Source organism: Mustela lutreola, chromosome 5 (genome assembly GCF_030435805.1).
Source record: "Mustela lutreola isolate mMusLut2 chromosome 5, mMusLut2.pri, whole genome shotgun sequence".
In the NCBI taxonomy this organism is placed as follows: Eukaryota; Metazoa; Chordata; class Mammalia; order Carnivora; family Mustelidae; genus Mustela; species Mustela lutreola.
In genome coordinates this window covers 81,473,850-82,050,565 of record NC_081294.1, presented here as the reverse complement: position 1 = coordinate 82,050,565, position 576,716 = coordinate 81,473,850, and the positions used below count along the sequence as shown (strand labels likewise).

General features: G+C 39.4%; 2 protein-coding genes and 1 long non-coding RNA gene across 5 annotated transcripts; 2 read left to right on the top strand and 1 right to left on the bottom strand.

Annotated features, from left to right (window-relative positions):
- Positions 1-179,068: 179,068 nt before the first annotated feature.
- Positions 179,069-460,942, bottom strand: KCTD16 (potassium channel tetramerization domain containing 16). Its single transcript, XM_059174936.1, has 3 exons — positions 460,016-460,942; positions 458,483-459,643; positions 179,069-184,634 (listed from the first exon to the last, which is right to left on the bottom strand). The coding sequence occupies exons 2-3, from the start codon at positions 459,312-459,314 to the stop codon at positions 184,180-184,182; spliced, it is 1,287 nt and encodes a 428-aa protein (XP_059030919.1). The 5' UTR covers positions 459,315-459,643; positions 460,016-460,942; the 3' UTR covers positions 179,069-184,179.
- On the top strand, positions 397,955-415,285 carry LOC131832204 (uncharacterized). Of its 2 annotated transcripts, none has more exons than XR_009353944.1 (3): positions 397,955-398,089; positions 399,275-399,456; positions 415,023-415,285. It is a non-coding gene; the product is annotated as an uncharacterized LOC131832204 (long non-coding RNA). The 2 variants fall into 2 exon arrangements; XR_009353945.1 differs by lacking the exon at positions 415,023-415,285 and adding an exon at positions 400,907-401,696.
- Positions 460,943-494,342: 33,400 nt separating the features above from the next.
- Positions 494,343-507,939, top strand: YIPF5 (Yip1 domain family member 5). Of its 2 annotated transcripts, XM_059174935.1 has the most exons (7): positions 494,366-494,500; positions 494,636-494,727; positions 495,006-495,125; positions 501,826-501,998; positions 502,830-502,975; positions 505,002-505,183; positions 506,512-507,939. In XM_059174935.1, exons 3-7 carry the CDS (start codon positions 495,016-495,018, stop codon positions 506,672-506,674), a joined length of 774 nt encoding a protein of 257 aa, XP_059030918.1. In that variant the 5' UTR covers positions 494,366-494,500; positions 494,636-494,727; positions 495,006-495,015; the 3' UTR covers positions 506,675-507,939. The 2 variants fall into 2 exon arrangements, with proteins under 2 accessions (XP_059030917.1, XP_059030918.1); XM_059174934.1 differs by lacking the exon at positions 494,636-494,727 and having other exon boundaries at positions 494,343-494,500.
- Positions 507,940-576,716: the final 68,777 nt, after the last annotated feature.

Genomic DNA, 576,716 nt, shown 5'->3' with positions numbered 1-576,716 from the left:
ATTAGTATTTAGTACATGACTATTAACATCTCCTCGAATCACTAATACGGCCTATTAGGATATAAAAAGCACCAAAGATAACAATTTCTGTCTTGACTTCTTCCCCTTCTCCCTACCTCTTGTTTCAAAGCAGACTCTAATGCCCTTTCCCATTTCAAAGTACAACAGGGGATACAGCCAAGGGACTGGAACAGCTGTGTGCCAAGCCTCACATGGAAACCTAGTGAGTTAATGTCATTTTAAACATGGTTTTCTTATGAGTGAATTAGCTTGCAGATTTGCAAGCTTCCTACCACTAATTACTAGATTAGCTAGAGTTGCCCTGCAGGGAAAGCAGCAATGAGGAAGACAAACACAGCATTCTTATGTGAATGCTCATTTGCATAGTTCATACAACTCTAGGCTTGCAGGAAGACAACCCCCTGCCTCTCCCAGTTAAATCTAATATGACACTTAAGAGTTTTACACAAGTATATTAGGCAACAAATTAGCCCAAAGCTGCAATTAATCACAATTCAGAGTCAACTCAAGGGAATAGAGAACCAAACAAATGAATTTAACATTTAGCTCTCCTCTTGACCCATGCATGTTGACCAAGATAATATCCTAACTCAAGAATGCTGGATGAAACTTCTCCAAGAAGTATTGCTAACAAAGCTGTGAATGCACACTTTCACATATATAATCACTTGAAATCAGTACCTGACTTCAAAGTCAATTCTCATTAACTAACTTCTTGCATGGAATAAATCTGTTCACCAAGACAATCTTGGATGCAAGAAAGGGAAGGATGCCCAATTAAACAGCTTTAGCAAATGCATTGGCACACTTAAAGGAAAAGTTGGAAGAAAACTTCAGGATCCAAAGGCTCAATGCATGTTATCAGCAACCGGTCTTCTGCTTCCCTGTCTGAAGGCTCTGCTTTCCTCTCTGTGCCTCATCTTTACTATTAGCAGTCCAAGAAAAGAAAGTGATTCTTTCTTTCTTAAGAGTTTGAAAGCATCTCTAGAAATGAGTCACATGCCCACCCTAAACCAATCACAGTGACCCATAATGCTGATTGGTCAGAGTGGGTCACATGCCTAATACTGACCGCAAGGTGGAAATATCTTCACCTAAACCACACCAACAGAAAACACTGGTGGTTTTGTTTCCCTAGAGAACACTAGAGTGCTGTTACTTCTCTAAGAAGAGTAAGTTGAAGCTAGGAGGGAAAATGTAACAGATGCTCACTGTTACAAATGATTCAACGGCTCGTCATTTCAGTTATATTTGTAAAAATATAAATAATAACTGTAATTATAATAGTATCTGCCTCTTGAGATCATGAATGTTTGCATAAATTAAAGGCTAAAGAACTATGTTTTATTACCATTGCTTTCTCGAAGTTATGCAGTCTTGTTGCTATTGTCCATAATAGCTGGTATCACTTTATCATTCCATTGCTATAAATACAAATACATTATGTGTTATAAGCTAACTGTATTATTCTGGTTAGCAAGTGGTTCTTGAAGCATAAGAATTGAAGTGATTCCCAAAGCACACACATCATTATAAGCATTTCTAAAGTTACTCTTGTGGTCACCAAATTAAGGGGAGACAAGTATCTCCCCTTAGATTAGTAAAGAGAACTTTGTTAGAGTAAGAGAAGTTAAACACAAAGATCCATTACCTGCAAAACCTCTGATGATACATCCCACATAATGGTCAAGTATAGATACTTTATTTTTGAGATACCAGCTGCAAACTTCACCTAGATCACCTTGAGAAAAGTTTACCAATTCCTTACTATTTGAGTGTGCTTAAAACAATTTCATACTTTAAAAAATAATAATTTCAGGGGTACCTGGGTGGCTCAGTGGGTTAAAGCCTCTGCCTTCAGCTCAGGTCATGATCCCAGGGTCCTGGGATCCAGCCCTGCATCGGGCTCTCTTCTCAGCAGGGAGTCTGCTTCCTTCTCTCTCTCTGCCTGCCTCTCTGCCTACCTGTGATCTCTGTCAAATAAATAAATAAAATCTTAAAAAATAATAATAATTTCATACTTTATTGTGTTCCACAGAGGGAAAAAACAATAGTCCCAAAACTCCCCCTTCATAATAACATAAAAATTTCCACTATTACTGTTAGTGCTGAAAAAATATCACAAAAGATTTTCATCCTTACTCTAACAATATAAACCCCCAATAAACTATAAAATTGTAGTTTGTAAAAAAAAACAAAAAAACAAAAAAACAAACAAACAAAAAAACCATCAGATAGCTCAGGATGCAAAGAAATCTAAGTGGACTAAGTGCCAAAAAGTTTTAAGATCTTCATAGAGAAGAAACAAGTTGGAAACTATTAAATATATATATATATATATATATATATATATATATGCTAGAAATTAAAAATTGAGCATTTGAAATAAATTCATTTGGTAGGCTTAGTACCAGACTAGACACAAAATGGAAAAGATGAGAAAAGGTGAGAACTTGAAAGGGAAAAAAAGAAAAAAAAAAAGAATGAAAGGGAAAAAGTGAGAAATTGAAGACTGGTCAAAACCAAATATCCACATGGAAACACCAAAAGAATGGGAAGGAGGAGTTAAAAATTAGATGTCTATGGGACAGAAACTGTACATAATAGGAAAGGATCAAGAAGTTTGAATGATTATCCAAATGGAATGGCCAGGAGCAATATAGTATTTACATATATTATTTGGAATGCTTATGGAAAGAAGACTTAACTCTTCCCCCTCATTTATTTATTCAACCACTTATTTTGCTTTTACTTTGTGTTAGGCTCTAATATTACTTTATTAATTTTGTTACTTAAATTTTTCCAGCTTTGGCCATTAGTGATCTCTTTCAAGTGTGCTCTTGTGTAATAAGCCCTCATCCTTTTGATTTTTGACCATTTTCTTACATTTAACCATTACAGGAAGCTCTTGGCTAATGTTTCATTTTCCTGTCTCTAGCCCTGCAATCAACAATTTCTCTAAGAGACCCAGGTACCTTTTATTAGAGGATGGTATGTAGAAACCAAGATCTGAGCCCTGGCTTTTCTCATTTCTACTGGACTGCTACTGTTTCTAGGCTCCCTTGGTGGACACAGCAAAGACATTTATGTATGGACATTCACCCATATATACATACATATCTATAATTATTCCTCTGTCTCTTCATCTGTATCTATGGCAAGTTAAGCATATGTTGATAATATCTTCTATTCTAATCCAGTACCACATAATTAATTCTAGTCATCCCACCCCCACCCCAATGCCTTGCTTTCTAACTTTGCTATCCAACATGAAAAGCCTATCTCCTATCACCACCCATATCCATTTAATTATTTGTATGACCTCCAATATACATGGCGTTTTTAGAATTGCTAACCTGTATCTCACTGATAAACAACCTTTCTAACTAGAGCACACAGTTCAGTTCATTTTGTCTAGCTCTGTAATTTCTAGTTAAATATCTCTTTTCAAGAATTACTTAATTCCCATTTCCCCATGTCCCTCAGTAAGATTATGTCACACTTCCATAACTTAGATACATTCTTTTATCACAGCCAACATTTCATCCCAGGATTTTCTCCAACCTCCTGGCTGATTTTTTGTTTAATTTCCATACATTCAAGTTTACTGTCTGTACTGTAAATATCAGTGGATTTTGAGAAATTCGTATAGTCATAATACCGTATAGAATGGATCCATCATCCTAAAAATTGTTTCTCCTCTGTAATCAACCACTCTCCCTCCCTCCAACCCTTGACTACTTCTGATCTGCTTTTTATTCTTTCAGTTTCTCTTTTCCAAGAGTATTATGTAAATGGAATTTACATAATTTTGAATTTGGGCTTTTTCATTTAACAAAATGCATTTATGATTTATCCATTTTGTTTTGTAATTCAATATACTGGTCATTCCTTTTATTGCTAAATGTATTCCACTGTATGGATATATACTCATTCACCAACTGAAAAACACTTTGGTTGCCTCCAGTTTGAAGAAATAATGAAAGAAATTTCTATGAACATACACACGTAGTTTCTGCATGAACCTGAGCTTACAGTTCAAATGGATAAATAATGAGGAATATACGTTTGGGATCATATGTTAGAGTCTGGTTAGCTTTGTAAGAAACTTGCAAAATGTCTTTCTAAGTGGCTATAGGATTTTGCATTCTGACAAGTGATAAATCCGAGTTCCTACAGCTTTATACCTTCACCAGCATTTGGTAGTGTCAGGATTTTAAAACTTTCTTAATCAATATAAGGATCTGCATACAGCAAATATGAATAAATTTGCTTTATAGATGTTTTAAAAAGTAGATTGCATTAAAAGGAAGTAGAACTATTTTTAAACAGAAATGGTAAAACGGTTCCTCTCATGTGAGGACCTGTATCAGTTGCTAGAGGTATGCTTGGAGCAGTTACCTTAAGAAGGATTCTGGGGCTACACCTGGCCTCAGTGAGAAAGCCTGCTGAGAACAATTAGCAATGTCTATTGCAAACAGAGGACAAGGCATTGGGGCACAAGAACATTTTGTTTCCAATGTCTGGGCTAATTCAGTGGCATCTAATTAAGGTCCTCCAAAAGGACCTCCTGTGATAGGTAAAATTATGGCTTCCAAAAATGTCCATGACCTTGTCCTCAGAGCTTGTGACTATGTTATGTTGCATGGTAAGTGAGAGTTCAAGTTGAGGATGGAATTAAGGCTGCCAATCAGTTGACCTTAAAATAGGGAGATTATTGTGGATTATCCATATGGAATCCACATAATCACAAGTGTCCGTAAAAGTGGAAGAAGGAAGTAAAAGGGATAGTCTCAGACTGATGCGGTATTAGAAGGACTTGATTGGACATCACTGATTTCAGAGATGGAAGAGGCTGGGAGCTAAGAAATGCAGTAGCCTCTAGGAGCTGGCGAAGTCAAGAAAACAGATTCTCCCCTATAGCTACCAGAATGGAATGTATCATTGTCAGTACCTTGATTTTAGCTCAATGAAAAACATATATCAGAATTCTGACTCAGAGAACCGTAAGTTCATAAACTTGTGTTGTTTTAAGGAACTAACTCTTCAGGGTTTGTTACAGAAGCCTTGCAATCCAAGTACAACTCTTTTAATAATTAGAAAACAGAAGTTAAGGATCAAGGTGTTAACTTTTTAGCACGAAAGCAAAAAGTTTAGAGAGTTTACAGTCCTTAAAATTTTTAGGTGGGTTAGACAGGTTTTTGGCTATTGTTTCCTAAAAATATTGTGAAAACATCAATTTCAGACTTAATCCTATCCATTTAACACTAATTTGGAGTAGAGTTGGTATAAAATAATGAGCTTTTTCTGACACTACGAAAACAGCCATTCAGAACCACTCAAAACTCCTAAAGGCATTCTGCCTGAATGGTCTACAAGCATTCAGGTCAAATGTCACTGGAGGAACATTGAAAAGATGGGAATCATCATCATTGCGGCAATGGCATAACTGTTCTCGGTTGACGGAAGAAAGTCATGTGTCGGGACTCCATCTCTGCCTTTGTACTCAGCTCCCGGGGTAAGAGCAGAATGCAGTCTGAGTCAGCCAACCCTGCCATTCGTTTGATAATCTCTCCATTATATTTACAGCTCTGGGCTGTGCCAACCCAAAACGAATGCTGCTATTATTTTCCAGTGGGCCTCCATGTGCTAGTGGGTTCTACTTGTCTCATCTTCGTGACTAATTCTCCATCCTCCCTCACCTCTCATTCCACACCTCGTGTGTTTCTCCTTCGGATGGCATTGGAGGTGATGGGAGATGTGGGACCATGCTGTGAGCACATCCTTCTTTTTTCATAGCTATGAGCTGTACACTTTTTATTAAATTCACAATTGTACCCAGGGGAACAAATGCGGCAAAATGGTGGGAAGAAGCAAGGGCTGCTTTCTTCACATGTAACAGAAAATAAAGTCCACAAACGATGCATGCCAGTAAAAGAACATCTTTATGGTGACATTAAAAAATGCATAATAGCCTCAAAATTACAACTGGAGGCTAAGCTCAAGTAAAGGACGTTATTAAATAGATATCGCAAATGGAAAATAATAGAAGTAAATAGGGAAAGGGTTTTTTTTTTTTTTCCAACCCCTCTAACAGGGCTCAGAAAGTTTCTGGGTTTTTCTGTGTGTTGGGGTGTGTGTGTGTTGTTTGTTTTTGCCCCTCACAGCGCCAATCAAGTATAACAAGAGCATTACTGTGGCCCCAAACCAGGACTCCAGTGGCAGAGGGAAAGCCTCAGGGGAGCTGCACTCTCTTCTGGGAGGCAAAAAGGAGTAAGAGCCTCGGGCCAGAGAAGCATCCCACAGAGATTGTTAAAAGCTTACTTCCAGGGGGAAAAAAATGTCCTCTTTTGATCTTATGGTTCATATCCAAAGGGATATAGTTTAAGCTACCGAAACTTTTTGATTTTGCTTTGTTTTGTTTTTGTTTGTCAAAAGTACTCCTGGAAAATTTTTACCCTAATTATGTGCTTGGGTTCCTCGCTACTGTTTTAGATCCTTGACCAAGAAATGACTGATGTTATCTCCTACTAATGTCATGAAATTTAAAAGGCTGCCTGAATATTGAGATGTAGAGCTTAGTACACAGTGAAATGCTAAATATTGAGAAGCTCCGGGTATATCTTTGTTACATCTTCCAAAAAGCAGAATACCTTTATCACTGGGATATTCTTTTTTTTTTTTTTTTTTTTTTTTATAAACATATATTTTTTATATACATATATTTTTATCCCCAGGTCTGTGAATCACCAGGTTTACACACTTCACAGCACTCACCAAATCACATACCCTCCCCAATGTCCATAATCCCACCCCCTTCTCCCCAACCCCCTCCCCCCGGCAACCCTCAGTTTGTTTTGTGAGATTAAGAGTCACTTATGGTTTGTCTCCCTCCCAATCCCATCTTGTTTCATTTATTCTTCTACCCACTTAAGCCTCCATGTTGCATCACCACTTCCTCATATCAGGGAGATCATATGATAGTTGTCTTTCTCTGCTTGACTTATTTCGCTAAGCATGATACGCTCTAGTTCCATCCATGTTGTTGCAAATGGCAAGATTTCATTTCTTTTGATGGCTGCATAGTATTCCATTGTGTATATATACCACATCTTCTTGATCCATTCATCTGTTGATGGACATCTAGGTTCTTTCCATAGTTTGGCTATTGTGGACATTGCTGCTATAAACATTCGGGTGCATGTGTCCCTTTGGATCACTACATTTGTATCTTTAGGGTAAATACCCAATAGTGCAATTGCTGGGTCATAGGGCAGTTCTATTTTCAACATTTTGAGGAACCTCCATGCTGTTTTCCAGAGTGGCTGCACCAGCTTGCATTCCCACCAACAGTGTAGGAGGGTTCCCCTTTCTCCGCATCCTCGCCAGCATCTGTCATTTCCTGACTTGTTGATTTTAGCCATTCTGACTGGTGTGAGGTGATATCTCATTGTGGTTTTGATTTGTATTTCCCTGATGCCGAGTGATATGGAGCACTTTTTCATGTGTCTGTTCGCCATCTGGATGTCTTCTTTGCAGAAATGTCTGTTCATGTCTTCTGCCCATTTCTTGATTGGATTATTTGTTCTTTGGGTGTTGAGTTTGCTAAGTTCTTTATAGATTCTGGACACTAGTCCTTTATCTGATATGTCGTTTGCAAATATCTTCTCCCATTCTGTCAGTTGTCTTTTGATTTTGTTAACTGTTTCCTTTGCTGTGCAAAAGCTTTTGATCTTGATGAAATCCCAGTAGTTCATTTTTTCCCTTGCTTCCCTTGCCTTTTGCGTTGTTCCTAGGAAGATGTTGCTGCGGCAGAGGTCGAAGAGGTTGCTGCCCGTGTTCTCCTCAAGGATTTTGATGGATTCCTTTCGTACATTGAGGTCCTTCATCCATTTTGAGTCTATTTTTGTGTGTGGTGTAAGGAAATGGTCCAATTTCATTTTTCTGCATGTGGCTGTCCAATTTTCCCAGCACCGTTTATTGAAAAGGCTGTCTTTTTTCCATTGGACATTCTTTCCTGCTTTGTCGAAGATTAGTTGACCATAGAGTTGAGGGTCTATTTCTGGGCTCTCTATTCTGTTCCATTGATCTATGTGTCTGTTTTTGTGCCAGTACCATGCTGTCTTGATGATGACAGCTTTGTAATAGAGCTTGAAGTCCGGAATTGTGATGCCACCAACGTTGGCTTTCTTTTTCAATATCCCTTTGGCTATTCGAGGTCTTTTCTGGTTCCATATAAATTTTAGAATTATTTGTTCCATTTCTTTGAAAAAGATGGATGGTACTTTGATAGGAATTGCATTAAATGTGTAGATTGCTTTAGGTAGCATAGACATTTTCACAATATTTATTCTTCCAATCCAGGAGCATGGAACATTTTTCCATTTCTTTGTGTCTTCCTCAATTTCTTTCATGAGTACTTTATAGTTTTCTGAGTATAGATTCTGTGTCTCTTTGGTTAGGTTTATTCCTAGGTATCTTATGGTTTTGGATGCAATTGTAAATGGGATTGACTCCTTAATATCTCTTTCTTCTGTCTTGCTGTTGGTGTAGAGAAATGCAACTGATTTCTGTGCATTGATTTTATATCCTGACACTTTACTGAATTCCTGTATAAGTTCTAGCAGTTTTGGAGTGGAGTCTTTTGGGTTTTCCACATATAGTATCATATCATCTGCGAAGAGTGATAATTTGACTTCTTCTTTGCCGATTTGGATGCCTTTAATTTCCTTTTGTTGTCTGATTGCTGAGGCTAGGACCTCTAGTACGATGTTGAATAGCAGTGGTGATAATGGACATCCCTGCCGTGTTCCTGACCTTAGCGGAAAAGCTTTCAGTTTTTCTCCATTGAGAATGATATTTGCGGTGGGTTTTTCATAGATGGCTTTGATGATATTGAGGTATGTGCCCTCTATCCCTACACTTTGAAGAGTTTTGATCAGGAAGGGATGTTGTACTTTGTCAAATGCTTTTTCAGCATCTATTGAGAGTATCATATGGTTCTTGTTCTTACTTTTATTGATGTGTTGTATCACATTGACTGATTTGCGGATGTTGAACCAACCTTGCAGCCCTGGAATAAATCCCACTTGGTCGTGGTGAATAATCTTTTTAATGTACTGTTGAATCCGATTGGCTAGTATTTTGTTGAGTATTTTCGCATCTGTGTTCATCAAGGATATCGGTCTATAGCTCTCTTTTTTGGTGGGATCCTTGTCTGGTTTTGGGATCAAGGTGATGCTGGCCTCATAAAATGAGTTTGGAAGTTTTCCTTCCATTTCTATTTTTTGGAACAGTTTCAGGAGAATAGGAATTAGTTCTTCTTTAAATGTTTGGTAGAATTCCCCCGGGAAGCCGTCTGGCCCTGGGCTTTTGTTTGTTTGGAGATTTTTAATGACTGTTTCAATCTCCTTACTGGTTATGGGTCTGTTCAGGCTTTCTATTTCTTCATGGTTCAGTTGTGGTAGTTTATATGTTTCTAGGAATGCATCCATTTCTTCCAGATTGTCAAATTTATTGCCGTAGAGTTGCTCATAGTATGTTCTTATAATAGTTTGTATTTCCTTGGTGTTAGTTGTGATCTCTCCTCTTTCATTCATGATTTTATTTATTTGGGTCCTTTCTCTTTTCTTTTTGATAAGTCGGGCCAGGGGTTTATCAATTTTATTAATTCTTTCAAAGAACCAGCTCCTAGTTTCGTTGATTTGTTCTATTGTTTTTTTGGTTTCTATTTCATTGATTTCTGCTCTGATCTTTATGATTTCTCTTCTCCTGCTGGGCTTAGGGTTTCTTTCTTGTTCTTTCTCCAGCTCCTTTAGGTGTAGGGTTAGGTTGTGTACCTGAGACCTTTCTTGTTTCTTGAGAAAGGCTTGTACCGCTATATATTTTCCTCTCAGGACTGCCTTTGTTGTGTCCCACAGATTTTGAACCGTTGTATTTTCATTATCATTTGTTTCCATGATTTTTTTCAATTCTTCTTTAATTTCCCGGTTGACCCATTCATTCTTTAGAAGGATACTGTTTAGTCTCCATGTATTTGGGTTCTTTCCAAACTTCCTTTTGTGGTTGAGTTCTAGCTTTAGAGCATTGTGGTCTGAAAATATGCAGGGAATGATCCCAATCTTTTGATACCGGTTGAGTCCTGATTTAGGACCGAGGATGTGATCTATTCTGGAGAATGTTCCATGTGCACTAGAGAAGAATGTGTATTCTGTTGCTTTGGGATGAAATATTCTGAATATATCTGTGATGTCCATCTGGTCCAGTGTGTCATTTAAGGCCTTTATTTCCTTGCTGATCTTTTGCTTGGATGATCTGTCCATTTCAGTGAGGGGAATATTAAAGTCCCCTACTATTATTGTATTGTTGTTTATGTGTTTCTTTGATTTTGTTATTAATTGGTTTATATAGTTGGCTGCTCCCACGTTGGGGGCATAGATATTTAAAATTGTTAAATCTTCTTGTTGGACAGACCCTTTGAGTATGATATAGTGTCCTTCCTCATCTCTTATTACAGTCTTTGGCTTAAAATCTAATTGATCTGATATAAGGATTGCCACTCCTGCTTTCTTCTGATGTCCATTAGCATGGTAAATTCTTTTCCACCCCCTCACTTTAAATCTGGAGGTGTCTTCGGGCTTAAAATGTGTTTCTTGGAGGCAACATATAGATGGGTTTTGTTTTTTTATCCATTCTGATACCCTGTGTCTTTTGACAGGGGCATTTAGCCCATTCACATTCAGGGTAACTATTGAGAGATATGAATTTAGTGCCATTGTATTGCCTGTAAGGTGACTGTTACTGTATATGGTCTCTGTTCCTTTCTGATCTACCACTTGTAGGCTCTCTCTTTGCTTAGAGGACCCCTTTCAATATTTCCTGTAGAGCTGGTTTGGTATTTGCAAATTCTTTCAGTTGTTGTTTGTCCTGGAAGCTTTTAATCTCTCCTTCTATTTTCAATGATAGCCTAGCTGGATATAGTATTCTTGGCTGCATGTTTTTCTCGTTTAGTGCTCTGAAAATATCATGCCAGCTCTTTCTGGCCTGCCAGGTCTCTGTGGATAAGTCAGCTGCCAATCTAATATTTTTACCATTGTATGTTACAGACTTCTTTTCCCGGGCTGCTTTCAGGATTTTCTCTTTGTCATTGAGACTTGTAAATTTTACTATTATGTGACGGGGTGTGGGCCTATTCTTATTTATTTTGAGGGGCATTCTCTGAACCTCCTGAATTTTGATGCTTGTTCCCTTTGCCATATTGGGGAAATTCTCCCCAATAATTCTCTCCAGTATACCTTCTGCTCCCCTCTCACTTTCTTCTTCTTCTGGAATCCCAATTATTCTAATGTTGTTTCGTCTTATGGTGTCACTTATTTCTCGAATTCTCCCCTCATGGTCCAGTAGCTGTTTGTCCCTCTTTTGATCAGCTTCTTTATTCTCTGTCATTTGGTCTTCTATATCACTAATTCTTTCTTCTGCCTCATTTATCCTAGCAGTGAGAGCCTCCATTTTTGATTGCACCTCATTAATAGCTTTTTTGATTTCAACTTGGTTAGATTTTAGTTCTTTTATTTCTCCAGAAAGGGCTTTTATATCTCTCGAGAGGGTTTCTCTAATATCTTCCATGCCTTTTTCGAGCCCGGCTAGAACCTTGAGAATTGTCATTCTGAACTCTAGATCTGACATATTACCGATGTCTGTATTGATTAGGTCCCTAGCCTTCGGTACTGCCTCTTGTTCTTTTTTTTGTGGTGAATTTTTACGTCTTGTCATTTTGTCCAGATAAGAGTAAATGAAGGGGCAAGTAAAATACTAAAAGGGTGGCAACAACCCCAGGAAAATATGCTTTAGCCAAATTAGAAGAGATCCAAAATCGTGAGTGGGGAGAAAGGGGATAAAAAGAGGTTCAAAAAGGAAGAAAGAAAAAAGAAAAAAAAAAAAGAAAAGAATTTTTTTTAAAAAAGAAAACACCTAAGAAAAATGTAAAAAAATATATATATATATTAGATAAACTAGTAAAAAATCGTTAAAAAAGAAAAAGGTAACAGTTAAAAAAAAAAAAAATTTTACCCGAAGGCGAGAAAAAAAAAAAAAAAATGAAAAAGAAAAAATTAAATTAACTGCAAGACTAAAAAAAATCACAGGAAAAAAGCCATGAGTTCCGTGCTTGGCTTTCTCCTCCTCTGGAATTCTGCTGCTCTCCTTGGTATTGAAACCGCACTCCTTGGTAGGTGAACTTGGTCTCGGCTGGATTTCTTGTTGATCTTCTGGGGGAGGGGCCTGTTGTAGTGATTCTCAAGTGTCTTTGCCCCAGGCGGAATTACACCGCCCTCACCCGGGGCCGGGGTGAGTAATCCGCTCGGGTTTGCTTTCAGGAGCTTTTGTTCCCTGAGCGCTTTCCGTAGAGTTCCAGAGGACGGGAATACAAATGGCGGCCTCCTGGTCTCCGGCCCGGAGGAGCCGAGAGCCCAGGGCCCCACTCCTCAGTGCGCCCTCAGAGAACAGCGCCCAGTTACTCCCGTCTGCCTGACCTCCGGCCGCGCTCCGAGCTCACCGAGCCTGCGACCGGTTCAAGGTAACACGGAGCTGCGAGCTTACTGTCGGCTCTGTCTCTGTAGCCGGCTTTCCCGTTCCAATACCCGCAAGCTCTGCGACACTCAGACACCCCCGATCCTTCTGTGACCCTGCGGGACCTGAGGCCACGCTGACCCCGCGTGGGCTTCGCCCCGGTTTAGCCTCTGGAGCGATGTCCCTCCGCGGAACAGACTTTTAAAAGTCCTGATTTTGTGCACGGTTGCTCCGCCGCTTGCCGGGAGCCGGCCCCTCCCCCCGGGGTCTATCTTCCTGTCGCTTTGGATTCACTTCTCCGCCGGTCCTACCTTTCAGAAAGTGGTTGTTTTTCTGTTTCCAGAATTGCTGTTCTTCTTCTCTTCGATCTGCCGATGGATTTTCAGGTGTTTGCAATCTTTAGATAAGCTATCTAGCTGATCTCCGGCTAGCTGAAGCAGTCTCAGCTTGCTACTTCTCCGCCATCTTGACTCCTCCCCATCACTGGGATATTCTAAAGGGCTTAAAAAGTAATAGTCTTGCCAGAGTGTCATAAAATGATAATGTAGGATAAGGCAGAAATGCTTAACTTACAAAAAAAGTATATCTGGTATTTAACAATATTTAAATAAAACAGTATCATGTTCTCATTTTTCTCTCATTCTGTCAATCAAGCCACATGTGACAAGACATAACTATCGAAGGTAAAAATAAAGACTCACACTAGAATTACAACACTAAACATCACTGGAAGAATGAACTTTGACAAACAGCTTAAACTCTCCGGGCCCCTGTTTTCTCATCTGTAATATTCAGTGGCAATTAATGAGAATGCCTGGCTCATATCAGGTAATCAGTAACAAGTTACTTAAGGACTGAATGAAAAATGAATGGATAAATCAGTAAGTGAACTCATTTGGAGAATTCCAGATCTTCCTCCCCAAACTGCTCTCCACCAAGTCTTCCCCATCTCAGTGGGAAGCCACGCTGTTGTCACACTTCCCATCAAATCTGTCAGGAAATATGCATCTACCTCGAACCCAACCTTTTTGTACCAACTCCCCTGCTATCCCCCCCCCCACCCCCAGTCCGAGCCATGTCTGGGATTTCTAATAATCTAAGATTTCCCCACTCCTAACTTTGCCATTCTATAGTCCAATCTCAGGGGGGTCTCATTCAAAATAAAGGCTAGGTTAAATCCCTCTTCTGTTTAAAATCCTATTTCAATCAAAATAAAAGCCCAAACTCTTACAATATCCTACAAACCCTGTGTGATCTGGATCCCTGCTTTTCCAAGCCTCATCTCCTTCTGGTCTCTCACTTCATCACTTGGCTTTTGCCCCAATGGCTTCCTTCAGCTGCTTTTAGAACTTGCTGGGCATGCTTCCATTTCAGAGCCTTTACACTGGCTATCCCTCTGCCTGGAACATTCTTCCCCCAGGTGTTGTATGTGCAAAGTAGTTACACACAATGGTACTCTGTACTACCTTTCTATCTTCTTAAAGGACAACAGTGATAAGAAGTTGTTGCCTGGGACACGAGACAATTTTTGACACAAGAAGTTTTGTTCCTAGAGGAGAGAGACTTGTTTTCTCTTCCCTGGCAGGCGAAAATCAAGCAGTTGTCTTTTGATGCATATCCCCAAGGTTTTAGAGCACCAATCAACAAATCAGGAAAAGTCCAGATAATGAACCCAAATAACACATCAGCATCAAAGTCATCTCCAGGTAGAGAAAAAAAGAGGAAAACATCAAACTTTTGGCATCAGGGGAAAATTTAATAAAGAAAAACTAGTGAAAGCCTCAGGGTAAAATAAGAACCAGAACAACTAAATTTTTCCCTCAAGTTAAAAACATTTTAAAGTATTTTTTCTTACAGGCTCTGATAATCTGCATGCCTAATGGGGTGAGACCAGTGTACCAAGATAAATTAGGGCTCCAAAATTTCACCAGAGTAAGAGTTATCCAAGAGTTTTTTGTTTTGTATTTTTTTTTTTCTAATGATCCTATCTATGACAAACAGAGTGAGGACCAGCACAGAATCTTTGATCAAATTTCCTGGATTCCCAGCATGACTTTGGGAAATTAGTTTCCATGGCTTCTTCACCGGTCATACCGGGATAGGGTTCTGGTAAGGATAAAATTAGGTAATGTTCAGAAAGCTCTTAGCACAGCACTTATACATAGTGGTTTTCAGTTCTAGCTTCTGCAATGCTCTCTCACATTTTGCAAAGGCAAGTCTTGGAGTCTTAAGGAACATGCTGTTAGTACAGTGCATTCTTTGGTCCCAAGGAGCCTTTCTGCAATGAAAGTGGAAAAGGGAATGTGCTTAGTAATCAGATACTACAGCCTGGGGCAGGCAATATAAACGTAATGAGACATAGTCTCTTCCCAAATTAAATGGGGATCATAATACCCACCTCATAGGAGTTCAAAGTGGAGATAATACACAAGGGCAGGGACTGGTACATAGGAAAAGCTTAATAAGTGGTTATTATTTTTGTTATTACAATCAATCCACTAAAATAATATGCCTCTGTGACTGTATTCCCACCTGTTTCTAAATATAGATCCCCCTTCTTCCCTCCTTTCACTCCTTGTGAGTTGTTGCCAGGTCTCTATGCCTTCCGATTCACTGCCAGCACTTCTCCCTGTGTTGGCCAGATCTGCAGTTTCAGCCAGAACTCTGTCTTTCTTCTCAGTTCGTCCATCAATACTAATACTGCTGGCAAACTCCCAACTCTTTCCTTAACTCCAATCTTTGCTTCTCTGTCCTCTTAGAGGGCTTAACTCCAACTCTTAACTCCAAGTGTTCCTAATAAAGGAAATCCCAGGGGTCAAGAAGCAGGAGTAGATCTCAGTCTACTTGACTTCTATGTCCCTATGAAGATCCATCACCAGTGTTCCCAACAAACACTTGTTTTGTTTGACTGTCCAGCATCCATTTCCCTTTATTTTGCAAATAGAGTAATAGCACATTCGTTTTCCTTCAAGGAGTCATCTTCCCTCCACTTCTATCCTTGTGATGTGGGTGGGAATTTCCCTACCACCTGTGCCAAAAGAGGATGTGTAATTGCTTTAATATCCACATAAGAAAAGCTTGATGAGATCAAAGCAGATAGAAACAGAGCAGAGATATGGAGAGTGCAAGAGCCAGTCCTAATGACACTGTTGAACCCCTAGATAAAGCCATGCCTGAAGCTGAATCACCCCTCAGCTTCTCATTTATATCAGCCAGTATGTTCCTGAAAACCAATATGTGGAACCTCCTCTTAATAGTTATGAGGGAAAAAGAGCATAATGCTGCTAATCGAGAGTGAGATAATTATTTCTGAATTACTCTGTGTGGATGGGTTAAAGTAAGTTGGAGAGTGGGTGTGGTTAATCCCTTTTACAAAATCTGTAAAAGCTACATACTTGAGTCTAAGACAGAAAATAGAGAGAGGGAAAGCTTCAATCTGAAGCTTCAATCTGCTCTGCAATGAGTCGGTTAAATTATGTAAAAACTCTATGAGATGCAAAATTTAATTGCAGTTACTTTCTTTTAAATATTGCTTTCATTTCTTTTTCTTTTTAATTTTTTATTTCTTTTCAGCATAACAATATTCATTGTTTTTGCACCACACCCAGTACTCCATGCAATCCGTGCCCTCTACAATACCCACCACCTGGTTCCCCAAACCTCCCACCCCCCACCCCTTCAAAACCCTCAGATTGTTTTTCAGAGTCCATAGTCTCTCATGGTTCACCTCCCCTTCCAGTTTCCCTCAACTTCCTTCTACTCTCCATCTCCCCTTGTCCTCCATGCTATTAGAGTACAATATCCTATTAGTTTCAGGTACACATATTGATGCTTCAATAGTCTTATACATCACCAAATGATCCCCATACAGTAAGTCTAGCTAACATCTCTCACCATCTGGTTATTACAATATTACTGAGTAAACACCCCATGCTGTTCATTAAACCCCAGGACTTATTTATTTTATAACTGGAATTTTGTACCTGTTAATCCCCTTCACCTATCTCTCTACACTGCCCCCCCAATCTCCTCTCCTTCCTGTTAATCAACAGTTTGTTTTCTGTATCTATAAGTCTGTTTTTATTTTTTTACATTCCACATATAAGTGAAATCCCACAGTATTTATCATTCTCTGACTTACTTCACTTAGCACAAAATACCCTCTAGGTCCACCCATGTTGTCACAAATGATAAGATTCTATTCTTTTTTATGCCTAAATAATACTTCACACTGTGTGTGTGTGTGTGTATGTATGTGTGTGTGTGTGTACAGATAGGTGCATTTTCTTTCATTTAATTTTTATGGAAAATTTCTAAAACATACAAAAAAGACAAAGTCGTATATAATCCCAATTTGTCCATTATCAAATCATGACAAATATTTCCTCACCTACCTCCTTTCTCCTTTTTTTAAATTTTTATCCCATATTTTCTAATTGAGGTCATATTCATGTAGTGTAAAATTAACCATTGTAAAGTGAACAATTCAGTGGCATTTAGAACATGCACCACGTTGTGTAGCCACTTACCTCTACCTAAACACTTAAAACATTTACAGCACCCCAAGAGTAACTCTGTACATACTGAGCTGTTGTTCCCACTCCCCACTGGATCCTATAGCCTTATCAGATAAAGGATTTTCAAATACTCAGTTCCATTTTGTGGGCTGCCTTTTCATTTTTCCTGATAATGTTTTTTGTTGAAACAAGTTTTTAATTTTGCTAAATCCCAATGTAACTTTTTAAAAATATATTGGCTGTAACAGTTTATGCAGTATTCTCCCATTTACAATGATCTAGATCCTGGTATCCTGAAATTATTTTGTTCCTTGTGCTTTTCATGACATATATAAGAATCTGTTGTCAAATTCAAGTTCATGAAGATTCATCCCTATGCTTTCTTCTCCTAGTAGACTTATTGTTAGCTCTACACTTAGGTCACTGATCCATTTTGCCCCTAATATTTTTGAACACTTATTAAATAGTAGGAACTGAACACAAATTATCTCTTAATTTTCACAAGAATCATCCAAAAAATTAATTTAAAAATTAAGAAGAAAAGAAAAGAATCCTCCACATACATTTGGGTTGAATACTTTTATTAACTCCATCTCATAGATAAAGCAACCATACCTCACAGAGTTTAAGAATTTGCCTAAGTATGCAAAAATATTAAGCAGGAGCCAGCAGTTAATAGAGAACTGTGTAACTCCAGAGCCTGAGTTCTTTGCCACTTTCAAAAACAAACTAACAAGCACAAGACAAAATGAGAATGGGGAACTACTGAAGAGGAAAATGGGGTTTTCGTCCATTGCTCCTCATTCTTCAATGTGTTTTGTGTTTCTTTCACATTTTACATCCACAGTTAAAGGAAGGATATACATGCATCCTCAAGATCTTCCTTATCTGAAAGTAAATATTAGGCAGGCAATCCAAACTAAGATGTATTCTAACATTCAGGATGATCTGGATCCTGAAACCTTGAAATTCTCACCCTAAACTTTCCGAGTCTCTCACTAGAAGGTTAACTCTCTTGTTACACCCTTTGATCATTGTGCACCCTTTCCTCCTCTTCTGTGTGTACTAGGTGCTGACCTTTACGGACGTCATCACCTGGGATCCTTTACCCTCTGGACCTCCCTGGAGTTTGACCAATGAGAGGAAATAATAGAGTATCATTTGTAACTGGGGTATTTCTTCTCCTGTGTTCTCTTTTTCCTTGAGCACTGCGTTGTAACAGTGGGCACATCCCTTCATGACCTCAACTCCTTTAGGTGGCTTGCCTTCTACACTCCGGTTACCAGAGGGCATGAATAATGTTATGTCCTATCCCTGCTTCTTCAGGCCTAGAGATGATAACAGGAATGGGTAGTAAAGAACCCTAAGCACAGTTTGATTTATTCTGCAATGCAGGTAAATCAAAGCCAGTGAGATGCAAAATAACTTAACCATTGTGTCTGACAGTTGTTTCTATGGGAACTGACGCTCTGGATCTCAAACAAAAATGACAGTGAGCTTCTGCGGGAAAGAATTCCATGTGTTGGACTGGGGTCCCTCTGTTATTTGTTTCTCTGCCTTTCTGTCTCTCTCAGCAGCCTGCAGGAAAGAGCACACTGTACCTTCTCCAACAAGAAGCTGCCTTCAGAGAATGAGCTTGAAATATGTCAGCATTGTATGGAGTTAGAAGAAACTCTAATTAGCACAGCTGTTAATTTTGGGACATTAGATGGTTTAAAATTAATACAAGTAGAAGGGAATATGATAAATCCCTCTAAACTCTAGGAGTAAGGAAAACCTTCATAACTATGAATCAAAAATCTAGGCGCCATAAAGGAAAAAAAATCTATAAAAATATCTTTAAACTTTTGCTTGGAAAATAAAACACTACAAATAAAGGGGAAAAAATATGACAAACTGGGGAGGGGAAACTGAAATTTATAGTATAGATAAGCAAGTCCTCTCTTTAATATATCAAAAGCTCTTAGCTAAAAATCAAGAATAACAATCTGACAGGAAAAAAAAATCAAAAATGTGGCCAAGAGACACAAAGAGACTTTTCACAGAAAAAGGTATTCCATCATGTCCCTTACAATAGAAATGCAAATTAAAATCCACTAAAGTGCCATTTTTTTTTAAACTAAGGAAATGAGCAGAAATCTGTAATCATAATAATATACCATATTGGCCAGGCTCTGGGAAATGTGATGGTTCATCTGTAAAATCAGCCCCAATTATTACTTTTCCTATAGCCACACCTATTTGCAATATGATTTTATAGCCTTCAGATCAAGACGTGGACTCCATCTCCCTTACGTGGGTGCTCTTGTGACTGAGCTTGACAGACTGAATTCAAGATATGTAATGGCATGTGAAATCTGGCCTCAAAAGCCTTGCATGATTCCATGTGTTCTCCTTGAACTGTACCCAGCCACCATGTGAACTAAACATGCATGGGTTACCTTTCTGGATGATGAGAGACACTTGAATTGGTCACCTCCCTTGAACCTCAACAACAGCCAACCAATCTCAAAAGATGAACTGCGGGTGACCAAAGATCCATGACAGAACCCAGCTGACAAAAGGACTCTTCAGTTGCACCCAGCCTACATTACCTACTTGCAAAATTATGAACTAAATCAATTAAGTGGTGGTTGTCAAGCAAATAGGCTTTGTAGTAGCATTTTGTGCAGCATAAACTGAGGCAAGGAATAAACACTCTCAGACACAGCTGGTATGAGTATGATGCTTCCCCGTGAAAGGAAATCTGGCAATAGCTAACAAAAACAAAAACAAAAACAAAAAAACCCATCTACCCTTTGACCAGGGTACAGCTGCAGAAGTAGGAAATGAATCATGTGTCAGGTTATTTTTATGACATTATTTTTAAGAACAAATGATTGGAAATAATACAAATGTTCATTGATAGGGAACAGGTTGAGTAAACGGTGGTAGAAGAACACATCAGACAGTTATACAGTTTTTGTTGTTGTTGTTTTTAAAGATTTTTATTTATTTATGTGAGAGAGAGCATGAAAGGGGAGAAGGTTAGGGGGAGAAGCAACTCCCCATGGAGCTGGGAGCATGATTCGGGACTTGATCCCAGGACTCCGGGATCATGACCTGAACCAAAGGCAGTCGCCCAATCAACTGAGCCACTCATGCACCCTGAAAGTTATACAGTTTTAAGAGGAAGGTGCTGACATGAAGTGAATTCCAAGATACACAGATAACCTTTTTATCTTACATTTTTCACTTAATTACTAAGCTGAACTTTGTGTAAGAATGGAAAGGAAACATGTATGGATATATTCTATTAAGGGGAAAAAGAAACTGAAAAGATGAATCAAAAACTAATAAAAATGGTTATCTGAGGGTTGCTGGGGGGAGGGGGTTTGGAGAAGGGTGGTGGGGTTATGGACATTGGGGAGGGTATTCATAGGAGCACTGAGTGCTGTGAAGTGTGTAAACCTGGTGATTCATAGACCTGTACCCCTGGGGATAAAAATATATTATATATATTGTATATATATTATATGTTTATAAAATAGATAAATAAATAAATAAATTTTTTTTAAAAACTAATAAAAATGGTTATCTGGTTATCTATAGGAGGTGGTAGAATTGGTCTAATGGGAACAGAAAAGAAAATGAGAATTGCCTGAGTACCATTTAATACAGTTTTTAACCTTACACCATGTATTTTATTTATTTTAAAAAATGTTGAAAAAATATCATAATGAGAGGAAGAGAGAAGTAATTATTTTGGATGTCTTTAGAATATAGTTATTGAACTGAACATACAAACTGAGATCTACACTAAGGACCAAGAGAACTGCAAAAAGATAAAATCCACTCAGTACTTCTAGCTGTAACTAAAAAATGTTTTATAGGCACAGTAGGAATATGCAAATAAATGTTTATGTAATTAGAAATCATGGATTTTCAAAACAATAGAAAAGGTGACAGAGGCACAAGTGTAAAATCCAAGTAGTTGACTAAAAACTTAAAACTAATATATATATTTTTTAAAGATTTTATTTATTTATTTTTCAGAGAGAGAGAGAGCACAAGCAGGGGGAGCAGCAGGCAGAGAGGCAGAGGGAGAAGCAGTTCCCCTTGCCGAGCAAGAAGCCGGATGTGGGACTCGATCCCAGGACCCTGGGATCATGACCTGAGTCAAAGTCAGCGGCCCAATCCACTGAGCCACCCAGGCACCTCAAAACTAATATATTTTTAAAGACACATAAATATATATGCATATGTAAATGTATACAGATATGTTAATATTTTAGTTTTGTCCATTAAAAGAGCCTAAAAGCAATGCCATTCCAATACCAGGTTTTGGTCTCTATGCACCATCCCTATTCATGGAAATTGAGCTCCTTGGAGAAATAGTTGATTTCAGGTAGGAATAGAGTAAAAGGTCTTAGATGTAAGAGGGACATCTTTTGCCTGAAAGCAGTAATATTTTCAGAGACTAACTGGGTTGAACTGAAAGCATAGTGTTGATAAAAAGGAAGGCGATAACTCAAAACAAGTAAGTATTAAGGAAAAAAAACTAATTTATTAGAACATATTAATACATTAAAATCCTTTATATTCTATATTTATACTTAAAAAGAACCAAAACTGAAACAAACAAAAATCTTCACTTGTTGCCAACCATAACTAAAAAGTTATGTTTAAATGAAATTCATTATTTATCTTGCCTTTATAATAAGTACTAGAATTTAGGGTAATGAAACAGCCCTAGTTTTTGGAGGAAGAAATCATCATAGATGAATTATAGTTGATAAGTGTGGAAAGTGTTAAAAAAAAAATCAATGCCTAATAAGATAATCAATTCCAGAAAAGAATATTGAGGAATGTTTAACCAACTTAGTAAGAAGTTACTGGAAAATTACACATGCACAAAAATTATATATATATATATAAATATATATAATTTATAATTTATATAAATATATATATATAAAATATCAATCCATCATCCTTCTGGTGTCAAAGTAGGAAATTTGAGTTTATAATGGAAGGAACTAGCTTTACCACCTGAACCCAGAGTTCAATCTTATAAGTACTAGTAGAGGTAAAATCTGTGTTATATACCTCCTCATGTGATGCATTATGAAATTAAAAGGATTGCCTACAAACATTTCTAACAAAAAGGTTTTACTTAAATTTAGTACAGCATCTAGATCTAACTTCTACTTACAGTAAAAGCAAAAATAAAAGAAGGAAATAAACAAGTACAGAAAGTGGGACATTTCTAAAAGTAATAGGACTAATCTTTTCAAGAAGTCTATTTTGGGGAGTAGGGAATGGAAAAGGTGGAAGGGAGTGTGCTAAACTGAAGTTTTAAGAGACATATCAAAAAAAATGTAGTGTGTTATCACTGACTGCATACTAGTGGAATAATCAAGGAGAAGAAATCATTTCTGAAATAACTATGAAAATATGAGTTTGTTAAATAGAAATTTATTTAGGCTATATAAAGGAAAATGTCTATCTTTAGACAAGCACAGTGATTAATTTAGGAAAGGGATGCTATGAATTCTTTATTTTGAAATACTTCAGTAGATATATATATGTATAAATACATAAATATATAAATATAATATATCAACTATGTATAATACAAATATATTTATATAAATATATATATAATACATGTACACACAAATCCATATACATAAATGGAGAATTATTAAACCTAGGAAGTGAATATATGGGTGACAATTTTGTTCTAAAATTTCAATTTAGCACATTCTTTCCTACCTTTTCCATCTCCCACTTCCATAAATGGAAAATTATTAAACCTAGTAAGTGAATATATGGGTGATAATTTTATACTTCCATCTACTCTATATTCAAAAAGTACTGATTATAGGTTGATGTAGAAGATAGGGACAGAGCAGGAGGGCTCTAGGCTCATCTTCTCCCATGAATACAACTAGATAACTATCAAATCATCATAATATCCTAGCAAACGACCTGAAAACTGGCAGAACAAGCCCCACAGCTAATGGTAGAGAGGAAGCCACATCAAAGAAGGTAGGAAGTATAGAGACCCAGTTTGGCAGAGAAACAGACAGTGGCTGCCACAGTGGGGAGAGAGCAGCAGTTGTGGAGAAAGGTGAAAGAGAGACTAGCACATAGGGAAGTACACAGAGAAGATGAAGACTATAGCCATTGGCTTAGAAAGAGAGAGGAGCCAATTTCCTTGAGCTCTTTAAACTGGAGTTTTAAAAGTAAATATTTATGCACCCAACATGGAAGCACCCAAATACATAAAAGACTTAAAAAACATAAAAGAACTAATAGATAATAGTACAATAATTTTAAGGAACTTTAATACCACACTTACATCAATGGACATATCACTTAAGCAGAAAATCAACAAGGAAACAGTGGCTTGAGATGACACACTGGGCCAGATGGATTTAACAAATATATTCAGAACATTCCATCCCCAAACAGCAGAAAACACATTCTTTTTAAGTGTACATGGAACATTCTCCAAAACAGATCACATATTAGGCTGCAAAAGAAGCCTCAAAAAATTTTAAAAAGACTGAAATCATACCATTCATCTTTTCTGACCACAACGTTTCAAAACTAGAAGTCAACCACAAGAAAAAATCTGGAAAGACCACAAATACATGGAGGTTAAATAACATGCTACTAATAATTAAAAGGTCAACCAGAAAATAAAAGAACTAAAAAAAAAAAATAGAAACAAATGAAAAAGAAAACTACAGTTCAAAATCTCTGGGATGCAGCACAAGCAGTTTGATGAGGGAAATTTATAGCAGTTCAAGCTTAAGTCAAGAGACAATCTCAGATAACCTAATCTAACATGTAAAGGAGCTAGAAAAAGAACACCAAACAAAATCCAGAATCAGCAGAAGGAAGGAAATAATAAAAATTAGAGCAGAAATAGATGAAATAAATCTAAAATAACAAAACAAACAAACAAACAATAGAACAGATAGATGAAACCAGGAGCTGGTTCTTTGAAAAGATGGGGAAAATAAAACCCTGATAAACCTTTAGAAAGACTCATTAAAAAAAAAAAAATAAAACCCAGGATCTAAATAAAATTACTAATGAAAGATGCTAAATAACTGCCAACACCACAGAAATACAAACAATTGTAATAGAATATTATGAAAAACTAATGGCCAACAAATTGGACAACATAGAAAAATGGATAAATTCCTAGAAACAGATAAACTGTCAAAACTGAAACACAATGATAGAGAAAATTTGAACAGACTGATAATCTGCAAAGAAATTGAATTAGTAATCAAGAAAGTCTCAACAAACCAAAGTCCACAACCAGATGGCTCCACAGGAATATTCTACCCAACATATAAAGAAGAGTTAATACTTATTCTTATCAAACTATTAAAAAACAAACCAAAAAAAAAAAAAAAAAAACACAGAAAAAGGAAGAAAAATTCCAAAATTCATTCTAGGAAGCCAGCATTACCCTGTTACCCTCATTACCAAAACCAGATAAAGACACCACTGAAAAAGAGAACTACAAGCCAATATCCCTGTTGAACATAGATGCAAAAATCCCCAACAAAATACTAGCAGACCAAATTCAACAATACATTAGGGGAAAAAAAAAAAATCATTCACCACAATTATGTGGGATTTATTCCTGACTTGCAAGGTTGGTTCAGTATTTGCAAATCAATCAAGGAGATAAATCACATCAATAAGATGTAAGATAAAAAACACATGGGGCACCTGGGTGGCTCAGTGGATTAAGCCTCTACCTTTGGCTCAGGTCATGATCTCAGGGTCCTGGGATTGGGCCCCACATCAGGCTTTTTGCTCAGCAGGGAGCCTGCTCCCCCCCCCCTTCTGCATGCCTCTCTGCCTACTTGTGATCTCTCTCTCTCTCTCTGTGTCAAATAAATAAACAAAATCTTAAAAAAAAAAAAAAAAAGAACTTAAAAACACATGATCCTTTCAGCAGAGAAAAAGTGTTTGACAAAGCTCAAGATACATTCACAATAAAAACCCTCAACCAAGTAGGTTTAGAGGGAACATACCTCAAGAAAATAAACATATCTCAAGACTATCTATGGAGGGGTGCCTGGGTGACTCAGTGGGTTAAGCCTCTGCCTTTGGCTCAGGTCATGATCCCAGGGTCCTGGGATCGAGCCCCACATCGGGCTCTCTGCTCTGCAGGGAGCCTGCTTCCTCCTCTCTCTCTGCCTGCCTCTCTGCCTGCTTGTGATCTCTGTCAGATAAATAAAGAAAAAATCTTAAAAAAAAAAAAAAAAAGACTATCTGTGGAAAAACCAATGACTAACATCATCTTTAAAGGGGCAAAACCAAGAGCTTTTCCTCTAAGGTCAGGAACAAGACAAGGATGTCCGGTCTCACCACTTTTATTCAACATAGTACTGGAAATCTTAACCACAGCCATCACGAAACAAAAAGAAACAGAAGGCATCAAAACCAAGGAGGAAGTACAACTTTCATTACTTGGCGATGACATGATACTACATATAGAAAACCAAAAAAAAATTCCACTAAAAAACTGCTAAATCTGATAAAGGAATTCAGTAAAGTTGCAGGATAAAAACCAATGTCAGAATCTATTGCTTTTCTATTCCCCAATAATGAAGCAGCAGAAAGAGAAATTATGAAAACAATCCCATTTACAATTGCACCAAAAATAGTAAGACACCTAGGTTAACCTAACCAAAAAGATGAAAGATGTACTCTGAAAACTATAAAACACTGGTGAAAGAAAGAGAAGATTATAGAAAGACATTTCAGGTTCATGGATTGGAAGAACAAATATTGATAAAATGTCTATACTACCCAAAGCCATCTACAGAGTTAATGCAATCCCTATCAAAATACCAACATCATTCTTCACAGAGCTAGAACAAACAATCCAAAAATTTGTATGAAACCACAAATAACCCAAATATCAAAGCAACTTGAAAAAGAAGAGCAAAACAGGAGACATTACAATTCCAGACTTCAAGTTATATTACAAAGCTGTAGTAATCAAAACAGTATGTTACTGACACAAAAATAGACACACAAATCAAGAGAAAAGAATAGAAAACCCAGAAATGAACGCACAACTATAAGGCCAGCTAATCTTTGACAAATCAATAAAGAATACCCTGTGGACAAAAGACAGTCTCTTCAAACAAATGGCGATGATGGGCAAACTGGACAGCAACATGCAGAAGAATGAAACGGGACAGGTTTCTTACAATTGTAGACAAAAATAAACTCAAAATGGACTGAAGACCTAAGTATGAGATCAGAAACCATAAAAATCCAAGGGAATCACAGGCTATAATTTGTCTGGCATTAACCATAGCAACTTCTTTCCAGGTACATCTTCTAAGGCAAGTGAAGCAAAAAGAAAAATTGGTGGGACTGCATCAAAATTAAAAGCCCCCGAAGAGCAAAGGAAACCATGTACAAAACTAAAAGGCTATGTATGGAATGGGAGAAGATATTTGCAAATGACACATCTGATAAAAGATTGGTATCCAAAATACATGAAGAACTTATATAGGTTAACAGCCAGAAAATAATCCAATTTAAAATGGGCGGAAGGCCCCCCAGGTGGCTCAGTCTTTAAGTGTCTGCTTTCAACTCAGTTTATGACCTCAGGGTCCTGGGATTGAGCCTACATATGGCTCCCTGCTCAGTGGGGTACCTGCTTCTCCCTCTCTCACTCCCCTTGTTTGTGTTTCCTCTCTCACTGTCTCTCTGTCAAATAAACAAACAAAATCTTAAAAAGAAAAAAAAAAAACAACTTTTGCAGTTAAAAGGAAAATGTTATGTAAATACAACATAAAAAAATTGATAGAGACAAATATTTTCAAAAATATATTTAACAAATGATTTGCAAATCAGATACCTGCTAAACCACTTGCATTTCAACTAAATAAAAACACATTAAAAACTCAAAAAAATAAATAAGTAAAAAAATAAATAATAAAAATGGGCAGAAGACATGAACACACATTTATTCAAAGATGACATGTAGGTGGCCAACAGACACATGTAAAGATGCTCATAATTTACCATCAGGAAAATGAAAATCAAAGCCATAATGAGATATCACCTCACACTTACGAGAATGGCTAAAATGAACAATGCAAGAAATGCCAAGTGTTGATGATGATGGGGAGAAAAAGGAACCCTCGTGCACTGTTTGTTGGGAATCCCACATGGTACAGACTGTGAAAAACTGTATCACATTTCCTTGAAAAGTTAAAAGTACAACTATCCTGATACCCAGCACTTCATTACTGAGTATTTCAAAGAATGCAAAAATACTAATTCAAAGGGTTACATGCACCCTTATGTTTATAAAAATATTATTTAAAACATGCACCCTTATGTTTACAAAAGTATTATTTAAAACAGCCAAATTATAGATGGAACCCAAATGTCCATCAACTGATGGAATAAAGAGTGTACATACACACGCATGCACGCGCGCGCGCACACACACACACACACACACACACAGGAGTATTACTCATCCATAAGAAAAAATGAAATCTTGCCATTTGCAGTGACATGGATGGAGCTATATAGTGTAACACTAATGGAAATATGTCAGTCAGAGAAAGACAAATACCATATGATTTCACTCATATGTGAAATTCAAGAAACAAACAAGCAAAGGGGGAAAAGAGGAGAGATCAAGAAACAGACTCATGGGGGCGCCTGGGTGGCTCCGTGGGTTAAAGCCTCTGCCTTCGGCTCAGGCCATGATCAGGGTCCTGGGATGAGCCCCACTTTGGGCTCTCTGCTCAGCAGGGAGCCTACTTCCCTCTCCTCTCGGCCTGCTTCTCTGCCTACTTGTGACGTCTCTCTCTGTCAAATAAGTAAATGAATAAAATCTTAAAAAAATAATAATAAAAAAACAGACTCATAACTACTGATAGTAAACTGATGGCTACCCATCAGGAGGTGGGTGGGCGCATGAGTGAAATAGGTGATGGGGATTAAGGAGTATACTTTTTGTAACTAGCATTGGGTGATGTATGGACTTGTTGAATTACTATATTGTTTACTGAAACTAATATAACACTGTGATACTGGAGTTAACAACTTAAAATTTATTGATTATAAATATTTGTGACTGAGTGGGGGAGGGGGGCAGAGAGTAAGAGATTTGTCACCCAGCATGATTTCTACCACGCTTTGTTCTAGTTGTAGAGGTCCGCTTCCAAGGAGGTCATATAATAGAGTAATATGGAGTAGGCCTTAGCTTAACCCTACTTTATGGCCTTGGATGAGGAATTTACATTTCCATTATAGTGTCTCAATTTGCAACCCTTTTAATAGGATTCATTAGGAGTAAATGAGAAAATGCCATGTGATTGGCATATGGCAAAACTTCCATTAATTTGAACTGCCATCCTCCTCCTCATCATTATTGTGCCAACCACATCCTCTTCCAACTAGCTGTGCTATCTCACCCATCAAAGAGATAAATCAATCTTGCTGCCATGTGCAAAGGTGGATGAATTTTCCAAATAGTTAAATTTAGGTGTGGGGGTATAGCTCAGTGGTAGAGCATTTGACTGCAAATAGTTAAATTTAGCTCTAATTTTCCATACCAGTGTTTCTCAGGGTTTATATTCTATATGTATCTAATTTTAGGAGATATCAGTAGATGCATCACAAATAAAAACAATCCTGAAACAAACATCACAAACAACAAAAAATATGTTTAAAGAAGTTTTGAAAAAGACTAGCTCATATATAAGAGACTAAGAAATCTGCAAAAAAGACACCTGTACATTTGTGCTTATTTCCATTTAACTCTGTTTCCAAACTTAGAAAGCATGGAAGACTTTCTGCATTGCTTCCTCATTAAAATCATGGAGGAAAATGCGCCATGAATACCAGTTTGGAAAATGGGTCAACATGAGGAATGTAGAATTAGCTGTGACTGACGGTTTGATTCTCAGGGTAATCATTACCTATGCTACCTCCAGTATCTTAAGTTCGTACTGTCCATGAAGCTGTTTTCCAAGACCAACTATGAGCATGGAATTCATTCAAGCATCTATATTGTGCTCTCATTTTTATTATTTTTGTTGTAAGGAAAACACTTGACCCATAATCTTTAATTTTTCAGTGCTCAATACTATATTGTTAACTACAGGTACAGTGTTGCACAACAGATCTCTAAAACTTATTCACCTTGCTTCACTGAAACTGATACCCATTCAAAAGTTAACTTCCCATTTCCTCATTCTTCCAATCCCTAGCAACCTCCATTCTGCTTTATAATTCTATGAGTCTGACTTGTTTAGATACTTCATAAATGGAATCATATACTACTTGAGCTACTGTAACTGGCTTATTTCGCTAAGATAATGTCTTCCAGGTTCATCTATGTTGTTGTAAATGGCAGGATTTCCTTCTTTTTTGTGGGTGAATAATATTCCATTGTATGCAGGTAACACACTTTATCCCTTCAGCATGAGCTCTTGTTCTAAGTCAATATCCAAAATAGCTCTGTTTCCTCTATCAATATGCTGCTTTTAGACATTCATGTATTTATTCATTTACCACACAGTATCTGAATATCCATCATGAGCAAGATACTATACTAAGGGTTCTGACAGAACTTAAAAGAATATATTACTTATTCCTTGCCCTGAAGAAGTTTGTAATCTAGTTATTTTCACCCAATTGATACTCTATAATGTTACTTTTATTTCAAATATCTTTTTTTATCTTTCAAAGTACATGAATGAATCAGCTTAACAATTAGTTCAAAATGCACATCAAGAGAAAAAAAGAAAATCTAAACTCATTCCAAGCCCAGAAATACTTTAATATGTAAGTATAATCAAGAGTTGGTTATCCTGGCAGAATATTCTATTTTACTTTTGTTTTCTTTCTTTTTTGTAAATGAGCAAGGTAGTTTGTTTTTGTTTGTGTAAATAGGTCTGGGAATTTTTCCCAAAAATTTATGAGTATTTTCACAACATGTAACACGTATTCTAAATGTCCTATTGAGTACAACAAATGGAAAAAAACAACTTCTAGCTGAATTCCAAGATCAAAATTAGATCCTTGAACACATCTGCTTTCAACCAACAAGCCATACCACCTCATGGTGGGTGGGGGGAGATGGAAAGAGGGTTATTTTTAAGTCTTTCCTAACATTAAACACCATTCTTCCAGTGACATAAGGCATAGATTATGGGGAACACCGGAAACACAAAGTCTGGGATTCAACTAGGTGAAACTTACATGTCACTTGCTCTACTTCTCAGTGTAGTCAGAAAATTATTAAAATCCAAAATTATACTGATAAAATTTGCAGTTCAGGGACACCTGGGTGGCTCAGTTGGTTAAGCAGCTGCCTTCGGCTCAGGTCATGATCCCAGGGGTCCTGGGATCGAGTCCCACATCAGGTTCCTTGCTCAGCAGGGAGCCTGCTTCTCCCTCTGCCTCTGCCTGTCATTCTGTCTGCCTGTGCTCGCTCTCCCTCTCTCTCTCTCTGATAAATAAATAAAATCTTTAAAAAAAAATTTGCAGTTCAACTATATTTTCTGTGGAGACATTTGTTAACAGTAGTCTAAGTCTGCCATTGGTCTCACAGTGATAATGATGGTAGGGTAATAGAGTTATTCTGCATTCGATCTTATTCTAGTGGTGTTGAGTTCCACCTACAATGGCTACTCAAAGTATTCTCTCCGAGAGAAGCATTTCATTGGAGACAGAAAATTCTTGATTATTAATTGAAATTTTAAAAAATTAAAAATAAATAAATAAATGTAAATGCTTCATCCTTAGAGTTCCAAAATGATGGTAAAAGCTGGTTATAAAGTAGAATCATAATTGGTTTTAAGGCAGATAACCTCTCAATGGCCAAATTTTTCTTGCAACGTTGGAATATAGAAATAAATTAAACGACTTAATTTTCATCAAAATATAAGTGCATATCAGGTAGTCATGCCCTAAATGTTTGCATCTAACCTGCATGAATTTGTATGACTATTACCACCTTCAGAAAATAAGTTCTGAAATAAATTGGAACTTTTCCATTTTTCCAATTGAGAGAGAAAGTGTTATATTTGGCATGAGGCAATGGGAAAGAACTCTTTACAAAGCAAAAAAATACTTTTGAGTTTTCAGTGTCTAGAAATCCTCATTTTTGTGTCATAATTATCGCACAGTGTAAAAACCAGAGTGAAACACACATAATCCGGTGACTACAGCTTTGCATGCAACCTGAATTATAAATGCTCTGAGTCTTCATCAGAAGAAAGAGTACGGAAGAGAAAAATATACAGACACCAGCATTCTACTACAAGCCACATAGGAGGCTGAGTTTTACTCCTGTCCCATTTAAAGAATACTTTTGTACATACTTTACATATGAAATTATAGTAGTAAGTTAACATGGTATTTTCTTTTCTCCCTTGTAGGGTCTTAGCAATAAAATACACACAGTTAAAATGTTGGTAATACTGGGGCACCTGGGTGGCTCAGTCATTAAGCTCTGCCTTTTGCTCAGGTCATGATCCTGGGGTCCTGGGATCGAGCCCCCTTCAGGCTCTCTGCTCAGTGGGAAACCTGCTTCGCCCTCTTCCACTCCCCCTGCTTGTTATTCCCTCTCTGTCTCTCTTTTTCTCACTGTCAAATAAAAAATCTTAAAAAACAATGTTGGTAATACTTATGACTCCTTTTGAAGTTGGTAGAATTTCCTGGATAGATTTCGATGGACTAGTAAGATATTTTAGGATGTGTGTTGGAGAAAAGGTGAAGTCCAATGTAATGCAATTTAAAAAAAATGAATTTATAGAATTTTTGAAGATTTGTTATACCCTAAATATATTTAGGATAAATTTAATAATCATCCTATTCTGTGAAAAGCACATGTAAGGAAGGATTATTAGCTGTTTTCTGGCTCCTATGAAGCAGACACAGATTGAGATGGCTGATTGTCTGACACCATTTCCAGGCCTGGGCTAACACCACATTCCCCTTCGCTACTTCTGGTAATACATTCAAACCCCTGGTTACAGGTATCTCCAAATGATGGGATCATGGTACATTCTTTCTTCCCTCATCAAGCTTACTGCTCCAACTATCTAAACTAAGTCCATCAGACTTTTTTGCCCAGATTTTTCAAAATCAAGCTAGAATTGGGCAAATTGTCCCTAAACAGATGGAAACATGAAGCCAAGGCCCCAGCTGTTAGAGAACATACACTCTGAATAGGAGAGATTAAAAAGCTCATACACAGGGATCAGCAGAGCAAAGAGAGAAAGGGAATCCTGTTGACTGGGTCCTACTGATACTTGATGTCAGTGCACTAAACAAACCTACAACAACCTCGCTCATGTTCAATTTCTGTCACTTGTAACCAGTATCATCCTCCTCTCTCACACACTCTACATTGTAGAATGGTTGTTAATACTGGCTAAATCAAGTATAAATTTTAAGCAATTACACAGATCTCCTTATAAAAACCTGGGACATGATTCATTATCAGTAGTAATTAAGTTCACAGGGAAATCACATTAAGTTAGCACTGCACTGTCATAGCTATTTTAAAAAATTTAAACCTTAACTCCCACTCTTACATACACTTTTGGGTTTTTTGTTGTGTTTGTGATTATACTTATTTCAATCCTCCATACAGTCTAAGTCTTTTGGCACAGTCTTTTGCTCACTCTGATCTATATACTTAAGTCATCTGACAATTAATAATGTAAGAAATTATAGTACACTGTTAGTAGCAACTAGTGTAATAAGGACTAACCATGAGCCAGGAATTTGCCAAGTTCATTTTATGCCCTGTTGTGGTTGTCTCAAGCTGTTGTAAACAATTATTAAATTGAGGCACAAAAAGCTAATTAATATAGTCAAAATTATGCAGCTAGTAAATGTGAAAGAGCTGGGATTAAAACTCAATTTCACTTCAGACCTTAATAGGACGTATTCAAACATACGGAAGTATTTATAAGATGGGTTCTGAAGTTGCAAAGTAGTATCATACACACACACACACACACACACACACACACACACACACGGTAGGGAGAAGAATAAAGGCAGTTCACGATCATCATTCTCTAGCTCACTCCCATTCTCAAAAGGATTTTCAAAGTGATATTGTGGCAGCTATTTATAATCTCACCCCCTCTCATTGTTTCTTAGTTTTTATATTTTATAGTATTGCTAGTGCACAGCACATAATACTTAAATGAATGAGAGAGTCGAGTCATTAAATGGATGAAAAAATCCAGGAGAAAATGAGAGCAGAAAACAAAGAAAATATGCAGAAAGGGTAGAGTATCTATCTGTAAAGGGCAATAAAACAATTAAATCCCCCCGAAAAGACCTCAGAATCATATTGCACTCCATCGTTCCACTAACACCCAGAACCATTAGTGGGTCCCTTTCTCTCCTCTTTGGGATGTTGAAGAGCCTCAAGTATATCATATTCCTGACTTCCCTTCTTTGCCCCCAGCACTACTTTAGCGAGGACTATGTAGATGCAGGGGGCCTATTTTAGATAACGCTTTCTGGCTTCCCCGCTACAAGCTTCCGGAGACCAGCTTGTTTTCTGCACATTTAATGAAGCCCACAGGCAAGTGGAAAAGCAACATAGAAAGGAGGTCAAGCCAAGATCTGTTTTTTTGTTGCCCCCACTTTAGCTGTGTAGTTTAACTGTGAGAGCTAAGAGATAAGGAAAAGCTTAAGGTACAGAGTCCTTCTCTATTTCTCCTTCTTAGCTTCTTTGCCAAAGGACATGGGTGTTACATTAAGAATCTGTTCATTGCTAGACTTATCTTCTTTACTTTTCATTACTGAGATCAGGGAAGTAATACTTGGAGATGGAAGGGAGGTGGGTAGGGAAAGAGAAACTCCACCTACTTCATCACTAATTTCTCAAGTACTGCCTTATTCTGAATTCCATGAGGGAAGACAGTTCAATGATGTGTAAACTGAAGTAAACCAAATTAACCATTGACTCTCTTGCTTTCTGTCAACTAATTACTAGTGATTTTAATCTTCTAGGTCAGAACTCCCACTGGTCTCGTATGCTCTCAAACTAGTATGTAGAAGTATTTTTGTTTCTCTGATACTGTCTTTCAAAATATTTAACCATCATTTTCAAGTTGAGAGGCTTTTCCAACTAAGTTCAGGTACAAGGCCATGATGTTCCTTTTCTCCCACTACCCATTTAAATATTGTACCTTAAGTTCTAGCTAATGCAGTAAGATAAAAAATGGTTGTTAAAAGCCATACAGACTGCAAAGAAAGGAATAAAACTGAATTGTTTGCTGGTGACAGGATTGTATATTTAGAAAATCTCAAAGATTTAACAACAACAACAAAAAACTCCTTGAATTATTACATGATTAGAGCAGAGTTACAGGAAGCATGATTATATACAAATTAATCACTTTCCAATATACCAGCAATGAACTATTGAATTTAAAACACAGTACCATTTACTTTAGCTTCCAACAAAATGAAATGCTTAGGTGTAAGTGTAACAAAATATGTAGAAGATCTATATGAAGAAACCATAAAACTGAAGAACAAAATTAATGAAGAAATAAATAAATGGAGAGAAATTCCATCTTCATGGATAGAAGATTCAATATTGCCAAGATGTCAGTTCCTCCCAATTTGATCTGTGACTTCGACCAAATACCAATCAAAACTTTGCCCAGTTATTTTGTGGGTACTGACAAATTGATTCTGAAGTTTAAATGAATATCAAAAGACTAAACAGCCAACAAATATTCAAAGAGAAAAATCAAGTTGGACAATGGAAAAGAATGCAGAGCCCAGAAACAGACCCACAAAATTACAGTCATCTGATCTTTAATGGAGAAACAAAGACAATAAAATGTAATAAAGAAATTGTTTTTATCAAATGATGCTAAAACTGGACATCCATATACAAACAAAACTCAATCTAGACACAGACCTTACATCCTTCACAAAAATTAACTTAAGATGAATCCTAGACCTAAAACTATAAAACCATAAATATCCTATATGATAGAGTAAGAGAAAACCTATTCATTGCCAATGAACTTTATATGACACTGACTTTTTAGCTACAACAGCAAAGCCACAGTCGATGGAAGAAATAATTGAGGAGCTGGATTTCATTAAAATTAAAAACTTCGCTCTGTGAAAGACATGTCAAGGGGATGGTAAGACAAGTCAGAATGAGGAAAAATATTTGCAAAAGACATAGCTGATAAAGGACTGTTATCCAATATATATAAGGAACTCTTAAAACTCAATAAACAAACAAACAAAAAAAACAAAAAAAAACAAAAACAAAAACAAAACAAACAAAAAAAAACCCTCAATAAACAACTTGATTTAAAAATGGGATTAAAAACCTGAACATATTACCAAAGAAGATAGACAGATGGCAAATGAGCATATGAAAGATGCTCCACATCATGTGTCATCATGGAAATCTAAAAAACAAGATACCCCTGCACACCTACTAGAATTGCCAAAAAAATAAAAACAGAACACTGACAAAACCAAACACTGGTGAGGATGTGGAGCAACAGGAATGCTCATGCATTGCTGGTAGTAATGAATGCAAAATGGTATAGCTATTTTGATAGAAAGTTTGAGGTCTTCTTATAAAACTAACAATACTCTTACCATATGACCCAGAATTATACTCCTTGGTATTTACCCAAAGGATTTTAAAACTTAAGTCTGCACAAAAACTGAAACGTGATGTTTATAGAAACTTCATTCGTGATTGCCAAAATTTGGAAGCAGTCAAGATGTCCTTCAGGAATTGAATGGGTAAGAAACTGTAGTGCATCTAGACAATGGAATATTATTCAGTGCTAAAAAGAAATGAGCTATCAAACCATGAAAAGACATGGAGGAACCTTGAATGTATAATAGTAAGTGAAAGACACCAATCTGAAAAGGCTACATACTGTATGGCTCAACTATGTACCTTTCTGAGAAAGGCAAAACTATGCTATTAGTGAAAATATTAATGACTGCCATTAGTGGAGAATGGAGGAAGGAATAGAGAGCACAGAGTACACCTAGGGCAGTGAAAATATTCTGCATTGTACCATGATGAGGGATAAGTGTCATTATATATTTGTCCAAAACAATAGCATGTGCAACATCAAGAATGAGCTATAATACAATGTCAACTACAAGTGACTGGGATTTGTCGTTGTGGGTTCATTAGCAATAACAAACCACTCTGGTGGGTGATGTTGACAATGAGACAGCTACGTAGAGGAGCAGGAGGTGTATGGGAATTGTCTGTACCTCCCCCTCACTTCTGCTGTGAACCTACAACTGCTCTTTAAAAAAATTATCTTTACAGGAAAAATTAAGAAGCTTCACAAACAACCCTGAAACTCTAGTTCTCTTCCAAAAATCAAGAGGTTTTTCTCTTAAAAAAAAAAAAAAAAAAAAAAGCCTAGCAGTATTTGGCCTATATTCCTAGAAGGTAACAAGCACTAGAAACTGTAAGGTGGCTGCCATACTCCCTAAGAAACTAACTCAGAGTCACTTGGATTTGCCACTAAGCTTACAAGGCTGTTTTTCTCAGAGTAGAGAAATAAACTTTCTCTAACAAAAGTAGGACTGTAAAAAAGATTAAGAGGGCAAAATGGCTCTTTATGCCCACCCAAATTTATTCAAATCCCACAGACTTTTGAGCTTATGAGCCCTAGATATGGATGGTAAAATGATGCCTATTCATGGAGAAAATACCATAGCGGTCACAGCGAAACTCACAATTGATAGCATTTAATTGAGCACTTACTCTTTACTAAACTCTTTATATGCAATGCATAATGAATACTGTTATCACCTTTATTTTACTAATGAGGAAAACAGATTAGAAAAGTTATTTAATTTCTCAAGGGCCTAGAGCTCATTAGAAGTCGATTTAGTAATCAAACCTAGGCTATCATGGTGTCTGAGGCCATATGTTCAGGTAATATGTAGACTAGTTCCAAAAAATATATAATGCTCAACTTAATTATCCAGAGACTAGTGCTCCTTATAATCTTACATGTATGATTCCTAGGACCCTCCTCAGTAAGATTTCTACATGAACACTGAGAATAACATCATAAAAGCTCAGCATACAAGAAAGACATAAAACCTAAGAAATACATATTCAGTAAGTTTCCAATATTAACTCCTTTGCATGATTACTTACTATTTTTGTTAATTAGTTTTACTCTGATGGTTTCACTAGGTTACTAACAACTTCAGTCTGAATTGAAATGGCTTCTTCTGGGCCTATCAATTCGGAGATATTATTTGAAATATGGTTAGATTTCTTGGGTCAGAATCCAAGGGTTGAATCTTTGAACACAACAGCCTTAGACAACCAGCAAGAGAGTGTAAAACACCTACTTCTGCATAACTTGGGATCCTAGAAACAGATGGTACGCACAAATTGGGTAATCTAAGGAAAGTCATACATGTAGGCAGGGTATTGGGAAACCACAAGGTGTTACATTATTATCATTTCTAAAGTGTAAGTGAGCAGTTTCCAGAGCTGGAGATAAAGAGCTCTATAGAAGCACTATAGCTTTGGTTAAAGGAAGCAGTCATGCCATGGTCATGTCACAGGGATGAACCCAGAGAAATGAATACCTGTGCCATCTCCTTCAGGCCTCCAATCTCTTACCAGTTCTTGGCATAAATAAGCCAGAGGGAAAGAGAACCCACTGATGTCATCTACATAGTCTTCCAAAGCACAGAGCATGGTAGAAAGGGGCAGAGGGACTATCTAGAGTGGACATGAAAGATATTCAGCACACCCATCCTGGCTAAAATGACCAGACATATGCTGACAGACACATTTTCAAATGGGCAACTGTTATGCATCCTGCATTTAGCTGAATAATGAAAAAGTCTCATAGAATTTTAATGGAGGAAGTAAGCTTAAAGGTCTAGTTTTATCCCCTAACTAAAAGATGAGTTATTGCTAACAATACTAACAGTGATCTCAACTGTCCTTAATTTGACCACCTAAAATGATCAAGAATTCACTAATCAGTGACTTAGAAAGGATTCCTTAAGTTGCAAGTGATAGATCCAATTTCAACCGCTGACCTAACGGGGCTCCTTAGTGTGGCATTCATGCAAAGCTGAATCCAGGGGTCCAAACCACATCATCAGAAGCAGGGCTTTCTCTGTAGTGGATTCACTCTCTGGCAGGATCTTTAGGTATCTTGACAAGATGGCTGTCAATAGTTCCAGTCTTGTACTCTACCTACCTCAGATGCAAAGCTTCAGCAAAATTCGTCACTTGAATTTCACTGGACTGATCTGTGTCATGTTTCCTCTTCTGTCCCACCGGCATGGTTGAGTAGGATAAAGTAATTGATTAGTTAGGCCCTAGTCAAATGCCCACCTTGAAGGTAGGTGAGGGGAGAGTTTATCCAACCCAAATCACCTGATTTAGTTTAGGAAGAAGTAGTCTCAGAGACAACTCAGATAGCTGTTATTCTCACAAAGAGGGGAAATGAGTACTGGGCAGGGAAAAAGAAAAAAGAAAAAACGTCTACCACACTTACATTACTAGAAAGTTCTTGTGAAGTCTTCTTGCTGGTTACATGTATTTGTCCTAGCTCTCTCTGGTGGAACCAGGGAGAGATTATCTACTCCTCCTTCTGCATGAAGTTCTTCATATATCTGACAATATCGCTCCTACTTCTGTATTACTCTAAGTCTTCACCAGTCAAGACATCACCGGTAGCCTTTATCTACTCTTCATGAAACATATTTTCTTTTCCTTTTTTTAAAAAAATATTTTATTTATTTATTTGACAGATAGACATCACAAGTAGGCAGAGAGGCAGGCAGAGAGAGAAGAAGGAGGCTCCCTGCTGAGTAGAGAGCCCGATGTGGGGCTCAATCCCAGGACCCTGGGATCATGAGCTGAAGGCAGAGGCTTTAATCCACTGAGCCACCCAGGCATCCCTGGAACATATTTTCTAGATCTCATATCATCCTGGACACTCTCCTTTGTATTCTGTGCAGCTTATCAATGGTCCTCTTAAACCATAGCTTCTAGAGAAGGACACCAAATGGGTAGCTCACACAAGAATTTAATGCTTAGTGAATACTTTCCATTTCTTAAGCACTGAGAAAACACTCCACGAATGTTACATATTTTAACATATTTAATCTTCACATTAATCTTCTAGAATAGGTACCATTATTATGCCATTTTATAAGGCACCGAGAAGTCAAGTAACTTGCCCAAGGTTACTTGGCCAATAAATGAAATAATTTAAATCCAAACCCAAACAATTTTGCCTCCCACATTTGTACTATGAGCCACTTCAAGAAACAAAAGGCACAGCATTGATATATAAACCTTTGAGGCAAAATTTTTCAATCACATTAGTGAGTCAAGAAATGGAAATTCTCGGGGCGCCTGGGTGGCTCAGTGGGTTAAGCCGCTGCCTTCGGCTCAGGTCGTGATCTCAGAGTCCTGGGATCGAGTCCCGCATCGGGCTCTCTGCTCAGCGGAGAGCCTGCTTCCCTCTCTCTCTGCCTGCTGATTTCTCTCTGTCAAATAAATAAATAAAATCTTTTAAAAAAAAAAAGAAATGGAAATTCTCTCAACTTAAGAGACCACTTTCAACTATCAAATTGGCATGTTTTAATAATAGACAAAATTAGTGGGAAATGCAAACCATCTTAAGTTGCTAGTGTAAGCAGTAAAATATCTCTGTAAAACCATTTGGCATTATGTTAACTAGAGTCACAGAAACATACCCTTTAGAAATATATAACCTACGGGGCACCTGGGTGGCTCAATGGGTTAAAGCCTCTGCCTTTGGCTCAGGTCATGATCCCAGGGTCCTGGGATTGAGCCCCACATCGGGCTCTCTGCTCCAGAGGGAGCCTGCTTCTTCCTCTCTCTCTGCCTGCCTCTCTGCCTAGTTTCTGTCAAATAAAGAAAATATTTTTTTAAAAAAAGAACTATATAGCCTATGGATGTATTCAAATCTGTAACTATCATGATGTAAAATTCTATAAATAACAGCAAGCACCAGAAACCACCTAAACATTGAGTAATTAAAGATTGGTTTAACAAATTTTGAGACACCCTTCCATTGGAATATGAATCAATAGTAAAAATGCTAGTATAAAATGGTAAATAATACACAATTTTTTTTTCTATTTCACTGAATGAGCTCCTGATAAAAGTATATTAAGAGAAATTGAAATGGAAGAGGAGGAGCTAATTGTCTTTTATACAGATTATGAAAAGAATCAATCAACACAGTTAGCTCCCTCAACAATTCAATTCATAGAAGTAGGATGCCTACTAATTTTTTCTTTAAATTTTTATTTATTTGAGAGCGAGAGAGTGCATGAGAGAGAGATTGAGAGCATGCACAAGCTGGGAGGAGGGGCAGAGGGAGATGGAGAAGCAGACTCCCCACTGAGCAGAGAGCCCAACTTGGGAGACTCTATCCCAAGACCCTGGGATCATGACCTGAGTAAAAGGAAGATTCTTTACCAATTGAGACACCTAGGCACCTCCTACCAATCTCTTCTAGAAGCACATCAATTACAGAGGATAAGTATATCTGAACCGAGTGAGAGTTAACTGTATCTGTACACCACACTGGCAACAACCACTTTTTATCAGATTGTGTTAATCTCTGGTGGATACCAGCATCTCAAATAAAGGAACATTCATCTTTTACCTTCCTTTGGCAGTTGTGAGTGAAAATCTCTATTAGATCTTTTTATGTTACTTTTAGACAGAATTTCCAGCTTCTTTATCTCTAATCCTTTTAGAAAAGGACATCTGGAGGCATAAAGAAAATTATTTCTGTCTTGTAGAGATCTTCCTCATTTTCCCTCTGAATGTAGTTGAAAAATAAAGTCCCTGCCATATGTAGAAGACTTTTCCCTCTGCTTGTACTAGCCAAGCCATATAACTTGAAGCACAATATTTTTGTCTAGAAAATATCATGTTCGTTGTGGAAGATGTAAAAAATAGGACCAACTTTTGAAAAATGAAAGAAGAGAAAATAATCCATGATCCTACCACTACAAGTACCACTTTTAACATTTTCTCTATTTCTGGACTTTTACCATAGAGACACATATGTGTGCTTTAGACAAAGGTGAAATCATACTCTGCATTCTGTGCTGCAACTCCTCCATAATTGAAACAACAAAAATATCTTTTCCTGTCATTGCATATCCTAAAGCAGGAGTTTCACCATACAGATTCCAATTTATTGTTAAAAAAGGAAAAGTTAAGGATTCCCAACTCAAGAAAGCAAGAGTCCTTTGATGCTTTCAGTATGTGCTAATACTACAGCTACCACTAAAAGCAACCACAGTTGAGGAATGAAAAGGGATCTTATATTTATTACTAATAATATCTTTTACTAAGCACTTTACATTCATGAACTCATCACAATCATAACCCCTTGAGGTAAGAATGTCTATTCTCCATTTCCCATATGAAGAAATTGAGAGTCTCTGAAGGTTATATATATTGCCCAAAGTTACATTTTACTATAAAATGGGAAGCCAAGCCAGAACTTGCTTCTGTCTGATTGCAATCATGTTACTATGTAATGGGAAAACCAAGACACAAACTCAGTTGTGTCTGACTCCAAAATTTTCATGCTGCTTCCACTTTATCACTACTTCTTTACACATGAGTTCCTGTAATTTTGGGGGGACATATATCCATATATGAATATATTATTAAGCATATATGCTTATTAGTTTTCAGGCACTGTACCAGAATCTGTGCATGAAAAACTAAATAAGCCCAACTAGGTTCCTCTTTGATGAACTTTACATGCCGGAAGAGGAGACAGGTAATAGACAAGGAAACACATACACAACTAGTATCAACCAATAGGCCCTCCCTCCCAAAGGCTTCCAAAGGAAATGAGATTCACACTTTGGGCTTTTCTAAAAGGGGTCTCTGGGGCACATGGCTGTGTCCTGGAACCATTAGGCATCAGGTCAGTTTATATTCCAGGGCTCTCACCTGAGAGCATCCTTAAGTATTTCAGCTTGTGTTCTCTGGGTACTGGCTGACAATACGCATCCTGCAAAGAATTCAGTCATGAGAGGTTTTCCTTCCAAATCAACAATCATGAGACTCTGGGATCAAAAGGCAGGGACACACCACATCCTCTACTGTCACAGTATATTGCATAATGCTTTAAGAGCATGAATTCTGGATCCAGACCATCCAGCTTGAAAGCCTCTGCCACAAACACCAGAGGAGAGGGCTTGGACAAGCTATTCAACTACTCTTGTCCATGATCTTTTCAATTTATAAAGTGGACATAATAGCAAGAAGGAGGAGGAAAAAAGAAGAGGAAAAAGAAGAACTTACCTGATAGGTTATTGTGAGCAGCAAAGGAACTGAATTATGTGGAGAACCTTGAATGGAGCCAGGCAGTAATAAATGCTTTGTAAATGCTATTACAATAGTACTGGGTTGTAATGCCCTAGGATCTGTGGCACTGGAGGCACCTCTCAACATCATAAGCCCCAGAGCCAACAATGTAGGTGGCATTTTGGTCCTACCACTCACTGCCTGAAAGATATTGAACATTTCTCCAAATTTCATTTTACTCAACCTTAAAATGGGAATTTCAACAATACCTACTTTAAACTATTGTTTTGAAAATAAAAGGAGATAATGTAAAAAAAAAAAAAAAGTATGGAACCATGTGCTTAAAATATGACCCAGTTCTATCAAGTGTTAACTATGATTCAACTTACAATCCTAGGACGTATTCGAAAGTCACGCTCTCACCCACCGTTCCACCATGCACCGAAGCTGGTAGCCCTCTTATAAGGACATCGGGGTCTTTGGTTGCTCATCCCCCTAACCCTCCCATGATGAGAAGAAAAATATCTGATGCTGTCAGGGGAGGTAGTTTCTGTAAGTGAGCTAAATCAGGAAGCTGATCCATGAGAACTTTGAGAGAAAGAGAGAGACAGCCAGAGACAGAGACAGAGACAGCAAGCATATGTTAAGAAACAGACGACCCTCATAGTCTGATGGTGCACCTCTCGGCTTGCAGTTTCCTTGCATTTTGCTCTCTACTGTCATACCATTTTTGGTATTCCCCTGGGTATATGATAGTATCCATATCCTGTTCTGATATTCTAGAACTATTATGTAAAAGGAGAAAAGAAATGAGTTCTGCCATGAAATTTCATATGGTGCTTTCCCGGTATGTGTTATGCTAAACCTGGAGGCCAAGTTCCTACTGATTCCAAGTCAGGACTTTGCTTTCTTCACTATCCTATTTATGCCAAGTATTTGTTTTCTCTAAGAGTGTCAGATAGCCTCTGATAATTGAGCAAAGTCTATCTCTTGTTTTGCCTTTCTAGTATTTCCCAGCTTCCGGCACCAACTCTCATGTATAGATGTTAACTGATATGCTTTAAAACTAAATTTTATATGGAGTATCAGAAGCACCTGCTCCCGTGGTATATCTCCTCACTCTAATATTCATTGGCACATTCAGTAAGTTTACTGAGTGCCTACTAAATGCACTGCCCTGGGGATTCAGCAGTGAACAAGATAGGTGGGTCTTGGCCTTACTTGTGCATTCCAATGGAGGAGAGAGACAAATTACAAAAAATTACAAAAAAGCAAATAAATGTGAAAAATGCTAGGCAGAAAAAACAAAATGAAAGGGGGAATGAACTGAGGTGGAAAGTACAGGAGAGGAATACCAGGAAAGACCTCTCAACAGAGATAGTACCTGAGCAATCCTAAGACTTGGGTGTAAGAAAAACATAGTAAGGTAAACCAAAAAGAAAATGAGCCAGAAAAAAGTACAAAGTGCAACATCCTTGAAGTGGGAATGAATTTGATGTATTAAGGGACAAAAAGACCTGTGTGGCTGCTGTCTGGAGGCCAGTGGGAAATGAGGGGAAAAAGAGATCAGAGAGGCAGGCCAGTAGTCCTACATGCTTATGGCTTAGAAAGAAGACTGGTTCATGGTGTCTTGTTTGTCTCATTTGTGAAAAACCAAGTGGCTGCAGGTGAAGTGAGGATAAGTACAGTGCCGAAGGTGCAGGCTCATTTAGACCATACAACACCACACTTTCTATGGCTAATATGACATAATCCTACATCTAAATTAGAGTCCACACTCACGATCTCATAGTATGATCTTCAAAGGCAGAACATAGAAAACTTACACTTGAATGGGCTTCTTCTAAGCCTTAGGTTCTTTATTTGCAAAATGCAACCAATAACAGCCTATCATTGGAAGCACAGGATACCCACAGCACCAAGCTGCAATGGATAAAGCCATTAAGACCAAAGACTTCTCTGTACCGCCATGTTCACTGCAGCGCTATTCATGATAGCCAAGATATGAAGGCAAGTCAACTATCCATCAACAGACGAATGGATAAAGAAAACATGGTATAGGGTAGGAAAGGAAAAAACGAAACAAACGAAAAAAAAAAACGAAAAAAACCGGGGAGGGAGACAAACCACAAGACTCTTAATCTCACAAAACAAACAGAGGGTTTCTGGGGGGAGGGGGGTTGGGAGAAGGGGGGTGGGGTTACGGACACTGGGGAGGGTATGTGCTATGGTGAGTGCTGTGAAGTGTGTAAACTTGGTGATTCACAGACCTGTACCCCTGGGGCTAATAATACATTATATGTTAATAAAAAATAAATTTAAAAATAAAAAAATGGTATATATTTACAGCTGACTACTCCTTAGCTTTAAAAAGAAAAAAAATCCTGCCCTATGTGACAACATGGATGAACTTGAAGGACATTTTGCTAAATGAAGTAAGCCAGTCACAGAAATCATGCAGTATCATCATATTGCTTGATTTGATTTATATGAGGAAACTCAGAAGGATCAAACTCATAGAAGCAGAGAATATAATGGTGGCTTCAAGGGACTGGGAGGTGGACAGTATACAGAGTTGTTATCCAATGGGTAAAAGGTTTTACTTACGTTAGGAGAATAAATTCGAGTGATTGGCAGTACAATGGAGCATCTAAAGGTACCTCAAAATTTGTTAAGAAGGTAGATCTCGTGTTAAATGTTCTCAACACATACATACACACACAAAAAGGGACATAGGAAATTCTAAGAGATGATGGATAGGTCTATTATTACCTTTATTGGGGTGGTGATAGTATGAGTGTTTACTCTGTCCAAAGTCATCAAACTTACACATTAGATATTTGCACACTTTTGTATATCAATTATACCTCAATAAAGCTGCTTTTAAAAATGACAGCTAGAATGTTAAACACACACACACATACACCCCTAGGGACACCTGCTGGCTCAGTCAGTAGAGTGTGCAACTCTTGATCCAGGGCTGTGAGTTTGAGCTCCACGATGAGTGCAGAGATAACTTTAAAATCTTAAAAACAAAACAAACAAACAACAACAACAAAAAAAAACCAACCACCTGCATATCTGAGATAGCAATGTGTTGATCTGTATTTTGCTTTCTGCACTTACACAGCGGCTGAGAAAACTGCCTTCCTGGAAATCCAGTCTTGTGCCTATGGGCATGAATGACTCCACAATACCTTTTCAAGGCATAAATCATTTTCTCTTTACCTTTTTTATGCTTCATAATGATTCTAATGGCTGAAAGGTCACCAATTTCCTGGCTGTTTATAGTCAGCAGGGTTAATTTTTTCAACTGGTCAGAAAATGTCAAGCCCATTGGCAGCATTATTCACTTCATTAGCTAATGCAGTAGAATTTAATGTTTTGGGGATCAAAGAAAAGACGCATTTGAAGAATACCTTGGAATAAAATCAAGAATATTATTCAAAAGGGAAATTCTCTACTTAAATTATCATCATCCCTACAGCTGATTATCTTTGCTCAGCAAATGACCCCATATGTCTGCATGCCAAATGACTGTATATGTCATTTTCCAAATAGCCCTGAGCAATGCTTTAAAAACCTTTAGAACCATTATATAATCATTCCAATAGCAAATATTTATTAAGCCCTTAATATGTGAATATGTGCAAGTCTCTGAGATGAGCATTTGAAATAAATTGCTTCACAGACTACTCCTGACATTCTCATGAAGAAAGAACTATTGCTCTCATTTTGCAAATGAGGAAATGCATGCTTTGGAAAGTCTAACTGGAGGAAGGTCACCACGCCTCTGAGGCCTCACCTCTTTAGGCATTTGGGTTGAATGCAGGCACTGGCCTTGGCTGGCTCTGATTAGATAGCTTGAAGTCAAGGAATGGGATATTTCAAGACAGCATGGCAGTTAAAGAACACACTTTGTGCCCAGGTCTGCCCCAGGTCTGCAACCAGCCTTCTTTCCCACAAATCTGTTTTACTGGAACATTCACTACTGAGAGAAGAAACTGGATTACCTAAAACCTTTCCTCTTCACACACCTGGCTGCAGCTACCCTAGCCTCTGTTTCCAGATTGTGTCCTAGCGCTAACAGATGGTCAATCCTCCATTTGAGTGTGTTAATGCATTATGAAATCGTACAGTTGAAAAAAAAAACAGGTACCCTGGTCAGTTACTTATAATCCCCTCATTAAACACAGTTTTCAAAAGTTGATTTGTATCCTCATTTGAACATCACATCCAGGGCACTGAAATTTGAAAAGGCAAAGCAAGATGCACAGTTCGCTCCACTACTGAAGGAGAGGTTGTCCTCTGACACTCTAAATAAAAACTCATTCTTTACATAACAAGTGACAACAAAGGAAGTGACAGTAGTGACTTACAATCAATAGGAAATAAACGTGCAAATAAGACATCCTCAGGTCAACATCATGAAGACTTGCAGCTGTCTCCAAAAAAGTCAACTAATTTCCTCACTAATTTTACACAGGATTACTAGAATATCTTCACAGAAAAAAACAAACAAACAAACAAACAAAAAACACTGTGATATAATCCCTATAGGAAAAGGAACCAAAAATAAAATGATAATAATGTTAGCGAATAGTATCACTTCAACAATTCCTTAAATAGGTTAGGTGGATACTCAAGCAATATTTGTCCCATTTTTCCACTAATGATTTTTTCGCTGATAAAATGCTAAACCCTAAGCCTTTGAACAATTTGGTTGTGTTTTTTAATCAGTGTTATTTATAACCCAGTAAATCTAATATTCCCGAGCTGATGCTAAAATATTTGTCCCAACAAAGCAAAAGGCCAATTCTCTGCTTCCCTATTTCAATGCTGTAAGAGGGCAGATCATACCTATGTGCCTGGGGATGTCCAGACTCACAGGACAGGATGGCACCAAGGTGGCCATGAGAGTCAAAGGAATGTGGGAAGAGAAACTACCTATTTCACAATTTCCCTAAATGTTAGCCCTTAAAATACTGTTTAAAAAATGTGTTTATGGTTAGATCAATACTCTGCATTAAAGGTAAAAGGGGGGAAGGGGAGAAGGAGTAGGAAGAGGAAAAAGAAGAAAGGGAGGAGGAAGAATAAGCAGAGGAGAAGGAAGAGGAAGACAACAATGACAACCCTGGAATGGTGCCTTGTATATGGTACTGAGAGGCCAGCAAGCCTTGTTACCTACAGGGATAAAGCTTAGGAACAGATCTGAAGCTCTCCAGGTCCTAACTGTTACTCTGTAAAATAAAACTGTAACAATTCCAAAACTATTTAGGAAGAAAGTTCTCTGTAGAATAAAATGCCAAACAATTGCTTTTTGTGGCAGTTTCCATAGCAGTTAAGATGGACTAAAACCGAATCATTTTTGCTGAAGTCCGAGGCATTGAGCTGATGACTTGCGGCAGGTGACTCCTGCCCTCAGAACCCTAGTTTTCTTATCTGTGAGATGGGAATATGACAGCGTTTGTGCTAGCTGTTTTCGATTATCCTTCACAATTGCTCTCCGTGTTTGCCCATCCTGCTCTTGGCTCTGGAAAGGACTCTGTGGAGCTGACCAACAGGCTATCTTGAATCTAACTTTCAACTGGATGTGTCCAGTGGCAAGCAAAGATGAACAACTGTGGGATAAATTGGGGGCAGGGGGTGGTATTTGTTCCTATGGATCCCTCCTTAGTAGGGAGGGCTTATCTGTTACTGCCCAAGTCACAGCTCCAGTTAAGTGGTCCTCTCCTATAACCACAAACACTCCCTCCAGGTTCTGCTAACAGCCCCCCTTCTTCCTCCTGCAGGCCTAGAGGAGGTCACCAAAACTGCATTTCCAACAGGCAAGATGCTTCACCATCCTTTGTTTATCTTCTCTCAGTTGCAATCACAGCCCTGTAAATAGTCACTTTATTAAAATGTCTTTAACCTACAGGAATGTCTCATCTGTTTCCTGCCAACCCAAAACCACAGCTGGTACCATAGGAAGGGCCTGAAGAAATAAGCGCTCCTCATGGAATTCTGAGATTAGGTTGTTCATATATTGAAGAAGAACATGGATACTTTCTCTGTAGGTGGTGAACGGAACACTGGTATTCCATGTGGCACAGTGGTATCATCATTGTTTGAGGTAGAACTGAAGATGGCCTGGCACAAGGAGCGAATGGAAGGCGACAGACTGGGAGATTAAGCAGCTGTGACACTCAGTTTCTATGGTGACAATACTGTTTAGAATGTATTGGGGGTTGGTCAGTTGCTTCCGAGAGCCCCGGAGAGCTAACATGCCCTGAGAAAGGAACAACTGGGCTCTTTAACTGCCCAGCTATAACTCAATGGTAAATCAGAAAGCCATGATGATACCTTCACTGTAGCGCTTTTCCCCAGGGGTCATAGGGCTGCTGTGTCTGGGATTGATTACAAGTAATCAACTTGTAATCAAGTTGAGTCGGGACACCAATTAAACGCTTACTTACACCAGATCTGGTATGCAATGGCTCTAATGGAGAAACAGTGAGACCATGCTACATGAAGTGGCCACATTGAGGCAGAACAAAAATGAGGGTAAGAACCCTGCAGAAATGGGAATCCTGAGATAGATTTTTTTTTTTTTTTTTTTTTTTTTGGACAGGTAGAAATTTTTAAAATATTTTAAAATATTTTTAAAATAAAAATTTTAACTCCTAGTATAGCCAAGACAGGAATTCAAGGCCAAGTCTGGGAACAAACAGCATATATGTCAAAACAAAACAAAAGACACAACGCAGGACATTGCCAATTTATATAAAGAAGAGTAAGTTGCGGTAGCATGCATGGGTGCGCACACCAGTAGTGTTAGACCAAATATGCTAAAATATGAAACTTCATTTAGGGCAAATTTATTGGTAAGAGTACACGCATCTCACCAGAAATTAAATTAGGCCTGTGCTTGGGTGGCTAATTCAACTGGGATTCAGGAAGTGCCTAAAACTAATGAAGTTGAGAGGTCAGAACTTCCCGGGCATATGCATAGGTGAAGGAGTCTGAATTCTCTGGACATGGGAAGGGCAGCATAAATCTTGTATTTAACCTCCTCAGGTTAACCATCCTGAACCACCACAACCCCAGGGGACACTCCCTTCACCAAAATATTAAAAATGATTCCATGAGGGGGCATTGGTCTCCTTTGAAAACAATGTATCAGCCATGTTCCTAGGCCCCAAATGACGGGAAGTGTTGCAAATGAGTTGCTTTCCTGACTTCAGTGGCAACAATAGATCAACTGTCTCCTCCTTCTAGAGAAGGAGAGAGAGATTACAGGAAATAATCACTATCCTAAGATATAGAGGAAACACACCACTTGAGGGTTTTGATATATAGGGATAAAATGGCAATGGTTAATGGGGTCTCAGATCATTAGGCATTAAATAGATAGACAAGCTTTCTAAGTTCTACTTCACATATATAAGAAAGTTCTAGGTATTGGTGATGTGGTAAGACATCTAATTCACATCTTTAGGGCTAATTATGACCTTTAATACAGTATTCAGACTTAAGCTAGTTCAAAAAATCTTGATTCTCTTGATCATGGCGGAAGATACCTCCCTCTGAGGACAATCTCAAACAAGTGGCCATCGATGTGTGCTATAAATATTCATCCAAATCTTCTTTAAAAGACTTCTGGGGACATTCATCAGACTCTCTGAGAGTTATTTGACATTGACTCTGTACCAAATTAATTCCTAAGACCCTAAAACGCAACTATAATCTACCATTCTTAAGGGAAAGCAGGTGATTAATTCTTGACCCACAACTTCTCACAGTGGATCCAGCGGGAAACTGAATTCTGTTTTTTCTTCTCATCCTAGAACTTACAGTGGAAAAAAAAAAAAAAGTAGAACTTCCAATTTTGTTCATTGACCCACTGAGAAGAACTACCATATTAAGGACTTAGTAGAAGTCTCTGCAACTGTTCCCCACTCTAACACATGCTGACATACTTTCTACATGGCGTTACTGTAGAGATTAAGATAGAGGAAATAAAATTCACCAAAGACATGAAGAATGCTTAATAGGTATTACTAACTTATCTGCATTTAACTCGTATGTTTGGCCATAGCTAAACCTAGGGTAATAATATTTAATTTCACAAGCATGTCAAGTTATGACACCAAAACATTACAGCAACAGTAATAATCATGCAAAATTGATGTGTTTTCTTTTTAATTGATCACCTAAAAGCCTTAACTTGGGTCAGTGTAGAAAGGTAATCAAATCATCCAGTTAATAGAAGCTTGTTTTGTGGAGGGTAAAAAAGGAGACCTTAAAAGTCTATTTCCAAGATGCATTAAAAAAAAATATGGACTGATTTTTGAGTGGGGTCAATAAACCAATATTCTCCTTGCAACACTAAACTCAGCAGCTACCACAGGAGGACCTTCTGTAAATGGATAATTATTCCTATGATCTGATTTTGTTCTTAATGTTAAATATGAAACCTAAGGCAGAGAGCAATGACTTTATATAGATTGATACTTAAGTCTGCAGAGTTTTTTTATTTCATCCAGTGAAAGAACTAGGAACTCAGATATTTCAGATCTACGATTATTACATAAGATTATCCACCTAAATTTGGAGTAGAATTTCATTAGTAACCTAAAGCCTGTCAATGTTCTCTCCTTTTTACCCTGGGATCTTCACTAGCACTTTTTTTTCTTTTTTTAATTACCAAGTAGCAATTAGATTCAGTTTTATACTTCTCTTAGTCTCCACATCTCCAAAATGGATTAATGACTTTTTCAACCAATATGTGGTTATCACTGGAGACTTTTCCTTTCTGAACCTTCATCTTCCCACATGAGTCAAAGGGGCTTAGAATAGTTGACCTACTTTCTGGCGATGGCTTGGTTTTTCTGGAAATGAAGCCTTTAATCATATGGAAGGTCTCTGGAACACGTGCCCTGATAGGTAATCCAGGGTAACTGTGGTATACCAAGACTTAAAAAAAAATAAATAAATAAAAGAGGATGGCTTCTTCACTAGAAGGAAAATACAAAATAAACAAAACACTCAATCCCAAAACTAAACCTTCCAAGGTTACCAATGAATGTAAGTTTCAAGTATCAGGGAATTCTTCACAGTTGCTAAAAAGCACAGGCTTTTAAAATCACAGGTGACTGTTCAAAGAAGTTTGACCCAAATCCTAAAGTTAAACATAATATTTAATGTTTCATTTCTTTTTTTTTCTTTTTTCTGTAGAAGCCAAATAGTTTTTAGAACCTACGACCCGAGCTACTTTAGAAATTGGGAAGGGAGAGAGAAGTCATTCATGAAAGGATAAAAGTGGGACCACATTAAGGTAAGAAAATGCTATCTTCTTTGACACTGTATGTATTACTAGTGCCCAGCCTGACACTTGATATACAGTAGGTTTTTAATACATGAATGAATTGCTTGAGTGAATGCACAAAGAGAAAAAAGACAGGCTGAGAGTTTTCCAAAGATAATCCTCACCCGTATGATTCACCATCTCCCCATAAAATCAGCCTCAAGTCATCATGAAGTACTTCCTCTGGAAAAATACAGCTCTTCCACACGCTTTTTTTTTTTTTTTTTTAATTTTGCTTATAACTCAAAAGGAAACAAAAAACAGGCATGCAGGATCAATTACTATCTTTGATTATTTATCGTAAAACAACTGTGCTCCATAGAATCCTCTCCAGGATTTCATCCAGGAAGTGGTTTATTTGTCTAATATATTGAACTGTCCAGGAAAAAAAAAAAAAACCTTAGGGAAATGAAATATATTTTATTGAGTGTTCCAATAATATCCCTTTATATTGTAGTGAAGTAGGTTTCTCCATCCTCTTTCCTATCTATCTCTTTTCCCTTCCTCTTTTCTGTCCTGTCTCCTCCAGTTCCAGGCTTATCCGCCCCTATCTCTCCCATTCCTGTTCCTTTATTTGTGGTAAAACATTTCCCATCTCTTCTGCTTCTTTGATTTAAATATCATCCATGTCTCCTTGACGTAACAATTTAATTACTCTTTCTAGAAAAAAAAAGCCATATCTAATCTTAATTTTCCCCCCTTCCTCATAATTGGATAATTGCACATTTGCTTCATCAGTTAATTGTGCATGTGCAAAAAATGCTTTAATATGTTAAAGACACTACTTTATTTAGTTGTCAGCAAAAGGCATTACTGCTTGGGTTTAGACAATTTGTGAATAGATTATAGCTTCCACATCCTGTTAATAGCACCTGGGGCCAATATGACTTCTGTTCTTAATGAAGGAATGGCTTCTTACAGAGTTTGAATCCTATAGAAAAATGGAATGAAACATATTTCTCAGAACTAAAAAGTCTGTGCTTGGGGTTACTGTGCTGGTTTCTGAGTAGATCATCTAACCCAGCAACAGCCTTTGTGAAAATGGTAGAAAGTAAATGGAAGTGACATTTATGACAAAGGTCAAAGAACTGGCTCAAGACCTAATTTAGAAGGGTTCCTAATTGAAGTTTTATGATGGAAGACCCTAGGGTCTAGTTACTTTATTAATTTTTTTCCCTATCCACCACAGGTAAAACATATTATCAGAATTTTTTAAATAGATCCTCCCAACTAATCCTATACCCAAAGAAATGTTTCTATAGGAAATGGACTTGAGAGGAACCAATGGCTATGTCACCCCTCCTTGTGATCAGCATATATAAAAGTGAATTCAGATCAAGAGCATCAGATAGCTCTGAGGAAAAGCTGATGGCCTACTGAGGCTATAAAAAAATTGTATTATACCCCTGCTTCTGGAAAATGCTAAAGAGGATAATGGGTTTGTTACTGAGACTCTGAAATTCCTCCACACCATAAGAAGGGAAATTTTATTTTCTCTGTGGTTTACTACACTGAACACCCTTAAGGGACACGCGGGTCTCTTTTTTTGTCTTGATGTCTCTAGCATTAAGGACACACAACATGACCAATTGTTACTACATGACAAAATTGAAAAAAAGGCAGGAAGAAAAAGGGTCACAGGTAAGTGGATAGCAAGAAGGGAAGATGAGAAGAAAGAAAAGATGGAAAGGTAAGATTAGAGTAGAAAGAGGGGGAAAAAAAAAAACCAGGAGAAAACAGAGGGCTACATAAAAATTATGCAGTGTGTCAAAGAAGTAATTAGAACTTAACAGTCAGATGTACTGTATTGTAATTACTTCTTCATCTGGAAACTGTGGCCAATACTATCTACTTTGTGGAATTTTTGTGACCATGAGAAATTATTTATTTTAAGAGCCTTTCTTATATATTGGTTCATTACTACTCTGGAAAGGCTAAAACTTCACATCTCCCCTCTCTTACCTAGGTTACTCCTGAAAAATCTTTGATCCCAGCTGGGGTAAAGAAACATTTATGAATCTTCTGGCCTATCGGAAAGGAGGCTGTCCAAAGGGGATATGCCAGATAAGGGAGCACAAACAATTTAGGGGCAAAAAACAATCATCAAGAGAAACATGGATAGTTTGCTGGGTAATTAGCTGGTCAGTGGTTACAACTAGAACTCAATGGAAAGCCTCAAGAAGAACAATCTGGAGCAAACACACCTTCTTCCCAGCTCCCCCTCCAGGGCAGTCCTTGCTCCAGGGACATGGAACCTCGAAATGTCACCTCCTCCCATATGATTTTTCTTCCTCTTCATCATCCTCTCCTTGAATTTAAGCTTTGTCACTTGCTTAACCCAGTGAGTTTTGCTCATGCGTTTGATTGACAGCTGTACATTTGCAGCATTAGTTCCTGCCTTCCTGGTGGGGTACTCAAAGCTCATTTCACTGCTCACTGTGATGGTAGAAAACATCTCAAGGTACAAGGGATTCAGTGAGATGGGGAGAGGCGAGAGAAAAACAACACATTAATACTTTAAAACTTTTGTGTTTGTCATGTAAAACAAACACAGGATAGATACTCAGTGAAAGGTAGCTATTATTTGCAGAGACAGTATGAACTAGGATAATATTGATAAAATACTCAAACACAAAAATAAGTACCTGCTAGAGCTACCTGCAAGACATAGACCTCCTTACCCACAGACATGGTTCTGATGGCAAGACATGATGCCACACACACACACACACACACACACACACACGTAAGAAAATATTTGTTACTGACATAATTAAAGTCCCTTGGGAGAGCAGGAAAGCCCTTTCAAAACAGGTTTGAAATGGCTTAACAGAGCAAGAAAAAGAGAGCGTGTGCCAGTACCAAGTCAGAAACGAACACTGCAAATAACACACCCATAGACCAAACTCAACATCCAAACCAATTTGTGGGTGGAATCTAGCTGCCTCTGCACGTGACTATCCTGGCAACCACTGCAGGGTAATACAGCAGAGTGCCAAAGAAGAAATGAGAGTTTGTGGTATGGTCAATAATTCTTGTAAGAACTGCAAGAAGCCAACATTCCCCCATGAACTAGAATTGTTAGAAAATAGTACGCATTTGGGCTCTCCGCTCAGCGGGGAGCCTGCTTCCTCCCTCTCTCTCTGCCTGCCTCTCTGCCTACTTGTGACTCTCTCTGTCAAATAAATAAATAAAATCTTAAAAAAAAAGAAAATAGTATGCATTGGACACATTCATTCCAAATCATCTATTGAGTCAAGCCCTATGCCAAGCAGCATAGATAGAAAATTAGTATGTGACACAGATGTCCCTCTGAAGGAACCTAAAGTCCAGAAGTAGACTAAAAATTACACAATTTTTTATGGTTTATTAAAATGTTCATTATTACTCTATAATATAATTGCATATAATGTATAGTCTATACATAGGGGGAGTAATTACCTATAAAATGAGCACCAAGACAGTAGTGTGAAGCTGGTATATGAAAGACTCACTGAGTTACTGATTCAGAAAGAGTGTAATTGGGAAGATAATCTGGTTGACCTTAAGTCCTTGACATGAGCAGGCTGTGTTGGGGGCAGGGCACCTCTGTGGATTCCAGTTCAGTCTGTCCACTCAGGACACCCCTCACCATAACCCCCCTTCAGACCCTGGGACAGAGCCATGTCAAAGAATAGGCAAACGGAAAATTACAATCTCCTACTTCCTCCAACTCAGAAACATGTAAGGGCACATTAGTTCCCAGATAGGAGCCAAATCCTCTGCTTATGGAATAAACACAACCTCATTGGAAAAATCCTTGAATTTAACAGGTTTTTTTAAAATGCTATCTCTTAAAACCTCTAAAATTAAAATTCTAACACGTGTCTGTATGTTTGTTCCTATCCTCATACTGACTCACCCAAGTACTCTTTTTCCTCTAGAGGTGGTCAAAAGACGTGCTGCTCTAAAACACTCTCCAAGTTCCCACTGCTTCCAGGATTATCAACTCATCTCTTTTAGACACAGAAAAGGTTTCAGATTACAATGTCAGGGTCATACTAGCTAGCCACTTCATAATCTTACAATATTGCCTTGTGTTACTAAAAATGCCAGAAAGAAAGACTAACAAAACCCCTTCTTATTTCCCAACCACACACACGTCAATGATCTGAGCCAAAGAGAGAGCATGAAGAAGCAAACAAAACTGAAGCCACTTGCCACAACATCCATAAACACATGAAATAAAATGATGAATAAAGATAGTTACAAAACAACAACAACAACAACAAATACTGTGAATAGTCTAGTATTATAGTATTATCAGTCTGAAAATAGTGTCTCTTACACTGAGACAGAAAATTCAATGAGTGACCAAGGTTAAATCCCTTTGAATACCCAGAAATGTATAAATAAAAAAAACAGAAATCAAGGGAAAGAACTATTCACTGAGCTGAACACTATAAATGGTCTCAGTCAAGTTCTGCCTGAGGCAACGGAAGACTTTTTGACAACTCTTATTGAAGGAAAGAGGACTCTCCCCTCTGGGTTGCCCCACGCTACCCTCAGTTCAAATGAGAGAGGCTGTATTCACAGACATCATTGTCGGTGAGCCAAGTTCGCTAGGTAATGCCTGAGAGGACTGCGGTGGCAGGTGAAGAATGGCACCAGAAGCAAATCAACAAATTAGCAAAAGCAGTTCACTGATGGATGGATAGCCTACTGAGTGGTGCTAGATGAATTGGATTTCCATAGGCAAAGAAAAAAGAGTTAACCTAAACAGCACAACTTATACAAAATTTAAAACAAAACAGATCATAAACTTCAATGTAAAACATGAAACTATAAAGCTTACACACACACACATACACACACACACACACACACACACGCGCGTGCGCGCATAGGAAAGAATCTTGTGTATCTATGAATAGGTCAAGAGTTTACACTTGATCCTAAATGTGTAATCCATCAAAGAATAAAATTTAAACATTCAACCTCATCAAACCCTTTTGCTCTGTTAAAGACCTAATTTAGAAAATACAAAGACATATTACAGCCTAGGAGAAAATATGTGTAACTCAAATAACCGACAAAGCTCTTTCCTGTAGAATATATAAAGAACTATCAAATCTCAACACTGGGGGGCGGGGAGGAAGTGTCCGAAAATGGGCAAAACCTAGGAAAAGACATTGCACTGAAGAAGATATGTCAATGACAAATTAACACATGAATGTATGTTCAACATCATTAATCATTAAAGAAATGTAAGTAAAACCACAGTATATATGAACACATATCTACCAGAAAAACTAAAATTGAACATAGTGATTATATCAAATATTATTAAGATGCAGAGAAGCTGAATCACTCATATACTGCAAATGTGAAATGGTAAAGTCACTCTGGAAAGTAAATTTCCCTTTAAAACTAAAAGTGAGCTTACCATACAAGCTAGCAATTGCAATCTTGGATGTATATTCCAAAGAAATTAAACTTATTTTCACAAAGCAATTTGTACACAAATATGTCTATCAACCTTATTTATAACAGTCAAAATCTGGAAACCACCCAGTGTCCTTCAATGGGTGAATAGTTAAACAAACCATATATTCATACCTTGCAATACTGCAAAGCAATAAAAAAGGACACACTCTTGCTGCACACTGTAATTCAGATGAACGTCAAGGAGCTTTTGCTGAGTTACAGAAAAAACCTGCCCAGTTCAAAAGGATAAATGCTTCATGATTCCATCGATGAAACATTTGTGAAAAAACACAACTGTAGCAATGGAGAAAATATCAGTGACTGCCAAGAGTTAGGAATAAGGAAGAAGGGGTAGATATGTCCAAAAAAATACAGACTCTTCTGATAATGGTAAAGTTAAGAATTCTTGACTACAGTGTTGATTACATGAAGCCACATGGGAGATATGACTACATAGAACCACGCATGGGCACATGCCCATGTGCACACACATGCACACACACCACACTTACAAAGGACTGCATATATAAAAGGCAAAATCTTGGGGAGCCTGGGTAGCTCAGTGGGTTAAGCCTCTGCCTTCAGCTCAGGTCATGATCTCAGGGTCCTGGGATGGAGCCCCACATCAGGCTCTCTGCTCAGCAGGGAGCCTGCTTCCCCCTCCCTCTCTGGCTGCCTCTCTGCCTACTTGTGATCTCTGTCTGTCAAATAAATAAATAAAGTCTTAAAAAAAAAAAAAAAGGTAAAATCTGAGTAAGGGTTAGGTTGTACCAAAGTCAAATCCTTGCTATGATATTGTAGTAGAGTTATACACCATATTACCACTGGAGGAGGCTGTATTAAGGGTCACAGAACCTCCTTGTACATTTCTTTGTAATTTCCTGTGAATCTTTAGTTACTTCAAAATAAAGAGTTCTCTCTTTTTTCTTTTAAGTAAATTGGAACTTCCAGTCCAGACCATACAGTATAGACCCATTTGTACCCTGCTCCTCTCACTAGTGACAATTATACACCCTACAAATGGTGTAAGAGAAAAGAGAAGTAGCAGTCTGAGTAGACCTGAGAAGGTGAGCTGGTCTGGGACAGTGCGAGTAGAGGAGGAGCACTATGGTAGGGTATCTTGGTGCCCCATCCAACAGCAGACCACACCGATCTGGGATTCCCCAAACCCTGACTCAGTAGAAGGCAGCCCATGGGGCCTCATTCTTCCCTCAGATAGAATGGAAGTCCCTTGATGACACCTGGCAAACGTGGCACAAATGGCAAGGGGGATCCCTTAGTAGTCTCACTAAAAAATCAGCATCTGGGGAAAGCACCCTCTTTCTCATCCTGATCTGAGATTCCCTCTTTTTGCCAACTGGGACCCAGGTGGCAAATACTACAAGCAAGAGAGATGAAGCAGCGCAGGCTGCAGACACACTTTGTCCCTTCAGGCCCCCAAACTCCCCTTCTCCTCCCAGAGACAGTGGTTGGGGCAGGTAGGATGGCAAACAAGGAGCAGTCTCAGCAAGCAGCCTAGCTGAGGAAGTTGCTTCGTTTGGCGGCCAAGGTTTTCATCCCCACCAGAGACAAGGAGGTGGTGGACAGAACTGAAAGGAGGATCCAAGTACATCAAGCCTCCTAATTCAGGAAACCTCAACAGTAGACCAACCAACCAACCAACCAACAAACAAACAAAAAAAACCCACAAACCAAACACATACCCAACGACAAAAACAACAGCAATAAAAACATTACAATTTAACAAATGGGAAAAATAAACAAACAGGCATTTCACTGAAAAAGATATACAGATGTAAATAAGAACCTGAAAAGATACTCAACATTATTAGCCACCAGGGAAATGAAAATTAAAACCGCAAGGAGGTATCACTGCACTCCTATCAGAATACCTGAAGTTTAAAAAAAAAAAAAAAGCAACAACAGTAAAAGCTGTCAAGGATGTAATGAAGCTGAATCACTCCTGTATTACTGGTAGGAAGGTAAGATGTTACAATCACTCAGGGAAACAGTTTGTTAGTTTCTTATAATACAAAGCAGGCAACTGCCATAGGTTCCAGCAACTGTAACTACAAGCATTCATCCCAGGGAAATTAACACTTATATTTCCACAAAAACTAAACTCAAAAGCAGGTTTATTCCCAACAGCCCCAAGCTGGAGCCAGCCCACTTACCTTTAAGAGTAAATAATTAGGGACGCCTGGCTGGCTTAGTTGGCAGAGTATGCAACTCTTAATCTTGGGGCTCTGAGTTGGAGCCCCACGCTGGGTGTAGAAATTACTTAAAATAAAATCTTTTTTTTTTTTAAAGTGAACAATTAAATCAACTGTGGAACACCCATATCTCAGAATACTACTCAGCATTGAAAAGGAGTGAAATAATCATATGTATAACAACTGACTATTTTCCCAGGGAATGATGCCAATTAAAAAATATATAAAGGTTCTGGAAAAAAGAAGAGGATGTTAGTCACACAACGGTTTATTAAATAGCAATTCAGTAATCCCAACTCTTTGCCTGGCACAGTCCCAAGTCTTGGGACCAGCAGGGACCAAAGTCCCTGACATTGAGGAGTGTATATTCTAGTGAGGAGAGGCAGACAACCAACGGATGTACAAGGTGCCTGATGCGGCAGATGGTCTGAAGGAGATAAAAATAAAAAGGCAGGGTAATGTGACATAGTTTATAACAAAATCATTAGGTTGTGTGTAGAAGAGAGGATGGGTGGGAAAGCTCTTGGGATTTTATTGTCATCTTGTCGCTTGTGAGACTTTTGTGAAAACCTGTCTAATCAGGGATAACTTGTATCTTTGCTTCATTTCTTTGCACAGGATGGAGGACATCAGGCTATGAGTGAAGTTTACAGAAACTCTTGGCTTGTACGTTAAACAGTATAAATCTACCAAGTGGTGTCATTTTAATTTCCATCACCCTCCCCTCCTGGTGCAGCTAGAGGGCTTGTCCTGACTGGCGGCTCCATCAGTAACAAAAGGAAGGTTTGGGCAACAATACTGGATACTCTTTGACAGGTTGGATTTTTCTCCTCTGCACTTTGTCACAAATAAAACGTGTTCTGTTTTGGATTCCTATAGTCCTCATTTCTCCTCTATTGAATCTCCATCACCCTTCAGACTTTGTAATCATTTCCCACTCCTTCCCTATTCTTTATAACTAAAAATAAGAAGATAGCCACTTTCCCCGGCACCACTTGCCTTGGACTCACCACTGAACATTTCTTGTCCCCTTGTATTTCCAACCGAGGAAAGATGCAGCTGCCTCTGTCAGGTTGGATTTCTTGTCTCTATTCCCCAACTTTTCAGACACTCTAGCTTCCTCTTTCTGTTGAAGCTTCTGCTATTCTCTGTTTTTTTTTTTTTCCCCCCCTGCATGAAACATCACTTTATCTTCTGCAGCCTCCTGCTCCAGGAGATTTTTATTAACGTTACTGAGATTATCAGATGCCAATGATGTGAAAGGTGAAGACATTCTATTGATGTTCTCTTAACTAATATACATGTGTCCCCCGGGGAAGATTTTTCTTATCAAATTGCTTCCCTGTGCCTTCAAAGGACAAATGGAATGAGCTGAAACAATTATTCAGGAACTCAAGACCTTAAGAGCAACAGCTGCTACTGATAATGAAGTAGGATTTTGTTCTGAACTATGTCACTATTAATCACACTTCCTAGATAAGTTCCTGACCCTCTTCTTGGCCTCAATGGGAAGAGACAGTGAATAGGACACTGGAGATGGAAACGAGTAAGAGATGTAACTCAGTGACTCAACAAATCAATGAAAGTTACTTTTGGATTTCAGCCTCTGAATATAGCAATGGTGATTGATACCATAGAACAATTCATTTTTTCTGATAACTATGAAGCCAAACAAGATATGCCCCAAACAGTCTGCCATATTTGGGACATTTTCTTAAGCTCCTTATATGCAAATATATTTTTTAAAAAAGTAATGAGAAAAAAAATGTAAGGCAGTTTGAACCTTGGTTAATTATTTAGCTGTTCCAAACAAAGTGTTTGGGGGACATGGAATTGCTTGCTCTGTCCACTTCATACGACTACAAATAGCCAGTGCTCAGAACCAGATCCCAGTCAGCCAGGAGTCCCTGGCACTAAGAAACAGATGCTCAGATGACTGTGTAGACTGCTTTTTTTTTTTAAATTTTTTTTAATTTTTAAAGATTTTATTTATTTATTTGACACAAAGAGAGAGAGATCACAAGTAGTCAGAGAGGCAGGCAGAGAGAGAGGGGGAAGCAGACTCTCCGATGAGCAGAGAGCCTGATGCAGGGCTCGATCCCAGGACCCCGAGATCATGACCTGAGCTGAAGGCAGAGGCTTAACCCACTGAGCCACCCAGGCACCCTATAGACTGCTTTCTTAATAGCTGGGGCCAAGTACCCCAGCAAGAAAACTTCAGCTTGGTGTCACTTGCTCAGACATCAGCCACTTGCTACTACAATTCATGTGCCTGCACTAGGAGAAACAGCAAGGTCACTAATGGCCTAATCGAAACCCAGGTCAGTTTGCTAAGTTTAGCCTTTAATGTAATTCCCTCACTTCCACTGATATAGAAGGCAAGAGATGGGCCTGGGACAAAAGTATTGTCCAACTATTGTTTAGGGCGGAGTAGAAAGTAAAATAAAGCATGAAAATTGAAATTAATTATTTTTAAATAAAAATTTAAGGGGCGGCAGAGTCTACAAGTATTAGACTTCAGTGAAAATTTATCAAACAGTCTGCTAGGCCCTGGGCATGGAGTCATGTAGACAAGACAGACAAGATCTCTGTGGTATAAAGCTCATATTCTGGTGATGAGAAAAAAAAAAAAACTATGCCATTAATTACCACGTAATTAAGAACCTTTCAGATAAAGAGAAATAGGGAGATAATAAAACAGGCTTATACGACTGAGTGACTTGCATGGAGTGGAAGCAAGGTAAAGTGTGTAAGGTCTCTAAGGGGGAGATCCCTGAGCTGTTATGTTAGTGAGTAGGAGATGCCCATGGACAGCAGTTAAGGAAGCTAATTCCTGGTAAAGGGGACAGAATGTATGAACACCTTGCATTGGGAATAAGCTCTGTGTGTTCCAGGATCAGAAAGGCCAGAATGGCAGGAGAATCATGTCAAAGCTAAAATTGCACCAGAGTTAAATAGGTAAGAGAGACATGATTCAAGGCCATTGCACAAGGTGAGAGAAGATAAGAGAGAGACCACAAGGTGGTCTAAACTTAACTCCACACAAAGGGCAGAAGAATTTTTAAAAGATGGTGTGGGAGAGTTGTACATCATCTGTGTTTGCTAATAGGCCTTACCCACAATAAACTTTCTCTTATTTTCACGAGAGGAGGTAGTTTTACCACGTGGACAAAGTGCTCCTACCCTCCCACAGAAACTGGGAGATAGCAATGATATCTTCCTGGATTCTATTTCAAAGGGATGGCTCCAAGTCCCTGAGAAAGGCCGTTCAGTTTTAAAACTCACATAACATTTTAAAAGACTTACATCTCAAAGGATCAGAGAAGAATTCACAAGTTCCTAAAGAAGATGTTCTAAGGAAAAGGGAGGTCAGGCCTTAGAGTGAGGAAGAAGACTATTTAAAGTTTAGTCAAGCTGAGAGGAAAGTGAAGCCATCTTGATCAGTAGAAGACTAAGGGAAGAGTGAAATGAAGGGAGAACATACAGACAATGGGACACGATTGAGTTCCACGGTGGTGACAGGAAGGTAGACTTCACTCCAAGTGCAGCAGGAACTCACCGAAGGTACTGAGCAAGAGAAAATACTTATCCTTGGCAACTCTCATTTACACAGATAAAACACTTGGTGTAAAAGGAATGAACAAGCACTTACAATGTGTACCACATGTGTACTTACATGTGTACCACATGCGTTTTTTCATTTAATCCTTATAACCTGATGTTACACTGCAAATACAAGCCTACGTAACTTTAGGAGTTGGGGGTTAATTTTCTGGCCATCTAACTATTATCCCTATTTTGGAGCTGGAAGAGTGGAAGCTAGGAAAGCTTAGGCAACTAGCCTGAAGTCACCAAGCTACTAACTGGCACCTCATTTCACCCAATTCTTAATAATGAAAAATCCTGATGATTTCCACTTTATACCGACATCAGTCCACCAGTTCATTGGTGATCTCCTCCAGTCTCATGACTATAAATGTCATCGCTATGAGGATTCTAAATTTTTACCTCCAGCCCACATCCCTCCTTCACAGCTAGGTGATGATGGCATATGATGTAGGTATAGCCCTTGAGAAAGAGAACAGAGTGTTTCAGGGGGAGTTCTTCAAAGTTATTTCTATTCTATGTTTATAGCAGCAATGTCCACAATAGCCAAACTATAGAAAGAATCTAGATGTCCATCAACAGATGAATGGATCAAGAAGATGTGGTATATATATACAATGGAATACCATGCAGCCATCAAAAGAAATGAAATCTTGCCATTTGCGACGACGTGGATGGAACTAGAGCATATCATGCTTAGCGAAATAAGTCAAGCAGAGAAAGACAACTGTCATATGATCTCCCTGATGTGAGGAAGTGGTGATGCAACATGGGGGCTTAAGGGGGTAGGAGAAGAATAAATAAAACAAGATGGGATTGGGAGGGAGACAAACCATAAGTGACTCTTAATCTCACAAAACAAACTGAGGGTTGCTGGGGGGAGGGGGATTAGGAGAAGGGGGGTGGGATTATGGACATTGGGGAGGGTATGTGCTTTGGTGAGTGCTGTGAAGTATGTAAACCTGACGATTCACAGACCTGTACCCCTGGGGATAAAAATATATTATATGTTTATAAAAAATTAAAAATTAAAAAAAAAGTTATTTCTATTCTGATAAAGTGAGATATGTGAGGACAACTTTATGGACAACGTCATTATTTTCACATTGTTAGGTAAGGATGTGATGACCACTGTTATGTGATCCTCACCAGCACACTGAGGATAATGGAATAGAAAGATGGGGACACCTGGGTCTCTGATGATTAGCAAGCCAGCAGAGCAATCCAGGATCATTGTTCATCTAATTTTCTTATTATATAATGGAATACTAAGTCATATGTAAGTCTCTCTTATTCAATTCATCCGTCACTTGTACTAAAAGCAACCTAGGTTATATGTTGTCATATGATTAATCAGAGCCTGTGATCTCCCAAACCCACTACCTTACTGTTGAGTTTTGTGATTGTCCAGTTTACTTATGAAAGCACATTCCAAGGAAGTCCAATTGCCTGTCACACCAAAAGCCCCCTCTAGAGGAAGTAACTTCCAGATGATTTTTTTTCTGCATTAATTTAATACACTGAGCATCTATTATATGCCAGAAAATATTCAAGGCTCGGAGGATACACCTGCTGTGTACTCAATAGCTGTGTACTGGCCTCATGGAACTTACATTCTAGTAGAGGGAAAAAGATCATGCATGGTTTGCACTTCCAGGGCCCACATATACAAAATTCTCTTTCTAGCCAAACATTTATTGATACCCATAGCAGAAAAGAACCACATGACCAGTTATGACCAAGTCGTGCTAACGCTTTGTAAGCACAACTGATATGTGCTCTTTGAGTCAAATATTTCATTTTCTATAGAAAAGATACTCTCTTCTGTTTTCCATGCTTAAAGGAATATATTTTCAGATGGTCCTACCTCAAGAGGTCTTAGTCTCCAAGTTATCTCACAAGAGCACGTATTCTAGAGAATCGTCCTGCCCTCTCAGTTCGCGTTGCATGAGAGACAAGTGAACTATCATTTTGACCACTGAGATTCTATGGCTGATTTTATCTACCCTAACTTAAAGTATTCAATGGTCTACCTGACTTTAAATCTCTCTTTTTAAATGTACTTTTCTCACATAAACACAGATAGTGTAAGCATTTACAATTTTCTGTCAGCTGCATGTAGAAGTTATCCTCTGAAAACAATATGCAACATTTCAGTTTCTGTGTGTGATACACAGATACATACACATCCAGTGAAAGTATTACAAGCAACATCAGATGCGGATTCCTACCAGTCATTCATCACAGCTTCCCTCTAAAATTCTTCTCTCCCCTTGTAAAAATCACCAGGTATCAAATTTAAAAGTCCATACCTTTTTAAAAACAATCCAGGCTGCAGGGGAAATATTTTTTTTCAACATCTAGACTAATTAGTTCATATTTAGGATCGAAATTGGAATCAGATAGATGAACAGAGAATTCAGTCTATTTGCAGTAGAATGATGAGTGTGTCCCCACCATATTTTTTCAGATAATCTCTGAGTGTCCCAGGAAACTAAGTGCCCATCTGTCATCCCAGGAGATTACTGTGCTGTGAACAGTGTTCTTTTTCAGCTGTTTACCAAGGTATTTGCTCTAGATTTTTTTCTATTGCTATTTACCACTGTAGCCTTTCTGCAAAAATTTGAGTACCAAATTCACTGTGTCAAAATGTGTTTTTAAAATAGTTATTAGATTAAGTCTCGGTAACACATTTGATCCTATCATTTTTCTTATGCTGATAGCCAGGATTTCCTTCTCTCTCCAGGAGGTCTCTAGGGAAAGACCTGTTTGTCAAAAATGAATGAAAAGTCTCTAAGTGCTCTTCCAGAGTTTCCTCAATAGGATGCCCCTTTAGAAGACTATGGTTGGGGCGCCTGGGTGGCACAGTGGATTAAGCCTCTGCCTTTGGCTCAGATCATAATCTCAGAGTCCTAGGATTGAGCCCCGCATCGGGCTCTCTGCTCAGAAGGGAGCCTGTTTCCCAACCCGCCCCCACCCCCGCCTGATTCTCTGGCTACTTGTGATCTCTCTCTGTCAAGTAAATACATAAAATCTTTATTAAAAAAAAAAAAAAGAAGAAGAAGAAGATGAAGAAGACTATAGGTTGTGGCTTTATGGGTACAGAAACCATGCTTGTATCATCCACTGCTTTATCCTTAGGACCAGCTTAGTGTGTACATGCAGTAGAGATTCAATAAAAGTGGTTATGTACTAGCCCATGTCAAGTTCCCCTTAAGTGATTAATTGCATAGATACCACAATCAAGTTCATGCAGTAGTGCTCAATGTGTTGAATGAAATAAAAAGATGAATTAATGTATAAACTTATATCTGAATTGGAAATCCATTGACATTAGTTTCATTTTTTGGCATCCCAGCCCAGTTTTCCAAAACTAATAGCGTTCTAAAAATTTAAACAAAAAGCTCATTCAATATCTCTGGAAAGATTAGGACTACAATTGACCCTTGAACAACACAAGTTTGAACAGCAGACATCCATTTATATGCATGTTTTCCATCAATACAGCACCAGACAGCACAGTATTGTGTTTTCCACATACTTAATAATCGTTTCTCTGGCCTACATTATCATAAGAATACAGTATATATACATACAACATACAAAATGTGTCAATCAATTGTTATGTTACTGTAAGAGAAAAGTAGTCTATTAGAAGTTAAATTTTGGAGAAGTCCAAAGGCTACACAGATCTTCTATTAGGCAGGAGGTCAGTACAACCCCAACCCCACTTTGTTCAAGAGTCAACAGTATTTCTACATGATGTTTTCCTTCTTGTTGCTTCATTTACTGAGTACTTTAGAAAGATGGCCTCCCAATGTCTTCTGGTCTCTCTTGCTTCTTACGATGTCAGCTATAATTCTTACCATAATTCTTGCCAAAATGTAACTTTTTTCTTTGACTATTGTTAAATTATGTCATTAGATTTTCAACTGTTTAGGTTGTATTCAAGTTCAGTTCTCTTTGGACTTATGCTTTTTTGAGCTTTTTGGATCTGTGCATTGCATTTTCAATTAATTATTAAAGATTTTTTTCAATTTTTTTTTTCTGTTCCATTCTTCTTTTCTCCCTTTTTTTAAAAAGTTTTCAAGTCCAATTACATGTATGTTCAATCGCTTAACAGTGTTCCAGGATCACTGACCCTGTTTTGTAGGGGGGTTTTTTGCCAATGTTTTCTTTTGGGCTTTAACAATATCTACTCACCTATAAACTCACTGATCCTTTTTTCGGAATTTCTTTATCTGCACTTAAACCCAATCACTGCAATTTTTTTTTTTTTTTTTTTTAAATTTCAGGTTTTACTTTTAGTTCTAGGATTTCTGCTTGGTTCTCTTTTAGAATTTCCTGTTCTCTCTTAACATTCACATACCTTACTTTCGTTTTTCATTTTAAGTAGGCTCCACACCCCTTGTGGAGCCCAACATAGGGTTTGAACTCAGAACCCCAAGATCAAGACCCAAGATGAGATCAAGACCTGAGGTGAGAGCAAGACCTGAAGTGAGATCAGGCATGGGTCGCTTAACCAATGGAGCCACCCAGGTACTCCACATACCTTACATTGATATGGATCTTGTTACATATTTTGTTATTTTGAAGTCTTCTGCCAGATGCTGAAATTATTAGACAATCTGTGGATTTGCTTCTATTGATAATTTATTTCTCCTATAGTCCATTTTTTACTTTTATTCTAGTAATTTTGTGTGGTATACATTATAAGCGATGAACTGTAGGTACTCCAGATTTTTGGTGTTCATTTGAACCATGTGGAGTTTTCTCCCAGGAGATAATCAAATTAATGGTAAATTACATGTATCCTCTAATGGTATGGTATTAGGCTTTATTGACAAAGGTCTGCTTTGGATTTTCCCTTAGTCCTAGAGCATAGACTTTAGTTTTATCATGTAGTTCTTAATCCTAAAACATAATTCTTTGGGGATTTTACTCAAAAGCCCAAGGTGTTTACTATTCTAACTCAACTCTTTCCAGCACCAGCGAACTGTCCCATTTTCATTTCTTCCACCCTTGTAGTTTAATTTCTTGAAACGTCACCCTATTCATGTCCACTTTAGAAATATATCAAAAATTTTGAGAACATATATGCAGGTTCTGAAGCTTCCACCCTCTATGACTTTTCTCTTCCACTGGATTCCTCTTTTAATTGTCAGCCATTCTTGCAACTAGGGAAAAACCATTCAAATGTGAAGTTCCACTGTTATGTCCCTCTTCAAACATTTACTCAAATTTCTGCTCGCATGGTGTCACTCTGCTATGTTATATTTTTATTTTTTAAAGGCGTTTGATAATTTTTTAAATTAATTAATTATTTATTTATTTGCTAGAAAGCGATCACAAGTAGGCAGAGAGGCAGGCAGAGAGAAAGAGTGGGGAAGCAGGTTCCCCACTGAGCAGAGAGCCCGATGCGGGGTTCTATCCCAGGACCCTGGGATCAGGACCAAAGCTGAAGGCAGAGTCTTTAACCCACTGAGCCACCCAGGCGCCCCCCTGCTGTGTTTTTAAAACACTCTTGTGTACATCTTGTTTGACATTTATAATTGTTAACAGCAGAAATATTTGCCAAATTAAGTCCATACTACTGTTATTCAAATTAAACTTTTACAAACTGAGGATTGCTGGAGGGGAGTGGGTAGGAGGGAGAGGGTGGCTGGGTGATAGACACTGGGTATGTGCTACGGTGAGCGCTGCGAACTGTGTAAGACCAATGAATCACAGACCTGTACCCCTGAAGCAAATAATACATTATATATTAATTAAAAAAATCTTTTAGTTAAAGATACCTGAGCAAAGTAAGTTAAAATAAAAGACACAACACAAATGAATAAATATAAAATTTAATCAAACGCCTCTATCCACCTACAAGCTTATTCTAGGAAGATAGAAAAATAAGCGGAGCTAAGAAGGAATAGGTAAATACATCATGTGCCACATTCTACATGACAAGTGCTCTTTTTTCTCCAAGGTATCATTGGCATAAAAAGAGAATGAGAACCTCTCAGATAAAACAAGCTAAGGACACCTAACAAGAAAATGTTATAAATGGTCCCAGTTTATAGTCTGACTTTAAAACTTTTAAGAGAGGGTCTCCTGGGTGACTCAGTTGGTTAAGCGACTGCCTTTGGCTCAGGTCATGATCCCGGAGTCCTGGGATCGAGTCCCATAACAGTCTCCTAGCCTCATGGGGAGTCTGTTTCTCCCTCTGACCTCCCCTCTCATGCTCTCTCACTCTGTCTCTCTCTCAAATAAATAAATAAAATCTTAAAAAAAAAAGCCTTTAAGAGAGTATTTATGAGATAATTAAAGAAATTTTAATACGGACTGGAAATTAGGTAATGTTAGGGAATTATCATTATCTTTATACTCAACAATGGCATGATGGTGATGTTAGCATAACTTTATCAGTTACAGAGGTGTCCTGAAACATTTACTAGTAAAATGTCACATCTGTAATCTTTTAAAATTTAATAGGGAAAATAGGTGAGGAGTGGAAAATATGAAATAGCATTGGAATCACATTTACATTTTTATTAAACATAGTTCAAAATAATAACTGTAGGAGAATGGACTCAAGATATTTTAAGATACTTACTTAAGCCAGGAATAATAAAAAATGTGGGGTGGGAATGCAAGCTGGTGCAGCCACTCTGGAAAACAGCATGGAGGTTCCTCAAAATGTTGAAAATAGAACTGCCCTATGACCCAGCAATTGCACTATTGGGTATTTACCCTAAAGATACAAATGTAGTGATCCAAAGGGGCACATGCACCCGAATGTTTATAGCAGCAATGTCCACAATAGCCAAACTATGGAAAGAACCTAGATGTCCATCAACAGATGAATGGATCAAGAAGATGTGGTATATATACACAATGGAATACTATGCAGCCATCAAAAGAAATGAAATCTTGCCATTTGCAACAACATGGATGGAACTAGAGCGTATCATGCTTAGCGAAATAAGTCAAGCAGAGAAAGACAACTATCATATGATCTCCCTGATATGAGGAAGTGGTGATACAACATGGAGGCTTAAGTGGGTAGAAGAAGAATAAATGAAACAAGATGGGATTGGGAGGGAGACAAACCATAAGTGACTCTTAATCTCACGAAACAAACTGAGGGTTGCCGGGGGGAGGGGGTTTGGGAGAAGGGGGTGGGATTATGGACATTGGGGAGGGTATGTGATTTGGTGAGTGCTGTGAAGTGTGTAAACCTGGTGATTCACATACCTGTACCCCTGGGGATAAAAATATATGTTTATAAAAAATAAAAAATTAAAAATAAAAAAAAATGTGGTTTATATGTCACTACTTCTGCATTCTGTGCCTATAGAAGACATTGGTAAATGATGAAGGCACTTTTACTACTAATCAAGATTCACTTTCTGAGTTGAGCCATCTGGACAATTATAAAATAATGAATTGACAGTAACATGAAAGATAAAACATCCCTACAAATGTCCCCTTCTTCCATTTTATTTTCTCTCTCTTTATGAGCCAGCATTTTCTCTCTTTCATGAGGTGTTTAATATGTACACCTCCGTGCTCGCTTCGGCAGCACATATACTAATATGTACACCTCCGAGTCTATTAGAAAGAAGGAGGTTGTAAAAGACATTACTAGAACTCCCTGATACCCTTTTCATACTTGGGACCCACAGAAAAGTCTGAGGCTTCATTGGAACCACAAAGACTTTGGGTCAACAAGATAGAGTACTTTGTTGTATTAAACCACTGACATTTGAAGTTGGCTGCTCTTAGTGACTTGTCTATAAGCCTAAATGAACTCAGCTAATAAAGGGGCAGAAATGTCAATGATCTGAGTATGGGATGATCAAAATGGGATGTTTTTAAATTGTACACCATAGCATGTTTTAGTGTTAATAGTTATTTATTAGGTGTTTTTATGTGTTAATAATTCTGCTTATTATCTTATAAGAATTACTTATATTCATTACATGAGTTTTATCTCATGAATTTATTTCATGAATTTATTCATTACATGAATTCATAAGAACATATAAAGGTATTACATTTTATACCCAAGAAATGAAGCTCACAATTATATTATTTCCCCATGTTCATGTAGGTAGGAGTTAAGGAAGCCAGAATTTTATAGTAGGTCTGTATAATGTGAAGCCTGTGCTCTTAACCATTATACTGTAGGCTCTTTGAGGGCAACATGGGACCTTAAATTCTTTCCGTATCTTCCAGTGAACCTGATGAAAATATTAAGTCCATAATTTATTCATCATGATTTGAATACAATGAATGAATACATTTTAATGCCAGAAGTAAAGCAGAAATTTTTAGGTAATAGATTGGGTGAGAGAATTCTAGCATTGAAAAGTTCTCTCTCTTCCCTATTTTAAAATAATTCATAATAGGTTGGAAATTGCTGGCATACTGTTACGTGCTAAGTATGCCTTCTTTTCCAAGTATTTGTAGTTTTAACAAACAGTGCATGTGTAAAGCTGAGAAGAAGGCTGGCAATAGTAGGCAGAGACTCTTTACTACATCTTATCACCTATGCTCTTTACAAATATTGGTTCGGTATTGTATTATATTAACAGAGTCATAGCTGGTTTTTATGGAGCACTGATAATGAAGCCAGCAATGGTGATCAACACTTTTTATGTGTGAATTCATTTAAAACACAAGGACTAGGTTAACAGTACTACTGTTACCGATATTTTGCAGATAAGGAACACAAGACTTGGGATGTTACATGACTTGCCCAAGGTTATAGAGGAGTTAAGTGGTCCCGAAACTGACCTAAGCCCAGAGTATAGGTTCCTAAACACTGCATACTCTGTCTTCACTACCATTCTTTCTGCTTCTTTCTGCCATCTAGATCAATGGCAAACGCATTTTGTTAAAAAGAAAAAGGCTTGGGCACCTGGGTGGCTCAGTGGGTTAAGCCTCTGCCTTCAGCTCAGGTCATGATCTCAGGGTCCTGGGATCGAGTCCCGCGTCAGGCTCTCTGCTCAGCAGGGAGCCTGCTTCCTCCTCTCTCTCTCTCTGCCTGCCTCTCTGCCTACTCGTGATCTCTGTCTGTCAAATAAATAAATAAAATCTTTAAAAAAAAAAGAAAAGAAAAGAAAAAGGCTTCCAGTAGAAGTTGGATTCTGGTATAAAGCACGAAAGATCTGGATCTTTTTTTTTTCTTTTCTCAAAAGTTATCCTTTTTGAAAAGTCATTCCTTGGCATCTTCTCTTCAGCCAAAGTCATGGCTTCTTCTGAAAACTATGTCTGAGTTTCCAGAGCATCCCAATGGAGATGAGCAAATTTTAGTAATTAAGGTTTCCATATGATTTAGAGAATTTGGAGCTCCCTGTATGAGGTCAGCAAAGTCACGACTTAAATTAACACTGACATCACCTTTCTACTTAACCTGAGCTTCAGCCAAGCCCTTTTTTTTTTAGCATATGTTGTCCAATTCTGACTTCTAGAAAGATTAGCTGGAAGGAGGAATAAAAGATTTAAAAATAATACCTATGAATCATTACATCTTAGAATTAGAAAGCACTTCACATGATCATCTACTCCAGCTTGCTCATTTTATAAGTGACAAATCTAAGGACGGTTTTGTGACCAAAATTTCAGCAGCAAATTATCCTTTTTTTCCCCCTGATACACAGTCCAGGGCTCTTCCTACTTCCTCACAAGAGAGGGATGGGAAGGTGAGTTGTTTAAGGCGGAGCAAACTAGAGGATGGAATAAATACGTCAAGGTTCTTATCTATCAGTAGAGGAGGAAAATGGGCAGCTCGCATCAGTTTAAACATTTTGAAGATTTCAAATAGGAAAAAAAAAATTTAAAAATCCAGTTGTGTGAGATGACTGAGGGCTAAAGAACAGCATGGCGAGTGAAGTTGGTAATACTAGATTTTAGACTTAAAATTTGCTTCCTATGGTTCCTCTTAAGTGTTATATGCACACAGAATCGTAACTATGTGAAGTGATGGAGGTGTTAACTGATTGATTATGATAATCCTATCACAATGTTTATGTGTACCAAGACATCATATTGTTCTTAAATACATACAACTTTTACTTGTCAATTATACCTTAATTAAGCGGGGGAGTGGGAGGGGGTAGAAAATACAGGCACCCTCAGGTGTACACACACAACCTTCTACTAAGAGTCCTTAAATAAGGGAATAAATAAGGGGAAACGTTCAAGCGTTTCTTCCTCTCTAAGCCTGGAAAACCCAAGCCATTGTCACCACCATAAAATGACATCCTAATAATCCCCACCACAGCCAAACAACAACCATTCCTGCCTTCATAAATACGTAGCACTTTTGACCGGCCCAACTGCTTTTTGAGTTCAAAATCAACACAGGATAGATGACTTCATGAAGCTTACATTTTAGTGAGGTTCTCCCTAAGAGAGAATGTAATCCAAAATACAAAATAAAATAAACGTAGAAGTGTACTCATTAACAAAACAAACGCACATTGTGATGTTATGAAGGCCGTAAGATGGCAATGAGCGAGTAAATGGGAGCGTCCAGTATGTAAGAGGTCATCCAGGACAGCCTCTTCAGCTAGAACTCACATGCATAAATATGGCAAACAGGGAAAGGGGCAGGAGCAAAGCCTTCCAAGAAGAAGGAACAACAAATGCAGGCAAAGAAGTGGCTTGTATCCCTAAGGATACCTACAAAATAATTTTCCTCTGGACTCACCAAACCCTCACCTAGATATTTCTGTTTTCCTACTTTTATCTGCTTACGCTCTAAATTCTTTTTTCCCCCCTGAATTTCTCCACTGTTTTTAAGTAGATGACCATCTGTCCCAATTTGAAATCTCTAAGGAGACTCTAGTCTTTTAATAATCACCAGAGCTATTCCCTGCACACATTTAGTTCCAGCACTTCTATACTTATCAGTCTGATTTCTGACACGGGGAAAGAACCAACATCTCTCGGTGCATAGACAGAAGAGAAGTGTCGAACATCCTACCCCATGGAAAGTCTCTTCAGTCTCTCCCTGACCACCTTAACCGTGGGACAACATGAAAAAGGACTTCATGATCTCAGGGCTATTTTGACAGAACACACTGATCAGCATGGTTAGCATGTATCGTCAATATGTCAGCTCTGATTTTCTCCTCTGATAAGCATTTAATTGCTATGAATGGGCCTGTGCTAGGTACCATACAGATTTCAAGTACAAACCAAAATTATGGTTCCTTTCTTCCTTCAATATTATAGTATTTTTTGCCTCTAAGGGTAGAAAATGTGTTTTATACTATTCATAGAAACCTGTATTTTTCCTCCTCGGCACATATTTTAACTGTAATTAAATAACCTTGTGCATATTTAATATCTTCCACTAAATGTTAAGTTCCTTAGAAATAGGAGGCATGTTGGTCCTACTTATCCTTATATGAATGTACACTTTTCACAGTGGGTAATGAGTAGCAGGTGCCAATCAAATATTTTTGGATGTATAAACAAAGAAGTTAACGTCTGTGTCTTTCTGTCATTCACAGTCTAGAAGGGTACTAGTCTGTTGGATTTGGAAGAGGCAAGATAAACTCATGAAATGTTTAGAAGGTGGAGCATTAGCCATTCATTCAGCAAATGTTTGAGAAATTGTGACGTGCTTGGCACCATGCTGGGATAGATTAGTGAGCAAAATTAGAAAGGGCCTTGGTTTTACTGAGCTGTCTGGTTGTGGAACCAGATGCTAGCTGAATAATCCCACAAATAGAAAAGCACAACCCAGACTAATGCCAAGAAGTTGCTGCAGAGTGGCTCATTTAGATTTCAGGAGCTCTAAACATGAGACTGCCAATAAAGGTGACAACAGCTGCCCACAGCCGAGCAATAATAGGTCCACTTTGTCTCCATACTATTAACAGCTTCCTCTCCATCCATGGCCACAGACAAGGTAGAACCTGTTACTACATCTGATCCCATTAGACGCTCTCTCAGACTCCACAGCCCATCATTTGGAATCTTTTTATCGAGCTTCCTTCCTCCTGAACTCTGTCTTTTCACTTGCTCCCATTGTTCAGATGTCACAGTTGGACACCTGGCTTGGCTTTGTTGTACTCTGTATCTTGTTGCCCTCCGCTGGTCCTTTTGGCCAGTGTTCATCCATCCTGGCAACCAACCTATAGCTTAGAACCCAATGACTGGTTTTTTGTTTGTGCTGGAGGGAAACTGTGCCTTGTGTTACACTTTCTTGCCTCTGTACCTGTATATGCTCCTCTGACCAGCTTCCATCCTTTCTCCTCAGCTCTTCTAAATCCAGTCCAAATGCTCCAAGTCTAGTTAAGTCTGATCTTCCCCAGGAGGTTGCTGATCACTCCATTACTCCTGTATTATACATAGTTTTCTGTCACTTAGAAGTAAATGGGAGAGTTTTAAAATGTAAATCACTCACACACACACACACACACACACACACACACACACACTATAAATCACTTCCTGTCACACCCTACTTAAAACTCCCTAGGGCCTTCCTCTTCTCCTGAAAATAAAACCCAAGATCCTTACCATGTCCTGCAAGGCCCTACTTGATCTGTCTCTACAGTCCTGATGGCATCCAAGACTTTTCCACCACCTCACTCACAGAGCTTCTGTGCACTGGATTTCTTTGGGTTTCTGAAGTATGTCAACCTCATTCCTACCCAGTGGCCCTGGCATTTACTGTTCCCTTTTCCTACAGAACAGTCTCAGTATTCAGAACACAGCCCACCTTCCTACTTCCTGCCAATCTGTTATTACCTGTTCTGAGAGACCTCCCTTGAGCATCCACTCCCAAGTTACTTGTGCTTTATCCTACTCTGTCTCTATTAAATTGTCCTAACTTATCTTCTCATAGCTTTTAGCACACAAATTATTCTGTATATATTACTATGTATATATTCTGTGTCTGTGTGTGTGTGTGTATACATAAATGTAAATGGAAACTCTTAAGGGTCTCAACTTCCCAATCTTGATTACTGCCAAGTATGAAAGCATCTCAACTACAGATGTCTACTTACTCCTTTCTTGGACACAGATATCCACTTGTACCTCAAGTTCTTTCTTCTGATGTCTGTTCCATCTTCCCGCAGCCCTCTCAGACGCATCCCTCCCCTGTGTTTCCATGCATACGACATCCATGGGGAACTTTTAAGTATGACACTCCTCAAAAAAGTTGAGGGCTGCAGGCCACTCAGTGCTCTATCATTGTACCACCACAGCAGCCAGCCAAATTATCTTTCACTTTCTGGATTTTCCAGAAGGAATCAGACTCAGGTGTATAGTGTTCTCCAAACTAAGAAGAAATCTTATTAAAATCTGAATGGTTTCCTTGAAATACCTCTTTCTTAATTTAATAGGAAGAAAGAAGCAGACCCCCTCACCCTTCCCATGCTTACAGTAACACTCAAAGAATCCCAAACGTTCTCAAAATAAATTTTGTTAGAAGACACTACATCTCAAAATTGCAAAGAAAGCAAAACTTAGTTATAGCAAAACTTAGTTTATATATATATGAATAGAGTAAAGAAGAACTAAAATGAAGTATATCTATAAAATGTACACAGCTCATGAACCAAAAATGAGATGTACTATATGTTGGCTGAGTGAATTTAAATAAAGAAACTACAGCATATATACATTGTTCGTGCACTCATTTTCAAAATTCATTCATTCCAGAACAAGTAATTATAAGTAATGATGATTATGTAAATGACACTCAAGTGATACAATTTCATGAGATACATCTTCCCAAGAAGGTAATAAACTTTGAAGAACAAAAATAAAAAATTTTAAAAAGGAAAAAAGAAATTTTGTTCTCTTATCTTCAAGGCTGACTTTAAGTTATGCTTATTCCAAAAGAGGGTTTTAACAGATGTGCAAGTGGATTTCAATACCACTTCTAAGTTGTGTATATCGTGACCTCTCATTTCACTTTGGAGTATGGCATTTATTACCATGGTGTTTCACCCAGAAGTCCCATTTCAATGGAATTTATCAAGTGTCTATACCCAAAATTGCATTCACTATCTTTAACAAATAATATGACATGGGAACCTATACATCAAAATGGAAATCTCCGTGAAAACAGGAGTTGGTACAGCCATGATATTGTGTAACAGAGTAACATTAGCCCTCTAGATCCTCCCACTAGAATCTATACCCTATGAAAGCAAGGCACTGATCTCTTTCACACTGTATCTTTTGAACTTATAATGGTAGTATGTACTCAAAAAACATCAAGTGAATGAACTGAATGAATAAAGTACTTACTATGTGCAGGCAACACTAATGAAACTTTACATTAAAATACACACTTCAGGGGTGTCTGGGTGGCTCAGTGGGTTAAGCCTCTGCCTTCGGCTCAAGTCATGATCTCAGGATCCTGGGATGGAGCCCCGCATCGGGCTCTCTGCTCAGCAGGGAGCCTGCTTCCTCACCTCCACCCCCATCCCCACCCCACCCCGCCCCGACCCGCCCTGCCTCTACTGCCTCCTTGTGATCTCTGTCAAATAAATAAATAAAATCTTTTTTAAAAAATACATACTTCAAAGATAGTTGTTCTTTTCTAGATGAAAGAACTAAAGTTCAAAACAGTTAAGTGACTTGTCTAAGGTCATACATGATAAAGTGTTTAAGGTGGGATTCAAATCTAGCCACTCTGACTACAGAACCCAGAAATTTCTCTATCAGACTATCTATTATGAGCAAAGCTAATAGGTGTGGTATACTGCCAGCCTTGAGGGCTTTGACTGAGCCATGCTTCCCATATTCCAGTAAAAAGAACAAGAATGGGCCTGATAACGATCATACTATGGACACAGAATACATGTTAACAAGAAATAGGCATGCTGTAGCAATTCAAGAGAAGGCAGTATCAAACTTTACTGGGCAAGATGCACTTCCAGAAGGTTTTTCCAAGGTGATGGCTTCTCAGATGGGTTTGAGGAGAAGTTTTTAATTTCACTAGTTGTCAATGGGGAATGAATGTACTACTCTAGGAGGGAATGTAGTAGAAACAGAAGAGAATCTATGAGGCCTAATCTATCAATCTTAGTAGCTCATCAGATATTGTATATAAATAGAAAGAAGAAAGGCCTACTGATAGTAAGGATTTAAGAATTTCGAACTCAAGACAAAGAAAAAAAAAACAAACAAACAAACACAAAGGAGAGATTACCATAAAGAGGACCAAAAAAACTTGATTGTGATTTGGAACCAAAACGAAACGGAATGACCAGTGTCTACAGTATCAGATATATATGTGAAAAAATTAGATTCAGAGAGTCCATCCTGCTGGTGGACTTCAAAAATGTGTCAGGGGCCCAAACAGCATCTTTTAAGAGATAAAATTCTGCTCTGTAAAATGGAGAAATAGGTTTATTAGACTTTTCTATTATCTTAATATAATTAATATGTATCCATTATTAGTTTTTCAGAGAAAGCAAAAAATGATAACAGGTCGAAAACAATCATTGTGGTTTCTGGTAGGTCATTATCATCTCCGGGCTCTTTGTTACAATATTTGGCAAGTACACAAGACCCTGTTTAGCTTCTTGGTTTCTGGTTGCCTGAAGGTTATGGACAACCATGGCCCTTTGCATGTGGCTACAGGAGAAACCCCCCATAGAAGCAGTTGAGAAAGGTCTGTTCTACCTGCAGATAATGCGGAACAGACTAAGAAAAAGCTAGGAGCAGTTAACATATATATTTAACATTTAAATTTTCACACATTACTAATTTCCAGTATCACTCACAACTGAGAGTATATAGTTAAATATCATAAGGTCTTTGCACTTTCATATATCTTTCTGTATCAACCACTTGAGGTGTGCTCCTATGTTTTTTATTCTTCTTCCAAAATACTGAACAGGGATTTATTATTTAAAGTGCTTGAGTCATTTGAGTTTGTCAAATGATAGAAAGATCTCTGCATCACCATGGACACAACAAAATGGCAAGTGTGGCTTGGCTGTGTTTTAGGATTCACGTAAGGGTCCCTAGTTCCAGAAATAAAATGATGTCTGTGTTGCTCAGTAGTCAGCTCCAAATTTAACTGTTCAAATGGGAGAAGCTACCATTTCCCAAGTTAAGAGGAAATCTCAGCATGTTTACAATTCTTTTAAAGGATAAAAGTAGAAACTTGGGGGATTTTCATGTGATTATTGGCCTGTTTGTTGTTGTTGTTGTTGTTGGTAGTCAGTGACATCTGTCTAGTACCTCCAACTGGGCGTATGAGAACACCAAGATCACATGGAGTAACAGCTGAACCCAAGGCTGACAGATCCCTACCCTCCCTCTGCCACATCAAAGAGACGGAATGGAGAGAACAAAGCGCCGCCATCAGAGAATACAAGTTCCAGTTCCTTATCTGCAAAGGTAAGAATGATGACTTTTATTCTGCCTATTTCCTGAGGCTGTTCTGGAAGTAAAAAAGTTGACAGAAGATACAAATCTGCAATAAAGAGAAGAATTGTACCTGCGCCCCTATTCTTTTCACTTATCCATTCAACAAATATTCACAGATTATACACTGGTGTCACGCACTATCCTATGCTCTGCGTGCACACTGATGGGCAAAAGAGAAACTGCCCCTGTTCTTAGAGATCTGTCCATCTCCTGGCCTATCTACATGAGTTGTCCATACTGGTGGGCTGTCAAGCACAGCCATCATTCAAACCTAAGAATCCAACATACAGATATGTATATATGCATGTATACGTGTGTATGCATATTTCAAGCTGTAATACACATGTGTATGTATGTACGTGTGTGTGTGTGGAAGTGTATGTGTTTTTTTTTTTCAAGTTTCAGTCAGGGGTTATTCACTTGGGAAGTAAGACCAGAAAAGGAGTCAAGTAGACCAGTATCTGTACGTAGGTTGTATCACCTAACCAGTGGTCACTGGGAAACTTCACTCCATTTCTCCTATTCTTAGGAGCCTTTCTAGGTACAATAATGGGAATACTTGTTCCATGGTAAAAAAAAAAGTCCCCTCTTAGAGTTGCTAAAATTTAAAGAATTAAGTCTTACTAAGCACTTCATGTAGCAGCTGGCACACCTACCTACCATCCCCTATAAATTATGGCTAAAAAATTTCACTTGGAGATTTTCTTTTTGCCATGTAGGTTCTGGAGAATAGATCAGATCCTCAATCCTCCCCATCTCTTGGTGAAGCTTGTCACTGAGGGCAAATTTGAGCAATTTCTAAATAATTCACGTGGCCAGAGGCAGGCCCAGATACAGGCACAGGTACTTACTGCTGCCTGCCTGATTTTATTTCATTCCTATGCAGGATTCCAGAACCCTGACGCCCCCATCAATAACTCAAGAGCACAGGAAAGCTACATCCCCTCGAAGTGACCCTGCCAGCTTAATGGGAGCGTGTGAATCCCACAGCAGCTGGAAGTAGAGGCAAATTAGTCAAACTCCACCCCAGGGAAAATTGGAAAGAAATGTGGCTGTTCCACCTCCAGAGGAACTAACACAGGAGCTTCCACAGCAGCTAACCTTCCACAGGCCCATCTCCAGAAACCAGAGTAAGAAAGAAATCTGGTCAGCAGCTCCCTTCCCCAGGAGCCTACCTAAGAGGCAATGCACAGAACCCCTGTGCGGCATGAGAGCCAGCAAACAGCCCTCCAGTCATCAAGGGCCTTCAGGCTGGTGTGCAATCTCCCACCTCAGAGGACCAATTAGGAAAGGCACTGGGTCTGGTTCAGGAAGGTTCGCTAAAGCGAGTCTGCCAGTGTCAAGAGCTGCTTCCTCAGGGTCTCACTGTGCATGCTGCACTCTGTCAGCTCCTGCTAGTTGAAAGTAATTGAAGCAGGTGCCACATTAATATTTATCACTCCTCCTTTAAAGAGCATTTGATCTAAGTGTGTGAAATGCCACGCGCAGAAACTTTCTCATGAGCTCATTCTCCAGTGTCCTACTTCTCAGTGACACACGCCACCTAAAATTTGGAGGCTAGAATTTCCAGTTAATTAGCAGAGGACTTGCCAATTGCGAACTACCATGATGCATTGATCAAATGCCCTTTTCTCGTAGATCTATTTGCAGTTCTTTTCTGCAGAATCTCATCAATGATACTACCTTCTGGGTGAAAGGGTATTCCTTTCATAGGATTACTGTTACTGAGTACCACAAACATAGGAATTTATTATTTCAATGTTCTGGAAGACTGAAGTCCAAAAGCAAGGGGTCTACAGGGTTGGTTCCTTCTGGGGAAGAGGTGTTTCATGCCTCCACCCTAGCTTCTGGTGCTCGCCAGCAATCCTTGGTGCTCTGGGGCTTGTAGCACCCTAAATCCAATCTCGGCCTCCATTTGCACGTGGCCTTCTTTCCACTAGGGCTCTTTTGTGTCTTGGTATCGCCCAATTTTTCTCTACATACGGACCCCAGTTGTTGGATTTGGGAGCCATCTAAATCCAATATAGCCTCCTCTTTATTGTATCACATCTTCAAAGACTCTGTTTCCAAATAAAGTCACCTTCACAGGTACTGGGAGATAGAACTTCAACATACCACCTTGCAGAACACAGTTCAAAACCCCATAGGGTAGAAGGAAAGAAGATTGGCCAGAGCTCTGTTTGATACCCAGAAAAGTTCCTTTGGAAGGTCTCCTGGTCTTACATACAATAAGTATGTAGGAGAGCTAGCATCAGAATTCTGGATCATGAAGGTCCTAAGATAATGACAGTAAATTCTCATCATTCATGGTAGTTAATGTTTTATCAGATAGTTACAAATACAGAACCAGCAAATATTAAACCACTACTCCAACAAGAAATACAGGATTAGCTTCTTGTGAGCCCCTAGTTACACCATTTTTATCCACTATATGCAACCTTGTTCTGTTTGTGTCTTTGTTAATGAAACCTTATTTCATATGTACTGCTAATTCACTAACACTGAACCCACAAGCTTTTCTAATACATGGCATTTTCTCAATAAGTCATATCACAGCCTTCTTGAAATGAGGAACACAAGACAACACTGTACTCGGGGTTCATTTTATTTTTTATTTTAAGATTATTTGAAAGACAGAGAGAAAAAACACAAGCAGCAGGGAAGGAAGAGAGAGAGGGAGAAGCAGACTCCCTGCTGAGCAGGGAGCTCAAGTGGGGCTTGATCCCAGGATCCTGACATTGTGACCTGAGCCAAAGACACTAAAATGACTGAGTTACCCACATTCCCCTGGGGTCTATTTTAAACAGCAACATAACCAGTGAAAAGTGCAAAAATATGGGAGAAAACAGCACTATACTGAAAAAGGACCTGTGTATAGGATAGCTAAAACAACTTCTCTCACTTTTTTAAAAAATTATTTTTTAAATAACAAATACATATTTTGAATTACAGTGTGATTGGTTTATTAATGTTACTTTTAAGAAACTTCATTCATTTATTTGTTTATTTGAGAAAGAGCGTGCACGTGAAGGGGAAGAAAGAGAGAAAGGCTCTCCAGCAGACTTCCCATTGCGGGCAGAGCCAGACAGGGTTTGATTTCATGACTCTGAGATCATGACCTGAGCCAAAATCAAGAGTCAGATGCTTAACCCACTGAAGCACCCAGACACCCCCCATTAATGTTACTTGAAATTAAATAATAATATCTTAAAATTTTCTCAGGTTTCAATTACAAAGTGGTTAATGTCTATAGATTTAAACCCTGTGAACAGAAGATCTTTAGGGTTCTCAGTAACTGGGGACCTGAGGCAAAAACATTTACGAACCACTGACACAGAGAATATAGTGATCCTTGAGAAGCAACTGCACTCCCCAATACGAGGTTCTTCTTTCAAAAAAATGGAAGTAATAATCCTAAATGCTCACAGGGTCAGTAGAAGGAGAATGTGTGTGAGGTGTGTGGAGGCACTCTGTACCCTCCCACAGCACTCACAAAGGTTACTTCCTTACTACTCCTGACAATAACAATTTCAACTAAAATTTCTTTAACGATGTCAGTAATAACTACCTTCTTGTCATAAAAATAAAAAAGTGGATTTAAATCATCAAGTGAAACATTTTTATCTCATCTCGGAGACAGGTTCATTTTGGGGGTTTTCATTACTTTTTTTTTAAGTCTTTAAACTTCAGAAATTCCAATCACAGGTAAGAAGATCTGCAACAATCTGGAACCAATGAGTACTAGTGTGGCAAACTTCAACACCAAGGTAAGACACTCTGACCACCCACTTCCTGTGGACAGGAGCAAATAATGTTAGTGTGGCAAACGACGTGAGCAACTTTCTCATCTAATGCCTCACCTAAAGCAAGAATCTCTTCTAAAAATCTGACTAGTTTCTCTAGTCCCTACTTAAATACTTCCAGAAGTTGGAGATTTACCCCCTCATAAGGCAGTTCATGTATTACCCTTTTTTTTCATTATGCCTATCTGATTATTTAAAAAGGCAAAGGATCTTCTTGAGCTTCAACAAGTTCCCTAGTGAGGTTGCTGCTGGTGGTCAGACACCACACTTTGAGAACTACGGATCTAGGAGTCTAACCACAGTTCCTCATACAATTTCCATGGTGGCAAGTTCTGAGCTGCACCGTACATTGACAGTTTTGAGACAGTCTACATGGCGAACTCTCAATACTGCTTCTTAATAGGAGAGCAGTGGTGTGAATAATCCACTACCATGGATAATCCAAAAGCCATTTCAGCTTACTATTGGAAGGTGTTCAAGTCGGATTTTAATTTTTTAGGATCACTGGATTTGCCTTCTAACAGGTTTTGCTGAGGCCAATGTTAGAACTGAGTGACTGTTTCCTGGGTAAACATATACTTTCCCCAGAGGGGAGGCAAGCCAGCTATCCCAGCCGGCCATGGAGACAAAACTGGCATCCATGATTCACAAAACAGACTACGTCTGTAGGGCATAACAGAGCTGATTCTACCCAGAACACTTTTAAAAACTGTAGTTACTAAGAATATGTATGAGAGGGGCGCCTGGGTGGCTCAGTTATTCAGCATCTGCCTTCGGCTCGGGTCATGATCCTAGGGTCCTGGGATCAAGCCCCTCGTTGGGCTCCCTACTCAGTAGGAGGCCTGCTTCTCCCTCCCCCACTCCTTCTGCTTGTATTCCCTCTCTCACTGTCTCTGTCAAATAAATAAATAAAATCTTAAAAAAAAAAAAAAAGAACATGTACGAGAGAGTTGGGAAGTTTGGGGGGAAACTCGTCATTTGTTCTATACAGTCCCCAAAATAAATAAACTCGAGCAGTTTATGGCATTCAAACTATTTCCTTTGCACCTTGGTTCCAACCCCTCTAAAGCCCAACAAAATCCATGAAAACGTGTGTGTGTGTGTGTGTGTGTGTGTGTATGAGAGAGAGAGAGAGAGAGAGAGAGATATTTTACCTTAGGGAGATTATAAAAGAAAACCACCACCCAAAAGTTCATAAATCCCATCGTTTTAACTGATAATGTTCAAGCCTGTGGTTAGAGGTAGCTGTCATCTATCAAAGTAGTATCCGGTAGTTTCCAGGAGTTGACTTGTGGATAGTCTGTATCACAACCCACTAAGAACTTACTGAATATAGATTCCTTCCCCTGTAACTCATCTCTGAAATTCTCTACAGTCTCTATCTGCTCCTCTCTGACAACATACTTTTCCTCTTCCATCTCAGGGTCTCAATTTATGCACAGAATCCATCAATTACTCCTAAACCAACATGTGGTTATTTGGGGGGAAAAGGTTATACAAAGGCTCTGTAAATAAAATCTTATTCTCACAGAAATGCAAAATAATGCAAATGGCAGGGGAAACGTTAACACTACCTACCAATTTTTTTTAGTTCTTATCAGAAATCAGATACTGTGTTAAATGTCACACACAATAATTACTGTACTTAATCCTCACTGAATGAGACCAAGTAGATCCCTTCTATGTCCCAGGTGAGAATACTGTGTGTCCCCAGATCACACAGACAGTGGCACATCTATTGTTAGAATCCCCTTTGCCAGACTTTCAGCCACTGTGCAATATCAACCCCCAAGTAAACATACACCAATTACTATCTCCTTAAGAAAAAGATCTCCTTGCAAATTACCCTTTGCACGAAACATCTGTTATGTGTTACTTACATCATAAGTAACTTACATAGTAATATCTTCTGGCCATTGGTGCCAGCCACAGCTAACTGCAACCAACTGGACCTCACTGGCCACAGATAGTTCTAGAGCTTTCCGTTACACCTGTGCTCTGCATACTGCTCCTCTCTTCCCTCAGGTCTTTCTCTTGGAAGTGGAGGTAATGGATACTGCTGGCAAGTAGGAAGGCATTAATGCCCCACAGGGGAAACCTTGGGACACTGGAAATCTTGGGGGAGCAAAGTAATGTCTTCCTCCTTCCCTCGCAGGAACTGTCCTGAGAGGTTCCTGAGATGGAACAATCAATCCCACTTGATACTAAGTGGGATTGCTCACTTGGTAACTGCTCACTTGGTAATATGGTTTATATTGTTCATTTGTCCCTGTTCCTTCCCTGCCTCGTACCCCTTTCTCCTTCAGTGAGCGTCTCTGGGACTGTATCCATTTCATGGCTTGGCTTTCTAGAAACTCTGGCTAGGACAATTGGCAGCTTGTCAGCTCCAGAGTACATGCAGGTAACAGAGATGCCTTCAGCCCTTGCAAGGGGTGGAGCAAACAAGAAAGAAAACTGGGAAACCACCAAACTATAAGACAGTTTTAAAGGTGACAACACACAATTTCTGCAAAAAGCCTTCCCCTGCTCTCAGCCATACAATACTAGCTTTGCCACAGCTTTGTAAGCAAGAAAAGACACAATGGCAAGTAAACAAATAATGCATGGTTGGTCTTGTCTTCTCTTGCTCTTGGTCTGCTGCCAGTACAGACAGAACTCACTGCCCTGGGAATCCAGTCTACTGAGGCCATGCCTTGTTCAAGAACCTCCCTGTGAAAGGAGAAAAATGAACCTCCTGGAACCGACATCAGAAACTAGAATGTTGCTTTTAGGCCCTACTCCAGAGGAATTAAAAAACCATGGCGATTTCCCCAGAAATGACCCAGTCTGGGGAAGGTGTGGCTGCAAGCCAGATCAAGAGCTGAGCAGGTGTCCCTCAGAAGACAGGCTCCCAGCACCTTCTCCAGGCGAACATAATTAACATGTGTTTCCTTTCTACTCTATTCTGGGAAGATCTGTCCAACGGACCCAGGAAAACAGAAAGTAAAAAGGAACTGAGTTAGAAATCCTTAGAAAGCATGTATCTATACATCCTGAATGAAATACAGAGCTAAAACATGTGTCTAAATAATACAAACCCCAAATGTGTTGACCTTCAGTGAATTTTCAGATGTGAAAACACTAGGCAATTGTGGTCTTTGTTGCATGCTCCCATACTTCATGCATTGATAGCATATGAAGATTTGCCAGAGTTCTCCAGGATCACGATGACCTAAATGCTGATTCAGGATCAGATACAAGAGCAGTTGCTAATATGATGATACTATGATCATGCCACAGGTAGAGTAACAAGTAACAAGAAACTCAAGATTTATGGAGGGAGGGCTTTATTAGACATCTCATCGATTCCTGTAGGTCAGGGCCCTTGGATGCCATTCCAACTCTGCTGCTCACTTTACAGCACAATTAATGAATAAAATATGTAAGTCCACTTTGCTTCTGATGATTAAGTGCTGCTCTCTGGCCTCTGATCATCTAAAATAGTATTATCGCCAATGCCACCAGAATCCCAATTCTGTACCAACATGTCCAACTGTCAGTTCTGGCCTATACGGACAGCCCCCACTGAGCTTCTCAAGGACTCTGCAATGCTGGTACTCTCCTCCCCACTATGTTAGTTATCCCCTTAGTAAATCGAGTGTGCTCAGGGCCCTCAGGAGACAGAGCTAACTGGTGGGTTTTCTGTTCTCTTACAGTAGAACCATTCTAGCGCCCCCCCCCCCAAGCCTTCTGGTGCCTTCCTCCATTGTCAGTCATGGAAGTTCTGCCATATCTTGGTCACTTAATATGGGACCAATTTATTTGAGCTTCTAAGGCTTATCCCAGAAACCTACTAGGCCTGGCTTCCAGAGTCCTGCCCCAGTGTCCATCAGGTGCCCTAGGCAAGTGTCCCCTTATCAACAAGCTCTCCTTATTCAATTTGTTATGCTCCCCACCTCGATTCTGCCCCCTCAAACTCCAACTCTGTACTTCTAGTTAATGCATGGTACTCAAGTCATGTGGACCCTTTCTCATGTAATTCCTAGGACACCTCAGAGCAGATCTTCCTGCCATCTGTCCATCATTACTGGTCTGGTAACCAGGAGAGGAAGAGCAGGGAGCAGATTCTGAAGACTAACCCTATCTTATGAAGCACCTCCTTCATTTGAGATTTCTCTATAGCTTCAAGCAAAAGGTATGAGGTAGATGGATGGAATAAGCTCTATCTTGCAACAAGGGGAAGAGACACCTCTGCAGGCTCAGAGGGGTGAGGCACAACTGCAAGTTCAAGTTGCTCCAGTATGCCTACACAGTTATCTTCACCCCCACTCCAAGACCACACATTACTGGCTGTGATTAGACATAAGAGACTTACACAGGCTCGGAATCTGCTTTCTCTAAAGTTTTACCAATCTCCTAGTTATTGTATCTGGTTATATCTTCCTGCAGCAGGTGATAAGGTTCTCTTTAATATCTCCATTGGAGGCCCTTTGACCCTCATGCTTAATTGAATTTAATTATTGATTATCCTGAGCTTGTCTTCTCTTCAAAATATCAATGGTGGACAGCACAATATCAGTATAATCAGTATTTTCTTAGGTCTTTCAAATGCTTTGGTTTAGTGCCCGAATTGGAGCATCCCTTCCACTTGTATCCTCTATGGGTTCATTGCAGGCTACAGTCTCAGCTTAGTATATGCACTCCAACTTCAAGCTAGCAGTTGCTGCTGAGGCTGTCTGCCATCAGTCACAGTGTCTTCATGACCAACTGATGGCAAGAGATCCTCCTCCAAAACTCCATCCTAGCAGGCTGCTTCCTAGGACCACTCCTGGTACCCAAACTCATGGGCACATTCCTTGCCAGCACAAACTGAAAAAGAATCTCAAGGGTTGTATGAAGAAGTACCCTCTGAGTTTTCTTCCTTCTGGGATCACATGCTTATGTAGCACTGCTTCTCTACGGGTATCAACTCAATTGTCCCCTCCTCCACCATTCTCTCTCTCTTTCTCTCTCGCTGGCTCTCAATACAAATTTCCCATACTCCTGTGTGTACACAGCCAAGAATAACAGTCAAGAATCATTTTAAATCTCTCTTCAAATAACCAGCACTTATTATGTAGCATGATTTTTAATTCCAAATTCCAGGCAAAAACAAACAAACAAAAAAAACCTTTGTTATCTAGCCAAGGTCAAAGCTCATCAGCTTGGCCACAGTGGTTAAGAGGATAATGTGACATAGAGAAGACTTGACTCTTTGGGCCTATTCTTGCAGAACTTGGGGAAGAGAATAAAAGGGGAAGCAGGTACTGCAAACTTTTCTATTAGACATCACTTGTCTTTTTTTTTTTTAATTATTTTATTTTATTTTATTTTATTTGACAAGAGAGAGAGAGAGTACAACCAGGAAGAAATGCAGGCAGAGGAGAGAGGGAAGCAGGCTCCCCACTGAACAGAGCCCAATAGTCTCGATCCCAGAATCCCGAGACCACAACCCGAGCTGAAGGCAGAGGCTCAACCCACTGAGCCACCCAGGAGCCCCTAGATCTTGCTTGCCTTGACAGAGCTCAACCAGCTTATTGACACAGGTATGACTGTAATTTGCAGAATGAAATATACCACTTTTCTTCTGACAAATTATTTCTCTGGTTTCAGTAAAACATGAGAAAAGCACAAGCTTGTTTCAAGACCAAGAGAATGGAAGTTCAACGAGAAAAGGAATTTTATCTACTTTGTTCAGTGATGTATTGTCAATGCTTAGAAAACTATCCACATCCTAGCGAGTTTTCAATCCATTTCTTAAGCGAATGAGTTAAGAAATGTCTGACATTAGAAAGATCTCTTTTCAAGTCCCAAGTCCATGGCTGTTTTCTTGTGTATAAAATGAGGGACAATAACAACATTGACTTTACAGTGTTCTTTTGAAGGTCAAGTGAATACTGATACCGTCATGAATCGCAGTTCCAAGAGCACAAGAAGTGCTCAGTAAATGAGAAGGATTATTCAGAGGGTCATGCCAGGACAGACTGCAATGCAAACAAGCTAGAGAATGCAGAGTAAGTAACACTTTCCCAAGAGAAAGATGCATTTTCCTTTTTGGGTGAATTGAGATAAAAATACAGATAAGCAATTAGAGCAGAGCCAAAGGCAGTCATCCCTGTTAAAGCAGATCCTTTCAATTGGTCACAGAAGAAAAAATAACTAGCAACAACTGCAGCCTCAACCCCAAAGTCACTAGTGTATCCTGATGGTGCTGCCTCTGGAGAACAAGTGCCCTTCACCCTCCCTTCTCCACAGAAACTTTTACACGTTCCTGTAGGAGTCACCTGAGCAAAGTGAAATATACTACAGATGCCATGTCTACACTGCAGAGACAGAGACCTTCCATATACAGGAAGCAGTCTAATTCTGAGCTAATTGCTTCTGGAATGAAGGCTGTGTCTAATTCTTTGCACCTGCTTTTTTTTTTTTCTTTTCTCCCCACCCCTTGCAAACAGCACAGATGGGGAAGAGAGAAGCAGACGATTCAAACTGGTACATTACGTGGGCACCAACAAGTTGGGGAAAAAACATCTTTGCATGGTGAGAAAAATTCCACTCCTTTCTTGGACAATTTCTAAAGTATTGGAAACCATGGCAACTAATATAAATGTAGCCAGTGCATTGTACATTCTCAGTCTGAAACAATAAAAAACAATCAATCTGTTAAAAAAAATTAAAAATAAACATAATTTAGACAACAAACTCCAATAAACTTCTTATTCCTTTTGATGAAAACTTTTGAAAATTAAAAAAAAAAAACTTTTGAAAATTAGACATTTTGAAAGAGAAAAAGCTATTTAGATTAAGGTCCTCTAAATATATACACACATGTATTTCTACATGTGTGTATATATATTGCTACACATATGCGTTATATAGTATCCATACATATTATGTAGTATACAGTAATGTCTATTTATAATATAGTATATAGCAATGCATAGGTATTATACATTTTACTGCATTATGCTTTATACACTGTATTGTATTATATATTCCATATTACATATGCATGTGTATATATTCTGTATGTCCCTCAAGGCTCAGTATGTTCATAGAACACAGTAATGAATAATTACAATTCTTAATTAATAAATGTAAGTGTGCTAATACATATAATATGCAATTAGTGTCATTTAACAATATCATTTTAGGAAAAAACTTGGCACTGGGAACACAGAGACAGACCAACATGATCCCTGCTCTGGGGCATATAGGCTAGTAGGCAAACCAAGACATCAGTCCCATAACCAACTAAATAAATATGCAATTAAAAACAGCTCTAGAGCTCATTTGAGGGGTAACACACAGTCACATGAGTAACTATCACAAAGGAACTAATTGAGATGGGTGAACAGGAAAGCTACATAGAAAAATAAGGTAAGCTTTTGGCAGCATGAAAAACCTTCTGGGTATCGTTCTGCAAGTAAGTGTAAAATACCACATGGTGCTGAAAAAGAGTCTATTAGTAGAAGACTGAGGAGAGAGACTGATCCCTGGCTGGCTCTCATTAGACATAACAAGCAGAGGGATCAATTATTTCTATTAGAGGAAGGAGAAAAGTTAAACCAGGTTCCTGTTACACCATGGAAAACTCTATTTAAAAGCTTGGCAAACAGCAGAATCATGACGATGGAACAAGTCACTTATGGAATCAACTTCTCTGGGGATGCCAGAGGTGGTGAAAGGAAGGAAAGTTACTTGGGGGATTTAAAAAAAAAATCCTCTTAACAAAAAAAATGAATTTTTTCTCAGTATCATGAAAGCCATTTCATGAAACACTGCTCCAAAATGTCATGCAGACCCATGAGCCAATTAATTACAACATTCTGCCATCTTCCTCTTTTCCTTATCTTGATTTGCAATTTCAAAGCCCAAAACAAACATTCATCAAAACTCCTCTCACAAGGGGGCACTACTAATTGCATTTTTGGAACACTAAATGCAACACATAATTTGTGTACATCATTCAATTTAGTTGACGGTTGGTCCAGAAATACAGCCCATATATTTGCATTCTGAGTTTTATGTATTAACTAAGACCAGGCTCCCTGCCCTACATTGAGAACTAAAAACTTAAAGCTTGGTTAAGAAATCAAATAAAAACAGCAACTAAAGCATACACTTGAGAAATTATCTTCAGATTATGTTTAGTTTTTCACATCCTGAAACGGCCTGTTTCCTACCTTTAATAAGTTTGAGTTTGCTGCGCTCAGCATAATGGGTCGCAGCTGCCTGGATTTTCTGCCAGGGTGTGAGAAAAAATGGAGTTATTATTAGAGTTTGGTATAGCAACCTGCCTGGCCAATGTAAATTTTAAGATTCAATTGTTTATTGGTTGTGAATTTTCCATTATAAGGGCACCTAGGAAGTTTCTTCTCTAATAGAGGAGTCTAGAGAAATCAGCTGAAATCAGAAAACTGGTTGACCCATCCATAATGTCAGAGTCAACAATAGAGACATCAGACCACACAGAATGGGGCTGCCCTCAAAATGAATAGTGATAGCCAGCAATTTCCAGGGCTTGCAAGTGAAGCTCATGATGTTTTAAATTAGAAGCTTTTGTAAAAGCATTACTTGAATAGAGACATATGTTTGAAATTACTCTTGGCTGAGATTCCCCCAGAAGCACATTCTGAATAAGGATTGGGATACAAGTGGTTTATTGGGGGAGATGGACAGAACATCAGTAGGAAAGAGAATACCGTCCCAGAAAAAGGAAGAGAGCTAGTCCATGTGCATTATTTAGTGCACGACCACCATCAGCAATGTAACTTAAACTCATGGGGAAATGTGCAGATTTTGTTGAAGGTGCCTCAAAATTATCCTATCCAAAAAGCAAGAGATCTGGGGTATTTATACACCTACATGAAGCAGCTCCCAGGGGAATTAATTCCTTGGCATTTGGGGCTTGCTAGGAGTAGGAGCAGTGCCACCTTTAGTGACTTTGGTTAAAGCCCTAGGGCATACAACATGCAGATGTTGGCAGGCAAGGAATACACTCCAAGGTTAGAAAGATGGCTGGAGGCACTCACAGAGATTGCCTCAGAACTCCTCCTTCTGAGGATGGATATTCTAGCCAATGAAAACTGGAGAGGTACAATGTCAGCTCCACTGAATGAGTATTAACATTCAGGAGTACGGAGTTGATGGGGATTCTAAAAGGAGATGGAGGACGATTCTGTAACCCAGAAAAGATGTCTGCCAGCAGACGGTAGAAGGGACCACCCCCATGCAAGCCACGTGCATGCCATCCTTGCTCTGTGTGAGGTATCCGCAAACTCTCCTGTAAGGAGATGGAGCAATATTTTAGGTAAATATAGGAGCCATTGCAGGTCACAGTATCATCTCTGTCACACACTCTTCTTGGTTTGTTGCTTGTTTTTTACTTTTTAAAAATTATTGTTAAAACAGTTTTAGCTTGCGACCTACACAACAGGCTGATGCTGGCTGCTCATTATTTGCAAACAGATAAGTAACCCTCAGCTGCCTAGGTGAAGACCCCCTCTACGTCTCTTAAAAATTACATTTTAAATGTAACCAGTAAGGTCTTAGACACTGCAAGTGCCACCAACCACCATCCTGTCCCAGAGGTTCTTGACATGCTAGCTGAAATCCTCTTACCTACTTCAAATCCTTTAATTTAAAGAAAAGTGAGGTCTAGAGAGAAAAAGGCCTTGTCCAACATCAAATGCTTCATGTGTCATCACCTAAAAAATGTTTAGTGTGTGCTAAGGCCTTTATTAAACCAGAACACATAAAAGTGGGATAGTAAATCCAGATTCTGTACTACAAGAAGCACAAATTTGAGACTTCTGGAGCTTAGAAGGAAGGATAAATAGAAGATGAAGAAATAAAGTCATGAATAAAGACTTTATTCATGAATAAAGTCTCCAAAGAAAAACATCACTGTTATAGTAATTTCATAAATATGAACTGAGACCCTGAATTGTGTCAGGTAAACTGTGGATAAGGTCACAACATTCTAGAGTACAGGTACTAAAATGATAAAAGTTTAAAAAAAAAAAAAAGGAATCAATGTATCACATTTCCGGTTTAGGTATAGATTCATTAAATCTGGCAGAATGCCTTGCAAGTAGACCTCAATAATTTCTCAATAAATGAATAAATAAATGGTTCAAATAGCAATTTGGCTCAGAACACATCACAACTGCAATTACTCATACGCATTAGCGATAAGGTCCTTTGATGTCTTATGTATCCAGAATTCATGTATCTGTTTTTAGTGATGCCTAGAACCTGGAAGAGCAAACTGATAACCTCAGTCTATAGTAAGATATACAAAGAACAAAACCAAGAGAATGTATCCTGGCTTCAGAAGAGAGCCTGAGCTAACACTAGCCATTCTTTAATTTCTGTAAGTCTAGCCTGTCCTCAACAGGGGTGGAGAGAGTCTTAGAAAGTCAAGAAAAATAGCCAATGCACCAGTTATGTGGAGAATAAAACCTAAGTACAGCAGCAATAAGTCATACCCAGTTGCAAAATAATCAGGGAAGGAGTGACATGATTGCCAAGACTTCTTGGGCAGGAAGCCAAAAATAAACACACAACCCACTGAGCTCAGCAGAATATCAACAAGAGATTCCATATTCCTGTGGCTTTCCTGGAAGCAAAGCACTCTGCAACAGGCCAATCCTTTCAAACACTTTCATCAGCTTAACACATGCACCCTCTGGTATGATGTGTGTAACGTATGACATTTGACTGGTTCAACCCAACAGCCCTGGAATAATACTGCCAAAGACCAAGTGGCTTCAGGATATGGGTGTGTTTATTTAACTATGATTAAATCCCATTATTCTGATTACTGTAGTGGCATAAAACAACTCTTTGTTATGCTCACAGATTCTGTGAACTGAGCATACAGAAGAAGATACAATATCTGGGGCCTTAGCCAGTAACACTAGAATGACTGGTAGTGCTGCACACATCTAGGAAAGGAATCTTCTGAAGGTTTCTGCATTTACACATCTGCCAGCAGTGCTGACTCAACCTATAGAGCTAACAATCAGCTTGGATAATTAACCAAAGGTGCCCATACAGATCTTTTCTGCAAGACTTGAGTTTCTTCAGTTTGGCATCCTTGAGTTAAAAGACTTTCAGGAAAGTTCAGGGCTCCATTAGCAGATGCTCCATGTAACAAGGTGAAAGCTGCATGGCCATTTATAGCCCAGTCTTGGAAGCCACACAATATCACTTTCCAACTCCCCAGATTTAAGAGGAGAGGATATAATGTCAGAATTTTCCACTTAAGAACTGTCAAATAATTTGTAATCATGTTCTTAAACCACCACACCATTATTGCCTCATCTGTATAAAATGGACTCAAATATTGAAAGACGGTAGAACATAGTGACTGAATCAGTGCTGGGTTTCAATACCCACTCTACCACTTACTGGCTGTGGGTGTATTACGTCACTTTTGGCTGACGGTTTTCTCCACTATAGAAGAGAAGTAATAACGACCATACCCAATTCATAAAGTGATTGCAAGGATCAAATGAGTTAATAAACTGATTAACATCTGAAGCAAAATATTGTCAGTATTACCATCTGAAAGAAGCCAACACTCAGTAAGTGGTACGATTGATATGTATTGATTAATTTATCAAATACTAACCTAATGGGCAATTCTGCTCACTGTGGCTGTGATGGTCCCTCGGTATACAAAGATAAATAATAGATCACTAATAGCGATGGGCTCATCTCCAAATTAGAGAGGGAACTCCAAAAAAAAAAAAAAAAAAAAAAAAAGGCAGATATGTCTTATATGCACATCCAAGATAATATCGTACAAGGGAGAAACACTGATTGTGGAGAGTCAGAGACCAGAATCTGACACTTCCTAGCTGTGTCATTTTCTCCATCCACTCAGTCTCTCCAACCCGCATTTTTCCTTGGCTATTAAGTGACACTAGTACGACAGTGTCTCCCCATTTCAGAGTTATTGGAAAGACTGTGAAATACAATTATAGAAGCACATCATAAACTCCTATGTGTCGTGCACAGGTGAGCTGCCATCACTGACCAGACAATTATGCTGAACCCGGCATGTTGCAGTTTAATCACCAAACCATGAGTCTGGCAGAGGAACTCCCAGACCCAGTGCCCAAACCAATTTCACTTAAGAGAATCTCTATCATGACATTTTACAACCCATAATTCACTTTGTCTCTTGGTTGTGAAAGTATGTTTTAAATAAATATTCCAACTACTTCTGTCACGTACCAGAGATTCAAACAAAATTACCAACCTGGATAATTCGCTAGCTCCAAGGGGATGTTACAATGAACTATGTAACTCATTTGAAAGATGCCGAGCATCATTTTTCATTTTTGACCAGTCATAAGGCATAAGTAAATTTCAGAACATGGTTCCCTGGGAGTGATTAAAAATAAAAATATGGAGGTCAGCTCTTTGTACTGCTTACATACTTACGACATTACTATCCTGGAGAAGAAAGGAATGGAACTGGAAAGAAACCTACTATTATCACACAATCAGGTATTTTGACATTGCAACATTTCTACAAGATATATGACTATTAACAGAGCCTTCAGAATGTTTGCTTAAAGCAGAAATTGGCATTGGATAGGCTTGTCCGTATTGTTCCTTACAAGAAGTCAATGATGGAGAGGAAGTCCATCACTGCCTATGATGAAAAAGTACTATATAGGGTGGCTTTCAGTATGAAGAGGAGACACAAGGTGAAGATGGTGCGGTTAAACGACGCCCAAAACACAAAAGGCATTTTCAAAAACTGATAGAATTTTGTTACTGGGGAATGTGGGCAGAAAGAGAAAAGAGAATTCTAAAATCCTAAGCATCCAAAATAAGAGTTTTGGGAGGTGCTATCAGGTGGTTGAGGGAAATGCTGGGGCCTCAGGAATTAGTGCTCAAAATGAAAGATCTACTAGATTCAAGAGTCATTACTAAATTTTTCAGAATGGATGAATTCATGAAAGAAGAAAATATGGAAAAGTTCACAGAAGCACCGGAAACCTTAGGGAGAAGGAAAAATCAGAAGAGCTAATAAAGGTGGAGAAGAATTAATCACAAGTATGGAGAAGCAGCACGGTAAACCTAGACCTCCATGCTGGAAAGGGTTTCTAGGATATGGAAAGATGACTCAGTTTCATGGGCTACTAAGAGATGGAAGATCATGAAGAAGGAGCTAAAGATTGCTAAATTAAGTTACTTTCAGAAGAATTATTTTTAGTAGGAAAAACTTGCAGGTTGAGGGATGTGTACATGGTAATGAAGAAGATGCATCACACATGCACTACCTTCTCAAAGGAAGGATTTAAGCAAATATTCCATCTTAAGGAGTAAAGAGTTACATTTCAAGAGAAGGAAAAGGTAACTGATGAATCAAAGCTCAAGGGAAAGATAAATGTGGGAATTGATAGAGATGTCTTAGTTGGGAGAACAAATGAAAGATCAGAGTCCAAGTTGGGATGCAGAGCAAGGGAAGCTGGGGGAAGTCATAGTGGATTGTCTTAGTATTCTCAGTAGAATATTCGGGGGTCTTAAAGGGATTAAGAAATATCTGGAATAAACAGTATGGATACTATCATGGCTAAAGATAAACAAACAATTTCAGATTTTTGTGAAATATATTACGTGTGTAGCTTATGTTGTGCATATAGCACATAATAGAAAATATATTGTAATGCAATATGTAACATATAATATTGTATAGCATATATTACAGATAAGCACTGGTACCTCATTTCCCCATTTAGATGAGTATTTCATATGGATTTTTTTTTAAGATTTTATTTATTTATTTGACAGGGAGAGAGAAAAATCATAAGCAGGCAGAGAGGCAGGCAGAGAGAGCGGGGAAAGCCAAGCAGAGAGCCTGATGTGGGCCTCGATCCCAGGACCCTGAGACCATGACCTGAGCTGAAGGCAGAGGCTTAACCCACTGAGCCACCCAGGCACCCCACATATGGATTTTTTAATGGGGAAAAATTATGACCAGAAATTGAAGTTTTCTTACTTCACTTTTAGTGCCATAAAAGCAAAAACAAACAACTCAAGGATTTCTGCTTGGTGATCTTCAGAAAGTAACAGAAGGCAGGTAGAAAGGATAACGCTGATGGCTTCTATCATGAGAGAGGTTTCCTTAAAAACAACTGAAGGACTTCACTCAATCCCAATTACATGTCCTAACCTAGAGCAGAGGAAAGGCAGTAATGCTGGACTCAGACTTGGAAGGGATGGTATGAGGCAGGACTTCATCCCAAAGAATGAAACTTCAACAAGAAAATAAGAAAATTGCCTGAGCTTCTCCCAACTGATGAAACAGGAAATACTCTAAATTTGAAGCAGAGTAAAAGGAGTATCACCTTGAGAAAAAAAAAAAAAAATCACAGGAAACCTCTCTAACACAGCAAAAAACCAAAACCAGCATTTTAGAGAATTCCGATGTACTATGCCTGAAAGATTTAAGTGAATGTTTTATCTGCAAGACATCTTCAAAAATCAATAAAGATTAGGGGTGCCTGGGTGGCTCAGTGGGTTAAGGCCTCTGCCTTTGGCTCAGGTCATGATCTCAGGGTCCTGGGATCAAGCCCTGCATCGGGCTCTCTGCTCAGCAGGGAGCCTGCTTCCTCCTCTCTCTGCCTACTTGTGATCTCTCTCTGTCAAATAAATAAATAAAATCTTAAAAAAAAAATCAGTAAATATTTTATGGATTTTTAAATATTGCAATAAACTGCAAGTTAGATACACAAACTAACATACATAACAAATTCAAAAAATTCATAATACCAAAAAAACGTGATGAAAGATAGATGTATAATAAGATCAAAAAGATGGAGAAAATAAAAAAAAGACAAAGATAATAATTAAGAAACAAAAGGGGAAAAGCAAGAAACAGAAGAAAATAATAGAAGAAAACTTTGCTAAGTTGAGGAAGTATACAAATTTGCCAAATGAAGAGGCTTTTTTAAGTACAAAATACTCTAAGTATCAAGTACCTTAAGTATTATATAAAGAGACAAAAAAAACAAACCTTACACCATCATTTCAAGAATAAAAAGATCTCAGCTATAAATAGATAAGAAGAAAGATTCTACTTGTGTAACACCCAAAACAGTCTTCTTGAAAAACAACTTACTTACTTGAAGATATATAGCAGCCCTCCAGAGATAAAGCAAAATAATTACCTCCAGAAGGGAATAATTATTATATGAGGCTTAAGTACATACAATAAAGCTAAAAGTAGCAGTGAGTTTTTGTCAATATGGCTTTAAAATGTTAAATGTATGGCTTTGAAATTTGTATCTTATACAGTGCATTATTTATTTTTTTGGTAGGCTCCAAACCCAATATGACCCTGAGATGGAGTCTCATGTTCTACCAACTGAGCCAGGCAGGTACCCCATCATAGTCAATTTTTTACATTTTAGTATGGATCTTAGTAAATAAATGTAACTTCAGTTTATTTAGAAGTAGCCATAACTAGAATGAATTATGATTTAAGTATTACACTAATGAGGGGTTTAGATGCAGTTTCATCTGTTCCTTTCCCAACTGCTCTAACCAACAAATGCCCCATTGGCAGGAGGTTCTATAGTTCCCTCTTGAGCCTCTCATCTCTCCAGTGTTCTATAAACTTCAGGGCTTTACTCACACCCAAGAAGGTTAGCCTAATACATACCTAGTAGAGAATGCCTTGAAGTAAGGTGTACTGATCATGGCTATCCCTTCCCCACTTCTACAAGGTGTTGGTCTTGAAGAGTGGTTATTCACAATCTGTAAAGGATTCTCACCCATCAATGAGAGGCATCACTGCACCAACTCTCTTGATTCTTCCAAGAGCATGAGCCAGGCATGACTGTACAAGGGTACTCCTGGCTCGAGTTCCTAGGGCTATAGCTCTGTGTGCTCTGCTGCCTGGGTTTATATAGCCAGCTTCCAGAAAGTCATCCCCACCCCTCTTGGAAGTGCCAATACAGAACAGGTTCCAGGCTACCTCCTCCTGGACTCAGAAACGCATCCTTCCAGACAAACACGTTTCTCATCCAACCTCTTATGGAAGATCTCCTCAGCAACTCCAGCATGCCTTGCCAATCCAAGGGAGCCTACCATTAGGAACTCAACACTGGTGTACTGCTAAGGGTGCCAATTCCAATGACCAGAGGTGATTCTTTACCCTCTCCTTAAAACAAATCAAACCAATTATTGTAGTAAAAGCAAAAACGTATGTGTGTTTCTGTATGAGGGACACATAAAAAAAGATACAGAAAGGGGAAAAAATGAACAAGGAAAAAAAAAAGAAAAATCATGAAAATGACTCTAAGGAGACTCAACTTCATTAGAAATATGAATAAATGTAAATGATTTCAATTTCCTACTAAAAGAAAAAGAATTACAGATGTGAGGGTTGGGGAACCAGAATTCAAATAGAAGAACTTATAAAGATGTACGGGGGGAGGGGGATAGGTTGGCAAAGTTATTCAAGTAGGATTTAAATCAAAAGAAAAAGAAAAAAAAAGTAATTTATATTGACAAGAGTTAAAAACAGTAAGGACATTAAAGATGTGAGTCATGAACTTTCAAGTAGAGAATAATATCAAATTGAAATACAGTAATCAAAAACTGTCAGGATTACAGAAGGAAATTGTCAGCAACACAAAAGAGGTAAGAAAATTTAATATACCATTTTCAGCTTTTGACAGAACAAGCAGAAAAAATAATATATGTAAGCAATATAGGGAGGTTTCAAATATAAGACATGATTATGTACAGAATGTTTTTGGGTTTTTTGTGTTTTGTTGTTGTTGTTGTTGTTGTTGTTTTACTCACCAAGAATCCACCTTATTTTTCAAAGATTATGGAACATTTATAAAAATTGGTTATATTCTGTGGCAATAATAAGACCGCATAAATTTTTGAAGGTAGAAATTATATACTACTTTCTCTAATAACAGTCCAATAAAGGTAGAATTAAGAAATAAAAGTATATTTTTAACACCTTCCAAAGAAAACTTTTTCAAAAAAGGAAAAATCAAAACTGTAATTATAAGCTATTTAGGAAATACTGACAATAAGATTACTGTAAAATAGAGAATGACTAAAGCTAGAAGAAATTCACACCTTTGACTCAAGCAACTTCTAACTTCAAGATTTAGAGAAGAAACATTAAAACATTTGAGGAAGAGAAAATTAGTCAAAAAATAATCAAATGCATTCAAACAGAAGCCAAGAGATGATATAGGAGTCTAAGAGGTGGTTTTGGGGTCGGTACAGTAAGATCTTGGTCTGATGAAATCAAGAAAAGAGCCTGAAGCCAGCAGAGAAAAATGTGGCCACATGTACCAGGTATTTATATTTTGATCTCTGTATCTAGATATCTATTATATAGGTAGATACTTATGCTGCGTACTCGTATACACCTTCTAAAGTGTGTAGTTTAAGAAAAAAGGAAAATTTAAATACAAGAAGGCAAGTTCTAGAAAAACAGAATTATCACAATCTACCTAAAAAACAAAACAAAACAAAGAAACAGCCTGGAAAGAATGATAGCATTGAGGAAACTCCAGAACAAGATGGTGACTAACTGCTTCAGATAGGAATCACTTACCTGGTTTTGCTTACCTGCTTCAGATAGGAATCATTAATTGCTTCAGATAGGAATCACCCACCTGGTTTTTGCTTACCTGGTTTTGTAAATGTTAACGAATGAATATTTCAGACAGGGAGAACTCCCACTCTCTATCACCTCATACAACAGTAGAGGAAATGCATTTTTGCATTTCATTTGTTTCTTACACTTTATAAAATAGCCATTACTCCAAAATCTTACAGATGTGTCAAAATATATTTAATGTCTTTGATAAACTTTTAGTAAATTTAACCCACTAGTACCTTAAAGTGATGTGACAGTGGAATATGAGGTCAGTCAGCCTGGTTTAAAACTGGAGTTGAGCATGAATGGTAACTTTGTGAACTTACAGGACTTAAACTCAATGAGTCTCCATTCCTTCAACCATAAAATAGCAGTGGCTCCGTATCATTGCAGTGAGGGTTTCAACAGAAAATACAAAGCATTTTGTGATATTTATTGAAGGTGTTTGAGTAGATACTCAAAAGCATCTTCTCCTGTTGTTACTGTTTCATTTTTAGTTTAAGATTTTATTTATTTGAGAGCAAGCCAGTGAGAGCACAAGCAGTGGGAGAAGCAGGCTCTCCACTGATCAGGGAGCCCCGCATCGGGCTCCATTCCAGGAACCTGGGATCATGACTGGAGCTGAAGGCAGGTGTTTTACCAACTGAGCCACCCAGTTGTTACAGTTTTCAATAGATTTATCTAATGAATGAAAGGAAGGTTTAATTTTAAATGTGTACTGATATATTTTATTGCATTAACACATCAAAAGGTTAAACAATTTTAAGATCGTAGCACATTCTAAAATAGCACTGATAAAATTTATTGTGTGTTCTTCTTGATTGTGTGTTCTTCGTCATATACTAAGTCACCAAAATGAGAGATGCACAAGAAGCATTTTTCTAAATTGAAATGAAGGGTGCATTCTAATACTGTTCTTCCAAGAGATCATCTAAAAGCAAAAGAGAATGTGTTCATTCTACTTTCAGTAGAAAGTAGACTTTAGTCTCAAGTCTCACAATGTGTCAAAGGACTGCCAAAGCCTCAGAGAGAAAAAACAAGAAACCACGGAGGGAAGAATTTGAGCCATAGACTATCTCAGGCCCTAACCTAGCTCCAAGTACTCTCCTGAACGTCAGAGGAGGCACACAAGGGACCAACACCTGAATCCTTGGTCTCCACTGGTCCAAAAGGGTATGTGGGCAGGTAAAGAAGAGGTTTCTCTAGATTAAATTCCCATCAACCAGCACATAGAAACTCATCAGATGAGTAAACCACCTGTTGGAAATGAGATTGTCTCTGTGGAAGCAGAGAAGAAAAGATGTTACATTCAGAACTATGTGTCCACTTCTCAGTCCAAACAGAACTGACTCCCAGTTGAGAGCCACTGCTAGATAGACAGAGACAGAAAGTAAATTAACTGAATGATATTGGCCCCAAAAGCATCAGACTCACAAGTTTCAGAGGAAAAGTTTTACCAAATATTTGAGGGGTTAAAAAAAAAAAGAGAGAGAGAGAGGGCTTAACAAAAGAGGGGGGGGGGGAGATAATTCCAATGTTATTTAAAATTTTCTAGAACAAAGGAAAATTTTAGCAAAGTGATTCTATATACGAACATTGCCTAAAAATGCCTTTTAAAAATCCTTAAGTATTAACTGACAGAAACTAGCAACACATTTAAATGTTTATGTACCACGACCAAGTGATACATAACTTTTTCCAAGAATTCAAGTACCATTAAACTTCAAGACACTTAATATAGAACTTATCTAAAATTCTGTTTCTTTTCATAGATGCTGGAAGATTAAAAATCCAACATACTTTAAATAGTAGTGTTTAATAATAGAGGAATAAAATGCCTACTTCCTAACATAAAATAGGACCATCTCAACTAAGTCAACATTTTACATAGTTATTAAGTACTTGAAAAATTCTCAGTTAAAATCAGGAATCCAACAAAGGTGTCCATAGCCACGATTATTATTTAACACTGTTCTAGAAGATTAAAACTCCAGTTAACAAACAAAAACTAGAGATAACAAAAAATAGGATTTAAAAATACCATTGCTTAAAGAGGCTATTTTTGGGAAAAATGAGTTTATAAACAAATTAGCTGGAAACAATTACAGACATGGAGAATTTAATGAAGAGGTAGTATACAAAATTAATAGAGGGAATCAATAGTCTTCATATAGAAACAACAAGCTAGAATTTATTTTATTTTTTTTAAGATTATTTATTTATTTATTTGACAGAGAGAGATCACAAGTAGGCAGAGAGGCAGGCAGAGAGAAAGAGGAGGAAGCAGGCTCCCTGCTGAGCAGAAAGCCCGATGCGGGACTCGATCCCAGGACCCTGAGATCATGACCTGAGCCGAAGGCAGCAGCTTAACCCACTGAGCCACCCAGGCGCCCAACAAGCTAGAATTTATAATGGACAATCAAATCCCATTTAAAACTGCAACTCTCCGGTCCATTTAAAGAAAGTTAATACCCAGGAAGGCACCTGAGGGCTCAATGGGTTAAGCATCTAACTCTGATTTTTGGCTCAGGACCTGATCTCAGGGCCATGGGATCAAGCCCCATATCTGGTTCTGTGCTCAGCATGGAATATGCTGGAGTATCTCTTCCTCGGCCTCATCCCCACTCGTACGCTCTCCCTTGCCCTCTCTAAAATATATAGGTAAATCTTTGAAAAGAAAGAAAGAAAAAAAAGAATGAAAAGAAAGTTAATACCCAGGGGAAAAAAATAGGTAAGAAATATATAGAATCCAGATGAAGGAAATGTAAAGGATCTTGAAAGATGTATAAGAGGCCTTAATTGATAAGGATGCCATGTTCTCAGCTAGGACAACTCAACCTATGAAGAAGAGTGGGTCCTTGCTAAAGTTATCTAAAAATTCAAGAAAAATACTAAAACGAAAACTAAGCAAAACTCAATAAATCTGGTGAGGAGAAATGAGAAAAAGTACTTATAAAATTCAATAGCAAAAATAGAGGTAAGAATAATCAGCAAGAGTTTAAAAAAAATGGTAAGAGATCAGCTCTATAGTGTGTAAAAGCAGGTCTTAAATGTGTAATTAAAACTCTGTAGTACTGCTAAGTAAATACATACGGAAAGTTTGATGGCACTCTTATGTACAATGTATTAATTACTAAGGGAATGCTAACCAAAAGAGTCACTAATTGAACTAGTAATTATTCACATAAAGATATATTCCAATTGCCAAGACTTTAGAGAAATAAGAAATGGCATACAAAAAAAAAAAAATGTCATACACTATCCTAAGTTAATATAAACTAATTAGTAATTACCTAACACTTTAAGCAAATTCATTCATCCACAATTTTGTACTTTCTTTTCAAACAAAATATTTAAGAACTAAAAGGTAGATACAAATATACTAGAATTCTCATCACCCCATTATTTAAAATGGTATCAAATAATTATCAAGATATTGAACAACTGCAAATAGGTAAAATAAATTTTAAGACTTACACAAAATAGAGTATTTTGTCATATTTAAATAAGCTACTGAGGGGCACCTGGGTGGCTCTGTTGTTAAGTGTCTGTCTTCAGCTCAGGTCATGAACCCAGGATCCTGGGATTGAGCCCCGCATCAGGCTCCCTGCTCAGTGGGAAGCCTGCTTCTCCCTCTCCCACTCCTCTGCTGTGTTTCCTTGCTTGCTATCTCTCTGTCAAATAAATAAATAAAATCTTTTTTAAAAATAAATAAATAAGTAAGCTACTGAAAAAAAGATAGAAATCCAGTTCAAAATGTGCAAAGGGCACACACATGCAACTTCTAAACACCACAGATGGATAACCAGAATATCAAGATTCTCTCAAATTCACTAGCCTTTAGTGAAAATGAGAATAACTCAGAACATCCATTAGATTTCAGCAAGTTTCAAAAGTTGGGTCATATTTGGATTTAATGTGGGAAAATTAGACCCTTAAGCATTGTTTGGGAAGTTTAACTCATACAGCTGTCTCCCAAACTTACCTGCCATTATTTGTAGGCATTCAATTTCCATACACCTTTTGATGGAGAAATCACACTCTAGGGAGACAGCCCAGAGAAATTCTCACTCAATTCCAGAAGGAGCGTGTTCAAGGATATTCCTCACAACTTGATTTTTAACTATCAAGTGCCTCTCAAAGGAGGAATGAAAAAGTAAATGGATGAGTATTATGAATACTATGAAGCACTTAAAGGTAGTGCGAAAAATATTTGTATGGATAAACTTTAAAAATAGTGTATTAAAATATATTCAAAATGAGACCAGTCCTTACCACACTATGACTTAAGTAATAGAGAAAACATACAAGTAATTCATTTTCCTTTATGAAAGAATACCCAGGTTCATTTATCAGAGCAGCGCAGGTGTGTTTGTGGGGTGAGGAAGGAAGAGAGTGGAAAGGGATTGGTGGACTTGAAAGAGAGGTCCCTGGGGCACCTTGGTGGCTCAGTGGGTTAAGCTGCTGCCTTTGGCTCAGGTCGTGGTCTCAGGGTCCTGGGATCGAGTCCTGAGTCGGGCTCTCTGCTCAGCAGGGAGCCTGCTTCTCTCTCTCTCTCTCTCTGCCTGCCTCTCTGCCTACTTGTGGTCTCTCTCTGTCAAATAAATAAATAAATAAATAATCTTTAAAAATATATATTTAAAAAAAAAAAAAAGAAAGAAGGAGAGGTCCCTATGAATTCTGACAATGAGAATACACCGATCTCTCCGACTCTGTGCTAGAGACTTTAATAAAAAAAAGAACATGATGCAGAAAATCATTTGTCAGTAGAATGTGTGTATAAAATTTAAATTATTAAAAGTCAGAATAGCAGGGCGCCTGGGTGGCTCAGGTTGTTAAGCATCTGTCTTTGGCTCAGGTTGTGATCTCAGGGTTCTGGGATGGAGCCCTGCATAGGGCTCTCTGCTCAGCAGGGAGCCTGTTTCTCCCTCTCTCTCTGCCTGCCTCTCCATCTACTTGTGAGCTCATTCTCTCCATCAAATAAATAAATAAAATCTTTTTTTTTAAAAAATCAGAATACCAAATACACTATATATGGTTTATATCAGTATTGTTTAAAATATATTAAAGATGAGCAAGGGAGTAACAGGATATTAACAACAATGTTATCTCAGAGCAGTATATTTTTCTTCTCACATTTTACTTTATAAAAAAATCTTCAATTAATTTTATTACAAAAATAAATTGTTTAAGGAAAGAAAAAAATGTGAATGAGTACTAAGGGACTAAAAAAGAATACCTAGTTTCAAATCTTAGTTCTCTCAGGGATTAACTATATGACCAGGCACCTACATTTTTAAACCTCAGTCTTTACATCTTAAAAATGGGTATAGTCATGCTTTCATTACATCTTAGGATTACTCTAAGGATGAAGGGAGCACAGTTAAATTTATAAACCATAACGTTAAGCGGGTATGGGCCCACAGTTCTTTAACTAAAACATCTAGGTTTTTAATGTGTTTCAGAATGTGTTTTAGAGACTTAACTGTGTAGGAATAACAACTATTATGTGTCAACCCAAACAGGGTCAAAGGAAGCACCATAATCCTATTTCTTCAGTGAAGTATTAATCTTCTGATTAAGAAGCTAAAGGGGCATCTGGGTGGCTCAGTGGGTTAAGCCTCTGCCTTCGGCTCAGGTAATGATCCCAGGGTCCTAGGATCGAGCCCCACATCAGGCTCTCTGCTCGGGTGGAGCCTGCTTCTTCCTGCCTCTCTGCCAACTTGTGATCTCTGTCTAATTAAAAAAAAGAAGAAAAAGAAAAAGAAGAAGCTGAAGGAAATAACCAGCCTTGCTCAGGTCAGATCAGATTATTGACAACTTAATTCAAGCCAGACCTGGTTTTGCCACCAAGTAAATAGTAAAAAACAATTCATTTTCAGAACTTGTTTTGATGTTAGACTAGAACAGAAGGGACTGAGATTCGTAATGTTATTTATCTTGTTTGTGTAAAATTAGAACAAAACAACTCAGCAACTTCGCATACATTTATCTAGCTAGAAACCAAGGTGTTTCCAGAAAACATAAAATGGAGTTTTTTTCAGAATTAGAGGTGAGCAAAATGGACTGAGCAACAGTTGGAGGCTTAAAAAAAAAAAAAAAAAGAGTGGGCAACAACAGATAAGGGAATGAAGACAGCTGAGGAGAGAGGCAGGAGAACCCTGGAAAGAACACCTTGATAGCTTTCAGGTTGAGACCAGGTTTACTTGGGGTGAGGGGGACAGAGAAAGTGCTGCAGAGGAATTTTCAGAGTTTCAAGCCCTGGACGGGCCGAGGTATCAAAGAAGCCCCCCCTGCGCTTGCCACTAGAACCACTTGTTCACAAGCCTTCCCAGAAATGCTTAATTGTGTGTTTATCCTCCCAAAAAGCGAACACTGGCTTCTCCGCTGAGCAATGTTGTTAACTGCCACAGCTGCCAAGCCAACAGATGGTGTGGGCCTGTGTCACCAGCCGTTTCCAAATGTAAAAAATATAGTCATTTAGATGTTTTCTATGTACACCCATTTCTTCATTAATCTTCTAAGTGCAGCTGCAAATGGGTAATTTCCCTGTGAACCACAGTGGCCTACTGGTCACCTTCGTTCCCCTACTTTCAGACTACCCGCCATGGCGGTTCCGTCACCAGGTGCACCAAGAACACAGGCCATAGTCCCTCTTGTCTTCTTTTATTTAGTGAATTCATTTTTATTCTCACCGGCGTATTTGAAGCTCTTGGAGGACCCATACTTACTTTGACTTTTGTGTCCCAGGCATCACAGAACAGCACTCAGCCCACAAGAATTAACGACTGTTTCTAGGGGAATCCGAGGGAAACAGGAAGAGGTTGTTTAGAGGGCACAAATCTTCAGCATTACAATGAGGTCTGACGATCTCATGTGTAACGTGGTGACTAGAGCTGGTAATACTCTGACATAATCAAAATTTCTTAAGAGCCAAACTTGAATATTCTCCTCAAATATATCTATTCATAGGAGATGATGGATATTAATTAACCCAGGGAGAGGAATCCTCTTACCTTGTGGATGGATCAAGTCATCACGACACACACACTTTACGCACCTGAAGATTTTCTTTGTCAGTTAGAACTCAATAAAGCTGAAAAAAGTTACTGAGTATTTCTTAAGTTGATTTAAAAATCAAAACTTCTTCCCAAGAAGTGCCCAAACCCCCTCCAGAAAGAGGCATGCACGAAGAAGAAAAGTTCAAAGACCGACTCTACAAATCTTGAAGCTGCTTTTGTTTTTGTTTTTTTTTGTTTTTTTTTTTTTTTTTTTATCTTTGAGGGTAGGATACAGCATTATTCCTTTTTATTTCTTTTTTTTAACATTTTATGATATACCTTTATAAGGATAGAGGCCAGGTTAGTGAAAGGGAAAGTGTCAAATTGTTCATAAATTTGAGGGACCTTTTTTTTTTTTTTTTTTTTTTTTTTTTTTATTTTTTTATTTTTTTTTTTTTTTTTTTTTATAAACATATATTTTTTATATACATATATTTTTATCCCCAGGTCTGTGAAGCTGCTTTTGTTTTGTAATCACTATTAAGAACGATTCAGAGTCATAAATCTGTCCCTTACCTCCCACCTTGAGGCTACCAAGAATCTCAAATCGCCATCTATGCCACTAATGCTTCCTTTCCCCAATTCATTTTAAAAGTTCTGACCAAATTAGTCTGTTAAGCACATATAAAATTTCTGCAGCTTCAAAGGACAAAGGATTTCTATTACCTATGCAAAACCTTTAAAAATTTGGAAATTTGGGGCCTACAAGTTTTTTCATCTGTTCCCCCATTCCTTCCAATGTGGGAAAAAAAATGAGACCGCTCATGACCCTTCTGGCTGATCCCGGGGCACCAGTCCATAGGCAGCTGCCACTCTGCTACTCGCAGTTGTCCTTCCCACATGCCCTGTGAGCACACTGTACCCCCCGACTATGCCAGGTCCCCCCATCTCTGAGGCCTTCCCTATTCCATCAACTGTGTGAATAAGGTAGGACTCAGGCCTGGACAATCATGGAACTCCTTCCTTGCAAGAAGTCGTACTGGTTCAGTAAGCCAGGAAGGACCTTCCTCAGGGACTGCTGCTGCAACTGTTTCACAGAGATCCTATTTCAAAGGTGCATGTAATCCTGGAATGATCAGTGGCTATATTTGTCCTACAAATAAGGATTTTTGTCTTACATACTCCTTAATGGCCTCAGAAATCAAGTCAGTGTGAAGAAACAGAGATCAAAATTACAAGGGTGATAAAACAACTCTGACACACAAATACACAAAATTATTAAATCCTGAAGTGGCTCTTCATGTATATTCTAAAAACTGTCCCAAAAGTCTCCCTATCAGAACACACACACACACACACACACACACACACACACACACACACCCCGAACGTGTCCTGCCTAACAATTTCAGCTGTCTACCTGGACTTTAAAGTGATCTCATCCTTGGGCTTGATTTAATTTCCTGCTCGCTGATCAATACTTCCAGTTCAAGTTACATATTCCATCACATATACTGGTCTATAGAACCCTAACATCAGGGCACCTGGGTGGCTCAGTGGGTTAAAGGCTCTGCCTTTGGCTCAGGTCATGATCTCAGGGTCCTGGGATTGAGCTCCGAATCAGGCTCTCTGCTCAGCAGAGAGCCTGCTTCTCCTCTGTCTCTGCCTGCTGCTCTGCCTACTTGTGATCTCTCTCTGTGCCAAATAAATAAATAAAATCTTTTAAAAAAGAAAGAAAAGAACCCTAACATCTATTTATCTGTCAAAGAGTTTGTTAAATAAAGAGACCTATACAAGACTGAGAACTATATGCTCTGGCAAAATGTTTATGTCCCCTTCAACCTGCTCTTTTCGCTCACTTCTGGCATTCTGAAGTTACACTGAAGAGCCAAATCAAGCCCCTGGTCTTCCTGCTGCTTCACCTATAGACATAAGTCCCTGAGATTCCTAGATCATCAAATTCCAACATCAGACTTGGTTTGCAACAACTCCTTATGGACTGAGCTGAGGTCAAATGTCCCCTTTTCTCTGAACTATCCTGAATCTACAGGACATGGAAAGACATGGCTTATTCAAAAAGAAAGTAAGCCATTTTTTAAAATTCTGTTGACTTAATGCATATTATAAATAGCTGACTGTCTTCACTTTCCATTCAGCTGTTTTTTCCTCAGTAGGTAGACCCAGCCTTTGATCGTTTATTTGCTATGCAATTATTTTTTTAAATGCCTTGCTATGTAATTCTGGCCTGCCATATTCCTCCTGGTGTTCCAAAAGAACAGTTCATCTGGAGCTGGGACTGGGACAGAGGTGCTTTGGCAGGAGAAGAATGAAGGCAGGTGGTTGGCAGAGAGAAATGTTACCCAACCGGCAGTGTTTGAATGGACATGTGGGTAGGTCTGGCTATCAGCACCACAGCTTGTTGGCTCTTAGCCAAAAACCTGGAATTTTAATTACAGAAGATGCCAATCCGAGATGCAGGTTAAGGACCTAGAGTCTTGGGAGAGCCAGACATGGACTTTTTGGCAAAGTCAGCAGGCTGAGAGAGAGGCAGACCAAGTGGTCTGAAGAGAAGGAAGGTACATAGAGCTCCATCCGTGAAGACAGTTACAGGGGCATTCTCTTGACGCATGGGGAATGGGGAGATCACACCATGGCACAAAGGGAAACATAAACAACTTCTTTTTATTTCTTTATTTTCAGAGAGAGGGCACAAGCAGGGCAAGTGCAGAGGGAGAGGGAGAAGCAGGCTCCCCACTGAGCAGGGAGCCTGATGCAGGGCTAGATCCCGGGACCCCATGATCATGACCCAAGCCAAAAGCAAAAGCTTGACTGAGTCACCCAGATGCCCCAAAAGCATACAGAATTTTAAGTGAGCAAACCTTTGTTCTTGAGGCTTCACCAGCTTCAACTTGGTCAGGGTATTTTATTTTGGTATCAATTTTTTCTTCAACTATTAAACTTTTTCTTCAATTATTAAAAATAAGTGGCACCTGGGTGGCTTAGTCGGTTAAACATCTGCCCTCAGCCCAGGTCATGATCCCAGGGATCTGGGATAGAGTGCCATATAGGGCTCCCTGCTCAGTGGGGAGCCTGCTTCTCCCTCTCCCTCTGCCCCTTCTCCCACTCATGCTCTCTCTCACTCTATCTCAAATAAATCAATAAAATCTTATGTTTAAAAAAGGGCAAAGAATACTACTTCTCTTTTTTTTAATCTCTATATCTAACATAGGGCTCAAACTCATGACCCTGAGATCAACAGTTGCATGCTCTACTGACTGAGCCAGCCAGGTGTCCCAACTATATTATTTAAGTTTCCTGGTCAAAGAACTCAAAGAGCACTATTTCTTAAGAAACCTTGGGGGTGGGGCACCTGGGTGGCTCAGTGAGTTAAAGCCTCTGACTTCGGCTCAGGTCATGATCCCAGGGTCCTGGAATCGAGCCCCAGTGGCTCAGTGGGTTAAAGCCTCTGCCTTCAGCTCAGGTCATAATCCCAGGGTCCTGGGATCCAGCCCTGCATTGGGCTCTCTGCTCAGCAGGGAGCCTGCTTCCTCCTCTCTCTCTGCCTGCCTCTCTGCCTACTTGTGATCTCTCTCTGACAAATAAATAAATAAAATCTGAAAGAAAGAAAGAAAGAAAGAAAGAAAGAAAGAAAGAAAGAAAGAAAGAAAACAAACTTGGGGCGCCTGAGTGGCTCAGTTGCTTAAGCAACTGTTTTTGCCTCAGGTCATGATCCTGGAGTCCTGGGATCAAGTCCCACATCGGGGCTCCCTGCTGGGCAGGGACTCTGCTTCTCCCTCTGACCTCTCCCCTCTCATTCTCTCCCTTCCTCCCTCCCTTTCATTCTCTCTCCCCCATCTCCCCCTTTCTTCTCCCCCCTTTCCCCCTCTCTCCCTCACTCTCTTCTCCTCCCCCTCCCATTCTCGCTCTCTCCCCCGCTTGCTCTCCCCTGCTCTCATTCTCTCTCTCTCAAATAAAATCTTCAAAAAAAAAAAAGGAAACCTTAAGGCTACCCTTCTGAAGACAAAGATCAGGGACAATTTGTGTCCAATGCTTTGTGAATATTTGCAAACACATTAGTTGTTGCTTTTGTCAGAGGCAAAATCAAGTGCCTTTTAAAATGGATTCTATAGGGCACCTGGGTGGCTCAGTGGGTTAAAGCCTCTGCCTTCGGCTCAGGTCATGATCTCAGGGTCCTGGGATAGAGCCCCACATCTCTCTGCTCAGCAGGGAGCCTGCTTCCTCCTCTCTCTCTCTCTCTCTCTGCCTACTTGTGATGTGTCAAATAAATAAATTAATTAAATCTTTAAAAAAAAAATAGATTCTAGAAGAAATAGACCATTCAGTAATAGCTAGAGACTCAAATACCACCATATGCAATAATGGAGAGGGCTACTCGACAGGAGACAGGCAAGGAAATCTAAGATGTGACTAATAACTATGAACAAGAAATCCATATACACTCCACTTGACAAGACAGAAACACACTGTAAGTGCATGGAACTGCCTCCAGGATAGACTGTATGTTGGGCCAAACAGTATGTTAAAAGCCTCAGTAAGTTTGAAATCACACAAAGGATGTTCTCCAAGAACAATGGGATGAAATAACCATCATTAAAAGAATGAAACTTAGGGCACCTGGGTGGCTCAGTGGGTTACGCCTCTGCCTTCGGCTCAGATCATGATCTGAGGGTTCTGGGATCGAGCCCCGCATGGGGCTATCTGCTCAGCAGGGAGTCTGCTTCCCCCTCTCTCTCTACCTGTCTCTCTGCCTACTTGTGCTCTCTGTGTGTCGAATAAATAAAGAAAATCTTTGGAAAAAAAAATTTTGGAAAATCCTAAAGTATGTGGTAAGTAAATAAATTTCTGAATAACTAGTGGATCAAAAAAATAAATGAAATTAAATAATACTTTGATATAAATAACAATGAAAACATATCAAAAGTTAAAGGATTCAGCAAAAGCACTGCTCAGAGCCAAGTTTATAGCTATAAAAATCCATGTTAAAAATGAAAGTTGTATCTTGGCTACTGTGATTAACATCGCGACGAACATGTAAGTGCAGGCATCTGTTTAAGATAGCCATGACATGGAAGCAAACTGAAGGTACATCAACAGATGAATGAATAAAGAAAACGTAATCTAAGCCCGTCAGGAATGGACAAAGACTGCATGGTTCTACTTACAGAAGATCTAAAATAGTGTAACTCACAGCACCAAAGCGAAGAATGCTGGTTGTCAGGAACGGAGGGGACAGGCAAATGGGAAGATGCTAATGAACAGACATAAAGTCTCAATTAAAAAGTAATTTCTAGACATCTGCTATACAACCTTGCAGCTACAGTTAACAATATCAGATTGTACACTTAAAAATTAGAAGGATTTCAAAAGTGTTTTTATCACATTAAATAAAATTCTGTCAAGATGATCTCAAATTAATAAGCTAACTTTCCAACTTAAGCAACTAGGAAAAGAAGAACAAAGGGAACCCAAAGCAAACTTCAAGAAGGACGAGGAGAACGGAAATCGAACAGAGTAAAAAAGCCAATCAACAAAAACCAATGTCATTTTTCCGAAAACATCGTAAAGTTGACAAACCACAGCTAGACTGACCAAGAAAAAAAATAAAAGTGGGCTCACATTACAAAAATCAATTATGAAAAAGAGGACATTACTGACACTACAAAAATAAAGTTCTGGGCTTTAACATTAGGGTTTTTATGATTGCTTTAACATAGTTTAATGCAGCTCGATCGTTTTACCCTAAGATAAGACACTAGGTTAGATGATCCTGCCATTACATCTTCCATCTGCCCAGTGCTTTATAAATTCCCATTTTCCTTCTCAATGGGGAGACAATTCTAAAAAAATATTTTAAGAATTCTCCATAATCAGAAATCTAGAACTCAAAAAAGAAATGTGATCAATGAGGCAGTTTTATAATAATCAAACCCCTCTTTGGGCTAGGCAAAACATTATTTAGATGTGCTGATATTACAATTTAAAACTGACAGGATGTGCCCTTCACAGTCCTAAATTTTCTTGAAATGGTGCTCACTAGGCATTCTTAGATTTGAGTCTATCTATAAAGGGCCTGCAAAACAAAAATAGGAGCATGAAACAGGAAAACATATTTGTTCCAATCATGGTATCTTAAATAGAATTTTCATTTCCTGGAACCAGAACCTAATTACTTGGTCTGTTTAGCCTATTTACATGGAGCAAGCCTGGGTCCTAATCCTATGCTGCTTCATCCGGTGTTTCTGATATGGCTCTGACCAGAGTGCAATATACCTATTTCTTTATAATAGCTGTCTGAATCCAACAAAGACTATTCTTTAATGGACAAAGCATTTAAAATCACAGGACCGAAAAATCAGATTCTTCAAATAAGAGAGGATATTCTTCTACTTGTAACTCAAATGTGAGATACGTCTATGTAGTTAGTATCTGTGACATGTCTTTAGACATTATCTCACGTCAATGGGTTTCATGTGATTTAAAACTCTCACTCAAAATTTAAATGAATTAATCTTTGTATCACAAGGATGAATTGTCCAAGGACTCCCAAGTCCAGCCAAGAAAATGCTGCCCGCTTTATTTAAATAAACCATTTCAAATATGGAAAAAATCCTAAGATTCATTTCTCATCTATGGATCAAAGAAGAAAGTACAAGAAAAATCAGAAAATATTTTTAACTAAATGAAAATACAACCACAACCTATTAAAATTTATGGTAAAATGAAGCTTAAAGGGAAATTTGCAGCATTAAGTGATTATAGAAGAAGAAGGATTAGAAAGAGATGTTTATTGCAGCATTATTTACAACAGTCATGATATGGAAGAAACAAAAGTATCCCTCCATAGATCAATGGATAAGGTTGTGCAATGTCTATGCAATTGAATATGACTCAGCCATAAAAGAATGAGATCTTGCCATTTGCAAAAACATGGATGGGCCTAGAGAATATAATGCTTAAAAAAAAAATCTATCAGGAAAAAAAAGTGCCACATGATTTCACTCAAATGAGGTGTGTAAGAAACAAATGAACGAAGGAAAAAAGATACACACACATATAAATAAATAAATAATAACAAATACCAGACTCAAATACAGAGAACTGGTGGTTGCCAGAGCAGAAGTGGGAGGGTGGAGGGGTGAGAGAGATACAAGAGATTAAGAGTACATTTATCTTGATGAGCACAGTATAACGTGTAGAATTGTTCAACCTTATTGTACACCTGAAACTAATACAACACTGCACATTATTATGCTTCAGTTAAAAAAAATTAAAAAGAGCAGAAAGAAAGGTGTCGAATCAGTGATCTAGGATTCTACTTTGAGGAACTAGAGAAAAAAACAGAAGCAAATTAAATGTTAACAGCAGGAAGAAAACAAATAAGAGCATAAAGCAATGAAGTTGAAGGCAGAAAACCAGAAAGGAAATCAGTAATAACAACGGTAGCAGTATAGGTGATAAAGCTCTAGTTATATTGATCAGTTTAAAAAAAAAAAAAAAGATGATGTAAAGTGCCACAATTAAGAATGAAAGGAGACAACTACAGCTATAGAAAGGACAACATGGGACTATTTTGAACTGTACAGTTAACAATACCATGTATTGGGAAGCATGTGGAGAGACCAGAAGGCTCATACACTACTGGTGGAAATACAAAATGGTATTCTGTCTCTGGAAAAGCTCAACAACTCCTCATAAAAATAAAGTACAATTACTCTATGACCCAGCAAATCCAGTCGTAGGTATTATCCCACGATAAAGAAAAATCTATGTCTACACACATTCATAGAAGATGTATACACACGTCCATAGCAGTTTTACTAATGGTCCAAAATTAGTAAGCCACCAAGAGATCAACTGGCGGCAGAAGAATAAACAAATTGTGGTAGATAGTTGTGGAATACAACTGAGCAAGAACAGAATACAACTGAATGTGTATTCAGGCTGCCTGCTTAGTGGGGAGTCTGCTTCTCTTACTCTGCCCCTGCCTCTCCCCTACCCCATGCTCTTTCTTCCCTCAAATACATCTTAAAGCGGGGGGGGGGGGGGGGCTGCTATATAGTACATATTTCTTCAGATAGATTATACATTTTAAAGTATTTCTTATTTACTTATATTTTTAAGTAGTCTTTACACCCAACATGGGACTTGAACTCACAACTCTGAGATCAAGAGTCACACACTCTACCCACTGAACCAAACAGGTACTCTGGATTATACATTTTAAAGGAAGGGAGAAAAATATTCTGGAAAAAAAAATTGAGTAAAATTTGCTAAAGATACCTAAGTAGTGAAAAAAACAAAAAACAAAACTGTTCCTTCAGCCTAATACATTACCAAAACCAGTAAAAACTGAAAATATTCTTTGTCATATAAAAAACAAAACTGTTTTCAACCAAATTGGGGTTGATCAAAATCACCAATTAAGAGAAAACTACTAATCTTTTGAAAAAATAGTGACCTTACAGATTAAAAAAGATTAGGTCTTTGCAACATCAACAGAGTCAATTCATTAAACAATTGGGTCAGCCAGGGTTTGGGATGCTACGCTTAGGCTCACGCTTAGTGAGCAAAGGCAACTTTGAACACTATCGTGGCATCATAGAGATGTTGATCATATGCTGTTTTGATAAAACAGCAGAGTAGAGAACTGAACTAGAGAATGAGAACTAGAGAACTGGAACATCTGGCTGATGCCATCATTGTTAGTAAACGCTGGTGCTATGCCATCTTCAAGCTACAATAGCTAAGAGTGGAATGAGAACCAGAAGCAGGCGAGAGCTGCAGACAGACACTGAACACACACAATGTCCAGAACACAGTCCGTACTCACTCACCCAGCTTTACCGAATGGAACTGAATCTGGTCAGTCAAGACACATGCTTTTTTAAAAATCACAGCAACCTGAGTTAGTTAGGTTGTCAAAACTTACCAAGTCCAAACAGGATTCACAGTGGTCTATGAAGAACTCAGTCTCTTCCGATAAGTAAATATAAGTGAAGATATAAGAGAAATGTGAGCAAATACCTAACAAGGGCTGACTTTGCATGATCAGAATACAACAGCATCTTAAACTCTCTTCACTGAAAGGAAGGAGTTTCACCTTGCCCTCGACAGAAGCCAATGTGAGACTTTAAGATGCCTACATCTTGCTTAAGGGGCAACCAGAAACAGGCTGGGAGCCACTTCTGGCCCCTTCCCCTTAGCCATCCCCTTCATTAAGGAGCCCTGGATGGGTCCTACAGTCACCCTTAAAATATCCTCTCAGAGGAAGGGTCACCCACAAAAAGAAAAAATAACAACAAAACCCCAAGAACCCTAAAACCCTGACCACTGCAACCCTGGCATCGCACAAGTCCTAGAGGTCACCCAGAACAAACAGATAAAGCCGACAGGCAGTAACTTGGTGCAGTAACATGTCTCCCTCATAGTGAAGTCTGAAGACCAGAGAGGAAACGCTGTGTTCATGTCAAGCTCCCTACAAATGAATGTCGGTTACCCCAAATCATCCACTACTCCATCCTCCTATGCACAAAAAGAAAGGTGGCTCTTTCTCAGAGTTGTGTTTAGGATATTCACAGAAAATAGACGTATTGTTTTCTCACAGGCAGAGTTCTTCCGGCCCCTAGGACTCCATACTCTGTCCTTTCCATGGAACAGAACAGAGTCCACGCTCCCCTCAGAACCATGAGAGGGTTTAAGCAGCATGGCTAAGGGGAATTAGCCAGGACATCCTAAAACAATTAGCAGAGCTAATGAAATGCATTATAGGAAGGTTATAAGCCAATGTCTAGGCATCCCCAGTATTAGGCCTTAAAGCGACGTTCAATCCCTTCAAGAGGTACAGAGAGATGGGAGAGTCATCTGGGGAGGGGGGTTACTTAGTTTGGGCTATTTTTAAGGCACCTATCATCCAACACACATTTTCTCATGTTCCCTTGAAGGAGCCTCCCCTAAGCCCTTCCTGGATAGTAGAATCCTTCTGGGGATGTGAGATACAGTGACTGATGGGATTCAGTATCTTCAAGCAGCTCCTATATCACACAGAAGACAGGTACAGAGACACTGGGCTGTGGTGTCGAGTGGTAAGGACCTTCATTTCACCAGAGGACAGGAGCACAGATAACCCAGACCAGGAGAGAAGGAGAAACAATGAAGGCTTGGCGAAGGAAGGGCTGTCTGAGGTGAACCTGACCTATTACACATAAAGAAGCCAAAGGAAGACCAAAGATCAAAGAGGAAGGAGGAACTAATTAAGCACGAAAACCAGGCCACGAATGCAACCATGTCAGTCCTAAACCTGTGGTATTTGGGTAGATATGGGAACTTGGTAGGACCATGTAAGTGCCAAGGACACACAGAAAGTCCGTGTGCATATTGGAGCCATTCGCAGAAGCAGTGAATAGGCGGGAAGAAGGGAGGGACCATAGTAAAGATGAAGAATTCAAGGTCAAATATCCTTAAACAGTAAAATTTGAATATAAAACATCTCTCCTGAGGTACAACTTCATAGTCTGTTTGTTCTCCATGCAACAACTTTCCCTTTTCTGTCAGAGCTACTGTTTTGGACACCTTAATATTAAATTCACTGGAAAGTCTAAGTACAGCATGGACTTATTATAAATTCCCTGTTCTGCTTCTATTGGCAAGCTGTTTTACAACCATGTTGACTTTTAAGAAATAATTATTAACTGTTCCTCATGGGGTTTGTTAATTGAATTATCGAATGGTGCTGCATACAAAGGTCAAAAGCAGGATTGTGTATGCTTCACAATTTTTCACTGCATGAGCAGGAAAAGAATTATGTAGGTGCCCATTACTATAAGAGGCCACCAAGTAACTCCAACTTTTAAATGAAAAAGATTCAGGTCAAAAGATTCATAAGGCAAATTGATACCCAGTCTTACCCCCGTTTCCCCAAAAACACAGAGACACAAAGACAGAGGAAGTAGCTGCGTTGAAAATGTGGGACACATTAAAGACACATTCCAGAGTTGACAAGGAGTTTTTTGGTACACTATTTGGAAAGAAATGAGACATTAAAACCATCCATAACATAAAGCTCTGTTTGGAGTTCAATGATCATACAATTATCTCTCACCTATAGAGACCTTATTTCTCTGCAAAGAGCAACCATGTGTCATTTATGAAATGAAGGTCAAATGTGTGACAGATTTCAAGTAATCATTATACCCAAAGAGATCTTCTTACAGTTTTGTTGGTTTTTTTGTTTGGTTTGGTTTGGTTTTTTGTTTTTTGTTTTTTGTTTTTGTTTTTGTTTTGGAATGACAGTGGTCTCAGTTTGTGGTATTTTTGTTTGTTTTAAACCAAAATCTTACACCACATATGTTTCTTCAGTTTATCTTAAATTTGCCTGAATAAAGCAATCCCTCCAACATATTTGCAACACTTTGCAACGTCAGATGTTGCTTCCAGCTGCAAGAAAATTTATCCTTTATGCTCTAAGCAACTTAGAATGTTTACATCTGTAGACACAGTAGCTCCATGTGGAATCCAGCACCCAAGAGATGGTTGTTTCTATACACTATTGGACTTGATCAAAGACAACATTGTCAAGTACATAATGATTGGCTTTTCATGAGGGGCCCAACACTTCAACAGAGACTTTATTATTCATTCCAATCTGGCCTTAGTTCATCCTCCATAGACACTCCAGATTAAATTTTCTTCATTATCATTACAGAACTGGATGAATAAGTGGCACATCTGCTCATGAAGTGGTTTATTATCTGTTAGGAGGAGGTTTGAGATGAATAGAAAAATAACTATGGAGAAGACAAATGCACCCAGGTTTATACCCACTGTGAAATGTGGGACTAGCTCTGCTTTCTCTGAAAATCCACTGGTCTCCCCTTCCCATGAATGGAGAATTATTACTTAATAAGTGGATACAGTTTATCATGAGGAAAACACAAGGCAGACGGCAATCAAAGCAAAACAAATTCACAGAAACCAGGCACGTGATGAAGGCCTAATGAAGACCTTCTATTGTTCAATTCTGTTTCCACACTATCCTCTTTCCCAAAGAAATTTTTAAGATCTGTAAATATTTTACCAACAATCCCTTATCAGTTATTTCTCATGGAAAACAAGAAATAAGTCTGTTGATTATGAAGACATCAGTGCGTTACAGCTGTTCCATTCACATGGGGTTTACAGTGAACCTTCTATAGGACTATTAGGATTGTAACATCCATTTCAGGACTAGCGAGACCAGGTGACAAGACTATGCTGTTCTTGGAGGAGCCCCCACCAGGCCCACATTTAGGAATTTGTCTGCAACATAATTTGACTATACCCCCAATCTGCAATAGGCCAGCCATATAGCCCAGAACATAGGTATTAATGGTTCATTTCTGCAACACCAAAATAAGTGACAGGCTCCCCGCTGAGCAGAGAGCCTGATGCAGGGCTCCATCCCAGGACCCTGTGATCATGACCTGAGCTGAAGGCAGTGGCTTAACCCACTGAGCCACCCAGGCGCCCCTTTTCCACTTTTTTTTTCTTTTTTTTTTTTTTAAAGATTTTATTTATTTACTTGACAGAGAGAGATCACAAATAGGCAGAGAGGCAGGCAGAGAGAGAGGGGAGGAAGCAGGCTCTCTGCCGAGCAGAGAGCCCGATGCAGGACTCAATCCCAGGACCCTGAGATCATGACCTGAGCCGAAGGCAGCGGCTTAACCCACTGAGCCACCCAGGCACCCCCTTTTCCACTTTTTTAAATACGGCAACACTTTGGGATTTTATTTATATATTTTACAGAGAGAGAGAAATTCATGCATGAGTGCAGTTGGGGAAGGATCAGAGGGAGAGGTACAAGCAGACTCTCCACTGAGCTCAGAGCCCAAGTCAGTCCCACAACACTGAGATCATGACATGAGCAGAAACCAAGAGTTGGGCACTTACCCACCCAGATGCCTCGCAACCATTGTTCTTTTAAATGACCTATGTGCCATGTGAATACTGTAGCACTGAGATGGATAATTTGTGACACTGGTTTTGTTTAACACCTATATTAGAGTGACATGTGTGTATGTGTCTATAATTTACATCTGATATATAGATGAAGGATACAGAGTTACACACCTCCACACCCAATGACAAACTTCTGTAACTTGCAGGCACAGAGGGAGAATAACTATTCTTGTCTCTAACCAAGCAAATGAATCCACTGAAATGTTTTCTACAAGAAAAATCAGACTGTTCATTGAGCTATAGGAAGAGCATTTGCTTGGGAAACTGAGTAAATAAAGATTCTGGAGTGCTTAATTTAGGGACTCTGACTCCGTTTATTTTCAATTCCCTTGGTTCAGGTTCAGTGCTCCGCCAAAAGGCCCATCAACAACGGCGAAAAGAGAAGAGAAAAGAAGAGAAGGAGAGAAAGAGAGAGAAAGAAAGAAAGAATCCAGAGAAAGCAGAAACCGTTTCCTCCCAAGTAAGTCTCTATTTTAAGACCAAGAAAACTTTTCCTTCTGGAGTAAACTTAACTCCCAACTCCATTTTCCAAATGGAGGCTCCCAAACTTGGAAGGCAGCTATGCTCACCACTATACCACCAACGCGAGGCTCCCAAACTTGAACCAATTCCTGTGGCCTGAAAACCGACCTGTTTTTTATTTTTTATTTAAATTCTGTTTAATTTTATTACAACACCTGAATTAACCCCTGGTGAAAACAGTGGAATTAACAAAACAGGCCTAGAGTGACTGTGGCTCACTCAAAGCCAAGTGCAAAGCTGTCACCCAATGGGAAAAGGCAGGATTGTGGGGGTCAACTCAACACCACCAACAGTAGAAGAGCCCCACTTCTATCTTAAAATGCATAGGACTATCTTCTTGGGAAAATTCTACCTACTAATGGTGGTCATTTTTTAAACTAAAAAGAAAAAAGATGTATTTCAAAGATTTAAAGTAACACCCAGAATCCTACTGCTTAATAATAAAACACTGTCCCTCCAGATATTTTAGATGTGCACATATATTCAAGTTGTATCAACTACAGTATGAGTATAAAATACTCAATTCTAACCATTTTTTCTTCAACACCATCAGGTTTAATTACCTTTTCATGGCAATACTTTTACATCTCTATCATCATTTGTTCTAGTTTCAAACAATCCAGTGTGCCACCAGCCGGCTTCAGACATGCCTCTCGAGGTTAATTCACTCAGTCTTCAGGGAAGCCAGGTGAGCCAGGGCCTGCTCAGAGTACAGTTCCCACTACAGATACCGGTGCTATTTCCAAACTTTCATTATTAGGAGCTAGTCATTGCTAATACTGTTTGTCATACCTATTACCCCAGTTGACGGATCTCATCCCAGAATTTTAGACATTTGATTTTCGATATTTGATTTTGTAAGGCCTACAAGAAAACCCATCAGCTTGCATGGTCGTCCTTCCTAGGTCTACAAAATTCATAGAGCAGCAGGAATCACAAAGAACAGTCCAGTTCATCTGGTGTCACCTAGGGTAACAATTTGAACTCAGGTGTCCTGTTCCACTAGGCATACTTGGTATTGACTGATATATCGTGAAATAGTAATATTGAGTGGCTGTCAAACCATGAGAGAGGAGACTGTCTTCCCTCATGCTCAGCTCCAGTATGGTTGCTTTGAACCAGTATTTGATCCCTGGATAGCACAGGTGGTTTCACTCAAATATCCCGGGGGTGTGGTTGGGGGTGTGTGTGTGTGTGTGTGTGTGTACACATGCATGCTAAAAAAGAAAACAGGCAGGTAGGCAGGCAAATGACACAAAGACAAGCATCATCTAATTAATCTAGCTCAAGTTAAATGTTTTAAAAGTTACAAAGGAACATTCTTCCAAAAGTCAGCACTATTAGCCCCATTCTACAAAGATGTTCATTGAGCCTTAGAAAACTACAAAACGGAAAGGACTTCAGAGCAAAATTTCACACTTTTTTTTTGGTGAGGAAATGTCTAAGAATAGGTTGGAGAAGAAGCAAGCTGTAAAGAGGTTACCAACTGTAAAACAAATTACAGATTTTGTATTTTATTCTGAGGGCTATTGAGTGTAGAATATCCCAACATAAATCAGAGTCCAGCTAAATCTGATTTTAAAATGAACAGTGAATGATTTTAGTTTGTCTCAAATATCACCTGCAACTTACTGATACTAGAAAATTCATCATTTCAAATCTAAACTTAACTATGCACCCTCTATTTTGATTTGCTTCATCTAGCAACTTTAAAAAGAAGCCACTAAAAAGGTTCACCCAGAGCAGTAACAGGATAGAATCTGAACTTCAGAAAGATACCACTGATTAGGATACAGAACACAAATTCATATATGTATCTACAACAGCATTTTTGAGTAACCATCTAACTAGACAAAGCTCTAAGTAAGAAACAAAGTTTCATGATTGTAAGTAAAATTTAAGGCGTATCTCTTAGGTAGTGTCCTTCCTGTTTTTACCATATAATTCCTTCTGTATGGATTCCTAACCATTAGCACAGTAGTGGCTAATGGAGAATAACACTGTTATAACAGAAGAACATTGACTTTGGAGACCACATATCTGGATTCCATCCAGAATTAAATTCTTAATTCTGGATGGAATTAAGAATTCTGGATCTACTTAAGAATTGTAGGGCATTGAGATTTATTTTACCTCTGACTCAGGGTCCTCAACTGGAATTGTTTCATGCAGATTCCAACAATCAAATAACAATCAAATCTATGTAAAGCTTGACACAGGAAAAAAAAAAAAAAAACATCATGAAACCATCAACTCCTACTCGAATGATGGACTTTGTCCAATTGCAACCATTTAAACTTCAATAAGCTCACCTAAAGGCAAACAGAAAGCCAATTTCACCTACCATGAACAGAAAGCAATTTAAAAAACTATAACCACAGGTACAACAAAACACCATGATATAGGATTTAGTCTTCCACAAATAGCCATGAAACCTATTTTTTTTTTTAAACTCTAACCATTACCTTTTACATAGAAGAAAACCGAAGCTCAAAGCAAAGATATTGGTCTCAGAGCATAGACTTAAACACACAGCTGGGGATTATATCTATAACCGATGTTTTCTAATACAGTGATTTGCCTTATATATCCAAAGTTGCCCTACTGGAATTCTCTAGTGCACGCACTTCCGGAGGTGTGCAGGCTTGAACCTCTAATTGTACCAAAAATCTTGCAGCCCTATCTTACTACCTAGTTTCCTATCTCTGAACTCCCCCCCCGCCCCCCAGTATCACAGACCATCTGTCTCTTCAGTCACCTTTGCAAAAATCTCTTCTGCCCCTGATTATAAGGGTGGACACCTGGGTTCGGAAGCCGACTTCTCTAGCTGGGTGTTCAAGGGTTTCCCACAATGAGGTAGGTTAACAACTCTATAAATAAACTGCTTGATCTCTGAATCTTTGTGTTTCCCCAGAACACGCACCCCCTCCCCAAAGTCCAGTACCCTTCTTCTAGCACTGGATCTTCTCTCTCTTCACTTCCTTTAGTTCCTCTCTTTTCTATCCCGCTTTTATGTCTCTCTACTAGTTCCTGCTTCTAAGGCTCTGCAGGCAAGGAGAGGAAACAAGTACACTTCATCAGCAGACTTGATACAATGATGCAAAACTAGACAACCACCAAAAATCCCAACAGTGCCTTACGGACCACCTACCACCACCCTGCCCGGCACCCTTCAGACACCTCTGCCCCCCAAAATTTTGGTCCCGAAATACAAGCAGAAAGAATGAAACTCAAGAAGTGAACAGCTGAAGTCCCCATGGTGGGACACAGAGAACACAACACCTCTCCAAGCAGACAACGCTGATGACCAAGGGCGAAGCTCTCTCTCTCTTTTTTTTTTTTTTTGTAAGACAAGTCTTTCCCCCACAGAGGGATGATTTATGAGCTTGCTGAATCAACAACGCCCTAATAATGCTTTCACGCAGACCTAGCACCATTTGGCTTCCCGTATTTATTTGCTTGGTTTTACAAGTCAAAGCGGCCCTCTGAATGATTTTGATAGAGAACTGTGATTCATACCTGGATGGCTAGAGAGAACACTTAAGATACAAAATCCATTTGGTACCGATTAGCCTTAGAATATTATTTATATAATCTGTCACAATGGCAGATATTTGAGAGAACATTTTTCTCTTTCCTTTGAAACAGTTTATCAATCACCCTTGCTCCTGACAAGCCCTTCGCTGGAGAACATTTATCAGAATGTATTAGAAGACTAAAAATAAAAGCTGAAGCTTGTGTTTGTAAGGAGAGTAGGAGCTGATTGCAAAGACTTGAGAAAAGACTGCTCAGAGCCCCTACCGCCGCAGCAATGGGAGAAGTCAAGCTTGCAGAGATGCACTGGAGAGCTCTGGATGGGGGGGAAGAAATCTGCTGGGGATGGGGGACTTCAAGCTCGGAATGGGAGGCCAGGAGGGAGTCCTGCCACGCGGAGATGAATGCCTGGCTTCCAAGCGGCAATGTGAAATGTATTGATAATTCAGTGCCTCCCAGATACGCAAATGTCACAGGATTCACCTCACCCAGTGGAGTCAAATGACTAATACAATTCTTGTATGAGGAATGATAATATTTAGTACTTTCGGAGTGCTGTCCCATTCATCCTGGAAATGGAAGGGAACCTCGTTTCGTAGTGAGAGCAGCAATTTCCAAGTCCTCAACTCCAGTCCCGTCTCTCTTGGCAAATCATTTAACTCCTTCAAGGCCCCTGTTCCACTTTCAGAAACACATATCCAGGCAGGGGCTCTAGGAGCCTAAAAGCAATATTTCTCGGCGTTGGCAGCTTAGAATAATTTAGGGAGCTTTAAAAAAAAAAAAAATTACTCAGCCCCACCTCAAAACTAATTAAAAAGCTCAGAAGATGTTGCTGAAGAAACTGACCTCCTAGATAGAGGGCAGGTTGAAACTGAAGAGACTACTCGACCTTTGTGGGTGGTAGGTTAAATAAGCATGGAAACCTACGATGGCTGACCAGAGGGCAAGAAGACCAAAAGACCCCCATATCCCCCCCCCCACTCTGAGGAGTTTAAGTAGAAGCCTTAACTGGGTTCAGCCTCAGATACCATGCAGATGTTCTCAATAACGCCTTGCTCTCCCTCAGCTGAGTCCTTGAAAAATGGCTCCCGCTAGGGAAAAGGTAGGAGGCAAGGAGGAACCCGAATTGCCTGGGCTCCGGCCCAGGAGTCAACCAAAGGTCATGCCCTCTCCATGACTGGATCCAACATTTTATTTCTCCTGACTGGCTCTTAAAATCTTACATTCCTCAATTTTCCACAATGTACCCTTAGTGGTCAGTGAGGGGATTCACTGGGAAGTAGCTCCTTCAGCAGCTAACTGGCTGCACTGGAGGCAGATACTAGGGCAACAGTATTGGCATATATAAGAGAAAACAAAAATTAAAATAATGATCTCCAAAATAAGTAACACTTTTTTCCACCAAGAGTCCCTTGATGAGAACCAACGACTTATTAAGTTCTCCAGGCTGGGGACTGGGGGGTAGAGGGACTTGGATCACTTAGGGTCTTAGGGTGTTCACCTGTGTCCACTTAGGACCTTAGGGTGTTCACCTGTGTCCACTTAGGACCTTAGGGTGTTCACCTGTGTCCTCTGGTGAGTTAATAAGGAAGAAACGTTAGCAGATTCATCAGATATGAACACAACATTCAGTTTGGATAATAGCACAGGTCAGTGAGTCAGTAATAATATCCAAGGCCATCTGTAACATTGTAATTTATAATAAATATATATTTGATCTTCTCCCAGATTTCTAGTACCGAGCTCTTAAAACTCTTGGACTTTCCTACATGATGAGATGGGTGGGGAGGAAAGGTGTCTTTTGTTATGTTAGTGAAGTAACTAATGCACCCCACCTGAAAGGGGGGTCTGGTTGCCAGGACAACTAACAACTTGCCTAGAAGGCTGGAACTTTCAGTACCACCCCCACTGACCTCCAGGAGGGGAGTCCTCCAGGACTGGAGATTGAATCAGTACCAGTGGCCAATGATTTATCAGTAGTGCCTGTGTAATGAAACACCCACAACAACCCAACAGGACAGTATTCAGAGAGCTTCCTGGTTGGTGAACATGTGGGGTGCTGGCAGGGGGGGTACAGTCCGAGAGAGCATTAAAATTGGTTTGAGGAAATAGCCAAACTATGGAAAGAACCTAGATGTCCATCAACAGATGAATGGATCAAGAAGATGTGGTATATATACACAATGGAATACTATGCAGCCATCAAAAGAAATGAAATCTTGCCATTTGTGACAACATGGATGGAACTAGAGCGTGTCATGCTTAGCGAAATAAGTCAGGCGGAGAAAGACAACTATCATATGATCTCCCTGATATGAGGAAGTGGTGTTGCAACATGAGGGCTTAAGTGGGTAAGAGAAGAATCAATGAAACAAGATGGGATTGGGAGGGAGACAAACCATAAGTGACTCTTAATCTCACAAAACAAACTGAGGGTTGCTGGGGGGAGGGGGGTTGGGAGAAGGGGGTGGGATTATGGACATTGGGGAGGGTATGTGCTTTGGTGAGTGCTGTGAAGTGTGTAAACCTGGTGATTCACAGACCTGTACCCCTGGGGATAAAAATATATGTTTATAAAAAATAAAAAATTATATTAAAAAAAAAATTGGTGTGAGGATCCCCTTTCCTCCCCTTTCCCTAACTGGATAATCCTATTTTAGAGGACAGCTTTTCTCACTGAAGACATTTCCGTGTTCAGTACAGACAGGCTTTGCCAGCTATCACCGAAGGCTTTTCAGGTGTATTTAGTAAGGACTTCAATGTCTCTATAATGGCCTCCAGTGGAGGGGACAAAGGTGGAAAATTATTGTACCAGTGGATAACTGGTACGTGCCCAGTTTGCCTTGGGGAGAAGAAGGCTGGTAATTTTTGTTACTACACGGTAGATTCTCCCCCGTGCTAACAGAAAACCCAGGGTACAGTGGCCAACCACCCACGTGGAAGCTACAGCCAAAGATTTGTGCTACACAGCTGGGTCCTACCAGGGACTACCAAATAAATACCCAAAAGGCAAGGCCAGTCAGCGCCACACCAGTTGCTATCCTTTTTTTTTTTTTCCTTTTTTAAAATATTTTACGTTTAAGTAATCCCTACACCCCACATGAGGCTTGAGCTCACAGCCCCAAAATTAAGAGTTGCATGAGTCAGCCAGGTGTCCCCAGGCATTATCCTTTAATGTGACAGAATGACTACACAATTCCGGCAATATCCCTTTTATATCCCTGGTGCAGCTGGGTTGGTTTAGGGTGATTTCTTTGTTCCCAGTATTAAAGAACAAACACTGACCTGAGTATACCTTTTCTTAGTGGGACAAGCAGGAAGGTCTTATTAGCTGGATTACTCCATCTGTCTTTGGGGGATGGAGAGGGCCCATGTGACAGATTCCTCCCTGGGTGCTGCCCTGACTGACCAGTTAAGACTATATTACCATGGGGGTGCCTGGGTGGCTCAGTGGGTTAAAGCCTCTGCCTTCGGCTCAGGTCATGATCCCTTCTGGGATCCAGCCCTGCATTGGGCTCTCTGCTCAGCAGGGAGTCTTCTTCCCCCTCTCTCTCTGCCTGCCTCTCTGCCTACTTGTGATCTCTATCAAATAAATAAATAAAATCTTAAAAAAAAAAGAAAGAATGCTTGTCTTAGCTTGTTCTTCATTAATGTACTGTTTCAGGGCTTCCAAATCCACCCCTGGAGTGGTGACACCAGCCACGGAAATCCTGACAAGCTACAGTGGGTCAGCTGCCCATAAACACAGAAGTGAAACTGATTCCTTTGCTGGGCATACATGTGGGCCCATTCTAGGAAGATATTTCTATCAGGTGCCCGTCCCATGGCTGGATACCACATGTAGCAGAAGTTCAAACTCAAAAGGACAGATATTTAGTAGGAACCGTTATGGGGAGTTCTCCTTCAGTAAGGATTAAATTTGTGGGGGCACCTGGGTGGCTCAGTTGGTTAAGCCTCTGACTCTTGGTTTCAACTCAGGTCATGATTCCAAGGTCCTGGGATTGAGCCCCATGTCGGGATACATGCTCAGTGGGGAGTCTGATTAAAGACTCTCTCTCCCTCTGCCTCTGCCCCTCCCCTGGCTTGTGCTCTCTCACACCCTCTCTCTCCTCTCATAAATTAAATACACAAAAAAATCTTAAAAAAAAAAATAATTACACCTGTGGTCTGATCTTTAGATGCTAGTATAGCTGTAGCTTTAGGAATCTGACCATGTTGCTTACGCTATACATGCTGAGCAGGGGAGGCCGGGTTGAGAGGTGTGAGGAGAGGGACTGAGCGACTATAGGTAAGACCAGAACTTCCGATTCTCCCTTCTTCCACTAGGGCATGCTCTATTGCAGGTGTAGTTCATTTCAATAAGACTGCCTTGCAACAAGACAACAGGATCCCATGGGAGGTAAACAGTCCTCCTTGAGTCACGGTCACAGAGTAACTCGTCTATTCTGGTGGATGTCCCCTGGTAAATTCCAGCCATAGTGCTTTTCCCAGGCAGGATGGGACTTGGTGTTCTCAGCGCATAGGATATTGATCCTTGGTGAGAGTCAGGGCAATGGCTGTTTACCATGATTTCTATACCTTTATGGTACTGGGTATCTCAGTAGGGGTCCCCAGTTTGGTATATGGGACAACAGGCCTTACTGGTTAATTATTTGAATGTATGAAAGCCTGGGACAGCACTTTTTCCCACATGGTTAAGGTGATTTTACTCATAAATAATTTAATCTGCTGCTTTAATAGTTTATTCTTCCTACTAAACTTGCTACTTGCAAATGATAGGGGACATGGAACCTACATTCAATGTCGTGTTCTTTTGTCCAATCTCCCAGATCATGACCTTTGAAATGTGACCCTGATCATTATCTATTCAACAAGAAGATCTGTACCTGGTACTTAACATCCCCTAATAGTGGCAGTCTGTTTTGCATGGCAAAGGGGGAAGCTTGGGTTGGGCCAGGCACAGTATCCATACAAACCAAGGAAGACTTTTGTAAAACCTTTTCTCAGAGAAAGGACCAATACAGTTGACCCTTCCAACAACTCAGGGGTTGGGAGCACTGATACCCTGCACAGTTAAGAAGTCACACATATCTTTGGACTCCCCCAAAACGTAATTACTAATAGCATAGTATTGCCCAGAACCTTACTAAAAAGAGAAAGTCAATTAACACACCTTTTGCATGGTATATGCATTATATATTATTTCATATTCTTACAATAAAGCAAACTGAAGAGAAGAAAAGGTAGGAAAAAAGGTAAGGAAGAGAAAACACATATATGTTATTAGACTGTATTTATTGAAAAAACAGGTGTATAAATGGTCCCTCACATTTCAGACCCATGTAGTTCAAGGGTCATCTCATCAGTTTGCCAGTTCCTCACTGGTTGGAGACTCTGGTGGTGGGCTCACATTCTTTTAGTAGTTGCCTCGGGTGTTTTTTAGAACACACAGGGCATGCTATTCACAACACTGTATTTCAATAGCAATCTATCACTCTTGACAATATGCCATCCCACCAAGGTGTTACAGTGGCTGCTTTTTCTATGCACCCACTTCACTCTATCTACTGAAGAATCAGTTGCTAGATCTCATACCTGAGATAGGACCTCAGTTTCCTGATGGCCAGGATGTGTCAACACCTTTTGAGCCAGGCCATGGAAAAGATGAGGACCTCCTCAGGCTTTTGCAGGAGAGCCCAGATGTCTTTCCACATATCCTGATGTCATAAGGGCGTCATCCATTTCTTGCCTTTCCATTGTCCAAACTATAGGGTTAATCTGTTTAGAACATCCCAATCTTCCCTGCCAACTGTTAGCAGCCAGGGTATATGAGCAGTCACCAGCCAAAACACTCGAGTTCAGACCACTGGTTGCTGCAGTTCTTTTTCATTACAAGAACAGATTCTTTTTTTTTTTTCCCAATTTATTAATTTTCAGAAAAACAGTATTCATTATTTTACAAGAACAGATTCTTAATTGAACTTGTGCAAATAATTATATTGCCATGAAAGTAACAACTCTGAGAGTTTCCAAATTCTAGAGGGATTAGGTAGAGAGAGAGAAAAAAAAAGACAAAAAACTAAACAAATGATTCATCTTTGTTCACAAAGCTATATGTTAGCAAATTGCTAATAATTTAAAAGAAAAAAGTTTTCTTAAATCTGAAAAAAAACATAAAAAAACCAATCATGTTTGAAAGAAAAAGTTATAGAAGTTATAATCATCATCATTAGTTTTTCCATTAGAGTTCTATAAATTCTTAATTCAGTTCAGTGGTATGATCTTAGTTATCAGAAACCTGCACTCGTTGGTCCGTTCCATGAATCTCCTTGAAGATGAATCATTTTTACAGGAACACTTTTACAAAAACATCAGAGTAAAACAAAAACGATTTGTGAATGACAAATGATTTAAAAAGTGGTCATGGTTAGAGATCTGATGAGTTTATTATAATGCAATCGACAAGGGGATTTGGTTATTTCTGTGTCATCCTTTTTAAAACAATAACTAGAATTATGACTAATAACATTATCTCAGGACATATTAGATTTTTAGGAACTTCATATAATCTCTGGAGCATTTATATCTATACAAATATAACCTAAGCAAGTTTAGTATCACTTCTTATTTGACAATGCTTCCCATGAAATTTAACTTATCAAATAGATCTAGTTTAATATCAGGTTTTTTTTTTTTAATTAACAAAGACAGTAAATCTTTTGAGATATGCCAGGGACTCTCAAAAATCCCAGGTAGCTCAATGTTAAAAAGACTTTGTCGATAGTTTAATTTGGGAGAATTTTATAAGAAATATTAAAGCATTTTAAAAACACTTGATTAAATCGGATCGATCATAAGTCACTGTGAAACAATAGTTATCTATTTGACCAAAGTGACAAATACTTCAAAGGCAAGTATAAAAAGTTACATAACTATAAAGAACAAAAATGAAAAGAAAACTTCCCTCTTTTATTAGAGAATTCATTTTTCTTAAGTAATGAAAGATCTGATAAAGACAAGCTGAAGCACAGGAAATTATTTTGGTAAAACACAGAATCTTTATTTTCTAGGCAGATTGGTATAGCATTTTACCCTTTGTTCTTTCCCAGGGATTCTGCCTCCTAGTATCTCAATCAGTCTCTTCACAAGCAAATGGACCTTAATCACCAGCACTCTGTGCCCCTGTAGCTTTGGAAAATGCCATGCTAAGAGCTCCAACTTACCTTGTTCTCCCACCTTATCTGTTCACCCCAAGGCTAGAGTAGTAGACACCCACACATCCCTCTCTAATGTCAGCTCTTCTTAAATGTTCTAAATCAAGCTTCAGCTTCTAGTTGGACATAGCCAGCTGAACTGCCCACAGCAAAGACCAGCCCACTGTGGCAGCCCTTTGTTTCCCTTCTTTGCCTCAATACCATGTACAGTCTCTCAAACATACATATTAGATCAGCTGGTGTTTTCAGGGCATCCTTGTACTCACACAGTGGTCCATAAATATCTAACAGGTTAGCCACCTCTCCCCACATAGAAGATGAAGACCAATTGGAAATTTCCCCCAAGGGTAACTTTCTTCCAATACCCATTTCTTTGGTCTACCTGCTGCTTGCCAACTGTTGGTTTACAAACTGGACCTGATACCTGGAGGACAGGAGAGACTAAAGAAAGAGGCAGACCATTCTAGATTGGTAGGTGGCAGGTTTAATAAGCAAGGGGAATTACACAGGAGGCTGTATTGGGCAACCACAAGACAAGTACATCTCCACACCCACTCTCAGAATCTTAATAATTTATATAAAGGACTTACCTTGTTTCAGTCACATATACAATTCAGATGATCTCAACAATACAGTGCTCTCTTGAAACCATTTCCTTAAAAACACCTTTCAGAGTGGGAACAGGAGGCAGTACATTCCAAGGACTGGGAGTGGGTAAGGAGCCCCCAGTTGCCCGGCTCCACCTCACAGGTCAATATCCTCTCAATGACCTCCTCTAAGAAATGACGGGACCCACCCATTTTTTTGTTGTTGTATTTAAACATTTCAATAGATTGCAATGTCCAACCAGAATGGAGAACCACTGGCATACAATAGTGATTCCTGAATTTTGCTGAATGCTGTGATGTTCTAAAAATATAAATACTCAGATCACATTCAATACCAGTTGCAACAGAATCTTTGGAGATGGATCCAAGCATCAGTATTTTTTATAACTCTCCAAATGATTCTCATATATAGCTAAGTTAGTCTAGACCATGGCATCTCAAACTTTAATATGCATATGGATAATTTGGGTATCTTACTAAAATACAGATTCTTATTTTTATTCAGTAGATGATGCCTGATCCTTTGTACTTCCAACAAGCTCCCAGGTGATGCTTCAGCTGCTAACCTGCAGTCTACATTTGGGCAGCAAGAGCACTCTTAGAGGACCAAATATAAACTCCTTTCCTAGGTTTTTAAAGACCTGTATATCAATCAGTCCAAAACAAAACAAAACTGTCCACTTGGGCTAGAGAGCTAAAAACTCATCTCTCATGAAGAACTACCTGAGACCCAGAAGCTCTTACATAGCACAATCTCACCCTCACAAAATCATCCATCTCTTATTCAAGTATTTTTCTTCATTCTTCCTCTTAGAAGACACAGAAAATGGCCAAATAGAGGATCAATATTACAAGAGCAATTATGAACCATCATTGGTATCCAGTCATACACCTTGCCTGGATCTACCCACTGTCTACATGGAAATAGCAGAATGACCTTTACTACTAAAATGGAGAAGCTGAGAACAACCAAGTCTTGAGACTTGAACCCCAAGAACTCCAGACTATAAGAACGATTCTGTGAATCTCCTATTGTAGATGGCCTGAGAGTCTGACTGGGGTTAGAAGCTGTCCCAACTTACACATTGCAGTAATAGCAGAATTGGGTGTAAGAAGATCCTTCAAGTATACAATCATGGCAAGAAGTTCCTGAGAACACCCAGATCTTCAACAGTTTTAATTAACATTTCTTATGTGTGTCTCCCTTCTTTTGGTTTTCACAATAATCATCCTTTCCAGACTTCTTCATTTTCATAACACTAATGCTAAAACATTAATTTCCTAACCAGCCTGGTTACTCCATTCTCTACTCCATTTTATCCCCCAAATTTATAAAAAAGTGATGTTACTGAAAGACAGCTTTCATTATCATGTCACATTTAAAAATCATCAGTGTGACCTAGAGATACATGAAAAGATGCTCACCATCACTCAACATCACGGAAATACAAATCAAAACCACAATGAGATACCACCTCACATTGGTCAGGATGGCTAAAATCAACAACACAAGAAACAATAATTGTTGGTGAGGATGTAAAGAAAGAAGAACCTTCATGTGCTGTCGATAGCAACGCAAACTGGTGCAGTATGGAAACTGGAAAACAGTATGCAGTTTCCTCAGAAAGTTAAAAATAGAACTACCCTATGATCCAGCAATTTTCTACTATTTACCCAAAGGATACAAAAATACTGATTCAAAGGGATACATGCACCCCAATGTTTACAGCAGCATTATCTACAATAGCCAAATCATGGAAAGAGCCCAAATGTCCACTGGCTGATGAATGGATAAAGAAGATGTGGTATATACATACAATGGACTATTACTCAGCCATAAAAAAAGAGCAAAATCTTGCCATTTTCAACTACATTGATGGAGCTAGAGTGTATTATGCTAAGCGAAATAAGGCTGTCAGAGAAAGACAAATACCATCTGATTTCACTCATATCTGGAATTTAAGAAACAAAACAGTTGAAATGGGGGGAAAGTAAGGCAAATTGGGAAACAGACTCTTAAATGTAAAGAATAAACTGCTGGAGGGGAGGTGAGAGAGGGTTTGGGTTAAATGGGTGATGGGTATTAAGGAGGGCACTTGCTGTGATGAGCCCTGGGTCTTGTCTTTAAGTGGTGAATGACTAAATCCTACATCTGAAACTAGTATTACACTGAATGCTAATAGGAATTCTAAAAGTTGTAAGAAAATAAATAAGTAATTAATTAAAAATCATCAATGGTCCCCATTGCCAATAATGAAGTCATTGTTGGTTGACACCAGTGGAAGGACCGCTAAGGAACACACGAGCATGTTCCAAGAGAGAAACATGTGTTAAGCTTCCAATACACAGAGAATTCAGTGCTGGATTAAAATTACACCAGCACTGAAGGGCCTGAAATCTGTGACACCCCAGTACCAATTAAGTATACTGAGCACCCAGATTCTGGTTTTGAATACTATTCTCCAATAAAAGGAGCCAGCTTGGACAAATAGCTCATTATCAGGTCAGGGCAGGAAAATACAAGGTGATCTTAAAAAATCTCTTAGTGTGGGGGCGCGTAGGTGGCCCAGTTGGTTAAAACCTCTGCCTTCGGCTCAGGTCATGATCCTGGGGTCCTGAGATCGAGCCTTGCATTAGTCTTTCTGCTCAGTGGGGAGCCTGCTTCTCCCCCTCTCTCTCTGCCTGCCTCTCTGCCTACTTGTGAGCTCTGTCTGTCAAGTAAATACATAAAATCTTAAAAAAAAAAAAAATCTCTTAGTGTGTATAAGTAAAGAAGCACTCCAAAATCAAAAGGATGGGGGTTTATCAGATGGACATAAGGGCCAATCTGAAGAAACTGCCAGTGGCCAAAGGTGGAACAATTGAGCAACAAAATAAATAATAAAGGTAGCAGCATCACATTATGCCACAAAGTATAAAATAAATACGCATGAATCCATACAGATATAAATAAATGAATGAATATGTGATAGGTAGATAAATGAAAGATGAGAGATACATAATAGATAAAGGTGGAAAAGAAATAAATCTTTTTTTACAGGAAAATTCCCAATAATTTACACAAGAACTATGAAGGAAAGCTTACCTCTCCCCTACCCACCTCCTTGAATGACTTACTTTCAAAGAATAAAGAAAAGGGAAGAACAACAACTCTATAATGCAGAACCTGGTGAACATTACCTTGGCTATACAATCAAGATTAACATCACCAGTAAAAAGTCCCCTCCATAGCACATACACTGAAATGATCTAATGGGGACACTTCACTTCTCCAGTCTTTTCCAAAATGCATAACCTCGATCTAGTCATGAGAAAAATTTCAGCCAAACCCAAGTTGAGGGGCATTGTTTTTTAAGGTCATGAACAGCAAGGGATACTGAGAAGTTTTCACAGGGCAGAGGTTTATCAGCTAAATGTAAGTGGTATCTTGGATGAGAGCCTACAACAGAAAAAGGACATTAGCAAGAAGATACATGGAATTTGAATAAAGTGTCGAGTTTGGTGGATAGCAATTAATGTACTCTATAGTAATCTAAGACATTAGCATTAGGGAATACAGAGAACTCTCTGTACCATCTTCACAACTTTTCTTTAAATCGAAAACCATTTCCAAAGCAAAAGTTTATAAACAACAACAGCAACAACACACCAGCTGTGTAAGAAGTTGTACTCTTTCCCTCAATCAGCTTCCTCGTCATCTCAGCCTGACCTTGAAGCAGCCAATACATGTGGAAGGAGAAGAAACCAAAATGAGAGCAAGTTTTCCAGCTACACAGATATAGCACATAGAAATTACTCAAATGTTTATTAAAGGGAAAAAAAAAAAAAACAGAGTTAAAAATCAGGTAGAGTTGTGGGAGGAAGGTATAGAAATGGAACAGATCCCTAACCTTCAAGTGATGTATTGTGGTCTGCCAAGGAAGGTGAGACAGAGGGATTTAAAAAAAAAAAAAAAATGACTATAATATAACAGAGAAAAAGTGAATGGTGCCATCAGTTCTCTGAAAATTTAGCAATATTCGTTCTAACTGGAGGGGTCCCATCCATTATTTTCAAACAGTCTCACAAGAGCATCTGGACAGATGTGACTGTTTCCATTTCATAGTTGAGGAGACTCAGGCAAGAGGGAGGTTAAATGTTTTAGATCTCAAGATCTCCTCGTGTCCTTGAACAGAGATGTTAGCAAAAGACTGCAGGGAAGGTGAATCTGTCCTAAGCCCATAACTCACTTAGGGAAGGTAAGTGACCCAAAAAAAAAAAAAGTGCCCATCTCTAACACCTACGTATTTATTAATTAGCAAGTGAGGAAGCTGCCAGATTGTGCTGCTCTCAGTGACAAGGGGCAGGATCTATGAGCTATGCCGGCAGAGAGCCCACCCAGTCTTTTCAAATTTGGGAGTTCACAACAACCTGTGTCAATGTGAACATGACAACCTAGCAAGACAATCTGAAGATTTATATCCATCCATTGAGCCAAAATTTCTAAACCTCCCCTAGGTCCCAACTCAAACCCAAGCAGTCTTTATACCATCCTCTTTCCCATCTGGCATCTCACGGCTGGGCTGCCAGGCTCTGTCACAAGCCCGCCTCATGTCCTCCATCAGGGAGGACCGGCAGAGCCCAGGTGAAAGTCAGGTCTCCAGCACCACAGCTGCACAAAGCAACACGGAGTCTCCACACCGTCCCTGGGTCTCTGCAGAAGTCACACACCTGCTTAAGGACTTGCAGAGACGAGCCAAGAAAAGGGCCTCATGCCTTTGTGGTCCCCAGCCTGAAAACCCTTCTGGTTACCCAGTGGTCTAGTGTAACTAATTTTCAAGTATCTCTTTGGGACCAGGTACACCCCCCTTGTGATAGAGCCCTGGGTTCCAAAGCGAAGCATTGTCTGTTTTGCTTCAGATAGTCTTCTCCTCTCAGAATGAAAATGGTGTCCTTCTGTGCTTGTAGTAATAGTCCAGAACCTTCATCATCATCCCTATCCCAATCAACAATAACAATCTTTTATGGGGATCTTCCTCTGTGCAAGGTGATATACTAAGCACTGTGCACTATCATCCTTAAAAAAAAAAAAAAATTCTTAAAAAAATATTCCTCTGGAGGAAGTACGATTATTAAGAATGCTATTTTCCAGGGACCCCTGGGTGGCTCAGTTGGTTAAGCCACTGCCTTCGGCTCAGGTCATGATCCCAGTGTCTTGGGATCGAGTCCCACATCTGGCTCCTTGCTCAGCGGGAGACTGCTTCTCCATCTGCCTCTGCCTGCCACTCTGTCTGCCTGTGCTCACTCTGACAAATAAAAAAATAAAATCTTTAAAAAAAAAAAAAAAGAATGCTATTTTCCAGAGGCAGAAAACAGATTGCCGCTAGAAACCACAGGGCCCTGATTTATACCGAGATTCAGAGCCAAGCTTTAATGGCTTAGAGAATGCACCTTCAATGTTTAGCAGGAGATTTGTATGTTGATTCCCCATCTGAGTTGAATTAGATTAGATTAGATTAGATTTCCCCACAGGGCCTTTGTCACTTTGAGAACCCAATGTGAACTGTTTCTCCCTACTCTCTCCCCACTGCGGACAAATGCCTGGCCCAGAATGACACTCAATAACTTGATTACCGAACAATTAATAATGCTCTATACACTGGAAAGTCTTAAAATTTGGAATCACAGAAATTTTTTATACTTACTAAATAATTTAATTTTAGGCAGATTATGCAGTATCTCTGAGCCAGGAGAATGCATCGTAATTCCTTCCTCACAGGAACTCTCGAGGACTAATGAGAAAACCTACACAAAACACCAAAGAAATGGCACACTGTGGGATTTTACTGCTGTCCCATGTCAATAGACAATTCATTTCATTCCCTGTTTCTCTGTCTTCTGACTAGTTTTCTTACTAGAAATCATGTATGTTAATTCAAATGAGCCCCTTGATAAAGTCTGGCTTCCCCACTTGTTGGTCAAACTCCATCTGTGAATATTCTAGAGACACTTCCGGATTCTGGTTTCCTAAACAAAAATAGTTTCGCCAAAATCATCAACGGAATCTGTCTGAATGCAGATGATAAGCCAGTGTGATGACTGATCAGTGGAGAGCAAAGACCGGTCGACTTTCATTTTAGGCAAGAGGGGACAAGTGCATTCATGGGAAACAGAAGTTATTGGTTTGGAGGAGAGAGATATTGCAACAAAAGAGGCTATTATGGTTGATGACATGTTTCTACTATAAAGTACCTCAGAGAGAAGGCTCCTTTTTAACTCCTCGAAAATGAAGCAGCATGCGCCAGTTAGACCTCTCAGTTGAAATGTGAGTGCGTGTGTGCAGGTTCCAATCTAAGCTTTTGGCAAATGAAGAAAAACCATCTCATCCCAGATCACAAGACCAATGTTCTCCAAGGAAAGAAAATGAAAGTTTGCACGAAGATCTTTTTTGTTGCCAGGCACATCCAAAGCTATTTTCCTTGTCTTGCTCCAAGAATTTTCTGCGTTGCTCTCGGCACCAGTCCAGTAGACCTAGAAACCATTTCCCACTGGCCAGGGAGCTGGCACTGCAGGTGATCGGTGTAATCCAGGCTGTGCCTCGCCGGGCACTTTGTCGACTCCCAGCAGATGTTGCGCAAGGCAGTCCAGATTGGCCATCCTTTCCCTGGCAGCCTTCCTCTTTTTCCTTCTGAGGTCTGATGTCGCCTTGCAGTACACAGTGTCTGTCTGAAGAGCAGATGTGTTGGAGAGGGTTATTTTTCTAAGCTAATTCTCCACTACAGTTTGCTGATTAAATCCAGAATGTTCACTGTACAAGCTTCTCACAAAGAGCAGGGAACAGGATTTATTCAAAGCTGACTATCATCTGACCATTTGAAAGTATACATTTGCTTTCCATGGGAAAAAAAAAAAAAAGCATTTTATTTTACAGTGAAAGTTGTTCTGCTGTGATATGCACGAGGAGACCTAAAATATGATTCATCTATGGCTGAAAATACTGATATTGGTCCAAATTACCTTGAAAGGTAACTTCGGGTGCCTATAAAGCACATTAGCTATGCTATGTACAAAAAAGAAAGAGAGAAAGAAAAAGCAAACAAGCAAGCAAAATTGGGCAAGGTAATACTATTTTGTCCAAACACGAATTGTCTATTCTCTTATTGTGCTACCTTCTAACCTCTTTGCAAACATAATCGCTCCAGAAATGCCAGTATATAATTCTTCTGGAGAGCACACTGCGGTAAACATTTTCCATAGTTGTTCTTCTGTTCTTATCACCCAGAAGCATGTTCATGGATAGAAATTTCAGGAGAAATCAAGAAGCAGTGCCTCTGTTGTTTAACTGATGAGTCTGGATAATTTAGTTGTAATGAAGGGAGTCTGTCAGGTCATCTCAAGGAAGGGGCCTTTAAGGATAGGCACAGAGTACAGCTCACGACGGGACTGTTCTCAATGTAAGCCAGTTTGAGGGACCGCCTGCTCTCCCATGTCCCCCTCAGGGCCTTCATAGCCTCTACCTCATGGCAATGCTCCCCGCCTCCAAACTCCTCCACTTCCTCCCTCTGCTGGATTTCTCCCCTGTTCTCTACCCTGGAGCCAAAATATGCGTGGATTTAACTTATGCATATTCATCTCCCAGTGCTGCACACACACACACAGAAATGAGCAAAAGATGGGTGTGCTGAAACTGCTGTTCCCTCAGTCAGCTTCAGTTTCCAGGTGACTCACACACTGCGAAGATCTTTCTGTACCAAGTATAGTTCTATCATTTAAAGGTACGTATTTTCAGTAAAACATGGCCCTGAAGTGAAAGCCAATTCCTTCATCTGGTGCTCTCCTGAAAATGCATGAATCTGTTCCAGAGCTATAGAAAACTCACACTATGTTGAGTTTACCAAGAAACAGTAGGCTGGTCCCAATGTGACACCATTTTAAGGGATTTTCAAGGGTAGGTTTGACAGCCTGTAATACCAAACGCCTTTAGCGGCCAGCTTCTTGTACATGACTCCCTCGTACATCTTTTATGCAGCCTGATATCGCAGGGCACTGATGCACTCCCGCAGAATTTTTTGCTTTCCAAATAACATCACAGATTCACAGTTCCCCGTTCCAAATTCTGAAGGAGAACCTTTCTGGTTTATTTTTTAAATTTCAGGAAACAGACCCTTGTATACTGACCAGCATCAAAGTTGCCCGTCCATACATCAAGCGTTGATCCCCAGTCTGGTCTCCTGGAGCGTGAGGAGAGAGGCATGGTTCTGGCTGCCGAAGATCAGGATTACAAACTGTGCCATACTGTATAAAAACCTAGGTGAAAGCCCCTTGTGAATCATCAGGCAAAACGTTCCAATTTTTAGAAGTTTAGCATACCAGCTATGAAGGGGCAGTAAGATCTCCTTTAAAGGTGAATTTTTATTTCATAGAAAGGTATGCAGTGCCAATTATCATGTTCCAATGGCTCCATATCATTAGTATGTATGCAAAGAAATAAGGTGGAGAAAATAGTAGCCTTCATATTTAAATTCAAAGTAATTGATGAAATAACTACTTAATTAACAAGCCAATATGAGATGCCATGGGAATTATAGAATATTAGACATAGAACACACCCAAAGAATTTTTTTTTTCTTCTTCTTTTTTCTTTTCTTTTTTAGGACTTCCAAAGAATGATGAAGGATGTATTATAGATCAGCACTACTACAGAGCAGGACCTGACAGGGCTGCCTGGCTAGTTCAGTGAATAGAGCACAAGACACTGGACTCTGTCCTGAGTTCAAGCTCCACCTTGGGCGTAAAGCTTACTTAAATTTTTTTTCAAGGTAGGACCCGATAGCAGTGCAGACAGAGATACAGACCTATTGCTCTGGGAATCTGAAACTATGCAGCTATAATCTCTAGCTGGGGACACATGCAAAGGAAGGAGTAACTGGTGGCAAATAGGAACCACACTCAAAAATGTGGAGGAGAAGGTAATTCCAGGCTAAGACAGTAATGGGAATACTTAATATTAGAGCACCAAGTGGGTGAAAGAGGATTGAGTATGATGAGTTTGGGTTAAAAACATATGAAATTTGGGGGCCCCTGGGTGGCTCAGGGAGTTGAGCACCTGTCTTCAGCTCAGGACATGATACCAGGGTCCTGGGATGGAGGGACCCCTCCTAAGAAGGGAGTCTGCTTCTTCTCCCTCTGCCCCACCCCCTCCTCTCTCATATGCACACACATGCTTGCATCCAAAGATTTTAAATAAATAAATAAATAAATATAACATGAGATTTGGTAGCCAGAAGAGGCAAGGTGTTTATACGTTATCCAAAAGTCCAAGCAGCCCAGAGCCGCAAAGCAGTGGGATCAGAACCATGCTCCATGTGACAAATCTGGAAGGGATGAAAAAGACAGATTTGAAAGAACAGAAAAGAGAATTTGTTGTAATTTTACTTCTTATGCACTTATCCAACGGAAACACAACCCTAGTAAAAGAGGAAATCACTGAAATGTCAGTTAATAAGGGATATATTTTTCTTTTTTTTTTTCTTAAAGATTTTATTTATTTATTTGACAGACAGGACACAAGTAGGCAGGGAGGCAGGCAGAGGGAGAAGGAGAAACAGGCTCTCCACTGACCGGGAGTCCAACATGGGGCTCGATCCCAGGACCCTGGGATCATGACCTGAGCCAAAGGCAGCCGCTTAACCAACTGAGCCACCCAGGTGCCCCAATAGGGGATATTTTAACTAAGTAATTATTCATCCATGCAACACAGTACTATACATGGCTATTAAAAAGACTGAGGTACTTTGATACAAGGCTCACTATCTCTAACACATTGTAAAGTAAAAAGAGGGAAATTGCATACAAGTATAATGTCATCATGATTTTATTTTCTTAAAAAACAAATACTTTGGGGGCACAGTAAGAGTAAACTTTGAGGCTCAGGGGTTTGGCAGGTAAGGTTAGCATTTTGGTTTAGTCACTTACCAGATAGTAAACAGGGACTGCTTGAGAAAATTTACGTGAAATGCAGAGCTCACTGCTGGCTCATAGCAATTCCTCAATAAATACTACCTAATTCGTGATCATGATGCATGCATTGATATGAATATATGACATTGAAAAATGGAGGTAATATAAATACTATACAAACAAAGCATGAGGAAATCAGAAAAAAAAAAAAAAAGAACCACACAACACTGTCAGTTAACAACAGTTGGGCAGGAACTTTAGAGGAAAGGAAACCTTCCATTTTTATCTTACTCACTTTTTTGGTTTGAATTTGTTACCCCCAAAAACATGAATGGTTCTTATGATTAAAAAGAACTTGAATACTTACTCTGGAGAAAAAAGAGGGTATGATCTGAACTTCTATCTCAGGAGCAGAGGAAAAAGGTAAGAAATATACCTGCAAGTTGACTCAAGAGAAAGCACTTACCCACTGACTGGAACCTGAAGGCAAAGAGGAAGAAATTAAAGAGGACGCGGATGCTGGGCGCCTGGAAGCCTCAAAGAACCGCGCTGCCTCCTGACAGCAGAGAAGGAGGACAACTTTGGAAGCCAAGGCACATCAGTTTTGTACCTCATTAACTGACGGTTATGTAACTCTTCCGGAGTCATGCATTCTCTCTGTGAAGAGTTCCCCTGGCAGAGTTTCCCTCCTTAACTGATGACAACGGTGGACTAAGAAGGAACAACATTTCTAAGGTCATTGTTTCCTTTGTTGTCCTTGCCAGCAGAGTGGAATTCAGGCTGCAGGTCTGGGCCACTCTCACAGGTGTGCAGCAGTATCTCACTGTTTACATTTGTAATTCTCTGATGGTGCGAAAACCTTTAAACAACGTCTCATATGTTTATTTGCCATCTGCGTGTCTTCTTTGGTGCTGTATCTGCTCAGGTCTTTGGCCCCGTTTTTATGTAAGTTGTTTGTTTTCTTCCCGTTGGGTTTTTAGAGTTGGTCATATATTTCAGGTAGCAGTCCTTTATCAGATATATATTTTCCAAGTATTTTCTCCCAGTCTGTGGCTTGCCCTCTCGTTCTCTTGAGATTGTCTTTTGTGAGCAGAACTTTTAATGAAGTATAGCTTATCAACTATTTCTTTCATTAATCATGCCTTTAGTGTTATCTCTAAAGTCACTGCCATATCCAAGGGCAACCTAGTCAGGTTTCCATAAGACAAATCTTCCATTTTCCTAGAAATATTTTAAACATTTTTTAAAGATATTTATTTGACAGAGAGAGAGAGAGATCACAAGTAGGCAGAGAGGCAGGCAGAGACAGGGGGAGGGGAGGAGTAGGCTCCCTGCTGAGCAGAGAGCCCAATGCGATGCGGGACTCTATCCCAGGACCCTGAGATTATGACCTGAGCCGAAGGCAGAGGCTTAACCTACTGATCCACCCAGGCACTCCCCAAGAAATATTTTGAGAACCTAAAACCTGATTTTGACTAAAGGACAAGTTCTGTCTTAATTCTAAAACTTTTTACATTTTCATATAGATCATATCCATTCACAGCGTTGGTTCTATTAAGTGAGGATTATTTCCAAGCCCCAAATCTTGAGAGCAGCTTCTGTGCTCATCAAGTCAATGTGATATCAAACATCGAGATACTTAAAAGAAGATTCTGTCAATTAGCCAGATGTTTCCAAATGTTCAGCTACTTGGCATTGTGTGTACAGCTGGTTTCAGAAACATCTAATTGATTGATAGAGACTTTTTACTTTTCATCTACATGTTGGGTAGTAGGTAAACACACTACCTTCATTTTAACATCTTTACTAGTTCTATGCATTTGATCAAACAAATGAGAACCAAAGTTTCAGATTAAACAATGCAGGGCTGATTGTAAGTCATCACAGATGCTACTTTAAGCCAATTAACCAAAAGATCTAGTGAAAGAACAGATTCTTCTGCATACAGGCAAGTAAAGAATCTAATTATCAACTGCACTGGGTTTGTTTTTCTTTCTTTCTTTTTTTTTTTTTTTTGTATTACTGCATTACCTTCTGCAATTCTGCATTCAGATTTTGAATCTTTTATTTATGAAGTTGTCCCTTGGCATGCCAAGTGATAATAGTTTGATTAAAATTTTTAGGCTCCAGGTTCTTGGGAGTCTAAATTTGTGCATACAATAGACACACAGTTGTTGCACTGGAGTAAATGATAATACAGGATATGGAAGGATGGTCTAGTTCTTCCACTGCAGCCAATTACAGTGCATTTGGCCTATAGAGCTATAGCCTTTGCACATGAGTAGATTACAACAAAGATTTAAGTTGTGTGGAACAATAAAAGCAGGCCTATAAAGATAGAATGTGATCCACATACAAGAACTGAACCACAAACTGTATTTGGGTTTTTCAGAAAAACAGAACCAATAAGATATACAAAGATACATATAAAAGAAGATTTATTAAAGAGACTGGCTTATACAATTATGGATGCCAAGAAGCCCCATGATCTCTATCTGCAAGCTGGACAACCAGGAAAGCCAATGGTGGAACTCGATCTGAGTCCAAAGGCCTGAGAATCATGGGAATAATGGGGTAAGTCTCAGTCTGAGTCCAAAGCCTGAGCACTAGTGTCCTGAACAGAAGATGGATGTCTCGGCTTAAGCAGAGAAAAATAATGTGTCCTTCCTCTACTTTTTTGTTTTATCTGCACTCTCAAAGGATTGGATGGAGCCCACTCATGTTGGGTAGGGTCATCTGCTTTACTCAGTTCACAAATTCAAAAGTGAATCTCTTCCAGAATCAGTTCCACAGATACAGCCAGAAATAATGTTTTACCAGCTATCTGGGTATCCTTTAGCTCACTCAAGTTGACATGTAAAATTAACTGTCACATAAAGTAAGTTAGAATTCTATCAACTCAGATTGGGAAAGTGGGGAAAGGAATGGAGACTGGAAATGTGGCAAGGTATGATGGTCAAGAAGACTTCTAAGAGAAGATGAACAGTTACGTAAATCTTAAGAGAGGCCTTCAATGTGTCTCTTCCAGCTGTAGTGTGTAATTGAAAACTAGGAGTAGAACTAATGTGAAAAGGGCCAATTCTAGTCTTCCCTGGCTCATGGTCTTCCTACACACTGCATCTTTCCTGGCAAACCAAAGAACGCTGGATCTGATTAATAGCTCCCAACTCCTTCTTACTTTTACTCCACTGCTGCTCTTGGGTCCTTAAATTCCAGTTTTTCCATTTCTACAGCTTGAAACTAATTTTGACCAATGAAGTTTTGCTGCCCTTTGAGATGTCTACCGTGATCAGTGTCTAAGACAATCCAGCCTGCATAGGACAGCCATGGGACCATGGCGTTAGGAGATCCAGGCAATGGAGGGTTGACACTGCCCCAGTGTTCTGACCTGTGGAAAGGTTAGTGCTAGCAGTAGATTTATCTCTGTGGGAACATTATTTGCCAGTAGTAGAAAAGTTCACCTATTAAAAGAGGAGCATCTGAAGTAAGGTTCAGTGTAGTCCATCCCTGGTGAGCTGGGCTTCTTAGTCTACCCAAATCAGTTAAAATTAGAATCAGCTGCAAAGAGCAGTGACCTAACACCCTCCCCAGACTGGGCACAGTAGGAAAGAAAGATCATTAGCAGCATGAACATACTCCAGAAGAGCAGGAAAGTACTCATCATATGTGGACTGGTGATGACAGGGTGCTATCTTGAGCAGACTGTAGCATTTGAACAATCATGCTTTTACACAAAGCACAGATACAGTTCAAAGATCAGAATATTGTTCTTCCTGGGTGACTTCAGCTGCCACCTAGAGAACAGGTCGTATCATCTAGGAACCCCTACCGGGCAGAGTAGAAGCTATCTCTTTGATTATCTTTTGATTGAGAAATATCTTTTTGATTTAGTCTTTCTGAATCCAGAGCCAACCCCCTCTAGAATAGCCTCAGAGAGCAGAACATCCTATCCTGACTGCTTAATAAAAGCAGACACAGGGATGCCTGAGTGACTCAGTAGGTTAAGCGACTGCCGTCAGCTCAGGTCATGATCGCAGCATCCTGGGATCAAGCCCCACTGTGGGGTTCCCTGCTCATTGGGGAGCCTGCCTCTCCCTCTGCCTGCTGCCACCCGCTGCTTGTGCTCTGTGTGTGTGTGTGTGTCTCTCTCTCTCTGATAAATAAATAGGTAGATAGATAGATAAATACAGGCTGATACAATCTCAAAAAGAAAGAAAGAAAGAAAAAACTTCAAGGGCAAAGGCAAACCGTGGTTGATGGAGCAGGCGTGGGAGGGCATATGCAGTCCCTGACAAAAGAATATAGATGTGGAAAAAAAAAATAACTGATTTTCTGAGCTCTCAGCACATGCCAGGCACTGTATATGATAAAGCACATCATTTAATCCTAAAATAACATTCCAGAGTAAGTACTATTATTCTGTCTCCTGTACAGATGAGAAAAAATGCTCAGGAAGTTTAAAGAATTACCTAAAGTCACACTGAATACCACCTGCATACTGTGTTGACTTAGCTATCTTGGAACCACAATTCCTACAATTCCCTTCAATGTTGACTTCAGGTTCTGGTTGGCGGACAAGAAACATCAGCTATAATCATGGCAACACTGACTCACCAGGCATTTTAGTTGGGTTTGAGAGAGATGCGGAGGGTTACTATTTGTTCTTACTTTTTTCCAGGCTGAGTCCATTTCCTTCTCCTGAAGCAATGGCCACAGAGCCAGCAATCTTTCATAGACTTCTACACCAGCCCCCTGACATCCTCTCGAGTGGCTGGACATGCCTAGCTTCCTGCAGGCTCCAACTTACCCACTTGCCCCACACAGATTCACCTGTGCCAGGGACTTTTTTCCAATCCCTTTTGGACCTTTTGTTCCCCAGATCCACCCAATGAGTAAGGTATACATTATGTTCTTTGATACTTACAATGATTCTCTGTCCATAAGTAAGCAGTAACATATGCAGAATTAAGAAGCAGTAGAGCCTGGATTCTAATATAGAGACTTATGGCTAGGCTCCAGAACAGTCCACCATTGGGTGCCATACCTCTATGTAAGGCAATGTTAGGACTTGTTAGAATTCTTCTTTATTTTACTAAGAAGGGGGAAAAAATGAGGAAAGTATTTGTAGTAGTAGTTTTCTCCCATTGACACCTAGTTATACACAAAGCTCCCTAACATTTTCCATAAATCAAAGGGTAAGAGCCATATATTGGTAAATAAGGATATAAAATGTACAAGTGAGGGGCACCTGGGTGGCTCAGTGGGTTAAGCCTCTGCCTTCGGCCCAGGTCATGATCCCAGGGTCCTGGGATCGAGCCCCATATTGGGCTCTCTCCTTGGCGGGGAGCCTGCTTCTCCCTCTCTCTCTGCCTGCCTCTCTGACTACTTGTGACCTCTCTGTCTCTCTCTGTCAAATAAACAAATAAAATCTTAAAAAAAAAAAAATGTACAAGTGAGATGCCATTGGTGAGCTGCATCTTACCATTAATCCTTACTGAAATGATAGGAGTTGAAATCCCATGTCTTGTAGGGGAGCAAGCAAAAATGATTCTGTTCAAATAAATCAAGTTTCTTTTACCCAAAGCATTTGTGAAGTTCTCATGCCTGCATTCGTAGTGACTAATACTCTTTTTTTTAAAGATATTATTTATTTATTTGAGAGAAAGAGAGAAGTAAAGTGCAGTGAAAGAGGGAAAGGAAGAAGCAGACTTCTTACTAAGCAGAGAGTCCAATGTGAGACTCAATCCCATGACCCTGGGCTCATGACCTGAGCCGAAGGCAGATGCTAACCAACTGAACCACCGTGCCTAATGCTCTAACGCAGAGTATTCTGCTGCACATCACAGAAGTTCCTCAGCCTACCGGAGCTTGATGGGTGCTGGTAGGCAAAGGCCATGCGAGAAGATTCACTTATCAGCTGCAGAAGGCCTGCATTCTCTCCCATTCACAACCATTTCCATGACTGCTGAAGCCAGTTTTTCTGATGCCACTACATTTCCTAGAGCCACTGCCCTCTCATCTTTCCTGGGTCCAAATCATAAAGAGCTATCCTTGAGTCAGGTTCTCTTGGGTCCCAAGAAAACGCCTCACCTGGAAATTGTGATCTCTAGCACACATTTTTGGTGATTTTCTTTCTCTTTAAAAACATCAAGGCCCAAAGCACTATTTTTTAGGAAGACAAATATAACAAACTATACTACCTCTTCAGTCAGGCACAGGTGTTGTCAGAGGAAATGTGAAAACTAAGAGGAAGCAACGAGGATAGAGCTCAATAAAACACTTACCTGTATCTGCAAATATTTTGATTTCAGCAGTGCTTGTACCCTCATTCATCTTTGTCAGGACTGACTCCTTTTGTTAAGTATGTTTGGCCAGGTACATATAGAATAAGCCAATTAGAAAATGGATGGAGATAGAATTCTTGCACCATTACAATAAAGCCAACCTATACAGGAGCAATTCACGTCATGTGTGCTGTTCTAGGGTTTAAGATCCTGTGCTGGAACTTCTCTGTTTTTAATCATAATAACAGCTCCCATCTGCAGAGGTTCCAGTCATTTGCTAGGAGCTCAGCTAGCTTCTGGAAATTAGAGTCTGATAACAGCCTGAGTAGCTGAAAATTTTGAAAAATGGAGATGTGCCTAACCTCACAAATTAGCTGTAAAAATCCTGACCACATCCTCCTCCTCAACAAAGATGTAACCAACCCAGAAGACAGCTACTGCTTTGCTATTTCTCTACTTTACAAGTGAGAAAACTGAGACACAAACTCAAGAGACACTTACTAGCGAGCTGTCTGTCGGAGCACCAAACCCCAACAACAGAGATTTGCCTCCGAGCGTCTTTGACTACAAATTCTACACCCTTTCCGTATTTCTCCCTATGTATTTAGAAATGCTCTTGTTAAGTTGGGTCATCAAAGACTCAAGCATCAGCCAAGATGCATCATTTGAAAATTAAAATTTACAAGCTGCTGTCAGCTTCGATTAATATCCTATGCCATGCTGATAAGTCTAACTTTCAAAGCTACTGGGGAAAAAAAAAAAAAACATAGCTCTTCAGCTTCCGAAGTCTCTACAAAAGAATATTTAGACACAAGATTGAACACATGAGCTCCACAATAAAAAACATATTGAGAAGGATCTCTGCAAACAATATCTTGTTTTGTCTGCTTTTCAGAACGTCCCTCCTTAAATGTCTGGCTCAGTCCACTCCAGTTATCCATTCTGTTTAGATTAGCTGCTCCAGTGAAAATCATGACAACTATGATGCTACATTATATGCTAATAACTATGCAAATATTCCCTCAGAAATATAATAAAGTTTTCATGAAGATTTAGGATAGAACTATTATAAAATAAAATGTGGAGAAAACAAAGATCATGTAACTCCATGGGGGTGAAGCAGTATTTTTTATCATTTAAATATCTGATCTGGGACTTGTGAAGGTAAGACCTAAAAAGGCTATTACTCATATACCAACAATGAAATAAAAAACAGAATAAACATTGCAGCATTCTGTTAAAAATATAATGATGAAAACTTTGACATACAGAACTTATAAGAGGATATACAGCAGCGGCCTACAGGATTCTTAATTGCAACTACCATGTCTTAACTCTGTCATCTGCAGACATAAGGTAAATATTTTATAAATATTTGGCAAATAAAATGAATGGAATTTTAAATAAAAGCTTGTAATATCTGTGAGACAAGGAGACATTTAAGGTTCAAAAAAGCACATTTCTTTTTCTTTGTTTACATTTATGTATTTATTAAGTAATCTCTATACCCAACGTGGGGCTAGAACTAATGACCCCAAGATCAAGAGTTGCATGCTCCACCAACTGAGCAAGCCAGGAGCCCCTCAAAAACTACAATTCAAATACACGAATTAAATAGAACACTAGAAGCATCTGAATTCTTTATTTGGGTCATGGGATGTCAGAATACTATGATGGGTAAAAAAAAATTAAATTAAATTTTAGAGTCTGAAAAATCTTCATGCAAATCTTAGGACCACCACTTAATATACATAAATTTTTCACAAGTTACTAGGTCTTTTCTTCAGTGTGTAAAATGAGAAAATACAACCACCAAATCCTGGCCTCCTGAATGTCTAAGGATTGTGTGGACGGGTCACCCTGGGAAACCTACTGACTTAAAATTCCAATTTGGAAAAGCTGCTACACTCGACTACTTAGTTATTTCTGGAAATCACTATTTAATTAAAAGCAGGAAAAACACATTGTATCATTTTGTGGCTGTCACACCAAAACCCAAGCAGAAGCCAGCTGGCTTTAAAGGTATAAATGATGTAACTAGAAACTCTTTTCTTAGTTGCAATGAGTAATTAACTTCATGGTCACTTCAGTTAGTTTATTCTCCAATACACCCATCCCTAATATAACAACGTCTCATTAAAGGAAATCCTAGTCTAACCTGGGATTCTGTGTGACCTCGGCCTTAGATCTTATCCACTACAAATTTTATTGTCAAAATTCCAGAAGGAACTTATTATAAGGTAACATTTTTTTCACCTATAAAATAGTCCCACTTCAGAGGCAGCCCCCAAAGATTTTACAGGCTTATCACTGAAAAAGGAATTGATTCCTAAGACATACAGCCACACCACTAACATCATACACAAAATAACCATAAAAAACAATAGGCAACTGAGCTAAGTTGAGACAAGCTAGGGAAAAGGATTCCTATAAATTCAGTAAAACATATTCCTGCTTCTATTACATCTATTGGAGAGAAAGAATGTTCCCTGCAGTAGCCCAGAAAATAGTGGCTATAAACAAAAAGATAGGGCAGGTTGAAATTGGACTCCATGGAAATTCACTTAATGACACTTCAGATTATTTTCAGTAAATTGGCAAATGTATGAACTCAATCAATCCTTAACAGGGGACCGGATCAAATAAGGAAATACCAGTTCTTGACTTTCATTAATAACTCATGAGAAAGCTTTTTAATGGAACATGTTACTTCCAAGTTCTTGCCTCACTGACAGATCTGCCTTCTGCTTTTTTTTCTTATGCTAACACTACCAGTTAGCACCTGTTGAGCCCAGTGCTCTCTGGGCCTGAGCTGCCCCTGAGGGGAAAGAGCAGCCTGGGACACTGCCAACCAGGCAGCTAGGTGGGCTAGCTGATTCCAGCCTAGTGAGGATCACAGTAACCAGCCTGCCTATGGCTCCTGTAGGTGCCTTAACAACTAAGTTAAGAACTACAGAATGCCTTGAAAACTCCTTTGGGTTTTACACTGTGCACACATCAAGTGAGGAATTTGGGGGGCTAGACTATTTGAGTTGGGATCCAATTCCACTCCTTATCAGCTGCTTGAAGTCGAATTAATTTCTTAACCTACAGCATGCCTCCATTTTCTCACCTACAAAAGAAGACCTTGTAACTTCATCCCTTGGGGCTGCGGTGAGAATCAGAGGAGACGATGTATTCCAGGGCTTAGCCTTGTGTCTGGCACCTTGTGAGGGCTCAACAAGGGTAAGATGCTTGAGGTGGCCAGGGTGGAGACCATGACAGCAGTGGTGGTGACTGTAGTAGGAGCACTTAGTAGAAATACATTGTAAATGCTATACACATTAAAGGGCACAAAAAGAGTCAAGATCTAGTCGGTAAGATGAGGACCCCAAGCCTCATTCATTCAAACTTTTGAAAACACTAAGCATTTTAAGGATATCGCACAGCCTTTGATAGGCTGTGACTTAGTACAGTGGTACTTAGTCTCCATCTCAAGAAGATTATGAAGACTCAGTGAATTGACTGATTTTCTATTACATGCCACATATTTTATTTTTCTATTTAAGTCCTGATGACAATCCAACAAGGTATTACCTATTTTAGTAGATGAAGAAACTGAGGGTCAAAAAATTTGGTTTTCTCAGGGCCACAGTTGTAGGATATAGTAGAGATCAAGTTCATAGTGAAGATAATCTGACTTCAAACCTGCAACTATTCCCACCAACCTGCTAGTTACAATCCTTACTATACACAAGAGTGCCTACTACAGGGCTTGCTCACAGTAGTTACTGAATAAGTGCAAACTCCTCTCCCTAACCCTATGTCACCCTGGGTGGGTGCCCACGGAGGACTTGGGAAATACCTAGATATGCCCAACACAATTCACTGTTTCCATGCAGGACTTTCCTGATACGGCAGAAATGATTTCAAACTATCTTTATCTCTGACATGTTACTTAGTATAACTTAAAGTTATTTTAATATCTACCTACTTTATTTTATATTTACTCTTTTTGTCTCCTTCCCAAACTAGAATACAAGCTCCATGAGGTCAGAGACTGGTCTCTTGCCCTCACTTATGCCTTTAAAAATCTTGTTTAGGGGGCACCTGGTGGCTCAGTGGGTTAAGCCTCTGTCTGCAGCTCAGGTCATGATCTCAGGGTCCTGGGATAGAGCCCCGTATTGGACTCTCTGCTCAGCAGGGAGCCTGCTTCCCCTCACTCTCTCTGCCTGCTTCTCTGCCTACTTGTGATCTCTCTCTGTCTCTCTCTCTCAAATAAATAAATAAAATCTTAAAAAATATATATTGGTCAGGTAGGTGAATACATTTTTTGAAACAGCATTTAGACACCCATGGTGATTTTTTTCCAGGTAATTTATATGGAACACTCTAGCTAGACTGTGTGCCACCATTTAAAAATCTTGGTTGACTTCTGGCCCCAACAGAAAAGGTGAGGAATTCTGTAATGTGCTCATAAACTATAGTTTAATTAGAACCTCTGTCTTGGTAGTGGCTTTTTGAAAATAACAGCACACTTTCATCTCCCTAATAAGTGAGAATCTTTCACCGATTCAGCATGACACACCAGGCAGCTTCTCACACTCATTTTTTTAGGTCAACAGGCAGGGCAGAATTGCATACACAAGCCCCACTTCGAATTCGTTCACAGCTCACTCGCGTTATTAACACAGTTGGTTTTCAGCCTTTTGCCTTACAGAGAGAAAGCTATTCCTTTAACAGCACTATACCGGGGCTGTGGATTTAGAAAGAATATCTGATAGCATACAGAAATTCTCTCCCTGTGGATCCATTCTGACTGCAAGCAGTCAGATTACTGCATATTTCACTCAACTTGATAGAGTGCAAGTAGGTGAGTATTTTCAGATGATTCGTCAATATCAACTGATGTTTTCTTGTCACAGATAAACAGCCTCTGCCATGAATCAATAGTGTGTCAGCAAGACTGTCACAATCCCCCCTAATGTGTGTGCAGCGTATTGACAGCAGATATATTACCGTGAATGTCTGCAAATGTTAAACAGCTCAGCTATTTATGGGCCACCACTCCGAGCCTTTTTACAAAGTAGGGCATTTGTTCCGGTGACGGCCAGGGAACGTGACTGAGGCTGGTCTGCATGTGCACCGGCAGACGGCTCCATTCCGTCCCATTCCAGCTGTAAGTTTTTGTTGAACCAATTAGCTGAAATCCATCTAGGCTGTGTGGCTTTGATTACACAGCTGTGCCCAAAACGGCACACTGATGTTTTCATTCACATCAAAGTTATACAATGTCCTGGACCAGGACCCCAGCATCAGTACTCTATATATCTCAACACAACAGGACACCTGCATGCCAAGTGAGAATGCTTTCCGCTCAGATTTCTGGGTCACATAGACTCTCCTGTATGGGTTCCTGTTGCCAGAGCTATCAGGACAACAACTCTAATCCAAACAGGGAAGTCTTCCAGAGCAGGTGGAATCCTGGAACCTGGATTGACATCTCCCACAGCCTCTCTAGGGGACAGTACAATGCAATCATTTACAGCTTGGGCTTTCAGATCGGGCTAATCTTATTTCCCGTCCTTTCAGTTACTACCTATGTGATCCTGAGCAAATCATTTAGTCTCTGTTTTCTGATTTTAGAATGGGAATCACAGTAATAGAACCTGGCTATTAGGAGGACTTAACAAAATGCTACATATAAAAGAGTCAACCCAAAGATTGGCACTAAATGTCTTCTCAAAACCTGGTGAGTATTATTAGAAAAAAATGAGCAAGATTAAAAAAGAAAAAATGAGAAGGCAAGATTTCAATGAATTGTCCCACTAAAAGACTAAACTGGTGGGCTGCCTGGGTGTCTCAGTTGCTTAAGCATCTGCCTTCAGCTACAGTCATGATCTGAGTCCCAGGATCTATTCCCAGGACTAGTTGGGCTCCCTGCTCAGTGGGGAGTCTGCTTCTCCCTCTCCCGCTGTCCCTCTTTCCTGTTCTTACACACACAAACACACTCTCTTTCAAATAAATAAATAAAATATTTTTAAAAACAAAGAAAGCTTGAACTGGTAATGTTGTCCTCATGTGCAAATGAACATATATGCCTTGACTTTATGGGATAAAGGCGATCTCCATTCTATTTGTACAGATATTAGAATTTTTAATGTGCTTTAGAATATAAGTAGGACAAAGAAGAAAACCCTTCCAGAATCCAAAGCATGAAAGCTTGTTTTAATAGCAACTGCCAGCTGATTGCCCTTTGATACCAACTGATAAGTGTCTCTTTATTCGTTTTGATACCTTTGTTAACATATAGACCCAAGGGGTGCCTGAGTGGCTCAATGGATTAAGCCTCTGCCTTCGGCTCAGGTCATGATCTCAGGGTCCTGGGATCAAGTTCCAAGTCAGGCTCCTTGCACAGTGGGGAGCCTGCTTCCCCCTGCCTCTTTGTCTACCTGTGATCTGTCGAATAAATAAATAAAAATCTTTTTAAAAAATTATTTAAAAAAAATTATATAGACCCAAGAAAGAAATAAAGCAAACAATACTACTTCTGCAAAGGTCCATGCTCCTTCGACACCAAGCTTTTTACCAAAATTAAAATATATTCTTTTAAAAAGCAGGCGAGGGGTGCCTGGGTGGCTCAGTGGTTAAAGCCTCTGTCTTCTGATCAGGTCATGATCCCAGGGTCCTGGGATGGAGCCCCGCATCAGGCTCTCTGCTCAGCTGGAAGCCTGCCTCCCCGCCCCCCACCTTCTGCCTGCTTCTCTGCCTACTTGTGATCTCTGTCAGTCAAATAAATAAATAAAATCTTTTAAAAAATTAAAAAAATAAAAAGCAGGCAAACACACTTACTTATCACAAGAACACTCTGAGGTAAGTACATGAGGAGGTAATGTTCCCTTTCCTTAAGGAAAAGGAGCAATGCTTACAAAAATGACCTGCCCAAATGCTTAATACTACCCTCACAGCCAGGCCAGAGGGGGACCTGGCAGAGAGGGACCTGCTCCAGGTTCCATGCCTCTGAGGGACCTGAGTGATAAAAACACATAACTAAATTTAAGGTTGCAGAGGCACCGAGGCACTCAGAATCCAGTACTCACGCGTGGCAACCTGTGACCCCAAAGCTCCACTCTCCTGATTGATACCGTTCAGGCCAAAGAAACAGCTCTTTCCACCTCTCCTGTCCCAGTCCCTCTAAAAAGGCAATTATGTCCCAAAGCTGTGAACACCTGTGGCTTCCTGCTGCTGGTGTTAGAGACAGGCTGCTTCAGTGGGAGTTGAGCAGCGGAAGTGCGTAGGTAAAAGGTAAGGCAAATTAATTAACTCATCAAATCCTTTCTCTGAGACAGTATGAAAGCAGTAGATTCCTGCATTACAAAGTATCCTTTCCCCAGAGCTGAGTCCATTTACTCACTTCAATTCAGAGTTCCTGAGGTACTTGGGAATTAGGGCAATATTCCAAACTGGTGGCCTAAGGAAGATTCTGCCATATTAAACAACTCTTATTACTGCTGAATTCCCATAGCATGCTGCCAGCACTTCCCTTGTCAATTAGATGAATGAACACTAGAATTGTAAACAGTGTAATTAACATAAAACTATTTAATAAGAGGTAATTGCATTTTCAAAATGTAATTAAAATCAAATTACAACTTTTTAATTTAAATAACTGTATTTTTAAGCATTGATGTGCATTATTAATAATTTGAATTTTCTCTTTTAATTTTCACAATTTTGCCTAATTTAGAAAAAATTAACTTTGAAGGCGTATGGAAAATATTTTCATAGTTCATGACTTTTTTCATTTATTCTAATTTATTTTTTTGAGGAGAATATAATCAAATTGTGGACATTTTGGATATAATCATACTTTTTAACCTTTAAACAGTGCCTATTACTGAACAAAATTATTTGGAAAAATCTTGATTAGAACAGCACTGCTAAAAAACAGAAATGGAAGGAAAACTGTCAAACTCATTCAATGAGGCCAGCATTAACTGATCCCCAAACCAGACAAAGACTCCATTAAAAAAGAAGAATTACAGACCAATATCCCTGATGAACATGGATGCCAAAATCCTCACCAAGATACCAGCCAATAGGATCCAACAGTACATTAAAAGGTTTATTCACCACAACCAATTGGGATTTATTCCTGGGCTGCAAGGTGGTTCAACATTCGTAAATCAATCAATGTAATAGAGCACATTTATAAAAGAAAAGGGTGAAACCATATGATCTTCTCAATTGATGTAAAAAAAGCATTTGACAAAGTACAGCAGCCTTTCTTGATTAAAACTCCACAGTGGGGCACCTGGTGGCTCAGTGGGTTAAAGCCTCTGCCTTCAGCTCAGGTCATGATCCAGGGTTCTGGAATCGAGCCCCGCACCAAGCTCTCTGTTTAGCAGGAAGCCTGCTTCCCTCCTCTCTCTGCCTGCCTCTCTGCCTACTCATGATCTCCGTCTGTTAAATAAATAAATAAAATCTAAAAAAAAAAAAAAAAAAAAGCAAAACTCTCCACAGTGGAGAGAGAGAGGAAACACACCCCAATATCATAAAAACTATCCACAAAATGCCCACAGCAAATATTCTCAATGGGGGAAAACTGAGAGCTGGATGTCCACTATCACCACTGCTATTTAACATAGTACTAGAAGTCCTAGCTTCAGCAATCAGACAACAAAAAGAAATAAAAGGTATCCAAATCGGCAAAGAAGAAGTCAAACTTCCACTCTTTGCAGATGATATGATACTTTATGTGGAAAATCCGAAAGGCTGTACCCCAAAACTGTTAGAACTCATACAGGAATTCAATAAAGTGGCAGGATATAGAATCAATGCACAGAAATCAATTGTATTTCTATACACTAACAATGAGACAGAAGAGAAATTGATCCCATTTACAAATGCACCCAAAACTGTAAGATACCTAGGAATAAACCTAACCAAAGAAGTAAAGAATCTGTCCTCTAAAAACTACAGAACACTTATGAAAGAAATTTAGTAAGACACAAAGAAATGGAAAAACATTTCATGCTCATGGACTGGAAGAATAAATACTGTGAAAATGTCTATGCTACCCAAAACAATCCACACACTTAAAGCAATCTCTATCAAAATACTATGGATGGGGCACCTGGGTGGCTCAGTGGATTAAAGCCTCTGTCTTCAGCTCAGGTCATGATCCCAGGGTCTTGGGATCCAGCTCCTCTCTGCTCACCAGGGAGCCTGCTCCCCGCCCACCCACCTGCCTCTCGGCCTACTTGTGATCTCTGTCTGTCAAATAAATAAATAAATAAATAAATAAGAACCATCTTAAAAAAAATACTATGGACATTTTCCACAGAGCTGGAACAAATAATCTTAAAATTTATATGGAACCAGAAAAGACCCTCAATAGTCAGAAGAATGTTGAAAAAGAAAAGCAAAGCTGGTGGCATCACAATTCCAGACTTCAAGCTCTAGTACAAAGCTGTAATCATCAAGACAGTATGGTATTAGCACAAAAACAGACATATAGATCAATGGAACAGAACAGAAAACCCAAAAATGGACCTTCAACTCTATGGTCAACTCATCTTCAACCAAGCAGGAAAGAATATCCAATGGAAAAAGGACAGTCTCTTCAACAAATGCTTTCGGGAAAACTGGACAGTCACATGCAGAAAATTGAAACTGAATGATTCTCTTTCTCCATACACAAAGATAAACTCAAAATGCATGAAACACCTCAACGTGAGACAGGAATCCATCAAAATCCTAGAGAAGAACACAGGCACAACCTCTGTGATTTCAGCCATAGCAATTTCTTGCTAGACATGTCTCCAAAGGTAAAGGAAACAAAAGCAAAAATGAACTATTGGGATTTCAGCAAGATAAGAAGCTTCTGCACGGCAAAGGAAACAGTCAACAAAACTAAGAGGCAACCTCCAGAATGGGAGAAGATATTCACAAGAGACACATCAGATAAAAGGTTGGTATCTGAGATCTATAAAGAACTTAGCCAAACTCAACACCCAAAGAACAAATAATCCAGTCAAGGAATGGGCAGAAGACATGAACAGACATTTCTTCAAAGAAGACATACAAATGGCCAGCAGACACATGGAAAAAATGCTGCATATCACTTGGCATCAGAGAAATCCAAATCAAAACCACAATGACATACCACCTCACATCAGTCAGACTGGCTAAAATTAACAAGACAGGAAACAACAAACATTGATGAGGATGCGGAGAAAGGGGAACCCTCCTACACTGTTGTTGGGAATGCAAGCTCATACAGCCACTCTGAAAAATAGTATGGAGGTTCCTCAAGAAGTTAAAAATAGACCTACTCTAAGACCCAGCAACTGCACTACTGGGTGTTTACCCCCAAGAGACTTAGTGAAACGAAAGGGCACCTGCACCCCAATGTTTATAGCAGCAATGTCCACAATAACTAAATTGTGTAAAGAGCCAAGATGCCCATCGACAGATGAACAGATAAAGATGTGGGATATATATATATATAATGGAATATTACTCAGCCATCAGAAAGGATGAATAATTATACCATTTACATCGATATGGATGGAACTAGAGGGTATTATACTGAGGAAAATAAGTCAATCAGAGAAAGACAATTATCATATGGTTTCACTCATGTGGAATATTCTAAGAAACAGCACAGAAGAACATAGGAGAAGGGAAGGAAAACTGAATGGGAAGTCATCAGAGATGGAGAAAAACCATGAGAGACTTCTCACTATAGGAAACAAATCGAGGGTTGGTGGAGGGGTGGTGGGTGGGGGGTGAAGTAACTGGGTAATGGACATTAAGGAGGGCATGTGATGTGATGAGCACTGGGTGTTATAAGCAACTGATAAATTATTAAACACTATACTGAAACTAATGATGTACTATTTGTTGGCTAGTTGAATTCAAATTAAAAAAAGAAAAAAGAATAAAATAAAAAAATCTTTAAAATTAAAAAAAAAAAAAAAACAGCATTGTTAGTGCTTTGAAATAAATTTCCTGAAATAAATCAGGAAAAAAGGTTGAGGGAATGAGTATATAATAACTTATTAGTTATGCATGTCTTTATTACTCTCACATGTTGCTGGCCTATTAACAAAACCCCCAGATGTACGCAAAAATAATTAAATTTCATCCTCTTTGGTATTTTGCAGACTTCCAGTCATACAAAAGCTAAAGCTTTACACATTTTGACTTTATCATTATGGAAGTGAAGTTAGGATGATAGAATATATTTTTTTTAATGGCTTTTAAGCTTGATTTATTATCTTTAAACGGTAGACATATGGCACACTGACTTCTGTGTACTCTTTATAAACATGAGGGGTGGGTCTGAATGTACATTTAGTGACTAATTGCCTCAGTGAGGCTCAAACCCTTCAGATCAGAATTCAACACATATAAAAAGCTAGGTGTTTTTCACATTGTTGTATATACAAAAGTCACAGTCATATAGTGTCCAGGCAGGGATCCTAGGGCTGGCAGAGATCCCTTAAGGCCAGTTTCTCCCTCCCCCACCCATGAGACAGAGGTTGGGGTAAAGGCAAGGGGTCCCCCTTTGTAATGGACCAAGAGCCCACATGGTACCTGGGTTGCTCAGTCATTTAAGTGCCGGCTTTCAGCTCAGGTCATGATCTCAGGGCTCTGGGACTGAGCTCCACATCGGGCTCCCTGCTCAGCGAGGAGTCTGCTTCTCCCTCTTCCTCTGTGTGGTTGCTTTCTCTCTCTCTCTTTCTCTCTCAAATAAATAAATAAATAAATCTTTAAAAAACAAACCAAAAAGGACCAAGAGCCCGGAGGAAAGGTACGTTGCTTTTGGTTCAGGTGATAGTAAACAAAGCCCCATCAGCTTCTGGAAAAAAGAGGTCCCCCCACACACTCATACCTTCCCCTCTGAACTACCCATCCTCATTTTACCACTGTCTTTAAAGCAAAGCAAAGTAACTTGTTCTCTTAAACCCCATATTTACCAAACCCAAACATTCAGACCCATGTGCCAAAACTCCAGGAATTTTTTCATGATGGCTGTTGTGCCCTGCCTTCTTATGAATTAGCCACTAAACTGCCCTGTGGAACCTAGATTTGGAACTCCCAGCCTTGAGCAGAGGCCCAGCTCTACCTTGATCTACACCTGGGATCAGGTCCTCAACTCTCTGATCTTTGCCAAAGCTGGAACAAGCTTTAAACTCCAAAGGATGGTGGTAACAGATACTGCTTCCACTCAATCTAAATGGAGACAAACCCTCTGGGTGGTCTTCCTCTGGAGCAATAATTTGCTAAATAGCTCCTAGGCGCCTAGAGATCTGCTCTCAGAGGGGCAGCTAATCAGATAAACAAATACAGTGTTAATACCTGCTAGCAAATTCATGTATTTGTCGCTCCCAAGTAACATTTGCATTTTAATAAGAGCCTTGGAAGCCTGACAGGAGGTGTAATCCTGAGGTTGGGGCTTGCAGGCCAACTTGAGAGGTGTTGGTGGAGGGGCTGCGCTAGTGGGTTAAAGGAGTCTAAAACCACATGTTGCCTCCATAAGCAACTAATGCCTCAGTGTCTCCCACACTTAAGTTTTCCTCTAAATTTACCCCCAACACTGAATTGGGATCATTTACCCTAACAGTTGAGAATCTCTAGAGAGTATTTTGAAAGCCTGCCAACCAAGGAGAGAGGCAACTTTTGAAGTCCTGGTGGAGGCACTTAGCTGAGTGTCAGGGTTACTGGGGCCACTTACCTGCCGCCTGCCTGCCGGCTTGCTGAATGGCACGCTGAAGCCAGGCAAGCCCGGATCTCTGTCTCCAGGTCAGGACTTCAGGTCCTAAGCAAGTGGAGTCAGTCAGAAAAAGAGAAATCAAGGGAGTTTTTATTCCAAAAGAACATTATACATTTGCTTTGCAATTGGTACCTAATAACAGTGAGTGAATTTCATTTCTAAGCAGTCATTTCTCTCAAATAAGAGGACATTCTTTGAACATGAAAAATGTCTAAATAATCATAATGATAAAAAATAATGATCAGCATTTATTGTCTACTGTTCTTCTGAAGCTGTGTGCATTAAATCAATAAATCTTCACACAAAAATCTATGTGTCATCTATATTACAGGCTGAGGAAAGTGGATCTATGGAAAAGTGAAAAAAGCCATCAGGACACTTAGGCTGAGATCCTGGCCCTACTATTTTCTAGCTGTGTGATATTGGGCAGGTAAACTAACCTCTCTGACCCTCATATATAATATGGAGGTACCAATATCTACTCCACCAAGCTATGATGGAGACTAAATAAAAGAAAATTATAATGGTATCTGATGTGGGAAACAAAGGCAGAAGACAAATTATTAAATTTCCTTTCTCCCTAGAGCCCACTGACAAGTCCTTAAAACCTGCAGAGTGACATTCCTTAGAGACTCAATCCCCTCAGTGTAGACACTTTGCTGTGCACAAAAGGCAATCCTAGCCCAACTCCCTCCCCGACCACCAACAGAATCCTGTAAGTCTACTTTAACATATAAAAATTCCTTTAGAAATTTTCCTTATTTCTAAACCCCCAAGATATGTGTTGGAAATCATCCCCCAAGTAGATGGCCCACCGATATATATCTGACAGGTCTCATGACTAAGGTTTGATTAGAAGGTAATAAATGACCTTTTCCCAACAATAGCTAGCCCCTTCAAGGTCCTGGAAACCTTGCTTCCAAAGTTCCTTAGGGATTCACAGTATCCCTAAACCGCTCCCAACTGGGAAAGCATATAATGGGCCACTCCTTATGATCCAGGTACAGCTCTTTCTGCCCATGAGTCCTGTCCCCAGGCTTTAATAAAATCGCCGTTTTGCACTAAAGGCTGTTAGGTCCCCCAATAATGGGTCCGTGATTAAAGGAGCGAGACTGATACAAAGCGAAGGTCAAGCAAAGCTTTATTTCGCACCAAGCATCAAGAATCAAACCGAACGTTCCGGGCCGCGCCTCTTACAGAGAGGGCGACCTCTCTCTGCTTCACAGACTAGCTTTTAAGGGCAAAGGCCATGTGGTTGGGCTTGGCCATGCACAGGTGGTCAATGAGATTGTAACACACACAGAAAGCTGCACAGTCATGTTAGGTCACACATAAGTGACCAATTGAATTACAATTTACCCTAGTAGATATTTGAACCAGCCTATCTCCTTGGTCGGAATTGGCACCCAAAAGTTGCCCAAAGGGCGGGGCTCATACTCCTTGGTAACTAGGGAGACAGTATGCACCTCCCCTCCCACCCCCCTCCTCCATCAGATGTCTCCAGCTGGCCTGACCCACCCTTGTATTTGGGCTTTGTTACCTGGGACTGGTTTCTGGGACTTGTTTTTAAATAAGTCCCCTGAGGGAAGAGGGGCAGGGACAGTTTAAGTTTTAAACAACAAAGTTATTGTTTAACTGGATGGAAGTGCTCTGGTTAAATAGGTCCTTACAAAGGCATTTCAAAAATTCTTTCTTGGCCATCAGCTTCATACCCTAACGTCTTTCCTATATCAGTATTTAGTAAATAACAGATTCATAGTAAATGTCAATTTTCTTTCCCTCTCCTTTGTCTCACAAATAAGGGGAAGGGAGTTCTAGAGCTAGTAAAAGACTTGCCCAAGTCTCCCAGTGAGTCCTGTGTGTTGCCAAGAGAATTGAGTTCCTGACCATTGGCACCATTCTGTTTCCAATGCTCCTCACTGTCTGCTCCTGCTCAGCATCATTTCAGCTGATGGTTCTTCTCTGGGGTACTTCCATGTGGCCTCACAGAGAGCTTGGGCACTCTGTCAAACTGCCTCTTTGGGATAATCAAGTTGTTTCTTTCCCCACAAGACCACCATGGCTGTGTTTTTTTGTTTGTTTTGCCTAATTTTGGCATATCTTAAATGTTATGTGTGTGTTCCCACTCTGCAACCCAGTGCCAAGCGATTTGAATAATGTGGGTTTTGTGCCCCAAATCACTGTAGAATGAACTAAATCATTAGCTGCCCCTCATCAACAAAATGTCCTTGGGGATTAACAACATTTGTCAATGGATGTTAATCTGCATACCTGTTTGGAAGCCTGAGATGAAACTAACAGCTCCCCCAAAACACACACACACACACACACACACACACACCCCACTCACAACAGCAAATCCACCACAGCAGTAGTGACATTTTGGACTTGAGAACCCTTTGTTGTGGGAGGCTGTCTCCTGCACTGCAGGATGTTAATCAGTATTAACTGCATCTACTAATCAGCATTAACCCTGGCATCTACCCACTAGATGCCAGCAGCAAGCATCCCCTATCCTAGGGTCTCCACTGTCTCTAGACATTGCAAGCATTTCCCTGGGGTTGGGGGCGAGGCTGGGCAATACTGGCCCAGCTGAGAACCACTGGCTTACAAGATTTCATAGGATCTTTTGACCACTGGTTTCTGTCAGAGTCCACCTGCCCTCCACAGCCCAGTACTGAGGGAAGATGGGGGAGACATGTGTCACCAATTGCTTCTTTACTTTGAAGCCTTCAGTTATAGGCTGACCCGAGACCACAGAATAGTCTAGTATCAAAAGAAGATTCTTGGCTTTTGTAGGAGAAAAGCAAGTCCCTGAAGGCCAGGACTGTGAGAAAGCCAGAGAGAGCATCCTAAAGGGATGACCTGAGGACCCATCAGCCAAAGCTAATCTCTTCTCTCTTCCTTCCCTTGATAATGGAGCCAGAGAGCAAGCCAGCAAGTGATGTGGACAGTCTAAATGACGGTGGCTCAATTTCTTTAACAGTAGAGAGTTTAATGTAAGGGGAAGCATGCAAAGGGAAATCGATGAAACAAAATAAGCAAGCCAAAAAAAAAAAAAAAAAAAAAAAGATGAAGCTATCAAACCCCATTTATTTTACTAAAATAAAAGATCCGCTTCAAAACCAAACTCTTCCTGAACAAGAACTACATTCTAACAGAGCGTACCTCTGTGGGATGGAATCGCACTGGTCTTTCCCATCCTAGGTCACACATTTTGATCTCCCAGGGTTTTATTTTAATAAGTACATATTATATGGATTTAGGAGAAAAGAGGGGCATTTTTTAAAGAAATGAAAAAATTAGGGAGACATTTATCAAAACGATAATAGCAATTGACACTTTTCTTATGTCAAATGTTCTAAAAATAGGAGACATTTTATAATGTTTGCTAAACTACTTCATTGAAGTCGATTTCTTGAGCACCCACATCAAAAAAATGAACACAACAGGCCTTCCGGAAGCCCCCCCCCCCATGTGGCATCTCCTGCCACCCCATCTGCTCCTCCTGAATGGAAACCACTTCCCTGATGTCTAAGAGCAAATCTTATTTTTGTTTGTTTAGGATACTACATAATGGAATCATCTAATATGTATTCTTGTTTGTATCCAGTCTACTAAGGAATGGCATTTAGGTTGTTTCTAGTGTGGAATTTATGCTGATACTTAACAGATAATGCTAACGGGATTTACAAAGTAGCTCTGCTATACTTAATTCCCCTACCAGCAGTGTATGAAGAGTTCCCATTGCTTTTCATTCTTACCAACATTTAGGATAGTCTTTTCGGTTTTAAAGTGCTTTTTTTGTTTGTTTGTTTGTTTGTTTGTTTAGATCAAAAGTATTAATGAAAAATAACCCTTCACAAAATTCATGTGCATAAAAATATCAAAATATGTTGTAAAAAGAAAATGAATGTTGAAACATAGCATTTATATTCTCATTCCTATAAAATCAATGCTACACATAAATGATTATATATGTTTTAAAATATATTGTTTATCATTTATTTACATATTTTGTAACTAATTTATTCTTAATAAATATTTTACCTACACAAATTATATCTATATATCTTTGTGTATCTATCTACATATAAATATGTAGCTATGTATACACACAGCAAAGAGAGTAGAAGAAAGGATAAAATGTTACCTCTGGTTATATCTCATGGTTGCAATTACAGATACCTTTTATTGTCTTCTTTATGTTCATATTTATTTTTTTGTTTGTTTGTTTGTTTGTTTTAAAGATTTTATTTATTTATTTGACAGAGAGAAATCACAAGCAGACGGAGAGACAGGTAGAGAGAGAGGAAGGGAAGCAGGCTCCCTGCTGAGCAGAGAGCCCACGCGCGGGACTCGATCCCAGGACCCTGAGATCATGACCTGAGCCGAAGGCAGCGGCTTAACCCACTGAGCCACCCAGGCGCCCTTTATGTTCGTATTTAGCTGCCAAATTATTACACTGAACATCTTTTATGCAAGGTAAGAAACTGTCAAATATTACTAATCAAGATTTCTGTACTCCAACATGAAGTGTAATTCCACCCACAGGGGTAAAGGGTATTTTTAATTTCTGCTACACAACTCCACAGCACCTAATTGCATGGTCCACCGGAGCCAACCACCTCACACACATCCCTTGACCTTCACCCTCTCCTCCTTGCCCCCAAGGCTCTCTCTACACATCCTGCCAAGCCTTATAGACCCATGCTCCTCAAACCTCAAAGTGCATGTGACAAGCTGGATTCTGCTGAAACTCAGATTCTGATTTAGTAGGAGTATGTGGGCATGGCCCTGAGACTCTGGCCCTGGATGCTGCCCACACTGCACATGCATGGAACAGACTGAGAAGCAAGTGTCCAGACCTCTTTTTCCCTTCCCCTCCCAGACTCACTCTCATTCCAACTGCTTGCTGCCTCCTTCTGTCTTCCCTTTCCCACCCCACCCCACCCCACCCCACCCCTGACACTCCCCTTCCCCCAGGCTCCTCTGGGAATTTCAGAGCAGAAACAGCAGTAATAACCAAAGCAGGAAAAGAAGTGGGAGAAGGAAAACTTGATGAGGTTAGGTCAATGAAGTTGGGTCCATGAGAATCATCCCAAGGTGTCATAGCTGTAGGAAATATAATTGTTTGACCACTTGCAGTTTGCTCTATTTCGCATGGCTTTTAAAGAAATACCCCTGGAGCTCAACACTTGTGTTGACTTCCTCTGGTGCTGCCCTGAGGGTTGTGGAAATAACTCTGGGTCTCCTTGGGTCTGGGTCTTGTGGATTTCAGAGGCCTCTTCTGCTTCCACTATGTGGGGACAAAGAAGATGGAATCTCCACAGCCTGCATGTCTTCAGAACCATCAGTGTTCCCCCCAACTCAATAAGGAGATACCCCTTGTGTGTTTTTGTCTTTGGCTGACATTTATTAGCAAAAGAGTACTACAAAATATGGGAAACAGTTGCACTGAACATGTTCCTGTGCTGTCTTGTTAACTTTTATTCTGCTCTATTTCCAGCGACTCCTCGCAGCCTCATAAATACTAGTGTAAGCTACTCGACAACTAACGAACCCATGTGAAGTTATGTTAACGGGTGGATAGAAAGGGGAAATGGTGCAAACCTTGCCAAACACCCCTGACCTTTGGCTTCTGCCATCAGAAGCTTTAGATGAATAAGCACGAGGACTGCAAACCTCAAGGTTGAGTCGGGCTTAATCCCATGGTGAACATAGAAACGGGGCTTTGAAAAGGGACGAACAGGTAGCAGCTCCCTGAAGAGTGGACCGAGATAAGTACCACGCTATTTGTTTACTCCAACAGGAAAAAACAAACAAACAAAAACCTCTCGTGCCTCCAGTTCGTAGTCCTGAGTGTTATTTTGCCTCTTTCCCCCCTCATCCTCTCTCTCATGTGTCAGTGCAGGTGCCAGAGAGTCCCGTGTCCATCTCCTTATTGAAAACGAAGATGTGACAGTTAATTTCTGGGTCCCGAGGTACACTCTTTCCCGGGGGTGGGGGGTGGGGGGTGGGGGAAGAAGAACATTTGGCTGCCAACTGTGGTGCTCCCATCTCCAACACCCATTCGTTGACGGTTTGTCCACCATGGCCCATCCTTCCCCATCTCTCCAGGTGGAAAGAAAGATGGAAATTTGCACTGGACTTGCTGGGACAGAGTCTGTAGCTCTGGGTCTCACAGGAGATGAATCATTAAACCTGGGCATGTATGGAAATCAGCAGTAAAAGGGCTTGGGTACCTACACCATCCACCCGAGGCCCACCGTGGGAGGGAAGAGTAAGGACAGCCCACCCAGTCACAGCAACTTTAGAACAGCACGATCAGGGGGTGCCTGGGTGGCTCAGTGGGCTAAGCCTCTTCCTTTGGCTGAGGTCATGACCTCAGGGTCTTGGGATTGCCTCCCCCTCCCCCCCCACCTGGCGGGTTCCCTGCTCAGCCGGGAGCCTGCTTCCTCCTCTCTCTCTCTCTGCCTGCCTCTCTGCCTGCTTGTGATCTCTCTCTGTCAAATAAATAAATAAAATCTTTAAAAAAAAAAAAAAAAAAAAGAACAACACGATCTGAAAGGATCCACCTGCATCCACCATACCTCTCGTCCTTTGTTCTTAGAAAGAACAGCTGTTTTCTCTCAAAGACGTCAGAAATGGTTAACTTGGAGGAGCCATCAAAGTCTCTAATCTAGCCCATTCTTAACCTCAAGTTCCTAGATAAGGTAGATGACGGGGTGGGGGGGACGGACAAACAGGACAGGCGCATAAAAGCACCGCCTCCAGAGCCCTCTTCCCCGCCCCTGCCAGCGCACCCCCTCGCAAGCATGCCCAAGCACACACAAGCACGCATGCGTACTCACATGCACGCGCAGACGTAGGGGAGGGGCAGTGACCTTACCAGTAGGCTCCTTGGCCAGCGTGGTTTCTGACGTGGGGCTAGATGTCAGAATCCGGATTTCATGTCTTGTGCTGAAACCAAGAGTGGGTCGCTTAACCGGCCGAGTCACCCAGGCACCCCTCTTTCACAGTTCAGCTGAGGAAACTAAGGCCTAGAGAAAAGTGTGGCAGTGGGGGTGGGGTCGTCAGATGTAATCAACATGTTTACTGTGTGTATCAGACGTTTGAAAGGCAAACAGAACAAAAAGAAACAGAAATGCAGAGATGCAGAAGCAGAAACACCAAGAAAGATGAAGGAAAAAAAAAAAGAAAGAAAGAAAGAAAATAGCTTTTTTGTGTGTCGGGAGGCACATGCGGCTTGGTGTGTTCTGTCTTGGGACGTCGGGTTTAATTGTTTCACTTCCACCAGGGGTGGTATACGCCTGGACAGCAAGGTTCAGCCCAGGCCCAGTACTTAGCAGAGAAATAGCAAACTCATTTCAGTGTAGCTGCTATCTTCAAGTTACACAGGGTATTTTGTTTCTTACTACCCTGAACATAAGGGATACGATGAACTAGAAGAACCGGAATAATAGACCAAAGACGGAGTTTGGTGCTCAGATTTCCTTTGCATGCATCCACGACATGGTTGCTAAGACTAAGCAGCAGCTCCATGGGGGGGCGGGGGGAATCTGGAGCTCTGTGGGATTCTGAACATTTGGAAAGCCTGCCCTCCTGGGCCCTTGCTGCTGACACATTGCTATTTTTAAGGCTTGCAAGGTGAGTCCCACTTATTAAAAGCTGACGGTGTTCTGCCTGGCTGGGAGCTGTAACCTTCCCCCCCCCCCCCGCCCCCTACTGGGATAAACGCCTATGGAGGCTTGTCTCTGTGGCAGCTGCCATTAGGGCTGAGATTGACAAGGCTCCCATATTGTGCTCCTCCCCCGGGAAGGAACGCTGCTTTTAGGTTGAAATTGGAGGGGAGGAGTATTGTCTGAGAAGGTGGTATTTTTCCCTACTTCAGTGCCCTCATTTCTAAAGCTGTGATCCTTACGATGGAGTCCTGTTCAACTCAATTTGTCAGAGGGATGAGTTTCTGGACAGTGGCTGTATGTAACCGCTAGCTCTTTGCAACTTCAGAGCTAAGATGTAGGAGGAAATATTTCACCCAAGTTTCTCCAGAGAGCTCAAGGCGGAGTCCTGATTCACCATCAGTACATTCCTGGCTGGGTCCCTGCAAACCCTCTTTTCTACACAGGTTCCCCGGCAAGTAGAGAGAGCAGCCTCACATCCTCACTGCTCACATCAAGTGCTTCTAGGGAGCAATCTCCGGACCCTTGATTTATGGAGAGCCTAGCTGCTGGACTAGGCAGAACAATAGTGACAAATAAATTCCTTGCTGTTTCTCATTCTTTAAAGCTGTAACCTGTAAGCCTGCAGCTGACTTTTTCTCTTGACATTGATCCTTCACTTGTCTGTATTATTTTGGAACAGTGGAAGCAAACTCTGCCCTGCAGTGTGCATTTAATGAAGTTTTTGGCTCTACTTAAGCAATTTCTGAGGCAGTGATGGTCTTTGACTTTACAGTTTTTCAATACAGGGGGTAGTCCTAAGTTTTTTGGAGGAAAGCTCACAATATCTTACATAATAATTTCTGTAGGGCGGTGGTGCCTGGCTGGCTCAGTCAGTAGAGCATGTGACTCTTGATCTTGGCATCGTGAGTTTAAGACCCATGCTATGGGTAGACATTAGTTTAAAAAATTTTTTTTCATAGGAAAATCTTCCCCTCCCCAAACCCTTCCATTACTTTGGTCTATCTAAGCTCTTATCTCTCTGCTGGGCTGAGGGACAGCATGGTCCAGCATCTGTGTTTTAGCAGTGATGATCTATAATGACAGCATGGGGGGCCCAGGCAGACCCTGGGCCTGCCTCAAGCCATCTGGCAGGACTAAAACTAAAAGGACTGTTGACACTGGGATCTCATCTCTGCTGCTTGGCTTTTGGTATCTCATGTGACTCTTTAGTTCCATGGAGGATGGTTGTTGTGAATTTAGGAAAGTTTTTTTCAGAATAACTCCACTGCTTTTGTCAGTCATCTCATGAGCGTGGTTTAGGAGGAATGTCCCAGCTTGAGGTCATCGATGAGGTTCTAGACCCAGCACCACCACACCCTGATCACATCCCTTCCCCTCTCTGGGGCTCAGGTTTCCCTTCTATTCAAAGAGGATATGGGTTAAATCAGCATTTCCCAAACTGTGTACCTCAAAAGTAGAAGTGTGGTAGGCAGTTAGGTATTTGTGTGAGGCCCCGGTCCCACAGGAAGGGAGCAGGGAGGGAAGATGTTGTGCCAGAGATATCCCAGACCTGTTGTTAGGCGTACCCTGCCCAGCTGGCCAAAGGAATTCCAATACGGAAGCCACAGGACATACACTAGCATTGTGATTAGGCCTGCCCCCTCCTGGTGGGCTTTCTTAAGGGATGCTAAGTAATAGAACCAAAGAACTTCACATGGGCACACCACCACAAGGAAGGTGTCTTCTTCCAGGACTAGTTATTGGGAATGTCAAAGGCCTTTCTTGACAGTACTCTGTAAGGAGCTGGTTCAAACCACACAGACCCAAGCTGGCAGACATCGTGACAGGAAACCCCTCACCAAATTAGGAAGAAAGGTGTGAAAACCTGCTTCCTGCCCCAAGTAATGAATATTCCACCTTCTAGTTAACAACTAAAAACACTGGGATGAATTGTGTTGGGGCACTTGAACCTCCACCACTCACCTGTGTTGTGAGTGTACTCTGTGAACTCTGCTTGCTCATGCTGTTTAGTCTCTTGACTGAATTCTTTCCCATGAGGAGAAGGCTAAAAACCGGAGCTGTACTGCTCAGGCAGTAACAGAAGCATCCTTAGTGAGAGAAGTCTGGAAGAGTCTCAGTTAAATAGAGTTTGGAAGTTCCTTTACTGCCTAACTCCCAGAACTTTAAATATGATAAAGAACATTTTAAAATTACAGAATGGGATGTGTATAATGTTGTATTCCCCCAACTGTACATCATCCAGTTCCCTTCCTTTTTTCAGCACGTATCATGGGGCAAGTGTTCTGCTGAATACCCTTCTAACAGCAAAAGGAAAATTTTTTTTCTAAAGCCTCTCCAAGTTGTAGAATTCTTTTTCCTCTGTATAATTTCTCCTTTTGATTAAAAAATATTGTGCTATATAGGCAATGCCATAAAAGGCTGAAGAGGAAAAAAGAAGAAATATATAGACATATTCAGAGGGTTAAAGGCAAACTCCTCTTTAAAATATGCATTTTGGATAATAGCAATAAGAATGGGTAGGGATTATTAAGTAGGAATTTATGTACTAAAGACTGTATTAGAAGCTTTACTTGGATTATCTGATTTATTTCTCACACTAACCTTAGGACGTATCCATAATTTTTGTTTCCTATATACAGATAAGGAAACTGAGGTTTAAAGAGGCTTGATAACTAATGTGAAGCCACACAATTAAGGAGAGGCAGAAGCAAGGCCTCCACTCACTGCAATCTCATTCTAAGAATTTTAAATAACAAGTCACTGTCTCCTTTCTTGTGCCCCAATCCAGCAAGCTGCCACAACAAACCAGAAATAAACTAATTGCAATGGTAATTACCTTCCATTTAAAATTCTTGAGTTAACATGAAATGATGTTGAATCATCAGTCTCTTAAGTCTACTGAAAATAGATATATATATAACAACTAAATGTTACCAAATGATTTATTATGATTGGTGCTAAGTTACAATGTATATGAAATGGAGTCATTTATGGAAACACATAAAAAATAGTTGCTATTTCTGTAATTATATTCACACAAGAATCTGAAATATAGTTTCTGGTCTGCCTTTTAAAATATATCCACAGAATAACTTTTGTAGTCTTCACCACACAATTTTACAATACTGATACTGCACCTGTATCATTTACCATACTAGATGAACTAAACAGAATATGAAAGCAGATAATAGCAAATTAATTTTTTATATCATCAATGATTCCAAAGAAAATAGTAGTTTCCATTGGCAGTGAAAATAGATGGTGGTAATTAGCATTGTAGATATTGCATACATTGATATGTATGTATATATTTATATGTTGCCTAGGGTCATTGTTCCATTAATAGGCGGTTGCCTTTTAGGTGGACCAATGGTTGCCAAAATGGTGTGCAATTCCATTGGGACAATTAGTAGTACTATCTTTTAAGTCTCTCTCCCCCAAACAAATAGGTAAGAAAGTAATACAGCAGGCTAAAATCTACAGTGTTACATACCAAGGTAAAAACAGTTACTGAGTTATTAGAGTCACAGTAGTTTATGTATATTTGCTATTCACAGACCGCAGACTTTTTGCTGGATAACCGAGCTGCTGGAAATTGACAACATGTAGACATGCATTCGTGTGAGTCCATAATTAATGATGTTTATACTGTAATAAGCACATTCATTTTAACACCATTCAGTAAACAGATTCCTTTAAAGTTTGAGCTAAATCTGCTATCACAATTATACACAAAAAGAACCTGTAAACAATTTGACATTACACTTATGTACAAGCGAACTGCATTGGAAAGGAGAAGAGGTAATTTCAGTGGGTGTCACTTGGTATACATCAGTGTGTAACAAACTGACCCAAGTCATCAAGCACTTGAATGAGGTCAGGAAAAAGTAACACGAGCAAGGTCCCCATAGATCACCACTTGATGTTAGTACCAGCAAAATTCGGACTCCTCCATGTTGACATTCACATTCAAAGCATCAGTAATGGATGTAAGAGGAGCTTGATAATCCCTGGCAAACTGTGTTTGGAGATCTCCAGGTAACCTCATGAACAGGGTCTTTATTTTTAAGTGTCGAGGGTGGTACTGATAATATTTAAAGAAGGCCATTTACTTTGGACAAATTATTTTATTCATTAGGTTCAACCCAGTGCTCTGCTGTTTCTGAAAGATGAGGGGAACAAGAATTCAAATGAGATCATAAGATCAATTCCTTTAGCCAACACAAAGATTCTTGATTCTACAGAGTATGTTCCTCAAAGGGAAGCAAGCTGGACTCCATCACTAATCTAAATGGTGACTCATTTACAGCAGATCCTATTAACAGCTTTCACTAGGACTTTCTGAAATGCAAGTTGCCTAGGTTTGTGTTTCTACATGTTTTAAGAAGGATACCACTCCAGGAATTCATGAATCCATTTCCTTAGAATAGAAATGTGGTAATCAGGGGTTTGGGGAGCCCCATTTCTCCACCCCTCATGATTTACAAAAATATATTAGTCCGTCCTTTCAGACACTAACCAGAATATTTTAAGCAAAATTCTCCTAATTCAACACTCTCCTTTGGAATTAAAAATAAATAAATGAGAGAAAGTGATAGGGGAACATGAAGCCAAGGATGAAGTAAAACTTCCCCCCTGCTCCAAAAATTTTGGGAAAAACAAACCAATCCTTCTTCAAGTGTTCTTAAACCTAATTAAAGCATCTAGTTGCTACATAATTGATTTTCTTTCACATCCTTTCAAGACCACATCTGCAGGGAGCCTATGGAAAAAAAAAATGGCCGTATTTAACTATTTTGCAAACGCTTCTGATTGTATGAGCAAACCTGACAGGTCCCTGGGAGAAGGAATCTGTGCTTGGACTAGTAGCCTGTCCCTGGACTCAGAGTCAGACTGCTTCTGAGGGTGTGGATTTTTGTGCATACAAACTGACCCCAGAGAGCACCAGGGAAGCTCTGTTTGCATAGGTCGACTAAAAACAAGTTTCACATTCTCCAAAATATGCAAAGCACATGGTTATGAATGAAAATATACCTTACCATATTCTTTTAGAGTATCCCAATTTTAGTCATTTGGCTGTTAAGGTCTATCAGATGCCAAAACGTAAGCAATATTGTTTTCATTTAACTGTATGTTGTTCCTTTTCTGAGCAGCTACTTTGGTGTCTATATGAACAGGCTTACTGGGTTATTTGCAGGAGCCTAGAAAGTGTTTGGTTATTATTACAACGTGCCCTTAAGATTTCGTATATATTTACAAGTGCATATTATAAATTATTTACTATAGCTTTAAAATAATTAAACAGATAATTAGCTCCACCTACAAACTGTGTAGGGTCACAGGAACCCCCTGAATGATGAAGTGAAATCAGGAAGAAAGAACAAACCAACCAGTAGTAGGTGAAGTACCATTAGTGCAATAACCACTGAATTTGTGCTTTCACAGACCTATGTTTTCTTATTCTTTTCTTCTTAAACATCATCATATTCATTTGGTGGGTTGTTTTGCTTTTTGTTTTTTGTTTTTTCTTTTCTTTCCTTTTCTTTTGGAATGATACCATGTTTGAAAACACATAGTTTGAAATTCCAACAAATGGTTGAAATAAGAAAGCCAGTTTTTACAAGTTTGGCTTTTCCTTAAATGCACTTCTGTTTGGTTTTGTTATACCAAGGTATTCTAATCATATTTTCTGTATCATAAATATATACATTCATAGTGGGAGAGAATTTTGGAAAACAGAACTCTATTAAACTATCTATGAAACCGATTACAAATAATAATAACCCCTCCAACTCAAAATCCCAGTTTCAAACTATGAGATTTATGTGTGTATTTATGTATGTATAGATATATATATATATACATTTAGATAGATGTACACACATATATACATATATACATGAAATTTATATATAAACACATACATAACACACATGTGTATACATTCTTCATACATGCACACACACATATCTCAGTGCAGTTTCTTTTCTGTAGCTGCCTTTTTTTTCAACTTAGAACAGTAATGATACAATGCTGGGGGCAGCCAATCATGTTTGGATTTCTGACCTGTCTTGAACAAACATCGATATTGTTCAAAAGGCCAAAAGGTGAAAGTAGTACATACACACACGTACACACACGTGCACGCACAGACACCTATTTTACTTCTCATGAAATTTTCCCTGGTAACCTCTAACCAGCACAGCAAGCGGGCATAGGTGCCACTGTCCTAACCTGGAATCTATCTTGCCACGTTGGATATGAATACTGATACACATAGGATATCGGCATTCACCAGACACTTGTTCTGTAACATTGTTGCCCTTTGATAGGGCTTGTGTCATGAAGTACAGTCTGTAGTAGGCAAAATCACCCCTCCAGATATGTCTTCCCTTTATTTCCTAAGGAAATGAATGTCTAATGGAATTTGCAATTTAAAATAGCTAATGACTTTCGGGAAGGGTGTCTGGATGGATTCCTCCTGGCTATCTTTTGGTTAGAGTAGCAGAAACCAGAAACAGGTGAAATCCAGAGAATAGAGACATTATATAATGATGAGGTGGTTAAACCATCAGACTTGGAGTCCAATAAACCCAAAGGAAAATCTGGCTCTGCCACTATCAAGTTACGTGCTACTCACATTTCTGCATCTCATTGACCTCTGTAAAAAGAGGAGAGTAACAGGCCCTACTCCATTGGGTTGTTACAGGATTAAATGAGATAAGGCATGTAAATCACTTATTAGAGTTTCTGGCACATATCACTTATGTGCACACATTCCTTAATATACATTATTTATAACATAGTATTTAAATTAGAAATCTAGAATGTGGGTCAGAATTACATACAAAAATAATGTAAGTCTAGGATTTGGGTAATCTGAATTCAAGTTCTGTATCACAAATTTGATTCCCTAGTTTATAATGCTCATGACAGTGACCTGTAGATGGTAGGCATGCAACAAATACCCGTTTAATGAATGTATGAAAAAATGAATGAATGACTTAAAGTCTCTGAGTTACATTTTCCCTTGTAGAAAATGAGGATGTAAGGTTCTGACCTTGATTCCTTCACTGGGATATTGGTATGGTAAGTTAAAAGAAAAATGTCAAATATTAAGACACCCACATGTATTGTGTCTTAATGAAGTCAGTACATACAAATGATAGAAGGCGGCTGAGTAGTCAAGGTTTATTCTTAGACTTGTCACATCTTTGAAAATAAGGGCATAGGGACCTCCTGCATGAGTCCGACAATAATATTGTCCAAGATCTAGGTGTCATCTTTAGTGAGGGAATTTTGAACCTAAAGAAACCAAGTATACAATGAGCAGTTCAAGAGGATGAAATCATTGGCCTATTCTTGGCACTTTTCCCCCCTTTTTCCTGTTTCATTTCTGAGAACCTGTTATTTAGGGTTGCTCAGCTTGAAAAACATCCCCAATCAGGTCACGTGAACTGAAAATGCTCCCAAAACACTTTACACACAACACATTTAGTTGTTATAAGTTTGATGACTTCATTGAAATATCGTTTTTCTGAGGCAAAAAGCAACTGACACAGAAGACCACACACCTGCCCCATCACTACTGAAACCCTGAGAAATAGGACCTCTCTCTCTCTAAATCTCAGCATTCACATCTGTATAAAGGGACAACTGTATCTAATCTCAAATAAACCCTGTACTGATTTAAGGTACTACTAATTACTATTGTGCCATTTCATCTTGTCCTTGACCCAGATGTCTTCTCTCTACGTGGTAAGAATGCTTTGGAAAATTAGAGCCAACCCTTAACTCAGTGCTACTGATATTTTGGGTTGCATAATTATTTGTCATGGGGGCTATTTTGTGCATTCTGGGATGTTCAGCAACATCTCTGGTCTTTACCCATTAGATGACAGTTAGCACCTCTCAAGTCGTGACAATCAAAATGTCTCCCGGTATTGCCAAAAGTGCCCGGGGCGCAAAAATCACTCCTGAATGAGAGCCGCTGCCTTAAATACACACAAATCAGAGAAGAGTATTTCCTGAAATTGGTTCTGTCTCTCACGTACAAGAATAAACCACTGACCACTGGCTGCAATTGAGAAAAACTGCTAGTGATCACTGTAAATTCTACGTATATTTTAGCTTGCATGCATTCTTTTTCTTTCCTTTCCTTTTCAACTTTTTTTGAATAAATGCCACTGCCACTAGGGACTATATGAATAAAAATGGGTTTGATTTTTACCCAGAAATCTGTAATGCTTAAATTTCACATCAGGAGACTGTAATGCTTAAATTTCACATCAGGAGACTCCACCTTCTCAAGCACTGACACCCACAGTAAAGACAAAGCTGTGAAACTTTGAAACCAGATTTTTCCCACACGTTCACACAGTGTTACCATGGGCATTAGCCACTGACCCGACATCGACCTAAAAATGGCACGAGTGTGCATACACACTCACATCCACTCACACAGAGGAGCAAGGAGAAAGCAACTCTTCTCCACTGCTTTCTTGTGCATCAATCCTACTTCCATTTGTGAGGGTTGGAGCCAACCACCAGCAGCAGAGAGAGTCTGAAGGGCTGCTAGTTTTTATTGTGCAAATGCAGGTAAATGAGCTAAAGGTTGATTCTAAGAATAAACGGACAAGATGGAAGGGGTTGTTGGAAAAGGGAGACACTAAACCCTCTACTTGGCATGTAAGCTCTTGTAGGAGGCTGATTAACAGGAGAATCACCACTCCTCAGCCCAGGACAGACCCCTTGAGAGCTGCAGGACCAGGGCACGTTTTTCTTCAGCTTTTTCAAAGTAGATTCCCTAAATAAAACAACGGTGACAGTCTAGGAACTAAAAATTCTTTACCCAGTAAACACCACCTTTTGTTCACAAGAGGAATTTTTCAAAGGTTAGGAAACTGAGGCAGTAAAGGGACCCCACCTGGGAAGCCGAGGAGGGAAAAAAGCGAAATCAAGTTTATCATTTTTAAAAAATCTTGGCCGAATAATCTTAATCAGCGATTCAGGTTTATTAGTTTCATTAGCCATTCTTCCCTTTCCTGGGACAGTCATCTTTACTAAAATATTCACGGAGGATCACCACAAGCATGTATTTAAGCCACTCATTCTTCCTTTCTCGTATCATGTGGGAATTTGTTATCTGCCTAGTTATTCTGTTATATGCATAGAACCAACTGGATCATTGAAACTCTCCAGAATCATTTCTATCTGAATAGAATATGGCCTTCCTTTCTGGCCAGAGTGGAAAAGTATAGAACTTCATCTCCTTCTTGTCGCTGCGTATGAAATATGACCACTGTTTTGAATGGACTCTTCCTTTCCTTCTTTTATATTTCTCTCATGGGTTTTGCTTGCAGTTTTTAGTTAATATTGGAGTTCAGCATCCTCAGCTATCTGAGAGTTTCAGAATCCTGCATGAGTCAGTTTGGACAAATTTAGCCATTCAATGACTCAGGAGTTAAATTCACTAATCATTCCATATTAATTTTGGTGGTGTTTGTATGTTCAGTTAATGGAACCACCTTTGGGGCCCTATACACCGCCACTAAGTTATGCATTGTTCTCCAGTTCCTCTGATTCACACTGTACAAGGCCTGGAAATGAACACCTCTCCTTGGGAAAGTTCGTATGTTTTCCTTCCTTGATGGGTATCATAAGGATATATCTCACTCAGAGATGTGCTCCCATCTACCCAGAGGACCCCTAGATAAAACTATATTGATGCAGGTTTTCAGTTTGTCAAAAAACAAAACAAAACAACAAAAAAAAAACCAAAAATAAAACAAAATCCAAATGTACAAATACAGATAAATGTTTTCAACAATTTGCATGCTGGGTTATAGAATGGAAAGGTGGCTGACAGGAGGATGAAGGGACAGAGGAGTCATGACGCTCCTCTGCCCTGGTCCTGGGATGCTCTTCTTTGGGCCTTTCCTCTTCATGAATAAAGCAAACTCTGACTTCTTTGTCGTGGAAAGAAAGTGAAAGGAAGTGAGAAAATGTGGGCCTCTGCACACTCAAATCCTCAACGGCAGCATTTCTTAAAGGAAGGTCCACAGACCATCTCATCAAAATCATGAGAAATGGTGGACCCCAATGCAGATTCCTTGGACCAGCTCAAAGTTTCTGAATGACTCTCTGGGACTAAGGTAAAGGCATCTGCATTTTTACAAGAGCTACAGATGATTTTTGTGCATGGTGAGTATTGAAAAACACTGCTAAAAAGTTTGCAGTGAGGCTCACGAAGAAAGAATCTCTGTTCTAATGCATGTTGCAAGATGAGAAATAGAGACATTTCAAACATAGAAGCTCTGTGGTTGCATCACAACATGGTGGTGATTAAAGTTTCAGACTCTTTTCTTTCGGCAGGGGTGGAGAGCAATAACCATTTCATCTAAAACCAGAGAGATGAAGGCAATATAAATCAAACCCATTCCGGCAGGTTTCATTTGGTCTAATTTCTTTGCAGATATTAATCATTGTACAGTCCTATACAAATGACATTAACGCCATTTTAACTCATAATACAGAATACTCACTCTGATTCCTTCTCTAGTGTATTATTTTGACAATACAAATGAAAACTCTATAAATTGGAACAGTGGGCCATCAAGATTGCAAGATGCCAACAATACCAAGACATTAAAGAGAGAAATGGCGCATGCTAAACCTATAACCCAGCATGCAAATTGTTGAAAACATTTATCTGCCACAGAGTCACCAGGGGGAAAAAATAACTCTCTTCATTTTTCCTATGAAAATGGCTATGTCAAGTGGAGATGACAAAGAATTCTTCCTAAAAGTCCACAGAAAGACTCTTATTAATTCTAGCAAAGATTATCTAGGAAGATCAAGGTTATTAAGATTCCACAACATGATATCTAGTGGCAGAAAATACCAGCGCTCAAGCTCTCCGGGTTAAATCATTATGGTAAATGCAAAGGTGGAAGGTTAAATCTGTAACAAAGGAAAATGTCTAAGAATCAAAGTTCGGCTCCCATTATGGGAGTTGGTGTCAAACAACTTTTGCAAACCACCATATATGCCTTTTCTTTTTGTCACTGGAGCATGTTTTGCTTGGCAGAGACAAAGGACCATCAGAAGGGAATCTAAAGGCCAGAGAAGCAGAAGTAATCCAGAAGCACAAGGAGTTGACAACGAAGAGGACCCACCATGGAGAGCACGCATCTGTGCCTGGGAATGAAGCTGCCTCTGAATCACACAGGGGCATCTGAAAAGTGAAAAATCCATTTGTTTTCTCCCTAAATTGAATCAGGTGGGGGTAGACATAGCTATGGGGGAATAAAGAGCGAAGGGAACACATGATTTGTGCATTGTTCCCTTTTGTTTTAAATTGCCGTGCATGCATTTCCAGTCAGATAGCTGCCTACGATCACAAAGGGTAACACCACTGCATATAGCGGAGGCCACTTCACTGGATTGTTTTTGTGACTACATCTCAGTGCAGCTTTTTCTTAGAGGGGAGGGAGAGCACACCAACACAGCAATCTCACAGCTTTATTTTCCTCTCTTCCCCTTTTCCTGCTGAACTGTTTTTGATAGTGGGTAGGACGACTGATAAATATATTCCTGACTCCAGGAGATCCACATTAACCTGTAGTGAGTGACCTCCCAATGTCACCAGATTTTAGCATTTCAGGATTACCCACCAGGCCACCTAATTCAGGGTTCTACGTATATGATTCCTCATGCATTTGATCCATCTGCTGCTATTAGTTTATTTGTATCAGCAAATTATGACCTCCATCATAACCAATATTCAAGAAGTGAACCACACATATGGTTCTGTCCAGAAGTGAACTAAAAGTTCTTAAAACTTTTAAGCTCAGGGAAATAGGCATGAATCAGGATTAATAGAGCACTTAATTCTTTAACTCACTTCACTTACCCAGAAATCGTTTTCAATGTGGTAAGCCACCTACACCCTACTTGATAACTTCACTCAAACTAGGACTGAATGTTTCCACTGACTTCTCCTTAGAGCTTTTTACTGACCAGGTCTATATTCATCTCTCTACCAACACCCACACAAATAAACATCTAGCTGCTGTCTTAGCTATCTGGGATATTTGGGTGGGTGTCCATCTAGAGATGGTCCAAATTGAAAATGTTAGTATTGTTTCAATCAGATTTCTTATCACTAGTTTTATTCACTAGAGGGTATAAGGAATACCTAAGCAGAAAAAAATTCATGAGGTGTCAAGGGACAGAAAAAGTATGCCAGAACATCGTCTTTGCAGTATTCGGTTTCCTGTTTAAAGCAGGCAGTGGAAGTAGTGGGTTGTCTGATTTCTTCCTCCTTCTTTAGTTCTTACCAGTGTATCTCTATCTTACTACCATTAGAGTTAGGTCTGAAATTTAAGGAAATTGGAACTTGGCCACTTTATGCAGATCCCAGACTCCAATAGGGCCACAAACATCATCTGATCTACATAAGTTTGAAGATATTTTATCTATCTTCAACTTCCATTTGAGCCATTAAATTCTGTGATTCTTGCAGGATCCTCTATTAACAGGATGATGTGGTATTAAGAAACATTGAAAGGAAAGAAGACACATTGGTAGAGCCTTAAAAACTATGCTGTAGTTAAGAACAAATGCCTGCTAATGTATTAACCCATAAAAGAACACCACTTAAATTCATAAATGAATTATTAAATTATCATAAATGATAATTCTCCTGACAACTCAACTCCCCAAATGAACTTTCTTTTTCACTCAAGTAGACCTTTAAATTCCATTTGAGTCTTAGGATCAGAAAACATCAGCTGAGTCTGTGGCCCAGATGTGAGGGTAAGAATTAAAAAAATTCAGGAAGATAACCATGTACTCATGGTCACTCATAACAGGAACCATGAGAGAACCTCCTACATAATAAATGTGCATCAACAAAATATTTCAAGAGGAAGCAATTGGTTATTATATTCCCTCCTACAGACATTATCTAGTTGCCTTTATTACCTGTCACACATATATACATACATACACACACACACACACAATAAAAAATATTAAGAGTGCTTGGCACACAAATAATGCTTGAAAAATCATTTTTTAAGTTCCCACTGAAATGCATGAGGAATGCTAAAAATAAAAATGGGTTTTTAATCTTCATTTACCACAAGCCTATGAAAGAGCTATTGGTACATGTAGAATACAGAGTCATACGGATAGATGGCTATCAACAGTTTCTGTTTGGCTGTATCTATACAGGTCAAAGATGTATTCGAGAAAGATAGTTTAGAAAGCCAAAACCTTAATTCTGAAGTTTTAGTTATCTAGTTGGGCTTTTCACAGACATCAGGGAAATGACAGCCAAATCATAGTATAGGCACAGCCAAATCCCCAAATCCCACAGACAAAACTGGCTATAAGAAAGTAACAACGTAGCACTGTAGTTGTAAAAAAAGTCATGAGAAATTATTAGGCGATGTGTGGAATACAATTCCCTCTCAAGGAAACAAAAGGCCAGACCCTTATTCAAGTACTGTGTGTTGTTCTTACTTCCACAACTACACAGGGATGCAGAGAACTGAATGTGGGTCACATGAAAAGGCCACACCATTAAAACATGGGTAGTAAGTACTCTGAAAACATTGAGAAACGGAAGGTAACTCAGCTCAGGGTAGAGAAGGCTGAGTGTGGGGTCACTGAGTCATAATTTTTGTGGATACGAATGTTTGTTTCTTTAATACAAAGAATGTTTTACTAAGCTCTTCTCACCCTCTCCTAGTGCAGAGAAAGAGCAAAACTGTAAAATGGAGCCTGAGGGTGTTAATTTCAAAATAAGGAAGACAATTTGTTGACGACCAGGGTTACTCGATGTTGGAAAGTGTTGCCAAGAGAGGCTGGGAAATCTTCCCAGAAGGGTTTTAAGAAGGGAGCAGAGGCTCATCTGTGTCTAAAGTAGTCAAAGAGAGTGCTGCTGGGAGCAGGGGTGTTCCCCTTAGTATATCCAGGCCCTGGGGACATGTGTGCTGTGTGTATGTACAGACATCGTTGTGCTTGTGTTGCACAAATACTCATGCATACGGCATCAATATAAACTGGCACGTAATAGATTCGAGTGAAAAGTCATATAAATCTGCCATTTCCCCCCTTACCCCATAAACAAAAGGGAAAAGGAAAATTAAAAAACCCAAACATATGCCATTGGGCCAGATCTCTTTCTACCACATTCTCATTCAAAGGAGGGAGGTAGAAGATGAGAGAAAAACCCAGTTTGGGATAAAGGACTCCCAAAGCCTCTCAGCTACTCTTCGGTAGCCGGCTCTCATTTTACATAAGATACTCAGCACATGGTATCCAGTAAACACACAAACAAGGAACCAAAAAGAGATTTTCTTATCATTCCACATCTGGAAAGAAATCTACCCTGTGGATTTAAATGTTAAGGTGAACTAGGTCAATAGGCAGTAGTATATCAATGGGCTACTGTGTTCTAACAAACATATTGTTAGTTGTTACTTTCCTTTCCGAATACGAATTTCGTTAGGAGGTTTATTTCCAAATGGTGACACAATTCGTTTCTTCTCCCACCCCCAGCCCTCCCCTATAGATGATACTTCCGTAAAAGTTCAGATTGCCAAGGATGTTTTCTCTCAGGGAACCTATCTGGGATTTTGATCTTTAGGAAATCCTGGATGCATTTCTCCAGCTCTTCCTCAATTGAGAGCTTTTCCTTAACAGCTTTTTTTTTGCTGCTCATGTTCGACTCCCTGGAGCCCGAAGTCAGAGTCCGGAGCAGATCGCTTTTCCGCCGCATCTCGGACTGTTGGATCAGCTGCACGGGTCCCTTCTTGATGGGACGGTCCAGAGTCTGGATGTTGGTCTGGCGTGTCACGGGCCCACAGATGACCGTCTCCTGGGGAGAGCTGGCCTCAGACTGACTGTCACAGCTGGAGGTGGAGAGGTCGTTGCAAGATGTGCCGCTCTCCCCTTCTTTGTCACCTGTGGCGTTCTTGCAGCAACAGTCGCAGTGGGAGGGTGACCACCTCGAAGGCTCACCTGCAAGCAAGCACAGTACCCAACGGGTTAATGCCAGCCAGCTCAGCCCAGAGCGCACAGCACCTGCACGCATGCACACACATACACACACACACACACACTTACAAGTGTCCACAATCATGTATTTACAAGAAGTGGGGTGGCACACAGGATAGGCTGCAACATGAGCACCTAAAAGTCAAGTGCACTGCAAGAAGGAAGTTCGTAACTGCATGCTGGGCTTCAGTCCACAGGCACTGCAGCCAGCTACTTAGCTACACCATGTACCAATCTTGTCACCTTGGCAGTCCCCTTACATTCTCAAAGCTTCTGTCTCTTCCCCTGGGAGATGAGGATTATCAGTTGCCTACTTCCTAGAGTTGTAGAGAGAGTATAGATAAATCAAGTGAAATTCTTAACGAGGTACATAGCACACTCTCAATAAATGCTACCTGATTTTACCATGGCTGGTGTTAAGCCTGGATCCAGAGCTCCATGTTATTGCAGTCCAGTACAACAACGGCAGTCTACAAGAGTCAGGGGGCGCTTACTCTGTGCCAGCCCCCCAAGTAAGCTCTGGGTACCCATCATCTCACCGGAGCCTCATGATAATTCTACGAGTAGCTCCACTCCTAGATTTCATACAAGGAAACTAAGACCCTGAGAATTTAAGAAACTTGCCCTAGTTTGCACATTTTGTAAGAGGCAGAGTTGGGATTTGAGTGCAGATTTCCCAAGTACCACAACCAAAGCAACTAACCATTTGTTTTTTCAACTTGTGGGACGGTAAAATTCCTGCTTTTCTTTAAAAACAATGTTCAGGGTTTAACTTCTCTCTCTGAAGTGTCTGTTTACCTCTCCTCAAAAATATTTATCATTTCCTCCTCTGAATTATGGTTTTGTTTTGTAAGGGCTTCTAATATTGCACAAATCACATTATGATATTCTTTTTCACTTTATTCATTTCAGCTACTCACCATGAACTCTCCAAGCTGGGCATAGTCAAGTGTCCATTGTTGTAATTCCAGCAAGTGGCTCAGAGTATGGTATAGAAACTCAATAAAGGCTGTATCCTTCTAGTAATGTTTAAGTACCTGGATTCAGCCACACCTGGAGCTGGTCCTGTCAGTGGACTTTTAAGTTACATAATCCCACTATCTTATATTTAAGCCAGCATGAGTACCTCGCTCCCTCTTCCCCTCAGTATTGATTCACCGCACTGTAATCAGCTATTTGGAGACAGACCCATTTTTCAGATACACAGCTAGTGGCTCCCTGAGCTAGAAAATCCACACTTACGGCACAAAGCAAGTTCCTGAACATAAGTCACTTCTCCCAGCCTTCTATCCCCTGAACATTCAGTCTTCTTAGGTCATGAACTTGATACTATTTACTTATCATACATTATATGCTAGGCTATTTCATATAATTCACTGCACTTAAGCCATAAAAATGAAAGGAAATGAATCCCCTTTATAATGCTAATATTGAGGACAAGGATAATGTAGTATCTACATATGTTTAAAAGGAGACCCAGTTTGATTTGTGCTATATCTTACTCTCCTAATCAATCAATCACATTATAATAAGATCCTACTTTACTGGCACCTCTAATATGGCCAAAGTAGAGGAAACCTAGAATGGAAACTAATAGGAAAGTTATATCCTGTCTTCTTGTTAAAGGCCTGTCATCCATATACTGAATGATTTAACTATTTATGGAAACTTACGTATTTTCCAGAAGGAGTAAAAAGAAGTCCCTTATAAATCGCAACTCCAAAATTATCTCTAAAGTATATCCACTCTTTCAACCCACTTTTTAAAATGTGACTGAGTAATCATTGTATTTATAGACCCATTAAATGAAATGCAACAATCCAATTAGCCAAAAGGAATCACCACAGCAATAACGTCCTACTTATCCCTGGCTATTACCAGTAAATATCTTCCATGCAACAGAGAAACTGCTCAACATGTACCAGCTGCTGACGGCAAATATCAGCAATAGGAAATCTTTTCTCTGCCAGTCCAGATTCTGAGGGTATCGTTTTTCTTCTTCCAAAGGCAGAATCTGCCTCTACCTCTCCAAACCCAGCCATCCCTAGACTAATAGGACTTGATGGAGAAATGGCTCCAATGCATTGGGTCAAAACAAGGTAATCATTATCAATCCAGACCTGGTCTAGTTTGATCCTTTATGAGAAAAGTTCAGAAACTAACCTAAGCCTTAAAAAAATAGAAGAAGAAAAAAAGGAGAGGAAGGAGGAGACAGGGGAAGAAGACATATGTGCTGAGATATGCCTGCGCATTACCTTAAAACAAGATGACGAACTATTTTGGCCATAAACCCTGCTGAACCAGTAGAAAGACAAGTCTGTGTTTTTCTCCCCAAGAGTTACCTTCCCCACTGTAAAGTCGTTTCATGACTTAGGGAAACCTAAGGCTTTTTTTTTTTTTTTTTCAAGATTTTATTTACTTATTTGACAGAGAGAGATCACAAACAAGCAGAGAGGAAGGCAGAGAGAGGAGGAAGCAGGCTCCCTGCTGAGCAGAGAGCCTGGTGCGGGGTTCCATCCCACGACCCTGGGATCATGACCTGAGCCGAAGGCAGAGGCTTTAACCCACTGAACCACCCAGGCGCCCCCCCACTAAGGCTTTTCTAAAGGGCAATTTAACAACACAAACACCACCATGGGAGGGAGCCCTGCATGTTTCTGTGAAAAACTGCACACAATCCTCCACTGCATGTCTAAGGCCAGAATGCAGAGCAGATGCAGCTATCTTCCCTGAACTGCCACGATGATCGTGGGTTTAAATGTCAGCTGGGATCCTCCAGCTTCCAGGCAAATAGAAATATTACTTTCTACTTATTCTAGGAGCTATCACTATTAAAGGGAAATTGAACAACTTAATTTTAGTGAAGCCTGTTATACTACAACATGTTTCAATATTTTATGAGAACATTTGAATGTTTTAACATTTTCAGCAAGACAATTCATAAGGAGGCTTCTGAAGTCCATATATTAAATCAAGGAAAAGATGGTATGAATGCAGCTGGAGGTCCTGTGTGAAGAGTCATCATGAAATTTAAAACCAGTTAAATGTGAGAAGATAACCACTCTGGTTTTTTGGGGTGGGGGGAGCACTGTCTGTCTCATTACCCCCTTCCCAAGAACTTGACCAGAGCAGAGGTTTTAAACCATAGCAGAGAAGTAACGTGTGTGGGCTGTGGACCCACTTGCCCTCGCGGCCCCACTGACATGTGCTCACCAGTCCTGGCAGATGTGGAAGGAGCTGTGAAGGGCCAATTCTGTAACTCAAGGTATTCTAGAATCTCTCCAATTATAGCAAATTATGTTCTCATTACAATATACTTTTGCTCCCCATCAGCTGAGGTTTTTCAATACCGACTGGAATAATTTTCTCCGTTTGAAGAGAAAACAGGTTACAACTGATTAGCCAGATGTAGGAAAGAAACCATTTCATCCCAAGGAAAGTCTCATTTATTGATATTAAAAGGGTAAAAAAAAAAAAAAAAAAGTCTAATGTCTTTTGAAGGGTTTATTAACAGGCTAATGGTCAAAAAGCACAATAGCTCTACTTTTTTTTTTTTCAAGATTTTATTTATTTGACAGAGAGAGATCACGAGTAGGCAGAGAGGGAGAGAGAAAGAGAGAGAGAGAGAGAGAGGAAGGAGGAAGCAGGCTCCCTGCTTAGCAGAGAGCCGGATAAGGGACTCTATCCCAGGACCCTGAGATCATGACCTGAGCTGAAGGCAGAGGCTTAACCCACTGAGCCACCCAGGCAGCCCTCTACTTTATTTTTAAATAAACCACTGCTTAATTTGTTGGATATTATATCACTTTTGGTGCCTGGCACATAATAGAGGTTTGATAACTGTTTGCAGAATGAATGGATGACCCAAACACAGGTGTTAAATTGTATCAAAATCATAATGCAGCAGCATAGATTGCAGACTCCAGAATCAGGCCCCACAATTTGTCAGTTTGGATAAAAAATTCTTCACCTCCCTGAGCCTTAATTTACTCATCTAAAAAGTGAGGCTAATAATAGTATCTCCCGGGGTGCCTGCGTGTCTCAGTGGGTTAAGCCTCTGCCTTTGGCTCAGGTCACGATCTCAGGGTCCTGGGATCGAGCACTTCATCAGGCTCTCTGCTCAACAGGGAGCCTGCTTCCCTCCCCCTCTCTCTGCCTGCTGTTCTCCCTACTTGTGATATCTCTCTCTCTGTCAAATAAATCAACAAAATCTTTAAAAGTAATAATAGTATCTCCCTCACAGAGGTTTTAGAAAAATGAAATGAGACAATTAATGTAAAGGTGTCTCATGGTTTGAAGCACCCAGTAAATGTTCTATTCATTCATACCTATTTGCTCTACTAAAAGCCAGGCACGAACCTACATAAACCACACAAAGGAGGAGCATGTTCGACAGGATTTGGTATGTTTCCCCCAATATGCTCTACAATCAATTCTTAGGTCTGGCTGGAACATCATGTGAGGAAGGGCACTGATGCTGACGCTAGACTCATCGAGAAAATGTATAATGACATTTACTAATGCCTGGATTTGCTGTGGGAGCACAGAGTAGCTGCAAGCATGTGCAGTGTCTGGCATACAGTATGTGACCAGGGGACAGTTTTGGAAAGAAGTTTCCTTTACTGCACAGTGCTTACAATTTCACAAATGGATGAGTCTTCTGAAATAAGAATTTGCTTGAAAACACATAAATTAAATTCAAACCCAGAGCCAGGAATAATCTGTATTTTGGATTAAGGGGTGGGGGGGGAGGAACAGGACCCTAAATCACCCTAAGTCCTTAAAGCTCAAATCTTCCAACATTTTACAACTCTGAAAAACTGAGGACCAGTCAGGCAAGTTGTATGATTGTATGTGGCCCCTTTGGACCATAGTCCTAACTGCAGATGTCCTTACTGATAAAGAAGGAATAAAAGAGGAGAGACTACAGAATACTTCTCCCCTATGAAAAATTCAAACCAAGCTGAGTGAAACATGACTTAGCAAACTCACAAAAGTGCTTATGCATTTTTAAAAGAGGCAGCTCTGCAATCTACCCACACTTCAAATTCTCCACCTGCTAATGGTTGTGAACACAATGCACATCATTTACAGCAACAGCTGGGAAAACTGCTTTCCCCTGTCTTCTCTGTCAATGATGGAGGAGCCTGCCAGTCTGGGAGCTAGGTGGCCAGATCTAATTTATGGAGGCTGCTGAAAGACTTTCCTGGTATCCCAGCTGAAAAGTCAATAATGGCCAAATTGATGTTTTTATAATTCTGCTAACCTTGGAGAAGATATTTCGTAGTAGAGACTGGGAATAGGCAGGCTGTGTAAGCTTCTGAGAAAATACATTTTCCGGCTTGATAATCATCCTCTCTTGCTTCCTTTCCACTCTTGGACATTTGTCCTTGGATGGGCCCAGCTGGGGCTCCTCATTAAGAGGTGGCAAAGTTGGGTAAGAGCAGACGGTTAAAATCACTCATACATTAGTCAGGGCCAGTCGAGAAAACAGGCATTGTACCTGTAATCTTCATAGGGAGAATTTAATATAAGGCATTGGTAAAACAGGTACTGGAGGGGTGAAAAAGATGCAGAAAGACTGCAGGAGGCAGCCACCACTTCTAGGGCTGGGGAGACAAATCGAAGACGGGGTTATCAGAACCCGGAAGCTTGCAAGAGCCACCATGTGGAGGTTATGCCTAGGCATCCAAGGAGGGCACGTTGCCTGTCGGTCCTGGTATCTCTGAAGGGCCTGGCTCTGCAGGGTACAGAACAAAACAAAATTGCGAACTGGGAATAAAATAAACAAATAAACAAATAAAGTTTATTCTGGTAATAAAATAAACAAATAAAGGCTGGGTTGATGCTGATGAGCAGCATGTTGACAAGGAGTCCCTCCTCTGCTCCTGTCCTCCAGCCTTTCTCTCGCAAACCCTGTGACAGCACAGACCCCAAGGGGAAGCGTGCTGGGCCAATGCAAAGTGTGGTTAGCTGAATCGCAGCCCGAGCATCACAAGGCAGAATCAAGAAGTGGATTTGGAACTGAGAGACAACAGCTTAATAAGAGTGTGCTGACCCTGCCAGGGATGGGAAAGAAAAGAAAGACAGTTCTTGACCTGCCAGAACCTGTGCTCAGACACAGGAGTTGGGAAATGGAAACAACAGAAAGCTCTCACTGAGTTCAGTTCCTGCCCTGCTGCCCTTTCTTATACCTTAGGGTTTTGTATTTGCTCTCCTTCTGCCGCAAACAGTTGTATTTCTGATATTCACCTGTTTAGTTCCTTTTTGTCCTCCAATGCTCAGTTTAGACATCACTTTCTCAGAGCAGCCTCACCTCTACCCCCCACCCCAGTTGAAGCCAGTCCCAATCTCCAGCTTACCTCTTCTGCACCATCACCATGGGTAATTAGGGAGGTGTTTCTACATTTATTTGTTCAATGTCTGTTTCCCCACACCTGACTATAGAGTCCATGTTTGTTCCTTTCTGGCAAACTCCAAGCCACATACAGACTAGCGTTTCCGGGCACATCGTAGTAGATGCATGACAAGTGAACGGGAGAGGAGATGGATGATGGCACAGAAAATAAATTTTGGTTTAGGGTGTGTGAAAGAGACAGTAAAGCTTCCACACACACGGAGGAAAGAGAAATCTTGACATGCCGAAGTAGTTAAAATGGAAAATATTTAGGCATACCACTAGGCATGTAACAACAATGTGCTGACCGGCATAGGTTAACAGCAGGATCCACAGGCATATCCAGAATTGAATCAATGTATGTATGTGCTTGTGTGTATACATACATATATAATTTTTTAACTGATCATCATTCAATTATTTTATTGACACAGACACAGAAAAAATCCTTAGAGCCATTATACAGCTTCAGTAAAAATTAACTTTCCTAACCATTCTATCATGGGTCTCTCTATTCATAACTGTTCTCCAATGTGGTGATGCTCAGTCATACCCTCCCAGCTCAGGATTTTCAGTTGTGGGGTTTCCCTCTGAATAAAGCAATGTGATGGTGTGCTATAAGGCAGGAAATCCTGAATTCTGGCCTCCTGGCCTATTGCCTTGCTCTTCCAATGTTCCTGGATAACACCCCTACCTCATTTTCCAGGCGCTTCTTGCCCTTTTCTTCCTTTCTTCCTGCCTACTGTATTTCCTCCTCCTAGTCTCAGCATTTCTCTGTTAAGATCCTACATAGTTACTCCTGCCCCCAAAGTCCTCATTGCCCTGTTTCATAGGCAAGTCCCACAGCCCATCCTGATCCCTTTTCTTACCCAGGGCCTCTAGTGTGGCCATTCCCTTTACATTTTTCTTTACTGATTTTTCAAGAGTTTGAACTAGGGGTCCGAACAACTCCCCCTACCCCCCCGCATAACACCTCTCAATCAACATCTAAGGGTCTTCTGTCTCATAGAATGAAATGTGTATGTCATTATTATAGGGGTTGTTTGTCCCCTTTTCAGTAGAAACACTCCCCCCCCTTTTTTTTAAGAAAGAGAGCATGAGAGGGGAGAAGGTCACAGGGAGAAGCAGACTCCCTATGGAGCTGGGAGCCTGGTGGGAAACTCGATCCCAGGACTCTGGAATCATGACTTGAGCCAAAGGTTGTCGCTTAACCAAGTGAGCCTCCCAGGTGCCCGAAACACCGTTTTTCTCCCTTTTGGGAACTACCTCTTCCTAACTCCATGTGGTCCTGAAAGGACCATCACCCATACTGCCATGCCTAGCCACAAGGGGAGGACATCTGATCCATATGTGAACTTCCCATGTTTCAACCATGAGACCCAAGTTATGTGAACCTGAGTCTTCAATGAAACTGAGCCACTGGAGTTTATGGGTAATATATATTCTATGATACGGGCTGTTGCCAAGATAGGGGAACGTGAGTTCACTGGGCACCTTCCCTACAGGTTGGCAAGAGGACATTCATGCACAAAGAAGCCAAGCAAGACAGGCAAAACTGAGCATAGTCAAGAGATAGAACTAACTTGTGTCTGTGTTGTCTCAAGTTGGCCCCATTCCTAGGCTTATAATTTCATAAACCCGAAATTCTCTTTCTATGAGTTAGTTTTGTCTTAAATATGGTAAGAGTCTTGAACACAACATCACATTCATATAACTGACTGTCTAATTTACCTGTGTCATTCTCTAGCACTTGTGTAACTCTAGCACTAACGCTGGCCAGTTCTTCAAGGGCAAGTACTCCCACATAGCTAAACTACTTTATAGGTAAATAGTTTCTTTAGTGAATGGTACCTCTTCTCTACCTAGTTCCAACAAAGCTGACTAACACTCTCAGGAGACACTCAGGCTCTCCTGCCACCTGTTGTACACAGCCAATCTTGGCATGGGTAACAGCTATACCTCCAAAAACAGAAACTTAGCATAATAATAATAGATCTAATTTATTGAGGGCCCCCTTTGTGCTGATTATAGTGCTCAACACCATATATAATCTTCACAATATTATATGAGGTGGATGTTCTTCTTTCCTTTTTATGGAAGAGGAGATTGTAGGTCAAAGTGGCCAATTACCCAATCCAGTTAAAAAGTGGACAAGTGACAAACTGAGAATTCCAATTCAGATCTATTAGTACAAAGCCTCTGCTCTTTTGGGGGGACAGTATTCAATACCACAAGAGTTTTCTTTTCTTTTCTTTTTTTTAAAGATTTTATTAACTTTTTTACAGACAGACAGAGAGAGAGATCACAAGGCAGAGAGGCAGGCAGAGAGAGGAGGAAGTAGGCTCCCCACTGAGCAGAGAGCCTGATGCGGGGCTCGATCCCAGGACCCTGAGATCATGACCTGAGCTGAAGGCAGGGGTTTAACCCACTGAGCCACCCAGGCACCCCCCACGAGAGTTTTCTATCAGAAATACTAAAAATTCTAATAGGCCCCAAAGGTGGAAGTGTTGACTTTAAGACATGATAGCCCCAGTGATTTCAGCACTTCAGTCACTTTTAGAAGTAATCAGCTAACTAAACAACTTGAAAATCCACAGGACTGTTACCATTATACTTATATAAGAAATCTTAATTCTGCTCTCTGAGCTGACTAGAAAGAACTGAAAGCAGCGAAATGAAGTGTCACGGTTGCTCTTCCTGATGTGTGGGCACGCTGTCTCCCTCCACCATGCATCAGTGCCACCACAGCTGCCCTGGAAGCAGTCAGCAGTATCTCAAGTACGCACCCAATTCGTACAGAAAAAAAAACCCTTTGCCAGTTAATTAAGATAGAATAGTTGCTAATACTGCTTAATGAATTTTTTTAATATTTTATTTATTTATTTGACAGACAGAGATCACAAGTAGGCAGAGAGGCAGGCAGAGAGAGAGAGAGAGGAGGAAGCAGGCTCCCCGCCGAACAGAGAGCCCGATGCGGGGCTCGATCCCAGAACCCCGGGACCATGACCCGAGCCGAAGGCAGAGGCCCTAACCCACTGAGCCACCCAGGCGCCCCTGCTTAATGAATTTTAAATAACCAATCAATATGCGATACCTTCTCAAAAGGGAAAAAAAAATCAAAACACAATGATCTATTGTTTATTGGCAAATACAAACCTAAATTTCTATTGATCCTCCTGGTAGAATTAAAAAAAAAAAAAAAAAAGGCCAAATTAACCCAGAGAAGTTGTTTACAGGCTAGAGAACCCTGAGAATTTATGAGAGTCACGGATAACATAAAAGTGTCTTAAAGATATTTGTAAGTCATAAATTACTTTAAAGGGAGTTAGGTTGACCAGAAAACTTTAGACGGTGAGAAGCACGGCCAGCCATGAGAAGGATCACCTGGATGATGGTGCAGAGCTCACTGCAAGCAGGCCCACACAGATCCTTGGGGTGCCAGACCTGGAAAGGACCTCAGAGGCCCCTGAGTACCCTCGTTTTATAATGAGGAGAAAGAAAGGAGCCCAAGAGTAAGTGTCAAAGCCAAACTCCAAGTCTGGAGCCCTGTCTGAGATCTTGCCAGAGACACAGCTTGGAAGGTGTGGAGCGCTACAAGCAAATAACACCTCCAACTTTTGACTGTTTCATATCTGGACAATCTTTCATCTGGGGTGGGAAAACTCACAGCAAGAGTCCACTGCCGAGTACAGTCAAGATGAGCACAAGACAGAAGGGTCTGGAGAGAGCAGATTCCTACCATATGATCACACACCTAATGGTCAGAGAGAGAAAAATGGTAAAGAGAGAGAGAAATGGTGAGCAAGATAGACAGAGAGGCAAAGACAAAGAAGGAGGGAGCATGAATGGTCCCTCTACCTGAGGATAATGCAGAGCTGTGTTTGTACCTAACTTTGAGCCAGACACAGGGCCTGGCACTTTACCTGCACCAACTCACTGAATCATGATAACCAGTGAAGGGACTTAAGGAATTCCGCCACCTAATTCCCACCTCCTGAATAGGAGGCTCCAAAGGACCACACTTCCCCAGCTCTCAGGAAGACTCAAATTCCAGAGATTTACTCAGAGTCCACATCTCAAAGGCCTTCTTTTAAAGTGCCTGTACCCACGGTGTGAGAACAAGTCTGACACCTCAGTGTGAATTAGTTTATCACAATGTTTGGACGTGACAGAGGAAGCCTAGGAATTCACAAAAGGCATTAATGAAAAACGAGAACGTACCACGTGTCATGTGTATGCTGAGTGCTTTACAAATACTTTACTCTAACAACAGTCTAAGGCAAGGTTTCCCATTATTGACATTTGCGCAGAATGGTTCTTTGCTCTGGGGGCTCTCCTGTACATCACAGGATCTGTATCTGCAGACCATCCCTGGCCTCTCCATCCCTGGCCTCTATCACTACTCTCTACTTACTCCCTTCTTCAGTGAAGAACTAAAAAGCACTGGGTACTGCCAAATGTCCTCTGGGCAGCAAAATCACCTCTAGTTGAGAACTACTGTTCTAAGGTAAGTAGTATTCTTATTTTATGGTAAGAAAATGGAATTCCACAAATTTGACTAATTTGCTCATGAGTCACAAAGCTAGTAAAAGGTGAAACTAGGATTTGATTTTTGGTAGATCTGACTCCAAGACTATTACTTGTTCCACGGTTATACTCTGATGCTCCTATGAAACACTGCTTCTCTGAAAGGAGCTTACTGGGCAGAAACAATCCTTCCATTCACAGTAAGTTCCAAAAGAGGCCAAATAAAAGGAAGTGAAGAAAACTGAGCTGCCTTTTCACCTTTCATAAAATGGAAAAAACACTTCATCTCCACCAGGCTATCTTCAGATAACAAAGTAAGATTTACACAATTTAGCAGCTCTGTCTGAACATGTTATCTCTGCTAATTGGCCACTGGTTCATTACTGTTCCTTTCACTAGGATTTCAAAATGGGACAATGGTGGTTCTACCCAAAGACTTTCCCCACACAGCTACAGCCTATATTAATAATCATGTAAGGATAAGAAACGAAGTTAAATTGAGTGTTTAGTACATTCCAAGTGTTGTTCTATACTTTCCTTGCAGAATCTCATTTGAGATTTAAAACACCCCTATGGATTAGGCTCTACTGTTACATTTTACAGAAGAGCTAACTAAGGGATAGAGCTGGTAAACAACTAACCTCAATCTTCAAGAGACAAGCTGAGATGCAGGCTTGGAATTTCCATCATAACAAATCAGGCAGTATTTAAAACTCCGTGGTTTAGAATTTGGGCTTTAGAATCAAAGACACCACAATGGGGTACAACTCGGCTGGTGACTTGCAGTTTCCTCATCTATAAATGTTAGATATAACAGTACTTCTTTTGTAGGAGGATGAGAATTAAATGCTATTTGTCCACAGCATGCCTACAGTGCCTAGAATATATTCAATGCCCATCGAATAATGTTTTTTTTTTTTAAAGAAAAATTTAAATTTTTATCTTGATACCTAAATTGGCAATGTTGATAGCAGTCACAGTCATGAAATACTTAAAAGGTAATTTCAATAATGGTAACCAGATAGGTAACTTCTTATTTCTTCTGCTTTTCTTTGTTTTCCTATTACATAACCCAGATCTCTGCTTTCTAGTGTCATTATGGGCTCTTTACCAAAGCATTGATCCCGTTTGCACAGACTGATAATATTTAGGAAAACATCACTGAAGAACAATTAGTAGGTAAGCTCTCATCCCATCCGCCCCCCCCCCCCCAATAGCTCTGGGGCAAGAATTGCCCCAGTGAGCTGCAGTGACTCTAAGGGCAGTAAGAATTCCTGAAAGACGGTAAATTCTCGAAAGAGGATAAAACAGTAATGATAGTTCACTGTTACACCTTTATATATGATTTTCCTGTTTCTTTTTTTTAAGATTTTAGTTATTAGAGAGAAAGAGTTTGTGTGAAAGAAAGACTGCACATGAGCAGGGGGAGGGGCAGAGGGAGAGGGAGAAAGAATATCAGATTCCCTGCTAAATGCGGAACCCAACCTGGGGCTCATAACCCTGAGATCATGACCTGAGCCAAAATCAAGAACCCAGTGCTCAACTGACTGAGGCACCCAGGCACCCCTTCCTGTTTCTCTTAAGTCATAGTAATTACACACAAATGCACAACCTCATAAAATTGCCTAACTCACTCTTCCGTGATGGGGAGAAACATCCTTTAATCACAGAGCCCACCCCCCCCCCCAAAATCATGGAACCCACCATTACCTCCATGGTTAATTCACTTAAAACAGTCTTTGAAGTGGTTTGACAGGTATATCCAATATAAATGAAAGCAAAAGCTACCAACATTAATTGGCACTAATGACTTTCAGACAGCAAGGGATGGAAAACAATTCTCCCTCTGATAATCATAGGGAAATTAGGCTGAAAGAGATCTGAATTCTACATTTCTTGGTCTCTGGTTATTAAATATATTCCCTCTTCTTAACTGATAATCAGATCTGCAACAACACATTCTTAATTGTTTACATTTGGAAAATGGCTGGAAAAGAACTTTTTATTCTTCATTTTATTTTATTTTTATTTCTTTAAAAGATTTTATTTATTTGACAGAGATCACAAATAGGCAGAGAGGCAGGCAGAGTGAGGAGGAAGCAGGCTCCCCGCTAAGCAGAGAGCCCGATGGGGGGCTTGATCCCAGGACCCTGGGATCATGACCTGAGTGGGAGGCAGAGGCTTTAACCCACTGAGCCACCCAGGTGCCCCAAGGAAAAGAACTTTTTAAAAAGAAACCCCAAACAGAGGTGCCTGGGTATCATAGTCAGTTAAGCCTCTGACTCTTGGTTTTGGCTCAGGGTTCTGTGATTGAGCCCTGCACAGGGCTCTGCACTCAGAGCAGAGTCTGCTTAAGTTCCCCTATCTCTCTGCCTTTCAAATAAATGTGAGAGAGAGAAAGAGAGAGAGAGAGAGAGAGTGAGCATGAGAGAGGCGAGCTTGAGCGAGGGGGAGGGGCAACAGGAGAGGGAGAGACTCCTAGATGAGCAGGGAGCCCAAAGGGGGACTCAGTCCCCTGACCTCAAGATCATGACCTGAGCCAAAGGCAGCTGCTTAACTGACTGAGCCACTCAGGTGCCCAAATAAATCTCTGAGAGAGAGAGAGAGAGAAACAAAAAAGTGGTATAGGAATCCAATTTCTTACTTTCTTTCTTTCTTTTTTTTTTTCTTTTTTCTTTTTTTTTTTTTTTGCATGTCGTTATCCAGTTTTCTTAGTACCATTTATTGAAGAAAATACCTTCCTCATGGAGTATTCTTGGCTCCCTTGTCAAATGTTAGTTGACCATATATATGTGAGGGTTTATTTCTAGGCTCTTGATTCTGTTCTTTTGAACTATTAGTTTATTTTTATGCCAATACCATACCTTTTTTTTTTTTTAAGATTTTATTTATTTGACAGAGATCACAAGTAGGCAGAGAGGCAGGCAGAGAGAGGGGGGAAGCAGGCTCCCTGCTGAGCAGAAAGCCCGACACGAGGTTCTATCCCAGGACCCTGGGATCATGAGCTGAGCCAAAGGCAGAGGCTTTAACCACCTGAACCACCCAGGCGCCCCTACCATACTATTTTGATTTCTATTGCTTTGTAACATAGTTTGAGGTCAGAAAGCTTGTTCTTTCTCAGGATTGCTTTGGCTATTCAGGATATTTTGGGACTTTATATAAATTTTAGGATTTTTCTTTGTTTAATTTTAATTAATTTATTTTTTAAAGTAAACCCTACACCCAGTTTGGGGGTTTAACTTAGAACTCCAAGATCAAGAGTTGCATGTTCCACTGACTGAGCCAGCCTGGCATCTTGGATTTTTCTTTCTATTTCTGTGCAAAAATGCCATTGGAATTTTGACACGGATTACCTGATCTCAAAAAGGATTAAAGACTTAAACATAACCCTGAGACCATAAAACTTGGAGAAGAAAACATAGGGAAAATCTCCCTGACAACTGGTCTTGGAAATGATTTTTTGAATATGACACCAAAAGCACAAACAGTAAAAGCAAAAATCAGTAAGTGGAACTATATCAAACTAAGAAGCTTCTGTACAGCTAAAGAAACATTCAGTAAAATGAAAAGGCAACCTATGGGATGGGGGAAAGTATCTGCAAGCCAAGTATATGATAAATGGTTAATATCCAAAATATATAAAGAACTCCTATGACTCAATAATTTAAAAAAAAACCTATTAAAAAATGGGCAGAGGAGGTGAATACTTTTTTCCAAAGAAAATATACAAAAAGCCAAGTACATGAAAAGGTGCCAGAATGAGGAAAAGGTTGGTAGCTAGGGGAACATAAAGGTAATGAGTTATATCTGGGAATTCTTATGGGCCTCTAGAAGATCCAAACTGATAAAGCCTGATCTCTCTCCTCACAACACTAGTTCGAATTCCATTTTTTCCCCATGCTTCTCCTCTAATTCCATAAAGATGTCTGTTTCAACACTTCCATGTGACATGCTTGCATCCATACACTTGTACAGAGTAGCATGGTGTAAAACAGAAAAGTGACCTCAGCAATATGAATGTAAGATATTTTACATATTTTATAAGACATTCAATTTTAGTCTTCTGTTATTCTTGTCTTTCATTAAAATATAAATTCCTGGAACTTAAAATATAAAATATAAGTTCCCATTTGAAATATATATAAATATATATAATATATATATATAAAATATAAGTTTATAAAATATAAAATAAAAGTTCCCATTTGAAAGAGACTTTCTGACTGAAAATTATGCTCATTCCACTCTGACAAAGATTTGAGAAGAGTCATGACTTAGGAGATAAATTATGAAACCTACTATTTGTATAATACTTTATAGATTATAGAACCACTTTCATTCATTATACCTCATTTGATCCTTGTATTTATTCAATCAGCACTCAACTAATATCTGATGGCTCTCTACCAGACACTGTCTAAGCAATGGGTTCAGACCTAGCCACAGGGATTTACATTCTGATAAGATAGATAAACAATAGTCAAGTAAAAGATAATAAAAGTTCAGATAGTGTTGAGGGCTGCAAAGAAACTAAGACAGGATAATATAATGTAGAGAGTTGGGGAGAGAGGGTTGAAATCAACAGATGGAGTGTCCAGTTGACAACTCCAGAAAAGGTAACATTTAAGCAGAGACCCAGCGTCCAAAAGAATCCAGCCTGTGAAGATCATATAGCTGTCATTATAGGCAAAAGGAGCTTTGAATGCAAAGGTCCTGAGGTCGGAATAAGATGGCATGTACAGAGAACAGAAAGGAAGTATGCATGGCTTGAATGTGGTGAGAGAGGAGGAAGTATAGAAAATGAGGTTAGAGAAACAGACTGGGACCAAACCCAGTAGGACTGCAAAGGCTACAATCAAGAGTTAGGGTTTTATACCAGGGCATTAAGATGGATGGGTTTTTGTTTTGTTTTTAGAAGACTTCTTTATTTGAGAGAGAGAGAGAGAGAGTGAATGAGAGAGCCCATGAGAAGGGGCAGAGGGAGAGGGAGAACCAGGCTTCCCAATGAGCAGGGAGCCCAATTTGGGACTTTATCCCAGGACCAGGGATCATGATCTGAGCTGAAGGCAGACATGTAACCAACTGAGCTACCCAGGTGTCTCACGATAGATGGTTTTAACAGAGGAATCACACGACTTTAATTCATCTTTATTACAAGCTTAATCTTCTTGTTCTCTAGAGGATGGATTATTGGTGAGCAAGAATGGAGGTAGGGAAGCTAGTTAGGAGGCTATTCCAGAGTCCAGGCAAAAGGTAACAGTGACTTCTAGGAGTAGAGGTAGAGACCAAGTACTCTATGACATACATTTCTTTATTCTCACTTTACAGCTTGGGAAAGTGAGGCTCAGGAAAGCAAAGGGTCTAAGCTGGGTATAAGAGCAGAGAATTTTTCTGTTTATAAATTCAGTTCTTCCCCATTATGCCATGGTTATGTCAGTAAAGACATCCCAATCCATGGATTGTTGAAATCTTTCACAAGCAATCTGTTTTTGACAGAAGATGTTCTCACTGTCTCTAGCCCTATCCTGTGTATCAGAAGACTTCCTTGGTTAGTCCTTCAGCTGATCCACACCTGCTGGGGTTATTTGATTGACTTCACAAACGGGGAGCCTGGAGTTTAATTCTACAATCAGGAATCATTATATTGTTTGTAAACAATGACAGACTATGATAAATATGCATTCTGCTTAATTACTTCCTTCCCATGTGCCATCTTCACTTTCTCATTTCCATCATCCTGTCACATCTGAGTACCTGATTGTGCGTTCCCTACCAGAGGCAGAGAGAGAATAGCTGCAAACACATTGAAATGCAGGAAGACAGCTCTGCATCCTCTGGGTTGTCAGAAACAGAAGCAAAACCTGGAGTTCAAACACCAATGAAAATTAACAAATTTCAACATGTTCGGCTTTATATTATTCCTTTGGTTTGTGCATTTTTATTCAAGAAACAGGATTCCTAATATATTTCCATTACATCCCAGCCCATGAAGCTGGATTAGTAAAACAAAACAAAACAGTGAACCAAATTGCATTAGCATCCAAGACATTCTGCATCTTTCTTTTTCCTTTCCTTTCCTTTTTTTTTTTTTTTTTTTTTAACAGCAGGACCAAGTAGTAGTTAGTAAACATTTTAGGACAGGGTTCCTTCATCTACAGAATAACAGCCTCTGCAGCAGAATTCTTGGAACAGAGGAAGAAGTTTCCATATGGTTTATTAAATACCAACAATTCACATATGGTAGAGTATAGGTGCTGTGTAAATCAAGTGGCAGATTCACATGGTAGTGAAGAGCCTGGGCTGTGACATCAGATAGATCCCAGTACCAATCACACTTCTACTTACCACTCACGTGACTTGTGCAAGTGCCAAACCTCATTTTGCTCACCTGGAAAACGGGAGCCATGGCAGTACCTGCCTCATGAGGTTGAGAAGTAAATGCAGAGTACTTTCCTTGGTGTTTGGCCCCTGAACTAAACATATTTGTCATTGTTGTTACCAGTTATTATTATTATTACAGATAATATATTAGCAATATATATTATTACTAACTATAAGTAATTAATAACTACCGACCTATTACTAATTATTACAGATTATTCCTTATCTGTTTCCCTCATGTAAAGAGAATGAATTATACATACGATATGAGTTTTCTTTACCCATCAATGGGGCTGACCCTTGACCCAGTCCTACTCTACTGAACAGAAGTCCCACTGAACTTCCCCACAGATGAGAAGATGGCTGGCCTACATTTCAGAAGGCCTTGAGCAAAGGTGCCTCTGTTACATGGGAAGGTGGCATGCCATACTAGCTACGGTATGAGACTTGTGTCCCAGGCCCTTATCTGTCCCAGGCCCTACCAAGTTCTATAACTTTGGCCAAATTCCTAAAATCCCCGTATTTTTCTCATTCCTACTTTTGACAGTATTATTACCCTCCTTACACCTTGCTAGGTTCTTTCTCTCAAATGAGGCTATTCATGAATATATTTTACAAAATTATAATAATATCACAGCATATAAATTTGAGGGAAAATTTGTATCTTTGGTGTTACCATCATTCTCACTGTCAGTCTTCAGGTTGATCTCATTGGCATCGGATTAGTCTCCCTAGCAGGACGGGAAATTCTTGACCTGGTATTTGAGCCTCTCCTTAATCTAGTCTCCTTCCGCTGTCCATATTTACTCCTTAGTAAAATACTCATTGACAACTCACATTGTCCTGCTGCCTCGGTACTTCATCAGGGAAGAGTTAGTGTAGTTGTACCTCTTCAGAAAGTCTTCTGATTTCTACCATAACCAACCCTGGTGGCCCTAGAAACTGAGTTACTGACCTCTCTTCTGTCCTCTCACTTTTCACCTGGGCACATCTCTCTTGCAATTACAGCACCATGTTGTACTCTCTGAGTGGACCCTACATCAAATTCAGGGGCCCTCACCAACAGGGGCCATCCTCTTTCATCTTCTATGCCCAAGGAAGAGCAAAATATTTGGCATATACCACCACCCCACACTGGTCACTTGAGTGAGCAAATAAATGAAACACCTTTTTATCAATGAGGCTATATGACCACAGATTCATTACATATTTATTATATTTAAACACATACTGTCTAGCAATCATCACCTTTTCATTACAAGTTTGTATTTCATATGAGCGCAGCTTCATTTGTTTTCCCGAATATGTCACTGGCAGCTTAAACTTTTCGTCTACAGTTATGTATATTTTATTCAGAAAATTTCTGTATTCTCCTTCTCTCTGATATTTAGAGACCACTTATGAATAAAAACAGTTTGTATAGCATAAGGTATAAGAGAATGTTGAGGGAAAGACAATTTTAAAGAGTCAAACTTTTCAAATATTCATTGTTACAGTTATTGTAAGAGGTTGATTTTCTTGTTTGTTTTTACATGTGCCAGGAAAAAAGAGATGTGGTATAGTCTCAAAGACAGTGTTGCCAACATGAATTCAAAAGCCTAGATCTACCCAGCTAAAAATGTATCACTCAAAAATATATTCCCCAGTTAAATGAAATCATTGAATCACACATTAAGGAAAATGAATAGTAAGCCTGAGACCATGGCAATTTACCTTCCTCAACTGAATGAAAAACAGGCAGAAGTAGTCTGATACCAAATTGCACTGTAATATGCCCCTAGTCTGTGTATGTGGGGGGGGGGGGAAATGATGGGAGAGTCATATCACAAAGTGACAGAGCAAGTCAAAGAGGAAAAAAAGTACATATTGAGTTTTCAGTTATAGTTAATTTTAGTTAAAAGCATGCAGATCTTATCTCTTAAGCTAAAGTTTTAGTAATAAAGGTAACAAAAGAGTACATTATTCTCATGCTATCCCTCTTGTTCAAAATCCCAGCAAAATTATACTTTCTTTTTGTGTGTGGAAATGGAAATATATAAATAATTTAAAATAATGAAAATATATAAGGAATTTAAAATTGAATGTATATGAAGACTTATATTTGCCTTCTTATTTTTATTTTTATTTTTTTATCACTACAAGCCTGGTTTATTTAGTTGAGATTCAAAATTGCAACATTTGTTCTGTCCTGAAGGGATAAGTACCACCATCATCAACATTAATTAAAATACTAATAAATACATAATATTAGAAGTTATCTACAGTTATGATTGAAGGAGTATAAAGCAGCCTGAAATACCATCTCAAAATATCTTATTCAATCTGCTTATATCAGAGTGAAAGCATGGGTTTTGTATCATGTCTTGTGATGGCATATGTACCTTTTCAGTTATACCTAGAGAAAATGCTTAAGTTCTAAAACTGCAATCATGTTCCTATTACTTGAAGATGACATGTGTACTATATATGAACTGCTATGGATAGAAGATCATGCAAGTTTGGTACAATCTGAAAATGGCATACTATGAGACATGGCAATGGCTTACAGTTTATCTTTGAATCAAGATGACATTTTTAACACATGTAAACACTTTATGTTGGGCATAGGTTTCCCTTCTGTGATGCTGTTGAAGGACAATCAGGCATGGACTCAGGGCACCAACACAACTGTACATGGAGAACTGTACCTGTATTCAGATATTCTCAGAGTGAGTCACTCTCAATTTACGGAAGTCCCTTCCTTAAAAATCATAGGCTGAGAAAGCCTCCACTTCAGTGTTTAACCACTCTCTTTGAACATTGCTATGTTCAAAGAATTGCTATCATTGCTATCCTACTTAGAAACATTCTTTCTCCTTCCTTCACCTTGTTACTAATCTTCAAACCACTATAATCCCTTGCTCCCCAACTAACCATCCTCCCACTTCAACTCTCTCCATCACACTACTGGTTCAATTGATCCTGCCTTCATGCCACTGCTCAGCCAGAGGGTTGAGCAAGATGTAGGATAAGAGGTAGGACATGCCTCCAGGCCCCACAGCAAACTCATTTATTCTCTGACTCTTCCCTTCTCTTGGTCTCCAAATTATCTACCACCGTGATCTCTACCACAGTAATAGAATATTCTAATATCTAGTAAAATTAGGTACTACTACAGAAATTGAATGTGTCTCCCTCTTGCCAAATGGTGCTGGGGAACCACTCCAGTAACCAATTAAGTAAGGAAATGTATTCTGGCTAACCTGGAGGGGGAGTCTCACTTTCCATGGGAGGAAGTCATGTAGAAGGAAGTCATGTAGAAAATTAGATGAGACTCCCCACTTGCCTCTCTCCCATATGCTCCACACTCAGAGGTGTGCACACTCCTTAATGGTGCCGTGCTGAAGGAAAGGAGAAGGATCTGCTATAAACTCACATGAAAAAGCTAGGGGAAAGGCCACTCCAGATAGCAAGCAGCCTGTGACCTCTTGGGGCTTTCCAGAACACTAAAGCTTATACCAATCATCCCAAAGCTTAAGACCCCTGATATACTTTAGAATATAAGCTCCATGAGACCAAATGATTTTAATCTTATCCATTGCTGTATCCTCAGGGCCGAAATGAATATCTGCCCAAGGTAGACACTAACCCCAAAATACCAACTGAATAAATCAGTGTACTGCACTAATTTTGGTCATTATATATCTCCATCACCACATTCCTACTCTAGGAAACTTCAGGTTGAGTAGCCTTTTATAACTCTAAATATCCCCAAAGGAGTCACCAAATATTTAATGATACCTTCTTTTCTTTGGGGGTAAAACAGAATTAAATAGTAACTTTAACCTTAGTAAGGATAAACAATGATCCGTGTGCACCTTTCTCAGGCATATGTATCCCACATAACTGCAACAAAAGAAATATCCAATATTTCTAAAGGTTGCTTGAAAAATATGCTCAGAAGTTCACCTACTTGCCATGTAATGGTGCTCCTGAAGATCACAGAGAGTGGTACTAGGCACTCAATGTGCCTCAAATGAGGTAACGGAGCTCCAAGTGGATGTTACCCAGAGTGACTAGGAAGGAGGATGAGAATAGGTCACCACCAGCTTGGAGGCAGATGCCTGGTTGTGAACAAAATCCCTTAGGGGATATGGTCCTCAGTCCACAGTCCACATTATCTCAGATATGTGATAAGAAAAAAGAGGAAATTGGAAGCAGATGGTTGAAACTGCTGTGATAACTTCAGAATGTGGTAACCTCCAAATGTGGTATTATAGTGTTGGGATCTATAATAAAAGGGCAGCACAATCATCCCCTGAATGGACTCTATATTTTTTGAATGTAGGTCTGTTGTTCTTTGTCTGTTTACTTGTCACTATGAACATCTCTCCATCAAGACTATGAAGTTCAGGTGTAACACTTTCTTAAAAGGAATCAAAATGTAGTCTAACCCAGAAAAAAGACCTATCCCATCATGAAAGGGAAAAGGAAACCCACACACCTAGGACAGCATAGAAAGACAGGAGCTTCCTTCTCAAAATTGAGTTATCAATGAGGGATCTTTATATACGAAAGCCCACGACTTCCACAGAAACTGTAATGATTTTTTAAAAAGCCTCTGATACCAATTAAGACCCCAGCCACAAACTTCAACATTGCTTCTATGAGAAAATATTTTCCAGATTTGATATTTATGTAATTGTCAATACTTGGCCCATATTAAAAATGGGCCCTAAAAACTCCCTAATCTTAAAATGCTGGCTGAAAGAAAAACCAACATTTCCTGGATATTACCATGGAAGATGACAGAGTAGTATTAATAATAAGTTTCCTATAAACCACAAGTTAATTTACTTTGTGTCCATATGACAAAAAAAAAAAAAATTAAAAGTTGATACAGGCACCTCTGGTTCTATGAAAACTTTAATTTTATGAAAGATATGGGTAACTTTCTTTAACTTCAGTTTTATTTTTTAAAGATTTATTTATTTTAGAGAAAGAGAGAGTGCACAGCAGGGAGGGGCAGAGGGAGAAAAGAGTCTCAAGCAGACTTTGCACTAAGCCTGATGCAGGGCTCCATATCATGATCCAGAGATCATGATCGATCTGAAATCAAGAGTTGGATGCTTAACTGACTGTACCACCCAGGTGCCCCCTTAACTTCAGTTGTGTGTTTGTTTTTTTAAGATATTTTTTAAACTGAAATACAAAAGCTGGCAATTGTTTGCATGGGGAACTTCCTGAATTCTAAGTTATGTAGCAAAATAATGCACAGCATAAAGATTTAAGATAAGTACAGAGTTGACATATGTGTGTATGTGGCTCGGGGTCTACTGATTCACTTTTGATTTCTCCAGGATGGCCAGAACACTAGTTGGAACAATGATGTGTCAATTTATCACTGAAAAAAATCTGAGAGGTCAATCCTCCTTGATCTCAGTACGTATCTCATCCCCATCAGCTAAATTTACTGAGTTTGGTTGGGCTTAATATTACAGGGATAGCTTTTCCAGGTTATACTGGAGTCAGAGGTGGTCACCTCTGAGACCTTACCAAAATTAATTCTTGTAAAGGGTTGGTATAGTTTAGTATCTTGGTCCCAGATTGAGGGTAGGCTAAAACCAGTAGAGTGGGTAGTACTACAGGATATGCTATTAGAATTTTGATGGCAGCACCCCTCCTGTTCTGCCAGAAATACTTCTTTTACTGGCTTTTCAAGGATTCTACCATGATAAAAGTAATAACCCAAACAACAGTTACTCAATACTCAAGGATTTTATTAGTGGATTTTATATAGCTATCATCACATTTTACTCTTCATCCTGTGAAATAAATCATATTTCCTTCCATTTGCCAATTAATAAATTGTGATTCATATTAACTAAGGAAATTTTCCAGGGCTCCCCAATTACCGTGGACTTAGACTGGGAGCTTCTGACACTAAATCCTGTCATCAGTTCTCTTAAGGCATTTTGTTTTTAAGAACAAAATGAGAAAGGTTTGTTTTTAAGAACAAAATGAGAAATCTGAGAATCTACACAGACCATAAAGACATCATGAAGTGGTCAGCAGACAGACATCTCAGGGTGAAACAGCTTCTTTTCAACATCAAGGTGAGAAGAAAACTAGATTGGGATGTATTTCACATCTATTTTGATGGTGAGGGGAAAGGTAAGCAGACTAGGAAGCCAAAACATGCTGGTTGTTCATGCAGGTGCTGAACTCAACCTTTATGCTGTTTCTATCATCAAATGATGAAAGGCTGTGGGGTTTCATTGTGGTCCAGTTTTGGCAGCTGATTTGGCAAATGAACAAGCTTAACTAGTGATTTTCAAATGCTCAAAGTGAATATCCTAAAGTAAACCCCATATTTTAAAACCTGGATACTGCACATTCCTGTAGCAATGCTCCCTCCCTCTCCCCTCCTCCCCTCTCTGCCCCTTTCCTCCCCTCCCCTTCCTTCCTCTCTTTCCTTTTCTCCACCCTAGCACCTCTTTCTCTCTCTCTTATATTGTTTTAACAAATAATTAGGTACAACTTCCATGTGACTCATTCCCTTTCTCCCCTCTCTGCCTAGAACAAAGTTTCTTCTGTGTCACTATATCAAAACTGCCACCCTTAAGTCTGTACTATATTGAGATTTCATTCTCTTGATTCACATATCCTGTTTCTTGAGATGGCTTAAATTTTCCACAGTATGTTCAAACTCAGATTATCTAAGAATTTGCCACATGTTAAATCTCAGGATTATGCTACGTCCAATGCTCCTCAATACTAAAGTACCTCTTGGAGGGTAAAAGAAACAGTGTTTCTAAATATGGAAGGGGTGCATCTTTCTAATGGCTGTGGCTTATGGGTAAATACTCAGAACCAGCTAAAGGATTAGCTAAGAAATAGGAGAGAAGTGTCCATTTGTAGCACCAAAGAGAACAGACCAAGAAAAATTATGCTAAGACTAATACAGTTTCACTCCTAAATCTAACATGCTTCCCTCTCTCCCTCTCTCCTGAATATTCACACTACTAAGGGAGATGTGTGAGGTACTTGTGAGATAATGAGTAAGGATGCTCTAGAGAAGTTTCTCAGAATACCTGCTTCAGAGCCACGGCATTGAAGTGATGAAACCCCAGTTCAAAATTGCCTCAGGAAATGCAATGCATTCATGTTCCAAGTACAAAGCCCCTCAAACTCACTTTGAAAATTTGCTTAGAGTCTAAATAAATCAAACTGAAAGACTTAATTATGAAATCCCAGAGCTGGTCATGAGGATAATAAAGTGCCTGGATTTCTGTTTCAATAGATGTGTTAATATTTTAGCAGCCCCTAACTGCCTGTGTTCTATTTCACAATTCATGATTAAAGTTTGATTTCAATAGAGATTAAAAAAAAAAAAAAAGTGAGATCTGTGTTTCAGTCCCTTATTAGTGCACTGGTTTGTCCTTTCTAACATGTAATTAATGTCTCCCTCCTAGCCATTATCTCTCAGTGGGGCAGAACCAGCACAATCAAACCTGAGCCTGATGGGATGACCTGATCCACACCATACCAAAAACAGACACAGAATCACCAGTTGGCCTTTTCTGCATCCTCCTGTGCCCTCTACCCCAGGTATAGGTTGGAGAGTCAGACGAATTTGATAAATTAACTACCCTGCTGAAAAAAAAAAAAAAAAAAAAAAACATATTCTCTCTCCTTTAATTGAAAATCATAACTTGAGACCTCTACAGAATTGAGGAGTGAACAGAGGCAGGTTAAGCTGCTCTGAGAGACTCTTTAGTTTCTGCTATTCAGATAAAAAATAAATGAAGAGTAACAAATTCTACAGATCCTTCAATAAAACCTTTTAAAAGGCAACCTCTATTGTCTTAGTGGAAAAGTCTCAAACTACACTTACCTTTTTAAAATGTACATATACATACTCACTGTAAGGAAACTGGAAAAAAAAGTAGATAAGAACACTCAAAAAAGTTAAAACAACCTGTGATTCTATCACAAAGAGGTAACCATTTTTACTATTTTGGTGTGAACCCCTCCAGACTTTCTATCATCATCTGTCCACAACTATAAAAGATGAATCTATGACATTATTTTGAACAATTTCATGGTAGTTCACTGGCTGTACTGAAAGTTTATCTTATTTCAAACCAAGATAAGTTGTTTGGTGTCTACTGGGATTTCATGTGATACAATAAAATCCATAAGGAAAAAGTGGTTTCTCATTTTTCCTAAGGGTGGAAGCATTAAGTAAAGGAGATTTGATTAACAGAATATGGAGACAAATCAAAATCTTTAATCCAGGGCTTAGCCTTTTAGGATCATGATTTAATCTAAAACAGGAAGGCCTCTTAGAACTGTCATTTAAAAAATATGCCCACTCTTGTCTCTGATGCTGTTTTAATGCTACCACTGATAAGAATCCACTCCTCACATTATCAGAGCCAGACCAACCATATTTTAAAGTGGCAGGTCTAATTTCCAACTGCAGCCTTAGTATTATGAATATAAATCATCACACAGAGAAGCAAACATCCAATACAGGTCCTGGTCAGCAACTCATCCTTCTCAATAAACTTTCCAAAGAACCAAACTTAGTCTCTAGGAATTCATGGAGATAACCAGAGACAGCTGAAGGCTCACCTCTGAGGAAGAACTCGTTCATAATTTCAAGCAATTAGATTTCAACAACGGGCTCAGTATGATGCAAGAAAATCTAAATTAACAGTGAATCATCCGTTTTTCTTCCCTAATGTTAAGACCATATACCTGTAATAACCTTTAGATCTTTTACCTACAAGCTAGAGGGTGGTGATAGGTGAATAGCCATTTTAGATAGGAGTAATTCTAGCAAAGAGACTAGGATAAGTAAAGAGACAAGAGAAGCAATGAATTTTAACACTATAACTAGTTTGATATGACAGATAAAAGAATTATTTGCGAGCTTACCAGTGAATATCAACATGAAGAGTTAGAGAATTCCAAAAGAACTAGATTAGATTGTAAAGGGCCTCCTAGCCAATGGCTCTCAAACACTGGAATCATCTGGGGAGCTTTAAAAAATGCAGACACTTGATCCCACCGTCATGGTTTCTTATTTATTTATTTATTTGTTTGTTTGTTTGTTTGTTTATTTGACAGACAGAGATTACAAGTAGGCAGAGAGGCAGGCAGAGAGAGAGATGGGGAAGCAGGCTCCCTGCTGAGCAGAGAGCCCGATGCAGGGCTTGATCCCAGGACCCTGAGACCATGACCTGAGCCGAAAGCAGAGGCTTTAATCCACTGAGCCACCCAGGCGCCCCTTTTTTTAGATTTTTTTTTTTTTTTTTTTTTTTTTTTTTACCGTCATGGTTTCTAACTTAATTGGTCTTGGGTACAATTGGGCATCAGGATTTTTTTTTTTTTTTAAGATTTTATTTATTTATTTGAGTGAGAGAAAGAGAGATAGAGCATGAGTTGGGGAGAGGCAGAGTGAAAAGCAGACTCCCCGCTGAGCAGGGACTACAGCACCATGTGGGGGCTCAGTCTCAGGATCCTGAGACCATGACTGAGCCAGAGTTACCTGGTTAACCAACTGAGCCACCCAGGCACCCCTTGGTGTCAGGACTATTAAAAGCACTCTAGGTAATTCTAATACAGAGAGAGCTGAAGAACCACTCTTCTAGGCTATGAAAAGAAACATTAAACATTAATAATGTTTAAAAATATTTTAAACACTGTAAACACACATATGAAAAGAAACATTAAACATTAATAATGTTTAAAAATATTTTAAACACTGTGAATACCCCCACACACAAAAAGAAAAAAAAAAGGAGAAAAAGCAGTATATACAGTCAGTTAATTTATAACAAAGGAGTCAAGAACACACAATAAGGATGGGACAGTCTCTTCAATAGTGTTGGGGAAACTGGACAGCTACACACAAAACAATGAAACTGGACCCTCTATCTTCATGAACAAAAATCAACTCAAAATGGATTAAAGACATATTTAAAACCTCAAACTTCTAGAAAAAAATATAGTGGGTAAATTTCTTGACATCCATCAAGGCACTGATTTTTTGGATTTGACACCAAAAGGAAAGGCAACAAAAGTAAAAATAAATAGATGGAACTATATTAAATGAAATTGTTTCTGCAAAGCAAAGTATACCACCAAGAAAATAAAAAGGCAACCTACATAATGGAAAAAAAAAATTCTTACAAATCATATATCTGATAAGGGGTTAATATTGAAAATAAATAAAGAATTCACACATTCATGCCCCCCCCCAAAAAGGATTTAAAGATGGACAAAAGACCTCAATAGACATCTTCCCAAAGACATACAACCAACAAGTACTGAAGATGTGTTCAACATCACTACTTATAAGGGAAATGTGAATCAAAACCACAATGAGATGGTACCTCACACATGTTAGAATACCTATCACCAAAAAGACAAGAGATAAAAAGCTCTGGATATGGAGAAAAGCTAATCCTTGCATACTATTGGCGAGAATGTAAATGGAAACAACCACTATGGAAAATATATGGAGGTTCCTAAAAAATTAAAAATTGAACTACCATATGATCCAGCAATCCCACTTTTGGGAATATATCTAAAGGAATGAAATGAGGATCTGAAAGAGAAATCTGCACTCCAATGTTTACAGTAGCACTATTACAGTAGCTACGATATGGAAACAACCTAAGTGTCCACCAGTAAATGAACAGATAAAGAAAATGGATATATATAATATATAGTATAATGGAGGATTATTCAGCTATGACTAAGAAGGAAATTCTTCCGTTTGTGATGGCACAGGTGGACCTGGAAGACACTGCACTAAGTGAAATAAGTCAGGCAGAGAAAGACAAATACTGCCTGGTTTCACAGATACGTGGAATCTAAAAAAGAGTCAAACTCATAGAAACAGTGGGGAAGGGGTTATCAGGGCTGGGGGTGGGCTAAAAAAGGAAGAAACTGGAAAAGGGTTATTAACTTTTAGCTAGAACATAGTAAGTTAAGCCTGAGGATCTAACTTATAACATGGTGACTATAGTTGTTGTTAACACTGTATCATGTAAGTAAAATCTGCTAGGAGACCAAAACAAATATTCTTTTAAAAATTCAATTAAACTAAAATTTTTATTAACATATAATGTATTATTTGTTTTAGGGGGACAGGTTTGTGACTCATCAGTACTACACAATTCACAGCACTCACCATAACACCCTCCCCAATGTCCATCACCCAGCTACCCCATTCCTCCCACCCCTCCAATCCAGCAACCCTCCATTTGTTTCCTGAGATTAACAGTCTCTTGTGGTTTATCTCCCTCGCTGGTTTCATTTTGTTTCATTTTTGCCTTCCCCTATGATCCTCTGTCTTGTTTCTCAAATTCCACACATCAGTGAGATCATATGGTAATTATCATATGGTAATCATATGATAATGTATTTCTCTGAGTTATTTTGCTTAGCATAATACCCTCTAGTTGCATCCACGTCATTGCAAATGCAAGATTTCGTTTTTGATGGCTGTATAGTATTCCTGTGTGTGTGTGTGTGTGTGTGTGTGTGTGTGTGTGTGTGTGTGTGATCTTCTTTATTCATTCATCTGTCAATGGACATCTAGGCTCTTTCCATTATATGGTTACTGTGGACATTGCTGTTATAAACATTGGGATGCATGTGCACCTTCAGGTCACTACTTTTGTATCTTTGGGGTAAATACCCAGTAGTGCAATTGCTGGGTCACAGGGTAGCTCTATTTTCAACTTTTTGAGGAATATCCATACTATTTTCCGGAGTGGCTGCACCAGCTTGCATTCCCACCAACAACATATGAGGGTTCCTCTTTCTCTGCATCCTCACCAACATCTGTTGTTTCCTGACCTGTTAATTTTAGCCATTCTGACTGGTGTGAGATGGTATCTCATTGTGGGTTTGATTTGTATTTCCCTGATGCCAAGTGATGGTGAGCACTTTTTCATGTGTCCGTAGGCCATTTGGGTGTCTGCTTTGGAGAAATGTCCCTTCATGTCTTCTGCCCATTTATTGATTGGATTATTTGTTCTTTGGGTGTTGAGTTTGATAAGTTCTTCATAGATTTTGGATACTAGCCATTTATCTGATCTGTCATTTGCAAATATCTTCTCCCATTCTGTCTGTTGTCTTTTGGTTTTGTTGACTGTATCCTTTGCTGATCAAGATCAAAAGATTTTGATCTTGATGAAGTCCAAATAGTTCATTTTGTCTTTGCTTCCCTTGCCTTTGGCCATGTTTCTAAGAAGAATTTGCTGCGTTTAGGTCGAAGAGGTTGCTACCTGTGTTCTCCTCATGGATTTTGATAGATTCTTGTCTCACATTTAGGTCTTTCATCCATTTTGAGTCTATTTTTGTGTGTGGTGTAAGGAAATGGTCCAGTTTCATTCTTCTGCATGTGGTTGTCCAATGTTCCCAATACCATTTGTTGAACAGACTGTCTTTTTTCCCACTGGACATTCTTTTCTGCTTTGTTGAAGAGTAGTTGACCATAGAGTTGCAGGTCTATTTCAGGGCTCTTTATTCTGTTCCACTGATCTGTGTATCTGTTTTTGTGCCAGTACCATACTATCTTGATGATTACAGCATTGTAATAGAGCTTGAAGTCCAGAATTGTGAAGACACCAGCTTTGTTATTCTTGTTCAACATTCCTCTGGTTATTTGGGGTCTTTTCTGGTTCCATATAAATTTTAGGATTATTTGATACACTTCTCTGAAAAAAGTTGATGTATTTTGATAGGGTTGCATTAAATGTGTAAACTGCTTTAGGTAGCATAGACATTGTCACAATATTTGTTCTTCCAATCCATGAGTATGAAATGTTTTTCCATTCCTCTGTGTCTTCCTCAATGTCTTTCATATGTATTCTATAGTTTTCTGAGTACAGATTCTTTGCCTCTTTGGTTAGGTTTATTCTTAGGTATCTTGTGATTTGGGGTGCAATTGTAAATGGGATCAACTCCTTAATTTCTTTCTTCTGTCTTGTCGTTGGTGTATAGAAATGCAGCTGATTTCTGTGTGTTGATACTATATTATGACACTTTATTGAATTCCTGTATGAGTTCTAGCAGTTTGGGGGTGGAGCCTTTTGGGTTTTCCACATAAAGTATCATATCATCTACAAAGAGTGAGACTTTGACTTCTTTGCCAATTCAGATTCCTTTTATTTCCTTTTGTTGTCTGATTGCTGAGGCTAAGACTTTTAGTACTATGTTGAATAGCAGTAATGATAGTGGACATCCCTGCCATGTTCCTGACCTTAGGAGAAAAGCTCTCAGTTTTTCCCCATTGAGAATGATATTTTCTGTGGGTTTTTCATACACAGCTTTTATGCTATTTAGGTATGTACCCTCTATCCCCACACTGTGAAGAATTTTAATCAAGAAAGGGTGCTACACTTTGTCAAATGTTTTTTCTGCATCTATTGAGAGTATCATATGGTTCTTGTGCTTTCTTTTATTAAATACTGTATCACATTGATTGATGTGCAGGTGGCGAACCAACCTTACAGCCCAGTAATAAATCCCACTTGGTCATGGTGAATAATCTTTTTAACGTACTGTTGGATACTACTGGCTAGTATTTTGGTAAGAATTTTTGCATCCATGTTCATCAGGGATATCGGTCTGTAATTCTCCCTTTTGATGGGGCCCTTTGTCTGGTTTGGAGATCAAGGTAATGCTGGCCTCAAAGCATGAGTCTGGAAGTTTTCCTTCCATTTCTATTTTTTGGAACAATTTCAGAAGAATAGGTATTAATTCTTCTTTAACTGTTTGGGAGAATTCCCCTGGGATGCCATCTGCCTCTGGGCTCTAGATTTTTGGGAGATTTTTGATTATTGCTTCGATTTCCTTGCTGGTTATGGGTCTGTTCAGATTCGCTTAAGTTTTGGGAGTTTATACATCTCTAGGAATGCATCCATTTCTTCCAGATTATCAAATTTGCTAGCATATAGTTGCTCATGATATGTTCTTATAATTGTTTGTATTTCTTTGGTGTTGGTTGTGATTTCTCTTTCATTCATGATTTTGTTAATTTGGGTCCTTCTCTTTTCTTTTTGTTAAATCTGGCCAGGGGTTTATCAATCTTATTCTTTCTTTCTTTCTTTTTTTTTAAGATTTTATTTTATTTGGCAGGAAGAGATTACAAGTAGGCAGAGAGGCAGGCAGAGAGAGAGAGAAAGGGAAGCAGGCTCCCTGCTGAGCAGAGAGCCCGATGTGGGGCTCCATCCCAGGACCCTGGGATCATGACGTGAGCGGAAGACAGACGCTTTAACCCACAGAGCCATTCAGGCACCCCAATCTTATTCTTTCAATGAACCATCTCCTAGTTTTGTTGATCTGTTGTAATGTTCTTTTGGTTTCTATTTCATTGATCTCTGCTCTGATCTTTACTATTTATCTTCTCCTGCTGGGTTTACTTTCACTACCTCCTTTAGATGTAGGGTTAAGTTATGTGTTTGAGAACTTTCTTGTTTCTTGAGAAAGGCTTGTATTGCCATGTACTTTCCTCTTAGGACCACCTTTGCTGCATCCCAAAGATTTTGAACCGTTGTGTTTTCATTTTCATTTCTTTAATTCTTTTTTAATTTCCTGGTTTGCCCATTCATTCTTTAGTAGGATGCCCTTAGCCTTCATGCATTTGAGTTCTTTCCAACTTTCCTCATGTGGTTGAGTTCTAGTTTCAAAGCACTGTGATCTGAAAATATGCAGGGAATGATTCCAATCATTTGGTACCTGTTGAGACCTGATTTGTGACCCAGGATGTGATCTATTCTAGAGAATGTTCCATGTGCACTAGAGAAGAAGGTGTATTTTGTTGCCTTAGGATGGAATGTTCTGAATATGTCTATGATGTCAATCTGGTCCAGTGCATCATTTAAAGCCGTTATTTCCTTGTTGATCTTTTGCTTAGATGATCTGTCCATTTCAGTGAGGGAGGGTGTTAATGTCCCCTACTATTATTGTATTATTGTTGATGTGTTTCTTTGATTTTGTTACTAAATGGCTTATATAATTCACTGCTCCCATGTTAGGGACATAATTATTTACAATTGTTAGATCTTCTTGTTGGACAGACCCTTTAAGTATGATATAGTGTCCTTTCTCATCTCTTATTATAGTCATTGGCTTAAAATCTAATTTGTCTGATATAAGGATTGCCACCCCAGCTTTTTTTGATGTCCATTAGCATGGTAAATGGTTTTCCACCCCCTCACTTTAAATTTGGAGGTGTCTTTGGGTCTAAAATAAGTCTCTTGCAAACAGCATATTGATGGGTCTTGTTTTTTTTTTTTATCCAATCTGATACCCCGTGTCTTTTGATTGGGGCATTTACCCCATTTACATTCAGGGTAACTACTGAAAGGTATGAATTTAGTGCCAACTGTACTGCCTATAAGGTGACTATTACTGTATGTTGCCTCTGATCTATGTTACTTTTAGGCTCTCACTTTGCTTAGAGGACTCCTTTCAATATTTTTTATAGGGCTGCTTTGGTGATTGCAAATCCTTTTAGTTTTTGTTTGTCCTGGAAGCTTTTTAATCTCTCCTATTTTCAATGACAGCCTAGCTGGATACAGTATTCTTGGCTGCATATTTTTCTTGTTTAGTGCTCTGAATAAATCATGCCAGTCCTTTCTGGCCTGCCAGATCTCTGTGGACAGGTCTGCTGCTAATCTAATGTTTCTACTACTATAAGCTACAGACCTCTGGTCCCAAGCTGGTTTCAAGATTTTGTCTCTGAGATTTGTAAGTTTTATTATCAGATGTCAGGGTGTTGGCCCATTTTTACTGATTTTGAGGGGAGTTCTCCATGCCTCTTGGATTTTGATGCCTGTTTCTTTCTCCAAATTAGTTAAGTTCTCTGCTATAATTTGCTCCAGTATACCTTCTGCTCCTCTCTTTCTCTTTCTTCTTCTTCGGGGATCCCAATTATTCTATTACTTCATCTTATGGTATCATTTATCTCTCAAATTATCCCCTCATGATCCAGTAGTTATTTATCTCTCTTTTTCTCAGTTTCTTTATTCTCCATCATTTGGTCTTCTGCCTCATTTATCCTAGCAGGGATAGGATATCCTATCTCTAGGGATTCTCTAGTATATTTTTCAAGCCCAACTAGTTGTCTTTATAATTGTCATTCTGAACCCTAGTTCTGACATCTTACTCATGTCTATGTTGATTAGGTCGCTGGTAGTCAGTACCACCTCTTGTTCTTTTTTTTTTTTTTTTTTTTTTTGAGGGAAAATTTTTCCTTTTTGTCATTTTGTCTAGAGAATAATAGATGAATTAGAGAACAAAATGCTAAAAGTGTAACAATGAAACCAGAAAAATATACACTAGACAAATCAGAAGAGACCTGAGACAGGGGGAGAAGAAAGGAAATTATAAAATTATAAAATTCTTTTTTTTTCTTCCCCAAAGTAATGCTTTATTGACAATTTCCCCATTATCCACTTGAAGGAAAAGATGAATCCATTACTACGGTTGTGTCCTGCTTTCTCACCACATTCTCATATATATATATATATATGAATGATTAGGCTGGTGAATAGAACAGAGCCACACACTTGATTTTGGGTATATTTTGTTCTGTTAGAAGAAACTACCTTCCAAAATTTTAAAGAAAGAAAAACTTACATATATATATCTATATATATAGATATATATACAAATAAGGGTAAATATGATGAAGGGATGGAATATGAATATATAAATGAAAATTTAAAAAGATTTTTTTTAAAGGAATTGATAAGATATTGGTTGAAAATGGTAAGAAGAAAAATTAAAAAATAAGGAAATTGAAAAATAAGAAAATAAAGAAAATTTAAGAAATTAACTCTGAAAGACTAAAGAATCATGAGAAAAAGTCATGAATTCTATGTGCTCTATTCCCCTAGTGTTGGAGTTTTGCAGTTCTCATTGATCTGTAAACTTGGTCTTGACTGGATGTTCTTGCTGATCTTCTGGGGGAGGGGATTCTCCCCCAGAATCTTCTGGAGTGATTCTCAAATGTCTTTGCTGGAGGCGAAATTGCACTGCCTTTGCCAGGGGCCAGGCTAAGTAATCTGCTTGGGTTTGCTTTTGGGAGCTTTTGTTCTCTGAAAGCTTTCCCTACAGCTTCGGAGGACCTGAATGAACATGGTGCCTCCCAATTTCTTGCCCTGGAGGAGCTGCATAAATATCCTCTCAGAAAAAGGTGGGGGGGGTGATAATGGATGTGTTACATAACTAGTTGGAAGCAATCCTTTCACTATATATATATATATATATATATATATATATATATATATATCAAACCACTGTGATGCATACTTTAAATATCTTAAAATTTTATTTGTCAATGACACTTAAAATAAAATAAAATCCAAGAAAAAAAGAAAATAACGAAAGAAAAACTCATGGACATTTATGACAAAATTAGCTGACAAGGTATTCTTGAAAGTAACAAATACAAACAGGAAGGTAAAAACCACCTATAGTTATAAGGCTTGTATGATAATGTTATCTGTATGGAAAGAGGAAACAAGGTGAGACCTAAAGGACTTGAGAACAGGAAAGTCCCAAAAGAGCCAACACACATGCACTGGAAAGCACAGTGAGCCATCTGAGACCAGCAGCAGAAACTGGGAGAGTGTCCCCCTCTCAGTATTTGAGGAGGGCCCACAGTGTAGACTGAACAGACTGGAGCAGTCTAGCTCCTTTAAACCCTAGTTATGACCTACCATGACTTCTTTTTTTTTTTTTAAAGATTTTATTTATTTACTTGAGAGAGAGACAGTGAGAGAGAGCATGAACGAGGAGAAGGTCAGAGAGAGAAGCAGACTCCCCATGGAGCTGGGAGCCAGATGCGGGACTCGATCCTGGGACTCCAGGATCATGACCTGAGCCGAAGGCAGTCGTCCAACCAACTGAGCCACCCAGGCGTCCCAACCATGACTTCTTTTTAAGACAAGCTCCTACTTAGAAGAAATTGCTGGGAGTGGAATAAAAACAGAAGAGAATAGAACAAATTGAAATGAAAAAAAGAGGAAAGTGTTGGCCAAAATGAGAAGGAAAACATAGCAGAAATCTCAGAAAATAGTGACCACATTTTTCAACGTTATACCAAAAACAACAGAAAAGGAGTTCTGTAAAATTAGAACATCCCCGAATCTCACCTTATTCGGAAAGTTCAGGAAAGATAATTTTCCATAAAGATAAACAATACAAAACTGTTGAACTCAAATTTTACACAAAGATAAAGAAAGGTGAAACTAAGTGACAGAATAACAATTTTTATAAGATATACATTGAAAAGAGCAGAATAACCTCCCTGCAGACAGTGAATCCATGCCAGAATGACATGCACACAAAGAATATTAAAGCTATAATTCACTGTTTCAAAATACAAATACATTAAGAAACTGACAGGAATTAGTAAGACTGGGATACCGACAACAATATTAATTAAAGAATTATAAATAAAAAATAGGGGCCCCTAGGTGGCTCAATCAAGCATCTGACTCTTGATTTCAGCTCAGGTCATGATTTCAGTGTAGTGGGATCAAGTCCCATGTGGGGCTCCACACTCAACACAGAGTCCATTTATCTCTCTCCTCTGCTCCCTCCCCCCAACATTGGCTCTCTCTCTCCCACTCATATATATAAATAAATAAGTAAATAAGAGCTTTAAAAACTAAATGAAAGAATAAATACTTTTAAAAATCAAGATTAAGCTAGATAATACAAAAATATAACAGATAACATTCTAGAAATAAAAAGGAAAAAAGAATACTTACAAAAATTTTTCAAAAAAAGGAAGAAATCAAAATGATTCTAGAGAAAGTGATGAACACACACTGAATGTGAGCTTATAAAAAAAAAAAAAATCAACGAACAGATATTAGGCATTCCTAAAGAAGAAAACTGAAGCAAGGGAACAGTGCAAATGTTAAAAATTGTTAATATAATAGAATCTATTATTTCATTATGCATTTATATCTTTAAGGAAAAGAAAAATCATGTGGCTTTTCAGGGAAATAATATCATCAGACTTTTTGACAGCAATACTTTATGCAAAAAAGAAAATGGAATACTATATATATTCAGGGCAAGAAAACGTAGGTCAAGGATTTTATATCTAGCAAAATAACTTACATAGGTTTAAGTGGCAGAAACTGTTATCAACTTTAATAACTATGGGGATATTATTCTCCTCTTGAAAGCTTTCTGGGAAATACATAATGGAACAAGATTTAGCTAACAAAAATGACTTGAGAGGTGTCAAGATAAGGACTTCTAGTTAGCATTAAATACATATTTATTTGAAGTGGTAGTTTATTACTGTGTCAATTTAGCTAAGCTGGAATTGTGCTTTCCAGAATTCCTTTCTTTGTATATTTCTAGATTAAAGCTATGTATAAAACAAATTTGCATTAAGATTTAGAAAGCAGAAATGAAAAAGAAACCATTATTCTGTGAATGTCAGTACAGGATTCCAGGTTCTACTACCACTTGACCATATAATTATCCTCTGCTAGCTCGCCTTATTGGTCTCTAGCATCAGTCAGATCCTAAATGCTTCAGTTACTATCAAATACCCTTCTTCAACTTTTGTAAGTCCTCAGCTAATCATGTGTGGAACTCTTTGGCAAAGGGTACCAGTCTCTTCTACAGATCACCTACATTGTTGGGGTCAAGAAGTGAGAAACAGACATGAGACCCAGATTCTCTTTATAGGGCTACATCTTTCCCTCATTTTTCCCCGCTTCATGTACTGTGTTTCTTCACTACTGATATACACCAGCATCAGACCTAACATTGGAATCAGAGGAACAGCATCCAACATCCAACAACATCCAACAACATCCAATGGAATTTTTCACCAGCTTTCACAATTATATAAATCTAATCCATAAGACCCATCCCTTACACCATACCACCTGGAGTTGTCTGCTTCAGTGATCAAACTCTAAGTGACACACTTACAGAACTAAAATTAACTGAAGTCTAAGAGGAACAGAGTATAGTATGTACTGGTTATGTGCCATGATTTCTGATATGGAACAAAGGAGATCAAATATCCTAGAGAAGAATCAAGTAAAAAGCCTATAGCTTTTAATCCGAATTAGAAGTATCAATACGAATTAATGAGGTGTTTTATCTTTATATATGTATCTGTATTTTAGCTTTGTCCACCAAAAATACATAGACACAGGCTACCCCAATAGCAATGAGTATTCTTAGTACCCAGATTGTGATCTTTAAATGCAATTTCTCACAAAAATAAACTAAACCTCCTTGGAGAGGATTAATTCCAGGTTCTGATGTAGGACATATACAAGATGAACCTGAAACACCTCATCATACCTGACAGCAAGTAAATGGTCAATGACTATGAAAGTCATGTTAAAAAGACTCAACAGGCAAACTGAAGATGCTCCTATTGGACAAATATAGAATAATTTGAGCTTCACAATGATAATAATTGCAATATACTTGAACCCATCAAATAAGTTTAAATCCAGGAGGTGATTTTAATTTTAAAAAATTAGTAATTCATCAAAAGGGAGGAGGACAGGGATCTAATGTGGTATCTTGACACCAAATATGTATAATGGGAATACCAGAAAGAAAGAAGAGAAGAAGGGACATCATTTGAGGAAATAATAGCTAAAATTTTTCCATATTTAATTAAAAACAATAGTCACATATCCAAGAACTCCAATAGACTTCAAGCAGGATAAGTACAAAATTTAAATCAAGACATATTACTGTAAAAGGGTTGAAAGGTAAAGACAAAATGTTGACACTAGAACAACGGTGGTCAGAATGCAGTGGGAAGCCATAGCCTAAGGGCTGAAATTAAAAACTCAACAAAGAATCCTATACCCAGCAAAACTGTTTTTTTAAATGAAGGCAAAATAAAGATATTAAACAAAACCTGAAAGAATTTGTTGCTAACACATCTTCCACGCCAGAAAAACTAAAGAAAGTGCTTCATGTTAAAAAGCAAGTGATGCCAGATGGTAATTGGAATCCATATGATGCTCTTAAAGGTAATCATCTAGTAATTACAAAAGATAATATGATTACATATTTCATTTCCTTTGTTCTCCTGATTTATTTAAAAAGCAACTGCATAAAAAATATGAAAGTAATTGTAATGTGGGGCCTTTAACACAAAAAATGTAATATATTCGACAATAATAGCACAGAGAAGACTGGTTAGAACAAAGCTGTATTGGAAAAGGAAAATGAAACTAGATGGTAACTGAAATCCAAAGAAAGTAATGAAGTTAACCAGAGAAGGTAAATAAGAAGGCTAATATAACAAACTCTATAAATATACACTTGCTTTCTTTTCTTCTTTTAGCTTCATTAAAAGATATGATTATGCAAACTAAAAATTATAACAATGCATTGTTGGGTTTATAACATATTTAGACATAATAGTATATATTGGTTTAGTGTACAATAGTAACTACTCAAAAGAGGTGGCAGGAAATGGAGTTATACAAAAGTAAAGTTAGCATATATCTCTGGAACTGAGAATAAATCTGAACTAGATTCTGGTAAGTTAAAATGTGTATTAAAAGGCCTCTAGTGGGGCACCTGGGTGGCTCAGTTGGTTAAGCCTCTGCCTTCGGCTCATGTTATGATCTCAGGGTCCTGGGATCGAGCCCCATATGGGGCTCTGCTTGGTGGGGAGCCTGCTCCCCCCCTTCTCCCTGTCTCTCTGCCTTGTTATCTCTCTCTCTGTCAAATAAATAAATAAAACCTTTTAAAAAATAAAAATAAAAGGCCTATAGCAACCACTATGAAGATAAATTTAAAAATTATAAAAGGAATTAGAATGTTACACTAAAAATTTTACTTGAGACAAAGAAGGCAGTAACAGAGAAAAATATTTTTTAAAAATACCTGGGACATAGAGAAAAAAAAAAAGCAAAATGGTAGATGTAAATCTAACCAACACCAAAACATTAAATGTGAATGGTTTAAACAGCACTATCAAAGTCAAGGATTCTGAAACTGGAGATTAGAAAAAGATCTGAGTATATGCTCTATACAAGAGACATATTTTAATGCAAAGATACAAATAGTAAAAAAAGTATAGATAAAGGTATACCAAGTAAACAACAGCCATAAAAGAGCTGAGATAGCTACCCTGTCATGAGAAAATGTATTTTACAATAATATGAAAATACTATTATCCTCATATATAATATGAGCATTCTAAAAACATTCTTCTCAAATAATGAGAGTAGACTTTAAAACAGATAAAAATTATTAGAGATGAAGAAGGATATTTCATAAAGGTAAAAGGACCTCAGGACCTCGGGAAATGTAGCAATTATAAGCATATATGCAATGAACAGCACGGTCCCCAAAAACATGAAGAGAATTGAAGTGAACAATTATAGTTGGAGACTTCAAAACCCATTTTCAATAATGATTAAAACAACTAGAAAATAGAAGACTTAAGCAATACTACACATAAATTAAAAATTTAAAAATCTATAGAACATTCTACCAACAGCAGCAGAATGTACATCATTCTTAATCACATATGGAGCACTCTCCAGGATGCATGTATGCTAGGTCTTGAATAAGTCTTGAAATTTAAGTCTTGAAAAATGTAAAAGGGTTAAAATCACACAAAGCATATTTTCAACCACAGTGGAATCTAATAACAAATCAATATGTGAAAATTAAATAAAATGTTCTTAAGCAACCAATAGGTCAAAGAAAAAAAAAATCACCAGGAAAAGTAGAGACTACTATTACAGATGAGCGAAAATGAAAATACAGCATCACATAAATCAGTGCTCAGAGAGAAATTTACATCTATGCACAAATCAGTAACCTAAGCTTCTCTTTTAGAAATGAGAAAAAGAAGAGCAAACAAAACCCAACAAAGCTAAAAGAAAGAAATAACAATGATTAGAACAGAGAAAAACTCAACAAAGCCAAGAGTTGTTTCTTTAAAAAAGATTAACAAAATTGGCAGATATTTAGCTCTACCAAACAAACAGTAAAGAAGATTTACATTATTAAAATCAGGAATGAAAGAAGGAATGTCACTATCAGTATCACAGAAATAACAAATGATTATAATGTATCACTATGAACAACTATGTGCCACTGAGTAAAAAAATTCCTAGAAAGACACTAACAATGGAAACTGACTCAAGAAGCAACAGAAAATATGAATAGGTTCATATCAGGTGAAAGAGATGAAATTACTAATTTAAAACTTTCCCACAAAGAAGAGCCCAGGCTCAGATGGCTTTAGTGATAATTTGTGCCAATATTCAAAGAAGAATTAATACTAATTCTTCAAAAACTCCTCCAAAAATAGGAGAGGATACTTCCTAAAGCAACCCATGAGGCTATTATTTCTGTGATACCAGGCAAAGATATCACAAGAAAGAAAACTACAGAAAATATCTCATAATTACAGATCTAAAAAGCCTTAAGAAATTACCAGCAAACTGAATCCAGCAACATATAGAGAAGCATTATATCTACAACTAATTCAGATTTACCCCCAAAATGCCAAACATCAATTAATATAATTCATAGGATCAAGGATAAAAACCCATGATCATCTCAACGGATGCAGAAAACTTCTGACAAAATCCAGTCTTTTCATGGTAGAAATGTTCCACAAATGAGAAAAAGAAAAGCGCTTCCTCAAAACAAAGGGCATCTACAAAAAAACAAAAAAGGATAGCTAGCATCACACTTTTTTTTTTTAAAGATTTTATTTATTTATTTGACAGAGAGAAATCACAGTAGGCAGAGAGAGAGGCAGAGAGAGAGAGAGAGAGGAGGAAGCAGGCTCCCTGCTGAGCAGAGAGCCTGATGCGGGACTCGATCCCAGGACCCCGAGATCATGACCTGAGCCGAAGGCAGCGGCTTAACCACTGAGCCACCCAGGCACCCCTAGCTAGCATCACACTTAATGGAGAAAGAATGAATGAATGCTTTTTCCCTAAGACCAAGGAAAAGAAAAGGATTTAAGCTTTCACACTTTATTCAACATGTATTGGAGGTTCTGGGCAGGGCAATAAAGCAAGAAGAGGATATAAAAGGCATAAAGATTAGAAAAGAAAAAGTAAAAATATCTATATTTGAAGATGAAGTGATCTTGTATATAAAAATTTTAAGATATCCAGGAAAAGACAAAACAAAACAATGAAGCTTAATGAACAAGTTCAGCAATGTGCCAGAGTACAAGATGAATACACAAAAAAATTATTATATTCTCATATAGTAGCAATGAATATCTAAAGACAAAAGTAAGAGAACAATTTAATTTGCAGTAGCACCAATAAGAACAAAACACATAGGTATAAATTTAAACAAAAGAAGTTGTAAGGCTTCCATACTAAAAACTACGGAAATTTGTTGAAAGCAACTGAAGAATATCTTAATATGATGTCAAAATATTCATAGATGGAAGCCTTAATATTATTAAGAAAGCAATACTCCACAAATCAATCTATAGATGCACTGCAATCCCATCAAAATTCCAGATGGGATTTTTTTCCCAGAAACTAGTAAGCGGATATAAAAATTCACGTGGAAATGGATGGGACTCAGAATAAGCAAAACAATGCTGAAAAAGAACAAACGTGGAAGGCTCATACATCCTTATTTCAAACTTCCTACAAAGCTACTATAATCCAGACAATGAAGTAGCACATACCTACTGACATTTAAATTAATGGATTAAAATTGGGAGTACATAAATAAAATCTTACCTTTATATTTGTTCATTTATAAGAGTTCCAAGACAATCAATGTGAAAAAAGTAGTTTTTTCAAACAAATGGTCCTGGGACAACTAGATATCGACATCAAAAAGGATGTGGTTGGACTCCTATCTCACACCATATACAAAAAATAATTCAAAACAAATCACAGCCCTAAATATAAGAGCTAAAAATATAAAACTCTTAGAAGAAAACATGCAGGAAATCTTTTTTGCCTTCCTTGGGTTGGGCAATAGTTTGTTAGATATGACACTAAAAATACAATCAACGAAAGGGAAAAGTGAGTTACATCAAAATGACCAACTTTGTGCTACAAATGATGCCCTGAGAAAGTGAAAAGACAATCTATAGACTTGGATAAAATATTTGCAAATTATATATTTGCATATATAGAATATATATTTTATTCTCTTGAATATACAAACACCCCTACAACTCAATAATAAAAAGAGAAGTAAACAAATTAAAAAATAGACTGAATACACATTGTTCCAAAAAGATTCCACATAGTCAATAAATGCATAAAAATGCTCAACATTATTAGTCATTATAGAAATACAAAAGAAAACTATTACTTCACACCTAGTAAATAGCTGTATTCAAAAAGTAATATGTTAGTAAGTGTTGGCAAGAATGTGTGGAAATTGGAACCCTCATATTGGAAAATAGTTTGACAGTTCTTCAAAAAGTTAAACATAAAGTTACTACGTGATATAGCAAATCCATTCCTAGGTATATAACCAAAAGAAAATGAAAGACATGTCCACATCAAAATGTGTTACATGAATGTCATAGTAACATTATTCCATATAGCCAAAGAATGAAAACAACTCAAATATCCATTGGAATGAATAAATAAAACTTACTATATTCATACAAAGGAACATTATTTATATTTTAAAATGACTGAAGTACTCCAACATGAATGCACCTTAAAAACAATATGCTCGGGGCACCTGAGTGGCTCAGTGGGTTAAAGCCTCTGCTTTCGGCTCAGGTCGTGATCCCAGGGTCCTGGGATTGAGCCCCGCATCGGGCTCTCTGGTCAGCAGGGAACCTGCGTCCTCCTCTCTCTCTGCCTGCCTCTCTGCCTACTTGTGATCTCTGTCTGTCAAATAAATAAATAAAATCTTTAAAAAAAAAATATGCTCAAGTGAAAGAAATCAAGCGCAAGAGAACACATATTGCATGATTACATTTTCTGAAATGCTTATAATAGGCAAATCTTTTTCTTTTTAAAGATTTTATTTATTTATTTGACAGAGATCACAAGTAGGCAGAGAGAGAGAGAGAGAGAGGAAGGGAAGCAGGCTCCCTGCTGAGCAGAGAGCCTGATGTGGGGCTTGATCCCAGGACCCTGAGATCATGACCTGAGCCGAAGGCAGAGGCTTAACCCACTGAGCCACCCAGGCGCCCCAGAATAGGCAAATCTATAGAGACAGAAAGTAGACTAGTGGTTACCTACACGTTGAAGGTGAGCTGGATTGGGAATTGAACTAATTCCTAATGGGTAAGGATTTCTTTTGAAGGGAGACAAAACGTTCTAAGAATGTGATGATGATTTCACAACTGTGTGAATATATTTTTAAACTTTGTATCATATGATGACTTGTATGATATGTGAGTTGTATCTCAGTAAAGGGTTAAAAATCTATTATAATAACTATAAATGAAATAATAGAATTAGCATGTCATCATTTACAAATCAGAATTAATGAATAGAATATAGGCATTAACTGTCAATGGCTACTTTTCACAAAATGGGAGACAATCAGATATGTGTCTCCATAATCTAGCCAAGGAGTTTTTCTCTGAGTTGGAGCCAGTCTCTGGTTCTAGCTGCTATTTTGCAGAGGATAGAAAAGTGCATTGAATTATATGATGTGTTTGCATTCAGCCACATTCAAAACTCAGAGAAATTCCACAGTTAATTTTTTTAAAGATTTTATTTGTCAGAGAGAGAGAGAGAGAGCACAAGCAGGAGGAGCAGCAGGCAGAGGGAGAAACAGGCTCCCCACTGAACACGGAGCTGGATCTGGGACTCAACTCCAGGGACCACGACCTGAGCTAAAGCAGACACTTAACTGATGTAGCCACCGAGGCATCCCAGAAATTCCACAGTTTAAACAGCCTGAATTTTCAACTGATTATTTGTAAGTCAAAGGATGTGATGGAGCAAAAACTATACAAACATCAAGGAAATATTTAGTATAAAAGTTAGGGTGGCAGTTACTTAGAAGGGCACCAAGGAGTTTTGCTTGGATTGAAGTGCATGGAACATGCTTCTACACTGTCTAACAGTGTTCTATTTCTTGACCTGGCTGTGGTTACAAAAAAATGTTTGTCTTAGAATACTTCATTGCCACACATTCTGTTTTGCATAATTTTCTATATCAATGGATTTTTAAAAATAGTTTTTATTAAATACATAATTACTCTGGTTGTATGGTGGAGAATAGATTTTGGATTTCAGCAAAACAAAATTAGAACTAGAAAGATCAGATAGGAAGCGAGTGAAGAGACAGGGGAAGTTAGGGTATTTATGTAACTGTTTAGAGGCAAACTACTGTGATACGGTGACCAAATGAAGTGTGTGAGAAAGAGGTAGAAGAAAACAACTTATGGATTTGTGGCTCCAATGAGCTTGAGATGAAGAGCAGAAAATTCTCCTCCACTCCTACAGCCTTTGATTATTGATTTTCCCTGCTCAAGGGACATTCCAATTTGGCTTGATAACAGATACTGATTTTTCTTGGTGATCCTCACTCTCAGGCCACAGGTTTCAAATGACTGTCTCCACTTGTGCTCTAGGGAGACCCTGGGGACAGAGGACTGGCTGATCAAAGCATAATATGCCACTCCACAGTGATGGGTGCAGTACGGGCACATGACCAAGCTAGATTTGTTGGAACTGAGAGAATGAGACCAAGTCTTATTTTCCTAGAGTAGGAGGTATAAAGCTATAGATATTACTACTGCGGTAAACACAAAATGACAGTGTGCCAAGGAGTGAAGAAACACAGCAGAAAAAAGAGAGACCGACACACAGAACCCACATGTTATGCTCATACTGCTAATGACATTGATTTGGATCTAGTCAGATCTAAAGATAGGCTATTTCCATACTTTTTAGTTATGTGTGAGCCATAATATTCCATTTACTACTTTTTCTTTAAAGAGCATATTGAGTTGGATTTCTGTCAATTGAAAATGAAAATATATTAACTAATACATTAACTAAAATATATATTAACATTAAACTGTTTCCAGAGTACTCAACCATGTACCTGCTCCAGCCCAGCACTGGCCAACAGAAATAGAATGTGAGCCACATGTGTAATTTAATGTTTTCTAGCCTCCACATAAAAAATAATAATAATAATAATAAAAAGAAATATGTAGAATTAACTTTAAATTTTTTTAAACATTTTTATTTATTTATTTGACAGACAAATCACAAGTAAGCAGAGAGGCAGGCAGAGAGAGAGGAGGAAGCAGGCTCCCCGCTAAGCAAAGAGCCCAATGCGGGGTTCGATCCCAGGACCCTGAGATCATTACCTGAGCTGAAGGCAGAGACTTTAACCCACTGAGCCACCCAGGTGCCCCTAGAGGATTAACTTTAAAAATATTTTTTATTTAACCTAACATACATATGTGTATACATATATAATTTCAACATGTAATTAATATTTTAAAAATTATTATTAGAATACATTCTTCCTTACTGAGGACTCTGAAATCTACTGTGTATTTTACTCTTACAGCACATCTCAATTCAGACTAGCCTCATTTCAAGTAATCAATAGCCCTCTGTGGTTGCTAACTATCTTACTGGGCAATAAACTCTAGGCCATTCTCTACCTTTTCCTGCCAAAGTCTTTCTGCTTTATCCTGAATTTCATTCATTGTATTTTGGAATTGTCAGATAACTTCAATGTCAAGTGGTCCAAATTCTCATATTACAGATGAAGAAAGCAGTAACAGCCCAGACTGATGAGAATAAGTTAGTTCCAAGTTGAAATTCATAAAAACAGTAAGAAAAAACAACTATCAGCACCAAATGCACACTATGTGTATTGATATTGGTGGGGTAGGTTTGTTAGTTTTTGTGCTTATGTTTGGCAATTCAGTATTAACTCCTTCCTAGCTGGAAAAACTAATGATATTAAAAGAAAATGTGTGGTGAGCTTACTATATGTCAGATACTGTTCTAAGAACACTATACATATTAACGCATTCAATTTTCAGAATAACCTTAATGAGGTAAATATCTTAACCAACTTCATTTCACCTATGAAGCACAAATGGATTAAGTAGTGGGGCTAGAATGTAAATAAATCAGGACATGTGGGTCCCAGATTCACACTAGTCATCACTATAGCATTCTTCCTTTATGGTCTTGTTGGAGGTAGCAGTATGTAGCAGTATGTTTCCAACTACAGAACCCGTTGGAGGTAGCAGTATGTTTCCAACTACAGAACCCGATTGAAACAGTTACTCTTTCTCTTTGTCTTTGATAGCCTGAGCATGAGTACTGAACTTGGGTTTAGCCAACTGATTACTCTCACTCAGGAATGCAAACCTTGGCGAAATGGCACAAATACAAAGGATATGTGAGAATTTATTCACAGTAGAAGCCAATGGCAGCAGCTAGGGTACCCTAGTCAGACTGTACCTCTGGCCTAGCCTCCCAAGAACCTGAAATTTTGCTTGTTTCCTAGACTGAATCTATAGCCTTCTATTTATCTGAGAAGTCACAGTGATACCCTTACAATAATACCTTTTAATACCTTTGTTATATACAATAATATATAAATTTTATATACAATAATACCTTATAATACCTTTTTTTTTTAAGATTTTATTTATTTATTTAACAAGGAGAGAGAGATCACAGGTAGACAGAGAGGCAGGCAGAGAGAAATGGGGAGGCAGGCTCCTTGCTGAGCAGAGATCCCAGGGCTCGATCCCAGGACCTTGAGATCATGACCTGAGCTGAAGACAGAGGCTTACCCCACTGAGCCACCCAGGTGCCCCTACAATAAAGCCTTTTTGCTTAAAACATCCAGAGTCTATCTGTATTATCTACAATCAAGAATGTTGATTAATACCAATAGGAAATACTATTATAAACATTTTATGCAGGAGGAAACTAAATGTTACAAAGTTAAATATTCTGCCAAGTATTGCCTAGGAAGTAGTTGGCAGAGTGGAATTTGGACCCAGACTTCTAGTGTCTTTATCTGTTAAAATGGGACCAGATTATAGGTTTCCTGATTCCAAGATCAGCTTTTTCCCATGATGCTAACTCCCTAAACTACAAACAACAGACATTTAAAAATGAGAACAAAGGAAAAAAATAAAGTATTTTTTGGGTTCCTAAATATGGTTCCTAAAAATCAAATCCTAAGGGGAAAATGTTCAACACTCTGTGGGAAGAGCACAAGAGATATTCAGGGAACCAGATAATCATAATAGGCATTTGGCAGTCAACTCTATCTGCCACTACACAAGGTCTGCCTGTCCCAAAGTATAAACACTCATTAAAGTCCCACAGGACTTCAGCTTTAGTCCAAAAGAAAGGAAGATTAGAGTCAAGGCTTGGACAGCTTCTACTTCGGAGTCACAACTGAACAACTCACCCAGTTAAAACCAAAATGGTTTCCATGGGGAGCCAAACAGAGCAGCTCTACAAATACTCATCTACAAACATAGTTGCTGCTTGCCCTTCGGGTGTGTGGATGGCTGAAAGCAATGTGTCAAGCAGTGGAGTCAAAACTACACATACACACACACACACACACACACATACACACACACAGCACTCATGAGCATACAATTACACAAAAACAATAACCATCACACAACAAAATCACTTCTATTGATGCTAGCAAAAGTGTGGGGAGAAGGGAACTCTCTGCTACTATTAACAGATATGTAAATCAACACAACTGTTTTGAAAGGCAATCATCAATATTCATCAAACTACATCCATAGATCCTTTTCTTAGCAATCACCTTTCTGGAAATATGGAAGAGTATATGTACAAGGATATTTTTTGTAGAATTTTGTTTTTAATGGTAATAATGTAAACATCCATTAAAAGGGGACGGATACTTACAGTACTTTCAAATGTTGGAACATAAAGTGACTTTAAAAGAACGGTATAGGGGTGCCTTGGTGGCTCAGTGGGTTAAAGCCTCTGCCTTTGGCTCGAGTCGGGATCCCAGGGTTCTGGCATGGAGCCCCCACATCGGGCTCTCTGCTCAGCGGGGAGCCTGCTTCCTCCTCTCTCCTCTCTCTCTGCCTGCCTCTCTGCCTACTTGTGATCTCTGTCTGTCAAATAAATAAATAAAATCTTTAAAAAAATAAAAATAGATAAAAGAACAGGATAATATGAGATGAGATTCCTGATAAACTGGTGTGGGGAAAGCAAGTGAAGAAATGTCACAGTAGATAAATTAGATCAACAGACATACAGATCTACTGATCTGGAATTACAGTGCCAGCAGCTCTTTCTGTACATTGGTTCACTGAAACCTCACAACAAACCTATGATGGTGATACTTTTTTTTATCTTTGCTTTATGGTAAGGAAATGAAGCAAGTCAGAGAGAGGTAAAATACATTAACCAAGGTTATAGCTGCTCAACAGAATGGAGATGGTGAGGGGCCAACTCTCAGCATTTCCTTTCTACCATTCCATACGGTTTTATTTTTCTTCAGTGAATGAGCTTTTTTTTTTTTTTTTTTTTTTTTTTTAATGAAGCTAGGGAAAAAAGTAAGAAAGAAAACCAATACCATGAAAATCTTTCAAAGAAACCAAAAACCTAGGGACCAACAGATCTTACACTCACTTCTGCCCACCTCCCCTCCAGCCCCATAACATTTCTCAGCTTCTTTACTCACATGCACCCTTGTTCTACTTTGAAGTGACAGAAAGAACTCCGTTCTTATTTCCTCAGAGGTGATCCCACCAGCTAATAGCCTTCATCATAGGAAATAGGCATTGATATTCAGACTAAAGGATCCTTTGCTCAGTTGAATCCCACAATGTGCACTACATTAAAAACGCAGAACAGAGTGTTTCATGTGACCTACTGAATAATAACTACCACTGTGATCCAACTGTGTTACGAAACATATTTTAGGTACTGATCAGGCCAATATTCTAATCACTTCAACTAGAAAGAAGGAGCCAGCTTTGGGTGATGCTTTCAAATCATGACCTGGGTTGTCCAGTTGCAATTAACTCCTTGTACCACATGCAAAAGGGTATAATGCACAGCATTAAATCAAAACTGAAAAACAGGGGTGTAAGTAAATGAGATGAAGCGTCGGGCCAATGGGACTTAATCTTCCCCTCTGGCCTTCTAAGAAGATTACCATCATTCACATCAGCAATAGTATTCCATGAACTACATATCCCTTTGTCACTTAACATCCACATGGGAATATTTTTATGTTGTCTGCAAAATACAATCAATTTAGCTCTCTGTTCTTACATTAACCATAAATACATGACTACTTGAACATCAAGTGAAGGGAGATCACTCCAAGGGAAATCACTTCTCAGCTGGGGAGTGGATTTCAAGTTTTGAAAGAAAACACAAAGATCAGCCAGAAAGGTAAAGGTGCCCAGATGGTCAGCTCACTCTTGAAGGTTAATTACATCAGAACAGTAAACGTTCCCTTATCATTTCTTTTTACCCAGAGATAAGCAGACTGCCACAGGAGAGTAATCTCCGAACTCAACAAACTGGCTCAGTGGATAGTTTTGTTTCATTGAAGAAAGCAATTAGCTTTTAGTGTGCTGGAAAGTGGGAAGCAATTTCACAGATTAGTAGAGCTGCGGGCTCTGTCTGCTGGTGATGTCGGTGTATGGCTAGACCCACTTCCCACATTCTTTCTGGGCCAGCCTAATCAGCAGATGATAACGCGACACACAGGGCAGCTGCTGCCACTGACAGGCTCTTAACTGACAGAATGCATTATCTGGAAAACCTGAGGACAGCAGCTACACTGAAAGGCAATAATGGAAACCACTGCATTGTTTTTCATAAGTAATAGGGAAGGTGTGACACAGTATTCACAACAGGAAAGACAAAGTTTTAAGAACTTCAACCATCATCATTATTGTAGACATGTTAACTCTACCAGGCTTGTGAGAAGGAATGAGGGCACATAATAACAGAAACTGGAGAAGCTTATCCTTCCCAATTGGGAAGAAATGCTGGGTGCCACTTCATATGCTGTTTGCTATTCATTTTTTAAATGAGAAGAAATAATCATAGCGGTAGAAAACAAATGGTCTAGAACCCTCATTTGGCTTCCATACATGTTTTAATTAGGTGGCAGCTTAAAACAAAATTCAAAAAGCCTACAAGCCAATTTTTAAAAATTAGGAGATATTACCTAAAAACTCAGAGTCCCAACTTTTCTTGAAACTCGGGAAATCTGGTCCCTCTGGATCATTATGTGCTCATGCAGCAGCTGGCTAGAGAGGAGTAATGGCTGCTCCCCAGTTCGCCATAGTTTGCGCTACTCCCTACTGCTTTTCAATACCAGGGATGAATGCTGGTTGTACTTTAACACTACACTAGACCATCACTGCACTATTATTTCCTAATAGCAGAGAAATATTTCTCTGTAAACAATATTTCTCTGTACAAAGTGGGAAAACAGAAGAGTAGTCAAGAGAGCCAAATAATTTCTTTTTTTTATTCCTGACCTGCTATGATCATATTTATGACTAGTCTGGCCTCTATAGGTGCTTGAGTTTGTGACACCTGCTATAGTTGGTAAGAAAACATGAGAACAAACTTTCAAAGTCATATAGACTTAGAAACAATCTCTGGTTCTGCCACTTAATATTGTTTGGCCTTGAATAAATCATTTGAACTCTTTATAAATCTGTTTTTTCATGAGTAAAATGGAAACAATTATGGCAAGAATATCTACCCTTTATGTCAACTATAAAGATTAACTATATGTATATATGTATGTGTGTGTGTGTGTGTGTGTATATACACACACATAGGTGACAACATAAGAAATGACAGAGAAAGAAAATTGAGGTAATTCGGGAAAAATTGGGCTTGACTTACAAGATACAATAAAATTAGATTAGCAGAGAAGAGCAATTTATTTGGATGAACTACAGAGGCTTAGTAATCTAGTTTTTCTCCCAAATATCCAGGGGCTTTATAAGGATTTATATAATCAAGATTTGTGTTGGACCTTTCCACTATGGTATAAACGTGATCTGATGTAAAGCATTCTCACTGGCCCACGTGGACCACTGACAAATTACAGTCACTGAAGCATTGAATTTTTTTCCAAAGGAATCATTTCAGTAAGTCCTGATAACATGTGTGCTGGAAAAGGATCATTAAAATGTTAGGTAAAAATCACTTCTATTTCTAGTGGCTACTAGCTACAAGACTGAGCAATTTACTTCTCTGAATCTGTGCTTTCATCTGTAAAATGGGTATAATCATTGCTTCTTAAGGGGTGTGGTGAGGCTTAGTCAGCAAATGTCTGTAAAGCACTTAAAGTTCTTAGCACATAAAAGGAGTGGGACACATTTACCTTTAATCTAATGATTCATTTGAAAAGAATCCGACTCAGATTTAAAAAGAAAAAAATTGAGATTGGTTTTATTTTTAAATGAAAACGAGTAATTTCAAACATTGATGAAATTGCATTACAATGATATAAATGTGCATATTTTTAAAAGCATCTATTTGCAGGGTGAATTAGAATAATAAAGAAGGAAGTTGCCACATCATCTATTTCATTTTTGTTGAATTATGGAACAACTTTCACAGGATCAGAAAATGAGCAGCTTAGAATGATCAACATATTGAAAAAACATCATATAGGAGATTTAGCTGTGATTCCTAAGACATATGGTTTGGTGTTAACATTTCCCATTCCTTCATGTATTATGGTGTACAGTGCTCTGCAAAACATTTCTGGGCCCAGGCAATTTCTCCATGATTCATTCAAGCAGGAATAATTCAAGTGAATGAGCATGTATTAAGTATCTGTTGTATACAAGGTACTGCATCAGAATAAAAACAAGAAATGATCTTTTTCCCTCACGCTACCAAACCCTCTAGTACAATGTTTCTCAAAGTATAATCCTGGGACCCTCTGCAGCAGAATCATCAGGAGAATGATTTACAAATGTATATGTTTTGCCTCTTTTCACAGACTCAGGAATTCAAAATTCTGGATCTAGACCTGGCAACTTGCTTTTTAACACACCTGGTGAGTGCACAATCCCTGAGGCCAAAAAATCAATTATCTATGGATACCAACTGAGCAAAAGAGCTAAACTCCATTCCATTAGCAAGTGGTGCACTGGTGAATTATTTAACTACACACTAGAACTTAAAAAAGGATTAGAACTGAGGCCAACCTTAAGTCATTCATCCAACCACCTCCTTTAAACCAAGTCAAATCTCTTCACCCCTCTAAAATGACTGACTACTTTCCTGCTATCATACTTCAGTGACTGGACCAATTACTTAAAAAAGAAAAAAAAATGCCTGATTTTCTTTCTACTAAACAGACTAAGCATGATTTATGTATATGCAGGTGGGCTGCTACTTAGTGTTGACACAGGCAACTTCATTTAAATACACAATGAGTTTTTTTTCTAATTTCACAGTTCATAATGAGAAATGTTTTGACATGATGATAAACTAATATTGCATTTAATATCAACAATCCTGGAAAGGTTTCTCGGGGCCACATGTTTGGTCTTCAGGAGGACTAACAAACCCTTAAAATTTTATACAGAACATGGGTATTTATGTTCTTTGGTAGGACATCCATGGCTATTAGACTCTCAAGGAGGTCTATGCATCAAAAAGCAGGTGCAAACCACAACAAAATGAAAATTGGGAAAGCAATATGCTGAAAAGTCATTCCAGAGATGTTGTCAATATAGACGGAGAGACCCTCTGGAGGTATGAGAATCTGGACCAGTTTCCTTATATTCTTCCAAGAAGGAAAAATGCCTCATCTATTACATGAAAAAATCCGAGCAAACCAATTTCCACCAAAGCATTGCTGATAGCTGATGGCTCAACATGTTACCTGTCTCATGACTTGAAGTTCCTTTCACTGAATGCAGACACAACTCTTCTTACTCCTAGTTGATCAGAATTATCCCATATGATGAAACAATTTGCCATCCCTGACTCAATTCAATCTCTCTCACTTTAGGGATGAGAAGTTTTAGGTTCAGAGAAGTAATACAACTTGCCTGAGGCCAAATCACAAGCTGGTGTCAGAGCCAGGCCTGGAACTAAATTACACCTGCCACAGACAAACTGACAAACACTGAGACTGCATTCCCTCACCTCTTCTGAACCCAGCCTCAACCCTTCCTTTATCATTCTATACAGAGTGTTCTTTGCCATCTCTGTTTTCCTGCAATTCCCACTTCAATTTTCTCATCTCTTTGTTTTAAGGAAACAGTGGGTTATATCTATGGAATATAACATAAAATTAATTAGTAACTGGAAGAGAAGCATGTTTGCAAAATTGGAAGAAAAAAATGAGACCTCTAGTTTCACTGTTTTGCTTTATTAATACACACACACACACACACACACACACACACACACACATGGGCTTGCACAAGGACCACGTTCCCTGAGATACTGACTAGCTGAACTTGTATATTTCACACTGTATTTCCTGGTTTCCCCCACTGCTATCATTTTAGTCATCCTACAACCTCGTGCATTTGTTGTTCTATAAAAGCCAGGTCTATGGAGTCTCTCCTAAGCCCATTTCCTTCTTTTCTCTTTTCCATTTCTCCTTCTTTCTCTCTCTTTTTTCTCTCTCTCACTTTTTCTTTGATATCTAGATATTAAAGTTATTTGTGAACATATCTTAGATCCCTATAAAGGATGTATGTTCCCCAAGGGCAGTATATATCCCTATTTGCCTTATGCACCTTTGTATTATTTACTTTAGTTCTCTTCAATTATTGCCTTAGAGAAAATCTGTCTACATGCCATCCCTGCCGTCCCTACTCCAACCTTATCCTTTTTTTCCTTGGGGAATACCTTTTCAACTAAAAAATATGGCTATCTTGCCAACCACCAATCCCTGTACCCTGCTACCAGCCAAAGACAAGTGTGTGTCTCAGATCTGGCCAAGCACAGCCTGCCATCACCACTATGACACATGACCAGTTAAAGGGAGGTATATATATGTGACCCAAACTGGACCAGAGTCCTTCACAAAATTATTTAAGTTTGGCTGTCAAATCTTGGCTCTATATCTTGGGTCAGTCAAATAAAACAGTGTTAGTTCACTGCCTGCGGCTTCCTTTGTTCAAGGAGGAAACATCCTGTAGCTAAATAAAATGATACAAATTGCAGAGGGACAAAGAAGCCATAGGGAACCCAGCTTTCTTCTCTTCTCTGCATTCTGTAAGTTACACCAGTATCTTCACAATAAGTTTTATCTTTGGCTTAAGTCGGCTCAAGTTGGATTTTTTTTTTAAAGATTTTATTTATTTATTTGATAGAGAGAGATCACAAGTAGGCAGAGAGGCAGGCAGAGAGAGAGGAAGGGAAGCAGGCTCCCTGCTGAGCAGAGAGCTCTATGCGGGACTCGATCCCAGGACCCCGAGATCATGACCTGAGCCGAAGGCAGCGGCTTAACACACTGAGCCACCCAGGCGCCCCTCAAGTTGGATTTTTGACTTGCAACCAAAAGTTCCTGACAAATACACTCATTACACTCATACTGCCTTGCCCTAAGTAAACGCTTAATAAAGATTTACTGAGGGGTTTTTATTCCAGGTCAGTCTATTCTATTGGTCTTATCTCTGCTTTCTCAGACTGTACCTTTTTTCCTGCCCAACGCCTGTCTTCTCTTCTGTTTTCTCCTTTGGAGAAGCTCTTTAAGTGCCACCTGCTATAGACATTCTCATGCAAGATGTCAGAGCAGGCAGTATGCAGCAGAATACCTAATCCTGAAAAGACATTTCAGGAAAAAAGAAATATTATTCTTGTCCACTGATGTCGGAAAACAAAAGCTGAGAAAAGGGCAGGTGAAGATACTAGGTTCAGCTTAAGAACATCCAAAACAAGTATTTAGGAAATAGCATCTGCTCTGCTCACTGGCCCCATCTCTTAATTTTTTTTTTTTTTAAAGATTTTATTTATTTATTTGACAGAGAGAAATCACAAGTAGATGGAGAGGCAGGCAAAGAGAGAGAGAGGGAGGGAAGCAGGCTCCCTGCCGAGCAGAGAGCTCGATGCGGGACTCGATCCCAGGACCCTGAGATCATGACCTGAGCCGAAGGCAGCGGCTTAACCCACTGAGCCACCCAGGCGCCCTGGCCCCATCTCTTTTTCCAGAACTTAACTGTTGCTCATTCAGCATTCCACTGTGTGCATGTCTCTGGTACAGTCTTCCCAACTACAAAAAAAAAGTGCCTTGGAGATTATCTCACTTTGGAAAATAATCACCTTTTGGCTTCCATTGTCTGGACTTGTTATTTCCCGTGCTGTATCCCAACAATGGACTCTAAGGACTGAAAACAATATTGCTCATTATTCATAGTGTACATAAAGAAGAATGGCTTGCTTTGAAATTTTGAGATAAGGAAGTTCTTGCAAAATACCTATTTCATTTAAGTCATTCACTCAGGCAAACATGGTTCCTGGAACACCCCGCTGAATGACACAAGAATTAAAGGTCTTGTGATGGATGAGGGAGGAAGATCTAATTGGTGCTTTAATAAATGTATTCTGACTTGGTAATCCACCTAGATTTATCAACAGAAAATGCTCCTGTCTAAATAAAATTACCGAGTTATGGTGTAAAATCGGTGACAAATGCCTTGTAATTGGCTGTTACACAAGTGCTGGCATTGGGAAGACAAGCACAATACTGGTGTGCAGAATTGTTTTCAAGATGCTGAGTAACAGAAAAGCAGGAGCAACAGGTGGCTGACCACCATTTTCTCTATTTCACATGGTTTTGAGTCAGAATGGGTAGCAATGCATGAGGGAATTGTACTTGCAGTACAGAGCACTGGAAGTTATTGTCACCTAACTTGCTATCCTTCCACTAGGTCTAAGAAAGAAAAAAGGACCTACTAAATGTATAAATGGAGTAAGTACATCCTCAAGGCTGCCATATATCCAAGGGTTGGGAACATCCCATTTGGGGGTATATATTCATTTTTGCAACCTACTTTTCTGACTTAGCATTACACTATGAGTATCTTCCATGTGATTATTCTTTTTAAATATGTCTTCATTTTATTTTATTTTTTTAAACGATTTTATTTATTTATTTGACAGACAGAGATCACAATTAGGCAGAGAGGCAGGCGGGGGGGGGGGGTGGTGGTGGAGCAGGCTCCCTGCTAAGCAGAGAGCCTGATGCAGGGCTCGATCCCAGGACCCTGGGATCATGACCTGAGCTGAAGGCAGAGGCTTTAACCCACCGAGCCACCCAGATGCCCCCATGTCTTCATTTTAAATGATAACATACTATTCTACAGAATACCCATAATCTCATTAATAAATTCCCTATTGTTGGGTATTAGCTTGATTTCTCTTCTCCCTTCATTATATAAGTTCCTTTATCATTCATTCAGTAGACAAAGATGATGGGTGAATTTTACTTGTGATATTGAATAGTGCCACTCACTTCCCCAACCAGACATCCAAATCAAACACATAGGACTGTACTATTTAGAGACAGAACTGAAATGGACCTAAGCCAAGCAATAAGAATAAATAGCACTTGCTGAAATTTTTCAGTACAGCCTGTTGTATTTTTCACGGAAATAGGGAGAACATAAATACTTCCATTTGTGGATCTGTTTGAAATTTTTTAAATGTGGATGTTCTAACTTTCAAGCTGCCTGTGTAAGTGGGAAGATTAGTACATGGCATACCACTCAGATTCCCAAATCAACACACAATCAAATAGAAACAGTTAGATGGAAATCAACAGCTCAGAGAGCCTGGTTCTGGCTTCTCTTACACAAATACTAGACCGCAGCTCTGATGATTATCTGCTCAGCAAAGTTAATGGCACTTTCAGGTTTTACATAGCCAGACAATTTGTTTCTAGTCTCATATGCCCTGCTTTGTCACTCAGAAAGCAGAGATTTTAATGACTTTAAAGAGTCAGACAATGTGATGAGTAGATGAGGGACACTGACTAAAATTCTACCAGGGGACCCATTCCAGGTTTTAGATTGAAGTTTCACCACATATATAGACGAATGTCTTCCTGCCCAGGGTTTTTATGGCTAATCCAACATCTTGGGGCACACACGCCTTTAAGGACAAAGGAGGTAAGATTATCCAAACCTTATTCAAGTTTTGTCCACTTACTTTAGGAGGCTTCAGGCATCCTCCAACAGAGTATCTCTGTTACTTCTTTGGGATCCCCAGAGTTGACTTGGGGGTCCAGAATGAGTCTATTAATAATTTTCATCTTTATCACTTGTACAACCAATATCCATGCTAGGTATGGTAGCTCTGGATGGCCCCAAAGTGGGAGTTTGTGAGAGCAGCTCTAATGTCTGTGCAAGGACAGAGAGAGACAGGAGGCTGTCTCTCCATTTCTCTGCCACACTCTCCCACTTAAGTCTTTGAAAACAAATCCCTTTGGGTCTGGCTCACACTCTTACTCCACTGACATTCAAACCTAGTCCAAGTAGTCAGGGGGACTACTTAAGATATGTCATTCTACCTTGTTCTAAATCCTAGTCTCATACAAACACTTCTTCCTACTCTTTTACACATAGCAATCTCCCTTATAAGTCAACTCATGCAAGCAGATGCCTGACTAATTCTCAGACCAACAGATTCATACACACCTTAACTATAAAAAGTTTGGGCTCAGAAGGACACCCTCTTAATACACATCATCTCCTTGCAGGGAGAAGTGAAGCTTAAGAGAATCATTTGATTTCACTTTAAGATGAAATGCTTTATCTGATTTTGAAAATCTAAGTCAGGAAACACCCACATTAAATCATTTGGAGTTAAGGATTTAAAAAAAAAAAAAAATTCTTCCCGTATATTTTGAATGAGATTTTCCAACTAAAAACAAGTAACCAAGACATGCCTATACTTGCCCTTGTAGCCTGCCAAATGACAGCTGGGGAATGATCTGAGAAACTGGAATACAAAGCAGAGCTTAAAACCACTAAGGTAGAGAAGGGGAAGAGAGAAGCTTGAGATGCTGAGTGAAAGAGATCTCATCACCTCTGCCCAAATCCCTTCCATTGGTTTTTAGATTACTTACATCAAGCATGAATTTCACATTCACAGGTAAATCCAAACCACTGTCATGAGTAAAGGCTCCTTGAGGGTTATCAGTGAGCCCAGGAAAACTGTTTTCACCCCAGTCTGTCTCCTTTGATAGGGTTCCTAAGAATACTGCCTTCCAGGATACATTAATATTTCATATTATCATATTATTACTATCAGTATGTGTGTATATACATACATACATACACATGAGGATGTGCTTACTCCAGTATGTGTATACAGACACACACACACAGTATGTGTATACAGACACACATACTGGAGTAAGCACATCCTCAATGCTGCTGATAGTAATAATAAGATATTTATTTAATATGATATATATATAAATATGATTATGTACATATACATACACACACACACACATTCATTCAAGGATGCTATAAGCAAGACATTTTCTCTTTGTATGTTAACCAGTCTTCACGTGGAGGCATTGCCCATATATACACAACTATGTATGATGCACTGGGCTCTTGAGGTGCAATCCCTTCCCAAAATGGGAATTAAAGGCATGTCCCTCCCTAAGGACACCCAAGCATGGATTCAGCTCTCAGTCACCATAAGGAAACTACAGCTGCCCTGTTTTAACCATGATATCTGGAAGAGGAATATATGCACCCATTTTAGGAAGTCACTTTGGAACCATCTTCCATTCCTCCTATCCTCTTATCTCCCAGATCCCATCAGTCATCAAGGCTTGTCAATGCCACCTCCTAAATATCACCATGACCTACCTCTGTCCGCATTGCCATAGCCCTTAGCTCAAGCTATGGTATCTTTCACTAAATGACTGCAGCAGCCTCTTAAGCAATCATGTCCTCTCCAGCCCATCCTCCACTCTATAGCCAGATAATAAAGAACAAATCTGGCCAAGATACAGTTCAGCTTAAAACCCTTCAGAGGATCCTCAATGCTTACAGGATGGAGTCTGTGCTCCTCAGAATAGCACAGCTGATTACCACCAGGCCTTTGTCCTCTACAAGCTATGATCAAACCATAGCTCTGGTCACTTCCACTTCTCCTTGCTCACTCCAGCCAGATCAGGTACTATAATTCCCAGAAATTCCACGTTTTCTTCCATCACCAGGGCTTTGCATACACACTACCTTCTGACTGGAATGCCTTTATCACCTGTTTCACCGCTCTTAGTCCTATTTATCACTCCATATGGACACAGGCCAGTCCCCCACTGTTTTCCTGCTTGACCACTCTAGGATGGGCACATATGAAGATAACATTAAATAGACTATGTTTTAGTTGTGTCTTTACACGTATATGTATGCTGAGAAAGGACTAGGTTTTATTTATTTATCTCCAGAGCCCAGGTCAGGGCCTGGGAGGTTATACCAGGTAGTTGGCCTGCCATAATAGAATACTGTAGACCAGCTGGCTTAAGCATTAGAAATTTACTTCACAGAGTTCTGGAGGCTGGCAAGTCCAAGATAAAGGTACCCACAAGGTAGGCTTCATTCTGAGGCTGTCTCTCTGGACTTAAAGGCAGCTGCCATTGCCTGCATGTTCACGTGACTTCTACACATATGCACAGGGAGAAAAGAGAGCAAGCTCCTCGGTGTCCCCACCTCATGTCCTCATCTACCTCTAATTATCTCCCTAAGAACTCACCTCCAAACACCATCAAACTGGGAATTTGGGGTTCAACATAGGCACTTGGGGGGGGCACAAACATTTAGTCCATTAGAGAGATGTAATGGATGCTCCATAAAATGTGATGATTAATTTAACTAATGACATCTTTGATTAAATGTGTCCATTTTTTTTTTTTTAAACTAAGTACAATTATCTACTCAACCACTAGACCAGTGGCTCTCAGGGTGTGTGTAGAGTGTATTTTGTGCCCCCCCGCCCCGGAGACATTTAGTAATGTCTATAGATATTTTTGACTATCACGACTGGGATGAGGGTGTTTAACGACTTCTAGTAAGTTGAAGCAAGGATGTTGCCAATCATTCTATAATGCACAGGACAGCCCCTCACCACAAAAAATTATCTGGTCCCAAATAGTGCCAAGGCTGAGAAACACTGCGCTCGAATATAAGAACTGAGGCAGGAAATTTGTCTTCTTCTCTACAATATCACCAGCATCCAGAACAGTGCCTCGTTCATGACCCATGCTCAAAAAGCATGAAATACATCAATGAATGAATAAAAGCACATGGGAGAATTGCACAAAAAGTCATTTGCCTTCTATCTTGGTAATTCCTCCTCAGTTACTTCTTTCTTTTTTTTAATTTATTTATTTGATAGAGAGAGAGATCATAAGTAGACAGAGAGGCAGGCAGAGAGAGAGGAAGGAAGCAGGATCCCCACTGAGCTGAGAGCCAGATGTGGGGCTTGATCCCAGGACCCTGGGATCATGACCTGAGCCGAAGGCAGAGGGTTTAACCCGCTGAGCCACCCATGTGACCCCTCAGTTACTTCTTACAGTGCTTCTTGCTCATCAGTTATCCTGGTTGCTTTTACCTATGTTTTTTCTATACATCCATTCCTACCTTTATCTGGTTCAGGGGTCATAATTTCTAAGGCTTCCCTGACGAGAATGATAGTAACTAGCCTCACGCAGCTATCTACTTTAAATTTAAATTATTTAAAACTAAATAAAATCAAAATTTCAGTCAATTCCCCAGTCACACTAGCTACATTTCAAGTGCTCGACAGCCACATGTAATTAATGGTTACCATATTAGATAGCAGACATACATTTCCATTTCTACAAAAAGTTCTCTTGGACAGTGCTCATCTATAGACATGAAGTGGGTTATTCCCCCTTCATCTTCATAAAAAATAACTAGAAATAAAACGCATTTTACTTCTGCCTTTAGGACATTATCCTGATTGCAGCAGAGAAAGAGGAAGAAACACAATGTTTGATGATGGTGGGGGAAACTTTCCCATTCAAATTAGACACAAACAAGAGAGAAATATGATGAATTACCAAGGGTATATCTTGTTTACCAGAGGAATATTCTTAATGGCTGAAGGTGGGAAAATCAGCAAACCCCTTTGTGACAGAATTTGTTACTTATTTTTATTGTTTTGGTCATAAGAAAAAGCAGGTAAAGTGGGCTAAAAGGACATTTTAAACCCAGCAAATGAATTCAGAAAAAGTTTCATGCAACAGAGTGCCCTACTAAGCTTCCAAAGTTTAGTTTGAAAGGCAGTCTGAGATTTAGGCATATTAGGGAGTCAAAATGCAACAGTGTAATATTTTTTTTGTTCTCTGAAATATACTGGAAACTGAGCAAGAAACACATATCAAATGGACACAGTGAGGAAAAAAATCTAATCAGGACTACAAAGAGCAGTATTTTAAGTGTCAAAGTGTCTTAACTTGGTTGTTTTTTAGGCAGATCCCTCCAATTCTACTAAAGAGCAGGAAATAAGAAGCCAAGACATGACTAGTTGTATAACCAATGACACTGTGGTACAATGGAATGGATTGTGAGAGCTTTATAGTTGAAGGATCTATGTTCCAAAGATGACCATGATATTAATGGACTATATGAGCTAGTATCTATGATTTCACCTCATGGTACCTCTTCTCTACATCACAGTCATTATTCTGTACCGTTGTGCAATTCAGAATTCATAGATGTAGATCTTTGCCAGCATGGTTTAGCACACAGAAAGTAGCAAATGGAAGATATTTTTTATCATTAATATAGTTAACTTCTCAGCTTCTATTTCCCCAGTGGTTAAAGAGAAACAATAACCACTTTCCTCTTTTTTTCCAACATTGTGAAAAGGAATAACAGAAATAAAACCCTTTAATTCATAAGTCGAGGCCAACTGAATTTTGGCAAGAATGCCATGACCATTCAATGAGAAAAGCATATCCTCTTCAACAAATGATACTGAAATACTGGATATCCACATGCAAAAAAGTAAAGTTTGACCTTTCCCTCACGCAATACACAAAAATTAATGCAAATGGATCACTGACCTAATATGTAAGAGCTAACACCAAAACTGTTACAAGAAAGCAGGGGTAAATCTCTAGGTTCTTTGACTTGGCAATAGATTCCTAGCTGTAACACCAAAATTACAAACAAAAGAAAAAATAAATTGCAGTTCATTAAATTAAAAACTTATCCATCAAAGGACATTATGAGAAAAAAATGAAGAAAATCCACAGAAGGGGAGAAAATATTGTGAATCATTTATCTGATATGAGTTAGCATCCAGAATATAAAAAGGACTCTTATGACTCAATAACAAAAAACCCAAAACACCCAATTTAAAAATGAGGAGATGATGTGAACAGACATTTCTCCAAAAAAAAAAAAAAAAAAGTCCAAAAACACATGAAAAGATGTTTAAGTTTTATTAGCCAGTAAATGCAAATTATATGCAAATCTGTATCACGGTGAGGTACAACTTTATGCCCATTAGTGTGACAATAATTTTTTTATAAAGAAAATAACAGGTGTCTACAAGGATGCAGAGAAACTAGAACTCTTGTGCATTGCTGGTGGAGATGTAAAATGGTTTGGCCACTCTTAAAAACAGTTTGATGGTTCCTCAGAAAGTCAAAAATATAATTACCATGTGACTCTGCAATTCTTCTCCTAGGTATAGACCCCCTAAAACTGAACATGTACATGCAAATTCATAGCATCATTATTCACAATAGCCAAAAGGTAGAAACAACCCAAATATCAATCAAGGGATGACAATGGATAAATAAACTGTGGTACATACATGTGATAGACTATTATTCACCCATAAGAAGGAATGGAGTACTGATACGTGCTACAATGTGGATGAACATCTGCTAAGTGAGAGAAACTACAAACCAAAGATCACATATAGTACGATCTCATTTATACGAAATATCCAAAACAAATACATCTATAGACACAGAGTATATATTTGTGATTGACAGGGGCTGGTGGGAAGGGAAAATTAGGGACAGACTGTTTAATTGGTAAGGAGTTTTACTTTGGAGTGATGGAAATGTTTTGGAACTAGACAGAGATGGGGGTTGCACAAAATTATAAATGTATTAACTGTCACTGAGCTGCTCACTTAAAATGTTTAATTTTATGTTATATAAATTTTACCTCAATTTTAAAAAGAGTAAAAGAACTTGGTCATTTATAAAATAATGCCAATTTAGTTCCTCAGTGGAGAGGCACTGACTTGAACCAATAGTATCTTAAAAAAAAAAAGGAAAACAGCATGGAGGTTCCTCAAAATGTTGAAAATAGAACTGCCCTATGACCCAGCAATTGCACTACTGGGGATTTACCCTAAAGATACAAACGTAGTGATCCAAAGGGGCACGTGCACCTGAATGTTTATAGCAGTAATGTCCACAATAGCCAAACTATGGAAAGAACCTAGATGTCCATCAACAGATGAATGGATCAAGAAGATGTGGTATATATACAAAATGGAATACTATGCAGCCATCAAAAGAAATGAAATTTTGCCATTTGCGACAACATGGATGGAACTAGAGCATATCATGCTTAGCAAAATAAGTCAAGCAGAGAAAGACAACTATCATATGATCTCCCTGATATGAGGAAGTGGTGATGCAACATGGGGGCTTAAGTGGGTAGGAGAAGAATAAATGAAACAAGATGGGATTGGGAGGGAGACAAACCATAAGTGACTCTTAATCTTACAAAACAAACTGAGGGTTGATGGAGGGAGGGGGGTTGGGAGAAGGGGATTGGGGTTATGGACATTGGGGAGGGTATGTGCTTTGGTGAGTGCTGTGAAGTGTGTAAACCTGGCGATTCACAAACCTGTACCACCTGTACCCCTGGGGATAAAAATACATGTTTATAAAAATTTTTTTTAAAAAATTATTTATTTATTTATTTGTTTGTTTATTTTGAGAGAGAGAGAGAGCAACACACTCACGTGTGTAGGAACGGCAGAGGGAGAGTATCCTAAAGCAGACTCCCCACTAAGTGCGAAGCCCACTGTGGGGCTCAATCCCACAACCCATGAGATCACGACGTGAGCCAAAACTAAGAGCTGGACACCTTTCTAACTGAGCCACCCAGATTCCCCTTGAACCAGTAATACCTTTAATAAAAATACCTCCTTTTTGTACTACCATAGGTGTGCATCAACTAATCTTCATAGCATTCTCCTTGGGAGACTATGTCTCAGAATGATGCTGTAACTTATCCAGGTTTGGGGAGAGTCCAGAATAGAAAGCTGACTTTTGGGCTACTGTTTTCTGTTTTTTTTAATCTTCCAACTAGAGCATAACTCAATTTACCGGAACAGTGAACCTCAATAAGGAAGAATGCTTGCCTACACCTGTATTTCTCTAATCAACATTTGGGTTAAGGAAAAAGCTAACTATTTTGAAGATGTACAGCCCGAGTTTGTGTTTTGCTATTGCTTCCTAACTGATCATACAACATTGAGGAAGTTACTTGGTGTCCCTAAATCTTAGTTTTCTCATCTACGTAACAGAAGAAGTAATAGCACCTCCTTCATAGAGTCTGTTGAGAGGATTAAAAGATCAAGTGTGTAAAAGATGTGGCTAGTACTAAGTGATATTTATTATTACTATTATTAAAATTCCACCTACTTTCATTACAAGAGCATCTATATAATCAGAAATTGCCTAAAAAGAGCTTTAATTTCTTTTCACTCAGCACCCAATTGTTCTGTATCACAAAAGTTTCCTTTAGCTCTGAGTTGTGAAACACCTGGGATATTTATTTGAATATCATGAACTTAACAGACTCCAGTCAAAACACTGCTTTTCAGCATCATTTGTAATATCTACTGTAAAAAAAATTTTATAGCTAACAGCAGTAATTTTACATTTCACAAAACACTTCAAAATATATTTTCAAGTTTAATCCTCTTAATTACCATGAGAAATGGGGTGGTCTAGGATAATTGGCCCAATTTTCAGAGAAGTACTAGCCCCAAATCAAATAGTAAAGAGTTTATCCATGGATTAGGATTCTTTCCACTATTCCTCAAAACTTCCTTGGGGTGTGTTTCTATGGACATGTTTTCTGTTACAAGTGGCAGAAAATGCAACCCTAACTGTGTTAAATAACAAGGGAATTTACTGGCTCAGAGAGTTTCTAAGACCAAAGGAACTCTGGGTGTGGCTCAAACAAAGCCACCAAGTCCAAGTTCTTCCCAACAGCTCCCCTCCGTTCCACAATAACTTCACCCTCGGAATGCATTTATGGTATTATGGTTGCCAACAGCTCAGACCAACCAACACTCAGATTTAAGATTAGCTCAAACAGAATGGGTGCTTTTGACCCTCAGCAGTGTGTTTCAATAAAACTAGTTCATATGTCTTTTGCAAATATCTTCTCCCATTCTGTCAGTTGTCTTTTGATTTTGTTAACTGTTTCCTTTGCTGTGCAAAAGCTTTTGATCTTGATGAAATCCCAATAGTTCATTTTTTCCCTTGCTTCCCTTGCCTTTTGCGTTGTTCCTAGGAAGATGTTGCTGCGGCAGAGGTCGAAGAGGTTGCTGCCCGTGTTCTCCTCAAGGATTTTGATGGATTCCTTTTGTACATTGAGGTCCTTCATCCATTTTGAGTCTATTTTTGTGTGTGGTATAAGGAAATGGTCCAATTTCATTTTTCTGCATGTGGCTGTCCAATTTTCCCAGCACCATTTATTGAAAAGGCTGTCTTTTTTCCATTGGACATTCTTTCCTGCTTTGTCGAAGATTAGTTGACCATAGACTTGAGGGTCTATTTCTGGGCTCTCTATTCTGTTCCATTGATCTATGTGTCTGTTTTTGTGCCAGTACCATGCTGTCTTGATGATGACAGCTTTATAATAGAGCCTGAAGTCCGGAATTGTGATGCCACCAACGTTGGCTTTCTTTTTCAATATCCCTTTGGCTATTCGAGGTCTTTTCTGGTTCCATATAAATTTTAGCATTATTTGTTCCATTTCTTTGAAAAAGATGGATGGTACTTTGATAGGAATTGCATTAAATGTGTAGATTGCTTTAGGTAGCATAGACATTTTCACAATATTTATTCTTCCAATCCAGGAGCATGGAACATTTTTCCATTTCTTTGTGTCTTCCTCAATTTCTTTCATGAGTACTTTATAGTTTTCTGAGTATAGATTCTGTGTCTCTTTGGTTAGGTTTATTCCTAGGTATCTTATGGTTTTGGATGCAATTGTAAATGGGATTGACTCCTTAATATCTCTTTCTTCTGTCTTGCTGTTGGTGTAGAGAAATGCAACTGATTTCTGTGCATTGATTTTATATCCTGACACTTTACTGAATTCCTGTATAAGTTCTAGCAGTTTTGGAGTGGAGTCTTTTGGGTTTTCCACATATAGTATCATATCATCTGCGAAGAGTGATAATTTGACTTCTTCTTTGCCGATTTGGATGCCTTTAATTTCCTTTTGTTGTCTGATTGCTGAGGCTAGGACCTCTAGTACGATGTTGAATAGCAGTGGTGATAATGGACATCCCTGCCATGTTCCTGACCTTAGCGGAAAAGCTTTCAGTTTTTCTCCATTGAGAATGATATTTGCGGTGGGTTTTTCATAGATGGCTTTGATGATATTGAGGTATGTGCCCTCTATCCCTACACTTTGAAGAGTTTTGATCAGGAAGGGATGTTGTACTTTGTCAAATGCTTTTTCAGCATCTATTGAGAGTATCATATGGTTCTTGTTCTTTCTTTTATTGATGTGTTGTATCACATTGACTGATTTGCGGATGTTGAACCAACCTTGCAGCCCTGGAATAAATCCCACTTGGTCGTGGTGAATAATCTTTTTAATGTACTGTTGAATCCTATTGGCTAGTATTTTGTTGAGTATTTTCGCATCTGTGTTCATCAAGGATATCGGTCTATAGCTCTCTTTTTTGGTGGGATCCTCGACATATCAGATAAAGGACTAGTGTCCAGAATCTATAAAGAACTTAGCAAACTCAACACCCAAAGAACAAATAATCCAATCAAGAAATGGGCAGAGGACATGAACAGACATTTCTGCAAAGAAGACATCCAGATGGCCAACAGACACATGAAAAAGTGCTCCATATCACTCGGCATCAGGGAAATACAAATCAAAACCACAATGCGATATCACCTCACACCAGTCAGAATGGCTAAAATCAACAAGTCAGGAAATGACAGATGCTGGCGAGGATGCGGAGAAAGGGGAACCCTCCTACACTGTTGGTGGGAATGCAAGCTGGTGCAGCCACTCTGGAAAACAGCATGGAGGTTCCTCAAAATGTTGAAAATAGAACTGCCCTATGACCCAGCAATTGCACTATTGGGTATTTACCCTAAAGATACAAATGTAGTGATCCAAAGGGGCACGTGCACCCGAATGTTTATAGCAGCAATGTCCACAATAGCCAAACTATGGAAAGAACCTAGATGTCCATCAACAGATGAATGGATCAAGAAGATGTGGTATATATACACAATGGAATACTATGCAGCCATCAAAAGAAATGAAATCTTGCCATTTGCGAAGACATGGATGGAACTAGAGCATATCATGCTTAGCGAAATAAGTCAAGCAGAGAAAGACAACTATCATATGATCTCCCTGATATGAGGAAGTGGTGATGCAACATGGAGGCTTAAGTGGGTAGAAGAAGAATAAATGAAACAAGATGGGATTGGGAGGGAGACAAACCATAAGTGACTCTTAATCTCACAAAACAAACTGAGGGTTGCCGGGGGGAGGGGGTTTGGGAGAAGGGGGTGGGATTATGGACATTGGGGAGGGTATGTGATTTGGTGAGTGCTGTGAAGTCTGTAAACCTGGTGATTCACAGACCTGTACCCCTGGGGATAAAAATATATGTTTATAAAAAATAAAAAATTAAAAAAAAAATGAAATCTTGCCATTTGCAGCGAGGTGGATAGAACTAGAGAATATGATGCTAAGTAAAATAAATCAATCAGAGAAAGACAACTATCATATGATCTCCCTGATATGAGGAAGTGGTGATGCAACATGGAGGCTTAAGTGGGTAGAAGAAGAATAAATGAAACAAGATGGGATTGGGAGGGAGACAAACCATAAGTGACTCTTAATCTCACAAAACAAACTGAGGGTTGCCGGGGGGAGGGGGTTTGGGAGAAGGGGGTGGGATTATGGACATTGGGGAGGGTATGTGATTTGGTGAGTGCTGTGAAGTCTGTAAACCTGGTGATTCACAGACCTGTACCCCTGGGGATAAAAATATATGTTTATAAAAAATAAAAAATTAAAAAAAAAATGAAATCTTGCCATTTGCAGCGAGGTGGATAGAACTAGAGAATATGATGCTAAGTAAAATAAATCAATCAGAGAAAGACAATTATCATATGATCTCACTCATATGTGGAATTTAAGAAAAAAAAAACCAGGGCGCCTGGGTGAGTCAGTGGTTTAAGCCTCTGCTTTTGGCTCAGGTCATGGTCTCAGGCTCCTGGGATCAAGCCCCACATTGGGCTCCCTGCTCAGCAGGAAGCCTGCTTTCCTTCCTGTCTCTGCCTGTCTCTCTGCCTACTTATGATCTCTCTGTCAGATAAATAAATAAAATCTTTAAAAAACAAAACAAAACAGAGGAACATAGGTGAAGGGACGGAAAAATAAAACAAGACAAAATCACAGAGGGAGGCAAACCATAAGAGTCTCTTAATCATAGGAAATAGACTGAGGGTTGCTGGAGATGATGGTTGTAGGGGGATGGGATAACTGGGTGATGGACGTTAAGGAGTGCACATGATGTAATGAGCACTGGGTGTTATAGACGACTGGTGAATACTGAACTCTACTTCTGAAACTAATAACACATGATATGTAATTAATTGAATTTAAATTAAAAATAAATAAAAATAAAATGCTAAAAAATAAAAAAAAATTAAAAAAAATAATAACTAGTTCATATGTCTAACCAATTATTGTGGTCACAGGGATACAATGTGCTGGCTGGCTAGATGTAAATCACAAACCCACTTTTGTTGCTAGTGGAAAACTGACCTCAACCTAAAACACATGGACAAAGCTTTGGAGAGGGAGTGATATCCCAGAAGAAAATTGGTGTGTCAGTAAAACCCACGAATGTCCACTGTCCTGTGATAAATAAAACCTTCCAGATTTAAAATGACTATCTTTTATACTGAAGTCCATGTACCAGCAAGATTCTGATATTCATGCTGAATTAGGCAAAACTCATGTATTAAGCGTATACTTTAACGTAAGGCCTAGGGATTCAATGATGTAGAAGACATTTTCTCTGCCCAAATTAAACCTATAAAGTGAAGATTTGGCTTAGATAATTTCCTGTCTTCACACTACTACTGGCTCCAGATTTCCCACTGCAAAAATAACTTGAAATACTGTGCAGGGATACATAGGCTGTATACTCCTAGTGCACACTGCAGGATAGAAATGTCATCAGTTTCTATGACAACCTATTTGGGTTCTGAGGGTATGTAGCATTATTCATACTATCAAATAGTAGATTATTTTACAATACTCTATAACATTGACCCCACCGAGAGGAAAATACAGAAGAAATAACTAGCGGGACACTGAAGAAATGACAGTTTAAAATACCTACACTTAACACCGTGGAAGTTTGGAAGCAGAGAAAAGTTTTTCTAAATGCTGACTTCTGTAACTTTCAACCATACGGATGGCTTTTAAACACCCCCAAAACTCATATAGTTACAAAATGTTTCTCAACCACATTAGCCCATTGGGGACACTTACTTACATTTAATGTTATGAATAGAAGGGACCTACAAGGTCATTGAGGCCAATCCCTTCAGCTCACAGATAAAGACTGTGAAATCCACATAGAAAAAGCAGCGCCCAAGGTTCCACAGACCTAGTGACATACCTCAAACCAGAATGTGGCTCTCTAGATTTCTTTACCAATGTTCTTTCTACAACACCAACCAGTTACACTCTGATGACCTGTCCATTCAAGGGAGAGTACTTATAAATCTTTAAGTTATAAACTGTATGCTCATTCCAAAGCTTATGTTGTAATTTCAGATCACAGGAGTTCTCCATCCTGACCATGCCCTGAAGATGTGATGAATGACTAATACATTACAGTAAGTACCATTTTCCTAATAACTAGATGATTCTCTTTGTTTTACTCCTTCTTATATTCTCTGATCCCCTGCTCCTTCAGGGGGTCTTTCAGGCTTGTCAAGGGAAGCTAGTAACATTTTTGACAACAAACATTGATAATAAATTCCTAAAAGATCCATGTAAACATTTTTTCCAAAATTAATAAAAGATACACCAGGCTAGTTCATAAATGAATGAATTACAAGGTATCTTCAATTTATTCATTTAAGAAATGGAATAGTGTATGTATTAGTTTGTGAGGACAGTCATAACAAAGTAGCACAGACCAGGTAGCTTAAAAAACTGAAATATACTTCCACAGGGTTCTAGAAGCTAAAACCTGATACTAAGACATCAGCAGGATAGTTTCTTCCGAGGCCACTTGTCCTGCAGATGATTTTCTTCACCTCTGTTTTCACCTGGTGTTTTTTTGTGGTTTTTTTTTTTTTTTCCTTCTGACTGTGTCCTAATCTCTTTTTCTAAGGATTCCAGTTAAATTGGATAAGGGTCCACCCATATGACCTCATTTCACCTTAACCTCTTCAAAGGCTATCTCCAAATAAAGTCATATTCTGAGGTAATTGAACATAGGAATTTGGAGGGGCGGGGAGCATAGCCCTCAAACACCCAGTCCGTAGTAGAACTATATTTCTTTATCTTAAGAAAAATGTTTCAAGTTATCAGAATTTTACAAATTAGCACAAGAAAAGTTTTTTTTTTGTTTTGTTTTTTGTTTTTATTTTTTTTTTTCCTGTTCAAATCATGATCAAGGCTTTGAGGGAAAAAAAGAAATCCCTGAAATGTCATTTCCCCCACCATGTATGTACTGCCTAGTACCCACTCCCAGTACCATGACAACATGGGCTGAGAACCTGGGGAATATGACACAACAGACCAAGCAGGATAAAAGCCAAATGTCACAAACCTAATGAATAAGCACATGTTATTGGGAAGGGGCACAGTCTGAAAATCCACTTGTGTTATCTGGAATTATTTTCTATATTCCACAAGGGAAAAAGGAGGAACTTTCCTACAAATAGTGCCCTGGAATGATCTCAGTTAAGTATGAGGTTATGTGAAAGGTATTATAAAAGTCAAATGAAAGAGCAAGGCAGTACTAATCTCTCTTTTATAGAAATAGACTTCGCATGTTAACATCATAGAAAATAAGTAATTTAACAGCCACATAGATCAAACAATTTATCCTATTCTGGACCTTGTGTCTGCTAAGGCATTAAGGAAGGTCCCCTTTAGGAACCAGAGAACAAAACCACCTGAGATGACCTCTCCTTTGCTTTGCCAGATCAGCTACATTTCTTAGTCATCTCCTTCTTTGCAGCCTCTGTTTCTGCCACTCTAACTACAAAGTTTATTGAAACATGTCACATTCTCACTCCCCTACAGGTCTTCACACATGCTAGTGCCTCTCCCTGGTACACCCTTCCCTTTCCTATCCTTATGTGGGCAACACTACATTCCTGGTCTTGTTTGAACTGTCAGTATCACAGAATCTCCCTGGTGTCTCATATTTGCATTAGGTCTTCTGCCTGTGGGCCACCATCAATAATCCTCCATCATGGTACTTACCACTATATTGAAATTGGTATTGTTAACTGTTGACTTCTTGGGAATGTAAAAAACCTGAGGCAGAGAAAGTCTTGGTCATTGCTATTGCCCTGAAGCCTAACACTGTGCCTGATTCTCAAAGAACAGTTGTTGAAATGAGTGGCAGATTACACAGTTGTCCTAAGAACTATGTCAAAGATTCAGTCATGAAAGCTGTTTACAAATATAAATACGGGTATACTTGTGTAAAAACTCTTCTATACTCATAAAGTGAAATAGAATCCAGTGAGGCACAACCAATGTAAAAACTTCAAGTCAGATGTGAAACTAAACTTAGGAATCTGGTTAAGTTTTTTCATCTTACAAAAGTTGACACTGAAGACCAGAGAGTTCTAGAAATCAACACAACTTAATAATGGGAGAGATGGAACAGACCGTAGACTTCCAGCTCATTCAACTCTTTGGTAGTATTAAGCACATTTATGCCCCCGTCATTGGGGATATAAGGATGGATAAGAGAAGTAAGGATCTCATCCTCATAAAGGTATGTTCTGGGAGAGAAGACAGAGAATAAACATATAAAAAAGGAATCCCCGCCTCCCCAAAAAAGAAAGACACAGACAGACAGACAGACACACATATACACACACACACACACATAGAGCTTGACACTATACAAAGCAGACAAGGAAGGTCTCTCCAAAGAGGATGCATTTGACCTGAAGTTCAAGTGTCAGCCATGTGAAGATCTAGGGTGCAATAAAATAGGAAGATTGGAGCACTGGAATCAAAGAAAGAAAATGAGGTCAGTGGGAGTGTAAGAAGAACAAAGATAATTGTGTATGATGAGGCTAGAGCCATAGACAGGGGCTGTGGCACTTAGGGCTGGGAAGGCCAGGGTAAGCAGTGTGGATTTATTCTAGGTGCAGTGGGAAGCTCTGAGATGGAGTAATGTGACTTGTGTATCTCTACCTCATAGGTTGCTTCTTCACTGAAGTCTCTTGCTTTATTCTGACATCACTGTTGAACTAGTATATGAAGCAGGGTGAAAAACTTGTAAGTATTAATAGAGCAAATGAGCCAAGGATTCAAATAGGAAGGTTTTATGTCTACACACAAATATGCTTGTGTGAAAATCAATCGTGAGAATAATTTGACGGGAGCCTAGGGGCTTAAACTACACAGTGTGGCTAGGCCTTGCAAATTCTACCAGGTTATGGTATCCAAAAAACTGTTCTGCTGAGGATGTTCTCTGCCAGGGATATGCAGAGCCAGTGATTATTTACAAAGATTAGTCAAATACCAGCCCTTCTGCTCTTGGTTTTATGTTTTGTCCTAGCTAGTCAATGTGCAGAAGAAATACGGTGAGAAAAAGCAGCTGAGATCTTTTTTTTTTTTTTTTTTTTTTAAAGATTTTATTTATTTGACAGAGATCACAAGTAGGCAGAGTCAGGCAGAGAGAGAGGAGGAAGCAGGCTCCCTGCTGAGCTGAGAGCCCGATGTGGGACTCCATCCCAGGATCCTGGGATCATGACCTGAGCCGAAGGCAGAGGCTTTAACCCACTGAGCTACCCAGGTGCCCCAGCAGCTGAGATCTTAACAATGGCCCTAAACATATCTGGTGACTCAAGGCTCTAAATTTCCACTTTATATTAAACATGAATTCCGTGAGTTTAAGTGATGAATTTCTAAATATATCCAAAGTGAAACTATTACCTGTCTTATCTTTTCTAATATTTTCAACCCAACATTCGGTGGTGGAATGGGGGAAGAATATTAGCAGAAATAGGATGAAAAGTTTAGAGACTCTGATAACCCTACAACATGCCATTTTCCCAACCACCTTCCTTTGCCCCACCTTTTCCTATAAAGGCATGAACTTTGCAGTGAAATGCCTATGCGTTCCTTTCCTAGGCTTTGCCAAAAGCCTTCCTCCTGTTTACTCACCTAACCCCAGGCCCAAGGGATCCAAGTCCTAGCATTAAAGATCAACCAGAAACACTGTTCTTGCGACCTGATTGAGATGGTCAAATGGTGATTACTGATAAGGAGTGGCTGGCCAGCTGGAAGTGGATCAGGAATAGGATTTCAGCCTCCAAACCCCAGACAATATCAAGTTTGAGAATGACCAATGAGTTACCCTGCCATATAGTTACACAGGGACACAGGTGGCAGGTAAAGGAAAGCTCCTGGGAGAATTCTATGTCAACTGGCACATCACGAGTTTAGCTGGAATTTCCCCTGCCTCACCCTGCTGCCTTCTTCTGCTTCTCATGGCTTTCACCCTCCATCACCATCAAACCTTTCTTGGCCCTCTACTGGTTGCTAGCGAATGGGTGGTGTTGGCCCCGTTTTGGGAAACAGGTGCCTGCTTGATTATTTGCACCAATGTGATGTATGTGTTATCACGAAATGAGATGAACCATAACTAGTGCATCTGGGCCACAGGATAATAAGGAGGGAAAAAAAATCTTGCCTTTTGACAGCTAGGGGAGAAAACTGTCACTTATAAGTGTAAATGCTTAGAACAGATCATTGAGGTAAAGACTTCAAAAGATGCCCTACCATGGAGGCAATTTTTAAATCCTTTCCTCAGTTCAAATCATTAATAACTATCTGACCTTTAAGGACTCCCCCTCCCCTTATTTCCATATTGTAACAAACTAATGTCCTTCAGCGACAACAGATTTGAGACAAAGTGAGGAACTAACCAACTGTGCCTCGGGATGGGAAAACATCAGTCACTGCCTGTGAGCCACTGCTCAGGGCTAGAACCTTTGTCCAAACTAAAATGCTATGTGTTTAGTGCAAGTTTGTTTTTATTAAGCTGAAATAGCTTTGAGAATTCTCAGGGTGCTTACTAGTTGTCGAGTAATTCTCATTGTAGTCAGGCACAAGGACTAGGATAGTCACATTGTTTGCTAATGCAAAAAATCTTAAAAATCTTTTTTTTTTTGCAGGGTACTTACAATGTACTTCACCAGAATGAAACAGAGGTCAACAATTTTCCTACATTTTTTGCAAATCTGCCCTGTAAACAGAATCAAGATCAGCTTTGTTTTTTATCTACTCCCTTGAACATTCAAAATTAACTATGACTGTCAATGGGGCTTAGTACCACCAATAGCTTCAGACAAGCTACAGGGGAGAGAGAAGACTCACAGCCTGAGCAGAGAACCCTATTGTCTTGGGTCTTTCCAGGCATCCTACTGGAGAACCCCACTGCTGCCTTCTGTCATCCCAATCAATAGTGTGAAAAACAGAGCTGTTCGCCAACAAAAGCCCAAAGAAGCCCATATCACCAGGGAAGCAGCTTCCTGTGGATGAGACACTTGCTAGAATGTGTGGCCCTGGAGTTGCAAGTTCACAGCTACCTGGTGAGCTGTGAAAAGTAGAACCTAAGTTCCCATCTTAGCAGAATGAGGCTTCTCATGTGTTACACAGAAAGGAATCTAAGACAGGGGTCCAAAGAAGTCTTCAGGCACAACGAAGGCTTATTTTGTGGAAATAGTTACCGGCAGGCTACCATCTCTACTGAGGACAGAACAAGAGGAATGAGGTTCATGCTGTGACAGCAGGGATTAAGGTATCCTGGAAAGTAATTTTCTAAACATCACAGGGTCCTAGGAAAGTCTTTTCAGCTCACAATATTCTCACTGGCCTGAATTCACCCCACTCTCCAGCAAATCATGCTCTGTAGGAAACTATGCTTAAATTTTTTGTTGATTTTCCCCTAATTTCCAGAGCACATTTTACAGAGAAATATATTAAAATAAAATGAGTTTTATTTAAAATGGAATATTAATGTTCAGAAGCAATTATAGTAAGATGGTTTAAAGTTTGGCCTTTGGAGTTAGAAAAGTTGTAGGTTTTATTATTTTATACCCATGATCTTGGGCAAATTACTTAAGCTCAGTTTCCCAATGAGGAAAATAATAATGTGTAAAGGGCTTAAGAGAGCACCTGTTATATAAAGTACTTAATATTAACTAAGTATTATTATTACTATTACTATTCATTTCTGAACTCTACGCATGATACAAAGAAAAATCTGGCTTAATTTGTTCCTGACCAAGAATGGAAGCCAAATGCCTGAATTCCCTGACAGTTCTCTGTGTCCTTATCAGTTCTGTATCCGCTGAAGTGCAGAGCAGTTCAGCCATGAGAGTCTTCCTCCAGCCATGTAGATGGGATCCAGGGACCAGGAAGACACTGCTACCTTTTTCTCTAGAAGTTTCCCCACAAACATGATGAGGATCAAGCAAACCTATCACCTCTTTACTACAGTGAGATTCTTATAATACTCCCAACATGCAATGATGGCCAAATTCATTGTTCTGGTATCTCAGCAAAGACTAAGGCCCATTGGTTTTGCCCATTCCATTTTCATCTATAATGGAATTATAGCATGCCCACATCTGCCACCTCAAATGTATTATGGTCTTAGTATTCTTGTGACACAGATAGGAAAAGGAGCTACTATGTACAGATTACATTTGAGGGATATTCCCCATTATCAGAATATTTACCAACCAGATTATACAAAACTCCAAACTGACAAAAGTGGAGTATTCATTGAATATGAAAGATAGTTAGATAGCCACTGTGGAAAAAGAGGGTGGAAAAAGACAGAATATAGCTATTAAAATGATAATTATAATACTGATATTAATTGAGAGTTTATTGACTGTTTATTACTATTGGTGAGGTGAGGATCTTCTCCCCATGCTGTTTTATGTTTCTGTATCAGTCCATAGGGAATAGCATTTTTTTTTCCTGTTTCCAATGGATGACAGATTATTATAAAAAAATTTCTAAACACTTTTTCTATGTTCTCTCTTTTCCCAGAAAGAAGTGTTATTAAATGAATCCAGTAGATCCTGAGACATTTTTCAGACCCTGTTTTTAAGTGCTGGATCTGAGTGCCAGATATTGAAGACTGGACTCTACTCTGCCTTTCCAGGGTATATCCCATGCAGTAAGACACCAGAGGGATGCACAAGGCCTGTCACCCAGCCCTAGCCCCTTGTTTCGTATACTATTTGAACTCAGTGCACATGCACGTGGTAAAGTAAGTGACCCCAAATTTGCCCTACCACGTTAGGATTGGGTGGGATATTAGGATCATTTCCAGAACTATCAGTTATGCTTTGGTACTACTTACCAGAGAGACCTTCATTGAGAGAGTGGGGCAGGAAAGACTAAGCAGTATGTGTGGTAGGTGGGCTGAATAATGATCTCCCAAAAATGTCTATACCCTAATCCCCAGAATCTGCGAATATGTTGTCTTACACAATATATTATTTTCCTAGGGCTACCATAAGAAATTACCACATACCAGTAGCTTAAAACAAGGGAAATTTATTCTCTCAAAGTTCTGGATGTTGAGAAGTACAAACTCAAGGTGTCAGAAGGCAATTTATTCTCAGAGGAAGACTGCTCTATGCCTCTCTTAGCTTCTGGTGGTGGCTGACAATTCACTCCTTGTCCCTCCTTGGGTTATGGACATGTCACTCCAATCTCTGCTTCTGTAGTCAGATGATTCTCCCTGTATGTCACTTCTGTCTCTGCATCTTTGCATGGCATTCTCTTCTGTGTGTCTGTGTCCAAATTTCTCTTGTTGTATAAGGATACCAGTCATCGGATTAGGGTCCACTCTCACCCAGTATAACTTCACTTTAACTTGATCACAAAGACCCTATTTCCAAATAAAGTCATATTCACTGGTACTAGGGATTGGGACTTCAACGTATCTTTTTAAGGGACACAATTTAATCCACATTACATGTTAAAAAGACTGCAAATGTGATTAAGGATCTTGAGATGGGGAAATTATCCAGGATGATCCGCATATGCCCAATGGAATCAGAAGGGTCCTTATAAAAGGGAGATGGGAGGGTCAGAGATCAAAAAGGAGAAAGCTATTTGACTGTAAACAGAGACTGCAGTGGTGCAGCCATAAGCCAAGGAATACTAGCAGCCCCCAAAGCCAGAGGAGACAAAGAACAAGCTCTCTTGAGGGATTATCTCATGAACTCTTCTAAACAACGTTTTGCAACAGGGACCCTTATTATTCCTAAAAAAAAGGCGAGAAAAATGAGGTCAAGAAATAATAAATAACTTGTAGCTAGCAAGTAATGGAGTCAGAATTTAAACTCATATCATTTTGACTCCAAGATTTATATTCCTCATTATCAGTAAGACATACTCTTACTCTACTCATCTATAGTCAAACAGGTGACTTCACTGGACACGACATAAAACTTGGTCTACAAATGCTGCAAAAGTGCCACACTTGTCATTTGTCCTTATACAAGAGAAGTAGCCATGTTTAAAGCACCACCACCTAAGGGGAGGTGGTGAACCAAAGGCCAAGTAAACATCTTCTTGCCACAAATGCCATTGTGAGGTAATCAGTCAGTCCAGTAAATCTTCTTTTGAAGCCAATGAGAAGTCAGTAGTGCCAGTATCCAACTGGCAGAAGAAGAATAACAGTCTTGGGCACTGCAGGCACCAACAGATTCTGGCTTATAAACCGAACTGAGATTTCCTTCCAAAAACTGAAGATGAGAAAATCATCCTCTCTTTTCCATTTCTTTGGACTATTCCTACGCAGGAAGGTTGTCCAGTATAGACTGTAGTAAGCTCCATGAAGGCACTATGTCTGATGCTCACTCCTGCTATCAGGGCCTAGCAAAGTCCCAAGGAAATAGGTGCTCCACAAATATTAGGTAAATGAAGAGAATATGAGTCAGCTATGCTTGGATCCATGTACCAGCATTAATTTGAGTAATTCACTTCACCACACCTAGCTTAATGCCATATCTGTGAGGCACAGATTTAAAATCTGGGCAGCAATGACCTTGTCTTATGGAGTGTTAGAGAAATCAGCAAGATCTTCTGTTTATAAGTAAACTAATAAGTATGCATAACTGAGTTAATGGAAGAAGGGATGGATAAATGGCTGGTAAAGGTAAGGTGAATACATTTTTGTTGCCCCAAAGTGATGATAGTATTACAAACATACATCTGTCTGCAAAGTGCCCAGGAAGTTCTGCATCCTCCCACTTGTCAATGGTGCTGGAATCAGATGGCCACAGCTTCCCCAGGGGCCAACAGTTAGGCCATATTTATATGGAAACAAATTAAAAGTATGACTGGAATAATTTTATCTCCTTTTCACATTGGTTTGTGTGTCTGTGTTTGTGCATTTTGTGTGTGTTTTTGTGTGTTTCTGTCAAATATAAGAAGCAGTATAATCCCACATCATGGAAAATTAAAAAGACAATGCAAGTTTGGAGTAGTTCTCCTCTGGAAGGGTACTCATTTCCTTTATTTCTTATCAACATTCTGTTAAGAATATCAATGTAAACCCCCATTACGAAAATCGATGTATAATACAAGGGTTTAAGTGAACCCAGCTTTAGTAGGAGTGCGAGTATGACATAGAGGTCAGAGCAGCAGTCAGAGCCTGGGCTATCACTAAACACCTTTGTGTAGGACTAAGGCATTTTGCATCTTTGAATTTCCGCTCCTTTAGCTTTAAAAAGGAGGGATTCACACTTGACCTTCACCTTGGCTTACAACATTCCATGATACAGCCTCTACCTACCTTTCTAAACTTTAGCCAACCACTCTTCCCTTAAGTCACTCTGCCCCAGTCACATGAACTTTTTCTCTGCTCTCACACACAAAGCTTTCTCACAGCTCATGGCATTTGTACTTCTTGTTTCATCTGCCTGGAAATGCTCTTCCCTCAAATTTTCCTATCACCGGCTCCCTCTCCTCCAGCAGGTCTAAGCTCAAAATGATTCCATACAGGGAGGTCTTTTCCAATTTAAAGGTGATATGTAATTACTATCACATGATCTTGGTTTCTTCCTTCCACAGTATATATGGATATATAATACCCTCTTGAGATTTGTTTTTTACTCTTTGCCTCCTCTCTTTAGATTATAAGGTCCACATAGGTAGGAACCACTATCTGTCTTGCCCATCACTGAATCCTAACACCTAAAACAGTGCATGGCATACAGATGGTATTGAATGAATAATTTCTAAGTTTCCCTCCATAAGTAATGTTTTCTACTATGTTAAAATCCACTGCTATTGGGGTGCCCAGGCGGTTCAGCTATTAAGCATCAGCCTTAAGCTCAGGTTATAATCCCAGGGTCCTGGGATGGAGCCCCGCATCAGGCTCCCTGCTCAGCCGGAAGTCTGCTTCTCCCTCTCCTACTCCCCCTGCTTGTGTTCCCTCTCTCTCGCTGCCTCTCTTTCTCTCTCTCTCTCTTTTTCTCTCTCTCCGTTAAATAAATAAATAAAATCTCCCCCCCACACACACAAAAAAAATCCACTGCTACTCATTCAACATCTCCTTCCCCAAAGATCTGTGACCAATAGTAAGAGTAGATAAACACACTGATGTCTTACAGGAAGGTTCATGTGGTAGGCAGTTCCCCGTAGCTGTGCTCTGGACAAGAGGTTCTGATACAAGTATTATGTTTGGAACTCTACCTGATCAGATGTTGTTAGAGAGTTCCAGGTGGCCACTTCCTTCCTCCATCTCAGGCTGTGTATCTCTTCCTTATTTCAAACCAGTAAGGGTATCACACCTATGAGTCACACATGATGAGCATCTCTCAAGGAGGCCTATCTACTGCTCTTCCTTCTTTACTGCAAGGCTCTTGTCCCATCCAGTAGGCTCCCATACCCACAGGAATTCTATCTTGATTTAGCCAAACTCCTTCTGCCTGCTTGAAACAGAACTGAGAGACTCTTATTATAAGCCAAGGGTGAAAGGGCATCATGTAGAGAAGAAAGGGCATCATGCCGAGAAAACAATCAATATATTTAGAAAGTAAAAGTATTTGAAGTGAAGAGACACCAAGATCATAGTTGTGTTTATTTTATGGCTATGACTTTATGGATGGGGGATGTGGGACCAGAAGGTAAAGGCAAAGTGAAACAAAGTATTTGAACTCAAACTGACAGATTCTTAGAGGAAAAATTCTAGCACCTAGAATTCCTTCATTCTTTTTTCTGCTATCAGAGGTACAATCAATCTGAGATCTTTTCTCATATGGAGATTTAGAAAATGTAGGACTGCAGTATGCATTTGGCACTAGAAGAGGGGCAGAGGATGAGAAAATGAGATGAGTTTAAGAATATCATAATGATTGTTGCTATATGCATGGCAAGCTCATTTCTACATATGAAATGCTGTTTGTTCATCTGCCTTATCAATCAGGCTCATGAAGATTACAAAAAGCGCATTTCACGGACTAGATTGGCTATTAACAAAATATACTTCAACATTTCAATAAGATTTCAAGAATGAGGAAAATGTTCGTAAATTTTCATATATATTCAGTTGATTGCACCTCAACAAAGGCACTCGTAATTGATACGGCAGCCCCCAAAATGGTAAAACATAACCACTTTGCTCACTGAAAGCTGCTTCTATTTAGAAATGATCAGAGAGAACAAATTATAAAACCCAGAGAAGCCTTATTACTGTCTCTGGCTCTCTCTGCTTCTCCCTCAGTCTCTGTCTGTCTCTCTCTACATATATAATGTTCAGAATGTGCAGTAATATTAGATTCTTAAAATTCCAGGGGGAACATTTTCCAGTTAGTGGTGAGCTGCTTATAACTCAAGGAATGAAGGAAATAGCAGTGACTTAGATATAACTTGGGGGCACAACATAATTTCATGTGAATCATCTTATATGTTAGATAACTCTGATAAATCTGTACATGTAGGTCATGAATGTTCCTAAGGCTCAATATGCACAGTGATGGCATCACTTTAATCTTCAGATTCCCCCAAGCACCGGGCATCGTGTTTCACACATAGTAGGAGTTTAGTCAACATATGCTTCAAGGGAATACAAATCAGTGCCCTGTTCCTCTGTATTAGCAAACTTGCTGTCATTCCTCTCTGGTACTTGGTACTTACATACAGTGGAGGTGCACCCTGGAGACATTAATTCACTGGCACCAATTGAGAATATAATATTTTACTTTTATAGCAAAGGTCTTAAAAAGTTGTGGTATGTAGGCATAAATGCAAGGAACTGCAGAAATGTAACAGCAAAAACATGGTTGTTTGGATTGCCAACCTTTCCTAAATCTTGAAGAAATAAAAATATTCTGATAAAGTAGTACAAATAAACAGTTAAGATAGGTAAATCCATATAGGAGTCTCTTTCCAGGATGAGTTTTCGTAAATGTGGACATATCTGTGCATCTGTAATATAGTCAAGAGTATTTATACCAGGAGCTTATTTGTTTTAACTACTCCAAACTTTTTATGGAAGGAGGCATTTGCACAACTAGTCAAGCTTCAAAATTTGTGGATAAACTTAAAAACAACTTGGAGATATAAGACGACTCGTATTTTTAGAGCTCATGCTGGAAGGACTTAATGAGGAATTAGCCATGAAGTAAAGCAATTCCCACGTTCTCTTAACAACCTGCCTTATACTCTGGCTATGTATATTAGCACAAGTTTATAACCATGGCAGACTGAAATAAATCAGACTGGACAAAAACATAAGAAGACTGAGGAAAAGCAGGATTTAGCAAAACTATTAAAGTATGTATACTAATAACAGATGCGGGCAGCTCTCCTTTTTACTACATAATATGTTATCACCATTTCACTGTAAGTATGAAAACTAGTAGTAAACACATTACTGAATATCTTGTATTCTATAAAACTATAAACTGGCAAAATACTAACTATTAGAAAATACAAAGTGAGCAAAATACACTTGATTGGCTTTGCTCTATAATTTCCATTGTTTACAAGCACAAAGTCAGTAAGTTCACCAGACAGGCCACTGGATTCGGGTATGAAGAATGCAAAATGATCAAATCCATGGTTTCATAGTTCAGCTATTTTGATTACTTGTTCACTAAACCAGTCCAACTGCATGGTAATGTACTATTGCTAGGGGGAAGGTTGGGATTTAAAGCCTCATGGGACATGTACTATACAAAATGTACATTTTATTTTTTTGGGTCATTTCAAAGGGAATTTGAGACATACTCTTCTTACTGGCCTGGGGAATGGGTTCTTCTTCTTCATGGACCATTTGCCTATGTCTCCATCATTTCCAAAATAATACAAGATAAATATTTCTATAAAGTAAATCCAACAATGCTAAAAAAAAACAGCAAATAAATAATAAACAAAGTACTGTACTTGACTGGAAGATATTATAAGTCAGTTTACATCTCAGATATTGGAAATCAGGCTAACTTGTCATTCATGCAGGGACACTGATTAACATGAAACCTATCTTGAGCCTGTTCGAAGGAGACAAAGTGATGCTTGGATTTTTTTTTTTTTTAATTTGCAATAAATATTAGGTTTGAGCAGAAAGCCTAATGTGAAGTTCAGAAATGACCAAATATATTATTTAGATAAGTCACCTATAAATAATCTCAGAAAACTTCTGTGCTTATCTCTTTAATTTGAGTATCTGACCCTCCACTGTCAACTACACAGGAAAAGTATCAGTTAAGTTTTAATTTTGTCTACAAACAACTTCCCATATCCTTCCCAAATCAAGATTCAAATATGTCATCTGAATTTAGCTATCTAAACACCATCATCATTGGGATGCAAATCATTAGTTTTGGCCAAGGACCTCAGGTGATAGCTATCAGACACCAAAATGAAGTACCAAACAAAAATTATGTGTTTCCAAAATGGGTGGCCCAGGTGGGCTTTATGACTCTAGGGCTCCTCACTTACACCAAAGGAATAAAGATGTTGAGAACTAAAAAAGAAAGAGAAGACTTTTGCAGTAATTTATTGGATAAAATTACTGCCATGTGGCTACCTTCTTTCCTTAAAGGTAAGGGAGAGGTGAATCCTTCAAGGAGACTACCTGGAGAACTTGATAAATCCCTAGAGTTTGAGAGGCAAAGTGGATTGGGATATGACTTCCCATTTCCTCCTCCTGCTCCTTTTCCCTGTCCTTCCTCTCTCCCACAGCCAAGTTCTAGAGCAGGGTGGATAAACTTCCTCTACAAAGAGTCAGACTGAAAATATTTTAAGCTTTACAATCCATGTAGTTTCTTCCATGTTGTAGTGCAAAAGCAACTACAAACTATACATAAGTGAATGGGTGTGGCTGTGTTCTAGTAAAACTTTATTTTAAAAACAGCAGACCAGAGTTGGCCCATGGGCCACAGTTTATCAGTGTCTTTACTAGAGGTTGGCAGATGTCTTGGGCAGCAGAGCCAGGAGAGTGGCTGAGGCAGTGTGGTCAACCTACTTGACTGCAGATCTTAGGCAAAGATATTTGAGGGTTTCCCATGGTCCAGATTAGGACCATACGGGGAGGACAAAGCCAGCCTGGAACAGTTTGAATTGGGCCCAAAAGGGCTACCTGGGAGGGCACTAGAACTCCTAACAGGGAAACTATTGTGAAGAGAAGTGCCAGAATGGATGCAAGTAGGAGGGTGTGAGTGAGGAATAAAGAGCCCTACTAGAGGTTACCCTAAAGTCAGCCCAGCTGGGGTGGAGAGAGGACCTAGCAATTGCACTGAGACCTATTTGCCCTTCAAGTGTCCATAAGATTTTAGCCTCAGAATACCTCGAGGAGGCCTCCCCAGGAGCTTTCTGCTCAAGGCAGGGAAGACATTCCTTCAGTGGATACCGTTTAAAGGAAGTTTGGAAAACAAAAATAAACTGGCATTTTGATTACATTTCTCAAGTTATCTGGTTCAATATAATAGATACAGAAACATCCCCTCCCCAATGGTTATACGTGAGAAAAGAAACTGATAACTGGAACAACTATCTGGCTTATCAACTCAGTTACATCACACTCCCATGATTGCACCAATTCTCCACTGGCTGCTCCAGTTTAAGTCAGCTTCTCCCATGTTAGCAAGCACCAACATCACCTAGAGGGCTTTTAAAGACACAGATTGTTGGGTCCTACTCCCAAAGATTCTGATTCACTAGGACTGGGGTGGGACCATAATATGTGCATTTCTAATAGGTTCTCAGGTGATACTGATGCTTCTGGTCCAGGACTGCACTCTGAGAAAGTGGTTTCACCCCAGCCTGGTTTCCAATTGTGACTTGTCATCTCAGGTACAGTACCTTCCAACATTAGTTGGACACACTATAATCCTTTAGTTGTTCACAGGGGTCATTAGTCACTTTGGTTCAGTTTTCAGAGAACAGCTATGGCTTCAAAATTATCCCTTTGTTTTGCCAACACCATCTCTCTCTTCTGGTATCATGGGCAACTTTTCTCAAGGAACCTGGATTTTTTGGCTTTGACTTTCCTTTATTCGCATTTAACATGAAGGTAGTTGCCTGCCAATATCAAGCATTTTCCACAATGTCACCAATCCATCCAGTGCATGAAAGGAGTTTACTGACATATTGTCTGACATTGTCATGATCCATGAGTGGCAGAAAATAGACACCAGTGAGTAGGCAGAGTTCCATCTGGCAAGAAGATGGCTGTAATGAGCACCAATGTGAAATGACAGATAGTAATAGAAACTAGAAAGTCTATGGGAAAATTAGTTTTCCTCATTTCACATCTGCACGACAGGGGGAGCTGCCAATCAAGGTCTCCAGAGAGAGAGGATTATCTGGGTTCCCAACCACATGCAAAGCCATGTTCTCCTAAGTTTAAAAAAAAAAAAAAAAATCATGGGGAAAAAAAAATAGAATCAGTCTGTTAGAGAGCTTTAAACAAATGTGGGGCTGCGAAACAAGCTGTCACAAATTGGCACAGAGAATGCAGAAAATCAATGTGAAATGAAAACTGCGTCTCCCAACAAAATAAAGCCAGCAATTAACTCTTCCTGTCCTTACTGCAGCCTACAAGCCATTTAAACACCAGAATACAGGTTGCTAGGGAATGGGCCAATGCTTTAAATACACAACCTACTCTCTCCTAAGGCAGGGGTGAGTGAGTGAGTAAGAAATAGGCATGCAGGTAGCACGGAAGAACCAACCTGGCTTTCATATATATGTATCTAAATATATCCAAATATATACATATTTTTATATACATTTATATACACATATGCATATATAAATATATGTGTAAGTAAATATGTATGTATATGTATATATGTATGTACTCACACACACACACATTGAGTAGGCACAGGAGACTAAGAACAGATATTTCTTTTTTTTTTTTTAAGATTTTATTTATTCATTGGAGAGAGAGAGACAGAGAAAGCATGAGCAGGGGGCAGGTAGAGGGAGAAGAAGTCTCCCCACTGAGCAGGGAGCCTGACATGGGCTTGATCCTATGACCCCAAGATCCTCACCTGAGCCTAATGCCAACATTTAACTGACTGAACCACCTAGATGCCCAAGAACAGATATTTCTTATGCTTGCTGCCTAGAATGAGCTGGAATGACACAGGAATATAAAAGCATCTCACATAGTCTTAGTATTTGCCTATAGAAACATACTAATCCACCACTACTACAAAACACAAATTAAAGACTGTAAGAATTCAGATTTGCTGTATGTCTGGGAGTTCAACTGTAATTCTGTCTTGAAGGACATGTAGATGATAACAAATACAAGGAGACAACTAAAACAATTACAAAAGTACTTAATGGCACTCGATAAAAAACTAGGATATTGATATACTTCACTAATGTTTCAAGAACAGTGCTCTGAATCAGAATGTAAAAATAAGTGCAACAAAGATAAGCTACAGTTCTACCAACAGAATTCAAAAGGATAATTCATTGGAATTACCAACATATTTGTAAAAAATGGAAACTAATTAGTACGTTTATGTGTAAGCACTATACCAGTCAGGATACTTTCTGCTTAAGTAATAACCTCCAAATCTCAATGGTTCAGTACACAACAAAAGTATACTCTGCTTACACTACAGTGTTGGTCAGCAGTGAGACTCTGTTAATCATTGTTATTCAGGGGCTTGCAGTGATGGAAACTCTACGTGGATATGTATTTCCACGCACATCAAAGGAGAAAGAGAGGAAACACAGAAACTCACACATCAGTTCTTAAACTTTCTGTCAAGAAATGACACAAGTTCTCAGTTTCACTGATCAAAGTTAAGATTTAAGAGCTCATACCTGAAAAAGAAATAAGGAATAAAATCCTACTGAATTCCCAGAAAAAGAAGAGGTAGAAATATTCAGTGAACAGCACCAATGACAACCACAATCACTCCCACTTCTTGCCGGAACCCCTGCAATAAAACTCTTAACCCATCTATCTGTTTCCACTGCAGGTCCATCTCTAACCTATCCACATAGCATCCAGAGACCATGAAGTTTTTTATTTGTTGTTTTTTAAGACAAATCTTCTGCCCTTATCAGTCTCATGTTTCAACACCTTTTTTTTAAACCCCATAGACCTACTTTTTTTTTTAATTTAATTTTTTTCAGTGTTCCAAAATTCATTAACACCTTCAGTCACTTTAAATTGAACTTACAATGTGACTGTATATCTTAACCATGCGTTTACAAGGCTTTACATGATCCGGTTCCTGGCTACACATATGACTTCCCTCTTGTACTCATTATGGATCCAGTAAAAGCACTTCCCACTATTCACCTCATTCACAGCCACACTGGCCTTCTTTAAGTTTCCTGAATTTATAAAGCTTTATCCATGTGCTATTCTCTCTGCTATTTCTTTGTGACCTGGCTTATTCCTACTCATTCCATCAATATCAGGCTTTTACTCATTATTGTATCTCCCTTACAGATCTTACTTTTTTCTTCATAGCATTTAACATGTTTTTAATAATAAATTAATAATTATGTAGTTATTTAAATATTTATTTAATATCTCTTTCCCCTCTGTAAATTCCCCAACAGAAAGTATAATGTTATCTTCACCTCTAGACACAGCACTTAGCATATTACCTGCCATAAGTAAGCACTCAACTATCACATGAATAAGTGAATTAGACACACTTTTGCTGATGTCTAATAAAATCAACAAATCAGTTAAAACATGTGTAGCACAAAGCCCTAATCTTGGATTTAAAGTAAAAATCCAAATGTTAGAATTAAACATGACTTTATATCTTTGTCTACACTCCAGAATTTACACAGAAGATTCACATCCAGTCTGACAAATGATCCTTTGAATCCACAGTAGGTAGGTCAGTTATTGAAGTTACCATATTATAGAAAGATACTAGAAGCTGAGAGAAATGAAGAGACCTGCCCAGAATCATACTGCTAGAATAAGAGGCAGAGCCAGAGGTGAATTAAGAGACTTCTCAATGTACATCTGCTTCACTCTGCACACATCACCCTGTCTCTCGATTCAAGAAGGTCAGCCTAGGAAGTATTCATGTGGGACAGTGCTAATGAAAGAAAAATTATTAATATAACACCTGGGCCAGATTCTATATAGATATGCAGCGAATGACCTTCAGTCTCACTAAACATTTCAGAATTTGTACCCAAAGGAACTGGGTAGGCAGAAGAAGAACTTCATCAAGGGTTCAGCTTTATAAATATGTCTCTCCTTGATATCTCTAAGGATTTAGATCATGCCAAGATATGTTTCTAAAAACTCTTGAATAAGTATCTTTGGTATTTGGGAGGGGTTACATATTAAGCTATGACCACATTTATTTAAGAAATATACTTTAAGTATCTACTATATGACAGAGGCTATGCACAATGCAATATACCAGGTTAGCTGGAATGGTCAAGTAGGCTGAGCAAAGAGTACAGTAAAAGTGCAAAGTAGGCTGAGTGGAATCCCATTGGAGCAGACAGAGACAAGAAGTAACTGAGAAGTAACTGTTGGGAGTGGAGATGGGAGACAGCTCATAAAGGCACTGGCCACCTTGGAGCAAGAAGAAGAAACAAGAAAGGAATGGGAACGTGGAAAGGAGGATGAGAAATATCACAACTGTATCCCAGATGCGACAAATCAACTTGACCCTGGTTTGAGAAAAATACTATTATAGCCCAAGTTCTCCTCATGAATTTATCTAATGATGTGATGACTCAATTTTCTGCTAGTGTACAATTAAGCTCCACTCCCAATTCCAAGGACAGGACCTTCCAACACCAACTAGAGCTAGAACCTATTTCCCTCTTTCTTCTCTCCCAAGGATTCCAAATCCAACCTTCCCCTTTTTAGTTTAAACACATCACCTTTTCCAGTGCCTACTACAGGGTGCCCCCAGTGCATGCTTCTTCATGTTCTCAAAAAGAAATCTAAAATCACTGGTAGGTCGGCCTGAACCTGAAACAAAGAAATCCACCTGACTGGGCAGATAGCCATGATAACTTATATACACAGAAAAGGTGCTAAATAGATTGGCTATAATTCCATTCATATCCATATAAAAAAGCTGCATAAAATATTAAATGTGTATAGTCACTTGCTTCAGAGATAAATGATAAGACTCATTAGTCTGGACAAAAGAATTTTTTAAATATGAGATTAGGTAATGAATATCCTCAGAAGACAGTGCACATTCTGAGATAGTCTACAAGGCTCGAATCCAGTTTTAATTAGGTCACTGCTTCAGCAGTAACCAAGACCTTTGGAAGAAAGAGAAACTATTCTCTCTCACAAGCAAGGAAAGGATCAAATCACTTCTGAACCTTCATAACCAACAGAAAGGGCAACTTGAAACAACCAAGAGAATTTTTTATCAGCATGCCTATACTTTGCACTCTATACATACTTTTTACAATTCTCCTGCCTGTCCCTAACTTGATGATGTCTGCTTCTGGCTGTCGTTTATTAGCAATTACTTGCTCACAGAGCAGAATCGTCCATCTACCCTGCAACCCACTTAGTCTACTGCAACAAGAAACCCCAGAGGGAATCTGCCTATTGGGAAGGTGGGAAGAAAGTTACCCTCAGAGAGGTCCTCCATGGCCACCATGTATGGAATACCTGGATATGTCCATTATTGCCTACCAGTCTTTGAACTAGCATTATTTCTCTCTATGGCATTTCTATCCTCCTATACTCATACACACACACACACACACGTACTGTTTTTTTTTTAATCTATTATATCTACCAGAATGAAAATTTTATGAGAATGAGGTCTTTGTTTAGTTCATCAGCGGGGTTCTCTCTGTGTTGACCAGTGAACCCCAAACACAGTAGGTGTTCAACAATTATTTGTTGAATGAATAACTGTTTTTCCCCAGGTTGCCTCCCAGTATGGCTGGGAAGAAAAGTTAGTGTTACAGGCTTAATAAAAGTATAGAAATAATTTCATTCTACTCTAAATTACAAAGGCTGAGGGACACCTGGGTGGCTCAGTTGGTTAAGTGGCTGCCTTCAGCTCAGGTCATGACCCCAGGGTCCTGGGATCATGCATTGGGCTCCATACTCAGCGGGAAGCCTGCTTCTCCCTCTCTCACTCCCCTGCTTGTGTTCCTTCTCTCCCTGTGTCTCTCTCCCTGTCAAATAAATAAATAAAATCTCTATAAACAAACAAACAAACAAATAATGAAGGCTGGAAAATGTAAATAAAGACCTTTGCATGGTGTGCACAGACAGCTGAAACTGCATGAATTAGATCTCTGGGGTTAAAATAGAAACTGGCTCCTGCAGTAAGTGATGGCTCTTCTTATGGTATCCAACTCTCAAACAGTCCTAAATTTGAGGATAAAAATTTCAAGAGCATGTATTAAATCCATGACAATATTCAGAGTGAATTAATGAAATAAAAGGTGAAAATTGATAATGAAAGGAAAACAATAGTACAAAAGAAGTTTATTTATTTTAAAAGCTTGATTTGGCTTTTATTCTGCTTAATAATAGATGATATATTCTATATAATATTTGAGCTTAAGGGAGAAAAAGTAACGGAGTGAGAGGAAATGCTAGCTTTCCTAGCACTGTGTCCTTAGGCAAGTCTCTAAACCTCTCTGACATCAGAATTGCTGATCAGGTAACCAAATGGAAGGGGGTCACTAATAAATTCCTAACATACAGGGTTGGTGCTAAAGTACCTATCCCGTATAGGCTGGACTGAGGTGTCCATCTGGTGGCAAAGCTCTTGGCAGGTCATGATTCAAGGAGCAAAGATCCACTTTGAGAGCAACACCTACAAAGTCATCTATATGAGTGACATTCTCACACTCCTTCACTCTACCTGAGACTCTGTGCCTAGCCTGTGGCTCATGCACAACTCTAAAACCTGTAGGTTCCTTGACTTCCTTTTCCATAAAGCAAAGAGTAGCCAATTCTTTATACTCTGAATGAGTAAAAAGCATCCTTACTCACTAAATCAGCAGGGTATTACCCTGGAGTATTTGTTCTAGTGTGGAGGAAGGAGTTCAGACTCAGATTCAGAAAAACAGAGCTTGAACCCTGACTTCACTACTAAGTACTTGATCTCAAACAAATTATCTTCTCTCAATGAACCAGTTTTTTCATCTGCAGGATGGAGATGGCAAAATAGCTCCCTCATGAGGTTGTTGAAAAACTGATAGGGATACTATAAATGAAAGAGCTTTGCAGGTGGTAAAGGGCTTTACAGGTGTAAACTATCTTAATCTGGTGAGCCTGTGGTTGTCTTTTGTGGTAACAAAAATACCCCTCTACAGTTTATCAAGTACGCTCATGTGCACTTCCTCATTTGGATGTAATCTGAGCTTCCTTGATTAGTTCTAATTCTATGAGGAATGGTGGGGGTCTTTTCCCCCCAAATAAACTTTCAAAAGCATTTTAGGATGGGTCTATTGTCATTCCTTTCTTCCCTCATCCACTATGTAATAACTGAACACCTCTTAAAAGAACCACATTAAACTCATAAATCTAGGAGCTATTAAAAAATGAGGATATCTTCCCATGTCCTTTGCAAACACACATATTTATCCATTTAGTAAATGTGTATTGAGCACTTACAAAGAACCACACAATCATACGAGGAAACACAAAGTTCAAAGTAAGATGAGTAAATGAAAGAACAAATGTGATGTTATACCACAGTACTACCACAGAGTGGTCAACAGTGAGGTAAGAATACTAAGAAATGTATGTACCAATCTCAAGTCCCCAGTTACCAACCTTTTTACAATGCCTAGAAATCTCCAGAAATATATGCTCAAGGAACACCTCTTGCCACTATTTTCACAGAAGTATTTGGGGTTTTCTGGGATTGGTTACCAGTGCAACTGGGATACTTCAGTGGTAGAACGGCCATTCAGAATATGGGAGGTAGCCACTCCAGACACACTCAATTCACTACATAGGGCCTTTTACAATCAACTGAGAAGGAAAGTCAACAGGTATTCAGGCCTGTAGAAGAGAAGAGATTAAGAGAAGAGATTAATAAATGTTGCTCTTAACTGAGTCTTTCAGCCAATCCAGTAGATATACTCATTGTGTTGCCTTCTGTCTATGCACATTTCTAAAGGTACTATCTCTCAGTAGCAGCTACATGATGTGAAAACATTATAAGAACAATCGTTAAAATCCCAATGATTACTAGAAAGTGCAGTCTCACTGTTGACCACCAATATTTTTAATGAAGAACAGATGGCACCTCAAACTTTTGAAAAACAACTTTAGCCTTTTAAAAATAAAATACCCATACATGATTTGAGTGTTAGCAACATTTCTGCACAGCACTGAACACTACTCCTAATACAGGTGGTTGTTTTAGAGGCAGGCATCTGTACTCTTGCAAACTTGGGATTGAGGTCAAGAGCTGATTCTGTCACTTCTGAGTGACTGGATAACTAATACATGAACTTGGCAACATATGGTGGCCATATATCCATTGTGAGAATGGTAAGCAGAGAAAATCATTCCATAATGTTGGAGTGGCATGAAGCAGATGTCTAGAGGAAATACAGTGATTTAAGATGGAAAGATCAAATACATGATGCTATTTGGTCCATCCCACCCATAGTCAGTACAGGTGGAGTAATATTCCAAACAAGAAAAGGAAACCACACCCAGAAGAAGTAGAAGTGGGTGTGAGAGAAACAAGAAACAAATGCCTATGTCTGGATTCCAAGAATATTACTGACAACTATTTAAAACTAAATATGGAAAAATAAGTAAACAATTTATAGGTCATGTTTCTGATTATACTTTTGTTATCAAGTTTTCTGGATATTATGCAATATATTCTCTTCACTGCAGTCCTCAGTACCTATGAGTAAATGAAAATACTTTTCTGAATTTCTGCACCTTATATTTTGCCTTATATTTTATTGAAAGGTTATACACTCAATCAACATTTCCCTTTGGTGACAGCTATAATCAAGGCAAATAATTTTAAGCTCAAATAGTATTATTTCACAATGAAATGTGAAGGGAATCATGATTCATGAGTTTGCTGATTGTTTATTTCCAGCGGCAGACATCACCCCCGTCAGCCACAACAAAAACTGCAATGCCTCACTTATCCATGTGTCAGGCTTCCAGCAATGAGTCCAAAAGGGAATGAGCCTCTAAACAGCCAAAACAGACACAACAAAATGTATACAAGCATTCCATGAAAGGTTCAACTTACAATTATAGTGAATCTCACTTCCTCTTATTTTATACACCTATTTACTTAGCCATCCTGAAACTCTGAAGAGTAGTCAAGTTACCATCATTAAAAAGCAAAAGCTGGAAGACAGAAATATAATCTCAGAAACTGGTCACAATTACCATAAAAGTCCATTAGCTTAGTAGCATTTAGTCTCTACGCTAAATAAATAGTGCTACAAATATTAGGAACATCTGAAGATTTATTGGATGTGTGTCAAACTTATCCAGAGTTATCAGAAAAGGTTAGATTATGTTCAACACATTTTGTCTTACGATGATAGCAAAATGGAAACTACACATGGAAGACTTATATTCCAAGTGGAATTTTGTTTTTAAAGTTACTTGGAAACTATATTTCTGTCGAACACTTTATTATGATGCAGTAATATATTCAGAAATAATGCAGCTAGTGCTCCTGTTTCCAACAGATGTTCAACAGAGACAATAGAGAAGGGATTTCAAGCATGGACTACCCAATATTCTTTCCCATCCTTTTCCTTTCTTCCAGTCCCTGGAGAGAGGCCTTCCCTTGGTCTCCTCCCCAGCTTTTCACACCTGCAAGGGTGCTGAAAAGTGCATAGAACTTGTATGTCCATTACCAGGAAATGATGGGGACCCATTTTGAAAGGTCTGAATACATTTAGAAATGATCCACCCTGTGCTACTTGATCAGCATGGAGGAGCATATGAGAAGGATGTGAAACACAGAAACTTTCCATCTTAAACCCTCTCCCATTTTATTGGCTTCTCCTTCCAGTTTTTTCCCTGGAGGTAGGGGGCAGTGTGGGAGTGCTATTTTCAGATGGTCTTAAAGGCAGATGACATAACTGGTACCAAATACAGGATAAGAAAGATAACCCTAGCATGATAAGGTCTTTGAAAATTTCTAAGGCATGACTCTCATTCAACTCTGCAATGAAAAACTACCAGTCACCATTTACTTGGCAAACACTGATCTGATTTGGGAACCTCATGTGCTATTGTAAAGTAAAATACAAAAACAAAAACAAACAAACAAAACAAAACAAAACTCCCCTGAGAAAATATTGCAGTTTTAGGAAAGCAGTGTTTTCAGCTGCTGTAATCATTCTAATTACTTTAGAATGTTTCCTTTTTCCCCCTTCACCCTCTAGGGCCTTTTTGCCTTCAAATCAGCTATAGAAACAAAGCAATTTAGCACAGTAAAAAGCTTATTAACACATGATGCAGTTCACTGGCATGAGAAAATGCTACGGAGAAAGCAAGGAATCTATCCCGTGGAAAAAGTTAGATCTGAATATTTCAAATAAAAGAAGCTGACCTGAGGAGTGAATAACTCAGTACGATGTGAGAAGAAAGGTCGAGAGGGCCTCTCCAACTGCAGAGAAATATCAGCAACACAGGATGGAAGATGGTCATTTAATTCCTCAACTCACCCAGCAAATGCAATTTATAGCTAAGGTGGGCAATTTTCTAAATTCCCATCTATCATCTGAGAGAGCCCCCAGGTTCTCTTCAACAGTAGTTTCTTCTGCTTTTTTCAAACTCATCTGTATGACACCAGGGAAGGTGAAACAGCCCAATTTATCCTTGGAAAGTGAATTTGAAGGTTTCTGCCTCTCTGCAGAGGTAACAATAAGGAAGCGTGAGGGTACATGCCAAAGCTATCTTATCAGAGTCCAGTCAGAAGAACAACATGATGCTCCCTACCAGAGAATTCTGAGGGTTTGGAACAGAAAGTAAATGATGAATGGAATAGTATGCAGGATGTGCACAAGTGAGACAAAGCATATCCAATTTAATGGTGACTTCATTGTCAATCTTATTTTCTTGACCCAACTAGACTCAGTGCCCCTCCAAAATACAACATGACAATCTCAAGTCAAAGAGAGAAACGTCAATGGTCTTGCAGTGGATACAGAGATCCTTTGAATAAAGACTTTGTCTCCTTAAGAATAATTATTCATTCAGCATTTGGCTTTTGCGCATCTACTGTATGTTGGACATGGTGCTAGCTCTGGATATATGAACATGAACAAAATAAATTGTTTTCTTGGAGCATGTAGTCTAATACGGGAGGAATGCTATAAATCTATTCATTATTCATTCACTCAATGCATGTTTATCAAGCAACTAAATATAGTAAGCTCAGTAAGAGGAGTCTAAGTATGATGTCAGAGAGAGGGGTGTGGGACCAAGGAAGGCTTCCCAGAGGTGCTGACATCTGAGCAGCACTATAACGGTGAATTCTGTATCACGATGACTGGCATCGTAGGCAGAGGAGACCACACTTGCAAATGGATGCATGCATGCAACTGGCACATTGCTGGGGCATAAAATGTGTTTGTGAGGAAAATGAGAAAAATTAATATATAGACAATTTCTGTGATATAGTGCTTATCGGTGCTGGAAACACTTTAATGACTGGTTTATTCTTCTATCTACATTTTGCTTGATTTGAATACAACTTCTTTGGCATATTTCTGAAAGGAGTGATGAGGATGAAGTTGTGACTTCTGGTTCACACAAGCTACAATTCTTGGTATTAGACGCTAACCACAGGGAAAAAGCGGAGGTACTATTATTTGGTGCATTTTATAGAGCCTATCTTTGTGGAACTTTAAAAGGAAGAGTGAATAGTCCCACATTGATATTTTCTGTTATACCTGTACAAAGAAATCTACCTGAAAAGCTTCCAAGAGATTTATCTTTGAAAATAAAATAACTATATTCAGGATTGTGGGACGTTCTCAAATCCCCCTAATTAACTCCTTGTCCCTTATCTATCAGGATGATCTCTTTATAGATATCTCCCAAAGGAATCATCCAAAGCCTCCCTCAATAACACACACTGTTTTCTCTCGGCCCTTAAGGTCACAAAGTTTATTATGAAACACTTAGATTTATCTTAGCATAATTCTACTTCCATCTTAGGTAAGTTTCTCTTCTTCCAGTACATGAAAGATCTCTTCAGTTACCAATCCCCTAATTTTCACCCAAAATCCAACCCAGAGTATAAACACAGCCAAAATAATCAAAGAGCTTCCTCCCCATGACTTCCTTGTCATCAGTGGAAACAAGTGAGGCATGTGGCCACAGAGGCGTCATAAAAATGGGACACCTAATGGGCACATGCCTATCTGGAGGATTTTAGAATAAACTGAATCTATTTTTTGAGCACAAAACATACTGAGGGCAGAAAGCTCTTCTGACAATACCCAAAGTATGTACCACCCTCTCCCTGGGTGGTAAATGACCATTCTCTCTGAAACCAGGCACCTAAGAGAAAGCCTGCAATTAATATAGCAAAATCCCATTTCATGGATGCTTGCATTTTCTCCCATGATGAATGTTAGTCGGAGATCAATGCATGTAAAAAGTCATCAAAGGCAAAGCAATCATGTGTCCTTATGCATTGAAGTGGAGAGAATAGGCCAAATAATACAGTGGTCCAGCTCAATCTGTGTCTGGCACATTGGCTATTTACTTGAATAATTTAAAACACAAATCTGTTCTGCTGCCTGGACCAGAGCTAAACCTTAATGAAGTTAATCTGCCAGCGATGACACCTGTGAAACGATTTTAATGCACTTAAAACATTTATTTAAATTTCACATTCGAGTAACAAAGACATAAGAGATGACACAGTCAATAAAGTTGGATTCCAAAGATGTTAAAAAAACAAAAGAAAAAAATAGTATAGATTGGCTTTAGCATATCTGTACATATCTGAAACTAAGTAATTATTTCTCTAACTTGATTACAAAAATGAAAAACCACTCTGTTTCAAGTTAGCTACAAGCTTTCAGTAGAACAGAGTATATAATGGCTCAGATGTGATACCTGAGAAGTTTAAAAAAAAAAAAAAAGATTGATTTAAATCACATAAATCACTTATTAGTAACCTGACAAAGAAAGGAAGTAGATTTAGCATATCTTTTATTTGACTATATATTGATTTATCCATATACATACAGTCTTATTTCACTCCTGTGTCTAGAATTTTTTTTTTAAAGATTTCATTTAATTATTTGAGAGAGAGACAGTGAGAGAGAGCATGAGAGAGGAGAAGGCCAGAGGGAGAAGCAGACTCCCTGTGGAGCTGGGAGCCCGATGCGGGACTCGATCCCAGGACTCCAGGATCATGACCTGAGCTGAAGGCAGTCATCCAACCAACTGAGCCACTACAGGCATCCCTGTGTCTAGAATCCTTTAGCTGTAAGTTCTTCTCTTGCTTTTCACTACAGATTTTTCTTACAGCTCTAAACACATCTCCTCTCTTCAGCCCTGTGGCTAGTAGTGTTCCTTGCCCTGGGGAAGAAGAGGAAAAGCAGAGGAGGGAAGGCCACATGCTTTGAAATTCATGAAAACATCCTTAAAAGTCTCAAACTAAGCATGGAAATCTGGATAGATGTGAGTGGTTTAACTTTTTTAAAATATTTTTTTCAAGGAGAATGCCCCCCCACCCCAACAGAGTCTATGTGATGATACATGTGTAGGCAAGAGGAGACACACAGGCAAACACACATACTTCCCCTAGTTGCAGTGCAATGAGGTCATGAAAACAAAGTGTAAAAAAGAAATGGGGGGGGGGGGAACACCTGGGTGGCTCAGTGGGTTAAGCCTTTGCCTTCGGCTCAGGTCATGATCTCAGGGTGCTGGGATGGGGCCCTGCATTGGACTATCTGCTCAGCGGGGAGCCTGCTTCCTCCTCTCAGCCTGCCTTTCTGCCTGCTTGTGATCTCTCTCTCTCTATCTCTCTCACTCTCTATCAAATAAATAAATAAATAATGTCTTAAAAAAGAGAGAGAGAGAGATAGGAAAGACAATAACTCAGTTAACTATACAGAATCCTGGCATTGTGGAAAGAGATTTACCAAGTGTGAAGGGAGGGAGGGTTTTGTTAATATTGTTCTCTTTCTCATGTCCCTACTCATTTCTGAATTTGGGGACTGAGTGAACCCTAGATGATATTTTTAGCACTCTATCCCGCACAAGACTTGTCAGCAGGATGTTTTCTTAGCACTGTGAAAGGGTTGACTGGTATTTAGATAATCTTGCTAGAGGCCTCAACTTGGAGAGGGCTTCTCCCCTCCCTTCTTCAACCTGCAGAATCTTAAATGTGTGTAGCAGGTTAGGTAAGTTTAGAAAAGAAAGGTTTAAACCAAGGGTCATAAAGCAAGGAACTATGGACTGACTCTGGTCCCAGAGATACAGTTGTTTTTTTTTTTTAATTATGCAAGTCTGTTGAATTAGTAAATATCACATAAAGTTCCTGATTTGCATACTCTATTGAAAACTGGAGTAGCTGGCTACAGTAGCCAAATTCTCTGCCTGGTATCTAACAACTCAAGTTTAGCATCAGCTTTAGCCAGGACATAAATTCAAAAGATCCCCACAGTCTTCACCACTCCTTATAGTCTGACACTCAACCACTTCACTCATGTCTGTTATATCCAAGATCTCCATAAACACTTAATTGGAGAATGTTTGCATTTAAGATGACCAAGGAAACTCAGAGGAACATAAACAGGAGAAGTTCAATAGTGGATGTCTCTCATGAACAGAGAAAGGCTCTTTGAAGGATGGCCAAAACTGGTGCACTAAGATTACATGCATATAGGAGCAGGAGAGGGAGGAAGTGAGTTGGGTAAGAAGAGAAATTATTCCTCAAACTCCACCACCACACCTGATACTACCTCAAATCTGAATGGACAGGTATATGCATGCAGTGAGGCATCCAACAAAGGATATTCTGCTGGATTTACCCTGTGAGCTCACAGGGTAACAGAAGGACTGCTTAATTAGGGATGGCACAAGTAGCCTAGCACTGTGGTCACACCATACCACTCATCTCTATTTTGTTAGTGAAAACAGCCAAGAAGATGGTGCTTCCTAGTTTACAGACTTTACCATCTCACCATTCTTATAGGCTTCTACCAGAAAGCCAAACAGAGCAAGAATATTGTAGGACATTTTTAAATGAAAAAGTAGCCCTCACAGAAGGATTCATATCCTACTATATAATGCATTTCATTTGGAAAGATCTCGATTGATACATGATTCTTCTCTCAAGAATCTCTGGCCACTCCATAAACCAGGATCCTTAACTCCTTCTACCCTGTTATTATCCCGTGTAAACCGGAACCCTCTCCTTGCTCTCACCCCTTTATTTCACAGCATAGCATCCTTCTTCTAAACGACACCTGGGTGCTAATATCACGCCTGGATTCCAGAGGCTCATTTCTCCCCAGTGGAGATCTTATCAAAACATTTTCTCAGCAAGGCCCAGCTCTTACTATAAAGGAATCACTACACCAACTATCAGGTTATAACATTTTTTCTCTATCATTACACATGATCCAGTATATTTCTGTTTGATAAAGACTGTACCTTCTATACACACATATGAAATGAACGCTCTTAGAAAGATGTATCAGCAAGAAGCTAAATCATAATGAAAAGAAGAGTAATGGGATCCAGAGGTCCCAAAGAATTTATAACAAGAGGAGTAAAAAATAGAAATGAGTCAGAATGAAGAAGGTTTAACTAAGAAAAAAGGCTTCATGTGGCAGTCCTCTAATATCGGCCTTAGAAAGCATGTCTCAGGGCTCCATTTCTCCATTTTCAGATGGGAACACTATGGCAAGTTCTTGGTGACAAAAGACAAGCACACACAATGGTGAGAACTTCCTCCCTCTCACAAAAGATCCGGGGTAATTGAACTCCATAAGCCTTTCTGATACCCAGGCTCCACCTGTGTGGTGGTTCCACCATCACCTAGAAAGTTGCCCTCTTCTGCAGACCAGCACGGCATTGTCACATCCATGTCCCTGGTCAGGGGAACAGAGAAAGAAAGAAGTCCAGGTCAAACATTTTGCTTTTAAGCAAGTTACTTTCTGCTCCATGTGCTTACATTTCATGAGAGAGAATTAGGTCACATTTCCACACTTCTCTGTAGAGAAATATGCAACTGTAGGCTCCAGTGATTCAGCTGAAATTCTATTGTAAGGAAAAGAAAAAGAGACAATTCTTTGGAAGAGACTGGGAGCAGACTGCTGTAGATCTCAAGAAGGCAAGATACTTACTCGAGATCCTGTGCTATTCTAACCATTTTCACATCCTGACCAAATGCTTGGGGACTCTTGCCTCTGTTATCTCTCTCCCTGAAGGGCTAAGCAAAGAATACAATAAACAGATGAAATGAGACCTCAAGCAGTGGAAAAAGAGATTCTGAATGAAATCCTTCCCTAAGAAGGTTGTAGCTGGCTGATCTGATGTAGTCAATGTTCTCCCCAGCAACAAAGCTGCAATGCATTGAAGTTTGCTGCACAACTGACCTGAGAGGCATTGCAATAGATGCAGTATTGCCGAGGAACGACATAGAAATCAATGTAGAGCAGGAGACAAGAGCAGCCCTAAGGGAAAACCCTTGAGAAGGAGGCTTCAGAGGTTTTGTTTTGTTTTGTTTTGTTTTGCTTTAATTGGGTAGAAGCTAAGAAAGTAGAGTAAAAATAAACCTGTCCCCAGTGGAAAGGGCAGTACGGAAAAGAGATTATGGTAATGAAGGCTACAGGCATATCATTGACATTAGCTGAGTAGAACTTTATCAGGGGGTAAAAAAAAAAAAAGGGTGATTTTGTTTCTTGGGAGAGCATGGAGACCACAAGATTGGCCACTGGCCACTGAAAGAAGTAAGAGTCAAAGGAGTTATCATCTAATAACCCCTTGCTTTCCTTTCTACCACACATGGGCAAACTCTAGTTCCATTGGCAAGGAAATGAAAAACTAAAGGTTGTTGTGTGGAATCTCATTCTAGTAAAAGAATCTGGATCTATAAAGAAATTTGAATTATTTTACCTTCTGCCTTCCATATAGTCTGCACCACAACATGTAGCAGATGATACTATATTACCTTGTGAATTTTTGTATCATTTCAAATATGAACCTTGCTACCCAACTCATCTTCACATTCCTCCCAAAATGCCTTCAGAGGTCAAAGTTACTTCATTATCTCTCCCATGTCCCAGCGAAACTAGAAGAATGCACTGGGCATCATCCACCGCCACCTCTTTCAAAGCATCAGGTCCTGATTTTACACAGTGCTTTCGATCTCAATCATTCCTTACTGGAATCCCGGCATTTCATTTTTGAGATAATTGTTACTTGGAGGGCTGAATAATGCCCCCTCCAAAGCTGTCCACATCTGAATCTGTGAAACCTGAGGATGTGTTACTTTACATGGCAAAAGAGACTTCGCTAATGGAATTAAGTTAAAGATCTTGAGATGGGACCCCAAATGGGCCCCAAATGTTACAAAGATCCACATAAGAAGGAATCAGGAGGAAGAATGTGATTTAATGACTGAAATGGCCATTGGAATGGGACAGCCAGAAGCCAGAGGCCACCAAAAGCCTCCAGAAGCCAAAAAAGGCAAGAAATAGATTCTCCCCTGCAGCCTCCAGAAGGAACCAGCCCTGCTGACACCTTGACTTTAGCTCCTTAAAGACTCATCTTGGACTTAGGACCTAGAGAACTGCAAGAGAATAAATCTGTGCCATTTTAAACCATTAAGCATGTGGTAATTTGTTATAGCAGCAATAAAAACTCATACATGTATCCTCCCAATTAGCAATGTAATCACATGGGCGTTATAACTAATCTTATTATACCAATTATCCCATATAAATCAAACAGGAAGATATGACTTGCCATCTATAAATGCATGAGCCGGCAGCTTCACATTTACAAATACTTCCTAAAGATGCTTACAGAATGGGATTTCAAGCATCCATTAAAAAGAATGAGACATACCTACAAATGCTGACCAAGTCCATGCTGTGATGGAGGTGATATACCAGGCAAAAGATAATAGACAGCAGCATACATACAGGAATTGAGTATATATCTTAAATGGCTTAGAAGGATATGCACCAAACTGGCCAGCATGGTTATCTCTAGCTGGTAGGAGTAGAGGATGACCTTTCCTTTTCTTTTTTTTCCTTCAATTCTATATTGGCGTATATTTCTTTTTAAAATAAACGTTTATCATTTTAACAATCTGAAAATGCATGTAGATTTTTCTGTCTTGGGCAAAAGCCAGGTTTTATTTGCCCACAAAGATTTAACTTAGCGCATGATTTTCTAGGATTGATGTACTTGTCAGCCCAGTGTTGGATTCTTCCAGGACCCCACATGTCAAGGTCCTTCTGTTTCTATCATGTCACTACTGAAAGCACCGCCAGGCTGTTTCATGGGAGAACTGAAGGCAAACTGAAGTCAGGAGTGCCAAAGAATTTAATATAGGAGCCTCCATTTTCTCCCTAGCCCGGTTCTATTCCGTTTTTCCATATGTTGGTCCATGACACCACCATCTACTCAGCTGCCTAAGCCAGAGGGTCCACACTGTCTTTAATCCTCTCTATCCCACACCCTATCATTCACCAAACCTCCCATTCGATCCTCTCGGTTTCTCTGGAATCTACTCTTTGCCCTCCATCCCCATCATTTTTAGTCAATTTAGATTAGGTTACCAGATCATCTCTTCCCCAAACTAAAGCAAGACACTTCTGGCTGGGTTGATCAAGTATAAATGGTGCTCACCACACTTGCCTCCTTAGAGGCAAAATAAATGAGTAAATAAAGTCATTGCCTCTTTCTTATACCTCCTCACAGGCTCTGTATTCTGGGCCAAGAGCCCCCAAAGGGCCTGGCCCAGATTTTAGTGATCTGGTACTTCCAATCTTTCCATCTTCTTTTTCTTACTATTCCCCACACAGACCTCTTGGATCCGGTTGTTAGAATAACAGAGAACTTCTCCCACTGCCACACTTTGAAACATGGAGCTTCTTTGGCTTCTATTCCCACCTGTTCTATCCAGAAACACTCCTTCACCCTTAGGTTTGGACACAGATGTTGGCTCCTCTGACACTTGAGTTAGGCCCCTCCATCCCTAAACTCATAGTACCTTGTAACATATCACAGCTGTAGCTGCAGGCTAGAACATCTGCTGTTGTGTTGTAATTAACTGCTTATGGAATCTGCAGCTCTGCCCCTATCCAATTTATGAATTCCTGAAGGAAACACTGCATTCCGTTTATTTATGTATCCCACAGCACATGGCACAGTGTCTTGCACAAATGGGCAACTAATAAATGGCTGCCAAATAAATTCATAAATAAATGAGTAAACAGCTAACATTTACTGGAGGCTTACTCTGTAAAAGGCAATGTGTAAATACTTTCCAACTGAATCCTTACAAAAATCCTATTGGATAGGTTAATACTATTACCTGCTCTTCATAGATAAAGAAACTAAAGCACAAATGGGGTTAAATAAATTTCCCAAATTTACCAACTTAGAACATGCATGGAAAATGAGACATTCTGACTCTAGGACAATGACTTGTACATTGAAATGAACAAATACACAAATCAATGAGTGAACGCATGAATGAGCACCTCCTGACCTTTCCAGTTAGTGTTCAACGTGTATAACTCTAGCTTAATTGTTTTTTTTTTTAAGATTTTATTTATTTATTTGACAGACAGAGATCACAAGTAGGCAGAGAGGCAGGCAGAGAGAGAGAGAGGGAAGCAGGCTTCCGCTGAGCAGAGAGCCCAATGCGGGACTCGATCCCAGGACCCTGAGACCATGACCTGAGCCGAAGGCAGTGGCTCAACCCACTGAGCCACCTGCCCCCTTAATTCTTAATCTCTCAGTGAGACAGATGTGTCCAGTCCACTGTCCTTTATTCCTTCTTGCTTTGATAATGGAGTGAGAAAGTGAGGAGGGATGTTATTAAACAGAGCATAAGGTGAGAACCCACTGACAGCTCATGGGAGGAGAGGAAGGGGAGACTTGGGGTTATTAAGGAGTGTTTTAATTATTCACTAACAGTAAGTTGTGGCTCTTGCCTAGCAGCTATCCCATAAATGGTGTGACAGTTAAAAAGAATAGCAATGTTTTTGATCAAGTATTTCTTAAATCTAAATTAAGACAGCCTCCAAGGTGAATTTCAATTCCTCACCACATTATTAACTTCCTGGGAGTTTTTCTATAAACATCAATGCCATGGAACCTAAACTACAGAGAATGTTTAATTCCAGCAGAGTTTGCTAACTACTTGGTGACATATATAGAATCAGCAGCTTCTGTTTGCTGTGGTTAGTGCCCAAGAACATGGAACATTTAGGGGCACCTGGGTGGCTCAGTGGGTTAAGCCTCTGCCTTCCGCTCAGGTCATGATCCCAGGGTCCTGGGATCAAGCCCCACATTGGCCTCTCTGCTCAGCAGGGAGTCTGCCTCTCTGCCTACTTGTGATCTCTGTCAAATAAATAAATAAAATCTTAAAAAAAAAAAAAAAGAACATGGAATATTTAGAAGCCTTCCCTGGTAGACATGCAGAAGAAGCACATAATAGATCCTCATCTTGTAAGAGAGAAACAGAAGGCCTGAGAGGCTTTCATTTGGGCAAAGTTCCTAAGAAACATAGTGCTTGACTCTCAATTCCCAAGTCTTGAACTACATGTCTCTCAGTCACAGTAGAATCAAGCAAACAGCGACAGTTTCCATTATGCCATACCACCAAAACTGTTATTTTAGACTCATGTTTGGAAAAAAAAAATTATTTCCAGAAACACGTCAGAAGCCTAAACCACTATACAACACACAGAATTTGGGTAAGGGAAAAGTAAATAGGAGGCTAGTGTTATCCATCTTGTCAAAGCAGAGTAAAGCAGGAATTTAGGGTTGCAGTTCCCCAAAACCACTACAAACTGTCTCATACCTCGAAAGAAGAACTACGAAGTTTCCATCACCAAACAAAAGGGAAAAAAGGTTAGGGTCAGTCAAAACCAGAGAAGAAACTCTAGTAGTATGCTCTGTGTTTCCCAAATGATGGCATCCATGAGGAAATGGACTGTCCTGTTTTTGCTATTAGGCCTGTGATGGATAGCTAAAGGAATAATGAAACCCTTTCTAGTTTTTCAGGAGCATTTGTATTTTCTTGAAAAAAATATTTGTTTCCAAGTCTAATGGCGGTAATGCCAGTGAGCAAGGGAGTTGTTACAGGTCATTAGACAGCTCACCTTCGATCTTTATTGCCTTGTAAATACAATTTACATTCCCACAAGTAAGAATCCATGTGATATCTATTCTCCAAATAGATGCCTAAGAATTAGCTGCAGATTCTTTTTCTTTTTTTTTTTTTTTAGATTTTATTTATTTACTTGAGAGAGAGAGAGCGCGCATGAGCAGAGGGTAGAGGGAGAAGCAGTCTCCCTGCTGAGCAGGAAGCCCAATGTGGAGCTCAATCCCAGGACCCTGGAATCATGACCTGAGCTGAAGGCAGACACTGAGTCACCCAGGTGCCCCTCAAACACCCTTTAAACAAAGTTTTACTAGCAAAGGGATGCAGAAATCCAACTAAGGGGGCTGTAGGGAGAGCAGCTGCCTACTCTGGGCACATTTTCTAGGAGAAGCTATTCAACTATTTAAAAATTTAAGGGGCGCCTGGGTGGCTCAGTGGGTTAAAGCCTCTGCCATCGGCTCAGGTCATGATCCCAGGGTCCTGGGATCGAGCCCGGAGTCGGGCTCTCTGCTCAGCAGGGAGCCTGCTTCCTCCTCTCTCTCTGCCTACCTGTGATCTCTGTCAAATAAATAAATAAAATCTTTAAAAAAAAATAAAATAAAAATTTAAAATCTGTAGCATGTTACAATGGTTTTTAAGACTAGGTGATGGAACATAAGAGGCTGTAGCTTTAAAGCTAAAGCATGAGACTGGCAGAAAAAAAGCTAAGGTTTGGAACCCTTCTCTGAGTTTCTTCTCCATCACATGTTAATACAGGGTCTGAGGCTTAATTCATTTTGTCTATGTCAACATCAGTAACAGGGTTAGAACATTTGAGGAAGCATCACAAGACATCACCTCTCTGTGAGACCCTGAAGAAATCATTTATTTCTCCGTATTCCAGCTTTCCTGTCTGTAAAGTGATGAGGTTGGTCAGGTCCCTTCTGGCACCAAGATTTTGTGAAGATTACTGTTCTATCAAATGGAGCCAAGGTAAATTCTGCCATTGCTAAGTAAGTAAGTGAATCTCTCAGTGCACGGCCTCCTTACAGGTAAAAGAATTCTGGAAACCATAGTTGTTCTGTTACTCTCTTAGGCCAGTAAGAATCACAATAATTTTTCCTGCAGTCTGGGTAGAACTAAAAGAAAATCTGAAGGCACCCATATCAGACATGAATGATCTCAAACTTCTCTGGCAGGGTTTTTTTTTACATCCTGAACAGCCCTGACATCGCCACCCCGTCCTCATTTTATTCCTCAGGGGACTGGGATCTTTTTCTCTCTCATCTTCTCCTAGGGCCCTCTTTGGAACTAACCTGATCTACTGAGAAGTCATACTAAAGCAAAGATTCCCAAACATCCATCTCCCACAAACTACCTTCATATTATCTCCTTATCTTTGTACTTCCTATATATAATTTATGAACATAATTACCTGTTTAATATTTTCTTTTCAATGGACACACTATTTTTACCTTTGACCAACTTAGTCTTGTTAGAAATCATACGCTTAATGTGCTATGTTTTCTTATAATTCATACTAAAAATACATAACAATAAAATCAAATGTTCATTGGTGAATCACCTAAATTATGCCACACACCCCCAGGGGTATGAATTTTATACTTGCAAAATGTTTTATTAAGAGTATGAATAATAAATGCCTTTTACCAGGTTGAATGAAAACTCCTAACATCTTTTGAGCTAAGTGCTACTCTCTTACAACAATGTGCTTTTTGGAGGAGTCAAGAGATGGATGGAAGGGGTAAGAAAACATTTTAAAGGACATGAATCTTAAACCAAAGAAATGGAAAAATCCCTTAACCGTGGCCCCAGCCAGTTTGGAGGCAGAGAGCTTTTCTCCACACCCCTGAAATAATCATATCATAATGACATGATAATAATAACAGGAATGGCTGTATTGACTACTGCTAGGATTCACAGAACTGCCCTATCTTCCTTTTTTGATTTGTATTCCTGTCTGCACCACTGGCTGCGATATCATACAGAGGACCTGAGAGACCTTTTTCATGCTGACCCTTATTTCAACTTTAAAAACAAACAGTAGGGGGGAAAATAGCCAAACCAAACTCGATGCCCCGTGTCTCTCAGGTTTCAGAGCAAAAACCCCATTTCATGCTTCAGAGCCTGACTATGACACGGTGCTCAGGTTTCCAGGCAGGGTGGGCGCTGGGGCCCCGATGAACTGCCATGGACTGACTGAAGCTAAACGGGCCCTGTGGGGCAGTCGGCCCCATCCTGCAGGTGCACAGCTGTCGTCCGGCTCCTCTTCTCTCCCCGATAAGCAAGCAGAGAGGAGGTTATATGAGCTATACACCTGGCATAATGGTCTGTGGGACTGTATCTTCCACGATGGTGGGGGCAGCTCTCAATTCCAGATGGCTGAAGTTTAACATCCCATTTAGTAAACAACCTGGGTTTGGACCTCTTGCAAGTACAGCTGGATTCAAATCCTGTCTCTGCCAATTATCGAACTCTATTATTTTACACCAGTTACTTAGTTTCTCTGAGTCATAATTTCCTCATTTGTAACTGAAAGACTCAAGAGTCTCTCCTTCCTAGGACCCCTTGATGACACTGGTGGCATGACTGGAAAGCCCTTAGCACTATGCCAAGTGCACAGTGTAGTAGTTTCTATCACTGCCCTAAGTAATTACCAGAAATGCAGTAACTTACAACAACAGACACTTGTCTCCCTGTTTGCATGGGATAGGAGACCAGGCAGAGCATGGCTCCAACTATGTTCTCTGCTCAGGGTCTCACAAAACCAAAATCAAAGTACTGACTGCACTGATTCTTATATGCATTCTCCTCGAGAGAATCCACTCCCTAGCTCATTCCGCTGGTTGGCAGAATATTCAGTTCCCTGTGGCTCTAGCTCTGAGGTCCCTATTTCCTTACTGGCTGTGAGCTGGGGCCACATCCTGCTCCTCATCCCCACCAGTATTCCTTCTCCCCTTTCCTGCTCCAGGCAGCCACAATGCTGCTGGGAGTCCTTCTCAGAGCCCCGTGTCTGCCTTTCTCTTCTATGTTAAAGGGCTCATGTAACTGGGCCCACCTGGATAATCCATAATAACTACCTTATTTTAAGGTCAACTGATTAATAACTTAAATGTCACTGCAAATTCCCTTTGCCAGGTAACACAGTATTTAGGAGTGTAACATCACACGCAAAGGTCACAGGGGCCAGAATTCTACCATCACAATTGTTCCATGTTAATTATTAGTCATAGGCTGGCTCTACATAGGTGCAAAGTCTATTTACTTTGACATCCTATAAGACATAGAGATTAAAAAACATAATAATCATCTCTCACTTTGGTTTTTACAATAGCTCCTGAGGGGGCACCTGGGTGGCTCAATGGGTTAAAACCTCTGCCTTCGGCCCAGGTCATGACCCCAGGGTCCTGGGATCGAGCCCCACATCTGGCTCTCTGATCAGTGGGGAGCCTGCTTCCCTTCCTCTCTCTCTGCCTGCCTCTCTGCCTACTTGTGATCTCTATCTTTCAAATAAATAAATTAAATCTTTAAAAAAAACAAAAAATAAACAAACAATAAAACAATAGCTCCTGAGTAGGGGAGGTAACATCATTATCCCCATGCTACAGAGGTTAAAATGTATTAGAATTTAGGACCTAAAAAGATTCCAGGGTGTGGTGAAAAAGACAGATTCCTTTCCTTGGTGAGGGTTGATTTATGGCAAGAACAGAAGGGCTTTAAGTTGTGGCCTCCTTGGGGGCACACAAGATGATTTCTGAGACTGATGCATAGCAGTGTCTGTCACAGAAAACCAGATCTCTCAGTCAAGGCTCTCCTGGTTGCAAGCAGTGGAAATCCCCTTGATAAAACATAAACGTAAAAGAGGAAAATGTTTTAAGACTTAATATTAAGGGTACAAAGGCATATCATATAACCTATAACAAAAGACTAGACCCAGGAACAAGAAAGCCTCAGAAACCCCTGTTGGCACTCCTCCATGGCCACTCACCTTTGAATATCTGCTTATCCTTAACTCTTGACAAATCTGCCTTCTTGAAACCCCTGTCCCTCCTTCCCCCACAAATCCAGAGTTTACCTGACTATAGTTCAAGTGCCCAACTTGACAAAGGGCTTCTAAGTTCAGATTCTAAATAGGAGAGGGTTAGTTAAGTATCTGGCCGTCTGTGTTATAATCAGCTATAGCTGGAGCAGCACAGTCATGCCAGGTGAAGGACATGGAGGACAACTCCCCAAGAGGTAGAGACCATGAGCTGGTGGACACTGCCAAGAGCCTCAGCATTCTTCATGATATGATTCAGCATTCTTACAAACCCCAGGGGCCCACCCTCCCTATGTATTTTTTGAGCAATCAAGTCTTCTCCTTGCAAGTGAGGACCTGACTGGGTCTGACTGCCACCATCCATCTGATGGGGCATCCATCTGATGAGGCAAGAAGCTTGTGCTGAGTAACCTCTAGGTGACAGGCCTACTTTGTAGCCAGCCCACATGTGGCCATTGTTGGTTTGCCCTCTCCTCGGTCACTTGTGACTAGGGTGGAAGGACTGATTTCCCTCTGGACTCACAGTGTAGATGCCTAGGTTATGGTAAAAGGACCTCCTTCAGGCTCTTTCCTCAGCAAAGGGCCACAGGTACAGCAGTATCTTCAAGCCTCAACAATTGCCCACAACTGAAGCTGGGTCATTACTCAAGATATTGGAACTCCAAATTTCTTACTCTTTCAGTTCACTCTCTCAGAGAAGTGACTGGAATTCACAGAAACATCTCACAAATACATGCTCTGTTTATGACAAATAATGAGAGTTAGGGATGTCAGGGGACAGAAGATTTGCTTAAGTAATGTCTGGCACAAAAACTGGTGCTCTGCCCATTTGATATCTTTGCACTTTGTGGGATCTCCAGCTCAACAGGACACTGAAGGTGAGTCTTCTAGGCAGTAGTGAAATCTGTACCTCAGGGTACTCAGAATTAGAGATGTTAACATAGCTTCAGTCACAGGCCAGCCTTTACATGACTAATCATAAAAGTATTAATTGCTAATCTTCACTGAGCATTTATTACTATCAGGTACTTTTCTAATCTGTGTAAATGTATATGTGGGTGTGTGTGTGTGTGTGTGTATTCTGAAGTACGTAAAACCTGTATATGTAATTTAAAAAGTATACCTCCTTCCATCCCAATCCCATGGTCCCTTCCCAAAGCCCTCCTTTGTCACCAGCATCTTGAATATCATTCTAGCAATGTTTGTATCCACAGTCATAGATCAATAGCCCATTATTTTTATACCAGTGGCAGGATAATACTCATACATTTCTTCACCAGTCTTTTTTACTTAAAGCTGAGAATTATTTAAAACTTGGTATATACAGATGTGCTTTTGTCTTCCTAACAAATAGCAGATACAGTAATAAAATTTTAAAAATAAGTTGCTTAATATGCTTTAACTACTCTACAGACTCTACTCCATTGTCTATTGATTGTAATTTGATGCAGATGAACACATTCATTTATATCCTGAGAAACTCCACAGTCTGATTACTATTCACAACCCCCTGCTTTTTAACATTACTGCAACACAGGGATTTTTCAAGGAAATAACAGGCTAGAGTAACCCTAAGCAACTAATAAAGAATATTGATCCTTATTGGTTTTGTTCCTGAAGATGCATGCTATTTGTATCACCTGCATTTCAAATGGGAATAGGAAACAAGTAAGAAAAGAAATGTTCACCTGGCAAGGGCTTAATTAGTCTTTCTCTTCCTCTTTTTTTTTTTTTTTTTTCCACCAACTAGAGAACAAAAAAGCTCCCTATTGATCTAATTAGAAGTAGTGATTGAATAAATAAGTAAATATTAAATAAAGTGCACATTTGTAAAACATAAGACAATTTGGATGACCTACTTGAGTAAATTAATTTTTTCCCACCCCCTCCAGTACCAAATAAATTAGCAGCTATAGCAAATCAAATGTCTCCAAGGGAAATCTAAACTCTCCAACAACACGGAAGTTTGGGTATAAACAGAGTTGTCCCAGGAACTGTTAAAAATAGCAAATGGAAAAGCTCCTAGGAATGGTAAACTCACTGCTGTGAGTTTGTGGTAATGACAACTTTTCATCAAGGAAACAAGGGAGATGCAGGGGAAAAAATGAGGTTTTGTTCTCAATTACCTTTGCACCCAGTTTTGAAAGCAGTCACTAATGATAGCCACAAAAAGCGCCAGAAGGAGGATGGAAGCCATTCTGCCCAGATTGCTTAAAGCAAAAATAAATAAATAATACATCAAAGTAGCATGGAATTTGTCTTGATATGACTGCAGGGCTTCTGATAACCAGCCAGCATCGCCTACCAAATGAAAGATTCATCTGTTTATCTCCAGTTGTTTTTACTTGGAACAATTCCTATCCCCAAATAATTATAAAGCAATTACTTGCCAGTTTTCACTTTATTGGTTACTACTTTTACTCAAAGAATAGTAATTACTACATAATTACAGTACATGGTTATCTGAACAGTCTTAACTGTGCCTACGAACGATAAATTATATAGTCAGTGTTGCTCTAATTACATATTCTATAGAGCATAAATATGTCATGACTGTGCAGTTACATATTAATAAGTGCTTCTTTATTTTTTAGAGCCTCGTACAATAAAATGCCATTTGCTCCACTTCCTTCTGGTAATCTCTAGAGTCATGCCCATGGCTGTGCCTGGCATTCTGGAAGCCAATGGACTACAGTGGGCTTTCAGAGTTGCCCAACAGCTCTCAATCTCATTCAAGTACACTCACTAGGGCAGAGGGAAATTAAAAACTGAGAAGTAAAAATCTGTTTCTAACCCTTCTTTTTAGCATGTCCTTTTTGATGGAAACTCAGCAACAGTGGCTTATATTCAAGAATCACAGGTGCATAAGCTTAAAAGTGCCACCACAGCCTTACCTACATATAATCACTGCACCCAAAATGACTGGATTCAAAAGCGGGAGATAAGCTTAGACTTGGTTTGGGGCCATTAATTTGTTATCTGTGTTCTTATAATATTATTTTGGTTCCAAAAGTGACTGTAGGGAATCAAGTATTTGAGAACAAAGGGTTTAGAAATACAATCTTCTCACAGATCTTTTAAAATTTTTTCTTTTAAATACAGGACTAGATTTCATAAAAATATGAATTGCATGAAATAAGTATGTACCACCAAAATAAATCAAGCCCATCTAACTGCATTATACCTGATTACTACATATAATTCAATTGAAGGGAATGCATGGAGAGAAAGAGCTTCAAGGAGGCAGAAGACGAAGGGCAAGAAAATGGCTCTCCCACCAGTTACGGATGAACTCTGAGAGGCGCCACACAGGGACTGATCCTGACATGCACATAAGAGGTGGGGATGAAAAGCAAGTAGAGAGCTTAGCAATATGCCTTCCTAGCCTTGGACACACAGCCTCTCCAGAGGCAACTTTTCTCTGAAACTCACTCCTTTCCAGTTGGTCCCAATGCTTCTGGAGCAGAGATCTGCCAACTTGTCAAGTATTGATGTTGGAGGGAAGAGCCTATCATAAAAGAGCAGGAAAAGGAAAGGGCAGAGAACATGTGTGCAGAGATACAGAGCTGATGCCGCTGAAGCCACAGGGGCCGCCACAGGAGGAGGGTAATGGGATAAGTCCGGTAACATACTGGGACTATCCTCCCTGAAGACTGGTTTGAGGTCTGGATTCAGTTCAATACACAATAACATTTTTAAAAAATTAATAAGTAAATGAATGAAAGAGGGTCATTATAAAAGTTTTTAGTTAAAGAGCAAAGTAAATCAAGAATGAAAGGAATTAGGAAAAGAAAACTTTTTTTTAAAGAACACTTCTAAAGAAACTATTGTTAAGTGCCAATCACTTTACATACACAGTCTTCTCAATCTTCGCAAGAACTCTGTATGGTACATATTACTGTCCTTTAACTGATACAGAAGGTGAGGCTAGCACTGACTAAGTCCCTTTGCTAAAATCACACACTTAGTAAGTGGCAGGACTTGGATTTGTACTCAAGTCTGCCAGACGCCAACAGTTCATTCAACCCTGACACATCCAACAATACCAGGTAATATTAAAAACTTCTTACAAATACTTCCAGGTGCTTTACATACATCATTTTATTCAATACTATTAAATAATCCTATTAAATCATCAGTGATCATTCTATGTTTATTACCAATCCACAGATGAGGAAAATGTGCTTTTTAGGAAGTGAACTCTGGCCCAATATGATATAGTAAGTCAATACTAGAGCTGGGATCTAATCCTGTTTGAATGAGAAAAGCCTGTGTCGCTCACTGCCACCCTCTCCTAGTCTTACACCAGAGATTCAAAGGGAAGAGGTGATTTCCTGCTCAAAAGAGGTTGATAATCTAGTGGAGGAGCTCTAGCCTTTCCACAGGAATTCATTGAGAATTATATTCAAATGGTAAATGAACACTTTTTCCTCTCTTTGTCTGCATCACCTTCCGGCCCACTGGGTGTTCTGGGGGGCTCACCTCCATACTCCCAATGAAGCACCCTGGATAGGGAGTTGTCCTCTTTCCTAACTAGGCCTTTATATTTATGAGGTCTAACATTTCAATTCGTATTTCTGTACCTGCCGGGCCATGCACGGGACCTGGCTGTACCTGTTCGACTGCTTTTGGAGAGATGAATGAGTAAATAAAGAATGAATGAATGAATGAATGAATGAGTAAATGAACAGAAATGGAACCCTACACTGGAGGAGACTTCAGAGAAAATTTATTCCAACTACCTCATCTTACAGAATTATTTCCTTGGATTCAGAAAAATGTTAAGTGACTTGTCCAGAAGCAATTTCTAGAGAAATATGTAATGCACACACACCCACACATAAACACATAGACACACACACACTAATAACTAGCTTCATAACAAGAACAAATTCTATAAAATGAGCCTCTCTTGGGACTAAGCTTTAAACAGATTTTGAATTTCTTACAGGTTTCTTAGCTATATAGGCCACAGATTGTGATGAGAACACACCCTAATTTGGAAAGTGTTTTGTATCCATAATGAGATTTCTAAATGTTATCTGTTTTTAGTATATAAATATATTCTGAGTAAAATATTTAGTGTAGTTGTGGCACTTGTCATACAGTCTTTCCTCTTTCTATACCCCAAAAGGATTACATAGCCTGAGGTGGTAGTTAGCAATGAAGGGGTTCTGTGTATTTGTGTATTTTTTACTCATGAATTTTTTTTTTAAAACATACAGTTTATGCCTCAGCAGTGAGAAATTTCTGAAATCATGGAGAGACTTGAAATGGAAGCAATACATCTGACGAGCAACCTTCTAACCTAACATCCAAACCAGAACCGGATACATCTGAGAGTGAAAGGGGATGTATCAATAATTAGGTCTGGCATGCCCAAAGTGTCTCAGGGCAAATATTCACCCTGGAGACATATACAGAGCAATGCTAAATAAGTTTTCAATGAAGGTAAGAGGAATGGTTGGGAAAAAAAAAACAAAAAGAAAGAAAGAAAGAAAAGAAAACAACAACAACAGGGGGAAACATTTTTGGTATGAAAAATGACAGGGACAGAAGTTTTGTGATTTGGCATCTCTGAGGGATTTGAAAATCTGATGGGAATCATAGACCTTCTCCTGCAGATAGCGTATATACACACAGATTTTGCACAAAATTTTGGGGGTCCATAAATTCCTTCAAGTCCACCCATAGACTCCGAGACTGTCAAATGCTACCCCCAGATTAAGAATCCAGGTTCTAAAATGAGATCTCTCAACCTTGGCACTATTGACATCTAATGCTGGATTATGTTTTGCCACTGGGGGCTGTCGTATGCAATGTAGGATGCTGAGCAGCATCTCCAGCTTCTACTCCCTAGATCCAAGTAACAGCATCCCGCCTCGACTATGACTCTCTGGGCACTGCCAAATGTCCCCCAGGGAACCCACAGCCCCCTGGTGATCACTCTTCTAGAAGCAGGAGCAAGAAAATCTCACAGAGTAAGGGATAAGAAGTGGACATAACTTACTACTAGGCAACACAGACAAAATCAGATAAAAATGATAATAATAATAATGATAATATGAAGCAGTGTGCCACAAAAATTACAAAATTTCCACCTTATGCTGCTAAATCATAACAGATAGGATCATTCTCTTCAAAAAATGAGAGCTAATGATACCTACTGAGGAAAATCTGGCTCCACTGAAAATACCTGGGCTATCACCTCACGTCACCATCTGACAGGTGTCGAGCAGAAACAATTCTGCTAGAAACATTCTGAAGTGTTTGTAATGAGGAGAACTTGTAACCTAAACTGTGAGAAACATTCTGGGAGGCTGTTCCATTTATAATCAGCCCTACAGAGACGGGGCATATTAAGCACCTGCCCAAGTGCAGTTTCCAATTCAGTAAGTATTTATTAGGTGCATTGCATCCTTGGCAGGCTCTTCTCAATTGGAAAATGAGCAAATGGACACACGACCTCAAAAATTCTTTTAGCCATAAAAATGTTGCGATCCTATTAATGTGTGTGTACGATAGACACAGAGATAAAAATACAGATACAGATAGAGCTGTATTTCTCTTTCTAAACTCCTGAGCCTCAGTTTCCTCTGTATACTGAGGTCAGACAACTATACAGCAAGTCCAAATGTGCATTTGCAGATTAGCACCTGGAGACCTCTAAGACGTCCCTGAGGAATCTGTTAAGGGGGTGGGAAGTAAGTAATGAAGTAGGAGGCAGGGGACTGTGGTATCCTTTGTCCCAGTGTCCTGCATTTACAAAGAGCCTCGTATGTTAACTATTTGCACTATTACTAAGTGAGATTATATATATAGTCATCCCATTTTGAACATGTGTTAAAATAATAAGCTAAATGTAAGCATATTAGAAGTCAGAGATTTGTAGCATTTCATATGCTAGGAGCTTCAAAAAACAGGATTAGCTTAAACTTCTCACCCCCTCTGAGTCTCTGCTTATTATAAAAATAAGTGCCTGCACCCAAGACCTACAGGTTTTACTTCAGTACATCTGGGGGGAGCCTAAGACTCTGCATTTTAAGTTCAGTGGGTTTTTGTTTTGTTTTGCTTTTTAATTTCCATGCCCAGCATGAAACCCAACAGGGAGCTTATACTCACAACCCTAAGATCAAGACCTGAACTGAGATGAAGAGTTGGACGCTTAACCAACTGAGCCACCTGGGTGTCCCAAGACTCTGCATTTTAACAGGCCCCGCCCCCCACCCTGTGATTCCAAGTAGATGGCCAGGAGCACCCTTTAACAGGCAAGGACTTAGCTAAAGAGAAGGAAAAAGCTATCTTCCCCAGGATATTAGACAAAGGGGAATACAAGAATTGTGGGCAACTTGAAAAGTTAAAGCTACATTTCCCTTTTCTTCCTTCTCCACCTAACAAACTCTAGCTTATTCTTCCAGGCCCAGCTCAAGTATCACCGCCCTGCAAATCCCTTGGACAAGCCCCTGTTCCATCCATTAATACAACATCCATTGAGCTGTAAGCTTCTGGAGAGACAGAGCATACCTCAGTTATGTCCTATTTATATTGTGCCTGGCATGAGAAATATTCAATAAACTTGACAGCTTATAGTGTTTATTTTACCCTTTTCTTCCCCCTTACAATTTGTCCTCAAAGATTCCAAATTTCAAGAAAAGGCCATAGATTCTGATACTCATCACATAAGGTTACACAACAACTCACAACAACTGAGAGAGGGAACTGCCAGCAGGGCCACACAAGGACCATCTGGGCTGCAGATTTCTCACATCCTCACCTCACTGAATGGACTAGGTTACAAATTTTGCGATCATATAATCTAGAACTAAGATATTTTAATTTCAACATATATTCAAGTTTTGTGTTTTATATTTTATTACTGTCCATATGTGTGATTTCAGGTAATTTTTGCTGAGTTTGGGAGCACCCCAGGTCTTAACTGGCTATAGGTGGTAGGGTGGAGAGAGGCTAGGGATGACCTCCAGGGGTACCATAAAGTCCCTGTAATTAGGGATGCCTAAATGGGTCCATAGCTATAATTAGATTTTCCAAGGATTCCATCATAATAAAACTTTAAGATCTAATTAACAATACCAATAAGGGAATAATAAAACCAATAATTATATACACATACATTAGAGTAACCAGCAGCTCTTATAATTAAGTAGATCAATATGACTAATAAAAAGCCTGTGATATATTGTGACAAAAATGAGTTAAATAATTTTTTTAAGTTGCAGAATGGTGTTTATGATATGTAGTTCTGATATATACTAAACACATGCAGTATTTCTAAGCAGGCATCATATATAGCAAATATAACATGCTTCTATAAAATAAAGTTAAACTGTGTGTATATATATATATGTGTGTGTGTGCACCTGTGTGTGTACCATGTACATATTTTAAAGTGCTTAAAAACATATAACAATGGTTAATAATGGTTATCTTTAGGTTGTAAAACTAATATACGAGGCAAACTTTTTTTTAAAGATTTTATTTATTGGGGCACCTGGGTGGCTCAGTGGGTTAAAGCCTCTGCCTTCGGCTCAGGTCATGATCCCAGAGTCCTGGGATCCAGCCTCACATAGGGCTCTCTGCTCAGCAGGGAACCTGCTTCCTCCTCTCTCTGCCTGCTTCTCTGCTTACTTGTGATTTCCTTGGGATTTCTGTCAAATGAATAAATAAAATACTTTAAAAAAAAATAATAAAGATTTTATTTATTTATTTGACAGAGAGAGAAATCACTAGTAGGCAGAGAGGCAGGCAGAGAGCGAGGTGGTAGCAGGCTCCCTGCCAAGCAAAGAGCCCAGTGCAGGGCTCGACTGCAGGACCCTGAGATCATGATCCGAGCAGAAGGCAGAGGCTTAACCCACTGAGCCACCGAGGCGCCCCAAGGCAAACATTTTTAACTACCTTGTTTTCTCAAGTAAAAGTTGCTTTATCTCCACATTTTAGTATCTATGAAATCAGAATTTACCATATAATCAAAAAATGAATCTAATTAAATTCTCTTTGCTCCTTTCCCCCAGAAAGCTCTTAATTATATATGATAAGTCTTGCAATTGGGGGTGAGTTCAAGTCAAGAAGATATAGCAAGTATATATCCCCAAGTTGCTTAAATTGTTTCCAAGGAGCAAATATTTATCTTTTTTTTTTTTTTCTTTAAAACAATGAAGATAAGTTTCAAGCTCCTTACTTTTAACACATGCTGTTCAAATGAACTAGGTCACAGAAATGTGTATCTACCTATAGAAATCCAGTATTTGCATATATTTGCATATTATTCAGTATCATTAAATGCCAGTTCCTTACATCTAGGAAAACTCTCCAGTGGTAAAATAGCACTATCATGAAAGTTGGAGCTAGAGGATTTTTTCCTCCCACCTCTCAAATAACTTCACACCATTCAAATACGTGATAATACCACATGTATCATTACAGAGTTCCTAACAGTATGTGAGGCACTGGTCTGAGCACTTTCCATGCATCATCTTATTTAATTTCCACAATAATGACATAAGTTCAATTTATTACATCCAATTTACAAGTGAACAAACTGAGGCTTAGAGACTGAAAATGATGCTGAGTCCCATAACTAGCATGAAGCACTGAAAGGAATCATACAGATGTCTGCCTGTCCCTAAAGCTTCATTTTTAACCAGTGCACTGCTCCCTCTCCACCTCTTCTAGCTCCGCTCCTTTGACTAAAGAAATCGTATGCATGTTATCTGGAAATTAATACACTGTTTGTCTTCAGCTGTGACGATACCAGAATGTTCTCCAAACAGGAACAATGGCCAATAACACAGGGCAGATCAGTGTAAGGAATTTATTCAAAGATCTCTCAAACGCTAATGTACTGGCTAGGCTCTAATTCCCCCACAATGTACCAGGATCTGACTAAGGGCCTTTGGGGCAGACACCATTTTCAAGGGTTCCCATAGGTTTGGCAGAGCAGGTGGCGAACATTAGCTCTGGTCTACATCTTATACGATTTTTTTGTCAGCCTTGCTCCTATTTAGATTACCAAGGTTTGTGCAGCCTAAAAGGAATATTACCTTCTTAAAAGCTAAGTGGAATGAACAAAGTCTAATTAAATGTGATTTGCTGGTTGATTCAGTATTTATAAGCAGACAGCTCACTGGCTTCAGAACTGAATGTTGGTATCAGTAAGAGCAGAGGATATTCAGAGAGGTTAAAAATAAATGGCTGAAAGATAAGGCTCAAAAACCTGTTAGTGCCAAGTTAGATGATTTATTCCCATAAATCATCCCAACGTTCAGATTTCATGTGTTAAAATAATTCAAAAATAATTTTGCACTGCCTTTTGATCTGAAATCATAGCAAGCACTGCCATTGAAGCAGATGAAAAATTAAGTGTCTTCATTTCTTCAGAAATAGGGCAAAACTAAATTGCTCTATCGTAAATTTTAACATCCACAACTCAGTGTTCTGTAGGGACTGTGCTCAATTTGCTAGGTTTTGCTAACACGAAACTGAAGAGCAATTAACTATAGGACTGAAAACCTGGAATGAAAACCTTGGGGATAGAAAGGACAATCGAAAGAATTTCCCAAGTAGCACCAGTTTCAGGAGTAAGAACCAGAAAGACAGTATGTGTGTCAGAGGTATGGTAGGAGAGGGTGATCATCTGGCACCACCAATACCATTATATTTGCTCAGCTATCACCCTCTGCCTACATTCCTTCTCTTGCTACCCTTAAAGTTTTCTAAGATCTGCAATTCCTTCTTATTTTCACCCCATTTACCTTCCCCCCATCCCTGATACCAGTCCCCAAGCCAGATGGAATCAACAGCCCAAGGTTACTTATTTGCATTTTTTGACATTTTTGTATTTTTAAGTAGACATGATCATATAAGCTCCTTCTTTTAAACATTTGTTGGCTCCTTATTAACTACAAAATAAAGTTCAAGTGCATTAGCATGGTATAGACAAGGCTTTGCATTTGGCCTTGTACTCTCTTTCCAGTCACTGCTCACTCCTGTAACAAGCCACTCCCTCCTCTCTAAACCATTCTCCAAACATGACACACCCCTTCTGTCCTCAGATCATTATTCATGTTATTCTTGCTGCCTAGGATCTTCTTTTCCCCACCTCTACTTCTGTGTCTGATGAGGGCCCAATGTCCAAGGCCCAAGTCCAATGTCAAGTCCTTGGAGAAGCTTCTTGGGGAAGAATTAAATGGTCCCTTTATCCAAAGGGCACCATAACTGTATCACAGCTATTGTGTTTGTACATCATATCTGTTATCCGCCAGTCTGAGTAGTGCCTCTGGTCACCCGAGAGTGGATGGCCTCAGAGATCCACCCACTCAGATCATCTATTCCTATCCAATATTGCGCTCTGTGTAGGGTGATTAAGATACACTTATACATGAGTGAAAGAGAGAGAGAGATGAAGTCAGAGACAGAGAAGAAAAGAATCCAAAGTCTCTTCCATAAAATACTTTGAGTGCAAGTAATATGAATTGATCATAAACACTCTCCCATTATCGATCAGATACACACACTCTATTCCACTTTGCAACCTACTTTTTTTTTTTAATTTTTTATTTTTTATAAACATATATTTTTATATACCTACTTTTAAAGTATATTTTACGGAATGAGCAGCAAGATGGCGGAGAAGTAGCAAGCTGAGACTGCTTCAGCTAGCCGTAGATCAGCTAGATAGCTTATCTAAAGATTGCAAACACCTGAAAATCCATCGGCAGATCGAAGAGAAGAAGAACAGCAATTCTGGAAACAGAAAAACAACCACTTTCTGAAAGGTAGGACCGGCGGAGAAGTGAATCCAAAGCGACGGGAAGATAGACCCCGGGGGGAGGGGCCGGCTCCCGGCAAGCAGCGGAGCAACCGTGCACAAAATCAGGACTTTTAAAAGTCTGTTCCGCTGAGGGACATCGCTCCAGAGGCTAAACCGGGGCGAAGCCCACGCGGGGTCAGCGTGGCCTCAGGTCCCGCAGGGTCACAGAAGGATCGGGGGTGTCTGAGTGTCGCAGAGCTTGCGGGTATTGGAATGGGAAAGCCGGCTACAGAGTCGAGCCGACAGTAAGCTCACAGCTCCGTGTTACCTTGAACCGGTCGCAGGCTCGGTGAGCTCGGAGCGCGGCCGGAGGTCAGGCAGACGGGAGTAACTGGGCGCTGTTCTCTGAGGGCGCACTGAGGAGTGGGGCCCTGGGCTCTCGGCTCCTCCGGGCCGGAGACCAGGAGGCCGCCATTTGTATTCCCGTCCTCCGGAACTCTACGGAAAGCGCTCAGGTAACAAAAGCTCCTGAAAGCAAACCCGAGCGGATTACTCACCCCGGCCCCGGGTAAGGGCGGTGTAATTCCGCCTGGGGCAAAGACACTTGAGAATCACTACACCAGGCCCCTCCCCCAGAAGATCAACAAGAAATCCAGCCGAGACCAAGTTCACCTACCAAGGAGTGCGGTTTCAATACCAAGGAGAGCAGCAGAATTCCAGAGGAGGAGAAAGCCAAACACGGAACTCATGGCTTTTTTCCTGTGATTTTTTTTAGTCTTGCAGTTAATTTAATTTTTTCTTTTTCATTTTTTTTTTTTTTCTCGCCTTCGGGTAAAATTTTTTTTTTTTTTTTAACTGTTACCTTTTTCTTGTTTAACGATTTTTTACTAGTTTATCTAATATATATATTTTTTCTTTTTTACATTTTTCTTAGGTGTTTTCTTTTTTAAAAAATTCTTTTCTTTTCTTTTTTTTTTCTTTTCTTTTTGTTTTTTTTTTTTTTTTTCTTTCTTCCTTTTTGAACCTCTTTTTATCCCCTTTCTCCCCACTCACGATTTTGGATCTCTTCTAATTTGGTTAAAGCATATTTTCCTGGGGTTGTTGCCACCCTTTTAGTATTTTACTTGCCCCTTCATTTACACTTATCTGGACAAAATGACAAGACATAAAAATTCAACACAAAAAAAAGAACAAGAGGCAGTACCGAAGGCTAGGGACCTAATCAATACAGACATCGGTAAAATGTCAGATCTAGAGTTCAGAATGACAATTCTCAAGGTTCTAGCCGGGCTCGAAAAAGGCATGGAAGATATTAGAGAAACCCTCTCGAGAGATATAAAAGCCCTTTCTGGAGAAATAAAAGAACTAAAATCTAACCAAGGTGAAATCAAAAAAGCTATTAATGAGGTGCAATCAAAAATGGAGGCTCTAACTGCTAGGATAAATGAGGCAGAAGAAAGAATTAGTGATATAGAAGACCAAATGACAGAGAATAAAGAAGCTGAGCAAAAGAGGGACAAACAGCTACTGGACCACGAGGGGAGAATTCGAGAGATAAGTGACACCATAAGACGAAACAACATTAGAATAATTGGGATTCCAGAAGAAGAAGAAAATGAGAGGGGAGCAGAAGGTATACTGGAGAGAATTATTGGGGAGAATTTCCCCAATATGGCAAAGGGAACGAGCATCAAAATTCAGGAGGTTCAGAGAACGCCCCTCAAAATCAATAAGAATAGGCCCACACCCCGTCACCTAATAGTAAAATTTACAAGTCTCAATGACAAAGAGAAAATCCTGAAAGCAGCCCGGGAAAAGAAGTCTGTAACATACAATGGTAAAAATATTAGATTGGCAGCTGACTTATCCACAGAGACCTGGCAGGCCAGAAAGAGCTGGCATGATATTTTCAGAGCACTAAACGAGAATAACATGCAGCCAAGAATACTATATCCAGCTAGGCTATCATTGAAAATAGAAGGAGAGATTAAAAGCTTCCAGGACAAACAACAACTGAAAGAATTTGCAAATACCAAACCAGCTCTACAGGAAATATTGAAAGGGGTCCTCTAAGCAAAGAGAGAGCCTACAAGTGGTAGATCAGAAAGGAACAGAGACCATATACAGTAACAGTCACCTTACAGGCAATACAATGGCACTAAATTCATATCTCTCAATACTTACCCTGAATGTGAATGGGCTAAATGCCCCTGTCAAAAGACACAGGGTATCAGAATGGATAAAAAAACAAAACCCATCTATATGTTGCCTCCAAGAAACACATTTTAAGCCCGAAGACACCTCCAGATTTAAAGTGAGGGGGTGGAAAAGAATTTACCATGCTAATGGACATCAGAAGAAAGCAGGAGTGGCAATCCTTATATCAGATCAATTAGATTTTAAGCCAAAGACTATAATAAGAGATGAGGAAGGACACTATATCATACTCAAAGGGTCTGTCCAACAAGAAGATTTAACAATTTTAAATATCTATGCCCCTAATGTGGGAGCAGCCAACTATATAAACCAATTAATAACAAAATCAAAGAAACACATCAACAATAATACAATAATAGTAGGGGACTTTAACACTCCCCTCACTGAAATGGACAGGTCATCCAAGCAAAAGATCAGCAAGGAAATAAAGGCCTTAAATGACACACTGGACCAGATGGACATCACAGATATATTCAGAGCATTTCATCCCAAAGCAACAGAATACACATTCTTCTCTAGTGCACATGGAACATTCTCCAGAATAGATCACATCCTCGGTCCTAAATCAGGACTCAACCGGTATCAAAAGATTGGGATCATTCCCTGCATATTTTCAGACCACAATGCTCTAAAGCTAGAACTCAACCACAAAAGGAAGTTTGGAAAGAACCCAAATACATGGAGACTAAACAGTATCCTTCTAAAGAATGAATGGGTCAACCGGGAAATTAAAGAAGAATTGAAAAAAATCATGGAAACAAATGATAATGAAAATACAACGGTTCAAAATCTGTGGGACACAACAAAGGCAGTCCTGAGAGGAAAATATATAGCGGTACAAGCCTTTCTCAAGAAACAAGAAAGGTCTCAGGTACACAACCTAACCCTACACCTAAAGGAGCTGGAGAAAGAACAAGAAAGAAACCCTAAGCCCAGCAGGAGAAGATAAATCATAAAGATCAGAGCAGAAATCAATGAAATAGAAACCAAAAAAACAATAGAATAAATCAACGAAACTAGGAGCTGGTTCTTTGAAAGAATTAATAAAATTGATAAACCCCTGGCCCGACTTATCAAAAAGAAAAGAGAAAGGACCCAAATAAATAAAATCATGAATGAAAGAGGAGAGATCACAACTAACACCAAAGAAATACAAACTATTATAAGAACATACTATGAGCAACTCTACGGCAATAAATTTGACAATCTGGAAGAAATGGATGCATTCCTAGAAACATATAAACTACCACAACTGAACCAGGAAGAAATAGAAAGCCTGAACAGACCCATAACCAGTAAGGAGATTGAAACAGTCATTAAAAATCTCCAAACAAACAAAAGCCCAGGGCCAGACGGCTTCCCGGGGGAATTCTACCAAACATTTAAAGAAGAATTAATTCCTATTCTCCTGAAACTGTTCCAAAAAATAGAAATGGAAGGAAAACTTCCAAACTCATTTTATGAAGCCAGCATCACCTTGATCCCAAAACCAGACAAGGATCCCACCAAAAAAGAGAGCTATAGACCGATATCCTTGATGAACACAGATGCGAAAATACTCAATAAAATACTAGCCAATAGGATTCAACAGTACATTAAAAAGATTATTCACCACGACCAAGTGGGATTTATTCCAGGGCTGCAAGGTTGGTTCAACATCCGCAAATCAGTCAATGTGATACAACACATCAATAAAAGAAAGAACAAGAACCATATGATACTCTCAATAGATGCTGAAAAAGCATTTGACAAAGTACAACATCCCTTCCTGATCAAAACTCTTCAAAGTGTAGGGATAGAGGGCACATACCTCAATATCATCAAAGCCATCTATGAAAAACCCACCGCAAATATCATTCTCAATGGAGAAAAACTGAAAGCTTTTCCGCTAAGGTCAGGAACACGGCAGGGATGTCCATTATCACCACTGCTATTCAACATCGTACTAGAGGTCCTAGCCTCAGCAATCAGACAACAAAAGGAAATTAAAGGCATCCAAATCGGCAAAGAAGAAGTCAAATTATCACTCTTCGCAGATGATATGATACTATATGTGGAAAACCCAAAAGACTCCACTCCAAAACTGCTAGAACTTATACAGGAATTCAGTAAAGTGTCAGGATATAAAATCAATGCACAGAAATCAGTTGCATTTCTCTACACCAACAGCAAGACAGAAGAAAGAGATATTAAGGAGTCAATCCCATTTACAATTGCATCCAAAACCATAAGATACCTAGGAATAAACCTAACCAAAGAGACACAGAATCTATACTCAGAAAACTATAAAGTACTCATGAAAGAAATTGAGGAAGACACAAAGAAATGGAAAAATGTTCCATGCTCCTGGATTGGAAGAATAAATATTGTGAAAATGTCTATGCTACCTAAAGCAATCTACACATTTAATGCAATTCCTATCAAAGTACCATCCATCTTTTTCAAAGAAATGGAACAAATAATGCTAAAATTTATATGGAACCAGAAAAGACCTCGAATAGCCAAAGGGATATTGAAAAAGAAAGCCAACGTTGGTGGCATCACAATTCCGGACTTCAAGCTCTATTACAAAGCTGTCATCATCAAGACAGCATGGTACTGGCACAAAAACAGACACATAGATCAATGGAACAGAATAGAGAGCCCAGAAATAGACCCTCAAATCTATGGTCAACTAATCTTCGACAAAGCAGGAAAGAATGTCCAATGGAAAAAAGACAGCCTTTTCAATAAATGGTGCTGGGAAAATTGGACAGCCACATGCAGAAAAATGAAATTGGACCATTTCCTTACACCACACACGAAAATAGACTCAAAATGGATGAAGGACCTCAATGTACGAAAGGAATCCATCAAAATCCTTGAGGAGAACACGGGCAGCAACCTCTTCGACCTCTGCCGCAGCAACATCTTCCTAGGAACAACGCAAAAGGCAAGGGAAGCAAGGGAAAAAATGAACTACTGGGATTTCATCAAGATCAAAAGCTTTTGCACAGCAAAGGAAACAGTTAACAAAATCAAAAGACAACTGACAGAATGGGAGAAGATATTTGCAAACGACATATCAGATAAAGGACTAGTGTCCAGAATCTATAAAGAACTTAGCAAACTCAACACCCAAAGAACAAATAATCCAATCAAGAAATGGGCAGAGGACATGAACAGACATTTCTGCAAAGAAGACATCCAGATGGCGAACAGACACATGAAAAAGTGCTCCATATCACTCGGCATCAGGGAAATACAAATCAAAACCACAATGAGATATCACCTCACACCAGTCAGAATGGCTAAAATCAACAAGTCAGGAAATGACAGATGCTGGCGAGGATGCGGAGAAAGGGGAACCCTCCTACACTGTTGGTGGGAATGCAAGCTGGTGCAGCCACTCTGGAAAACAGCATGGAGGTTCCTCAAAATGTTGAAAATAGAACTGCCCTATGACCCAGCAATTGCACTATTGGGTATTTACCCTAAAGATACAAATGTAGTGATCCAAAGGGGCACGTGCACCCGAATGTTTATAGCAGCAATGTCCACAATAGCCAAACTATGGAAAGAACCTAGATGTCCATCAACAGATGAATGGATCAAGAAGATGTGGTATATATACACAATGGAATACTATGCAGCCATCAAAAGAAATGAAATCTTGCCATTTGCAACAACATGGATGGAACTAGAGCGTATCATGCTTAGCGAAATAAGTCAAGCAGAGAAAGACAACTATCATATGATCTCCCTGATATGAGGAAGTGGTGATACAACATGGAGGCTTAAGTGGGTAGAAGAAGAATAAATGAAACAAGATGGGATTGGGAGGGAGACAAACCATAAGTGACTCTTAATCTCACAAAACAAACTGAGGGTTGCCGGGGGGAGGGGGTTTGAGAGAAGGGGTTGGGATTATGGACATTGGGGAGGGCATGTGATTTGGTGAGTGCTGTGAAGTGTGTAAACCTGGTGATTCACAGACCTGTACCCCTGGGGATAAAAATATATGTTTATAAAAAATTAAAAAAAAAATAAAAAAATTAAAAAAAAAAAAAAAGTATATTTTACTTCAGTGGCACCCAGATCTTAAGTTTAAATTGAAATACAATTGCCTTGATTGCTACCAGTTAGTTTTTCTTACATACCTGGATTTAGGGACAAGTGTATTTAGTATGGAAAATTTGTGCATGCTTCATGACACTGAGAATTCTCTAAAAAGCAAAAATATCTGAGGGTCTCAGCATAAAGTAGCCACATATAGTAGAGGGGACTAATATAACTGCTGTCTGTGGAAATACCTGGAGAGTGGGCAGAAGAAAAAAAGAAAAGGAAAGGAAAGGAAAGGAAAGGAAAAAGAGACAAGAAAAGACAGGGAAAAAAACAAGACAAGACCTCTATTATTCATGCAGGATTACCTTAAAAGAAAAATACCATAATCCAATTAAGATATCAACTGCTTCATGCTGCAAGCAGTGTTTTCTTTTCTGGACATGCACACCCAGGGCTCTGAGTACCAAGATTAAACAGTCAGTGTAGTGGCTGTAACTTAGAAGTATTCAGGGTGCCTGGGTGGCACAGTATGGAAGTACCTGCCTTTGGCTCAGGGTCCTAGGATCGAGCCCCACATTTACCCCTGGATCAGGCTCCCTGCTCAGGGGAGTTTGCTTCTTCTCTCCCTCTGCCATTCCCCCTGCTTATGCTCTCGCTTTCTCTCTGTCAAATAAATAAATAAAATCTTAAAGAAAAAAAAAAAAAGAAGTATTCATTTACTGGAGGTTTTTTGCAACAAAGAGCAGCAACATGGGGTCAAAAAACTCTCCTACCTACCAAGGAATTTGAAATGAATCATTAACTGTATAATTCAGACTTCTCTTCTGTAAAACATTAATATGTCAGTGTGTTATAAAGCTGAGAAACCTTCACCCTGTCTTCATCCTTCTACAGAATTTCTATCAGCTACCTGCATCTAGGCTACTCTCCTTCGTAAGCTCTGGACACTGCACTTCCAAGAAAAGATATCAAGGCTGGTAGGGCTTGAGGTATCATGATATCAAGCCCTCAGGGCTAATGCAAGGAGGGTCTGCCTTCTATGAATAGGCCTGTGGACCAAAATAAGCACACAAACACAAATCACTATTTCTCAAGCTCCAGAGAGCTACGAACAAAATAAAATAAAACAACTTTGAGATCCCAGACTCTCTAAGGGATTTTTTTTTTTTGAAACTTGTCTTTTGATATGAGTTAAAGTCTTTTAAAAAAGAAAAAGCATGTTCTAAATTATTCAGAATGTTACCTCTTGGTAACTGACCAGGGCCAGATGACTGATAATGGCAAAAACAGATGCTATAGGGCTTCTCAAACTGAGAAAAGAGACCATTTATTTGGGTTCCTCAAACTCTCAAATCTGAGGTGTTGTTTGTTCACTGAACAACAGGTTCAAGTAACAGGATGAGGAAGACAGGTAGAGTATTTGAGAAAAGTACTGAATTCAAAGTCAGACACAGAGGTTGGTGATTTGGATCAAGGCACCAACCTAGTGATTTGGGACAAATCAGTGCAGTACAATCCCCTAGAATTATTTTCTTTCTCATCTGTAAAAACAGGGATAGGGATGGGGGATGATGATGATTGGGACAGTTATCACACATGTGATAAAAAAGCGACACGTCAAGTATCACATGTGTTCCCATACATGCAAGTGCTTTGTGGTGCTAAGAAAAGAGAACACTGGGAGCAGAACAAACATGCCTGGGGGAGATGCTACAAGAGAGGAATCAGTGAAGGGATCTGCTGAGGTTGGGGTGGGAGGGAACAGATGGAGAAGGGGGAAAGACAAAGAAGATTCAGGCATTGGAAGGTGGATAAGTACATGAGTCAGAGAATGGAATTAAGTTCCTCTCTCACCATAGATACCAGAAAAGGTTTAGATGAAGAAAGTGGGCTAGGCAGCAAGTATCTCCTGTGCTGCCTGTGCATACCTGGAGTGTGAGAAGCTAGAAGAACATCGATGGAGCCACTGGGCAGAGAAGACATGGCAGCTCAACAGGAGGACTGATTGGCATCTGTCTGGCTGCTGTGCAGCCTGGAATGGGCTCTCAGGGAGAAGCAGTCCTCCCAGAGGAGAGTTCAGAGAAGCCTCTGACGCAGATGTGGCTCTGGAAGGGACACATATTCAGGAGGAAGAGCACACTCAGCACACTCAGGGGGTCCTGAGAAAACTCAGAATGGGCCTTTACAATTGCAGTTCCCTCTGCCTGGCATCCTCTTCCTTCAGTTCCTCCTATGGCTGCTTCTCAGCCATCCTTCAGGTCTAACTCAAAGGTTCCCTCCTTAGAGGCCGTCCTAATCACTCTGTCTGAGGTCAGCCTCCCCCAGCACCCCTGGCACATTCCACATTTCCTTCCTGGCGCTGATCATAATTCAAAAGTAAATTGCTTTTACATTTTCTTGTTTAAAGTCAGTCTCTCCCACTAAAACTGTGCGGTCAAATATAGAAGCCACAGCCCTGTATGGCATTTAAAGTTCAATAGATTAAAGTTAAGGAATTCTCAAAGTTCAGCCACTCAGTTGCACTATCCACATTTTGAGTGCTCAGTAGCCATATGTGGTTAGTGGCTGCTATACTGGGCAATGAATCATCCCTTAATCCAACTGAATTGAATCAATCAAATCACATTGCAATATTGCCATCATCACAAAAAGGTCCACTGGACAGCACTGATCTAGAATGCAAGTTTCCAGGGGCAGCACCCTCACCCACTGTGCTCACTGCCAAGAGACTACCTGCCTTAGATAGGTGATCAGGAAGTATCCCCTGAACAAGAGAGTGAAAGAATGAGTGAGGATGGCCCCAAAGTCTTATATCCATACAAGGTAAGAATAAAAAAAAAATAAAGTGGTCGAGGAAAATGGCTATGCAGCCTGAAATCACCCAGGAATTCTCAGTATCTAATCTGTACGCAATCTATGAAAAGGAATGTTTGACATGTGTGTTATATGGCATTTTCTGCTAATTAAACATCTTAACATAATACAACTTAGCAGCCAGTCCCATAGTTCAGATATTCCCAGGAAATCTCCAGAAGGAAGGTGAGGACAATAATGTATTACTGGAAAACATCTATGAAATGACTTACATAAGAAACTGCATGAAACCAATTCAAAGATCTAACTGTAACACAAAAGTACACTATTAATGGGTGCCAAAGAATGACAGAATAGCACTTACATTTCCTATGCGGCTGGTCATTCTCAACTTGTTCATTTAACAGTATATGAGGATACACTATAGGAAAGTGGGAACGCCCTGAAATCCAGCTCTACCTCCTACTGTGCTGAAGAACTAAGGGCTCGGAGTTGGGGAGATCGCCTCTCAAAATGCATTCAATCAACCAGTTAGTAGTGGGTTCTGGTTGTTGAAATTCAAGATCAACATGTAAACACTCTTTTGAAGACGTTGTTTGTTTGTAAAGAAACTAGTCCACTCTAGCACAGAGTCCTGTTCATTGCATATGTTGAAAAATAGAAGGTTCTGAGCTGTGCCCCCAATTCACATCATGGGATGGACTAAGGCATCAGGAGGAATGCTTTTTTAGAATCCATCACCTAATCTCTGTTCTGTATGTCTGATCTGAAAAATATTGTTTCAAGGTGGAATCGTGTTACTCGATCCACCCCTGTTCCACCCAGACAAAAAATAAAGGATACTGTCTGTTCCTGTTCTCCATTCACAAAAGCCAACCAGTCATGTTGATGGAGAAATGTGGACAGATGCAGGTTTGGTGGATCATGCCTCAGAGCACCTTCATTTAGCTCCTGGGGTTCTAAGCCAAGCTCCTCTAATTCTGCCCTGCAGATCCGGACTTGTAGCATGGCCGTAGGACCCCACCTACCCTGCTTCAAAATGTCTGCTCAGTGGAGGGAACAGAATAGATGAGATTTACCCAAGCCTCCTGACACCCCTTCATTTAATCTTTGGTGCTACTCTTCTTGGCCAACAATTTTGTTCTGTTTGGGATTTTTATAAAAGCCATCAGTCAAAGTTATCTTACCAAGTGTTGACTTGGAGATAAGCATTGAAGCAGAGGCCCAGGTGATAGGCACTGCAGACTGACAGTAGATCAGAAACATGTTTTAATTGCAGTCATCTTGTTGTGCATCTTGTCTGTACCTTGAGCATTAACACAGTATTCGATATGGAACGCGTATCTGACAAGAATCTGTGGAGGGTAGGAAGGGAAGGAGAGGGCAAGGGGAGAGGAAGGAGAATAGACAAAAGGACTTCCCAACTTTGGGAGTATCAGCTATTTATTCAAGTCCTTGAGGACACTAGACCGCACCTAACAACACCGTGTATTTATTGAGCCCTTTCTTCCAGCACTGGATCAGACATTACGGAGGAGTAAAAACAGAACAACAGAGACATTCAGAAGAATGCTTGGCACACTCTGTGAGTTCCATAAATGTTGGGAGATTGAGGAGATGAGCAAGTGCTTGGGCAAGGCGGAGAACAGGAGGGGAGAGGTGGCGAGAAAGGAAATGCAACACACTGGGGAAACTGGGGGAGGAAGGGAGAAAAGGCAGCAACTGAAGTTAATGGTGCAAAGAGATGATGTAAAGCTAATTTTAGAGGCTGCAAAGAGCAGTGGTTTTGGAGAAAGGCAATCCTGGATTCTAAACTCCTCAGTACTTATGAGGTATACAAGCTCTCTCAGCCTCAGTTTCCTCATTTGTAAAATGAGAATAAAAAGAGCACCTGATGGAGGGGTTGAGAGGATCAGATAACATAATGCACTCTGTAGAGGACCTAAAGTCCGTGTTCACTCAACAGTAGATGGCAACACTCATCAAATGGGATGCTAATCTAGGTTGCTCACACTTGTTTTGTGGATGTGTCAAAGCATTCTTCTGACACAATTCTGGCCTCAAAATCCCAGGGGTTAAATAAGTGTAGGCAATCCCTTTTCAATGTGTCTCCAGAACACAATTCTAGCAACTCTCTTGTTAACGTTCAGCAAATCCATTAGGGCTTTGTAAGTACCTCTTTGCCCTCGTTCCAAAGGCCATAATAAAAATGAGGGGAATCAGGATCATCCCAGTGCATCTCAGGCAGCAACCCTTTGGCCTTCCACCATCAGAATTCGAGACTATATTTCCAGCTTATTTCCCATCCTTCCTGTACCTCAGCCAGCAACATCACTTGATGTAATTGGTTTTCATCCTATGTTTCCCCATATGCTTGGATATTCCTATGAAGAAGTCTAGGTTCATGTCATCTTACTACACTGACAGCCTCTGTCCAACCTTTATCTCTGCCACCTGGTCCTTAGGTCCTTCTCTCATTCTCTGAAGCCCACAGGATTTTTTTCTTTCCATAACAGACATTCCACTCATCCGAAAAAGAATCACTTGTGCCTTTTCACTACTACTTATTGTAACTTTTTGCATGTTTACTATGTACATGACATACATACACATACACTTTTCAACTTATTTAATTATCTTGCCAACACAACAAAGTCTGGATGAGGCTCAGAAAGCTCAAACAAGTTGCTCAAGGCTACACTGCTCTAGTATAAGAAAGAGACTGGATTTGAACTCAGGTCACCCAATCTCCAAAGTCCATGCTCAATCTACTTTGCCATGCTATTATTTAACATGCATATTTATTTCTTATCACTTAAAGCTGCTGGAAGGCTGATTTTTGGACATGGCAATTTATCACAGTGATTTGATGCAGAAGATTCTTTATCAGTGTTCATTACACCATGAAGTAGGACCATAAGCAACAAAGGTAGGACAGGGAAAAAATGGTGAGAAGGTCACAGTTAACTTCCTCATCTCTTCCCCATCCATTAAAAACTCAAGTGTTACTTCCCTCTGAGAGTTAAACTCCTAAAATAATGATTTTATATGCATTTGCATAGTTCTTGATTTTGGCCAGGCATGGTTCTAAGCACTTTGCTTTTATCAATCCTTTTAATCTTCACAAGAGTAGATATTATTATCATCCCTATTCACATTCTACTCAAAGCCATAAAATGGCAGTGCCAGGATCTGGACACGGATAGTTTGGCTCTAGTGCACTTATTCTCACCCACTCTTTTTTTTTTAGGATTTTATTTATTTATTTGGCAGACAGAGATCACAAGTAGGCAGAGAACCAGGCAGAGAGAGAGGGGGGAAGCAGGCTCCCTGCTGAGCAGAGAGCCTGATGTGGGGCTCAAACCCAGGACCCTGGGATCATGACCTGAGCTGAAGGCAGAAACTTTAACTCACTGAGCCACCCAGGTGCCCCCAACCCACTCTTCTCTCTTAACTTTATACAGGGAGACCTGTGGTTGTCTCTCTAAGAAGCTGGCATCTGAGCAGACAGCTGGATGATGATAAGGAGCAAGCCCAGCCAAGACTTAGGGGGAGAACACTGCAAGGAAACAAACTGCTAATGTCTGTAAATGTCTAACATGGCATAAAGTTGCTAATACCCACACCATTTAAAGGACTTATTAAACTTCAAGAGAAATGTGAAGATAAATAAAGACAACCAAAGTTAAAAGTTATGAACAATGTACATAAAAGAAAATATAAATATTAAGTAGGAAAAATATTCCTACTAATCATAAAATTTAAATTAAGGCAACTTTGTGGTATCATTTTACACTTAATAGATTAGTAGAACAAATAATTTTAAAGTCAGAGCATACTACTGGGAAAATTCTGGTGAAATTGGTATATTCACACTCCTAGTGACATAAAAAGTCTGCACTCCCTATTTTAGAAAGTGACATGAAAATAATTATTAGGATCTCAAAAGTCTTTCACAGGCTTTGCCCCAATAGTTCTACTCTATGACACTTATCCCAGAGAAACCATTCTGCAGCAAACAATGCAAAGATGTCCATTATAGCCTAGTTGATAATCACATATATTTGAAACTGAAATGTCCAAAATTAGCTGACAAGCAAGTGAATTATGATGCACCAACCAATGCAGTACTATGCTATAGTCACTAAGAGAATAACTATGAAGATAATGAAGAAACAGGAATAATGTTTATGAACATTATCCAAACAAAGCAAAATATAAAGTTATATACACAATAATGATTACCAATATGCATTGATGTGAATCTTGAACAGACTCTTCTCCTCTCCTGAATTTGATGTAACTTTGAATTCCCCAGACCTCAGTAAACTTCCATATAGTTTTACAAATATGAGGGGCATATATAAGTGGGTATTGTTTTGATTGTTGGTATGATGTCTTTGTCAGGGTAGGTGGGGCATGTTTCACAGGGAAGGAAGGAGCATATGAGTGGAAATGGATTTATAACATGTGAATAAGCACTTTCTTGGAACTCTGCTAGAACAGTTTGTCTTTTTCATCTAGAAGAAATCATAGAAACAGACTTACCAAGTGCCTACACTTGAGACCTGGCAACTTCTTTCATTTACAAAAGTGGGAAATTCCCAGAGTTTTAAAAGAACACCCTGGATATAACTAGAGCAAAGCAGTGATGACCTCTGGGTCACCAGTCAGGCATGGGACTAGGGACAGAGGCTTCAGAATTATTTTCAGGCTGAGAGAAGCAAAAGATGACATTAGGGGAATCCATAGTGACAGCTTGCTTACTAATTCACAGTATGAAAATGCAGATGCTCTTACTGGCTTTTGAGTTGCCTGACTCTTTCAACAACCTGTTCCAGTCTTGGAGGAGCAGATTTTGTGCACAATTGTGGACTGGGGTTCAGGCTTGCATATACCTTCATGCTTTGCTCACTGCCCATACTGCTGCTACAGTGCCAGAGAATGAGGTCAGCAGCTGTGCCAAGAGCTTGTTCATTCAGCATCCCAGATCCTCTAACACTGGCAAGGAGGAAGAAAAATTAGAACTTCTCCAAAACAGATTTTGTAGCAGCTCTGCTTTTGCAACGGCCAGTGCACAAGACAGCCTGTCTGCCTGGATTTGTCAGTGTGGGGATGCCATGTGGTCTCAGAGGAGGGTCCTTGCAGCAACATGGGCACTGGACACTGTCTCAGCTAGTCCTACTGGAAAACGGGGGCAAACCCTGAACAACATGGGTACTGAAGCACTTTGCCTTTTTAACTTTTACTTAATTATGGATTTTTGGGTTCTTGAAAGCAATGGCTCACATGTTCTGGGCAACATCTCCATTTTCTCCACATGACCCTTCATGATTTGCACCCTGCTTGCCTCTTAACATTCTTCTCCCATTGTGTCTTCATGCTCCAGCTCTATCCCGCACCTGCTATGGCCTGCTCATGCCTCAGCACTGTGCAAACACTGGAATGAGCTTTCCTACTTTTGTGTTTACTTACGGTTTTCTCTCTGAAAAGTTTCTTCTCATTCTTCATGACACAGCCCAACTGTCACCTCTTCCATAAAGCCTTCCTGGACAAAGCCCTTGTTCTCTACCCCCATATCAAACCAAAGTCAATTTTTATTATAGCCCTTTGCCATGCTGCATCATGTGTGTGTGTGCGTGTGTGTCTGTCTGTCTGTCACTAGAACATGAGCTCCTTTAGGACAAGGCCTATCTTATACATGTTCCTATCCCCTGAACTTCCTTCATAGTAGATTTCTAATAAATGACTGTCAGACAAACAAGTAAGTCATTTTCACACCTATAGCTCTGTAGTCTCCTCTCAGTGGCATCATTACCCTGCCTTCCACCCATGGCTGTCAGTTATTTACTTCCTTTAGGTATGGGCCACATTTTTTAAAGAGTTTTATTTCTCATTCATATTCTTACCTCTTACTTTTAGCAGTATGCTGTACACTATAAATGCTTAACAAAGATTATAGCATCACAACCTCGGTTTTTGTTATCTTAACAAAGATAATAGCATCACAACCTCGGTTTAATGCAACTTACTACATCATGGGAATTAGTTAGGGGGAAAACAATTAAGGGAGTGCAGAAAGTTCATGAGTGCTACCATGTACAGCATGAGAAGAGTAATTAAGAAGGCAGAGTCCAAAACACTAATTCAAACAGATATATGAGCCCATATGTTTACTGCAGCATTATTTACAAGAGCCAAATTATGGAAGCAACCCAAGTGTCCACTGAAAGATGAATGGATAAAGGTGTGAAATACACAATGGAATATTATCCAGCCATAAAAATAATGAAATCTTGCCATTTGTAACAACATGGATGGACCTATGTGAAATAAGTCAGTCAGAGAAAGACAAATACCATATGACTTCACTCATATGTGGAATTTAAGAAGCAAAACAAATGAGCAAACAAAGAAAAAAGAGACAAACAACAACAAAAAACCAGACTCTCAAATACCGAAAACAAAATGGTGGTTGCCAAAGGGGAGGAGAATGGGGGGAATGGGTCAAATAGATAAAAGGGATTAAGAGTAGGCTCACTGTGATGAGCACAGAGACACGTTTAGAATGACTGAATCATACTGTACACCTGAAACTAATATAGCAGTATATGTTAATTATACATTAATATAAAAAGAAGAAAAAAGATGGCCCAGAATGCGTCAGATCCCTTTCATTATCATCCCTTCAATACCTGTGAATTTGGGTGAATTATCTGAACTTTCTAAAACTCAGTTCTCTATAAAATGGGGATAGTATTAACTTCCACAGCATTCCCATTAAGACTGAATAAAATTATGGTGGTGAAGTGTTTATCATAGAGCATGGCACATACTACACCGTTAGCAAATGATAGCCATCATTATTGGAGTTAATGCTGTCACAGGATAAGTTTCTGATAAAACGGTTTTTCCCACCATGATAATACATTTTTCTTTTAAGTAGGTTCCACAACCAGCATGGAGCCCAACATGGGACCTGAACTCAGGACCCTGAGATCAAGACCCAAGCTGATATCAAGAGTTGAACACTTAACCGCCTGAGCCACCCAGATGCCCCTAAAATTTTTTTAATTGATCTATAATTTTATACATTTAGATTAGATATCATCATCCATTTCTGTCACTGAATCTGTAAGTCTGTGAAACAGGTTTTCTTTAAAAAGGATTATTGTTGTGTTTCCCCAAAAAAATAAGCGGAGTCAAGTGGTTTGTCATGGTCACCCGGCTTTAACCCTGCAACCAAGTGCTAAAAGATGTCTACTCTACCAGGACACAACCCTATATGTGGTCCAAAACTATGGACTTTGAAGATGGGTCAGAGAAAGATCCAAAGTAATTTGTAAATTCAGTCCCATGTTGATTAAATGCTTCATAACTGCATTTCAAAGAACAGGAACTCTTTTGTATAAACTGGTTCCCTTCGACCTCGAAAGGATTCCTTTTTATGTTAGTGGCTTTCAAGGCAAGCATTTTGGTTTCAGACCAGGCTGTATATTAAAGTAAACTGATAAAAAATGTATATAGCTTAGAGTCCTTAAGTTAATAGTGAAGTACTGGGTAAAGACAACCCAAAAAATCTATACTCCCTAAACTACAGACTGAAGTCCACACGCAAAAGATACTTGGGGCAATAAGGTAAAGCCAGATGTGGCAGACTGATACCACTAATGGACCCAATTCTTTACCTACCCTGACTCCAGATTCGGCCATACAACGTGCTTCAGTCATAGGAATGTTAGCAAGCATGATATTAGCAGAAGTATAAAAATCACATACACAATGAAACTAGCTTTGCTTTCATTCTTGCTCTTCTGCCTTTGCAAGGAGCATGCCCATACTAGACTGCAAGAAGATGAAACACATGAAGCAGAACTGAGTTTCCCTGAGTCATCCCCACCTGAACAATACTAGACCAGCCAACATCCAGCATATCTTCAGACACACAGAAAGATTCACAGAGTACAGGCAAGAAATGCAGAACTACCAGACCTCCCTGCAGCTAACCACACACAAATAAGTTGAGTGAGCCCAGCCAATACAAGAATAACCATCTAGTCACCCTGCACACTCTGAAGCTTAAAAAAAAAAAAAAAAAAAAAAAGCCTTAACCATCTCCAGCCATTAAAAACTGGGTTGGCTGCTTCTGCAACATTATTGTAGCAAAACACAACTGATACATTAGGGACTAAGTGGGAAGAACAGAAGAAAAGCCACCTTATAATAGCAAATATATATTATTTCTCAAGAGCTTTTGACTGGGAACTCCTAAGTAGGAACTCCTTTTGCACAACCACCCAGTGATTCCAATGCTCTGGAATAGATTATTGAAATGTTCTAATATTAATAGCCTCATCCTGGAATCCTAAAGTATGTAATGTAATTACTTTTGAACATATTTATCAACAAGTTTTACAGTAGCATAATCAGAGGTCTGCTTGTATCTTGGGGGGAATGTTATATTGGTATAGCCAACGTCCCTACCACTCCTTTGCAGGCATATCTAGTTTCCCTAGGGAAGAATCCTCCAGTTTCTTGCTGAATTATTCAGAGTTCAGGGAAACATGCAGAGGACAGAAGTTGAGGGTCTTCTGAATCCATGTGTAGATTTTAGCCCTAACTACCTATTTTCAGCATAGTATTTCAGCATTGCCCTTCCTGAGTTTGCTGTCTTGGAATCCAAAGCCTCCCTGGTTTAGTTGCCTGAAGAAAAACCTTGCTGCTCCTACCAGGTAGGGTAGGGTGGGCTACTGGCTATTCAAGGTGTGTGATTATTTGGGTAGCCTAGTTGTTCCTTATGCAGACTTTCAGAGGACACCTCTGTTTGTACACCTTTCCCTTGAGATATCCTCAGGAGCCTAGGATCTCCAGGCTCCAGGGGACTTGCCATGGTCACAGCCTCATCTTCTTCTTCCTTTGTCTTTCCCTTCCATGTAAATTCAGCTTCCTCTTCCCTACTTAAGTCAGTTGTCATCACCTAACCATCTACTTTCTAACTTACAAAATGATGCTCACACTGTTCATCTGGTATCATCATCTAGAGCATTTTCTTTGACCTTGTAGTTTTATGACATTTTATTCCTCTTTCGTAATTTCAGGAGTGGTTTTCAGAGATCAGAAGGAAGAATAAACCTGTGTATTCAATCAGCTGACTTCTACCAAAATGCCCTCTCTTTAATTTTTTAATATACATGGGCTTCCTTTAAGAATTTCTGGTATTGGGGGCACCTGGGTGGCTCAGTGGGTTAAGCCGCTGCCTTCGGCTCAGGTCATGATCTCAGGGTCCTGGGATCAAGTCCCGCATCGGGCTCTCTGCTCAGCAGGGAGCCTGCTTCCTCCTCACTCTCTCTGCCTGCTTCTCTGCCTACTTGTGATCTCTCTCTGTCAAATAAATAAATAAAATCTTTAAAAAAAAAAAAAAAGAATTTCTGGTATTGGAGTTGGAGGTTCCTCAAAAAGTTGAAAATAGAGCTATCCTACAACCCAGCAATGGGTGTTTGCTGGGTTGTAGGGTAACACTACTGGGTGTTTGACCTAAAGATACAAATGTAGTGATCTGAAGGGGCACATGCACCTGAATGTTTATAGCAGCAATGTCCACAATAGCCAAACTATGGAAAGAGCCTAGAGGTCCATCAAAAGATGAATGGATAAAGAAGATGTGGTATATATAGATACGCAACTGAATACAATGGAGCCATCAAAAAATAAATAAATAAATAAATAAAACCTCTTGCCTTTGCAACTATGTGGATGGAACTAGAGGGTATTATGCTAAGGGAAATAACTCAATCAGAAAAAGACAATTATCACATGATCTCATTGATACGAGGAATCTGAGAAACAAAACAGAGGATCATAGGGGAAGAGAGGGAAAAATGAAACAAGATGAAACCAGAGAAGGACTCTTAATCTCAGGAAACAAAGTGAGGATTGCTGGAGGGATGGGGTGGCTGAGTGATGGACACTGGGGAGGGTATGTGCTATGGTGAGTGCTGTGAATTGTCTAAGACTGATGAATCACAGACCTATACCCCTGAAACAAATAATACATTATATGTTAATTTAAAAAAAAAAAAGAATTTCTGGCATCGGATGCCTGGGTGGCTCAGTAGGTTAAGCAGTTTCCTTGGGCTCAGGTCATGATCCCAGGGTCCTGGGACTGAGTCCCATATCAGGTTCCCCGCTCAATGGGGAACCTGCTTCTCCCCTATCCCTCTACCTGCCACTCCCCCTGCTTGTACTAACAAATAAGTAAATCCTAATTAATTAATTTTTTAAAACTATCCAAGCCTAATTAGAAAATAGGGAAGCAAGAAGCAGCTACATTGACATCTTTCAATTTGTCTTCCAGGAACTTGATATGATAATTAAGATTACTTAAAAAAAAAATTTTTTTTCTGGCATCTTCTGGAGTCTTAGTATATATGCTCTGAGTATAGGGATTATTCCAAAAGGCATAGCAGGGCTTTCTTGCTTCCTGTATAGCAGTTAAGCATAATGAAATTTTCAGTTTAAAAATAAGTTGAATCCAACTGCACTAAAGCACTTTTACAGTTAATCATATTCCATTGCCCTTCTATTTCTAGTTAACTCTGGGACTTCCCTACTGCTCCTTAAAAAGAGAAAGTCCTCCTAGAATGTTGTTAGGATTACCTCAGACTCTTAATGTTATCAATGTTGATGAGTGACAGTCACATTGTACCTTTAATGAAGAGAATCAAAATCTTCAAGAGAAATGGAGAGGCTATCCACCACCTGTAAGATACATCACATCCTCAGTAACACATTGCTTGACAGCTGATAACTCTCATTCATCTTGCCCCTGGGTAATTATATCCTCCCTGCTGTTCAACCTATGCTACTGTAACCTGTGTGATTAAATGGAGACTTGAAGTCTTTTTGCATATTCAAGCAGCAATCACCACATTGCAGAGGGCAGCCAAAGACCAATTTATTGACATTTATCTGTACTAAAATCCATTTTGCTGTGTATTCCTGAAACTAGTCCAGCGATGGTGCTATTATCTGGGGTTTGACTATTGCATAAGTTTGAGGAGCTCGTTCTAATTTAAAGAAGGAGTAATGACAGGACCATGCCAGCATTAGTTAACACCTCAAGCAACTGAAATAGTACCATGAAGTCATTTAGGATTCCATACACTCTTCTAAGCAGCCCAAAGGAGAAACCCTTAGATGTAACTGCATGCTTCTGCACATGTTCCTCTCTTCTTAGAATGTCCTTTCTCTTTCTTTGCCTACAACACTTTTTGGCTATTTTCAGACCCAAGTTAAGGTACATCTACTGAAGCTAGTTTTCTATAGTTTTCCTTCATGTTCCTACACCACTTCATTCATTCCTTGATTATTAAACATCCCTCATTTTACTGCTAAGTTTTTTGTTCCTATGTTGTCTAACTCAGACCATGAGCCAGGGAGCAGAGCACTGGAAGGCCAAGTTATAGAGAGGCTAAGAAAGTATGGGCTTCTCCATACCAGCCTTTGAATTAAACTTGGGTCTACCACTTACTGCTTATCTTGGATGTAAACCTTAATTACTTTCCCTGAAAAACAGAGACAATAAGAGAACCTATATCATAAAAGGCTGTTTGGAATACATGTTACAATGTATCTTTTTTAAAAGACTGTATTTAGGGCTCCTGGGTGGCTCAGTGGGTTAAGCCGCTGCCTTCGGCTCAGGTCATGATCTCAGAGTCCTGGGATCGAGTCCCACATCGGGCTCTCTGCTCAGCAGGGAGCCTGCTTCCCTCTCTCTCTCTCTGCCTGCCTCTCTGTCTACTTGTGATCTCTCTCTGTCAAATAAATAAATAAAATCTTTAAAAAAAAATAGAGACTGTATTTATTAATTGATTTGAGAGAGAAAGAGAGAAAGCATGTACACCAGGGGGAGGAGCAGAGGCACAGGAAGAAAAGCTCAAAGAGACTCCTTGCTGAGTTGGAGCCCCCACGTGGGCCTCAATCTCACAACCCTGAGATCATGACCTGACTGAAACCAAGAGTCAGATACTCAACCAAATGAGCCATCCAGGTTCCCCAATGTTATAATGTATTTTAAGTGATCCCCACTTTACCTGACATATCATAAGCTAACATCAGGAAATATTATCTAATATTGTTATGGTTCTTAAGAGTAGACATTACGTTATTCACTTGTGCATTACTATAGTGTAATGCCTAATACACAGAGAACACGCAGCAAATTTTAAATGAATAAATGAAGACATACATGAATAATCCTGTAGGAATCAGATTATTTTTATAATCCAGGTAAATAAAGCCCTAGATGTCTTTTTTTTTAAAGATTGAACTATCTATGTAGATTCATCACACTATTCCAATAAACTGAATATCTAAAATGATTGACTTTATTTTTCACTCCAGATGCTCAACCTACTTCTTCAGACTTGGTTGATTTAGATTCGAAGCAACTATAGCTTTGTTGGTAATTTTTGAAGCCATAAACAGTAACACACACCAGAGACAGTAAAACCATGCATGAAAATCTCAACCTCACACCACTCAGCTTCTCTGAACTACAAATGCCCTCATCCCAAAATGGATTAACTATAAATTACACCTACCTCTTCCTAGGGTTGGTGGATTGAACATACGATACACACAAAAATATTTTACAAATTTGTGAGACCTATGCAAATACTTATGTCTGTGTGTTTATTTATTTGACTGATCATTTATTTGTAGAAGCTTATTTCTTGGCACCACCTGAAAATTCCTATCCAACTTCACTAATACCCACATTCCTTCAAATATATCTAACAGATTGATTCAAGGCCACCAACAAAATCTGTTGCTGTTTTGGTGCATAGCAGAGCTTTGCGATTTTCTGTAGTAAAACCCAAGAGGGCCAATAAAATGTTTTCATTGATTGCAGTGTCAGTTTTAGATGCTGCAATGGCTCTGAACAAGAGTCATCTTTTAGCACTCTGCTGTGGATTTGCTTTTTATGGTCCTGGGATCTAGTGGGTAAATCTGACTTCTGCATTAACACTAACCTGAAGAGACAAACCTCTCAAGAGGACCATCTCATCTTTATGCTTTTCCAACCTTTGGGCGATAAATCCTATCAGCCTGCGGAAAGGAGGTATCCTAAAAATTACGGTGGCACAAAGGTGCTCTTTGAGTGAACCAAGCTAATAAAAATTAAAGTTCAAAGTCACTGGATAATCTAAGACATTCATTAAACCTGTACTGAGCCAGTCAGGACTAATAAGCTAAATGGGTATCAGCCTGGTGAATAGGGAGGAGAAAGTAAATACCTCCAAGATTCACCTTGTCTCCCCCAGGGTGTCAGCTCTGGGGGATAATACACAATATTTCAAATGAATGTGCTTTAGAAGCACTGGAAGTTTTCTAAAAACTGCTCTGAGTGTCCAGGTTGAAATATAGATGGGTGGCATATTTACAGATCATTCACTAAAAAATTGGGTGCAGGTTAAAGGTCACTGTGACAGACAATAGGAACTAAGAACGATTGGTGTCAGGATGCCTGGGTGGCTCAGTTGGTTAAGCAGCTGCCTTCGGCTCAGGTCATGATCCCAGCGTCCTGGGATCGAGTCCCACATCGGGTTCCTTGCTCAGCGGGGAGCCTGCTTCTCCCTCTGCCTCTGCCTGCCATTCTGTCTGCCTGTGCTCACTCTCTCCCCCTCTCTCTCTCTGATAAATAAATAAAATCTTTAAAAAAAAAAAAAAAAAGAACGATTGGTGTCAATGAATCAGACAACAAGAAATCAGATGCTGGTTAAAAAAAAAAGGGCAGAGGGCAGTAGCAAAGGCTCTTACAGCCACAAGACTCAGAAAGAGGTAAACTCTTTTTACAATGAACAGGACAGAATGATCCCAAAAAAGACCCTGGCAAAGTCCACAGTAGGTCTCCGGCTGTCAGGAGGAGAGGGGAGTAGCTGGAAGTAGCAGGACACACACTTGAGACCAAATGATGGATGGCCTTGATGGTCACATAGGAGAGTTTAGAGTCTGTTAGGCCCTTAGGATCCATAAACAGTTTTCATGGGCATGATGTAACACGCAGGAGAAATCACAGCAGGAAACTGATGTTCCAGCACTTTGTCTGGCAGTACATACTCACTGCTTAGGACAAAGAAGAGCATATTCACTCCTCCCTTCCTGTTCCCACCCACACACAATCACCCAGAAGCACATCTGCTGGCCCAGAGCATGGTCCACTCTGAAAGAAAAGACATACAGATTGTATCTGGAATCATCCTGGCCCTCAAAATAAGATTAATGAGGAGATGGCTAGTAATTGCCCATTGAGTTCACAACCACATTCACATTTTTCCATGAATTATCAAACTTACTTGAGTGCTGCACTAACATGTGACTTTAATATTACTTCCGACATAACTCAGCTGTGTTAATACAAGCTAAAATATGAGCAGAACTTTTCTTTCATCATTTCTTCATTCTACTAATACTTGTTAAGGCTGCACTAGGTGCTTCAGGGAACAAGAGATAAAATGTACCATCCTACATGCAATTTTTGCACCTTCTAGGTGGCAAGAGAGAAAAGTAAACTAATTTTTATACATAATATGATGCTGATATAGTGTGACACTGAGGTCATAGTTTATAGTAGAGTCAATCTACCAATATTAAATAGGCACATGCCCTCTGACCCCGAAATCTCACTGTTTGAGATGAATCCTAAAGAAATATTCACAGAAGTCCACAAGGCATGAGTCTTCATTGCAGTGTTTCTAAAAACAGAAAGTTGCAAACAATCAAAATGTTTCTAATTGGGAGCCTGCACAATTATAAAATTATATAACATCCATAAAAGAATTAGTAGGCAGCTGTAAAAACAATCTGCAGGCCTATATATGTTAATAGAAATATATTTAAAATATAGTAAATAAACAACAGTGAAAAAGATTGCCTAAAATATATTTTTGTATGGTTTTTTAAAATCCATCTTTACATTTAGTTACATGTGTATCAGCTACATGCAAAATTTCTGTTTTATGGAAAAAAATTCAAGAAACTGTTAACAGTGATTATTTGTAGAAAGAGGGAATAAGCTAAGGATATAAAAACACTAAATACAATTAATTATCTAAAACTACAATGTGGCAGGTGGACATAGATCTATAGTGGATGCCATGGAAACATGGAAGAATTCTTGAATTCTAATGGAAAAGAGGGAAGTCCAACAAAGCTATCCAAAGAGAACCAGCCTAATATTTGGAGGAGCAGGCAGAAAGGCACAAACATATTCTAGAAGAACTATTTTGGGGTAACTCCTGAACTTTCTAAGCAAATAGTATATGTTACTCATAGCAAGGTTCCAATTGGAAACAAACAGCTTCCAAGTTCCATAAATCATTAGAACACGAGCTCTTAGCTACAGGTAACGAATGTCATGCAGACTGAGAAATAACTGTACATTTCTGTCTGAGGAAACACTATCACACTGGACCTAGAGGCAAAATCCCCACCACTGCCAAAACTGTCATCATTGTTTCTGGTTCTAAAACTTCTGCTTCCATAAATAAATTCAAAACAGATAGTTTAATTCCCTCATTTTATTATGCTCAGTTTTCCTCAAACCTCCTCAACTCCCTCAGAACTCCTAACAATATTGAATTTAATGATATCCTAAGCACTTCAAAACTGTCAAAGATTGGCTGTAACGTTCTTCTTGGAAATGTAAACACAACTTACTTGTTTTGTAGAATCTATTATTACTGAATTCAAGTTTTTAAAAATATATATATTTTATTAAAGCCCAGGAGGCACATAAAGAGAGCTGGGTATTTTTTTTTCCTTTCTTTGAGTGAATTTGAACTGATTTTCAAACCAGATGAAAGTCAGGCTGAGAAGCATCCATAAGAATCTCTTGCCTGTCATCCACAATCAAGAAGAGAATAGTGGGAGGTATTAATATTAGGAGGCATGATATGTTGTAAGGTCAATATGATCTGTGACACAAGTGGTTCCATTTCAGTTTTAATACTTGAGTTGCATATATTGAGTGGAGTTTGATAAACTGGATGGCAAAATATTTTAACTCATCACAAAGTAGTACACTTGATAGCAAAGGCTATAAACATTGAAAAAATTACAGTATAGATAGATGTGTTTGTTCCTCTATCAGATAATTATTTTCTATTTTTCTCCTAGCTGGCTCTGACATCCGTCATTTCTAATCACACTGATATTCTATATTTATTGTTACTTGCTCAAGTCAATTTACTTCATGGACCTTATTGTCATAGATATGAGCATCTATCATAAAGAGAATGTTTTTGAAGGGAGGTTTCCCATGGTAACCGATGGAAAAAAAACAGTCACATATTTGTACCATTTGGTGTCTTCCTTTTAAAAACTGCAAAACATTTTATAAAATACAGTTGCCTTTATGAATGGCCTTAGTTCTATGAAAGAACAGGATATTTTACCACATCATTAAAATAACAATATTAAAAACAATTTTTATTGAGTATCTTATTATCATTAACTATTAAACACTTTCTTGTAGCTTTCTTAATGAAAAGGAAATGGAATACATATAAAGTCATTCATGGGCTGCAAAGTCTCTACATGAATTATTTTATTTGTTGAACAAAAATTTATTGAATGCCTACATGTGTCAAGCATTATTCTAGCAATAGAGATTTGGCAATGAACGAGTTCCTAAATTCACAGTTCCTAAATTCAAGGCCTGCACAGGCAAGAGGAGAAGGGAAACAAGCAAGTCAAGAGGCAGTTATGACACAGCATGGCAAGAGCTTTAATGGGGAAGCTTTTCGGTGCTCTGGAACCTCCCAGGCAAAGTGCTTCTTCAGGATGTGTTGCCAGAGAATGCTTCCTAAAGGCAGTCATATCCATGCTGAAATCTGAAGAATAGCAACACTCAAAAGGGAAAAGAGAATGAGGAAAGAAAGAAGTATTCCAGTTAAACAGATGAGTTTATTCAAAGGCCCAGAAATGGGAGAACACATCATATGGAATTCAGTGTGGTTTTAGTTTGGAAATCTGAGAAGGGAGAAGGAGGGAGGTGGGGAGGGAGCATGAAGAGATGGAAATACAGGGCATGAAGGTCTTTGAACACTGTTGAAGGTCTGATGGTATCCTGAAGGCTAAGAGCAGTCACTGTAGGATCTAGATTTCACACTAGACAAAGGGAGGTTCACTTGCAGCCAAAGAGGCTAGGGAAGTCAATCACAGAAGTCTTGGCAAAAGAGAGTCATGGTATGGACTACTGTAGTGGGGTGACGGGGGGATAGGGGAGAAGGGGGAGAACCACGTGTGCATGCCTGTGTCTGTCTAGTGTAAATCACTAACAATTTTTCATCCAAGTAATCGAAGTGAAGAGATCTGCTCTATAAAATACTGCATTTGCACCCAAGGACAGCACATAAAGACTATCTTTTTGGTGAGTGCTTTAAAAGTCCATTTGACTGGCACTGCTGGAAAATGCCATCATCAGATTGCTTCATAGTAGAAATTAAACATGCACATTGACTCTCAGACTGATCAAAAAATACCAGTTGGTGGTCTGGGACCCTTTAATTCCGGTGCTGCAAATGTAGGAGATGGGAGTGGGTCAAGTGAGATGGAATACAGTATGTCTTCTGTGATCATTTCTCCATAAGGCATTTCCAAATTTCAACTCATGGGAAAAAGCTGACTTTGGAAGCAGGTGAAGAACAAAAGTCACCAGACTAATGCAGAGAAGCAAATTAAAGCTTTAAGCTACTATTCTGAATCCCCAAACACAGCCACTTTCATTTTAACAGTAGTGAGGCCCTAAATAATATACTACATGAAGACATAATTATAAACCATTAGTGAAAAAAATTAAAAAAACAAAAAAACAAACAAACAAAAAAACCATTAGTGGAGCAGCCCTAACTAGAAGTCACAGGTACAACTACTACAAGATCTTTCACCACGTATAGGAGAGACTAGAGCACTGTGCTGTAGGTAAAGGAATCAATCCCTGGTTACTTAAAGCTTTGAACCAAGTTTCACAACTAAATATGACAATTCTTGTCTCTTTAAACTCCATTCATGATGTATTGAGGAGAAAATTAAGTTAGTAACAGAAAATAAAGAATTAGGCATAATGCAGATATGCTGAGGTTCTGTCAGGGGTGGTCATCGGGAAACATGAAATATCAAAAAAGGGACTTTCAGTCACTTAAAAAAAAAGATTGAGACATAAATGGCAATTATAGAAAGCTCAAAGAAGAAAGTAAATGTACAGAGGCTTAGTAAACAATGAAGAAGTAATCCTAACATAAGATTCCAACAAACATGGCTGTTTTGCCCAATACAGAACCTGAAAATAAAAGAACCAATAAAAAGGTTCTTGGTCAGTGCAGTGATACTCAAAGTACTCCAAAAGATGCCAATCCTTTCTTCAGTTCATGAGGAAATGACACATTCTTCTAATTAGTTTTAGTTTTACATATAACTAAAGATGACCTACTAATAATCTACTTCAGGAAATAATTAGGAATTAATAAAATATGGTATTTATAAGCAAAATGAACTCACTGTTAGTATGGGCTGAAGGTTACAAATTGGGTTGCAAATTGCCAAGTTCCTCTTCTGCACACATACCTACAGACAGCTGCAAGTTCCATACTTTTAAAGTGGAAGGCTGAGCTGTCAGTGTGCCAAAATATTTACTGAGTGCTTAGTATGTGCCAATGATGGGGTTAACCGTGGGTGATACAACTGTAAATAAGAATGGCATTGTCTCTGCATTTGTAGAGTTTAGGATCTTATTGGGAGAGTACATCAGTGTTGACTGAGTTGGTCATGATTTTAGCTGACATGATTCCTGATTTTAATTATATTAAAAGTACTATCTGTTAATCCCTTTTATTATCAACATAGGTTATTGTTTACTGATGTGGTGCAATGGTTTCAATTTTAATGATGAGATTGGACCTTTGATTTTTAAACGGTAAGCTAATTAATGGTAAATATAAATCACTCACACTCCTAATTCTAAAACCTATGTTATGTTCATAATCTACCCATTCCACTCCACACTCCATGTGCTTGGTAAAGAAAAACACATTGTTTTCACTATATTCTTTCCCCCACTGGTGAATGGCAATGACTGGAGCAGAGGGCCACGAAGACCTTTACTCTTCAGAGTTGTCCAAAATATTTGAGAGACACCATTGTGGAGAAGAAAGAAGTTATCAGGTTCTGGCAATAGCTGGGTCATTCTCAATGGTCCTGAATCAACAGTGGGATAAAGAACAGTGATTCCTGGGGCGCCTGGGTGGCTCAGTGGGTTAAGCCGCTGCCCTCGGCTCAGGTCATGATCTCAGGGTCCTGGGATCGAGTCCCGCATCGGGCTCTCTGCTCAGCCGGGAGCCTGATTCCCTCTCTCTCTCTCTCTCTCTGCCTGCCTCTCCATCTACTTGTGATTTCTCTGTCAAATAAATAAATAAAATCTTTAAAAAAAAAAAAAAAAAAAAAGAACAGTGATTCCTAAATCTGAGTGATCACTGGAATCCATTTCATAAACATGTAAATTCAAGGGCCCTGCCATGAACCTACTAAGTCTAAATCTCTGTACAGAGAAGTCTGGAGATACTCATATTTAACAAGCTACCCAGGTACTTCTCAAACATTACATTTTGAGAAGCACTGAAAGGAAAGTTCACAACATGGCCAGAGAAAATATGTGACTAATTTGAATCCCTAACTGCCATCTAGCAATAATGTTTATCTCACCAACTTCTCATCTGCCCTCACAGATCCTCACACAAGACTGCTCTGAGTCAGGCTAAAATAGGTCATGGAGTCCTGCTGGTATATTTTTTTGTTGTTGTTGCTTGTGCTTTTAGTGTTCTATCCAAGAAATCATGGCCAAGATCAAAGTCATGAAACTTTTCCCCTATGTTTTCTTCTAGAAGTTTTATAGTTATAGATCTTAAGCATTTAATTCACTTGAGTTGGGTTTTGTGGGTGGTAGAAATATCCCATTTCATCCTTTTGCATGTATATTCAATTGTCCCTATACCATTCATTAAAGACATTATACTTTCCTGACTGTGTATTCTAGGCACCCTTGTTCAGGATCAACCGATTATATATTTATGGTTCTGCTTCTGGGCTCTCTCTTCTGTTCCATTGGTCTGTAAGTCTGTTCTTAGGCCAACACCATACTAATTAATTAATTAATTAATTAACATGAACTTTGTAACATTTTGAAACGAGAAAGTATGATGACTGCATACTTGTTCTTGCTCAAGATTGTTCTGGCTATTTGGGGTCTTTTGTGGTTTCATATGAATTTTAGGACTGTTTTGCCTATTTCTGTAAATAATGCCATTAGATTTTGACAGACATTGCCATGATTTATAGATTGTTTTGGGTTGTATAGAAATGTTGAACAATACTAAGTCTATTAGTCCATAAACATGGGATGTCTTTTCACTTATTTGGTTTCTTTGATTTCTTTCATCAATGTTTTAAAATATCCAGTGTACAAGTCTTTCACCTTTTGTTAAAAGTATTCCTAAGTATTATATTCTTTTTGATGCTACTGAAATGGGATTTCTTTTTTTCATTTCCTTCTTCAGTGTTAGCAAGCAAAAACACAACTGATTTCTGTAAGTCGGCCTTTGCATCCTGCACATTTGCCAATTCTAACATTTTTTGTGGAGTCTTTAAGGTTTTCTACAAATAATAGTGTCAGGAAAACTGAATATTCACATGTGAAAGAATGAAACCATAACCTTATCTTGCACCATACACCAAAATCAGCTTAATTGTATTAAAGACTATAAGACCTGAAACTGTGAAATTTCTAGAAGAAAACACAGGGGGAAAGCTTCACAACTTTTGTCTTGGCAATGATTTCTTGGATATGACACTGAAAGCACAGGCAATAAAAGCAAAAATGGACAATACGTCAAACTAAAAAAAACTTGTGTAGAGGAAAAAAAAGCACTACAAAAAGCTAAACTATAGAATGCAGGAGAACATATGAAAACCATATATTTGATAAAGGATTAATATTCAAAATATATAAAGAAACCCTATAACTCAGTAGCAAAAAAGAAAACCACAAAACAGATATTTTGCTTTTTTTAATGGACAAAGAACTTGAATAGACATTTCTCCAAAGATGACATACAAATAGCTGACAGGTATATGAAAAGATGCTCAACATCACTAATCATTACAGAAATGTCAATCAAAATCACAATGAGATACCACCTCATACCTGTTAGGATGACTAATTACCAAAAAACTGTAAGATAACAAGTGTTGGTGAGAAGGTTGAGTAGAAAGCTGGTGTATTGTTAGTGATAAGATAAAATAGTGCTGCTACTATGGAAAATAGTAGGGAGAGTACTCAGGAAATCAAAAAAAGATCTACCACATGACCCAGGAATCCCATTTTTGACACTATCTCCAAAAGAACTGATATGTGAACCTCAAAGAGATATTTGTATTCTCATGTTACTGCAACATTATTCACAATAGCCAAGATATATAAGCAACCTAAATTTCCATTATTGGGTAAATGGGTAAAGAAAATGTACATAAACACAATGGAATATTACTTAGCCTTAAAAAGTAAGGAAACCCTGCCATATGCAGCATCACGGATGAATGAGCATCACTTATTTCACCTGCTAAGTAAAATAAACCAGTTACAGAAGGACAAATACCACATGATTCCACTTATGTATCTAAAATAGGCAAATTCCAGCCACATGCAGAAGAATGAAACTGGACAATTTCCTTACACCACACACAAAAATGGGCTCAAAACGGATGAAAGACCTCATTGTGAAACAGGAATCCATCAAAATCCTTGAGGAGAACACAAGCAGCATCTCTTTGGCCTCAGCCGCAGCAACTTCTTCTAGAAACATCACCAAAGGCAAGGAAAGCTACGACAAAAATGAACTAATGGGACTTCATCAAGATCAAAAGCTTTTTTTTTTTTTTTTTTAAGATTTTATTTATTTATTTATTTATTTATCTCTCTCTCTCTCAGAGAGAGAGAGAGAGAGCACACAAGTAGGCAGTCCCAGATGCGGGACTTGATCCCAGGACTCTGGGATCATGACCCGAGCCGAAGGCAGCAGCTTAACCAACAGAGCCACCCAGGCATCCCAAGATCAAAAGCTGTTGCACAGCAAAGGAAAGAGTCAGCAAAACCAAAAGACAACTGACAGAATGGGAAAAGAGATTTACAAATGACATCAGATAAAGGGCTAGTATCCAGAAATCTATAAAGAACTTAATAAACTCAATACCCAAAGAATAAATAATCCAATCAAGAAATGGGCAGAAGGCATGAACAGATATTTCTGCAAAGAAGAAATCCAAATAGCCAACAGACACATGAAAATGTGCTCACCATCACTTGGCATCAGGGAAATAAAAATCAAAACCACAGTGAGATATCACCTCACATTAGTCAGAATGGCTAAAATTAACCAGTCAGGAAACCACAGGTATTAGCGAGGATGCAGAGAAAGGGGAACCCTCCTACACTGTTGGTGGGAATGCAAGCTGATGCAGACACTCTGTAAAAGAGTATGTAGTTTCCTCAAAAAGTTGAAAATAGAGCTACCCTATAACCCAGCAATCACACTACTGGGTATTTACCCTAAAAATACAAATGCAGTGACCTGAAGGGGCACGTGCACCTGAATGTTTATAGCCACAATGTCCACAACAGCCAAACTATGGAAAGAACCTAGATGTTCATCAACAGATGAATGGATATAGAAGATGTGGTATATATATACAATGGAATACTATGCAGCCATCAAAAAACCCTTGAAATCCTGCCATTTGCAATGACATGGATGGAACTAGAGGGTATTATGCTGAGTGAAATAAGTCATTCAGAGAAAGACCTTTATCATATGATCTCTCTGCTATGAGGAATTTGAGAGACAGGGCAGGGATTCCTGAGGGGCAGGGAGGGAAAAATGAAACAAGATGGGACCGGGGTGGGAGACAAACCATAAGAGACTCTTAATCTCAGGAAACAAACTGAGGGTTGCCGGAAGGGGTGCGGGTGGGGAGGGAAAAGGTGGCTGGGCGATGGACATTGAGGGGGTATATGCTATGGTGAGCGCTGTGAATTGTGTAAGACTGATGATTCACAGACCTGTACCCCTGAAACAAATAATACATTAGTTAATTAAAAAAATGAAATTCATAGAAATAAAGACTAGAATGGTAGTTGCCAGGGTCTGGGAGCCAGGAAAAATGGGGAGAAGCTGTTCAATAGGTATAAAGTTTCACTTATGCAGAATGAACAAGTTCTAGAGATCTGCTGTACAACATTGTCTCTATAGTTATACCATACTGTGTAACAGTAATGTATAACAGCTGTACAACATTGTATCTATAGTTACATTGCACTGTGTAACAGTACTATAACTGTACTGTGCACTTACACATTTATTAAGAGGATAGAACTCATATTAAGTGTTCTTACCAAAATGAGTACACATCTTTGAATAACAAAATTAAATTAAATCAAATTAATGTAGGAAATGGAATGCTTTGCCCAGAGAGCTAGTTATTACCTCCTCCTCTTTACAATAATGTATTACCAATCCAGTTTTATGGGTCAGCTTCCTATGAACAAGCTACAAAGAATAAAATGACAAGAACTCACACTCTTAGGAACAGATATACTTTATTTCTGAGGAACAGATATACTTTATTCTCTTAGTTAACAAATGTTTGAGTGTGTTCTAAGCTAGCTTTGTGCTAGGCACTGTATTTGAATTGCAAGCAAAATCAGACATGATCCTTACTCTCACATGGGAAAGACAATCACTGATTAAATATTCATATGAATAAATGCATAATTGCACACTAACAGAAGCCCTAGCTATAAAAGGAATGCAATTTTATAAGCACAATTCTTGGAAGCCATATTAAAGAAGATTTACTAGATTGTGGGGTCAGTGAAGTCTTACCTGATTAAGTTAGTCTTAAATTGAAACCAGAAAGATGAGTACAAAGCAATGAGATGAGAAGAGACATGGGAAAAGTAATCCTGAGAGCAGGAGTACTGAGTACAAAGGCTCAGGGACAGGACAGGGAATTATGCCTTTGATGTAACAAAAGAAACTGAGACAGACCTGAAAGACTGGGCCAAATATCCTGAGTGATATAAAATTAGTCATTTCAGATCATTTGTTCAGCTGTAGTCTCTAAAAATAGGACCTCTGTGGCTAAAGGCCCCTAATAGGCTTATTCATAAAGTCTTCATGTTTGTTACTATTATCATCACTAACAAGTGCTGGGCACTTACTACAGGCCATGTACTCTGCTTAGCACTGCGTACAGTTTATCCCACTTGATGTTTACATGAAGTCCACGGTATGTTATTTACATTTCATATACAAGACATTATGAACTTAAGTGATTTGCCCACATTCATATAGCTACTAATTAATAAGCTGAGATTTTAATAGGGCTGTTCTGATCCAAGTCCATGCTTTAATCACTATGCTACACTATAGTGATAGTATTCAGAAGAAAGACCTAGTATGTGTGGTGGCCGTAAAAATGTGCCAGCTTCAGGGGAAAAACTGACCAAGGATCTCAGTTGCCACATTCTGAAATCCATCACCATCTGCGTGCTATAGACTCAATGTCTGAGTACCCCCCATTACGATGATATATGAAAGTGGGGCCTTTGAGAGGTAATAAGATCATGAGAGCAGAGCACTCACAAATGGGATTAGGACCCTTATAAAGGAGACCTGAGGGAGCTCCCTCATCCCTTCCACCATGTGAGGACTGAGCAAGAAGACAGCAAGCTATGGAGCAGAAAGTAGGCTCTCACCAAAAACAAAATCTGCTAGTGCCTTGATCCTGGTATTAATCTCCCAAATTGTGAGGAATAAATTTTTGTTGTTTGTGAGTCACCCAGTCTATGGTAATTTGTTAGGGCAGCCGAACCAGTCTAGTACTGTGTTTGTGTACCTCAAGTATACTTTTCAGGGACTGCTCCCAGCCCAGGACTGAGTACAAGAGGCATATTAGAACTGGACAATTCCTAGGAAACATGTGATTTCTCTCACAACTGACCTTGGCTTGACAACAGTGGATAGCCTTCAAAAATCTACAACAGGACACTTCTACCCAATCTACCCTCTTCTTTCCTTACCTTGGGGTCAGCTTTGCATCACAGCCCAATTATACTCCCAGCCTTTTCTGACTCCCTTCCCATTTTCTCTCATGGGGCTTGTTTCCCTAATGAAATTCATATACATTTTATCCTGTTCTAGTATCTGTTTCTTGGAGGACACAGACCAAGATGGTGTTCAGTAAAACATATATATAATTTTAAAAAGCTGATAGAAAAGGAAAAGGTCCCAAGGCTTTTTAGTACTCTCCCTAAGCTCATACCTCCCAATCTCAGTTGATTAGAGGTACTAAAGTTACAGATTCTAATCCATTTATTTTCAATCTATTCCCTATCAATCTCAATCTTTCTGGGATAGTTTCAATTTATACCTACTACCATATCATAATATTACCTCTCTTTCCTTGTTGAAATTTCATCTAATGAAATGATGATGTCTAATGAAATGATGATGAAATGAAATGATGATGGAGTTTATGGGATATTAATGAAGCAAGACTGGCCAATGGACTGATGGTGCTGAAGACTGGCAGTAGGTTCATAGGAGTTTACTATTCTGTTTATTTGTTATATAGATTCAACATTCTCCATAAGAGGAAAAAAAAGTGTTCTGATTTGGATAAAAATTATATGGTCACCCTAGCTCTAATCCAGGCCAAATAATCTGTTCCACTGGTAACAGTGGAAACTCAGGATTTCCCATGCAAGACCCAAGGCCGAGCACAAAGCTATTGCCATTCTTGGAAACTAATAAGTTTAAAACAAAAACAAAAACAAAAACAAACAAACAAAAAAAAAACCACTTCTTTTTTTTGAATCTTTAATGTCTTCTTGTTGCTACAAGTGCTAGAAACTGAATCACAGAAAAATACAGAAGTACAGAGAAAGAAAAAAAAGAAGAATATTTTGATTGTATACCAGTAAAAAACAACAGTACATGATTTAAGACTTGATTTAAGACCCACACAGACTCAAGTTGTCATCAGGAATGGCCTCAGGCCTCCGTCCACACTTTTTTTGAATCATGGTAGACTTCCCTTTCATGATGGCAGGATGAATGTCAGTTTCCCCAGTTTATGTCTCATGTTCTCTGTGTATCTTTCTCAATCATTCTAAAAAAGGTTAGATTTAGCTCTGATTGTACCAACTCATGTTACAGGCCTCTTTAAGCCAATCACAATTCCTAGGAAGATGGAATATGCTGATTTGTCAGTCCTAGCTTGAGTGTCCAACAATGAATGTTGAAGGCTATACCCACACAGACTAAGGGAAATAGTTATTCTGTATCAGGGTGCTACTATAAAAAGAAGGAAATAGATGCTGGGCAGCAGATATAATTGTTTAGTAGCCCCCTCATCTGCCTAGGAATCAACTGCTTAATCATCATGGAAGTGGAGGCAGGACCATTTTCTTTTTAGACGCAGAAACATGACTTTAAGTCTACTCAAAAACTCAAGCTAATAAAAAATTCTACTTGTAGAATTATTCTCCTCCCTTGAGATTCATTATAAGTGATAAAACTGCACAAGATTTATATTGCCTCTACTCTTTCTCCTTTATCACCAAAGGCTCTGTTTTGATTTACTTGTATTTTTTATTTTTTAAAAATAAAATGAAACTGGATTTGTACCTCACTAATTAGGTACAATATACAGCAAATTGTGTAGCAAGGACAGAGTTAATAGCAGAATAAAGGAAAGGTTTTTCAATACATGTATTATTCTTTTTTCCTCTGAGAAGACATGCTTGAAACTGAATTTTAAACACTTCAGCACTGGTGAAACAAATTAATAATGGCTCAGACACCGAGGTGTTGCATATTATTCATGATCTTGAAATTATTAATGTAACACTGAGCCATTATTACCACATATTGCCATCACAGTAATTAACACATCTTATCTAATAGAATAAAGCCGTCAAATCAAACTAAGAAGTAATTAAGTTACGTAACTACACAGCTGAGGCAGAAAGATGCATGTCAAATGAATTAAAAATTGCAGCTCACCTAGGTGGTTTTGAATAGCCAAGCAGGGTGATTTGTTATTTACTGCCTACTTTACCATTGATAAGTCACTTCACTGCATTATGCCTCAATCTCTATGTACTATGAAGAAACTAGAATAAAGTGTTTACTAAACTAGTGTCCTTAAGAATTATTGAGGCAGCTTCTGAAAAATCTATATTCCCTGGTCTCCCTTGGAAACAGTAATTGAGATGGTATACACTAGAAACCAAGTATGTGTATTTTTTACCCCCAGGTGATTCTGAAGTCTGTGAGATCCATGAGCCACATTTTGAGGAGGAAGATTTTCAAAGGTCCTTCTAGTCTTAATGATCAATGATGTGGTCACTGGCTTTCCCAGAAATACTAGAGAAGTTTTTGTCAGAAGTTGGCATTTCCTTCATATATGAAAGGCCCATGATCCCTGTTATCTACTTATGGTCTGACCCCTCTCTTCCCTAAAACAAGCATGAAAAAAAGTAAAAAAGCAAAAGAAGAGAAAAATAACCATTTTCAGCTTTTAAGAAATATCACTCAGCTCTGAAATTATTCCAAACCTTAACACTCATGTCCTATCATAAGTAGTAAATGAGTAACACAGAAGAAATCATAAATGTGAGGAACAACTTATAATTTTAATGAAACTAAGAAAACTCTGTAATGTATTCTTCCAAATGCCTCTTCCCTTTTAGTTCTTTAATTTCACAGAGTCTAGATTACTTATAGAGAAAGCACAAAGTCTTAAATTTAAAAAGATTATAATTGAGGTAAATTAGAAGCTAGTGGTATCCTGAGATTTTCCAAAGATCTGAGAATAGCTTGCAAGAATGTAATCAGGTTTTATTTATCAGATTGTGAGACTTAATCAATATTTAGCCCATTCTTACTGCCCTGGCTAATAGATCATTGTGCCTGGCACAGCACAGACATACTATAAATATAAAGCAAAAAGTGGGGAGGGAAGTTTTTGGTCAATTTAAATGTATAATTGCTCATGTGTAAAATGAACAAAATGAGTTATTAATTTATACATTCATACATAAAATCACCAACAAAAAAAAATAGCATAGTAATTTCGAAAGTCTCTTTTATTGCACTCTGAGTCTTCCCAACTTTGACATTCATGGCTTGGTGACCATCAGAGCCTCTTTTTGAGTTAAGCAGCACAGCTGTCCAAAGCAGTGTCATCACTGCCATAAAAGCTGTTTGAGATAAAATACTGTTTGGGTCAGCATATGAAGAGATCCCTGGAAATCTCGGCTTGAAATGTGACATAATGTTCTCACAACACTGGCGGTGACACTGAAGAGGAGTTCTAGGGGTAAGGGTAGAAGCAGAGACTAGAAGGCTTGTCCAGGGACCTCTAAGACTTCACAGCATGTGTGCTGTGCAACCAGGCAAGCTCTGACATAATTTACCACCAGCTTGGCAGCACACTCATTACCACAGAGCTAACTGAGCTAACCTTTAACGTGTTGGCATATTTTTACCACCTCAGGGAACCCAGGTGGAGCTGGAAATAAAAACCCCATTTTAACTTTTAAAATCTATTATCTAGGGATTCATAGACGTACACTTGGGGTTTGGTAACAAGGGAGAGGAGACCTGTCACCACTAGCTGGGTGACCCTGCATAAGTTACCATCTACGCCTTAGATCCTTCATCTATAAAATGAAGACAAAATGGCAACTTAAAAAATAGAATCAAACAGAATATCGTATCTAACACTTCTGGCTGAGTGACTGGGCACAAAATCAGCATGTAATAAATTTTAGCTATTATTATTATTTGTATCATTCATTCATTCCATAAATATCTACTAAGCACCTAATATGTACCAGGAATTTTACTATATCACAATATTTCCACAATCTGGTTATTGGAATATTCTCAAATAATTTTAATACTATTTTCTTACATTTCCTTCATTATTTTTTCCTTTTTTTATTGAGGTATAAATGACATAACATTACATTAGTTTCAGGTATACCACGTAAAAATTTGATATTTGTATACATTGCAAAATGATCATGACAGGAAGTCCAGTTGACATCCATCACCACACAGAGCTATAAATTTTTCTTCTTGTGATGAGAACTTTCAAGATCTACTCTATTAGCTACTTTCAAATTTAAGTTTTTCTTTAAATTGACTTTATTTCAATACCTACTCTAGTCTCCTAAACATCAAACCTGTGACATCACAGGTTTTATAGCCAGTTTTACTTTTTTAACACATTAACATAACCAGAGTACAATTAAATATTTGTAAACGGTTATCCATAAATCACCTAAAATCATCAGTAGTGGGCGCAATTCACTTTAGAAAATATAAAGACAGTGTCTCTCTGTCCTCAAAGAGCTTTTCTTTTTGCCAAGCAATTCTGCAATCACATAGGGGAGGCCTAGGATCTTACTTACTAAAAAGTATTTAGGGTCCAGCTGTCAGGAAGGGCCAATGAGATGCAAGTCCTGACGGAAACATGACTGCAGAGAAATAGTTCTGAACATGAGCAGGATTCAAAAAACTTAAGAGGAGAGCGCAGGCTTTCCCTTAATGAATCTGAAAGTGGCAAGGTAATGCAATTACCTTATTCTAACGGAGACTATCTGCTGTGGCACCCCAAGAATCACATTATGCATGCAAACCAATACCTGCTGAGAATACACTACTCCTAATGTAATAATCCCATGCATTTCTTCAGCATCACCGGGCTGTCACACAGACAACCCCTTACTGCATTACATGACAGTCTCACTGGCAATGTACTGTGAACAGGGTACCATACACATCAACCAAGTTAGATCAAAGTCTCTGATAATATATACAGGAAATCTTTCCCTCCATCCTAGCTGCAAAGTACTAACAAAGACTTGAGCAGGCAACTCAGGGCTGTGCCTTTGATCCCTCTTTTAAGGCTAGAAAGAGATCTACAAAGGTGGCCACTGCGAGAAGCTTCCTTCTTCAATCTCCCCTACCCAAGCATTGCAGCCAGGGGAACACATCACAGCCACAGCCAGAGAACATTTATGCCTTCCAGTCTCAGCATGGTAGGAGACTGAGTAGAAAGCTTGCTTCCCCCAGATTATCTGTTCACTCATTTCAGCAAATATTTGTTAAGCATTATTATTTGCCAAGCATGAAGATAGACCCTAAGGGAAAAGAGATGAATAAAACCCCATCTCTGCCCTCCTGGATTTCACACTGTAGAAAGAGCGGACCACAAGCCAAAGTGTAAGTGCAAAGTACACACATCTGGATGATGTGTGCTAAAATAGAAATACAAGATACAGTGGGAGCCAGGCAGGGAGGTCAGAGTGAAGGAACCCCTCAGCTCTGCTTCAGGAGTTAAGTCCAGGAAGGGATCAGAAAGAAGAGAGCACAAGCAGGGATATGAAGGGATATGCTTAGTGGGGCAGGAGAAGAAAAGGTGAGGGTGCACACACCTAGAAGAAACAAGAACAAAAACTGACTACAGAAACAGCATGGCACAATCAAGCACGACAGGCTGTTTGGGCTAAACGGAGAGGCAGGACCAGATCATACAGGACCTTTCTCAGGATGCCTCGGTGGCTCAGTCAGTTAAGCCAGTGCCTTAGCTGGGGTCATGATCCCAGGGTCCTGGGATCCCGTTCCACATCTGTCTCTGTTCAGCAGGGAGCCTGCTTCTCTCCCTGCCTCTGCCTGCCACTCTGCCTGCTTGTGCACTCGCACTCACTCTCTCTCTGACAAATACATAAATAAATAAAATCTTAAAAAAAAAAATGGGCTTTCTCTCAGCAAAGAAGAAAAGGCAGTTCTTAATCCTAGATTTATGCTATTCATTTATTCAGTTCTGTCTCAATTTTATAGTGTCAGCCCAATCTCTGGAGAGTGACTTTAAAATCTGTCCATCCTGGGGAATTCACTGTATTCGTCAATGTTCATGTTTTGAGGACATGATTACCACAATTAATTGATATTAGAAAGGTATACGAACTTCATACAAAAGATGCAAAAAAAAAATCCACAAGAAATAAATAGCTAAACCAGCTTTGATAAACACACACCCACACACCCTTAGAAGTATGGGTCATGGAAAAAAAGAACAGATTCCTTTCCCTGAGTAACTTTTGCAGGGCTGCCACTCAGTATGCTTGATAATTCCATTGTAAACAAGTTCCCTTAACTGAACTTGACTTTATCAAATTTTACCTACAGGCTCTATTTTGCTCTGCAAAAGTACAGACTGGTGCCCAGGGTAGTGGCTGAAGGCTTAGAGCCAGTAAGCCTGAGGCATCACGGGCCTCACCAGATCCACTGTTTGCTTACCAAGAATCAGTGTCTTTTGTCCCCAAACTGGTTAAAGCCAGTTTTACATTTGTTGTTATAATGACCTAGTTTCTTTTAAAATTATACAAACTGGTAAAGTACAAAAACAAAAAGAGTTGCCTCTATGAAAACTAATTGTTAAAAAACAAACAAACAGAACTTCTGAAGATTTTACCACCTGTTATAAAGTTACAACAATTGAAAATTCTATTATGGGTATGGTTTACTTAAAAAAGGCAAAAGCAAACTGGTGTAGCCATACTTCAGAAATGGCCTTGTTGTTACATCAACGCTTAGGGAATTAATGCATAAATGATGTACACTTTATGTTAAAATATTATGATGTGTACAGTTCATCTTTTATGATTACTTTCTTTAATGTTTTGAATAGGATCCCCAGTGATGAATCCTAATCTTGTTTAATATAGCAATTAGGATCTGGCTTTGCCACTGACTACCTATGTGACTACATGTCACTTTGACCTTATGTCCCTCAGTTCCCTCATATACTAAACTGAGAAATAATAGTATTTACCTCACAGAACTGTGAATTATGAGAGATACACTTACTAATGAGTCCAAAAGCTTATCTTGGCCCACAGCACTTAACAAATGTTACATTGATTTTCAATATCATCATAATCATCCTATTTGGGATGAGGTCACAAGAGCTTCCACTTCTAGTTTCTATAATTCTCCATTATTTACATTTTTACAGTAAGCAGTATATAATTTATGCTTGGTTAAAAAAATGTTGTTATATTTGAAAGTGAGTATGGAAAAAGAAAGTTCTCCTTAATCTAGATAAATGAAGATGTTCAGAGTAAATTAGGAAATTATTTCAAAAGGAGGAACAGTAGGAAATATAACATATTTGCTGTTTTGAGCTTGTTGGATTTGTTCGGGGAAGATGTTCCACAGTAGTGTTTACTGGAATAAAGGTTCAGGAGAGAATGGTTAGATGAAACTCTAATTAACGTCTTAAATTTAAAGTTAGGATGTCAGAGGCAGCACACTGCTCTTTAGGAAAGACAAGTTGGATCACTGTGCCATTTTACAGCTTTTGTCTTTAAAATACCTTTGACTATTAGAACCCCAGAAAGACAACACAACATACACACCAATGGGGCACATAAATGACCATGGCTGGACCTTTCCATGAGCCACAAAGACCACCACAGTCTTTAGAACATACCCATGCTGGAACACCTTTGTAGTTTACCACAGATTTCTAGAGAAGATTTAGTTGGTCAGAAGACTGGGCAGGAAGGGGACTCAGAAATGAACACAGGGGGGCGCCTGGGTGGCTCAGTGGATTAAGCCGCTGCCTTCGGCTCAGGTCATGATCTCAGGGTTCTGGGATTGAGTCCCGCATCGGGCTCTCTGCTCAGCAGGGAGCCTGCTTCCCTCTCTCTCTCTCTCTGTCTACTTGTGATTTCTCTCTGTCAAATAAATAAATCTTAAAAAAAAAAAAAAAGAAATGAACACAGGGGTGCCTGGGTGGCTCAGTGGGTTAAAGCCTCTGCCTTTGGCTCAGGTCATGATCCCAGGGTTCTCGGATGGCGCCCCACATCGGGCTCTCTGCTCAGTGGGGAGCCTGCTTCCTCCTTTCTCTCTGCCTGCTTCTCTGCCTACTTGTGATCTCTGTCAAATGAATAAATAAAATCTTAAAAAAAAAAAAGAAGAAGAAATGAACACAAGCAAAGAGGTGTGGTCCTATCCTCTTTATTATCCCATAGATTTTTAAGGATGAGGTTGCCACAATTTCAGTATTCTATCAATTTTTCTGTGTGAGCATGCGCATGTACCCTTATGTACATACATAATCATGCATGTGTTAAGAACATTTCAGCAGGGGTACCTGGGTGGCTCAATCATTAAATGTCTGCCTTCAGCTCAGATCATGATCCCAGGGTCCTGGAATAGAGCCCTGTGTCGGGCTCCATGCTCAGCGGGAAGCCTGCCTCTCCCTCTCTCACTCCCCCTGCTTGTGTTCCCTCTCTCACTGTCTCTCTGTCAAATAAATAAATAAAATCTTTAAAACAAACAAAGAATAGTTCAACAAATGTAACAAAAAAGCTTTGTGCATTCAAATAAAACAATAGCTTCTCTATTTTTAAAAAACTAAGCAAAGAACACAGATTTTTTTTATACATAATCCCTATATCCTTCCATCCTGCAGTCCTTCCTGCCTGTAACCCCTCATTCCTATGAACCAAGCCTTAAAGGCCTACCATGACTAACTGGATGATGAAAATCAGACTTGGGCACAGGATGCTCTCAGAGCAGTTTGGGGTTCGGTCTCTAGCAACAATTTCGTGATCAGGTTGCCTGAACAACCTTTCCTAAGCCAAAACAGAATGCACACTTTTAGCTGTTTACCAGGTGTATCGACTTTGAGAACAGCAGATGACACATCCTAAAAACTTGCGTGAAAAATTCCCTCTGCCCAAGCCTTCATTACTCTCAAGACAGTTATGCTTTATCACAATTTACTGTGGTTGGGTATTCCCCAATGTTCCAAAGAATTCATTTCCCCCAGTCGAAGGGAAGGGAAGGGAAGAGAAGAAGGAAAGGAATGAGGGAGGGAGGGAGGAAAAAGGTCAAAAAAAAAAAGAAAGAAAGAGAAAGGAAGAAAGGAAGAAAGAAAGAAAAGAAAGAAAGAAAGAAAGAAAGAAAGAAAGAAAGAAAGAAAGAAAGAAAAAGAAAGGAAGGAAGGAAGGAAGGAAGGAAGGAAGGAAAGAAGGAAGGAAGGAAGAAAAGAACAGAACATAGTCTTTCAGTACCATCCAAATACTCTGGGGTCTGACTATAATACTTATGTTAATCACCTGCACTGGTTAACAAACTCACTAACTGCCAAGACTCTTTTGTTCCCAGTGAATCAAAAGTAATGGGTGTTTAACTACATAGTGCCAGATATTAGGCTAAGTCAAAATTGGCTATTTATGTCTGGATGGTCTTAAAACAAAGTAACAGATCCCTTTAAATCTCAGTTTCCAGTCTGTAATACACAGAAATAATAATAGCATATACCTCAATGGGTTACAGTGACAATGAAACAAGATCGTACATGCCAAACACTAATTCTAGAGTCCTTTAAGTAGGAAAATATCTAACAGTATCTGGCATACTGTGCGCTCAGTAAATGTTTACTACCACCACCACAACCACCATCACTACTACTGAGAGACAAAAATAGTTCTGGAGGCTCTGAATATTCCAGATTGACTACCCACATGGATCAATTTTATCACATAAATTTTCAGCTTGCCACGACAAGGATGTACCATAGAGAACGCAGTCAACACTCCCTGGTTTCCAAGTAGGGAAGCACAGTACCGTTTATAAAATTTACCTTTATCTTAGTTGGGTACCATCAAATTAAAGTAAAAGCACTCATAAATCTGAAGCAGTTGCTCCTGTCACCATAATTTGAAAACAAACAGTAGGTACACTTTCTAAATTTTTATCTACCCCTCTGATAACAGAACTCAGTAATAAGTTTCATATTTTCATGTGTAATCACAGGTGACAATCTAAGGCTCATTCATGCACCAGGGGCCCCAAAGCCATCAAGGTAAAGAATGTTCACCTATAGCTTAAGATGCTATAAATAGGCTGTGTTTGACAAAAAAGTTTTGTTGGCAGCAGTTGAGATTTTATGAATGGTTACATCTAGCAGCAGATGGACACTATAGGAATCTGACCCATCAATGCTAAGGTGCTTTTTTTGGTTTTAGTATACTTAATATTTCTGCTTATTGTTCTCTACTGATCTCTCATCACGGACACATAAAACAAAACCCCAAACATGCCCACTCACTTCCACCACCAATTAAAAAACCATGTTCCACCAGCTTTTCTCAGTATCCTAAAAACACTATGAACAGCCTGGAACTACATCATTATACATTGTATATTCTTTCTTCTGCGTTCCTCTCTTGTTAGTCCAATCTTCTGCTATCATTACCACATTTACCTTTCTCATCTATACTTTTTGATGTAAGGCAATTGGTTGAAGCATAGTTATTAAAAAGCAACCCTTACAGACTGCTTAGGAGACACAAATGTAACAGCTTTTCCTAAAAGTGAAAACAAGTTTCCTTTGCTTTGTCACTTCCTCTCACAGAAGGGGAAGTTACGTTGTTACTGTGTTTCTACAGCAGTTCTAGATCCTGTGAGAAGTGCCAGGGAAAGAGATAAATAGGAACCCTCCACACCCCTTTCAAAAGAGGCTCCTCTAGCAATGTGCTTACACACTCTACATTACACTCTCCCTTTGTGAAAGATACCTCATTTCAGGGAGAACAAATCAAACCAAGATTTCCCTCTTCTCGTCTTGTGTGCTCATTCTAAAAAGAAAAGAAAAGAAAAAAAAAGGACTGAAAATTGTATTCCACTTGAGGACATATAAGTGCAGTGAACCAAGTGAACTAAGCACCTAAAATAGACTTGGCTCCCTTCCACAGGTAGAGTCAGCTCCAGAATTACAATATAGAAAGACACAGGACAGCAACCTGATTGGGAGGGGAGGTTAGGGTGGTGGAGCTACACTGGAAGTCACTTTTATTTTTGCCTAAATGGTGCATGTTCCATCAGGGTGACAAGTGCTAAGGATGGAGGATGATGGGCATTACTGATGGGGCTGGGCATCTGTCCAGGAGCTTTTGGCTCAGCCACTGTGCACATGGCAGAGGGACATGTGGAAGCAGAAGCCCCAGTTCCTACCTTGATTGACAAAGATAACCAAGTCACATGCATTTCCGTTTTCTCTGCTTTGGTATGATTTGATACAGTCTTAATTATAAGAGAGAAGATAGCATGTGTTTTTGTGAGCCATCTAATAAAGGACCTAGCATCTAGTCAGCTCTTTATAAATACCCATAGAATGGAGTCAAATCAGAGAGTGTCAGCAGAAATCTATGACAGACGGTTTTAATCACATATATGTTTAAAAGTTTTAAAAACTGGGGCGCCTGGGTGGCTCAATGGGTTAAAGCCTTTGCCTTCGGCTCAGGTTGTGATCCCAAGGTCCTGGGATCGAGCCCTGCATCAGGCTCTCAGCTCAGCGGGGAGCCTGCTTCCCTTCCTCTCTCTCTGCCTGCCTCTCTGCCTGCTTGTGATCTGTCTGTCAAATGAATAAATAAAAATCTTTTTTAAAAAAAGTTTTTAAAAGTAAAATGGCAATCCATTTTCATAGAAGAAAGATTTGAAAATGCTTATTAACAGAAACATGAAAATAGAAATCATCTTTTAAGATTTGAAAGTCATTTCTCCCACATTTTAACATTTTATAAGATCAGAAGTGATTTTCTTTTTAATATCTATATTTTTTGGTCTTAAAAAATACTGCTAAATAGGGACTACTCATACAAAAACTGTACAATGTATAATGTTTTCTTAGGCCTGTAATTTTTAAAAACATCTTTCTGCCACTTTTGGTAGATATCCTCCCTGTCTTCATATACATGTATTCACATTTGTATCCATAGTTGTATCTATTTTTACATATCTCTGGAAAACAATCTGCTCTTTGTTAAATAACATTATCATAAACTGCGGTCCCTTTCACTAACCGAAGTTCTTTTATGTCATTTTTAATGGCTTCAGAGCACTCCTTGGAGTGAAGATTTCACTGTTAATTATTCTTGGGTGATTCTTGGATATGTTGGTTCCCAATCATAAATAATACTATGATGAACATCTATAACGACATCTATATATTTTCACATGCATCCCTATGTTTTTAGCATACTTCCTGGAAGCAGAATGTCTGGATCAAAGGTAGGGAAATTTTAAACGACAATAATAGTCCTTTCACTGAGTTTAACTATATGCTAGGTATTTACTAAACAATAAGTCAGGTAATTTTTACAACAACCCATGAGTTAGATACTACTATTGTCTCCACTTTACAGATGGGGAGGTGAAGTCTTACAGAGAATGGCATTGAAAGAGCCTCTGGCAAATCTCAGAAGACCAACTGATCTGGCTTGCCCCCATCTACACCAATCAACCCATAGAGAGTCAGAATTACTATACTTGACTTGGAGTGGGAAAAGTCAACCTGCAGTGGGTGTTATAATACACCTACAGCACTATTTTAAAAGATCACAAGGCCACCACTGCAGTCTTATGAGTTCGAATACACCCTGGCACTGTGGAAAATGTTCTTTTCCACTTCCCAGAGCTGCCCAATGGGACTGAGCATTAGGTGGTTGCAGGAGTAAGAGCAAGAAAAAGAAACCCTATGATCAGGGCATTTGAGTTCTGGTAATTTTCGATTTCCAACCAAACAATTCAACTACATAAAGTGGGAAGGGAAAAAATACAGACAACTCAAGAAGCTCAGCTCTAAGCTTATAGAACTCCTCTGTATTGGAGAGGTCAGTCAAATAAATCAGACTTTAATTTCCAGTTTTAATCATTAGGAAAAAAAAAGTTTTTTTTTTCAAAAAACAAAATTTATATTTCTGTTGGCTTAAGAAAAAGCACATTTGGAAAGGAAGAAACAATTTCATAAAAGACCAAAAAGATTTCACAAATTATTTCTTAAATATACACAATAACACCATGCAGAACTAAAAATAAATTAAATTGCACTGTATATGAATTTTCCTGTCCTCTCTCCTCCCACCCTTCTTCTGCTTCCATGTTATTCAGTAAGTTCTCCCAAATCAGGGTGTCTCTATAGCCCACTAACCACACCCCAAAATCATCCATTTCTCTTAGGATTTCCTTGGGAGTATCTCAAATTTAGGACTGGCATGTGAGTTACTTAAGAAGCCATGGCTTTATGGGTTAGCTAAGCAGATGTGTAGCCTCCAGGCTATGCCTTTGAGGTCTCTCCTGCCATCTGTATCCAGACCTCCAGCGGATTGAGTACTAATATCTTGGCCCAAAACAGTAACAGAAGTTTGTCTGGTCTCATGACTCTGTCATCAGGATTACAAATTGACCTGGCTCATTTCCCAAACTAACAAGGTTTGGAAGACTCAAACGTTACCAATGAAGACTTCATTCAAAATATGCCAAGAATATGTCAACCCACAACACACCTCCTGGGTTTTATAAGAAATCAGCCTGACTTTGAACCACTATTATCTTTTCTGCCTGAAAAAAACCTCAGGGGAGATATGAATACCTCAGGGAGGTATTCAGTCAAGAGGATGTTACTCTGGGTGGGTATTTTCCCTCCTGGAGTTGTAGAATATATTGATCAAGAGTTTCAAATTTAGGTATTCTAAGAGTACATAAAGTGTTCTGGGCAGTTTGGCATTCATCTATCGATTATACAGTGCAATACAAGAGAATGTATTGATTCTTTCTAAGATCTCACTCCTCTCACTACTAATCGGTTTGTTTCAGAGAAGAGACAGTGTGAACTGTGTTCTGAAATCTGACTAGTCCATGGGGTGCCTGGGTGGCTCAGTGGGTTAAGCCTCTGCCTTCGGCTCAGGATCCTGGGATCGAGCCCCGCATCGGGCTCTCTGCTCACCGGAGAGCCTGCTTTCCCCTCTCTCTCTACCTGCCTCTTTGCCTCCTTGTGATTCTCTGTCAAGTAAATAAATAAAATCTTAAAAAAAAAAAAAAAAAAAGAAATCTGACAATCCACCAGAGCAGATAGAGTAGAACATCAGGATCTGATAGGCCCAGGTTAAATCCCCAATACTTGCAATCTGTGTGACTTTGGCCATGTTATTCACTCTGGCTCTCAGTCTCTGTGATAAAGGGACAATGAAACCCATCTCAAAGACTTAGTGTGAGGAGTTAATGAGACCTATGTGAAAATTGCCGAAAGCAGAATAGGGCTTAATACAAGTTAATTCTCCTCATTAAAAAACAAGACAGGTGGGGGGGTGTATTACACTTTGTCCTTTTTGGCTTTGACTTCCTCCTTTTTTTTTTTTTTAAGATTTTATTTATTTGACAGAGAGAGAGAGAGAGAGAGCACAAGTAGGCAGAGGGCAGGGAGAAGAAGAGGGAGAAGCAGGCTCTCAACTGAGCAGGGAGCCCAATGTGGGGCTTGATTCCAGGACCCTGGGATCATGACCTGAGCTGAAGGCAGTTGCTTAACCAACTGAGCCACCCAGGTGCCCCTCTTCTTCTTCTTTTTTTTAATCAAGTTTCTTTCTTCTATCCTTCCCCACCACACAATTTGATAATGGAGGCGGATTTATCTATCTTTATGTCTGACTGTTTATCCATTAAGTTGAGTCAGCCTCAGCAAGAAAAATAAATAAGAGAATGATACATAGAATGGTAAAGAATAGGAGAGATTAGACAGATAAGTAAATAGATAGATCATATAAGCAGATACCAATATAAAGATATAGATATATATTTATATTTTCACAAATAATAGGCGAGGGCATTATGAGTCATAACAGTGCAAGATGGGAGTCACCAGACCCCAATCCCCCATCAAATGGAACTTGATGTTGAGGTGATATCAGCCTGGAATATCTGGATGTCCTAGCAATTAATTCAAGCAGCCAGTCACAAAAATCAACACCTGCCCACCAGCCTCAGGCAGACTAAATTTTGCCTGGTTCAAATTAGAATCTGCCCACTGAGCCAACAGAAATAAAGCCAAGGGACAGAAAATTTCCTCAGAATATATGCTTACCTGACTGGTTGGTGGTAGCCATTTTCAGTGCTATGTGTGAAGCTGTAACAGGGAACCATTTTTGATGTGGGACTAGAATGTGACCATGTATTTTAAAAGTGCTGATATGGGGTGGGGTGGGGGAGGACTGCCATGATAGAAAAGAAAGGGTCAGTGTCTTGAATGAGCACAATAAAGGCAGTTAAAATTCTGTAAAACCTAATCTATTCTAGCTATTAATAAGGCTGCCTCGCTCCCCCTCTAAACCTGTATCTCCTATTATTCCCTTCAGACTAATAGGTATACAGCAGTGAGCTTGCGAGATAGGAAAAGTCTGTTTAAGAGCCCAAGCCAGGCAGACCATCTGTCAGCATGATTAATGTGCTGGTTAACATTCAGTTGTCTTTCCTTAGCATGGCGAATGCATCCAACACATCACCTTTGTTCAGCTACCGCATGGCTGGGCCAAGACCAGCAATGCACTTCGATCCTTAATGACACTGTGGGGTTCTTCATCTCCCCAAACCTCTATTAGGCAACCTTCTCAGCTGGGAATTAGAAAAGGAATTTGGTAGCAAAAGTGGCAGCTGCAGCAACAGCAATTGTGACTAGGGCCATTCTGTGAAATCACCTTAACATAAATACATTTTTTAAATGGAAAGTCTGAGGTACCTGGCTGGCTCAGTCAGTAGAGCATATGACTCTTGATATTGAGGCAGTGAGTTTGAGCCCCACGTTGAGTGTGCAGATTACTTTAAAAAATAAATAAATAAAATGGAAAGCCTATTTCATCCACATCAATTCAGCATGCATATACTGAGTACTGAAAGGATTATAGATTAGTTTGTTGAAAAGTCAGAGAGAAATGGGTTCAAATTCTGCCTCTACCAACTGCAAACAGTATAAGTTTGGAGAAGTTACTCAACCGCTCTAAGTATAGTGGCTTCCTTTAATAAAGACTGCCTATTAAAATAATGCTTGTTGAGCTCTTAGCATACAGCACGGCATACGATAAATCTCAATAAATGATAATTATTATTGTAAAAGCATTGAATGGATACTGGCATCTACAGGCAGACAAAATGCTATCCCAGTCCCTAAGGAGTTAAGTGAAAGATGCCAAAGTAAACACTTTTAACTGCAATAACGCAGCTGTGAGCAAGGCCAGGCTCTAAGAGTTATAAAGACCATGATGGTAACTCAAGAAGAGATTCATTCCAATTTGAGAGACTGAGTAGGTTTTTATGGAGGCAATCACACCTGATCTGAGATTTCAAAGATGGACAGAAGTGAAAGAAACGGAGATGAGAGGAAAGGCACTATAGACAAAGAAAGCTGCACCACCAAAGAAAGGCATGGAGGGTAGACAGAGCAACAGCAAGTGGACTTGTAAGGCTGGTGTGTGGCTGTCGACATGGATAGAAAAGTGGGCTAGAGCCTGATTAGAAATCTTTGAATATTGTAGAAAGGAATGGGGCTTTATTCTGTAAGCAATGGAAAGCCATCAACCATTTCAGGGTAAAGGAATTGTCTGCCAAGATGAGATCAGAGGGGATAGAATTTTTCCTTGGCTCTGGTAGATATTAAGAATAACTATGTAGGGGCGCCTGGGTGGCTCAATGGGTTAAAGCCTCTGCCTTTGGCTCAGTTCATGATCCCAGGATCCTGGGATCAAGCCCCACATCGGGCTCTCTGCTCAGCAGGGAGCCTGCTACCCTTCCTCTCTCTCTGCCTGTCTCTCTGCCTACTTGTGATCTCTGTCTATCAAATGAATAAATAAAATCTTTGGAGAAAAAAAAAAAAGAATAACTATGTAATTGAATGGATTTGCCAACCACACAGCAAGAACCTCCCACAAGGGAGAAACTCTGACCTCCATAAATAATAGCTAGAGTATCCAATCCTATTCTGGAGACTTTAGAAAGGTTTGCTAGCAAACAGGCAAGATCCTAAGGGAAAGAGGAATTGTAGTTAAGATTCACTAATGCTAATAGTTGGTTCCACACTCAAGGCAGGTTCTCACAGGCCAAGTCAAGCAGAGAATTGAGGAAATGATGTGAGCAATTCAGATCAAGGAAAGTCACTTAGACCTTACAGGCTTCTATATTCAGAGGAGTTTGTAAAGTCAGCACAGTGAAGCCAGTCCCAGTAGCAATCACGGGCATGAAGTAGGTTGTGAACTTACTCCAACCTACTCAAAGCTCCACCAGTGGTAGTCAAAGGTACAGAAGCAAAAAGGGTAGGACAAGACTCATAGTGGCTATGCTGATGGGCAGGGGCAGTAGAGATGGTTCTGGTAGGTGTCCTGTCACAGCAGTCAGGGTGCAAAAGCACCAAATGCTATGACTTTCCCTTTCCCTAAAGTTTCTGCTCTAATCAAATACAGACCAAAGAATACTGAGAATGATTCAGTAGATCAAGCTGCTGAATTCTGTTCCAGCCCTAGAAAAGCAAAATACTGGATCCAGTAACAAACTCATAGCAAGGGGGTGGGGCACTACGGTCTCTCTGTAATCATCACCTGCTGTTGACATAGATAATGACAATGATTATAGTGATACAGCAGATTTCTTGTGGTGTCTATTTAGTTCACAGTAAACTCTACTTCTCCAAGCACTACACTGATCATCTATATTAGTTTTCCAGGGCTGCCATAACAATGTACCATAGCCTGGGTGGCTTAAACAACAGAAATTATTGTCTCACGGTTCTGGAGGCTAGAAGTCCAAGATCAAGGTGTGAGCAGGCTTAGTTTCTCCTAAGACCTCTGTCTTTGGCTTACAGATACCCTCCTTGTCTTCACATTGTCTTCCAGTAGTGCACATGTGCTCCTGGCCTCTTTCTGTCTGTCTGCATCCCCTGTTCTCGTAAGGACACTAGTTGTATCAGATTAGAGCCAACCCTGTCAATTTCATTTTACCTGAATTACCTCTGCATAGGCCCTATCTCCAAATACAGTCATATTCTTAGATACTGATACTTAGATACTTAGATACTGGCTAGGTCTTCAACACATAAATTTTGAGAGACACCATTCATCCTGTAACACCACCAATGCTGGTAGATTCTCCTACCCAGTAGCTCCTACCTTACCCCGAGATAGTTTATTGGGTCAAGATAAACACTTGCCCCAACCAAGACATAACAGAATCTTTATCCTGGGAAATTAGGCTTGGGGTAAAGAGATGGTCAGTCAGTTCATTCTCTTACTCTAAGGGGTTCTAAAAACAGTTTTCCACAAGCCACGTGAACCACACAGAAATAAAAATTCTGATACTCTCACTGGTTCTGAGGTTTCTGTTTTCAGTACCTCAAGAAGACTTTTGGCTCTCATGTTGTGTGAGATTTATCTGTTATGAGTAAAGGATGCAAACACAAGGTGATGGTGGTTGGGGGAAAAAATGGTGAAATCAATCAAGGCAGGTCAGACTGAACTGCTGAACTGCTGAAGAGTCCCTCCTTACCTTCAGAATAACCAGATTAATCACTTACCTTTTCTCAATATACAGCAGTGTATCTCAGTAGATTCTTATAAGCATTTACCACCCCATTACATAAAGTAATATTCCTCCTAATACACAGTCACAGTTCCACAGCTTTTATTTAGGTTCACTTATTCTGGCTAAGGTCTTCATTCACAAATAGAGAAAAAACTACATTCTCAACATGAGAATACATCCTGTCCCTGAAGAGTAATTAACCCAAATTCTCTTCTCCAGGCTAATCAATTCAAATGTCTTTAGCCTTTCATCCAAAGAAACCCTTTTTCCATTATTTTAAACTCTGGGTGCCTCTCAGCTTCTTCACATCCCTTTTAAGGGTCACTGACCACATCTGGATTTCCCCATAATGAGGGTCAGACTAAAGCTAAGCACAGTGGGACAATGACTTACTGATGCTGTGAGACGTGTCTTTTGTGCTGCATTTCAGGATTCTGATGCCTCTTCTGCACAACAAGAATATTCACACTAGCGATTCCCATTCCACTTATACTTAACTATGACACTTTGGTCTTTTTTTGTTCTATCTAAACTAAGTCAGGTTTTATCCTCACATAATTTGCTTTGTTCTTTTTTTGCTGAAAATTATTTCATTTATGTCTTTCATTTCCTTGTTTATTTATCTTCTGGACAACCAGAAAATTTAGACCAAAAAACAAAAGGGTTGGTGGATCATAAAATCTGTAAGTGGTAAACTGACAGCTATGGCCAAACATTGCCCCTAGAAATACTATCTATAACCAAATATTTTTAAGTGTTTAAGGCTTTAATACCTTTAGGCCAGGTGACATACACTCCAACCGCCCCAGACCTGATTTCTACCTTTTGTCCTGTGTTCTTTTCCCAGGTCTCTAATGGCATTTGAGTTTAAACTCCTGAATTCAACCAAGTCACATGAAACAGAGGGTAGGAGCTGGAGAGGGGAAATGACGTCCCATATCACAAGCTACTTGATGGAGAACCTGAACACCAACCTGGAGCTCAACATTTTCCCTTTCCAACCTACTGCACCTATATTGCTTCATTATAATGGTGGGGGCAGCCGGGGGGGGGGCAGAGGGAAGAGTTAAATAATGAAGAGTTTTAGGTATTTTAACCAGTATTTTTGATGACAACCAAGCAGATACAGATCACTCTTAGACAACACGTATAAAAAGCTCAATCACTTTTAGAACTTTTATCTTTGACAAGGGGTTGAAACTTGGACCATCCCCATTGCCCTTGGCACAGAAACACCCAGAGCTCATTTCCATCTATGAACAACTGATCCCCATCTGGAGGTCCTAGAGAATCTTAAAAGTGCTAATCGAGTTTCTGACAAATCATAATGGACTTAACATACATCTCACAGGCCTATAAAACAATGTTTTACAACCACTCTAGAGAAGAATCACTTCCAAGACTCCGGTAACTAAAAGCTGGAACATATAGAGGGTTTGTATCTAAAATAGGACGCCAATGACATTTGCAGAAAACAATGGGTTAATTAGAAAGAGCCAGCTACCCTGCTGTGGGGACAAAGTTTGCTGACAATCTTAGGTCTGCTTTCTTTGACAAGTCTATCAAGACTGCTCATGACCAGCAACCATATGCCTTGTGAAAGGAGGCACTAATGCTCTGATGATGCCAATTATGTACCTGAATACTAAATAAAACTGAAGAGAGGAAAAACCCATGAATGACTGATAGAGGTAATTAGATTTCCCCTCTATGATATAGAAATGATTTCCATATTTCCCAGTATCCTGCTGCTCATTCTACAGACTGTTCTTCTTTTCCTCTGGTTGTAGCCAACCCAAAGTGATCCAAATTAAAAAAGAACAACAAAGAAGGAAGAGGTAAAGAAGCTTTTTAATCATTCTGCCTGTATCAAATGATCAAAAACATTCTATCCTTCACACACGGTGGCATAATCTCTCATATTATTTGAGAACATATTTTATATACCAAAGCATCTGCTTTTATTGAGCACTGGGTGTGGTGCAAAAACAATGAATACTGTTACACTGAAAATAAATTTTAAAAATTTAAAAAAAAAATCTCAGACCCAGAATCAGAAAAATAGACTGCTTCACAGTTAAGTTATTCTTTCCTTGCTATTGTATTTGAAGTATGATAACTATTCAGGAAGTTAGAGTCATTTGGTCTGATTATAACCAGAAAGGAAAAATCAGTGGGTGAAAATTTATGATTTTTTTAATTGGTCCAGAAACAGCTTGGGAGTAAGAGAAGCTGCAAGTCACAAAAACTATACACTAAGTGTATGGTTCTTCCACATACAAGGATGGAACCAAGAGCAATGGTGGAGGGCCCTCTTTCACTCTCTGCATAAATCCTCCTTTATTTCTGTCTTTTACAGTTCAATTCATTCAAAAATATTGACTGCACGCTTACTGTGACAGCATATATTCTTGTTTTGAACTTACTTCTCTATTTTTTTCCACTTTTATTCCTTTTCATTTTTTCCTCCTCCATGAAGCCTGCCAAGAGTCCCTCAAAATCCACTATGTCACCACAATATTACTAAGGTCCCAGCCTTGACCACTGTCCTAGGCTAGCTCTGCTTGTCTCTAAATTTTTGTATAGAGATGAGTGTGCTTTGGGCTCAGAAAAGTTGGTTGGAAGCTCTTCTGTCTCTAGCTATTTCCACCCAGCCAAATTACTTAAACTGTGCCCTAATTTCCTCACTTTTAAAATGAGATAGTAATAAAACCTACCTCAAAATGACCATGTAAAAAGTTAAGTGAGAAGACATCCCCAGGTACTTAGAAGAGTAACTGCACAGAGTTTAGTATTCAATAAATGAAACCCATCACTATCATTAGAGACAATCATAGTAAAATAAAATGAAATAAATAAATGATTTTGAAATTTTTTGTTTTCACCTCCATGAATCTTAGAAATACCTAACACTTTAAAAGCTACTATTTTGAAGATCCCAAAACATGAGGTTCTAATGGGCAAACTTTGGGCCACTTTGCTGTCAAGGGAATTATCCAGACATTTTTTATTCATGGGGTGATTCACAGAGTGGTAATTTCTATGCTAAAAATGAAAGAACTTTATCAAAGGCAGCCTGTCCACTGGATCTGGACTATATTAAACAAGTATAATTTTTAAGTAGAGGTGGGTTCCTAATCTATTTATAAGGCCTACTGCGTATATAGAAATACATGAAGAATAAAGAAAGAGACCAGCAAAACATCACTTATGCTTGATATTCCCACGAGGAGCTTAGGGTTTTGCCAAAGAGTCAAGATACACACGCCTGCTTAGTTCAAGAGCCTACAATTGATCTTACCTCTGGCCTTACTTCTTTTTTGCTCAACATCCTTGGGGCTCTGATCAAATCATTTCTTCGCCTCAAATTCTTCCTTTAGGAAAAAATTCCACTGCTTCTAGCATTGCTGTCAAGGTCCTTGACAGTCTTACAAATTCCATTTTACTTGCTTCTTGCCCCACCTTCCTCACCATGTACTACAGTAAAATTTCCCACCGTTTCCTGAATATGGTTTAGACTTACTCTGTATCTGCTAGGTATTCCACTTGGCTTATCTTTCTCTGCATAACTTAGCTAACTTCTACTTCATGTTTAAGATCGAGTGTCTAATAACGTGAACTCCTCTGGAGAATTCTGCTTCACCTAGCCACACAAATAGTAATTACAAGCTTCGATGGCGATATTTTTCACCAGAGTATCAGAGCTATATCTCCTTTATCTCATACCCCTATAATTACCATGTCTGCCATGGGATGAATGATCGAAAAGTACTAATTGAATGACTCAATACAGAAAGTCAACTATAACTTACACATTACATATATATAATAAGTTACATTGCAAAATACTTGCTGGATTACAAGATGCTTCCCACTACATTATCTCAGTGAAATAGTACTAAGCAATTTGTGCCTTATTAAATAGTGCAACTGGTAAGTTGTAAAAAGTGGTATTCAAAATTAGCAGCAGCATTCAAGGAAGGTTGCAGAGGTCGGAAAGAAGAGATATAAAGCAAGGATTTGAAGGATGACTGAGAAGCAGAGATGTTTTGTGATGCCAGACATAAAACATCTAGATCTATTTCTGGCAAGCTAGTAATTCACTATATCAGGAACCTAACAGGCTTAATTCCCTACACTTTCTGAATGAATCCATATCTTCTTTGATTCAATGCTCTCTCATCTGAGAGGCTGAAAACTGTTTTGATAATAATACAAGCATGTATTTAGATCATACCAGAGTGTGGCCAAGTGGCTCCATTAATATCAACCACAGCCACTAGGTGTGATGGGGTTAGAATCACTGGAATTCTATTGATCATGAAAGAATCTATATTGATTTCTAAGAGAGCCAGCCATGAATGATTCCTGACCAGTTTTTCCAGACTATAATTTCTCCACCTATAATAAAACTTCAGTTTGTACCGACAATACCAGCATTATAGATTTCTTATTTTTCTTGTGAGACAGATAAATACATTTCATTTATTTTTGTTTGTTAAAAATGAAATTCTAATTTTCCTATTATGTTTAGTTACAAATGCCTTTCCTTCCCATCTAATTTCCTCTCCCCAAACCCTTGGTCTCTATTATTCTAATCCCAGCACATGCACATTATCCAAAATACTAGGCCAAGAAAAGGACCTGGCTGTAAAAAAATGAAAGTTTATCACTTCTCAGTATTTGTAAGGTTGGAAAGAAAACATGGAACACTTTCTATTTTTCAGTAGATGATTCCAGTGAATCAGATAACCCTTTGACATGTGCATGTTTTCCTAGAAAATGAATTTGTTGAAATGAAGATACTCATATTTGATTGCAGGTTTTCCAAGATCACTCTCCATAAAGATATTCATATATCCTAACACCATATTAGAAATCATATATTATAGAGGTTAGGACCAGCTATGTACCTCAAAACAAGTTACATAATCTCTGTAAACCTCTTACCTACTCAATGAGAGTTAATAGTATAACGATGATGTCAATATCAAAAGCTTACATAGGATTCCATGATTTGATTTGTGTGCAATATTTAACATGCCAAGTTTTGGCTATCATTTTTATCACCTCTCCCTGAACTCAAAACAAAACTATCCTTTTTTATTCCAAAAAGTAGAGAGAGCTGCCTCCATTCCTCTTGTGAAAAAGCACTTTCCTTTTCTTAAATTTTTTTTAAAGATTTTATTTATTTATTTGACAAAGATCACAAGTAGGCAGAAAGGCAGGCAGAGAGAGGAGGAAGCAGGCTCCCTGCTGAGCAGAAAGCTCAATGTGGGGCTCAATCCCTGGGATCATGACCTGAGCCAAAGGCGAGGCTTTAACCCACTGAGCCACCCAGGCACCCCTGAAAAAGCAAGCACTTTCAAGCCAGCACAGTCTTGGATGGATAGAAGTCTGAAAAATCCCCTGCCTGATACTTCCTCATGCCCACACTTCTGAGACTTCCGTCTCTCACACTCCGATGTCCTTGGTCCATGACTGATATCAAGAAAATGGGCCAAGGGACACCTGGGTGGCTCAGTCGGTTAAGCCAGCTCAGGTCATGATCCCGGGGTCCTGGGATCGAGTACTGCATCAGGCTCCTTACTCAGCAGGGAGCCCGCTTCTCTCCCCGCCTGTGCCTGCCACTCTGCATGCTTACGTGTGTGTGCACTCTCTCTCTCTCTCTCTTTCTCTCTGACAAATAAATAAATAAATAAAGTTAAAAAAAAAAAAAAAAAGAAAGAAAGAAAGAAAATGGGCCGAGACTTCCCCTCCAGGAAGTCCTCCTGTTAGAACCACAGCCAGAAATGGAATTCTATTCTACTTTGCTCTCTAGAAAGCAAATACAAGTCTCTTACCTTCCCCTCACATGCCCTGCCCTCCAGTGAACCAAAAGACAAGAGTCTTGGCCTTCAAAGGAGGTAAATGGAAGTCCCAAGTTGACTCAAGTACTTAAGTATACATCTCTCTATTTGAGCTCCTAAAATAGTAAAAGATCTAAGAAATAAAGGCTTCCATTTATGGAATGGATAAATTATGGGAATAAAAGTGACAACATAAGGAATATAGTCAATGATACTATAACAGCAGTGTAACAGGACAGATGGTAGTCACATTTGTGGTGAACATAGCAATATGTACAAACTTGTTGAATCACTAGGTTGTACACCTAAAACTAATATATATATAAAATTTTTAAAAATTTTATATATATATAAAGAAGAAGCCCTCATGTTAAAAACTTAAAAGGTAAAACAATGTATTTGACACAAACAGACCTGGATTGTCCTACCCAGTCTCAAAGTTTCACTGATTGGTACAGCCCTTTAAGACATAATCAGCAGTATTATTCCTGAAGTATAGGGCACTACCTGACTTCTTTCTGCAATTAAGTGTCTGTCTGAGCACTTTCTTTCAGACAGTACACAAAAAATAAAGTGATAAAACTAATGGTGGATGTAACTAATTCTTCTTTCAAACCTAGAGGACAGCTGGTACAGTTGGGCAGATGGCAAAAAAAAAAAAAAAAAAAAAAAAAGGAGTGCCCATTTACATGAGCAACATTAAAATAGCATACAAAATTTTAAAGTAAAGATGAATTCATGTTTGTATGGTCACCATTACCCACGGGCAGAATGAAATTAAAACCACTGTGACAGAGACAGAAAAGAGAGAGTATATTTAAGGTCACTGGGATTTCTTCTTTCCCTCAATTTTTGGCAAACTATCTTTACACAGGTCATAAGGTGTGATTCTAATTCAGTAAGGCAGAGGTGGTGGATCTTTATGACGAATAGCGAAGTGGTTTTCATTCTTGGTCCTCTCTGTGGAAGGGATTGAAAAAGCTTAAAGGTTTTGCCAAAGTGTTAGTGGCCCATTGTCTAGGATCTCTAGACAACATCAAATAGCTCAGTGACAGGGGAAAAGAAAAATGCACTGCTCCATCTTATTTATTTATAACATTCTGTTTTGGTCCTTGCCTTAAAAAAAAAGTCTGCATTAGCCTGCTCCATTACTAAGACTTGACTATACTTACCAAGATATTGGGTGAAAAGAAAAAAATGAAAGAAAACTAGAGAGACTAAATTGATACGTGTAACAGAGAACGGCATCTGAAAGAAGGAAGACAGGAAAAAGGACTCAGAGACACAGGATTTGGGGAAAGGCCCAAATACAGTGGGGAGCAGCCTAATAGCAAGGACGTAAGGGAGATGAAGATAAAGAAGCGAAGAAGAGGTGCCTGGGTGGCTCAGTGGGTTAAGCCTCTGCCTTCGGCTTGGGTCATGATTCCAGAGTCCTGGGATGGAGCCCCACATCAGGCTCTCAGCTCAGCAGGGCGCCTGCTTCCTCCTCTCTCTCTCTCTCTCTCTCTGCCTGCTGCTCTGCCTACTTGTGATCTCTGTCTGTCAAGTAAATAAATAATCTTAAAAAAAAAAAAAAGACGTGAAGAAGAGTTTTTAGATATTTTTCAGAGGCACGCAAAACAATTGCCCTGTACCTGCTCTAAGAGACTTCTTAAATTATTAAATTTTGGATATTTGTATACCCAAAGCATTTGGATAAATGCTTGTTTGGATATTGGTCTGGTATTGCCACTGAACATTAAAATGGCTAACACAGTAGAAAACTATTTCTGAAGGAACTATGTCCCCATAAGGCATCCTGGACCTGGCTGTAACTGTAATCACCACACTAAGCACCTACAACATGATGTGACTTCACTAGCATAACAACCAGGTACCATACCCAGGGGTGTGTGTCCAATACGCCAACACCATCATTTTATATTCCTCCTTGCTGGAAGCACTGGCCTCCAATTACAAAGTCTGAAAAAACTGTTACAAACGTTTACTTCCTAAGCCTTGCTTGCTTCTTGGCCATGGATTGTGACGTTATCCTGGCCAGTGCGATCATAAGAGAAGCAAGCTGGGATAGTGTGGAGGGAACTGGAAAAGGTTTTGCTCCATGGTAAAGGGGACTCACTAAAGTAAAACTCTTCTTCACCATATGTAGTATACCCGCAAATAACGTCTGAACCTCTGCACTCGACTTGGGACCATGACCAGAGGCATGTCTGGCCTGGTCAGTGGAAATCTGAAAAGCACCTGGGTCCTCAGTTGCATCACTAAACAATTCTGGACCTGTCCTGTGTTCTGAATTCCTCTTAAGAGGTCATAAATCCCTTATTGTTTAAGCCTGCTTAGACTACATTTTTCTCTGATTTGCAGCCAAAAGCATGCTTATTATTGGATTTAAAGCATCTGTTGGGATTAGGTGATCTGAAACCATGTAAAATTTTAGAAATCATATCCCAAAATTTAGGATATTAGCAAATTCATTTCCATTATATTTGGTATTTCAATCAGCTATCTTCCTCTGACTCCTGAGTACATGGATATAGAATCAGTCACTCACATATATAGATTTTATTCTAATTTAATCATTAAGAAAGTCAACTCATTTGGGATTTCTGCCCTGGCAAAGAAGGTGGAAAAGAGAAAATAGGGAGGGAGGAGAACCACAGAAAAATGAGAAATAATTTTTAGCTTTTTTTTTTTTTTTTTCTTGACTTTGACTTCTCAAAACATGTGCTTCTAAAGGCTTTTCTTTTTCTATTCCTAGGTAGTTTTGTTTTGTTTTTCTGCCAAGCAAGCCAAATGCTCCAGAGGATGATGAATTCTCCAGCTGGTTAGTTACAGCAGTTTACAAGTCAGGTACTTAGAAGGCAATGAAATTCTCCAAAGAATTGTTCAATTTTCTGGAGGATTTCTACAGTGTAGATACAGCTTTAAAGTTTTCTCATTTTTACTGTGTCTGTAGAACACTTTTACTTTTCCAATCCACTGGCCCCTTGGAGAACCTGAAAACTAGAGAAGGGCATTAAATGCAGAAGAACATTTTGGTTACCAAATACTTGTTTGAATGCGAACTGCCAACATGCCTCCCTGTGATAAGAAGTTGTTTTTATATAAGCTCTCTTTCTCAGTTGTTTACATAAATCTGTTGGCTCATTCATTCATTCAACCATTCAGTTACCAAATACTTACTGAACACTTTAACAAACACTGTTGGTGTCTCCCCATATTTTCTTTTACCATTTCTGAGTTCATTCTACTTTGATGTACTCTTGCCACCTATTTCTGCACCTGCCACTGTTCTTTGGAGAACTTCCCAAAGATGACTAGGGTTGCTGAAATCCCTAGAAGTTTATGTTCCCATACTAGTTTTGTATTGCTGCTCTAATAAATAACTACAAATTTAGTAGCTTATTTATTTACACAAATGTATTACCTTACAGTTCTGTAGGTTAGAACTCAGACATGGCTCTCACTGGGTATTGCCAGGCTGTATTTCCTTCGAGAATTCTTGGGGAAAACCCATGTTCTTGTCTCTTCCCAGCTACTCAAAGCCTCCCACATTCCCTGCCTTACAGCTCCACTTTATCCACATTCAAAGTCAACAATATCACTTCTCTCTGACCATTCTTCTGTCTTTATATTACCCTTTCACCACAGCTAGGAAAGGTTCTCCACTTTTAAGGACTCATGTGACCAAACTGGGCCCCTCTGGTTAACCCAGAATAATCTTCCTATCTGAAAGTTGAAACCCCTAATTATATCTGCAGTTCTCTTTGCCATGAAGGTAATTTATTCACAGGTTCAGGGATTAGGGCATGGAAATCTTTAGGAGCCATTATTCTGCCCACCATAGTCCCTCCTGACGCCCTTAGACAATGACTGACAGTACAATGATTGATAACCCTCTCACCTCAGGTTGGGACTGCTCTGAAGGGTAATTTATCCTACAGAGACTCCTGAAACATTGTTCACCTCTACTTAAGTTTGCTTGAATCCCACCCTTCCTTGGCTTCTTCTACTTTCTTGCTCTGATTTCCCAAATTTGTTACCAGTTTCTCCTGTTAGGACTTCCTTAATTAATTATTTGCACACAAATCTTATCTTCAAGTTTGCTTCTGAAGAACATTCCCTGATACAAGAGTCAGATATGTGCTAAGAAATATGCTAGGCACTGGAACAATACAACAGTGGCTGGTCAGGAGACTTGTAAGCTAACAATAATAATATTTAAAAATATCTACCATTTATTGAACACTTGATATATGTCTGGCACTTACCACTTCCTTGGATAATACTGATTTGCATAAGTTTACATAAGAGGTACTATTATTATCTTCCATTAACATGTTAGCTTCAAAAACTCAAACATTATGCCTATCCCTAGCAGTATGCATAGTGCCTTCCATATAGTATATGCTCAATGATGGTAAGTGAATGAGGGATTGAATAATACAGATAAAGAAACTGAGGGGAGGAGAGGTTAAATTAGCATATGTATGTCATAAACCGTGAAGCAGTGATAAGAACCCAGTTCTGCCAACTCCAAAGCCCATGCTCTAACTGTGTTATTCTGCCACCTAAATCTACTTGTTCAATTCAAAAAGAACACAAGGCTAGGATGCCTGGGTGGCACAGCCGTTAAGCATCTGCCTTAGGCTCAGGTCATGATCCCAGGGTACCCTGGAATCAAGCCCCATGTCGGGCTCACTGATCAGCAGGAAACCTGCTTCTCCCTCTCCCACCCCCCCACCTGTGTTCCCTCCCTCACTGTGTCTCTGTTAAATAAAAAAAATAAAAATCTTTAAAAAAAAAACAAAAAAAGAACACAAGGCTGAAGATTCTACATAGAAGAAATGAGGAAAGGTTTCCTTCCCTATTTCAAATCCCATCCTGAAGTGGAAGTTATTTATAAAAGGATTCCTCCACATCTAAAAGCCATTAAGACTTTGATTAGAAAAGGCTTATTTACGTGGAATTCTGTCAGTTGTGGATAGAGTTGCAAATTTTGAATCAGGTAATCTGATAACGTAGCAAATAAAAATTTCCCCATAATTAAAAATAAAGTTCATGTGCAAACACACCCATACATACCCAGAGAGTGAGGTATGTGGGAATGTGAGGTCACTGAACATCTGTATGAATCTTAGAAAAGACACATCTTATGGGGTGCCTGGGTGGCTCAGTCAGTTGAGCTTCCAGCTCTTGGTTTTAGGTGGCTCAGTCAGTTGAGCTTCCAGCTCTTGGTTTTAGGTGGCTCAGTCAGTTGAGCTTCCAGCTCTTGGTTTTAGGTGGCTCAGTCAGTTGAGCTTCCAGCTCTTGGTTTCAACTCAGGGTATGATCTCACGGTGTGAGATCAAGCCCTGCATCAAGCCCCCCACTTGGCAGGGATTCAGCTTCCCATCTCTCTCTCTCTCTGTCTGTCCATCCCCCAGGCTCATGCTGGCTCCCTTTTGCACAAGTGTGTGCTATAAAATAAATCTTTTTAAAAAAAGAAAAAAAAATACAGCTTATACATCAATTAAAAAGTAAGGGGCATTCATGAAGAAATAACTGATAAGTTGGATATCATTAAAATTAAAAACCAGGACACCAGCCTGACTCAGTTGGTGAAGCAGGTGACTCCTGACCTCAGGGTCATGAGTTAGAGCCCCACCTTGGGTTTAGAGACTACCTCAAATTTAAAATAAAATAGAAAAAGATCAAAAACTAATGCTCTGCAAAAGACAACCTCAAAAGAATGAGAAGACAAACCCAGAGACTAGGATAAAATATTTGGAAAAGTACATCTAATAAAGGATGGTTATACAAAAATATACAAAGAATCCTTAAAACCCAACAATAAGAAAACAAATAACCTGATTAAAAAATAGGCCAAAGACCTAAACAGAAACTTCATAAAAGAAGACACATGGATGGCAATTATGCATATGAAAATGTATTCATTATATGGCATCAGGTATATGCAAATGAAAACCGCAAGCAGATACCACACCACTACACACCCATTAGAATGGCCACAGTCCATAACACTCACGACACCGCACGCTGGCCGGGATGCAGAGCAACAGGAACTGTCATTCACTGCTGGTGGGAATGCCAAGTGGTATGGCCACTATGGAAGACAGTTTGACAGTTTCTTATGAAACTAAACATATTCTTACCATACAATCCAGCAATGGAGCTGAAAACTCAAAGAAGCTGAAAACTTACATCCACATAAAAACCTGCACAGGGATGTTTACAGAAGCTTCATTCATAACTGCCAAAACTGGAGAGCAACCAAGATGTCCTTCAGCAGGGAAATGGATAAATAAACTGCGGTACACCTAAACGATGGAATATTACTCAGCACTGAAATGAGCTACCAAGCCATGAAAAGACATGGAGGAACCTCAAATGCATATTACTAAGTGAAAGAAGCCAATATGGAAAGGCACATACTGTATGATTTGAACAATTCAACATTCTGGAATGGAGACAGTAAAAAGATCACTGGTTGTCAGAAGTTGTGGGGAGAGAGGGATGAATAGACAGAACACAGAAGACTTCAGGGCAGTAAAAATACTCTGTATGATACCATAATGATGGCTAGATGACGGCTATATGGCAGCATGCATTTGTCCAATCCACAGAATGTATAACACAGAGTGAACCCTGATATAAACTATGGACTCTGGGTGATTATAATATAGATTCATTACTTGTAATAAATGTACCACTCTGATGGGGGATGTTGGTAATAGGGAGGTTATACATGTGGAGGTAGGCAATACATGGGAACTCTCCGTACTTCCTGCTCAATTTTGCTGTGAACCTTAAACTACTCTTTAAAAAAAAAAAAAAAAAAAAAAAAAAAGGACTTCATCTTAAAAAAAGGAAGGAGCACTGAACTACAAAGTTATCAGCATATCTTTGATGGGTATCAATTGAAAGTAAGTTAATAGCTGTTTAAAAATTCATGATTATCTGCATCAGTTCATTCTTTTATTATTTCCCTCTTAGTGTCAGCAAAAGCAAAATATGATATGACTTATTGGTCTTCATTCAAAAATTCCACAGTTCTAATTTAAGAGGATGCAGGGTTTATATTCTATTTAAATTACTAGATAATCTTCTAAAAAACATTTAACATTATATGCAAAATGTAATTGGCTTCTTGTTTAATCACATAAAAACTGACTAATGAAATGAAATGGATATTTCGTTTTATTAAACTATGCTTCTGTGGTTAGTTCATTATTGAAATTGGCTTGGACTTAAGGGGAATTGATATTCCAGATGCAGTCTGCTAAGCAGGTTACCATCTTATCTGCTTAATATGAATGTTTTTGAAGGTCTCTATAGATGGATCAAGTTTCAGTCAAATTATAAGATACTTCAGAATAAAATTTCAGCAATGGACAGAGTCAGGGACAGTAATGACATAGAAGAAGAAAACTGCAGTGCATCTTTTTAAGAACAAACCTTTATATACTGCATGGAACACTGGGTGTGGTGCATAAACAATGAATCTTGGAATACTAAAGAAATAAAATAAAATTAAAAAAAAACTTTATAAACAAAAAATTAAATTTCTAGAAAAGCCACAATAAAAACGATAGAAACAATAAACAGACACATACACACTTCTTTGAATATTCATAAAAGGAACAAATTAGGGGAGCAGCTAATTGTGGAGGTTTGAGGCATCACAGTAAACTTTTTTTTTTTTAAGATTTTATTTATTTACTTGACAAAGATCACAAGTAGGCAGAGAGGCAGAGAGAGAGGGAAGCAGGCCCGCCGCTGAGCAGAGAGCCCGATATGGGGCTCGATCCCAGGACCCTGAGATCATGACCTGAGCTGAAGGCAGAGGCTTAACCCACTGAGCCACCCAGGCACCCCCACAGTAAATATTTTTAAAAGCTCGAAAGACTAGAATAAGACTGAAAAATCAAACATACTGGGAAAGAGTCGCAAACTATCAGAGAGGGAAACCTTGGAGAGAAGAGACTGCAATGGACAAGGAAAAGGAACTGGAGAGATCAGAGAACAGTCTTAGTCACATCAAGATTAGGATTTGCATACAGTGAGAACTGTAGAAGTGAGGCCAGTGAAGAGGAATAGCAAACTCCTAATGAGTTAAGCAGCAATGTGCTTGGGACTTGGCCTTTAAAGACACCAAGCTTCTGTACAAAAAGGCAAAGGATACATGCCATGAACATCACAGTATGAGGCCAACCTGGGCCCCTGGTCACTACAGAACACCGGCCTTTCTTGGGCAGCATAGCTGTCTTCTAAAATATGTACACCCAGGACCTAGACCACCCTTTGGATCTAGACTCCACAAAGGGTAAATGCTGGCAAAGATAAGGGTTTCTCAGAGAGATGGAAAACTAAGAACTTCCTATTCTTTCTGATTGTTCCTGCCTGTCAGCCTCTTCTGCCATTCACTTCTCTGTATTGATAGCTTTCAAATCCCTGGCTTCACAGTGAAACTCCACACTGGCATCTAAACCTACAAGACTTTTATGGTAACTCAAGAGTATCATCAAATTCACTTTTGCTCTTTCCCAACCAAAAGAGCACCTGCGGGCTGATCTCTATTTCTTCCATTTTGCTTCTTGTGTAGTCCAGATCATTTCTTCATCTTAAATCCTAACAGCAACCATCTTTGATTACAACTCCTCCTCAGATACCTGGACCACAATTAATTTCTAAATGAGTTTGACCCTCTTAATCCATCCTAGGTAGGATAACAAGGTGCATTTTCCTAAAAGAATGATTTCATCAAACCAAACTCTGTTCTTTAGTATCCTGGACTGACCAGGCATTCAATACTAAATCCCTTACCACAGCAAGGACAACCTCCCCATATCCCAAAATACCATTCCCCTGAACTGGGCCTATACAGACATCACCAACATCCCTCACAGGCCCTGATCTCATTGAGCTTACAGTCCAAGTGTTCCTATTTTTGTGTCAAATATCCCTTCAGCAATCTGAAGAAGGGTCCACAAACACCTTCTCATATTAAGGTTTTTAAATGCATAAAATAAAATACAAATAGTTACAAAGGAAACCAGTAGTACTGACAAATAGTTAAAGTTTCCTTTTAAATCTATACAATAATATATAAGCACCTTCACTGATGCATTAAATAGCAAGATATAATAGCAGCAGTCTAATAATTACCCTAATTTTGAAGAAGTGACCTTAAACAACATTTCAAAAATCTAAAACAACTGACATGATAAAAAAATGTAAGTTCTACTAATGCCAAAATCAGAGATACTGCTAATATTACAATGACTGGTGGCCATCATTAATAACTAATATAAATATTCGGTTAAAGACAGTTGCAAGTCCCCAGACCTCACGGGTTTTATATCATTTTAGTGTTCCTGGTCTAATGATTTTTAGGTATCCCTCAAAGGAGCCCCTGCAAAAAAAACAAAACTTCCCTAAGAAAGTACACTGAAGTACAAAGGGAATGAACCATAAACTTTGTCTGGAATAGCCAAGGAAGACAAATGATCTGAGCAAAAATTCAGAAAGTGTGGAGGTGTGGAGGTGAGGGATATTGACTTGAGAAGATTTTGGGGTGCTTCAAAGAAATGATGGTATGCAACTAGGAGACTAGTAAATTCTGGAGACCTAATTTATAACACAGTACAGTCAGTAATACTGTGCTATAAACTCCAAAGTTGCTCTAAGACTAGATATCAATTGTTCTCAACACAAAAAAGAAATGATAATTATGTGATGCGAAGCAGGTGTTAGTTAACACTTCTTTAGTAATCATATTGTAAAATATAAATGTATCAAACCAACGTATTATATACCTCACTTATGCAGTATCCTATGTCAATTATATCCCAATAAGAAAATAAAAAACAAATTTTAAGGATTCTTAATAGTCTAGATTATAAAATGTACACTAAATAAGAATATTTTTTATTCTTAATTTAACCTGAAAAAAAAAATGACCAGGAGACAAAGATATCATAAACTTAAGAATGCCAAGTGGGGAGCCTTCAAAGGGTATTAGGCAGTCCATTCTCCTCATTCTGTTTCTTTGGCTCTGAGCCCCACTCATCCTATCTTTGCTGTGTATATACTACTTCATCTAGACTTAGACCTAACACCTCCCTTCCCTAAAAGTCTTCACTGACTGCACAAACTCTCAATGTTATGAATTATTTTAATATCCTCTATCATTACATCTTTGCATCCACATTAAACTATGTTGGAATCAATATCACTGCAAATAAATTAACATTTCTTTATCATCCTGTGGCTCTATCTGAACAGAAAGATAATAAATAGATTGTCATGAGGTCAGAGTTCAAGGGAAGCTGCAGGAAAGGATGCAGATACTTCAGGGGTCATTTTCAGGGGATTAGCTGAAATCCTTTAAGGTGAAAACTACCTTTCCTGACAGTGAAAACTACCTTCTTCAAGAAGAAAATAAAAATGGAACTTCTTTGAAAGCAAATATCTTGGTTACACTGTGAAAAAGAACAAATCTGACATTTGTTTATATGGCATATCACTGATGGGTGTTCAGAAGAAAAGATCTTACTGATATAAAAGAACAAGAAATGTTTGAAAAAGAAGTCATTATGGAAACTGCTTCTCCCTGGACACTCACTACTCTAGTAATTAAGAGGCATTCAAGCACACTACCCAATCATAAATCTGTTTAAGATGAGTAAGTTGAACAATACCTATGACTGCAAAAGGATAATTCCAGTACAAAAAAATAACAATAATCTTAACGGTTATATTTCAGTGTATCTCATCCAATTCAGTCCATGCAAAAATTTTTCATAAAGAATATTTATTACAGGTATTTTTATTATTTGGTTTTATATGTTTAGTAAATTTTCATTAAAAGATTAAATGTTTCTGCTGGTGGGCCATCAGTCTGCTGATCTTAAAACAAGAGAGGTTAACATCAAAATCCCAAAGAAGTTCCTCTTTGGGAAAAGCAATCATCTGGTAATACATGTTCTCCAATGTTTTCAGGCCCAAGTTTTTCTTCCAGTTAATGGTCCTAGAATCTAGGGTTTCAATCAATCCCAATTAATTTTCTTTTCTTTTTAAGAAAAAAAAAGATTAAAAGTTTCTATTTGGATTTTCTTTTTTTTCTTTCTTTCCTTTTTTTTTTTTTAACTTTTGGTAGCTCTCTTAATTTTATGATATAAAGTTTATTTATAGGAAAAAAGCTTAAAATATTTCCCCTATTGGAAGTAAGGCTCAGTATTAAAGATACCTTATTGGGTAACCACAATTTGATAACCACTTAGGTCTTCAGAAAGGGGTTGCCTCTATCTTACCTGATCCACGGTGAAACAGAAATGGCAAATATTATTACCCTCAAGTTACAGAAAAAGAGATTAAGGCTCAGTGTAGCTAAGTGGCTTTTTTCCTTTTCTAAGATCTTTGGCTGAAGAACACAATGGAGAAAAGAAAAGCACCAGGATGGAAACAGTAGAAAGTGTGTGGCAATGCCCAATCTTGGACGATAGGTATCCCTTTTCTACCAGACACTACTTCCTAGGCAGTAAAAGAAGGATAATGTGAAACCAGGGATAAGCAATCTCTACAGACAGGTAAAAATATTAAGATAGGCACCTCATGGCTTTAAATCTCATTCCCCTTAAATCCTTAGCAGACATTGGAGCTGATCCCTAAAATCAGCTTTAGTGGAATGGAGGAACATTAGACACCTAGAGTTAAATGCAGTAAGGTACCAGTTCTGGCACATTCTGGTTCCCATAGGAAGCTGGAGGAAGAGACATGCATTAAACAAAAGTTTTCTTCATCTTCCTAAGCACCCTGGTATACTATCACCATTAATTTTTTAAAGGAACCAATAGTAATGCCATGAACAAAGGGGGAAAAATGCACCAATGAAATGCCCTTTCAAGGATTTCATTTTCAAGCCTCCCACATAACTAGCACACTCTCTAAAGCCATGTGACTTACTGCACAACTAGAGAAATTATTCTTTGATTTATTGACTACTTTAAAGACATCCCTTTTCCCTCACCTGGATTCAAGGGCAGATATCAAATATGCTCACATCGGAAGCACAAACAGCCAGGTTCCATAAAGAGCCACAAACAGCCAGGGTCCCCAACCATCCAACAGCCCAGTCAGTGAGGCCACTGCTGCTGAGGGTACTGTGGCTGGCAGCATCACGGCAGGCATTTACACAGTGCTCCCCCAATTACCAAGCAACGCCTTCTCATCTAGTCCAATAGACTCAGGACAACCTGCTGAGCCTTATTTAGTTAATTACTGCTGTTAAACACCATCTCCACTTGCAAATCTGTAAACCTAGTTAGTCAAATTTAAGCAACCTGCCTGAGACTTTACAACTACAAACTGGCACAATCAGAACTGAAGCCACTCTTTTCGATTTCCATGCACCCGCTCTTTCTCTAGAGCAGGGTTTGTGAAGTTCTGACTCAAGGATCACTTGTAAAGGGCCACTAGAGATGGCCTTAAAAATGTATGTCCCGAAGTTCCACCCCAGACTTACTACACCAGAATCTGCAGGGAGAAGCTACTCATCTATACCCCTGGGGGGAATCTATGTAGGCTGAAGTTAAAGAACTGCTGTAGATCTCCATACAGTATTTGTTTGTCAGTCAGTGTAAAGATTCTTTCTTGTTCCAACAGTATAAAAGACTGTAAAAGTATAACCTTGACAGCTGGTCTAGGGATTAAAAGCATTGAATCTGAGGGCATGAGTTGGAATCCTGGCTCTGCCACTCATCAATTGCTACCGGTGGGCAAATTACTTAGTCTCTCTGTTGTCTTAGTTCTCTCAACTGTAAAATGGAGCTGTTGTAAAGTATGGTGGCTGTGAAAATGTACCCAGACTCCATCCACAGCAGGAGTAATCAATTAAGCTATCGATGACCTGGGCACCTAACCTGTGAAATCCACAGCAACATGGGCACCAATGCCCAGACTCCCACAAGCCTCTCACCACCCTCAGCAGACCACAGGAAGGATGTTAATGCAGGTCTGTTTCTAAAAGACATAGGACTTCTTTACTGGATTATTTTTTTTTTTTAGAATTTTAATAATTTTTTATTTTTTTATAAACATATATTTTTATCCCCAGGGGTACAGGTCTGTGAATCGCCAGGTTTACACACTTCACAGCACTCACCAAAGCACATACCCTCCCCAATGTCCATAATCCCACCCCCTTCTCCCAAACCCCCTCCCCCCAGCAACCCTCAGTTTGTTTTGTGAGATTAAGAGTCACTTATGGTTTGTCTCCCTCCCAATCCCATCTTCTTTCATTTATTCTTCTCCCATCCCCTTAACCCCCCATGTTGCATCTCCACTTCCTCATATCAGGGAGATCATATGATAGTTGTCTTTCTCCGCTTGACTTATTTCGCTAAGCATGATACCCTCTAGTTCCATCCACGTCGTCGCAAATGGCAAGATTTCATCTCTTTTGATGGCTGCATAGTATTCCATTGTGTATATATACCACATCTTCTTGATCCATTCATCTGTTGATGGACATCTAGGTTCTTTCCATAGTTTGGCTATTGTGGACATTGCTGCTATAAACATTCGGGTGCACATGCCACTTTGGATCACTACGTTTGTATCTTTAGGGTAAATACCCAATAGTGCAATTGCTGGGTCATAGGGCAGTTCTATTTTCAACATTTTGAGGAACCTCCATGCTGTTTTCCAGAGTGGCCGCACCAGCTTGCATTCCCACCAACAGTGTAGGAGGGTTCCCCTTTCTCCGCATCCTCGCCAGCATCTGTCGTTTCCTGACTTGTTAATTTTAGCCATTCTGACTGGTGTGAGGTGATATCTCATTGTGGTTTTGATTTGTATTTCCCTGATGCCGAGTGATATGAAGCACTTTTTCATGTGTCTGTTTGCCATCTGGATGTCTTCTTTGCAGAAATGTCTGTTCATGTCCTCTGCCCATTTCTTGATTGGATTATTTGTTCTTTGGGTGTTGAGTTTGCTAAGTTCTTTATAGATTCTGGACACTAGTCCTTTATCTGATATGTCGTTTGCAAATATCTTCTCCCATTCTGTCAGTTGTCTTTTGATTTTGTTAACTGTTTCCTTTGCTGTGCAAAAGCTTTTGATCTTGATGAAATCCCAGTAGTTCATTTTTTCCCTTGCTTCCCTTGCCTTTTGCGTTGTTCCTAGGAAGATGTTGCTGCGGCAGAGGTCGAAGAGGTTGCTGCCCGTGTTCTCCTCAAGGATTTTGATGGATTCCTTTCGTACATTGAGGTCCTTCATCCATTTTGAGTCTATTTTCGTGTGTGGTGTAAGGAAATGGTCCAATTTCATTTTTCTGCATGTGGCTGTCCAATTTTCCCAGCACCATTTATTGAAAAGGCTGTCTTTTTTCCATTGGACATTCTTTCCTGCTTTGTCGAAGATTAGTTGACCATAGATTTGAGGGTCTATTTCTGGGCTCTCTATTCTGTTCCATTGATCTATGTGTCTGTTTTTGTGCCAGTACCATGCTGTCTTGATGATGACAGCTTTGTAATAGAGCCTGAAGTCCGGAATTGTGATGCCACCAACGTTGGCTTTCTTTTTCAATATCCCTTTGGCTATTCGAGGTCTTTTCTGGTTCCATATAAATTTTAGCATTATTTGTTCCATTTCTTTGAAAAAGATGGATGGTACTTTGATAGGAATTGCATTAAATGTGTAGATTGCTTTAGGTAGCATAGACATTTTCACAATATTTATTCTTCCAATCCAGGAGCATGGAACATTTTTCCATTTCTTTGTGTCTTCCTCAATTTCTTTAATGAATACTTTATAGTTTTCTGAGTATAGATTCTGTGTCTCTTTGGTTAGGTTTATTCCTAGGTATCTTATGGTTTTGGATGCAATTGTAAATGGGATTGACTCCTTAATATCTCTTTCTTCTGTCTTGCTGTTACTGGCTTATTTTGACTCAAAGACTCCCTGCCCATGTTGCCTACCCTTCCTCAGGTTGTTGTGACCCTGCATACTTCCACCAAACCTTTCTTCCCCTCACACTTGAGGTGAAACTTGCTTCATAACCTGGAAGACCTGTTAGCCTCTTGTTGCTCTCCCCCATTTTCTCTCACAGACATCTCTCCTAACAAAACATGTGTCTGTTTCATCCTGTCTTGACATCTGCTTCTGGACAAGGATGGGAGAGTACCACGTAAGGATAAAATGAGGAAAATCATCAAACAGATTTAGAATCGAACCTGGGACACAGTGAGTGCCCAAAAGGGATCTGACAGAAGATCACCATTACTCTCACTACTGCTACTACTTACTGCCGTTATGATCATGATCATGGGAGGTGGACTGCTCCTCACCAACCATGCTAACTAACTCACAGTGTTATCATTAACCCAATGCCGGGTAACTCAATCTATATAAAAGGACTTTGCAGACATTCTTAAAACTAAGAATAGAGGGGCACCTGGGTAGCTCAGTGGATTAAGCCTCTGCTTTCGGCTCAGGTCATGATCTCTGGCTCCTAGGATCCTCAGGGAGCCTGCTACCCCACCCCCTACCTGCCTCTCTGCCTACTTGTGATCTCTCTCTCTGTCAAATAAATAAATAAAATCTTTAAAACAAAACTAAAAACTAAGAATAGAAATGGTCATAATTCCTCCTTATAAAACTACATTTTGTAAGTATATTTAAAGGACTAACTCTAAGGTACAACGCAGATGTGCATTTGTTATATCATCTATTTCCCTCACCCCCACTCTCACCACCGCCCCATCCTTAGGGACAATGTCTCATTCATCTTCACAGCCCCAAACCTTTCACAGAGGCAGGATCATTGTGGGTGTTCATAACTATCTGTCAAAATGAAATGTTAAAAAGTGCAGCTCAATCTAAGGCTTCCCGTATTAAAAGCAGAAGACTGTGTTATTTGTTAAGTGATTTATTTTCCATCACAAAGCCTGGAGCCCTTTAAAATTGGATACTTTTGGGGTGCCTGGGTGGCTCAGTGGGTTGGACCTCTGCCTTTGGCTCAGGTCATAATCTCAGAGTCCTGAAATCAAACCCTGCATCAGGCTCCCTGCTCAGTGGGGAGCCTGCTTCCCCTTCTATCTCTGCCTGCCTCTCTGCCTACTTGTGACCTCTCTGTGTGTCAAAAATAAATAAAAATCTCGGGGCGCCTGGGTGGCTCAGTGGGTTAAGCCGCTGCCTTCGGCTCAGGTCATGATCTCAGAGTTCTGGGATCGAGTCCCGCATCAGGCTCTCTGAGAGCCGGCTTCCCTCTCTCTCTCTGCCTGCCTCTCCATCTACTTGTGATTTCTCTCTGTCAAATAAATAAATAAAACCTTTAAAATAAATAAATAAATAAATAAATAAATAAAAATCTTAAAAATAAATAAAGTAAGATAAAATAGGACACTTTTTTAAATTAATTTTTTATTTTTTATAAACATATAATATATTTTTATTTCACTGGATACAGGTATGTGAATTGCCAGGTTTACACACTTCACAGCACTCACCATAGCACATACCCTCCCCAATGTCCATAACCCCACCCCCCGTCTCCCAAACCCCCTCCCCCCAGCAACCCTCAGTTTGTTTTGTGAGATTCAGAGTCACTTATGGTTTGTCTCCCTCCCAATCCCATCTTCTTTCATTTATTCTTCTCCCATCCCCTTAACCCCCCATGTTGCATCTCCACTTCCTCATATCAGGGAGATCATATGATAGTTGTCTTTCTCCGCTTGACTTATTTCGCTAAGCATGATACCCTCTAGTTCCATCCACGTCGTCGCAAATGGCAAGATTTCATTTCTTTTGATGGCTGCATAGTATTCCATTGTGTATATATACCACATCTTCTTGATCCATTCATCTGTTGATGGACATCTAGGTTCTTTCCATAGTTTGGCTATTGTGGACATTGCTGCTATAAACATTCGGGTGCACATGCCACTTTGGATCACTACGTTTGTATCTTTAGGGTAAATACCCAATAGTGCAATTGCTGGGTCATAGGGCAGTTCTATTTTCAACATTTTGAGGAACCTCCATGCTGTTTTCCAGAGTGGCCGCACCAGCTTGCATTCCCACCAACAGTGAAGGAGGGTTCCCCTTTCTCCCCATCCTCGCCAGCATCTGTCGTTTCCTGACTTGTTAATTTTAGCCATTCTGACTGGTGTGAGGTGATATCTCATTGTGGTTTTGATTTGTATTTCCCTGATGCCGAGTGATATGGAGCACTTTTTCATGTGTCTGTTGGCCATCTGGATGTCTTCTTTGTAGAAATATCTGTTCATGTCCTCTGCCCATTTCTTGATTGGATTATTTGTTCTTTGGGTGTTGAGTTTGCTAAGTTCTTTATAGATTTTGGACACTAGTCCTTTATCTGATATGTCGTTTGCAAATATTTTCTCCCATTCTGTCAGTTGTCTTTTGGTTTTGTTAACTGTTTCCTTTGCTGTGCAAAAGCTTTTGATCTTGATGAAATCCCAATAGTTCATTTTTTCCCTTGCTTCCCTTGCCTTTGGCGACGTTCCTAGGAAGATGTTGCTGCGGCTGAGGTCGAAGAGGTTACTGCCTGTGTTCTCCTCAAGGATTTTGATGGATTCCTTTCTCACATTGAGGTCCTTCCTCCATTTTGAGTCTATTTGTGTGTGTGTGTGTGTGTGTGTGTGTGGTGTAAGGAAATGGTCCAATTTCATTTTTCTGCATGTGGTTGTCCAATTTTCCCAACACCACTTATTGAAGAGGCTGTCTTTTTTCCATTGGACATTCTTTCCTGCTTTGTCGAAGATTAGTTGACCATAGACTTGAGGGTCTATTTCTGGGCTCTCTATTCTGTTCCATTCATCTATGTGTCTGTTTTTGTGCCAGTACCATGCTGTCTTGATGATGACAGCTTTGTAATAGAGCTTGAAGTCCGGAATTGTGATGCCACCAACGTTGGCTTTCTTTTTCAATATTCCTTTGGCTATTTGAGGTCTTTTCTGGCTCCATATAAATTTTAAAATTATTTGTTCCATTTCTTTGAAAAAGATGGATGGTACTTTGATAGGAATTGCATTAAATGTGTAGATTGCTTTAGGTAGCATAGACATTTTCACAATATTTATTCTTCCAATCCAGGAGCATGGAACATTTTTCCATTTCTCTGTGTCTTTCTCAATTTCTTTAATGAATACTTTATAGTTTTCTGAGTATAGAATCTGTGCCTCTTTGGTTAGGTTTATTCCTAGGTATCTTATGGTTTTGGGTGCAATTGTAAATGGGATTGACTCCTTAATTTCTCTTTCTTCTGTCTTGTTGTTGGTGTAGAGAAATGCAACTGATTTCTGTGCATTGATTTTATATCCTGACACTTTACTGAATTCCTGTATAAGTTCTAGCAGTTTTGGAGTGGAGTCTTTTGGGTTTTCCACATATAGTATCATATCATCTGCGAAGAGTGATAGTTTGATTTCTTCTTTGCTGACTTGGATGCCTTTAATTCCCTTTTGTTGTCTGATTGTTGAGGCTAGGACTTCTAGTACTACGTTGAATAGTAGTGATGATAATGGACATCCCTGCCGCGTTCCTGACCTTAGTGGAAAAGCTTTCAGTTTTTCTCCATTGAGAATGATATTTGCGGTGGGTTTTTCATAGATGGCTTTGATAATATTGAGGTATGTGCCCTCTATCCCTACACTTTGAAGAGTTTTGAAAATCGGACACTTTTATAGATTAAGTACAACCAAGTCAATTCCCAAAAATGAGAGTGGAAATCACAACGATGCCTCTCCTAAAGAATCAATGGGTCATTCTAGACCTATGACTACACTTACAACTCATTCAATGTGCAATCAAATCTAAATATAAAGGTATTTTTATTTTTTTGAAGGAAGAAGATATCTTCATTCATACACTGTGATGTATGTGATGCATGACTATGATCTCAAATAAAGTAGCCAGAAACATAAAGAAATAAAGAGAGCTATCTAAAAACAAAACAAAACAAAAATCTCCAAACTTCCAAGTTTCATATCATACTAGGCCTGGCAGTTGGCAATGATTCCAAATGAAATCAAACATGTTATTGCCCAAAATACCAAAGAATGATGCTAATGATTTAAATCCTTTATCAGAAAATTAGTGTCACCATTAGGAAAAGGCTTCAAGGTGGAAAAAATTAGTATGATAACCATTAATCATGTACTTTCCACTCAGGCCTGTGGGTGAAACACAAAAAATTCTGTGCATCTAAAAACTGTTCTACCTATTCTGAATTTTGAAGAAGTTGGCAAAAACTTACAAAGGGATTGGTCCTTTAATAAAAGGTGTGCTTCCATGTCAGATGATCAGAATACCAATCATGAAATACTATCATTTGAAACCATAGCCTTATGTTTGCAAAACAGACAGCAATGTGTAGTCCAATATTTGAATTAAAATACAAATGTTTCTTTCATGATCCAGTGGTTTTATACTTATAGGGTGAAATAGCACACTGGAATGTATATATTATGAAAGAGTTTTGGGTAGACCCCAGTGAAAAATCCATGCTATATTTATTCAGTGCTTAGAAAAACAAAAAACTTGGTCAGTGAGTTCCAAAGTATATTATTGGGACCACACAAATCATACTGAGGTCCCTTGACTTTAAAAAAGCCAGAGATAGGGAAAACTCAGGAAGATGGATGGATGGATGGATGGATGGATGGAGAGATCATTAAGAAAGCTGTGAGTTAACTTTACATTCTGAGATGCTTTCTGACAGTTAAAGATAGCTATGCCAGCTACTCTACATGTCAAACTTCGAATAAAACATGAAAGCATTTTTTTGGTTCTGTTTCTTTTTCTTCTTATTCCAAAGATGGTTAAGGACTAATTTTAGGCTCTCAGATTTTCTCAATTGTTAAACAGTCACCCTGCCATTTGTAACAGGCTGAGAGACCTGCCTAAATCTCTCATCTCTTAGTTCCCAGGAAATTTTCCTTTTGTGATGCAGCTGCCACATGCAATCACATACCACTCCTTGCTGAGACCTTCTTCCCACCCTCCTACAAACTCCCCTCTGATAGGGAGAGACTCAATCTTTTGGGAAGCAGTTTTGCCACGGAGCTTCTCACCTCCACATCTCTGTTGGCAGCTGAATGTAGTGGTGATTTCAGTGAAGTGCTCCTTTGATGCTGTATTTCTGATGATCACTTAGGGATTCAGGCTGTGACAATCAACTCTGAACCCCTACTAATCCAGTTTATGGTGAGAGACGTAGAAGATGGGAAAGCAGCACTTATAACTTTGAAAACACCTACCTTCTTCTTCCAAATTCTTCTTCAACCAATGTTCTGCTTTTAATTCTTAATATTTTTTCCCTTAGCTATAAAGATGTTGACATTAAAAAGTGTATCTGACATATTTAACTTAAAAAGCAATCTTTCTAACTTGAAGTCTGTTCCTTATTTTTTTTATAAAACAAAGTACAGTACGTAGCAATTAGTGACACACACAAAAAAGACGCATTGGTCTGTCTTTTGTATATGCCATTCAATATTACTGGTGAATGACATTTACTACATATGTCAATGCTAAAATTAGTGACTACAAAAACTCAACATAGTGGCTTACTCCCCTGGATTGAAGAGAATTGTTACTGTTTGGAGTTTTAGAAAATCAGCCTTTAAGCTTTCCTTCTCACACAAGGCAGACTTCTAAGCCACACTGTGAAGTAGGAGAAGGTTTCTTTTCATAGTTTTCTACACTTCTTTAAACATCGCCTACATCGTGGATAGCTCTTATTTTGTCTTTTTAGAATCAATGCCTTCTTATATTCACAGGACCTCAAATTTCCTGGAGGATTTGCTCCTTCCTTACTTGTAGCCTGTGCTCTATCAAAGGCTGAGCCCACTTCCTGGTTCCAGACATAGACTTGGAAAATCAGAATAATAATCATTGGCTCAAGGATGGGAATACAGCCCTGTCCAGGACAATCAGAGTAAATCTTCAACTTGCAATTACAATTGTGAGAAAGATCCTGGAGTTGCTTTGAGGAAACATTATATACCTGAAATTAGTTGTGACCTTAACCACATCATGGGAAGGATGTGACTAAGAATGAAGCCATGAAAATGAGGAAGGCAGATTCCTGGCTGCATAATTTAAGTAACTAGAGTTAGCCACTTCTGAAGCCATATTCTTAAGTATATTTATTTTTTAATTTAAGCCAAATAGTGTTAGATTTGTACGATCACAACCAAAGGAGTGGTTACTGATAAAACCTAATACCTATGGATTTATATCCCCCAGGTAATCCAAGTTCTTATTTGACCTTCCTGGGTTCAGGGACACATATTTTCATGCCTGACCAAGATATGGTCTTTAAAAAGTGAGTCTCTAGGATTCCTTTTTATTTCTGTCAAGGAATTTTAGTTCTCTATTTTTGTTTCTATTCTTGATTATGATAGATGCAAGTGATTATCTATTAAAATGGTGGGAATTAAGGTATAATTGGCTGAAAATAATTGGGTGCTGTACTTGCATTACTTACATATGTTTAAACTAGTATGTAACATGAGGAATTCAAACAGGATGGAACCAGCTGAGAAGGAATTTTTGACCCAAGTGACAGATAGCGAAGGGAACGTCTTCTGAGTTGTCCACAGTAAGGATTACAGTGCATTCATGAGGTAATGGTTCCAGCTAAGATGGAGTAAGCTCACTCTGTACTTCTCTCCCTCTGATTACAATTAAATTTTCTGAGCAGAAAACATTAAGCAACTATCTGATTACACTAAAAGTAAATTTAAAAAAACTGGAAGCATGACAAATATGGTACAAACACTCCTGGTTTTTTCCCTCCCCTATCTACCAGCTTGAACTCCATGACATTCTCATCTCAAGACCATGGAGCAGGTGCAATCAGAAAACACTCGAGAGCATTCTCTTCTCTCTCTTCATGGGCAGAAAACCAGGAAAGGGACCCTCTGTGAGATGGATACTATGGGGGGAAATGCTAGTTTGTTATTTTTTATTCTCCTGTGTTGGCCTAAGTCATGAGGCTAAATTCCTTTGCAGATGTTTAGATGATCTGAAAGGCCGTATTTCTCCATGATCAGAGGAAGTGGAAAAGAAGGCCTCTGTGTACTCAAAAGTCTTTCCTCCTACTCTCTTGCTCCTCTGTCACCAAGTCAATCATAGGAGGAGCTACAAAAAGATACGACAAGGACTTCAGAACAAAAAAATTATCACAGAGAAAGAGGGATATTACAAAAATTATTTTTAAAGGGTCAATACACCAAGAAAAGATAAAAATTCTAAGTGTATCGGCACCTAATAACATATTCAAAGTACATGAAGCAAAAATGAATGCAGCTGAAAGGAGAAACAGGCAAAGCCATAATTACACTTGGAGACTTCGGCATTCATGTCTCAGTAATCCAAAGATCAAGCAGAAAGAAAACCAACAAGGATACAGAAGCCTTGAATAAGACTATCAATCAACTTGACCTAATTAACATTCGTAACGCACTCCATACAATAATTCACAATACATGCTCTTTTCAAGTACACAGGGAACATCAGCAGGATAGATCATAAAAACAAACTTTAACAAAAACTTTAATCTCAATAATGCAAGGTATTTTTCTCTAATCATAACAAAATTGAGCCAGGAATCAATAACAGAAAGATATCTAGAAAATCCCCCAAAATTTGCAAGTTAAACAACACACTTCTAAATAATCCAGGAGTGAAAGGAAGTTAAAAACACTCTGAATTGAATGACAGTGAATGCACAACACATCAAAATTTATGGGATGCACCTAAAGCAGTGCTTAGAAGATAAAATACAGCATTTAATGATTACATTAGAAATGAAGAACAGGGGAGTCTGGCTGGCTCAGTCAGAAGAGTTTACAAGTCTTGGTCTCAAGGTCATGAGTTCGCCCCCCCAAGGTGGGTGTACAGATTACTAAAAAAAAAAAAAAAAGAAGAAGAAGAAGAAGAAGAAGAAAGAAAAGAAAAGAAACAGCAGCGCCTGGGTGGCTTAGTTGGTTAAGCATCTACCTTTGGCTCAAGTCATGATCCCAGGGTCCTAGGATCCAGACCCTCATCCAGCTCCTTGCTTGGAGAGGAGCCTGCTTCTCCCTTTGCTTGCCACACCCTCTGCTTGTGCGCTCTCTCTATCTGACAAAGAAATAAAATCTTAAAAAAAAGAAAGAAAGAAAGAGACATGAAGAACATTCTTATGTTGATAATCAAAGTTCTACACTAAGAATAGCATACGGAATTTAAAGCAAGCCAAAAGGAGTAAATAATAAACAAGAAAATGGAAAATGGAAGAAAAATCAATGAAACCAAAAAGAGCTCTTTGAAAAGATAAACTTCATTGATAAAAACCCCTATCCAGACTGACAAAACAGAAGGAAGACACCAATATCAGAACCAATATCGGAATGTATCATTATGGACATCACAGGCATTAGAAGGATTATAGGAGAATATTAACATTAACTTTATGACCATAAATTTAACAATTTTGATGTACTGGACCAGTTGAAAGACATGCTACCAAACTCACTCAAGGATTAGATAGCCTGAATAGGTCTTTATCTATTTTTAAAAGAATTTTAATTCATAATTTAAAAACTTCCAGCAAAGAAAATTGCAGGGACAGAAGGTTTCACAGATTAATAATACAAATTCCTCACAATCTCTTCTAGAAAACAGAAAAGGAGGAAATACCTACTCAATCCCTTTTGTAATGCCAGCATTACCCTGACAACAATCCAGACAAGGGCAATATAAAGAAAAGAAGACTAAAAATTAATATCTTTTATGAATACAGACATAAATATTCTCAACTAAATACTAGAAGTCAAATCCAGCAATATATAAAAAGAAGCATAGACCAAGACAAAGTAGTCTCTCCCAGAAATGCAAGGCTGGTTCATGATTACAAAATAAGTCAGTGTAGCCTATCGTATTAACAGACTAAATCACACTATATCAATAAATGCAGAAAAAAAAAATTTGAAAAAATGTAACATCCATTCATGATTAAAACTCAGCAAATGAGAAATAGAAGGCTGTACACCCAATCTAGGGCTTGAACTTACATCCCATAGATCAAGAGTCACAAGCTCTACTGACTGACTCAGACAGGCATCCCTTAGCAAATTAGAAATAGAAGATATTTTTCTTAACCTGAATAAAGATCTCTTTAAAAACATGCAGCAAACCTCATAATTAATGAATACAGAATGAATGCTTTTTCCCCTAGGATGGTGGAAAAGGCAAAGGTACCCACTACCACCCTTCCTATTCCATATTGTACTAAAGTCCTAGTAATTGCAATAAGACATAAAAGAAAAAAATATATAGATGTTGAAAAAGAAAAAATAACATTGTCTCTACTCATAGGCACTACCACTGCCTAGATAGAAAATTTCAAAGCACCTATCAAAAAGCTCCTAGACCTAATACTTGACTGCATGATACAAGGTCTACACACAAAAATCGATCACATTTCTCTACAGTAAGCAATGAACACTGGAAAACCAAATCACAATTTTTAAAGCTCAAAAAAAATCAAATACTTAAGGATAAATCTAACAAAATATGTGCTAAATCTGTTCCTGAAAACTTTAAAACATGGAAGAAAGAAAGTAAAGAAGAATGTGAATAAGTAGAAGGACATGATGTGTGTGGAGACTGGAAACCTTGATATTTTAGGACTCTAATTTTCCCCAATATTTTAAGATTTTGATTTTTTCTCATATCTCTCCCAAATTTAATCTAAAGATAAAATCCCAACCAAAATTCTAGCAGGACTTTTTTTTCTAGATAGTGGAAAACTGGTTCTAGATTGCAATGAAAAGGCAATGAACTAAAGCAACCCAAACAATTTTAAAAATTAAGAACAAAATTAGAGATCTTACATGCTTTGGTAAAATGTATTATAAAACTATAGTAAATAAGACAGTGTGGTATTGATGCAGTGATAGTTGTATGGATCAATGGAACAGAATACAGATTTCAGAAATAGACACACACAAAATTGGCTTTTGACAATAATGCAAAAGCAAGTCAGTGGAAAGTATCGTCTTAACAATGAAAGAGGATGGACAACTGTACATGCGTAAGCCACCAAAAAAAAAAGACCTCTATTTACATAATGTAAAGACCTTTATTTACATAACATATTAAATAAAAATTAACTCAAAATGGATCCTACAGAGGCACCTGGGTGGTTCAGTAGGTTAAGCCACTGCCTTGGGCTTGGGTCATGGTCTCAGGGTCCTGGGATCAAGCCCCATGTCAGGCTCTCTGCTCAATGGGAAGCCTGCTTCCCCCTCTGTCTCCACCTATCTCTCTGCCTGCTTGTGATATCTCTATGTCAAATAAATAAAATCTTTTTTAAAAAATGGATCCTACATTTATAGAGAAAGCACAGAACTATTACACTTAGATTCCAACACAGCTCTTTGAAACCTTAGGTTAGGCAAAAAGCTCTTAGATATGACATCAAAACACAACCCATAAAATAAAACTGATAAATTTGACTTTATCAAAAATTAAAACTTGGCTCTGTGAAAGACAGCAGAAAAAAAGACTAACTACATAACAGGAAAAAATAGGCACAAATCACATATGCAACAAAGTACATGTAACCTAAATATATATTTTTAAAAATTTTAAAATTTAAAACAAAGGCAACATATAAGCCAATTTAAAAACTGAATCAAAGATTTTAGCAGGCATTTCCCCAAAGAAGACACAAATGACAAGGATATGAAATCATGCTTAATGTCATTACTTCTTAGGTAAATGCAAAGTCAAACTATAAGGGGATATGCTACAAACATTAAAATTGCTAAAATCTGAACATTAACAGTAGCAAGTACTGGCAAAGGTGTCAATAACTGAATGTATTACTCTGGTGGGACTGCAAAATGGTACAGCCAGTCTGGTTAACAGTTTGGTAGCTTCCTGTAACATTAAATATATACATACTATATAACCTAGCAATTCCACTTCTAGTTAGTCACTCTAGATAAATACAATTTTATGTTCTCACAAAAACTTGTACACAAATACTTATAGATGCATAGTTTGTAATCACCAAAAGTCAGAAACAACCCAACCACCCTTCAGAGGGGTGAATGGATAAAGTAACTACAGTACATCCACACAAGGGAATGCCACTCAAGAAATAGAAAGGAATGAATCTCTAATGTACTAAACAACATGAATGAATTTATTATTTTTATTAACATATATTATTTGCCCCAAGGGTACAGGTGTGTGAATCATCAGGCTTACACATTTCACAGCACTCACCATAGCATATAGCCTCCCCAATGTTCATAACCCAGCCACCCTATCTTTCCCTCCACCCCCAGCAACCCTCAGTTTGTTTGTGAGATTAAGAGTCTCTTATGGGGGCGCCTGGGTGGCTCAGTTGGTTAAGCAACTGCCTTCGGCTCAGGTGATGACCCTGGAGTCCTGGAATTGAGTCCCACATCAGGCTCCCTGCTCAGCAGGGAGTCTATTTCTGCTGACCTCTCTCTTCACGCTCTCTCTCTCATCCTTTCTCTCTAAAATAAATAAATAAAATCTTTAAACAAACAAACAAAAAAATTTTTTTAAACAGTCTCATGGTTTGTCTCCCTCCCAATCCCATCTTACTTCATTTTTTCCTTCCCTACCACTACAACCCCACCCTGACTCTCAAATTCCTCACATCATATCCATATGATAATGGTCTTTCTCTGATTGACTTACTTTACTCAGCATCATACCCTCTAGTTCTACCCACATCATTGCAAATGGCAAGATTTCATTTCTTTTGATGGCTGCATAGTATCCCATTGTGTATATATACCACCTCTTCTTTATCCATTTATCTGTTGATGGACATCTAGGTTCTTTCCATCATTTGGCTATTGTGGACACTGCTGCTTTAAACATTCGTGTGCACGTGCCCCTTCGGGTCCCTACATTTGTATCTTTAGAGTAAATATCCAGTAGTGCAATTGCTGGAGCACAGGGTAGCTCTATTTTCAACTTTTGGGGGAATCTTAAACATAGTATGTAAGTGGAAGTGATCAGATGTAAAAGGTTAGATTCTCTATGCTTCATTTACAGGAAATCCTGGAAATAGTACTACCATTTCAGAGATTCCTAGTTGTCAGAGGTTAGGGGTAGAGGTCATATTTGACTACACGAGGGAAACATTTGATTTTATTGGAGTGATGGAACTGTTCTATATCCTAATTGTGTTGGAAAATTTGTCAAAACTCACAGAACTGTATACTAAAAAGTCACGTTTTAAAAATCTGGTTTATAATGCTAACCTTGCCACTATCTTGCTAAGTGATCATGGATAAGATACATCATCTCTTTCAGATCCAATTTTCTTAAATGGAATATGAAGATGTTGGTTTAAATGCTTTTCCAAGTTTGGCTTTCTGTGATTAAAATTACATCATACAAAACCCTGTGTAAGGGTGCCTGGGTGGCTGTTGGTTAAGTGACTGTATTCAGCTCCAGTCATGATCCCGGGGTCCTGGGATCGAGTCCTGCATGGGGCTCCCTGCTCACCAGGAACCTTACTTCTCCCTCTCCCTCTCCCTCTGCCTTTCCCACTGTTTGTACTCTCCCTCTCTGTCAAATAAATAAATAAAAATATTAAAAACAAAAACAAAAACCTGTGTATTCCCTAACTGAGCTTAACAGGTACCCTACAAAAAGAAGTCATTTAGCACTTTACGTTTTTTCCTTCAGCAAGGATTCCAATCAGTTCACTGGACCATTACCATGGTTGCCATCATCATCATCATCAACTTTGAGCTATCGATGTGCCCTGAATTCACCAGATAATTCACTACTTCCAGACTATGAGGCCCACCAAAGAAGACAAAGAACTACACAGCTGCAAATTATTATTTCTGATCTACAGCAAATTTTTCAAAGAGAAATGAAACACTTAGCAGAAAAACAGTGAGTTTTTGACCCTTCGGCAAGAATATTGAATCTACAGATAAACAGCAACACTGAATACATGATATTAAGTCCCCATCACTCAGAGCTCTGCTTTATGCCCTTTCACTTGCACCATGGATAAAACCCAAGATACGGTTTGCACTGTGAAGTAATTTCTTGTGATACTGTTATTTTTTAAAATCACACAGATTTTGGAACAGAGTTTCAATAGGGAACAAAATCTCTCTTTTCAGGAATCCAGAACCTACAAGTCAGAAAAGGAATGTTTCTGTATCTCTGATGATATAGAAGGCTAGGAGAAAGGGGTGAATTCTTAAAAAATTAGGTTCAGAGTAACTGCATTTCTAAGGATCTACCGTACTATGAACTGAATGAAAAAATATTTCTTGCAGCATTATTTTTAATAGTGAAAAATTGTAAGTAATCTAAATGTCTACCATTAAGAGATTGGCTAAATAACCCATAAATCATATAATAAAAAAAGCAAACAAGTGAATTAAAGCTATAAACATAAAAATTGACAACCCCCTAAGACATACTGAAACAAAAATAATTTTTAGAATGATTTTTAAACAACAGTTTATCAATAATTCTATATACCATCTATATAGGCATGTATAAGCATTTTGAAGGGTATATATTAAGTTCACAATAGAGGTTAACTCCCAGGAAAAGAGGAGGGTAATGGGTTTAAGACAAAAGAGCCTTTCAGGAAAATGTATTCATGTATTATTTATATGACTAAAAATTACTTTTTTTAAAGATTTACTTATTTATAAGAGAGGGAGAGAGAGAGTGCACGTGCACTAGCATGGGGAGAGGCAAAGGGAGAGAGAGAGAATTTCAAGCAGACTCCCCTCAGAGCATGGACCCCAATGTGGGGCTTGACCTCCAGACCCTGAGATCACAACTTGACCTGACAGGCAACCAACTGAGCCACCCAGGCTCCCCCCATTAAAAATTACTTTTAAACAGAGGATCCAATAAAGCATACCAAAGAGACCTATGGCATCAGGAAATTTTCCGAAGACTACTTAGAAAGATGGGAAGGACAAGACACCAGGAGTAACAATGTCCAAAGATGAAATGCTCAGCCTTGCTGGAAGGGCTCTCCTCTGGGGCAGCCTATTTTAGAATATTAACCTGGGAGCTACATTTTAGGGACTAGTAGAAACCACACCATCCTGAAATGATCTCTAACATTAAATTTTCAAATCTTTTGAACAGATCATTATTTAATCTCACTCCCACTACCCCCCTTACTCACAATGCACATTCTTCACCACCCAGTGGCCCCAAACCACAAAATGACACATTTATTTTTAAATTTAGAGTGAATTAAAACTAATTCTGTTTTTAAGAATCCCGTAACACCCCCTGGAATAATTAGAAGGACCCTGCAGTGTCACAAAAGCAGAACTGGAAAAGCACTGGCTTGTAATGTTGCCATGGGGATCTGCCTCCTGGAACAATCTAGTTCTAGGAAGAGCGGGAGAAAGGGGAGAAATCTCAGAAGAGCTGCAAATAGGGCATGGCAAGGTCGCATAGTAAATAATACAGTGAGTTAGGAGCTTTGCCCACCCTTCGTCCAGCCACAGGACACAAGAAGAAAGAATCTGGACCATTTCCGTCTGCCAAGAGCCCACTCTGTTCAGATCCATTTCGCAGAATTAAATGGAGGAGGAGGAGCAACTGGGAGGTGGGATTGTTTTCCTCTGGAATTGTCCAGATTCGGTCACTGACTCCGTGATTATCATGCAGGGAGCCTAGAGCCCAGCTTTCCTCTTTGCTGTTAAGAACACCAGACCCTCTATGGAGGTGTATTCTGTTTCCCAATTTTAATTTTAGCATCTACACTTCAGCAATTTGCATTTAAATGTGTTGTCAGAGAACTTCCAGAAATCTTTAATAGGGAGACCGATTTGCATTTTAATATGCTGTTAAAGAATTTCAAAATATCTTTTTTCTTTTTCAGTGTGATACATATTACCAGAGGAATGGCCACCCTTAATTGTAATTCTGGGTACAATTTAAACAGAGCTGGCTTTCAGAAGCACCGTGGCTTTGTTGGACTTCGTTAAAAGTTCCTTGTAAAACAGAAAGTCCAAAAGAAAAAGGAAACCTGATCTGAAGGCCTCAGAGGTCAAATGGATACTTCCCAGGTACAGAAATCTGAGCAACAGTGAGCCGGAGGCGGTTAGTTGTAAGAAAGGAAGATCTTCTGAAGGAGGAAACAAGAAGGTAGAATTTCCTTTGCCGTCCCTTGCAGGTGCCCCGCTCCACGGTTTCTTCGCTGCTGGAGCGTGAAGGCTCAATTCAGAGACAGGCGGAGTCCCAGCAACCCACAAAATAATCTTTCTGACCACTCTTCTCATTTAATACTTGCACAAGAGTAACCGTGACCCTGAATGGCCACTTCGGTTGCTGTCGATTCTGGAGAAACGCTGATCAGGTAATGATCTCACGCCCAGCGTAATAAAAAATATTAGACATCTCAAGCCCTCTGCTTCTTCATCCCCAGTGACTCCGGGTTTCTACGCGTTAGCATGGCATTGCAAGCCTTCTGGATGCTACCGTCTCCCTATCTTTCCGATTATTGCTTGCCCCCTTCGACGGTGACCTTACCACCTTATCCTTACACGCCTTGGCCCCCTGAAGACTTCTGACCACAAATGCCACACACTGAGCTGTACTGAAGGAGGAGCAGGAGGAGAGAGAGAGGAGGAGGGGAAGAGAGAGAAAGGGGAGTGAAAAGAGGAGAACGAGGAAGGGGGGGAAAGGAGGAATAATTCAGAAATTCTAACTCTTGAGAATCTTAACACTTTTCTTCCTAAAAATCCCATGGGGTTTAAAATAACTAATGCCTCCTTTTATTGAAGGAAATTGCTTTTGGAAGCCTGCAGATAAGTTTATGTTGTAAATGGTGCTTTAGTAGCATCGTTTAAAAAAAAAAAAAAAGGCGAGAGTCACTGATGCTCACTAGGCCCCGCGGCCCCGAACCACGCCTGAAGCGGCGCTTCTGCTCCCCCGAAACGGATCTCCAGTCCGGCAACCGGGACTCCGCCGAGGGGCCCTCGCTAGGTCGTCGGCCTGACCTCGGCCGCGCCGGAAAGGCAAGTGACCTGCCGTGACCAACCTGCAAGTCGTCGGGTCACGTGATGGCTGTGTTCCCGCTCCCTTCGGGCGGCAGGTGTGTTTCCTGCCGTCCAGCCCTTTCCGCCTGCCAGACCGGAAGTTACCCGGCTCGAAGCGGGTTTTGTCCGCGTGAACTCCGGAGTCTGCACTGTGCCTCGGGTTTCTCTCTTCCCGGTCCCGGAGACAGAAGAGGGACCCCACGGAGCGTGGAGCGACCAGCAGCAGCCCAGGCGCAGGCACCCGAGCAGCCCCTCACGCCCGTGGCTCCTCGCGCTTCTCGCCACGTCCCGAGGTCGGGCACGTTCCCGTCGGATCCCGGCTCTTCGGCTTTTACGGCAAAGCTCTCAGGCTTTACTGGACCCTTTCTTTCTCCCAACTGGACCCAGCAGCTGGCCGCGGTCGGACTGGGCTTGACTGAAAACCGGAAAGGGTCCCCCATCAGACGCGTCCGACTTCAAAGCCGGATGACGTTCGGGCTCACACACGTTCCGGCTTAGAAAACCGGACTGGGTCCCCCGCCAGACTGGGTCTGACTTCAAAACCCGGGCGACGTTCAGGCTCACAGATTGGTTTTGACTTCCAAAACTGGACGACGTTCAGGCTCACACTGGTTCCGGCCTAGAGAACCGAACTGGGTCCCACATCAGACTGGCTCTGACTTCAAACCCGGACGACGTTTGGGCTCACACTGGTTCCGGCTTAGAGAACCGGAATAGGTCCAGGTCAGACTGGGTCCGACTTCGAAGCTCCACCACGTTCGGGATCACACCACTGGGTCCACGTCAGACTGGGTGCGACTTCAAAGCCGGACGACATTAGGGCTCACACTGGTTCCAGCTTAGAGAACCAGAATAGGTCCAGGTCAGACTGGGTTCGACTTCAAAACCCCACGACGTTCGGGATCATACCAGTGGGTCCACGTGAGACTTGGTCCAACTTCAAAGCCGGACAATGTTTGGGGTCACACAGGTTCCAGCTTAGAGAACCACACTGGGTGCCCCGGCAGACTGGGTCCGACTTCAAATCCAGACGACGTTCGGGCTCACACAGGTTCCGGCTTAGAAACCGGACTGGGTCCCCTGTCAGACCCGTCGGACTTAGAAGCGGAACTGGGTCCAGGGAAGCACTGGGTCTGACGTGGGAACCAGAACGAGTTCAGGGTTTGACTGGGTCCGCTTTCAAGACTGACTGGTTCCGGGCCCTGAGCGGTTTCCCTGTGAGGCCTCAGGCGGGACGTTCTGCTTGAAGCTGAGGGAGGGGGAACCTCACCAGAGAGAATGTTGAGTTACGGCGGCCGCAGGGGAACTTTCGCGGCAGGTAAGCTTATCCATTTATGAGGCGCCCTACAGAGAAGGGCCTCTCGCCCAGGTTCTCAGCCGTGAGGCTGGGGGGAAACGACTTTTCCTTGGCGGACGTGTCTGGCGACCAGGCCGAGAACGCGGGGCCTCGGGCTCACCCCGCAGGCCGGATCCTGGGAAAACTGGCCGAAGCCGGCAAGGGTAAGAATGCTCACCCAAGGACGCTCTTCTGTCTGCCGGCAGCGCCTGGTCCGTAGGGGAGGGAAAATGCCCTTCGTCCCCTCCTTTCCAAACCCAGAGGGCGGGCGAAACAGAATGTGGAATGAGACCTTGGAACGGCGACTTGTGAATGCCCTTCTGCGGACGCACGGGTCGCCGATCCCTCTGGCAGCGACGGCTGCCGCCATCTTGTGTGCGCCCTTCCGTGTCCTGAGAACTGACGTTGGCGCGCATGGGGTTGGGGTCCCCTTAGCACGGGCTGGACGGAAGTGCGGTTGCGCTCCGCTGGCGGGTAGGGCCCTGCCAAGGGTCGCCCCCGCCGTGGGGAATCGTTTGTCTTTATTTTGGTTCTCTTTGGGAGCGGCCCGGCATCTTGGGGGGAGGCGGTATCTTTTGCACTCCGTTTGGGGTTGCCCAGGGCTGCCCAGGAATGATTACTGTTTGGGCCAGCCGAACCCTAACAAGAGGTTCAAGAGGATTTTCACAAAAATGGTTCTGTGCTCAGAAGTGGGATGAATTGGAAGCGGACGTTCGGAGCCTGACGGGATTTCTTTTTCAGGCCTTCTCCCCGGAGCTAGCGTCAGCCCGTGTGCAGAGGGGAGGCGGGGCGTTCTGAAGCCGCGGTGGAGCAACGGACGGAACCTCGCAGAGAAACGGCGGGAATCGAGCACGTGGGAGTCTGTCGATTTGCATCTCCCATCTCCGCTGGAGGTCTTCTCCCTGCCGTAAAGAAGCAAACTGCAGAGAAGTTGTCGGTGGATGCGGGGCTCAGTCTCCATATCGTGGGACCCAGGGTAGTCTCCCGGACATAGTTTAAGGGGCGCCTGGGTGGCTCGGTTGGTTAAGCGTCTGCTTTCCGCTCAGGTCACGGTCTAGGGGTCCTGGGATGGAGCCCCGCGCAGAGCCTCCTGATCCGCGGGGAGCCGCCGCCTCCCTTGCGCCTCCATCTCTCTCTCTCTCTAATAAATAAAATCCTCTTTTTTTTTTTTTTTTAAGCCAGTTTAAGGTTGTTGGTGTCATTGAAAAAGACATGCCTTTACAGCGGTCAGCATTACATATACTACTTTTATTCTACCCAGGTTCACTAAAGGCCAAGTAAGCTCGTTATCTCTGTTACGTAATTTGTCAGGAAGAAAGATAACTGAAGATGATGGCTAGCTGTTTAATGCCTCGTGAAATTTTCATGACCAACCTAAGCATAACTGTTAATAAGTAAATCAAATAGATGTAAGTAAAATAAAAGTTTGTAAATAAAATTTCTACACTAACTACGCTTCATGGTATGTCTTAAAAATAGTTTCCAAAGTCCTTTTGGTAACTTGAAACCTTAGTTATACTGAGATTAATTAAATGATGGTTATTCATAAAATATCTGGATCATTTCCAAATAAAAGAAAATATTGAAATATTACCTACTGAACACAGATTTATCTACCTCTGGCTTCTACTTCCAGAGGAATTAAAGATACTTGGGTCTATTAGTAAACATGTTTGATGTCACACTGATAAGTTTACCGTGAGGAAGAATATACTTCTAGAAATTACACAATGTACTTATAAATGTTCCAGTTCACAGAATGCTACTGTAACAGACAGTCCAAAACTGCGAACTTCTTAGTTTTCACAAGGAATTAAGGATTCTAAGGGTTGAGACTTCTAATCAATATGTAACTAAATCTGCTTAGAAATAATTACATGGGACAGAAAGAACTGATGAAGATAATTATAATTTTTATAACTTTTTGTTTGAAACATTGCTGGTTCCTTAATGTTTTGTTTTTCCAGATTTAAGGATACCTGTTCTCTTAAGCTACCTATGACTAGCAGCAATTTGGTGAAGTATACCTTTGTAAACAAAGACATTTACTTTTTCTTCCCATTTGATCCTTCCAGAATTCAGAAACTCGTAGGTATCCTTTTCATGGGAATATAGTTAGCTATTTTCATAAACTCAGTAAGAATCTGTTCTCCTTTAACAGGACGCAATTGGAAACACTGGTTATATTGCCAACACCTTGGCTGGAATGCCATTTGAGACTCAGATATGACCACATAGCTTTAAGGACTTTAAGGAACGAAGGTTGACATTATGGAGCCAATAAAGTCCTTTGGAAAAACTACCTGATACCTAGCTTACAAGGCTTCCCAGCAGCCTTACCAGGTAAGTAGAGAAGTTTCCTGGCAGGCCCAGGAAATGTAAGATATTTGTGGAACCTCAATAAGGGAAGAATTTACCCAAATATATAGGTATTGCAGGTGAAGTCTGATAGCTAGTCCTTGGCTTATTTCCTAACTTTAAGAGGCTTTAAAGAGTTCAATCTGATATTTCTCGTGAAAAGTTCCAGGAAAGGGATGCCTGGGTGGCTAAGTCGGTTAAGCAGCTGCCTTCGTTCTGTTCATGTCATGATCCCAGCGTCCTGGGATGGAATCCCACATCCGGCTCCTTGCTCCGCAGGGAGCCTGCTTTCCCCCACCCCTCTCACTGCCTGCCTCTCTGCCTGCTTGTACTCTCTCTATCTCTGACAAATAAATAAATAAAATCTTAAATATTTTTAAAAAAGAAAAAAGTTCCAGGAAGCAGACTTAAAAGGAGCCTATATGAGCAATCACTATTTTTGCTGCACTTACGTAAATATCAGGCCAAGTTTACTGCAGACAAATTAGCTTTACTGTGATACTCTTTGGTAAAAGTGGAGTTGATCGTAGAGAGAAAAATTATGTTTGTACCTTCATCTGTATTTAAATTTGAATCCTGCTAATTGTCTTTGAGGTTTGTTACATACCCGTAAACTGGTTTGGATACTGAATTCCTCTAGCTTCCTCAAATACCTGGTTATGACTCTCCAAACTTAAGTTGCCAATTCTCTATCACCCTTCCGATTGGGAATTATGAAAAAGAAGGACTGCCCTTGAATGTCCTTGGAATGGATGATATTAGGTCCTTCTCACTACCCAGAGAGTAGCCAGACTTCAGGGACTTGAACTTCAGGTTCATATCTCCCAATTTAAAAGGGCTCTTTCAGACTCTTGGAACTGTACACCAGCTGGAAATCTAAAATCAAAATTGACTAGGAAGGTTTCTCCTCAGAAGCAGACAGCATCTTAGGTAGGCAGCTTTCCCAAGATTATGGATCAAAATGTTCATTCCCAGTAGGAAACCTTTCTTCTTTTCCTTTTTGCTACTTGCTTTGCTTTTTTGTTAATGCATAGGAAAACAATGCTCCTTAATTCTTGCACCCGTCCCTGAATCTGCCAGTAAGCAAAGCCACCCAACAAAATCCCTAGAGTCTCTGATCAAACTTGTTCTTTATAATAGGATATCCCTTGATTATCTTTTAGCTGAGCAAGGAGGCGTTTATGCTGTGGCCAACACCAACAGCTGCACTTGGATTAACATTTCTGGGCAAGTTGAGACCCAGCAATATTATATCACTGAACAAGCCAGTTGGCCCTTCAGTGGGGCCTTTCTTTGACTTATTTGATTCTCATTAGTTTGGGTCTTGGAGACCAAGGCTTCAAAGTGCACTCCAAACATTGGAAGTTATCCTGCTTAGAATAATCGTTATCAGTCTTCCTGGTGCACTGAATTCCCTCAAAATGCATGTTCACAGGCATCTTTCACAAAGCATATGATCCCCTGATGAAAAGAATGTTGGAAAAGGAGCAAAGATAATGACCAGCTTAAAGAATGTGAACCTAGAAATGAGCAAAGGAAAAAAAAGAGAGACTAACAAGAAACAGACTCAACTATAGAGAACAAACTGATGGTTACCAGAAGGGAGGTGGGTGGGAGGATGGGTGAAGTAGGTAAAGGGGATTAAGAGTCCATTTACCATGATGAGCACTGAGCAACGTATGGAATTGAATCACTATATTGTATGCCGAAAACTGATATAACACTATATGTTAACTATTTTGGAATTAAAATTAAAAACAATTAAAAAAATGTGAATCTGAAGCTATAACCTGTGAATATCATACAGAGATTCCACAAAAACTGTAAGAACCTGAGTTTAGCAGCGAGTGGCACAAATGCCTTAAATTTTGGAGACATCTCTCAGGTAGGCTGAGAATCTGATAAAAAGAGGGAAATTGTTGAAAACAAGGAAACAGGCCTGCCCAAAATAGAGTCACCTTTACTAAGTACCATAGCACAAAAGTGATACATAATTACAATTTTGGCTTTCTGAGAAATGGAATCCTTAACCAGTCAATCAAGAATTGCCTGATCAGTACTAGTTAGGTAACATGCCTGATAGACTGCTACCATCCCCTAAAGGAAGGTAACCTTGCAATTACCAACCTGCTTTTTTGCCTAGGATAATTTCCTTGTTGCTGCTCTCCCTTACGCTTATAAAGGTCTTCCATTTTGTGGAGCTCTTCTCTATCTGCTAGATTGCATTCTGCCTGATTTGAAACTATTTTTGTTCAAATAAACTCTTGAACATTTTAATGGGCCTCAGTTTATCTTTTAACAATTCAAACTGATTTTCTATTGAGCAGCAGCAAAGTAAAAACTCAAAGTCCTATCAGCTCAAATTGATCACCATAGATTTGTCTCTGGAGGAAAAGAAAGACATCTAATTTGATAAGCCTCCTTTTTGTTTTGCCTCTTCCACTGATCAAGTGAACCCACTGTTGGGATCTTGTATGGAAAATCTAGGGTACAAAAGGACAGCACCAAGCTATTAAATTCAACCTAGTGATGAAAAGCAGATGGAAAACAGAGAAGCTGATATGTCCACAGGTTCAGGCTGGCAACTTCAGGAAGCACGTGTGCACTTACTCAGTTAATATTTGCTGCATGCCAGGTAGAAGGGCTTCACACAGAAAGTGTGCTAAAATGGAATGACTTTGAGCAGCTGGCTTTGTCAAGTGCTTCCTGCGCTCCAGCCCTGCCCTAAGTGCCTTCCATTTATTTATTTGTTCAGTCCTCACAGTAACCTTCTTAGGTGAGAACAGTTTCTATCTATAGTTAACAAACAAGGAAGCTGAGACACAGAGGGTTAAAGAAGGTGCTTAATGTCACACCGTTGACACGTGGTGTAGCTTAGATTCAAACAAGGTCATCTGACCCAAAGTCCACATTTTTACCACTAAATCAATCCTGTCCATGTTCTCCAAGGATTCACCATCTTTGGCAAAAACTTAGAATCTCTCTCTCTGGTGATAAGGGGAGTTTCATGAATCAATCCACATTTTCCTGCCTATTTCACCTTGTGACCAGAGAAATAGATTTTACTATTAGTGCATGTAAGGTATGTATGTCAAGAAATGCAAATTAGTGGGCTAAAACACTATGAGGGAAATTCATGCTTATTAAGGAGCAGATGGACTAAAATATCTTTGTCATAGGACAGGGACTATAAGTCCGCAAAGAGGTGAAATAAAGAATTGAATTAATGACTTCTTCCTGAAGAAGAGCGCAGTGTCCAACTGCTGATGTTACAGAAAAATAACAAATAGAAATCGTGAGAGCTTGGCTGGGTTTGTGTACTTTGTGCATGCTGCCTGTTAAGCAGGACACTGAAGCTGAAATTTTACACACGAGATAGGCAATCGTAACAAACTCATTTGTGTGTTAGATATTTTTCCAAGAAGGGGGGAAAAAAACGGCCTACATTTGGAGAAAGCTGTCCAGTCAAAGCCTTGATAATCTTCTATTAAGAACTTTTTAAAGTCCATTAGATTGTGAGGCTTTTGAGACAATTGTGCAGTTCTTGATAAAACATTATCAAGTGAATTATTTATAAAGCTGCAGTAATCTGCAAACTCTGATGAACAAATCTTTTTGATGTCCTCATCTCCTGGAGGGCTGTTCTGGTGCTGCCCTCTGCTCCCTTCTGCAGGGATTCTGGGCTCTTTTTTGTTAGGGCTCAGTCACCTCAAAAGGTGGCACAGCTGCCAGAGAGAGGCAGAGGATGGGAAGGAGGTATCAAGTCAAGATGCCCCTCTGAGCCCTTTAGTGCCCCCAGCTGCCAGGTTGCTGGGAGAGGTTAGGCAGCGACAGAATATTGAAAACAATTGACTGGCACACATGCACACACATTTGGTAGTGGTTTTTTAAACAGCTTAAGAGTGTTGATAACTGTCACTCACCAAAGGCTCTTCCCAACCCTTCAGAGGAAAGCCATTAGGAAAATCTGTTTCACAGTCCCAGAAACAAATATGGATCCTTTTTTTTTTTTTTTTGGAGTAATGTTACTAGGTCACACAAAAGATTCCAAATCTGCACCATTGGAGTTTTCCTTCTTCATATATGAAGCCATTTTGAGGCAATATAACTCTTTCCATTCAGTGGGGGGGGGGGGGGGACCTGAAGCATTGGCATCAGACATATTTAGCTTTGAAACCTAATGCCTTCATTGTGTGACCTTGGCACATTCCTTAACATTTCTGAGCCTGTTTCCTCAATGAGACAATGCAGATAATATGAATACAGTTTTAGCTGTTGTGAGAACTGGAGTTGGTGTAGTAAATCATAGCACATATTACATCTTGGGTATTTAGAAATAGAAGCTATTTTAATGATGGTTTGTTCATTCAACAATATTTAAGAGTCTTCCAGGAACTGAGCCCTGTTTCAAGCACAGAAGTCATAGCCAACCTCATGGATTCCTCGTCTTTCCTGAGACTATAGTCTTTAGAATTGTTAGTATTTGCCAGGTGGAATGAACTGGAGTTTATTTCAAGATGATGGGTTGTCCTCTTAGCTTCATCATGTTTCCTGACAAAGTACTATAACATCCTATAATCCAGCCTCTCTCACTTTAGAACATCAAAATCGAGTGATGGAGTTGTCATTCTCCTTCTAAATAGAGAAGTCTTTAGTGAGGGAGAAGAAAATGAAACTCACAATGGAACAGCAGGCTATTATATAGGTGTGGAGTAGTTATTGTTGCTGGTTGCTACTGTGGTTTAACCATGTTGCCAGCTTGTGATTAAGGAAATAATGTTACATCATGTTAATGTTCTGCTATGGGGAACAAAATGTAAATAGACATTTCTAACACGTACACCATTCTTATAAGTGGATAATTGTTTTCCTACACCTGTTGGCTTGGTATGGCAGTAGGGCCATTGCCTCGTGATGAACCTTAGAACACAGCTCAGTCTGCCATAGTTTTAGTGTTCCCTAGTAGGAAGCTGAGTTTGTAAAGAGCTGAAAAGTATACGTCTCTGGCATGTAAGAAAAGCAGAGGTTTAAGGGCATGATTTCCAAAAGGAAGCTTCACTCATCTTATTATAACTGATTGAAATTGTATGAAATTTTATGTATTAAAGATATATGTTAAGTTGATAATATTCCCTGTATATACTACATGTATATAAATTTTAAGTAAATTAAACTTCTAAGTACACAAGGGAAGGTTTGATACTTAAAGTGTTTCTATTATTAATTGTTTCTAATAAACAAAACCATAACCTTTTCATTTCTTTTATGTAAATTCAGATTGGCATACATATTAACATTTTGAAATTCAAAATCATTAATTCAGTTTCCAAAAGTACCAAAACAAAACAAAAGGCAACAACTCACATATCAAATGTGGTTTTCCCTGATGTGTAGTATTCTGTATTTTAGATCTTTACACCATTATGTCTTTTCCAGGATCATGTTTCCATAATAAACATGCATAATCTTCATAATGAGAAAAATACTGCAAAACTAAATAAAATAGATGTATACATACATATTTATTTTCCTAAATTACTTTAACTTAAATTAATTTCATGTGAATATTTTTTAGTAAATGTATACCTTCAAGATAGCCACAGAAACAAGGCTGGGAAATCATTGCTCTGTTCTGGTTTCCTAAATGTTAGTCATTTATTACATCAACTCCATGGTTTTTGCCAAAATTTATGTATGTACTTGGCATATATATTTAAGTCTTACATTTTTTACTTCAAAAGATTCATAAAATATATATAAATATATATATATTCATAAAGTATATATAAAATATAAAATGAAATTTTATATTCTAATCCTACCTGGAAATGATCATTATTTGCCATGAAGGAAGAGAAAGCACAAAATAAATATAATTAATGTGGTAATATTAAATTCCAAACAAATACCATTTTCTGCTTAAAAGCACTGATCCAGGGGCACCTGGGTGGCTCAGTGGGTTAAGCCTCTGCCTTTGGCTCAGGTTGTGATCTCAGGGTCCTAGGATCGAGCCCCACATTGGGCTTTCTGCTCGGCAGGGAGCCTGCTTCCACCTCTCTCTCTCTCTCTGCCTGCCTCTCTGCCTACTTCTGATCTCTCTCTCTGTCAAATAAATAAAAAATAAAACTTAAAAAAAAAAAAAAGGCTCTGATCCTGAGGTTTGTTCACTCTTCATTAAAAAAATAAGATTAATGGGCTTGAGGAGGTCAAAGATAATCTACCACAAAACTGAGAGATTATCTTTGTAATAATTAGAAGTGCTAAAGTAGTATTGAACATGGGATTGTGTTAATAAAATGTAAAACTGTATTATTAATCTTGATGCCCTTGCCACCCACAAACATTTCCTATGCTATTGTGTCTCACATGCTTTGAGAACCATTGGTCTCAACTGGCCAGGGCAAATGCAGTACTAGTGCCTTGGAAAACACCTCTAGAATTACAGGGTTCATACTTTTGCCCATAATTCACTACAGTGATAATAAAGTGACCAGAGATCCCAGTTCAACACATCCATGCCAACTTTACACTGTTGTCCCAGCATAATCATTCATCACATTCTCTTTTACACTCAAATGTGTCCTAATTTGGGATAATCTGTTATATTCTCACCAGGTTGATATTCATCTGCCTATCCTTTTTCTTTTTCTTTTTTTTTTTCCTAAGATTTTTATTTATTTATTTGACAGATCACAGCAGAGAGGCAGGCAGACAGACGGGGGTGAGGGGAAGCAGGCTCCCCACTGAGCAGAGAGCCCGATGAGGGGCTTGATCCCAGGACCCTGGGATCCTGACCTGAGCCGAAGGCAGAGTCTTTAACCCATTGAGCTACTCAGGCACCACTGCCTATGCTTTTTTGAGCACCTACTCTGGACCTGGCTCTGTGAAAATCACTGGGAGTACAAAGGTGAGTAAAATAGTTTCCAGCCCTCAAAGAGCTCAAAAACAGAAAATCAGGGCAAGGGAAGCATTCAGTGACAATACAAGTGATAAAAGGTCATGCATAGGTCTGTGCCTTGTGCTGTAGGAACCACAGAGAGGGAGGGCAGATGAAACAAACACTGCAGCTTTCTCAGTGAAAAGGGCAAGACCCATAATGTAGGGAAATGTTGAATCAGCTCTACAGAAGCAGGCTGGCCTTTCCCTTTTAAGATAATGTTTTACTCTGTGTTCACGAGTGTTTGGGAAACGGTGCAGTGAGGATGAAGGAGGAACACAGTTTCCTATACATACTTATTTCTTCATTGGTTAGAAGGCGTGAGAACGTCTAACCCATAATTCATTACAGTGAGTATCAAAGTGACCATAGATCCCAGTTCAACAGGTCCAGTCCAACTTTGGTGCGTAAATCTTATAATGTGTAGAGAGAGAGAAAAATATTTCAGAGGGAAGATATTCTCCACAATTTACTAGTTTTAAAATATAGATCATGTTATTAATCTGCTTCAAACCCTTCATGGGTTGATCTCTGTTGTCAAAATAAAATCTACTCCTTCCCATGGTCCACAGGCTGCGCCCTTCCTCTTGCTGTTCACTTTAGCGCACTAAGCTTTGGTCAACCTGGTCAATATGCCAGGTTCTTTCCCTGGAGCTCTTGCCTTTATTTTTGCTTCCCTTCTGCCTGGAGCACCACTCTAAGACTGATTTATCTCATGCTCCAGGTCTTAGTTCAGATGTCACCTGCTTAGAGAGGCCTTCCCTAATCCATCCACTCCTTCCTACGTCACCTGGCTCATCATGTTTATCATCTTCATAGCACTGACCATAGTGTATCTGTTTCTTGGTTATTGTCTGTTTCTCCCATGAAGGAAAGAGCATGACTGTAGTATTCCCTGTGTCCAGGATAGTGAGAGGCAACAAAATAAGAGATTAATAAACATTTGTTGATTGGACTAATAGAACAGTTTGAGAGGAAAAAAAAAATATTGCCAAATACTTATTTAATTAAAAAAATTCATAAAGACCATTAAAAAAATGTTCTGTCCCCCCAAAATGGGGACATATAAGACAAGAAAGAGAGGGGCTAAAGTCTGGGTTTCCAGGTTTGTGGGAGCTTGGTGAGGTTGAGAAAAGACCAACTGGTAGGAGCCTCATTGTAACAATTAAAAATTATTCACCCCTCCAGTGAGTGGTACTTGCCACAGGATACAATACTCTGTATCTGCAATGAGACTGCAAAGTATTTTTGCAATACACTTTGATACACTTTGAATATCCATTTCCAGATTACACAAAGGACATCTCAGGTGACCTTGAGTAAATCATTTTGGTAAGTTTCTGTGTTACTTAAATGAGCTATCTCTATGGAGAAAAGAGATGCAGCTTGTTAATTTACATTTGCAAAGACACTTTGAAATCTCTGGATGAAAGAACTTCTGTAGGGAAGTGCTGAGAGTGAGGTAATACGCTGTGTCAAACTCTAGAGGCAGACGGGGCAGGCTTCAGGACACTAAATAGGAGCCTCTAGCATACTATTTTTCAAATTAATCATCTAAGAAAACACCCTACTTTCACCCTACTTGAGTGTTTTAATCACATGTATAAGTTATTATTCTAATAATTATTTCTTTTAGTGTTTCCCTCCCAAAGTCCCAAGTTTGTGTAAAGGGAATTTTTAGAGGGATTGCCTATGAGGTTTTCCCTCCTTAACACTTAGTTTTTTTTATTCTTACCCTACATTAATGGCATTTGGTTCCTAAGCATGAGAGTCTCTGTTACTGAGCTGATTGGGACCCAAATGAGGTCATTTCATCAATTCTAGACAGATGTTTACAAGTTGCAGTCAGAGATTAAAATAAGCTCAGGAAGGAGAAAAGAGAATTTCAAAGAAAGCTGCCAGTCTATGAGTTAATTATATCCATTTATAAGAATGGTATTAATAGTTACTTAAGAAATAATTCCAATAGAATAGAACATTTTCTTAGGATAATGATCGCTTTCAGCAAGTCAAAAGTAAGATATGAATTGTGTAAAACTGTCAAGGCAAAAGACAAGCTTAAAAAAACAGAAACAGGCAACCACCTTTTCTAGCATGTTACACTGATTTATACTTGTGATTGTGCCCAAATGATCACATAGCTTTCTTTACATTTTTCTTCACCTTATAATTAAATTGTGTTTCTTTGGGAGAGAGGCAGGCATTAAATAATTTTATTACTCGCCTTCAGAAGTAGGGAGGATTTGCCTTTACTGCACCTTGCTCTTCCTGAAAGAGAACCAAGCTCCCTGACCCTTTTAGTGGGTTCAGACAAGATATTTGCCCTTGGCACTGCCCCTTGAGATGGCTGCAGATCTTGATATTCTTTTTCTGTTCATCATATCTTTTTGAAATTTTATTTAGCTTCTTCACCTTTGAAATGTCTTCTTCCTCAGAAGATAGCTCATCCCCTTCTAGCTGCTCAGAGGCATGCATAGCTGGGTTCGTTCCAGGTCAAGGGCTGCACGTTGTCAGTTATCACCCATCAGCTCATTACTGGGTGCATCCTAAACCATATCCACAATTCTGGTGATGTGAATACTGTGCATCGAGTCACAGAAGAGGTTACCTACACCCAGCCTTAGTGGTCGAGATTTCTTCTTGTCTTCTCGTACATGGATTGTGTGAATGGAATGGGGACAATCTCGTGGATGCTCTAAGTCATATTTCTCCTTTGTTTGCCAAAGTTTTCTCAGCTTTTCAACTAGTTATCTTAGCAGATGCCTATCACTTTATGCTGGCTGGAAAGATGGAATGCATACTCCCTAGGGACTATTTGTAAACACCTGTCCCACCCTCTAATTCATCACCTTGACAACATAGTATTGAACATTATGACATGATAGAAAACAATTGAACTACTAAATTCTGGTGGGTAAGACATCCTAAACAAACACTAAAATACTATAAAGAGAGTGTTTGGTATTTTAAAATTAGTAACTTTTTGATGACTCCAGGATTTTCTCTAGTTTTTGACAGGACACCTAATTTTTTCTGTTTGTTTGGCAAAGAGCCTGATTATCTTGACTGAAAACAACTCAGGTTGTCCTCACCATCTCTTACTCAGCCAGCATCCAATATTTATTGAGCATCCACTGAGTGTAAAGCATGTTATAGTATATACGCTAAGAAAACACATCCTTCTCTACAAAGGAACGCATTCTTTATTATTTTTTTTTTAAGATTTTATTTCTTTGTTTGACAGAGATCACAAAGTAGGCGGAGAGGCAGGCAGAGAGAGAGGAGGAAGCAGGCTCCCCGCTGAGCAGAGAGTCCAATGTGGGGCTCGATTCCAGTTCCCTGGGATCATGACCTGAGCCGAAGGCAGAGGCTTTAACTCACTGAGCCACCCAGGTGCCCAGGAAGGCATTCTTTAAAGGATGAATCCAAACAAATGGGAATACCCAATTTTCAGTCACTTATCTGAGCACAATACAAACAGACAAGATTGGGGTATATCAAGAAAGCTAGTTAACAAAGTCTGCACATGGGCATGTATCACATCCATCTATTGGTTTTATAAGTTGTCTCAGAAGCCCCCGCATTTAGAAATGGCATCAAAATCCTGAAAATGAAATACAGTATACCATTTATTTAGAAGAGCATCTCACCTTGATATTCACCAGGCAGCATCTGTGCTCATGTCTCACCTGCTAACCCACTAATTATTCTCATAATGATAAGCATAGTACCTGCTTCAAAGGTTCACTGAAAGTCTTCAGGCAGGAATGTGGCATGGTAGAAGAGTGGGGCTTTGAGAGAGAGAGACCTAGATTTGAGTCCAGCTTTACCACTTACTTCCTGTCATCTCTCTGTGGGTAAATGACTAAATCTTATTCCTGTTTCCTCATCTCTGAAATGGATATAATAGCACTGAATTCATGTAGTCATGCAGGGGAAATGAGATCAGGTGTTAAAAGGCAGACAGCCATAGAAAGCCTGAAAGTAGTAAGTGCTCAAGAAATAGGAGTAACTTTCTCACTTCACTCCTATTGAACTGAAGTCTGTGTGTCAGAGGATGAAGAAAACAAAGACTTCTAGCAGCTGTGATCACTTTCTCCTATGAAATTTATGCACATTGCATGAAGGTCAATTTTAATTTCATGGTGACTATGTACAACCATGTATTATCTCTTGTGTTATTTATTGTTTTAACCAAACTAGGTATTTATCTCCTCAGCTGAATGAAAAGTCCTTATGCACAAGGCCTATTAGCACCTTTTATATATGTACTTTTAGGGTATACATAGAGTGTTCACTATATATTTTTCTAGTGACTAAAACTTAAATAACATGCTAAATACCTATGATCAAACCATGATACCATGATTTTTTTTTTTTTTTTTGAGGGCAGGAACTATCATATATAGGTACTTGCTGAAGACAAGGACCTTGTCTTCATAAAGTAGTTCTTCCCATATCATTGGGTGCTATGTTTTGATCTTACAAATTTTATCATTCCTAGGATGTAGTATTATGTCTTCTTGCACATAGAAAATATTCTGTGTATGTCTGATGCATTAGTGAATACTCTTAGACAGTATCAATGTTGGTGGAATTGAAACATGGGAATATAATTCCATGAATTGAGAGGGATATACATATAGTCACGGGGAAAATATGGTTATAAATTATCTAAACAACTTCAGGGAATCTAGGTCTTATAGAACTCTTCCATCCTGGTGGGGCTGAGATATGATACTGTGTCATCCAGGTGAAGTGGGTCCCAAACAGCAGACCATTCATCGTGACAAGCTAAGTCCCAAGAATCTAATAAAAAACTGTGTTTAAACCTCTGCTAAATACTCCTGGGGTAAAAGAAAATAAACGGTTGTTTGAAATTATTTTAGGATTTGCAAACTTGAAACAAACATGTTGGTGCTAATGATTCGCTAGCTTTAGAGGTCCTCAAGTGAATAGGTCCTACCTTGCACCTGAAAAGCAATTAGTCTCACAACTCATGAACATTTACTTTACGGTTCCATGAAATTGTGGCTCTGTTGTGGGTGGCCACGGGAGCATTTTGGAAAGTAAACAATTCCTTAAATTCAGTTGTTTAATATTGTGCTTTGTGGAATATCAGGGTAAATTATACACACACTCCCACCCTCTAAGAACTTAGTACTTGGTAGGGATGCAGATATACGTACAAGTAACTCAAATATAAAATAGATGATAAATGAGACACAAAATGTATCTTAGTAATTATGACTTACATATTACTTTACAAAAGGCAAAATTTTGGCCCCACTATTCACCTTGCATATTCTGATTTCTCACTACTCCCCAATCAAAAAGATTATTAATAGCTTGAAGATTTTAAGATATCAATAAACACCTTTTCAGGTTCTGTATGGAAGATCTTGATCACACACACTTACATAAATATATAATATCACTGGTGGCTCATATTAGTCACATGCAGTAGTATTAAAGTCCTAAAATTAGGGCGCCTGGATGGCTCAGTGGGTTAAAGCCTCTGCCTTCAGCTCAGGTCATGGTCCCAGGGTCCTGGGATCCAGCCCCACATCCGGCTCCCCGCTCAGCAGGGAGCCTGCTTCCTCCTCTCTCTCTGCCTGCCTCTCTGCCCACTTGTGATCTCTCTGTCAAATAAATAAATAAAATCTTTTTAAAAAATCCTAAAACTTCCAGTAAGCAAGCAATTTCCTCTAGCAACATGATGAACAGCCCCAAAACAGCCACTTATGATCCTAGACCTTTTAGGACTTCTTGTTGCTTTGTCAGTGTTCTTAAAAAGGCAGTCCTTTCTACCCAGCCTCAGGGGAACTCAGGCAGACAGACTCTCACTATTAAAAGACTCCTGGGGGACTTACTGAATGTCTCAGCTGCTTGTCTTCACTGATCTTGTGCTTCTTAATGTAGCACAGGAAATAATGAACTTGTGGATGTAAATATATTCTCTGTTCCTATAAGCTTATCTAGGGATGATTCTGTTTGTGGAACCCCAAACAGATTTACCCCAAACAGGTGTTCTGACAGGCTTTCTCTGAGAACCAGACTTTTTAACCTCCTTGATTTATTTATTTTTTTTTTAAATGGAGAAAAAAAAAAAAAGGCCCCTACAGAAGTCATTTATTTTGGCCAAAGTCACAGTGTTTAGAATGATTGAAGAGTTTCTTTGGTTTTAGACTCCAAGTAATAGGAATAGAATGTAGAATATGATGTTTGTTTGACTGCAAAGAACCATCTTATACTTTTTTTTTTTTGTCCAAATGATGATGTTACCTATTCCCATAGATGATTTCTGTTCAGTGAAGAATAAAGTTGAAATTTAAGAAAGGAAAATCTAGATCTGAAATGCTTGGATTCAAACCCAGATAATAGCAACATAATGGCCATAATCATATTTTATCCAATGGACACTTAAAAGCATCCCTGTATAATTTCTGGAAACAAAAAATGGATACAATATGGGCCTGGCATTTATACTATTAATATCTCCCAACATGATTGTATATGATGGAATATTGTATAAATATTGTATATGAAAGGAATCTCCTTTTAGGGATCTAATTCTGCCAGTAAATATCTGGATGACCTCACCAAATCACTTAATTTCTCCCGACCTCCATTTTATCATCTGTATGAAAGTGAGATATTCTCTTAAGTTTTTATTTCCTCAAAAATCCTATGACTGTTTTAGGATTTCCTCTTTGCTGAATGTTGGTAGTTTTATATGCCCATCACTGTCTGAAGCAAAATGAAATGATTTTAGAATTGAAATCACTTTGAGCTCCAGGAACTACATCTTACCCAAAGTCAAAGGCACCTGGCCTCTTCACTCAATTATCAGAAAGTAATTGGGGTGAGAGTTAATACATTCAAATGGAAGGAATAAGGTATTCTGGTCCGATTGCCAGCTTACTCTCCATCTCAAGGAAAGTAAATATAATGCATTTTGGAAGATACATTTGCCAACCAGATTGGTTTTCTACAGAGACCTTCCCAGGCCTCAGATACACTGGTCCGTAGATAACAGGTTGTTACCTTAGAGATACCCATAATCATCTACCTACTTCTTCCTCAAGTCCCACATGGAAATCAATGTGATGGTGATTTAGTAAAAACACACAGATGACAAATCTCCTTTTTTTCTTTTAAACCCTGAAGAAAAAAAACAGAGGAACTTTTTTTTTTTTTTTAAGATTTTATTTATTTATTTGACAGAGAGAGATCACAAGTAGGCAGAGAGGCAGGCAGAGAGAGAGGAGGAAGCAGGCTCCCCGCCGAGCAGAGAGCCCGATATGGGACTCGATCCCGGGATGCGAGATCATGACCTGAGCCGAAGGCAGCGGCCTAACCCACTGAGCCACCCAGGTGCCCAGGAACTTTTATATGAAAAAAAAGCTTCATAAATTTCCCATTATAAAACAAACTTCCAGATTCATTAGCATGGAATTCGGTCTTGGTGCACGTATGTTTTTCCCCTCTTTTAGAGTCATTTAATCCCTCAGGGTCAAGTACTTTCAAATAGCTGCTATTTCAAATTGTAATAAAACACACTTTTTTTTAGTAGAAGAAAAAGTCTGCTATAAATCCCTCTCCTGTCGACAGGCAGAACATCTTTAGAAAATGAGAGAAAGATGCTCAAGCAGTCCTCTCTAAAAAACCCAAAAATCTGATTCTGTTATTTTCTATAGCCATAGGCCAGCAACAAGTTCATTTTTGAACAACAACAACCAAAAAAAAAAAAAAAAAATGGGGAGAGGAGTCCAAGGAATTACATAAAGTTGATCCCTATTTTTGAAGGCAGAATAAATTTAATAAATAAGCAATCAGTTTGATGAGTAAACTTGTATTAAAGACCTACTTGTGCTAGTCACAATCCTGGACCTCATAAAGACACAAGGACACATGAAGTATCACAGTCCCTATTATGAAGTTCATTACACAACACTCACTATTTTCATAGACGTTTGAGGATTATTATAATTTTTTTAAAAAAGGGCTTACTGATATCCAGATTCCAATACTGTGTGACTAGAAGAGGAGTGGTACATAGAATGTCTGTCTGTAATATATAATGATACAGTATATAAATATATGATATCGGTCGATATGAATCTACCTATAAGGCATGGGATGGGAGGAGAAAACATGCTAGCTTATGGATAAAGATGACAAGGAAAAGGAGTTCAATGTGGCACATAGCAAGATGACCATACATCTTCAAGCATAGACTATCCCGGATATAGCCGTGATTCCTTCCCAAAAGGATGCACTGTATTATAAAACTTTACCCTGTTTAGGAAGAGAACTAGAAATGACAGGTGTGGCTTCAAACAGTAGGTCGTAGAAATGACCTACTGAGTTCCTATTGGTTATTGACCAAATTAATTCCTAATATGAGAGACACCCACTCATAGCGAGGAAGGAAAAGGTGGGAGTGGGGAGGAGAAAAACAATACAAAACAAGGTGAGAACAAAGAAGCTGCTAAGACTATGCTTGCTGTGCTCTAATCCTTGAGTTAGGGATAGAGACGGATGAAATGGACACATCCTCTGCCTGAAGACTTGCCTAATGTAGCATGATCTCATTGCATGTCTTTTCCAGCAAAATCTTCAATTACGATTCTGACATGAGCCTCCTCATCACCCCGAAATCTGAAGAATTCAATGGACTGACTCTTTGTCATCTGGTTGAACCCTACTGAGAGAAAAACTCGCCTGTGAGGCTGCAGATGCCATTGCCAGCCTAGCCCACACTCATCAAAGGTGAATACCTTGGTTCATTAACTTTTCCTAAAGAAGTGACATTCCTACTTAGTATTCACCTACTTGGAGTTTTCATGAAAACCATTAAAGCCACCTGTCCAAAGTTTGTACCTAGAGAAAAGTGACACACTGGAAATTAATAATGACAGTCAGAAATTAATAATGAAAAGGCAGAAAAGGAAAAAAATCAGCGTTTACTCAGATTTGGCTTTTGGTAGCTTTCTCCATTGTGCTGTTCAGTAGATGTTGTTCATACAGCCTTTTGCTCACCCAAATAAACGAATACTTGGATTTTAAAAAGGTGATGAATGGGATAGTGGTCTCTCTTACATTTGGAAAATAAATTAATGCCAGCATTTTTCCAAAGAAGGACCTCATTGTTTGCTTAAGTTATTCAATGTACAAAAACTCATGTACCTTCAGCATCTTAGGAATAGATTTACGCTGAGCTATCTTGATGTATCACAGACCACAAGTGCCAGTGGCAGGGTAGTGTATGGAAGCTGTATCTGCACATACCACTTTGCATTCTTAAAATTACCTCCAGCTAGAAATTGACTGAGTAAATAATGGTGGGAATTCTTAGGAGAAAAACCAAACATTTAGGGATTGGAGAAGAGGTTTTAAACATCACATTTTATGGCTATCTTACTCAAAATACATCACCATGCCCAGTTTAGATACAAAATAACACTGAAAGTATTGTCTTTTGTTTCTGCCACTTGCAAATTAACTACTCTGTTCTCTTCAAATAATAGTAATGATAACCATTTAATGTTTTCCCAGGCTCCCAGCTACATAATGAACATGTCCTATTTCATAATGTTCCCCATAAGCCTATGATGCAGGTAATATTATACAAATGAAGAAATTAAGGAAGAGAGAAATTAGGTAATTTTCCCAGTATCATGCAGTAATAATCAGGTAGTTTGGCTCCAAACTTCCCTTTTAAACAGAATACCATCCTTTACTACCTGACCCCATCTGTTGATTTAAATATAGAATCTTTAGTTTGTTACTTAAAACCCTTCAAGCCTTACTTTAATTGACCCTTCCAGATTTATCTCGTATTTCAAAACTTCACACAGATCCCAGACTCTGGCTAAACTGGGACTGGCCATTTCCCTCAGACATCCTGAATATTCCCATTTCATACTTTACTGATAGTATTTCCTCAATTTAAAATGCAGTCATTTATTAAGGGCAGAGGGAGAAATGAAACCATTTAAAAACATATATAGATATATAATAATAAGGCTAACATTTATTGACCAATTACTATTTGTCAAGAACTATATTGATCTACTTAGACAAATATATAATGGATTCAATTACATGTAATAATACATATACAAATTGTTAAGTCAGTGTTATAAAAGAGGAAACCAGGTCTTAGGGAGGTTAAGTATCCTGTCCAAAACAACCCAAATGAGAGTCAACAACCTGAACTCTGAGTCAGTGTGACTCTAATCAGCAAGATTTTAACCATTCTAGGCTGCATCTATTCCAAATTCTAACTTTCATTATAGTTGTTTGAGCATAAATTTTATATCTTCCTACTAAACTGCATACTTCTTGGAACAAAGGCTAGATTTTGTATATCCAACCCCTCTCCTACCCCCAAAACACATAGATTTCTGAGCGCAGTAAGCAGAGGCAAACTCAGGAAGTGGAGTAAGGAAGAGCAAAGAATTCCAAAGCAAACTGTCAACTCTGCGACTTCTGGACTATTGAATCCTTGGAAACAGTCTGCCTCCCCTGCCCCTTGAAGCATCACACCTCTTAAATGGGCATTATTTTTGCCCCTGGGTACAATGACATGGAAGCGGATTATTGCAGAAAAAGTCCGTATGCGGTGGGTCCTCTCCTGAACAGCTCTGCCAGAAATATCCTCAGGTAGAAATCAGTCACAGCCCCTCACCTCGCTATAAATGCTGTGGTGAGTGTTGTGGTTTCTGAACACATGGGAACCAACCATTAATCCAGACTTCTCAGAGATTACAAAGCCCCCAGAGACTTTAAAATCAGGTAAAAATTTTGAAAGGAACATGTTCTCTGGAAGTTTTTTTATTCCCAGTTATATTCCCAGCAGTCTTAGAAATATGTATGTAAATTAAAGAAAGTTATTTAAAAATTCTAGAGCCAGAAGATATTAATAAATTCTGATTTTGGTTCTAAAATGGGCAAAGACTCTAGTCAGCAAAATTTGAGACCACTTCTAAATTTATCTGACCCATTTGGCTACACACTGCTGCCTGTGACAGTATCTGTGCCCATGGTATTATAGAGAACTAGAAAGGTGTGTGGAAAGAATGCAGGATTCAAAGTCAAGACGCAAGGATTCAAGGTCAGGTCAGACTGTCACTTAAAAGCAGAGAAGGCTTGTCCCTTGAGCCTCATTTTCATATGTAAATTGGAGATAGCTGGACCTACTGACTTTGTATTATTAAAACAATTTTTAATAAAAATTATTAAAATTATTAAAACAAACCCCTGTAAAATACTTTGCAACATATAAAGTCTAAAACATAAAATGCATTAATCAACAAAGGAGGCAAAATTGTAGTCAACAAAAAGACAATATGTGATATATGTTTTCTATTTGATTATAAGAGAGAATAGTTTTTTTTTTTTTTCTCTCTCTACCTTCTCCTTTTCTTCCTAACTTTATTCACTTAACAAATATTTCCTGAGTGCCTAATATGTGCCAGACATTGTATTAGGTGCTGGGACTACAGTAGCAAACTATTCAGATAAGATACCTTGGGGGAGGGCATCGATGTATGTATAAATAAATAAATGAATAAAATGTGAGGATGAGAAGCACTATGGACATAATGACAAGGATTATAAAGAACTGTTTGAGAAGGAAACACATAGTCTACAATCTGAATAATCACAAAGAGTCTCTGGTACAGAAGAAACAGAAAATAAGAGAATATTCCAGAAAGAGAGAACAGCAACTCCAAGTTCCTAAGACTGCAATGATCTTGGCATGTTTGAGAGACAGAATCAAGGCCCCTATAGTAGTAGCATAATGAATGAAGAAGAGGGTATTACAAGATACTTTGAACAGGTAATACATGTAGGAAGGACCTTGGAGACTGTGGCAAAGAATTAGATTTTATCTTAAATACAGTGGAAGCCATTTGATAATTTTAAGCAGGAGAGTGAGTTAATCTGCCTTGCATGGTCAAGATCTTTGATAAGATCAAGTAAAGAGGTAGAGTCTGTTAATATTATAACACTGAAGGGGTTTTTTTTGGTTTTTTTTTTTGTTGTTGTTGTTTTTTTAAGAGAGGCAGGCAATATTTAGCTTTTAAAAGGTTCTTTCCCTGTAGAAATTAATGGACATCTCAATCTCAACATTCAAAAATTGAGATTTCTCTCTAGTAGTCTTCCTCTTTCAGAAATGATAATTAGATGCTTCTAGCTTTGGGACGAAAACCTGAGGGCATCTTGGGCTCATCCAATTCATCAGCAAAGCTGGAGGCTATTTCTCACCCTCTTTTAGCCCAAGGCCCAAGTCATACTCTACCCTGCCCAAATAATTGCAGTAGCCTCCTCACTGGCCTCCCTGCTTTCAACCTTGTCTCTCTCCAGGCTATTTCCAACATAGCTGTCAGAGGGAGTCTGTGAATACGAAAGTCAAATGATATTACTTCTCTATCCAAAACCTTCCATTGCTCTCACATCTCAAAATCAAAATCAGGGCCCTCACAATGTCATATAAAACTTGACCCTGTGTAGCCCATTTGCCTCTCTGCCTGCCTTTCCTGCCAAGTTCCCGCTTTAGCTACAGAGGCCTTCTTGTTGCTCCTTAAACACTCATGCCTGCTCCACCTCAGGTCTTTGCACTTCTGGCCCTTCTGCATAAAATACATTCTGTAGATATACACAATGACTTCTCATTTGCCTGTTTTAGGACTTTACTGAAATTCCATCTTCTCAATAAGGTCATCTTCAGCTACCCTCTCTAAAACGACAGCACTGACCCCCACACTCCCTTTCTCCGTTCTCAGCTTTATGCTTTTCCGTAGTACTTACCCACTTCCACCATACCATAGATTTCAGTTATTTCTTTGGCTCAAACCAGAATATGATTCTCCAAACTAGAATGTAAGCTCTATAACAGCAAGATTTTGGTCTGTTTTATTCATTGCTGTGTCCCAAATAATACATAGTAGGAGCTCAGTAAGTATTTATACCTCAGATGAAGAATCTGAAATTCACAAGCCTTCACCTGAGGTCAGTCATTTATCATGGAAATAGACCAGGCATCATTCTCCAGACCAAAACTGGAACCCTGGGGGGATTGGGAGAGGGGTGGCGGGCCAAAAAGATGGCAGGAAAATTAGAGAAGTGTTAGGAAGGCCTGCTAGAGAAGGCACTCTTGGATGCCCACCGACAACAACACTGATTTGGTAAGGAAATAAAGTCATGTTCTACAACATCTCCTAGACTTTATGTATATTCATGGTAAGTTAAGTTTGGTTTGTTTATATTGGTTTGTTGGTAATGTACTATATATAAATTATCCTGTGACAGAGGTAATAATACTGATCATGACCATGTTAATAATGGCTAGAATTTATTGAAAATTGTTGCAATTATTACTAATAACTATCCCACAATCAGCTTAAAACAATTATTTATCATATTCATTTATAGATTCTACAAGTCAAATTCAAATGGCATACCAGAAAAGTTTTTCTGTGCTTCATGATGGCTGGAATCTCAGCTAGGAAAACTTGACTGCTGGGAACTGAAATCAAGTGAAGGCGTTTTTATTGACGCAATTCGCAATCAAGGCTGGCTGTTGGTTGGGACATCAGCTAGACCTTTTGACCAGGCACCTTCTTGTGGTCTATCCATGTGCCTGGGCTTCCCCAGGGTAATCAGGATTTTTCCATGGTAACTCCGTGTTCCAAGAGGGAGTATCTCAGAATACAAGGCAGAAACTGGAGTGCCTTTCATGACCTAGCCTTGGAAGTCACAAGGCATCATTCCACCATATTCTGTGGCCAAAGTAATCACAAGCCACGGAGAGGACATGAGCCCCACCTCTTGATGTCAGAGAAGCTGGTCACATTGTAAAAGGACATAGGAGATGGGAGATATTATTGCAGTCCTCTCTGGAAACTCACAGAAACTATGAAAAGCATTTTACATAATTATGTAATTTAATTATCATAGTATCCCAAGTTAGATAGTCAACATTATCTGAAATTTGAAGTAAAAGAAAACTGAACAATGGGAAGTTCAGTGATTTTCTCAAGATCACATTGTGGACATCTGATGTTCCTGAGAGCCAGGTGAATAAAACTAACTTCAGAGTTCATGTTCTAACTGATATATCTTCCTCATGGCCAGGGGAGTCTCAATAAATCAAGTGATGTGGGACTGGGGCAATAAACCAAAAATCAAAGGGACTAGAAAGGGAAGATGAGTAGGAAAAGAAAAAGAAAATCAGTAGGGGCTATGGTACAGTGATGGTACCTGGTCAATGTTCACTTATTATTTAGTGATTTGATGTGTTTTACTTAACAGGATATGGAAACAAACAATCCAATTCCTCCAATTCCTCCTAAGTTAACACAAACCAAATATTTAAAATTTAATTAAAAAATCAAGCACCATCAAAGTTCCATACTATCCATTTCATTCCATTATATTTTAAACATGATAAAGGAAGAATCTAATTGTTTGAATGTTCTCAATATTTTCATCTTTAAATGTTTAGTAGATGTAACCCAATGCCAAATTTGGCTTGATTTTATCCTAATGACTTCTGAAAAATAGCTACCATTTATTCATTGAGCAAATGGAAGTAGTCTGATGATTTTTTAATGCTACCTGGAATTACGGTCAGTGCCTTTTCGATAATGTTCTCCTGGGCATAAACTTACAGATCCTGCTTGCATTGAAAAATTCACATTAAATTACTCTTCTCTGTCAACATAATGGTAGAAAATGGAAGAGTCAACCAGCTGATAGGAAGCCTGCTGGAGACCATCTCTCTGCCCACATGTCACCTGATCTGGGGACCACAATTCTATTCCCCAGCACATTTCAACAGCTCCCCCAATGTCCTTGTGATAAACAGCAGAATACTCACCATGGCCATGAAACCCTGCAGGATCTGGACCTCGCATGCCTCTCAGCCCCACCTGATATCCCACACTTCCTTGTTGCCTCTATCTTCCAGACATTCTGAATGTCTTTAATGTCTCCAAACATGTCAGTTTTCCTCTCACCTAAGGACTTTTGTAGATGGTAGTTCTTTGAACTCCCTATCTATAAGTCTCATAGCAACCATCACTTGCTTGAGGACATTTTCCCAGATCTCTCTGACCAGGTGAAACCCTCCATCCCCCCAAATATGTTCTTAAAGTTACAGTCATTTCCTTCAAGGTATCCATCTCAGTGCGACTTCACATTTATTTTAATGTGCTTCATTGATTAATTTCTATCCCCCTCAGTATACAGTAAGCTCTTCAAGGACAAAGACTGTGCATATTTGCTCTGCAATCCTCACCATCTAGTACAATGCCAGGCCTGGGTTACTCAGTAATTACTTATTAAATAAATAAATGGAAGAATAAATGTTAAAATGAATGAATAAAAAAATCATAATTCAGGTTCCTGAGGGTCTCAATCAGCTCTCTTAAAAGAATCATCAATATAGTCTTCCCATATCCAGAGCTTTCTAATCTTACTATCTCCACAATCTGATGGCAAGCCAAGACAATATTAATAATGCATAATCCACACATGATTTTCACTTTTAAGGAGTTTCACATTAACTACCACATTTCATTTGACTTACAGATAAAGGATATGAAGTTCAAAATGCCACAAAAACACAAAGTTAGAATTCTAATCATACCACCAAGACTCCTTGGCAGAGCTAAACAAGGAAGGTGAGGAACTAGAAATTGGGTCCACTTCTGAAGGCCCATTGGGAAAGATATCTAAAAATAGAGGTATTTCTTCAACCCCAAACAAAACACAGATTTAATTTACTAAAAGGGTGATTTTGTTAAAGCTGAGATAGATTGGGTCATGTATCTATCTCGGCAGAGAGTATACCTGATTGAGAAGTATAAAAGTAGAAAAGAGGGCACACGGTGGCTCAGTCAGTTAAGCATCTGCCTCTTGATTTCAGTTCAGGTCATGGTCTCAGGGTTGTGAGGTTGAGGCCCATGTTGGGCACCATTGTCAGTGAGGAGTCTACTTGAGATTCAGTCTATTCCTCTGCCCCTTCCTCACCCACCCATGCTCTTGCTCTCTCTCAAAAACAAAACAAAATAAAACAAACCTACCAAAAAAGAAAAGAAAAAAAAAAGGAAACAGGAAGTCTATCAGGTCAGTTCCTGGCTTAGATAGCAACTGTCACCAGTTTCTCCTTTATGTACCTTATATTGTACAGGCAACCAACTTAATATAGATACTGCTAGTCTTGATTTGCCTATGTAAGGCAGTTTAGCATCTCATTATCCAACTGGCTCTCAGTGTTTCCTATGAATACTCTTAGTCTCACAACTAAAATAAAAGTTGGTAGGAACTATATTTAAGCATAACTCTGTGCTCCACGCACAAGGGCCTTATAAATCATTTGACCCAAAAACATCTTTTACAGATTTCACAGGGGACCAGTCAATCCCAAAAGAAATGACTAGAATCTGAGTACAGATTTTGAAACTGTTAAGTTAGAAAGACAAAACTTGGAGTCCTAAGTCCACTTAACGATGAGGAGCCTTAGAAATTCTCCATGCTTTGCTCTGAGTACCTTAAAGGCCCATAAACCATAAATACATCAATCTTCACAATGGTAGAAGCCCTGATTCAAATCATCTCAGTCCTTGAATTTGAGTTAAGGTAATCCAGGACTTCTGTTGACTCTAGCCTCTTGCTAGAAGCAAAACTAAACCCTTTCTGGAGGAATACCATCTTAGAGTTCACTTTACCCTAATAGTTTTTTCAAATACAGTGTCTGGAATTCAATAAAAAACCAACTAAACCCAGGAAGAGATAAGACAAAGGGACCACAAACCAAAAGGGGAAAACAGACAAGATCAACAAACTCGTATGGGATCCGAATAATACTGTCATGATATACAGACTATGTTTAATATGTTCCAAGAGATGATACACACAACTAAGAATTTTGATGGGGAACTGAAAACTACCTAAAGGAACCAAGTGGAAAAACATAACTGAAAAAATCTGATAATCAAAATTAAGTACCCAAAGATTTTTAATGTTTCAAGTAAACCTAGCTGAAGAGTTAGTGAACATAGGTCAGAAGAAAATATCCAGAATAAAACATGCAGAAACAAAGGGATTTTTTTAAAATAGAGAAGAACCAAAACAATACAGTCATACTGCATTTTTAAAAAATAGCCTTACTGAAGAGGGTGGAGGGAAAAGGTCCTGACCTAAGTAACACTGGAAATGAAGGGAGTTTGTAAGACCAAAAGTTAAGGAAACTGTACATAAGCACCGTACAGTTGTATCCCATGAGATACAGGTTAACAATTCTGAATTTACTACACATGCATACCAGAACTGAACAGCAGATAGTGGACAGCAGATAGCAAGAACTGGTTCTCACTGTTAGAGTTTACATATAAGCTAGGGGAGGAAGCTAGAATGATCCACATAGTAATGGATTTGAGAACTAGAGTCATCAAAATGAATGCATATTTAGCTTAACATAGTTATAGATGGTTACACAATCTGCCTAATATTATATGTATACCATATAACATAAGTATGTATACATATGTGGTTAGTATACCACATGTCAGATGACAGAGACTAGAAGCGGTATCACCCAAGTGGCGTGAAGCACACCAAGCACCCAGATCTTGATTTCTAATACCATTATCCAATATAAGAAACCAGTCCTCTTCATAGAAATGGTTGATCCTGGGACTGGAATAGGAAATATTCAAAATAAGCCTGGGAAGAATTTATAGATTTATAGAATGCCAAAATAATGAAGCATTCACACACACACACACACACACACACACACACACACACACACAGAAATACACAAATAAAAAACCCACAAGGCTGGTAGTATGTCAAAGGAACACAAAAGCCAAATAAAAGAGTTCCCAAGGGCCAAAGGTGGGAGAAATTGAGTAACAAACTAAAGTATAATGCAAACTTGCACTATAACTCCAAGAATAAAATAAATGTCCACAACATAAATAAATGATTGAATAAAGAAATAAATGAGAAAGAAGAGACAAATCTGTGCAGAAGAATTCCAAATAATTTATGTAGGTATTCTTCCCTTGAGAAGAAGCATAACTCTTTACTCCTTGAGTGTGGGCTGTGCATGGTGACTTCTTCTCAAAGAATACAGTGTGCAAAGTGGGAAAAAAAGCACAACTTTATCATGGAGAAACCTGATAACCTCAACATTAGCCAAATGATCAAGGTTAAGATCAGAGTGGTAAGTCATGTTGATAGTGTGTACTCTTCAGATGGCATGATAAAAATGGCAGGTTATCTCTGTGTACTTTCTCCTAAAAGCCCACAGTCCTAACCTAATCATGAGCAAAATATCAGCCAAGAGGAGCCTGAGGAAATGAGATGACCAAACATATTCTCTAATTCTAGAACAGAATAAAGACACTAGGTAAAAAGCAAGGGAATCTTAATAAATTATGAATTTTAGTTAATAATATTGTATTACTATTGGTTCATAAATAAATGTGGACTCTATAAATAATTACAATGTCTCATGAGATTTAAGGTACATGTAGAATTAAAATATGTGACAATAGCAGAATATTAGATGGGAAAGTGACAAATGTGTTACCTAGGGGGAAAAGTAATTGTCTATGGTTCATATTATTTATCTAGTAATAATAATGATGATGATGATGATGATGATGCTAAAAATGGTGAAATGCCTATCATTTTCTATGAAAAGTCACCTGCTAAGAACTGTATTGTTTTATAGACAAGACTAACGTGACTCCTGTCTGTAAACTAGAATGTTGGTAAGGAGATCCTGGTCTTGGAAGTACAAACAATGTATCTTGCTTTAATACCTTTTAATACTTAAAGTAGTAAGCTTATAAAACATAAAAGTTAAAAAAAAAAACTCTTTAGATTGCCAGCTCTTCTTCTGAATTTATAAATTTGAACTTAACAGTCTTCAGAGAAAATGGGTAAGGTGGGGTACAGTTGTATACTGATCCTCCCAAGAGCACAATGAAAATCTTAAACTCTCAGCTGCAACATGGTTGCCATATCATATCGTAGAAGTGGCACTAGTTAAATGAAGCAAGACAGTGAAATGAGATTCTTTTCACATTTCATAGAACACAGGGATTTGGGGGGGGGTGTGGGGGGTAAATACTGAATGTAATATTTCAATCATACCCAAAAGAACATGAGTTAATATTTCATAGCTAGTTAATCCACTCATTCAGAAATGGTAATGCAAGTGTTCAAATATTTATGCTTCGTAGGCAAAACATGGTACCCTGAATTATTGTATTGTACTCTCTTATGCCACTGACTTACAATTCATTTCAGATCAGGTAACCAGAAAATCGCTGTATTCAACAGGGGAGCACTAGTGATAAAGTCTTTATACTCACAGTCCTTTCATTTTTATTCACACACAAGCCTCTCTTGCCTCCTTGAATAAAATTAAAACATCCACCAAAGTCAGTGATTAAGAAAGGGATTAGTGTAAAAACTAGCATGCCTTTAATTGATCTGATTGCAATTTCCTATCTGTGTGTAAAATTCAAAGGCTCTTGTGAAAAGAGTGCTTCTACTGTAATATCCTGTTATTCCCAGACATGAGTGCCTTTAATATAATCTTTCCACCTCAACCATAATGAAAGTTGCATGTCTGGTTTTCAACCCCATCCTTTAATGCTCCTGAAAAGTGTTTTGAGGACATGAGTAAGGTCAGAGAGGAACTGCATTATTTGGAATGCTTTTTACTCATTTAGTGCCCTTCTTTCCACTATCACTATCCCCAGGCTATCAAGTCAGAAAATCAAGTTCAGACAACAATTTAGACCCTACAGAGTGAATTTCAGAATTAAGAGGACCTCAAGGACCATGCATGACTTGACAGAGGAATCTGTCCTCTTCAACACTGTAGCAACTTCAAAGTATGCACAGTGAGGTGGGGAAGCAGAGCTCATCTCTTCCCATGTCCAACGCCTGTACCCCAACCTAGATCTGTTGTTTTAAGAGATGCATTTCCTCTTCTGTCTCCTCACTGGCCTAAACAATCCGGCAGCATTTAGGGACATTTTAAAACCATGTATTGTCATCAAGAACTCTTGGACATGAGACACACCTCTAAAGTCACATCACCTCTCCTGTATCCTTTCCAAGAATGCATAATCCCAGTCTAATCATAAGAAAACACAACACACATTAGACAAAATAACTGGCCAGCAATCTCCAAAAAATCAAGGTTCTAAGGATACCTTAGTGGCTCAGTTGGTTAAGCTTCTGACTCTTGATTTGGGCTCAGATCATGATCTCAGGGTCATGAGATCAAGCCTGGGTCAGGCTCTTTACCGAGTATGGAGCCTGCTTCAGATTTTCTCTCTCTCCCCCTCTCCCTCTGCCCCTTCCCACCCCTGCTCCTGTGCATAAGCACTCTCTGTATAATTTTTTTTTAAGTGTCAATTTTCCGAAAGACAAGAACAGGCTGAAGTACAATCACAGACTAGAGGATTCTACAGAGACATGGCAACTAAATGCACTACTGCAACCTGGATTGGATGTTAGAACAAAAGAAGAACATTAGAAAAAAACTGATGAAATCCTACTAAGTTCTGTACATCAGCTAATTGTATTATACTATGGTTAATGCCTTCGTTTTGGTACACATTCTATGTTAACATAAAGAAAGGCTAGGTGAAGGGTGCTGGAGACTTTTTTTTTTACTACTTTATTAGATGTAAACTATCTCAAAATTTAAAAATTAACTATTAAAAAAGACAAAGAGAAGAAAAGCCACCATATATTGTGATAAAAAAAGGAGGGAGTGAAGAAAGAAGGTAGAAGGAAGGAGGAAAGGACAGAAGGAAGATTCTCATTTAAGCAGATATTCACGAAGTTTGAAAAATGCTGACAAATTCCTCAGTGGATGTGAGTCATTCATTTGAAACCTTTCCAGTGTACACAGAGTCAGAAAGTGACACAATACAGTGGTTAATAACACAGACTTTAGAATAAGTTATAGCTTAGTTTAAAGCCTGGTTACCACATATCAGCATTGTCTCTAATGACGCATTACTTTACCCTCTGAAACTAGGCTTTCTTTTATGTAAAATAAGGATGCAAATAGTACCAACTTCATATGTTTGTTATGAGGTTCAAATGGAGTCATACACATAAAGCTTTTACCACGTGTCTGACATATAGAAAGCACTTAATAAATGGGAGCCATTAATATTAGCTCAAAAACTGGCACTACAGATGAATAATTCCCTCATTCCATTTAACCTTATCCAAATCTTGTCCATCCTCCAAATGCCAGTGGAACCTCAATGTCTTTATAAGCCTATGACAAGCTCTCTGACCCATTTCGCGTACAATGCATATACTCTATAGCTATCATTCATTATCATTTTATGTCTGGTGCTCCTAGTCCATCAGTTAGACTATATGACCCTTGATTATAAAGACCACCTTGTTTCTTCTTGTAGTTTCCTTGGCATTAATGTCAATCACCTATTTGGTATTCAAAAAGGCAAGATAGTTTATGATTATGCTATTTTTAAATGTTTCTAGGGGAATTCTAGGGGATTAAATGAATTTAATCACTGGTAGTTTAGAGGCCTCTCAAAACAGGAGTTGAGGAGGTAAACATAGCCTCAAAAGCCCTTTAAAAAAGAAATAAAAAGTCTTTGAGAATCTTCTTCACTCCAAATGCAAACTAAATTAGATTCTTCACCACTGTCTCTGGGGTTCATGTCATATGTTTTTCTCTTATAAAGAAGGCACGTATTGCATGGAGCTCTGAGTATTACATTCAAACCATGAATCATGGAACACTACATCAAAAACTAATGAGGGACGCCTGGGTGGCTCAGTTGGTTGGATGACTGCCTTTGGCTCAGGTCATGATCCCAGAGTCCCAGGATTGAGTCCCGCATCAGGCTCCCAGCTCCACAGGGAGTCTGCTTCTCTCTCTGACCTTCTCCTCACTCATGGTCTCTCTCACTGTCTCTCTCTCAAATAAATAAATAAAATCTTAAAAAAAAAACTAATGATATACTGTATAGTAATTAACATAATACAATTTTTTAAAAAGGGGGAAAATGTACTTTCAGATAAAGTCTCTCAGGGACTTCCATAGACACATTTCTTCGGCTGAAATCCATTCTCCCAAGAAATTTACCCAAAATTCTTAATTAGTCCACATTCAGATACCATGACCACAGACAACACGAGAAAGAAAAACATCCTTTCTTCTAACAACTCCCTTGTATAGAATAATGGTTTCTTAAGTGCTAAATGGTTTCTTAAGTGCTTTTAAGTGTTTTGTTTTAATTGATTCTCATAAAAACTCTGAGAGGCTGTCTAGAAAATATTATTATCCCCAGTTTGCAGATAAGACAACTGAGGCCCAGGCTTGCCAAAAATCACACAATTAGGAAGTTGCAGTTTTAGGTCTCTTGTCTCATCCATCGAGCATTTATTGAGTGTCTCCATAGGCTTTCCGGCACGGTTTGCTCTCCCACCTCTCACGCTTGCTTCTGTCATAGCATTGTGCTCATTGCGAGGGATTACAGTCATCTACTTAATCTACTTAATCATCTAAGTCCTCCCTTTCTTGCTGGCAAGCATCTTTCTTGCCCCAGCTTTATTCCTAGTCCTCAGCACCAAGAAGACATGCAGTGAAGTACTTGTGGAATAGACAAAGGAGGACAAGTAAAAAATGGTGCTAAAGGGTATGCCAAAAAGAGCTCAAATTAATTGTTTTGGATGAATGCAAATGACATCATCACTTTTGAAGATCTCATCTTATAACCCACCTCTTCCCAACAGAGAGACGGGCTGTTGGGAGATAACATACTGCCCTCTTGGGAAGGAGAGAAGCCAGTAAGACTAAGCGATCATTGGAGAAGCATGAAATGAGGTCTGGTTACTACCACACTCTCTGTAAAAGCTTGTTTTATCTAAGTAAGTTTTAAACTTGATTTTGTCACATTCCCTAGGCAACTCTCCCTTCTTCCAAAAAAAAAAAAAAAAAAAGAAAGAAAGAAAGAAAGAAAGAAATGACAACTTTTGACTTGAAATTACCAAACTAAAGGGAATTAATGCTCCTAAATGAAAGCAAGATGATCTCATTGACTCCCAGGATGGCGAAATACTGAAATAGTTTCCTAAGGGATTGAAAAATCAGCCCCTGAAAATCTTCAAGAAGACAAGGGAAATCTATGCGACAAATTCATCTTCATGAGCGTTTTTCAGCTACAGCAGCCTATGTCTTACTTCTCTTCCTATCCTACATTCTACATCACTATTGTTGCTCCTGCCTCCTTCATTGCAACATCTCCTTTTTTCAATTCATAGCCATTTGGTTGCACAAGCCCTACCTTCAGATCTAGAACCATGAAACATTTGTGGAACTTGTGGTTTTTCAGAAAGTTGGCAGAGAGTTTGTTCTCCATAGTGATGGCATCAATTTCCCTATGTGGGAAAAATGCCAGTCGCTAGTAACAGTATCTGATGCTAAGCAACGGGAGCGGTTCCAGGAGGCTGTGTGGTGTCTGGAAAGAGCACCAAAGAGGAATTCAAAGACACCATTCTGGCCTTGACTCTTACAAACACTTCAATGTAACCTTGGATAAATCAACCAGTTTCTCTGATGTTCTATTTTATTTTCTCATCTCTAAAGTCACCGTGGGCCCTGCTAGGTCCTGTGTGCTAAGTTCTGCCGTGCTACTGACAACTTTTACTGGGGATGGAGAAGGGTGGATGTATGAGATTTGGAAGTCTTGACAACGAAAGAGCTTTGTCTTCCGGACTAATGAACATTGTGGACTGTTTTTTCTCTTGTTCCAGAAAAAGCTGGAAAATGAATAGAACAGGTTTGGGGAGACAATCTGGGTCAACATGGAAGAAAATACGTATCAGTTAAAACCAAAGACCTTGCCCACAAAAAGATAAAGAATAAGAAAAGTCATTTCTAATCACTAGAAAAACAAAAGTCACCAAAAAAAAAATATGCATAGTAATTTATATTTAAACTGCTCTAAATAAAAATAACCAACAGATAAGTTCAGTGTTTGGACCATCTGTATCTGATAAGCATAAGTTTAAATCCTGGCACCATCTGCTCAACTGGAATTTAATACCGTATCAATCTGCCAACTCACAATTATGATAGCAAGGACAGCAGCCTCATGGCGTGTGATCTAAATAGTGACCATTCTTTAATAGGATAAGAAACCAGAGCCAAATCAACTTGGATAGAAATTATTTTAGTGCTTTATGTTCACCCTGATTAAAACCAAATAGAGGCATATAATTGGCAGAGCCAGAAGCAGCCAAACTTTCAGAGTAGGAGAAACATTCTGGGTAGGGGGACAGAATACAGAAGAACCTAGCACTAAAGGGAAGGAACAACCAAGGTAGAGAATCAAAGCAGAGATTTAATAGTATATCTGTCCATCTATGAAAAGTTACTTGTACCTAACCACCCAACCTACTGTCATAGATTAGTCATAGGGCATTTTTCAGTGGGGATCAGGCAGGCCATTAAAACCTACTCCAGTACTGAGATAGCGATTGCCAACACAAGAGATCCTTAAATTTCAAGACTTTAAAATCATCGCATACAAAAATTTTACAAATGAGAAAACTGAGTCCCACAGGGTTAAGCAACTTTTCCAGGTCACCATCCAGATGGTAGCAGAATAAATCTTTCCCCCTGAACCAATGCTTATCCCATGATGCCTCCCGCAGAGTCCCAGCAGATAAAGACATTTACACAGATCCTCCTCTTCTTAACAAATATCGTCATGTGATTTTCAAGCCACTCATATTGTTGCCTTTCCTAAATTTCTCCACGTATCTTACTATACTAGAACCAAGTTTCTCTAAGATAGAATCTTTCATAATTTTTACCTCTATTTCACAAAATATGAGTTATTCATATTTTATATTATCTCTACATCATGATGGGAGAGTTATATCCGTAAATTTTAAGTAAGTGTAAGCACAGTGTCCATCGTACTTGATTCTAGACATACCAGATGAACAACCAGTTCCAGAAAACTCCCTGGAACCATCCCTTCAAAGCTCTGTGCACATGCTGTTTGCACCTGCTCTTGCTTCCACCTGAATGGCCCTCCCCCACCCCACACCCCCACTGGCCCAACTCCTGCTCATCTTCAAGGGCCCAGCTCAAACGCGGCCTCTTCTTCAGAGCTTTCCCTGACTTGGTCCAACAGGCAGAATTCATTTCTCCCGCTGCATTTTATTTGTTCCTCAGATCCAGTACTTACTAATTATTATCTGATAATGACATATTTGTGTTTGTGTCTCCACTAGCATCTCATGGGCAGAGACAGGGTTCTGTGTATCTCCAGCATCTAACAGTGTCTGGCGTGCAGGAGGGCCTAGGGAAATGTTCTGTTGTCTAATGATGTCACTGCTATAACACAGACATTGCAAGATCTACACGGTTTTTCTTGTTCTGACTCCAGACATAGACAATGACCTTTTGGTCTAAAAATTACCATAGTCATGGAACACTGAAAAAATAGAATTAAATTTAAAAAAAAAATTACCACGGTCAGTAAGTATTAGGTAAAACACACAATACTGATAAGAGTTGGGGGTGTAGAGAAAGAAGGAGGATGTTCCTACTTTGAAGATATTTCGATTCTTCTGGTGGGTTGTGTGTCTTTTACAATAAGAATCAGACATTAAAATGTTTCCAAAGGGCATGAGGCTCATTCCCACAGGCATGAATTTTCAATAGTGAATCTAAAAAGAACTATCTGAAGTTTAATAAGGAATATGGAATATTATATCATAATTTTCTATCTAAAAAACCAAAAGACTCGTTTCAATAATAATAATAATAATATTAAAAAGTAATATTCATGGACCACTTACCATGACCCAGGCACTTCACTAAGCACTTTATATTAATAATTTCACTTAACCTTCTCAGCAACTCCATAAAGTAGTTCCTGTCATCATTCCCATTTTATAGACAAGAAAACTGAATCATCAAGAGTTTAGGTAACTTGTGTGTCCAAGGTCAGATAAGAAATAAGTGGTAGAGTGAGGGTTTGACTCAGTCAGATGGATTCCATGGCTCCTGTTCTAGTTAAATACAAACTATGGAAACCAAGAGCTCAGTAAATTCGCTGAAGCTTCTGGGGCTCATCAGGAGAGAGAGGACTTTAGCTTAGCCTTTCTTAGCTATGGGCAGGGAAGCTACGTGCTGGGAGAGGCGCTGAGACTTCCAAAGAATAGGGAAACAGCAGCCTTACATCAACCCAAAGGAACAAATTGTTAAAAGGTTGAAATCACTTAATCAGTAGGCTAAGCTTTGTGCATAAAACCAAGATAATTGCTTGTGCAAAGTGATTCCCCCCAAAAGCATAAAGTGAGAACATTTTATTCCATCAGGGGGTGTGTTTTTGTACTTTCATGGGTTGGAAATGGAGCTTGCCTTTAGTGAGGCTAGTGTGTGTATTTCCTGGCAATCATTTATTTATTGCTCATCGGACAGCTTTTAGCTTTCATCCAAAGAGACAGTGATGTATTTCTGTTTTCATTAGGAGAGAGAGGGAAAAGCTGAGGTCCCTTTAGGGAGAGATCGGTTTCTGGCACATCTTATTTTTGACTGTAATAATTGTTGTCTGTGGAAAAGGGAGGGCTTATAATGAGCATGGTTTATATATGTATTACAACTTCTTAGTACAGTGCATTATAGTTTCCTGAGTGTTCGCCTATAAATATCATCTTATTTGAGCCCTACAAGAAGCAGGTGAAGCAAGTACTTTTGTTCCCAGTTTGCAGGAAAGCCAGACTCCGTTTGCCCAGTAGCTTGCCTTGGCCCACAGGGCTGGTAAGTAGCACAACTGGGGTATGAAACTCTAGCCTGATTCCAAGTCTCACATCTTTTACTAAATCACCCACCACGTTCACTGGAGTTAATGGTTTGAGTGAAGTTCCTTAGACACTACCCCACTGGCTAAGTACATCTTATGTCACCCAAACAACTTGTGATCCTTGGGATGGAGAAGAAATACATGGTAAATATAAGTGATTCAACTGGGGCACCTTGATGGCTCAGTCATTAAGTGGCTAAGCATCTGCCTTTGGCTCAGGTCATGATTCCAGGCATTCGAGCCCCACATCGGGTTCTCCCCTCGAGGAGAGCCTCCTTCTCCCCCTCCCCTTGCTTGTGTTCTCTCTCTCTCTGCCAAATAAATAAATATATAAAATATTTAAGAAAAGAGTGATTCAACCAAGACAGACTGGATAAAAAAACATTAATAAAATAAAATGTGTAAGGCTTTTATATATTATACTTCTCACAAGAGAGTTGAAATCTGAACTTTCTCTTGTGGAATGAGGCTGGTGAGCACGTTTTTGAGATCAATGGCCCGAGTCTCTACTACATAGGAAGGTTTGAAGAACTCATCTTGACTTGACTTTGGAACATCTAAAGGCAACATCAAAAGCAAAAGTAACACATTTCCTTCCCATTGCTGAGACTTGGCCGCTGGTATGGCACCTGTTTGGCATCACATGAGTGGAGAATGAAAAAGCTTCTGTACAGAAGCAAAAAACAATAACTGAAGATGAGGTTCTTTACAATAGATCATCCTCCTACTGTTCTGTTTTGGTTTTTTAACCTAAGCAGAAAATATTATAATTGTGTTTTAAACCTTGGATATTTTTGTCTAATAAATACGTGGGGTCCTAGGTGTAAAACAGATGCTGCAGAGATTCAACGGGGAGTACTCATTAGTGTATTTTAATTCCTCCTCTTCCCCACCCCAGCGCTGACTGCCAGAGCAGGAGGCGATTTATCACAACCAGATAAAACTGGCCGGCACAATTCAAACACCTGGGCAATTCTGCCTTATCTTCCTAGGTAAGCTGGGTTCTTTTATGTTCATTATCTGTCCTGTTTATGGAAGATCTAAAGTATAAAACAAGAAAAAAACTGGCTGTAACAATGGATTCCATTTAACGTACAAATAATGTAATAGCACAGTCCTTTGGGGACAGGACTATGATGGACAGCACCTGAAGCCATTATCGCTAAACTCTTTGTTTTTTTTTTTTTTTTTTTTGCAATAAAATAAAAAGAGGTGGGATGGGAAAAGAAAAAAGCCCTCTGAGTAAGGCGGACATGCAAAATTCCAGGCATCTCTTCTTCCTTCCTTGTCTCTTCCCCAAGCTTGGGAAGAAAGCTGTGATAGATTAGACTCCCTGCAGGTTGTAAAATTCAGATGGAAACAGTTGACCTTGATGGTATCAAGCCCTCACAATGTAGATTTCAACATAATAAAGTAATGACTTTAAAATGATAGCATCAGAATTTCTTCTGGGATGGAAGGAAAATGACAAAGATCACAGCCTTCACATCCGCCTACAAGAACAAAAGAAAGACTTTTTTTTAAAACTTCAACTTTCACAACTGGCGTCACATTCTTTTATTTAACAGTTGATGTGGTTTTCTTTATGAGACTGGAGGCTCACTCATGCTGGAAATATGGCAGGTACCTGCAAAGCACTTATCAAAATCCAGAAGACACAGTTCTTTAATGAATGAAAAACAACCATTCTGCCTGAAACAGCGTCCATGTTTCTAATTTTGCATTAAAATGTAACTACAGGCAGGGGGCGCCCGAGTGGCTCAGTGGGTTAAGCCTGTGCCTTTGGCTCAGGTCATGGTCTCAGGTCCTGGGATCCCAAGCCCTGCATCCCTGCTTCCCCCTCTCTCTGCCTGCCTCTCTGCCTACTTGTGATATCTCTCTGTGTGTCAAATAAATAAATAAAATCTTAAGAAAGTAACCACAGGGGTGCCTGGGTGGCTCAGTCGGTTAAGCTTCCAATTCTGGATTTTGGCTCAGGTCACTATCTCAGGGTCCTGGAATGGACCCCCACTGTAGGGCTCTAAACTCAGCAGGGACATAGGATTCTGTCCCTCTCCCTCTGACCCCACCACCCCACACTCACACACTCTCTCTCTCTCTAAAAAAAAAAAAAAAAAAAAGTAACTACAAAATCTCAGAGTCTACTGATGAATCTATACATGACGTCAATGAGCAACATGATCTCATGATCTTAAAATGGGACCCTGTAAAGCTTCACTTTGCAAGACAGTAACCATTTAGCTACACGCGGCTAATGAACATTGAATTATGGCACATGTAACTGAAGACCTTGATTTTTTAATTTTATTCCATTTTAATTACTTTAAATTTTAAAAATTGAGGCAATGAAAAATACATAGAAATCTATTGAAATGATAATATTTTCATGTATGGAGTTAGATAAAATATTTTACTCAAATTCATTTTACTTTTCTTTTTACACTTTTTTTTTCACATAACTACTAAAAAGTTTTCTATTATATACATGACTCATTTTATGTTTCTACTGCCTGGAATATGGTAGACTCTCCCTCAGGGATAGAATCTACCTTGGATCTAAGGGAGGAATATATTTTATATTTCCTCAAAAGATGTTTATTTTCCAGGAGGAAAAAGACTGTGGTATCTTGGACTTCTGGTAGCAGAGTCATGTATCATGAAGGCTGAGAGCCCAGGCTCTAGAAACCTGTGTCTCAGGTCCGAACCTCTGCTCTGCTTTTTACTATTGTGTAACCTTAGGAAAGTTGCTTAACCACTTTGAGTGCATAACTTTGAGTGTTCAGATAGTGAATGGAATATATTCAGCTAGTAAGTGCTCAGAATATATCAGCTATTTATTACTATTATTGTCACTAGCAACAATTCTAAAATACTATGGTGGTTATTTGAAAATTATTAGGAGACGACCTAAAATTCCAAACATGAATTTAAGGAAAATTCTGATCTTATCACATATATGTTTTTGCAAGGGAATAAGGGAATAATATCACATATCACATATATGAATTTGCAAGAGAATAATAGTCTATCTTTTGGCAAACCATCAAGTAGCAAGGACATTCATAACTTGAGACTAGTTCCTTCTTCTTAGTGAAGGATGAATGATATGATTGGAAACCTTTGTCTTTTCTTCATGTGGTGCTTCCATTTCTGAGCCACTCTTGACAGCAGACAGCAATGAAGGTATAGCAGAGGATGGAGAGGGACTTTTTCAACTTCAGAGCTTAGCTTAATGCACATCCTATATAGGCAGTATTCACAGAGAGTGATTTAAGCCTATACTGCTGTGGCTCCTCCAACCTAAATTATAGGAATGCACACCACTGACTCTATCACTAGATTAAAGCGTAGAAAGAAAGATGAGTCACAGAAAAGGAATTACAATATTAGCACAAAATAGCAATTTAGGAGAACATGCCATTTGTATGTGAATTTGCTTATCAATCTATATCCACACTAGAATATAAGCATTACAAGAGCCAAAACTGCATTCTTCCTGAATCCTACTTAAAACATATCTGGTAGTGAGTAGGTGCTCAATAAATATTTACCAAATACATGAATGAAGAGAATCAGTAAGCCAAATAGCTTAAAGGAAGAAATGTATGATAATGGTGCAAAAAATTATACCCCAAACATAGATAACCTTGAAGTGTTCCATAAGCATCAAACAACAGGATATGAATTTTGCTAACACTAAATTAATAGTGCAAACAAAAAGAAGACACTGATGAAAATGTCTTGTGATTCCTTGGTACCTGCAAGTCTCCACAGTATCAAGGATCAAGTCCAGTAGCTTAGCATGTCAGGTAAGGCCCTTCACCATCTGCTCTCTCTGACCACTCTAGACAGGGCCTTTGATGCTCCCTGTTCCTAAGCTCAAACCAGGAGGCTCAGAAAACAAGCCATGTAGCTGTGCTCAGTCTCATTTCCATGCCTTGGCATCTGCTAGTCCTTCTACCTATAATGCTATTCCTTGCATTGTCTGCCCTAAAGCTCCTCAATCTTTTTTTTTTTTTTTAAGTTTTATTTATTTATTTGACAGACAGAGACAAGTAGGCAGAGAGGCAGGCAGAGAGAGAGGGAGGGGGAAGCAGGCTCCCTGCTGAGCAGAGAGCCCGATGCAGGGCTCCATCCCAGGACCCTGGGATCATGACCTGTAAAGCTCCTAAATCTTTATGACGTTGCTTTAAAACAAGGCCACCTCAGGGAATATCCTGGTTCATTCCATGGTGAATTGAATGCTTCCTCTTATATTGTTTCCCCATACTTGAAATAATTCTATATCATAAAAAATCCCATATCTCATATATAACATATCCCTTCAGTCAAGTATAAATCAAACCACAGATTTATATCTTACATGATAGACATTCCCAAAGTAAAACAATGTCTTTGAAATACAGTTCTCACATTGTATACCTTCTTTTTAAACTTGATTTTTTTCCCCTCTCTAATTGAAAACTCACTCAGCTCACTTAAATCCAATGATAAGCACTTGCGGTTCTTTGCCTCTTTCAGCATGCCTAAAGATTTGCACCTCTGTTTCAATTATAGCAAATTTATGAGCTATATGCTTCTTATCACCAATATCAGCACTTTCATTTTCTATTCTCTATTCATTCTTTTATAATCTAATAAGGGCAAGACGCACTAAAATACTCCAATAATGATTCAAATACTTTCTTACTGGCAAGGATGATAACACAGTTGCAGTTGAATTATCAGCTGCAATTTCATAAAATACCTTTCATCCTTGTAGCCCTGCACATGGAACACCACCCCACGGTGATGTTTAGTAGGTGCTTAATGAATCTAAGTTGGTGAGTGACAGGTTTGGTAGGCAAATGACCCAAAGCATTTGCAAGTTCTCAGCCCCCTTAACTAGTCATGGCTTAAGAGGCAGAGAATATTCTGTCTGTAAACCACCAGGCACAGTGGGTAAGATAGAAGAGTCTTACACACTAGATTTAAATCCCGGGGCTGATGCCTCCAAAATAGGGATCTTGGACCTAATTCCCAGCCTCAGTTTTTCTTTCTATAATGAGGATAATGGAGTCATTATGAAACTGAAATAACCTTAGTCTTGTGCTTTCAAGACCAGCACAGATGATCTCTGAATACTCCCAACCCCCCTCTTCTGATGATCACATCTTCCACTACCGCCCCAGCTACACACTTTCATGGTCATGGCCCAAACTGCATCATAATCAATTGCTTGACCCTCTGTAAGCCCAATTTCACACATCCCATCATCTCCTCCTGGCTTTCCCACTCATTTTCTCCAGTACTAGATTCCAAAAACCACTTGACTCCCTAGGGACTTCAACCCATTAACCTCATACCTTTTCAATGTCCTCACGGAATATCTTAGTAACCTAAATTTAATAACCAGCTATCTTAATAACTGTCTTACGTACAACTCGTCTACCCCCACTTTGCAAAACCTCACACCCAATGGTTAGGATCACATCTGGGGCTGCTCCCCACCTGAACCCATACAGCTGGAGAAAAATGCACAACCATGTTAAATGGTTTCACTTTAAATTCATGACCGCTTGCTTCAAGTGTCCTTAATGCTCCCAGTCAATAATACATTCCCCTAGTTCATTCACTCATCACCATTTTAAATAACCATTTTATACTGTCTTTTCTCTCTTCAAACCTCAAATACTTCCTTCCCCATCCTCAGTCTTGTAGCTTCTTATTTTACTGAAAAAATAGAAGTAACCCATAGAAGCATCAGTAAGTTCTGACAAAGCATACCAACTGTGTCTATACCTATATATTCTATTATTATTTAACATATACATTTATTATGTGTATATATACATATATATATTTAATTTTCATACATAGATATATGTATGCATGTATGTGTTTATACATTTACTACTACTATTTCTATTACACATTCATACACCCTATTACTCTGGATGAACTGAGAAGGCTCATAACAAAGATTAAACTCAATCCCATTCTTTCTTATTTATCCAAGGATATCACTCAAGCTATCTCTCCTTTCTCTCCTATATTGTCTGGTTTTGTTTCCTTAACAACTGGATATCAGCATACAAGTATACTGTTTCTTCTATCATCTTTTTAAAAATCCTATTTTGATCTCACTTTCTATATTACTAATTTTTATATTTCACTTTATAGGAAGGATCTGTACTCGATGGACAATCCAAGGTAATTTAGTAACTAAAAAAGCATTCAGTCCTTAGAGTCCAGATAGACTTGACCAGTGCCTAAACCCTGATTTTATTATTCGCTGGCTGTGAACCTGGGTAAGACTCTCCCTAGGTCTCAGTTTTCTCATATATAAGATGGAAAAAAATAATAATCCTCATGCCCTAGGGTTGTTCTGAAGAGAGAACATGGTAATATCTACAAAGCACTTATCACGGTCTTTGCTATGTGATTTAGACCCAACTTTAGATTTATAATTAGCATTAGAAAAAAAAAAAAAAACATTAGAAAAGAGCTAACAGTTAAACGAAGTCAATAAAAAACTGTTAGAGGGGCACCTGGGTGACTCAGTGGGTTAAAGCCTCTGCCTTAGGGTCAGGTCATGATCCCGGGGTCCTGGGATGGCCCCACATCGGGCTCTCTGCTCAGCAGGGAGTCTGCTTCCCCAGCCTACCCTTTCTCTCTGCCTGCCTCTCTGCCTGCTTGTGATCTCTGTCTGTCAAATAAATAAACAAAATCTTTTAAAAATTATAAAAATTAACTTAAATTAAATTAAAAATGGTAAGACATGGGGAAGAGCCAAGACTTTCATACTTCCCCATCTCTAGGGTTCTAGGATTTTCATCAAGGTTTAGAAGGGAAAGGCGCTAAGGAGGCTGATTGGTTTTAAAACCAAGAATCAATGTTTCTTTTTAGTTTTCAGTTGTAACCTAACTGCCGTATGTGGCCTGGCTTTTAAGGTAACATAAAGCTATTAATAATATAAACTACTTAACCACAATTATATTCTCAAGTAACTCTCCCCAAAGTAAAAACTAGAAGAGCTAAAAGAAGAGCTCATTTCAGTACTTTTTATGATTTAAACAGTGTTCTGAGTTCGTCATAGGTTCACATCTAAATGTGTCTTTTCTCTGGGGACCAACAATGCCTGTCAGGGCACCTGGACTAGTCTCGTTTACAACTACATCACTCATCTCAGTTTTGCTATCGATTCTAGAACCAGAACCTGCTGATATGCCTTTGTGGTTTTTACTTTTAAGGATTTTATACATGTATATGTATACCTTTTTTTTTTTTTTTTTTTTTTTTTTTTTTTGCTTAAGTATTTAGGAGGACAAGGATAAATCCTTCTTATTTCATTTCAAATGTTTTTGACATCTTTTTGTACTATGAAATCTTGTGCCTCTTCATATTTGTGGTACCTAGGAAATCAAGTTCTTAAAAATAATGCTGTGTAGGAGTCTCTGGGAGAAGAGATTGTGTCCCAGAAGTTCTGTGTGGGTAACTGAGGACAGATTTGCAGATTTCAGCCCAATCTGGTTTATTTTTTTAAAGCTGTATCATGAGGGAAATCATGTTCTAAAGGCTTGAGATTTGAAGGGGGAAAAGAATGGGAAATCATCCCTGTCCAGCACCTTCTGCCATCCCACCCCCTCCTGGAGGCTGTACGTGGGTTCCTCACTTAATCTGGGGAGATGGTTCCCTTAAAGAGCTGCTTTGGGCTCTTCAAAAAAGATAGCACTGCCATCTGGTACTTCTGTGGTAGCATGACAGTCAAGAGTGTGAGAACCGGGGTCAGGGCAACTGGGGTTTTCATTCTGCTTGTCCCAATTATTAGATCCTGCAGCAGCAACTTGGGTCTGAGGGGTAGAGAAGTTAAGGTTCGGCCTCATCACCGATGCTTGATCTCCATCAGCCTACCCTCCCCCTGTTCTTGATATAAACAAATGAACTTCTCTCAAACTTAACAGTACTTGGTCTTCCTATACAGAAGTTCTGAAGCAGCCACTAACAGTGACCTTGAGGAAGTTGAACCTCTCAGAGCCCCAATTTCTTACTGTAGAGTTTTTAAGAGGATTAAATGAGAAAACACTTGACATGAACTTGACACAGCAGAGTTCAAATACATGTCACTGGGTATGTGTGTTTTCTTTCTTTCTCCTCAAGAGGACTTTAGCAGCAAATTAAGGTAGCAATTATTTGATTACATTGCATCTGGTTGTTTGGAAGAAAACTTGTTTTCCCATAAAGGGAAGCAAATTACCAAGGCAAATCACAGACTATAAACAATATGAAAATATAGCTATGATAAAAAAGAAAGTGTTCCTGCTGTTTTTATACAGAAGAATATGGCTGGTATGAGGTATTCTTTCCAAACACCCTCAAAATAGAATTTTTGTTTACAATTAATTTTCCATGTCAGGACAGAAAGCACCTTTTCAACCAGAGATCTTACCATAGGCCCTTCAGCTCAATGGAGAAAATATACACTACATTGATCTAATGGAATAATATACTAACTTTAGGCTTTACTCACAGTAGAAAAAACAATTGCAAACTTCCTAGGTGGAACACATACAAAGTTGTAAAAACTATTTTCCAGGCCTTCTTTCAATACCAGCAACTCCTATCACTTCTGTTGTTGCACAAAAATTTAAAGTAGCTAATTAAAGGTAGTTATCTTTCTTTCTCTGAAATATACCAAAGATAGAGGCAAAATGAATTTATTTTTGCTCTTTACTTTTTCTAAAGAGTGCCTTTCTTCAGTTCATCTTTCATTTATACTTGTCCTGAGAATGAAACATAAGTCAAATGAAGATAAAAGAAGTAGAAAATATACAGCTAAGAACCGGACCAAATATGTAAAAAGAAAATTTTACAGAAGATGAAAAGTCACCATTTGTTTACGATGTCCAGGTTAGGGTTTTCAAGCAGCTACATGGAGCCCTGGGTTTCCTGGAACTGCCTCAAGGGCCACCAGGAAGAACAGGAGGCAGAAAAGGGGAATGGAATGCGGAAAAATGTCTTACCGCCAACTCCCACTTAAATGGAATGACGCCACTCTAAGAGATTCTCTATGTTGGCTGCAACGTAGGACTTCAATTAAAGCCTGGGGATTCAAAGAGAGGAAATGGAAGCACGGAATCATGACATCCTGCATCTCTCAGGATGCTCTGATTTTATAAATGAAGTGGGTCCTCTCCCCGGTGTGAAAGATACACTTCAAGCTCCCATCCAGCATTACAGTTTATGGGGCTTCAAAAAGGGATCTGTGTTTATCCATGAGACAGTACCTTCACACCACAAATCTGTGATCATGACGCAAGTGGAGATCAGAATAGACCTCACATATGTTGACTCTGTGCTACTCCACCATAGACAATAAGAATGCAAGTGCTTGCTGCAGTGCCATTAAAATCCATTTGCATATTTTGACCATTTCTAAATGCCTTAGCAACTTTCCAAATGAGCAGATTTCCTCTCTTTTTTCTTAAGACACCCTCCTGATGTTCACTCAAGCGAAGATAAAATCTGCCTTCATAGCAATCTATTCAAGCAACACAGCTTCTTTACGAAAGTCATACTACCCAACTGTCAGTGTCCTATGAGACAGCCAAACAAGTTCCCTGTACCCTTCACAAAGCCAAGGGACCTGAGGACTAGAGAGGCTAAACAACTCATCAGAGTGAATTTCCACTCTTGTCTCCATTATCCAATCTCTCAGGGTTTGCATTCAGTGCCTTCTGCTTTTTCACTTTCCTTCATTTCTACTCTACTGGTCAGAGGTGATGTATGTACCACAAGCACACACACATGCGCGCGCGCACACACACACACACACATATATATTCAGTTGCCTTCACCATGAGGGGGAATCTTACTATCATAATTTTACATGGTGGGGTGAAGTGGATAGAGAAAAAATGACTTTTCGAGTGCCTATACTGTACTAGACTCTAGGAAAACAAAAGCACTCCTGCCACCAGGAAGCTTATAGCCAAATGGAATCACACATGTGAACGGTGCTATGCTGGAAACACCGTGCTGAACAAAGAATAAGGAGGACCTCTTGTGCTTCGGCTGGGATGTAATGGGAAGTCTTTCCAAGGAAAACCCACTAACGCCTCATTGAAGGACTCAGAAAGTCAAGGAGTTCAAGGAAAAGTGTTCTGGGGGAGATGACACAAACACCCTCTTCAGGCGGCGGACAGACCAGCCTGTGGAAAGAACTGTCCAAAAGCCAGTGTGATAGATCACTGCGGATGGACAGACAAGTGTGTTCGAGGGGCAGAGGAGGCGAGCTTATGGAGAGAACTAGAAGAGTGGGTGTGATGTGATGTGTTTATCCTTCCCCCAAGGTCAGGAAGTGTGTGTAGTAATAGTTCAGAGGGAAACCAGTGGGCAGCAGCTTGATTTTTGCTGTGAGAGCCGGCAGGATCAGTTCTAATGGCTCCATATTCTCTCAGTTTCTTCTTCTAGGTCCAAACACATCTATTTGTAAGATGAACTAAAAGAGCCTAGAGATGAGGTACCTGGCTGTTGATGAGACAAGCTAATAAGATGGCCTGGCCGTGGCTTCATCCTCACAATACTGCAAAGAGAAACTTCCTTGTTCCCCTTTTAGCGCTGAGTGTTCTGAGGTATGAAAAGACCAAGATACTTGCCCAAAGATGCCCTGCTAGGAAGTGACAAAACAAAGGTTTTTACCCAGATGGTTCTGATACCATCAGTTTATCAACCATATTTTCACTGTCGCTTAAGAGAATGCACCCATGGTTAGAAGTAAATGTCAGGTAAAACCAGAAGCAAATCTTTTTCACTTTACATTTCACATTCTCTTTCTTGAAAATTGTGACAGTTATGAATATATTCATTCATTCGACAAACACTTATGATCACCTCCTATGTGTTCCCACTGTGGTAGTTACTAAAACTAAGTTGTACATGAGACAGACAAGGTAACTCAGTAAAGTTAAAATAATAATAATAATAATAATGACATATATCACGTTGAGAATCATTATAAAAGGACATTACGGACATAATCGTAAAGTATCTTTAAAATCAATTGTTAGGGGCGCCTGGGTGGCTCAGTGGGTTAAAGCCTCTGCCTTCGGCTCAGGTCAGGATCCCAGAGTCCTGGGATTAAGCCCCACATCAGGCTCTCTGCTCAGCAGGGAGCCTGCTTCCCCAGCCTACCCCACGCACTCCATCTCTCTGCCTACTTGTGATCTCTGTCTGTCAAATAAATAAATAAAATCTTTAAAAAAGAAATAATAAAATCTATTGTTAGTCAGCCAAGGCTAGCATTTGGCTTCTGGTTTTGCACATACACTTTCCCAAGACAAAGGTTTGAACACAAAAGGGAACTGAAGAGTTTTTAGGATATTGGTTCCTGGACTAACTAAAATCACTCACACAGATATCATTGGAAAAAATCTAATGAGATTTCTCTAATGAGAAATGAAATGATTGCTAGTGATCTTAAGGTTCTGCTAAGCCATCCTAGGATATAATTTTTATGACTCTCTCAGCCAGCTAGTATCTCAAAGTCAACAAATGCATTAAAGATTTAAGCATTTTCTCCTCTCCAAGCAATAAAATAAGCTCTGGTTTAACTTTCTGATGCCCCAAGTTCAGATTAGGAGCTCCTTCTCAATTTTCATATTCATTGACTCTTCCTCATAATACTTGATCAAAATTGCCCATTTACTAGTCTAATTTCTCCCTAAACCATATGCTCCATAAGAGCATTGACCATATGCTTCTTGTTTACAGCTGAAACCCTGGAATTGTGTGAAGTCTCTGGTGCATAGTAGGTGTTCAGTAAATATTTCTGGGGGAGAATTATATAGGCCAACCATCCAAGAGATGTCTAGGAATCCAAAACACACAAAAGCAAAGGGCATAGCAAAGTCACAGTGCCTGCCATTTACTCACACAGCCAGAGGACAGAGAACAGAATTTCATATAAGTGACTTAGGCTAGACCTAAAACTGCCTGTTGATGAAGGCCATTCTGATGAGTGGATGTCAAGATCTGTTAGAAAACAAGATTACACATCACTACATGCCTTGTGGGGGGGGAAGGATGGTGATGAAAGAAGGTTGGACATGCCGGCAGTTTCCAATCAGTGGGGACTGTGCATATTCTGAATCACTTCCCTAGCACATTGGGGAAAAGTACTAGAAAATCATTAGTGTGAGGATGTTATGAATCAGGATATCAGTTCTCTGCATACAGATAGGATATTTTCCCTCTCAATTGGACATTCCTACCAAAACAAAGAGTAGTACTTCATATAAAACAGACCCTCAGTAAGTGAGAAGAAATCAGATCTTTTCAAACAAATATTTTACATTACTGAGCATCAGAATGACTAAAAAGGGCCTTTATGATGTTGAGAGTATCACACATTAAATCCCCAGTCATTACTGCTCCAAGCCACACTTTTTTACCCAGAAAAGCCAAGAAAACTGCTCATTTTTAAAAAATGAAATCTAGCCTGTACTTTAAATACTTTTTAATGATTTATTTATTTATTTATTTATTTGAGAGAAAGAGAGAGAGAGAGAACATGAGCAGGGAGAAGTATAGAGGAAGAGAGACAAGCAGACTCTGTGCTGAGGGCAGACCCAGACCCGGGGCTTGATTCCAGAACCCTGAGATCCTGATCTGAGCTGAAATCAAGAGTCAGACGCTTAACTGACTGAGCCACGCAGGTGCCCCTGCTCATTTTTTAATGCATGCTTTCTTCACAAATAGAAATGAACACTTTTCTATTATAATGCAGCTCAACAAAATTGTACAGCTCCACACAGGTATCTCTCTATTTAAAGAAAAAAGACACTTCACCTCACTGGCTAAAAGGCAAATTAATGAGAACTGAATCCTATTTTCTTTTGCATTCTAGGACACATTTGCAGGCGCATGCCCATAGGAAAGTTTTTCCACCTGACATAACTGAATGTTTACGCTGTAACACAACGAGCCATGACTCCCAACCAGGGCTTGATGTGCTTTCCTTCCTGCACCAGCTCTCCCTCTGTGATTAGGGGATTTGCTGAACTGCAACACTTCCCCAGGTCTCAAGCCTCCACATGGTTTTTCACTGTATACTTCTGCTCCATGAACATCCATATCCCTTGCCCGTATCCCAGTCCCTAGAATGTCTCTGCTGCTCCAGGCTCCCCTTTACTGGGGAGTGAAAAAATTCAAAATGATAGAAATTTCCATAAAAGTGGAAAGTACTAGAAGAGCATTGATCAGTAAAACCTAGTAATTGTCAAAGAGAAAATATTTTTTATAAAGAGAAAATATTTTACAGTGTCTTTGACAATCAGAATAATATGAATCTTAAGAAATGACTTGTCTAAATGACCTTGTTTGAAGGGCCAGACTAACAGTCATGTTACCTTAAAATGTTACTTAAAGGGAAGGCTGGGTGGCTTAGTCGTTAAACGCCTGCCTTCAGCTTGGTTGGTGATCCCAAAGGTCCTGGGATCAAGCCTAATGTCGGGCTCCTTGCTCTGTGGGAAACCTGCTTTCCCTCCCGCACTCCCCCTGCTTGTGTTTCCTCTCTCACTGTGCCTGTCTCTGTCAAATAAATAGATAAAATATTTTGTTTTAATGTTGTTAAAAATGCAGGAGTAACAGTTTAAACATGCCAGATTACAGTCCATAGGCTAATCTTGACCAGCTGATGGCTGACAAGAGGGTAGCAGAGGATGTCTTGACCAAGAAGTTAGAGCAAGCAGCCTGTACCACCTCTCCATTTCCTGTACCAAGGTTCAGGAAATCTCACTGCTGTTAGATCATCCCTGCTTGCTGTGTGGTAAAAATGACTGACTAGAAAATACTGTTAGGATTCCTTTTGGGCTTAAAATACTTTAGTTTCTTGAAATTGGCATTTCAAGTCACCGTTACCAGAACCAACCTTCCCTTTTCTCTATTTAGTTGCCTAGTACTGTTGCTCTGGACAGTCTATCATTTAAAATACAATATACAACAGCCCGATGGCATCTTAAGTACCCCATCAAGTTATGTATAATAGGTTGCCTTAATTTTCACCAGTGTAATTAATGGACAGTCACATTGTATCAAGTGTACTCAGAATAAAAGGTCGGTATAAATTGAGGTGGGAAAATGGTAAGAATTTTTTACTTTGGAACGTGACTGATGAATGAAAGTGGAAAGTATCAATTTCTTCCCATGGGCAGCTTTTGAGCAGGTTACATGGCATCAGCCCGAATTAGCAGTCTGATTTCTTTTTAACGCCACACAGTGCAGCTACTCACAGTGTGGAGCAAAATGTTTTGTTTTCATTTTTGGAGCAATCTGAATGATCCTATTGTCAGTGGCATGCTCAATGACCATATTCTGCCACCATGAAGGAGAATATTGTCTAGGCTGAGATTCATAAAAGGTTATTCTAACTCTGCAGTAATGGAGTATATAATTTAAGTTGTAGTCTTAAATTTCAGTTCTCTCTCATGTTATCCTAGGTTCTGAAAAGTCCGAGTTGAAAACAAAATGGAGGGAAAGGCACTATTAATGACATCTACAATGGAATAGCCGGGGGGAGGAAAAGAGTCAGTAGAATTTGAAGGCTTTGGGGTGTTTACTTTTATGCATATTCAGATTCAAGTAAAACATACGGCTTGAATTTCCTTTTGAAAATACGTTTGGGGTGGACATAAAGAAGTGGTTAAGCTGCTGCCTTTGGCTCTGGTCATGATCCCAGCGTCCCGGGATCAAGTCCCACATCAGGCTCCCTGCTCAGTGGGAAGCCTGCTTCTCTCTCTGCTTGTGCTCTCTCTCTCTCTCTCTCTCTAACTAACCAACTAAACAAATAATAATAAAAATATGTTTGGGGGCACCTGGGTGGCTCATTTGGTTAAGTGTCCAACTCTGTATTTTGTCTCAGGTCAGGACCTCAGGAGCCCCATGTTAGGCTCTGCACTCAGCAGGGAATGTGCTTCAGGATACTCCCTCTCCCTCTGCTTCTTCCTCCTGTTCATGCACTGTCTCTCTCTCTCTCTCTAAAATAAGTAAATTTAAAAAAGAAAAAAAAACATTTCTAGATGTGCATTTCTGGGCAAAGTGTCCAAAGGGAGGGCCAGAAAGTATCAGGCGAGCTATTTAAAGAGAGCAGCTGTGTCTCCTGCATCCGGTATTTGCGGCCATCCTGGTGATGAACTAGACATTCACAGCGCAGACTGGGCGCCAGGCACTGTCGTAAGCACTTGACGTATAGCAGCCCATTTGACTCTCAGAGCAGCCGCATGAGGACTGTTGTCCTCACCTCCATTTTACAGCTGAGGAAAATGAGGCACAGAAGTAAAATAATTTGTCAGTGATCCAAATAAGCTAGGGATTCAGACTCAAGCAGTCTGGAGCTCAAAACCCAGGCCCTTCACTACCACGTTCTGCTGTGTCTGGCATGAAGGGGCAATCACTAACATTTACGGGAAGGGAGGGAGGAGAAATTGGAACACTTTAGCCGGAGGAAAATTAAGACAGCCTGGTTGGTCTCTTAGCATTCTTTGTGTTTTGGTAGAGCTCTCTTCGTCCTGGAGCTGCGTTCTCAATTTTGGAACACTTTTCTGAATCCTGAGTCTTTCCTGGGCTTTTCCTCAAACCCTGGCCGCGCCCAGCTTTGATTTGCTCCTGCTTGGAGCAAAAACCAACTAAAATGAGAGCACCGGGGTCCTGCTTCTGCTAAGTGTTTTTCTCAGTCCCCTTGAGCTCAAATCTTGGTGCAGGTGCTTAGAGCACAGAGTCTTTCAGTAAGATTTCCAATTTATATGTAAAGTACTTATCCCAGTGCCCAAAGCACCCAAAGGAAATTTGGAAAAATTATTATTATTATTATTTAAGGCACCATCACTCCGTCACTGATCTCTCATTCTTCCGTTAAGAGATAATGCAAATGGTGTAGGCAAGACAGTGGTCTCTATGACCATAATCAAACTCTGCAGTGGGCACTTATTTCTCATTCTTCTGGAAAGCATTACGGAGTATTTAACTACATCTATTTCACATACTGTGCCACATATTGTGATGAACATGACAGACACAGTTCCTACCTTGACAGAGTTTAAAGATAATGTAAAAGAGACCCCTGAATAATCAAGTTTAATACAATATTATTTGTGCCAGAGTAAAGGAAAATAAAATCGTCTGGGTCAAAGATAAGGGGTGCCTAACCAGATAGAGTTGGCTAGGAAAGGCTTCCCAGAAAAGGTGATCTCTAGATTGGAACCTGAAGATTTAGTTCATCAAAGTAGGTGGAAGCAGAATTCCAGGCAGAGAGAACAGCACACACAAAACCAAAGACGCAAGTACATAGCAGCATTCAGAAACAGAAAGAAATCAAGTATAGCTAAGATTCAAAATGCAAAGGGCAGGATGGCAACAGAAGATTCTGGGGATGGAAAGAGAGGTCATCTCATGAAGGACTGTGGTTCCTGGTAAGGAGTTTGCATTTAACTCTATGAGTAGTTGTAAGGCAATGAAGAACTTTAAGTTGTAAGGCAATGAGTGACATGGTCAAGCTCACGTTTTAGAAATCTCGCCATATTTTGTGATAGAGAGAACAGATTCAAAGGGGATAACGCTGAATTTGGGGTAGGAAGGACAATTTAAGTTCCTCTGCAGTAGTCTAGAAAAGTTTTAGGAGAGATCGAAAGGATATAGCCACTGCTTGACCCATGAGCTGGACAGAGGCAAATCAGGGACTCCTCAGTCCCTCCCCTATGTTTGGAATGTGCTTTCCACTTGCCTTCCCTGCTCCCAGAAGCTGCTCCAAGGACACAGCCTTGTGACAGTGATATGGTGTCAAGACCATCTGGATGGTTTAGGTCACTGAACTCCATTAATGCCTCTATATAAACTTTTAAAATTGGGCAGATGGATGCAGAAATCTGTTTTGTGGCTGCCCAAAACAAGTTTTATAAGTACATTCTCTTGCTTATTCAGCCTGCTACCTACCAATCTAGAGAGCCCTGCCTCTTCCTTCAGTCTCTTCCTGCTCTCTGATACAGAGCTGGTTCCAGATTTCACTTGGGATGCTCCCAGGGTTCCATAGCAACAAAAAGCAGTGCAGGTGGTCTGGGCCAGACCAGCATCAGTGGTGATGGAAAGAAATGGATGGATTGAGAGAGATAAAGAACAGGTAGGATTTGTCATAGGTTGAGGAGAAGGAAGAGTCAGGAACGCCACCTTGGTTCCCTTCTTCCCTGGGGAAATGAGGGACTGATGATGCCAATTACTGTGAGAAGGAACACAAGAAGACAGGAGGTTTGGGAAATACGGGTGATGAGTTTAGTCAGTGGAGTTGAGCATAGCTGAAAGAATCCAAGAATATAAAATTTGAATAGTCAGGAGGGGAACTTCCCCACCCCAAATGATTCTTCTTCCCAGTCTACAGGACCCAGTCTATAGGACCCTTGGTAGGCTCACTGCACCCAGGATGTTAGCCCATCTTAATGATAAGAATAGCAAGGGAGGGGCACCAGGGTGATGCAGCCAATTCTTGACTTTGGCTCAGGTCCTGGTGCTAGGATCATGAGATCAAGCCCTGTGTTGGGCCCTGTATTTAGCAGAGTCTGCTTAAGACTCTGTCTCCCTCTTCCTCACCACCCGTCCATTCTCTCAAATAAATAAATCTTTTTTAAAAAGAAGAAGAACAGCAAGGGAATAACTGTTAGTTTTTGAATGACTGGGAAGAAAATTAGGGGTCTCTTTTACTGTCTTTTGCAAATTAAAAGTTAAAAATGGACTTGCCTTGGGTGAACTAGATAAAGGGGATTAAGAGTACACTTATCATGATGATCCCTGAGTAGTGTATTGAATTGTTGAATGATTATATTATAAACTTCAAACTAATATAATGCTATTTATTATGCCTCAATAATGTAGAAAAATGGACTTGCCATCACGTATAGAAATTTCTTGCCAGAAATAGTACACATGAGGGGTACCTAGGTGACTTAGTGGGTTAAAGCCTCTGCCTTCAGCTCAGGTCATTGTCCCAGGGTCCTGGGATGGAGCCCCGCATCGGGCTCTCTGCTCAGTGGGGAGCCTGCTTCCTCCTCTCTCTCTGCCTGCCTCTGCCTACTTGCGATCTCTGTCTGTCAAATAAATAAATAAAATCTAAAAAAGAAAGAAAGAAAGACTACACATGAATCCAATGGAGTCTCTAGAATTTAGAATAAAGATCTAACAAATTCACAAATACAGGGTTCAGGGGGAAAATGTTTTAATGACATCCCAAAGATCACGGAGATGGATCAGTAAAACCCAGAAAGCTGAATTTTGAACATGGCAAAAAATTTGGTTTCCTCAAACAAATAAATTGACTTTAAAAAAAGGAAGGAAGGAAGGGAGGATGAAAGAGAGAGAAAGAGAAAAGGAGGGGGGAAGGAGAGATTAAAAGAGATTTAAGGGGCGCCTGGGTGGCTCATGGGTTAAGCCTCTGCCTTCAGCTCAGGTCATGATCCCAGGGTCCTGGGATGGAGCCCTGCATCAGGCTCTCTGCTCGGTGGGGAGCCTGCTTTCCCCTTTCTCTCTGCCTGCCTCTCTGCCTACTGTGATCTCTGTCTGTCAAATTAAAAAAAAATTAAAAAAAAAAAAAGAGATTAAGAGTGGCACCTGAGTGGCTCAGTCGTTAAGCATCTACTTTTGGCTTGGTTCATGATCCCAGGGTTCTGGGCTCAAGCCCCACAACAGGCTACCCGTTCAGCAGGAAGCCTGTTTCTCCCTCTCCCACTGCCCCTGCTTGTATTTCCTCTCTCACTATGTCTCTTTCTGTCACATAAATAAATAAAATCTTTTTTAAAAAGTAAAATAAAGAGATTTAAGATATACATTTTGCTCCTTTGTTGCATATGGGGTAAATGCAATATTTTTTTAAAATTTTGAATGAAAAAAGAAGCAGCAATCGAAGATAACCAATAGACCTTATCTGAATCTTGATTTAATAAGCCAACTTGAAGAAAATACTATAACAAAATCAAAGAAGTTTTAACATCAATAGATATTAAATAATACTAAAGAATTACTAATTATTGATAATGGTATTGTGTTGCATTTTATTTTAATCCATTTTATTTTAGAAACATATAGTACTGTTTGTGGATGAATGAAATAATTGATGTCTGAAATTTGCTTCAAAATAATGTAGTGCAGACAGAAGGAGAAGTAGGTAGGAATATATATAAAACAAGATTGCTCTTATAGTGTTAATTGTAATTATTGGAACTGGGTGTCTACATTTGGATGCATTTGAAAATTTCTGTATGAAGTTTTTTTCACTGACTTGCCAAGAACTGCACTATTTGAGGAAAGCTATAGCAAAAAACAAAGAAAGAGAGCAACAGTCATGATGCAGAAACTGAGCATCCATGTATCCATTCCTGAAGAGCTTTCTTCTATGTATTGGATGCACACTCTCTCCTGTGCACAATCATTCCTCTTCATTGTTTGTGCTTGGAGGGGTTTCAAATGGACTTTTGTGACATATTCTCAGCTATTTTATTTTCTAATTTTTTTTGATAAGACCTAAACCTCATGAGGCTATCAGGGACATGGTCTTCTCTATCCGGGTGTCTATATATATATTTTTAACATATTCAGGCACTTAAGGGCAATCTCAGAGACCTCCCCATTCTGCCCACACACTGACACTGCTCTTGCTGCCAGATTCACTCAGTAATGCCACAAACCTAGAAAGAAAGTACCTGAATCGTACAAGGGATTGGGCTTAGGTAACAATATATCTTGTTTGGCATGAAAATGAAAATACTGTAGTAAAATATTTCACTAGCATACTTATATCACTCCTATATTGAGACCAAAGCTCAAAGTACAAAACCTTAAAGAGATTAGAAAAAAATTACATCTATACACCTGTCTTTTGTTATGAGTATTACCATTTCATATCTACCCAAGCATGGGTCCAGTTCAACCTCATGATGAAGGCTTGTATTTGAATTGTGCTATATTTTTAAATTATACATTAAGAAGCCTTATGTCTTAAGAGCATTCTTTGTGGGATACTAAATTACCTGATCTACAACTATCAAAAGGTTTTTTAGATACCAAAACCCCTGAGAAAACTACACCAATATATTCCAATATATGGCAGAAGAGAATGTTTACTGACAATGGAGAGAAAGAACAAGAAAGCAGAAATGACTAAAACAGGACGAGAAAAGTCTTTAAGGTGGAGTAAGGTGGAGAAGATGGAAAACCAACACAGAAAGAAGAGAGGTCGGTGGTGGCAAAGACCAACCTTCACCGTTTTGACTACATTGCTCTCCTGCTTCATTTTACACATACCAACATCGTATCTCAATGAGCAACAAAAATAAAAGTTATCATTGCTATCTTTCAAATAACCAGTAGAAAAAGAGCTAGAATCACTTCAGGATGGCTACATGTCTACCTGTTAAGAACACATCCTCTTACTAAAGTTTCTAAAGTCGGTGCCGGTGAAGTTAATGACAGCAGCCACAACTGCAGATCTCTTCCCAATACAACGTCATGCAGTTGAATTCTGAGAACTCACTTTCTGATTGACTTTTCTCCAACATCCCACCTCATTTAACAGCCCTGCTGTACTGCGTGCATACCATGAGAATTTTCAAAAGGAAACCTCATCATAGTAGAATCCAGATCCCAGAAGGGGAAACTCTCACACCCTACCACTTGTCATCAACTGCAGACCCAACAGGAAGAGATAGATCTTACAAGTCCATACCACTTGACTACTCCCACAGGAGGAAAAAGGTGGTCTTCTTCCCCAGTAACAGCCCAGCCAATAACAGACTGTCACAACTGAGACAATGAAAAGCCACTGTACTGGAAACTCCCAGTTTACTCCAATGGGCTTTTTGTTTATAATAGCCCTGCTCAATTCCCACCCCCCCACCCCCCCACCCCCGTCCAACAAAAAAGAGAATTTCTCTCCTTGGTTTTTTGTTTTGCCTATGGTTTTGCATTAACTTGCTTATCCTGAATTGCAATTTTTTCTACTATTCCCAAATAAACCCATTTTTGTGGTAAAATAACTAGCAGCTTAATTTTGAAGATTAACAGTAAATAAAACAATTCAGAGTTTTGTGGAAACAACCTTTAAATTTAAGTAAGTAAAGAGAAGATTAAAATGCACTGACAAGCAGCAATTTGTTGACAAGGCGATGGGTTGGTGTCTCTCTTATAATTCACAGAACTCAAGAGTGTATGTTTTGGGAGTATGCATCCTATGAATTAAACTCCCTACTTGTCATGTTATCACAGTAAAATTAGAGGCAAATTCCTTTGAATTTGAGTGTTTCAGGCATTTGTCTGAAGTAACTCACTAATGAGTAGGATTTTTAAAATGTGTGTAGTTGTCTCAAACCAAGAACAATCTTCTCACTCTCGGGCATTGGAAGGTGGCTCTAAACATCAGGTTCATTTATTTCTATGCACCTGTGATTTTGTTCCTAAGTGGTGTGAATAGCCATTGAGTATCAATGGTTCAAAATCAGGACTTCTCTTTTCCAAATCATTCAACTCCCATTACATTTATAGGTGAGTCAAGAAGGCATTCTCTGATGTTTATGATACTGCTTTCTATATAATGTTTGAAGAGAAATGAGAGGTATTTATTTAGCTAGTGGGGTGGTAGAGAAGAAAGTGGACCTTCTCATTGTTTTAAATTAAACCAAAGGACATATCTAAAATGCCTTGGCAATCCTAACTAGATTTTTTTTTTTTTAACGATTTATTTATTTACTTGAGAGAAAGAGAGTGGGGGTGGGGTAGGAAAAGAGGGAGAGAATATCCAAGCAGACTCCTGCTGAGTACAGAGCCTGATGTGGGTCTCCCTTGATTCTGTGACCATGAGATCAGGACCTGAGCTGAAATGAAGTGTTGGGCACTTAACCGACTGAGCCACCCAGGCATCCCTAGATATTTCTTTCTTTCTTTTTTTTTTTTTTTAGGTATTTCTTTTCTATGTTACTACATCAGTCATATTTTCCTGGTTGCTGATAAGTGAATCATAATGCATAACATCTCGCATATCATATTTATATATATCATATTTATACCATATCATATCCTATCATATCTCTACATATCAATGTAGATAAACACATTTCTTATCACCCTCTTAAACACATAGAAACACCTGTTGACTTCAACTGTTCACAGTTCCTATATTAACTAAATAGTCTACCTGATGTGACCATCAATTCTAGGTCTACATTAAGATTAAATGAGGCAAGCGCCTAGGTAGCCCAGTTGGTTGAGCGACTACCTTCAACTCAGGTCACAATCCTGGAGTCCAGGGATCTAGTTCCACATTGGGCTCCCTGCTAGGCAGGGGGATCTGCTTGTCCCAGTGACCTTCCCCCTTTTATGCTTGCTCTCTCTCATTCTCTCTCTCAACAACAACAAAAGATTAAGTGAGGCAAGAATCTAACCTGTTAATGATTGACAGATTTTGGTCTTTCAATTTCCCTCTGGAAAACTTTGATGAAAATGAGGCAAATGGAAAGAAAAGGGTCTCTCTCTCCCCATGACTCAACCACCCTATGCAATGTATTCATTTCTCATCGTTCATTTTTTACTGTGATACATATCCAGGCAAAATGACTTTGTATTATCCCCAGGTTATTAGAAGAGTCTGATTGCTTGGAGTTAATGCCTTGGATCTAAGTAGTGTGTATATACAAGATAATTTTTTTTCAACCAAGGAGGAAGTTGAGTTTCTCTGTGAAGAGCATCTTCTTTTGTTGGCTGGTTGGCTGTTTTTTTTTTTGTTTTTTTTTTTTTTGCTTTTGTTTTTATTTTTTAATTTAAGGATCTGGAGATGCTCCTGGGGACACATGCTGCCCCTTCCAATTTCGCAGGTGATGGTTCCAAGTGCTCTGCCGGCACAATGCACCCCAGGGCTCCATGCTGGGAACACAAGGTGGGGCTGGGCAGGACTAGTGCTGGATGAAGAGCATCTGTGCGGAGTCAACTCCCTGCTTTAGAGCACCTCCCATAGTTTTGGCCCATTAACCCAAGCACAACAGCTTGATGAATTAATGCTTATATAGGCACAGTTGGAAGCTTCTAATTAAATAATTATGGTTAAACGTCTACACAGAAGCTGGTATGCACCCTAGAAAGCCAGCTGTCAGTTTTATTGGTCCTAAGACAGAGGAAGAGTTAATACTTAGCTCTGAATGTTAGATACAAAGGGAAGTATGTCACATAGAATATACACGCTGTGCAATATGAAGTTGCATTGTGTTTGTGCTAGCCTGTCCATGAGTGATGGAGAGCAAAGGGCTCCTCAGCAACCTCTCAGCAACCCAACAAAGAAGGAAGTAATTATATGATCAGCAGAGCAGAATCTGTTCAGAGCAATATAAAGAGGACATAGTGTTAGACGGATGAGACTTTGATGAACACACAAATGTCACTGAGCTACCAGGCAAATACATTTCAGGTTTGGGGTCTCATTTAGATGAGCAAGTGACAGAAATCTAATGTGGTCCTTTTGGGGGGCAGGGGTTATGGTTGGTATGTTTTGATTTACTTGCCCAAAGCTTCTTAAGCTATTTTCAAATATTAAAAATTGGAGAACAAAGTAAAGATCACAAACCTAGATTTAAACTCTTTCTAAGATGCAGCTTTCCAAAAAGTTAGGAACAGATATTTGTTCTTCAGAATTACAGATAATGTCAGATTCCTTCACAGAAGGCTAAAAAGCTCAAGTCTTATCTCCACACCCAAGAAAAAAAGCAAGCAGAATCTGGTGACTAAGCTCCAGCATCAAGGAAGATGCAGATTATAGATAAAGGCTATTGATAGGGTTGTTGGATCAAATAATGCTTGTTATTATACAACAAGACATTCCTGAACTGATAGTTGACTTCATTTTTCTCCACAGGCTGTCCTGTCCACACAATCTATGTGTCCCCACTTCTAAAAATCTAAGGGGTGATAACCCAGCACAGAACAACCCAGATTGCCACCGGCCTTTTTACCACGGATCCCAGCACCATCTCCACATGAAGAAACACAACCATAGGCAAACATCAGTCCCTAAAAAAATCTTAGACATTTTAATCCCCCAAATTTACGGATTTGCCTTAAAATAAGAAGAGAGGAAATTGAATGCTATCATGGAAACATTTCTGATGCAATTCACCTTACCCAACTCCCGGGCCCTATTGAAAACCCACTGTTAAACCAAGCATGAAACTTTACAGACTGATTTACTGTTCTCCCTTCAGAGATCAATGGCTTATAGTTTATTTAGAGAGATGCCATTTCATAAAACAAACTAATCTGTAGCATAAGTCATCATTTAAGCCAATGGACTGACCTCTAAGGAATGCCTACTTAAAACGCCCCAGAACAATTGTTTCCACTCCTTTTTTCCCCTCTGGTTTCCTTTTATGTCCATAATTCTATCACCTCAGGTGTCTGAGGATCTCTGCTTGTGATTGACAGTTCTGAAAGATCTAGTTACTTTTGGATAGGTCTTAGATGAAGTTCAGTTTAATTAAGTCTGTGGTGCCACTCAAGTCTCAGTACAAAATGCTAAAGAACCAAACAGCAGAAGTGTAAAGCCTTTAAAGGCAAATTTCAGATGCGGTGGGGGAGCCTGGGGGTCTTTTGTCAGCCTATACTGCCATCTATCTAGCCGAGACCACGTCATTCTGTGCAAGCCATTTGTGTTCTCACCACCCCTGAAGAAAGCAAGTCTCCAGCAAACAGCTTTACAGATCCCGAAGTTCACAGTAAAGAATGGACAGCACCGCCTCATCCACTCCAAGTCTGCCAACCTCCCATGGACCAGCAGGCAAATTCCGACCATCATCTTCTCCTCACAGTTCGACGTCTGGCAAACAGACATGCATGTCTGCCTCCAATCCCCATATTACCTAAGCCAGTATCAATTGCATAGGCCTTTGAATATTCTCTGATGTCACTGATAAAACAGATAAAAGTTGCCTTAGATAAGATGTGAGACCTGAATTAGAACCTCTAATACTCTAGCTATTAAACTCCTATACTCAGGAGTTTAAAAAAAAAAAAAAATCCCAAATAGTATTCCTTAGACACTGACTGAACATCTGTAAAAGAGAATTGATACGGATGAAAAATCAAAAGAACCCTTTGTACTTACGGTAGAAGACATATTCAGTGTAGCTTGACCAGATCTTGTCATCTGTATACTGGCTGACAAAAGATGCTGTCACTGAGGAGTTACAGGCCACCATGTGGAATCCACACTCTGATAACATATCAAAAGCCCTTTCCAGATGCTTGAATTTGAGATAAAATCTGGAGGTGTATCTTTCTGGGGCTCGGTCAGGGTCTCTGCTCTCATTCAAAGTTTCACCAAATACCTCTTTTGCCAAGGAAATCCTTCCACAAACCAAAATCCGGGGAACTCTCCGAAACTTGGCATCTGCCTGCCCCTCTCTGCCCATGGTGCAGGACCCCCTGTAGCCCACAGTAATGAAGCCCCATTTGCGGTCCGCAGGGAGCACTGAGGAAGGAGGGCAGATTCTCGTGTCGCTTCCTTGGGAGGCATCTTCGAAGTCACTGTGGCAAAATTCATCTGGGCTTTGCTTGATATCATCAGGGGTCAGGAGTTTGACCAAGTCTGGGAGCTGGAAGTACTCCGCTTCCCTTTTCAGTCTTCCCCTTTCTGGAAAGTGATCAGGCAGGACCACCTGCCTGTCCCTGAGATAGTCCAGAATATAACGGAACAAGAATCCATCTCTGTCAATGAAAAACCTTCCTTTGGAGTCCTTGGCTAGATCGTTAGCCGTGTCTCTCTTTGGGGAAAACATTTTCCACAGGAGGGAATGAGGGATGCTTATTAATGTGGAATGGCGGGTGAAATAAACTTGACCCCCGACATTCAGCTCCACGACCTCAGGGAAGGAGTTGGGAACTGCAGCCCCCTGTTCTCGAGGATAATAACGACTACAGTTTCCACTCAAAGCCATTGTCCCTTTCTTCTTGCTCTTCTCCTATTGTGATTTGAAGGTGCAATCCAGTGGAGTCACAGCCTTATCCTCTGCATCAACTTGCCAAAGAGGGAGAAGGAAGCTAACTTGTTAAAAATGACCTTCTCTTACCCCAGTTTTTTTTTTTTTTTTCCCCAAGAAGGCAAAATTCAGAAGAGTCCACAGGTGAAGTGATGCTGCAAAAGTAGTTTCAACCCTGGCTGGTGGTGAGCTATTACTTCACAGAATGTAATCAACTCATCTCCATCAGATCTGTCCCAAGCTCGGTAGGCAAGGCAGGCCAAGTCCCCAGTTACTCCGAGGTCTGTCTGAGGGAAAAGAGACAAAATTATTTCCTCAAGCCCAGCATGAGTCAGAAAAAGAGACACCACTGGAGAGAGGAGAGGGAGGGAGAGAGGGCGGGAGGGAAGTAGGGAGGGAGGGAGGGAGAGATTATTTTACATAAGCAGCCCAGGAACTACTGATTTCAGCCATTCTTCAACTAAATTGTAGCTTCTCTCAAGCTATTTTGTGTCTACATGTTTAGCCACATGCCTCTGTCTCCAGCCATTAGTATTAAAAATATTTCTACTGGTATTTCTGCTTTAAGAAGGAATATAAGATTTTCAACTTTTAAAAGGGGATTTTTTTTTTTTCCTCCTCCAAGCTGGTCTGGTAAAGCAATAAGTCACAGAACTTACCTTAGTCAGTGCTGGAAACTCAGCTCCTGTGAAGAGATACCCATTTGCAAAGCAAGCAGAATCCACAGCCAGAGTCTGGAGCTTGTCAAATCCCAAAGAGTTAAAGGACAGAGGTATCAATGAAAAGTGCCAGAGAGATGTGCTCTTAGAAAATAATTTTATATATATATATATATATATATATATATATATATTTATATAAATGTATATTTGTATGTTTGTATATAGGTATGTATTCACTCCCAGTCTCAAGTTGAAACAAGTCACAAAAAAAGTTGAAGCGTGATGAGAGGTGGTTGGGTCGAAGAAGCAAGGCAGAGAAAAATACCCAACCAAAGCTTCTCCAGTAAAAAGGGGAAGGAAAAAAAAAAAAAATCAAACCTTTAGAAAGAATCCTTAAAACAGAGGAGAGTTGGAAGAGGTACTGGGACTTAGAAGCTTTTCGGAAAGCCCAGCAGCAGGAAGAAAGACAGATGTGCCCTGCTGGGGTCCCAGGTAGCCGCCCCACCTGCCGGCAAGGGCAGACGGACTCCCATGTTCGCAGGCCGGCGGGAGCCGCGGGGAGCCCGGCCGCCGCAGCGCAGAGGGGCCGCGGGGGGCTCGGGCTCGGGCTTCGGCGGCCGGCGGAGCTGGGTGGTTCCACAGTTCCCAGCGCAGTTCGGGGGCTGTTGTTTCAGAGGCGCAGGCAAGACACCATCCAGGGAAAGGACTATTACATCATCTTAAAGGGATACGGCTTGGAGAAAGCGGAGGCAGCTCCGAGTCACGTCGTCCTCGGTGACAGGTCGCCAGGACTGCACGGGGACGCCGCGCACCGGCCGCGACACGCGACTCCCCTGCTCCCGGCTCTGGGCGGGGACGCGGCGCCGCGCAGCCACTTCCCTCAGCGTCCTGCCCGCGAGTCTGTAGTTTGCCACGGCCGTCGCTTCGCCTCTTCTTCCTGCTTTTTACACCTCCACCGCCGCCACCGTTCCCCAGAAATAACCCCCCACCCCGGCGGTGACAGGAACACAAGGGATTTTGCATTGGAAAAATGTACAAACAAACCCTTGGCACAGGCACTGAATTTCAGCTGAAGGGCAAATTTCCCGTCCACATGGGCTCATTTAAAAAAGGAAAAGAAGAAAGCACACCGAAGGACCCCAATGTTCAAGCTACCTAGTGGCTCTTTCTTACAAGCAAAGGGCATTAAACCGTGTTCTCCTTCAGATGCCCTCTTCCCCGCCCCCTTCTTCTCCATCCCTGTGCCTCCCCACCCCCAGCAAATGAATAAATAAATACAGTCTCTCTGGAATGAATGATATTCTTTCCAAAGAATACATGAGCTACTGGAACTCGCAGAAAGCCCACAGCTGACATCAGCAAGTCATTATCTCTCAGCTTACCTGCAAGAAATTGGTACCTGCAACCTTTTTCTGGGGCTGTGTCTTTACTGAGCCTCTCTTTGGACATGCCCCAGCCCCCTCCCACCTCATCCCAAGAGGACTCTGGTGGAAGACACACCCGGCTAAGAGACATTTTACTCCTATCCCAGAGGGCTTCCTTAAGTGCATCATTAGAGTTTCAGGAAGGCATTTCCAGGGCAACCTAATCCACTAACAAAGTGCTTCCAGTTGATCCTGCCAGTCAATAATGGCCCAGCCAACAGCTTACAGTAAGTCGACCATTTCTCCTTTAAAATGCCAGTGTCTTAGGACTCACCCTCCTAATCAGAATATAGCATTTCATCTATGAATAATACATGTGAGGCACACTCCATCCCAAATAACTTCTATTTAAAAAAAAAAAAAAAGCAAAAGCCAAAAAACGGAGATGAAAGTATGAATTAGGTACATTTTAAGGGATCATGTGTTTATTGCCAACTCTTGCCCCAAGAATTAGTTTAAAGATAGACTCGGCAGCAGGATAAATTAATTTTTAGTTTAACAGTCTTTTCTTTCAATAATGTCAGGTTACTGAACACATATGGAATATTAGCTAACACTCCAACACCTGATTATATTTGACTTTGTTTCTTTAACTAATGTATTAACCTGTGATGGCCTTAATCATTGGGATTTTCAAACCAGACCAATCAAGGGAATATTTATTATTTGGTGCACTTATATCGCCATCTAGTGTCTATATGCTATCAGTGCAGATCTGTAACTGACCACTTACCCGGGCCAAAAGTTAGATATTTCCTGCTTTAAAAGTTTGTTGTTGTTGTTTTAAGATTTTATTTATTTATTTGACAGACAGAGATCACAAGCAGGCAGAGAGGCAGGCAGAGAGACGAGAAGAGGAAGCAGGCTCCCTGCCAAGCAGAGAGCCCGAGCAGGAGTCCTCAATCCCAGGACCCTGAGATCATGATCCAAGCTGAAGGCAGAGGCTTAATCCACTGAGCCACCCAGGTGTCCCTGCTTTAAAAGTTTTTATGTTGGTTTAAGTATGACCAGACACACACTGTTCACCATGATGACAAAATAAATATTTAGTTGCCACAAAACAAAGGAAAAAAATGGAGATCTGAGTACATGCTTAGTAAGTACTGGGCTTAGTTGTAGTTAGAAATAAGCAAACATTTCATTTTATTTTTAACAGAATGGGCCAGTAAGCCATAACAATAGCTTTGGAGGTTGGGTTTAAAATATTCTGGGGACAGGGGTGCCTGGGTGACTCACTCAGTTAAGCATATGACTCTTGATCCCAGCTCAAGTCTTGATCTCAGGGTCATGAGATCTCCACACAGGGCATGGAGCCTCTACTTAAAATTAAATTTAAAAAAAATATATATATATATATATATATATATATATATATTAATTTATTTATTCTGGGGACAGTTTGGCAGGAAAGTGAGGATTGGGGATAAGAAAATAAGAATAGGAAAAACAAAAGGAACTTGAGAAAATGGAAATTACCATCTCATCTTAGAGATATATAAACTGAGGACCAGAGAGGGAAAGAATTTCCACAAGGTCACACAGCTGTGAAGTAGCAAGATGGGGTTTAGATCACTGCCTACTCATTATGATCAATTTTTTGAACTGCTTATATTCTAGAATAGGAATGGCGAGGAGGCAAATTAAAAAAAAAAAAAAATTCAAACTACGCATTTGAAGAAATCCCAGCAATTCATTTTAAAGAGTTTTCAATATTAAGTTAAATTCAAGTCTAGAAGATTTTATAATTTAACTGAGAGGATTCTGAATTTTGAAAATGAGTTCTCTTTATTGGTCAGGGTTTCAAAGGTCAGACTACCTTTTTTTTTTTTTTTTTAGATTTATTTATTTATTTTATAGAGAGAAAGAGAGCTTTCCTGCATGAAGGAGAGTTGGGGAAGGGCACAGGGAGAGAATCTTCAAGCAGACTCCCCACTGAGCCTCTGAACCTGGAGCCTAGAGCCCAAGGTGGGAGCCCCATCTCAAGACCCTGAGATCATGACCTTGCTTATATCAAGAGTCAGGTGGTTAACCTACTGAGTCACTCAGGCGCCCCATGTGCATATTATTTACCTTTTAATCTACCCAGAGCCTCTGAAATCAAAACTGCATGGGCCTCTGTCTCACCTTTTGAGAAGTCAGGGGTTTGGTTCCAGATTGGCTCAAAGCCTTTTCAAGCTGGGGTCTACCGGCCTGGGTAACCATCCTCTGATGCATACATTTTCTTGTTCCTTTAGTCTAGGGGATCCAAACAAATGAGAAGTGAGATTAAAGAGGTAACAGGCTCGAAGGAAACAAAGCAATCCACCATAGAGAGAGATTTAAATAGTGCTAGAGTAAGCGCATGTGTCTCAGGGAGGTTGTCAGTAAGCCCAGCTGCTTGGTGCCTTAACAAGAGGCAAGAAGCCAATTCTAGGCTGTAAGCGTATTCCTGTCCTCCGTGTCAGCAGATAACACAGCTAGTGTTATTGTTCTGTTCTGGCAGCTCTCCGCTGAAACATTGTGGGATCCTCCACTCGGCCCAAAGGCTGAACATACAGCAACAGATTTCTCTTAGGGGAAGAGAAAGGGAGAATGTTTCATCCGTAATAGTCAAGACTATAGCACATTTGGATACACCATGGGTAGATTAGGGAGTTGAAAAAATGTGTCTTAGCCTCTGTTTCCTGTTCCCTACTTGCACACACCCCCATAGCTGAATGCTGAAGAGTGTATTCTCAAACGGACAATTATAAATTTGGAATAATGTGTTCACTTTGCACATCCTTACCTCCTAACACATCCTTAAGTTTCCTCCCCGCTGGAGCAGAGATAGCTTTTATGCTGACTGTCTTTGTTATCAGGGAGGGAATGATCTCATAAATGTAGACCAAAATGCCATACATTCATTGTGTCGCATGCCCCAAGGTCTCCTGCATCATCACTGTTATCCTAACACAGGTACTGTTTGTGGAGGGCCAGCCCTCAAGAACTCACAACAGTTACAATCCCTCTTCTAACTCTGCCTGATGGCTGTGTGACATTAGAGGAGGAGCTCAACGTCTCTGAGCCAGGGTAAAATGAAGATAACAGGAAGACCTGCCTCCCAGGCGTGTTGTGCAGATTCAATACCATGATGCATGTAAGATCCTGAGCATGTTGTCTGGCCCTAGGTATGTGCTTGCAAAATACCAGCAGTCTCGATGATGGCTGTGAAAGTAACTCCATTTGTCATTGGTAGACTGAAGCGCAGGCATAAAGAAGTTAACAGAAGATGCCCAAAGACTGAAATTCAGTTCTACTTCCAAAATCTTCACTCTCCTCACTCTGCAGGTGTGGTGAAGATCATTGCTTATTATAAGCATATGTATTAATAATGTGAGGATTTGAAGATTTGTTGGAGGCAATAAGGTGGGAGAATGGGAACTGAAAATAGCACAACAGTGGTTAGAAAAGAAAATACCACTGTCTTTTGTCCTACCATGTTCCCTTCTCGGGACACTTTCATTCATGCCACATGGATTTATTGAGTGCCTCTGTGTGTCCAATACAGTTCCAAGTACTTGTGCTACAAAGCTGAATTCGATACAGTCTCTGAACACAAACACATACAAACACACACACACAAAATCGTCCCCATGGAAGGCAAAGATGAAAAAGTTCTAGATTCGTGAGCAGACAGGTGCCTGAAGCTGTTTTCAGCTTTGGGTCCTACACAGTCCACATATGTTTTGAACAGACCACTTAACCTCAGGGTGGCCTCTGCTTCCATATCTATAGAATGAACCTGTCTCCCTTTATAGAGTTACAGTGACTGATGGCAAAATAAAGATAAAATACAGCTGCCAAATTGTCAGAGACTTACCAGGCAGTAATTTGCTATATAAGAGACAGAGCAAGAAGGCAGCAAATAGCGATCTCGTTAATATAACGCCTTGCAAGAGAGAATTTGGATTAGGTCTGCATAACCTTCAAGTTGGAAGGGGAGACCCTTTGTGGTTACCCACTGTTGCCTCAAATCCACCTCCAAGTTTTACATAACAGCAAACATTCAACCTAGACATTTCTCTTGGTCTCTCCTGAAAATATTCTTGAACTATACTCTCATAAAATACGTATAATAGCTAAAGATGTTCATACTAGCATGATGCCTCTGAATGGAAGTATGTAAAGTTCCAAGGGAACTGTCATTTTAAGATCTGAGCTTTAAAAGAAGTTTATGCTGATCTGAACAGAAAGTAGTGCTATTCGAGTATGAGGTGGTGTTATTGACTGTATTAGGGGCTTAAGGTTTTTGATGTGAGCATGTGACAGTGGAAAGAGGGTACACATTTCTGTAGTAGGTGTGGGTGCATGGTCACCTTTTAGGTTTCCCTTCAAAACAGAATTATTTTTATTTTACTTGTTTGGGGTTGTTTGTTTGTTTGTTTTTTAGAGGGGTGAGGAAAGGGGCAGCAGGAGAAGGAGAGAGAGATAATCATAACACAGACTCCACACCCAGCACGGAGCCTAATGCAGGGCTTGATCCCACAACGCAAAGATCATAACCTGAGCCGAAATCCAGAGTGGGACACTTAACCGACTGAAGTCACCCAGATGCCCCTGGGTTTCCCTTCAAAACTGGGAAGTTTTTCTGGAGCACATGGTCAAAGTAAGGAGTGCACTGTTTGGTCACAGGGTTGTGTAAAGCCAACCCACACACATAAGTACTTAGAAATTGTGATCTCAGCAGTGTGGAATGCAGCCCCGGTGGGAAGTGAAGGGATAAATAGAATATATCTGCCCAACTACCCAGCAACTGATTCCAGCAAATACACAAGCGGTATTTTAGAAATCACTATTAAAAAAAAAAAAAAAGAGAGAGAGGTCTACTCTTGCCTCTCCCTGCAGTCCTTTCCCTAGAAGTATGCTTTCCCATGTATTATTTGTTGTATTACACGTTGGCTTAGGCTTCATTACATTTGCTACATATTATGCAATATATCTCTTGACAAAGGAGTAATTTGTAGGTCAGTAATTGTCAACTTTTTATCTCCTACGTAGGACACCCATTTTCCAAAGGACATCTTTGTCATTGTTCCAAAATATGCAACAGATCCAAGTGGTATCAAAACAGAACAGGGGCACCTGGGTGGCTCAGTGGGTTAAGCCTCTGCCTTTGGCTCAAGTCATGGTCCCAGGGTTCTGGGATCGAGCCCCTCATCGGGCTCTCTGCTCAGCGGGGAGCCGGCTTCCTCCTCTCTCTCTGCCTGCCTCTCTGCCTACTTGTGATCTCTGTCTGTCAAATAAATAGATAAAATCTTTATAGAAAAAAAAAAAAACAGAACAAACTTAGGTCTTAAGTCAAAATGTTTGTTTAAAAAAAAAGCAACTGGTCAGAAATTGCAATAGTATGCCTCCGGTCTCTAGAATGCAGTTGCATTTTTTTTTTTCTGAATAGTTTCATACATGCATAAATGGAATTTATTAAACACCCTACAACAACTTACAGGGAGTAGAGCTTGAAAATCCCAGTTACAATTAAAAGGAGCGGGTGTTAGATTCAGGCAGAGTCAGGTCTGAAAGAGGAAAGTACCAGCTCCAGGATTCTGACCTAATCACTGTGCCTCTCCCAGGATGTTCTCCGCATGTGTACATTAGAAATAAAAGTATCTACTCTGTAGGACTGAAGTGAGGATCAAAGAATGTTCTGAAAGTGCTTGGAATACAGCAAATGTTCAATAAGTAATGGCCAATGTGATTATATTTATACTTGGTTCGATCACCTCTTCTGCCCCTGTTCCCTCTGCTCCCTGCACCTATGCCCCGGGGTCTGTGTGGACAAGGGGATGGAAACTGTCCCACATTACTCATTCATGCTGGTGATGTGACTGGTCCCTTTTCTGAAAGTCTGCTTCTTCCTTCAAGCAGGGGAAGAGAAGAAAGGAAAAGGATACTGAAACCCTAAGCACACTTGTCCTTGGAGATGGACGATTAGTTGATTTAAAAGCATCCTCTCCAGCCTTAGTAAGTAGCTGTGCCTTTCATCGGATGATGCATGGAGGAAGGCAAATGAACAGGCTGGCTCGTTCAAAAGATCTCACATCGCTTTGCGGTGATTCAGCACAGTCCCTCTGGTGTAGCAATTGTTTGTAGAAGGCATTTTTCACAGCTAAATCCAAACATGTCAGTCTCATAGGTTGAAATGAATCTTACCAGTGGCATCTGCAGATGGGGCACAGCAGGAAGACAGAAGGACAAAGACCCAATAACAAATGGAAGGATTTCATTCATGGAACAAAACTGAATTATTAGAAGACTTGAGGAGTCAAAGCTGGGGATTTCTTGTATGCTCTGAAACACTGCTTGGTATCCAGTGCACTTTCCCCCTGCTTTTTGAATGATGTGCAAGAAACCCACTGGGCAGGCATCATTTGTCATTCATCTTGCTCTCTGACCAATAGCACAGGAGTTCCTGTTTTGAAGGGGCTCACTACATCTTTGTTGAATTTAATTGCAGGAGCAAGAGTGTATCCTCAAATTGGCCCAATAAAATAATGTGTTAAGAAGCTGACAGGGTCATATTGGAATGAACTGTTGGTTGGGAACATAAAACAGTTGATTTCAGTTTCCTTTTTTTCCTTTAAGATTTTATTTATTTATTTAAGAGAGAGAGAGAGAGAGAGTCAGAGCCCAAGAGCAGCGGGAGGGAGAAGCAGACTTCCCACTGAGCAGGGAGCCCGACTCAGGGTTCGATCCCAGGATTCTGGGATCATGACCTGAACAGAAGGCAGGCCCTTAACCGACTGAGCCACCCAGGCACCCCTGATTTCAGTTTCTTCACCAAAACATTGAGTTTTCCATGCTAGGAGGGATCTGTTCATTTGGTCAGGTCCCAGAGAAATCAACTGCCTGCAGAAAAACAGCCTTTCTGCACTCACCACTGCAAATGGGTCATGTGTGTACCCAATTTGGAGTCAACCTAGACTGAACAAAAAAAGAACCATTAAAAGGAACACCCCAGCAAGAGCAAGACATAACAAAATTTTCAGTTTCAAAATTTCATTGATGCCACTTTCTTAAAATATCTATGTCAGTGCCTGAGGCCAAACAAATTAATAAAATCAACAAATGAAACTGGTCCAGACTGCCAGACATTTTCACATACATTATCTTTTCCGGTTCCTACAGCAATTTTCAACTGTTGGCATTGTGGGGAGAATAAAAGAGCCTCCAACAGGTTGGGTTATTGGCAATAGGTCACACCAAGCCTGCCTGAACCCAAAGCCCCCTTTTAAGTACACCAAACTTACTCAGCCATATAGTTCCTTTTATTAAACACCCTTAGTCTGTGCCCAATATTTGCATTTGACACCGCATGGCACAACAAGGACTTCCTAGTACAGATTCCCACTATATTCTAACTCTGGTTCTGGGCCTGGCACAGAGTAAGCACTCCGTAAGTATTTGTTCAAGGACTGTTAAGATTAAGAAGTGAATGAATGAATGAATTCATAAATAATGAATGAATGAATGAATGAATGAATAAGCTATTATCTGGGACAAGGGTATCCAGAAATTTTGGCTGGATACAACAAGAGTCTGATCTGACGTGGCATCTCCAATTTTCTTTACTCCTGAGATGTTGGTTTCAAATGGAATAATGATTTCAGAGATGAAAAATAAAAAGTTTGCATCTCAGCATAGAGAATTAGCCCTTCATGAATCCAAAAGGATGAGTAATACAAATTTATATGTTTATGTTCCAGAATTTAGAAGCTTTTAGAAATAAGAAACTGCTTTTGGGATAAGACTCTCCTCAGAACAATTAAAAAAAAAATTAAGTGCCTCGATGCTGGGGGAAAAATGCAATTTACTTCAAAAAAATAACTTGAAAAGATACCAGGGAATTCTAATCCAGCCAATTTATGTATCGGTCACTCTGCATCCTCCCAAAAAGGTATGTGGCATGGGGTGTGTGGTTAGAAGGCCTGGTAATGGTTGACCTACAGAGACACACACTGGGCACAAGATTTTAGGGGCTACACCACACAATTTAAATGTGAGTTGGGAAACATCACGCTTTGCCGTACAATGCAGATTAGCGCTGCTTCTGCCAAAGAAATTGTATGTTACCTTTATAGACCATGATCTGAACCTCAAGCACATCTCCCAATTACCCTAGGGTCTCTTGAAATGACAGGCTGGTTTGCAGTGTGTGTTTCCAATGGCTGCCGGAGGATATCAGACAATTATTTGAAATGGAGCCAGTGTCATACGTCTTCCTGAGATAGCTGGTTGCCATTCATCAGGAAAAAGAATGCCGATGAACAAACGGGGTGACACAAAAAAAGATTTATGTATCTGATAGAAGCTGGATTCAACCTGGTATCTCTCAACCAGCCCCTTGGATTTTTCACACATTTAAATAAAATTTTAAAAGCAGTTATGTTGTTGAAGTGCAATAATACTGGACACGGAGGCTGAGATCACCCCCAAATGGGATATTAGATAAAATCATAAATTCAGGTGAAAAGATTAGATGCATGGGCTAGGGATGAAGAAGTGATGGATTTCTTATCTGCACCAAAGAGAGTAGGCAAATGCACTCCTTACATCGCCATTTTGCCTACGGGTATTTATGCCTACAAGTGGAAAGAAAGAAAGAAATTGCCAATGAAAGTAACCAATAGAGGCCAGGCTGAGAACATCAGCGCCTCACAATAATAACTCCCTCCTCCCAAAAATTTCACCTGCAGAGCCACTGCCTAATCAGAGCCAACGCAGAGTCCTTCCCCAGACACCCAATTAGTCACAACAGCTGAGGTTGAGGGAGCCCAACAAAAGCAGCTTTCAACTCCTTTAAAATCCCTCTCCTGACTCATGTCTTTGATCTTCTTCACTTACTCATATATTTACATATCTGTGTGTACAAAGAGCTACGTGAGACCCTGTAGGAGAGGCAAAGATGAATCAGACATGAGTCTCACCCTCAACAAGCTGATAATCCAGTGGGGCCATTGAAAGGAAAGCGCCATACGTCCAACGTGGAGATCGGTTACGGCAGCCTGGACCAAGCAGTGATTGCTGTGGAAAGAACTGGAAGGAGCTCCACGAGAGAGGCACGGTGCAAACAAGAATAAAGCCATTTCATGCCTAGCGCAAAGTGCCCATTCATAAAATATAGATGGACTAAAGGAAGTGCCACCTTGCATCACTACACATTTACGGGGCACTCATTTAGAACACATTTAGAACTGCCCCAAACTGGACTGATTCATTAAGAGTCCTGATTGTCTCAGAAATATTTTATATGTGGATATAAATGTAAGCCCATTACAGCACTAGTCCCTACAGCTGATTTATATTTGATTCTCAGCCAACAAAGACGAAGAGACATTTGAGGGCCCCATCCCCATTATTTATTTACTCCACGAGTTCCCTCTTTCTGCCATGACTTTTATGCCACTGGACCGTGGTTCCAGATGACTGACAAAAGGCATGTAAGTGATGGTGCTGCAGATTCTATAAGAGACCAAGGAGGCACCTGAATGGCAGCAAGCAGGCCTCACTGCAACAGCTCCAAATGCCTCCAAGGACATAGTCCAGAGCAGCAGACAGATGTTGCTTGGCAGAAATCCTTTGACATTCTGCACGGCAGCATGAGCCTCACGGCTGCCTGGAAATATGGGCCAACAACAGTACTGAGGATAAAAAGAAGAAACATTAGGCCAGAGGCCTATCACAGCTTCAGGAGACTAGGCAAGAAAGAAGGGCCATTGGTGAAGTGTGACGGCAGCTGCACCGCCGCGGGAATCTGGGAGACCACCTGCTGAACTAACTGACCATTTCCAGGAGCAGGCTCCCACCACCAATGCGATGGGCATCTAGTTAAGACTGGGGGATGGAAATGCAGGAGGATCCAGAGCACTCTTTTATTTCAGATACCCCACAAACCTGGTAATTAAGGATATCCTGAGGGTTTGGGAAAGTAGACCGTCTGTAACCGATAGCAGTTCTTTAAGGCAACTGTGTAACACACAGGAGATCTAATAAAAGAATAAGAGTTAACTGTTGTTCAGCACAAAAGGACAACCTCAGAGTAATTTTGGTTACCTTTCTTAATGCAAAATAAAAAAAAAGGTTTGCCTGATTTGTTGACCTAATATTCACAAACTTTGGGATGGAAAGGGAAAGAAACTTACAAAGAAATACGGCAATAAACTTTAAGGGCTAAAAACAGTTATTTCGTACCCAGGGAGGCATTAGTGGTTCCAAATGTGGGCTTTGGGATCGGGCTGTTCTGGGGCCAAATTCCAGCTCCATCATTTACCATTTGGGAAAATTATATCACATCTCTAGTCACAGTTTTTTCATCTGTAAAATGGGTACTAATCATCATTCCTTATTAGAGATTTTGTGAGGATTAAATAGGAGAATGTATATGGAGTGCCAAGTTCATCACCAAATCCACAGTGGGTGCTCAAGAAATGTACCTTTCCTTCATGCTCTTTCTCCCTAAATTGTTTAAGATTATACACTGCCTAGATCAGAGGATAGAGGTTCATCATTAAGTTTACCCAGTTCTCTCTCTGGATACCCCTCGGAGTTGAAGGGAAGGAAACAGAGCAGTCTTACGGATGGCTTCAGTGTACACAACCTCTAACCTAGAGCTATTTGGGGCAGGTCAGAGGGCACCATATGGCAGTGCTGTCACGCTCCTTGTCGAAGAGCACAGTCACTCTTTACCTGACAAATTGTTAGTGTCTCCAACCCAGGTCCCGTGAAACACCAGCCCTTGCTCCTCATTTGTTAGATGTCACCTGTACCAGCATGGTTTCTTATACACAAGGATCTTTAGACCAAAAATCTGTACATTTTTAAAGTTCTCTTCATCCCAGATGCTTTGCCCCATTGGCAAAATTCAGTCTCCATGGACTATCATCACAGTGCAAATGACTCCAAAATCGAAATGTTTAGCCTTGGCCTCTTTTCAATTTCTACATACCTACTGGGCTGTTTTGCACAGACCCAACACATCTCACACTCAAGGCCGAAGCCAAATATTTGTCTGCCACTCCCATCCATTATATTCCACCAAGTTCTCCTTGAGTTAATGGCATCACTGGTCTTCCTCTACTTTCCAGATAAAAACCCATTACCTCTCCTACCCTTTCCATTGGCTCCTGATATCCAATAATCAAACTGAGCCACTCTATCTCTTCTATAATTCTTTCAGGTGTCTCTTCTCTTCCACTTCCTCTTGTCCTGCCTTTCTTCTTTACCTTTTACCCAGATTCATATATTCAACAAATAGTCACCAAGCATTCACCATGAACAAGGTGCAGCAAAACCTGCGTTGGGGACCCTGAGATAAACAAGGTAGACCAGATCCTTGACCTCACAGAGCTTCCATCTTGAGCAAGTAAGCAAATAAATGAGAAAGATAATCTCCAATAGTGATATGGGCTATAAATAAAATAGAACCAGGTGATTTGAAAAAGAATCTCTTGGGCTGGGAGTGGGGAGGCAAAGAGAAGAGGATGAAGCACCACAGGTTGGGACTCACTGAGGAAGTGATATTTGAGCTGAAGCAAGAAGACAACTTGTTTACGTGAAGTTCTGGGAACAGCATGCTCTAGATGGGAGGAATGGTATGAACAAGGCTCACGTGCCTGAGGTCAGACTAAACTTACGGCTTGTTCAGGAAACCAACAAAGCCAGCAAGTGAGAGCCAGTGAGCAGAAATGAGAGTATAGGTCTGAGAAGCAGAGAGGAGTCAGCTGTGCTGGGCCGCACGCACACGGTAGGAGCATAGACTTCATTCCAAGTATGAGGGCAAGTCACTTGTTTTTAATAAATCAGATTCACATTTCATTTCATATTATGATTAAAAGTGTGCAGTTTTTTTTAAAAAAAACATTCAGGTGATTAACATATAATGTGTTACTAGTTTCAGAGGTGGAATTCAGTGACTCATCGGTCTTATATAACAGCCGTTGCTCACATGCCTTCCTTAATATCTGTCACCCAGTTAGCCCATCCCTCCACCCACCTCCCCTTGGGCAACCCTCAGTTTTTTTCCTATGGTTAAGAGTCTTTCATGCTTTGTCTCCCTCTCTGATCATGTCTTGTAATAAGTCACCTGTTTTTTGAAGTTGTCTTTGGCTTGCTGTGGGGATAACAGAACATAGGGGAGCAAGATTGGTTGTCTGGCAATGAGTTAGGAAAACAGTTACAGGGATTCAAGTGACAGATGCTGGTGGCTGGACTAGGCTTGAGAGAGGATAAATGAGGAGAAACTGGTAAGGATTTTGGTTACATGGTGCAAGTACTGGTTGCCGTGTTACATGTGGATCTGCTCCTGTTCTTCTACCCAAGCTTTTTCATCTTGGTTCATTCAACACAAAGCTGACAGTGCCAGCCTTCCAAAGATGACATCGTTTGCCCACAGAGCTTAATTGGCTCCCCCGTTGTTTTTAGAATCAAGTCTAAAGTTCTGGGTGTAGATTCACAGCCCTATGTTATCCAGTCTCAAGGGCTTTAGAGATATGTAAATGGACTTGCAAGGAAAGGGAACTAGAGTTACAAAGCAATTCAAAAGTTCTGAGGTAAGTCATTTCACAGTGTTTTGTGGAGGAAGTGGTGTTGGCCTTTGGTATGTAAAGCACATCTGCCATGGCTCTTATAAGTGCTGTTAGTCTGGAAGGTTCTGTCTGAAATGAAAGAGTCCCCATGCATCGACCATTTAACTCCCAAGGGAAGGAATAGGGAAGTTTGAGGAACTAGAAAAGATTAAGGAAAGTCTTAGAGTACAAATAAATAAGGGAGTTGTGTTAGGATTTTGTTAATTTTGTTATGATTTTGTACTTTATTCGTTCTCCTGAAATAATTTTGTTATGATTTTTACTTCATTAGTTCCCCTGAAATATAATATGCATGTGTATGTGTGTGTGTGTGTATCTGAATTAATACCTCCCAACAAAATTTAGCGTTTCAGAAGAGAAAACTTGAAAGAATAAAATCATGGCTCACACTAACCCTATGTGTTCCTTTTCCTTTCTGCCTTAAGCAAGCATTTCTTGGAAACTGATAATTCACATCAGCATCCTGAAACCAGCCTGCAGAAGTCGTAGGTACTAACAATCCAGAGGAACAGAAGGGAGCAGTGTTATCACTGAGTGATAACTTGCATAGGCTTAAGGCATTGAGAAACTGCACCTTATCCTGAGTAACCCTGGTGATTTACCTACCATCTCAAAGGGAATCTCAGCCAGCTGCTTGTTTCTTTCACTTGGTAAGTCTCCCGCCTGAAAACAAAGTTAAGGAGGAGTTTTCCCAGAGAGTGACCACTTCTCCCCCAGGTCTCAAGAAATACAAGCCCAGCTCTATGTGCACATTAGTTATTGTTTTGCCTTTTACAGAACAGATGGTGAAAAAATTCATCTGTACTGACCGTATGAGAAAAACAAGTTATATTCAAAATGTTATCAAGGTGCCTGGGCGTTCAGTCGGTTAAGTGTCTGCTTCAGGCTCAGGTCATGATCCTGAGGTCCTGGGATGGAGTCTGGCATCAGGTTCCCTGATGGGGAGTCTGCTGTTTCCTCTCCCTCTGCCCACCCCAACTTGTGCTTCTCCCTTTCTCTGTCTCAAATAAATAAATAAAACCTTTGAAAATAAATAAAATGTTACCAACAGACAGGCCCTAAGGATTTCTTTTCTTTTTTTTTTTGTACTGCTAGGAAAATGGATATATTCAGCTGTAAACCGAGAGCCCCACTCAGAAACATTCACTGAGTATCTGGTTCACACAGAAAATAGAGAAAAGAGTCCCCGCCCTCAAGACAATTTAGCAGACAAGTCTGGAGATAGCTCAGTGTGGGGAAAAGCTAGCAAGTACCCCCAAAAGACAGGTAAAAATTCTTGAAGGAATCTGAGGAAGAACTCAGCTGACTGCCTCCAGAGTCTAAAGCGGAGGAATGGGAGAGAAATTGGAGGAAATATCCTGGCGAGACAGTATTGTAATTGCACCTTGAAGGATCGTAGAGTCTAGAAAAAAAAGGTACCATACAGAAGGGAAAAAAAACCAGTTGAAGGAGTGTGTGTGCCTGTGTGTGTGTGTGTGTGTGTGTGCGTGCACACGCGCACGCGTGCACAGTAGTCTAAGCGTGGGCACAAGCAGGAGTATGGAAGCTGGGAAGAACAGGGCATGATCCAGTTTGGCTACAACAGAAGGTACCTGTGGAGGAGGAGTGGGAGGACTGCTGAGGAGTTTGCACTTGAATCTCTCCACTGGGAGTAGTGACTGAGTTTCTGAGGAGGCCTGACAGGAACAAGTTTCTCAACAACAGCTACTCCCACAAGGTGAGGGAGGACTCATCCACCCCTGTCCTGCCTCCTCCCTTGTCCCCTCTCAAAGGGGCCCCCTCCTGCTCAGCTCAGCGATTTCCCGCACAGCCCCTGCTGAAGGGTGTGGCTTTGACATCAAAGTTCTAAACCTTTCAGTTTTTGTAACAAGCAGCAAATATCTTTCCCTCCCCACCCCAGTCATGGAGGAAAGAGAAATCAAGGTAAAAGCTGCTCTATGGGGGTGCCTGGGTGGCTCAGTGGGTTAAAGCCTCTGCCTTCGGCTCGGGTCATGATCCCAGGGTCCTGGGATCAAGCCTCACAATGGGCTCTCTGCTCCCCAGGGAGCCGGCTTCTTCCTCTCTCTCTCCCTGCTTCTCTGCCTGCTTGTGATCTCTGTCAAATAAATAAATGAAATGTTAAAAAAAAAAAAAAAAAAAGCTGCTCTATGACCATTTGGCAAAGTGAAGAAATGTGCCCATTTAGGGCATGACATTGAGTGATGGTCAGCAAGACTCACCTAAAGAAGGGTGAAGATGCTTTAAGAGTGTTGTTGTGTCCATGTTTCCACTCATTCATTCATTCATTCATTCAACAAATATTGGTTGAGCATATTCTATGTGCCAGGCAGACATTGCTCTAGGCATTGGTGAACCCCAAGTAACCAAATCTCCTTCGTGGAGTTTACATTTGAGACTATAATCAAATAAACAGAGCAGGTGTCAGATGACGATGAGCACAGGATGACAAAGGAGGAGATCAATTACTATGTTGCAGGGGAGGGGCGTCAGTAAGCAAAGAGGGCAGGGGTGAGAAGGAGAGCCCTGGGAGAAGTGTGTGCTCTTTGGTAGTTTAAGCCTAAAAGGCTTCTTCCTGGCAGGTGAACTAGAGTAAGTACTGATATTCAGCCATCAATACTCACGGTAATAGATAGAATAGTAATGCCTATTATTATATGTATAGAGACTTTCACTGTGCTAAGCCTGATTTCACTTATTCTTCATAATTAACCAATAAATCGCATTAGGGTGACACTTTTAGGTGCAAAGGAAATTGAGGGAAAGAAAGGAAGGAGGGAAGGAAGGGGAGAAAGGCGGAAGGAGGAAAAGAGGAAGGAGAAGGGGGAAGGAGGAAGGGAGGAGGAGAGGGGAAGAGGGGAGGGGAGGAGGGGAAGGGGAGGGGAGGGGAGGGGAGGAGGGGAAGGGGAGGGGAGGGGAGGGGAGGGGAGGGAAGGAAAAGAAAAAAAGAGAAAGAGAGAAACCAAGGGCTCTACTAAATAACGTAGCCTGCCCCAGTCATCCTATTCACACGCACAGAGCATGGATCTGATTGCAGACAGTCTGACTCCAGAGCCTGCACTCTTCACCCAGACACCGGATTGGGGTACAGAGATGAATAAGTCGTGGAATCGCTCATAGTCTGGTAAGAGAGACAGACTCATAAACAAATAATCCCAGCACAGCAATAGGAGCTATAATCGAGGTATAGTGGAGTTAAGGAGACACAGAGGAAAGAGTGATGAAGTGCCTGACCAGGGGTCGGGTGGGGGGGGGTCAGCAAACTGCAGACATTTGTGTCTATGTAATTCATGACTCTCTCTGGGCTCCCTTAGCCACAAGGAATCTGCAGTTCCTTCCCAAGCCTCTTTCTGGTGGATTTCCCCCGTCTGCCTTCACAGGCTGTGGTTTGTCAGCCTCATCCTGCACAAAGGAGGTAGTTCTGACATAGGGGCCGCACGAAGTCTTTAGAACCGTTCTGGAGAAGGAAGAAAAATAGTCAGGTAGCAATTTCCCGTGACTACCCTCAGAGGCGGGTGAGGAACGTGACAACCAGGTGAAGTAAGGTGAGCTCCCCATGCCATGTTATAATGGAGGAGGAATGGGGAAAGGATGCCGGCCCTCCACCCAAAAGGTCATGTGCACTGTGCAGGCGGCTGAGAGCACAGAGGCTCAGGCAGGAAACCTGCATCCCCTTACTAGCATGATTTCCCTCAAACACCCCATTCTTAACCTTGTCTGCTGATGAACTTCACAAAATTCATAACCCCCCCCACCCTGAAACTGTATGTAAAATTCTATGTACCTGTTCGGCATTTTCTAGAGATTACTGACCTCATACACATTTTGAAATAGTATGTGGTCCCCCAAGGAGGTGCAGACCTACGTATTAAATACATTCAGAGTTGTTACTCCAATAGATTGAAGTATAATATAGTCTTATTTACAGGCATCATTCAGAAGGCCTGAAAAGTCTACGTAAATGCATTGATACCATTGTAATAAATCATATTCATCAAAATTCTTGCAAATCAGTGTTACCACTAGGTCCCCACTTCATGACTTCAGGGCTTGTCCTTGATTATACTGTGTACAGTGGACATTTTCTCTTCCTTTCGGCACTTCTGTGTAGGAGGATTAGCTTTTGAAGGCTACAGTGTAGTGTTGGTTCTCAACCTTGGTGTGTACAGGGGTGTAGGAGGGGGTGCAGTGTTAGATTGGGAAAAACAGTATCACATCACCCTTCTCGTGTTTTCAAGTCACATACACCCTCCCACCCATCCCTTCTCTACCCCCTACCCCTATTCCAGTCCTTTACCGATGCTGCCCAATGACAAACATGCCACAGGCTGAAATGTCCTCTTTAAGAACCATCACTTTCGGTTACCTGTCCTCAGAGGTCAAGAAAAAAAATATGGGATGAGAAAACTCACCTCCAGATGTATAACTCTAAAGTGCACTGGAAAACCGGACTATTAAACCTAACTTTATATTCTCAAGGACCTGCTATTGGAAGGCACTGGGAAAAAGAAAATCTAAGATGAGAACTTGACATTGGTGATTCCCTCCTGCTAGATAACTGTGAGTCTGAGAGTGACACAAGGCAAATAGTACTAGCTTTTCAGAAGTACTAAAGGAGAATTTGAAGACAAGGATCTATCTCATTGACAGAAAAAGCCAGATGAAATCTTAAAATGTGGATGTTCATTTTCAACCGAAACGTTTGCCTAACCGCCTTTATATAAAAGCAGCCTTGCTGTTGTGATAAAGAGTGAGAAACCTAGGACTACAGATGATCAGAGCCTCTTTCTCCCCTAATGAGAAACAAGTGCAGATATGTAATGCATGTGTGAGCCTAGCATGTATGCATAAGCTGGACTCAGAGGAAAGTGTGCTATGCACGAAACCAATCACATCCACTTCCGGTGGGGTGGAAGGGGTGGTTAGGGAAGCAAATATCCGTTCCTGAAATCACAGCCTGAGGTAGAATCGCTGCTGACAAAAATATTACAAACGGGTTACTACTGGTTGGCTCTCCTCCCCTCACACTTCAGCCCAATTAGAGGCATGAGGAACCCATAGGATCATTTTTCAAGATAAACCTAAAACTTCTACAGAAGATTTAATTAACAACCTGACTTGTGTTATATGAAGCATTCCAGAGATCAGCTGCCAAAGAAGGAATTCGATAAACAAGTAAGCAATTACAAAGCCCTATCTCCTGTTCGCCTTGAGTCATTAATGATTCAGTAAGGACATCACATTCCACATCTTGCCCCATTTTTTATTAATAAAATTTAAATCTGAAGGAAAAGGGGGAACCCAAGTGATATTTTATTATAGCAATCAAAATAAGCAACACCTCTCTCTCCCTCTAAATTTTATATGAAGAAAAAAAACATTGACATCACAACTGCTGTCAGAGACTTTAGAGTAAGACCCTACTATTTCTCAATCTCTTCTTGTTTAAAAAACAAAAGTTTAAGAATGAGATGAAAAATGAAGATGGAAATATCACTTGAAGTGCTTTCAATATGCATAGTAACTATTATTACAATAATGAGCCAGGACAATGCATTATGTCATTGACAGGTAGAAAATCATCATGAGTATTTTGCAATATCCATAGCTAACAGGCTGGAAAGAAAGTTAGTCTAAAAAATAAAATGGCATTCATCAGATCTCTCAAATAAATATATGACGATTTGTGTTTTAGGAACCATTCGTGTATGTTTCTGTGCATCTGGAATTTAGGAACTGAAAAGTCCTGAGATGTCTTTTCACCATCAGATGGGTGATTACTGGACTCAGGTGTGTCTCCCCCAGGGGCACTGAATGCTCTCCAAGACAAGAATCATATCCATTTTTGTTCATCACCGGAACCCATCACCGGCATCAGGCACAATGCCTGGCACTGTGTTCAACAAACAGTCACTGGATGAGTGGCTACATTGACATATCCCCATTCCAGGTCTGGTTCTTTCATTTTTCAGTTGAGGAAGTTGAAGCCAAGAACAGCTAAAATCCTCATCTTACACATCTAGTGGCAAAACTGGCTCTAGAATGACCCTCTGCCTCCTTCCAACTCATTAAGGAGAACTGCTGTTTTGTGCAATTTTTTATCACTCCTTTACAGGACGATTGTTCTAAAGGAAAACAGAATCTTTTATCTTAGATCTTGTTGGAAAGATAGTAGGATTTTAACATATCTTTGGAATCTTGCCTTTGACACTTTGTTCTTCGGGAGTGCCCTGAGGAGAAAAATGTGGGCCCTAGGAAGAAAACTTAGTCCTTGACTCAGCAAACTGTTAAAAAACTCCTTTTGCTTTCTTCTAATAGGTGAAAAGTTTTGAGAGAGACTCTGCAGCTATGTTTTTTGGGTTTGCTTTGTTTTGTTTTTTTAAAAAGATTTATTTATTGTTTGAGAGAGGGAGCATGCACCAGTGGGAGGAGGGGCAGAGGAAGAGGGAGAATCTCCAGCTGACACCCCACTGAGCTCGGAGCCCTCCGTTGGGCTTGATCTCATGACACAACCAAAAGTCAGACACTCAACCAATGGAGCCATCCAGGTGCCCTAGCAGCTATGTTTATTTTAAAAACTGCAAAACTAAGTGCTACTCAAGTTCTTCTGAATAAAATGGTCACTGCTTATGATGATGACTAGTTGTGAATAATAGTTTGGATAATATTTTTAAAAATTTTTAATCAAATCCCCTTATATTTTGAACAGGTATAATTAGTCAAAAAATTCTTTTAAATAGGCTTGATGCTCAATATGGAGCCCAATATAGGACTTGAACTCACAACCTTGAGATTAAGACCTGAGATCAAGACGTGAACTGAGATCACGAGTTGAACGCTTAACTGACTGAGCCACCCAGGCACCCCCAATTTTCTTATAATCAGTGTCTAGCACAAACTTGGTACAATAGGCTACATATTTATACATGTATACATGTATTATATATTTATAAACTTTAGATGCTAGTATATGCCCTAATTTTTAGGTATAAGCTGTGTTGGCCAAAGGAGAGTCCCTGACGTCTTTCCTGAAGTAAGTATCAGGCACTGAAATTTGTGAGCTTCAATTTCTATACATGGCAAGCAAGCTCCATTATCATGCAATTGGAGAGGAACCCCGGAGCCAGTCTGCCTGGGTGAGAATGGTGGCTGTACCCCTTATAAAGTAGATCACTGAGGGCGAGTTAGCATGTTCTCTTCCAAGTACACCCAGGCCCTTACACACCTCAATTTTCCCATCAGTAAAATGGGTTAATAATAACATTTGCCTCACAGAGATCTTGTGAGAATGAATCAAGCAACATATGTAAAATACTTAGGACAGTGTTTGGTGTATAGTGCCCACTAAATGAATGCTTTTTATTACTCAATTATAAACAAAATGTTGTTGAGAATAGTAATTTTGCTTGTGTATTTGTTCCAAAAGGAAGAAAAACAGCCTCCTTGCTCCCTCAATGTAAATGAATGTCTAGTAATACTTTGTGGGAACAGCCCTCTCCCACTCCACGTGTCTGGAGTGCAGGTCGTGTTGATGCCACCTTTGTTCCAGTTGTGCGCATATGACTCACTTGGGTATTTCATATTCCCTGCCACCATGATTCACCAGCAACGGGCATGGGGTGCAATCAGAGCCAGAGGTGTGACTTGATGGCATTTGCTGAGATCACTGGGATTATAATACTGTCAGAGGCACTGGATTCAAAGATACCTGAAGCTAACTGTACCCTGAACTTGCCATCCATGGGGACAATGAATTCCTTTTTACAACAGAAGCCTCTTGCATTTGTTCTTTACTATCTGTGATCCAAGTCATATAAACTTATATAGAAGAGCTGCTTAGGAAGATCTCACAAAAAACGTAGGTGATATAAAAAGAGTGATATAAAAGTGATTTAGTTGGTGCCAGAGAGGAAAAATAATGTGGTTAAGCACACAGACTCTGAAGCCAACTGCCCAGTTATAAATCCTGGTACTAGAGCTCAGCAGCTGCAGGACTTTGGACAAGTCACTTACTTATTTGTGCCTCCATACCATCCTCTGTAAACTGCAGGCAGTGAGAATATCCACCTTCCAGGGGTGTTTTGAGGATTAAGTAAGTTAGTATATGTAAGGTCCTTAGAACAATGCCTGAGATGTAACGTGCAAATGGGACACAAGCCCATTTTTTCACTATTATTCAAATCTTAAATAAGTGGTGGCATAGTGTACCAAAGAAAAGGTAGGGAAAATGGCTCTTATGTCATGCCAGCTGAGATTTTTCTGTATACAAAGGAAGAAACTGCTAAATTAAAAATGCCTCTTTGTAGCACTTTCCCGAATAGATATTTCTTCAAAGAAGTCATACAGATGGCCAACAAGCATGTGAAAAGATGCTCAACGTCACTAGTCACTAGGGAAATGCAAACCAAACCCACAAGATATCACCTCACACCTATAGGAGTGGTTACCATCAAAAAACCCCAGAAAGTCACAAATATTGGGTGGGATGTGGAGAACCGGAAAAGCTTGTGCAGTTTTGGGGGGAATGTAATGAGCATTTACTCTGGAAAACAGCACCATGGTCATTTCTTAAAAATTCAAAAAGTTAAAAGTAAAAAAATAAAAATTACCGTATGATCTAGCAGTTCCACTTTTCAGTATAATCCAAAGTTATTGAAATCAGGGTCTTGAACAGATACCTGTACATCCATGTTCACAGCAGCAATATTGACAGTAGCTGAAAGGTGGAAACATGCCAAATATCCATCAGTGAATGAAAGGATAAACAAAATGTGGTATACACATACAATGGAATGTTGTTCAGCCTTAACAGTAAAGGAAATTCTTATTTATGCATTTATTTGAGAGAGCGCACACCGGGAGGGGAAGGGCAGAGGGAGAGGGAAGGAATCTCAAACAGACTCCATACTGAGCGTGGAGCCCGACACGAGGCTCAATCTCAAAACCCTAAGATCATGACCCAAATCTGAAACCAAGTGTCAGACACTTAACTGACTGCACCACCCAGATGCCCCAACAGTAAAGGAAATCCTGACACGTGCTACAACACTGAGGGACATTGAGGATATTATGTTACATAAAATAGGACAATCACAGATAGACAAATATTGCATGATTCCAAGTATATGAAGCATGTAGAGTTGTCAAGAAACTAGAAACATAAAGCACAATTGAGGTGGCTAGGGCTGGAACAATGGGCAGCTGAATGGATAAAGAGTTTCAGTTTTGCAAAGTGACAAAGGGCTGGAGATCGGTTGTGCAGCAATGTAAATACTAATGAACTGTAAACCTAAATACTATGTATTTATGTACAATGTATGCACAATGTATGTACAATGTAAATACTAATGAACTGTAAACCTAAAAATCGGTTATGATGATACATTTGATGTCATGAGTATTTTTCTATAAAAATGAAAAAATTTAAATAAAAAGAATTCTTTAAGTACCTCTGGTCGCCCTCTAGGTAGCATGGTATCTGATACCGCTGGAACTCACTGACATTGAATGAATAAATGAATACTCCTGGAATAAACCTAATGACAAAACAAGAGAAGGGCGAGGGAGTTTAAAGAGCGGAAATATTTGTGGAGTAAAATGGAATCAAGTGTCAAGTGCTATGTGAAAATTTATTATGTGGATGAGAAGACAGACTACATAATAAAAAAGTATAGGGCATGGGGTCTGTAGATATTGGTTCCAGTCTTGACTCATTAACTCATTTGTTTTTCTCATTCATAAAATATTTACTGAGCACCTACAACTTACCAGCCACAGGCACTGTTCGTGTGCATCAGTGAACAAGACTCTCCTGCCCTGTGGGGCTTATTTCTAGTGGGAGAGGACAGCAATATTGAACTTCTGGTTCGAGTTGGATGTGTGACATCAGACATGTCCCACAAGTTTTCTGGGTCCTAATTTCCTCATATGTACAATGAGATGCATGTGTCAGGAGGAACAAAGTGACGCTTTTCCTTTTCACATCCCAAAGGATTTGAAAATTACATGTAAATATGAAACAAGGACATAAGAAACCACTAGGGGGCAAAATGAGCACGGCATAAACATTGTACTGATGTAAAATGTGAAAAACAAAAACGTGATTTCACTCATATGTGGAATTTAAGAAACAAAACAAATGAGCAAAGGGGAGAAAAGAGAGAGAGAGAGAGAGAGAGAGAGAGAGGCAAGCCAAGAAACATATTCTTATGTATAGAGAACAAATTGATGGTTCCCGGTGTGGGGAATGGGGGGTGGTGTTGGTGATGGGGATTAAGGAGAGCACTTGTCCTCGTGAGCACCAGGTAATACATGGAAGTGTTGAATCACTATACTGTACACCTGAAACTAATATTACACTGTATATTAACTGAAATTAAAAGAAACCTGTAAAAGAAATTTTTTAAAAAGGAGTCACCCTTTTTGCATGAAAAAATAAGCAAATAATGAGTGTTGTATATTATTGTAGGTAGAGAAAGCTCTACAGAACAGTTATCCCAATAACTATTCAAATAACTATGCTTTATTCTACAAATAAAGTACTTGATTTAGAGATCATGTTTGTCTGAGGAATAACAGCAGTTAAGTAGCAGAATGCTTGATTATTAATTGAAAAGCGTTACTAAAATGCATATAATAAGAACATGTCTGCAAAACCACAAAATACCAACATTGCACTGGGTGTGGTGCAAAAACAATGAATACTCTTATGCTGAAAAGAAATTTAAAAAAAAATTTTTATTTATTTATTTGACAGAGAGAGAGATCACAAGTAGGCATAGAGGCAGGCAGAGAGAGAGTGGGAAGCAGGCTCCTTGCTGAGCAGAAAGCCTGATGTGGGGCTCCATCCCAGGACCCTGAGATCATGACCAGAGCTGAAGGCAGAGGCTCAACCCTCTGAGCCACCCAGGTGGCCCTCAACCAACATTTTCAGTCTTTTTTTTTTTTTTTTTTTTTTAACATTTTCAGTCTTGATGCAGCACTTTACCCTTTATTAGATGTGATGATCTGATACATATTTAGAATTCTTTCACTGCCTCATTGTTACCAAAGCGTATCAGTCTCTGATTACAAAAGCAAATGTATATTTTTCCCCTTGTATCCCACTGGGAAGTGGTAGTTTTAAAATGTAAAAAAATGTTTTTGACAGTCTTCTTTCAAAAGCTGGAGCTTAATTCCCTATTCCTTGGATATAGGCCAACTTTAGTGATTTCTCGCCAATAGCATGTGTTAAAAGTGACACTGTGTGCTTTCTAAGGATAGTGCAGAGGGAGGAATACAGCTCCTGGCTGACTCTGTCTTTCAGGATACTCTTCCTCAGAACACAGCCACCGTAATCTGAAAAGGGCCATGTTATAGGGAGAGGCGCATGTAGGTATAACGACTGAGTGCTGCATCAAAGGTTCCAATCAGGAACTAGCCTCAGAAGTCAGACCTGTAAAGGAGTGAGCTCTCAGATGATTGCAGATGATGATTGCAAACCCTAGCCTTTAGGTTCCCCAGCTGAAGCTGTGTGGAAGAGAGATGAACTCTCCTTGCTAAGCACTGCCCCAAATTACAGATTTATGAGGAAAATTAATGTTATTATTGTTTTAGGCCATAAAGTTTTGAGGTGTTACTTTTACAAAGCAATAGAGAACCAGAACAGGAGCTAGTTGTCTTTGGGAATATGGCCCAATAATTTCATAAAAATAAACTGCCTGAGGATTACATCAGTGCTTCTGTGGGCTCCAACCAGAACGGACCCACTCCCACCTGCCCTGAAAACAATAAAAATATGCTCAAGTTATGCTATCGCTCACTGCCAAATCTCATGTGCACTGACGCTCGGGACTACAGAGTCTTGGAGACAGATCAAGCCTTGTCCTTCCAGGCATCATTTTCACTGACATCCATTGGCAGGTTACTATAAATGTTCTCCCAAGCAGCCCATCTGCGAAGGGAGTCTTTTCTTGGTCTGGACTTTCTAGTTCACAAACGAGGAACGGCAAGCTTGGCTGGATAGAAACTCAGTAATGACTTCATCAAGCAGGAAGCCCTGAGGAACAGGAGCATTTCTCCAGGCGGGTTAGTGAAGATGGCTAGCTTGCAGCCAGTTTGCAAGGAAGATGGGAATAGTGGGCTTCTTTGAGCTTAAAACACCAAAAAGCAGAAGTAGAGTCTGTGTGTCATTTATAGTGACTGGCACATGTTAGATTCTCAGTAAATATTTGTTAAATAAATAAATATCACAAACACAGCATTATTTAATGCCTTATTGTTAGAATACTAAATGTTACATCCTAATAGAGCATCTGATGTAATGAGATGGTTACAATGACTCACTTATTCACCATCTCATCTTCATTCATCATCTACCATCTGAAAGTCTTAGAAAGGATACAGTGATGAATCTGACACTAATCAGATCAGTAAAATTGATGAAATTCTTTGTTCTGAGCACCTATTCAGCCTATCATTGAAGGAGGGATTGGCAGAACACATGACACTCAACACTGGACAGATGAGATTGGCAGCAGCTTTTTCATCACATTTACCCACAGCCCTTATGAGGAGGGCACTGAAAGCCATGCAGAGCCATGAGGGGTTGGCACACAGGAATAGAGTGAACCAGCACGGGCCATGGGGGAACTCTGTAGTGTCAAGAGGGTGGGGTGATTCCCAGCTTTCTACAGGGGTATATGATTGGCTTATAGGAAGCTCATAGGAAGGTAAAACCAATTAGGTTGGAGGCCATGTTGGGTGGAGCTGGTGTGGCTGATGGGGGAGCTAGCAGGTGGGAGCATTTCCTGCTGGGTAGGGGACACATCTGGCAAGAGAAAAGGAAGTCACTTCTAGGCTTTTGGGGCCCCATGAGGGTCAGAAAGGTCAAGACAGCATTTGAAATTTAGATCTTATAGTACATCTCTTGGCCTCTGATCTTCCCTTGTAAAATCAGGTGGTGGGAAACAAGTGATCTCAAGGCTCCCATCAGTTTTAATTCTCTTTAATTCTCATTATGTGAAGCCACTCAAATGAGAGGTCACTCTCAGAGGCACTTCCTGTCCTGATTTGTCTGTGAAGACCTGTCTATTTTTGTCGATGTTGGCGATATCTCTGCAAATTCAGGCTAATCTCCTAGGGCCCTCTGAAAATGTTAAGGTGAAGTTGAAGCACTTTATTTCCAGTGAGTGGGAAGGGGAGTACATTAGAACATTTAGCACAGAAGTAAATTTTGGCATTATCAAAATGAGCTCTTAGAGAGTCCAGGGAAGAAATGATATTTATAGGCCCCAAATCAACTATTCTTTTAAGTAATATTAAGTTTTTTAAAGTAAAATCTTAGCAAGAGTTAAGAAATGTTTATATTTTCTTTCAGAGGTAAAAATTCATTATCTCAGCCAGTATGGGATTTTTGAGTCTTATTAGATGCTGCAAATTTAGGAGTACAGGGGAAGAGTCAAAAGCACCTTGCTTGTTTAATTTCAATCAGAAGGAAAAAATGTTTGTCTTTGACTTCCAAACCTAAATTTGCATTATGTAATAAAAACTGTAAGTTTGGGGCACCTGGGTGGCTCAGAGGGTTAAGCCTCTGCCTTCGTTCAGCTCAGGTCTTGATCTCAGGGTCCTGGGATCGAGCCCCACATCAGGCTCTCTGCTCAGCAGAGAGTGTTCTTTCCCCTCTCTCTCTGCCTGTCTCTCTGCCTTCTTGTGATCTCTCTCTCTCTGTCAAATAAATAAAATCTTTTTTAAAAAAAGCTAAGTTTGATTTCACATGCCTCTGTTTCAACATAAAATTATCCTCATCTCAGGAAAAGAACTTAAGTTAATGTTATCAATAGTCTTAGTAACAAAAACTATCTAAGTACATAAAGAGCATTATGGTTAAGAGAGAGTCATCTGCTCTCTCTAATAGTCATAAGAGTAACTGTTCTCTGCTCAGAAAAGATGTGTTCTCCAAGATTTAAGAAATAATTAAAGAAAGTAGAATAATAATGAAAAGAGTGTGCTGCCTATGGGTTTCAAGCTAGGATGCTCTCCTACTTGGTTACCTGGCCCAGTGACCTATTTCTTATTCTGGCCAGACACCATTATTATCAAACATTAATATGAAATCAAATAAAAATAAAAAATAAAAATTGTATAGTTTGGACATGTGACCTCTAAAGAATGTTTCAAATTTACATTTAAATTTATCTGGCTTAAAGCTCCCAGACCAGCAATATCTTGTGTTGGAAATATTGTCTTGTAACAAAATAAAGTTTAATATGACTGTCCTTACAACAGTAAAGAGTTAAACTGTAATGAAAAGCTGTGTTGCTTGCAATGTCTAACTGGGCATCATGAAGAATTCTAACAGAAAAATATAAAAAATGAATTGCCTAAGGAAAGTGTCATGTATTAAACTTACATTCATTTCTAGGCTGCTCTTTTACTGACGATAATAAAACCTGATCCCTCTATCATTTTAAGAAGCATTATATTAAATTTTTTATGGCGATTGGTTTAGTGGCTAGGACACTGCCATTTTTCTTCTTTGAAAATGAACATATTTTCCACAACATAAGTCATAATATGCACTGTATCCTGATAAACTCTGTGAAGAGGAGAGAAAGGGAGAAAAAGCAGAAAGATGAGCACATTTTCTTTAATGTTTGAAATAACATGAAACACACCAAGAAAATCAAATATGGGTACCACTGTTCAAAATTTTCAAGTATGACTGCTCTAACGTATTAAACCAATAGTACCTGACATCAAAAGGTATGTGTGAGAGTAAAATGCACAACACAGAGAAGCCCAATTGGGAAAATATAGGACAGAAGATGACAGAAGCATACTTCTAATATACTCCATAGGATCAAAAGGCAAATTATAAGACAATACAAAATCTGCAGGGAAGCATCAGAGTGAATGTATGTAATTGATTTTGGAAAGAGATAGTTTGTTCAAGCCCAATCATGGCCGTTCTTCAAAGTCCATTTTGGTTGCTGACAAAATCCTACAGCTTCTATAGCTATATAGATGTAGCAATGACCATAAGTTCAAATATTCACTGAGCACTTAGTATTTAGGCCTTGATTTTGCAGGCATTATCTCAAACAATCTTTGTAGCAAGCACGTAAGATGAATACTGTTATCCTCTTGCTCTTTGCCCAAGAGAAAAGTAAGGCACAGTGACTTTGCTAACTTCACGGCGAGTGAGAGAGGATGTAAATCCAGGCCATCTGGCTCCAGACATGCTCCCTTAACCACTATACACTATTAATTCAAATACATGATGAATATATACTATTAATTCAATAGCCCTCTGAACATGAGGTAATTTGTCATGTGCCCAATGAGAAGATTACAAAAAATATTTTTATCAATTTGAATACATACACATTTGAGAATATAGATACAACTATCAATTAACTGCAATTTTAGTGTGTATGTGTGTCTATATATATACATGCATATATATGTATGTACATATAAAATACTTTATATATATGAAATCACATGTTAGGTAAGTTAGCATATTCATTAAAATATTGCCCTTTTAAACAATTTTTTTATTATGCTAGTCACCATACAGTACATCATTAGTTTTTGATGTAGTGTTCCATAATTCACTGTTCGCGAATAACACCCAGGGCTCCATGCAATCCGTGCCTTCCTGAATACCCATCACCAGATATTGCCCTTTTTATGTTCACGTTATGTGATGCAACAATACAGACTAATGGTTTAGCACAAGAACTCTGGAGCCAGACCGGGTTCAAAGCTCAGCTTTAGTATTTCCTATCTTGTAATGTTTGACAAGTTATTTAACCTCTCTGTTCTCAGTTTCATCATATGTCAAGTATAAAGTACCTACCTTGTCAGGCTGTTAGGAAAAGTAACTGAGTAGAAATGTATGAAGGACTCAGAGCAGTGCCGGGCACATAGTAACCATATGCTGGTGTTAGCTCTTACATTTTTTCCTACATGCTTCACTCTCACCTTTGGCAGGAAGGGTTCTGCCATCACTAACCTAGCCCTCAGATGCAGCGTTTTACAGTACCTCCCTTTCTAAGTTGTTCGGGATACACAACGTCCACTACTGCCTCTGAAGTTCTTACTCCAAACCACAATATCCATTCACCTAATATTAGAAATGCTTGATTTGCTATTTGAGAGGTTGTCGGATATCTACAATAAAAATACAGCATGGCTTCAAAAAGTAGCTTTAAAAGCCCTGTTGTTGTTTTTGTTTTTGTTTTTGTTTTGTTTTCTTATAGCATGAGGCACTTGGAACATTCACGTCAAAATCCCAAGAATAAATGCTAAAATGGGGTTAAATGTCCTTGCCTTTTAATAACCCAATTTGTCTGAAAGCATCCAGTGTTGTTCCAGGCAAATCTGACTTCCCAAGATAGTAATTTATTGTTCTAAGTAAAATAATTGAAATAACAGAAGCAGAATTTGAGGAGGAAACTCATTTCTAAGGGATAAAGGATAATTTGGAGGACATATAATTGTCATATTTGGGAAATGGAGTTATATCATTAATATTCAGGGATAATGAAAATAGATCTTGGGCATTTACACTGGTTTCCACCACAATTATTAGGTTTCATTATACAACTTGACACCGTAAGTACACAGCTGTCAAATCCCCACCTCATTTGGTGCTGGTGGATATAGCTGAGAGTAGGGGAAACTACCCATGCTCAAACCAGAATTTCCTGACAAAATTCCCCATGACATATTTACTATAAAACAGAGGGGAAAGAAGTCAACTCTAAAATCTAAGCACAATTTCACTGACATCCTAAAAAAAAAAAAAAAAAAAAAAAAGTTTTCTGTGTTTATGAAGTATGTAAAAGTGTTACTGTGTATTCTAGCATGACTGTCAAACTAATTAGAAGATACCACTCATAATTAAAATGTTGTTGTTGTTATTATTATTATTATTATTATTTTGGTCACAAGTTTGGTAACTGACATATCAAGTCCCAGGGATGACTGAGCCACTGTTACAAGCGCACTTCATGTTCTGTCAAGTCTTGACTTGGTTGAGGTTTTCTCCTCCTAATGAATACAATTCAGTGACTTTAACAGAGGTCAGCACAATAGCCAAGTACTGCAGTTTGCTTTAATATAACTCTCCGAAGACTGTCCTGAAGTGGGGGGATGCGACACCAAAAGAAAAAAAAAAGAGAGGTCTACCTGACTAGCCACAAAATTGACTACTATTCTCCAAGGTTCTCTGCAGGATGGTTTATACTTCAAAGTCAAACAATGTGGAAGATTTCATCATGTAACTTCACTTTTTTTTGCTTGTCTTATTGAGTAAGGGACAGGTGAGGCTAGGTAGGGAGAGACAGGTAGGGGGGCTATGTGACTAGGCTCATGCAGAGGGGTACATGGCTCACAAAATCCCAGATGAGGAGAAATGTTATAGACAAGATGTTAACCAGAGGGAAGGCAACACTAAGCCCCCAGTGACAATCCATTTGGGACCCTTCTCCCTCTACAGAGCTTCTTTTTCTTCCCTTTCTGTTCTCACCTTTGCTTAATAAACTTTCACTTCATTTCACTCTTTTGTGTCTGTGAAATTCATTCTTCAGGTCCATGAGACAAGAACCCTGCAACCCTGCAACATTATCAAGTGGGACAAGGGTTCGCGAAGAAGGAAATCCAGTAAATAGGGTCATTGTTTTCACAGATAGAAGCAGAATTTCAATAACATCTACATCTAACAATTCATTTCTAAGCAGGTAATATTTTATGCTCATAATCTTACATTTTGTTTAAATTTGAGAGTAGTGGGACGCCTGGGTGGGTTTAAGCCTCTGCCTTCGGCTCAGGTCATGATCTCAGGGTCCTGGGATAAAGCAGCTCTCTGCTCAGCGGGGAGCCTGCTTCCCCTCCTCTCTCTGCCTGCCTCTCTGCCTGCTTGTGATCTCTCTCCCTCTGTCAAATGAATAAATAAAATCTTTAAAAAATATTTTGAGGGGCACCTAGGTGGCTCAGTGGGTTAAAGCCTCTGCCTTCAGCTCAGGTCATGGTCCCAGAGTCCTGGGATCGAGCCCTGCATCAGGCTTTCTGCTCAGCCTGAGGGGGAAGCCTGCTTCCCCCTCTCTCTCTGCCTGCCTCTTTGCCTACTTGTGATCTCTGTCGAATAAATAAATAAAATCTTTTAAAAAAATTGAGAGTAGTATCTCTTTTGATGGGAAGAAATGGAGACATGAGAATAAACAAGAGACTCAAATTTTCTTTCACCATAATATCACTAAGTAGATGAATAGATTATTGCATATTGCCAATAACTATAATCTCAGCTTCATAGGTAATACGTTTTAGAGAGCATAACTATATAATTTATCAAACTAGGGTATTTTTGATAGCAAAAAAGGGACAATATTAATAATTATTCTGGAGAAAACAGGCATAAAAAGGACAATGTGGGGGCACCTGGGTGGCTCATTGGTTTAAAGCCTCTGCCTTCGGCTCAGCTCGAACCCCGCATCCCGCTCTCTGCTCAGCAGAGCTCTCTGCTCTCTGCCTGCCTCTCTGCCTACATGTAATCTCTGTCTGTCAAAAAGGGACAATGTGGCTGGCTCCAGCAAATCTGAATACATGGTCATTCTCCCAACAGTTGTTCAGATGGTACCTACATCAGTAAATTCTAAAATGATTTATAAAAGTTGGTAAATTGAATTATTTGATGAGCTATTTCAGAAATTTCCTGAGGAAATTAGCTGCCCATTCATCTCAAGAGTATACTCATTGGTTCTTCAGTTTGTTATGTCCTTTTCCTATTATTATTTTTGTTTGGAGGGGAGTGTGGAATTTTGTTAATTGGTTGGTTTTATTTGTTTCCTTATAGTGTATAAGTTGAAAAAAACTCTTTTAACCAGTGAAATTTTATCATTCCTTTGGAAACTGGTCCCAGAGCAATGGCCTGGTTTCTTTTGTAAAGACCACAAGATTTGGGGGCCAGCATATAATGCAAGGGCTCATGGTATAAATTTTAATACTATAAGCTCAGAAGACATTTCTGCTCATTGGCTAATACCATGGCATTCAGAATTAGGATTCCTGCACTTTCAGAAGTGATTTAACACTCCGTGGTTTAACACAGAAGCCAGAACAATCAAAAGGAAAGAATCTACTTATGCCTCTCTTTAGTTCATAACCTTCAGTGGTTCTGCTTTGTCTTTCAGAACCAAAACAAGAATCCCACAAGACACTCTGTTCCTGGTCCTTACCTGTAGCCTTAGCCTCAACTCCTATGTGGCTCTCCTTTATGGTCTCTCCAAACATCCTGGCTTCATTGAAATCAGTTATTTCCAAAGTCTGATTTTATCCAAGAGACATTTCTAGTTGTCACAAGGTGGCAGTGGGGATGCGGGGCTGTGCTACTGGCATCTGGTTGGTACAGGTCAGGGATTTTGCTAAACATCTTACAGCTAGTAAGGCAGCATCCTCTGTCTCCTGCCCCGCCAGAATCATTTAGATAAAAATGTTAATAGTGCAAAGGTTGAAGAACCCTTATCTACACCTTTTCTGACACCATATTTTCCTTAATCCCAGGCCTTGCACACACTATTCCCACTGCCTGAAATATTCATGCTCTCCCCCTCCTCTCTTTCCTCTTTTCTTTAATACATTCCTTTTCACCCTTTGATCATCACCTTTTCGCAGTGGCTTTCCGGATTTTCCGCCCCCGATAAATATTACACTCTTTCAGAGAATTACGTAGGACTTGAGAATATTAGTTACAGCTTTACGTATACTTTTACGTGTTTGATAACCCCACCCCCAACGAATCGCAAGTGAGCCGTACCATTTAGTTTGCATTCATCATAGTAGTCCCAACAGCTAGTACAGCGAGGTGAGTTGTCCTTTATACTGCGTTCAATTATTAAATGAACATTTAACAGCCTCATTTACAAAATGAGAAGAATAATCATCTCATTAGGTTGTAAGGAGTAAATAATACACATAAATTCTGTAACACTGTGTCTAGATCACACTGAATCCAGAGAGACCGACGCTCTGTAGTTTGTGTACAGGAGACAGGCTCTACCCGCTCAGTATCGGCGCTTGCACGACCTCTTCCACGCCTCCTGTCTGCAAACGATTTTTCCCTCCTCTAAATAGTTAGCAACAATTGCTGCGCCTGCGCTTTTCTGCCTCTATCGCGAACCCGGCTACCGGAAGTGTCTTCCTTCTTCTCATTGGCCCGCCACTGGACTGAGTTTGTGGATACTGCGCATGCTCCATAGCAGGTTGGCTCCTCCCCGGCTCCTCCCCGGCTCCACCCCGTGTCCGCCCTGGAGGGGCACAAATCTGCCAACACGCCTGCGCGAACGGGTGCGCCCCGGAAGCAGTTCTTTGGCCCTGTGACACGTAGCAACGGAGCCTGTTCAGGGTCTTAAGCCTTATTGAGGGGTTTTGGGGGGTTGCTGGACCTGCTGACGCCGCTACCGCCGCTTCCCGGTTTGGTGAGTGTCCCGGGCTTGTGGTGCACTGTTTGGCTTCTCTTCAGTCTAGTGCAGCGCGGCTTGGTTCGGCGGTCTTTTCGCTCAGACCCTCACTCCCTTTCAAGCCCTTGCTTTGACGCGACCCCTGTACCTCAGGCGCGGCCTTCCAGGAGTCTGCCCTTTCCCAGAAGGCCCGGGCCTTCTTTTGCAAGGAGACAGTCGCATTGTCAGCGGCAGTCTGCCGTGAGGTGAGGAATCGTCTTTGTTGTTGATATTTTAGACCTCCGTGGAACCAGTTCTCCTACGCCCCTTCCTCTAACCATGGCATATCAGCTCGGTGAAGTGGAGGTGTTTTCCCGGCTCTTGGAGATCCTGTGCAACTCCCACCTGGATCTGTCCTCCAAATGCCGTTCCCCCAATTACAGAAGAAATAATTTAGTGCCTTTTAAGGCGTTTTGCTTTGTACCGAAACGAATTCAGTAGGACCTTAGGTGTAAACACTTTTTGCCATTTTTTTCTTTTTCAGATTATTTGCAATGGCAGGGTTTGATAACTTAAATACGGATTTCTACCAGACAAGTTACAGCATCGATGACCAGTCACAGCCGTCCTATGACTATGGAGGAAGTGGAGGACCCTATAGCAAGTAACTTGTCAACTTTGACAATATGTAGCCCAGACTGAATGAAAGCCTGTATCCTTATTGTTTGGTTCTGCCTAAAACTGAATGTGTCACCATGTCCCTTGTCAGGAATGTGATTTTTCATAATCTTCCTTCCTCTCGAAAGATCTGTGACACTGGTTTGGGTTTGACAGGATTGCCCTATTTAGAGTTTGGTATCTTCTGTGGTATCTTCAGGTGTGCCCTGAGTGCAAAAGTAGATTGTTAAAGTACTGTTTCCTAGTAATAGTGCATCATTTAAGGTAGGGATATTAGCTTCAAGTATCTAGAAGATAACCTAAGCGATTTCATCTACAGAACCAGTTAAAAATTTGAAATCTTGTGATGGCTAGTTTAAGCGTTAAATCAATCCAGATTTCAGACCTTACCAATGTTAATTGAAAGGGCTTAGTGACACTGTTTAGCAGTGTTAGCTCCCTGTTATGAATCATCAGGTGATTTTTTTTTTTAATAGCAAGTGATAATCATCTTTATTACTGCTCATGTTGAAACCTATGGGTAGTACACACAAGTTGCCAGTTGCTGACAGTCCCTGCCAGGGGGGAACTCAAAACCTTTCAGCCCTGAACTGTTGAGAACAAAACAAAACAAAAAAAAAAAAAAACCAGATTTTTTAATAGTCCCTGGTAGTAGTGGCAGAAATACATTAGCTGACGCTATCCACCAGTCTCCTCTAGGACATAATATTTTTCGTTTCTTAGGACCTTAAAGATAATCTTATCAGTCATTTCCAATACCAGGATGGCTTAACCTTTTTTAGATGGTCCAGGACCCCTTCTGGAATCCTACAAAAATGAGGGACTTCTTTCTGAGATGTAAATGTGCACAAGGAGATGCCCACATAAATATCCATATTACTGCACAGTTGATGTGCCTTCTGATGTTCGTCTATGAACCCTGATTTAAAAACCTCATGAAAGTCTCCCAGGATGAGGGTATGGGAAGGTTTTGTTTTGAATCAATCTGAGAGAAACATGTAGTAGTAGAACATGTTTGAATAAATAAATCTGAATGAAAGTGCCTAAGTATTTAAAAAGCAAAGCAAAAATCAAATTCAGTCTTCAGTATGGTCTGTCTTATATAAGTTGCATTTTTTATACCTTTTGACCCCTTGAGTCTGCTTAATTTGATATATTCTAAGCCCTTTCCTCCCCTAAAACCTAACACATTGAACAGTGGGAGTGAGCATGTGAAAAATACTATAAATCAGTTTTTTCCTTCAGTTAAATTTTCTTGTATGCCATCAGGGATTTATCTTCTTTGAACAGTTAATTGGGCAGAATTGGAGAAATCTTGTTGCTAAATCTCCATTTATTTACTTAAGAATGTTTTTTGTTTGTTTTAATCTATGTATGAGAGGAAAGTGAATGGAAGATTGGCCAGAGTGCAAAGGGCTTTGAAAAACCTGTCTCTGTACGCAGTCCTGTTTTTAACCTAATGATGTAAGACCCTGCAGAACTATTAGATTTAGATCATAGCCTCATAGGTTTATTTATCTCTGCCTTTCTTTTCTCCTGTCCCTGTTTGCATCTCTTAAATGTGTGACTTGTCTTTTCATTCCAGATATCATCCTCTCATTTTAGTTTTACATAGGAGCGTTGTTTAGATACTCTTTTGCTAAATATTCTCCCAATTCCATTGCAGCCAGATCATGTGCCAATAATCATTGCTTCAGTATGATGAGGTTTTTTTGTAGTTGCTTATATACCCATTATTGCCAATTAACAAATATGAATTTATAGATGAAGCCTAGGAAAACAGGAAGCTTAATGTATTGGCAGTAATAATTGAGTTTCATTTGTAAGTATCATTTATATATTCTTATAACAACAATAGCAGCAACAAAAAGTAAAAGGCCCTTTGATCTTAATCTGTTGAGTTTTATGATTATCCTATTGGACAGGTCTCACACTCTATGCTAGATATGCCTATAAAATGCCAACTACATATTTTTAAAGTATTTAAAGCCACTATTTTTTCATCTTTGACTTAACTGATAAGAACCTATATAGAATACAATGTTGACTTAGTCTCTAAAGATTGTGTCTACCACACTATATTCTAGTTTAAACCCAGCAGGAGCAAGCCACCAATTTTCCTGACCAGATCCTTCCAGAAAATGAAAACAGTAAAATTCCATGGTGTTGTTTTTCTCACCTTGCATCTTAAAGAAGGAATGATGGTACCACTTCTGAAGCTGTCGTTTGCTTGTAGTAGTTCTGTTCCTTACATGACATGAGTCTATATGAACAGTTCTACAGGGTGGACTGCAGACCTCAGAGGATCCTTGAGACCATTCAGGGGGTCTTTTAAGATTAGAACTATTATTATAACAATATTAAGACACTATCTACCTTTTCAGGTGTGTTGACATTTGTACTGATGTTGTAAAAACAATGACTGGCAAAACTGCTAGTATCTGAATATGAGTCAGACAAGGGCATCAGATTGTTCTAGTAATTATTGTATTCTTCATCAACACACACTTTCTGGGGTGTGGAGGGAACCAGTTTATTTGAGGATGCCCTTGATCTGGGGCTGTCAGTCATTAAGTGTCTGCCTTCAACTTGGGTTGTGATCCCAGGGTCCTGGGATCAAGCCTGCATTGGGCTCCCTGTTCGGCGGGAAATCTGTTCCTCCCTCTCCCACTCCCCCTGCTTGTATTCCCTCTCTTGCTGTGCCTCTTTATGTCAAATACATAAATAATTTCTTTAAAAGGATGCCCTTGATGAAGCAGAAAAATTATGCTGCTATTAAATCCTGACCCTTTAGTACCCATACATTAAAAATATTCTCTGTGTCAAAATGGAAATGTCACAAAGGACCTCTTGTTCATACTGAAGTACAGTGATTCTCTCGAGGAAAAGCCCCTGTGCATTTTGAATCATAGGCTGTATCAGCTGCTCTCCATGAAAACCATTTTTATTGGAAAGCACATCCTGATAGACAAACTATGGTTATTTAGACTTGAGTACTGGGCGTATATTTTCTCAAAGATGAAATAATGAGCTTCTTAAGAAAGAAAACTAACAGCCTGTGTAGCCAGTGGTTAAATTCAAATTTTCAGGTAAAAATGAGGATTTGGGAAAACTGTCCATTACTATAAACTTTTCACCTTTCCAGAATTAACCATTTTTCTGATGAAATCATTGGTGACATTAACAAAGGTAATTTTCCTGTGTTTATACTTGATATATATGTTTTTCTATTAAACATGTCAATGTTTGGAAGAGCTGAATCACCCACACTAATATTTTCTAAGCAGTGAATATTAAAAAATCATACATAAGTAAAGCAAGTATCCATTCATAAGGCAAGACAGATGAGTGTATTCTAGTATAAAGTTTATTAGTATTGTTCCATTTTCTATGTTGCAACTTAAGTTTAAAAAACTACCACTTTGAGTAATCTGAAAAGGTTGTTAAATAATTTTCCAGCTGTTTGTCTGCAACACTAGATTTTCTTAAGCTATTTCAACTAAAATTAAATGCAAAAACAGATAAGAACAGTGTTTTCTTTTTTTTTTTCTTTTAAAGATTTTATTTATTTATTTGACGGGCAGAGATCACAAGTAGACAGAAAGGCAGGCAGATAGAGAGAAAGGTGGAAGCAGGCTCCCTGCTGAGCAGAGAGCTCATGTGGGGCTCGATCCCAGGACCCTGGGATCATGACCTGAGCCGAAAGCAGAGGCTTTAACCCACTGAGCCACCCAGGTGCCCAAAGAACAGTATTTTCTTTTTAAGATTTTTTTTTTTTGATAGACAAAGATGACAAGTAGGCAGAGAAGTAAGCAGAGAGGGAGGAGGTAGTAGGCTCCCTGCTGAGCAGAGAGCCCGATGCAGGGCTCGATCCCAGAACCCTGGGATCATGACCTGAGCCGAAGGCAGAGGCTTTAACCCACTGAGACACCCAGGCACCCCAAGAACAGTATTTTTTATTAAACCAGATGTTAATGAGATTGTCAAAAATACAATGCAGTGCCACTTTTCTCAGTAATTTTTATAGTACTTTTTCATAAAAATTTACGCTGATATGTAACTGGTTTATTATTACTTTGAATTAATATTTTAAACATTTTTGTTTTAATTTCTAATGTGATAAAATAATGACAGATACATCCACATAAATAAAAAAAAATCTTTGGGTTTCCCAATAATAAATTTTAAGTGTATAAGGGGATTCTAAGAGCAGAAAGTTTGAGAACCACTCATTCTTTTTGGTTTTCCTGTTGTATACACATTCATATCCGGCCTATCTGTCTCTTTTTTTGAGGGAGAGATAATAAGATACAATCTGTTTATGCAGATTGTAGAAGGCTCCTATATGGAGCCTTTCTAGCTGGTTCATAAACTCAGAGGTAGATTATGATATATTCTAACAGATCATCCAAACAGCATATTATACTAAATAAAAAAATATTGATTCTTGTCCTAGTTCATTTCAGCCATTTAGTCCTGTTGCTTGTGTGTGTGTGTGTGTCTATGTGTAAATAATTGCAAATCAACATATTTGCATATAAAAATGATAGGGGAAGCGTATATATGGAAAAAAGATACTATAGTTCTGTCCATAAGGTAGGATTTGGGGGTGATTTTTATTATAATTGGTAAGAGTTAGCCACTGGAATCAAAGTCTAGCTTTGCATTCTGGCCCACACAGGGAAATCATTTTCACCCAGATAGCAGTTTCTACATCTTTAGGATGGGAAGGATGATAAAGTAAACCTCCTAAAGTTGTAGTGAGGTAATAGGATATAATTCACATTAAACACTTGAAACAGTAATGTTCAAATAGGTTATATGTATTTTTGGAAATTTTTAGTAGTTAATATGTAACTATATATTATATATAACATTTTAGAATGAATTAATTTTAATAAGTAGTAAATATACAACATTTTTAAAGGTGCAGATTTTTTAATATGAAAATTAAGTCTTCCACTTCCCCTTGCTTCCAGGTCCTTTTACCTATATAATTATATGTGTTATACTATATTACATTATACCTAAACCTATGTAATTGTATGTATTGTACTTAATGTTTGTATATGTATATAAAATACATATATACAAATATATACATACAGATATATTCTAAAAAGTGCCATCACAGTGGTACATACAGTGAATACTGTTCTGAACATTGGGTGTTTTTCAATGCTGCCCACTGAATATTTTTTGATTATCATTCCTTATTAGTACCCATAAAAGTACCTCATTCCTTATAACAGTAGTAATCTATGCCCCTATTACAATATATTTACTAGTAACTGTATTGTTTTTTATCTTTTGCTATTAAAATAGTGTTTCATCAAAGTCTATATTACTATATAGCCAGAAAAATAAATAGCATTTTTTTAAGCTTGGATTGGATTAGTGTGATAATTAAATCTTCAGAGTCCCATTGGGCTCTCCAGAGGGCTGTGTGTAGTTGAAATTTTGCTATTACTTAGATTTGCTTTTAATCAAGATGTTCAGTTAATTTAAAAATTAGATTTAATTTTAAAATTTCAATATTCATGGCAGTCATTAGATTTTATATTTGTCAATAGGGAACTATAAAATTTTTAAGTGTGATTAAACTAAAGGATCTTTAAGGCTTCTCATTTCTTTTCAAAAATATCTTTGAAAATAATTACTTTACTTCTGTATTTGTTACTGTGTAATGAGATTAGTCCATTGATAGGTAAGCCATATTTTTTCCCACAACATGATAAAACAGATTTTGTGGGTTTTTTTTTTTTAGAGTTTGTTTATTTCTTTGACAGACAGAGATCACAAGTAGGCAGAGAGGCAGGCAGAGAGAGAGAGAGCAGAGAAGCAGGGCTTCTATCCCAGGACCTTGAGATCATGACCTGAGACGAAGGCAGAGGCTTAACCCACTGAGCCACCCAGGCGCTCTGATAAAACATGTTTTTAAAGATACTGCTTCAGCATCCTTCTTTTCCCTGTTGTTTTCATCATTAAAATAGCCTTGGTAAAGCCTCTTTTTCTACAATGCAGGATTTACTATAGTACATATCAAATGAGACAGTAGTTGTACACCTACTTTGAAAACTTAAAAGTGCTATTCAAATACAAGGTGTACAATGCAATAATGTTTTGTTATATTTAGAAAGCTTTCACAGAAAGAGGCTTGAATTTTTTCCCTATGTATTCGAAAGTGGTCATGGTTTGTGAAGAGATTTACCCACTTGCGAAAAATAACATCCTACAAAGAGTCAGGAAGAATTATTACATTCGATGGAGATCCAAACTACAATGGAAAATTACATAGCATGTAGTACAGTCTGTCATGTTGTGTTTTCATTTGTAGTCTTAGGCATCAATTGTATTTCACAGTTATCTTCATATTACATATACTTACTGAATGGGGAGAAATAGATAAAATTCTTAAGTTTTCATTTGTTGACCACCTAATGTTTAAAAGTTTCATAGTTTGTAAAATGCTTAAGCACTGTATAAGTGTTGGTGTCATTAGAAAGATTATCTAAAAAAAACACAGCTTAACATTGTAGATAATAAGATCATCTTAGTTATCATTTCAGTACCATTTATGAAAACTGGCAAAGTAGCTATTCTAGGGAATTGTATGACTATGACTCTGTAGCTCTCAGAGATACCACTGTTGACGTAATTCTGAGAAATGTAACTTTGATTTACAGACAGTATGCTAGCTATGACTACTCGCAGCAAGGCCGATTTGTCCCTCCAGACATGATGCAGCCACAACAGCCATACACTGGGCAGATTTTTCAGCCTACTCAAGCGTATACTCCAGCGACACCTCAGCCTTTCTATGGAAACAACTTTGAGGATGAGCCACCTTTATTAGAAGGTAGGATTGGTTGCAACAGTTCATAGTATTTTGTAGTGTCCATCTGGTCAGTGAAAATAGATCTTAGTTTGGAGAACTTGTCCTTTCCTTTAAAAGAATGATGGTACGGAAAAAAATAAATATGAAACCATATTGAGGTACAGAAAAAAACAGATATGAAACCACACTGAGCCATAGGGGACCAGAGTTTTTAATAGATCTCTATAAAGTGATAATTATGTTAGTATTTGAGCATTGACTTTGACTTCACATTAATGATTAAATTCTGTCAGTGGAAGAAATGAAAGGAAATAACATGGTAGTGATTATTTTACATGGAAGAAGCTGGCAAAACCAGTAATATCACTGAAAAGAATATCATTTTTCAAACTATTCTAAAACCCATAAAGCAGTAGTTCTGTACATTTTGAGGGGGGTTGGATACCCTTTCAAAGTCTAATGAGAGTTATGAATACTCTTCTCAGAAGAAATGCACAGTTGTGCATAGAAACGTAGTTTCATATACAATTTCGTAGCATCTCCAGGTATGTAGAGAACCCCTTACTGTTAATGCTGTCCATATATTCTTTGTTATGCAGTCATAGCTGAGAATGTCTTGTTTTTTTTTCATATCCATACACTTTTCTAGTACCAAACCAGAAATAGGATATTTGTGGAGTAAACCCCATAGTGAGTGAAGACTGGTATTGAAGAATTATCAAAATGTCTCATATTGCTAGATTCTCTTTTGATAATGAGTGCTTCATTTTTTCTCCTGTTGCCTCATGGATTCAGGTAAACTAAAGGTGTGTCACAAATCCTAATGGACTGTCTTACTTTCTTTTCCTTTAGAATTAGGTATCAATTTTGACCACATCTGGCAAAAAACACTAACAGTGTTACATCCATTAAAAGTAGCAGACGGTAGCATCATGAATGAGACTGATTTGGCAGGACCGATGGTTTTTTGCCTTGCCTTTGGAGCCACATTGTTACTGGTAAGATTTCAGTTTGAACTCTATGTGTGAGATTAGAAAACAGTCTCTCAGTGTCCCACCAGGAGCCATTTTTGAGACTCTGTTTATATATCAGATCTTGAATGTATTTTGAGTGGTATTAGGTTGTTGGAATATTATGTACCCATTCATCAATTCTCCACTGATAATAAATGTCATATAATTAGAAATAATTTTTTGTTTGAAGAAAAGGTCTAATTATTAGGGGAAAGAAACAATAACATGTGGCTTTAGTCCATCATCAAAATTCCTTATTTTTAGAAATTGACATTTTTTAGCCTGTTGCTCTTTTACTTCTGTATTTTAATGATAGCTTTTGTTATTTTTTAAAATCTGTGGACTTTGTGCAGTGTTCTGTTATTATAGTGGTTTTGGTTACTTTCCTATATATTAACTTCTAATGAATCGGAACATTAAAGGACAAGATGTTTTAACTGCCTATCTCCTACTTCTGAATGTTAAAGTATATTGGAAATGAATAGTTGTAAAGATAATTTGCTAATATATGTTGTATTTTATCTTACGTCTCTGAATTAGAAAAGATAAATGATGTAATGGATAGAAGATGGGATTTTTTTTTTTTTATTAAAGATTTTATTTATTTATTTGACAGAGAGAGAACACAAGTAGGCAAGAGGCAGGCAGAGAGAGAGGGGAAGCAGGCTCCCCCCCGAGCAGAGAGCCTGATGCAGGGCTCAGTCCCAGGACCTTGAGATCATAACTGGAGCTGAAGGCAGAGGCTTAACCCACTGAGCCACCCAGGTGCCCCAGAAGATGGGATTTTTAGTCAGGAAATCTGGGCATTAGTTCAGTGCTCCTGCTCTGTCCTGGAGCAAGCTGTTTTCGTCTTTTTGCTTCCTCTTATAATTTTGTGATTCCCACCTCACAAGATTGTTTACAGATTAATCAAGACAGGTTAAATGGGAACACTGAAAAATTTTAAAGTGCTGTATGAGGTTTTATTATTACTACTTTAGTGAATTCGTTGGTGAACTCAGCTGAACCTTTTGAAACTTCTACACTCTTACATATTTATAAATATGAGTCTAACAAAAATGGCAAGAATTTTTTCATGTAACATAGTTTTTAGAGGCATTCTCATAATTGAGTTTTGTATGTCCAGAATCTAACAAACCAGGGAGTTCTTGAAATCTTCTCTGTGGACTGATTTTCATCACAGTATGACCTGAATACAATGTTTGTTCATATATCTTGACTGAGAGTGCTATGACAGCAATTTACCTAACTTATATTGTCTTAAGTCTTTTCAGTCATATCTTTAACAAGAGCATAATTAAGTTTTCTTTTGATTTTTTTTTTGTTGTTGTTGTTGTTTGCTTGATTGTCAAAAGACTTTATAAATCCACCAACAATTTGGAAAAATAATGAAAGAAAAATGTATCTTCCATTATGTTTCTCTTGCATGTTAATCAGTTTTCTCCTCCCCTCCCCATAGAACCACTGTGTCCTGCTAATCCTGCCTTCCTTTCACTTAGCTCCTTTAACAGCCATATAAATGAATGGTGAAATTGTTTCTGCTGTTACAAAGATTGCGACTACATCCTCCAATGAGAACAAATTCCTTTGGGGCAATTTTGTTCGTCTTAGGTGCTTTCAAGTGATGTTAGATATTGTCCAAACATTCTGCAGGGGTTTCCATCTTGTCTCTGTAGTTTATTTGCTTAAAATGAGCTAAATTTCTTTTTAGAAATCTACTAATTAAAGGTGATTGTACCATGATTTTGTATCTTTATTTGCTGAATTGCTTGAATACTAACTGGAAAAAGAAAAACCAAATATCTGTGTATTGGGAAATAGATACTTAAAATTTCTTGAGAAAGATATAAAAGCCAATCTGTGTTTTACTATTCTGCATAAAGAATCGTTGCCTCTACAGATTTTGATGCTCACAATTGAGTATTTTCTTACGTATACCATTTTAGGTGAAATAAGACCAAAAAGAATTTCCTTTCTTCCTTTTAACGTATAATCTCTTCTTTACCCACAGGCTGGCAAAATCCAATTTGGCTATGTATATGGGATCAGTGCAATTGGATGTCTAGGAATGTTTTGTTTACTAAACTTAATGAGTATGACAGGTGTTTCATTTGGGTGTGTGGCAAGTGTCCTTGGATATTGTCTTCTTCCTATGATCCTACTTTCCAGCTTTGCGGTGATATTTTCTTTGCAGTAAGTACTGAATTTTTATTTTGGGGATTGATTGACCAGTTATCTGTAGTAGGATTAATCTCACATAACTGAGATATAGGGCCTGTTGTGAATGAGGACTGTACTACATGCTTTTCAGTGGTGAGCAGTGGAACTGAGAATAAATTTTAAAATCTTTTTATACGATCTCTGCTTTTATTTGTAATAAAGAATTTGACTTTTGTGTTTATTTACCAGTGTCAGTAAACAAACTGAACAGTGGTGATTGTTAGCTAAAATATTACATGAAAAGATCAAGTTGTTAAAATGTTACTTACCATCTTTGATATTTTTTAGACTATATCTCATTTCTTAAAGATGTTGGGCATATGCTAAGTGAGTGAATAATAAACACATACTCTGTGTTTGGCAGCTTTTAACTGGAAATTAAACATTCTTTTTATGGGAAGAGGCTGTTGTTACTAGCCTGCCATGTTCTCAGATGTGCTTCTAAGCGGTTTAAGTATTAATTGTTAAAAAATGTTTTAGGTAAGGTTAAAAAGAAAGCTGTAAATTCCTGCTGATTAAATTCTTTGTTCATGGCCAGTATGCAGATTCTCTCTCAATTGTTCCGACTCCTCCTTGTGGCTACTGCCAGGCACAACCAACCATGTGCTGTTTTTGCGCTTAAAAGTTAAAGGAGAGGTTGAGGGGAAGAACAGGTATCAGCTGTTTGATGCTAGAGATCTGACAAGATGATGGCTTCACAGTATTCTTGCTTTGTGTAAAAATGCTTTAGATTTTCAGTGTAGAAACTGTTTCACTCTTTTCATTTGTGGAGATTGGCACATATATATTTGAATTTTACAAAAGAGATTTTCTACCAAAGCAGTATTTTCTAATCAGGGCAATTTTGCTCTTAGGGTACATTAGGCAGTGTCTGGAGATAATTTTGGCTTCCGTAACTGTGGGGCGTACAGAGTACTACTGGTACCACATGGCCGAAGGTAGAACAGCCTAACGGTGAACAGCCCTTCCCAACAGAAGTGCATCCATCCAGGTGTCAGTAATGCCAAAGTTGAGAGAAATCTAGCTCTTATGCTAACAGGAGCAAAATGTAATTATAAATGAGCTTTTTCTCACTTCATTGGATGTGGATGTGAATGATTGAGCATTATTAAATTCACTGTGAGGTACATTATTTTAACATTTGAAAAAAATCTCAATCATTTCTGCAAATTTGTGCAATGTGGATTTAAAATGCCTTTTTTTTTTTTTTTTAAAGAATTGGTTATTGTTGTATTCTTACATAACTAATCTCATCTACTGCCTTTTTCCCTCCTCCCCCTGTTTCTCCTTGTCGGTTACAGAGGAATGGTAGGAATCATTCTCACTGCTGGAATTATTGGATGGTGTAGTTTTTCTGCATCCAAAATTTTTATTTCTGCATTAGCCATGGAAGGACAGCAACTTCTAGTAGCATATCCTTGTGCTTTGTTATATGGAGTCTTTGCCCTGATTTCTGTTTTTTGAACTGAATTTATCTGGCATGTGGACATCATTGGGCCAAAAAGGACTTGAACTCTTAAATTGGACCAGCGAACTGCTACAGTGCAACTCTCATGCAGACCTAACATTTGACTGTTGGAGCAATGGAAGTAAATATGTATCTTTTGTTCATTTTTATAGAACTTTTGAATACTATGTTGGATTTATCTGCAGTATGACTAGCTTTAAGTATTTGTGCTTATACAGATAAGATTAAGAAGTGCTATTTCCTGTTCCTGCAACCTTTGAAAAACAAATTTTTTCCTTGCAAATTATATTAAGATGTTTTTAATAGATTTTTATCAACTGTGGGAAACTAACCACATAATAATCTTTCTTAGAAACAACCCAGTCATAGTTAAGAAGACACGAGATGTATTGCAGAAATATTTTTCCAAGGGATTAGGAAAGAAAAATTGCCTATATTCTCAAGTTAGTTGCACTTGGAGCAAAAAAGTGATCCCAAAGTAGAATTTTTATAAGTTTGCACTTCCAAAATTTGACATTCCTTTAGATTATCTCATGGAGTTTTTGCTAAAATTCAAAGAGACAAGAAGTTCATAGTCTACTTTATTGTAGACAGGAAATGTGAACACCTGTTAAGGTAAGCATTAACTAAATCGTAGTGACCCAGGCTGGCTACATTTATGTTCATTGTTGGATCTTCATATTTCCTAGAAAATCACTAACCTTTTTTGAAAAAAATATTTAAAATGTCACAATTTCAGTACTGCAGTTACCAATGTAAAATGCATTTGATGCTTAGTAATTAAAAATTTCCCAATTTTAACTGCTGTTGAGTTGATTTTTACTGTTTTTGTTATCTCATTTTCTTTAACTAGTTTTAACTTGTATTCCTGGTTTAGCCTGAGTTTTAAGAACAGAAATTTTTAGTATAAAATTAGAGAAAAAAAAAAGAGATTAAGTGAAAGGCAATTTGAGTTACAATATTATTTCCTTGTATTAAATTTGTTTGGCTAATGTCATGCTCTCTTGTCAGAGAATCTGTGGGAAAATGCTGTATCTTATATTTTGATCATTGGGTTTTTCTGAAAAAACTGCCTCTGATTTTGGACAAGCTCAGTTACACTTACGAGAAAGGTGCCCTGTGGGGAGGCAAATGTTGCCCTCTTTTTTTGGGGGGGGAGACTTAGACTAATTAAAAAAACAAACTGATGTTTATTGTTGGTTTTAAAAGGTAGTGTTCAATCAAAAGAGGAGGTTACGTTAATAAAACATATTTCTTATAAGATCATGATTTTTAATCTCTGGAATCATATAAATTCATTTTTCTTTATTAATACTTAATCTAGGAATAATCTCAGTAATAATTTGTTTCTGGCTGGGTTTTCAAACTTACCAAAGTGTTTTAGAATATTTCTTACTGTAATCCATGGATAGTATCTTTTTTGCCTCTTTCAGTTCAGTTTTTATAAATACTGCTCTTGTTAAGGCAGATATAATGAGTGCCTTCTGTTAATATCCAATTTTTCCTAATGAACAGGGTAGATGATGCTTTGGGAATTAAATTTTCTCACTGTTGAATAATCTCAGACCATTAATCTTCAGTCAGATTCCCCAAATTGTTTTCTTATTTTTTGCTTCTTCTACCCCCAAGATGATAATTTCTAATTTAAATCAATGTTGAGAGATTTTTGTTGTTATTTGTCTTAGTTAACTCTAAAGTGATTGGGTACAAAACCATCTTATATAAACAATTACTCTATCAAAAACAGCTGTATAGTAGAGTTGCATTTAATGCAAGAGGTTAGTTTTAGAGTTGCTTGATATCTGAAGAGTCATGTATAGTCAAAGTCTCCCTTCTTAAAGTTTTCTTATGGGCACCTGAGTGGCTCAGTGGGTTAAGCCTCTGCCTTCAGTTCAGGTCGAGATCTCAGGGTCTTGGGATTGAGCTCCACATCAGGCTCTCTGCTCAGCAGGGAGCCTGCTCCCCTTCCCCTCACCCCACCCTCCCCTCCTCTGCCTGCTGCTCTGCCTACTTGTGATCTCTCTGTCAAATAAATAAATAAAATCTTTTAAAAAAAATACAGTGTATATAGCCATATTTATGCATACTTTAAAAGCTGAAAAACTTATTTCAAAAAGTTATATATGCTGACTTTTTTCTCTGGCATTGTAGTAGAGTTTTGTTTCCTCAATGAAGTTCCAGGAAGAGCATCTAGCTAGGGTCCATTTTGTACCCAAAACATACATGTAACATTAAATATGAGAGATAAGTCAGTATAGCTACAAGCTCACTTATTGTGATTGTCTCTGAGTAACAAACTCACTATGAATGGATTTTCAGGATCTCTCAATCAAGCTACAGTGTTATTTATTTATGTATGCCTTTATGCCAAGGACAGATAGTTGCTTTATGTATGGCATAAATGTGTATTTTATGATTTAAAAAAAAAAATGTATTAGAGACAGAGTGAGTGAGAGAGAGATTGAGAAAGCACCAGTGGGGGACTGGCAGAGTAGTAGACTATCTGCTGAGCAGGGAGCCCAACATGGAACTCGATCCCAGGACTCTGGGATCATGACCTGAGCCGAAGGCAAACACTTAACTGACTGAGGCACCCAGGTGCCCCTGTTTTATGATTTTTAATACCATGTCATATTAGCATGTTTACCAGTGGGTGCTTTCAAGAGCTATGTAACTAGGCTTGTAGGAATGGGCTTCTTTCTCCAGATACTGTTATAAAAATAGTGCAAAATTCTGTAAATCTTAAAACGCTAACTGTTGGCACATACTAGGCATCCAATCAAAGAGGATTTTTTAAAAAATGTAGCTAATGACCTATTTTGGGGTAGAATTTAAGTACTGTGCATTTGACACTTTCCAAGTTTATGTGTAACCTTAATGGGCATTGCTCAACTCAAATATACTCCAAATCTAAGTAGGATGATTATCTCTGAAACTCAAATTATACAATTATTTTTGTAGTATTCATTACCTATAAAAAAGGAGCCTTTCTGAAATTAGACATTTTTTCCTTGTAAATGGAAGAATTTAGAACTTTGGGCAAAGGGTGAACTATAGAAATTGAAATCTTATCCAGTAGAGTACTCTGACTTAGTAAGTGTGGAAAGTTGTAGGAAGTCAGGACCACATTTGGAGATCTGCTTGTTGTCACGTAGAGCAGAGTTAATGTAATGACTCAGACAATTTGCTTAACTTGCTCTGTAGGAGAAATTTTATTTATTTATACATATGTGTGTGTATATGTATAATATGTGTATATGTATAATACATATATACATATACACACGCATGTATGTACATATATGACAAGGTGTTTTGGCTTTCATAGAGTATTTCCAAGTTTTGCAAGAAATATAGAATGGTACAGATCATAGCATGAAGAGTACCAAAGAATAGCACTGGGTTTTCAAAACTCTAGCTAGAGCAAGCTTCTACCTAAAAATAATGCTCCAAACTAAATCTGTCCTCACAAACTATCTTCTGATTCATTTTGTGATACCATGTAAAATTCTAAGTACTGGTTGCCAAATGATCTCAATTTTTTTTTTTTTTTAAGATTATTTATTTATTTATTTATTTGACAGAGAGAGGACAAGTAGGCAGAGTGGCAGGCAGAGGGAGAGAGATAAGCAGGCTCCTCACTGAGCAGAGAGCCCGACTGGGGGCTCGATTCCAGGATCCCAGGATCATGACCCAAGCTGAAGGCAGCCACCTAACTGACTGAGCCACCCAGATGCCCCATGATCTCAATTTTTTTAAGTTCCAATTTATTTGGAAATGAAAGCTTAAATGATTTCTTAAGCAATTTCATCTAAGGATATACTTGTTTCAAAATAGGAAGCTTAAGAATGAAACATTCAGAGTTAGGCAAAAACAAAGTACTTTTTCAAAGACTTACAGTAATTAACGGGAGATTTTATTTTCTTCTTAGGATGTATTTAGGACTTGGGGAAGGAATGGCAATAACAAGATACCCAAGGTTATTTGTAAATCCCATAAGGAAAAATTTGATCGTGTGCTTTTATGAATAGAAACGAATGATCTATCATTAGCTTGTTAAGAATACGGGGTTTATTTCCAAACAGCCTGAGTTAAGCCTGTACAATCTGTGCTATTATTATTATTGTACACCACCAATGAAGAAATAATGGATTTTTAACTCTGCCACCATCCAAATTACTGAAGTTTGAATTTTAATACATAACTATTAGCTAAATTTCAGTAAGCTGATTTGTTCATTAATAACTGAGTATACATATCTGGGCAGTAGGTAATATAAAACATTAAATATTAAATTATTTCTAGGGACTGGCAGAGTACTTAACTAAAAGTGTTTTATATTAACAAATGTATATCTCGGGACAGTGACTACGCAAACTGAAGAAAGAAAACTAGTAGTATGGAGTTAGGATTTTTACATCAAGATAAGAATACTTCTACCCCTGTGCACCAAGTTCCTACTTTAGTTAATGAAGAACATTATCTACTGATGGAGCACAGTGTCCTGTGTTTGTGCAAATAAATTAAAATGATTACATACTCAAATGAGGACTAATTAAATACAGAGCTGTTCTCCTAATTTAAAAACACAAATACTTTCTTGAGCACATTAGGTTCTGAAGATCAGATATTACATTTTTTGTGAGCCCAAATAATTAGGCTTACCTTGCATATATAAATTTGGTTTATTTCTAAAACTACTACTAAATCTGATAGCATGTAGGGTGATTAATTATGCATTAAGGTGTTTAAAATAGCTTTTCAACAGTACCAGTACAAAAAGAATCTTAAAAATAAGAAGACAAGGAAATGTAGATACATTTAAGATAGTTAAAAATGTATATACCTACTTGGCTTACTCTGATTATCTTAAAAGTAGAGAAAGCAATATGGTTCTTTCATTTTTTTTCTTCAGGTAAATATAATTCAAGATTCCTTTTAAAAGTTCATGTTAAATTTGCTTACAGTTTTCAGTTTTGTGATGTTTGCTAGTGCTATAGGTCTTGATAGTCCTTTCTTTAGGCAGCCAGTGGTCTTAAAAGTCCTACTATGTTACATGTTTTTTCAAAATAGGAATGTCTTTATTTTCTTCTCCTGTTACATGCCATCATTTTGGTAAAGAATAGTACCTCTATACAGCAATAGAAAGGAATGGTTTATTGATAAGATATCTTAACAGGAATGACCCTCAAACATTATGCTAAGAAAAAAAGCCATATATGAAAGCCCACATACCCATTTATGAATTTCTAGAAAAGAAATATGAAGGGACAACAGATGAGTAGTTATCTGGGAGTAAAAGTGGGAACTGATTGCTCAGGAGCAGGAGGGAGCTTTTCGAGTGCTCACAGTTGCCCAACTGTATGTTTATTAAAATCATTTAAATGTACCCTTAAAATGTGTTAGATTTAGTGATACGTTAACAGTATGGAGGGTGAGAATGGGAAGTAGAGCAAACTGCTAGAACACCTGTATCTTTAGAGTTCAAGAGAAAAGGAGGAGGAAGAATCCTAAGATAGATATTAATAGAGGATAAAACAATGAAGAACTCCTGACCAGAGGGGAAAAAACCATCGAGATACCAAGGAAGTGAGATTATTGCCTCCTCCAAATTTCACTCCCCACCTAACTCCCTTCAGGTTGATTGTTTTTTGTTTTAGCAGGTCACATACAGGAATCCTCCTCCTCCCCACTTTGTACCCCCAGTGACTTGTTCCACATGAATACACATGTGCACGCTCCTTTTTTAAAAATTTTTTTATTAAATTCCTGTAACAATCCATTTTATTAATTTGGTGGTTTTACTGTATTCACAGTGTACGACCATCTTCACTAATTTCAGAATATTTCCATCACCTCACAGAGAATCCCCATTGTTCTCACTTTCCCACCTCCCATACCCTAGCAACCACTAAATATTTTCTGTCTCTGATTTGCTTATTCTGGACATTCTGTAAGAAGAGAAGCATAAAATGGGGCCTTTTGTTTCTGGCTTCTTTGATTTAGCATAATGTTTTCAAGGTCATGTTTGTTTGTTTGTTTTTAACTTAGCATGCTGTCTATTGTGGGCATCATTATATATGTTGAACATTGAAATTTTCTTCATCCTTTTTCCAGGCTGGATATCATTTTATTAAATGGCCAGAATTTAATTGACTTCCGCAGTCCCCTATTATCAGTTAGGATCTTGGTACATTTTTTTAAAAAATTATAAATAGTGCTGCGTTGGTACTGGCGTCTTCCTTTATTACATGCCATTTTTGCTTCTTATAGTGCTCACGTTAATAATTACTTAAATGCAGAATTTAAATTCTGAAAATTTCAATAATTTTATTCCCTAGTATTCTGTTTAGTGTGAGTCTAGTTTTTGATTTGTTGAAGCTGCAAGTCACATCCATGTTTATATAAGCACTGATCTGTGATTCTCTATTACCTCAGCATTTTTATGCTTCTTTTTTTCTTTTCTTTTTTTTTTTTTTTTTTTTGGTTAAAGATTTTATTTATTTATTTGACAGACAGAGGTCACAAGTAAGCAGAGAGGCAGGCAGAGAGAGAGAGAGAGAGGAGGAAGCAGGCTCCCTGATGAGCAGAGAGCCCGATGCGGGGCTCGATCCCAGGACCCTGAGACCATGACCTGAGCCGAAAGCAGAGCCACCCAGGTGCCCCTTTATGCCACTCTTAAGCAGTGGAATGTGAACACTGGTGAAAGTATCATGTCATGCCCACACCTCAGATTATTCCTACATGAGAAGGGAAGACGTCATTCAAACTGAGCTGCCTTTTTTTTCTTGCCCGTTTAGAAGAGTCAGTCTGACAGTGTCCTTTTAAGGTCACTGTACGTAGCTTTTTTAAAAAAAAGTTCTGAAATGTGCCCATTTTTAATTTCTCCTTCAGTGGATCTTTGTGCTCATCTAATTTACTTATTTCAGAGCATCCCTTCCATTTAACTCAATTGGGCTTTAATTGCATCAGTACTCATCTTTAGAGAGAATATCAGATATATGGTATGATCTGACAGTGACTCTGCTCAAATTAGACCTTGTTACCCAATTTGTTCCTATTTCACTTCCCAGGAGTTAAATTTTATTATGATAGCAGTTATAAAAACTAAAATCATCATCTTTACTTCAGACATCTGCAGAAAGCAGTTTGTTATATAAATTTTTATTGCACTTTTAAGAGTTGAATTACTTAATAAAATGATTTAAAATGCTTTCCTTTTGCTTGGTTTTTGTTTGGATGGGGTTGTTTGTTTAGAGGGTATTTTGTGCTTTGGTGTTGTATTTATAATATTTTACAGCTTGCTTTTTTTTTTTCCCCTAAGATTGTATTTATTTATTTGACAGAGAGAGCATGAGCACAAGCAGGGGAAATAAAAGGGAGAGGGAGAAGCTGGCTTCCTACTAACCAGGGAGCTCAATGTGAGGCTCCATCCCAGGATCCTGGGATCATGACCTGATGCCTGAAGGCAGAAGTTTACCTGACTGAGCTACCTAGGCACCGTATGCCTTGCTTTTTTAAGCAAGCTTTTTTTAAAGCTTCTTTTAAGCAATGCACTTTAAAAAAACACTATTTCTGAATTGTTTAAATGTACATTTTCATCACTGCTCAAGCAGTCCTGTTGAACAGCATCTTCCAGCTTAAATGCCAATTCAGATACTCCTTGCATGTATATGTCTGCCAGAAGATCTTGCTTAACCCAGGCTTTCTTTTTATCGTCTCTTCAGACTTTTATTCTGATGGGTCTCGGTCACAATTTTCCTAGGGTTGCTTGGCTTTGGCTTTTCCTATAAAAAATTGAATCACTTCTATGGTTTAATAAAAGATTAAACCGAATCTACAATGAGAGGAATGTTGTTTAAATATGGCTGTCCTTGATCATCTACTTTGAACCAAAGTTAGAATTTAATATTTGACACAAGAATTGTACTGATTTTCTGTTTTTATTCATATCACAAAAATGAGAGAGAATAATTTATGAACAAACCATGGAACCTCTGTCTTAACCAGGTCCCCCCTGGAGGAAGAACTGGAGCTCAGCTGAGAGCCTGAAAGTCAAGACTGAACAGAAGGTGATAGCAGGGAATCTGGGGCCCTAAAATAATCAGCAGGGGAAGTTTGAAGCGATTGTGCTAACATGTGTTAGGAAATTTGTTTTCTACTTATGTTATATGAAGAGCGTTTTAAAATTTTTAGTGTAATCAAAATACAGCCTGTTTACATTATTGGTATTAAAGCCATAAGTACTAAAAATAAAGTAAATCAAACAGCAGAAAGTTATGTTAATCTTGTAAATCAATTTTCTCTAGAAAGTCTAATGTAAAACAGTTTTTCAGCATCCAGACTACATAGGCAATTCTTACTGACATGTTTGCAAAACTTTTCACGAATTCATTTTAGCCCTAGGGTTGGGAAATTTCTCTTCCTCACTAGTTAATTGCTCATGCTGCAATTAGAGCTTCAGTCTTCTTGCTTTTTCTTTATAGGGGACAGTCTTAGGTCACCATCCTCTAAGATGGGCAGGGAACCTGTGGACCCTGGCCAAAATCTGGAAGACAGTATCCGTTCACTGCCATCCTAATGCTCTTCATCTCATCTGCTGCCTTCTTCCACTAGGCTGGGTGCACTCTGGCTGCTGGTACTGCTCCAAATGTAGTTTTTTCCACATTGGCAATTATAAAATTCAGATTCAGAGCAGAGATGAAATAGTAGTTACAGAGCTATAAAAAATAAGCAGTTTATCAACATTTTAAAGAGAAACATATCCAATTCCCAGAGTACGGCTTCTGTCCCTGCCTCTCTGTCTCTCTTCTGTTGGTGCTGAGTTTATTCCAGCTCTAGTTGACCCTGATACAGAAATGAGATCTATTTGTTGCAATTTTTGTGCATATTGAAGTTTTATGCTGCCCATTCTCAGTTCTTTAACAAAAAAAGTAACACTGCCTCTCTAAGTGATGGGGAAGATACACTTGATCTCTTTTTGCAAGTGATACAGGGAAGAAATAAGGCCCTTCCTTGAAGTTTTCCTGGTGCACTGACTGGGGAAATACTTCCCTGCTTTGCTCAATGAGCTTGTCCCATTGAGTGCAGCTCCAAATTATTAAATTCCTACTGTGAACAAAGTCCTGCTTTTGGTTTCCTCCTTTTAAGCTAAATTTTCTCTGCCTTAATGCTTTTACTCACAACGTAACTTTCTTCTTTTGATTGCCCTTGGATTCTTGTCTAGATCCTTCTCAGATTCTTCACATTTCTTTAGTAGTGTAACCCAGCTCAGGACTTGAAGGTTTCATGCACCTAGTGACAAGTATATAAACGGTCACCTGGCACTGACTTCTTTTTTGTGGTGTTAAGAATGGCATGTTTCATGTGTGCTTTTTTTAGTGGGGGTCTTTAATTTTGTTATGACATATGCAGAAAACTTCTAAGATGTAAGTGTCCAGCTAGTGAAGTCTCACAAAGTGATCATAGTCACATGACTGGATCAAGAAACAGGCACTCAGAGCATCTTAGCAGCCCCTCACAGGCCCTCTTCCATGTTCTTTCTGTCCTTCCCTGCTGAGTCCGATTTTATGACCACTGAGAGAGAACATCACAATCCTGGCACTTTTTTGTGTGTGCTTTTGAACTGCGAGCTGAGAGTGGAAAATACATACATGAGCACTAGCCCTGCTAATAATTGGTGAGACTTTGATTGCATCATTTTGTGCTTTAGTTTTTTCTCTACAAAATGAAGAACTTGTATGAGATTTAAGACATTTCACTTCTAAAATGTAGTATGTAATATATACTGTTATATATGTTATATATAGAATACATAAATATGCATATAACTTTTGAGTTGGTAACAAAATCTCATCATATTAAAAAAGAATATACTGGCATGGGAAAGTGTTCCATATATATGTGTGTATTTATATATATATATATGTATATTTTTATACACACATATAATATTTTAAAATTTTATTAGCTGTATGGATTTATACATAGAATATCTTTGTTTTTAAAACAAATTATTCACCTGGCAAATATATTTTATTAAGTGAGGGAATTAATGACTAGATGTTCTCTTTTTTAAGAGCTCTTGAATTGATTGGAAGAAGTTTTAACTATAGCTTAGAAAGAAAACATGATTTTGCCCTAAAAACTCCTCATGTAATTTTTAGCTTTTAAATATTTTCTTTTTAATTTATTGCAATAAAAAATAATCAAACAGGCACATCACCCATAGGCCAGAGTTTGCTACTGTACTGTTAGAGTAATCCCTTTTTGGGGGGTTTATCAATGCCCCCCTCTTAAGAAAATAGGCTAATTCCCTCTAAGGTACCAAGGACTTCCATCTATATTAGCACTGACCTCCTGTGGTATAGCATGACTCTTCTCGAGAAATCCAGGAGCCATTTCCTTAGTTCAGTCACTAAAATGTCTTGAACAAAATAAAAGCTGTGCTACTCTTGAGGTCAGCAATTATGTCCTTTTCAGCAACATGGAAAGTGCAGGAAAAACCAGCATGGCTCTCACAAGGCAAAGCCAGGAAAAGAATAGGAAGGATTTTCTCTGGTTCTTTATTAATAAAATGGATGTTACTTAGAGTAACATAGAATAAGATAAAAAGTATAATATAAGGGGCGCCTTGGTGGCTCAGTTGGTTAAGCAACTGCCTTCGGCTCAGGTCATGATCCAGGATCCTGGGTTGAGCCCCATGTGAGTGTGAGCAGCGAATGTGCTTACTGAGCAGCGAGTGTGCTTCTCCCTCCTACTCAGCCTGCTTGTGTTCTCTCTCTCTCTGTCAAACAAACAAACAAACAAAAAAAATATATATATAAAATATATGACATATATATATATATATATAATAAATATCCGTGTACCCTGCCTGTGTAGATCAAGATGTAGAAACATTAAATACAGTTGAAATACCCTGTGTCTGTTGTAATTGCAGCCCATGTCTTCCCAGCAGAGTATTCTGAATTTTAGGCTTATTGTTTTCAGCTTTCCTTTGCATCTTTAATATGTCTGTCCTTCAACAATGTAGGATTATCTAGCAGATTTTTTATGTAAATGATATCACCCTGTTTTTCCTCTGTGACCTGCTTTTTTCACTCCGAAGTTTGTGAGATGCAGCTGTGTGCATACTTCACGAATGTCCATTTACTAGTATGTGGTATTTCATTAATGCATTGCAGTGAACTGATCCATTTTCATGCTATGAGTGTTAAGCCTGTCTCCAATTACTTGCTTTTACAAATGGTATATAAACAATCCTGTGCCTGTCTTGTGTACGTGTGCTCAAGGTTTTGCTTAGGGACGTCTATAGAGCTCAGGGGGTCCGTGTTTGCCTTCACGGCTTGCGTCTCTCTTATCCCAAAGCCATAAAACCAGCCTCCATCTTTTATTCTAAGCACGTTAAAGTTTTGCTTTTCACATTTAATTTGTTTTGGTCCACCTGGTATATGAGTAAGAATCCGATTTTGTTATTTCCCATATACCAGTTGTTTCATTACCATTTCCCCAACAGTCTGTCCAGTAAAGGGACGGTGAAGCTAACCATAAGGCACTTTCTAGGTTAGTACTAAAAAGAATGGAAGGAAAAAAGGAGCATCACCCATCCCACATTTAAAGACAGGTATCTTTAAAATGTGTCTACCTTTTCCTCACTCCTCCAGCCAGTCTCTCTGATCTCACCTACATGGAATTGGCTTCATTAGTATGAGATACATGAGTTAGAGAAAGCAGTGCCTTGGGATTTTGTTACTTTGATCTCCTAAACCAAAGCTCTCTAGACTTCTCTTGTAAAAGGCCAGATAATATAGACTCTGTAGGCCAAGAGGCAAAATCAAGGATAATATGTATATTATGTGTGCGTGTGTATACATATATGTGTATAATATATGTATATGTGTTATATGTATTGCTCTATAAATATCAAAAAACAAATTTCCACATAATTTTTGACAAAATTAAAAATATAATAATAATTGGGTACAATTTTTGATAACACAAGTCTATTAATATGTGGAATAGAACTCTTCCTGATTATCTAGTTTATTCCTCCTAACAACTCTTTTTTTTTTTTTTAAAGATTTTATTTATTTATCAGAGAGAGAGCGAGTGAGAGCGAGCACAGGCAGCCAAAGTGGAAGGCAGAGTCAGAGGGAGAAGCAGGTTCCCTGCGGAGCAAGGAGCCTGATGTGGGACTCGATCCCAGGACGCTGGGATCATGACCTGAGCCGAAGGCAGCTGCTTAACCAACTGAGCCACTTAGGCGTCCCCCTCCTAACAACTCCTTATCAGTTAGCTATTCCTACCTATATTTCATTCATAAGGGGAATGAAGTTCACACAAGGTTGCCCTGACACATCATTTGAGCCTAACTCCAGAGCTTGTGCTCTTAGCACTGATAGAGTTTTCATAGGGGAAATTGATGTTAAGTTTTATTTTTTCTTTCATAAGTTCATTTTAATTTTTTAATTTTTTAAATTTTTTCAGTATTTTTTATTTTATTTAAACATTTTTTTAAGTTTTTTTTTTTTTTTTTTTTTTTTACTTATTTCTTTGACAGACAGAGATCACAAGTAGGCAGAGAGGCAGGCAGAGAGAGGAAGAGAAGCAGGCTCCCTGCCGAGCAGAGCGCCCAGTGCGGAGCTTGATCCCAGGACCTTGGGATCATGACCTGAGCCAAAGGCAGAGGCTTTAACCCACTGACCCACCCAGGCGCCCCTTAGGTTTTATTTTAAAGATGAAGAAATGGAAGCGCAGGGGTTCAATAGCTTGGACAAGGTAATACAGATTGCTGTAGGGCTATTGGTGTATAATTCCAAAGCTGTGTTCTTTCTTTTCTGACTACTCTGCTGCTTTAAGATTTCCAGTAATCTCAGGGATAATGACTGCAATTAACAAAGCAGATCCCAGGGGCGCCTTGGGTGGCTCAGTGGGTTAAAGCCTCTGCCTTCAGCTAGGGTCTTGATCCCAGGGTCCTGGGATTGAGCCCTGCATTGGGCTCTCCGCTTGGTGGCGAGCCTGCTTACCCCCTCTCTCTCTGCCTGCCTCTCTGCCTACTTGTGATCTCTCTCTGTCAAATAAATTAATTAATTTTAAAAAAAAGCAGATCCCAAATTATGGTACCATTTTAATTGAAATGTTTTAATACAGAAATCACAAACTCTACACATTTTTTTCTTTGTAATTATATAAATTGTAAGTGGACATATCAACAAAAAACATGAAATACTGAAGGGTTTCTTGTGAATAAAAAGTAAAATTTATTCATTTTTGTATCCTCTTCCATTTGTTCTCTCCTTATTTCTTTCTTATCTTTATTTTTCTTTCTTTTTATCTCCCTTCCTTTGGTGTGTGTGTGTATTATAAGAGCTGCTCAGAATAGAATAAGCAGTACATGCCCAAAGGTAGAACTTAAATCCCAGAGAGAAAAAGGTGCTGTTATTGACCCAATGCAGTAGAAATCTTAAAACCGTTATAGTCTTTTAATGGGTAAATGGGTTTTAGTTTCCTGGCATCAAATCAGGGTTTAATAATGTTTACTGAATGGCTAGTATTGGTAGATTCTGAGAGTTACAAATGAAAACACCTACCTGTGCTCTCAGGGAGTTCACAAGCTAATGAGATTCTAACAAAGCAAACTTAAAAGTAAAGAGAAAATCTAAGTAAATTTATTCAGGGCAGAGACTGTGTCATAATGGGTCTGGCACCTTAGATCCTTTATTAAGAAAGATACAAGTGAGTTGATGATATCAATTCCCATTTGAGTGATGCATTTGATAGGCAATATATCTGATTAACTTCAACTTTAAGAGAAATTGACAAAAGTATAATCACTATTTGCATTCTTAACTTCAAGGATGCATTTAAAACTGTGTTGCACTATGAAACCAACAGCTAAAAGGTACTTGTCACATACCATGTACAGGCCCCCTACCAGATGTGTCACTTTCATGTCTTCTTTAAACAATCCAGTGAGGTCGGTATTCTTATTATCACTACTTTAGATTATTTTAAAGATTCAAAGTATTTGCTGCCCATTTGTTGCACAGCTAAAAATGAGTATAGCCACAATTTGACCTAGAGAGTAGTTACGTAATCTTGAAAAGATGGTGACATTTGAAAAGAATTCATGTTGCCTTATAATTTATTTGCAATCCTAAGGGGAAACTAGAAAAAATAAATCGTATGCATGAAACCGAACTGATAGATGAATTAAGATTTTTCCTCTTCTCCCAAAGGACTTTTTTTTTAAAGGGCAACAAATCAGAAGCTGACTTATCTCTGAGGTTTGGATTAGCGAGTTTGGGTTCAGTTCTGAAAGGAACTGGAGATGGGTTCCTCTAGTTCTAATTCTAAATTCTAGATTATGTGAGAACATGAAGCTCTGACCCTCCCAGGTGTCTTTACTTTGTTGAGAACCTCCTGGAGAATTCCTTTGAGTGCAGCAGTTATGTTGTATATGCAGTTATGTGTATGTCTTATGTATTCCTTCACTTGGAAGGCCCAGGCAAAAGTGGATAGTATTTGGGAGAATGGAAAAGAAAGAAGGATAGTGTTTGGGAGAAGGAAAAAGGAGGAAGGAAGGAAAAGAAAGAGAAAGAGAAAAAGAGGGAAGGATGAAGGCAAGAGAGGAAAGGAGAGGGAAGAAAAGGGAGGGAGGAGGGAGGGGGGACAGGAAGGAAGAAGGAAGGACTGACAGATGGACCAGACTCTACCTCTGGCTCTGCCTCTAACCCAGCCTAGAGCCACTTCACTGAACTCAAGCATCCAAGAAGACCATTTATGTGAAATGCCTTTACAGAACCCAAAGAGCCACACACAGGGCACTATCTTTAAAATAACAAGCCTTGCTAATAAACGCTCACGCGCTGGCTATGTTAACCTGCGATTGGGGGAAAACCAGAGCACAAGCCAGATACTGAAGCAGAGAGCTGGCCTGTTCACACCAAAGCCAAGAGTAGGGTAGTTCAACTGTTTTCGAAAACCTCACTCAAAGTCTCCCTGTTTAAAATCTGTATTTGTCAGGAGAAAATACAGTGGTTAAGAGCCCAGGCTTTCTAATCTGACCAATTAGAGCTCAGAAGCTAGCTTCCCACTGTGGAATCTTGTGGGAATGTCCTCTCCGAGGCTCATTTGTCTCATCTGCAGGACAGGGGAAACAACAGCAGCTGCATAGGATTATATACGGCAAAGGAATGCTTAGGACTTAGTATGGTGCCTTTTAAAATGAAAGCTGGCGGTGGTCATCTGTGGAATATATTAGTACAGACAGTAGTAGTCTCAGCAATAGTGGTGCCCCAATGTCATGAAGAAACTTGGACGATTTTTTCTTACATTGAGTATAATTTCTTGGAACCTAATTTGCACGTATTGTTGCTGAACAGTGGACCAATGATCTTGCATGCAATTTTCAGTAGCTTTTGCTGACTGAGGCCTCTTGACCATCGCTTTCATTCTGTGGAACTGATTCTTAGAGTTACATCATGTTTGCACCTCACTGCAGAGATCTTTCTTTCTTTCTTCCTTTCTTTCTTAAAAGATTTTATTTATTCATATGACAGAGACAGCGAGAGAGGGAACACATCAGGGGGAGGGGAGAGGAAGAGGCAGACTCCCCACAGAGCAGGGAACCTGCCGCAGGGCTCCATCCCAGGGTTCTGGGATCATGACCTGAGCCAAAGGCAGAGGCTTAATGACTGAGCCACCCAAGTGCCCCTGCAGAGACCTTTCTTAAAATTCACTCAGCATTTGCATATTAATTAACATTTCCTTAATGAGATGTATCCTTTGTCTCAAAACAAGTGCCTGGTCACTCAACTTGGTACCTCTGAAATGAATTTGATGAAATCCATTATTAGAATTTTCTTTGTTTTGTGGAGGTTAATACAGTTGAAGAATAATATGAATGGTTAAACGTCCTAAAGCATAATTTGAAGGAGTGTCAACAAACCTGTATTTATCATAGTAGTACTTGGGCAGTATCTCATTTCCACTTAGTTTCAGAGCTATAAATAGTTCTAATTTGTTTTCTTTGTACACTTAGTGGATTAATTACAGTAAAACAAGCCAAGTGATATTATTGTAGCAGTTGGCTAAACTTGACATAAACACGATAATTAAAATGATTGCTTTTTAATTTGTCCCTTTTTCAAAAGGAGTTTAATGAGCTGAATCTACAGTGTTATAAAAGTTAAAGAATTCAATTTGAGAATCACTGGGCTCTTCTATCAATGTGTTCTCATTGTTAACAGTGGATTTCAGTGCTGCTCAATATTGTTGGGAGTTTCCTTCAGAAAGGAAACACCTGGGTCCTGCTTCCATGAGATATCTGCTTAGTAAAAAGTGTATTGTTTCCATCATACCTACATCACCATGTAATAATTACATGTTTCCATTTACCTATCCAAATTGATGCTACTAACACACATATATGAGGATGAACACATACACACGTCCTTAAAAAAGGATGAAAACGAGAAACACTTTTCTCTGCCATCAGTAAATGTCACATATGTTTATTTTGACATGTCCTCCAATAGGCTCTTCGGTGCCTCAGCATTACTCAAAGCAATGATTGTGCTCCCCTGGTCCCCTATTCTATCCCTTGTTTCTAGATGTCTGATGACATCTGGAAAGATACTGCTTTTGTTAATGTACAAAAGGAAGGCCACTGGGAAGCAAGGAAGTGAAAAATGGTAACTGCCAAAGATCTAGTCCTTTCATCCTAAAAAGGTTGCCTGAGCCACTCTTGGCCCTCCCATTATGTTCCTTCATGGTTTGCCAATTAACTTTTCCCAGTGCTCAAGGGTCACTGATCTGGGCAGCATCCTTTGGTTTCCCCTCCCACTGATTCCCAGCAAAGCTGTTATAAATGCACTGTACTTCCTTTTTGATTTTCCCTTAGTGGCTAGGTTGCTTTGTGAGAATTTGATGCACAGGTTTAAACAACCTCTTTACAAAGCAGAAACAAAGCAAAAATAGAAGGGGAAAAGTACACTCAGATGGGCTAGAATGAAAGGAAACTTCAGCTGCAAACTTTTTAATTGAAGTACCTGGATTTTTGTTGCTTTTAAGAATTTTAAAACAGAGCACACCTGAAAGATGGGGGTATTTTATTCTCTCTGAGTATCTCAGAAGGATTTTCCAATTCATATCTGACTTTGAACAACTCTCCATATAGTCTTCATCTAAAATGTCAAGTAAGTTCACCTGGCCTTTAGTAAATATGGGTTCAACCAGCAATTGGAGAAGCTTATTCCCTGCAAGTTTCTCCAGTGTTCCCAACACTTTTTGAAATAGTGACTGCTCCTCAGAACTCAGTTCTGGGCCATAAGTTGTTTGTCTTTACATTCTGTTCTCCAACGCAGTTTATTTGCTCTTACAGATTGAACTCTTGCTTTCATGTTAGAGATATCCAAAACTATATCCAAAACACTAACTCCTCACCTTTGCTCAAATCCCTTTCATCAGCTGCCTGCTGGACATTTCTTTCAGCTGTCCTCTTGTCAGTAAACTCGAACCCAACATAAGCACCATGATTGGAATTCATCTTCTCTCTTCCTCACTCCTTGGTTCTAGTAGGCTCTCTCTGCACAGTCCCTAGTTCCCCCCTCCCTGTTCATCTCCCTCTCCATCTTTCTCTCACAGCTGTTCCAGTGATGAACAAGCTGCAGTCATCTATTTGATGTCCTCTCTCCCCAGCTTCTTACATCCATGCATGGTAGCGCAAATAATCATCCAGGTTTGCATAAACATTTATTCAACCAAAGCATATTAGTCTATAGGCACTGTAATAGGCACGTGGAAGAGCTGACGTTGGCAAAGAAATTGCCGTGGCAACTATCATAGCAATTGCCCTGAATTATTACAATACTTTCCTAATTGGTATCTTGGGAGCCAATATCTTTGCATCTCCAACCCATCAGACTACAGAATAATCCTTCTAAATACAACTTTGATAATGTTTTTCTAAAAATCATGTATTTAACTAACTCTGTTATAGATATGCTATGATTAAAACCTTGAGAACTCTTCATATATAACATCATAGTCACCCAGCTGCATTTTGAATCATGGCTGTGTGTCCAGTAGAAAAGTGGAATAACATGTCACTTTCTTCTGCCAGCCGCATTTCCTCCCAGCACCTCAGTAAACCAACTCCCTTGAGGATGCGAGGACAGGGGCTTAGTCTCATATGGTCAGAAGCAAGAATCTCTGTGGAATATTGGAGTATCCAAACCAGTGAAGTCCATGGATTAACTAACATCCCAGTTGAACAAGTTCAGCACCGTTTAGTGCCAAAGTGTTCTGCCTATGCCCATTATGCCATTTGTTTATCCAAAAAATATTTATGGGCTATTCGTCAATCCGTTAGTGCAGGCTGACCACACTCTGGTCTCAGGACATCAGGGAAAACCTCCCTGATAAAATGACATCTATTTCTTTCTTTCTTTTTTTTTTAATTTTTTAAATTTATTTTTATTTTTTATAAACATATAATGTATTTTTATCCCCAGGGGTACAGGTCTGTGAATCGCCAGGTTTACACACTTCACAGCACTCACCATAGCACATACCCTTCCCACCCCCCTCTCCCAAACCCTCTCCCCCCAGCAACCCTCAGTTTGTTTTGTGAGATTAAGAGTCACTTAGGTTTGTCTCCCTCCCAATCCCATCTTGTTTTATTGATTCTTCTCCTACCCCCTTAATCCCCCCATGTTGCATCTCCACTTCCTCATATCAGGGAGATCATATGATAGTTGTCTTTCTCCGATTGACTTATTTCGCTAAGCATGATACCCTCTAGTTCCATCCATGTCTTCGCAAATGGCAAGATTTCATTTCTTTTGATGGCTGCATAGTATTCCATTGTGTATATATACCACCTCTTCTTTATCCATTCATCTGTTGATGGACATCTAGGTTCTTTCCATAGTTTGGCTATTGTAGACATTGCTGCTATAAACATTCAGGTGCACATGCCCCTTCGGATCACTAAATGACATCTATTTCTTTATGTTTAAAATACAACCTCTTTTTGTGCTCACAGAAGCAATACACAGGTATTATAAATAAAAGAATACAAAAGTATATGAAGTAGAAATTGAAGGTCCTACCTATGATCTCCATGCCCACAGATTGCCAGATGGAAGGAGAGAGTGTGCTGCACTGACATTCTCACTAAAATTCACAGCTCCTTGGCCATTTCAATATCCCTCCTTTCTCAAATTTCTGTAACAAAAGTAGAAATGAAAAACCAATCTAGCAGACTCATTTTATCCCAAATTTCTGCTCCCAGTGGCAGCTCCAAAGGTAGGAGAAAAAGCAGTAGCCGGGGAGGGCACACGGACCGTTCAGTGACCCCCGTACACCAGTCTCGGGATGACAGTGGTTACCACTCACGACACACAGAGCGAAGCCTGCGCTCTGCTAGCATGGCTGCCTGTGACCACTAGGTGGTTCTGTAACCTATCTGATGCACTCCACGCTTGCTGGCCGAGGTGAAGAACAGAAACATTCAGGATAGGATCCGTGTCTCCACACCATGCCCAGTTGTTTCTATCTTAATTTTCACCCACTCCTCTGTGTCTAGATAGAACTTGGTCACGGAGTCAATATGCGCACTCTCACCAAGGCTGTTGTGTGTTCCCTGCTGGGGAAGAGAAGAGGGCGATTTCCTCCAGCTGGCCAGGCTCGGCCCGTGAGGCTGCAAGCTGTTCTCTAACTATGGAGATAAGAGGAACTCACGAGTACTCTGTCCAGTTGCAGCAGGAGAGGAGATCTCATGCTTCAGGGATGATTCCACAGCTACTGCCTTTATTCATTCAATGCACACTCACTGGTGTGCCTATTCTTATATTCAGGGAAACCTGCTGGGTCCAGAGAAGACAGAATGAGACTGGGTTATCTAGTGTGTGGGAGCTTAACAGTCATATCAGAGCAACAAAGTTGCTCTGCCCAATACCCATCCTCCCTTCTGGACCTCGGTTTTCTTCTCCTTCCCTCAGACCATGGGTACAGGTGTTGGGAGACTCTGACTTCCTAGAGCAGCGTGTGACTGCGCTACGGCCTGAGCATTGTGTCCCTACTTACCCTAGTGGTGTGGAGATGAGTATGTAGTCTGATCCGAGGAGAGGCTACCTGAGGGATTTTGCTGGGACTACCGAGAAACAAGCTTTTTCTTCTTCTGTGCTGGTCTTGAATCTGGGATTATATAAGCCTGAATCTGTTGGCAGCCATCTTGCCATCACATGAAGTCTGAGATGAAGCTAGTGTGGAGGAAAGTGGTGTGAAGAGATAAAAATAGGATGGGTTCTGATGATGTCATCTGAGTCCTTAAATCAAAACATGCCTGAAGCTACATCTACTCCTGAAGTGTTGGTAGATTTCCACTTTGCTTGATCAGATTTTCTGTCACTTGCATCAGATGTAATTAATGCTATACAATATGTATAGTAATAAATAACTAAAAGAAAACAGTACAGGGTGATAAGTGATATGATAGAGGTTGGTTAGTACAAGCTGTTATGCAATACATAGGAGAGGGGAAAGGATAGCTTTCCTAAAAAGTCCCTTTATTTAAGGACTAAATATGGAGCACTGTATTTGTTTATTAGAACTGCCATAACAAAATACCACAGATTTTGGCTTAAATAACAGAATTTTTTTTTTTTTTTTTTTTTTTTTTTTTGCTTGTCTGTTTCTCTGTTTCTTTTCTGGCAGTCTGGAGGTTAAAGTCTGAGATCAAGGTGTTTGCAGGTTAGTTTCTTCTGAGGCCTCTCCCCTTAGCTTGTAAATGGCCATATTGTCCCTTATGTTATCACATGGTCTCCCCTCTGTGTCTATCTGTCCGGTTTTCTTTTTATCAGGATATCAGTCATACTGCTGTAGACCCCACGCTAATGATCAAGTAACTACCTCCCTCCCACCCCACATAACTCTCTCTTTAAAACACTACCTCCAAATACAGTCGCATTCTGAGGTATTGGGAGTTAGGACTTCAATGTAGGGATTTGGAGGGGATACAATTTGGCACATAACGATCATCCAATTTGGATACAAAGACAAGTAAAAATGGGTTATTCCTCTTTTTTTTATTTATTTATTTATATCTCTTTGCCTAACGTGGGGCTTGAACTCACAACCCTGAGATAAAGAGATGCATGCTCTACCGACTGAGCCAGCCAGGTACTCCTATTGCTCTTAAATCTATGCACAACTGACAGAAATAATCATAATACAAAGCTAAACAAATGAAACATACATTTATTAAACACACTTTTAGAAGCTGTGGATTTACCACTGAAAATAAGACAGTCTGCCTGTGAGTTCACTACTACCGAAATGCTATGTTCACATGGTGGTAGACATTTCTGAGCTTTGAGGAAGAGGTCACTTCCATGTAGTGGGATGTTTGAAAAGCCCTCTGAACAGTGGGTAGAATTTTGGTAGAGGCAGCTGAGATAGATGTGGAGGGCTCTGGCAGTGTGACACATTTACCCAAACCACCCAGATAGACTGAGTAAGTCACTGTTTACCATCTCTTTCCATTTTCTTTCCTGTGTCAGTGCATCAGATCATTTTCAGACTTTGGTAAATGCTTTTATTTGAAAGGCAGCTGTTAACATAATGTTTTCTGGTTCCCTTGATTTAGATTGTTCTTCCTCATCTTTATTCCATTTCTGTCACTGTTAAAAGTTGTAAAATGTTTGGGCTTTTTCCCTATGTAGAGGCTAAGGAGTAAACCTGCCAGAGGTTCATGGAAGATGACAGATGACATAAGACTCCAGGGTAAGAAACGAAGGGCTGTTTATTACTCATGGCCTTTTCTTGAATCATGAAGAAGGTCAGTTGATACTTGCACATGAAATGATGTGTGTCATAGGAGAAGGGTCTAGCGCTTAGGGAACCTAGATCTTTTCTAATAGGCAGTAACCGCCTGCATTTTCCTCCTGTGGGAGATAAGGCTGTTCACTATACAAATAAGCTTTGAAAGATAGTCCAGAACAAATGGGCAGTCAGTGCCTTCCTTGCAAGATGTGAAGAAACCCAAGAAGCCCACTGAGAATTACCTTCTAACAGTCATAAGCAGCTTTGGCCAAACATATTTCCTGGTGCTCTTACAACAAATAAGTCCCAAGACATCTATGTGTGAAAGAATGTCTCATTAAGTCTTGGATTTAGACTCTGGTTTTTCTTGTTTCCATTCTTCTATGGTTTTGTCCGAGTCTAATGGCCCATTCTGAAATGACCTCTCTCCCTTATCTGCAATTATATTATGCTCTAAACTTTAAGCTTAGCTACTCATTACATCCTTCTTCAAATTTCTCTAAAATATGGTAATTGATTTTTCCCAGGCGTTAGCAAATCTTGGCCAGTGAACCAGAAGATAGCTTTTTGCATTTTTAAAGAATTGTAAGAAACAGAAGGAAAAAAAAAAAAAATGAACAGAGCCTGTATGTGGTCTGTGAAGCCTAAAATATTGGCTTGGTGGCCCTTCATAGAAAAGGTTTGCCCACCCATGTTCTCAACCTGTGGAAATGCTGCAATAATTGAGCAATGTCCTCTTCCCTCCCTACCATTCCTTAACTTTTTAAAAAAGGTAAAATCATGGAAGGGTTAGGTCTAGAGTAGTTATTGAATAAGGCAAATTTCTCTGACAACAATATATTGCATTTCATTTCCTTCATAATAAATGAGATTTTATTTTTCTTCTTCTCTCTCATTTGTCTGTCTTACCATTGCCTGTCCTGTACCTCAAATGCAACAACCCATTATAATAACAACTAGTTTTTATTGCAAGTTATATGTTTCAAGCAGCGTCCCAAGCACCTTATGTCGGTGTTCTTAATCCTCAGTTACCCTTTGAGGTAGTCACTGATATCTCAGCAAATAGATTAGATACAACAAGAACAACAACAACGAAGGCACAGGTCAGTTAATAACGTCTCCAAAGTCATGCAGCTTCTAAATAGCAGATGGGGACGCCTGGGTGGCTCAGTGGGTTAAGCCACTGCCTTTCGGCTCAGGTCAGCATCCTGGGATTGAGTCCCGCATCGGGCTTCTTGCTCGACAGGGGGAGCCTGCTTCTCTCTGCCCTCTGCCTGCCACTCTGCCTGCGTATGCACATGCGTTCACTCTCTCTCTCTCTCTCTCTCTCTCTGACAAATAAATAAATAAATAAAATCTTAATACATAAATAAATAGCAGATGAAGAAGTGTGTTTTACTTCTTATGTCCATTAGTAGTGTCTTCCTTCTTGGGAGCAGTGATCTTTTTTTTTTTTTTTAAATTTTTTATTTTTTATAAACATATATTTTTATCCCCAGGGGTACAGGTCTGTGAATCACCAGGTTTACACACTTCACAGCACTCACCAAAGCACATACCCTCCCCAATGTCCATCACCCCACCCCCCTTCTCCCGACCCCCCTCCCCCCAGCAACCCTCAGTTTGTTTTGTGAAATTAAGAGTCACTTATGGTTTGTCTCCCTCCCAATCCCATCTTGTTTCATTGATTCTTCTCCTACCCACTTCAGCCCCCATGTTGCATCACCACTGGAGCAGTGATCTTTTGTGAAAGAAGACGAGGCTGGTTATCACCAGGAGGTTGCATTAAGAACTGGCTGGGTTGGATTAGGTACAGGACGAAAGACAAGAGGGACTTTTTATTGACTATTCTTTATGTGTCAGGACTCCTGTTACACCATTAAAAAAAAAAAAAAAGGTCACTTTGCTTTATCCTCGACGACAACAATAAAAAGGCTTTTTCCACTTTTATACATTGAAGAAAATGGAACTCAGAGAGCTCAAGAAATTTGCCTTATTTGTCTCAGACTATTTGTCTGAGTCAAAATTAGTCTGCAAAATTATTGCCTTATCACTTGGAGGAATAGCTGCCCAAGGACCAGTATGTTTCTCCTTTAACCAGTAAGATTAATGGCGTAGGCTGGGTTTAAGCTAATGTTTATAAAGCACCCACTGAGAGGCAAGTAGCATGGCAGATGTTAGTGATGCGGAGCACAAAGAGGACCCTTCTGCTTTCTTTTTTTACAAATTCTTGCGGAGACATTATAGCTTTGGGAGGGAAATTAACGAGTGTTTTTCAGATGCTACATTACTTAAAGCTGGCTTTCTTACATTTGGGGGTCTTCTGTTTGTTCTCTGACAGTCAATGACCTAGACTTAATTAAAAACCAGATTCCCCACCTTGCCTTGGAAGGTAAGTGGATTATTTAGGGTGGCTAATTTTCTTTGCAAGGCATCAGCCATTTACAAGTATTTTCTTTAGAAAAATTCTGTATTGCCATAAATATGTATATATACACACATCATCAGGTAGATGCATGTAAACTCCATCTCAAATCATTGACAAAGTATTTTATTTATTTTCTCTACTTTATTTTATTTCACTGTCTCTGGATTCCAGGCAAGTTCTAGGTGTTCATGAAACATCAGTGATTGAAATAAAATTTTAAAAAATGCATTTATCACCTCAACTGATAATCTCTTAGTTCAAACATGAGAAAATGCCAGACAAACCCAAAGTGAGGGACATTCTACAAAATATCTGACTAGTTTGACTAGTATCCTTCAAACTTACTAGAGTTACGAAAAAGAAGGGAAGACAGACAAACTGTCACAGATGGGGAGAGATTAAGAACCAGGATGACTAAATGCATCGTGGATCCCGAAGCAGAAAGAGCACATTAATGGAAAAGTTGGAGAAATCTAAACAAAGTCTGCAATCTATTAATGGTCTTGTGCGATGTTAATTTCTTTTTTTATTTTCTTTTTTTAAATTATGTTCTGTTAGCATATAGTATATCGTAAGTTTTTGATGTAGTGTTCAACGATTCATTTGTTGTGTATAACACCCAGTGCTTATCACAGCACGTAATTTCTTGTTTTTGATCAGTGTTCTGTGATTATAAAGTGTTCAGATTAGGGGAATCTGTGTACATTGATTCTCCGTACTGTCTCTGCAGCTTTTCTGTATTTCTAAAATTATCTCAACATGAAAAGTATTTAGAAAAACCATGCCTTTACAGAGATCAAATTCTAGGCAACAAGTAAAATAGGCCAACTACAGTAAGTAAACTGCATGTCCGTATAACGACTGGATGATTTTGAAAATTCTCAGACTCTCTCAATGGCCAAAGATTCACTGAAAAGTCAGAAATGGCTGCCAGAACAGTGACATGGAGAATAGCATGAGTGTGTGTCTATGCAACCTTTCGTTACAACCTCAGAAAGAGAAGAAGTATAGGATATTCAGTCCTAGAAAGAGCCCTTGGGCTGTTTCACTCATTGTGCATTTTTAGCCTTAATTTGAAATTTTAAGGAAATATCACATGAAAATATTTATCTTTCCTACTGAGTTGTGTGGCATCCCTTCCATTTTGCCACATACAGGTGCCTCATTCATCTCCCCCCAAGACCTGGCCCCCTTGGCATGGCCCTCGGGATTATTATCCCTATTTTCCAGCTCAAGCCTGGACGGGGAAGTAACATTGTCCGGGGTCACACCGCCATGAAGCAGTCAAGCTGGAATCCAAAATCTGTGTTCAACACCGTACTATGCCATTCTTTCCATATACAGATACATCTTCGAGACTGTTCAAGCGTGGCCCCAGACAGCAGAATCTGGAAATTCTGTCCCTGCCACTTTCACTATGATCTGAATGTGCAGATTTGCACCATCATTGTCTCCAGCAGACTCTGGCTCAGTGGCAGATCTCCACGGGGAAGCCCATCATCGCACACCCTAGGGAAGTCCCTCCAGGCTGTGAGGAAGCCTCGCCCCTAATCCTATAGCCCTTCTCTGAATTAAGGACCGGGACTTTTACCACCTATTTTTCTCGCAGTCCCTTTTATGTCATGGCTTGGTTGGCTATAAATCAAATGGTTAAAGGAACAGTGTAATGACAAATAACGTCTCGTTACTACATTGGTGGTGCGCCTTGAATCTATCCTAGAGAAGAGTAAAGGTTCAGGTGTAAAAATTGGGTCAGTTTGTTATGTTCAGTCCTCAGGAACATCAAGAATACATAGTATTATTCAGTGTATTTTGAAAAGATTGCATTTTTTTAAATACAGAAAAAATGACACAATCTTTTTGTTTAAGGTAGAATTAAAAAAAAAAAAAAACTCCTGGAATATTTGTTAGGGAATGACTGGTACAGCCAGTCTCCAAATGGCTTCTACATTCTTCTTGGTTAGAGTGGCATGTGGCTGAAGTACACACAGGGACACTTCAGAAGATTCTCAACCCAACCTTCCATCCCCTAAGCAACCACAATTTCTTCCCCACCTACTGACTGATTTCTGAGAGCCTTTTCTGAGTACAGAGTCTTTCAATCTACAATGGGACTTAACGTCTAGAATGCTAGTGCCCCTGAGAGAGAGAGAAAGCACCTGATTTAAATTCACCTCAAATTCTAAATGGAAACTATTAGATCCTTTACAAAGAAGAGAAGAGAAATAGGGAAAGTGAGCTTTATGGAGTCCAAAGAGCAAGCTGGGTGCTGCCTTCACTTTAAAATATTGTCTACATCTGCTCTTACAAAAGGTGATACTGCCTAAGAGCATCTGGATGGTAAGCCCTCTGGTGAGAGTTTGCAAGGGTGTCTGGCAGCATGTTCTTTACTAAAATACAGCAATAATGCACAAAGAAAGCTTTTCCAAGTGTGAGAGCTACACGAGCCCATGTGGAATTAGTCAAGCACCCTAGAGAAGCCTCAGATGACCATATTGTTTTTGTAATTATTAATCCAGAAGAATCTGTGAGCCTTAAAAATAAAACTGCCTATTATTTCGCTAGCAAAAATGGGTCTATTCAGGAATAGTGGAGAAGTACAACCTGGGACAAACAAGCCATGGCAAAACCCTAGGTAACTCCAACAAGCAAAGGAGAAGAAGAACATTATTTTATGGGGAAGAAGGCCGAAGATGGGAGGAGTTGTTTTGAACGAAAGTCCACTGGAGAGAAGCAAGAGTTCAGGGTGATGATGGTTTCTCATTGGCTGGGTCATGGGGGTAGTCTACTTGTGGGAGATGTATTGCGTTATCTTTCCCTGGTGGGGTCTGTCACTGGTGACTTTTCCTTTTGAGTCTCTCCTCTGAGGGCTCTATAATTGACAGTTCTTCTGTAATGGACATTGGGTGGTTCAGCTCACCCTCGCAGTCTCCCTTTCTAGTATCCCGAGTCCACTTTAGTGAGGTTTTCCCTTTAACGATTTTCACAGATTTAACTGAAGATCTTGCCAATGAGGGCCCATCACAACTTCGAGATAAGGATAGGGAAGAGAAACATCTCTTAATCAGAGTTACTATGAGTCCTTTACCTCCAATTACATCACCCCCCCCCCCCCTGGTTTCCCTTGGTGGCTAAAGGAGGCTAACTTTCCCATGGCCTACAGTGTTCTGCGTCAATGGACTGCAGCTCATGTGATGGTCCAGACCCTCACTAGTTGCTCCTCATTCCTCAATCACTTGACTTCTTTCCTTTGCTTGGGCCAGTCTCTCCCTTGTTCTTCCTCTGGGCCACTCTCATTCATCCTGCAGGTATCAGCTTTCAAATATCACTTCTGCAGGGAAGCCTTTCCTGACTTCTGGGACTATCCTCAGGCCTTGCAGTCATGTATGCTCACACCACCATGCCCTTCTTCATCACTCTTAGTGTAACCATCCTTAAGTCATTACTTACATAATAATATGTAATCATTTAATACTTACCTCCATCAACAGATTTAAAATTCCAGTGGAATAGGGACATTGTCTACCTTGCTAATTATTGCCTATACAGATCCAGAACAGTGTCTAGTGCAAAGTAAGTACTCAATAAATACTTATCAATATAGATAATTAATCAATATTTAAGCTAGAAAGCCCCTAGGCATGCCTAATTCAAACTCTTAATTTATAGAGGAAGAAACTAACATTTAAGTAGGTCGACTGCCTTGCCCAAGGCCCTACCCAAGAGCAAAATTGGAGACAGAATCCACATCTGTTCACCTCCCCATCCCCCGCCAGTATACTTTCCTGTCCTGATGGAAAGTTCATAGTCTAGTGATTCATCACACTGGAGGGAATAGCAAATCCTGGCAAGTTCTTCAGGACCTTAATGAATTTTCAGGTTTGTGTTTTATTTAATACCCACTTTAGTTAAAATGAGTCCGTAATCTATTTGTTTCTTCCTCTAGTTGCTGGATCAAATGTTAATTGTCAGGAAGAAGACATAATATGGCAGTTTGGCAAGGTTCTGTTGAACTAACGAATGTTTAACAGGATCACAGATGGAATCATTTGCATATGGGAGGGATTTTTTTTTTTTTTCCCAGGGTTTTGTCCCAATTAAAAGTTGCAAGTTCAAACCAGGTTACCAGTTCCAAAGAATAGAAGTTTGCATATTCTAGAGCCTGAACACATGTTACTCTTTCTTCAATATATTCACCTCTTGCCTTTCCCACATTTGACAAGCTGAAAACTATTTAGTAGTCACTGGGGCCTTGAGTAAAACAGAATAGCTACAAAGCTCTTTCCTGACTGCCCCTGAGTACTGGACAGGCAGCCAGTTTTGAAGGGCCAGCAAGAAAAAACATTGTTATTTCTTTTGCAGCCTGTAGTCATAGTCATTCAGACAAACATCGAGTGTCTTCCTTATGCCAAGCAGCGTGTTTGGTGCTAGAATTTGGTGATGCAGAAATTAATAAGGCATGGTCCCTGCCCTTGAGAAGCTCCAGAAACGTAGGGGAAAGAGGCACATGATCCTTTATTTCCTGGACAAAGGGCTAAGTGCTGGTATGGAGTCATAAGGAGGATGCTTGGTGAGGTTGGAAGAGAGGTAACAGAGAGTCCTACTTTTCTGACAAGACCCATAGATTATCCCAAACTTAAAGGACGAGAGGGAGTTATCCAAGTAAAGAGAGTGGAAAAGGGTTTTCAAGCCAGAGTGAGAGCAAAAGCACAGGCAGGGATGCTATGTGTAAAAGACAGGCTGACTGAGCTATCTCAGAAGAGAGCACGCTGGTAGAATAAAAAGATTACCGCTGCTAATAAATAAAACTGTTTTGAACCACCGACAAGCCCAGTCATCTTCGGGGCGTGTTCAATCAGTGCTTCCCAAAGTGCATTTGCATCCCATCTTCGCAATTCTTGTAATGGCATGCTGCCATTTCTAGTCTTCACTTAATAGTCTTCATCCTAAGTAAGATTATCCATTACATCAGTGGTTTTATCTTTTAGATGTACTTTTCTAATCCTTTTTAAACTATGTGCATAACTATTAAAAAATAAAAATGGGTGCCATCTGGAATCATCTTAAATACAACCAGGAGCATGCATACACTCCTTACTTTGGTTAAAAGATTGGAGTTGGACTAAGAAGAGACTGACTAATCCATCCTATGTTTTGCCAGATCACTGGATTGATTTGATGAGGGAGGGTGATGGGGAGTTGAACACAGTGCTGAGTTCAAGGCAAAATCCCTACCCTCAAGGTGCTCAGTGACAGTTTGGTTCATTTTTTCTTTAATAAATTAATAAAATTGCTAAGTCTGAATGTTCATGTCATCTCAAAATTTGTAGGTTCAAGTCATAAAGCCCCACGGAATGTATTAGAGAAAGTGGGGCCTTTGGGAGGTGCTCGGGTCACCCATGGGATGAGCTCTCCTACAGAAGAGCCCTCTTCCACCAAGTGAGAATCTAGCCTAAAGTCAGCAACCCAGAAGAGAGCCCTTACATGATCATGCTGGCACCCTCGTCTGGGATTTCTAGCTTCCAGAACTCTGAGAAATCAACTTCTCTTGTTTATAAACCACCGAGTCTGTGCCATTTTCTTGTTGCATTCCAAACAGAACAAGACAAATGACAACAGCAGTGGTAATAGTCCCTGGTATGTGTTAAGCACTGCATTTGGCACTTTACATTCATTTGCTTAGGTAACACTTACTGGCCTTTATGAGATCAATTCTAATGTTATGCCCATTTTAAAGGCTCACCGGGGTTAAATGCCTTTTCCTTTGTTTAGGAAAAAGGATAACAAAAACTCTGCCCTCTGAAATTAAAAGAAAGCTCCTTCCAGAATCCAGAGGTCAGGGTTTTGGTCTGAATTCAGCTACTGGTTGACTGTGGACTTCAGAAGAGTTTCTTACACTCCAGGCTCTAAGTCCCTTCTCTGGAATGTTGACATGGGGTGATCTTTAGTTTGTAACCCGGAGACTCTTTCTAGGTCTGTTTCCTTATTGGTGAAGCAGGGCTAATAATTCCAACTTCATAGGATTATTTTGAAGATTAAATGTAGGCAAGTCCCAAGGCCAAGGACTGACACATGGTAAAAATATTATAAATGGGATTATAAATAAAAAGACTGTTAACTTCAATAATCCTGATCATCTTGATAATCACTTCAACGATTTTCAAAATGGATAGTTCGGGGCGCCTGGGTGGCTCAGTGGGTTAAAGCCTCTGCTTTCGGCTCAGGTCATGGTCCCAGGGTCCTGGAATTGAGCCCCACATCAGGCTCTCTACTCCGTGGGGAGCCTGCTTCCTCTTCTCTCTCTCTGCCTGCGTCTCTGCCTACTTGTGATCTCTGTCTGTCAAATAAATAAATAAATAAAATCTTAAAAAAAAAAAAAAGGATAGTTCATCTACCATCAAATGAAAGTGAATTAACTCTACCACCACACTGAAACAAGTATGCTAGCTGATTATCAATTTTAGGCAGGTCAGTTTGCGTCCTCTATGCTTCTGTGTATATATATATATATATATATATATATATATATATATATTAAGATTTTATTTATTTATTTGACAGACAGAGATCACAAGTAGGCAGAGAGGCAAGCAGAGAGAGAGGAGGGGAAGCAGGTTCCCTGCCGAGCAGAGAGCCCGATGTGGGGCTCAATCCCAGGACCCTGGGATCATGACCTGAGCCAAAGGCAGAGAGGCTTTAACCCACTGAGCCACCCAGGCACCCCATGCTTCTGTATCTTCAAGTTAGACACTAAAAACATGCCCTTCACTGGTGTGATAGTTGACCTCCAAGGTGACCTCCACAAGTCTACATGCCCTTGGGGTCCCCTTCCCCAATGAAAAGGGCTAACTTGTGTAACTAAGATATTGTGGAAATGATGCTATGTGACTTCTGAGGCTAGATCCTAACAGACACTGTGGCTTCTGATGTGCTGTCCTGGATGGGTCACCAGGACACTCAAACAGCCCTGTGGAGAGGTTCACGTAATGAAGAACTGACATCTCCTGTCAGCCAGCAAGGAACTGATACTCTTTCCAATAGTCATGTGAGTCAGCCATCTTGGGTCTGCCAGCTTCCGTCAAGCCTTCCGATGACTGAAGTCCCAGCCAACAACCTGACAGCAACTTCATGAAAGACCCTGAGACACAACCACCCAGATGAGCTATTACCAAATTCCGGACACAAATTCCACAGTAACTCTAAGATATATATGTATTTGTTGTTCTAAGTCACTCTGTTTCAAGGTTATTTGCAAGCAACAACAGAGAGTTAAGACAGAATCACTATAAAGATTAAAGAAAATACTTTAATTGAAAGCATTTAGCCACATTGGTCTGATCTAATTCTGGCCATCAAGGAATTATGAATGTTCAAAGAGAAGGAAGAAGGAGGGACAGAGAGGAGAGGCATGAAGGAGGTAGGAGACTCTTTGTACCAAGATCTCTCAAAGAACATCAACACAAGATTTCACGTATTACTCACCAAGTTTAGGGGCTCACTCAGAAGCAGGGAGGATGGAAGCAAGAAACATGTATCTGCAGATACATCAAACCCACCAAAAGCCCTTTTCATGTTCAGAAAATCCAAGGTAATTGTTTGGAATAGGTCTCATTTGGAAAGCCAAAGCTTCATCTCACCAGCCATTTAGCCTTGATGACTTTTGAACAATATAAGTTGTTAGAATAATTTCCCACTTAGCAATGATCATTCAGGAAGGGGCAGTGTTACTATTCTTGCTTCCCTGTCAAAAATAGGCTTATTTTCTTGCTTTTGAAAAGCACACTCTATACTGTGGGCCTGAATCTGGAACCCTGCGAACGCTGGTTAATTCTTTATCACTTATATTGTGCCAGTTTGTAATAATGCCTCTTTGGAAAGGAGCTGAAGGATCTCATGCAAAAGATACTTTGCTCAGGGTGGGGAGGAAGGCACAGCAACCTTCCTTACCCTTCTGCTCTGGTCTCTGCGGGGAAACCCAGTGCAGTGCCTGGTTGACCCTTCTCTATTTCCTCTATGTAAATACTAGCCTGGTTTCTGGTCTGGGAATTACCATAACCTGTCACTGAATTGGTTTAGCAACCCTAGAAGCACACTCAATGGGTTCTAATCCCAACCTCATAATTTACTGGCTAAGGGGCCTTGGACAAGTTATTTCACTTGATTATTCGCGAAAAAACTGCAGCTGTACTACAAGGAACTCATAGGTTTGTTATGAGGAACTACTACTTGTGAGTCATTGTTAAAAGTGCTTGGCCCATAGTGAGGGCTATATAAATCCAAGTCATTATTACGAACCCCTCCTCAGAATATAAAGTCTGAAGAAACAGGTTTTGTCTCTCTTCTTCATATTTTTATATCACCTCCCTAACCCCAAGCGTACAGCCTGGCCCATGTAAGATATTTTGTTACCAGAAGTTAAATGGAAACCTAGATATGGCTACTCTCAAGAAATTCCAAAATCGGGGCACCTGGTTGGCTCGGCAAGTTAATCCTCCACCTTCGGCTCAGGTCATGATCTCGGGGTCCTGGGATAGAGCCCTGCATCGGGCTCTCTGCTCACCGGGAAGCCTGCTTCCCCCTCTCTCTGCCTGCCTCTCTGCCTACTTGTGATATCTCTTTGTAAAATAAATAAAATCTTAAAAAAAATTTTTTTTTTCCAAAATCTCCACCATGGGACATTTCTCAGTGGTCATTTTTCTTTTTGGGTTCTGCCTGCTGCCACTTTCCTCAGGCCTCTCTCCCCTGATGCAAGGGCAGACTCATACATCTTGTTGTTTACTCATGCACAGCGATTTTAGCTCTCAGCTCCACCCAAAACTATGTTCCAGTTCAATCTTTGCATATGCAAAAGCAGGACTTTGGGGGATAGAGATGCAGATAGGAATATACATAACCATTAGTCCTCAAAAGCATAGGAGTATAGTTCCTGCCCTAAGAAGAGGCGGCAGGGACCTTTGAAACAGCATTCTTGTCTTCCCTTTATAAATAACTTCTTTCAATTAAAAAAAATTATTATGTTAATGAAAGTTACCTGAAAATTAGAAGTTACGGAAATAGGTGTTAGAAATATTAAAAAATATAGATTAAATTCACCCACAGACCCATCCCATAATATATATAATTACTGCCAACATTTTGGTGTTTCCTCTGTTTTGCATTGTTTTTTTTTTCTCTGTGGCTTTAGTGTTTGTGTGAGTTCTTGTGCACAAGCTCGCATGGTCACATGTGCAGGGGGTGGGTGTTTGGGAGGAGAGAAAAAGAAGGAGGGAGAGAGGGAGAGAGAAACAGCAGAGGTGTAACTAGCCATACTGCATCACGCCCTTCTTCCTCAAAATTCTGCTTTCCAGAGCATGCAATCTTCACTTTTCCATCCCACAGAGACAAGACGCACTTCCTGAGTGAGCATCAGACTGAGGTCGTCTTAAAGGAGAACTATCAGATCCTGAAGTGTGAACCTTACCACTTACCCACACAGCCTCCATCTATTCGGACTACTGATTTGTGGAGGGTTTAAGGCGGCCCCTCAGGAGCAGGTTAGTGTATAAACCCCGCACAGGGGCCTCACGTTAAAATTGAAAAGCTTTCCCTTCCAAAGGCACCCTGGGTGTCGCAAAGCCAAAGGAGGTTTACAGGGATCCTCCTAATGACGGTGCAAACTAAGGAATGGGCTTTACAGCTCAGGCTAATTACTTGGCATTAACACAGTGCTCCCAGGGGAATAGTCTGCTGCCTGTCCGTGCTCATGACCCTTGGATGCCTCCCACCTGAGCTCTGGCTGTTTGTACTCTCACCTTCGCGCACACCACATGGGAACTCGGCAGCTCTCAAGGAGACGGACTTAGCCTTCTTGGGTCACCATCATCTTGTCTTCTTTCAGTTCCTTGAACAACCGATTCTTTCGGACCTCAGAACTTCGCTTGAGGCTTTTCTTTCATGCAGTTGCTCTCCCAGGTCAACTGATCTAAAGACTATCCCTAAGTCACCTCACAATGAAAATATCACCACATCCGAGGAGCCCTCCCTGACCTATGGACTCCGTGCAAAGTTGGTCTCTCTTGTTAGTCTTTCTCCTGGCACTTGAGTTTGCTTACTTGTTTGTTTTTCCCTTCATTGCACTTATCAACATTATCCGATGCTTATCTGTTTGCTTTTTTATGTTTCAAGTCTGTGGGAGCAGGGATCCTCTTTGGGCAGTCACGTTTAATTAATTAAACATGTTTAATGTATATATACTTTCATATGAATATGTTGTTTCAAAATATATATTGTTTTGTGTGCATGTATTTTTAATGTATGCAAATAGTACTTAGTTATAGAACTTATTCTGTTTTCTCCTTTTCTTATTTCCCTCACCTTTTCTTGTAATACGTGTGTGTGTGTGTGTTTGACTTCTCTGTAATAATCGATAGTGTGGTTGTATCACATTTCCTCACTCCTCCTCCCAGGGATGGGCGCCTCCACCTGCCTGCCACTGTACACACTATTTTAATGAAAACCCAAAATGTGTCTTTTTGTGGACCTGGGAATAAAACCTACTGGTATGCAGACCCTATACCAGCATTGCTGGGTCACTGGGTTTAGGGTTTGTGTTGAACTAAATTAACCAAGTCGGGTCAAATTTCTTCCGAAGAGTTTCATGGGTCAAACCACTGCACCCCTGACCCCCCCCAAAAATATGGATGTTCTTATATCCTATATATCTTCAAGTTTCTATCTTTGGCAATATCCAGCTTCTTGATTTCTGCCAAACAAAGGGATATAAACTTACGTGTAGTTGTTTTCATTTGAATGTCCCTTGTCACCATGATTTTGAGCAGTTATCATAGGCTTGTTAGTTGTTGGAGCTTCCTTTTCTGTAAATTTCCCGTTCATTTGTCCATTTGCAATCTTTTTCTCCCTGATTTCATGAGTTTCTTGTCTATTCTAGATCCCCCAACACACATTATAAATGCCTTCTCACATTCTGGCAGCCTTCCATTAAATGCATCCATGGTGTCATTCTCTGATAGAAATTCAAGCTTAAGTAAAATTCATCATTGTTTAAAACTTGGTAGTTTATGCTTTTATGGATCTATTTATGATGTCTGTCTCCTATGTGTTGGTCTCACTTTTTCTGCCATGCATCTTCCCTGCCATCAGAGAAGAGGGTTGCCAACAGCTCAAAATGACAGTGCCCAGTTTTGGAACCAAACCATCAAAAATCCTGAGACTGGGTCTCATTTTCCTCTCCTGAATCCCAGGCTTAAGCAAGGATAAGCCCTGCTTATTCCTGAAGTCAGGAAGAGAGTGGGTTCAACACCACCCAAAACATGGATGAAGAATTAAAAATGAAGTGCTTTCTAAGAGGAACATCAAAGTATCATTTTCAAAAGAAGAGAAATGAAATTGGGCAGACAAAGGCAATAGATATCCAGTATACAGGGTCACTGCCTTTCTTAATGCCCATCAGATCAATTAGTATTCTCACGTTCTCTAAATACCTTCTCTAGTCTCCATCCCCAACATCTCTTAAACATTCCATCGCACTCTAAACCCATCTGCTTATTCTCAGGGATTTAATTCCTGAAATGGGTAATCCAGTCAGGAAGGGACCAATGAAATGACCTAGACTACTATTTCCCCAATGAGGCTGAGCATTAGAATCATATTAGCTTTGAAAATATAGATTTCAAGGGGTACCTGGGTGGCTCAGATGGTGAAGCTTCTGCTTTCGGCTCAGGGCATGACTGAGCCCTGCATTGGGCTCCCTGCTCAGCGGGGAGCCAGCTTCTCCCTCTCCCTCTGCCTGCGGCTCTCCCCACTTTTCTGTCAAATAAATAAATAAAAGTTTTTTTTTTTTCTTTTTAAATGCAGATTTTTGGCCTTGGCCTCAGAACTGTTGAAATAAAAATTCTGTTGAGCAGAAACCTGAAAATTTTGTTTGAACACCTCAGTTGCCAGTCCAGTGATGGAGAATCACAATGAGAACCACAAGCCCCTTGTATTACAGATGAGGAAGCCAGAGCCTGAGGACCTTCCCCAGGAAAATGCAGTGAACTTGGGGTGCCTGCTCTATTCAGGTGGTATTGCAGTCTGTGTGAGCTCTATGTGGACTCCTTGGAAAAGAGATTGGTGAATACAAATACAACCATCTCTGGGTTTATCATTCAACAGAAAAGCTCAGGCTCCTACCTCTATACTTTACGGTACTCAGAAATCCTGCCAGGCCGTGCAGCCATGGACACACAAATCCTACAGTCCATACCAACTCTGGCTACAGCCGCCCTGGACTTCCAGAGAATAACCTCATGATGACTGCCTTTCTCCTCAGCCTCAGGTGTCAGCCACACCTGACTCAGCTCTTGGCCCTGTCACTCAACTGGTGTGTGACTCAAGGTGATCTGTATGTTCTGTCTCACGTGCCGTGTGTACCTTAGAGGCTCTTCGGGAGGATGAAATAGAATAGTGCCCTTCCAGCATGAGCCCAGAACCATGCTCAAAGGAAGTGCTCAGTGAACACTGAGGAGTAGATATGATCAAGACTGTCCTCCTATGCACTAGTCCCTGTGTGGAGTGATGGGGCATAGAATTGAGGAAAGCATGGTTTCTGCCCTCTTGGAGCTTCATCCCAGGAGGCTGAAAGATGAACAGATAATGAAGTATTAAATTGCAGTGTCCTTGGCCTGGCCGCTTAACCTGTGGAAAATGCAGACTTGGCTTGGGAGCTGTGATCCCAACTGGGGCCCTCATGTCTGCAGCAGGGACAGCTGGACATTGGTCCTGGGGCAGACGCCTCACCTCCATGTTGACCCGACCCAGGGTTCACCCCCCAACCCCACAAGCCCAGATGGAAGCAGCCAATCAGTACCACAGGGGCTTGCCTCCCACCTTACAGACAGACTAGTTTGTTATTTTTGCTCTAGAAGACCCCCCGACCCGCCCATTTCCCCTCCCGCAGAGCCTAGGTTCTGCTTGGCTTGAACTTCCTCATTTCTCATTCCTTAGTTCCTTCTTCTGTAGAGTTTTCCCGGAGTTGAAATCAATGTTTACCCAGGATAGCATAGAAACACAAGAGAGGCAAATTCATACGACCTGGGGGATTAAACAGAATTTCTTACAAGATGACAGGGAACAACTTTTATTTTATAGAACCACTATTTTGATTCCCATAACATGAGAACACCACGCACAGAAGCAAGTGATTCAGCTACTGACTGAGCCTCTCCAAATACCCAGCATCCATGTCTTCTCACACCTTTTTAAGTTTCTACTTATTTATGGAATTTCTCATTGACCGCGAGAATGGATTAATTTCTTTCAACTTTGGTTCATGTATTTGATAGGTGAATATGTGTGTTTGTGGGGAAAAATATTGTAAATTACCTGGTGTGTTGTTCCTCGTGCTTCCTGGGAACCCCTTCACTCTCCCCTAAGTTGGCCACAGAGCTAAGAGATTGCTTCTAGAAGAAGCAGACACAGAACAAAGGCTTTTGAGTTTTTAACACTATGCTTTTGCATTTCAGATTATAGGATTTGAGGGGGAAATCAAGCATAGGGATGGTAGGAGCATCCTACCTAGCCTCCCAGATTAGAAAGTTGCTCAAATTAAGAGTAAATGAGGAGGAGCCGGAAGTAAGGAAGCTTAGACTCAAGTGGATAGCTAAGAAAATGGCTCTGACCTCTCCCTACTCCTCCTCCACTGCTGTCCAGGCAGATGAAATTCTAGGCGTGGGGGCGAGAAAAGCCTAGAAGGTTTGGGAGATCTGAAAGAAGAGAGTCAGCCAGCTTCTAGTTGTGCCCTGGGAAAAGCTGAGACTGCAGGATAGAAATGCTATGTGGTACTTCCAGGAAAATGGACCGAATACAGAAAAGGACAGAGCTCTAGGCATCGCTTCGGATGAGCTAGCTGTTTCTTCCCAACACACCTGGCAGGGCTCAGGAATCAAGGACCATATCAAAGGAGCCCTGCACCAGGAATAGGTGCTACCCACGGGCCCCTGCTGCACAAGGGGCTGAGATCTGTGAGGGCTGCAGGCATCAAAGAAGAAGGGAAGGTGGGCACAGGGAGCATGCCCCACAGTGACCGGGTTCTACACCTGCCCTCCCCCCAACGGAAATCAGATACCACCCTGGAAAAGATACACCCCCAACTTAAGTGATACCAGAACTCTGCCCTCCTGATGGAAAAAGCCTCATACTAAGAACTAATTAATAAAAAAATAGTGTAACTTCTCACACACAGAAGTCTGTGTTAGGAGATTCCGGCTTGCTGCACTTGGTGGCATTTGTGAATTTAGGTAACCATGACAGTATTGAGATATTTCTTTGGTAAATACCAACTGTCTGGTATTTTGCTATACTGCATAGTATCTATCATGGGTCTGAGAGCAAAGAAAGAGACGTGTGTGCAGACGCTTAATGTTTGCCTGTTTGTGTGTGCGTGTATGGAGCCTACGGATTCCCTTCTTAAAATGATGTTTTTAAATGCGTTAAAAAAATTCAGGATTACAAAGGAAGCCAATTGTATGGAAATACAGTTATCAAAATATTTTAAACACAGATTTGTGATGTAGTAATGTATGTGGTTCTTTATTCATGCATTAAATAACAAGGTCTAGCTGCAAGTATTATAAATATAATACTGAAGTTGTGCTAAGTACAAATGATAGAACGAGATAACTACAGGGGCAACTGGTGACTCAATCAGTCTGTCTTCAGCTCAGGTCATGATCTCAAGATCTGGGGATTGAGCCCTACTTCAGGCTTCCTGCTCAGTGGGGAGTCTGTCTCCCTCTCCCTCTGCTCTAACCCCCACTTGTGCTCTCTCTCTCTCTATCTTGGGGAAAAAAAAAAAAGAAAAGAAAGAAATAGAGATACCCACAAGAATTAATATGGTATGAAAATATCTGTACTGATGACCAAGTCACTGATTTCATAAATACTGTTGTGACTTATTACCTATATGCATAATTGAACAAAAGAGTGATTTCTGTTAGAGGTAAATGAAAATACAGATGCAGTTTTCCCCATCCAACTTGAAAGACCTCCTGGGTTGTACCCATGAACCCTTGAGATCTGCAGACCCCTGTACCATGAATCTACTTCTCTACTGACAAGACTTAATCTGAACCACCATTTGGCAGAGAAATGTTGGGGTTTGCAGGGATTGGTAGGACTTCAGTTTCCTCTAACAAGGCGTTCCAAGATCTTCAAGCAGACAGCTTGACAGGTCCCTCTGCGATGATTATCATCCAAGAATATTGTCTCCATGAATATGGGAGATCATAATCCTAGGTAAATGCTGGAGTATAGTCAAAAAGTAGGCATATTGGCCATGACTTGATTATTGGATTAAAACTAATTCCTGGCCTTGTAAGCACGATAAGTTTCTTAATGATGAGATACTATGTTCTCTGGTATCCCCAAGGCAATAATTAGAATATGGTAGAAGTTTGACAAATGCCGTTTGAATGAGTTAATGCATTGATGGGTCATGCAAGAACACTAAATTTCAGTGTGAGGCACGGGGATGAGCATCAAGTGTAAATTCCTTAGTAGTGACCTTGGCAAAGAGAAAGAGCTTGATTAAGATCAACTGTTGTTATTTTTACTTTAGAAGGCATTCTTTTTGTATTCTAGTATCTAGCCCAGTAACCTTAAAAAGCTAATGTTGCTTTGCAAGGGATCTCTTTATCTCTAGAGTTTGGAGAGGGATTAGGTAAGATTAATGGCACAATGTATATGAAGTGCATTTAGCACAGGGACTGATAATCAGTAAGCACTCAGTTGTTGTTATCAGTATGATCTAATGTAATAAATATAATGGTTTGAATATTAATATGATTATTAATATTAACCAACGCACAGTTAGTCAAATGTAACAATGTATTAGTATCACATGAAAAACATTAAAAAAAATACTTATTTATCAAGATGTCACCGAATCAGAATCTCTGGGGAGAGTCCTCAAATCTACCCTTAGACAAAGCTGGCAAGGGATTTGAAAAGGAAACCAGACGTGCAAACTTGGAGCTCTGAGGGAAACTGAATCATTACTGTTAACATGTTAAAATATCATTTTTACACAAACAGTGACCACTTGTCAAGGTTTCCTATGTTCATGACAGACTACATGAATGCATTTAATGTATTCATAAAAGCACTACAGGTATGAAAAGCAAGTCCCAAGATGGTGGGATCTTGGAGGGAATGGAAAACCTAAGTAATGCTGAGATAAGATTGTTCAATTGGATGTAAAACTGGGGAATCCTTTAGGATAATAAGATCATCAATTTCTGGATCATTATTGTTTCTATGAGACAGAAGAGAAAATCATTGTACTTGATCATTTTTCTGTAATTTAACAGAGTTATAAAATATCTGGTTCCTAATTGGCAGTAAATAAAAACTCAAAAAGAAATTTGATTCCCTGAGTAAAAGCTCATTGTGGGCTCCATAATTGCATCTGCAAAATGAACCGATCTACCAAATTAATTTCCTTCATTTAAACGTCTGAGGTGCTGGGCACCTGGGTGGCTCAGTCAGTTTAGCATCTGCCTCTGGCCCAGGACAGGACCCCAGGGTCCAGGGATCTAGTCCCACATTGGGCTCATTTCTTCTCCCTCTGCCTGCTGCTCCCCTGCCTGTGGCCCACCCCACTCCGCCCTCTCTGCATCAAAAAAACAAATAAAATCTTAAAAAAAAAAAAAAAATCTGAAGTCCTTCCATGTGCTCAGCTACAAAATACAGGCCACAATTTGTATTTGATGTGATGTTTTAGTACTGAGAGGTAGGGTAACAATTAATCCTACTGTGCCAGCACCCACCCCCAGCAAAGGTTACTGTGAAATTTTCCACCAGTCTTCTTGTTCAAGTGCAAACTCCCTTTAGTTTTCCTGTCCCACTCTGATCTGAGGTGTGACTGGAGACTTCTGTCCTTTACTCGTCACCACCACCTGCCTGCTGATGATGTCTGAAATCCTCCCATCTAACATTTGTTTCCGTAAGCCTGTACTTTTTCCCTAAAGTCCTCTTTTTTTTCTTCCTTTTAAGGAAAATACCCCCAAAAGGAACATTTGGGGGAATACAACAGCAGTTGTTGAAAATATAGCTCATGTCTGTAGGTGATTCCAGCAGACAGTCAGCTTCTTTTATTGCCTTACAGTTAGCATTCTCTCTCCTCCAGAGATGTAGAGAAAGCGGGGTAGGAGAAAGAATCAGCAGGAACTCTCTGGATGTTATGAATCTATCTAATACCATGAGCTAGCTTTAATCAGATGGGGAAAGAAGCTCAGAATCTGGTTGCTTCACAAAGGTGCCTTTGATGTATATTACAGCAGACACGCAGGGTTTGACTCCTCTGGTTTCACTTTGTCAATATGTTATCTCTAGTGTAGGGCAGGTGGGGATGATAAGAACCATGGCAGGTACTTAAAAGGAGTATCTGAATACTTTGGCTAGACATGTCATTTCGTCTGCCCATCCCTGCCACACTTACCTACTGTTCACTGTATTTTACCTGTCACAGTTGGTTGGTCTGGGAGAGCCACATGACCTAAGTTCGCCAATCAGGACATTGGTCTGGGAATTTTGGACTAGCGCTTTAGATAATACAGCCATCCTACTGGAGGGGAGTGAAGCTGAAAGTGATGAAGCTTGGAGACTGTCAGTAGCCATGGATCTGCTCTGTGGATAAAGCCTGTAGGGAGTAAGAAAAACAAAAGGTGGGGTGCCTGGGTGGCTCAGATGGTTAAGCATCTGCTTTCAGCTCAGGTCATGATCTCCAGGTCCTAGGACTGAGCTTGCCTTGGGAATCCCAGCTCGGTGGGGAGTCCACTTCTCCCTTTGCCTCTCCCCACTGCTTGTCCTTTCTCTCTCTTGCTCTCTTCCTTTCTCAAATGAACAAATAGAATCTTAAAAAAAAAAAAAAAGGAAAAGAAAGAAAAAGGAAAGGTATAAAGAAAAGCAGAAATGGGAATTGGAGAGAAAGCATTCAACTGTGTATATAACCCCAGTTTTAATGGAGTCCCATATTCATCCACTCCTTAGGTTCTACGGTGGCCTGGCAAGGTCACACAAGTGCTACATGCTGCTCCAACCCGGGCTAAGTCAGTGGCAAATGCCTTTAGAACAGGAAGCCGTCAAGGTCTGTTACATGGTTGTTACTCAGTAAAAAATAAATAGAAAAGAAGTTTGGAGATTTTTATCAAGTAACAAGAAGATAGCATTTCTAATTCTTCCCATGGCCCAGAAGGGGCCAAAAGAAGAAAATAAGCCAGTTTCACGAGTGAGAGCCCAACAGTAAACACACTGAATTTCTCCATGACTCTGCCTTGCTGATATGTGCGGTATGAAAATGAACCTTGAGTGACAAATTATTTTAATATTGCTCTTCAGTTGGGAAAAAGGTGACTGTAGGCTTGCAAGCTTACCTTCATCTAGTTGCTGTTTAGAGGCACCTGAATCATAGCTGCCTCTTGCTACACCAAACAACATTATGGTCTTATCCTAGAATTTATCATTTGTATAAACATGGATGGGCTCGTTTCTCTAGCATGGTAAGCTTTCCCTTGAGTGTACTGTTGATGCACTCTGAGAGGGCTTTGTTAGGAGACTAAGCACTCCAAGAGGGCTTTGCTAGGAGACTAAGCACTCTAACTTAATCTTAGAAGTTTGATAAACATCCAGAATTTGCTGGATTCAAATTTGAGAACATAATTCAAACTCAAGGTGGAGGAAGTGGTCTCTCCTTTTCTTGAATCCCAAATGGGGCATTGTCACACTTTCTCTGGAAAAAGGATTTTTTCTACTGTTCATTTATTGTTCATATTTATTATGTGAAGACTAGTTGCCAGATGTTGTTCTAAGCAATTTGCATGTATGAACAAATTTATTTCTCACAACATACTATGAAAGTAGGTACTTTTTTATTCCCACGTTACAGATGAATAGTGAGACTCACTTATTATGTATCACAGGTGGGATTTGAACTCAGGCTGTGCCTCTCCAAAGCTAGAATTTTTAACCATTGTGCAATATTAATTTTGCTAGATGATATATTAATATCTAATATAAGATATACATATTTGCTGTTGTGGCAAGCAAAACAGCAAAGGGTCTGTCCTCAGACAGGAGTTCTCACAGTTTTGGAAAGGTACTACCTGTGTTGTGTTATTTGAATTCAAAATAGAGGAGAAAACTGGAAGTCATATGGGGAATGGGCTCTCACATCTATTGCTCCACAGAGCCAAGAGTGAAGATACAGGTCTGATTTCCAGTAACAATACCATAACAAGAACAACAGTAATACTAATGATCATTTGTTTTCTGTTTTACAAAATGCTTTCACATCCATTTTCTTATGTTTCCATTCCCCTGCCCATTTTCTTGTTTTATTACTCTACACGAGCTCCCAGACAGAGCCAATGTGAGGTGGTCATTACCAGATCCATTACACAGAGGAGGAGATTAAGAGTTAAAGAGATTAAGTGACTTGCCTAAGTCTCTGTCGCTGGAAAGTGGTACTCCTGGGGTTGAAATCAAACCTTGACTAGAATCTTGTGTTTTCTCCAAAACCTTCTGTTGCTAGGATAAAGGGTACCTACCCAGAAGAAAATATTACAGAGGCGCATGAAACAAAGTAACTCACCTTTCTGTGAAGCAAAGAGAATCTCTCCCACGGCACTGAATGGAACCATGCTAGAGCACAGAGCGCAGACACACACCCTTTCAGAGCCTGTGGGTCCCCAGAAGGTCTCCTGGGTGCAACAGAAGTTCACAGGACAACAAAGGACTTAGAGAGTTTGTGGCATATCATGAGCCACAAGAAAGGAAGGAAGGAAGGAAGGGAGGAAGGAAGAAGAAGGGAAGAAAGAAAGAAAGAAAGAAAGAGGGGCGCCTGGGTGGCTTAGTTGGTTAATAGACTGTCTTTGGCTCAGGTCATGATCCTGGGGACCTGGGATTGAGCCCCACATTGGGCTCTCAGCTCAAGCAGGCTCCCTCTCCTTCTGCTGCTCTGCCTGCTTGTGCTCTCTCGCTCTCTCTGTCAAATAAATACATTTTTTTTTTTTTTTAAAGAAAGAAAGGGAGGGAGGAAGGGTGGAAGGAAGGAAGGAAGAAAGAAAAATCTATTTGTCTGTAATCTGGGGATCTTAACCTTAGAGGAATTTGGATGGGCTTCAGAGGACTCATGAAATCCCTGCAATTTGCATAAAATCTTGTGTATTATGTGCATTTTCCTGGAAATAGGGCCTGGATTTCATCAGAATCTCAAAGAGATGTCCAAGCCAAAAGGTTAAATATCACTGGTATTAATTATAAAGAAAGAAGCAAATGTCATGGAAGAAAATTCTCCCCTTTGTGACCAATGTGGCATATTGCTGATATGTTCTTGGATTGAAGAATCAAGACACATCATGTCTGATAAGGCTGGGTTCAGAAAAACTATTGGGTCCCTTTTTTTGGCATCTGAGAGGAAAATCAATGAGTTTTATTTAAGATATACTGAACAGAGAATGCCTACAAGTTGGGTCAGATTTTGAAATGAGATAGTAATTTTGATTCTTCGGATTTGTTTATTTCATTTTTCTAAAATAGGCTTGGGGCCCATCTATTTGGAAGGTTTGGGGCAGTCTATTCCAGAGATGCAAGACTGGACGTAATGACATGGAACTGTCCTTCGCAGTCGTAACATAAAGATTCCTAGTAGAGAATGCCCCTCAGGTTGGGTTTCTATACAATGAATTACATCTTGTTGTTATGGTAACTAATTCTCTAAATATAGCATGAAGGGAAAAAGAGTTCCTCTTACAAGGCAACATGAAATTGTTATGACAACAGTAGTTTTAAAAATAAGTAGATTAATGCTTGTGATTTTCATCTTTTTTTTTTCACAATGAGTTTTATAAAGTCTTAGGCAGGAGTCAGACTTTTATCCTAACTCACAAATATAAAACCAAGCAGAAACAGAGGAAAAGTACTTTGAAAAAGTTTCTCCTTTAAGGGAAGAATAGCTAAATCAATTACATCGTGTATGTATGATAGAATACTGACTAACATTAAAACACACGCTTTGAATGTATGCCTAGAGAAGATTCTGCATGGGACACACCCCATGATGAAACAATGACCTCGACCTCTGAAACTAATAATACATTATTATTATTATTATTATTATTATTTTAAAGATTTATTTATTTATTTATTTGACAGACAGAGATCACAAGTAGGCAGAGAGGCAGGCAGAGAGAGAGAGCTTGAGAGGAGGAAGCAGGCTCCCTGCCGAGCAGAGAGCCTGATGCAGGGCTCAGTCCCAGGACCCTGGGATCATGACCAGAGCTGAAGGCATAGGCTTTAACCTTCTGAGCCACCCAGGTGCCCCAATACATTATTATTAGTTGATTGAATTTGTATTAAAAATATTTAAAATGTGTTTAGTTCAGGGGTTTTTAGTATATTCACAGAGTTGTACAATCATCAATACAGTCTAATTATAGAAATTTTCACCACCCCAAAATTAAACCTTATATCCATTGAGCATCTTTATTCTTCTGGATTTCTTTTTTTTTTTTTTTTTTTTTAAAGATTTTATTTATTTATTTGACAGAGATCACAAGTAGGCATAGAGGCACAGAGGCAGGCAGAGAGAGAGAGGAGGAAGCAGGCTCCCTGCCAAGCAGAGAGCCCGATGCGGGACTCGATCCCAGGACCCTGAGATCATGACCTGAGCCGAAGGCAGCGGCCCAACCCACTGAGCCACCCAGGCGCCCCTCTTCTGGATTTCTTACACCCAGTCTCTAGCACTGAATTTCCCAGAGTGAGAACCAATAATTTCCCTTTAATTTAGTTCTAACTTTTTGTGCTTACAATAAAAAGTAATGTTTACATATATATGTGCGTTTTAATAAAAATTTGGAAAAAAAATGAAAAGAAAATTCTTTTAGCTTTCTCCCAGTGTCTCTTGAAGGTACCTCTGTAGGTATACAGAACATCTGTCTCATTATAAGAAGGTATCACAACCTTCAAATTAATAATTTTTCTTTTTTGTTGTTTTGTTTTGTAGTTTATTACCATTCCTTACTTACCTGAGAAATAATTCTCATGTATCAAGTGCCAATTCAAAAATTAGGGCTTCTGTGAAGTTGGAAGAATTGTCTCCCTCGCGCCCCACCCCTCCCTGGCTCATGTAGCAATTTGGTTTTATTTCTTACTTACTTTGTGGTCGGTATTATTTATTATCAACCCACAAGCCATCCTATCCTTCTATCTTCTAACCAGAACTTGCTTCTGTTAATTTGGGGTGACTCTGTTTGCCAGGGGAGTCTGATAGCTTCCCTGTCTCTGGGGAGAGAATCTTGACTGGTCCCAACTAATTGGTCATTCGTTCCCTGTTATTAAAGATTGAGTTAGAAATAAGCAGATGACCTAGTCATTGCTAATGAGAAATAAGAGGAAGTTTTCCTAAGGGGTTTTGGGAAAACTTATTACACCCTGACCCAAGAAGATTCCCCTTCAGACTTTGGATAGAGCTTTGCAAAGAAGTTATGCTCAGAGCTGCAACAGCTTTTTCATAACCAAGAGGGAATGAGCCAGAAGAGACAACATATTAATGATGCCACAGCAGAAAGGTAGAAACCACATAGTCCTTGACGAAACTCTTCTATTGCAGAATTAATCAACACTAGAATTTCTTACCAGTGGACTTCTCATTCTATAACATATTATTTATGACACATGAGTTTAGACATAATTGCACAGATTTTACCCCATGCCAGGGTACCCTGCTACTCGCTGCTAACCACCCTGTGTGTTCTGATATAGAGAGACAGAGTCTTTGCCTAGACAAGGAGGCATCTTCATCTAATTTTCACAAAAGCACAGAATTAGCTAGTAGAAGTTGCTTTTAGTTGAATGCTGTACTTGAATGCAATACTTCCTTGCCGTGAAAGTGTCCTAACCTGATGCACCATTCACATGTTTTCTTGTCATTTGTTGTGTAAATTGTATGCCACTAGGTAGTGAACTCCATAAGGGGCAGGAAAAATGGTATGAATCAATCCATTTGATTTGGCTGGCACATATGTAGATGATAATAAATGCTGAAGGACCAAGGGAGAATAGGAATTTTTATATTATCCAATTAGTGTTGTCACAGGCTATGCTTACAAGATGTCAAACATCTGGATACTTGAGAATATCTGATTGGCTGACTGAATGTTTTTATCTTAATCTGGATTTTTTGGCATCAAGTAATATAACCCCAAGGTTAGCCTGCAAAAATCAGGGGCTCTTATTCTTTTATTTTCAGATGTGATGAGATGCTGAACTGTCATGCAGATAGATGAGTGATGACTGTTTTACATGCTGTCATCCTAACTCCCAGGGAATTCCCTCCAGGGGAGCATGAGACAGCCAAAAGATCTTTGGGAAAGCTTCCCTTATTCCAGATGTTACATCTATGACAAGATGTGCTCTAGTGTGTTATTGAAGGCACAAACTCTAAAGAAAATTCGGAAAAATAAATTGGTAACTAAAATCCAAGTTTCTTCACAGGATCACAGGCATCTGACATATGTTTAGGTGTCAGAATTATTGCTGACTTTTTTCTCTTCCATTACCCTTCTAGAATTTCCTCTCCAGACACCTACTCTTCAAATTGTGTGGTGCATAACCAGAAAGTAAAAAGAGGGTTAATCAAAGAAGCTTAAAAGAGAATGGAAAGCATGCTCATTGTTTTTCATTGGCTTATCACACTTTTCCCAGTTCTTCGGGCATTTTGATTTAAAATTATAGTTTAGGGATATTTATAGACGTAAACTCGTAAACTCATTTTTTATCATTTCAAAATCAAATGTATATGTAGTTTTAAATACACTAGATTATCATCTTACCTTTCCTCTTTGAGTTTCTATTTTGAGAACTTAAATTCAACCTTTTAACATTTTAGAGTTGAAAACAGGGAATAGTATAGGATATTGTCATTATGAGGGCATGTTGTAACTTATACCACACAACTCAAAGTGATTTAACCAAAAAGACAATTATTAGCTCATAGATATGAGTAATGCAGGGGTAAGGCTGGCTTTAGTTATGGCTTTATCCTGGTCTCCAGCAATATCACCAGGCTTTCTCCATTGTTGTGATTCAGTTCCCAGGTTTTGCATAATGGCAAAAATGGCTGCAACTGCTCAAGCTCCTGCTTACTCTCAAGCTCACGTCTAGTGAAAAAGAGAAACTGTCTCTACCCAAAGATTCCCAGCCAAAATTTCACTGCATCTCGCTCGTCTGTTAGGTTTGTATGCTCATGCCTGAATCAATCACTGTGATCATGAACATAAAAGGCATTAAGTGGCTTAAGTCATTTATTCCACATTGGAGCTGGAGGAAGAGTGAAACACATGTCCTAAGTTTAGGGCAGGAGAAATTCCCAAATTCACATTTGGGCCTTTATCCAAAATAAGCACACATGGACTTGGGACAAGAATAAATGTCCATTCAGGATTCACTTTAAATTCACGTTATTTAAATATATGAGAATAAAGGTTTAACAAAAACAATGAAGCCTAGAATCTATTAACCAGCACAATGCAGAGCATTTGTTAATCGGCTGGGTAAATATTGGTTGATGAATGAATAGATGGATAAATGAGTTACTAAGAAATGTGTCACACACCAACCCTTGTGTCCTCTAAACTCCAGGGAAAGAAGCATGTTTTCTGCAGGTTCCTCTGGAAGCCTCCCTCTTTCATTTGTTGTAAGATGAACACCAAGTACAGGCGTATCCCCTTCTTGGAATGGTCAAGAGCAAAGGCCAGGAGCATCTCGTTTTCCACATTTCTCCTACACTTCTTTTCTACTGGGGAGGGGGTGAGGGCTAATATTCAGGGGCCTCCTTTGCCAAGCCGGTGGAGCAACTAACACTTAGCTTTTATTCTTGGCCTTTGGGTCAGAATCCAGATAGAACATTCCAACACGGTGTTAAATATAGTTCAATACATCCACACATATAGAGGGAAAAGCCCAAATAGAGAAAAAAAAGTATAGAAATAGAAATAGAACAGAAAATAGGAAAAAAATAAATAAATAAAAAGACAAAGTAAAGATGGCAGAGACAGAGGGAGAGCATATAGATGGCGCATGCATGAAAAGAGAGGAAACAAAAAGGAAAGGAAAGGAAAAGGAAAGAAAAAAAGCCGAGGGTCCAAAAGAGAGAAAGAGAGAGCGCGCGCGTGCGCACGCGAGGAAGAAAGATGGCGCCTGCCTGGCTGAGGGAGGCGACAGGAGAGCTGGAAGACAGCGCCCTCAGCCTGGAGACATCTAGCTGTGTGCTGGATGAAACGCCTTTCCCTCAGGTCGGCGCTGGAAGGAAGAGAACGAACTCAGGTGACCTACGGTACGGGCACCTCAGGTCCAACCAGCCGAGGGCAGCTTCTCAGGCTTGTGGTCTGGTGGCCCCAGGGCGCTCGCTTTGCAAAGCTTGACCTTGTGGGGGAGGGGCGCTCAGATGCAGGTCTTTCCAGAAGGGTGCCTGCGGAGGGCTTCAAACCCTATGCTCCTCAGGGGCAAGCTCCATGTTTTGACATGGTTTGACTTCGTCCCCCACCGTGGGCCGCCTCGCCAGGCCGGGGTGGGGGGTGTGTGGGGGTGTGTGTGGGGGTCTCATCCTCTCCCGCAGGCTTTGACTAGCAGCAGTGTAGCTGTGTCCCCGGATGAGCTGAGCCTAGCAAGACGTCTTCCTCGCGGGCCGTCTTGAACCCAAACCCCTCTGTCTCCCTGTCCTTCTCCTTTTTCCTCTCCTTGAGCTGGGACATCCATCTTCTCCTGTCCCAGGACATCGGAGTTGCAGGTTCTCCGTTGACGCTGGAATCCACACCAGAGGTCCCTCGGTTCGCAGGGTTTGGGATTCAGTTTGAATGATACGGGCCGCTTTCCAGGGCCTCCAGCCCGCCCTTGGCAGATTGAGGGTCTTCTTGGCCTCCTGAACTAGGTGAACTCTTTCCTGTCATCAGACTCCTTTTACGTGGTCAGTTGCTCCGTGAACGGCACAGGTCCACTTGTACATGGATTTCCCCCCCACACAGTATGAGAATGTGTTTTATCTTCTTTGAGGTTTTAACGCCCTGTTTTCTCTACCTTACTGTGAGATACAGTATATAATGCTTGTACAAAATATGTATTAATCAACTATGTTATCCGTAAGGCTTCTGGTTAGTAGTAGGCTATTAGTAGTTAAGTTTTTACAGTCAAAGTTTTATGTGGATTTTTGTTTGTACTGGGGCTCTGAATCCCTCACCCTGCCCTTTGTTCAAGGGTCAAATATATATATATATACATATATATATATATATATATATGATAAGTTGGATAGTTGGATATATATATATATATATATATATCCTGTTGTTTCTGTTTCTCTGCAGAACTGTGGCTAATACACTGCCATAACAAATGAAGACAAATGTAGTGAATTAAAAACAACACTCATCTATTGCTATTATTACTTATTATCAAGCAGATTTGGCTGGTTTCTCTGCTTTGATTCTCAAAGGTCAGAATCAAGGTGTCAGCAGAGTGCATTCTCTCCCCTAGCATCCAGAGGAGAATCTATTTCCAGGCTCCCTGGTGTTGTTGACAGAATTTAATTCCTTACAGCTGGAGCCCTGGGTTCCTGTAACCTTGCTGGCTGTCATCTGGGGCCTGCCTCCCTGAGCTGCCTGGACCCACTCCTCATGCTGAGGCAAAAGCTTGCTAGATTTCAGAACCAGCTGGGGTGTCAAATCCTTCCCATGCTGTGGCATTTCTCAGGCTCCTCTTCTGATATTAAGGGGTCATGGAATTACATTAGGCCTGTCTCATAATACAGGATAATCTCCCCATGGTAAAGCCAGCTGATTAGCCCCATTTTTTCTCTTTCTTTCTTTCTTTCTTTTTTTTAAGATTTTTATTTACTTGACAGAGATCACAAGTAGGCAGAGAGGCAGGCAGAGAGAGGAGGAAGCAGGCTCCCTGCCAAGCAGAGAGCCCGATGCGGGGCTCGATCCCAGGACCCTGGGATCACGACCTGAGCCCAAGGCAGAGGCTTTAGCCCACTGAGCCACCCAGGCACCCCAAGACCCCTTTATTCTATTGCAAAGCTCTTTGGTCCTGTTGGAGGGAAAGCCACGGACACCAAAATCTGCCTCCTAGGACTTGGTACATGTTCCCTTACAGAATGGGTGTGGCAGTTTTTGCCACCTCCAGCCTCGTGTGAGATTTCCCCTTTTCTCACTCTCCCCAGGCACCGGTCTTATTATTTAACCAATGTACGTTGCAATAACAGACTTCCCTTTTTATAGGTGAAATGTTTTTCTTGAACTGTGTTTCTTAGATTATTAATGAATTGGGATTTTTAAAAAAATTTAAATTATTTTTTATTTTATTTTTTTAGATTTTATTTATTTATTTGACAGACACAGCAAGAGAGCGAACACAAAGCAGGGGGAGTGGGAGAGGGAGAAGCAGGCCTCCTGCTGAGCAGGAAGCCCAACATGGGGATCAATCCCAGGACCCAGGGATCCTGACCTGAGCAGAAGGCAAATTCTTAAGGCCTGAGCCACCCAGGCACCCCTGAAGTGGGATTTTAAAGAGCATTTTGTGAAATGGTCCATTGATGCAGTTACGCAGAGGTCCGTAAGGACAGCAGGGCTGTCGTGGTGGAAGCATAATGCGATTATTTCTCTGCCCCACAGCCTGGCATGGAGAAGGAACAGCTGGGAATTGTAGCAGGAAGCCAGAGCAGATGTGTAGCCACTGAACCAATCAGGAAGTGACCTCCATGGTGAGTTCACAGGGACCCTTGCTGGTGTGTGTTTCGACACAAACCGCACAAACCCCTGTCTTTTTGTTTTAGTATCTTGTGCCAAATGTGCCATAACATACTGCACAGATTATTTATTTCTCACTTAAAAAAATGATGCTAGATTCAGGTTGCTTTCAAAACAAAAAAATGTGAGAACCAAAAAATTTAAACTGCTCAATGATGGTTGAAGCAAAACATATTGAGAGCAGAGCAGGGCTTCCTGATGGTCTGTCATAAACCTGGTAAGATAAATAAATGCACTGAAGCAAAGGCCTGTATTTTTTTTTTCTTTGGAGATTTTATTTATTTAGTTGAGAGAGAGAGGCAGAGAGAGCACAAGCGGGGGAGTGGCTGAGGGAGAGGGAGAACAGACTCCCTGCTGAGCTGGGAGCCCAACATGGGGCTCCATCTGAGGACCTGGAGATCATGACCTGAGATGAAGGCAGATGCTTAGCCATCTGAGCCACCCAGGTGCTGCAAGTCCTGTCTTTCATACATACAGTTAAATCCCTGAAAAACAAAAACAAAAACAAAACTGTGCTAGCATCTTGATACTCAATTCACAGAGACTAGGAAACTACATATAGATTTGGATTTTATCTACATATGTAGTTAGGGAAGTTTTTGGCTCAGACGACCCGGATTAAGTAACGTAAAGCTGAAGAATAGAAAGCCCTTCCTTTGGCTTTGTTTGTATGGACAAAGGGAATGGAAAACTTGGCCAAGGCTGTGATATTAAACTGTGCTGATTAATTGTCTGAAATATCAGACCAAGGTTCTCTGCATGGCAACAATATATGTACTTTGCCTTTTAGCAACCACACAGTTTGCATTATTGTAACTAATTCACCCACAGACCATATTCATTTAATTCTGTGATTAGACTTTACTTAGAAAAAAGGTAACAGAAAAGTGTATACAAGAATGGTTAATCTTGTGGGGATGGGTAGTGGCCATAAGGGAGCTTCTAGCATGCATGTAATGTTCTTTTTCTAGAACTGAGTACCAGTTATACATATATATTCAGTTTGTGAACTTGTATACTTAAGCACTTATATGCAGTTTCCTAAGCTTATAATTAAATAAAATATATTTTTGAAAAGACGGGTGCATGGTATTGGTGGGAGATTAAGTTTGAGAACATTTTTAGGGTGGCAAAATCTTTAAAATTACATGTTGTTGTAGAAAGTAATTGCATCAATTCCAGAGGTTACACAACTGTGGTCTGTGTGCCGTATTCAAACCCCAAGATGTTTGGCCCATGGATTTAAATGAAGAGTAAATTGATTGTGAACCATTAAAAATGGCAGTGATTTACGTCAAAATTTAGGTTATGGGTTTACTTTGAAATGTTAACAGCCCTTGTAACCCTGGGTTATGTTGCCACATGGCAATAATCTGTCAGAACAAAGGAAAAGCTGCCTCCTAGACACAAGACTAGAGCTTTCCACTTTGCCACAGTCTCCAGCATTCCCTGTGGTCTCTCTGACACAATTTGTGACCTCTTTTGCCTGTCAATCAATCTGGTTGAATGTGCAGTTACTGATATTTTCCCGGAAAATTGTAATGGGCCATACAAACCCAGATATTGTGTAGCTTTTTGATGAGGAATGAGATTTTGTTGACAAAGAGCATGGTGAGGTATGGATTTGGTTGTTAAATGGTTAACCACATCAAGGAGGTTAGTGTGAGTGGAGAATCTGAGACTCTCGATCTAATTTATGCTTTGTAGACACAGGCAGGGCCTTCATCGCAGCTCCCCATCCATATGTTCTGAAGACCGCTAGGTGCTGCTTTTGAACTAAAATCATAGGGATGAATTCCAAATGAACCCAATGCATATGTTTGGAACAGCCATAAAAATAGATTTTCAGGTTGTAGCTGTGGGTCCTCTTATTAATCACATATCCAGTCATGGGGGTGTAAGCCTCACTTAAAAATGAAGCGAGGCAAGGCTTGCAAGTGCTGTTTTGTGTGGGTGTAGTCTGGAGCTATCTGCCCACACAGATGACTTAGAAGGGGCAAACTGAACCGGAATGACTGTGGAAAGAGCGTCCTGGGGAAACTGTCTGCGGACCCCTGCCTTGCCTGTGGGAAACAGGGAACTCAGGCATGCAACCTGAAAATACTTGGGGATCCTGCGTGTCAGCAACACCTGAAAAGCAGTTATGACCCATGAAGTGTGAGGATGACCACACACATGTTGGCCATCGCTGTTCTTGCCACGACTGTTTCCCAAAGAATGTTTCTAGCTGATGTGTGAATAGGTCCCAGTTGCTGTCTCATTTACAGAGAAGGTGAGTGTTAGAATTTGGCAGATGCTGGCAGATGTGACCAGAAAAGTTTGCGAGTCCTGCGAGTCTCTGGACTCTAGCTATTCTAGAGCTGGTGACATTTTCAAAAGGCCATCCACATGGCATTGGCCTTCCTGTCCTGTCTTGCTTTTGAATTCTGTGGATTTTATAAGTGTTTTTTTAATTTTGGAGCATAGTTAGATTTTTAGTTGTAGATTGGGTCTTCTCTCAATGGTTCCAGGGATTAAAAAATGGGAGTAGCCTATAATACATCAGTACAGAGTTCCATCTTGTCATTTGGGCCCATTGTCTGAGAGCCCTCACTGAGCAGAACAGATAAGAGGCTTCACTGAAATAAAACTTACAACTGGAGAGTTTTCATAGCAAAGCCCTGACAATGAAACCCCTTAGGTCATTTAGACACAGAGAACCAGAGAACCAAGAGAACCAAGTCACTTGCCTGTAGTCATAGGAGCAGTTAGCAGCAGGAGAGAACTAGAATTCAAAACCTTGAGTTAAATTGGGCTCCCTTTTACCAAGTAAAGTAGAGAACCAGAACAACCATTTAAATACTTTGGTCAAACAACTGACCATTTGGAGTGTGTCACGATGACAAATATTTCTACAAAAAGTAAAAATTTCTATGTATAAAAATACAAATATTTCCAAATAGCAACATCTTTGGTGTCAAGTATACCATAGCAATTGCTTTTTCTTATTTCTTTCTGTTTTTATATCCAGGTTAAGTGTCCATTCTTTGCATTCCCCTATTGCCAAAAACATTCTTCCACCACCCCTAGTTAGCAGTACTTCCTACCTTGTGGGAAAATGGTTCATTTACTTGTCTGTGGCTCCACTAGTTGTAAGTACTGAAGGCATGCAGCACAGTGGTGTGCAGAGCTGAGTTGTAGCTGCACACAAAAACCAATTGTGAGGTTCTTGAAACTTTGCAGGCCAGTACACAAGTTGGCAGCTGGAAATCAACCATTGGGAAATATTTCCACCACAGAAATTGGCACATGGTACACATCAGGGCTCCCTCCACCTCTGCAGAACCACTTTTCAACTTTTACCAGCATCCCTCTGGTCAGAGACCTTATCTCTCAGTTGTGCCTGGTGTGCGGTAGGTGCTCAGTAAATGTTAGAGGAATGAATGATGCATAAATGAAAGGGTGAATGAATTAAGTTGTTTCTCAGTTATTTCCCAGGCTGGTTTCCAAATCATTGAACGTTAGAAAGGGCATTGCATGACTCTCAGCAGTTAGAGGGAGAAATTGGAAGTCCTTTGCTGTTGGGAACAAGGGGATCTGGAGTTAAGTCCCCACTCTGTTATCAGCAGTTATGAATTGTGAACACATTATCTTTATTCCCTGAGCCTCTGGAGTTTTAATCCTGTTCTATAAAAAAAGTATAATAATACAACTTACAGTGGTGTAATGAAGGTTAAAGATAATGTTGTATAAGGCACCAGCATGTAAACATACAAATACCTCTGTGCTAAATCACCTCCCTAGACTCATGGCTCAATTATCATGCCCGTTTTCCTGCAGTCCCAAGATAGTTCCCATCACATGCTCAGCCTTAAAATATTCAAGACACCTATGATTATTCAATATTCTTTGTTTAGTTATTGATTGTGAGTCTTTTATGAAGACAGTAAGTTTCAGAGACCAGGGTTCTGGTACCTCTCAGGTTTGCTGCTTTTGTCTCCAGTGCCTTGTATGGTAACCCTCAACAAATATTCCTTAAATGAATAAATGAGTAAACAAACAGATGAATAAATGACATCCTTATTTATTAGAATTGGCTACAGCAGGGGTTAGGAACTGCAGTCCACAGACCAAGTTCAGACTGCTACCTGTTTTTTAAAAAATAAGTTTTATTGGGATATAGCCGTGGTTGTTCACTAGTGAATTGCTCTGGTGGCTTTTACACTAACTGGCAAAGTTGATTAGTTGCAGCAGAGACTGTATGGCCTATAAAGCCAAAAAGATGTACTATCTGGTCATTTACAGTAAAATAAAAAGGCACAGCTTTGCTGACCTCTGATCTATAAGATCATCTCTGAAAGGTACTAACTTAAGGCTCAGAAAATTGAGGAATTTTTCTCAGCATCACTAAATCAATTGGTGGTGATAGGGCAGAGAAATGGGTCCCAGGGAACTGAAGCATAATGTCCTAAGTGAGACTAAGACGAGGAAGGCATTGACCATCTCCCTACTCCAAGCCAAGCAGCTTTACCAAACAGATGCTTATCTGTACTGTTTCAGCATATCTCAGTGGAGATCTCTCTGAGTCTGGACGATGATTATATTTTTCCATAGGTTTTTTTATTTTTTTTATGCTGGTACCAAAAGAAAATATGGAGAGCTTCCAAAAGAGAGGGTGAAGTTTGAGATGGCAGCAGCATTGCAAAAACATGCCGGCAGAGCTCCAAACTCTCATCATGACAGCAGTATCTAATTATTACACTACACTTTGAGAAACCTGATATTATGCAAACAAACTCCAGCTGCATTTTATGACAGTGCATACAATTTTTATAAAAAAAATCTAAAACCCTTTTTATATGGAAAAATAATCCTTCTCTTACAGTATTTAGAATTAACCAAAGATACAGTATAATAGAGTTTAATAACTTAATTCAGTACAAATGTTGAAACACATTGAAATGCTCTTTGAGATAAAGGAAGAATTCTGTCCTTTGTGTGTGTAACACAGAGGGCAGAATTTTCTGCTGCTTGCTGTTTGGTGGTAGTGGGAAGCTGCAGAGTCTGTGTTACCAGGGTGGCAGTGGTGGGGAGGGTCCTGCATTTGGGGGCAGCAATATATGATTTGAAAGTTGAGGCATAAGGAGTCAGCCAGGTAAGGAAAGTTGAAGTGTGTTCCAGGCAGTGAGGACCCCCTTTGCTAAAGCTGGAGCAGAGGAACAATGTGGAGGGAGGCCTGTGAAAAAGCTACAAATAGAGACTGAGGCAGAGACAGCTCATACTATTGAGCTTTGTACCAGGCACTATTGTAAGTACTGTGCATGTATTAACTCATCTAATCCACACAACCCACCCAATGAGGTGAGTACTATTATTATCCTTATTTTAGAGGTCAGGAAAACAGAGACAAAAAATAATGAAGAAAAAACCCCACCAAAACCTTGTCCAATGTCATACAGTTTAGGAGCAGCCAAGCCTGAGTTCCAACCCAGGAATCTGCCTTGAGAAATTTCACTCTCAGCCAGTGGGACTTGCTGAGCTTTGATTGTTGTTGTCCTCAAGAGCTTCCTTGTAGGTGACTCTCAGATGTATCTATGGACAGACAAGTAGAATTAATAAATAAATTTAGCAGTATGACTGGATGAAAGCTCCATATACATAATCATATTTTGTACGGCAGAAAAAAACAAATCAAAGACAAAAGTTAAAAAAATTACCATTGTTGACATGCCTGGGTAGCTCAGTTGGTTAGGCATCTATCTTCAGCTCAGGTCGTGATTCCAGGGTCCTGGGATTGAGCCCTGCATCGGACTCTCTTGCTCAGCAGAGAGCCTGCTTCTCCCTCAGCCTGCTGCTCTGCCTACTTGTGCTCTCTTGCTCTCTCTCTCTCTCTCTTTGTCAAATAAATAAATAAAATATTTTAAAAATGCCATGTCAAGGTCACTGAAGTTTTTTATGTTGAGAAAGACAGAGCTAAGAAACCTCTTGAAGTATGCTGGGTCCTCTGCAAGTCCATCAGAGCTATTCCCCACAGTGGGAAGCAGGAGGGATATAGAATGATTCTGAGATGTCCAGAAAGCTGAAGTTGTGCCTAGAGAGTAAAGAGAACACCCCAGGGACCCCTAAAGCTGGCATCCTGACTGTAGGGCACAGTGAGATCTTTCTTAGCTTAGAAAATCGGTGGCTCAGCTCTAAAGCCTAATGAAATCTCTGGCATCTACTAAGGCCCAGATTCTAGGCCTCGCTGAATGGAAGGTCTCAACCACTTTCCTAGCACATCTGAACCAGTTGTGAGCTGAATCTAATGAAGGTGGAAACAAAACTAGACCCAAGTTAACTACAGCTGGATTTCTCACTCCTCTTACTGTGAGCCTCTCAGAAAGGATATGGCCTTTTTTAGGAATTAATATTACCTTTGTTTTTACTATCTTTTAAAACATAAAAAATTTGAGACATGTAATGGAACAATGAAATTCAATCCATGGTCGAAAGGGAAAAAAGGCAATAGAATGAGACCCAGAAATAGATAGTGTTGGATTATCAAGCTGGAACTTTAAAATAATTATGATATATATGTAAAAGGATAAATTGATTAAAAATTAGAGGACCAGACATATCCATAAGGGGCTATATATCTAGAATATACATAGAACTGAAATAACTCAAGACCAAAAAACTCCAAACAGACCAATTTAAAAGTTGGCAAAAGAAATGAAGACATTTCTCCAAACAAGAAATGGCCAACAGACACATGAAAAGATGCTCAGTGTCACTCATCATCAGGGAAGTACAAATCAAAACCATAACACCTCATACCTGCCAGAATGGTTAAAATAAAAAACATAAGGAACAACAGGTATTGGTGATGTGGAGAAAAAAGAACCCTGAACATTGTTAGTGGGAATGCAGAACAGTGTAACACTGTGGAAAACAGTTCCTCAAAAAATTAGAAATAGAGTTGAGCTGGTAATTGCACTACTGGGTATTCACCCAAAGAGTATGAAAACACTAATTTAAAAATATATATAAACCTCTGTCTTTATGGCAGCATTATTTGTAATACCCAAATTATGGAAGCAGCCCAAGTGTCCATCTACAGAGGAATGAATAAAGAAGCTGTGGTATACAAGCGTGTGTGTGTATGTAATGGAGTACTTGGCCATAAAAAGAATGAAATCTTGCCATTTGCAATGACATAGATAGAGCTAGAGGGTATAAAGCTAAATGAAATAAGTCCATCAGAGAAAGACAAATATGGTATGCATTCACTCATATGTGGAATTTAATAAACAAATGAATAAAATTAAAAGGAGTAAAACAAAAAACCAGACTTAACTGTCGAGAACACATTGATGGCTATCAGAGGGGAGATGAGTGGGGGTAAGGGTGAAACAGATGAGGGGGTTAAGAGCATGCTTATTGTGATGAGAACTGAGTGATGTACAGAATTGTTGAATCACTATTTTGTGTACCTGTAACTATATAACGGTATGTTCACTATACTGGAATTAAAATTAAGGGGAAGGTATGTGCTATGGTGAGTGCTCTGAAGTGTGTACACCTGGCAATTCACAGACCTGTACCCCTGGGGCTAATAATACATTAAATGCTAATAAAAAATAAAAAAATTATAAAAAAATTATAAAATTTCAAAGAAAAACCTCCAGAAAGAAATTTAGAGAAATAAAACTACATTTTAGGGATGCCTGGGTGGCTCAGTCGGTTAAGCAGCTACCTTCGGCTCAGGTCATGATCCCAGTGTCCTGGGATCGAGTCCCACATCAGGCTCCTTGCTCGGCAGGGAGCCTGCTTCTCCCTCTGCCTCTGCCTGCCATTCTGTCTGCCTGTGCTCACTCTCTCTCCCTCTCTCTGACAAATAAATAAAATCTTAAAAAACAACAACAACAACAAAAAACCTACATTTTATAAAAAAAAAGGAGGACCAGAATTATATGCAGTGTTCATGACGTAAATGACTAAATATTATAAAGATGTAAATTCTTCCCAAATTGTTGTATAGATTCAGTATGATAGTAAATGAAAATACCAGCAGGCACCACAACAGACCAATAGTCTGACAGAATAGAATCCAAAAAAAGACCCACACATATGTAGACATGAAATTTATGACAACAGAACTCTCAGACACTGATAGAGAAGATATAGTTTAGTTCAGTCTTTTAGTAAAACAGTTTAACATTATCTAGAGAAGCTGAAGTTACATTTATTCTATGAAGTAGCAATTTCCACTTACAGGTTTATTCTTAAGATTGCCAGATTTAGCAATATAAAAACACAAGATACAAGTTAAATTTATATTTCAGATAAAGAATAAATCTGGGGTATAGTTATGCTCCATACAATATTTGGAACAAACTTATAGTAAAAAATTATTGTTTATCTGAAACTTAAATTTAACTAGATATCCTGCATCTTATCTAGCAATCCTAAATATATTCCTCAGAAATGTGCACAAATACACAAGGAATATGAACAAGGATGTTCATAGCATTTTTTGGAATCACCAAAGCCTGGAGACAATGCCCATCAGCAGTAGAATGAAAAAGTATGTTATGGTAGATTCACACAGTGGAATATTATGCCACAATGAAAAGACATGAACACTTGCGAGACACAACAGTCTAAATGTAATCTTATCTTATTTATGTAATGTACAGTAAAAGGAACCAGAGACCATAAGCATCTACTATGTAATTTCATTTACAGGCACTTCAAAAAAAAAAAAAAAAAGGGAGAGAAGTCAAAGTGGCATTTAGGAAGGTATGCTTATGTAGTAAGTTACAAAGAGATTTTCATCAAAGTCAAGATAGTGGATCCCTTTAAATGGAAGGAGGTTGTCTTTGAGAAGGCCTAACTGGGAGTATTCTAGTGCTGACAGTATTCTGGTGTTTACCCTAGACGGTGGTTACACAGGTAGTTCATTTTAGGCAGATTAAAACTAAGGTGTAAGAATATAAAACCTACCTCATTTTGGAATAAGTGCTTTGTAGTTCTGCTCCTTCTCTATCCTGAGATAAAACTGATAGATAATATAACTTATTTATACACATAGTATTAATAATAGTAAGAAATTACAATGTCATAAGTACAATATAAGGAAGAAATAAATGTAATTTATTATGAAGCACTTTGTATTTTAGTATGCATCACCCTCAGGCCTATCATTGCTTGACGATGAAAGGAAATAGTTGGATGCTTACCTTTGTATACTGAATCACCATGCGTATGACAGGGAAGTTGCACTGGCAACTCAAATATCATCAGTGTTTGCCGAAAGCTGTTATTTTTCTGAAATGCAAACAGCTCTAGGTAAAGTCTGGAGAAAATAAAAAAGGAAAAAAAATTCTCTCGATTTCTGTGGTAGTTGTATTGCTAGAAAATTGCTTTATATCAAAACAATGCAAAAATAAAAACCTTCAAATTTATGTGGAAAAAAGTTTGTGGTAAGCTAATTATAAATGAATTTCTCAGCTTATAGGATTATCCTTTGGGAAGATAAGAAACCATGCAGATCTTGGGAGAATTCTTCCTAATGCTGAAGGGTTGAAATTGGCTGGGTATTTAGCATCCCCAGCCTCCTCAAAGGCAAGGGGTGCCCCCCTATCAGTGTGTAACCAAAACACCCACACAAATTTCCAAACAAGCTTTAAAGAACTATATCAACTCTGTTCAGAACTACTGGTCCAAGTCTTTGGTATTGTGATAGTGTTAGAGCCACCAGAGTTGCTACAGAATTGGACTCCAAAGTTTCTTTAAACAGCTTTGGTTTGTTTCATTTCTGAAAAAGATTCATGAAACAAAAGCAGAACGCACACAATTATCCTACGAAGTAAAAAACCATCTGGAGCTTAATCTGGTGGCCTTAGCATTCACTTAGAGAACTCAACCCTCATTATGCATTTCAACTTTTTTAATGTCAAAAAAAAAAAGAGGAGAGAGGGAGACATAGATGTACAAACAGTATGTAAGGTCAAGACTATTTGTTTAGGGAACTCAAAAGAAATGACACAGCCCACCCAGTGCTATCTCGAACCAGCCAGTGCCTGGTCAGACTTAGCCTTTTCTGACATTCTTGTTAGAGTCTCAGTTGGTTCTCACTTTTTTTCTGGAGGCAGTAGTCAACCACAATCCATCAACCGGGGGGGGGGGGGGGGAAGAAGTTCCCCTTTCTTACGAGCGTTCTGAAGGCTTTTAACGTGGAAGAGAGCGGGGAAGCCTAATGGGTTCTAGATCTGGCCTGTAGCCTCCAAGGAAGACTAACAATTCTCATAAGAAATGTTATCAGTGTTTAATCCTTTGGAAATTTGTTACTTATTTCACAGAAACTCTGAGCTGGAATTTGCTGCCTCTAACTACAGTAAACAGTACACGTGGTGCTTGCGCAGTTGAAAATCTACATATAACTTTTTATTCCCCCAAAACTTAACTACAGATAGCTTATACAGTTCACAAGACTTGCTGACAACAAAAACAGCTGATTAATACATATTTTGTATGTCATATGTATTATAGACTATATTCTTACAATAGAAGTCAGCTAGAGAGAAGAAAATGTTACTTAAGAAAATCATGAGGAAGGGACGTCTGGGTCGCTCAGTCAGGTGAGCATCTCCCTTCGGCTTGGGTCATGGTCCCGGGGTCCTGGGATTGAGTCCCACATTGGGCTCCCTGCTCGGCCAGGAACCTGCTTCTCCCTCTGCTTGTTCTGCCTGCTGTTCTGCCTGCTGTTCCCCCTGCTTGTGCTCTCTCTGATAAATAAATAAATAAAATCTTAAAAAAAAAGACATCACAAGGAAGAGAAAACACATTTACAGCACTGTACTGTATATATTGAAAAAAATCTGCAAGTAAATGGACCAGCATAGTTCAAACCTGTGTTGTTGAAGGATCGTTTGTAGTTAGAATTAGGCTTGATTTGAGGTGAGTGGGTCCTGAGAGGTCATGGTGTTTGGTGGAAGAGGAGGGCGGGAGGAATGGAGATGGGAAAAGAAATTGAGTTATTTCCTAGCATATGAGCTTCTGGTTTATTTTTGAGATCGAAGGTTTCTCTGTTGGATTATAAATGCTTGGAAGAAATTTTGCTTTTTTTCCTTTGGAGAGAATGAGTTCAGGTCTCAGAGGTCTCCTATTTCTGAGTAAAACAAAATGTTACCTTTACCAATTGCTGTCTGAAATTTCTTAGATTGTATACAGATTGCATTTATATACTGGATTGTCAGCTTCCTGCTTACGATGTCTGCTCTGTCTTAACAGCCCCCTTGGTAACTGGATACAAGTTTGTTGAATATATAAACTAATGAACAGAATGACCTTCAGCCATTTCAGTGCAAAGACTGGGAGTACATCCATTTGGCAATTGAAAGACAAAGTGTAATTTCTGAGGTTGCCACCTAAGAGACAATTAAAAACAGAAATTTACATTTTATTATTCCTCTTATAGCCAGTAATGTGAAGAATAACATCATTCTTCCATGCCATAGATTTCTAATGAGCACCTGTTATGTGTCAGGTATTGTACTGGGCCGTGAGAATATGAGATGAAAAAGACAGTCCCTTTTCTCCCTGTGGAGCCTGTAGTCCAGTGAATATTTGGAGTAGGGTACAGGAGCCTGTCTTTATTTTCCTTTGTAACAATACTTTTAAAAATGGATGGCCAGTGCCCAGGTCATGTGGACTTCCACCTATTTTGTTGATCTACAAAATGAGTCATTTGAGGTAGCCCTTATTAAGAAATTGGAGAAAGTAGAACTATAAGCTGTTTACTGCATGCACTTTTTAACCTGGCTTAACCCCAAAGCCAGGTCTCCCTCAGTCTCCCACCTTTGTTTTCTATGTGCTGACCTGACAAGTAACATATTTTTCCATTATTGGATGCTTATATCTCAATCTCTCTCTGCCTCTTGTTGCCCACATTTTGCTGGCAAGCGTAAACCCACCTAGAAGAAAGAATTTGAAGGGGAATGGCTTTAAAACACAAATAATCCCCAAAGGAGAGAACCACCTTCATGATCAATGAGACTGACATCCTTGTGACCACATTAATCCCCAAACCTTGAAATAGTATTCCCCACTTTGCTGACACCTGGACACTGAATCATAGATGTTTAGAGTTGGGAGGAATTTCACATTCATAGGGACGACAAAGAGTGGTCTGAGGGTCACCTGTATCCCAGTCACTGGGGGAGTTTGTCCTGGATAAAGCTGTTGGCATCCGATTCCAACAGTCTGCACTTTGTAGATGCTCCAAGGGGCTCTTTAGAAAGAATTCCCTTTATGAATGGGAGTGGTGCAGTGACTTCTCACACAGCCAGTTATTGTAGAGGCTGAACCAGAGTCAGAGTATCTGAACCCCAGCCTGGGGCTCTTTTTTTAGTGCCAGGGCTTGTGGCAGTGAAGTGCCAAAATAAAACATACCAAGTTCTTCCCCCTTCCCTACACCCTTTCCTCTATTTGTGTCTTAAAGTAGAATAAGCAGTGATTATAAAGGATAAGAAGAATGTTATCCTTTTTCCTAGTGTATGCCAAATATTTTTTTCTTTGATGAAATCCATATGAAATTTGAATTCTGCATATTTCCTTCCCAGATGAGAGGCCACCCTGTGCTCCACATCTCTATCAGTTTCCCTGCTGGAATCTGGAAGGAGATCTTTGGTTCCACCCCTGCTATAAGCTGAATAGGGCAGCTACTGGCTGTGGGTGGTTTATGGGCCATGGATTGGCCATGTCTTTGGGAGTGAAGATTTCCCAGATAGGTTGTGGCCTCTCCTGTCTTCTCTTGCCTCTGTCCACACTAGCCCATGAATGTGACTTGCAGTGGAAACAGATTGGCAGCCAAGGCTGATACATTTCCTTCCACAGTCCCATATCCATGCCTCATAGAGACAGATACTGGCTGGGAACCAAGCTATTAAAAAATAGAAACTTGGCCTAAAATATCAAAAGTTACCAGAACTTGGGGTAATTATAAGAATCCATAGAGCTAAGGCACTTTGACAAAGAGACAAGGTCTACTATAAAAAGAAAAGAAATACGGGGCACCTGGGTGGCTCAGTCGTTAAGTGTCTGCCTTCGGCTCAGGTCATGATCCTAGGGTCCTGGGATGGAGCGCCGAATCAGGTTCCATGCTAGGCGGGAAGCCTGCTTCTCCCTCTCCCACTCCTCCTGCTTGTGTTCCTTCTCTCTCAGTCTCTCTCTCTGTCAAATTAATAAATAAAATCTTAAAAAAAAAAAAAGAATTAAATAAAAATAAAAAGAAAAGAAGTGGCCCTGCAGTGAGAATGAGGAGTGCTAAGGTCAACAGCTCCACTGCTCACTGATTCCATATGTCACTACTGAGACAGTCAAACTCTTCACAGCCCTGCCTCTGTGGGGTTCATGGAAGTGCTGTCTCAGAGAACCCGTCTGAAGAGAAATGAACTATCTACATGCAGGGCTGCGATTGCTCAAGGCATGAGGAACTCCACCTACAGGCAATTAGTACGTGTCCACAGGGACAGGGATCTGGTGGAGGCAGGGGATGAAATACATTGTCAACTTGCTCATGGTTGGGGGATTGGTATACCTTTTATATGAGGGCATTTGTTTTGTTCCTGGATGAAATTAGAAATTAGATTCCTATTTTAATACATTTAATAATAAGCCATGCTGGGCTAATTGTATATCTTGTAGAAATGCTGGAAATTGAGTCATGTTGCTAAGATATTATACTGATTATTATTATTATTATTTTTTTTGTAAAGGATAGTAGCCTATCCTGTCTTAATTAGATTAACTACAGTAATCATCATCATCGTAACATTTATTTAGCACTTACCAGGTGTAAGAAGTACTTTACTTTGATTACCTAATTTGATTCTCATACCCATTGTATGAGGAGAATGGAATAATTATCCTTATTTTACAGAGGAGAAAAATGAGGCACAAAATGATTAATTCACCAAAGTTACATATCCAGTAAGTGGAAAAGTTGGGAATCCAACTCAGATAAGAAGTCTGAGACCCACGTTCTTAATCTACTACACATTATTGCTTCCCTAAATCTACTGTTAATGTGTGTGAAATAGTGGTGGTTTGAATTCTGTTCACTTGAGCATCTTCATTTGTTCATTCATTCATTCATTCAGTATGCATTGTATAAGTACCAGTTCAATGTGAGACCTTAGGCTGTGTTATAAAGGTGGATAAGACAGTGTCCGCCCTCAAGGATCTCACTGTTTTTTTTGTTTGTTTGTTTTGCTTTGTTTTTTAAGATTTTATTTCTTTATTTGAGAAAGAGAGCATGAGCAGGGGGAAGAAGTAGAGGGAGAGGGAGAAGCAGACTCACTGCTGAGTAGAGAGCCTGATGTCAGCTGGATCCCAGGACCCTGGAGTCATGACCTGAGCCTAAGGCAGATGCTTAACCAACTGAGCCACCCAGGTGCCACAAGGATCTCACTTTGTGAGAAGAAGACATGCATCAAAATAAATTATTATGAATGGAATGTGACACTATAATAAGTGTACCTATAGGGTGTGTTTGGTGAGGACAGAGAGAAAGTCAGGGAAGGCATCCTGGAGGAAGCCATTTTTAATCTAGGTTCTGAAGATAAGGAAGAGTTTTCTAGGAGAGTTGGGGGTAGGAGAGGGAAGAAGGAGCTTGGGCAAGGAAAAGGTTCATCAAGCGCCACTGCACAAGGTGCTATTGTGCTGGCTTTTGTGGGGGCACAGAGCCCAGTATCCTGTTCTCCAAGAAATAAAAATCAAGGATGGGAGTTGCATCAGCAAATACAGAATAAAAAGTATGTTCGCAGGATGATACAAACAAAACTCTCTGGAAGTATAGGGAGAAGGAGCGCTTATTTCCAACTCTGAGAGAAGGAGGGGGAAGCTGGAGAATTTTCCACGAAGACCGATTTGAATTCAACTTAGAAAGATGAGAAGTTTTTCAAAATACAGGAGTAGAGGAGTGAAAGCGGGTGGGCTATTTAGGGAACAAACAATCTGGTCTCAGTGGAGTAGAGGCACATGAAGTTTAGCAAGGGCAGTGGAGGAACATGGTGCCGATGCATGGGAGACCTGCAATGCCACGTGAAGAGTTTTGAAAAGAGCATTGGTGAAGTGTGGGCCCTCTTTTCAAGCAGAGGTATTGCTAGGGAAGCTACAGTTTGTCCTAGATCACTCATTTCTAACCCTGCTTTTAGTTACAGAACCTTCCTTTCAAGCAGTCTTAGAGAAAGCCCTAAGTATAAAAGAGTTAAGAATGGGGCTGCTCTGGTTGGCTTGGGGCTTAAGGGGCTCAGGCTCCAGATTGCTTCAGCATCCACCTTGGGTTCTATGCAACATAACTGAAAATCATCCTGTAAATGAGAGGTCTGAGCTGGAGAATAGCTCCATTCCTAGGCCGAATTCTTAGATCACCCTCAGGCACATTAGTGTCATTTCTGGCAATAAGGCAACACTGCTTGTGGGTTTGGCCATTGGTACTGATCTGATTTGTACAGAAAACGACCACTCACAGCTGACCAGTGATCAGGGAAGCTGGAAGTCCATTCACATAGATACTCACATGGCTGAAATGAAGCATTTGCACACAGCTCTTCACTACTTAGAGCATTCCTGTCTTGAGTCTCTCCTACTAAATGGAATCCTGGAGGCTTGAAGGAGTTAATGCAACTTCAGAATTACTTCCCCCTTTCCCACAGAGCAACTTGCCCACTGGGAGAATCTGGCTGCATGCTGAGGATTCACTGCCAGAAAGTGAAATGAGAGACTTCACTGAATCTATGCACCTGGATACCCTCGGGAGAAAGAAGTGAGGGAAGGGATATTTCATTTTCAGAGTTTCCAAAAGCATATCCCAACAGGTCAGGCTGCAAGAAGAAACAGTGATCCCTGAAAGAAGCCAAAAGTGGCCCATGACCTTCAAAGAAAAGGACCCCCAAGAGAGTGGGTCAGATAAAATACAGGCTACCCAGTTAAACTGAATTTCTGATAAACAACAAAATACTTATTAGTATCAGTGTGTCTCAAATGTTGCATGAGACATACCTATACTAAAAACACTTTTTGTTTGACATTCCAATTTAATTGGGTGTTCTATAGTTCTGTTTGCTGTATCTGGCAACCCTATACTCCAGCTGCCTCCCCCATGGAGATATTCCCCCTCTCGATCCATGCTTGAGGAGAACTGAAGCCCAGTTTTTGGTTCAGGGGCTCACTCCAAACCCCATAAACATGAGCTCAAGCTTCTCCACACCACAATGACAGATGGCTCATTCAGCCAAGAGAGAGGGGCTGCACCCTCCAGAGCCTCCATGCTTCCCCCAGCATGTTCCTTTTGAAGTCCTGGCAGATTGGTCAGAGGCCAACAGGGGGTTCACAGGGTACAGGATTATAGGGGCCCACTGCCTGATGAATAAATGTTTACAATAATCACATTCCCTCCTTGACTAGCTGGGGAGTTTCCATCAGAACTGCACTGCCATTAGGCAAGCTGTTTGCTTTTTTGTTAGAACTAAGTTGTTGGTGCATTGCTGCTGCAAACAAAAAACATCTGTGGAGAGCCCACAAACAGGAAACTTTGGAGGGGAAAGGGGAAAAAACTTACATTGCCTGCTGACCCCCTTTATGCATGTTTGAAAAGGAAGAATGTAAGTTAAATCAACAACCTTAAGTACAAGTATAAGCTAGGATCAGAGCATGACAAAGACTGAGTGGCATTGAGCAGGGATTTTTGCCATAGTTCCTTTTTTCTCTAGGTGGATGCACTGGAGAGAGGGTTAGCTGCTTCTGCTAGCTCTAATTTCCCAGGGAAGGTGTCAGCTGCCAAAATAATCTTTCTGTTGTGCAGCTACAAGTGCAGCTACAGGAGAGGGATGCCATTGTAAATTATAGATGGTCTGTTTCAATGGAGCTTCCAAACATATCATTTTGAGTCACTGCCAACTAGAGTAAAGGAGGGAAGAGAATATACATGACAAGTTCCCCACAAAGGAAGCCTTTGGCTTTCACATGTGTAGGTGATAGAGATGACTTTCAGTGTTCTGCTTTACTCTGTACTAGAAGGTTGAGAAATCTTTAAAGAATTGATGTACAGTGGCCTAGAAACAAGAAGGTCCAAGAACAGAAGAGATATGGCTAGAGAAGGGGAAGCAGGTAAAAAATTTACCCTCCATCTTTTCCCTGAGAGAAGGACGAAGAGTGATGGAGGGAGGGGATAGAGCAGGAGGGAAGGGAGAAAGGGAGAAGCAGACACACACACACACACACACACACACACACATAGGAACCAATATATATATTCCTATATATAGGAATCAAGGAATAGGGGTGTATATATACACCCCTATTCCTTGGTTCAGAGCCAGCTTGCATACTTCTCAGGATTTATGTGCCTAGGGGGCTATATAACTCATCCAGAAGTCCTGGCCCTTTCTTTAATGACCTAGATTAAGGAAAAAGTTAATTCAACTTGATTAAATTACCAATTACCAAGTAATCTTAGGAATGTGTCCCAGATAGGTGGTGAGGATAATTTGAGGTTATGGCTTCTGTTTGGCAGTGGAATAGAAAAAAAGAAAAAAAATAGAAATGAGGAGTTAGCACAAAAACAATAGTAAAACAAGGGACAAAATGGCAATTAGTACTTACCTGTCAATAATTACTTTAAGTGTAAATGGACCAAATGCTCCAATAAAGACATAGGGTGACTGAATGGATAAAAAGCAAGACTCAACTATATGCTGCCTATAAGAGATTGACTTTTCACCTAAAGACACATGCAGACTGAAAATGAAGGGATAGGGTACACCTGGGTGGCTCAGTAGCTTAAGCATCCAGTGCTTGATTTTAGCTCAGGTCATAATCTCAGGGTCATGGTTTTGAGCCCCATCCTCAGCGGGGAGTCTGCTGGAGAGTCTCTTTATCTCCCTCTTACTCTGCCCCTACTCCCTTTCTCTCTCT

Bases quoted from the DNA above. Each gene is read 5' to 3' on its own strand.
- KCTD16 (XM_059174936.1), bottom strand. From the start codon at position 459,314: ATGGCTTTGAGTGGAAACTGTAGTCGTTATTATCCTCGAGAACAGGGG. The intron at 184,635-458,482 runs GTAAGTACAAAG...GCTTGCTTGCAG, and splicing joins CACTGAATATGTCTTCTACC to GTGAGCCTTCGAGGTGGTCA.
- YIPF5 (XM_059174934.1), top strand. From the start codon at position 495,016: ATGGCAGGGTTTGATAACTTAAATACGGATTTCTACCAGACAAGTTAC. The intron at 495,126-501,825 runs GTAACTTGTCAA...TTTGATTTACAG, and splicing joins AGTGGAGGACCCTATAGCAA to ACAGTATGCTAGCTATGACT. The intron at 501,999-502,829 runs GTAGGATTGGTT...CTTTTCCTTTAG, and splicing joins TGAGCCACCTTTATTAGAAG to AATTAGGTATCAATTTTGAC.